This window comes from Dromiciops gliroides, chromosome 2 (assembly GCF_019393635.1).
Source record: "Dromiciops gliroides isolate mDroGli1 chromosome 2, mDroGli1.pri, whole genome shotgun sequence".
In the NCBI taxonomy this organism is placed as follows: Eukaryota; Metazoa; Chordata; class Mammalia; order Microbiotheria; family Microbiotheriidae; genus Dromiciops; species Dromiciops gliroides.
This window is the reverse complement of record NC_057862.1, coordinates 296,079,142-296,655,857: the sequence shown is the minus strand read 5'-3', so window position 1 is coordinate 296,655,857 and position 576,716 is coordinate 296,079,142. Positions and strand designations below refer to the sequence as shown.

The window sequence follows — 576,716 nt, the reverse complement described above, 5'->3', positions numbered from 1 at the left end:
AAGGAATGGCTTTCTGGGAGGGTGAGGGATACAGATGGAAATATAAATATATATGTGTGTGTGTATATATATATATATGTAAAAACAAAGGACATCAACAAAATATTTTTAAAAGAAAAATGTTAAAATATGAATAGAATTTTAGAAAAGTTATAAACTCTTTGAGACTACTGAATAGGAATTACAAAGAGTATACATATCTCAGATTTATGCAACAACTTTTTAAAAACTAACAATTTGTTAGGGCATTAAACAAACCTCATAAATGCAGAAAAAGAGTTAATAAACACATTCTTTACTGACCTCAATACAATAAAAAAACTATAGTCAATAGGGAGAATTTGAAGAAAAGATTTATACTTAAATAGGAAGAAAGTAATATAATTCTAATGAATGTAGGGTTCAAAGAGCAAATCATAGAAACAATAGATAATATTACCAAAGAAAATTAGTACAAGATTACCTACTGAAACTTGTGAATTATAGCCAAAGCAAAATTTATAACTCTAAACACTTCCACAATAAAAGAGAAAAATAAGCAATCCATGGATTGCACATACAAACAAAAAAATTTAAAAGTGACAAATCAAAAATACCTTAAAAAAATTGCTAATGTCAAGGAAAAAATAAAGTTGGAAACAAAAAACCAACAGATTAATAAATAAAAAATAGGAGTTGGTTTTTTGAAAAGACTAATAAAATAGACAAACAGCTAATTTGACAAAACATAAGGAAAACAAATTATCAAAATAAAAAATGAAAAAGAAATCACAATAAAACTATTTTGACCAATTCCCCAAAGTTATAACTTAAATGAAATAGATGATTATTTTTTAAATACAAAATACCCAAATTAACACAATAAGAAATAGAGAATTCAATCAACCCAATCTTAGAAAAGGAAATTAAACAAGACATAAATGACATCCAAAAGGAAATAAAAATAAAAGCCCAGGTCCCCATGGAGTTATAAGAGAATTATACCAACTCTTTAAAGATCAATTCATTCTTTTAGTTCTTTTTTTTTTTTGTAAATATAGAGAAAGAAGCATCTTACCAGGCTCTTTTTATAATAAAAATATGGTCCTGATACCTAAACCACAAAGAGAGAAAGAAAAACAAATGTGATCATGGAGTATCCACTTGAACACTTTCAAAGAGTTCATGATATTGAAGCAATCCCTTCCATTGCTTGACAGAACTGATTATCAAATAATTCTATATAATGTTAAGCCAAAATCTGCTCCCCACAATTTCTAATCATTATTTTTAGTTCTGCCCTTCAGGGTTAAGAAGAATAAATCTAATCTCTCTTCCCCAAGATGACCCTTAGTACATTAGAAGACAATGGTCACTTCTTGATACTCTCTCCTAAAATAAAGATTCACAATTCTCTTAACATCGTTCAGACTTCTCTCCCCATCCCACTCCCAATATCTCTATCTGGGGTGGCCAGGAGGCAGAAAGACCTTCCACCATAGGCAATCCCCTCTCTTGCCTTCCTTTTACTCCATTCCCTAACCCTTGGGACACTCAGATTCTATAAGGTGGTTCAGTGGGGGGAAGGCCCACAACTAAGACCACCCCCACCCTTTACCTTGCCTTGGCACCATGCAATCATAAAGAGAAATATAAATGTTCACACCTCTTGGATGAGATAGGATTCACCAACTCTAATCCTTCTGGTGAGATGGATGACCACCAGGATGTAGCATCCACCCTACCACTGCATCCTAAAGTCCTCTTGGCCTTACCATCTGGCATTCCTCTATGCCCTCTAGACCCCAGGGCATTGTCACTTGGCCTACTAATGTATCCTAGAGACCCCTATGGATTTGCCATTCTCCCCAGTGCTGACCCTTAGGACTTCTGGGGCTTTCCACCTGCCCTGAAGCTGAACATTCTTTTGTATGATGTCTCCCCCAATTACAGCATGAGATGCTTGAAAGCAGGGACTATCTTGCTTTTTCTATTTGTATCCCAGTGCTTATCACTTATCATTTAATAAATGCTTTTTCATTGATTTATTCATCCCCCCTCTTAAAAATGTTCTGTGTTGAATTCCCTTGTTGGAAATCAAAATAATGATAAGCTATAGTAATAAAGGGCTGAAACAGCTGTTTAATATGTCACCCCTTCCACACAACAGTGTGTTAACCTTTAAAAGAGGGAGGCTAAAGCTGAGAACCTCAGACACTGTAGAAGGAGCCATAAGAGGTATCTGGGAGCCTTTGAACTGACCTCAAATATGGGATAAACAATCCATTAATCAATTTCATTATAATACATGGCTGACGTGCAGTCTATGAAACAGGGGTCTCCAAGCATCCTCTTCTTAGCTGACTAATTTGGCAGAGGGCTAACAGCTCCCAATATATCCCTTCCTTTCTTACTAGCATTTGTTCAGAGGTACAGCAACATTAGCTGCTGCAGTTATTTTCAAACATACTATCATCTAGTCCAACCCCCTGGTTTTACATGTAAAGAAACTGAGGTTCATAGAGGGGAATTAACCTACCCAAGGTTGAACAATAAGTTGGTGGCAGAGGCATATTTCCTTATTTCCCAGATTTCCCTAGGTTAGGAAAAAGATCATTTGACTATTCTAGAGTGAAAAGGCAGAAAGACACTTTGCAAATATCCATAAATAAATTCAACAGTGTTTTAGGATAGGTAGACTTTATCTGTCTCTATTGAGAAAGAAAAAGACAGTTTAGGTATGGCCTCTACTTGACAATCTATCCATCCACACCACTAATGAATGGTTGCCAAAGGTTAAGATCCAAAGAAAAGATTTTAAGTCATCACATTTTAAAGGTTTTCCATAAGTGATTATAAAGAGGACTCAGGTAGCACACATGGTTTCTATAACAAGTACAAGGTACGTGATGTTTCTGAGAAATTGTGCTTTTTCAGTCTGTAAAAACACATTCACTTAGATTTTTTTTCACACATACTAAGTGTTCAAGAAGTATTTTTGACAAATTTCTTATTGAAATATTAAATAAAGACATAGGGATAGTGATGTTCTTCAATTTCCTCCTCTTTAAGTTTGAGGGGGTTGGACACTAAATGCTCATTAAGGTCTGACATTCTATGGTTTTGTAATTCTTAGTCCCCACCAACACCCTCTCAGCACTGACATTCTGTGGCTCTGTGAATCTGATTTTCATTATTCAATCACTCAAACTGAGGCACAGATGAGAATGTAATTTGTGACTGACTTTATGTTAAGGCCTTTACGCATAAATGTTTATAAATGTTTTGCTCATCTGAAAATTGATGCAGGTAAGGGTGGAGGTCTCGGGTGTTTTTAAAGGAATTTACTTTTTAATACATATATTGAATACAGTTAATGTTAATTCAGTGCAATGAATGCATGCAATGAATTGAAAATTCCATAATCCTGTTTATTTTAAATACTCACATTTATTGGGGTTACAGATGAATCACAGAATAGAATCACAGACATAAAATGCTTGAGCTGAGAAGGACCTTTGCGATCCCCTAATCAGACCTCTTCATTCCGTGGCTGAGAACACTGAGGCCCAGACAGGGTAGCTTTCCCAAGGCCCACAGTGAGAAAGTCGTCAGGGTTGAGGCTAAAATCCACAGCTCCCTTCTCCCAGTCCAGTGCTCTGTACAATGAGAAGAGGCAACACTATAGCCACTAGAGCACAGGGCTGAGAGTCAGAAGACATGGCTACGTGATGGTTTCTGCTACCTATGAGCTGGGGTCACAGGCCCCAGTTCTGCCCCATCTCTTCCACAAGGATTTTGTGAAGACCAAGTGAGATCACAGGATGGGAAAGTGCTTTGGAAAAAGTAAAGTGCTAGACAAATACGAGCTGTTGTTATTTCCACTACATCTGGAAGAAGGATGTGGATGGGGGCAGCCTTTTTTTTTTCTTTGCCTCCATAGAAATACACTGGAATCTAGCTCTGCTGCTGTTGTTGTGGACCCAGGGTCCCACTGGGCATATGCATAGTTACACCTGCTTAATCAGAGATTAAAACCCTCCTATCAGGCCAAGGCTTGGCATGACAGTTACCTGTGTCCTCCAAGGCTAGGCAGGTCAGGGCAGCACAAGTCTGGGAATGTCCTACCAAGGTGGAAAGGCCCCATGAGAACTGTATGACTCCCCTCTGAGGACCATCCTAAGCGCAATATTTAAAAAGCTCCTTATCAAAAGGCTGACCACCAGCTGATGACTTTTCAGCCATAGCAATTCATGAAGATCATCTGCTGAGGTGCAGAGGGGTTACTCTGTGTTCATGGAAGGAGAGCCTGCATATGTGAAACCATACAGGAATACATGAAACTTTCATTAATGGGTGGCATAGTACATTATTACATTTGAACCTAAAGCTAGAGGTTAGGGAGAGTATTCAGCAATAGTTTCTTTTGTAAACAGACACCATAACTATTCACTCTAAACTCACAGGGGCTCCCAACCTTTTTAGGTGCCATGGACTCCTCTGGCAGTCTGGTGAAGCCTGTGGACTCTTTGCAGAACAATGTTTTTGTTTTTTTTTTTTAGTGAGGCAATTGGGGTTAAGTGACTTGCCTAGGGTCACACAGCTAGTAAGTGTTAAGTGTCTGAGGCCGGATTTGAACTCAGGTCCTCCTGACTCCAGGGCCGGTGCTCTATCCACTAGAACAATGTTTTTAAAGGCATAAAATAAAACACATGGGATTACAATGGAAACCAAAGGTTAGTGAAAACAAAGATGTACTTTTTTCCCATCCAAATTTATGGAAGCCCTGAAATCTATCCATGGACTCCTTTGGAGTCTGTAGCTCCACTGTCATAGGTCCATGTGGATTATAAGAACCTAAAGGTTCTTTACAGTACCCATTACAGTCAGGATTTCGTATCCTCTAAAACAGAAGCTTGCTCCGGTTCCCAACTAACCCAGGTGACTTACACTTCATAAATTGGAATTAGCAGAGTGTTTATATGCAGGATCTTGGAGCACCAAGACCCCAATGGCTTGTGCTATCAAGCTGTAGGTAGCAGCTGGTCAGCATTATCTCAATATACTGAGAAAGGGAAACAGCAGCCCCCTCCAGGTCATCACGCACAATATCTGGGCAACTAGTAGGTGGACTGAGATAGCCCTGGGGCAGCACCTAGAAGGTGATGTCAAGGCCCTCCCAGTAAACTGATCTTAGCCTACAATGTGCCAGTTCCTGGGCGGGTCACCAACCTGTAAGCACTAACTGTAACAACCTCACCCCAACCCCACCAATCTCTAACAGGTCCACACCCACTATGCATTTGGTCTGATTTGTCACTAATAAAGGGATGAGGAAGAAAGGCCTGTTCCTGGAACCACTTTCCACCCATCCCACAGGAATGAGAGTTCCTTACCTCACCCTACTAAGGAATAATAGTAACCTGACTCCCAGTATCAAGCAGTCCCAGATGGACCAGTTAGCTGATAGTGACACAAGCATAGTGCCTTCTGTTACCCATAGTCCTAGGTGGTAAAATTGATTGGATTTAGCCCTATCCCAAATAGTAGTTGGACTTCAATTCTAGGAGATCTGAGTAGAGAGGAATTGGGATAGTTAGGGAAGTAAGTCCTCCTTTCACATGATATTTTCTTTTTTAAAATTTTATTATTTTTAAAATTTTATTTTTTTGCAGGGCAATGAGGGTTAAATGACTTGCCCAGGGTCACACAGCTAGTAAGTGTCAAGTATCTGAAGCCAGATTTGAACTCAGGTCCTCCTGAATCCAGGGCTGGTGCTTTATCCACTGCGCCACCTAGCTACCCCCTTCACGTGATATTTTCACACTAGAGTGCTAAGTAGATGCCCATCAATCTCTCCTTTATTTACCCCATCAGTCATCAGCCAAAACCAAAGCTCCCATATATTTAGGTCATCTCCTTTCCCTGGATTTCTCTACTCCTGCTTCCTGACTTGCTTTTCTCTTCTCATCAGATGGGCTTTAAGGGCTTTTCTTGGTCTACCCCATGAGTGCATAACAGTAGAACCACTATCCAAGTCCTATGCTGGGGTATGCCTAGTACAAGGGCCATATGGGGTTTGCAAGCCACAGGTGTCCCAAGGCCTCTAGCACAGTGGCTGATGCTGACAGGCTGGCCTACCTGACGGATGACTCTTCAAGTCTGCAAAGTATAAAGTCACCATCTTCACTTCCCTTAAGAGGGTGGCACCAATATGGTGACCAACTCTACTTTGTCCACTTCCCAGGGAAAGTTGCCTTTGCTGGGACACATCTGATGAATAGCATCCTCCACCCATTAGAAGGTTTGTGAGCTACCTCCTAGCAAATTGATGACCTCCAACATGGCTTGGAGAAAGAATCCTCCACCAGGCTACCCCACTACTTAAATCCCTCATTTAATAAAATAGGCCAGCTCCATTCCTCTACACATATAGCCAAGATGATCTATCAGCAGACTTTTGAGTACTGAATCTGAAACTGGACTAAGTCCTCCCAATCATATTCCTCTGCTTCCAAGAAACCTTACTTGACAATGATAAAGCCTGGCTATCTCTACTAGTCATTTCTTAACAAGAATGAACAGGTTCTCAAGGAGAGCATCCAGAGACTCTCCATGCTGGGGCAAGACATTGGATATCTCTCTTCCTCTTGGATCCAGGGATATGGATATTCCCCCAATTTATCAATCACCCTCTCCCACAGACAGGGACTGGGAGGTCCTTCTGAGCCATCCTTCCATGTCCCCTCTTCATCCTTTATTTCCAGGATCTCTTGGAGGGAGAGTGCTTCTGGGATAGAAGAAACTGACAGAAGCTCTGGAACTTCTGTCTGTTTTCATTTGCATGGTGATATAGTCCATCAGTCCTTTGTGCTCTTCCTTTGTCAATATAGTAATCTTCCAGAAGTTGATTAAAATGTCCCCCCCAATTTTCTTCAGTATCAAAAGAAGCAGCCACAGGTGAGATTTCTCTCACAGAACCTGAGGGTCCTTCACTACCAAGTTCCAAGGGCTGATATTAGGTCACTCCAGCAAATACAGGGCCTGATCCCTGGCCATACTCCCCCCTTCTTATTCTGACTTCATTCTGCCAACCACAGAAAACTAAATATGCCCCAGAAACCCTTTAGGTGTCAGATTTGGCAATAATGATCTGTCAAGCAACAATCCACTACTATTCCTTTTAATGTTACCATAGAAGGATGCCTATACGAGGATAAGTTCAGAAAACTTAGCTGAAAGGTAGCTTCCCATTGCCTCTGGATTCTTCATGGAGGTGCTGCCTCCAAATCAGCCAGTATGAGAAGTTCACACAAAGGATTCTGCTAGAACAGAGAAGCAATGATCCCCTCTCAGTGATTACTTTTATCCTCTCTCTACTGTTGGTTGCCATATCACCCCCAAGGGCCACTGAAAACAATTGTAAAAATACTGACATCAAAGCAAAGGTGACAGCATGTAGCTTAGGCCTGCAAGTCTCTGGACTTTCCTCCCTCTATCTTTACATCTCTCCCCCCCTCCCCATTTCTTCAGCTAAATACCTTGTTTATCCACATAGATAAATTTCTACTGTGCTCCTCCCTTTGGAGTATTGCCTTACTGTGATTCTATGTAAACCACCAGACCACAGTGCACATCATAGCAGGGTCTGGCCAAAGTACACCTTATGGGCTATAACTGATGCTACTCCTGATATCATCAGTTGGAGTTTTTTTGGTGTCTCAGAAGGTAGAAAGGATGCAAACATGCACAAACAGTACCCTTCTTGTCTGAAAAGCTCAAAGCTTGCCAACTAGCCATGACTAGCTCAGAAGACCTCTGACACAAACAACAGTATGATTCCCAAGTTTACTGTCAAGATCTTCAAAAAGGAGAGAAATCTTGGCGTTCAAGGAATACACAAGTTAGCAAATCAATGGAAGGCCACTCCAAACCAAGCTGTTTAGAGACAGGGCAACTTGCTTGCTTACAGAATTGCTACAAAGAGTGGTATGGATCCTACAGGATAACTCAGACAGCCACCTTTTGTCCATGTGTGAATAAGTTGTACACTGTGAGTAGGAAGAAAGAAATGATGGATAATTAGCTCACGAGATTTCAAGCAAAAGGAGTATCCACCCATTGTACAAATACTGTCTAAACAAGACAATTAGTCAAGAAAGTGATGCTTCAGGTGACAAATATCGTTCACTAACAACCTTGCCTTGAACTGGGGAAGACTCCAGACAGATTGATGCAGGTAAGGTAGTGCAGTGGAAGAGCACTGTGCTTGGAATCAGGAAGACTAATCTTCTTGAGTTCAAATCCAGCCTCAGATACTTACTAGTTGTGTGACCTTGGGCAAGTCACTTAACCCTGTTTTTCTCAGTTTCCCATCTGTAAAATGAACTGGAGAAGGAAATGGCAAAAAAAAAAACAAAACCCAAACCCTCTAATATCTTTGCCAAGAAAACCCCAAATGAGGTCATGAAAAATTGGACACAACTGAAATGATTGAACAACAATAAACCAGCTAGATGGGAGGAGAAAGTAACTGAACCCAAAGGCAGCATCATTCATGCCTAGAACTTTAGTACTACCCAGACAATCCAAAGAACCTAGAAATGCTGATACACAGCCTGGGCCCCCAAGAAGTTCATATTTAGACATGCAGGTCAAGAGATGTCCCAAATGAAAATCAGCTCATGCCACAAATCAGCTCAGATCAGAAATAGGAACAGAAAGGTCTGCAGATCCCAAAAGAGCTAGCTCCAAATGACCAGACTAACTTATGGTACTATAGGAGAACCTGGAGAAGTGCTTCCACATGTAGCCAGATAACACTAGTAATGTTTGTCAATGAACTTTCATAGGATTCACGTTTGCACAAGGACTAACCTGAACTGTTGGAAGCTTTTGCTCACAATTCCACTAGTTTAATGAAAATGCTGCTAGGGAGAATAAGACTGTTCTTTTCTAAGGAAGCCCAGGCTGGTGAATCATTGACTTTCTCTCTTCCTCCTTCCTTTTTCCAACTGAAAAGATGGAGATTTAGACCCTAAATCTGTTTCCTTTTATGAAATAGTTCTTTTATTATTTTAGTAGTACTTTAGGTCTAGTTTTCTCTGGATAAAAATACAATTACTCTTTTTTTATTTTGTGGGGCAATTGGGGTTAAGTGACTTGCCCAGGGTCACACAGCTAGTAAGTGTCAAGTGTCTGAGACCAGATTTGAACTCAGGTCCTCCTGAATCCAGAGCTAGTTCTTTATCCACTGTGCCACCTAGCTGCCCCCATAATTACTTTTTTTTTTTTTGGTAAGGCAATTGGGGTTAAGTGACTTGCCCAAGGTCACACAGCTAGTAAGTGGTAAGTGTCTGAGGCCGGATTTGAACTCAGGTCCTCCTGAATCCAGAGCTAGTTCTTTATCCACTGTGCCATCTAGCTGCCCCCTATAATTACTCTTAATGTGTTTTTTCTTCAAGGAGAGAGTGTTAAATGGGAAGAGAGAAGTGATTATTTGAATTCATAGATTTTTATAGGTTGTGATACATTTGTATATATACACACATGTACATATGTATATGTATGTGTATGAGTGTGTATGTATGTATGTATGTATGTATGTGGACTAGAAGTCACTCTAGTCTGAATTATTTTATTATTAATAAGCTCCTAAAAACATCAGGAAAAGGGTGACATAAATCTATGGACAAGTTGACAAGTGACCTGTGCTAAAACATTGTACATATCTGATAATGCCAGTAATTTAGAGAAAACACACACACTGCTAGTCCTGGATTCAGGAGGATCCGAGTTCAAATCTGACCTTGGACACTTGACACTTACTAGCTGTGTGACCCTGGGCAAGTCACTTAACCCTCATTGACCTGCAAAAAATAAAAATTAAAAAAAAAAGGAGGAAGAGGAAAACACACACATACACATACACATACACATACACACACAGAGCTTGGACAATTTCTACCCTTACCAGTCTCCAGAAAGCAAGAAAGTGAGGGGTATGGCCTGAGGGAAGGTAATGCCCAAAACCAAGTGTCCAGGTATAATACCTGGCTACCAACATCTGGAAACCCCTTATATATTTGAACCCTTCCTCCCCAATGTTTCCAAGCCACTGTGACTTAGGCATATGGCCTCTGGTCCCCTTGCAGTCCTGAAATTAGAACAACCCAACCCTGAAAGAACTTCCATTCTTGCCCTAAGGAAAATCATCCCAAGTGTCCTTCAAGTCTGGATACAAAAACCTTGGGTGGCTTTGGAAAATCCTAATGGAGTGGTTGCTTTCTGGGATGTTCTAAATTTGGGTGTGGCAGAAGGACCTTTACAATCCTGATCTCAGATATTTTTACTAATGCTTATCTCCTTTCCAACCACATGTACCACTGCATAGACTGTGCTTTTGAGAGAATTTTATATCATTGTATTTTTAAAATATTTTTATTTGTATTAACCTCCTTTTCCTCCAGTGCTACTTATACTAGGTTTCTTCCTGAGGTCATAACTGTTTTAAGTGGTGGAAATCCTCTGGGAGATCTTTGGGGCTTTGCCATTGAACGCTGGGATGTGGTAGGGACAGCATTCATTTCACATAAGCTAATATGGTTTCCCTTTAAGGAGGCAAGGAGGCAATCCTTGTGATTTGGTTAGTCCAGAGAACTAGGTACATAAACCCACCCTATGAGGGGTTGGTGTTCCCAAAGTTTATCAGAGTTCTCACTCTCCTGGTGAATTACTGCATTTTGTGGTCCACAAGTTTTTAATTTATTTTTTTAATCATAAAAGTATTTTCTATTTTCCAGTTACATGTAAAGATACTTTTCAACATTTCTTTTTATAAGATTCTGAGTTCCAAATTTTTTCTCCCTCCCTCTTTTCTCTCCCCCCTCCCCAAGACAGAAAGCAATCTGATCTAGGTTACATTCACAGTCACATTAAACATATTTCTGCATAAATTTTTAATTGAATTCGTATATCATTACAACAGTTCATTATCATTTCTCAGGAGCACTATTTCATCACCAGTGTTTAGGGAACAGAACACAAAACAGAAGCAGCAGCATCTAGGGGCTCAAGGTTCTGCTTCATGCTCACAGAAGCAAGCACGAGTTCTTATTGCCACGTGCTCTCATCACAATGGCTTTTGAGGGCAGGAGGGGGCATCGAGAAGAGCTACCTGGGCAACATCAGAACAGGTGGAGGGAGAGGCAGCAATGGAAGATGTGCCAGTAGTAGAAGGATCAAGTCAACAAACAGAAGAGGGGAATAAAAGCGAGTAGAGAGGGAATTTTCTGTTATCACTGTACCTCAGGTAAAGGGAGGTAAGACCTGACCAGAGCAACACTTTGCCGGCTGCCTCAGGACCAGAGATATTTTTTATTTTGAAAGGAAGCCATGTGGCAGTGGCAGAACTGCTGGGACTCATGATGGGGGAGGGAAGGTATCGACACTGGAAGAAGATGACATTGGCAGTACATAAGGGATGTGGGGAAAGAGAAGGGTGAGAGAAGTGGACAGTGGACCAGCTCCCAAACTAGACCCTACAGTATAATTTCTTGGCGATTATGAAGCAGCTAAAGAAGAAAGGAATGGGGAGTTGGGAGAGACCTTCATGATCAATGATACGGTAAGAAGTTTATCTCACAGTCCCTTCCTCTCTGGTTCCCTCTGCTCCTTTTCCCCCTAGTCATCAATCATCTTTGATACAACCCCCTAATCATAGGGACCACTAAGGGATTTCTTTGTCATCCCAAAGCACAAGTCCTTCACTCATAGCATATGACTATCCCCAAAGATAAAGAACATGCCCATGTAATTCAATAGAAGGTACCCCAATCTAGCAGATAAGAGGGTTCCCCCTCTCCCCTCTATTGCATCTATTTTAGGGCTTGCTTACAAATCCTTTACATTTTTTTTCAGGTTAAATAAACTCTGTCCTATATTTGATGTCCCATTAGCCTGATACAAGTGAGCTTTGGGCCCTTTTCTCTTTCTTTTTGCAAAAATATAGATACGAGCCAAATTTAAGTGTTCCTAGGAAGAAATCTTCTATGTAGATGCAAACAAAGAATTGTTGTTGAGAAGCTTTCAAGACTGAGCCTGGCCTGTTAGCCTAGAATCTCAGTAATAAGCCACAGGTTACAGACCATGAGATTACAGGCACAGGACAATTTACTCTCTAAAGATGGAAATATTACATGCTCTGGGCACAGGATAAATCCACACCAAAATCCACACAGAGCAATCAATTAAATATATAGACTCGAATCCACAAGGAATCTAAATCTCTTATATACAAAGTTGGTTTTCTCCCTCATTGCCCCAACTCCTCAACCCTCTGCTGCTAGTTCTGAGAAACAGTCAAAGCACTTTAACACCTGGACTGCTCATCTTCAAGACAGATATTCCTCTACAGAAACACAACATATAGCCTCTGGCAAACATCATGTACTATATAAAAAGGAAAGTCTCAAATAACTGCTTATAATAGGAAAACAATTAGTAAGGGTAAGGAAAAGGAACCATACAGAAGCTCAGGGACCTAGGTTTTAGTCTCACTCATGTGTAAATATCCATGTGACCTTCAACAAGTCACTTCCAATATAGGGGCCTCAGTTTCTTCCTTTGTAAAAAGGAATTGGACCAGATTAGGGGTTCTGAAGCTGGAGTCTTAAAAAAAATTTTTTTTTGATGACTGAATTTCAATAAAATCGGTTTCCTTTATAATCCTATATATTTCATTTTATGCATTTAAAACACTGTTTTGAGAAAGTTTCACCAAACTTGTGGAGGCAAGCACAACACCAAAAAGGTGAAAAATTTCCAGCCTAGTTGTTTTTTGTTTGTTTTTTTTTAAGTGAGGCAACTGGGGTCAAGTGACTTGCCCAGGGTCACATAGCTAATAAGTGTCAAGTGTCTGAGGCTGGATTTGAACTCAGGTCCTCCTGACTCCAGGGCCGGTGCTCTATCCTCTGCACCATCTAGCTGCCCTCCTAGTTGTTTTCTAAAGCTCCCCTCTACTACTAAAGTGCTATGTCCTAAACACCCTTCTAGCTCTCACACTTTGTGGTGAGAGTTAATGGCCCCTTCAGGCCCAGGTTTTCCGTGTGGAAGCAGAATACTTTGCTTACCTGGAAGGCATGCCTGTAAAGGTCTATTAGGATGCAGAACGAGGAGAAGTTAAATTAGGAATACAGGATTCCCCCCCCCCCCAAGGATAACTTATTTCCTGGATGAAACTAGATAGTCTGTGATCTCAGAAAAGGAAGTCTTATAAAGCCAATCCCAAACTTTGGTTGGGGCAGAAGACTGTGAGTAGGCTGCTGTCTATTTAAATCAGTTTTGCCTACATAAGATACTACATTGCTACCCACTGCCCATGAATCTGCCATTGTTAACCTTGAAGGCACTATGTGGTTCATGCAATGATTACCTCAATGGCTCCTTTTTCTTTCTACACTTTTATACCCAATACAACAGTAGGGGACTTTTTTCCCATAAATAGCCAATGAGCTATGGGAACAAAAGATCTTAAGTTAAATACCAAGAGCAATTTAATTTATGAGCTTTCTCCCCTTAGCGAAAGAGTTCACCTTTATATTAAGACTAGGGAATATAAAACAACTCAATAAATATGTCAAATATTTTAAAATATATTTTATTTCCACATTTTGGCCTGTTGGAAGAGGCAAGTAAAAAGCAGAGGGAAGTGATGGAAGGAGAGCAAAAGAAAACGAAAAGTGAAGAGAAAGAAAGGGAAGCACTCAGAGATAAATATGAAGGGAAGGGGAAATGGGGGGAGGGGGAAGCAAAAGCAAAGGATAGACATACATACAGGAGAAAAGAAAAATAGACAAAAAAGGGAAGAGGGGAAAAGGAGAGGAAAAGTTAGACTCAAAAAAAGAGGTGGTGAGATAGGGAGAAAAATGGGAGGAAAAAAGAGAAAGCTTTGGGATAAAATACAAGCAAAGAGGGGAAAGAAAGATGCTGAGAACTCATATTTCTGGTAGGAGTTTCAAATACATTGCTTGCAATACTCCCAAGTACAGCCGGAACCACATTAAAATGTAAATAGGAAACATTTAACATAATAAATAAAAATACAATAGAACATAAGTAATGTTAATGTATGGTTTTCTAAGTTAATATGAAGCAGCAGGGACCATTATGTGAAATCCTTAGTGGCCTGTTCCCATTTTAATTTGACACCATTGGACTAGATGACTTCTGAAGCCCTTTCTTATTATGAAATAGTCACAACAAGCCACTTGGGGAAAAATTATCTTATTTATACATATAATAAATCATCATTATTATCACCATCACCACCAGCAATACTTAATGAGACCCATCTACATACAATATGCCACCCAGAATAGAGAAGGTATAATATCTGGTCTCAGCCCTCAAGGAGTTTATAATCTAATTGAGGAGAAAAGATGTATACAAAAATATCAATTTCATATAAAGAAGCATATGAACCAAATGAGTGGTACTGGCAATAAGCACAGAAATTTAGAATTTAGTCACCAAAAAAAAAATCACATTAAGGGGAAAAAAATAAATCAAATTGGAGGCTGGATAAACAAACTGCAGGCTAGGCTAAAGATCATTCTTTTTTTTTTAATTTTGTGAGGCAATTGGGGTTAAGTGACTTGCCTAGGGTCACACAGCCAGTAAGTGTTAACTGTCTGAGACTGGATTTGAACTCAGGTACTCCTGACTCCAGGGCCGGTGCTCTATCCACTGTGCCACCTAGCTGCCCCACTTTTTTCCTTTTCTAATAATGTAGGGGAGATGAGGAGAGGAAAATGCATGCTAGTTTAAAAAAAGTTTGATCAAAGCAAAAAAAAAATTAATACATAAAATGTCTCAAGATATTCTTTTGGGAAAAAGACATTTTTCTTCATTGTATTCAGCATTTTCTTCTGTTTTACTTCTATCTTCAGCCTCAGTTCTGGTTTGGACTTTATGACAGAGATAGGATCAGTCCCTTCCTACTCTTGGATGACCTGTCTCTGGTTTCTGGTGCTCATCACTGGAATATACTTCCAGAGGTATGTCTCACAGTACTGCAGCCTTCAGGGCCCCTGCAGTGTAGACAGAGTACTTAGGGCTTTCAGAATACTCATTACTTTTTCCTCCTTGTCCCCAAAAGGCACTGCAGACTTCTCTCTCATTCTCCAGCTCATGCTGGTTTCCCTAGTGGAACCCCTTTCTCTGTGGCCACAACATTCTGTCTTTTCATGCAGCCCTGAATCCGATGGAAAAGCTTACTCCTCTCTTAAGCTTTCTTGAACATTTGGTTTTTTGGGGAGGCAATTGGGGTTAAGTGACTTGCCTACGGTCACACAGCTAGTCATTGTTAAGTGTCTGAGGCCGGATTTGAACTCAGGTCCTCCTGAACTCAGGGCCAGGGCTCTATCCACTGTGCCAGCTAGCTGCCCCTTTCTGGAACATTTTTGGTTGGTGCCCTTTTCACATCTTTATATGGGAATACTTCTGCAAGAGTGATGCTACTCTAGGACCTTTCATGTCACCATTTCTAAGCAGAAGTCTCATACTAATAACTTCTTACCTTGATTTACTAATAATTTCAGTCATCCTTCCAAAAGTGGAGGAATCAACAAGAATATTCTATTCTAGGTCTGATTCTCACCAACAGTGAGAAACTAGTAGTTGATATAGAAATGACTGAACTTGGAGAAAAAATCAGTACTCCTTCCTAGAGTTTGTGATAGAGAGGAAATTTGAGCATAATCTGACATGCATCATAGATTTTGGCAAAGCAGATTTCAAATGGTTCAGAGAAAAGATAGGTAGAATCCTACTGATTAAAATGTTGAGGGAAAGCCAGCCCAGGAGGGATAGGAGAGGCTCAAGAATGAAACCCTGTGTGAATACACAAGGAAACAATTCCAACTGCAAGAAGTGATTATAATTTCCTTTCTGATTTTCAAAAGCAAAACCAAAAACAATGCTTATGGAAGCCTTTGTTAAACATAATTTATAAGGATAATCCTGTTTTGACACAGTTACAACTGATAAGAGCTTAGGCAGCAAGGTGGCATAGTGGATCCAGTACTGAATTTGCAGTCAGAAAGATCAGAGCTTGAATCTTGACTCGGGCACTTAAATGGCTATGAGACCCTGGGCAAGTCACTTCACTGCTCAACCTCGGTTTCATCATCATAGAGTATAAAAAGGAAGTCTTCAAGCAGAGGCTGGATGACTTATTGTTTGTTACAGTGGGGATTTTTCTTGGATGAGTCAAACTAGACAGATGGCTGCTGAGATCCCTTCAAACTCTCAAATTCTGTGAAAAATGAACTGTAACCAAATCAATAAAGCATTGTTTTGCTGAGAAACAGGGTGTTCTGTTATGCCATGAGGCTTTGTTATGCTATTCTTTGTAATGGGATTTTACAGTAATAGCATCTATTTAAGGAGAGCTTTCAGAAGGTTGAATGAAACCTTATATTAGTTTTGACTGGGCATGTCAAAACAGGATTATCCTTATAAATCAAATCTACTAAAGACTTCCATGGGCATCAACTGTCTTTAGCTGTACTTTTGACAAAAAGGAGAAATATAGATATCACTTCCTCGCAGTTGGAGAGATCAAAATGCCCCTTTGGGAGCTGTGAATACTATTCTTCATTTTCTTTTCTACACTAATTCCTCTATTAGTGAAGATTTATCACTGAATTTATGTGAATAATCTGGAATTGCATTCAAATTCCAGGCAGGATATACTTTTATTTGCTTTCAAAATCATAGATTTATTTCTTCCAGAGGCTTTTAAGGACAACCAAGGCAAATTAAGCTCAATAACATTCAGGAACTATTGGAGTGTTTTTATTGAAAAACTTCCTTTAGGCCAATCTTCATTATTGAGTAACAAATCCCACCCACTCCCTTTTCCCTATTAAAGTCAACAAATACTCGTTATTAAATGTTATAGTCAGCTCACCTACTATATGCATAACCCTATGCTAGCTATAATCTGAATTAGAGACTTGAGACATGAACCAATATCCAGTCTACCCCCCTACCTAATTGAGGGCTTTCTTCCACAAGTGGTCAACCCCTCTTTTAATCCCTCCCAGAGCAGGAAATTCAGTACCTCATGAAGCAACTCATTTGATTATTGGGGGGCTCTAACTGCAAGAAAATTCTTTATGCTAAAAGCCAAAAAACTGCCTTCTATCATTTCCACCTTTTCAGGAAGCTGGTCCTGGTTTATTCTCTCTCCCAGCTAGGGTTGACCAATGACTAATACAAAAATATGTTTAATGTGATTGTACATATATAGCCTATATCAGATTGCTTTATGTCTTGGGGAGGGGAGGAGAAAAATTTGCACCTAAAAATCTTATGAAATGTAACAATTGGAATGACGCCACCTGCTGGAGACTTACTGTAGAAAAGCTCCACCATGAAGTGAAGGTCTTTGAGGGCAAGACCAGGAGTCTTTTCTTTGGCACCAGGAAGTGACGTTTGCTTGTGGGAGGAAGTGGGGAGCCTGGCGTTCTGACTGGGGCCTTTTTTCCCTGGGGACTCTGGTGGAGAGGGAAGCTAGAAATGCGCTCTTCCTTTGATAGATAGATGAATGTAGGCCTTTCTCTCTCTCTTTACCAAATTCTTATTCTCCTTAATAAATGCTTAAAAGTCTAACTCTTGCTAAAGTTTATAATTTATTGGTGACCACTCATTAGATATTTTTGACAGTTTAGCTAGAATTTTAGCCTTATACAGACAAGATGACCTGCAAACTCTGATTTTCTATGGTTTTATGATTTGAGAATTAACTAGATGATGCTTTTCTAGATTAGAGAGGCTGAGGGTGTCTTAAAAGATGTTAGCAAGAGTGATAGGCCTTACAGAAGAACAGCTTAAATTTAGACACTTTCCTCAGTACTGAAGCATGAGCCACACTTGAACATATAAAGATAAGGGGAAAAAGCATTAAACCTCCACAGATTACTGTTGTCTGTCTTTAGACTTCTTGAACATTTTTCAATCTGGTGCTCTTTTTATATTTTGGTTGAAATACCTATGGGAGAGTTAGGCTACTCTACAACCTTTCATGTCAGCATCTTTAAGCAGCATCAAACCTCCACAGAAACATATAATTTGGGACCTGAGAGTTCAACAAATCAAATTCCCTCTCTCTACAGATGAGGAAAATGAGGTCCAATCACCACACCTGCGTCCACCTTCCCTGCACCTCCACCCAAAGACCCATCAAGCCAAGCAGGAATAGCAGCTTTGTCTCCAGAACTCTCCAGGGCGGGACACTTTCCCTCATGCTGATGCTGCAGGCTAAATATTTTTGTCCCTTTTCTATTTCTCAATCTGAGTCTCAATCTCACTTTTACAGATGGTTCAGAGTTGGGTTTATTTTAGTTATAAAGAGATCAGTAATCAATCTCTTGTCTAAATATATGCCTCTGAGTTATTTACAATTTGTGATCTCCAAGGTTCCTTCTTCCAGTACTAAAGTTCTGACTCTATCAAATCAATCAATAGGCATGTAATGAGCACCTACTATTTGGGGGCCAGGCACTGGGGTTACAAATACATCTTTGATCTTCCTCTTCCCACGAATGAAACTCAGCTCAAGTACTACTTTCTATGGGAAGTTTTTTGTGATCACCCTCAGCTGCTGGTGCCTTACCCCTCCCCGGCCAAAAAAGTTATCTTGCATTTTGTACATAACTATATGTACCTTCTTTCCCCTAGTATAACCTAAGTTCTTTGAGGACAGGGACTTCCCCAGTGCCTGCCACACAGTAGGTATTTTAAAATGCTTTTTGATGGAGGGAACCCTTTTGGTGACAGAATTCTATATTCCTTTTTTTTTTTTTTTGCAGGGCAGTGAGGGTTAAGTGACTTGCCCAGGGTCACACAGCTAGTGTCAAGTGTCTGAGGCTGGATTTGAACTCAGGTCCTCCTGCATCCAAGGCCAGTGCTTTATCCACTGTGCCACCTAGCCGCCCCAGAATTCTACATTCCTAATGACAAGCTCAGAACTATAGACAGACTGGAGTGTGAAGAAATTTGCTCATAACCCCTAACTTAAGGTTACACAAATTCTGCCATCTTTAAAATGAATGTGGTTTCATCTGGTTTCCTGAACAATCTTTTAAACTTTTCACTTTTATTTTTTTGTAAGAAAGTAAAAATTCTTCTCCTATGTTGAGTGCTATGGATTTGTCCTAAAGATCTACAAATTCATAGACTCTAAAAACTAGAATTTAGAAAAGGTTCTAGTTCAAACCATTCATTTTATAAATGGGAAAATAGGACAAAAGATATGTTAAAGATGAACCCCTGCCATCATATGATAAACAGGTCAATTTATCAATTTATCACATTTCTGTAATTTAGCATTTTGAATATGGTGTGCTAATATCATTTATGAAGTGTCTCAGTCACATTTTAAAATATGTGTTGTTCAGCTGGAAGGCTTCCAGAACTCAGAGTATATTTTTTATTAAAGATTAAGGAAAAGGCAAAGAAAAAATTCTCCGTTATGAAAAAAGGACTGATCTGTGCCAGTGGAGAAAATACCTACACTGATGTGGTGTAGGCAGAAGCATAAGCAGATTTTTATTCAAAGATGGTATTCACTGTTTATAGTCTTTCCCTGGTTTCTGATGGACTCTATTTCAACATGGAGTACTTTGCCTTTTAATTTTTTTTTTAAGGCAATAAGGATTAAATGACTTGCCTAGGGTCACACAGCTAGTAAGTGTCAAGTGTCCCAGGCGGGATTTGACCTCAGATCCTCCTGAATGCAGGGTAGGGGCCACCTAGCTTCCTCTGCCTTTTAATTGTACACAATGAATGTATTCAGAACTTTGTGCCTCAATTTACCTAGATTTCAATGGAGACACTTTCCTGAGATGGAAGCTATACAGGATGAGTTCCCTCAACACCTTTTCTTCACATTTTAATTAATCCACAAACATTTGTTAAGAACCTACAATGTGACAGGCAATATGTTTCCAGGGACACAAAGACTAATGAAAACTCCCTTTCTTCAAAGAACCTACATTTTATGTGAGTACACATCCAAGTCAATGTAAAATACAAGGGGGAAGGGACTTAACCTATGATTTCCTTGTTCTAAAAGGCAGTCCTAGGTGAGGAAATAACCTCACAGGTTATATCACCTTCTCTGCAAGAGTTGCCTAGAGCAATGATGTCAAACTCAAATAGAAACTGATCCCCTTAGCTGCATACTAACTTAAGAAAACCACAAATTAGAATCATCCTATGTTGTACTAAATTTTTTTTTACTTTTTTTTTTTTTTTGGTGAGGCAATTGGGGTTAAGTGACTTGCCTAGGATCATACAGCTAGTAAGTGTTAAGTGTCTGAGGCCGGATTTGAACTCAGGTCCTTCTTAATCCAGGGTCAGTGCTCTATCCACTGTGCCACCTAGCTGCCCCTGTACTATATTTTTAATTGTCTTGTTAAACATTTCCCAGTGACAATTTAATCTGGTTTGGGCTCAAATGGGGTGTTGCCCTCTGATACCTGGGGTCTCCCACCCTAGGAAGTTAAGTGACCCAGTGCACATAGGCAGTGTAGATGAGAGGTGCCCCTTGAGCCCATGGCCTCCTATCTTCCAGGCCAGCTCATCAGCCACTTACTGTAGGCTGCAGAGAATCAGGAAAGGCCTCATGGAGCTTTAGGAGGCAGGGCAGAGGAGGAAATGTATTTCAGGCACTGGAGAACAGCTGTGCAAAGGCAGAGATGGGAGTTGGAATACAGCATTAGGGAAAAACAAGCATGCCAGTTTGGCTGGAGAAGAGAATACATGAGGGAAAGTAATGAGCAAAAAAAGCCTGGAGGGGGCAGCTAGTTGGTGCAGTGGATAGAGCACTGGCCCTGAATTCAGGAGGATCTGAGTTCAAATCCGACCTCAAACACTTGACACTTATTAGCTGTGTGACCCTGGGCAAGTCACTTAACCCCAATTGTCTCACCACCCCCCCCAAAAAAAGGCCTGGAAAGGTAAACGAATCCAAATAAAGATAGGCTAGAGTCCAAATGTGAATAGCTTGCAATATCAAACCGAAGACTCTGTATTTTATCCTAGAGACAATAGGGAGCCACTGGAGTTTCTTCAACAGAGGAGTGACACAGTTAGAGCTATGCATGAAGAATATGAATTTGAAAGTTGTGTGGAGGATGGAGAGGAGAAGAGGAAGACTGAAGGAAGAGACACCAATTAGGAAAGTATTGCAATAGTGCAGACATAAAGTGATAATGGACTCAGTGAGGGTTTTTGTGGTGTGAATGGAGGAGAGGTCAAATTAGCAGGACTTCTCAATTGATCGGATATGAAGGGTTAAGAAAACTCCAAGATTTTGAACACAGATGATTAGAAGGCTCGTGGTGCCTTCAAAAGAAACACATTACCTGGAAGGATGGATTTTGGTCGAAAGATATTAAGTTCTATTCTGGATATGGTGAATTTAAGTTATCTATGGGATACCTAGTTCAAAATGCATGATAAGCAATTGGTGACAAGACTAAACATAGCAAATGAGAGCCTGAGAGTCAGAAAGAAAATAGGGCATAGAGATAATAATAATAATAAGCTGAATGACCCTAAAAAGGAGACTTGAAAAGGTCCCAAACATCATAGGTGCTCCATACATGCTTGTTGAATGAGTCATAACTTGAGTATTGGAAGGAACTTTGGAGATCACAACTTGCAAATGAGCATCCCATTGGGAAGTATTTAGACAAGAGATTGATTATTGATCTCTTTTTAACTAAAAGAACTACAAACTAGCTCTAAGAATGAATGGATTGAGAAACAGAAGGGTGAAAAATAGGCAGGAGAACCAAGAGTTGTGTCATAGAGAGACAGAGACAAAGAGAAACCTACCCATTCAAGAGGGTAGGTACTCAATTGCATCAAAAACAAGCCAAGAACCCCTCTTCATGCCTTTCATCTTTACCAAAGGTAACCCTATTTGTGACCTCTAATTCCATTCCTTCTGAGACATCTTCAATTTCTCTCTTTCCATGAACTCTTCTACCTACAAACATGTTCATCTCTTATACTAAAACCATTGACCAAATGTTCTACTCCCTCCAGCTATCATCCCTTTGAGTCCCTTTCACAGGTAAAGGTCTAGGAATACTCGACTCTTGATGTTTCTACATCCTCAGTGAAAGCCTAGCCCACCACCTAACTGCCATATCAAATTATCTTTTCAAAGTTCTCATTCTCTTTGACATCTGAAGCATCTGACATGGTTGTTAATCCCTTGTGAAAATCTCTCCCATTTTTCCTTCCTATAGTTTGTACTCTCCTAATTCTCCTACCCCTCTGACTGTTCCTTCTCTTGTTAAAGCTCCTCTTCTTCTAACATCTTAATGTAGGCACTTCTTAAAGCTTTGTCCTCAGTACCTCTATCTCTAATCCACACCCATCATTTCAGTTATGACCTTGCTGCAGATGACTTCCAAATTTATAGTCAGTTAATAAACATTTATTAAGTACCTACTATGTGCTAGTTTGGGGATAAAAAGAAGCTTTAAAAAGACAGTCTTGGGGCAGCTAGATGGCACAGTGGATAAAGCACCAGCCCTGGATTCAGGAGGACCCGAGTTCAAATTCAGCCTCATACAATTGACACTTACTAGCTGTGTGACCCTGGGCAAGTCACTTAACCCTCATTGCCCTGCAAAAAAAAAAAAAAGTCTTTGCTCTCAAGGAGCTCACAATCTAATGAGGAAGACAATACCCAAAGAACTACATACAAGGAAGATATAGACAAAATAAACAGGAGACACAAAGGAAAGGCACTTAAGGGGGATAGGAACATTTATATCTCCTATTCAACCTGTCTCACCTGAACTCAACTTGGATTTCTAAAATTTCCCCCATTTGTCCCACAAAGCACTTCAACCTGTCCAAAATTATATTTATCTTTCCTCCAAAACCTGCTCCTTTATCTTGGCTTCCCTGTCTGTGCTAATGACACTCATTCTCCCGATCACATATGCATGAAATGTCAATCATCTTTGGCTCCTCCCTTAACATCCTTTATCCAACTAGTTGCTATCTTACTTTACCACAAATCATCTCTGTAATTTGTTCCCACCTTATCATTTGCACTTTGTTGACCCTAGTCCAGTCCCTTATTACCTGTACTACTCTACTCATAGCCTATACTACTGCAATAGCCTAACTTCTCCTTTTTTCTAATGCATCTGTTAGAGCTGCCAAATTTTCTTAAAAGCACAGTGCCAATTAACACTCCATTCTTCAAAGACTTTTTTTTTTTTTAGTGAGGCAATTGGGGTTAAGTGACTTGCCCAGGGTCACACAGCTAGTAAGTGTTAAGTGTCTGAGGCCAGATTTGAACTCAGGTACTCCTGACTCCATGGCTGGTGCTCTATCCACTGCGCCACCTAGCTGCCCCCTTCAAAGACTTTTAATGTCTCATTTCCCACTCCACCCTACCACACACAACCTGTCAAATAAAATCCAATCTCCTTAGTTTAGCATTCAAGACCCATCACACTCTGACTCCCATATACTTTCTTGTATAGTAGTCTTTTCTCGAAGTATTATCCTTGACACTCACCCTCTTGCCAACTTATACACTCAGTTCCAACATGTCCTGCACCTTTCTACTGTTCTATCTGTTCACACTATTTATTCCCTCTATCTGAAATACTCTCCTCGTACTTTTTTTTTCCACCTGCCAAAATCCTAGCCACACTTCAAGACTGAGCTCAAATTCCAATTCCTCCATGACTTTCAAGTCCTACAGTCTGATATCACAATCTCTAGAATTGGATGGGACTACCCATTCTACTTGGCAGCAGATTCGGAATGCACTGACAAGTAGTCATCTTGAAGACCTCCTGATGGGGAACTCACTATCTTTCTAAATAGGCAATTTCATTTTTTAGATAATTGTTATTAAGATTGTTTTTTTTCTTAAAATCAAAGTGAAATCTAAGTCTTTGCGACTTTTCCCACGGCTTAAGCTCTGCTCTCTAGAGCAAAACAAGTGTAGTCTCTTCTCCTTGTGGCAATCCTTCAAATACTTGAAAAGAGCCATCCATCCCTTCAATTTATTTTTAAAGCATATACTAAGGGCATGAAATTGGGCTAGACAGAGGAACACAAAGAATGAAAAGCCCCCATCTTCATCCAAGAAGCTTCCATTTTACTGGTTCATGCATGTAAAACTGAGAAGTAAATAAAAGGTAATTTGATGGGATAGCAGACACAACTAAAGAGATCAGGCAAGGCCTCTCTTAGGGCTGGCACCCAAAATGAGACTTGAAAGAAGTTAGAGGAACAAAGGAGAGAATGAAGGATGTTATAGGGGTTTGTAATCAAAGACTAGGAAAGAAGAGGGAATTTACAAAAGATAACCCGTTATTTCCTTAGCAAAATGGGAAATGGGCACCACGTCCTCAAGTTCTGGTCAAGAATTCTCTGTCTTCAATCGATTCTCATCAGGTAGGCAGTCCCCAGACTTCCTCACCATTCCAGTAGCTCTCAGGAGAATACTCTAGAGCAGAGGTATCAAAACACAACTCAGCAATCTAGGCTGAACCAGATTAAAGTGTAAATGGGAAATATTTAACAAAACAAATACAATCAAACATGTTAATGCTTAGTTGTCTAAGTCAATGTGCAGCAGCCAAGTATCCTTATCTGAGTTCAGTGGTCTGCTTCTATTTGAGATTGACGTCACTGCTCCAGATCAATATGCTTAGTAAAATGTGGTGTACAGGTACAAGTCCTGAGTGGAGAGGGAAAGAGATTAACTCTGGTGTTCTTTACACTACCATCTCACAGGTGATCTATTCAATCAGAAAGCTTCTAGTTTGCCTTTCATAGCCCACCCCCAGTCCTTTCTCCACATGGAGCTTTGTAAACATGCCTTCCCTAGTCTGTACTCAGTTGATTCTTTGACGATACATGTACCTCACACTTATTCCTATTAAATTTCATATTAGATACACTCCATTCTTGTGTCAAGGTCTTTTGCTATCTCGCCTTTGCCGTTAGTTTTTCAGCCAAACTGTGTCAACTACAAATATAATAAGCATGGCATCATCCAAGTGATTAATGAAAATGTTGAAGAGCAAAGGATAACTACCTAGGGCACTCCACTACAGACAGCCCTCTGTGTTGCTATCAATACATTAATAATTTTGCTTTCAGTCATCTAATGCAGCAAGCAGCCAGCAAAATTCTGAGTGCAGTCAAACCAGATTAAAATGTAACTGGGAAATGTTTAACAAAACGAGTGAAAATACAACATGGAAAATATTAATTTGTGATTTTCTAAGTAAATATGTTGCTACATCATCTTTTTGGGTTTGACACCACCAATTTAACCCATTTCAAGTCTACCAAATTGTATCTAACCCACATCTTTCCATTTTGTCTAAAATGACGGTACGTTTATTGGCAGATTTCAGCACTAGTTACCAAAAAAGGGAGCATTTTGAGATTAATACAAAGAGCTAAACAATTTCTGAAGAAAGGATTTTTGGATAGGATTATACTTGGGATTGGGGGACAATTCTGTGGTAGCCTGTAAAAGTGTTTTCCCTGCTCAGGACATATATAGTACTTAGTACTTGTCTCCAAAATCTTCATTATTATAAGTTGTAAACTAAACCAAATGCTCCTAGAAAGATCTTTGCTGCCTTCAGCACCTAGCTTAGCACTCCTGTTTAGAGCATAAACGAACTGACAATTAGCTATTCCGAGTAATACTGCACTAGAAGGGCAAGTCCAATGCTTTCAAGCATGATTAATTAGTAAATTTCATTTTCTTCGAATTTCCTGAGCACTAATCAGATTCAATCACTGTAATAAATCACTCGGCCTCACAAGAAGGAAAACTGACCAACCAATGCCTGATACATGAGGTGAATGGTTGAAGTCTTTGATTCCTAAGGTCTCCTTGAACTCTAAATCTATGACCTAGTATACTATTAATCAACTTTAGATAAATGTGTTAATTTTACAAACTTTATACCAAGATTTCACCTCCATAACACATGCAGATAGCATAGTATTATATTATGATCTTATGTGTGAACTTCACAAACCTAATCATTTGAGATTTACAAGCAAAAGCTGTTAGTTTAGGAGGGCACTGAATCTGAATTATCTAGGTAAAAGTGAGTTCTCTCACCTTCAAAATTATTCTCTTGGCATGCAAACCAAACCCATCTCAATTTTCTTTTTTTGGAAACCCTGGCTGACTCAAACTTAAATCTAGTGTTGTGATGGATATTTTGCTCTAAGTCACCCATTAAAGAGTCAGAACTTAAGAATGAAACAAAAAGTAGGATATCAAACATTTAAAATGTTTTCAAGAAAAATTTATTAAGTATATTGCGACAATGTTAAAACTTCAAACAAAGTAGATAATCCATGGATTGGGGAATGGCAAAACAAATTATGTTGTATGCAATAAAATGGAATATTAATTTTGTAATAAAACAGTGAATATGAACATAGACATATAAGAATACATATGATCTGATGTAAACTGAAGCAGAAGAAAAATAATATGTGCAATAACTACAATGCAAATTGAAATAACAAAACTGAAGCCAGGGAAATTATAATGAACAATCTAAGCCCCAAAGAATGAACTGACCCAAAAAATAATTATTTACCATGTGCCAAGTACTACAAGTACTGGAGATACAAAGAGAAAATAAAATCATTCCCGATCTCAAGATCAATCTAACTAAAGGTGGGGGTGGGGGAGAGAACAAATAAGAGAGGTAGATATCAGCCCCCATCCTGGAGGAATGCACCAATAGGTCAGATGACAGCACCCACACCCACAGGTCTCAAGTGCACATAGAACTTACAACTGAGACCTGTGTGTTCTCATTCTAATAGAATGTAAACTCAAGATCAGGAGGTGTCTTATTTTTCCATACATTTAGCACAGTATTTATCAGATGTTTAATAAATGACTTTTCACCTTTTTGGTGGTTAATTTTATTGAAGTGCTTTTTATTTTTTATAAAGAAAGGTTCCCAAAGGAGGAGTGGGGATAGATATTTCTTTTCTTTTTATGGGGCAATGAGGGTTAAGTGACTTTCCCAGAGTCACATTGCTAGTAAGTATCAAGTGTCTGAGGCCAGATTTGAACTCAGGTCTTCCTGAATAAAGGGCCAGTGCCTTTATTCACTGCACCATCTAGTTGCCCCCATGTAGATGATATAAAAACAAAAGATAACAGTACATTTTTATTTTTTAAAAAATGTTGAGCATAATGCTAGAATGATTCCTAGTTTCTTAGAGCAGAAATTCTAAACTGTGGATAAAAGCTTACATCCAATCTTTCTAATGTGAATTAACAAACTAAGAGACTGAATCTGCTAAATCATAGGATCATCAGTTTAGAGATTATTTAGTCCAATGGCCACATTTTACAAATGAGGAGACTTCTCAAATAAGTGACTTGCCCAAGGTCACATAGCTAGTAACAGAGAAGATCAGAAGCTGGGTTGGTCCCCTTTCTTCAAATCCTTATTTTCTCCTGCATCAGAGAGTCAATTAACACAATCATCTTTGCGGCTTTATTATACCTTTGTGGTTATATTTTGTTATACTAAGTCAAATGCTTTTTCAGTCACAAATTAAAACAGGATGCTTTATTTTCTGTGCCTTTCTGTCAATTGGGCAACTATAAAAATAGGGCCTATTGCAGAAAATATTTAGTGACATAAAACTTACAAAGGACACATTAAATAGTTCCATACATATATAGTCAAATAAATTGCAGAAAATAAATGCTGGAAGAGGTCAGCAAGTAGTTCAGTTCAATCATAAACATTTATTAAGTGCCTTTTGTGAGCAAAGCATTAAATCAGTTACTTTAGTTCCAAAGTTTAGACAAAATATAGTCCCTGCCCTCATGGAGCTTACAACCTAGTAAGCCATATAATACAACATTGTCTACCATATGCAAAACACTAAGGGGTAACACAATTTAGATAAGACACTGTCCCTGTCTCCCAAGAATTCACTATTAGGAAAATACCAACACAGATACATTAGGATTACAAAACTGTTACATCATATGAGGGTAAGATTGTTACGAAAATCATCAGCAAGTGGCATTTAAGCAGTTTTAAGAGGGAAGAACATTCCAGGTGTCTACAGTGTCTATCTGGGGAGTCAACTAGTCCGGTGTGGCTAGTGTCAAGTGTGCAAAGGGAAGAAATGAGAAGCCTAGAATGGTAGGCAGGCACATAACAGACAGCAGGGTGGCCTGAATGCCAGTCCAAAACTGAAAACTTCACTAGGTACAAAATGGGGATCCAGTGAAGATTTCTGAGAAAAGTAATGCCACAACTAAATCCATGCATGTGATTACTTGACAATAGCATAAAGGATGTCATTTCAACAGGCTAGAGTTAGGTGGTAATGAGGCTTTGTATTATTGTGGGAGAAGTGGAATCAACAGGACTTGGTGACTACATGAATGAAAGGTGAAGGACCAAATTATGAACACCCAGGGAACAGACTGAATGGTGATGTCACTGATAGAAATAGTCTAATCTGAAGGAAGAGTTGGTTTAAGAGGGGAAAAGCCCCCACAATTTAGCTTAGCTTTGGATATGACTAATCTGAGGTGCCATAGGGGCATTCAGGTGAAGAGGTCTCGTAGGCAGCAGAAGATAACTGTCTGGAGCTCTGAACTGGAAATAAGATTTGAGAGTCATCTGCAAAAAGGTGGTAGTTGAAGCCTTGGGGGTAAATCAATTTGTCAAAGGAGAGCAAGAAAAAGACATGTGATCAATCATCTTAGATTACAGAAGCAACACACACACATTCATATCCTGGTTGGTTCTAACTTTGCAACTTACCTTTTTCTTCTATGTAAGCTCCCTTTGTAATATAGAACATGAAAATATTTTCCACAAGACCTACAGGTCAAGGGCTTCTTTGTGCTAAACTCCAGAAAGTTGCTTTTATGGGTAGAGATAAAACACTCTAGACTTCCTGGGACAATATTAATTCGTGACAGTCTGTTAACTATGATATGGTGATGGCAATAAATTATTTCATCTCTGCATGCATTTCAACAACCATCAGAATTCTATTTCTTCGTTTGTCTATTATTGGGTATTATTTAGGTAGGTATTATCAGTATCATTCCTATTTTATAGATAAGGAAGCAAGCTCAGTGTGGTAAAATAATTTATTCAAGGTCACATGACTCAAAAGCAAGTATGGATATGAGCCTAGGTCTTTTGACTCCGACCCCACTATACCATACTACATTCTCAGTCACCATTTTGCATGAACAATCTGGATGTGTCCATTTAGATATCACTCTATCAGGGATGTGGTAAGAGAACCAAATGTTTTCAAAGGAAACTGTTATTTTTCCCCAAAAAAAGATATAGCTATGTACTGAGAAAAAATATAATTAGAAAGTCATTGCTCTTTGACTAACCTTCACATAGAGGATAAGCTCTGAAATAGCTTAGAGTTCATCGAGTTCAACGCTCTCATTTTACAGATGGGGAAACTGAGGCCAAGAAAGAGTGCATTTGTCAGAGGACAATAGGGTGAGTGGCAAAATTAGAATCTGAACCCAAGTCTGAGTGATTGTAGTTGGGCAGTGGCTTCAGAATTAAGAGAAAAAGAAGATTGATTGCATTTGGACAATTATTCCTAATTTTCATTTAGTCATTTGTGAAATAAAAATTCTCCTATGAGTTTTATCAGTGAAATTTTTTTGTTTTGTTTTGCAGGGCAATGAGGGTTAAGTGACTTGCCCAGGGTCACACAGCTAGTAAGTGTCAAGTGTCTGAGGCCGGATTTGAACTCAGGTCCTTTTGAATCCAGGACCAGTGCTTTAGACACTGCGCCACCTAGTTGTCTCCCATCAGTGAAATGTTTAAGTAAAATTTACAAGTTATAGTCTGGCTGACTTTATTCACAATTCAAGCTTGCCAAATTGAGTGGGTGCAGAATACCAAAGGGAATTTATTAAAATTTAAATAAAGATTCAAGTTTGAAAACTCAAGTTTTACAAAATTAACACCTCTTAAAGTCTCCCACAAGGTCTATTTGAATGTATTAAGCATATCTTAGTATTACATTTTAACATATCTGAATCCCTGGCCTTAGCCCCTTTGAAATCAAGAATTATAAAATTTTATATTAAAGTTTTTACTTAGAATAAGATCCAAATAAAAGGAATCAATGTACCAACAAAAAAGCACATGCTGCTTTTTCCATAAGTAAAGCTGGGAATGTGAATATTCTCATTAGTTTAAGAAGCCTGTTAAAAGCTAGAAAAAATTCCCAAGATTCGAAAAAAAGGTACCTATTAAAAAAAAAAAGTCATGGCCCATTCACCCCAAGTCTCTATCATCTTACTTTTATTTCTCCATGTCTTCTGTTCACAATCAAGTTGGCTAACTAGGTAACACAAGGTACATGGGTGATCCACCTAATAAAACACATTGCTGCAGAATAGAAATTCAGGACAAATTAAATTTAATTACTTTCACTGTGCCTGGAAAAGAAAGTTGATATCCCTGTGACCTATAATTCATAGCACCATGAACATATATAGCATTAATGCTGCTGAATTAATGTTGAAAGGGGGTCATTAACTGTACTTTATTGGCTGTGACACAAAAGGTAAGGAACATTTGAGACAGCAAATTTAATTTTCAGCCACAGGTTTAAGAATATTTGGAAAACGTATAAAGATGATTTAGGGATTAATATATATACAATACACAGGCTAACTATTATTATGCTGGTGACTTTTCATCTTTCTAAAATTAAAGAATACCAGTGTCATAAAAGTGAGTGGTGGAAGGAAGACTATTTACTAAAGACTATAAAAACATCAATCTTATTAAGGCAACAATTCAAGAAATCCAGTGTGATACCAGAAATTTAATTTACCTCGTTTTTGGATGGAGGGAAAGGGTTGATCTATATCACTCCCATATTGTCCCCTTAAAATGTCAAGATTTTTTGGGTATAAACTTAGGAACTGCTACTGTTGCAATTTGTTGTCAAACTCACCTCACTATCCTGAGGAAGTCTGGAGCAAAAAGACAAAATGAAGTACTTTAACTGACAAATGTGCAAGGGTATTTCTTATCCAAGTAGATTTATTTGAGCAGTAAGGTCCAGGGTCAGAGAAGCTATAAGGCCTTAGCCTCAAGAAACACCATAATATTATCCAAAAATGACTACTGATCCAACAAAAAAGATAAAAATAAGTTTCTGTTTTAAAACTACTACAAAGGGGGCAGCTAGGTGGTGCAGACCAGCCCTGGATTCAGGAGGACCCGAGTTCAAATCTGACCTCAGATACTTGACAGGTACTAGCTGTGTGACCCTGGGCAAGTCACTTAACCCCCACTGCCCTTCAAAAAAAAAAAAAACAAACTACTACAAAGCATTATCATTATAGATCTAGAGCTGGACCAGAAGTCAGCTAGTCCAATGCCCTCACCAGATGCAACTAAAAACTACATCAAAACCTTTCTCTGCAAGAGGTTTATATGCCTATAAAATATCTTTACATGAAAACACCTTATTTTCCCCATAGCATATGAATTAATATATATAGTGATATGAGTCAATGGTTTAGAACTTACTATGGGAAGAGGCAATTTATGTAATTTCTCTCCATAACAGAACAGTGACCTCAAAAAATCCTGGAAAAACTCAGTCATTGTTGGAATCAAACAATAAGTGAGCAATTTCTGGTCATAAAGATTAGGGCAGTCAACTTTTCTTGTTGTACTCTTATCCACAGTTCACTTTTCAGCAAGGCAGTTATATAGAATGCTGGAAATTGGATTCCGGAAGACCTGAGTTCAAGTCCAGCCTCAAAAATTAGGTGACTGGACAGGGCACTAGTCCTCAGTCAGCTTCCTCAGCTTCCCTATCTATAAAATGAACTAATAGCACTTCACAATGTTATGAGAATCAACTGAAACAACAAATATAAAGAACTTTACAAACCTTAAAATGCTATATAAATGCTAGTTATGAAAATGACCTTGCTCCCAAGAAGCTAATTAATTACCATTAGGCTCAAAGAAATGAATAATACTGCTTCCATATTAAGGAAGAACAACTTAATCTTATCTTAGATGGCTTATTATGCTTCCCAGAAAAATATTTTTCATATGGTTATAATCTGTTTGATATAAGCACAGTGTTTGTTTTTTCCTTAGTTATCACAGTGATAAACATCTTGTTTTACACCTTCACAGGACTGTTTTTCCAAGGCACCTGAATGCATATCTGCTCTTTTCAAGTGTATTCTTTTTTTTTTTTGTGAGGCAATTGGGGTTAAGTGACTTGCCCAGGGTCACACAGCTAGTAAGTGTTAAGTGTCTGAGGCCACATTTGAACTCAGGTACTCCTGACTGCAGGGCTGGTGCTGTATCCACTGCGCCACCTAGCCGCCCCAAGTGTATTCTTCATAATATTGATGATCAATGCTGCATCATAAGAATTCACATGTGACTCTTTTGTTATTGTTTTATTCAAACACTTGTAGCTATACCAGGAAATTATTCTTTTTGCTCTGAGTTCAACTTCAGCTATTTCTTCTCAGATTTTTTTCAAGATGTGATAGGTGTAAAGCTTTACACATACACTCAAATGAATCCTAAAGGGTCTTTCTGGTCTTCTGTAACTTACCTAACAAGTGATTTCAAAGACCTTTTATAAGTATACACTTTGGAATTCCTACATTTTCCCCCGAAGAATGGCAGCTATCACCTTTTTCACTGTCAATATTGTGAACATGAGCAAAAACGTTAATAATGAATCATAACACATAACAATGATTAAAGCTGCTTTTACATATGCCTCCCAATTATGCTTAGAGAAAGCTATTCTGTTACTCTGAATAATCCCCAGCATTTTGCTAAGGCAGAGAGAGAGAGAGAGAGAGAGAGAGAGAGAGAGAGAGAGACACACACACACACACACACTTTAATATCTAGACAACAGGAAAATGCAATATGGCCAACAAGTTCCAGTAAATGTATATAGTGCATTAATTATTTTTAACATACTTCTCTAAAGTTGTTACCTGCCATTATGTCGTCTGCCATGTTGGCTGTTCTACCTTTCCTCTACATTTACTAGTTAAATTTATATATATTATATATTATATATTATATATTATATATTCCTAGAAAAAACTATCATGGCATCAAGCTTTTCTAACTCATGATTTTTTAATTAGAAAACATTCAAACTAAAAAGAGACACATCTCATAACAATTTAATTGACTGGCACATAAATGATCTAATTTAGACTCAGCAATCTAAATTATTTGGCTTAAGCCATCTAAAATCGACATGTTGCCATACACTATTATTTTATACAAGAATAAATATTTCTGAGATTTCCTATGTCTATAAGGTATATAGTCTGCAAGAAATGGTCTCAAGCTTAAAAAGTTCCAGTTAGGGACAGATAGGTGGCACAATGGACAGACACAGCACTGGACTTGGGAGTCAGGGATACCCGAGCTCTGGCTATGTGACACTGGGCAAATTACTGAATCAGTCCAAGCCTATTTTCTCAACTGCAAAATGGAGATAATAATAGCACCTACCTTAGAGGGCAGTTGTGAGGATTAAATAAGCAATGCATTTAAAGTTATTTGCAAACCTTTTAAGTGTTTTATAAATGTTAGCTACTAAGTGGCAAGCAAAGCTTTTCGTTGATTTCACTAAACACGAATGTGCAGACTGCAATGTTCTGATTTCAGTCCACCATATTTACTGGAATGAGAAATAGAGCCTCTGAATGGTATCTAACTTGGTTCCTGAATGACAACTTTGATTATCCAAGGGATTTTAGGAGTGTCATCTAAACCAACTCTTTATCTTAAAAATGAAAAACTAAGGCAAAGAAAGACTAGAGCTTTATCCAAGATCAGATAGGTAGTAAGTGGCCAAAGCAAGAGTCAAACCCAGTTCTTTTTTTATTCCAAATCCAGTGCTTTCTCTGTAATAGCACATTATTATGATATACACATTTTATCCTAGAAGAGGCAGATATCTCTTGCTGTTAAAGGCCTGGCTAATTTTTTTTTTTTACTGTGAGGCCCTTTCTTTATAGCCTGTCAAATAAGTCAGTTTTCAATTGTTTAAAACTGCTCTTGGAGCTGGTTTTGGTTTTTTTTTTTCCTCTTCTGACATTCACTTTCAAGTCCTCTTCATTTCTAAAAGCCCTCTGAAAAAAACAAGACTATCATTAGGCAATTCCTCCCTTCAAATGTCTTGTAACACTCTGAAAATCTTTTGTATATTACCGTAATATCAGTTGTTTGTGCTCCACTTAGGTATTACCTGTGCCATTGCTCAGCACAGTGACTCTGCAAAAAGTAGGCACTAACCTCTCTGGGCCTCAGTTTCCTCATCTAAAAATGGAGGAAGTTCGGATCTCTTAATTTCCTTTTCCCCTTAATTTCTTTGTGATAACTGTCTTTATCTCAATGCTTTTGCTCTCTCGTTCATTCTCTTCACTCCTTCCATTTAAGCAATGAGCAAGTACTGCACTCCCCTCCTTAACAAAATGTTGCTTGAACTGGGGTCACAAAAAACAAAACCACGTACCTGGTGGCCAACCCTCTGGTGACACAACTCTCCAAACTTGGGCTAATTCTTGGAGCCTGTCCAAATGGCCCAAACTATATTGGAAACATTAAGGCACGGTTTTCAGGAACCTAATATCCTGCTTTACCGTATGGCAGCATAAAAGGGGCATGTTAGAGAAAGATGTTTATAGTTGGGAGCAGAAATAAAAATGGCATGAAGAGAACTAGTTGACCAGGATAATTCTCAGTTTACAGATTTTAGAGCTGTAAAGGATTTCAGATATTGTGTAATACAACCTCTTTGTTTTACAGATGAGGAAAACAGGTACGCAGCGGTTAATACACTTGCCCAAGGTCACATAATACTGTGGGAGAGCCTGGATTCGAACCTAGAATCTGATTCCAAATCCAGTATTCTTTAACCCTCCATAGCTGTTAACAAATCGAATTTCCAATTTAAAAAAATCCATCTAGACACTCATGCCCAAATGTCACAAAAATATCTGCAAACCACTGGGAGGGGTTGGGGGGGCCTACAGCTAACCTGCTTTTACACAACGTAGCCTAAAATGTTTACAATTTTTGAAGTCTTTCTCTCACTCTGCCCTCCTCCCACCATGATTCAGCCGCTTTCTGCTCAATGCAGAACCTCAAGGCACCTACGACGGATGATTCTTTGTGGGCAGCCATAGCCTCTATAGGACCATAATCACTGCTTCAGATTAAATCTGAGGGTGGATTTCCTGATGATGGAAGCCTGGCAAGAATCAGATCAGAAGCTCAGCGATGAACTCGACTGGGCCAACAAAGCTGCCGTCATATAGGGAGGACAAACTTTTCCATAGCTTCCCTTCTCCGCCCCACCTCCCCCCAAAGAAAAAGAGGCATCGACTTCAGATGGGCGCCCCAGCCCGCCCGGGCTTCCAGGCGGCCTCACCCGGCCCGATCGGTCCTCACGGTTCTCGATCTCTCGGTCCCGGGCCCTCCAGCCGCCGAGCTGCCTACTCACCCTCCCCCTTTCCATCTTCCCCGGGCCTTCCCGCTCCCGCAGCCGCCTGAGCCCCCGCCCCGAGAGCTCCACGCCAAACCTTGCCCAGGCCCGCTTTCTCCACATCGATGGCGGCGGGAGGAGTGGAGAGGCGCGGCGAGCGGCGCTTCCACGGTTGACGGCTGGGGAGAAGACGTGAGGTGCGGGCAGACGAACCGCTCAGCAGGCGGTGCAACAACGCCCCGGTAACCGAGCGCTGCCTGGAAGCCAGAGCCTGCACAGACACAGGCAGTTACAGCCGTTGGGAGGCGGGGGAGAAGAGGGAGGAGACAGCGCGATGAAAAGGAGGTGGCGACGTCGACGCGCTGACGTCACGCGCAGAGACGGAGAGGGATGATCTCCCTCCACTTCCTCCAATCCGGGCGGAGCTAGGGAGTGTGGGCGGGGTCTAAATCACGGCAGCCTGTCACAGCAAACGGCGAGGTCGGTTGGGGGAGAGGGAGGAGCCAGCGAGAGTGAGTGAGAGACTCGCGGAGGGAGGGAGAGGAAAAGAGCGGAAGTCTCGCGAGGTGATACCGGAGCGAGTGTGGCGGCGGCGAGATTTGCAGTCGGGCTGAGGAGTTGGTATTTGTGTTGAAGGAGGAGGCGGAGGAGGAGAGGAGGAAGAGGGGGGGAAAGCCCGGAGACCCGGCCCGAAGGGTGGGGTGGGAGGGGAGGGGGGGGCAGCAGCCTCTCCAGCCCGGACGAGAAGCCCGAGCGAGTCGCGGAGCGAGAAGGGGGACAGAGAGCACCGACAGCCTGCCCGCCCGCTCGCCCGCCCCCTCCCTTTTACCCTCCCTCCCCCTTCCCCAGATTCCCCCCCTCCCCTCTCGCTCGCTCCCTTCCCTTCCCCGCGACCGGCCGCCTCGCCCGCCTCGCCCGCCCGCAGCGGAGGAGGACGCGGACGAGGGGGTGGAGAGCGGCGGTAGCGGCCGGGCCAGGCGGCGGCGGGAGAGGCTTCAGCCATGGCCTCGGGCGACACCCTCTACATCGCCACGGACGGCTCGGAGATGCCGGCCGAGATCGTGGAGCTGCACGAGATCGAGGTGGAGACCATCCCCGTGGAGACCATCGAGACCACCGTGGTGGGCGAGGAGGAGGACGAGGAGGAGGATGACGAGGACGGCGCGGGCGGCGGCGGGGGGGGCGGCGGCCACGGCGGCCACCACCACCATCACCACCACCACCACCACCACCATCACCACCCGCCCATGATCGCCCTGCAGCCGCTCGTCACGGACGACCCCAGCCAGGTCCACCACCACCAGGAGGTGATCCTGGTGCAGACGCGCGAGGAGGTGGTGGGCGGCGACGACTCGGACGGCCTGCGGGCCGAGGACGGCTTCGAGGACCAGATCCTCATCCCCGTGCCCGCCCCGGCCGGCGGCGACGAGGACTACATCGAGCAGACGCTGGTCACGGCCGCGGCGGCCGGCAAAAGCGGCGGCGGCTCGTCGTCGTCGAGCGGCGGCCGGATGAAGAAGGGCGGCGGCGGGGGCAAGAAGAGCGGCAAGAAGAGTTACCTGAGCAGCGGCGGCGGCGGAGCCGGCGGTGGCGGCGGCGGCGGCGGGGCCGAGCCGAGCGGCAGGAAGTGGGAGCAGAAGCAGGTGCAGATCAAGACCCTGGAGGGGGAGTTCTCCGTCACCATGTGGGCCTCAGGTGAGCGGCGCCGGGCCGAGGGAGGCGCGGGCGGACGGGACGCGGCCCGGACGACACGGCCCCGGCTCCCCCGGCCCCGGGGATGTTTTTGTTTTGAAGGGAAGCCATGTTTTATGTGTGTGATGGGCGCCGCCATCTTCTTCGCCAGGGCAAGTATGGCGGCCTCAAAAGATGGCGGGGCCTGTGCGGCGGCGGGGGCGGCGGGGCTGCTGGGACCCGTCCGGGGGGAAAGGAAGATGGCGGCGCTGGTGGTGTGGAGGGGACGTGGGGGAGGGGTGGTGCGAGGGCGGGGGGGCGGGCGGCGCGCCGGCTCCACAACTAGGCCGCAATGGCGTAGTTTCTCCGAGAGGGGGAAGCGGCCGCGGAGGGGAGGGGGGAGGGGAGGAGTGGAGGCGGGGGGTGGGGCCGGGCTCTGGGGAGGGGAGGGGAGGGGGGTGGGGCGGGGGTGTCTCGCAGCCTCTACCTCCACGCTGCCGCCCGCTCCATTCTCCCCGCGCCCCCACCTTCGCCCCACCTCCTCCCCCTTCTCCGGCTCGTCCGCCCTCCCGCCACGCGCCCTCCTTGTCCGGCTGCTCCAACCCCTTTCCTTCTCCGCCCAACCCTCCCCCCTCGTCCCTGCAGCCAGGGAGGGGGGAGCCTCTCCGGGTCACCGTTACCCCGGGAGTGGGGGGGTGGAACCGCTGCATTGTTCTAGCCGAGGCTCGAGGATCCGCTTTCTCCTCCTCTCCTCCCGCCCTCCTCCAGCTGGGGGGGGGGGCTGCGGGGGAAGGAGCACAGGTCGGCCTTCCCGTCCTCTAAGCCCTGCGGACCCTGTTCCGGTCCGGGGGCGACCCCGACGGGGGGGGGGGGGCCTGCTGGACCAGTGTGTCTTGGAGGAGGAAGTGCCGGAGGGCTGGAGGATTCTTTGGCCGGTAAAGACTTAGTCCTTAGGAGGCAGGCCCGGGTCGAGCTTGGGTTCTCTGAGTGATTCGGTTACGGGGAGCACACCCCCTGTCCGACCCCCAACTACACCTCCGCCTTCGGGGCGAGAAGTTGTTTGTTTCCTTCCATTTCGTCTCCGCTCTTCCGAAGAAGGCTGTTTTCAAAAGGGGCGGGGGAGGTTTTGCCCCTTTTCACTTAGTCTCAGTTTCCCTCAACTGGTTGAAGACTAGACCATTCTCAGGAAATGGTGCTCTATTGAACCACATCTTTTTGCAGCATTTTCTATTTCCAGTCTTTTTTCAGTATTAGTATGACTTCATGGGGGGGGGGGAGTAGCAGTACAAACTGAAACTGATTTTGACCTAAATTAAAACTAGCTTTGGAAATGAAATTTAATTAAATATTAATTATCGCGGTTTTTTTCTTATTAAAAATATTGGGTAAGAAAATATTTAAAAGTTTTTAAATTTTGATAGAGCTTTCGTTTTAAACAAAGTTTTCGGGTGGAGAGGTTAAAATTTTTAAATGGTATTTTTGCTTTCTACTTCAAGAAACATTTTAAAAATCGTACTTTAAAAAGATGACATTCACTTTTAATAGTGCTTTTCATATAGCAATATTGTATAACTATGTGGTACTTTACCTAGCAAAATTGGAGGATATTAAAACTGGGCACTAAGATGACTACACCTGCAACTAATAATTTATCTGAGGTTTCAAGGTTGATACTCCCTAAATAAATTTGTTGTCCTTTTCCCATTTCCCACCCCCACCAAAAAACCTTCATGGCAGTGGTTTCTTTTAAACTGCTCTCATAACTTTTGAATCAATACAGATTTTGGTTGTTGTTAAAACCAGAAAAGAACAAACAATGGATGAGAGACTAGAATATGAAGCTGGTTTAGGTCTGTCCAATCAGAAAGTTAATATAACTGAAGCCTGGTGTTAGGTATGTGATTCAAGGGATAGTTGAACAAATGGACTCTGCCAGAGTCTCAACATATATTGACATGTATCTGGAGACCTTGAATGCAGAATACCCTCGGGAGATTTTAGTAGTCCAGTTGTGCAGAAGCTAGATGATAAAAGTTATAGAAATTGAGTATATGCTTGCCAAAAGATGCCTCCTTTTCTTGTTTAATCGAGATACTCTAGTTAATAACAAGTGTTTTTAAATTTAATTTAGGGACTTCTGGGAAATTAGAAATTTGGATTATAAATATAGGTTTGCTGATTTTATTTTTTTATATTGAGTTTTACCAATCAAAATTATTTGGGGATATCTGCAATGTTGTGTATAAATATAGTGTAATTCTGAAGTTATGCTTACTTACAAGACATGAGCATGTGATTGTAAGCAATAAAAAAATTAAGGTTTAAGAAGAGACAGTTGTTACAAAGTGAACTTGGCATCTTGAAGACCAAGTTCATCTCTGACCTTATAATAGGATGTGTGACTAAACAAGTCACTAAAACTAATCTATACTTTGTCCTTTTGTAAAATGGAATTAATACCTAATACGGTGGTTGTGAAGTTCAAAAGGTACTACGTGTAAACCTCAAAATAACAATAGCTAGCATTTATACAGCACTGTGCTTGGTACTTTACAAGTATTATTTCATTTGATTCACACAATAACCTGTGGAGATGAATGCTGTTATTATACCAGTCTTGCAGTTAAGGAAACTAAGGCAGAAGGAAGCTAACTGACATGCCCAAGGTCACGATGCTAGTAAATTGCCTGAGGCTGAATTTAAGCCCATGATCTTCTTGATTCTTGGCCCTGCCCTCAACCTGCAGTGACCTAGCTGCCTCAGTCTTAGCTTCCTCTTTCATAAAACACCTAATATTCTGTGTTACTTACCTTATGAGATAGTATTGTGAGTATTGTGCCTGTTTTATTAATAAGGAAGCTAAGGCTCATAAGAGGTGAGTTGGCTTGATACAAAGTGTCAAAACTTATATTCTAACCCAACCTTGATTCCTAAATCCAGCTTTCTATTTTTCGATTTCAGATGGATTAATAAAAATACTTCCAACTTTCAATTTTATAAGTGGTAATGTGGAGTCAGAGGTAACAGACAAGCCCAATGGTGCAAGGTTAGCCTAAATAAAAATCAGCTAGCAAAAGAGTAAGGATTTTAAGTGTTTTCAGGAATTGAAGGTTGGTGATCAGCATTTTAAAATAATGATTTTCACTCTGCAGGTGGTGGCTGTTCACACAGTTGAACAACTTAGGGTTTATTTTAATGTAAATTACTAAAGGGCAGGCCTGTAACAACCATAAGCATACTGACATTTAGTTAATATTAGATGATGATAATATATGGCATTTTGCTTCCACTGACATGTTTTGTGGTAGATTATCCCCCTTCCCTCTGCCTTTTGTGGTTGAGGGCATATTACAGAAGAAAAACTAAATGGTTTGTGGTCAGCAGGGCATGTCCTGAAGTTCCAATTCACAATATGGTTTTCTTAGAAGTGGGATAACTTGAAGTAGAAACATGAGAGAGCAAATGATTTAAGACATTCTATTGTTTCACAAAATGTTTTAAGCCTGGATTTAGAATTTTTAATGCTCTAAACCTTTAGCATAATATTTTGGATTGGGATTGACTAAAAGACATTTTGGTTCAAGAACAACAATAGTTAATATTTCTCATGCTTTTAAGGTTTAAAGTACTTGTCTCCTAACAGTCCAGTAAGATAGGTCACTTTATTCCCATCCTGTAGATCAGGAGTTCTTAACGGGGAGTCCATAAATAGGTTTCAGGGGACCTGTTAAATTCGGATGGGGGATATTTTTCTCATCTTTATTTTAACTTACCTCTAAGTGAAATTTAGCAATCCTTTCAATTTATTTAAAAATATTGAACTTAAGAATGGATTCATAGGCTTCACCAGACTGCCAGTGGGGCCTATGGCACAAAAAAAGATTAAGAACCTCTGCTGTAGAATTATTAATGGACAGAATCCTTGTCCCATAATCATGAATAATAGTGGTGGAAAGTCAGAAAACCTAGACTTGAATCCCAGTTTCTGCCGCTTAGTGCCTTTGTGACCTTGAACAAGTCACTTACCTATCTTTACCTATCTTCGTGTGTAAAATGAGAGGATTGGACTAAATTACTCCCTGGCATCTCTTTTAAATCAAGATGTATAATCGTATATTTAATTAGTGAAGAAGTAAAGGATAGGTTAGTGAAGAAATAAATGAGTCTCAGGTTTAATGCTATCAAACATAGCAGAATGCCATTTGGAGTAGAAATCTGTCCAGGATTCAGGAATCATTATCCAGGTTTTGCATTAACTCAACTGCCTGCTGCTACCATCCACCTGACTTTTTATCAAGAAGAGAAAAAGAATCGTGGTATCCTTTGAACTAGAAGTCCTCCAAAATATCTGATCTGCCCTGAAAGCCATCATTTTACAGTGGCTAAGACTTGAGTTTAAGTTACCCAGAGTTACCCAACTAAATATGAACCATTTTTTACATTAATATAGCTAATCTAGAGCTGTAGCTTCAATGATAATCGTCTTTTGAATGGAACACAGGCATGAGTAGCTCTTAGGTCCTAGTTTTTGCTTCCTCTTTTTAAGAACTCCCTAGAAAGTCAGATTTGGGGCATATATGCTAGTATCACAGTGTGGTTGGATATTTTGTTTGGTTGCCTTTTTTTAAACCATCTTCAGTTTCAGTTTAGGATATTGTAAACAAATTGCTTTTGACACTCTTAAAATACTTTTTTAAATGGATAATTAAAGTAGACATTTCAGTATTACCATATTTAGAACTTGATTTTATATTGGGATTCTCCAATAATCATTTTTCTGTTATTGAACCATTGGCTTAGTGAGAACTGGAAATCCCATAATTGTGATATAATCACTATATCTTTATTTGAGGGAAAGCTGTGTATTTATCATCTGTCAGACTAGATGTTGAAGTGTTTTGTGTTTCAGATGTAATGGGATAGTTCCGAGATTCTTTACCCTTTTTGTGTTGTGGATCCCTTTGGCAATCAGGTGAAGTCTTAGTGCTCCTCAGAATAATGTTTTTAAATGCATAAAATACACAGGATTACAAAAGGAACCAAATGATTGAAATATTTTTAAAAGCAAATTGACTGACCCCAGGTTAAGCATCCCTGATAAAATCCAGTCCTTAATTATACTGATGAAAGTGAGTACTCCAGGCTAAGTGAGTTTGTCTAAAATTACATAGCTAGAACCCACATCATTTGCTGAAAGAAGTGTGTGTGTTGTATATAAAAAGGATGAAGATGAGATACATACCCTCTGAGTTTTAGATTAAGTGCAACTTAATCTGAAGCGTGTTGCATATAATCAGTTTTTTCTGAGTTGTTAATATGGGAAGGACAACACAAGGGAGAGTATATGGAATGTGTTTTTGAACAAATGGAGTAAATTAAATTTTTCATTTTTGGAAAGTACCTTTTCTGAAAGGAAAAAACTAATACCACTGACTTCGTATTTTTTGAAAGCGAATTAAATCTGACTTTCCTTACATCAGTAGGGAAGAATGAGTTATGAATGAAAAGCAGTAGGGAAAAATAGATGTAATACATCAATCCATGGAGGGAAGGCTACAAATTATAAATCTGTTAAAAAACATTGTCACCTAATCACATCAACATTTATTTATTATTCTTTATTTTGTTATAGTCCTTATTATGCTTTCCTTTTAGCTTAGCTGAGCTGTGAATCACCAAGCTATGTAAACACTGGTTGGTGTTCAGATACACCAGGGGTTTTAGTTCCTATGACATTTATCCAAAAATTACTTCTGGAGGAAAAGCAATCAACTACAAGATAACAGATTTCTTACCATCTAAAGAGGGTTCCCAAGACAGTAAAGAGCAGTAAGGTTATTTGATGCCTAAGCCAATTGCCAGAATTATTGCTTGCCTTCTCCAAGGCTTTAGCCTAGGAATGGCTTTTTAGACCATGGTAGAAATTGCTTTAGCAAGTCAAGTAGCAAAGTAAATTTTAGGATTGAAGGCCACTTCAATTCTTATCCCTCTGAGCTACTCTTTTTAGAAAGGTAGTGTTGAAAGAAGATCAATTTTACTTCTTGAGAAAAAGACTGAAAAATAAAGCTTTGTTAACACCAAAAGTTCAAAATTTAGGTAAATGTAAAACTAAATGGGTGTTTAACTGAATGTTATGAGTCACTTCATCAGATTATCAAGAAAAGTTGACTGTCCTCTAGTACCCAGGATATATCTCCAGTGTTTATAAATCAGGTTTTTAATTTTTTTTAATTTAATTTTTTGGGGGAGGCAGTGTGGTACACTGGGAAGAGCATTAAATTTGGAGTCGAATGTTGGCTGTGCTGCCTGTGTGACCTTGGGCAAGTCACTCAGGGTCTCTGGGGTTGCTTTTCTTTTTTTAAAATAAAAGATAAATTAGTGGCCTCTGAATTTGATTTTTTTTAAAGCTCTAATTTTGTGGTACATTTTATTTGGATATAACCCATTAGAGTGAATTGCACAACAAGTTGAAACATGTTAATCTGAAGAAACCTTCATTTTGGCAGCAAGAGGAAGGCATTTCTGGAAGGAGAATGGATTTAGACAAGGCTGGAAGCAAACAATTCAATGGAATAGATTGGCACTTGTCTGAGACTTGAGTTCTAATTCCCCCATGTCACGTACTGCCTGTGTATGATCTTAGACAAGTCACTTCTCAGCTTTAGTTTCCTCATCTGTAAAATGAGGCTGTTGGGACTAGCTGTACTCTGGACCCTATTGGCTCTAAATCTGTTGGGCTTATATGTTTTATAAGAAGCTACAGTGGCATTAGAACCCACAGGTTCTTAAGTGCATGCCTTCTTGTTCTTTTTTTTAATATCTCATGGATGCTACTAGAAGGGTACGTTTGAAAGGTATTGATATAATCATTGCCTCTTCATGTTAGGAAAACAGTGCTAGCTTAGAAGTTAGTGACCTTGAAAAGGTTACTTAACATTTTGAGATTTGAATCTTGCCTCTAAGATCCAATAACCTTATTTTAGAGAGATTTACCAATTCAAAACCCCTTAGTGAAGATAGCAGATTGGGTACTTCAGTTTGTTAAAACTAGACCCATAACTCCCTCCAGCCCCACCCTCCAGTTTAACAGTGTGATGGCCAAAATGTTATCAGAGGACTATTATTAGGTTTAGCTTTTCAATTCTTCCTGGGAACTTCTAATTGTTTTAGAATCCCTACAAGTCTGTATAATCTGGGGGAGCACATATACATGTGAACTGCAGGTAGTGAGAAAACTTGTTAAATAGAATTGATTGCTTCCTGATCCTCTGTTGGTACTGTGTTGTCATAGCTTGTTTGTTTTTGACTGGTTAATTCTCTGAATTGACTTGAATGCTATATTGTATTCTTGGTCATTAAAAAAGAGGGGCCAGCTAAAAGATTAATGCAAGAACCTATTTTGTATCTATCAATTCCTTTAAACGTTTACTAAAGATATATTATGTGCAAGGGCTGGTTGTTGCTAGGAATACAGAGATGTAATCCAGATTCTGCTCTCCAGTATCTTGTAATCTAATGGAGGTAGGAGAGAGGGTGTACATAGGTCATCATAATACAAGGGAGAATGAGAAGTGCAAAAGAGGTTCAAGCAAAGGAAAAGAGGGGGAAAGAATTTTCCCCTGGGGACCAGGTACCCTCTTTTCACAGACCCTGCATTGGAAAAGACCTCAGAGACCTTTCTGGTCCCGTTCTTACCTTAACAAGGATCTGTCTCCTCCACAATATATCTGACCAGTATGCTCTTCCCACCCTTTTTGTTTCATTCAACAAGCACATCATTTTATGTAAGGCACTATGGACAAACAAAGCTGTGCCCTGCCCACAAAGAACTTTCATTTTAATTTGGAGAAACAAGCAGGTGAACAGTTAAATCAATACAAAATTATTTTAGTGGAGGAGAGCACTAAGAACTGAGGGATTAAAGACAATCCAGTTGCACTTGGAAATATTTCTAATTGTTGGGATGCTTTTCTTTACATCAAACCTAAATTGTTTGGAGTTTCTGCCCTCTGGGTCCAAGCACAAATAAATCTAATCCCTCTTCAGCATTATAGCTCTACACATACTTAAAGACAGCTACCATATTTCCCCAAAAAACTTCTCATCTCCTGGCAAAACATCCCCAGTTCCTTCAAGTAATAGTCCTTATGTAATATATTCTTGAGGCCCTTCACCATCCAGGTTACCTTTTTTGGATGCTCTACAACATAATCATTGTCCTTAACATGTGACCGTCAGAACTGAGCAGTCCTCTTGCCTGGTCTATTATAATAGCCTTACTGGTCTCCCCACCCTTTTCACTCCTTACCTTAGATCCCTGCCAAAGTAATGTTTCTAATGTGTAGGCCTGCATTATACTCCCTTACTCAAATCTGTTCAGTGGCTCTTTGTCACCATAGGATAAAATGTAAACCTTTTATGCTAGTTCGCAGTGCTCTATAAAATGACCCCAGGCTTAGTTTCTAGCCTTATTTCACACTATTATCCTTCATGTACTCTATGTTCCAGCCAAACTGGACTAATAGCCATTTCATGGTCTCATCTTGCCCTTTTCCACCTCTTCATTTGCACAGGCCATACCCCATGCCTGGAACAGACTCCCTCCACATCTCCGTCTGCTGAAATCCTTCTCTTCCTTCAAGACTCAGGTCTGGTTGTCAACTCCTTCCGTGAAGTCTTTCTTGTTTTCTCTACCCACCCTACCCCTCCCCTGTTCCTGTCTATAGCTAGAAGTGATCTCTCCTACACACTTAACACATTTTAACTTGTATTAAGTAAGGACAGAAATACAGTATTTTGTTCTCTTTCAATTTGTTCAGTAAGATTGAAAATCTTAAAATTTTTAAAGATTGAAAATCTTGTTTCAACTGTTAGCATAGCTTTTAAAAATTTTGCAACTTTAATTTGAGCTGCAATGCATTTATGGCAGTAATTTGTGTTCAAGTCACTAGTGTAAGATAAGGCTTAATTTAGACATTGTCCTAAATGTTTATAAACATCAATTGATTATATACATTGAGCATCTGATTTTTGCATGGCACTGTTAGCCACTGTGGGAGATGCAAAGACACAAAACATAACCTCTCTCAGAACTTACTCTATTGAAGAGAGACAAGGTATACTCAAAAAGGTAACTAACAGTGAAACAGTTAACATACATTCAGGAAGCCACACAGGTAGTTCAAGATTAATAAGAGTCTTTCCAATTATTAATCCAAAAATTGCTTGATTTTGAAATGGGGTTTTGTATTTATTTGCACGTTTAAAGAATTTTTTTATTTGTGTCTTTTGTTTTTAAATCAACTTCATTTCCAAATATATCCTTCCTACCAGCCAATCCTTGAAATAAAGAATAAAGGGGGGAGAGGGTGTGGAAACAGTTCAGGAAATTAACCAACAACCAAGTTGAAATGTGTAATGATATGTAACTCAGTTTCCCCCACCTTTATCAAGAAGGAAAGGGAGATGAATTTTCCTTAGCTTTTTTTTAGGACCGAGCTTAATACCCAGCAGTTTCAGCTTTTTTGTTCTTTTAATTTATATTGTTATCCTTGTATATATTGTTTTCCTGGTTCTTATTATATTATAAAGGATCATATATGTAGAGCTGGAAGGGATCTTAAATCTAGTTTCACTATGATCGGTTCATATAGGTCTTCCCATGCTTCTCTAAATTTTTCATATTCATTGTTTCTTATGCCATAGTAATATTCCATCATGATCGCATTGCAGTTTATTTAACCATTCCCTAATTGATAGATATGTTAGTCACCTTTTTTAGGCTAATTTCAAATTGCTTTTCAGAATGGTTTGGACAAATTTGTAACTATCAGTTCTGTTATTTTCCCTGTATTTCTACAGCCCATCCAACATTGAATGTCTTTTCATTGTCATCTTTGACTGTTTTCTGTATGTGACATGAAACCTCTGGGTTGTATTTCTCTCATTAATGATTGGGAGTGATCTTTGTATGATTGTTAATAGTTTGCAATTCTTCTTTGAGAACTGTTTTTCATATCCTTTTGTCTTGTGTTCATATTAGTTTCCTGCATATCTTGGGTTTTAGACCCATATCAGAAATACTGTTTGCACTTGAATATTCTGGGAATTTACTTCAAATGAAAGGTGTAATTTAGATAGTAGAAAGAGGACTGGCCTTGGACTCGGGAAGATCTGAGTTCAAGTTCTACCTCTGACACATACTGACCATTTGCCCATGAGCACAAGTCATTTAACTTCATTGTCTTCCCCCAGATCCATGTCTCATCCTAACCTTCTTTCTGTCAAGGATACTACCATCTTTCTGGTCACCCAACTTTACAGCCTTAGTCATCCTCAACTCTTCATTCTCCCTCAAACCACCACCACCACCACCTCCCAATTTTGTCATTTCTACTTACATAGCATCTCTTGCACCTATCCTCTTCATTCATTATATTTGCCACTCAGATTCAAGGCCTTATCAACTCACCTGAAGCAATAATTTCTATGTATCCAGTCTCCCTTCTCCAATCCATCCTTGACACAAGTGCAAATTTGGTAAAAAGCAAAAGCATGTATTTGTATGCTCACTGTTAAGGAAGATTTAGTGGCTTCACTTTTTTTCTATGATAAAATACAGATTTTTCCGGCATTTAAAGCCCTTCACAATCTTGCTCTAACTTATCTTTCCAGACTAATTTCACACTATACCTCACACTCTGTGGTTCAGCCAAACTGGTTTACTTTTCCATATATACACATTCCATTTCTTGGTTGTATCTTTGCACAAATTGTGTCCTGTTTCCCCCAATCCCACCCCCACCTCCCAGGCTTGGCATGAACTTGCCCCTCACCTCTGCTTCATAGAATCATTAGTTTGCTTCAAGGTTCAGCTTCAAGTGTCACTTCCTACAAGAGACCTTTTGGGAACTCCCTCTAATTTTTTTGTATTGGTTTATTTGCACTGCACATTTTTACCCAGTAGAGTATGAGTTCTTTGAGGGCAGGGACTATGTCCATTTGTCTGCATATCCTCAGTTTTGTACATAAAAGAGGCACTAATGCTTGTTGAATGAAGTGTCCCGGGCAATTTCCTATAGCTTTGTTAACAGACAACTTTTCTTTAGATGTTGAGTCTCCATATCAGGAGTTCCTTACGCTGGTAGAACAGATTCTTATGAAAATAACTTAAAACAGGACAAACCTAGGAGGCAAGAGTGGAGATTCCCAGTTGCCAGATCGTGCAGACTGGAGGTACAAGGACTTTAGAGGAGAGAGATTGCTGTGCAGTGTGATGATTGTCAGCAAGGAATTCCTCCCCAAAGAGGTTAGATTTTGATAAACAGAAGGAAAAAGAGAATTTTTGGATTAAAGGTATGAGCTACATGAAGAATATTAGGGTTAAGAAGAAGATGTCAACAAAATTCAATTAAAGTTTTATCAAAAGAAATGCATAGTTCCTGTCTTCAAAACACTTAAAATCCTTTGAGGATGACAGAAATAGTATGACAGTGCTATGAGAGATTGATTAAAGGAGAGAAAGATGACTTCTAGCAGAAGTAGAATAGGGAAGGTTTTGTGGGGGAGGTGGCACCAGAACTGAGCCTTGAATGGAAGGATTTTTAAAAATTGGTAACCTTTAAAAAAAAAACACATTAATTTCCCTAAATCTCCCGGGCTTATATAACAGAAATTTAAGAACACATATACCAAGTATATGAGGTATTCCATACCCATAACTCCACTTTTTTAAAGAAAGGAGGGAAGCACATTCTTATATTTAAACTAAGCTGAATCACAGAGTGTGAGGTATGATATGAAATTAGTCTGGAAAGAGCTAAGCACTTAATTTAAATGTTTTTGCTATTAACTTTTCCATTTGCATTTTTGAGGTATGTGTTTTCATTATTTTCTTGTTTCTACTTTTACTTCATTTTGTGTCTATGTAGTCTTCCCCTACTTCTGTGTTCTTCATATTCATTCTTTCTGTCAGCTCCGTAATTGTCCATTACATTCATATACAAGTTTATTTCCCAGTTGATGGGCATCTGCTTTGTTTCCATTTCTTTGCTACAACAAAATGCTCTCATTATTGTGGTGATTACAGTTTTAATCTTTGACCTCCTTGCATTAACACTCCTAGTTAATGAGCTCTCTTGGTCAAAAGGGAATGGACTTTTGCTAGTACATTCTTTGTGTGTGAATGATAGAATTTTATGTCACTGCTGTTTTCTTTTCTTTTCTTTTCTTTTTTTGCAGGGCAATGAGGGTTAAGTGACTTGCCCAGGGCCACACAGCTAGTTAAGTGTCAAGTGTCTGAGGCTGGATTTGAACTCAGGTCCTCCTGAATCCAAGGCCAGTGCTTTATCTATCCACTATGCCACCTAGCTGCCCCCCCCCCTTTTTTTAAAGTGAGGCAATTGGGATTAAGTGACTTGCCCAGGGTCACACAGCTAGTAAGTGTTAAGTGTCTGAGGCCGCATTTGAACTCAGGTACTCCTGACTCCGGGGCTGGTGCTCTATCCACTGCACCACCTAGCTGCCCTGAATGATAGGATTTTAACGTGGAGGTTGGGAGAGAGTTCATTTCATACAGAGATGATATGTAAATAAAGGCACAGAAGCTTTAGATATGGAAGAGACTAGAGAACTAGTCAGGCCTACTCATTTTACAGATGAGGAAAAGGCCCAAAAGAAACTAGAAACAGTATGAGACCATCTATTGGGGAATGGCTGAAAAAACTGTATCTGAACATAAGATTTATTGCATTGTAAAAAACAGTAGTGTGAAGAATTCACACACCATGGGAACATCTGTATAATCTGATAATGAAATTAACAAAAGCACGTCAATTTTTGGGATAATTGACAATATAAACAGTATCAAACACTTTAGAATGCATTGATCAATTGTCATGTCAACAGATCATAGATTGGGAACTGGAAGAGACCTTAAAGTAATCCAACCTCCTCCTTCTTCCCCTCTTCCTTTACAAATGAGAAACTCTGCCCCAAAGAGATTGGGACTTGCCCAGGGTCACACAGTGAGGAGTTAAGATGGTGCTGTTGGTGAAACATCCCCTTCCTCTTCGGTGGTCTGTTGTTCAGTCATGTCTAACTTTTCTTGACCCCATTTAAGGTTTTCTTGGTAAAGGTACTGGAATGATTTACCCTTTTTCTTCAACTCCTTTTACAGATAAAGGAACTGAGGCCAACGGGGGGTTAAGTGACTTATCCAGGGTCAAAAAGCTAGTAAGTGTCTGCCTGAGGCCAAATTTGAATTTAGGAAGATGAGTCTTTTTGACTCCAAGCATTGTGCCACCAGCTAGCTGCAATGGCCTATTGGTACAAAATGAGGCGGATGATTTTTGATACGTTGGGGGTGGGGTTTTTTGTTTTACTATAAGAGAGAGGAGGGAGGTGTGAAGTGATGGTGCAAAAAAAAAAAATGCATCAAAATGTTTTCTGCCCAAGGGGAGACCCCCAAAGAGATTGATTCATTTGAGACCTCACAATAAGTAGCAGAGCCCTTACTTAAAATACTTGGGTGCTTTTCCACTATACTCATAAGTAATTGGGAAAAGAGGAGAATAGGGAAAAGTAAACATCTCCAGTTTGGCTAGAACATGGTGTGAATGAAGAAGTATGGCTAGAAAGTTAGTTGGCAGCTTAGCTGGATTATGTAGGACTTCAGATGCTAGGTTGGAAAGTTTGTACTTTATTGGGGTAGAAGTGAGATGGTAGAGAGCCATCATTAAAGATGCCTGAGCAGGTGAGTTATATTTTACTTCTGGTTTAGGATAATTACTTTGGCAACATGGAGGTTGAGGTTGTATCAGAGGGTTTGACTCTGGAGTAATGGTGTTAAAGATAGGTGTTAGCTGGGGAAGGAGAAAAGAGGGACTAGATTCTGGTAAATTAACTTCTTCATTGTGGGAAAGTATAACATGTTCTAGGTTCAATATGAATATGGAAATGATGAAAATTAGAAATGGGTTGTACATTTATGCCAACTCTATCCTACCTTTTTAATAATTTTACTGTTCATTGGTAGTTTGGCCACAGATTAGAAGATGATACTGATGAGGCCAGCTACAAAGAACAAATTGTTCGTGGCTATAGGACATAAGGGGCATTAACCCCAATGCATCTGCCTATCAAAAATGTAACAGTATGGATAAGTTGGCGAAATCTAGGAACCTTGTTAAAAGAACTCAAAGTGTACCTCCTATGTTGGAAGGTACAGTTTGCTCAATACTATCTTCCTCATTACCTTGGATTAAAAGTTATCTAAATGATTTTCCACTAGCCATACAATAAATGTGAAAGCATATCCATTTAAGCACATCACTCTGGTTCCAGTAGGACAAGAGTCCCCAAGATGTCTATTTTTATCCACAGTGTGGTATAGTAGAACCATTAGGCTTGAAATCAATGTTTGGATTTTCAAGTACTGACTCCAAACATATCAAAGGTGGGATCTTGGGCAATTATCTTTTTAGCAGGCTGTAGTTTCCTTCAGTAAAATGGAAGATACGATTCTTGTACCTCATAGTTGTTTAGGCAAGTGTTTTTGTAGACCATAAAGTACTGTATAAAATGTGAGCTGTTCTCCATTTTGATTACCCTTCCCCATTTTCCATCAGAAAATTTGTACACTCAGCCTTTGTTTCCATCCATAAAGCTGGGAGAAGTCGAATGTTTCATACTGTCTTCTTAATATGTTTGTCGATTCACTGGAAAAATGGCTCAAAAGGAAAACTTATTTTATTTACTCTATCCCAAATTTGTCAAGCGTGGTTTAGGAGACATTAAGTGACTTGCACCAAGGTCATCATGAGTAGTAATACTCATTAGGTATTAGCCAAGATGGTGGGGAGGAGGAAGTTGTATTAGAAAGCCCAGATCAATTATACCCTTCAACTAATACAACAAATATCTTTTTTAAATGCCATACTGAATAGTGATCAGGAATTCTACAATGAGTCCTCTTTCTAGTTCAAAATCAAAAATTCCACCTACTGAGAAGTGAACAGAGGTGGGCTAGAATCATAGACTCATTCCTCAGAGATCCCAGCTAGACCAGCAACACTCAGGTTGCCTAGAGCAGATCACTGGAAGGATAACTAAACTCCCCCAGCCCTACCTACCTCCCAAAAAGGAAAAGAAGGTAATAGAGCTATTAGGTAATAAATCAATCCCCTCAAAACAAAACTTAGAGAATTCCAAAACACCTAAAAGCAAAACCTTAAAGAAGAATATACTTGGCCACAAGAACAGTTTGAATTCCTAGAAGATATGATACATCAATTCATTTTGGGTTTTTAAAAAATATAAATGAGATGAGAGATTTGGAGGACATTTGGGGAGGAAAATAAGCTTAGTACAAGAAGTTCAAAACCTCGCACCAAATAATATACTCTCTGAAGTTAAAGTGAAAAAAACTGAAGTTGATTATTCCATAAGTCATTAAGAAATGGTAAAATGAGAAGACAAGAATCTCATAGCAAAAACAACTGCCCTGGAAAGCAGATCTTCAAGGAGAAGTATTTTCTTTTTAACATGATTGTATCCTATATAACCTATATCAAATTGCTTGGTACTTGGGGAGGGAGAGAGGGGGGGAGAAAAATTTGGAACTCAAAATCTTACAAAAATGAATGTTATGGGACAGCTAGGTGGCGCAGTGGATAGAGCATTGGCCCTGGAGTCAGGAGGACCTGAGTTCAAATCCAACCTCAGACACTTAACACTCACTAGCTGTGTGACCCTAGGCAAGTCACTTAACCCCAGTTGCTTCAGAAAACAAAACCACCAAAAAATGAATGTTGAAAATTATCTTTATGTGTAATTGGAAAAAAAATAAAATATGATCAGGAAGAGGTAATTGAAGAATCCAATTACCTAGAAGCTTTGACCAAAAGAAAAAAAGAGCCCAGGTGCATGTTTAGAAACTATGAAAATAGAATCTACTTGTAATCTGAAAGAATTCTCAATATCCAGGCTTCAGACACTTGACACTAGCTATGTGACCCTGGGCAAGTCACTTAACCCCAACTGCTTCTCAAAAAAAACCCCAAACAAACAAAAAAAAGACTTCTCAACATCCAGAGTTTCCCAGGTCAAATTAAAAAATACTGTAAGCAGCTAGGGAAGAACCATAGTCAAGATTACACAAGATAGCCACTATAGTAAAAGAACTGAGAGCATGGAATAAACTATTCAAGATAAAGGTATAACAATAACTATGATGATGATAGTATACAGTTCCTGGCACAGTGCTAAGCACTGTATACTAAGTGTTTTACAATTATCACATTTGATCCATACAGCAATTGGGAGATGTGTATTATTAAGATTTCTAGTTTGAAATTTTTCTCCCTCCCCAAGACAGCAAGTAATCGGATATAGGTTATATATGTACAAACACATTAAGCATATTTCTGCATTAGTCATGCTGTGAAAGAAGAAGCAGAGCAAAAAGGAAAAACCTCAAAGAAAAACACCACCAGCAAAAACAGTAGAAATAGTATGGTTCAATCTGTATCTAGGTGGCTGGATTTATTCTTGGGTCTTCCTAACTTCAAGTCCAGTATCACCTAGTTAACCACCAAGAATAAATTACCCAGAAAAATTTAATATATTCCTGCAGAGGGGAGAAATAGATCTTGAATGAGCTGACTTCCAAGACATTCCTAATGAAAAGACCAAAGTTGAATGGAAATTTTGAAATACAAACACTGAGAACAAGGAGAAATATAAAAAGAAATGCAAGCAAGAACTCAGAAAAGACTTACAAGAAGTGTTTGCATTTCAGTGGTAATACCAGCATCCTCTGAAAACAAATGTCAGCAGAAGTCACAGATGGAGTTAGATAAAATAGATGGATTGGAAATGATTTTTGTTATATTTTCATCTTAAAGGAGGGGATACAATAGAAGAAGTGTATCTCACATAACTGGTAAGAGTGCAAGTAAAAGTCGTCTATATAAACAATCAAGTGTTACTTAAGCTTCACTCTGAACTCAGTAAAGAACCAGGAGAATATGCTATTTATTCAAAAAATGTTTTTAATAATTTTGAAAGATTTTTAAAATCCATTGAGTATCAACCATGACTCCAAAGGACCCATGGATTAGAATGCTCCTTACCTCCTGACTGAGAGGTGATAGACAAATAAGCAGAGTGAAATTTACATTTTTGGACATAGTGTGTGAGTTTATTTTACTTGACTGTGCACATTTTTTTGCAGGGATTTTGTTTTTTAGTGTGTTCAGTTTGCTAATGAAAATAGATACTGCTGGGGCAGCTAGATGGCGCAGTGGATAGAGCGCCGGCCCTGGAGTCAGGAGTACCTGAGTTCAAATCTGGCCTCAGACACTTAACACTTACTAGCTGTGTGACCCTGGGCAAGTCACTTAGCCCCAATTGCCTCACTAAAAGAAAAGAAAAGAAAAGAAAATAGATACTGCTTAGTGTCTGCCTAGAAATAATTCATTCAGGTTACTTTTTACTGCTATCATAATTTCTTTTTTTTTTTGTTTTTTGTTTTTTTTGTTTTTTGTTTTTTTTGCAGGCAATGGGGGTTAAGTGACTTGCCCAGGGTCACACAGCTAGTAAGTGTCAAGTGTCTGAGGCCGGATTTGAACTCAGGTACTCCTGAATTCAGGGCCGGTGCTTTAACCACTGCGCCATCTAGCTGCCCCTATCATAATTTCTTTTAAAGGGGACTTTAATTTTGAGTGAGATAATCTAATAAAAATTCTTAGCCTTAGTTGTCCCAGAGCTTCATGTTCCTCAGCAAAGTGTTTCGTTGGAAAGTGAAGTGAGCTTGCAATCATCAACCAATAGAGAAGGTAGTAATACATAAGAAGTAAAGTGAAAGAAAAGAAACAAAAATTTCTGAAAGTGTAAGAATAATGCAACCCCATTTCAAACAAAGTTAAATGGAATAGCTGCAAATGAAGCAGAATGGGGGGGATAGGTAGGAAAAGACTTATAAATGTGGATCTATGATTGTGGCTTAGAAAATCTTATAATGGGTCGTTAGCATGGTTTAGTAGGATAAGCCCTGGTTCTAGAGACAGAAGACCTGGGTTCAAATCCTGGTGTTTAACATGAAAGCTATTTTAGCTTCCCTGGGTCTCAGTGTCTTTTTCTATAAAATGAAAAATCTGTTAGGTCCCTTCCATAACTTAGAACTATTATCCTAAAGCATATACTTCTGGTAGACTCTCCTTTGTCTTATTTCACATATTTACCATTCAGAATGTCTTACAAACCAGTTGTATGTTAGAGATAAAGAAGTCAATTTAGAGTTAATGTGGATTTGGAGAATATCCATAATAAAAAATAACTCACATAACTTTTTTTTGTTTGTTTTTTGGCAGGGCAGTGGGGCTTAAGTGACTTGCCCAAGGTCACACAGCTAGTGTCAAGTGTCTGAGGCCGGATTTGAACTCAGGAACTCCTGAATACAGGGCCAGTGCTTTATCCACTGCGCCACCTAGCCGCCCCACATAACATTTTTTTGGTTTGTTTTTTGTTTTTTGGTGGGTTTTTTTTGCAGGGCAGTGAAGGTTAAGTGACTTGCCCGGGGTCACACAGCTAGTAAGTGTCAAGTGTTTGAGGTCAGATTTGAACTTAGGTACTCCGGGATCTAGGGCTGGTGCTTTACCACTGCGCCATCTAGCTGCCCCCTCACATAACATTTTAAATCATTTTCCAACAAAGCAGCACACCAAGCTAAATAATGTCAATATTCTTTGTCAACAGGTATAGGTTATCATTGACTTTAAGTGAATTAATGGCTAGTTCAAAGTTTCATATCAAATAAGAATTCTTTGGACAAACAAATAAGCTCCTGCTATTCCATAAACAGAACACTATGCACACAAAGATGATAAAGATCCTGCCCTCAGGAAGTTTGTAGTCTTCTTTTTTTTTTTAAGTTTTATTGATGCCTCTTTGCTCTACAGTCATTTTTGGCAATATACTTTGAGCCTTCCCTTGAAACAAAGGAAACCAGAACCAGCACACCTATCTACAGTAAGATACTCACAACCTCTAATGGGAGAAAAAATGTGCAGGTATAGATAGCTATAGCTGCACTTTCCCTTTTATAAAAGGTAAAGGTGATACTAGAGAAAGATTTAAGGATAGAGAGAGATATCTTTTCCTAGAGATGGTGATTTGAAGTGGTTTGTGAAAGGAAGTACTTCAAAAGATAATTTATTATTATATGATATCTTACAATTTACAAGGCACTTTATGCATCCTTACAGTATGCTCCTGTAACATACAATGTTGTACAAATTAACTGGGACAAAGTAAAATAATTTTGTTGACATGCAAACCTTATAACTTACTGCATCATTTAAAAAAATTAATTTGCAGTAATACTTTTGCTGCAATCAATTCCTTTACGTGATTTGACATTGAGTTCACAAGATTTTCATTTAATTCTTCATCATGAAATTTTTTATTTTGGACACAGTGCTGTCAACGTATGTTTATCTCCATCTCAGGTAAATTTCTTAACTTTTTGTGGTGTATAGCATGGTATCAGAGGTGAGACTTGAACTCAAATCATCCTGGCTTTTTTATGTCTGGCTCTTTCCTGCTGTGCCATGGCTGCTTCTCACTGCAGTTCTTTTTTTACAGTTGTGCTCAAGAAGTCTGGAAAAGGTGATGATTTGTCCATTGTCACTTTTAGTATTCAAAGTGTGGTTTGAAGACAGTTCTTCTTGACTAGTCAGGAGGAAATACACTTTAAGCAGGAATATGAACAAAGGGATAGAAACAGATGAACAGTGCAGGAATAAGTTCATGGGAGTGTTCTCGTTTAACTGGATTGAATAGTGTCAAGTCAGGTAAGGTGGATTTGAATCAAATTGTGGACGGTTTCAAAAACCAGGATAAGGATTTAAGGAGTTAGTTAATTGAAGATATGTTGGGAATAGGAAGGTAATTGAGGTGACAAAATCAAGGTTAGATTTAGCAGAGTCTCTTGTTAAACTGGAGGGCCCATACTATGTATTTCCTGAACTATATTGCAATAGCTTTTCTCATTGTTCTCCCTGCCTGTCATTTGTCCCCTTTCCATTTGGTTCCTCCACTTTGCCCCTGGCAGCAAAGTGATTCCTAAAGCTCTGCTGTGATCCTTTCTGTCACTCCTGCTCAAGAATCTGCAATGGCTCTCTTGCCTCTGGGATCAAATACAAAGCCTCTTTCCAAGCTTATTACACATTACTCCCTTTTGGTCCCTCTACGGTTCAGCCAAAATGGCCTACTTGCTGTCCTTCACACACAGACCATTCTTTCTGTCTTTGTGTAAGCTGTTCCTAATGCTTATGATGCACTCCTATCTTGGCTTCATCTTTTAGAAACTCTAGCTTATTCAGAAACCATCTCCTACATGATTTGAGGCCTATCTTGATTTTCTTCTCCCCACCCCCCCCCAAAAAAAGTTACTTTATGCTTTGCACTAGATTACATTTCACCTTCTAGAATATAAAATACATTAAGGCCAGAGACTGTTTAGAGTTTGCCTTTATGTACCTGCTTCTAGCATTGTGCCCAAGATGTTTTTTAGATGTGTAATAAATGTCTATATATGCTTGATTTAGTAGATAAAAAGATTGCCCTGTATCCGCGAGAGCCAATTGAATTAACATAAATTTTTAATAGAACCAGTCAGCTCCTTAGAAGGGGTAGATATTATCCAAAATTCCAGACCAGAGTTTCTTTGCTCTGCTTAATAGTTTGAAGAACTTTATTAGGCAAATTACTTTAGTTCTCTGAACTTGTTTTCTAGTAGTATTTATTTTATTTTCCATTTGCTTTTTTTTTTTTTTTTTTTTTGGTGAGGCAATTGGGGTTAAGTGACTTACCTAGGGTCGCACAGCTAGTAAGCATTAAGTGTCTGAGGCTGAATTTGAACTCAGGTCCTCCTGACTTCAGGGCTGGTACTCTACCCACTGCACCACCTAGCTGCCCCTTATTTTCCAATAACATGTAAAGATTGTTTTCAACATTTCATTTTTGTAAAATTCTTGAGTTCCAAATTTTTCTCCCTTCCCTCCCCCCTCCTAAAAAGCCAGGAAGCAGATAACCTTTTCTGGGTAAAATTGTCTAGGTTCTTTTTGGTCATTTTCTCAAAGGTGACATACATATATACATCATCTCACACAATCATGTTATACATATTTCCATATTAATTAGTCAATTCCCTTATCTAAAAACAGTCTTGCAGTACTTCCCTGGCAAAGTGTGGATCCCATTTGAGTGTGTGTTTTTAGTAGAGGAATTTTTCATCTATTGCCTTGGCATAACTATTGTATAGAAAGGTATTCTATTACTGTGGATGCGTTTCTTCTCATGGTTCTTAATCAAATCCCATCCATGTCAGGGTGAAAGAATTACATCACCAAATATACAATTCAATCCCACTTGACTGTGGTTTTTCTCTTATCATGTGAATGAATATTGTCTATTCATTATTTTTATTAAACCTCAAGTACATATCTTGTTTTTTCTAAAGCTCGAATTCTATGGATTCCTTAGAACCTAGGATATGTAAAATATTATGTTCATTAACAGCACATTAGTATATCTCATGTTCACTTTGGGGAGCTGTGAACTAGAAAGGAAGGAAAATAAATATGTGAAGGAAAAGTATAATTTTATGACTGACCATGTGAAATAGAAACCCTAATGATTCCCTCATCTTAGAGATCATTTGACAGATGTTAAATACCTGTTGGAAAATTCATTTTTTTTTCCTTGACAACCAGTCCCTTTGTGTCAGGAAATATCAAATAAAAAGTATTAATGCTACCATTTAATGCAGTTTCTTGTGCAATGCCCATATCACGTGTCCAATTAAGTCCTTCCATGACCTTTCCTGGCTAAAATTGTCTAGGTTCTTTTTTTGGTCATTTTCTCAAAGGTGACAAATCTATATATTCCATGGCTTATAAAAGCACTTATTTGGACCTCACAATTTGGTGGTATAGCTAAATTCGTACTTTATCACCCCCACCTTATAAATGAGAAAATTGTAGCAGTTCTGGCTGGTTATACCATCAGTCCATTTCTCATTTTCTTTTCATATACTCTACTCATCTTTGTATCCCACTTTTGACTGACCCTCTCCCATGTTTCCATGTCCACTTCTATTTCATGATCATATGATGAAAGTGATTACTTGACAAGTACTGAGAATAATTTAAGCATACTCTTCTATTTAAATGTCTGATGTTACTGTGAGCTAATTTGGAGGGAGGGATAAAAGGAAGAAAAAGGAAGGCTGTGGAGAAATCTGGTTACTTTTTCCTCAAATTCCTCAGTAACTATGTGTTCATTTCTAATTCAAGTTAGAGGAATGAGGAGAGGTAGGTATTATATAGTTATTGTCCAAGCTTTTTCTACCCCACACTCAGGCTCCTCCCCCAAAATTAGAATTTAGACTATACATAGATTTTTCTTCTAACTGCAGACACAAAAGTAGATAGGGCTCAAGGTCAAGGAATTGTTCATAAACAGTCCTATTATGGTAGCTTATAGAGTATATGAAGAGAAAGCTAGAAGTAGATTAAAACTAGATTTTGTATTGTTTTGATTGGCTTGACACAGGGGTGGTTTTTTGCATACTCTTACAATCATTAGAGAAAGGTGAAAGTGAAGAGTTGGGGGTGGGAAGATTTGATAGATTTCACAATTAATTGGACAGAAATGGAGGGGGAGAGAAAAGTTTTAAATAATTGAGGTTTTAAGCCTGGGTGATCATAAGGATTATAATGCCACAACAGCAAAGGAGAAGTTAGATAGGGCAGGTCTAGGGACAGAAAAGTTCAGATAATTTGTGAATAAGTGTTGTGAGGACAGTCCAGAAGTGGCTGGAGTGGAGACCCTGTAGTTATATGCTCCCTTAGCAGACATAACCTTCCACTGATTCCAAATACAAAAGCTCTTTGGACGATTCAGAAAACATTTTGGGTTGGATAGATGGATGAGGCTGCATTCAATGTGTAGGGAGCCTATGGGGGGTAGGTTTTTGCTTGACTATCTTCTAAAACAAAGGCATCCTGGATCATGGTAGATATAAAGAATGCCTCAAAGCCAGGAAGAATCTGGTCTCTGATATGTCCTGGCTATGTGACCCCTGGGCAAGTCACTGAACTTTTTCAGTGCTCTAGGCAGCTTTCTTAAGCTCAGAAGCTATTGACCTAAATTGATTGTGAGTTTCCTCACTGGTCATTCCCTATAATCAGTGAAATCACAGGTCCAGTCTTTATCCCTTTTTAAAATAGGGAAATGGGTGTACTATCTTGTTTTTTGATTTGGTTTGGTTTGGGGGTTTTTGCTCTAAAGATTAAGGAAAGTATTTTTGTAATTATTTTCCAGGAAGAAGGGGAAAGATGTGATTGATTTCAAAGAGATTCTCCCAAGACTTAGTGACTGGGCATAGGAAATAATGGGGAGGAAAGGTGATTTGGGATCTGAATGTGTTGGATTTGAACTTATCAGCAAGATAGTCCACATGCAGGTATCCTATAAACAGTTGATCATTAAGGGTTGAGTTATGATAGTTAAAAAAGAAGAGAGAGCCTTCTTTCTCCACCCCACACCCCCAAGCCTGAAAAGTATCTCTCATAGACTAAAATATGATTTAAGCTGTGGTCATTGTATGTCTATTATCATCATTCTCCTATTCCCTCTCCTTCACCTTCGGACATATCTGGGTATCTGTAAGCTTCGTGAAGGCAGGGAGTGTTATTTTACTGTTCTTTACATCCCACACAGTTGATATTACAGTGCCTTATATATAAGTTGATACATTATTAACTTTAATGGTCAAGAAGATGATTTAGTATTAGGAAAAGTAAAAGAAAGGGAATTTTTAAAAGATGGTTATCATAATTCTTAAAGAGGGGAGAAAAAAAATTGAAAACCTGGTTGGGGGGTAGTGCAGTTTCAGTAGAGGAAAGAAATTACTACAAAACTTTACTAGAAAGTCGAGGTTGCTGGTTGCTTTACCTTTGAGAAGTTAAAGCAGTTTTAAATGAATCTACACATCTTTATAAATCCTAGGGTAATCTCATAATGTGTTTCAGATGATAAAAAAGATATTGACCATGAGACAGTGGTGGAAGAACAGATCATTGGAGAGAATTCACCTCCTGATTATTCTGAGTACATGACAGGCAAGAAACTTCCTCCTGGAGGAATACCTGGTATTGACCTCTCAGATCCTAAGCAACTGGCTGAATTTGCTAGGTAAGTCACAAGAATTGTGCGCCACCCCCACCTTCCACCCCCAGTTGTTTTGGTTTTGGTTTGTTTTTTACTTTTAGAAAATACTCAGGTTCTGGACAGTCATGATATTTACTGTGCCTTAGTCGCTATTGTAATTTGATCAGTTATATTTTAAGAAAGTGTGCTGATATTTATGGCAAAACTTTGGATCCTTGGAGATGATAGAATGAAGAAAAATTTCCCTCATAGAAACCCAAAATCATCTTATATACTTCATTAATTCTGCTGATTTAATTCTGAATTTTGAAAGTATATTATACTAGAGTTTAGGGAATCTTGGATTATATAGTCTTGTATCTGTTGATTGATTCTAGGGAGTTATTCAACCATTCACTCTATGCCTTGGTAAGACATTAAATTCTAGAATGTTTTGGTCAGATCAGTAAGCAGGTATTGTCTCAGTCTCCAACAACAAAAGCAGTTGACTGGGAATCTCTAGGTCACTGAGGCTCTTGCCTCAGATGCTCACTACCTTCGTGACCCTGGGCTTACCATATGACCTCCCAGCCTCAGTTTCCTTACCTATAAAATGAGGATAATCACACCTGCTTCCTTAGGGTTGTTGTGAGGATCAAATGACATGCTACCTGTAAAGCACTTTTGTAAACCTTAAATATTACATAAAGGGTATGTAGGAAGTATAATATGGGGTATGTATGGAAAGAGCACTGTATTTGGAATCAGAACCTAGTCTCTAACACTCACTGTTTAAAAAAACACTACCACAAAAAACTTAAGCTTCAAATAAAGATAACAGCTTTCCATATTTACTGCAGAGGGTTGTCAAGAGATGATCTAATTTATGTTTTGTAAACTTAGCAAGGGTGCATACATGTTGGTTATTACCACTTAACTATGGGGAGGCCCCATGGACCAAGAAAGCATAGAATAGTCAGAGGTAATTTGGGCTTCAAAGTTGATATTTTGGAGCCTGTTTGCTTTTACTGTAGTTTAGTGATATATTTTAGCCATTTCTCTCACCCCAGTGAATTGGTAATGAAGCTTTGGCTAGTTGATGCTATGGGGAACTAGAAAGTACTGTTGTTAATATATGGTGGTGGCAATATACCTTCTTGATTCCTTCTACAAGCATCATCAGGTAAGTTGAACTGACTTACCTTAAGGTAATCAAATATAGTATCTTGAAGCAAGATACTATTGAAGAGCACTAATGTAGTATATTAAAAGTACACATGGTTTCTTGGCATTCTACAAGTATTTCTTTCACATTATGACAGTAGGTAGGTACAAAAGCTTATCACATTGTAAAGGCATCTGAAAACTTTTTCTTAAACTTTGTGGAGGATATTTAAAAGAAAGATGCTGCTGTATTTCTAGAATGCTTTATGGAACCTTCCTTAGTACTACTGGTTAAAAGTTATATTCCCTTCTGGGGAATTTAACATAGCCCTTTGATTATAAATTTGTGTTCTGTGTTTTCTGCCTTCTGGTCTTATTTTGTTGTAAACTGAGGTTAGTCTTATTAATCTATATATCTCCCTCAGCACCTAGGATTTGCTTATGAGAATAGCTTAATAAACTTGTTGGAATGTTGGGTGAAAATTATACTTAGATATTAGAATTATGTAGAGGCTTTCTAAAACAGTTGGTAGTGCCATTGGTTATAGAAAGCAGTACTAATTGATCCAGGTAAATTGATGAATAAATACTCCTTGCTTAGAGCTTTAGGTTCTGATTCAAGGGGTCACCCTCATTAACTAGCAAGGGAATGGGAGATAAGTAAGCATTTGGAATTATGCTATTGATAACTGTGAAAATAATTGTGACCTTTTGAGAGACCCAGTATTAACCCCTCACATTTTCTATAGTATTTTATAGCTTACAAATTGTTTTTCCTTAAAATCATCTGTGGGAAGGCAAGGCAAATGTTATCCATTTTACAGATGGGGAAACTAAGGCACAAAATGGTGAATCGACTGGTATATTGTTAGCAGAACTAGTACAAATGTCTTCTGATTCTAAATCTGGTGCTCTTAATCACGATAACATCATAGAGACGTGAAGGTGTCTGATCATCGGTAGAGAATAGCATTGGTGACTGAATTGCTGCCTTGGACAAAATTACTAGACAGCAAATTTATTTAGGCCTCTTCCACCTCCCTTTTCCACCCCATCCTCCATCTCCACCACCTGCTGTGTAGTGCCTTTGTGCTTTGGCACACCATGTTGCTTTCCATAAACTACCCATGCTCCAAAGTTGTCTTTTGTTTTCAAGTGGAGTTGAGGGGAAATGAGGGGGGTTGTATACTTTTCTTCAGGCTGAAAACAAAGTAGTAAAATGATCTAATTAAAAGTGATTCATATTGAATAGTTTATGACTAGTAGGAACTTAACTGGTATATCTTGAGTAGGAACAACTTCCCAGTAAAAAATACTTTTTAAATTGGGAAGGGGGGGTGGTTAAAAATTTTTATGTCAAATACAGAAGATCAGATGTATTTGAGTGAGTACAAGTCATTAAAGATATTAAAGGCAACCCATTAATTAAGGGTATGCTTTTACTACCTGTTTTGGTTTCTGGAATGATTTGATCATTAGGTCCTTTATCAGATATTTCATCAAAAGCAGTGCCAATTCTTTCCATAAATCAGTGGTAAGTTCCACAAGAACCTACTAAAATGGTCCAAGGACCCCAAAATGTTCATAGACTCTCAGGGCTAGGAGGGATTTTAGAAATCATCCAACCTAATAGAATGTAAGCTACTTGAGGGCTGAGACTAATTTTTATCTTTTTTTATCACTGACTTCTTCTAATATGTACTTAATCATTGATTTGTTGGATTGAACCTAGCCCCACTACATATCCTGAAGCATGACTCACTTGACGGACCCACCACCTTTGCTTGAAGATCTCCAGTGATTTGAAACTTAGCTATATCAAAAGGCAGCCCATTGTACTTCTAGACATTTCAGATTCTTAGGGAAGGTCTTTAGTGCTTTAAAAACAAAACAAGAAACTATTACAAAGACCAAAAAAACCCCAACCTAATTTCCTGTATAATCCATCCATTGTTCTTTCTTGTCCTCTAAGCAGAGTGAGACTGAGTTCAGTGGTAGTATGTGACAGCATAATCAAAAGACATCAAACAGTGATATTCCCACTAACTCCCCATTCCTTTTCCAGCTTTGAACTTCTTTCTAAAATATCTTCTCTCATAATATTGTGACTTTAAGTTGCTGTAGAAACTTGAGTATAAGCTTAGCCATTTCCCTAGCATTAAGATGGCCATTTTGCAGTTTTAACTGTGTTTCAAGGACTTTTTCAAACCAGAAATTCATGGAATGGAGGAGAAATGTTCCACTTTGAGCTTATTAAAAAATTCTGGTGGTTGGATATACCTTCCCCAATTTTTATTATAGCGGTTTATGAATCTACTAAATAAAATGCCTTTTGTGCTTGTTTCTTATGTATCAACCTCAGCTCTTTTAAGTGGTATGGTTTGTAGTTTTAGATGATAATTCTGGATGATTATTCCTCATGAGCCCAAGAATCTATCAAGTTTGAATTTTATTTCTGATATTCAATTTTTATTGCTTCCTATTCCTAGGTAGTTAGGAAAAAGATCTTTGATCAAAATATCTTTGAAAACAAATAGATATTCTGAGGATTACATGATTTAAAACTTTATCTGATAGCATTTTAAAAATGAAAAATCACTACTTTTCAGAAAATTGATTTTTTTGTTTTGTTTTCTACCAGACTTTGAAAGATCAAAAATAAGCTCTTGATTTTTTTTTTCCTTAGAATGTTTATTTAATTTACTGTGATGCTTTAAGAACTAGACTTTGGTGTGAATCCAAGGGTACATTTAAAATATATTTCATACTGCAATTCATTCTCCCATAACCTAACAAAAAAAGGAGATGGCTCTAGATTAAAGTCTTCTGGGTATCCATACAATGCCTATTTTACTCTTCTAACTTTAAATATTTTTGTTATATTGATTTTTTTTTGAAGCCCCCAAAAGTGAAAGATACAAAAAAAGTTTGCATGGATTGATATTTTTGCTAATCCAGAGGGAGAAGGTGGGGGAATCCTTGTTAAAGCTAGAACTCTTAAAATTTGCCTTTTGTCAAATTAAAAGTTTGGCCTGTTTATATTTGACTAAAAAGTCAGTGTTTTTTAATTGATAGTATTTTCACTGACTTAAAAATTAGCAAATCTGGAACCAACCTGCAGGTGGAGCAGTATAACCAAAAATCTTGTACAGCTTACTTAGATCTATTATATGTGGATACAGGCCTAGACCCAGAGATTTATGAGTCTTTGTTAGGGAACAAAGCCTAGTACAGTGCTTAGAAAACATTTGTTAATTAATTATAGCAGTAATCCAGTTATTAAGATGTACAGCCTTTTCCTTAAAGATACCTTACCTGTATCTTGTGTATGTTTGTAAGATGAAAATATCTAGGTATACAGTCTTCTCCCAGGGTCGTTTAGACTGCTAGATCTAAGAACTTGTCTAATTCTTTCCTTTCTACTCTATACAAAGATCCTAAGGGAGAAATTAAAGGGAAGGTTTTTTGATACCCTTGCCAAAAGACCAAGTTTTAGGTCAATGAAAATGCCAGGTAAGTCAGAGGATAATTTAGGAACCATCCAGAAATCAAAGAGCTGAGGTTTCTTTCTACCTGCCCCTTAGCAGGAGGCTGTGGTTATCCATTGATCTCTTTGTTTCTGTCTATCTCATTTAGAAGTAATCCCCGTAGTAACAATTGATGGGGTTTGGAAGTTGTTTTGTATTTAGAGTGCCCAACCTGGACCTGCAGTATCACTACTGTGGTGGCCTTTACTCATTAGTATTAAGTAGAAAGCACTAGATTTTGTTTGAGTCCTGGTTCCACCATGTAACTGAGCAGATCACTCCCCTTTTAAGATCTGTTCATTTCTATAGAAACAGAAATAGTAACACTTGGACTTTAGAAGTAAACTATAGATATCACTGTGGAAATCACTTGTTCCTATAACTTTATTCTATTTTTGCCTGAAGTTCACACTTCTTTACAATACTTTTCTGGTTCTCTACCTGCTGACCTAAGGTTTACAGAGGAAAGTCAGAATTAAAGAAAACTGCTTCACTCCATGGCCTGTGTTATAGGCCATGTTTCCCTTTTGTCAGAATTTGTGATTACTTAAGCATTCTTCCTATTCTGGTTCTAGTATTCAGTTGTTGTTTAACATAAAATCTTTCCTATTTTTATCGAGTTTGATCTGTGTTGGATACATATCCTTAGTATAACTCAGAGTTAAGAGAGGTGAAAATCAAACCTTATTTTATAGTTCTTGACTTAAATTGGTACTAGTAAGCCTGCTACCATTAGCTATCTGGTGGGTGTCCAGAGGTGGATAATTAGGATGGTGAAGGGTCATCCAAAGGAAGTGACAGTTTTTGGACTTAGAGAAGGTTGGGGGAGAGGGGTGAGTAGGCTGGGAAATGATCATCATCTTTCCTAGAGTCATGTAGGGAGAAAAATGCTTATTCTGTTGATTCAAAGACAGAATGAAGAAAAAGAGTTAAAGCTGCAGAGAGGCCGGCTTTGACTTGATATATTTTAGATACAAACTTTTTTGAACTATTAGAGCTAACAAAAAGTAGAATGAGCTGCCTTGGTATAGGTATACTATTGGTAGTGAGTTGTCTTACCACTGGAAGTCTCATCAGGGACATTGTTAGAGATTTCTGTCCAGGTTGAACTAGATGTCTTCTGAGGCCCTCCTACTCTAAGATATGTTAGCTCTATGATTTTTATATTAGGATAACATTTCAGGGAATATGATTTATTTCAGTTGAGTCTACCCACTCCTGCAAATGCCTGTCTCTCTCTCTTTTGTAAGAATGAAGCCAAGAAAAATTAAAGAAGATGATGCTCCAAGAACAATAGCTTGCCCTCATAAAGTAAGTAATGCTAGGGGATTTATGGGAGTTTGGTGATAACTGTCATTACATTATAGAATGTTGATTTTTTTTTTAATTACATTTTTCCATCTTCCTATCGACAACACTTTGTCCCTAGAGTTCTTTTGTTGAAAAAAAGGAGATTTGACTTATCTCCAAATTAGATATTCTCTTTTTGATATAGGTAGCTTTTTGATATAGCTCTTTTTTCCTAAAACGCCCTTTTTGTTAAAAAGGGGCTGCATTGTGGCCCCAGTCTCTTTATTACTGTTATATGAAGTATTGTTTTTCTTTTTAAGAATTTTATCAATATTTGGAACTTTTTCAAATGACACTACCCTAATATTTATCTTTACCTCAAAGACTTGAATGCTGGGGTTTTTCTTCCCAGGCTGATTGTCACTGATCACAGTTTTTTTTAAGTTGGGCCATGAACTTCTCTGCTAGGTTAGCCTCATAAGACAGACCAAATAGTCTGACACTAGGCCTTTCTGGTTTGCAATAGGTCCTGCCCAAAATTAATTCTCTGTTGGTAAATCCTTTGAAAATCCATGACTTAGGAAGTCACTGGAGAAAGATATGTCAGTAGCAGATAGAACTTCCAGGTGCATATATATGTTTATCTGATATGATAGAGACTTGTTTTCAAACTGTAACATGAATAATATGATTAACAATAAACACATTTTTTCACGGCTACTATAGTCAAGAAAAGTGGTACAAATAGGAAGGTACCTGCTAGGAAGAAATCGGAATTTTGAGTTAGGCACAGAAGTTGAAGGGAATAAGAAACAAAGGCAAGGAAGTCACAAGATGGGGAGTGAAGAGATACGCAAATTTAGCTTCAGCAACACCATGTATTATATAACTCAGTATTCACAGCTTATGTTTCCCAGTCTGACTTCACTGAATTGATTGTTGAGATTTGTAAGTGGGAAAGGACTTCCATTGGGATCAGAAATGAAAAGAGAATTTAGAATAGTTGATGCTAAGTTTCTATCATTTCTCATTTCTTCCAAAGATTTTTTAAAAGCTCTAATTTCCCAAATAGCTACTTAGTAGCCAAGGTAAAATAAGACTTTGGTTCCTCCAAACCCCCAACCTCAACTCTGCTCACCATATACCACCCTTTTTGTCTGAAAACTGTTTTAAAGGTTATTTATTCTGTCCTCCTATCATGCTGTTTTATCATTTTTCCAACCACTCCATTATTTGGCAACAACTGCAGAAGAAATTGTTATTGACACGCTTCTTAAGCACCACATATCCATCAGCCTCAACATGCATTGCATTGGTAGTCAGTTTGTCTGCTTCTCTCTGTTCTCCGTGTCTCACAGAATCAATTTCTTCTGTAGTTGCCATTCCTTGGAGACCCTCTTGCTTCTTTCTCTGTCAAGAAGGGGAAAGAGGCAAAGAGAGAAGAAAGAGGGAAGTAGGAGATGGAGAATGACAGACCATACTTGCACCAAAGACTATGGGGCCCACCAAAGGTAGTGGTGGACTGCCATCATTTTAACTCCATTTCTTTATCAGTGCTTCTTTCTAATACTATTTTTGTGGACAGCAGATTTGGGAGAAACAAAGTAGACTAGATAGAGAATCAGGAGACCTGGGTTCTAGTCCCAGTTCTGCCACAGATGAGCCATGTTGCCTTGAGCAAGTCACTTCCCTTCTCTGGGCCCCAGTTTCCTCATTTGTAAAGTAAAAGGGTTAAGCTGCATGATAGCCTTTTTGGTGTCTAACATTGTGTAATTTTATCTTGAAATGTGTACCACATTTACCATTAGAAAAGAGACTAGATCATAAGCTTTTGAAACCATTAATCTTTGTAAAGTTTTACTTTAATTTTTTGATAATTTAAGAATGGTGGGTTGGAAAAAGTGAGCAGACTTTTTGAGGGAAGTTTTTATGTTAATACTGGTCATTGTGGGGGCGGGGTACGGTGACATGACTATTTTAATGGGATTTGAATAGTTAAAGAATTAGAGGCAAAAATAATGAAGTTTTTCTCTCTGCTTTAAGGGATGCACAAAGATGTTCAGGGATAACTCTGCCATGAGAAAACATCTGCACACCCATGGTCCTAGAGTCCACGTATGTGCAGAATGTGGAAAGGCTTTTGTTGAGAGTTCAAAACTAAAACGGCATCAACTGGTTCATACTGGAGAGAAGCCCTTTCAGGTATAGCCAATTCTTTCTTCTGTCTGCTTTGTATAATCCTAAGTGGGCTTAGTATATTGTATATATTCTGAAATGAAGGAATGGAAATTTTTAGCATTTATGAATTATAAGGGTGACCTTAATTTGGGGTGTGGGTTTTCTTTTCATTTTGGCTCCATTGTGTAGTTAGCTCGTTACATTTGTTTGTATTTCTTTTTTGGAGGGGCAGGCCAGTGAGAGTTAAGTGACCTGCCCAGGGTCACACAGCTAGTAAGTGTCAAGTGTATGAGGTCACATTTGAATTCAGGTCCTCCTGAATCCAAGGCTGGTGCTTTATCCACTGCGCCACCTAGCTGCCAAGCTCATTACATTTGAAACAGGTATTTGGGGAAAGGATTGCTTAGGGGAGAAAAAGGCAGTCTCCCATGAGAGGAAATCTATAGTTTTGTCTTTGTGCTATGGGTTTAGGAATATTTTGATAACTTTTCAAGAGATTATTTAAGAATTCTTTTCTGCTGTTTCTTAGTGGGATCATCATAAATTATTTATGGTTAATTAACGCAAGTACCATGTATAGCTTTGTATATTAATCTGTAGCAGTATCCTATATATGAAACTTAATATAATAAATTAATAAATGTTCTTTGGTATAAAAGGCAGATTTCAGTCCTTTGATATTTCAGTATTAGAAATTTTTATAAAGCTGCTAAGTAGCTTGGTATGATTTAGCTTCAGGGAGCTAGGTAATTCAGTATTTGGCCAGCTTGCCAAATATTCAGGCTGAATTTTAAATTAACATTCAGATTTGGCTAGCTATACACAATACAAAACAGTTCGTGATCACTAGAGTAGCTTTATAGAAGACAGTGGGCTGTAGAGGTAGAGGTATCTGATTTCCTTAAGGGAGAGTGGGCCACCCCCCAAAGAGAAGCAGAAGTTTTGCTAGCCCATCTCCCAGGTAACTGTCAAAGTTGCTGAACAGTTTTGATATGTGGTCTTTCCTCTGACAGTGCACGTTCGAAGGCTGTGGGAAGCGCTTTTCACTGGACTTCAATTTACGCACACATGTGCGAATTCATACTGGAGACAGGCCCTATGTGTGCCCCTTCGACGGCTGTAATAAGAAGTTTGCTCAGTCAACTAACCTGAAATCTCACATCTTAACACATGCTAAGGCCAAAAACAACCAGTGAAAAGAAGAGGGAAGAATATTCTCGAACTCGAGAAGCATCTTACAGGAGTATGATTGGAAATAAATATGCCTCTCCTTTGTATATTGTTTCTAGGAAAGAATTTTAAAAGAAAAAATTGAATCCTACACACCTAAAGGACATGTTTTGATAAAGTAGTAAAAATAAAAACAAAAAAAAACAAAAGAAAAAAACAAAAAAAACCTTTTAAGATGACGTTGCTAAAATGCTCTATCTTGCTCTGTAGCCCAGTTTCAAGAACACGGTGTTTTGTAAAGTGCAGCCCCAATAGGAGGCTAATTCATGAACTTGCATCAAAAAGACAATTCTTTATACGACAGTGCTAAAAATTGGACTTCTTTTCACATTCTTATAAATATGAAGCTCACCTGTTGCTTACAATTTTTTTAATTTTGTATTTTCCAAGTGTGCATATTGTACACTTCTTGGGGATATGCTTAGTAATGCTATGTGTGATTTTTTCCGGAGGTTGATAACTTTGCTTGCAGTAGATTTTCTTTAAAAGAATGGGCAGTTACATGCATACTTCAAAAGTATTTTCCTGTAAAAAAAAAGTTATATAGGTTTTGTTTGCTATCTTAATTTTGGTTGTATTCTTTGATGTTAACACATTTTGTATAATTGTATCGTATAGCTGTATTGAAATCATGTAGTATCAAATATTAGATGTGATTTAATAGTGTTAATCAATTTAAACCCATTTTAGTCACTTTTTTTGGAAAAATACTGCCAGATGCCGATGTTCCGTGTAATTTCTCTTTGCCTGTTCAGTTACAGAAAGTGGTGCTCAGTTGTAGAATGTATTGTACAGGCATTGACTTTTTATTAACACCCAGTATGTACATCCCATGTAATAGAAAGGGCAACAATAAAATAGTGGTCCTAAAGAAAGAAAATGGCAGAAAATGATCTGTAAGCACAGTCTTTTTTTTTTTTATTTTTATTTTTTTGGGTTTTTTGTTGTTATTGTTATTGTCCAGAATAATAATTCTTCTTGAGCCTCCCAGAAATTAGAAGCTAAATAAAGCTACTCAAGTTTCCTTTACTTTTGCATTCAATTACAGTGATTTGTGATGAAAGTGGTGCCTGAAATTTACAGACCATTGTATATTTAAAATCTGCCTAAAGTCAGAATAGGTCATGGACATCCTAGGTTAAGGATACTTGAGAGCTCCTCAACTCAGGATGGTTGAATTGTCGTTGGTGATGCATTTGTTCTTTCAGCACCCACCCCTGCCATGGCAAAGCCACTCAAGTGAAGCTGTGTTGACAGTGACCATCCTTATGTGCTTTGTCGAGGTAAGATATTCCCAGTGGCATTTGGGGGCTGCAGAGGGGATGGAGAAAGAGGGCGGGGTGAGGCAGTGCACAGAAGAGATTGGGTTGCTCATTACTCCAGTGAGGTTGTATGTCCAAACCATTATTTACAGCCTTGAAGTTGCCTTTAAGGTCATCAGTGAACCTTTGAGCCTTCCCTTTAATGTGTTTGTTTCTCCTGTAGAGGAATGGGCTGTTTCTAAGCCTTTGTTCCTCCCTCCAATAGAGTTTTTCAAGCTAGTTTCCCCATTGGTACCAGTCAGAGTCTCACTGAAGAACTGGTAACCTGCATGCTTCCGAATAGACAGTGAGTGCAATTTTGCAAGGTGACTATCATTAGACTGTTACAAAATTGTACTCAGGGAATATTTTACCTCTCATGTTGTAGGTATGATTATAATCTCAGAATTTTTATTCAAGGAATAAAATTACGTATCAGACACATTGAAAATATTTTTTACAAACTGCCACAATACAGTAAATTCCTTATCCAAACAGCCAGATGCTTTTTTCTATAAGTCAGTGCTTTTATGAGAGACTGAAACAAGTAAAGTAGCTGTTATCAGTGATTTCTTTATTGAAAAATAATTTTTAGGCTATATCAGGGTTAATAGATTCAGCCCATCTATCCCATCTCCTAAACTTTCTACATGTATTATCCCATACAATAATCATCACTTAGACTTTCGCAGGGCCTCAGGGTCATCATAAGTGCCTTCTGAATCGTTAAGAAAGGTTAGGTTGATTTTAGTATTTTGGTGATATATAAGAAATAACTGTGGACTAAATGGATTTAATTGTGTAATTAACATTTTGCTTCATTTATAATCATTAATTGAGCCAAGCCTGCTATCATAATACTTATTTAAACAATAGTAGTGGTTGTCAAATGGCTAGGCCCAGTAGGGTTCATGCTAGCTAGATGATTAGTGAGTACTGGAAAGAACTTTAGAAACCTATTCCAATCCACTTATTTTATAGATGAGGAAATTGAGGTCCAAAGAGAAATGACTTTCCTAAGATCACAAGTGTTCTCTTCACTTTAGGGGAAGGGATAAAAATCTCAGGCAACCACTTTTGACTCCTGAGTTGCGTGTTCTATGCCAGGTAAAAGGTTTAATATTCAATTAATCATACCAGTGGAAAGTACCTGGGCTTTCTGGTCCAGAGATGTTTGTGCTACTCCTTGTTTTGTCATATTTTTACTATGTGACCTTAAGGATATCATTTCTGCTTTCTGAATTTGAGTTTCCACATCTGTAAGACTAAGGGAGTTGGAATTTGGTATTATGTTTCTTCCAGCTTTGGAGTTCTGTGTTCCACAATCCCATTTTTCAGCCTTTCAAGATACATAGGACTTTACTGTATTTGGCAGTATGTGTAAGAAGTAAGCCCTTGGATAGATTTCTAACTTAAAACTGTGTGCTGGCACACATGATACTATGCTTTGATTACAACTGAGGCACAGAGTCCAGATCATTAATGTAATATAAAATGGTTTGTACTTTCTCTGACTGTCCTAAGGCTTATTTGTGTCTGTGTAAGGTCATCAGAATTCCAACTGAGCCACTAATTTACTTTATTCTTATGTCATAGTTACATTTTCCATTCATCAGTCCTGTAATACACTGGGATCACACTTTGACTCTGAGACCAGGTTACAGAGAGATCCATCTGCTAATTATACTCATTAGAGCTCCTTGGAAAGGGGGTCCAAGACAGGCCCATATTTATATAAAGCAAATCTCTAAGGTAGACCTTTTTTCCCTCTGTGCCTTGTTAACCCCTGGGCATGTCTTGAACCATCTTTTCCAACCAATCCTTCCTACTCTCATAGCCTCCTTTTACACTGTACTCCGTTTATTTATTTCTTTTTTTAAGGAAGTTTCATGTGGGGATTGGTAGAAACAACATACAACTTCTTTGTAAAGAGATTACAGCAACAGTTAAAAAGTGATTGACAACCTTAAAAAAGTAGTAGTTCTTTAACTGTTGATCTTGAATTGTAATGTTTAGGTTTAGGTTTATAATTTGCTAAAAATACTAAAATTGTTAAAGGGCTTCTGACAATAGATTTGGAGATTTGACTTGATTTATGATACACTCATTCATTTTCTTATGTGTAAGCAGATATAAATATACATTTCTAGGCTATGTGGCAAACTTCAGAGGCAGGTTATATTTCATCAGATGTTTATATTCTTACATTTCTGGTTGGTTCCTTTTTGGACATTTGGGGAGTCTGTCAGTCCAGAGAATTAGCCTCTTAGAAGATGACATTAAACTTCAGATAATTAGACCTCCAAAACTTAAGGAATTCAAGAAAATGATTGATGTGACTTGGCCTTTTTGCAGAAGTTTATTCTCTGGAATGATGAGAAGGGCCTTCTCTTACTGCATAAATAATAAAATGCAAGCAGTTTTGAATGAAATGGCTATGTTGCTCTACAGAGCAAGAATAGGTAGAGATCTTTTCTTATTTCTTCCTGAATGTATGCACAAGAATTTAATAAGCAAATTGATTTGTATGCAAATGATTCTAACTTTTTGGAGTACTTCAATAGAAACTCATTAAATTCTCATATGCCTAATATGTGCAGTTTAGTGTCCTAAGCCTGCTAGAGAAAGAACAGTTAGTAAGGCTGTATCCCTGTCCTCAAAAAGCTTAGTTTGTTGTGAAGAGTCACTGGGTATACAAGAGAATACAAATTAAAATATGAAAAGTGCCTAAAAGGAAGAGCTACTAAATAAAATGTGGGAAAGGTCTGTTTAAACTGTTAGAAGAGTTTACATATTTTTCTCTTTTTTTTCCTTCCTAACTAACTAACTTGGTATTTGTAGATCAAGTATAAGGTAATCTTCAACCCAACATGCCCAAATCTGTGACATTCCAAGTATATTAGGATTTGCCGAATATTTCTTAGCAAGTTTGAGACATTCGCTTTGAACACGTTTCTGAATCTTCAGCCTTTTACTGATCTAACTACTTCCACTTCAGGCTTATTCTTATCCCTACTATATTCCTGTGGCTCCTTAGGGAAGGTAGCAATATCCTAGTTTATATAATCTTTTGTGCAATATCTGGAACTTCTATCTCTGCTGACCCCCATGAAGAAAGTGATAAAGAAAAATGAAACTCAGAGGCCATAAGTAAAACATTACGCAAGTGTCAAAGTACTGAGTGACTTTTCTCTTAAAGATGCCACTTTGGCCTGGCAGCCTTTTTCATATAAGATAGGCTTTTCTCCTGGTTCCGACAGCAGCAGACCAAGGATAGGCTGTATGTCTGTGTCCCTATCCAGACTTTTACAAAACCAAGAGTGACACACAACCTAGACTGGCCAAAAAATGTTGAGTCTCCCTCTGCCGACACCTTCAATGTCATAGGGAACTTATGTACAAAGTACTGTGCTAGGTACTGGAGGGGAGATAGGCTTTAAGAGAAAATGAAAGGGACATCTCATCTAACCCCATCTTTTTTTAATTGTTGAAAGCTTTTTTTATACCACTCTTTGGATTATTGGGACAAACACCCATCATATAAATGAAAATGAGGTACAGAGAGGTAAAATGTTTTTTTCCTAGGTTACATGAGTAAAGACCTGGGATTTGAACCCAGATCCTCTTGACTCCCAGGAGACAACTCATTCACAATTATGCATTTCTATACAAAGTATATATAGTATAGGATAAAAAGCATTATAGGTACAAAGTACTTTTCTAGGGGGATTCATTTAGGGTTCGGGGCATAAAAGAATTCCTAGAGGAGGCAATATTTGTTACCTGACTTTGAAAGTATAAGAACATTCCAACAGAAGGGGCTGTAGAAAGGTAGCATTGGCCAAGGTGTAGGAGTGGTGAGGAAGCATACAGTATGCCCAAGAGATCAAGTGGTTTATTTTGGCAGAAGAGCACACACAGAAAGGAGTGATATGAATGAAGCTGGAGAGGGAAGGGCTTTGAGTACTAGGCTGAGCTGTCTAGACATTTATTAGGTGACAGGAAGTCATCAAGGGGTGACACAGCTAGGTTTATGCTTAAGGAAAGTGGCAACAAGAGATGGTTGAGAGGAGAAAGGGTGGGCACAAAAAAGCCCTGTTAGGCTGTTTGAGTGCAAATGTGAGGTAATGATCCTTCCCCCCTATATTTAGGGTGATAACCACAAGGGGAAGTCAGAATGGAAGCACTAGGGCCTTGCTTGTGTGGTTGTGTCAAGATCTGAGTACTAGATTCAGAAACTGCCTGACCCTGTTTTTTTTTTCTTTAACAGACCTTGAGATTAGCCTTTAAGGGTCTAGCCAATTACATCAAAATACACCAGGATTCCTTAGTAGTCAGAGGATTCAGTCAGCAAGCCTCAGGCATGTAAAGCTTATTGGAAGGAGCCCTGGATCTGGAAGTGAAAGGCCTGGATTTGAAACCTGACTTAGCTGCCCTGACCTTTTTTATCTTTTTTTTTTTTTTTTTGCAAGGCAATGGGGATTAAGTGACTTGCCCAGGGTCACACAGCTAGTGTCAAGTGTCTGAGGCCGGATTAGAACTCCAGTCCTCCTGAATCCAGGGCCAGTGCTCTATCCACTGTGCCACCTAGCTGCCCCAACCCCTGACCTTTTTTAAATATGGATTTAGCAAATTGTTAAATTCTTAGGTTTCTCTTGAATCTGATGGATTTCATATCTATAGATATCTATAGATACATATATATTCTCTAAATAGTCTACCCCTGAGGATAAGTTTATAATGCCTATAATAAGTGACATCTCTTTGAAAGGAAGAAAATATGTAAGTATCCACTAATGAATGTCTCAAAATCTCTGATTTCAGCCATGCAGTGGCAAGTATCATTGTATCACAAAGAGCATGTACTCAGCTTAGGCTAAGAAGACTTGTGTTTGAATCCTAGTTCCACCACTTATTTGTAAAATGGGGATGTTTGCACAACCTACCTCACAGGGTTGTTGTGAGGAAAATGCATTGTAAACCTTAAAGTGTAATGTAAATGACTTATTAGCCCTATGGGTACTCCTTCCACACTTGCAGATCCTGTAGCAGCAGGCTTTTAGGAGCTGCTGTAGCCAAAATGTTAATCACCCATTGGCAAAACCTGGTGATAAGAATGCACTTAGCTAGGCTGTTCCTCAGACGACAACACACACACACACACACACACACACACACACGTTCTAAGAACAAAAAACCTGTACCATGATAAGGCATTAGAAGACTTTAGTGAAAGACTAAAAAATGATTGCATAAAATTATATTAAATAATATATACATGCTATAGGGAGTTTGAGGTTGGGGTTTGTTTTTGTTTTTTTGATGGGGTTAGATTTTTGTTTGGGGGATTTTAGAAGTTTTTTTTTTTTACATTTCCTACTTGTTTATCTTTAATTCACTGTTAGGATCACATTTATCCTATTAAGAGAGAACTAATCACAGAAAAAGAATAAAACTTGAGAACTCAATCTGGTTTCATACATGTCCAATTTGGGGCAATTTCAGAAAACAGCTTTTGTCTAGATCCTATGTAGCAGTTCTTTGTCATTGTTTTCTAACTTAATGATATGCAAATAACGCGTGTAGTTGCATGTCTAATTATCTTGAAGCTTTAAGTCATTGAAATTCCGAACCAGAAGAAAAAATGACTGATTTTTTTTTCCCACAGCCTAAAAGGTTTCTCCTATGTTGACTACAATTCATTCTGTATAGAAGAAATTACAGGTCAAATCTGTAAAAGACAGCATTTGAATGTTGAGTGGGATCTTCATTAATTTCTATTGGATGACATTTGTGAGTGCCACATGATATGTCTGCATCAAGGAATGCACTTTTTCATTACTGAGGGAAGGGTAACTACTGAATCATTCAACTGAATTTTTTCTTCAAAATCTGGAGGCTTTTATCACCTGGAAATAGTAATGGTTTAATTAGTTAAACCAGGTCATGGAGAAATTCCATTTTTATCCACTTTCTGGTGACTTCTACAGGCCACAATTCAAGGACTCTTTTTGAGCCGTGCATCTCCTGTGCATTTTTCCTTTAAGCCATTTCTGGAATTTTCCTTGGTTTGTCATTAGCTCATAGATTGTAGCTGCAGAAATACTATATTTGAAACATCTGCATCAAGCATTCAAATGACTTTGCATCAAGAGAAGCATTTAGCTATGACTCAGTTTTAAGCATCAAGCATGTATAACCTGGCCCTATTAAAGTACAATAAAGAAAGAATGTTAAGATTTTTAAGGCCTGTAATTCTCGTTTGTTCTTTAATCATCTAATCAATATATTCATTTGTTGATAGTAATGTGGATCCAAGTACTAGAAGGGGACCTTGGGCAACTCTCAACTGAAATTTCATCTATAATGTTTCCTAAGAGGTGATCATTCAGATTCTGGTTGAAAGCCTCCAAGGATAGGCAACTCCCACTATTTTACTCAAATTTTAGAAAGCTCTAAAGTGTTAAGAATTTTTTCCCCTAATATAGAGCCAGAAATCTACCTCCATAATTTATAGAATAATGGAATTTAGGGACACAGGAATTCAAGGTAGTTAATTTCATCTACTTCCCCATTCTCTGAAATGGGAATGATCTGATTCAAGTTTAGCCTACAACTAGCTCATCTATAAAATAGGGTTAATGACAGTACCTGTCTCCCAGTATCTTGAGGGAAAAAAAGATATTTGTAAAGCTTAAAAGCCCTATAAAACTAGCACGTGGCAATTATTACTATTGTTAATATTTTACAAGTAAGGCAATTGACCTAGAGATTTAGTGACTTATCTAAGATAATCACAAGTAAATTTGTAAGTAGGAGTGCCAGAATCTGAACTCAAGTCCATTGCCTATTCCACTAGTCTCTTCCAAACCTGTCACCCTGCAATTGTCCAGTTTCCTACCCTTAGTTTAGGGTGTCTGTTTGGCAAAGAAACTCTAGCCTGATTTCCTTTATCAGTTATATCTCACAGTCAACAAATTCTTCCTTTGAGGCCAGCCTTTCCTGCTGGGTCTTAAGTTAAAAAGAAAATCATTTATTAGAAGTTAAAATCAGTTTCACTGCTAAGCTCACTTGTATGTAGATGAAAATTTCATATCTCTGTCCCATAAATCTTGTGATGTAGGATAACATGATAAAGAAAAGGGGGGGGGGCGAGGTGTGGGTCTCTCAGGTGGCCAGAGCTCATTGAGAGAGTGGTGGTCAGAAATGAAAGAAGCCATAGTACCTCTTTAGAATCTGCTTTGGTTGAAATAGCACCTGGAGTTTTACACATAGTTCTGTGTGTTTTAGAAACGGCATTGCTAAATTGGAGAATACCTCAGAGGAGGGCAACCAAGATTGACTGACATTCATGCCATCTGAACCTGAAGATATTTAGTCTGGGTAAGAGTTAAAGAGAGGGCGGCTAGGTGGCACAGTGGATAGAGCACCGGCCCTGGAGTCAGGAGTACCTGAGTTCAAATCCGGCCTCAGACACTTAACACTTACTAGCTGTGTGACCCTGGGCAGGTCACTTAACCCCAATTGCCTCACTAAAAAAATTAAAAAATAAAAAAGTTAAAGAGAGTATGACATCAGTCTTCAAATATTTAAAGCACTATCCATGTAGAAGAACTCACTTGTTCTGCTTGGCCCTCTAGGGCAGAACTAAAAGCCATGAGTAGCAAAAGGAGTGGTGAATTGCAAGAAGGCAAAATCAGGCTTAATTAATAGGAAGAATTTCCTAACAAATAGAGTGAACAGGTTGGAATAGGTTGGGGGTGGGGGGTGCCGTTTCCTCTTCATGAAAGAGTAGGATACGACTGAAATAACTGAAAAAATCCCCAGTATGTAGCACATGGTAAGAGATTAATAAATGCTAATAGTCAACATTTATTAATCTCTTACCATTTTTAGCATGATCCTATTTGAGGTTTTCTTGGCAAAGATACTGGACTGGTTTGCCAGTTCCCTCTCCAGCTCATTTTCATAGATGAGAGAACTGAGGTTTAGTGACTTGCCCAGGGTCATAGAGCTAATAAGTGTCTGAGACCAGATTTGAATTCAGGAAGATGAGCTTTCCTGAGTCCAGATTCTCTACTGTAATCACTGTACCACCTATCTGTCCCGTGTGCTGAGTTTACAAATACTCTTTTTTAAAGTACCCCTTCCCTCAAAGAGCTTACAATCTAATACACCACACAAAGTTGAAAAGAGGAGGAAGAGAAGGCATGTGATAAAGTCAGAGATGTCCCAGATTAGTGTAGGCAGGTGAGAAATGACCAAAACATTGTAAGGGAGATTATTGATTGGGTATGAATTGAATTTGATTATTGAAATCTCTGAGGTTCCCTTCCTCAATTCTGAAATTCTGACACTTCATAGATGCTCCATCAAAATCAGTTTCTTTTTCCTGGAGAAACTGAAGAAAATGTTTTTCAATTAAGTGTAAAATACCAAAATTATTTCATATCATGTTAAATTAATAATTGCTCCCAAGGGGCAGCTAGGTGGCGCAGTGGATAGAGCACTGGCCCTGGAGTCAAAAGGACCTGAGTTCAAATCCAGCCTCACTCTTAAACACTTACTGGCTGTGTAACCCTAGGCAAGTCACTTAACCCCAATTGCCTCACCAAAAAATAATAATAATAATTGTTGCTCCTTGATCTATATGGTTCCTTATTTTAATGGATGCATCAGGTAAAAAAGGAATGCTGAGAAGGCAAATATAGCAGAGCATAAATAACTCTGTTGGTCCAGGATGAATGAAAGGCCTGGTGGTGTTGCCTAGCAAGGACATTTTTTTATTTTTTTATTTTTTATTTTTAATGTAATTATGGTGCATATTTGGATTGTTTTTATCGAAGGAATATATAGCAATACAGAGTGATAGAGAGCAGAGCAGAGGCACAATCACTAGCCTGGAATTTGTTGTTGCAGTTGTTTCATTCTTACCTGACTCTCCCTGCCCCATTTGGGATTTTCTTAGCAAAGACACTAAAGGAGTTTGCTATTTCTTTCTCCAGCTCATTTTGCAGATGAGAAAATTTAGGCAAACAGGGTGAAGTGAGTTTTCCAGGGTCATACAGCTAGTAAGTGAGGCTGGATTTGAACTCAGGAAGAGGAGTTTTACAGTCCCAGTGCTCAGTCCATTGTGCCACCTAACTGCCCAGCCTGGGAAACCCAGCTCTGCCACTACCTAGTAGTGTGTGACCCTGGGAAAAATCACTCCCCTTCTCTCAGTTTCCATTTAATCTAAAATGAATAGGTTAATCGCTTATGTTTATATGATGTTTTACAGTTTATCTCATTTGATCCTAAAGAAAAACAGGGCAGGAATTATTAACCCCAGATTACACAAAGTGTCATAAGTGAGGACTTCAACCCAAAGAAAGGTCCCTTTCAGCTATAACAACCTAGTATAACTTGGGAGTCAAGATTGAATTTAGGGTCAGGAATCTTGTGGTCTCAATGTCTTCTGTGCAATGATAAAGTTAGTGAAGGCAGCTCTAAGTCCTATAAGAATACACTCAGATTCTAAGGTCCCTTACTCCTAAAATTTTGCTACTTTCATTTATTCAACAAACAAATGTTCATCCAGCTAGGCATGCATTCCATAGCCTGTGGTTCTAATAGCCCTTGCTGCTAGAACAGTCATTGAAATGCCAGGTATTGACCAACTTGGTAGTGTGAGCCTGTAGTCCTTGTTACAAGGGAGGCTGTTGCCAGTGTCTGGCTTGAGTTCAGTAGCTTGGAGCTGCAGTAGGGCTAAAGTTGATTGGGTGTCCATAGTAAGTCCTGCACCAACTTGGTGGGTTTCTGGGAGTGAGGGAAGGGTCGGGGGTGGGGGGCAGGGACACGGATGGATGGAGATAGAATGGTGGAATCACCAAGCTAATGTTTTAGGAGTGAACTGGCCCAGATCAGAAACAGCAGGCCAAAGCCTCCATGCCAATCAGCTCGTAAAAGGACACTGAACTTACAGCCTGGAAGAGAAAGGAGGGAGATCCAGGTCTCCAAAAAAATTAAGTAAATAAAATATTTAAAGTCACCATTATAATACCCTGAAGAATGAGTTTTCTATAATTACTTTCTAAGTCTTTAGACAACTTTGGGAGTTGTCAGTTCTGTTAAAAAAAAAAAACCAAATAGCTCCCTAGGGGTATGGTTTTCTAGGGGATGGGGCATGAGAAAACTCTGACTCTTGTAACTAGCAATATTTCGGTTTTGAGTATTTCCCTCCTTTATTAGCACTGAAGGGAAGTCGTACTGGCCGTAAACCTTCAGGATATTTTTATTTGGGTTTGAATAGAGAGAACCAAGAGAGCCAAGGCCTGCTGAGAGGGTTGGCCTCTAGTGTCCAGAAATTTCAAACTACCAGGAATTGAAAGAAAGCTCACCTTCTAAAAGAGTTGAGAATGTTGATATTTTTTGTGGCAAAGTTGGCCAGAGCTGTAAAGCTAGAAATTTCTAGCTCATGGGGCAAATTCAGCACCAGCATTGTTGCTGATCACATTCTGATCGTGTCCTGGATCTCCATGCTAAACAACATAACGCAGACAATTCACCCTGGTTAAGGACAGTCATGCCAATATGACAGTATAGGAAGATGGACTTTGACAGCAATGACATGCAGGTTTGGTGGCCTAAGGCCAGGTAAAAGTGGAGATGGAGAAGGTCATGCCAGGCAGCCTGAGCCTTGATTATGCAGCAAGGCAGGAAGAAAGCATGCTCCCCTCCTCCAAGGTCTGCCTCCTGTATCAAAAGCCCAATCAGTCACCTGGTGTTAATTATGACTCTCTTGGCAGCTTCAAACGCCCTGCAAAAAGCTATGGATACCATGATTCCAAAATACTTGTGATGAAGAATGTTAGCCATTTGCTGATTGGGAACCTTGTTTTTTGACTTGGCCTATGTGGGAATCTGTTTTTCCTAACTATACCTATATGTTCCCTCAACCCTCAGGGAGGGGAGAGAGAGGAAAGCATGAAAGAAAAATGCTTGTGGAGTTAAGACATAAATAATTCAAAGGCAAATAAGTTAAACTATTTTTTTTTCAAAGCTATGGTGCCTTCTGACTCACGAAGCTTTGTGCCTAGCACCTAATAAACACTCAGTAAATGTTAATTGATTGATTGGTTGATTGATTATAGGGGTCAGAAGAACTTTTTGCTCTTGCTGTAATTCCTGAAAGGTAGAAAACTCTAAATGAAATTAAGTTCATAAGCTTGGGTCGAAAGGGAATATATTATGCTTTGAGCCTAGATACCCCAAAATACCTATGGACATTATTAGTTCTCCAGCTAAAGTTAATATCCATTTAATCCAAATATTCCAGTGTACTAATTCTACTTCCAATCTGCCCAAATCAATTCTTTCTTCCTTGGTTTCTTTGTTAAATGGGGAAGCAAAATAAGGTCATAATTTGGGGGGGGGCAGCTAGGTGGTGCAGTAGATAGATCAGGAGCCCTGGATTCAGGAGGACCTGAGTTCAAATCCAGCCTCAGACACTTGACACTAGTTGTGTGACCCTGGGCAAGTCACTTAACCCTCATTGCCCCCCCCCCGAAAAAAAAAACCCCGAACAAATTGGGGGGGGGTGAACTTAGAGATCACCTAAAGACATTTGGCACCCTTATTGTATCAGAGGAATAAACAAAGGTTCAGAGGGAAAGTAATTTTCCCAAGGTCACAAACATGGCATTGGGCAAAGGCAAGACTCAAATGCAGGTTCCTTTCACTTTGTTTAAGTGATAGCCTTTTGTCATTTCTGAAGACACTCCTACTATCCTGTCCTCTCAGTATCCCCAAATCTAGTGAGCCTTCCCTTGAAATGGAGAGAAACCTAAGCAAAACCAGTGGATACAGAGATTGCATCCCATTCCCTTTATATTAATTAGGGCACTTAAATTTTTTTCTCTCTCCCAAGGGGAAGGCTCACACCCTCACTAACTTATTTTTTTTTTCAATTATGTTTTTGTTTTTTGTTTTGTTTTGTGAGGAAGGCTCACACCCTAACTTTTTTTTTTTGGAATTATGTTTTGTTTTGTTTTGTGAGGCAATTGGGGTTAAGTGACTTGCCCAGGGTCACACAGCTAGTAAGTGTTAAGTGTCTGAAGTCACATTTGAACTCAGGTCCTCCTGACTCCAGGGCTGGTGCTCTATCCACTGCACCACCTAGCTGCCCCCCTCACTAACTTTTGAAACACCTCATGCATGTGTGGGTATGTATGTGTGTCTATGTGTGTCCCTCATCTCTCACTCCTTATTACATAATAGCATTCATATAGCACTTTGAAGGTTTGCAAAGTACTTTGTTATCTCATTTGATCCACAATAACCTTTTGAAGTAGGTGCTATTTTTACCCCCATTTGACCAGACCAGTGTCACACAGCAAGGTCTCCTTGAATCTAAGTCAGCTCTACCCACTATGGCACCTAGTTGCCAATAATGTTTTATTATATTCATAACCATAGTTTGTTCTTCTGGTTCTGGTCATCTCACTCATCATCAGCCCACACAAGACCCTCCAGGTTTCTCTGAACTCCTCCTGCTCATCGTTTCTTACAGCACAATAGTATTCCATTGTATTCATATACCACAACTTGTCCAGTCATTCCCCAATTGATGGGCACCCCCTCAACTTCCAATTCCTTGCCACCACATAAAGAGCAGCTATAAATATTTTTGTACATGTGGGTCCCTTTCCCCTTTCCATGATTTCTTTGGGCAAAAGACCCAGAAGTGGTATTGCTTTGTCAAAGGGTATGCACAGCTTTATCACCCTTTGGGCATAATTCCAAATTGCTCTCCAGAATGGTTGGATCAGTTCACAGCTCCACCAACAATGCATCAGTGTTCCAATTTTCCCACAGCTTCTCCAACATTTATTATTTTCCTTTTTTGTCATTTTAGCCAATCTGATAGGTGTCAGGTGGTACCTCAGAGTTGTTTTAATTTGCATCTCTCTAATCATTAGAGATTTAGAGCATTTTTTCCTATGGGAATAGATAGCTTTGGTTTCTTCATCAGAAAACTGCCTGTTCATATCCTTTGACCATTTCTCAATTGGGGAATGGCTTGGATTCTTATAAATTTGATTTAGTTCCCTATATATTTTAGAGATGAGGCCTTTATCAGAAGTACTGGCCACAATATGTTGGTATCTTGTGTCTTTAATCTCCTTGGGATATGTGTTCAGTAGTTTGTAGTCCAGTGTGGCAAAAGGCATTGTTTTGTCCATGACACCATACAAAAAAGCATTGCATGGAGTTAAGGTGGCTTGGGTTGTGATTTCAGTTCAGATACTATCTTGCTGTGTGAATCGGGGCAATTCAGTTCAACTTTCTTGTTATTGTTCAGTCATGGCAGACTCTTTGTGACCCCATGTGGTGTTTTCTTGGCAAAGATACAGGAGTGGTTTGCCATTTCCTTCTCTAGCTCATTTTACAGATGAGGAAACTGAGGCAAACAGGTGAAATGACCTGCCCGCAGTCACACAGCTAGCCTAAGGTCAGGTTTGAACTCAGACCTTCCTTACTCCCAGCTGGTTCTTTATCCACCGTTCCATCTAGCTGCCCCTTTCTAAGCTTCAGTTAATTCTTTTATCAGAAGAGTCTATAACAATGTTTTTAATTTAACTACCAATTTTCCAATCTGGAAAGCTCTTTTTTTAAAAAAAGGTTTCATCGATGTCTTTTATTTTTATACTATTATCATTTCTCCATTACTTCCCCTCCCCATCACATTGTACTCTGTAAAGAAAATTATTAAGACCAACAGACATAGCAGTTTGATCTCGTAGTACATACCACATCTCACGTCCATAATCTACCATGTCTTTACTGAAAGGAGGGCATGAATATTGTCATGGGCTTTTTTTTTTTTTAGTCTTTGTATCCCCCTGGTGCTTAGCACAATACTTGTTGATTGATCATCAGTTTTCCAGGGCTATCTCAGCCATTCTATTTAATCAGACTTTCACTGCCCTTTTCTGTTGCTATTATTTGCATTGTTATAGGCATTTTTCCTATTATTCTGATATTCTGCCTGCTTGATTCTTTTTTTTTTTTGGTGAGGCAATTGGGGTTATGTGACTTGCCCAAGGTCACACAGCTAGTAAGTGTCAAGTGTCTGAGGCCAGATTTGAACTCAGGTCCTCCTGACTCCAGGGCCGGTGCTCTATCCACTGCGCTACCTAGCTGCCCCTTGCCTGCTTGATTCTGCATGAATTCTTCCATGTTTCTCTAAATTCCTCATTTTTATCACTTCTTACAGTGCAATACTATTCCATTAGGTTCACTGAGCACAGTTTGTGCAGCCCTTTCTCAGTTGATAGGCAGCCATTTTGTTTCCAGGTTTTCTGTTGCCAGAAAAAGTGCTTCTGTGACTCTATGAAGGGAGGAAAAGAAGAGACTAAGCATTTCTAAAGTATTGTACCTACTATGTGCCAGGCAATATGCTAAGAGCTTTTCAAATGTTATCTCATTGGATCTTCACAATAACCCTGAGAGGTAGATACTCTTATCATTCCCATTTTACAGTTCTGGAAACTAAGAGAAACAGAAGTTAAGTGACTTGCCCAAGGTTTCACAGAAGTGCCTTCACATAAAAATATAGTGACTGCAGCTTAGTAAGTGCTAAAAGCAATAGGTCTGTTTATGTGGCTTGTTTAAAGGAAGGCCTAAAAGGGAAGAGCATGTATCTTAATTGGAGACACCTAAAGCAATCAAGAGACAGAGACAAAAAACAAGGGAAAGGCACTAGGGCACACTAATGATCCCTACTAAGGTGGGACCAATAAATCCCTCCAATCTAGGACAGCCCTATAGCCTTCTCAAAATGGGACTAAATCCCACAAACTAGGAAAGACGCCTGACCTTCCTGTCACAAGGACCCCTGAGGGATAGGGAAGGGATACAATCAGAAAACCGTAGAAATGATGGCCTTCGAGCCATGGTGGGAAGAGGGAGTCCATAATGGGCCAGGACTTCTCACTCCATGCTTCAAGGCAGCTCCAGCATCATGCAGCTCCATGGATCAGGGTGGCTTGGGCTAGACAGAATCAGGATTGTTCTAGGTAGAGACCTAGTGTTTGTTATACTTTTTGTTTGTTTGGTTGTTTGTTTGTTTGGGTTTTTGCAGGGCAATGAGGGTTAAGTGACTTTCCCAGGGTTACACAGCTAGTAAATATCAAGCGTCTGACTCTGGATTTAAACTCAGGTCCTCCTGAATCCAGGCTGGTGCTTTATTCACTGAACCACCTAGCTGCTCTCAGTCGCTATACTTTTTTTTTTTTAAATAAGAGAAGGGTCATATGTGTTTATTGGGTTTTGTTTTTGTTTTTCGAGGCAATGGGGGTTAAGTGACTTGCCCAGGGTCACACAGCTAGTAAATGTCATGTGTCTGAGGCCAGATTTGAACTCAGGTCCTCCTGAATCCAGGGCCGGTGCTTTATCCCCTGCACCACCTAGCTGCCCCAGTTGTTATACTTTTAATAAGCCTTGTAGTAAAATTAGCACATACCCATGTCTCTCTGCGTACCCTCCCCCCACCGAAAAAACCCTCACGTGATTCTTCCATCCCCACAACTATTGTCCTGTGTCTCTTCTGCCCTTCACAGGTAAACTCAAAAAATGGCTTCTGACATCCCACTGAAACTGTCAAAGTCACTAATGATCTCTTAGTTGTCAAACCTAACAGCCTTTTCTCAATCTTCACTCTCCCTGACCTCTCTGCAGCCTTTGACACTGTTGATCACTCTCTCCTCAATTATCTCTTCACTCTAGGTTTTCAGGACACCACTCTCTCCTGGCTCTCCTCCTGCCTAGCTGCCCTCTCCTCTGTTTTCCTTTGTTGGATCCTCCTCCTCACGGCCTCTAACTGTAGGTGTTCCTCAAAGTTCTATCCTGGGCCTTCTCTTCTCCCTCTATTCTACTTCACTTGGTGACCTCATCAGCTCCCATGGATTTAATTGCCATCTCTATGATAATCCTCAAATCTATTTATCCTGTCCAAACCTCTCTGACCTCTAATTTCCTATCTCCAACTGCCTTTCAGATTTCTTGAATTGGATATCCAGCAGACAGACATCTTAAACTCATTATGTCCAAAACAGCACTCATTATCTTTCCCCCATAAACCTTCTCTATTCTTGTAGGGGCAACACCATCCTCCCAGTTCCTCAGACCTGAATCCTAGGAATCATACTCAATTCCTCACTATCTCTCACACAGAGATCCAAGCTGTTGCCAAGGCCTGTCAATTTCACCTTTGCAACATCTCTCAAAGATGCCTCCTTGTCCCCTCTGACAGTGTCACCACTTTAGTGGTAGTAGCTCTCATCACCTCAGACTTGTTTTACTGCATTAGCCTGCTGGTAGGGGCTGCCTGCCCCATGGCTCTCTCCACTCCAGTCCCTTCAGCTACTTAAAGTCATTTGCCTAAAGCAGAGCTTCTTAAACTTTTTCTACTCTCAACATCTTTTTGCCCAAGAAATTTTTATGCAACCCTAGCTATATAGGTATATGAACTATGTATATTGTGATGTTTAAAATCTAAATTGTGGTCGCCTTAAATCAGAAGCTTCAGCACCAGTCTTTGGGCATTAAACATTTATTAAAGCATACAGGTATTCACATGGAGCTCAGAAAGTTAAGAAAAGGCTTATCTAGCATAGAGTTCCAGCCTGGTTGGATTCTTCCTGAAGTCCTCCTCCACGAGCCTGCTTTAATCAGGAACTCTCTAGCAAGCTGATTGTGGAAGCTTTTTATAGGTCTGGAACAGAGGCGGTCCTTACACACTGCTTCAAGGTGATTGATTGGTTGGTGTCATCCAAATCCATTGGCTTTGAATGTGTCCTCAAGTTGAGTTCACAGTCTAGCTCCTGAGAACAATACCTTCTTAAGGGATAGCCAGGTGTGATTACAATCCAATTAACTTGAAGTAGGCTTAATCAGCAGTCAATTACTCTCACTTGATTCAATCAGTATAGATTAATCTCCAGGTGGGTCTTTGAGTATCTGCTAAATCCCATTACTTCATCACAATATGTATCAAATATTTACTGCCAAATTTTTCACAACCTCCACATTCATCCTCACAACCCCCATGGGATCGAGACCCACATTTTAAGAAGCTTTGGCCTAAAGCTCAGGTATATCATGTCACCTCCCCCTTACTCAAAAAACTCCATTGGTTCCTATGACCTCCAGGACCAAATATAAAATGCTCCTTCTGGTATTCAAGGCCCTTCATAACCTGGTTCCCCTCCCTTAAGCCCTGCCCCCAGCTTTTTATACTTTGTTCCCCCTCACTGGCCTTTTGATTGTTCCTTGAACTAGACACCCCAGTTCTTGGCTCCAGGCATTTTCTCTGGCTGTCCATCATGCCTGGAATCTCTGTTTCATTTTGACCACCGACCTTCTTAGCTTTCTTTAAGTCCTAACTAAAATCCCAGCTTTTACTGGAAATGTTCTCCAAACCCTCTTAATTCCAGTGCCTTCCCTCTATTAGTTATTTCTTGTTTATCCTGTATAGAGCTTGATTTGTGTATATTTGTTTGCATATTATCTGCTCTGATAGATTGTAAGCTCCTTAGATCAGGAACTGTCTTTTGCCTTTTGTTTTCTTCTCCTTTTTTTTTTTTTGGTCTTCTGTCTTTTTGTGCCCCCAGAGCTTAGCACCGTGTCTGGCACACTGTACTCAAGCTTAACAAATATTGATTGATTGATTGATTGATTGATTATCTCTCCAAAGCTTCTTGTCATTGAATTCTCTGGGGTCAATCATAACAAATCTTATTTAGAGGCAGCTAGGTGGTACAGTGGTTAGAGTGCTAGGTCTGGAATGAAGAAGACCTGAGTTCAAATCCAGCCTGGAATACTTATTAGGCGTATGTTCTTTGGTAAGTCACTTAACCTTTGTCTACCTCAGTTTCTTCAACTGTAAAATGGGATTATTAATAGCACCTCCTTCCAAGGGGTATTGTGAAGATCAAATAAAAAAATTTTTTTTTTGGCGGGACAGTGAGGGTTAAGTGACTTGCCCAGGGTCACACAGCTAGTAAGTGTCAAGTGTCTAAGGCTAAATTTGAACTCAGGTCCTCCTGAATTCAGGGCTGGTGCTTTATCCACTGCACCACCTAGCTGCCCCCTAAAATATTATTTGTAAAGTGTTTAGCACACAGCATTTAACCTGGCCCACAGCAGGAACTTAACATGTTTGCTTCTTACTTTCCTATCAGGAAATTTACCATCTGATTGGAGAATATTACATTTTCCACATTCTCTCTCTCTTTTTTTTTTTTTTTTTGGTGAGGCAATTGGGGTTAAGTAACTTACCCAGGGTCACACAAGCTAGTAAGTATCAAGTATCTGAGGCCAGATTTGAACTCAGGTCCTCCTGACTTCAGGGCCGGTGCTCTATCCACTGAGCCACCTAGCTGCCCCTACATTCTCCACATTCAAAAGAATGATACAAAAAATGGTACAAGGTAGAAAGTGAAGGACTGGGAGACTGAGAAAGGGGAAGTGATTTATCCAAGTTCAGTCGGGTGATAGCCACAACTAGATTCTTGGTTCTCCCTGACCTGTGTACTTTCTACTATATCACATTGCTCCACCATGCAAAAAGAAAAAAGAAAAAGGGAGGGGGCAGGGTTTAAAGATGTAGGCTCAACATCTAACTTTCCCTTTTATATCCTGTTACAGATACAGTGTCCACAAAAGAAATGTGGGCTATTAATACTTTCAGCCTGTCACAGGGGAAAGATGGGGGTCCTTAGGTATTCCTCAATAGTTACACTCTCACACAACATCCAATTAGAATTAGGTCTTTTATTTGACACTAGAGAAAGTGACCAAGTGAAAAGTCAAAGAGTTCACCCCTGGGAAACATTCTCCTCTGCGAACAGAGAGAAGGCAAAAAATTTTATAGAGGATAAAACAGGAAAGTTCCCTTTTGGGGTGGGGTGGGGAAAGCTTGGAGGCCTGTCATATTCCTAAGAGTCAAGGGGAATTTTTTTGATAGTCTTGAGCTTAGGGGTTTTCTCTGTATCCTAGCTCAGGTCAGGTAGTAGCCATGCCTAATTGACTTCCCTGCTGTACAATTTTATCTCCACTTACTTCTTAGGTGTGTCCACTCTGATATCTAGTTGGTCAATCTTGATTCCTCAATATGTCTGTCCTGTTATCTGGACATCTTTGGTTTTGCTTCTCACAAGAGAAACTTCTTCTGGTTTATCCTAAGCCCCATGTCAAGCCCCTAGTTCTTGATTCTCCTGGCTTACTTTTTTGCTGGTTGAAGTTCTGACCTACAGAAGCATAGGCAGATGGTTTTACTTACATTATGCACTCAGGAATGCTTCTGATTAACTTCTGGTGGAATAGTGAAAAGGTAGCCCAGCAGGAGCAGAGAGTTTTGGTAGGAAGCAATAAGAGACAAATTTGGCAGATAAGATTAGATTTATTTTTACTTGGTCCCAGAGGGCAAAACTAGAACCAAGGGGTGGGAGTTATAAGGATACATATTTTGACTCATTAAGTTACATACCATCCTAACAATTACTTGTCAATGGTCCCACAACCAGGAAGGGCAGAGCCATGATTAAAACCTAAGTTTCTGTATTTCTAGGGAAGATAGTGAGCTTCCTGGAGCTCTTTGGACATTTGTTTGTCCTTCCTTCTAGAAGAGGACCATGACATTAGGAGGGCTGTGCTAGGTCACTAACCTCACTCTCTTTCCTCCAGAGTCATCTGGGTCCAGTGGCAAGGTATAGATCAGGATGACTGAAGATGGCCCGGATGTTTTTAATTTTTTAAAAAATTTTTATTGTTTTTTGCTGGGCAATAAGGGTTGTGACTTGCCCAGGGTCACACAGCTAGTAAGTGTCAAGTATCTGAGGCTGGATTTGAACTCAGGTCCTCCTGAATCCAGGGCCAGTGCTTTATCCACTGTGCCACCTAGCTGCCCCTCCTGGATGTTTTTAAAGGTAATTGGGGTTAAGTGACTTGTCTGTCCATGGTCACACAGCTAGTAGATATCTAAGGTGAGATTTGAACTCAGATCCTCCTGGGCCAGTGCTCTATTCACTGCACCACCTAAACAGAGGTTGGCTGACCATTTCTTTTTTTGTTTTTGTTTTTGTTTTGTTTTTTGGTAAGGCAGTTGGGGTTAAGTGACTTGCCCAGGGTCACACAGCTAGTAAGTGTTAAGTGTCTGAGGCTGGATTTGAACTCAGGTCCTCATGAATCCAGGGCCGGTGCTTTATCCACTGCGCCACCTAGCTGCCCCTGACCATTTCTTTTTTTTAATTTTATTTTTCAATTAACAAGCATTTATTTTTTCAGATCTATAAAAAAGGTAAAAACCTTGCAACAAATATGTGTAGTCATGCATTGATAATTCCCACATTTTCCATGTCTAAAAATGTCTCGCCTTAGGAGGTAGGCAGCCTAGATTATCATTAGTCCTCTGGTATCCTACTTGATAATTTTATTGATTTGATTAGAAAGTCCAAATCTTTCAAAGTTGTTTGCCTTTCTCATGTTGTTACTATATAACTGTTTTCCTTGTTTTATTCACTTCGTGCTGCATCACTGAGAGTTTTCCCAGGTTTTTCCAAGCCTGAGGCTTTCATTTCTTCTAGCAAAAAAACACATTTGATTCTCTTCATATATCATAACTTGTTCAATCATCCATTATTTAGTTCATTGATACCCCCTTAGTTTCCGGTTCTTTGCCACTAGAAAAAGAACTGCTATAAATATTTTAGTACATACTCTTCCTCTTTATATAGAGATATATAGGTCTAAAATTTTTGCTGGGTCAAAGTGCACGTTTAATGACTTTGAGGGGAGGAAATACTTCCCAATTGCTTTCCAGAATGGATAGAGGAATTCAGTTCCACCAGTTGGTACCTTTTTTTTCCCACAGCCACTTCAATCTCTTGTCATTTTCTAATTTGATCATCTTTGCTAATGGGAACCTTAAATCTCAGACACCTTTGTCTCAGGAACACTCTCTGGGCCAAAGCTCCTCAGAATCAGCCCTCTCCCTTCTCCACTTCAAAATGCCTTGTGGAGGAAAGGTTTTTAGCCCACTTTCCTGCAGGTCTTGCCCCTTTGATGGTCTGACACTGTCTCTCCTGTTAAATATTCAGGACCACCTCATGGGCCTATAGGGAAAACATCTTGTTACACCAGAATGCATCAAAGATATGTGAATCACTTAGTATGGATTTATGTTGAGACTGAACAAACAATCATTAAGCACCTACTCCATGTAAGGCCCTGTCTCCATTACTGGGGAAATATAGGATATAAGAACAAACAAAATCAAGTCCCTGCCCCACAGTGGCTTTGAATTTAGCAAGGTAGAGTAAGTTTCAAGAGTAATAACCACAACACAGTGTGCTGAGTACTAAAGGAGAAGGCCCAAGCAAAATGCTGTGAAATTTGAAGGTACAGGCAGATTTGGGGGATGTGGAAGAGAAGTAATGGAGGATGAAGGAGACGGCCTAAGGTGGGCCTTGAAAAGAGGAATGGGAATGGTCAGAAATTGGAAGGGCAGCAGAGAGGCTTCAGGCCAACTCCAGGACAGGCCTAGAAAGATTCAACCAGATCTTGAATAACTAAATTCGCCTTGAATGACAAACTTTATTTTCTGGCGGGGCAGTGAGGGTTAAATGACTTGCCCAGGGTCACACAGCTAGTGTCAAGTGTCAGGCAGAATTTGAACTCAGGTCCTCCTGAATTCAGGGCCAGTGCTTTATCCACTGCACCACCTAGCTGCCCCCAAATGACGAATTACTAGGGAACCAGGGTAGGATCTTGGGAATGTATAGTCCAGGTGGGGCTGTCCAATTGATAAAGCCCTCCCCTCACAACCTTATGGAGTAGGTCCAGGGAGGAGGGATATCCCACAATTCTGTCTTTTCTAGTTTTCAGATGAGGAAACTGAAGAAAGAGGTGATAAGACCAGCCTAGAGCAACACAGTGGAATGTAAGAAACACTGAATTTCCACAAGATTTGTGGTCAAGCCCCAGCCCTGCCAACTGCCTAATTTGGAGAAATCCATTAATTTCCATTAATCCCAGGCTTTACTTTAATGGGGGGGGGTTACAAAGGAAGGATTCATCCCCCACAAAATGTTCTAATGCAAAGTTATTTAAAAACAAAACTGAATGCTAATTTGGACCAAACTTTGCTCAGGTGAGAGAAATGTTCCCTCCCCCATGTTTTCTTAAGAGGTATAGGTGTAAATATCCCATATTTCATCTAGTCAGATCTAGCTGATGTGATTATTTGTTTTTGTTTTTGTTTTTTTGGTGAGGCAATTGGGGTTAAGTGACTTGCCCAGGGTCATACAGCTAATAAGTGTTGTGTCTGAGGCTGGATTTGAACTCAGGTCCTCCTGACTCCAGGGTTGGTGCTCTACCCACTGTGCCACCTAGCTGCTCTCGTGTGATTACTGAATGGCTTCCTCTCTCCTTAAAAAAAAAAAAAATTCCTTGTTATAAGGGACATAAGAGCAGTTAGGAATATATAGGAACCATGTCTTTCTCACCATCTTTGAATGGTCCTCTGAATCCAGAGTAGCTCTCTGCACTGGTCAAATGACTATTGGATAGCTCCCTTCTCTATTATAAAAAATTAAAGGGAGACTGAGAAATTGAAAAGCTAATTCGTCCCAAATAAAAAATGAAACGCAACTCCTTTCCTTAAGGAGAAACTCAGGGGCTACAAGGGAACTGTATGTTTTAATGCCTTGTCAGATAAAGTCTCCCTATTGTTTTTATTTAACTGTTTTGTCATAAGAGGATTCAATAAAGTGTTGGGGGGTAGGAAAGTGTGATGGTATGCATATGCAGAACTGACTGATATAAAAAGGCATCAATTTTTGGTAAGTCTTGATTTTTAAAAAATTTTTATTGTCTGTACAATAATTACAGAATATATTACAAAGATAATCATTGACTTGTTACATAAACTTTAGGTGACATTCATTTCACATTCAGTGGGAGCCTATAGATGGTGCCAATACTCTTCTCTGCCTTCCATCAAAAATCTGGATCCAGAAAATAAGTGTCTCCAGCATAATTTCTGAGAGTGCAAAATGCTTTAATTATGTTTTCTTTTCTTTTCTTTTCTTTTTTGCAGGGCAATGAGGGTTAAGTGACTTGCCCAGGGTCACACAGCTAGTAAGTGTTAAGTGTCTGAGGTCAGATTTGAACTCAGGTACTCCTGAATCCAGGGTTGGTGCTCTATCCACTGCCCCACCTAGCTGCCCCCTAATTATGTTTTCTTAAAGCACAATTTAAAATGCACCCATCCTCTGAACTCTTTAAACCTGTCCCAGGTCCTCTGCACCTATCACCAAGGGAAAGCCATTTCCTTGCTTCCCAGGAAACAATACAGTAAATGGCCACATTCTTTATTATCTGCAGCTCAGTCCTTGTGGGTCACCCCCTCCATGGCATTAACAAGGGTCCTCAAAAATAAGAATGCCATAGTAATAGCAATAAATAGATTCCCAGAGTTCACACTTGATACTGCACACTTCTCAATATGTCGAAACCATATCTACCTGCATCACTGTGGGCGACTGCCTGAAATACCCATCCAAAGTGTGTGGTGTGGAGATTGGGGGGGGGGGGGGTGCCTTCATCTGACTCTGTTAGTTCTCCCTGTCCTGAGTTTAAAATGATAAAAATATTAACTGACTTCTTTATTGGTAAAACACCACAAGCAGACTTTCTGTTACTAAGGAAGGGTCAAAGAGGTGTCATCTTTTTTTTGTTTTGTTTTGTTTTTTTATTTTTTTAGTGAGGCAATTGGGGTTAAGTGACTTGCCCAGGGTCACACAGCTAGTAAGTGTTAAGCGCCAGAGGCCGGATTTGAACTCAGGTACTCTTGACTCCAGGGCCGGTGCTCTATCCACTGCGCCACCTAGCTGCCCCAAGAGGTGTCATCTTGCTGGGCAATGATGCCCAGGCCTCTCTGCTTGTGCCCCCAGCTGCAGTACTATCACTTCTGAATGGAATGGCTGCTGACCCAGCAAGCCTTAGCCTAGAGAGCCAAGGTTTATCCTCTGGGAAAGGAAGAACAGGAAGCCAACAACATGCCTTGACTACGAATCCTAAAATCTAGACTGGGAAAGACCCCACACATCCCCAGTTCCAACACCCTCATTTTATAATAATGGAAATTGACTTCTAGGGAAGAAGTGATTTGTTCAAGGTCACACGGGAACCGAGGTGACATTCAAAACCCAAGCCCGATTCCAAATCAGCCTCAGAAAAATCATGTGGGGCCCAATATAAGAAAGTAAAATGTGATCATGACCGGGTGGAGCAGATTTGACCTCCCTGAAGGAAGGGCCGGGTCGATTAAAATTCAGGAAAAGAATCTGTCAGATTGCTGGCATCAGGGGATAAAAGAATTCGCCCCAGTGCGCCCCTGGATCAGAATGCTGGCATTTGAGGTGGCTCCAATCCCAAGAAGCAGTAGAAGGAAAGGCTGTGTCACCAGGCAGGATGATGCCCAGACCCCCGGAGCACAAGATGGTACCCAGGCCAAGCCAGGCGAAACAGCTCAGTATTGTTTGTTTACATAGTCTTCTACAAGGACAGGCATTTACAAAAATAGATAGGGTAGAGGGGCAGGTCAGAACGGAAAAGAAGACACCCGGGGGCTGAGGGCAAATCTTTACAAGCTGGAAGGCTGAGGGAGGGCTGCCTCACACTCTGTCATCACTTCCTCGGACCGCATGTACATAAGGAAGATGGTGACAGTGGCGAAGGTGGCTGCGTTGACCGGGAAGGCCCGCAGCAAGGTGGATGTGAGACCGCGGGTGAACACTCTCCAGCCTTCCACCTGATAACTCTTGCACACACAGTCGAGGATGCCGCTGTACTGCTGGACGCCCCTCACGCCATCTGCCTGTAGACGGGACTTAATCACATCTACGGGGTAGGTGGAGAGCCAGGACACGATCCCGGACATGCCGCCTGCCAACAGCAGCTTGGGCACCACAAAGTTGTCCTCGGGCTCACAGCCCAGGGAGCGGGTCAGGCAGTCATAGGTCAGGAAGTAGAAGCCAAAGCTGGGCGTCTCCCGGATCAGAGTGGACACCATGCCTTTGTTGATGCCGCGCAGACCCTCCTGCCGGTAGATCTTCGCCAGGCAGTCCAGGGAGTTTTTGTAGGTCCTTGTCTTCAGTTTGTACTCGCCTGTGCCCTGAAGCTGCATCCGAGTCTTGGCCAGTTCCATGGGGCAGCAGATCACACACTGGATTGCGCCTGCGGCAGACCCTGCCAAGAACTGGTTCATGGGTGTGTCGTTCCCCAGGGCCCGGATTGTGTTGCCTTGGACTCCAAACACAAGGGCATTGATAAAGGTCAGGCCCATCATGGGTGACCCAATACCTTTATACAGGCCAAATACCTATAAGCAAAACAGAAGAGGAAAAAAATCAATGATGGGGAGTGATGGTGACAAAAACTGACTCATGAATGCTGGAAGTCATTGTTTGGGGTGGGGAGGGGGAGAGACAAACAAATCCTAAACAACAACAAAAATTAATCTGTAGGCTAAATTCTGAAGACTTGGGTTGAGAGCAGGCTCTACCACCACCTCACTCACTGCCATGACCTTGGACAAGAAGCTTTCTCTTTCTGAGCTTCAGTTTTCTCATCCATAAAATGGAGAGAATAAAAAACACTAAGCCCCCAAACCCATTTATCTTTTTCTTTTTTTTTTTTTTTGCAGGGCATTGAGGGTTAAATGACTTGCCCAGGGTCACATAGCTAGTGTCAAGTGTTTGAGGCTGGATTTGAACTCAGGTCCTCCTGAATCCAGGGCCAGTGCTTTATCCCCTGAGCCACCTAGCTGCCCCCCCCCCCATTTGTCCTTTATATAGCTTGCTTTGTATATATTTGTTTGCAATTTGTTTCCCCCATTAGACTGTAAGGTCCTTGAGGGCAGGTACTGTCTTTTGCCTCTTTTTCTTTCCCCAGTGTTTAGAGCACAGTGCCTGGTGCAGGGAGTGCTGTGTGAATGTGAGCCGTTATTATTTATTATTATTACTACTTCAGAAACTTAGTCTGTTTGAGCACAAGCACAATGAGGAAGGACAGTCTTCCCCACAGCACTGAGCACTCATCGAGCAGTCAATATAACAACCGATGAGATGGCTGTACCTCTCTGTTCCTGTGCACAAGCCTGTGTGCGCACTTCCCTCATTTGTTCCTCAAAAACCGTGACTTTCTTTAAGGCTCAACTGAAGTCCTACTGCCTCATCCATGAAGCCTTAGCTGCTCGTGCAATCTCTCTCTCCAAATTACCTTGTATTTAGTTATCTGTGCTAATGTCATATCTTCCACTGAAACTTAAGCTGGCTATGGGTAGTTCTTGTGCATAGTAGGTGCTTAAACCAACTGACAATTAACCAAGCTTTCTACACTACTGAGAGAGTGGTATGTTAAAATGGGTACCAGACTAGATCAGAATTCAAGTCTGTTGTTGCTGAGTTATTTCAGTAGTGTCTGACTCTTCATGACCCCATTTGGGGTTTTGTTGGCAAAGATACTGGAGTGCTTTAGCCACTTTTTCTCCAGCTCATTTGACATATGTGGAAACTGAGGCAAACGAGGTGAAGTGACTTGCCCAGGGTCACACAACTAGTAAGTGGGACCATAATCCAGTGATCTTGCCTCTAAATGAGAGATAACAATTCTTGGATTACAGGTCTCCTAAGGGCTGTTCTAATGTAAAAACTGGGCCTGGGTGAACCACAAAGCACTGAAAAAATGTGAATTAGTATTACTTACACTTTCTTGCTTTACAATGGACTGAAAGCAGTGGAAAGTCCCTCGGTAGAGAGGTTTCTCTACACTCTGAACCTGGAGGCGTACCTAGAACAAAAGTTCACAGTGAAAAAGTTTGACATGCCCAGGGAAACCCACACAGTTTACTCGTCTTCTGTACTTAGCATCTAGAGCACTAGGGAGGCCCACATGTGGCCATCCAAAGAGCACGAAGTGGTGAGATGCACTAGGCAGGTTATTTTATCATTAAGGTAAAGAGGGTTGGTGGGGGAACAGGGGTGATGCACAAAACATTTCACGGGGCTTGAATGGGAAGGGAGTTAAGAGGAAAGCACTCATGGTGAAAGCACAGCCCTCCCTTTGTGTCTGTGACTCTGACTGGGGCCTGGAGTAGACTGTGGTTACCCCTTGAGGTGTCCAAAATCAGGTCCTAGAACCCCTCTTGTTCCCTACTAAGCGGCTAAATACTCGTGCCCAGTTAACAGGTTCCCATTGTAAGAGCAAGCAGCTAATGTCCATTGGGCTACCATTATGTCACCAGAGAGGCCTAGCACAATACCTGCTCTCAGTTTATTTAAGTGTCCTCATTATAGGGATCAATACCGTGCTTCTTTTTCCTTTTTAAAGGGAGTGGTGAGGATTAGGAAGAATAAATACAGCACAATTTATCTTTCTTCTATGCTCAACAGTTTGGATTTGCCAGGAGCCCCTAATATAGACATCAGCCCCCCACCCCAGTTTAAAAAAACTATGGTTTGTGTCACTCCAGACCAAATTCCAAAGACCCCCAGTGGCAGCTCTCACCTATAAAAGGGAGGGCCAGGTTCCTTGAGGCTGGCTTTAGATTTCAGATATCAGCAGCTGGGAGGAGGAGGTTCCTTACAGACTATACACCCCACATGGCCCTGGGACTTATCTCTACTCTTGATAGGCATGTTTTTAAAGCCACAGAGATCTGGAGAAACATTTCCCAAAAGCTTAATTTGGATGTGACTGGAATGTCTCCACCCCCTCCTCCAGTAGCCAGAGCACTGGATTTGGAGATGAAGAATGACCTAAGGTTTCAATCTTTGTGCATCCTAGCCGTGGTTTCCTCCTTTGAAAAATGAGGGAAGGTTCCTTTTGAGGGAACAAGCATTTTATGGGGGCAGCTAGGTGGCGCAGTGGATAAAGCACTGGCCCTGGATTCAGGAGGACCTGAGTTCAAATCCAGCTTCAGACACTTAACACTAGTTGTGTGACCTGGGCAAGTCACTTAACCCTCACTGCCTTGCCCCCCGCCAATGCTTCTTTAACCTCAAACTATGTACCCCCAATAAGCCCCTCTAAAAACTCCATGTGGCTGTGCATATGGACAGGGTCCAGGGGAAATGCCCACCTGGCTCACTGCGGAATTGTAACAAAGGTCACTCCATATCAAAAACCAAATGCATCTTAAGAAAGGGTCCCTGCAGCTGCAAGGCTCAAATTTGAAAAATAAAAGAGCTGGTTTTTACGGATTGGATGAGTTTGAAACATAATGGGATTCTTGGTGGGCTGTTTTCTTCCCCTAACATTCAGAAAATTTACTTTAATTAAACTCTGGTGAAGAAGAACATGCTGTTCCTTCTTAGAGACAGGGCTTGGAAACACTATGGGGAGGAGGTTGGTTCCCAAGCCCTGATCACTCTCAAATGAGGACTTCCTGACAGGCTGCCTGTCGGCTAGTTCAAGTTTGTTTTCAAATCAGGTAGAGAACCGCAGATCTGTGGAACAAACTACCCTTTGCTCCAAAAAAAAAAAAAAAGCAGCCTTGAGGTTCATTCATCCCCATCCCCACACTCCCTCCAAATCCAAATGATCCCTTTCTCCACTTCCTGACCCATCCTAGTTATCATCCCAGCTCTGGGTTAGAGGGAGAAACAGGGTTCAAGTCTCAAGCATGGGAAGAAACACAGTTTAAATGCTCTGAATAACGGGTGCAAGAAGTCAAGTCTAGTTATATTGCTAGTGGAGATAGTGCTGCCAATTCCTTCAGGATTTTTTTTTTTTAACGGGGTAAGAAGACATGAAAAACTGGGTTGGTCAGTGGAGGTTCTAGCCAGGCTGGGATACGCTCCCTACCCACAACCCTCCACCCCCAATTACCAGTCAGGGCTTGGGGGTGCCTGAGAGGAAGAACTCCCGGGGGGGGGGTGCGTTTTAAGTCCATTCTTGACACTGGTCATACATTCTGGGAGAAATTCAGACTGAGAGAAACAGAAGGTTCACCTGTTCTGTACTTACTAGGTAACTCTCCAGTGATGAGGCTTATCTCTCATCTACAACAAAGTAACACTTTTGCTGTTATAATGAAGACAGCCCTGGGCTCAGAAAGTAAAGGCAGTTAAAAAGCAACAGAACACATTTTCAACATCACATCAAACACACTGGGGTGGGGAGGGAAGGGAAGGAGCGGGAAGTGGGGGGACCCCCATCCAATCTTTTCTGGAATTGGAAAACCAACGGCCCCACCCTCAGGCAGCCAGACCCAGGACGCCCTGCGGGGCACTATGGGAATGACAAAAGCCAAACCATTCACATCACAAAAGGGAGACTTTCCCCAAATCCTCGGAAACGCCAGCCCCAGGTGTATTTAAAGTGTTTGTTTACAATTTAGCTTTGAACAGGGAAGAAACAAACAAAATTTAAATCTACGAAGGCCCTAGGCTTAGGAAGGGCAAGAGGTTAAAAGAACAAAGGATTTGGATCCCAGAATCTGGGTTCAAATAGACTCCAATTCTGTCAAATCATTTAATGTTTTAATTTTCTTATAAGTAAAACTAAGAGGTTGAATAAAGTGACCCCTAAATCTCCTTCCAGCTCTAAATAACTATGATGAAGATGCAATATTAAATGATCATCATAGCCAAGACTTAACCCACAAAAAAAGGTGTATATATTAACAGGCCTTAAGTCAGCATGCCTGGGTTCAGAACTTTGCCACTTATTAGCTAGCCAAGTCAATTCACCTCTCTAAGCCTCGGTTTCCTCATATGTAAAATGGGAATGACATTCTCTCTACTTCACAGGGGTCCTTGGGGGAGGAAACCACTTTGTAAGCCTTAAAAAGTTATCCGAAATGAGTTAGTATGTTGGTGGCCTGGAAGGAAACCATCCAGGAAAAAAAAAAAGTGGGACAATCTCCCTAGCAACCAGATTTAGTGAGGAAGGTTTTCAAAGGAACCTATTTAAAAAAAAAATAGCACTTTATGTTTTGCAAACATCAGGAAAAGCTAAGTAATTTGCATAATATCCACCAGCTAGTGGCCTTTCTATACAATACTTTCTTCACTATCAGCTGTTTCCCAAGTTACAGAAAGTTAAAAGGGATTTAGGGGGGAAATTCATTTTGGATGAATTTTCAAAACGAGAGTTGATGAAATCAATTTCCTTCCATCCTGCTATCCCTAACACCTCATCCAGAGGTTTGTTTTGAACAGAGGCTAAGCAATGGGAGAATGCTTAGGAAGATCCTCTGCAAGGGCCTCAGGTTATAAAAGTAATGGCTATAATTTTCTTTAAAAACAAAAACCCTGAGACTTTTAAAAACACATGTGAACAAAATATCACATTCAGGAGACAGAGCCTGCAAGTTGAAAACCCAGCTCTAACACTAAGCTTCAGTTTCCTCGTCTGTAAGATGAAGTTAATAACACCTGCACTATCTACCAGGTAAGGAAGAATGTTGGGGATTGGAAAGAAATCATTCCATAAACCTTTAAATGCAACAGAAAAGTAAAAATTGCCTTTGCTCCTCCCCCACAGGCGAGGGGCTGGGACTGAGGGCTATTTCCTGCCTGCAAGGGCCTGTCTGGGAGTCAAAGCTAATGCTAATTCAGGCTAATGTTCGAGGCTATGCAGGTGTGCCTTTATAAGAGAATCTGAATGTGTAACAGGATGAATATGGACTTGCCTCTTGGCTTTGTAAAAACTTCCCCTTGACCTCCAAACATATGAGATCTGACTTGCAAAAACGTTTTAGAAATTACAATTGCCTAATGCAATCTTGGATCAAAATGAGGAAATACTACAGCTTCGTAAGCCAAACAAAAAAGCAGCCCAAGCTTTAGTTTCTTATAAGTTTGGCAGAAAGGAAGGGAGGAAATCTTAGTTTTAGCTTGTAATGGAACCTCTCTATTAGATACATTTTCTTCCTTCCCATAAGGCACTTGGCTTCCCCCAAGTGGGCAGTGGCTAGGAAGGGGAGGGAGGGAGTCATACAGTCTGGCAAAAAGAAATATGTCATCACACTTTAAGGGTTTGGATTGTTTTTCCTGAGGTTTTCCCCAAAGTTTCTCTTTGATCCCGGGCTGGTCAACCAGTCCAGAAGGTAACCCATTTATGTGTTTAGCCTCCCTTCTCCTCCCTGCCGCCCCTCCCCCCCCAATAAAAAAAGAAAACTCAGCTGAAACTCTATCTACTGGTTTTCATCTTCCTGAAAAGTGTGTCAAAGAAGGGCATTCCCCAGTGGCCTTGGAAAGGTGGCCAAGAGATATCTATCACAGGGCTTAACTAACAGCAACTGCCCAAGTTGGTACAGGTCAGAAATTACAGAAAAACTCGCTCAAGTTTTTCGAAGTGTCCAAGAACTCAAGACTATTTCAAATGAGCATTTAGAACTGACTCACCCCGTCCCCCCCACCCCCACCCCAGCAGTTTTAGATTTTAAAAATCTCCCTAACATGGTTTCTCCAGGTACGCACTTGACACCTCTCAGAAGCCACCCAGGAAGCACTTTGACGCACTTCAGGTAAAAATGGAAAAAGATGGAAAACTTCCCCTGAAATGCTGTCCCCAGTGTTCCCCAGTACCCTTTTTTGGTGGGGCTGCCTTCTGGACAAATTAGTTTAATAATTAAAGCTGTGGAAAAAAACCTCACCTTGACGGTGTCAAAGGGATGTCCCACCAGCACACCTGCAGCACCTAGGAGGATTATAAAGAAAAGTGGCACTGTCATGTGGACAGACATAGGATTGACTCCCCAGGCCCCCCAACATCTCCAATTCCCAAGGAGGCTGAGTTGGGTAGGAAAGACTTTTTGGTAAAATACAGCGGAAGGGTTGGGTCTAGATTCATTGGGGGGGGGGGAGGTGGTGAGTGTAGAGTTCTTGGCAAAGATACTGGAGTGGTTTGCCATTTCCTTCTCCAACTCATTTTACAGATGAGGAAACTGAGGCAAACAGAGTCAAGTGACTTGTCCAGGGTCACACGACTAAGTACACATCTGAGGCCATATTTGAACTCAGGAAGACGAGTCTTGCTGACTCCAGGACCCACATTCTATCCACCACGCCAACCTAGCTGCCCCAAAGGGAAGGGGTAGGAAGAGACTCTGAACGAGAGACTGGAATAATGGATCAAAGGCTGCCCCAATCAATTATCGACCTTATCCCTTCAACTTTCCCCACCCTTTTCATCAATAGCTACAGTGGAATGAACAAATTGTCTGAAATCAGAGGTGGCTGTTGTTTAGGCTTTTCTTGGCAAAGGCACTGGAGTGGTTTGTCCATGTCCTTCTTCAGTTCATTTTACAGATGAGGAAACTGAGGCAAACAAGGTTAAATGACTTGCCCAGGGCCACTTAGCTAGATCTGCATTGAAAAATTCCATCTCAGAAGATCTTGAACAAGTTAGCAAACCTCTCTGGGCCTCACTTTCTCCATCCCTATCATGAAGGGGTTGGTTGGACTCTGGCCTCTGAGGTTCCAGGCAAGGCCTTTTCCTTTAACTTAGACTTTTCTGCCCAGGTTCTCTGTCTGATGAATTCCTGCTCTTCCCTTAAAGTTGAACTCAAGAGGAAGCTAGGTGGCGCAGTGGATAAAGCACCGGCCCTGGATTCAGGAGGACCTGAGTTCAAATCCGGCCTCAGACACTTGACACTTACTAGCTGTGTGACCCTGGGCAAGTCACTTAACCCTCAGTGCCCCACCAAAAAAAAAAAAAGTTGAACTCAATACTACTTCTGGGGTGAAGCTTGGGGGAGTCTGGGAAGAGGTGGATCATCATGTGGGAGGAACAGCTGGAAGGCCTTCAAGTACTTGGTATGGAGCAGAGAGAGGCATGAGAAGTAGGGAAAGGAAAGGGGACAGGTGAAGAAGGGCTATAAAAGCCTAAAAAAAGGATTTTGTATGTGATCCTGGAGGTGATAGGGGAGCCAATTAAAGTCCTGAAAAAGGAGGCTATGACATGCACTTTAGGAAAAATCACTTTGATAGGTGAACGGAGAACCAATCAGTGTGGAAAGAGACAATGCAGGTAGGACAATTAGGAGGCTGTAATAGTCCAGGTATTATAATAACAACAACTAGTAGATAAAACACTGGCCCTGGATTCAGGAGGACCTGAGTTCAAATCCAACCTAGACACTTTACACTAGCTGTGTGACCCTGGGCAAGTCACTTAACCCTCATTGCCCCACAAAACAAACAAAAAACCCCAAATATTCATATTTAAGATGAGTTGTCTAGGGTCACACAACTAGTAAGCCTCTGAGGCTGGATTTGAATTTGGGCTTGGGTATGAGAAAATGAGGGCCTATACCAGAGTAGGGGCAGTATCAGCAGAAAGAAGGGGGTATATCCACTAGATTTGGTTTTTGTTATTGTTGTTCAGTCATGTCTGACTCTTCGCCTAGTGCTCTATCCACTGAACCACCTAGCTGCCTTGTAGAAATGACAGGATTTGTCAATCGACTGGATGTGGGGTGAGAGTAGAGTTGAAAATGAGGTTGTGAGGCTGGGTGATTAGAAGTGGCACCTTCAATAGTAACAGGGAGGTCAGGGAGAAGGAAGGCTGGTTTGGGGGTGTGGGTGACAATGAGTTGGTTTGGACATGTGCAGGTATTGGTACGCTTTAGCTTTCTACCTAGATAGCTCCAGACATGAAATCTTTCCCATGGAAGGTGCTTATTATAGTATAACAAAACACAGAATGTCAGGACTGGAACAGATCTCACATTCCACCAAGTCCAGGAGTCAGCAAGCTCTAGCTTGGCCTGCCTGCCCAGAGGCCAAAAATCCTACTCTCAGCCTGTTTTTGTTATTATTTGCAGGCCCTACAAAACAGTGGGTGGGGGAAGGGGGTGGGAGAGGGTGGCCAGCAGTTCGCTCTAGTCCAAAACTCTTTCACCAAATGACTATCAGACTATCAGAGAAGTTAAGCATCTTAACTTGTGACTCAGTGGCCAGCAGGGCCTGGAATCAGGAAGATCTGAGTTTAAGTTCAGTCTCAGACATTTACTAGCTATGTGATCTTGGCAAGCCATTTCACCTATTTGCCTCAGTTTCTTCATCTGCAAAAATGGGGATGAGAATATGACCTACCTTTGCAGGATTGTTTTGTGGACAAAATGAGATATCTGTAAAGCACTTAGCACAGTGCCTGGCACACAGTAGGCATTGTAATAAATGACAGCTTTTATTATTATTATTCTTGATTTGTCTAAGGTCACATAGTAAGGGCTCCCCTTCCCTTTGTTCTTCAGTCATTTCCATTGTGTCCAACTCTTTGTGACCCCATTTGGGGGTTTCTTGGCATTGGCAGAGATACTAGAGCGGTTTGCTCATTTTCCAGATAAGGAAAGGGAGGCAAACAGGGCTAAGTGACTTGACCAGGGTCACACAGCTCTTCTGAGGGCAGATTTGAACTCAGGAGAATCTTCCGGACTCCAGGCCCAGTGCTGTCTCCGCAGTGCCACCTAGCTATCCACCATATATCTATAACTGTACACAGGATGGATTTGAAATAATCAACAGAGAGAAGGCACTAGAATTAAGTGGCTTCTCAGTGAAGGTGAGATTTTAGTTGAGACTTAAAGGAAGTCAGGAGGCCAGGAGAGTGAATATTCCAGGCATGGGGGCAGCAGCTAGGGAAAATGCTCAGTCTAGAGCTAGAAAGTCACTGAACCTTTCTTTGTATCTGTAAGTGATGGAGCTGGAACCCAGATGTTCTCTAAGGTCTCTTCCAGTTTTAAATCCTAGGATCATGTTAAACCTGTGGCCCATTATTCTCAGCACATCAGCCCTGGATCAATAACAACTGCACCGCCTTTAACTTTTGTTTTCAGTCCTGTCCGACTCTTCATGGCCCTGTTTGGGGTTTTCTTGGCAAAGATATTGAAGAGGTTTGATATTTCCTTTCCTGTGTCTTTAACTGTCAATCAACATTTATGTGTGCCAGGCATTGTGCTAAGTGCTGGGGACACACACACAAAAAAGAGTAGAAGGCAGTCCCTGCTCTCATGGGGGAGGCAGCATGCAAACAAATATAGACAAGGCAAGGATTGAATGGGAAATACTTAACAGAGGGAAAGCACAGAATTAAGAGGGGCTGGGGTAAGATTGGAATGTGGAAGGTTCTCTGTGTACTTTGTTTGGCTTAACTTCATTTCTAGGTTCTTGGGGTGGGGGGGTCAGAGTCATTGGGAAGTGTCAGGAATGTAAAAAAATATCAAAATGAAATTTTTCAGTAATAAAACATGCAGAGGGAAAGGCACTGCTCCCTGCTCTCCCCTGGATCTTGCCACAGGATACAAAGTGGAAATAACACTAGCTAGCACCTGGATGGTGCTTCAAGGTTTACAAAGCACCTGATACATTACATATAATTTCGTTTGATCTGCACAGCCCAGGGAAGTAGGTGCTCTTTTTATTATTCCCATTTCACAGATGGGAAATCTGAGGTTTCGTTGGAGCACTTCAGTAACTTGACCAGGGGTCACATAGGAATGAAGTTTCTGAGGGCACATTTGAACCCACTGGCCACTTCAAATCCAGCTCCACTCTGCCATCTAGCGGCCTGAGGGGAAAGTGTAGATGGTATCATGCTACAGGCTATCTACTCAGTTCTTCACTGCCCAGCATTCTGCATTGCTTCTTTATTGTGTGTTTCGAAGTCAATTATGTCTTGTAAAAGTGATTGAGACAATTTCTGGTGGGTGGGGCAGTGGCTGGAGACACTGGGCCTGGACAAGTTGGTTTCTCAAAGCGAGCAGCAGTATTCCAGGTCAAAGGCATAGCAGGCATAAATACACCAGGTTTCCCTGGTGCCTAAGCTAAAAAACGACTTGACTGGGGTACCAATAATGATAAAAGCAGAGGCAACTAGAGTTAGGGTGCTGAACCTGGAGTCAGGAAGACTCAAGTTCAAATCCAGCCTCAGATACCATGTGTATGTGACCACAGACAAAGACACTGAAACTGTTTATCTCAGTTTCCTCAACTGTAAAATGGGGGTAAATAATAGCACCCAGGGGGTAGCTAGGTGGCCCAGTGGATAGAGCACCGGCCCTGGAGTCAGGAGGACCTGAGTTCAAATCTGACCTCAGACACTTTACACTTACTAGCTGTGTGACCCTGGGCAAGTCTCTTAACCCTCACTGACCTGCCCCCCCCCCCAAAAAAGAACCTAATTCTCAAGATTGTTGTGGGGATGAAATGAACCAATGCCTGGCAAATAGTAGGCACTTATTAACTGCTTATTTCCTTCTTTCCTCAGTTTCCTCATCTGTAAAGCTGAGATAATAATAGCACCTACCTCTCAGGGTCATTGTGAGGATAAGGTAATATTTGAAATTATCTTTGCAAACCTAAAAGTGCTAAATAAATTCTAGTTGTTATTATTACTGGTGGTGTTATTATAATTTAGCTTGTTATTTTACTTATTCTTTCTTTTTTTTTGAGGCAATCAGTGTTAAGCAATTTGCCCACAGTCACACAGCTAGTAAGTATTTGAGGATGGATTTTAATTCAAGTCCTCCTGATTCACTGAGTCACCTACCTGTATTACTTGTCCTTTTTGGCCCCAAAGATCTTGGAGCAATGAGTGGATGGGGCAAAGAGGTAAACTGAGGCTTGATGTCATTAACAATTATAACTGTCTACAGGTGGAATGAGTTGCACTGAGGGGTGGGCTTCCTGATCCTTGGTGGTCTTCAAGCAGAGGCTGGATGATCGCGAGTTGGTATTATTTTTTTGTTTTGTTTTGTTTTTTGTTTTTGTTTGTGAGGCAATTGGGGTTAAGTGACTTGCCCAGGGTCACACAACTAGTGTTAAGTGTCTGAGGCCGCATTTGAACTCAGGTCCTCCTGACTGCAGGGCCGGTACTCTATCTACTGCGCCACCTAGCTGCCCCCAGTTGGTATTTTCTCATGGAGGATTCTTTTGGTGCACAGGTTGGACTAGATTGTGGCTATGGTCTCTTCCACATCCAAAATTCTGTGATTCTCTCTGATTGTATCTGTATCAGTGGGAGTGCCCAAACCAACAAAACCAAAGACTTTTTCAAGTATAGAAATAAATAACTCCTTGAGGGAGGAGACTGAATCCCATCTCCAAATCTCTCCTCCAGTATAGATAAGGGAATAGAGCTCTGAGCACTAATAACTCACATTTATATAGAGCTTTAAAACGTGCAAGGCATTTTACATACATTATCTCATTTGATCTTTATAACAATTCTGCAAGGATCTTAGTATTACCAGTTATTATTATCCCCACTTACAGATGAAGAAACTGAGGTTGAGAGGAGTTACATGACTTGCCCATAACCTCCAACCTGGTACTTCACCTACTGTCCTTAGGACCTGGGCTTCTGATTGGCAAGTCTTCACCATTTCTATTTTTTTTAAATTTTTTTTTTTTAGTGAGGCAATTGGGGTTAAGTGACTTGCCCAGGGTCACACAGCTAGTAAGTGTTAAGTGTCTGAGGCCAGATTTGAACTCAGGTACTCCTGACTTCAGGGCCAATGCTTTATCCAGTACGCCACCTAGCCACCCCTATTTTTTTTAATTAAAAAAAAAAATTTCACCATTTCTAATAAACTCAGATGCCCACACTCCTTTTTCTCCAGCCATTTTCATTCATTCCACCAAATATAAGACCTTTTCCCATTTTTTCCATCTCAAGGTCTGAGAACAGTCAGCAAATCAATATTACCTTTCTCAGAAAGGATGTGACAGTCACTATGATTCTAGGGAGACTTCCTTGAATAAACAACCCTCCCTGCATAACTCTCCCCTATACATATTGTCTTCTTCATTAGAATGTAAATTCACTGTGGGCAACACAAGGTCTTTTTCTGCCTGGCCCATAGTAAGCCATTTAAGCTTTTTCCTTTGTCCGTCCATCTGTCCATCCATCCATCCATCCACCCATTCTTGTCACATAGCAACTAAGTGTTGGAGTTGGATTCCAATTCCAACTTCCTTCCTGACTCTTAATACCATCCCTCTATCCATGGAGGCCTTCAGGAACAACAATAATAATCACTGAATAGTAACCTGAGCGCTGGAATGACCTCTGAGGTCATCTATTCCAACCTCATCATTTTGTAGATGAAGAAATTGAGGCCCAGAGATCAAATGACTAGACCTGGGTTTGAACCTAGTTCCTCATTCCACACCCAACACCCTATATTACCACACTTAATCCTAATAAATCACCTTCTAGAGCTCTGTAGTACGAGTGCTTGCCCCATTTTACAGAAAAGGGAGCAGAGGCTCAGAGAGTTAGCCCATGACCACTGCTTTCAGAGCTGGGGCTGGAATTCCTGCCTGCTAACTAGACCATTTATCTCTTCCAGAAACCTTTATTTAATTTATTTTTCGGGGGGAGGCAGTTGGGGTTAAGTGACTGGTCCAGGGTCACACGGACAGTGAGCGTCTGAGGCCAGATTTGAACTCAGGTACTTCTGACTCCAGCTCTATCCACTGTGCCACTAGCTGCCCCCAGAAAACTTTTTTAAGAAAGAAAAAAAACTGGACAAAAAAATTGCCTGGCCGTAGGAATTAAGAGAGCAACTTAATCTGAGGTAGTTGCCATGGGGAACACAGCTAGTATGTCATCAGCACAACTTGAACCCAGATCTTACTGATGAAGGTAGTTTGTCTTTATAAAGATGCCCACAGCTTGCCGGGTATCAGTGCCTATTATGGTGCCCAGCCTTGTAGGACAGGATACACAGATGTACCATAGTTTCTGCGTTAGATTACAGTCTAGGCTGAGGACTAAAAGAAATGTCTTGGCCTTAAATTCTCCATTCTACTCCCTTGCTGAGTTCTCTAAACACTGATTCTGGGCTTGAGCAGGAATGATTTACTGTGGGGGAAGGGGTAGAGGGATATTCTGGTGTAATGAGTGGAAGTGTAGGGAGAAGGGATAGGACAGCTCAGAGTCTACATTGTATTGTGGGGGAGGGGAGGTGCAGGAGACAATGACATCCATCACTCAGTCCTGTGATACCTTCTTGGGCAAATCACTTTACCTTTCTAAACCTTGGTTTTCTCACCTAATCTAGCAATTTACGGGCTTATTAGAAGAATCATATGAGGAGCAGCTAGGTGGCGCAGTGGATACAGCACCAGCCCTGCAGTCAGGAGGACCTGAGTTCAAATCTGGCCTCAGACACTTAACACTTACTAGCTGTGTGACCCTAGGCAAGTCACTTAACCCCAATTGCCTCACTAAAAAACAAACAAACAAAAAAACCCCAAGAAGAATCATATGGGGTAATAGATAAGAAAGAGCTTTGAACACTGTAAAGCATTTGTGAGAAGGGATCACTATGGCACACAAACCAGCATGGTACACAAAGATGCGTCCCCTAGTCCTTGCCATGGAGATGACAAAATACCCAAGGAAACAGAAAAGACATTCCCATAAACCAATGTGAGAGACACTGTATGTGAATCAAAGCTCTTCAATGGATAGCATCTCTTCAAGATAACAGTTATAAAGTGGGATCTAGATTCTGTGTGACCTTAGGCAAGTCACTTTAAATTCTCCAAAACTCAGTTTCATCATCCATCCAATGGGAATAATAAAAAAAGCAATCATTTATAAGGTGCTTTATATACATATATTATCTCATTTGCCCCTCAAAAGAACTCTTGAAGTAGGTACACACTATAGGTATTATTGTTTCTTTTTAACCTATGAGGAGATTTAGTTGAGTCTATAAGCAATATGCCCATGAACATACCAATTATCAGGGGTGAGATTTGAACCCAGATCTCTCCTGACTCCAAGTCCAGAATTCTGTCTACCACATACAAACTGCATCACAATTTGGTAGTACTAATTTAACCTTTTTTTAATTTTAATTTTTTTATTTTTTGGAGGCAATTGAGGTTAAGTGATTTGCCCAGGGTGACACAGCTAGTACCTGTCTGAGGTCATATTTGAACTCAGATCCTCCCTGACTCCAGGGCCATTATCTTACTACTTAGCTATCCCTAATTTAACCTTAAAGAATGAGCATTTCCTTAGGACAGTGCTGAGAGGTAGGTAGTTAAGAAATTAATATTAATAATACATTTAACAATTCTTTTCTTTCTTTCTTTTTTTTTTGGCGGGGCAATAGGGGTTAAGTGACTTGCCTGGTGTCACACAGCTAGTAAGTGTCAAGTGTCTGAGACCATATTTGAACTCAGGTCCTCCTGAATCCATGGCTAGTGCTTTATCCACTGCGCCACCTAGCTGCCCCAACAATTATTTTCTATCACAAAAAAGAGGCTAAAATATTTTTGCACATATAAGACCTTTCCCTATGTATTTTACTGGGAGGGAGTGGGGTGGTATCAGGGTAGCAGCCTAGCAGTGGTATAGCTGAGCCAAAAGACCACCGTTTGGTCACTTTTGGTGAATAAAATCCAAATTGCTTTCCCAAATGGTTGTAACCATTCACAGGTCCACTAACATTAATGTGCCTGTTTTCCTACCACCCCTCCAAACAATTTATCATTTTGGTTCTGCTGGAATATACTATGAACTAGAAATACTTTCTCTACCTACCCCATGGGATTCTTTTGAATTCCAAAGACAGTAGAAGTACATGGGTTTTGAGGCAAAAGTTGATAATGTTCATCATTGTGACATCCTAGAATCCTGGATGGTGGCCATTTTTACTCCAACCCCCTAATTTAACAGCTGAGAAAACTGAGGCCTAGACAAGTGAAGTGACTTGCCCAAATTCCCTTAGGTTAGTTAAGAAATAGAGCTAAGACTGACTCATCTCTATTTCCTCCCTGCAGCCTGACTCAGCCCATGAAGTTCATTGGCTGGCTAGGACCCTTAGGGCTTACAGTTTGGCTTGGACCAACTCCCTGTTCCTCCCTTTGAACCATCTGTGCCAGGAGACACATCCCTACCCCAGATAGTGTGTTTATGTAGAAGGAGAAACTCTCTACTTTTTGTTTTTCAGTTCCGTCCAAGTCTTTGTGACCCCATTTGGGGTTTTCTTGGCAAAGTATACTGGAGTGGCTTGTTATTTCCTCCTCCAGCTCATTTTACAGATGAGGAACTGAGGCAAACAGGGTTAAGTGATTTGCCCTGGCTCACACAGCTAGTAAGAATTTGAGGCCAGATTTAAACTAAGGAAGATGAATCTTCCTGATTTCAAGCCTAGTGCCCTATCAGCTTTGCAACCAGGGAAGGTTAGAACTGGACAAATAATTCCAAGAATCATGTGCATAGAGAAAATAATTGCAATTACGCAGTGAAATAGTATAGAGGAGAAAGTGAGGCTGGTGACTTTGCATGGCCCTTCCTCACTTAAATCCCATTCAGTGCAAGTCATGACATCACCCCCCAAAGTCATGGTCCTCTTCAAAAATGAAGGACAAACAAGGTAGCTACACTTGTACAGCTTACTCTTCCCCGTCCATTACATTCAGTCTTCAGTCTCTGTGCTTTTGAACAAATTATTTTCCATTTTTGCAATGCATCTCTCCTCACTGCTACCTCCCAGAATCCCTCACTTCCTTCAAAGCTCACCTCAGATATCCCTTCCTACAGGAAAGTCCATTCTGATCCTCACCCAGAATTTTTGTTTATATCGTAGATTTCGTTTTCTCTGTACATTGTCTCCCTTCAATAGAAAGTGAGCTCCTTGAGGGCAGGAACTATTTATACTCCCAGAGCCTTGCACAGTGCCTGGGTCTGTAATAAGTACTTAATAAATTTTCACTGAATTTTTAATATAAAAAAAAATTTTTTAAAGAAATAGTATAGAGGGAGTAGAGAAAATAGACAGAGCCTTGGGGGACACCCATAGTTAGCTTTATCCACTACTGTTTATTACAAAAATTAACTGAAAAAACCCCAAACTGGTACTTGATACCTATTCGTTGGGCTGTGAGCAATGCTGTTAAAGAAATAGCGGTTAGGACAGGATATCAAAGTTGGGACTGGGCCTTAGAATTATAGGTCATAAATGATCATAGTTCAAAGGGATTTTCTAGAAAACCATAACATATTAGAATTTAGTTTTTTGTTTTGTTTTGGTTTTGGTGAGGCAATTGGGGTTAAATGACTTGTCCAGGGTCACACAGGTAGTAAGTGTCAAGTGTCTGAGGTTGGATCTGAACTCAGGTCCTCCTGACTCCAGGGTTGGTCCTCTATCCACTGTGCCACCTAGCTGCCCCTGATGTCAGTTTCTTTTTTCTTTTGTGGGGCAATGAGGGTTAAGTGACTTGCTCAAGGTCACATGGCTAGTGTCAATTGTCTGAGACCAGATTTGAACTCAGGTCTTCTTGAATCCAGGGCCAGTGCTCTATCTACTGCGCCACCTAGCTGCTCAACATGTTAGTTCAGTATGATAGGAAATCCTGTGGCAGGAGACAGGATAAGACATCTATCTGGGTTCCAGTTCAGCAAGGACTCTTACTGTCTATATGAATTTAGGCAAATCCCTAAACCACTGTGAGCTTAAGTTGCCTCTTCTGTAACATGGGCATGCCACCTGTACTACCTACACACTGTGTTCGGTTTTAAGAAAAGCCATTTTCAATGTTAAAGTACAAATGGCGGCTACCATTATTTGATGGATGGGGAAATTAAGGTCCAAAGAGGATACATCACTTATCCACATGGGCTCAGCTGAGGTCAATAGCCCAACAAAAAGCCAAGTCTGTTAACTTCTAAAGCAGGGCTGCCTCACTTATCTATGCACAGGCAGATCTGCTTGTATCAGCAAGTCTCCAAAAGGCAGTTTTTGTTAAAAATCTTCAAACTGGCTTCCTTTTTTAGTCTCTACTACAACATTACTGTTTCCCATTTGCATACAGCATTTTAAATTTCCAGAGCATTTTAGTAAGATGTGGGGGATTAAAAATTCAGGGTCCACCAATTGGACAGATGAGAAAACTGAGGGTCAAAGAAGGAAGGTGATGGTGCTAGGTATCCCAGTCTCCTTCAACTTTCCAGACTCTCCTCTGGGCTGGCCAGGGAAAACCGGATGTGGAGTCTAGTCCTGCCTCTGCCACCAATTACCTATACGACTTAGATCCAATGACCAACAGTGGTCATAAGAGCTGATAGTGATACAGTAAGTCCCAAAAGTCTTAGTGTAACTTTTCTACTTAAAACAGCAGTAAGACTTTGTGGGGACACCTTGCATAGTACCATAACATTTGAAAACCAGTTTATATCCATTCTCTAGTTTGGTTATTAATTTTATTAATTAATGAAGGTAATTAATTAATTAAATTAATTGTTATTAATATATTTTCATTTTAAAGATTAAAGATTCACTTTAAAGATGAGGAAACTGAGGCTCAGGGAAGAAACCTGACCATCATGATCACACAGCCAAGTAAGTGTCAGAGGTGGTCTTTCTGCCTTTTAAGTCCAGCTTTCTATCCACTATGCCACACTCCCTCTAACAATTTAAAGATTTTTAGTTCTTACCCAGCTGTACATTTGTTTTGTTTTGTTTTTTTAGTGAGGCAATTGGGGTTAAGTGACTTGCCCAGGGTCACACAGCTAGTAAGTGTTATGTGTCTTAGGCCGGATTTGAACTCAGGTCCTCCTGACTCCAGGGCCGGCGCTCTATCCACTGCGCCACCTAGCTGCCCCTCAGCTGCACATTTTTTAAACTAACTATACCTAATTCTAAGAAAGGTCGGGTATTATAGAAGAAACAATATTAGGCTTAAAGTGAAGGAGATATAATAAAAAACGGTTTACCCTCTTGGCTACTTTTTCACTGCCCATGTGTCCACCATTGACTGTCTTCTCTGGCCATAAGGTTATCCTTCCATCACCACCATTGGTTGCCTTCTCTTGGCCAGTGAAACTGACAACTGCTCTGGGCTGTGAGGGCCCAGATTCTGTTAACTCAATGTCTCCTAGACCAGGACTTCTTAAACTTTTTCTACTCGAGACCCCTTTTTGCCAGATAAATTTTTATGCTAACCTGGGCATACAGGTAAATAAAATAGGTATACAAATCTAATATTTACTGCCAAATTTTTCTCGACCCCCACCCCATGGGGTTATGACCCACACTTTAAGAAGCTTTTCTCTAGACTCCCAGAAACTGCTAAGGGTCTTGTCCATCTGATATTATGTGGCACTTTGGGGATCCAGAGTTGGAGAGTGTTTCCGGTAGAGAACAAGCCAAGCGGCTGAGTGGATAAAAAGCGATGCTCGCTGCCACAGTAGGACAAGGGCCAAAAACCAGGCTTAATAACAACAGACCAAATGCCAGAAAGTGGAAGGAGACAACTCCCCACTCTCTCTCTCTGGAGGCAAACTCACTGCTAAATCAATGCCTGGTCTGTGGCTCACCAAGGAGGTGCCCAGGGAAAAAGAAAAATGAATTCTGAAAGACATAATAAGGTCACTATCCAAAGCCTGGAGCAAATACCAGCCTGGACCCGGAGGTATCACGTGGCCTTGCTGCAAAGACTCTAAATCCTTGGCTTCGTCTGCCAATCCTTCTCTGTTCCAGCCGCAAATATAATTTGCTTTCTTTAAATAAGGCACGATGTTAACTTCGAAATGTCAGGCCTGAAAAGAGGATGATGTGGAGAGGACTCGCGTGACCTTTTGTAAATCCCTTCCCATTGGAGGTAAAAAAGAAGTCATCTCTAAGATGCTTTTCAATTCTCAATCCTATGATACCAGCCATTTTATTTGACTTCCTTTTCCTTGTCATCTTCCCCCGCCCCCCCCCAAATGCTTGAAGTTCTATCATCTAAGTTCTGAACAGAGAAGGAAAATGGACATTTCTTGATTTTAAATTAAAGCCTGACACAGTTGTCTCCTCAATTTATGTTGGGGAGGGGAAAGGGAACCCAAACCTAGTCATGTTTGTGGAAAATTCTGGAGCTCTAGCCAGAGACCTCACTCAACTCAAGTTGAGAAACCTGAGGACAGGAAGTTATTTATTCATGTGATCTGCGGTCAGAAACCCCAGCCTCTTCCCACCACTCCCCTCCCCAAGCTCTAAAAACCCTTCGGAACCAGCCACTCTTGAAGGGTTGGTTTCTCTGGGTCCTTTGACTAACACTGCCAGCTCAAAGCTCAGAGGGATGATACAAGACAGGCTGCTATGACCATCCCACAATACTGCTGCAGAAAACTTAGAGGAAAAGAGTTATTGATGGTATAGGGACAAGGGTTGACTCCATTTTTTTTTTTTCAAGAAGTCGTTTGTTGGGCCTCTGGCAACTTCCTAAGACTAGCTACAAAAATAAGAGAAGGGAGGGAATAGCGTGAGTACGAGCTCCCACAAAGGCACCCAGAAGAAGTATTTGGTGGGCACCTAATAGGTGCCTGAGAATCTAATTAAAGTTAAAATTCAACCTTGTGTGTGGTCTTCCCAGATTAAAAAAGCCTTAGAATTTTCTAGTCCACTCCCCTCAATTCAGTGGAAGAAAAATGAGACAGAGAGAGGAATTTAAATTAAGATACACTGTGTCTGGAGGGGCCTGGAGAGAGAGGGAGCCCAGGGGAGAAATGGGGTTTTAAGGAGATTGGGGGGCGGGACGTGGAGAGGGAGAAAGTGAGCCTTTTTTACCCGACCTTTAGGACTAAGCCAGGGGCCACGGGAGAGCCTCGAATAGGTGCTACCCAAATGCTTCAGGGCAACAAAAGGATCAAAGATCCCAGATGAGGAGTAGAGCTGCGAGGGGTGAGCCCCTCTCCCCTTTGTCTCCCCAGAAATGGGGAGCCCGGGCAGTGAGCCCTGTTCCACCCGGGGCAGGGACAAAGTAAGATTCGGAGTGGAGGTGGAGGGTGAGGTGTGAAGTGGGGAAGTCCGAGGCTCCGGGCCCTGGCTCGCCGGACCCTACGCGGAGGATGCTCGGAATGCAGGGGGGAGGGGGCGAGGCGCAGCCGTAGCTGCAGCGCCGCCGCCTCCCCTCGCCGCCTATTGTTCGCCTCTAGCTCCCCGGCTCCCGCCGGCGCCAAGGCCCGAGTCCCGCCCGGGGTTGGGGGAAGCCCAAGCACGCCCCCAGCTTCACCCCGACCCCAGCAAACTCAGAGGTGTGGGGTGCACGTGGAGTTGGGAGGCCTCCTCACATCCCGGGAAATGCACACACACACCCCTGCTCCAAGCTGTACGTCGCGGCGTACGCCGGCCACCGTTCCCCCGACTCACCTCCAACGCATCCTGCCAAGAAGTCGAGCGCCATCGTCGGCCTCTCTCCCGGTGCCAGGTGCAGCGCGGTCTCTTCTCCTCCGGGCCGCCTTCTCCCACCCGCGGCTCCCTGATCCGCCCGCCCCACCCGCCCGGCTCTGGGTGCCGGGCTGCCAAAGGCCGGGGGGCGGTAGATGCGCCGCCTAACCCGCGAGCCCGCCCTCCCCCAACCCCAGATGGAGCCTCCGCTCGCTCCTGTCTCGCTGCTCGGCCTGGCTGGGCGCTCCCTCGGCTGCTCCGGCGGCGGCGGCGACAACGGCGAGTACCGCCCGCCTTCCCCGGGGCCCGGCCCTGCTCCACACGCCCTGCCCAGCCCCCGTTGCACCCGGCTCAGCTCGCACGGGGCTCCGAGTCAGTACAGGGGAAAGCGAGCCGCGGCGCCAAGCTTTCTCCAGTCAAGCTCTCCTGGCCCGGCGGGGAGGGGAAGTCCCAGCCAATCAGCGGACAAGGTGCGGACAACACCCCAGGCCGGGCCCCGAGCGCCGAGGCCCCATTGGCTGGGAGGACTCACGGCTGGAGGAGACGAGAGGTGGACGTGGCGGGCGCGGCTCGAGGGGGGGCGGCCAGCTCCCCGGCTTGCAGACAAAGGAGCGGCTTTGTGCTGGTGGGCGGCTGCCTGGTCCTCGGAGAGGCCGGAGGGGGAGATGTAGTTCTGGAACGAAGCGTCCCTAAGCCCACTTTCATGGAAAGTGCTTAGAAACCCGTTTAGTTTGCTTAGGGAACAGGTTTATCGAGGGCCTTAAGGTTTGTTTTTAAAGTGCTTGGACTTACTCCAGCCCTGGGCGGTAGGAGAAGCATCCTTATCCGAATTTTATGGAAGAAGAAGCTGAAACTCAGAAAGCTTGAGTGACTGGACCTACGTCATATAGCTAGTAAAGTGTTGAAGAGGGGAAAGGGCTGCGGGTGGGGGGAGAGACAGAGAGAGAGATGGATACTTAGAGGGAGGGAGGAAGGGAGTTGATAGATGGAGGTAGGAAGATGGATGGATGGGTGGGTGGATGGATGGATACTGGAGGCAATAGGGAGCCACTGGGAGTTGAATGAAAAACATGGTCAAACATAAGCTTTTAGGAAGATCATTTTGACAGCTGAGTGGAAGATGGACTGGAGTGGGTAGAGATTTGAGACATGAAGACCACCCAACAAGAAGGTCTGTACCAGGGTGGTGTCAGTGTCAGAGGAGAGAAGAGGATATATGTGAGAGATGGTTTGAAAGTAGAAACGGGGGGAAGCTAGGTGGCGCAGTGGATAAAGCACCGGCCCTGGATTCAGGAGTACCTGAGTTCAAATTCGGCCTCAGAATACTTGATAGTTACTAGCTGTGTGACCCTGGGCAAGTCACTTAACCCCTATTCCCCCCCCCCCCCCAAAAAAAAGGAAAGTAGAAACGACGGGAGGCCGAGAGAGAGAATGAGGAATCAACGATAACATATACATTTCAAGCCCCACATGACTGGGAAGATTGTGGAATCCTCCACATGAATCCTTCAAAGAAAGAGTTAACTGTTGCTGTTTTGTTTGTTCGTTTGTTTGTTTTTTGCGGGGGGAATATGATGAGTTCAGTAATGGACGTGTTGAATTTAAAGTGTCTGAGGTGTCCAGTATGCAATTGGAGATATGAGACTGGAAGTGAGGGAAGGTTTGTTGTTGTTTAGTGGTATAGGGACTTTTGGTGACCTTATGTGGGGTTTTCTTGGCAAAGATGCTGCAGTGGTTTGTCATTGCTTCTCCAGCTCATTTTACAGATGAGGAACTGAGGCAAACAGGATTGAGTGACTTGCCCAAGGTCACACAGCTAGTAAGTATCTAAAGCTGGATTTGAACTCATGAAGATGATTCTTCCTGATTCCAAGACTAGCGCACTACTAAATCCTAGAATCATATGCATAGAGAAAATAGTTGCAATTACCCAGTGAAATAGTATAGAGTGATTAGAGAAAAGACAGCCTTTGGGGACACCCATAGTTAGCTGGGTGTGTCCCGGATAATGATCCAGCAAAGGAGACAAAAAAGGAGTGGTCTGACTGGTAGGAGGAGGACCAGGAGAGAGCAAAGTCCCAAAAGCCCAGAGAGAAGAGAATATCAAGGAGAAGAGGGTGATGTACAGTATCAGAAGCTTCAGGATGAAGATTGAGAAAAGGGCCTTTGTATCTGGCGCTTAAGAGATCCTTGGTAACTGTAGAGAAAACTTTTTAAATTGAACAGTGTTGGGGATAGAAGACAGACTAGAGAGAGTTAAGAAGGGAGTGAGAGGCATTGATTGTAGATTACTTTCTCCAGGAGTTTAGCCAGAAAAGGGAGAAGAGATAAGAGGATGGTAGCTAGCAGTCATGTATCGGTTATGCAGAGGTTTGGGGTTTTTTTTCTTTTTGGTTTTTTGGGGATTTTTTGGTGAGGCAGTTGGGGTTAAGTGACTTGCCCAGGGTCACACAGCTAGTGTCAAGTGTCTGAGACCGGATTTGAACTCAGGTCCTCCTGACTCCAGGGCCGGTGCTCTATCCACTGTGCCATCTAGCTGCCCCTATACAGAGTTTTTGTTTTTGTTTTTAGAATGGGGGAGATGTGGGCTTGTTTGTGGCCAGTAAGGAAGCAACCAATAGTCGGGGAGATTGAAGATAAATGAGGAATGGGGATGATGGAGGGGACAATCTTCTGGTAGAGACGAGATAGAACGGGATCACTTGTCTGCCTTGGCAAGGAGAAGGGCCACCTCTTGTGAGACAGGAGTGAAGGAGAAGGTAGTGCCAGAAAACACCTGGGTGGTCTGGGATGAGGAGGAGGAGCAGGGGGAGGGGAGAAGAGGGAGCTCATGGTGAGTGGCCTGGATTTTTTCAGTGAAATTCAAAGCAAGGTTCTCAGCCATAATCCTATTATTTTAGAGATCATTCTGATATAGAAGGCAAAAAAAGGGTTAATAGAAAAACCCAAGACCCAAGCTCTAATTCAGATATGAGCCCTAAAAGGGATTCAGACCCCAGTTAATGGATAACTTACAAGTCAGGATGCTAGGTTCTCTTACCCACAGTAGTCAGTACCCATAATGGGAACATAAAAGGGGCAGGTCATATAACAATGATAAAATGATAGCCTATAGAGACTCAAGCTAGGAATAAATGATAAATGAAGATATTTTGAAACTAAGCATGGGAACCAGAAAGAGACATGTACAGAAAAGGCCAAATTTGTCCCCAGATTCACCTTATGATGTGTAAACCCCCAAAACACACCTCCACCATAAAAGGTACCTGCCTCAGGGGTTGGCTTAAGCCCACAGGAACTCCAAATTAGGATAGGCCCTCCCCTATATCTCCCTAAAGTGGAGATTATTATAATGAGACCGATAATCAATTTATCCATACTATAAATATAACTGTCTTTTCTTTTACTATTTGAGAGATACCTTTCCACTATTCTGGTTCTCTCCCTGTGGTCACCCACAGTATTGCAGTAAAACTTGGGAAACTGAGTCACTGAGTCTTGTAATTCTTTTGGGATGACTCACAGTCAATTTGACCCCAAATTCCATCCCACATCAATTCCTTTCGACCTCAAATGATACTTGTTAGTGTAGCTGTAGCATCCCTCTATAGACCATGGAATGATGAAAGTAAAGTGTAAGAAGACTGGAAAGGTAGGAAGGGGCCAAGTTATTTTTATTTCTTTTTTCTTTTTTTTTTTTTGGGACGGGACAATGAAGGTTAAGTGACTTGCCCAGGGTCACACAGCTAGCAAGTGTCAGGTGTCTGAAGCTGGATTTGAACTCAGGTCCCCCTGAATCCAGGGCCCGTGCTTTATCCACTACATCATCCTAGCTGCCCCCAAGGGGTCAATTTATAAAGGACTTTAAAAGCCAAACAGAGGGGACCGACTGAGTAGTCAAGTGTGTCAGTGGAGAATAGACTGGGGTAGGGAGAGACTTACAGCAAAGAAGCTACTATTGCAATAAGCTAGGTGAGAGCTGTAGAGCACCAAGGTGGTGACAGGGTCAGGGGAGAGAAGGGGGCAGATACTAGAGATGTTTAGAAGTGACTTGGTCAAGGTCACAAAGCTGGTTGGGGCAGAACTGAGACAATAGCAGAGGTCTTCTGACAGTCCCGTGTTCTCTCCCTGGAACCCAGGCTAATAATTTAATTTTCATTCTAAAAAAGTTAAATCATAAAATAACAAATAATTTAAAAAGAGAATGGACAGACCAAAGTGGTGGAAGGGGAGGAGAGATGATGTGGGCTGGAGGAGTGGAGGACGGCTTCTGAGAGCCAGTGGGTGCTGAGTTAGATCCCCCTACAAGGAAGCAGGTATCCTATCCCATTTTTCTCAAAACCTATAAAGAAAAAACTGGGCCTGCTAATTTCCCCCAGGATCAGGGTGTTAACTGATTCTCAGTGACCAAGGATATAATTTGGGGCAAAGTTCCAGCTTTACTGGGTTGTGCCCAAACAAGAGCCAGATTTCTTTCTTGGAGAAAACTTAATAAACTTAGAGGAACAATTTCCAGGTGCTGGGAAGGACCATCTGATAGAGACAAAAGCCTAGAGAGGGGAAGTGACTTGTTCTTGGCCACACCTATCATGACAACTTAGCTTTATGTACTGTTTTAAACCTCTTTTGAAACCTCTGCCTCCCCCCCCCCCCCCCCCCCCCCCCCCCGCCCCAACAACCCTTTGAGATAAATTGAGAAGTGAATCGATTTACTAGATCACGAAGCTAGTAAGTGAAACTCGAAGCCATGTTGATCTCCTGGCTCCAAGCCTATCACTTTAGCCACTATTGCAACCAGCTCTGGTTCCACTGTATTCCTTCAAAGAGCCATTGGCTCAAATAGCCTGCATAGTAGGCAGCCATCTGGGCCACCAGTTGTCGTCGTCATTGTTGTTTTGCTGAAGGTAATTCTTGGGCTTTAGGAAAATTAACATTTATTAAAGAAACAGGAGGAGCAAAAGGGGTTTCCTTTAAGAATCATGGCTCCAAAAAAAAAAGAATCATGGCTTCATGGAACTAAAACATCTGAGACAAGTCAATCAGGGAAATACCAGGGCAGAATTCAGGATGGGAGCTGTGCCCGGTGCCTTAGAAGAATGAAAGAAGACAGCTTCTCCTGGAATTTCCTGAGCACTGTCTGCTTTCCGAGCTGTGGAGGCATGATGGACGGCTTAAGCACACCAAAATGTCTTTTTTTTCTTTATGTGAAAGTGAAAGTTAATCCGGCATTGCAGAATTATTCTTTCTCCAGGCTAGGGTCCAGCCCTAAAACTCATCCTAAGAGATTGTGAATTAAGGTAATTGACACTGGCCCAACTCTAGCATTTTAACTGCTGCCTCCCACCCTCTAGCCCTCTTCCCTGCAATCTAGAGCTGGGCTAACTTGAGATGCCTCACAGCTCAATAAAAGCTTATTGATAGGGTAGTTTCACAGCCAGAATCGGGGCCCTGAAGCAGCTGCCACTCCCCACCTTCCCTTTTTCTGGGCCAGAATATCCTGTCCTGGGAGTAGCTGAGAAAAATAGTTCATAGGACAATAAATTTCCAGCTGGAAAGGACCAATTCAGTTAAACAAATATTTATCAAGACTTATGGATAGGCGAACAATTTATGAATAAACAAGAGATAGAGAGTTGTGATGGTGGGGGGCCATAAAGTGGATAATGTCAATTATATTAAATTAAAAAGGGTTTCTATAAATAAGACAAATATAGCCAGTGTCAGAAGGAAAGCAGAAAATGGGGGGGGGATTTATAGATGGTTTCTTAGATAATGACCCCATATCTCAAATATATAAAGAACTTTGTCAGGTCTATAAGAATACGAGTCATTCCCCAATTGATAAATGGTCAAAGGATATGAACAGGCAGTTTTCTGATGAAGAAATCAAAACAATTTGTGGTCATATAAAAAAATGCTCTAAATAATTATTGATTAGGGAAATGCAAATTAAAACAACTTTGAGATATCATTTTATACCTATCAGATTGGCTAAACGGTTTGAAGGGGAAATTAACAAATGTTGGAGATATGGAAAAATCGGTACATTAATTCATTGTTGGTGGAATTGTGAACTGATCCAGCCATTTTAGAGAGCAATCTGGAAATATGCAGAAAGAGTTATTAAACTGCCCTTTGACCCAGCAATACTACTACTAGGTTTGTTTCCAAAGCTAACTAGTGAAAAAGGAAAAGAACCTATATGTCCTAAAATATTTATAGCAGCTCTCTTTGTGGTGGCAAAGAACTGGAAATTTGGGGGATGTCCATCTATTGGAGAATGGCTGAACAAGTTGTGGTATATGATTGTGACAGAATACTACTGTTGTATAAATAGAATGATGAATTCTATAATTTTAGAAAAATGGATAGTCTTGCACAAAACAACGAAGAGTGAAATGAGTAGAACCAAGAAAACGTATACAGCAACAGCAATATTGTTTTAAGAACAACTTTTAGTGACCAAGTCATATTGACTTTTAGAAATACCCCAATTAACCACAAAGGACAGGTCTGACCATGTCACCCCAACATATTTCAGTGACTCCCTATTCATGTCAAGGGTCAAATAGAAACTTCTTTGTTTGAAACAGAAAACTCTTCAAAACCTGGCCTCTTCCTATCTTTCCAGTGTTATACTTTACTCCCTGTTATGTGCTCTTTGATTTAGCAACACTGACTATTTGCATTTTCTTAAATAGGATACCTCCATCTCTTTACCCTGTTACTTTCAGTCTTCCATTCCTGGAATGCTCTAGCCCCTAATCTCCATTTCTTAGTTTCTCTAGTCTCAGCTCCTATCTCTTCCATTCTCAATAATTCAGCATTCAGAGAAAGAACTGATAAATAGAAGTATGCATGCAACAATTTTACATATGTATGTGTCTAATAATGGCCATCTCTGGGGGGGGTGGGGGAGGGGAGGAGGGAAAAAAAAAGAGAAAAAAGAAAGTTACATAGCTTTATGATATATTTAAAAGGAATACCAAGGGGGCGGCTAGGTGGCGCAGTGGATAAAAGCACCGGCCCTGGATTCAGGAGTACCTGAGTTCAAATCCGGCCTCAGACACTTGACACTTACTAGCTGTGGGACCCTGGGCAAGTCACTTAACCCCCATTGCCCTGCAAAAAAAAAAAAAAAGGAATACGAAGTTGTACATAATAGATTTACAGTTTCATACGCAATCATCTTTTTTTTTCCTATTCTCTACTATGTTATGGGAATGCTTGTTTTATTTCTTAGTTCAGAATAAAAAAAATGAAAATTAAAAAAAACAAAACACATTTATCAAGTACCTACTGTGCAGAGCTGGGTGGGGTTAAATAAGGTTTAGATGAGACAAAGTCACTGTCTTCTTGGAACTCCTGGAAGATAGACTCCAATAGCTACAATGCACAAGAATACAAGATAAGTGGCTAAAAGAGGTACAACCACAGGGCTATTTGAAATCAGAAGTTCTGCAAAAGAGTGACTTCTGAATTAGTCTTTAAAAGTTAAGAAGGGGGGCAGGTAGGTGGCACAGTGGATAGAGCACCGGCCCTGGAGTCAGGAGGACTTGAGTTCAAATCTGGCCTCAGACACTTAACACTTACTAGCTGTGTGATCCTAGGCAAGTCACTTAACCCCAATTGCCTCCCCCCCCCCAAAAAAAAAAGGAAGGAAGGAATACACAGCACAAAATACTCAGAGAATGTCTCAGGCCTATGGAACAGAATTTGTTTGGGGACAGAGGGTAGTCCAGTTTGATGGGAGCTTAAGAATGTATGAAGAATGGGGGCAGCTAGGTGGCGAAGTGAATAAAGCACCAGCCCTGGATTCAGGAGGACCTGAGTTCAAATCCGACCTCAGACACTTGATACTGGGGGGGAAAAAAAAAGAATGTATGAAGAAGATCAATATGTATGAGGAGGGTAGCACTGCCCTGGGTGCTGGAGGAAATTCAAAGTTTAGATAGTTGTTCCATCTTGGAACCTACTGGAGCTTACAATACAAAGTAAAGGCTTTTGAGCAAAAATAAAAGATTACTTGATTTATGCATTAGGAAGATGACTTTTGAAACTATATGGAAGTAAGAGGGAGATAGAGGTAGGAGGACCAATTAGGTGTCTACTACAACAGTTCTGACAGGTCATTTTTTGGGAGCCCATCCTGTGTCTGGTGACAAAAAGAAGAGAGTAGAATATGCAGAATTGAGTGATTGGTGCAGTTTGTGAAGTGTAAGGAATGGGAGCTAGCTAGGGCAGTTTTTCGTCTAGGAATCTTTTTTTGTTTTTTTGGCAGGGCATTGAGGGTTAAGTGACTTGCCCAGGGTCACACAGCTAGTCTAGGAATCTTAACCTGGGGGGGTCTGGGAACTTTTGATACTTTGCTTTTAACTTTAAAAAAATAATAGCATGTCTGTATTGAGACGCCATCAGTTCTTTCTCTGGAGGTGGATAGCATTTTTCATCACAAGTCTTTTGGAATTGTCTTGGATCCTTGTATTTTTTTTTTTTTTAGTGAGGCAATTGGGGTTAAGTGACTTGCCCAGGGTCACACAGCTAGTAAGTGTTAAGTGTCTGAGGCTGGATTTGAACTCAGGTACTCCTGACTCCAGGGCCGGCGCTCTATCCACTGCACCACCTAGCTGCCCTAAATTTTTTTTTTTTTTGGTGAGGCAATTGGGGTTAAGTGACTTGCCCAGGGTCACACAGCTAGTAAGTGTTAAGTGTCTGAGGCCGGATTTGAACTCAGGTACTCCTGAATCCAGGGCTGGTGCTTTATCCACTGCGCCATCTAGCTGCCCCGGATCATTGTATTTTGATAACTTTATTTCAACACAATTGGTTTCCTTTGGGGGAGCTAGGTGGTACAATGGACTCAGGGTTGGAAATACCTGAGTTCAGCAGTACCTGCTATAGTCACTAACTGCTTGACCCAAGTCACTGAACTCTCAACCTCAGTTTCCTAATCCCTGCAATGAGAATAACAACAGCACCTACCTCCTAAGGTTGTTAGAATCAAATGATAAAGGATGTGAAAGTACTTTGCAAGCCTTTAAAATAGCTCTATAAATGCTAGCTAATATAATTTCAATTTCAGGTACTCAGCATATGTTAAATGCTTTTAGCTCATCTGCCAAGACAGTTTTATTGGGGTGTGGCCGCTGTACTTCACTGTATCTTCTAGGAGTCACAGGTGAGAATTGACTGATCTGTGGAGAGAGGACACAGATCCTACCCTCAAGGAACTTATAGTCTAATAGGGGATAAACTAGGAAAAGTAAGAGAAGTGCAAAGGAGAGCGTTTGGTAAAGGAGGGAAGGAAATAGGCATTTGTATAGTACCAGCTATGTGCCAGGCATTGTACTAACTGCTTTACAAAGACTTCCTCATTTGATCCTCACAGCCACCATACAAGGTACATGCTATTATTATCCCCATTTTACAGTTGGGGAAACTAAAGAAGACAGAGGTTAAGTGACTTGCCCAGGGTCACAGTTAGTTAATGTCTTAGGCTGAATTTGCATTTAGGTCTTCCTGATTCCAGACCCAGTATTCTATCCAGTGCCACACCTACCTGCCCCAAAAGGCTTTGAGAAATTTGAATAGAGCAATTTCCATTTCTCCTAGGCTGAAGTGATACCTGAGCTGGACCTTGAAGAAAGAAAACCCAAGAGACTTGGGACAGTAGAATCAGAAGATCTGGGCTTATGAGAAGGTGGGATACCTTCCATACATTCTACGTGTGAGAACTCAAACCAGTGGCCTCATTTCTTTGGCCTTCCATTTTCTTACCTGTAAAATCAATCAATTGAGAAACATTTATTAAATACCTACTATGTGCCAGAGGCACATGGGGGCACAGTGGATAGAGAGCCAGGCCTGGAGTCACGAAGACTCATCTTCATGAGTTCAAATCTGGCCTCAGATACTTACTAGCTGTGCAACTCTGGGCAAGTCACTTAACCCTGTTTGCCTCAGTTTCCTCATCTGTAAAATGGGCTGAAGTAGGAAATGGCAAACCACTCCAGTATCTTTGCCAAGAAAACCCCAAATGGGGTCATGAAGAGTCAGACGTGGGGCAGCTAGGTGGCGCAGTGGATAGAGCACTGGCCAGGGAGTCAGGAGTACCTGAGTTCAAATCCAGCCTCAGACACTTAACACTTACTAGCTGTGTGACCCTGGACAAGTCACTTAACCCCTGTAATGATTGGAATGATGTGGGAAAGCTCCACCATGAGGAAAATGCCTCAGAGGCATTGTGGCTTTTCCTTGGCTTCAGGAAATTACCTTTGCTCATGGGTGCTGTCTATCAAGGCTACCAGCCAATCAACTTGAGGAGCCTCCTATTTTCTGGGAGGAGACAGGAAGGAGGAGAGGGAACCTTCGCGGAGGGCTCTTGCGCTTTTTTGGGTTCCTGACTTGGTGGTGGTGGCGGCAGAGGACTTCACAGGAAATTTGAGGAAAGATAGGAATGCCAGGCTGTTGGAATTCTGTTCTCAATCTTTTTCTTTCTATTTTCCAATAAACCCTTAAAAACCTAAACTCGTTTTATCAGTGATTTTAGTCAGTTTCCCCCAAAACTGGGGGAACATATTAGAATCCACATTTAGAATCTTAAATTACACACCCCAATTGCCTCACTAAAAAAAAAAAAAAAGAGTCAGACGTAACCGGAACGACTGAGCAACAACAACAAAGTACCAGGCACTGTGCTGAGCCTTGGGAAGTCAAGATAGGCAAAAGATAATCAATCCCTGCCCTGGAAGAGCTTACATTTTTTTTTTCTTTCTTTTTTTTTTTTTGGTGAGGCAGTTAGGGTTAAATGACTTGCTCAAGGTCACACAGCTAGTAAGTGTCAAGTGTCTGAGGCCAGATCTGAACTCAGGTCCTCCTGACTCCAGGGCCGGTGCTCTATCCATTGCGCCACCTAGCTGCCCCTGGAGCTTATATTCTAATGGGGAAGTTGAACTAAATGGACATTTGAGGTCCTTCCCATCTCTATGTTGTTGTTTGTCCTTTGTTCTCGAAGAGGACCGTGACATTGGGGTGATGTCATGACTTGTGTTGAATTGGATTTAAGTGAGGGAGTGCTGTGCAAGGTCACCAGCCTCACTCTCTCTCTAAGAGCCATCTGGGCCCAGTGGCAAGATATTCATAAGGACAACTGGAAATGGCCCCAGATGTTTTATTTTCCTTTTAAATTTATTTATTTATTTGTTTATTTATTCATTCATGCATTCATTTATTTATTTTTAATCATTAAATTATTTTATTATTTCTAGTTACATGTAGAGATATTTTTCTTTTTTTCATATAAATATTTTATTTAGAGATAGTTTTCAACATTTGTTTTTATCAGAATTCTAGGTTATATGTGTACAATCACATCAAACATATTTCTGCATTAGTCATGTTATGAGAGAAGAATCAGAGCAAAAAGGAAAAACCTCAAAAAAGAAAAACAACAACAACAAAAAAATAGAAATAGTATGGTTTGATCTGCATCTAGATTCCACAGTTCTTTTCTTTTTTCTGGATTTGGAGAGCATTTTCCATCATGAGCCCTTTGGAGCTATCTTGGACCATTGCATTGCTGAAAAGAATCAAGTCTATCACAGTTGATCAACACATAATTTTGTTGATACTGTGTACAATGTTCTCCTGGTTCTGCTCATTGCACGCATCATCAGTTCATGCAAGTCCTTCCAGGTTGTAGAGATATTTTTCAACATTTGGGTATTTTTTTTGGTTTGTTTTGTGTTTTTTTTTTGGTCAGGCAATTGGGGTTAAGTGACTTGCCCAGGGTCACACAGCTAGTAAGTGTCAAGTGTCTGAGGCCAGATTTGAACTCAGGTCCTCCTGAATCCAGGGCCAGTGCTCTATCCACTGTACCACCTAGCTGCCCCAACATTTGTTTTTATAAGATTTCTAGTTTCAAATTTTTCTCCCTCCCCCTTCCCCAAGACGGTAAGAAATCTGATATAGGTTATATATGTAAAATAACATTAAACATATTTGTGCATTAGTCATGCTGTGAAAGAAGAATCAGAGCAAAAGGGGAAAACTTCAAAAAAGAAAAAAAAAGTAGAAATAGTGTGGGTCAATCTGCATCTAGATTCCACAATTCTTTTTTTTCCCTGGATTTGGAGAGCATTTTCCATCATGAGTCCTTTGGAGCTATCTTGGACCATTGCATTGCTGAGAAGACTCAAGTCTATCACAGTTGATCAATCAATACATAATGTTGTTGATACTGTGTACAAGGTTCTCCTGGTTCTGCTCATCTCACTCAGTATCAGTTCATGCAAGTACTTCCAGGTTGTAGAGATGTTTTTATAAGATTTCTAGTTTCAAATTTTTCTCCCTCCCTCTCCCTTCCCCAAGACAGTAAGCAATCTGATATAGGTTATATATGTACAATCACATTAAACACATTTGTGCATTAGTCATGCTGTGAAAGAAGAATCAGAGCAAAAGGAAAAAACTTCAAAAAAGAAAAAAAAAGGAGTAGAAATAGTGTGGGTCAATCTTCATCTAGATTCCACAGTTCTTTTTTCTAGATTTGGAGAGTATTTTCCATCATGAGTCCTTTGGAACTATCTTGGACCATTGTATTGCTGAGAAAAATCAAGTCTATCACAGTTGATCAACACACAATGTTGTTGATACTGTGTATAATGTCCTCCTGGTTCTGCTCATCTCACTCAGCATTGGTTCATGTAAGTCCTTCCAGGTCTCTCTGAAATCCTCCTGCTCATTGTTTCTTACCGCACAGTAGTATTCCATTACACTCATATAGCACAACTTGTTCAGCCATTCCCCAGTTGATGGCCCCAGATGTGGGGGGTTTTTTGGGTTTTGTTGTTGTTGTTGTTGTTGTTGTTTTTTGCGGGGCAATGAGGGTTAAGTGACTTGCCCAGGGTCACACAGCTAGTTAAGTGTCAAGTGTCTGAGGCCGAACTTGAACTCAGGTCCTCCTGAATCCAGGGCTGGTGCTTTATCCACTGCACCACCTAGCTGCCCCTGCCCCAGATGTTTTTTAAGGCAGTTGTAGTATAGATGGAGGGTAGGAGGGAGGAGTAGTCCACTCCAGGCATGGGAGTCCAGCATAGACAAGAAAGGGCAGGGCAGGGCAAGAATAGAATGGAAAGTAATCCAGTTTGACCAGACCGAGAGTTAAAAAAAACAGAATAATATGGGAAAGAATGAAATCATAGAAGTTTCTCTTTGCTCTACACCTGTTGAGGCAGGATGATTGAGGGGAAAGAGCACTTCGGAGTTCAAATTTGGGCTGTAGTATTTGCTAATGGCGCAGCCTTGGGCAAGACATTTCCTGGGTCCTCTGTGATAAGGAGGGTTGGCCTAGATGATCTCTTAGAGATCTTCTGGGTCTAAATTCTGTAATGTGGTGACATAATCTCTCCCTGTCCCAAGATCCCACTTCTCTGAATTCCTGTCTTTCTCCTTCCTGAGATTCTTCCCAGGGCTCAGAATAACCTCCTCTCTTAGTCTCTTTCTCAGAGCTCTGCTAGGCCTGGAGTCCAGTTCTCAGGTGTGTGAGGAAGTAAAGAACATATTTAGTCTGATAAACTCTTCTACACTGAATGTGACTAATCGCAGAATAACTTTTACTACTGGTTGGGGGAGGGAGGAGAAGAGAAAAAAGCCTTTGCATTTTAAAAAGTGAAGCCTGAGTTCAAATCCAGCCTCAGACACTTGACACTTACTAGCTGTGTGACCCTGGGCAAGTCACTTAACCCCAATTAACTCACACACACACAAAAAAAGTGAAGCCACTTGGAACAAAAGAGGAATAAATCTCTAAATGTAGAATGTCAGCCAAAGCTTCAGGCTCATGGCAGGGATATTGTTGGTTTGGGGGCTTCCTTGGTGTCACTAACCACTAACACCTTTCTCGCCCCTTTTTTTTTTTAAACTGTATTTCTCTGTCCTTTTCTTTGTTTCTGCCTCTGTCTTTCTCTATACCCATCTCTTTCTCTCTACATCTCCCTTTGTCTCTGTCTATATCTAATCTAATAATAGAAACAATAGGATAAATGTAAACTTCAATACTTAGGTCTGAAAAATAAACTCTGAGTAGAGAATAAGGGGGAACCATGGTGCCAAGCAGCTCATGTTAATCAAACGAACCCATCTATAAACATCTATTAAATGCTTACTGTGTGCCAGGCACTTACAAACACAGTAAATGAAACAATCTCTATTCTCAAGGAGCTTACATTCTAACAGAGAAGACAACAAGGACATAAAGAAAGATATGCAATCAATATAAATGAATGTAAAGTAGTTGAGAAATGATAAAGGTGATAGTTTCTTTTTTTTTTCTGCTTTTTAAAAAACTTTTTATTTAGAATTTAATTTCCCCCAATTACATGTAAAAATTTTAACATCCATTTTTAAAACTTTGTGTTCCAAATTCTCTTCCTCCCTCCCTCCCCACCCCTCTTAAAAATGCAGGCAATTCAATATAAGTTATACATGTGTAGTCATGCAAAACATTTCCACATTAGTCAGGTTGTGAAAGAAAACAGACCAAAAAAACTTAAGAAAAAGAAACTAAAGAGGGGCAGCTAGGTGGCACAGTGGATAAAACACTAGCACTGGATTCTGGAGGACCTGAGTTCATATCTGGCCTCAGACACTTGATCCTTACTAGCTGTGTGACCCTGGGCAAGTCACTTAACTCTCATTGCCGCCAGCCCCCCCACACAAAGGAAACTAAAAAAATATGCTTCAATCTGTATTCAGACACCATCAGTTTTTTTGTTGTTGTTTTTGTTTGTTTGTTTTTTGTGGGGCCATGGGGGTTAAGTGACTTGCCCAGGGTCACACAGCTAGTAAGTGTCAAGTGTCTGAGGCCATATTTGAACTCAGGCACTCCTGACTCCAGGGCTGGTGCTCTATCCATTGTGCCACCTAGCTGCCCCCATTGATGAGTTTTTACAGAGAGATATTTCAAATACATAGCAAGAACAAAAATACAAATATTTTCTCCTAACACCTTAGGGGTACATTCTCCCCTATCCCACTACCATCTCTAGAGAATAGGCTCAAACATCACACAGTTCCTACATGACATTAATTCCTCCAAATTCACATCCAAATGTATCTTTGGTGCCAGATGAGTCCTTGTTTTAGTTCCCACTGGAATGGGTCCTGAGGGCCACTCCCAAAGTTATAACTTCTTTCTCCTTAGGTCATTAATGCTGAGCTGGCTGCAAAACCCAAACTCTGGGATGCTGGAATATCTCTACACTCGATTTCCTGTCCTTTTGAAACTCATGAGGTTGTTATCTCCCATACCTTTACTTACAATGGAAAAAAGCAAATATTGAGGCAGGCTTGCAAACTATAATTTTGGGAGCTCAGATGCAGAATGTCATGAACTTGGGATAGTCTTCCTCTGAATGATCTAACCTGAGAGTGTCCTGGGGGTGCTACATATGGAAAGAAAAAGGGAATACACATTTTTACAGTGCTCACTATGTGCTGAGCACTTTACAAATATTAATTAATGGCACCAACCTCCCAGAGTTGCTGAGCGTTAAATGAGATAAAATTTATTTATTTATTCATTCATTCATTTATTTATTTTTGGGTGAGGCAAGTGGGGTTAAGTGACTTGCCCAGGGTCACACAGCAAGTATGTATCTGAACATGGATTTGCAGTCAGGTCTTCCTGACCCCAGGCCCGGGAACACTCTATGCACTGTCATCCAGCTCATATGTGTACCTCTGTGCATGTTGGTTCTCCTGATAGAATGTAAATTCTTTGAGGGCAGGGACTATTTCATTCTTATTTTTGTGTTTTGGGCCCCTAGCACAGTGCTTGGCGCACAGCAGTTACTTAATGAATGCTAGTTGATTGGGAAATTTATCCTCACAGTGAAGTGTAGTCTGCCTTTCTGCAACTTTCATCCCTGTGCTCCTGGTCCTGCCCTGTAGTAACAAGCAGAACAGGTCTAATCCCTTTCATACTGGCTAACCCTACAAGGCCTTGAAGATAACGATCACTTCTCTCTAGTCTTCTTTTGTCTAGGCTAAGCAAACATCTCAGGGTCTTTCGACAGGTCTTTTTAGAGTGAGTTTTCACTTGCCTTGGCCAAACTTCAGTGTCTTCTGGACAGGACACAACCCAGATTGCAAATATCACGTCATTCCTAAAATTTTCAAGACTCCTAATGGTGCTCCAGATAATGCTTGACCAGGTCAGGTCACAGCAGGATGGTCACTTCTCTCACTCTCATCATTACATGTCTGAGTTTCAGGTGAACTTCTGTGTCACATCATTAACACATGGCCCCTATGGGGCAAAGGATGGCTTGGGACAAAAAAATAATAATAACCCACCACACTGCAAGATAGTGTGTCATTTTCTGTATGAGGGAATAAGGGAAGGCTTATTTTCTACAAGCAGGAGAGTTGACCTGTGAAACATAACAGATGCTGACAATTTCTACTTCTTAGGTGATAGGTGAGGGCCAGAAGAAGCAGGACCTTTAATCCAGCATTAGGCTGGCCTAATATCAAGATATGAGAGCTATAAGGAAAAAGATCAAGAGATTCGGGTGTCTCTTTGTGGTGGAGGGTGGGCTTGGGGGACTGGTTATCTGATACCTAGTAGACGATACATGTTTTTTAAATAAGTAAGTGGGTGATATTTCCATGTTTGCCATGTCTCCCTTGGAAAGTCTTAGACACAGAATATACCAAAGGTCTGGCTAGCTATTATGCTGGGTCACGAGGCTGTGATGACAGCTGTGTCCTTGATGACACCTACTGAACCCTGTTCTCTGGGGGTATATATAGCAGGATTCCTTTTATTTGATGTTATAGAGATAGAAAGGTCTCTTGTTTAGGCAGAATTTAATTGATTTTTAAGTTATGAGATTGCCACTGAATAAAGTAAACCCCCAAATTTAGCAGCAGCATTAAAAAAAAAAAAACCTGCCTTGATTTCTTCTCTCTGGGGCCATATTTTAAAAACCAAAAAACAAAACATAGTTCTCAGTGTTTCCCTCAACTTGGCCATTAAGAGTATAATTGTTAATAAGAGAATTCTCAGACATCAGTAGCTACCAGGAATCTGTAGCCTTGAGACCTGAAGACACGAAAAGCCACACACCACATGGTTTATACGACTGGGACAAGAATCACAAGAAGGAGAAAAGTTTATAAATAGATGCATGTCAAATGCTTGTCCCAGTAAAAATAGAGCTGAGCTGGGAGATACTATGAGGCACTGAGGTGTAGGAAATCTAAGGAGAGTGTGCCTTCACTGAGTTTGTAGCCACATATGCCAGCTGGGTTGGAAAGGACCGGATAAATTCATTCAAGCTACTAGGCATTTTTTAAAAATTGGGCCAATTTAGTGCAACTCCTGGTTATTTTGAAAATAACCTAGTGAATCAATTTAATAGCCCATTATTTTGGAAATAAATGGGTGAATTCAGTCAAGTAACTTATTTAAATAATTGGCTAAATCAAATCTTGTCATTCAGCCAAAGAGAGGCACTTTGGCATAGTGCACTGAGAGATGGCTTCAAAGCCAGGAAGAACTGGGTTCAAGTCCTCCTGCTGTGTGACCCAGGGCAACTCACTTAACCTCTCACTGCCCTGGGCAATTCTCTAAGACTAAGTTACAGAGAAGGTTTGCCAGCTTGCACTGGTAGAGGTAGGTCCTTTACCTTGGCGCTCTAAACTAATGAACTCAGAACTAATATCTATCTAATTCAAATAGGTTCCCTTTATTAGTAAAGTAACTAGTTTCTAGTCAATTCAATAAATATTTATTAAGTACCTATAACAGGGGCAGCTAGGTGGATAGCAGTGGATAGAGCACTGGCCCTGGCGTCAGGAGGACCTGAGTTCAAATCTGGCTTCAGACATTTATTAGCTGTCTGACCCTGGGCAAGTCATTTAACTTTGGTTGCCTCAAAAAAAAAAATTAAGGTACCTATAGCAGCAAGACCTTTGCTGGGAATTCAGTAAGTCAATATGCTTCATTTACCATAGAATAGGTGCTAAATATACCTAAATAAATTCCCCCTGTGGAATGGGCAGATGAGAACAATTTGTTTTAACAATCATGAAGGTAACTGAAGCAAAGATTGTGGAGAGCTTTGAGTTTGGTCAGACATTGAAGATACCAAGGTTATCTACTGCATTGTGGGCCATCACTAGTCATTCAGACTTTTGTTCTGTTCCTGTACTTCAATGACTCTGGGAGAGAAAGTAAGTCTGATGACTTTGTGTGCTACTCTGCCTCACTTAGATTCAATTCATGCACAAGTCAAGAGAACATCCCGTGATGACATTGGTCCTCTTCCTGATGGACAAACAGCAACTATGCTAAGCACCATGCTAAGCACTAGCGATACAAAGAGGCCAAAACAGCGCCTGCCCTCAAGAAGCCCATATTCTAATGGGGCTAGCAAACATGCAAACAACTATGCATAGGCAAAGATTTATGCAGGATAAATTGGAGGTAATCTTAGAAGGAAGGTACTAGCATTGAGGGGGATCAAGAAAGGTTTCTTGCAAAAGGTAGGATTTTAATTGAGACATGAAGAAATCTAGGGAAGTCAGGAGGTTGAGAATAGGAAGGAGATGATTCCAGTGAAAGTGCACCAAGGTGGGAGATGGAGTGTCATATGGGAGGAACAGCAAGAAAACCAATGCCACTGGAACAGGAATATATAGAGAGGAGTATATTGTTAGAAAACTGGAAAGGTGGGGGCAGCTAGGTGGTGCAGTGGATAAAGCACCAGCCTTGGATTCAGGAGGACCTGAGTTCAAATCTGGCCCCAGACACTTGACACTTACTAGCTGTGTGACCCTGGGCAAGTCACTTAACCTTCATTGCCCCAACACCCCCCCCCCAAAAAAAGAAGAAAAATGGAAAGGTGGAAAGGAAGGAGCCTGGTTATGAACTAGAATGTGTAGCATCAGACCAGAAGTAGTGTGGCCTCCCGGTCCTGCCATCTCCTGAGCAGGATTCCAGCTCCAGGTGCTAGACTCTTTCACTGGTTTAACTCAACTTGGCAGCTAGGTGCTGGTGCCGCTGTGAGGGGGAGAGAAATCTCCTTTCCACTCTCCAAGAAAGGAAAGAGAAAGATGACTAATAAAGCTCTTAATAGCGTCCATGGCCGGCCTTCTCCTCAAACGATGAAGAAACTCAAGTGCTAGCTTGCTGGCAGGATCTGCTCCATCCTTTTCCAGTTTTCACCAAGGCTAGCTCTGCCCACAAGCAGGTCTGTTGTCTCTGTCAATCCTCAGCCAAATTTCCTGGCACTTCTATTCACAAATGAGCCAGAGTTTGAAAGGGCCTGAAAGGGTCACCCTTATATATGCATCATCCTTTAACTTCATCAAGTGAGTTGGGAAAATTCATTAATCAACCTTCTCCTACATTCTTGCTATAAACATAAAATTTCCAATCACGGAAATACATCTTAGAGTCACTATTTTGTTTTGTTTGGTGAGGCAATTGGGGTTAAGTGACTTGCCCGGGGTCACACAACTAGTAAGTGTTAAGTGTCTGAAGCTGGATTTGAACTTGGGTCCTCCTAACTCCAGGGCCGGTGCTCTATCCACCACACCACCTAGCTGCCCCTTAGAGTCACTATTTTAAAAAAATATTAATTCATTTTCTCCCCAGGTGATTTCATTGGCAAATTTTTTTCAATGTGGTACACAGAAAATTCTTTTAACTATTTATATTTGTACAAGTATAATGTTTCCCATAGACCTGATCCAAGGATGGGACCCTGGGCAGGCTGGGGTGCTCCCATAGCACCAGGTAGGACTTCCCAAGCTGAATAACAGAAAGAAAAGTTGTGGTTGGCTGGTCTTCACTCAGGGGCTGCCAGAAGCACTATTGGTCACATGAGATGCAGGCGCTGGTTATCAGGGATACAGGTGTCTGAGCTGATGGGCCAGAAGTAGGAGGGAGTATTTGGATCGGAAGCACAGGCAGGCACCAGAGTTCAGTATGCAAGAAAAGAACTATGAGGTCAGGGAGAAGAGTCCAAGACTGCAAGGACAGAGACGGTCTGAGCTCAGCATAGAGGCCCAGAGAATGTGCAGTGCTCAGCTTCTTATTGGCCAATGCATGTTTTAGGATTCAGTGCATGAGGTCATCCCTGGTTTATAATTTCCCTTGAATGATCTTCAGCTGAAAAGTGCCATCATACTATGAGTAACATTATCCTGGACTCCATCAAACAAAGACTCATCATTTAATACCCATGTTATTTAAAAAGCTTTTTTGGGTTGCTATTCTGAATTTCACAAACATCATAGAATATGAGCATTTCCATATGTTATTTGTCCTTTGTTCTCTAAGAGGACCATGAATGACTTTGGGATGATGTCATAATTGGCAATGAATGGATTTAAGTGAGGGAGGGCTGTGCAAGTCCACCAATCTTACTCTCCTCCAGAACCATCTGGCAGTGGCAAGATATATATCAGGATGATCGGAGATGGCCCTGGATGTTTAAGGCAATTGGAGTTAAGTGACTTGCCTAGAGTCACGCAGCTAGTAAATGTCTGAGGTGATATTTGAAGTCGGGCCCTCCCAACTTCAGGGCTGGTGCTCTATCCACTGTACCACCTAGCTGCCCCAAGCATGTCCATATGAAACAATAGAAAGAGGATTGCATATGAAACCCTGAATCTCTGCTATTTCTAACTTGTTTTGGTTGTTTTTTTTTTTAAATATGTAACAGTCTATTAAGACAGGTCCTGAACCTTTAAGCACCTTTCTGCTTACCTGTTTATCCCTTTGGAACCCCTTGCATTCTCTTCTATTCATTTTTTTGTTTTTGTTTTGCGGGGCAATGGGGGTTAAGTGACTTGCCCAGGGTCACACAGCTAGTAAGTGTCAAGTGTCTGAGGCCAGATTTGAACTCAGGTCCTCCTGAATCCAGGGCTGGTGCAGTATCCACTGTGCCACCTAGCTGCCCCCTCTTCTTTTGTGTGTGTGTGTGAGGCAGTTGGGGTTAAGTGACTTGCCTAGGGTCACACAGCTAGTAATTGTTAAGTGTCTGAGGTCGGATTTGAACTCAGGTCCTCCTGAATCCAGGGCTGGTGCTCTATCCACTGCACCATCTAGCTGCCCCCCTATTCATTTTTAAATGCCTCATTGATGTTCTTTCTTTCTTTCCCTACTTTATTTGTCATCACTAGCTTCAGCTTCCCTCTCCTCCTTTCTCATTCCCCCCAAAAGACCCTCTTAGGAGAAATAAGCATAGTTAAGCCAAAGAAATTCACACATTGTCCGTGTCTGAAAAATGTATGTCTTATCGAGGATCTTAATACTATCACCTCTCTGTCAATATTTGTAAAGCATGGAGGCTTCCTCATCAGTCCTCTGGAGTTGTGATTGGTCATTGCATTGGTTATTGATGCTGGTATTTCTTCTCTTGGTGTTGTATGGCTGAGAATCACGGAGCTCTATAGTCTCCAAAGATCTGAAATTGAGAATTCCTAAAGGAAAATGGTTGGGTCTTTTACTTCGTTTTCATCCTTCTTGACCTCTCCGTAGCATCTGATGCTGTCAGCCCCTCTTCTTCCTGGATATTCTCTCTTCCTTTTTTTGCCAATGTTGCTTTCCCCCCATTTCGATCTATCTATTGTTTGCTGGATTTCTTTCTTTCTTTCTTTAGCTGGATTATCGTCTGTGTCCCATCCATCCCCTTTGTGTGGTAGTACCTCAAGCCTCTCTTCTGCTCCTTGTCCTCTTCTCTCTACATTCTTTCCCAGTGATCTCTTCAGGTCCCATGTGTTCAAATATTACCTCCATGCAGATGACTTCCAGATCTTTACATTCAGCCCTCACTGCTCAACGTGTCCAAAACAGAAATTATTCTTCTAAACCAAAGGAAAAAAAATCAACAACTCCATCCTCTTCCCAACTTGGCTACTTCTGTTGGAGAAACTACCATCTTTCCAGTTACTCATATTCAACCTCAACATCTTTGACCCTTCCTTCTTCCTCACCCTTTCTATCTCATCAGTTGCCAAAATGTCTTGATTCTCCCTCCTCAACATTCTTGTATCTGTCCCTTTCTTTTTTTTTAATTTTAATTTAATTTTTTTACGAGGCAATGAGGGTTAAGTGACTTGCCCAAGGTCACACAGCTAGTAAGTTTTAAGTGTCTGAGGCTGGATTTGAACTCAGGCCTTCCTGAATCCAGGGCTGGTGCTCTACCCACTGCACCATTTAGCTGTCCCCCTGTCCCTTTCTCATCATTCACATATAAAGGACTCTGGTACATACCCTTATTTCCTCTCACCCAGACCATTGAAGTAGCTTCCTAATTCCCTAGAGAATTTCTGATAGTTGCTAGTGTCTCTCCTTTCAAATCTAAGCTACATAGAGATGCCAAATAAATATTCCTCAAAAACACATCAGAGTGTGTCTCTGCTCCTCTGCTCTAGAAACAGAGCCTCTCTCTTACCCACAGGATAAAATACAAACTTCTCTGTTTCCCTTTTAAAGCCCTTCCCAGTGTACTTCTAAGACATTTTTTTCCAGGATAATTGCACATTATTGTTCAAGCACTCCATGCTCTAGCCTTCTTGCTGTTTCCTGTATAAGATATTCCATTCTCCTTGGTAGGCATGGATTAGTTGTAATCTGCATTATTAAAGGGAATATTGTGGCTGGGCCAATAAAACTTTAATTTCTGCAAATCTTTCCATAATTTCTGGTCTTTGTGGTTCTCTACCCATTTTTTTTTATTATGCATATAAGACTTTGGCTTTGTTTCTTTTTTTTTTTTTTTTTTTTGGTGAGGCAATTGGGGTTAAGTGACTTGCCCAGGGTCACACAGCTAGTAAGTGTCATGTGTCTGAGGCCAGATTTGAACTCAGGTCCTCCTGAATCCAAGGCTAGTGCTCTATCCACTGTGCCACCTAGCTGCCCTTGGCTTTGTTTCTTAAAAATTTTTGTAACTTTAAGGGAGATTCCTCTTTCTGAAGAATGAAATGCATTAATATTGCTTTCTATGGAATATATACATGTGTAAGGGAGGGAGTTTCCCTCTCATCTGCAGCAGATAATAATCATAGAATGTAGTCTTATGTGATGATATTTTAATGTGTAAACAAGTTGTGGTTACACCTTATGATCCCTTTATGAGATGTGAACTTCTGGTCAAGGAGACAATAATCAACCAGTTGAGCAAATAAACTAGTCATACCTCTTGAAGCTTTTAAATAGCTGGAAAAAGTTCAGAGGTTCCAGTTCAAAGGCTGGAGGCAGTTGTGAAAGGCTAACTCTGCCTTGGAAGACAGGGAAGCAAGGTGAAGAGGGATGATTTCCTCTCTCCCACCGTCAGCCATGTCAGAGTTTTTGAATCAGTAGAAGAGAATACATTCATATGGGAGCAGGGACATACATCTTAGGACAGACAGAGAGGCAAAGAGACAGTGACCCAAGGGAGGAGGCAGCTTCGGGGAACACGAACCATTGTGAAAGAGAGGAATACTAGCTATGACCTGGAGCAGACCTTGGGAGCCCAGATGAGTGCTTCACAAAGTAGAGGCACTGCTCCCAAAGGCCATGCAGGACCAAGAGTTGTAACTCTTTGCTACTCACAAATCCCATGGATATGCCTCACTATCATGGTACCTTAAATTAGTGGGGTATATGGGCTGTTCAAGGAGAACTGGCACCTCTGATCTGAGGGCTTGCTGAGCCTTTATCAGGGCTGCTCATCCACCTTTGGTGTTTACCTGTCACTCGACTCTGACCTGTGGCTCCAAGAAGCTATAGCAGTCACACCCTGGTAGACTGTCCCAGCAAATGGGCTAAACCAGGTTGAGGGTAACTGACAGGCCTCAAACCTGTCAGTGAGTTAGGGGGATGCACACTCCAAGCATGTGAAGAGTTCCCTGAGTGGAATGGGTGGATGAGAACAAGTTGTTCCAGTGCCCATGAAGGCGGCTAAAGCAGGGGCTGTGGGGCACTTAGAACTTGGTCATACATCAAAGATGCCAAGGTCATCTACTGCACTCTGGGACCATTGCCAATTGTCCTGACTTTTGCCTTGCCACTGGACTTTGATGACTTGGGAAGGGAGAGTGAGGTTTATGACTTCGTGCAACTCTGCCTCACTTAAATTCAGTTCATAAGCAAGTTAAGATACCATCCTGTGATGTTATTCATTGGTCCTCTTCCAAAAAGAAGGACAAACAACAACATTTTAAGTTAGGTTTCCATGGAAGTTAAGTGTATTTGTGATAGAATGTATTCCAGAGGAAGTTTTGAGGAGAAATACTTTGTACCAATGATCCTTACTGCAACACGTTAGTAAATACCTTTTTGTTGTTGTTTTCAGTCATGTCCTACTCTTTGTGACCTCATTTGAGATTTTTTTTTTTTGGCAAAGATACCGAAGTGGTTTGCCATTTCCTTTTCCAGCTCGTTTTACAGATGAGGAAACTGAGGCAAATAGCATTAAGTGACTTGCCTAAAGTCACACATCTAGGAAGTGTCTGAGGCCAGCCTGTCTCTAGGCTGCTAAGAGCTAATCATGGGGGCTGCTAGGTGGCACAGTGGATAAAACACCAGCTCTGGATTCAGGAGGACCTGAGTTCAAATCTGGCTTCAAACAACTTGACACTTAACTAGCTGTGTGACCCTGGGCAAGTCACTTTATCCTCATTGTCCCGAAAACAAAAAAATTGCCCTGCCTCCCCCCCCCCCCCCAAAAAAAAGCTAATCATGACTATTGGATGATTTTTTTTAATCTTTTTTTTTTTTTTTTTGGTGAGGCAATTGGGGTTAAGTGACTTGCTCAGGGTCACACAGCTAGTAAGTGTATAAAGTGTCTGTGTCTGGATTTGAACTCAGGTCCTCCTAAATCCAGGGCCGGTGCTCTATCCACTGCGCCACCTGGCTGCCCTGGATGATTTTTTTTTTAATTAATAAAGTATTTTTTTTCCATTACATGTAAAGATAGTTCTCATCTTTTGTTTATACAAGCTTTACAATTTCAGATTTTTCTCCCTCCCTCCCCTCCCTTCCCCCTCCCCTAGACAGCAGGTAATCTGATATAGGTTATATATATATATATATATATATATATATATATATATACACACACACATACATACATATATACACATAATAACATTAATTCTATTTCTGCATTAGTCGTGTTCTAAGAGAAAAAATCAGAGCACTGATGAAAAACCTCAAAATAGAAAAAAACAATAGCACCAAAACCAAAAGAAATAGTATGGTTCATTCAGCATCTATACTCCGCAGTTCTTTTTTTTTTTTTCTTGCATTTGGAGATCCTCTTCCACCATGAGTTCCCTTTTTAATAGAAAATATACTAGTGGGGACTTGTGATCTCCAACGGCAGAAGTAGCCACTCAGAAGGTTATATCTAGAGCTCAAAGCTAGCAATGACCTTCTTAAGGATTCAGCCTGTGAATATAAGTTGAAGTTGGGTAAGTAGCCAATAGATAGCATGCTCCTACATATGTATGCACATTTATACATCACTGTATTGATAAGTAAGGCCTTATTAGTATCTTTATAAGCTTTTTGTATAGGAAGTTTCTCTCCTTCGCTTCCCTCTCACCCTTATCTGAGTTAACTGTTCAAAGTCAGGCCACTGGGCAAAATATAGTCTGAATGTCTCTCATACATTAATCTTGCTCAACCTTTGGGTACTGTGCTCAGTCAGAGTTCAGAAGAGGGTGAGGTCCCCTTGAGGACTACTCCCATCACCTGCAGACTAATCTCATCTCCCAATGATGCTGTAATGGGGACAATCTAAGATGACATTTATCCTACTTCCTCTTGAAATCATCTACTAATCAGGATTGTTTTACCCTTATATATAAATTGTTCTACTATTATCTATAGAAGCTGGCTGGAGCTTGGGTTTGGGGGCTGATCCCACTCCAACTGCTTGGTGCCTTGGTGTGTCAATAAACTCCTTTTATCTTATTTCCTGAGTTTGTCTTTAATTGACCAAGGAGAGGCCCCAAACCAGGATTTTTCTTTTAACTTAATATCTCACATAAGAAGTCCAAAGAGAGGGAAAAAACTCCATAAACATGAGACTTTTAAGAAATAATCCAGGGGCAGCTAGGTGACGCAGTGGATAGAGCACCGGCCCTGGAGTCAGGAGTACCTGAGTTCAAATCCAGCCTCAGACACATAACACTTACTTGCTGTGTGACCCTGGGCAAGTCACTTAACCCCAATTGCCTCAAAAAAAAAATAAAAGAAATAATCCAGTGCTGCCCAATAATGATCCCATAGATAAAATCTCCCTGTTGGCCCATATAGCTTCATAGCACTTGATCTCATAGATAAGACCCTTGGCTAGTCCATCTTGAGTAAGGAGGGAACAGCTAATCCTCTCATCCTCTGCAACCAATTGTGATCCTCAGAGATCCCAAAGCATAGATCTGGGAGCAAAAATAACAGATGTCACCATCTTAAAATCCTTGAAAAGGGTTTGAGAATCTCTACTAACATGTCAGAGATAGAATGTTTCCTATACAAAAAAAGGAAAGCTGAGAAGCCAACCTTGGAGCTACCACACCATGACCTCAATCTGGATGCTGATTTGGAGGCCTCCAATATTGTTCAGGCCTTTCTCCACCTCTTTAAAAAAAAAACAACCAAAACAACAACAAAAAAAACCTTTAAGAAATATCCACTGGGGGCAGCGAGGTGGCGCAGTGGCTAGAGCACCAGCCCTGGAGTCAGGAGGACCTGAGTTCAAATCCGGCCTCAGACACTTAACACTTACTAGCTGTGTGACCCTGGGCAAGTCACTTAACCCCAATTGCCTCACTAAAAAAAAAAAAAAAGAAAAAAAGAAAAAAATATCCACTGGATATGGATGTCTGATGTGTGGGTTTCCTTTTCCCTTCTTTAGTGTGGGCACTTGGGTTACCACATAATCACTGGAGAGGGAAGAGACTTTTGCCCCCAAATAAAAGACTTGGAATGAGTAGGAGAAAGTGATCATCTCATTTTCAAATTCCTTGAACTCAGGGAGCACCTCATTCCAATTGCTACAGCGAGAGGCCCCAATTTAAATACCTAGATCAGTGAGATCAAGGATCCTTTCTAGTGAATGACTAGCAACACAAATAGTTTGGATCTTATGATTTTTATTCTTACTTTTGTTTATTTTTGTTGTGATTAAGCTTATTTTAAAACATAATTTTATTCTTTTTCAGTTAACAAACATTTATTTTTCTCCTTCCTCCCCTCCAGTTGAACAACCAAAAAAAAAAAAAAGGAAAAAGAAAAAGAAAGCCTTTGTAACAAATATGCAGTCAAAACTTTTTTTTAAATTGGCAAGACTGTCAAGTTTATAATCAACAGCATTACTAATTTAGAAAAAAAGACATTGTTCATGAACTCTCTGGGTTCCAGTTCTTAGGTTCATGCACTTATACTTATCTCCAGTATGATCTCAGGCAGTCATGTCACAGAACTTCTGAAAACATGGTGCAATGAAAAGAGCCTTGGCTTTGGAGTCAGAGCACCTGTGTTCAAATTCTGCCTCTGCTTCACAACCTGTGTGAGCTGGAGCTTGGTGGAAGATGAAGTCATCTTTTTGGGCTCAAATTTCCTTATTTGTATACTTCTTTTTATTGAAAAATTCGAGAAGGTAGGCTTTGTCATTGTTATTGTTCAGTTGTGTCTGAGTCTTTTGTGACCCCATTTAAGGTTTTCTTGGTAAAGATACTGGAGTGGTTTGCCATTTCCTTCTCTAGCTCATTTTATAGATGAGGAATAAGCATTTTTTAGTTTTTTGTTTTTTTGTTTGGGCAATGAGGGTTAAGTGACTTGCCCAATGTCACACAGCCAGTAAGCTTCAAGTATCTGAGGCTGGATTTGAACTCAGGTCCTCCTGACTCCAGGGCCAGTGCTCTATCTACTGAGCCACCTAGCTGCCCCCTCATTTTATAGATGAGGAAACTGAGGCAGATGGTTGAGTGACTTGCCCAAGGTCATAAAGCTAACAAGTCTCTGAGGTAAAATTTGAACTCAGGTCTTCTTGACTCTGGGGCCTAGTACTTTGTCCATTGTGCCATCTACATATTAAGAACATTATTTTTAAACACAAGAAGGGAATAGATGGGCTTGTCAGGGTTAGGTTTGTGGTTCAGCATTAGTTTGTTTGTTTTTTTTAAATCATATCTTTTTGTTTTACATCACTCTTATTTCCAAATATCTTTGGAAATAACTGCTCAGGGGTAGAATTAGATGATCTCTAAATTTCTAAGGTGCCTTTCATCTTTAAATTCTCTGATCCTCTCTGATCCTCTCCTTACCTGTTAAAGGAGAATTGTCATCCTTAAATTACCTGACTCCACAGGGCTATTGTGAAGTGAGCCCTTTGTAAATAAGGAAGAAGTGTGTTAAGCTTTGCTGCTATTGGTGTCTATGATTTTTTTCTTTACTCAAGTACTGACTTTGTTGGTTATTCATTTTCTCTGTGCTCAACCATGACCTTCTCGTTTGACCTTTTTTGCCAATCTATTCTTCAAGTGTCCACATGCTTCCTTGTTTTTGTTTACTTTACAATTGCTGCTCTGGTGCCCAGTCCTTCTTCTCCCCCTTCCTCTCTCTCCCCATCTCCTTCTCCTCCTCCTTCTCTTCTCCCTTTTTCTTCTTGTCTTCTTCCTGAGGAGGACAATATGCTCCTCTCACTCCACCCGACTGGGTAAACCTCTTACTTCTTAGGAACTGAGGCTTTACTGCTGTGGAATTTCTTTGGCTGAACCTTCTCCATGGTACTGTACCGCTCCTCCCTGCCCCCCCCCCCCAAAACAAAAAACCAAACCCTCAGCCAATACCATGGCTGTGCTGTGACATTTGGCCATCACCAACTCAACTCATTCTTACACTGTGGAGCTGGGGGTGGGGGTGGGTTGCAGCTAGCACCATAGTCTCCTGCCTTCTCTAGGGAGTTTCCCCCGGCTAGTTAGGTGAAACCGAATGGATAGAGGGCTAAATTTAGTCAGGAAGACCTGGGTTCAAATCCTGCCTTGGTTAGTGGAGACTAGACAAATCACAAACCTCTATATACCTGATGTAACTCCCTAGAACTTATAAACGAAGATGAGATGTGCCCCTACTTTGAGAAGAACAAGGATCCATCATGCATTTGTCATACACTTTAGTAGAAGAAGCCCATTACCACCATCGGAGAGGCAGAGCATCTAACCTCAAAGAATTCCTAGAATCTCAGTTTTGGAAAGGATTTTAGAGATCATCTTCCAATGGGACTGGATTCTTGAACAGGAATCCCCTCTACAACACCTCCAACAAGTCTCTGCTTGTACAACAGTCCTTTGAATACTTGAAGACAAGCTATTTTCCTACCCCAACTCCCACCCTCAAGTCTTCTCCAAACTAAACCTCCCGAGGTCCTTTCTGAGATGCTCACACGGCATTACAGCTTTGTCAGACAGGAAGCCAGCCGCTGTCAACGTCATCCTGATGAGGGCACCAGCTTTTCTTCCCTTCTAGAGTTGCCTGTCTTCATACCCAGAGCTAGCCCAGATGTCACTGGCCCTCATGCACTCTAAACTGATTGTGTTGTCCTGAGGAAACTGCAGAAGACTAGATGAGAGAGGCCTCTGTATGGGCTTTCCCTGGGAGTCTCATTAGTGGTCCCCTATGCTGGCTGTGGGTGCTACTGGGGACAGTGGCCTGCAGTGAGGGGGTATACTGCAGCCTTCTGGAGCTCTGAAGACACAGAGGGCTCCCAGAGCTCAGATGATCAAATCATCACAGAGTCAGTGACATCCCTGTTCTTAACAAACCTTTCTTTGTTGTTGTTGTTTGTCCTTCATTCTTATTTTTTTTTTTAATTTTAAAATTTTTTTGTGAGGCAATTGGGGTTAAGTGACTTGCCCAGGGTCACACAAGCTAGTAAGTATCAAGTATCTGAGGACGGATTTGAACTCAGGTCCTCCTGACTCCAGGACCGGTGCTCTATCCACTGTGCCACCTAGCTGCCCCTGTTTGTCCTTCATTCTTTTTTTTTTTTTTGCAGGGCAATGGGGGTTAAGTGACTTGCCCAGGGTCACACAGCCAGTAAGTGTCAAGTGTCTGAGGCTGGATTTGAACTCAGGAACTCCTGAATCCAGGGCCAGTGCTTTATCCACTGCGCCACCTAGCCGTCCCCGTGTCCTTCATTCTTGAAGAGGATCATGACATTGGGAGGTGATGTCATGACTTGCAGTGAATTGGATTTAAGTGAGGGGACCCCCCCCTTGCATGACCCTGTGCAAGGGCACCAATCTCACTCTCTCCTCCAGAGTCATCTGGATGCAGTGCCAAGATATAGATCAGGATGACTGGAGATGGCCCAGGATGTTTAAGGCAATTGTGAAGTGAGATTTGAACTCAGGTCCTCTTGACTCCAGGGCCAGTGCTCTATCCACTTCCCCATCTAGCTGCCCCACAAACCTTCCCTATACTCTCCTAAAAATCTGGGCCAGGGTTTACTGGACCTGACAATCTGCTCCTCTCACTCCACCCTACTGGGTAAACACATCCCTTTGTTAATTCTTTTTTTTTTTTTTTAATTTTTGCGGGGCAATGAGGGTTAAGTGACTTGCCCAGAATCACACAGCTAGTTGTGTCAAGTGTCTGAGGCTGGATTTAAACTCAGGTCCTCCTGAATCCAAGGCCAGTGCTTTATCCACTGCCCCACCTAGCTGCCCCACCTTTGTTAATTCTTAATCACTATTATTGATCCTTCTTCCTTTGTAAGACATAGAATTATGACTTCTGAAATTATATATCCATATGTGTATACCATACTGAGAGAGAGCTAGTAGAGCAGCGGATAGAGCCCTGGCCCTGAAGTCAGGAAGACCTGAGTTAAAATCTGAATTCAGACACTAGCTGTATGATCCTAGACAAATCACTTAACCTATTTGCTTCAGTTTTCTCAACTGTATAATGGGGGTAATAATAACACCCACCTTGCAAAGTTGTAATGAGGATCAAATGAGATAATAATTGTAAAAACCCTTAGTATAGTCCCTGGTATTTAGTAGGTACTATATAAATGCTTATTCCCTTATTCTCCCCCTCCATTCCCTTCCTTCTAACGCTCCAGGATTATCTCAAAGTAGGAAGTGGGTTGGCATTTGGCCAGGTTTAGTGAGTTAATGGTCTTTTTAACTTGGCTGTGGAAATAGTGACAAGAAGAAAGTCAGTGTGAATGTTTGCTACTTGGTAAGACTGGAAAGTTAAGCAAACATTCTATCTATTTCACTCCATAGGGTTTGTTGAATGGAATACACCTTCCTATGCATAAGCTCCTGAGCTAGGTTCTGGGATGAAAACAAAGACAAAAATCAAACAACCCTTGAGACTTGAGGATGCTTACACTCTCTTGGGAGGAGGGGATACAACAGAGACCAGTAAACGTGTAGTATATAGAAAATAATACAAAATAAAATTTAATAGTTGATAATAAATAATAAAATTTGATAGTTGAGAGGACTCAGAAAAGACTTTTTGTAGCAGGGGATACTTGAGCTGCACTTTGAAGGAAACTAAGAGATTCTAAAGGGCAGAGATGAATCAGTAGTGCATTCCTGATATGGGGGGGAAACATGCAAAGGCATGAAGGCAGGAGGTGGAATGTTGGGCATTTGGAACAACTTGGACCAGTTTAACTGGAACCTGCATGAAGAGTATGCCCACACTTGAGAGATGTGAATGAAGATGAAGCTATGGAGAGATCCAGCTTAGGGTTTCATCGCTATAGATACATTTATCTATGTATCTCTAGGTCTATATAGATAGATATAGCTATATCGATAAAGATATCTCTATATCCATCCGTCCGTCCATCTAATCTGCCTAGTTGGTATCAGCTTGATCCTAGAGTGGTGCCAGCTAACCTCCCTCCCATAGAGAGGCCATGGAATGTGAAACCAGGATTAGCTGACAAGAGTTTGTGCAGCATTTTGTTGTTCAGTCATGTCTGACTCTTTGTGACCCCATTTGGAGTTTAATTAGCAAAGATACTGGAGTAGTTTGCCATTTTCTTTTCCATCTCATTTTACACATGAGGAAACCAAGGCAAACAGGGTTAAGTGACTTGCCTAGGGTAACACAGCTAGGAAGTATGTGAGGCCAGATTTGAACTCAGGATGATAAGTCTCCCTGATTCTAGGCCCAGCACTCTTATCCACTGAGCCACTTAGCTGTCCATGCTTTGGCACAATTCCCATGTGGACTTGAAACCATGCATGGCTATTGTTTCCTGACTGCTTCCCCTTTGATCAGCTGCTGAGATGGAACTTTGAGAGTTATTCAAAAAACACTAATCAGCCGAGGCTCTTTCTCCTCTTCTACCTGGCAGTGTTCCAGTGAGGAGGGCTGTGAGCTTCTGGGTGGGTGGGGTGGAGAGAAGTCTTTGGGCCTTTATCTCTCCACCCAGGCTGCTACCATGTAGAGCACATGGCTCTGCTCCTGCTTTTATCTCTGTTGTGTCTACGCTGAGGGTTTAGGTTTCAGTTTAGCCTGACTGGCACTGGGTTAGAAAACTACCATCTGAGATAATAGGGCTCCAGCTCTCTTTTTATTCAAGGCAGTTGAGTGGAGGGTCTACTCAAGCATCTCTGGTGCAGGCATCCCTTGAGTTTCTTCGGAGAATCTTCAGTCTGAGGATACATGTCCAGTTTCACCTCCTTTGTACTTACCCTTGAATACCAGCCATTTCTGAGAAAACTCTTACTACTAATTAGAATGCTTGGCTCATTTGCTCTGTGCCTCAAAGCTCATTGGCACAGAATTCTTCCTTATTGGATTATTCAGCACTCCATGTTTGCAAAAGAGTGATGTGGGGGTTGGTAACACTTATGATAGAATTACCCTGAGCCTACACACAGTGTCTCCTTGGAAATGGAGAGCTCATAATTCTTCCAGTGAGTGATATTCCCTGATCCAGGGTATCATTGGAAATGCAGTTCTGGGCATGGCTCCCCTTGTCTGTACTTACTATGTTAACAAATCATCTTGCTCCATTTGCCAACTCTTCTAGACCTTTTCCACCTCACTTAATCTACAGAGAAAGATGAGTGTCTACAGTGAATGGAAATCTTCCCCAAGGGTTTTGTTTGGATTTTTTTTTGTTTTGTTTGCGGGACAGTGAGGGTTAAGTGACTTGCCCAGGGTCACAAAGCTAGTGTCAAGTGTCTGAGGCCAGATTTGAATTCAGGTCCTCCTGAATCCAGGGCTGGTGCTTTATCCACTGTGCCACCTAGCTACCCCCAGATCCACCTCTTTCAAAAGAGTATAGAAACCCTTGGAAGATGTCATTAGAGTCTTTTTTTTGTTTTGGAGGGCTCTTGGGGGTCTTGTAGGTCTTGTAGATCTTCTGGAGATTATCTTCTGCTCAAGCTAACTGGCATGCTGAAGCTCTCTCCCTGCTTTCTCTACCACAGGCCTTGAGACCATGAGAAGTTAGGGAGACACATGATCAGTCCTTTACTGGTATAATAATATTAATAAAATAATGATATGCTCACTGCCAAAACTGGTATCAATAGCAAATAGCAATAGTAATTAATTTCAAAAAACACAAAAATAAAGAGAAACTTAATCGGATTGTTTCTCCTTATTTTAAAACTCCTGGGCAAGAAAAGAACCAGAATAGCCCATAAACAATGTCCAGAGTCATGAGATGGCATATCTTCTTCAAGTAACAGCAAGGAGGCCAGTGTCCCTGATCTTAGATTGCATGAAAAGGAGTAAGGTATAAGAAGACTGGAAAGGTAGGAGGGAACCAGGTAATGAAGGGCTTTGAATGCCGAAAAAGGATCTGAGAAGTGAAAGGGAACTGACTGGAGCTGGTTGAATAAAGGAGTGTCACTCACTTTAGGAAGATCAGTTTGCCAATTGAGTGGAATACAGGCTGGAGTGGGAAGAGATTTGAGACAAGGAAACTAATCAGAAGGCTTCTGCAATAATTCAGGTGTGAGGTGATGAAGGCCTGCACCAAGGTGGTGGTAGTGTCACAGGAGGAAATGGGGTATTACAAGAGATATTGTGAAGATAAGACCAACAGGAATTGGCAACATTGAATAGGGTGGGGTGTGTGTGTGTGTGAGAGAGAGAGAGAGAGAGAGAGAGAGAGAGAGAGTGAAAGTTGAGGATAACACCTAAGTTGTAAGCCTGGGTTACTTCATATTTTGGATATACATCATACACACATATGCATGCATACATACATATACACAATAGCTCCTTCATATATATGCATATGTATATTGTGTGCACACATACACATAAAATAAACTCCTAACATATGTGTGTAGCTTTGTCTCCCTGTCTGTCTCTGTCTCTGTCTGTCTGTTTCTATCCCTCTGTCCATCTGTTTCTCTTTCTCTTGTTACCCTGGCCTCCATTGCCTGAAGTCCAGGTATATTAGATTTTTACCCCTCCCCCTGGGGTTCTCTGATACCCTTAAGGGAACAAGAGGGCTGTGTAGCCTCTCTGCATGTGGCTCTAGCCCTTATATGATGGTGTTTCCTCAATTGGAGGGAGTGGTTCTGTGCACCACAGTTCCATTTAGCATCTAACAGCTTAGCTTTTATGCAGAAATATTTACTTCCAAAGGAATAATCACAAATATACAAACTCACTCCCCCGACATGTGGGAGGAATAATCTTCCTCCCAGCTTTGTCCCATTTAAGCCTCTGGGAAGGGGATTAGGTTCATAGTTTCGCTTTGTTCCCACAGAGGACTATCCCAGTTGTAAATCCAATCCTTGGGCTCTAGTCCATGGCCCCCTGGCTTCTCAGGGCTTCCATGCTGGACTGGCTGTCTGGTTGATTGCTCCATCCCACCTGCAATTGTGGCTCCAGGGTCACCATGGCTTGAACTCCTGGTCCTGTGGGGATTACCTCCAGCACCTAAAATGGGACATCAAACAAAACAGAAACAAACACCCCCAAGCCCAGTTCTCAGAACCAGGGTAAAAGAGAGGGAGCAGGGGAAGGAGAGTCCTTCCCTTCTCATCGGTTCATTTAATGGTATCCTTGAACTGGGATGTTCACCCTCTGGACAAAACAGTTAAGCGTGGCTGAAAAGACAGCAAACAGCTCCTCCTCACCAGTTTTAAAAATGCAGGCAACTGGGGCAGCTAGGTGGCACAGTAGATAAAGCACAGGCCTTGGATTCAGGAGTACCTGAGTTCAAATCCAGCCTCAGACACTTGACACTTACTAGCTGTGTGACCCTGGGTAAGTCACTTAATCCCCATTGCCCTGCAAAAAAAAAAAATTCTAAAAAAAAAATTGCAGGCAACCAAGCAAAGGATACTGCTGCCCATGTGGCAGGAGACCAAGAGTTCCCCATGTTAGGAATCTAGACATGACATTGGGCCCCTCAAAGGAGACTCCATTGGTTTAACTGGGCATGCCCAGATATGCCCTGGTTTTATATACACACATAGGTATATGTGTATTTATCATATATATGTTTATGTTATATATGTATGTATATATACATATATGTATACACATACTCATGTACTTCCTCATTAGAATGTAAGCTCCTTACAAATAAGGATTATTTCATTCTTGGTACTTGAATCCTAGTGGCTAGCATGGTATCTGGTACATGACAGTTGCTTAATTAAATACTTATCAATTGATTAATAAAACCTTGCTCCCCAACAATTACAATTCTGGATGTAAGGGCTAAAATTCTAACTAGTCTGTCTAAAATATCTAATGAGTGGTCGCCAATAAATTATAAGCTTTAGCAAGAGTTAGACTTTTAAGCATTTATTAAGGAGAATAAGAATTTGGTGAAGAGAAAGAGAAAGGCCTAGATTCATCTATCTTTTAAAGGGAGAGAGCATTCCTAGCTCCGCTCTCCGCCAGAGTCCACACGAAAAAAAGAGAGTCAGAGTGCCAGGCTCCCTCTTCTTCCTCCCACAAGCAAATGTCACTTCCTGACGCCAAAGAAAAGATTCATGGTCTTGCCCTCAGAGACCTTCACCTCATGGCAGAGCTTTTCTATAGTAAGTCTCCAGCAGGTGGCGTCATTCCAATCATTACATGGAATATCCAAAAAGGAGAGAAGTTTCCTGTACAAAAAGGAAAATCTATGAAGTCAGTCAGTCAACAAACATTTGTTAAACGCTTACTATGTACCAAGTACTATGTTAAAACACTGGGGATCCAAAAAGTAAAAAGAAACACACATTGCCTGACCTCAGGGAGCTTATATTCTAATGGGGAGGCAACATATAAACAACCAGGCAGACACAAGAAATAAATAAATAAGGGAATGAGCAAATAAACAAACAAACAAATAAATATATAGGGGTGAGTAGCTTTAAGGAAATCTAATGGCCTTTTCTCAATTCTCAACTTTCTTGACCTTTCTGCAGCTTTTGACACTGTTTATTGCCCCCTTCTTCTTGTTATTCTCTTCTCTCTAGGTTTTTGTGATATACTTCTATCCTATGCCTCCTCTTACCTGTCTGACCATTCTGTCTCTATTGCTGGATCTTCATCTAGGTCATATTCACTAACTGTGAGTATCCCCCAAGTCTCTGTATTACGCTCTCTTCTCCTTTCTCTACTTCTTTTCTACTACTTTACTTGGTGATCTCATCAGCTCCCTAGGGTTTATCATCCTTATGCTGATTCCCCATTTTGAGAAGACTTATAGAAACTACTAAATGAGTTGTAGTAAGTAGCACGATGGATAGAATGTTGCATCTGGAATTGGGAAGACCTGAGTTCAAATGTGGTCTCAAATACTAGTTTTGTGATCCTGGGCAAGTCACTTAACCTCTGTCTGTAAAATGGTATTGCAATATGCAATGATCCAAGACAATCCCAAAGGACTAAGGATGAAGCCTACTATCAGCCTCCAGAGAAAGAACTGATATTGTCTGAATATTGACTGAAGCATGCTATTTTTCACTTTTTTCTTTCATTCTTTTTTTCATTTTATTTATTTATTTATTTATGTTTGTTTGTTTGTTTGTTATTTGATTTTTTTTTTTGGTGAGGCAAGTTGGGGTTAAGTGACTTGCCCAGGGTCACACAGCTAATAAGTGTCAAATGTCTGAGGCCAGATTTGAACTCAGGTCCTCCTGACTTCAGGGCCGGTGCTCTATCCACTGTGCCACCTAGCTGCCCCATTTGATTATTTTTGTACAAAATTACTAATATGGAAATCTTTTACATGATTGCACATGTATAACTTTAATTGCTTACCATCTTAGGGAGGGAGCAGGAGAGAGAAAAATAGACTTTGGAACCCACAACTTTAAAAAAGCCCCAAATGTTTTAATATGTAGTTGGGGAAAATTAAATATCATATGTGTGTGTGTGTGTGTATATATATATATATATTTAAAATAGTATTGTAATAATAGCACCTACCTTCCAAGTTGGTGAGGGTAATATGAGATTGTATTTGTAAAGTGCTTTTGCAAACTTTAAAGTGCATATAAATGATGGTACAAATGGCATTATCAGGGAAGAAGCTGAGTGCTATATAAATGCTTGTTCTTCCTCTCAACATCAGGCCCTAGAAATGGTATCATCAGGAAGAAGCTGCTATTCTCATCTGGACCATAAGGGGAGCCAATGCAATTCTGTGGGACTGGCCTAGTTCAGAACAGGCAGGCATGATGAAAAGTGATTATAAAAGAGATTAGGAAATTTAGGGTCATGTAGTCCAGTATTGGGTTAGTTCTTTTTATATGTCCTTCTAATGACCTCATCCTGGAATAACATTTCTATGGGATTTATTAACAAGGTACACATTCTTATTAATAAATCCTAGAGAATACACTGGTTATCTGAAATGTGGGTTGTAGAAGAGAAAGAAAGAGTAGCCAAATGGAAACATCTGGTCACAGTGGTAACAGATGTCAACCAGTGGTGGTGGTATGAGGAAAATTACGGATCAGATAAGGCTCACCTCTGAACTCAAGGGCTAGGAGATTTCAGGAATCAGAAGAGTTTAGGAAGAAGTAAAAGGTGAAAGCCCTGAGGTAGGAAGCAAAGGTCATCTGCACTGCTACTGCTACTGCTCTTGTAAGCTGACTGTGGATGACATCATGATACCTTCCTTCCTGCTGACCCCATCCGCATGCATCAGCCAGCTTACCAAGGTGGTTTATGAATGGAAGAAGCTGATTAACTCTGCACAGAGAAGTTCTATTTAATCTATTGCCTGTCCCATTCCCCTTCCTCTGACCTACATCTTGCAAAGCTGGCAGGAATGTTGATGGCTGAGGGCCAATCCTTCTCCATATGAGGGAAAGAGCGCTCAAAGCAGATATGGTCATTCAAATCATCTTTATGTAGGAAGCTCAGCACAGATTAATCCCTGTTTTACAGATACAAAACCTGAAAGGAAGCGATTTGACCTCGATTGGTAACAAATATGATTAGGCAAGTAAAACAAACTGAGAACAAATGTCTGATTCTGTACCTCATCTAGTCTTGTTAGACCAAGAGGTGGAAGGGGAAGGTGTGTTTAGTATCATTAGTATTAGTATTTTCTTTTTCATTTTTTGCTTTTTGGGTTTTTTTGGTTGGGCAATGAAGGTTAAGTGACTTGCCCAAGGTCACACAGCTAGTAAGTATCAAGTGTCTGAGGCCAGATTTGAACTCAGGCCCTCCTGACTCCAGGGCCAGTGCTCTATCCACTGCACCACCTAGCTGCCCCTAGTATTAGTATTTTCAAGTTATAAATGGTATAAACATCTGGAGTCCTTCACAGTTGTTTGATTTACATTATTAGTGTTGTGATTGTCAAGTAAATTGTTCTCCTTATTTTGTTTACTCCACTCTTCATAAATTTTTACAAGTCTTCTTAGGTTTCTTTGAATCAGTTAAATCCCTTATTTTTTATGGTGCAACAAAATTCCAGTACATTCATATTCCATAACTTGGTTGAACCATTCCCCAATCGATAAACATTTATTTTGTTTATATTACTTTACCACTACACAAAGTATTGTTATAAATATTTTGATACATGTGGATCCTTTCTCTCTGACCTTAATTGCCTTCCTTTTGGTATACACTTAATAGTAATATCAGTAGGCCAAAGAATGTGTATCATTTAACGACTTTTGGAGCATAGTTCCAAATTGCTTTCCATTATGGCTGGACCACTTTATAGCTCTACCAATAGTATATTTGTCTTCGCATAGACCCTCCAAAAATTGTCATTTCCTTTCTCTGTCCTTTTTGCTAATGTGGGATATAGGATGGAAACTCAGAGTTGTTAATCTGCATTTCTTTACTAATAATTTGAAGCATTTAAAAACATGACTATTGATAGCTCACATTTCTTCCTTTGAGTTATCTGTTCATATTCTTTGACCATGAACAATTTGGGAATAGCTCTTATTTTTATAAATTGGAATCAGGTCCTTATATATCTTGTATAAGACATTTTGGGGGCAAGCCTAATCCAGGACAGGGCCCCATTAGTCTGGGTTCAGTGCTAGGACCATGAGGCACTCAAAAATCATCGAACAGTTAACAAAAGGAGGTTTACTTAGCTTTAACATAGAAAAGCTATTCAACAATGACACAGTAGCACTTAGCCTGGGTAGTTGTGGCATACCTCCCACCCCCTCTTGTCTCCATATGGAAACATCAGGTCAGTAGGACAGGGTATAGTGGTTTGAGTGGTCTTAAGGCATCTACCAGGTCTAAGGGGCACAGAACCCACTTACATAGATCTTTCCATGGCCTTAGGTGCCCAGAAAGTCATGTTAACATAGCCAGAGGTCACCAGAAAACTGCATTAAGGGGAACATAGCTTGAGCTTTGTCCCATCCTTTGAGACAATTTTAGGAAAAATCTAGTCTAACCCATGTTAGGGAATGGTGGAGGAGAACCCTAGTGGATATTAGGCACCCTAGTGGATCGCAAGGCATGAGTGAGATGTTGGTTTGAATCTAATTCTAACAGACTGCTTTCTAGGTTTCCCAGTAGTTTTTGTTGAATCCTTTGTGATTCTTTCATTGAGTCCTTACAACAGTACTTGAAGTCTTTGGGTTAATGAAATGCTATGTAAGTATGTTCATTTGTTTCTGTGTGTCATATACCTAATATCTGTCTTCCACTGATGAACTTTTCACTGTTTTAATCGATACCAAATTATCTTGGTGATTACTTCTATGTAGTAGTTTGAGATTGTAGGGTCCAAAATTGTCCAACACTACAATAAAAGGAACTGAGGCAGAGATCTGAGCCAATAATCATTTCTTTTCTTTCTTTTTTTTTTTTTTTTGTGAGTCAACTGGGGTTAAGTGACTTGCCCAGGGTCACACAGCTAGTACATGTTAAGTGTCTGAGGCCGGATTTGAACTCAGGTACCCCTGACTCCAGGGCTGGTGCTCTATCCACTGCACCACCTAGCTGCCCCAAATAGTATCTTTTTTTTTTTTTTAAGTGAGGCAATTGGTGTTAAGTGACTTGCCCAGGGTCACACAGCTAGTACATGTTAAGTGTCTGAGGCCGAATTTGAACTCGGGTACTCCTGACTCCAGGGCCGGTGTTCTATCCACTGTGCCACTTAGCTGTCCCCCAATAACCATTTATTAAAGGGATTGGACCTCTTCAATGACTCGGACGTCAGCTCTTCTGAGATGCCCCTTTTTCCTAGGCTTCCTTTTATAGTACTTGATACCCAGATATACAAAAGAGGCAAAGTAAAATACTGAGTCTCATTGGTTAATAGAGCTTGATTCTGACCTTTCAGGAAGGACAGAAATGTTGCATCAACAAGGATGGGCAAGGCAAGGGTCATCTCCACTGACTAAGTGGTCCTGAGATGGTGCTCTCCTCATGTTGGGCAAAAGAGGATGGTCTAGAGGTACAAAAATAAGTAGGGGGACTTTCCATATGATATCAAGACATCAAACCCACTCGGTGCTTGGTCATCTACTCATCACCCAAAAGGGTGGCAGTCCTGTAGTCAGCAAGTAAACTTTATAACAAACAGTGAGCTTTAGCTTGTAGTTTAAAGTCTGGGGCCTATTATAAGAAAGAATACATCTTATCTAATTATCCCTAAATATAGTATATGGAAAATAGGTATTAATACAGATAATTCCTATATTTATATTAGGTGAGTAGACAAACTAAATACTACTAGATCAGTATAACACTAATAATCATTACCCTTATGGAATCATACTAAATTAATGAATATTGATTTTTCATTATTTCCCTTGAGATTTATGATCTTTGTTTCTTCCAGATGAATCTGGAGTTTCGTTATTTATGGGTGGCTTTTTTTTTTTTTTTTTGGTGAGGCAGATGGGGGTTAAGTGACTTGCCCAGGGTCACATAGCTAGTAAGTGTGTAAAGTGTCTGAGGCCGGATTTGAACTCAGGTCCTCCTGAATCCAGGGCTGGTGCTCTATTCACTGCGCCACCTAGCTGCCCCCTATGGGTAGCTTTTTGTTTGTTTGTTTATTTTAGTTCTATAAGGCTATCCTTGGGAGTTGGGAACTGAAAAAAGTAAATTAAGAAACATTGTCTTTTTTAGTAGATTGATTATAGCCCAACTATGAGATTAATATCTCTCTAATTATTTTAGGTTTGTCTTGTTTTTATAAAGAATGTTTTGTAATTGTATTCATATAGGTCCTTGTGAGTACTTTGATAGGTGGATTCCCCAATACTTTATAGATTCTGTAGTCGAAATTTCTCTTTCAATCTCTTCTTGATCTTGTCAGTTATATATAGAAAGACATGATTTGTGTAGGTTTACTTTATACCTTGCTACTTTACTGAAGTTATTGTTTTAAATTTTTGGTAGATTGAAAAGTTTTATTGAATAAGCTTTGTAGATGGAGAGGAGATGGGAGAAGATTCATTTCTTGGTCTCCAAGACTTAGACAGAGTCTTAATGATCTTCCTTGTGACCTAGTAGTTTTTCCTAGTACTTTTGCGCTTCCTTAGTTTTGGAACTATGGAACTCAGCCTGGTAATCCAGGAGTTTCTGTGGGCCTTGTCTACCTTCACATGATAAATATGTTCTATGAAAATCTGCTTATTATTGAACACATTTAACTTCATCTTCAAGTACAGACTGTGCTATGTTATTGTTGTTCAATCACTTTTCAGTCATGTTCAACTCTTCTTGACCCTATTTGGGGTTTTCTTGGCAAGGATACTGGAGTGGTTTGCCATTTCCTTCTCCAGCTCATTTTATAGATGAGGAAACAGATAAACAAGGTTAAGTGACTTGCCCAGGGTCACACAGCTAGTAAATGTCTGAAGCCAGATTTGAATTCAGGTCTTCCTTACTCCAGGCCTGGCACTCTAGCCATTGTGCCACCTAGCTGCCCATTGGTATGTTAGTATTTAAAACATTTTTTTTTTTGGTTACAATTATTACTAAATAAATGGCACGGAATCCTCATTCTTCTTATCCAGGTCACCTCAGCAGATGGGCACGGGTACTGGTTTCTTTTACCAGCTTTCTTGTGCCTGTTCTTCCAAAGAGTTAGAGCTTTTTTCTGGCAATGGGAAGAGAATTAGACATTAACAAGTTTGAAGATGATTAGTTCATCTTCTATCAGGTTCCCAGAGTTGGTCATTTCATTCGCTTACTGGAGTTAAGTCATCTCTTCTCCCTTCTCTGTTGAAGGATGATGGAGGCGAGCCTCTTCTGAACTCTGAGCAATCAATAGTCATGGCTATGGGTGCAGCGCGGTAAAGAAAAGGAGAGACAAGAAAGTCCTTGGCTGACACTCTAAGATTCCCTAGGTTGAAATGTCATATCATTTGTGAAAACTAATCATTTTGTTTCCTCCTTGATTAATGTAAGTCTCATTCTGCATCTTGAATCAATCACCTTTCTGTCCTATGGCGTCATGGATGGTCATTGCATGCATCAGAGATCTTAAGCCTTTCAAAGTTATTTATTTTTATGATGCTGTTAATATTGTATAAATCATCTGGTACTTATTTCACTGTGCAGCCATTCATATAAGTCTTCACAGGGTTTTCTGGATGTATCCCTTTGGTAGTAAAGTGTCTGGCACATAGTAGACACTTAATAAATGTTTATTGATTGATTAATTGGTGATTTCTTATGGCACAATAGTATTCCATTACATTCATATACTATAATTTATTTATCCATTCCTCAGTTATTTGACATCCCCTTACTTTCCAGTTTTTTGCTGCTATAAAAAGAGCTGCTATAAATGTAAGTCCTTTTTCTTTCCTCAATCTCTTTTGGGTATAGGCAAAGTAGAATGAGAATCTTTGCTTCATGTATATTTTCTGTTAACAGCATATTGCAATTCTGTTAACTTATAGTATTTCTTTATTGTAATAAAAGACCCCCCCCTCCAGTTTGCTCATGTCTACAGTTTTAGTTCTTGGGTTAGGACATTGTTGCATGGAATAACTAGGCCCAGATTTCATCTCCCACTGTAGTCCTTGAATGGGATGATGTTATACCAGACCTGGGTTCTCCTTCCTCTATAGTCTAGAAGTCACTTCCTAGAATGTCTGGGTGGGAGGTTCCCTGGCTCTAGTTCTTGCCTTCCACCATAGCGTTGCCCTGGGCTAATAGCACCATGAATTGCCTGAAATCTGCAGCTTCCTTCTTTCTTCTGGACCTTACCTAATGGCCTATGCTGGGTTTGTCGGTTTCCCTAGAGATCTGGGGCTAAAAGCCTTGGCACCTGAAGCTGAAGTGACCACACTTAGATCATATTGGTTTTAGTATGGTGCTTTAGAACATCACTAGAAGGGCAGCTAGGTGGCACAGTGGATAGAGCACCGGCCCTGGAGTTAGGAGGACCTGAGTTCAAATCTGGCCTTAGACACTTGACACTTACTAGCTGTGTGACCCTGGGCAAGTCACTTAACCCCAGTTGCCTCACCCCCCCCCAAAAAAATCCCCCCAAAAACAAAAAAACCCTCATCACTAGAGCTTTGGTTTCTGGCCCCACCTGCTTCCCTGTATAGTTGTCTATTTTAGGTCCGGGATTTCAGACTTCCTATGACTTGGCCCTTGGAGCAGCCCACCACAGGCGTCACCGGCTTTAGATTGACCTTTGGAAGCATTCCTAAAGTCCTTAGGTGCATTTTTCTTGGACCCCCTCCCCCTTCCCTTTCATTCCCCTCCTACCCAGAGACTTTCAACCCCTGAAGCATCCCTCTCTGTCAGCTAAGTGATAGTTTTCTTTGGCTATAGAATTTCATTTGGTGCTACCTTCTACCTGATCCCCCAACTGCTAGTATCCTCTTTTTTTTTTTTTTTGGTGAGGCAATTGGGGTTACGTGACTTGCCCAGGGTCACACAGCTAGTAAGTGTTAAGTGTCTGAGGCCAAATTTGAACTCAGGTCCTCCTGACTCCAGGGCTCGTGCTCTATCCACTGTGCCACCTAGCTGCCACTGCTAGTGTCCTCTTACTCAAACTATCTCGTAATTAACTACTTTGATTTATTTGTATTTGTTTATTCTGTATATACTTATGTGAATCCTTATTATTTTCCTCATTAGAATGTAAACTCCAGCCTGTAAATAGGGATTGTTTTGTTCTTTGTGTTTATGTCACCATTGGCTCATAATAGGTGCTTAATAAATGCTATTGACTTACCGATAGATGCATTGCTTTTTGTTTTTGTTTTTGTTTTTTTGCAGGGCAATGGGGGTTAAGTGACTTGCCCAGGGTCACACAGCTAGTAAGTGTTAAGTGTCTGAGGCCGTACCTGAACTCAGGTCCTCCTGAATCCAGGGCCAGTGCTCTATCCACTGCGCCACCTAGCTGCCTCGATACATTGCTAATAAATATTCCTCAAGGGAGTTGTGTCTGTTTAGAGCCTTTCATGTGGTGATCTTAACCAGAAGCCTCATTATTTATTATTCCAAAAAACACTTAATAAGTGTCTACTGTATGCAAAATTATTATACGCTAGCTTCTATGAAGGATACAGAATTTACGTAAGATACTTCCCTTCTCTTAAGGAACCTATAGCCTCATAGACACAAATATTTAAAATATGTACTGTCCCATAAGTGTATTTAGAAGGTTACAGAACGAAGTGCTAGGTGAGATTTTAGGAAGAAAGTCATTACTAGGGAGGGAGGGGAATTTAGGTAATCAGAGAAGGCTTCTAGGAGGAGATGCCATTTAAGTTGAACTCTGATGTATATAGTTAGAATTTCTGTTTCACTACTTCATCTTTTGGGGACCTTTAGTGTTCATAAGGAAGCAGATGAAAAAGAATGTTTGACTCCAGTAAATGAAAATGCCAGAGACTCGAGGAAGTTGTACTACACCGAGAATGCTCTGGGGAAGGAAATGATAGTCATATATATTATATAAATGTCTATCTGTATCTGTATGTATGTAGGTGTAGGTGTAGATGTAGATACAGAGACAGAGACAGAGACAGATATGGATAGAGATACAGATACAAATACAGATACAGATTACAGATATAGATATATCTTGTAGCTTCCAGGTTTGGCCCCTGCTTTTTTTTTTTCTTTTCTTAATGTTACCTTGAAGAGTTGAACTTTCTGGGCCCCGTGTAGGTAATGGCACACAAAGAATAGTTGCTATTCTGAGATTCAGGCTTTCTCACCATTCTTTTCCCCTACTTCCCTCTATTTCAGTTTGTGATCCAGGGACAGGGTTCTCAACACACACACCCCTTCCTTTCATCTCCTTGGTGACCTTTGGGTATGGGTGGTGCAGAAATTTCCCACTTTGCCACTCCTGATGAGGAAACTCCCTCTACCCATGCAGATCAGCACTTGCATTGCATTTTATAGTTGTGGTGAGTTGCCTAGAGCAGGAAGAGCTTAAGTGACTTGCCCAAATGGTAAAATTGGCTTCATGCACCAGAAAGACTGGTTAAGACCATAGGACTCAGTCAGTGTGCCATCTGGTGGCTACCTTAAGTATTAGGCTCTCTAAATGGCTAATTAATACATTGACAAGCAAGCTGTCCTTTTGCATGCTTAGGTAGGGCAACACTTAAGTCGCATGACCCAAGGGTACCAGGGGAAGGGGCCACAATAGTTGCTGATGCCCCCAAAAGGATAAACAGGAGTGCGAACTTTTGTTGACTGTTTTTAAAATTGAACTGGTAAATAGAAAATAGAAAATAACCTCCACACCAAGATGAGGGATTAAAGGAAGACTTTTAACTGAGGAGGTTATATTACTTAAATACTCAAATGTATCTATGATCTTATTAATTTGGAAACTTCTTTCAATGATGTAGTTCCCAATGTAGGTCATCCATGCCTGCCTAGCCCATGTGACTTCTGTCCATGTCCTCCCTTATATTCACCACAAGGGGTCCATCCAACATATTGGAGGCTTTTCTTGTTTCCTCCTGACAACGCACAATACCAGTGGAACACTCCAACTGACCACCTCTCATTCCTCTTCCTTGCCACTTGACCAACCCATATTTTCCTTCCTATAATATATTTCCTTGATGACCAGCCTTATCCCTTGTCTTCAAAGTTCTATTGGTTGGTTTATATTAGTTGGTTTGCTTGCTTATATGTTACAGACTGCTCACATATATTTATCATATGCTTCCCCATTGCCCTCTGTGTGATATTAATTTTGAATTCTTCAGAGACCATTACGTACCTTACATCATCCAATAGCAACCCTGGTAGAGGGTTGGTATTAAAAAGACAGACTTTTTGCTTTCATGTGAAGCTTGGGAGTTTTACAATCCCCACCCCCCCCAAGTCAATGACTTCTATTGTTCAATCCCCTGCCTAATTTGTTGTCTATTTCTATTTTCTCTCTCTCTTTCTTTGTGTGTGTATATATATATGTATGTAAATATATACATGTGAGGAAAAGCCCCTCATATAGTATGGGGGATATTCATGTATGGCTCAGAGAGAGGCAGAATGGACAAAATAGAACAGAATCTCTAGATTTTTCTGTTTCCCCTTTCTTCTCCAAGGGAGACTTTTTTTTTCCTTGCCTGGAAGAGAAGCAGGAGGTTGGGACCAGAAGGTTGGCCACTCTGCTCTCCCTTTTTTTTTTTTTTTTTTTTGCGGGGCAATGGTGGTTAAGTGACTTGCCCAGGGTCACACAGCTAGTACGTGTCAAGTGTCTGAGGCCAGATTTGAACTCAGGTACTCCTGAATCCAGGGCCAGTGCTTTATCCACTCACTCTGCTCTCCTTAGAGAGGAAATAATGGACTAGACTTATATCTATATAATATTTAAAATGTTATTAGTTTAGGGGTTCTTATTTTCAGATTCAATCTAACTTCTGATTGCTATTTTCATTATTGAGGGGGGAGCATGACCCCAAGTTATATATTCAAGGCTTGACTCCCTTACCCTTACCCCCTCCAGATAGCAGTTTCACAATTAACGTACATCTTATATAATAAAGAAGCCCATTTATCCAAACTAGTAGCAAAACAGAAACCAAAGAAGATATCCATAGATATACAGAGTAAAGGAACACTCCTAGTGGGAGCAAGATAACTCTGCTCAGCCAAGAGAGAAGGTCCTGGATCTCACTCAAGGGAAAACTCCCTGAAGTCTCCAGTGTAGCAAGCTGGGGATAGAGCCATGATGGAAACTGATGTGCCTCTCATATCTTACCAGCAGCTTTTCCTTTAGGAACCTGAAGTCAGGTTTGCCTCTTCCATCTTCCCTCTTGAAGCATGAAGTCAGAAGTGTCCAGAGCAGCTGCAGGGCCTAAAGCCACTCGAAATTCGAAGAGAATTCACCAAGTCCAATCTCACCCCTCACATAGGGCAGGGCTCTCATTTTCTCTAATGAAGAGAGATCATGTTTAACCCCAGCCCTAAAGCCCCTTGGCCTCATTGTTGGAAATGTATGTATGTACACACATGTACACATGTATGTATGTATATATAAACAATGTGTATATGTATGTACATACATTCATTTAAGACACAACAATGTATATATCTATCTCATATATATTGCAGTTCAGTTGTTTTTCAATTGTTTCCAACTCTTTGGGATCCCATTTGGGGTTTCCTTGTCAAAGATACTGGGGTGATTTGCCATTTCCTTCTACAGCTCATTTTAGAGATGAGGAAACTGAGGCAAGTAGAGTTACGTGACTTGCCCAGGATCACACAGCTAGTAAGTATCTGATGCCAGATTTGAACTTAAGAAGATAAATCTTCCTGACTCCAGGCCCAGCTCTCTATCTACTATGTCACCTAGCTGCCCCCATCTCTCATATATACATGCATATATATGTATACATATATACAATGTATATATTTACAGGCCATACATGTATGGGCACACATGTATGTGTGTATATATGTATAGGCACATGTGTATGTGTATATATGTATACACACATGTTTTCTTCAAATGCATGTTCCCAAAAGGCATCATACTGTTCCAAATTATGTAATAAAACCTACAGAACTTATGAGGAAAAATGGGGTTTGTGAAACAATGTTCAAAAACTTCACTGGGGACATATAAAAAAATGGGAACCCAATAAAAGTGGTAGTAGTTTTATATATGTTAAATAATTAAGAAATATATAAATACTCCAATAAATGGTGGCTACAATTGAAGGCTCTGTTACTGTCCATATTCCTAATGGACCTGGGCTGGTAAGGTCTCTTGACAGCTGGGCAGGCTACTCAGGGGCAGAGGTCATTTTGAGTGGCTTAGCTTTATTCTACCCACATCTCCTACTGCACCAGAACATGGACAATATAAATATGGTATCATCCCTTAACAAAAACCTGAAGTTGGCTGGTGGAAGTGGGCATTGGTAGCAGCTTGTGAATTAGAGTGAATTGGTATATTTCTACATTTTCACTGTTTCTTGGGGAAGAAATTATACACAAGCAAACTGAAATTTGTGTTATGCTAAAATTTTCCCCTAATAGATCAGTTGAGTTGAAACAAATTTGCATTTTCAAAAAAGAACATTATAGCAGAACTGATTTTATTTATTTTTTTTCAGAACTGACTTTTTTAAAAGACAAATTCTATTGTGTGTGTGTGTGGTTTTTTGTTTTGTTTTGTTTTGTTTTTTTACCCAATTTCATGTCAGAATCTGGGAAACAAACATTCTTCATCCATTTGGTCTTTACAGTATGAATGGTCAGGCCAAACAATTTTGAGTGTTTATAGGAGGTTCTGCAACATTTCATGTTGTATTGCAAGCCTTGCAACACTAACTCCCACAAACAGGAATATTTAGATTTACATTACCATCCACAGAGAAAATCTTTTCCATTTAAACTTTGCATTGGATATCCTCTATCATGGTACTGAGTACCTTTGGTGAGGATACATCTCCCCATTTTACTCTTTGCCTGATATATACTATCAGAATCACTGAACAGGAATATTTCAGTTGTTATGCCTTTCAAGGATTCTTGAATGATTTCGATTTATGGATGGGAGATAACTTGTGGGGAATTTCTAAGTAGCATTTTGCCCTACTGAGTCAAGTACTTTTTTTATTATCAAGAAACACAATGCACAATGGGATTGTATATTTTCTCTATCTTTTAGCAAACTCAGATATGGTAAATATATGTTCTGATGTTGATTATCACTTAATCGTAAAAGCTTTCTCATTCTCTAAACATACCCTCTTTGAAGACACTTTTGATTTGTGTTGTTAAAAGAAAAAACATTCTAATAAGGAAGTGAATTCTGCTTAGGACCGAGTGAATCCTTTTTATTTATTATAATTTTAGGAAAAGGTTGAAATGTAGACTTTCACTTCTCTCCCTAAAGAGTAAGTTTCACACAGAGGTTTTTATATCTTGCACGCAAAGGGAACAAAATGTTTATCGGTTAAGACAATTTACACTAAGTGGAGAAAAAAATTGATCCAAGAGTTTCACCAAAGGAAATGGGCATCAAAGAAGGGGCAGTTGTCCTCACTTTCTTGAATTATTTACACTTGTTATCAATAATATCTGGTATAATTACAGCAAAGAGCCTCTTAAACTTAACAAATATTTGAAAAAATTCCTGAGGCTACTGCTTCCTTAATGTAAAAGTTATTGCCTAATTAAGAATTATAGCTTTTTAGATCTTAATCAATGTCTAGATATCTCACATGAAGATTTCATACAGGTGGGAGAGGAATTACATAGGTGATTGGTTGTTTATGTTTTCTTGGTTGCCATTTAAAAAAAACAATAAAGCTTTTGAAAATGTTTTCCACACCTTTTGATAACTTGCCCTACTTCAGATGTCTTGCATATCAATCCTTAGCATCTTTACAGTTTTGTCTTTTCCAATATGATTATAGTTTCTATTGACTTGGCTTCATGTGGCTGCTTTTCCTATCTTTGTTTTCTTTAGTAACATTTCTCCATCCCCTAAGAGCCCATTCACTACTATAATGTTAGGGTTTACATGTTCCACTGTCCTTAATGGCGAAAAGTTTACTATAGTAATTGTTGCAGGTCTTTTTCATTTTCTTCCTTGTTCTTTCATTCCTTTCCTTTTTCTTTGTTTCTTTCTCTCTTTTTCTCTTTCTGTCCTTCCTTCCTTCCTTCCTTCCTTCCTTCCTTCCTTCCTTCCTTCCTTCCTTCCTTCCTTCCTTCCTTCCTTCCTTCCTTCCTTCCTTCCTTCCTTCCTCCCTTCCTCCCTCCCTTTCTTTCTCTTTCTCTCTTTCTTTCTTTCCTTCTTTCTTTCTGAGTTTGTTGTGATTGTTTTTACCCTTAAATGCCCCTGTGATGATTTTGCTTAGTTGCTTCTCTTGCCAAGTTTTCTTTAAGCTGGTTTTACTTTCCACTTTGCTCATAATGATTCTTTTTCTTTGTAAAATATTGCAAACAAGTTTTTAAAAAAAAATAGTATTGCCTTTGGTCACCATCTTTGTCTGCTTGGGAAATAAAATGTTTGTTGACTAAAGCTTTTTCTGGGCTCTTTTGATCTACTTGTTGTGGCAATAAATTTATAATAATGAAAATTCTTCATAAAGTTATTATAATTTAAAAATGATTTCTAATATACAGTTCCCATTTATTATTGCTGATTATTTATTTAGATAACTCAGTATTGAATTGTTTCAACTGTGCCATATCCTTTTTCTCATTTTTTTTTCTTGCTTTATATTCATTCTAATCTTTGTCCTGACAAACTGATGGTCTTGGTCAGGGATCTTGGTCAGAGATACCCCCTGATCAATGATATGTCTTTTTTTGTCTGTTAAAACATAGTGTAGGGGTGGCTAGGTGGCGCGGTGGATAGAGCACCGGCCCTGGAGTCAGGAGTACCTGAGTTCAAATCCGGCCTCAGACACTTAACACTTAACTAGCTGTGTGACCCTGGGCAAGTCACTTAACCCCAACTGCCTCACTAAAAAAAAACAAAAAACTAAACAAAAAAACCCAAAACATAGTGTAATGGGGTTTGCCACATGCCAGATCACCTAACACGCAGCCATTATCAATATATGGGACTCATCAGGGATCTGCTTCTAAGAGACAAGAGGAATGGCACATGTGTGTACATTCTGTGTTGGCTTACCACCTGGTTAGGAGCAGCTAATTGGCTGCATATTGGAAACTATCTATGTCTTTCAAACTACTGTGATGGGGATAGTCTCTCTCTTTTCTGGCACTGTTTTGGGGTGAAAGATTCCTTCATGCACAGAGGTATCATTGTGTAATGATCAGAGGGAGGATTGTCAGGTCATTATAGTACTTTTTGCAGATATTTTTCTTCTATTTGTTGTGCTCTTTCATTTAATTTCATTTTTATTTTAGTCCCCAGACTAAGAGCTCAATCCCTGGAGATCTTGGAGCCCAGGATTCCAGGCTAGATGTTGAAGATCAGGGAAGTCCTAAGAAGTTAGGGTCCTTGGTTATAAGTCCATGGGGTAGGCTTTGGACTTGTATTCAGTGGGACTAACACTACATAGGAACTAAGTTAAACCGTGAATGTATGTCCTTAGGTGTTGGGGAAAATATTTATGTTTATGTTTACTCTTTCTTTCTTTCTTTTTTTTTTTTAGTGAGGCAATTGGGGTTAAGTGACTTGCCCAGGGTCACACAGCTAGTAAGTATTAAGTGTCTGAAGCCAGATTTGAACTCAGGTACTCCTGACTCCAGGGCCGGTGCTCTATCCACTGCGCCACCTAGCTGCCCCATGTTTACTCTTGATATACCTTTAAATTTAATATTCTTTTGTAAAAGCTAATCTATTAAGTAGCTAAATGAAACTGGGGTCTTGGACCCTCTAAAATTGGGAGAACACCATGGAGAACACTCTAGACAATGGCAGAAAAGAGAGACACTTCAACCCCTTCATGGTATGGGAGAACCCTGAAGGAGGGATGAAATGTAATACCCCTGACCTTTAGGCAGTAAGAGCCCAGAGTTTTATTATATTATATATTATATCATATATTACTGTTGTGATAGTATATTTTATTATATTAATGAAATATTATTAAGGTTAACTATCAATATTAATGATGAACAATGTGTCTTTGTGGATAGGGGGATTCCCTTGGCATCAGGGAAACCTGGGTTCAAGTCCTGCCTCTAACACATATTAGCTTTGTGATCCTGGGCAAGTTAGTTAAGTGCTCATTGCATCAGGAAACAATCTAAGACTACAAGTTGTAGATCTGCATCGGTAGAAGATATTTCCACACAGGGATTTCCCTGGCATTTACAAAATCATAGACTGAGATTTTTAAAAAATTCAATCTTAAAATGAGGGACAATTAGGGGGCAGCTAGGTGGCGCAGTGGATAGAGCACCGGCCCTGGATTCAGGAGTACCTGAGTTCAAATCCAACCTCAGACACTTGACACTTACTAGCTGTGTGACCCTGGGCAAGTCACTTAACCCCCATTGCCCCGCAAAAAAAAAAAAATGAGGGACAATTGTTGTGTAATTGTTATGTAATGTAGCAAAGGCATTGCAGTCACTGGATTGGTGGCACACATCTGGTATTCTGTGCAATTTATCACTAAACCAGGCACCTACCTTGTGCAATTTGCAAACAATGGGTTGACGTAGGGTGCCTACTGATGCTCAGTGAAGAGGAGAGGTGGCCTCATTTTTTATTTGGACCCAGATATCACTTGTTCTGACTTGTAAGAGCTTTCTAGAATGAATTTGCTATTGGAAAAACAGGGTCAGTTTAGGTAGGGGTCAAGGAACCAGGGGTTCATTCTCTCTGGTAAATGGAGAGAAGATGGATTATGCCATCTTTTTTTTCCCCCTCAAGATACTCCATCCAGCTTTAGCATCAGCCTTTTTTATTGTTATTTTTTTAATGAACAAAATTTAGTTTTCTTTCCCTCCTAATATCCCCCCCCCCAAACTGGCTAATGAAAGGAAAGAGATTAATAAAAACAAAACCCTTCTAACAAATGTGTTGAGTCAAGAAAAACAAATTCCCATATCGTCTATGTTCAAACACATACGTTTCATTCGACATTTTGGGTCCATCTCCTCTCTGCTGGGATAGAGCTTCCTAGGGAGCCCTTTAGCAGCCCCAGGTCCAGTCCACCCACTTGCTTGTGGCCGCCTCCCTCCTGAACCTTTCTAGAGAGCATTTGTGAACCCCAGATCCAGACTTTTGGCTTCCTTGGTCCACCATTATCTTCAGTGATCTGGAAGCAGTTCCCAGATCAGACTCACCTTAAATTGCTTAGCTCCTGCTTCCTGATTGGACTTTCTGAGGTTGTATCTTTACCCGGTCTGATCTGCTGGGAGCTGGGTTTTAAGGGCTTTATAGGACTCATTACATCTACCTGCCACAAGGTTGGACATCAGAAAGAAGGCCCTGTCTAATCTATATCTTATCACCTGCTTCTCTTAATGAACTTGTCTCCAGTCACTGCAAATCTGCCTATGGATAGCAGATTCACGTCTAATCACATTCTCCTGATGTCAGTGATTGTAAAGCCCAGATTGTCATTGTATAATCCCTATTCCCTTACCCCTGCCCCAACTCGCTACTCCTTTACCCTCATCTGCCTCGCCTCTTCTCCCACAATATTCCCCTCCAGATCTACCTACCCCCCCTTCAACTGTGTCCCCTGCAGTGCTTGCTCCATAGTTAACTAATGTCTTTTCACCACTTTTTTTTTTTTTTTGGTGAGGCAGTTGGGGTTAAGTGACTTGCCCAAGGTCACACAGTTAGTGTCAAGTGTCTGAGGCTGGATTTGAACTCAGGCCCTCCTGACTCCAGGGCCAGTGCTCTATCCACTGTGCCACTTAGCTGGCCCCAACTAATGTCTTTTCAATTAAACCTTTTATTTTCTCATGCCTTTTATTTTTTGATTCTTTTATTTTTATTTTTAATTTAAATTTTTTTTTTAATTTTTTGGTGAGGCAATTGGGGTTAAATGACTTGCCCGGTGTCACACAGCTAGTAAGTGTTAAGTGTCTGAGGCCAGATTTGAACTCAGGTCCTCCTGAATTCAGGGCTGGTGCTCTATCCACTGTGCCACCTAGCTGCCTCTTATTTTTTGATCCTTACAAAGATCTGATTCCTCCTGATGACAAGGCATCTCAGTTCATTCTATCACTCATTAATTACACTTTCATTCACTCATTGGTCATAGCATGAAGGTGGAATATTCCTTATTCTCCATTTCTAATTCTGAGCTCTCTCTCTGCTCACCATAATTTTAGTAACTTCTCTTCCTTTGACATTCATTCAATCCATATTTAAAACCCAATCAAGATTCTGGTAGCTGTTATCCATTAACCCTCAGGATTCTTTTCTTTCTTCTTCAATGAAGGCAGTTGCCTGGTTCACCATCTTTCTCTCTATTCCTACACTTGCCATCTAGGGGACTTCAACATACATATTGCTATTTCCTCAAACATCTTAATTTCCCAGTTCCTCAATCTGATAATTTCCCATCACCTACTCCTCCATTCAACCACAGCTATGCATGGATGAAGTGTTCTACTTCAATGTTCACTAATTCTGAAATTCCTCTTTCTAAACTTTTATCATGCTAGCTTTCCTTTTGCCTCATGGACCCCAGTACTGTTCTCCATCTTCACAGCAGTTTATCATTCTTCCACCCATCAGTTCTTTCCCAGGCCATCACTCCTGCACTGCATATGCCCTCCTCTCATCTCTATTTTGATCCCTTGGTGAACAGGTTCACATCTATACTAACCTCTACACTTGAGTCCCTTTCTATCCCCTCCCCCCATTCTATTGCCAGTCATTCCTTACCAAGCTCCAACCTTGGATTACTACCACCATTTGCCACCGTCATTTTTGTCTATGTGCTGTTGAACAGAGTTGGATAAAATCATGAAACTCTGCTGATTTCATCCACTACAAATACATTATATAATCTCAACTGGGCTCTCACTGTAGCAAAGCAATCCTTTTTTAATTTGATTCACCATCAACACTCCTTGCAGCAACTATTTTGAACCTTTTCTTCCCTCCTCAAATTTCTCTTAGCACTTCTTCCCTGCTTCCCCTCAACTGAGAACCTTAACTCATACTACACTGAAAACATTCAGGGCATTCTCTGAGAGCTCCCTCTATCATTTCATTGCTCAGATTTATTCCTCATTATCTCCTCTTTCATCCCTATCCTACATGGAGAGATGCCCCTTCTCCTTGCCAAGGAAAACCTCTCTACAGTGTATCCTTAATCCTATTCTATCCAACCTTGTCTATCATATTACCCTCTCCATCATCTTCATTCTCTAAAGAAGATCCTCTCTGAAGAACTTTGGAATTGATTGTGAAACGTGAGAGACACTGGCACAGGACTGCCCGGTATGGTGTGCCTGCATCAAAGAAGGTGCTGTGCTCTATGAACAAAACAATTGAAGTAGCTCAAAAGAAATGTGGGATGTACAAATTTAGAGACATTTCCATTCTAAATCTTCATGTACACAATTTTTGCCCAATCTGTGATAGAATCTTCTGAGCTCATATTGGTATGATCAGCCACAGTCAGACACACTGTATCTTTTAAAAATTTTTTAATGTACAATCATGTTAAATATATTCCCACATTAGTCATGTTGTGAAAGAAGAATCAGAACAAAAGGGAAAAACCACGAGAAAGAAAGAAACAAAAAAGACAACAATAAAAGTGAAAATAGTTTGCTTTGATCTGCATTCAGACTCCATAGTTCTTTGGATGTGTATAGCATTTTCTGTCATGAGTCTTTTGGAATTGTCTTGGATCATTGTATTGCTGAGAAGAGCCAAGTCTATCATAGTTGTTCATTGCACAAAGTTGCTGTTACTGTGTACAGGGTTCTGGTTCTGCTCACTTTACTCATTATCAGTTCATGTAATTCTTTTCAGATTTTCTGAAATCTGTCTGCTCATTGTTTCTTACAGCACAGTGGTATTCCATTACAATAATATACCACAACTTGTTCATTCCCCAATTGATGGGCAATCCCCTTGATTTCCAATTCTTTGCCACTACAAAGAGAGCAGCTATAATTTTTTTTTGGTGAGGCAATTGGGGTTAAGTGACTTGCCCAGGGTCACACAGCTAGTGTCAAGTGTCTGAGGTCGGATTTGAACTCAGGTCTTCCTGAATCCAGGGCCAGTGCTCTATCCACTGTGCCACCTAGCTGCCCTCTATAAATATTTTTGTACCTGTAGGTCCTTTTCCCTTTTCTATGATCTCTTCGGGATACAGACATAGTAGTGATATTGCTGGGTCAAAGGGTATCCACATACCCTTTATACATATATAACCTATATCAGATTGCTTTCTGTCTTTGGGAGGGAGAAAAATTTGGAACTAGAAATCTTATAAAAACTATCTTTACATGTAAATGGAAAACAATAAATACTTTTATGATTTAAAAAAAGGGTATGCATAGTTTTATAGCCCTTTAGGCATAGTTCCAAATTGCTCTCCAGAGTGGTTGGATTAGTTCACAACTCCACCAACAGTGGATTAGTGTTCCAATTTTCCCACATCTTCTCCAATATTTATAATGTTCTTTCATTTTTTTTGGTCATAGTACTCAGTCTCATAGGTGTGAGGTGGCACTTCAGAGTTGCTTTAATTTGCATTTCTCTAATCAATAGTGATTTAGAGGAGGCAGCTAGGTGATGCAGTGGATAAAGCACTGGCCCTGGATTCAGGAGGACCTGAGTTCAAATCCGACCTCAGACACTTGACACTCACTAGCTATGTGACCCTGGGCAAGTCACTTAACCCTCATTGCCCTGTCCCCCCCCCCAATCTCTTTAAAAAATAGTGATTTAGAACATTTTTTCCATATGACTATAGTTAGCTTTAATTTCTTCATCTAAAAACTGCCTGTTCATATCCTTTGACCATTTCTCAATTGGGGAATGATTTACATTCTTATAAATTTGATTCAGTTCACTATATATTTGAGAAATGAGAACTTTATTAGAACCACCTGCCATAAAAATTGTTTACCAGCTTTCTGCTTTCGTTCTAATCTTGGTTGCCTTTGTTTTGTTTGTGCAAAACCTTTTTAATTTAATGAAATCATTTAATCAATGTAATCATTTTTCTATCTCTTGTTTGATCATAAATTCTTCCCCTCTCCACAGGTCTGACATAGATCTGACAGGTAAACTATTCCTTCCTCTCCTAATTTGACTATAGTATCACCCTTTATGTCTAAATCATGTACCCATGTTGACTTTACTTTGGTATATGGTGTAAGATGTTGGTCTATGCTTAGTTTCTGCCATGCTACTTTCCAGTTTTCCCAGCAGTTTTTGTTTAATAGTGAATTCTTATTTCAGAAGCTGGAGTCTTTGGGTTTATCAAACAGATTATTATTGTCATTTACTACTGGGACACACTGTATCTTGAGCCTAACATAGGGATGTCATTTTGGTCCTCTTTGAGAAGCAAGAACAATGATCATTCACTTATCTTCATCACCTCATCTACCGGCTTCTTCCCTGCTGTCTACCTGCATGCTCATGTCTCACCCATCCTTAAAAAAACAAAACAAAACAAAACATCCTTACTCCATCCCCACTATCTGTTGTCCTATATCTCTTCTGTCTTTAGTGGCCCAGCTTCTTGGGGTAGTAGACTGCAATTGGTATCTCTAACACTAGGTATACCCTAAGGCTCTGCTATTGGCCTTCACCTCTTCTTTCTCCATACTCTTTTGTTAAGTAATTTTTATCGACTGCCATGCATTTGTTTATTATCCTTATGCAGATGATTCTTTTTTCTTTTTTGGGGGGCAGTGAGGGTTAAGTGACTTTCACAGGGTCACACAGCTAGTAACTATTAAGTGTTTGAGGCCAGATTTGACCTCAGGTCTTCCTGAATCCAGGGCCAGTGCTTTGTTCACTGTACCACCTAGCTGCCCCCATGTAAATGATTCTTATGTCTATTCATCTTCTCTGCTAACCCTCAGTCTCCCCTTTTTATTTATCTGTTGGACATATTAAGCTGGATTAGTGCCTTCCCTTTGTTGATTATTTCCTACTTATCTGGCATATAATTTGTTTGCACATGTTCAGTCATTTTTCAGTTGTGTCTGAATCTTTGTGACTCCTTTTGGGGTTTTCTTAGCAGAGATACTGGTTTTGTCTCCAGCTCATTTTACAGATGAGGAAATTGAGGCTGGATTTGAACTCAGGAAGGTGAGACTTCCTGACTCCAGAACTTGTACTCTATCCACTGAGTCTCTTAGCTGCTCCTGTCTGTGCATAGTTGATTACATATTGTCTCCCCCATTAGATTGTGAGTTCCTTGAGAACAGGGACTGCCATTTTCTCTCCAGCATTTAGCACAATACCTGGCACATAGTTGGCACTCAATAAATGTTTTATTGACTGACTGGATGCCCTGTAGACCATAGCTTCTTAAACTTTTTCTACTCTGGACCCCTTTTTCACCCAAGAAATTTTTATGCTACCCTGTGTATACAGGTATATAAAATAAATATACATAACCTTTTACTGTTTTGCTTGTTTGTTTGTTTCTTTGTTATTTTGGTGAGGCAATTGGGGTTAAGTGACTTGCCCAGGGTCACACAGCTAGTAAGTGTCAAGTGTCTGAGGACAGATTTGAGCTCAGGTCCTCCTGACTCCTGGGCCGGTGCTCTATCCACTGTGCCACCTAGCTGCCCCTTATAACCTTTTACTGTTGCCGGATTTTTCATGACCCCTGCATTCAGTTATAAGACCCCATATGGGGTCACAACACACAGTTTAAGAAGCTTTGCTGTAGGGGCGGCTAGGTGGCGCAGTGGATAGAGCACCGGCCCTGGAGTCAGGAGGACCTGAGTTTAGATCCGGCCTCAGACACTTAACACTTACTAGCTGTGTGACCTTAGGCAAGTCACTTGACCCCAATTGCCTCACTTAAAAAAAAAAAAAAGAAGCTTTTTTGTAGACATCTTAAATTCAACATATTTAAAATGGAATTAATTATCTTATCCTGCCCTGTCCTCCCCACCCCATTCCACCCACTCACCTCCGCCTGCCTCCCCCCATACCTTCCCCTCTTCTCAACTCCCTGTTACTATCTAGGGTACCACCATCTCCCCAGTTACCTGGGTTCCCAACATAGGTTTCATCTTTGACTTTTATTCCTCACATTCCATATCCAATCCATTGCCAAGTCCTATAATTTTGACCTTCATAATATGTTTCATGTATGTTCCCTTCTTTCCTCTTATAGCTTGAACCCTAGTATAGGCCCTATCACCTTGTGCCTAGAGTATTGCAATAGTTTGCTGACTGATCTGCCTTTCTCTCTTCTCTCCCTACTCCAGTCCAATCCTCCACTCAACTTCCAAAGTGATTTTCCTAAGGTCTGACTATGTCCTTCTCCTACTCATTACACTTCAGGGGTTCCCTTTCATCCAAGGCCAAATATAAAATCCTGTTTGACTTTTAAAGCCTTTCACAATCTGGCTCCATCCTACATTTTACTATTCTCCAGATACTCCACTCTACAGTGACACTGGCCTTGCTGTTTCTCAAACACAACATTCAATCTCCTGACTCCATGACTTTTCACTGAGTTTCCCCCTTTCTGGGAATGCTCTTTCTCCTCACCTCTGCCTCTTGGCCTTTGTAACTAAACTCAAATCATACCATCTGCAAGAAGCTTTTCTGGTGTTTGTCTCCCTACCCTTACACCATTTCTCCATTATTAGTGCTTTTTCTCTGAAATTGCCTCAATTCACTTTTTTGTTTTTGTTTTAGGTTTTGTTTTTTTGTGTTTTTTTTGATGGGGCAATTGGGGTTAAGTGACTTGCCCAGGGTCACACAGCTAGTAAATGTCAAGTGTCGTAGGCTGGATTTGAACTCAGGTACTTCTGAATCCAGGGCTGGTGTTTATCCACTGGGCCACCTAGCTGCCCCCTCAATTTACTTTGTATATTTCCTGTGTATACACACATACAGAGTTATTTAAATGTTATTTTCTCCCATTAGAAGGGGCAAGGGGAAGGGAATAATCATATATAGCACCTACTATGTGCTAAGCACATTTTTACAATATTATCTCATTCGATTGATTATCTCCTTAGAATGCCTTCCTTTGCCTTTCTTTGTATCCCAAGCACTTAGCACAGTGACTGGCATAGAATTAGACCTTAATGAATGCATATTTACCTTATTTACTGGTATAGTACAGAGGATGAACAAGTGTATACTAAGTGATAATTGTATGTGAACAAACAATAAGTACTATAGAAGTTTAGAAGTACAAGTGGTTTTGCTTTGACCTAAGAGTTAGCAAAGGTACCCTAGAAATCATCTGAGTTCAATCCTCTCATTTTGCATCACTTTAAAGGAGTAAAACTGGGCAGCTGGGTGGTGCCATAGTGCACAGAGTGCCAGGCCTGGAGTCAGGAAGATGAGTCTTCATGAGTTCAAATCTGTCCCCAGATACTTACTAGCTGTGTGACCCTGGGCAAGTCACTTAACCCTGTTTACCTCAATTACCTCATCTGTAAAATGAGTCACAGAAGGAAATGGCAAACCCCTCCAGTATCTTTGCCAAGAAAACCCCAAATGGAGTCATGAAGAGTTAAACATGACTAAATCCACTGAACAACAAAATGTGTGGGTTTCTGTACTTGGTGTTGGGGATGGAAAGACAAAAATGAAATTGCCCTACCCTGCAGGAGCTTACATTCCACTGGGTGGTTCCCCATTACAGGAGGTATTCAAGTGGAGGCCTGTCCAGGTCATGGTAGCTGAGGTTTCTGCTCAGGTGAAAGTTGGCCCAAATGAGCTCAGTATCTTTCGGTAGAAGAGAAAGAGCACTGGGTTTTCAGTCTGATAATCCTATCTCTGTTCCTACCAATGTGACTTTGGGCAGCTTTTATATTTTCCCCAACTGATTAAGTGGATGTCAGTGACCCACGCCCTGAAAGTCCTTTTCCAAAATTGTCTTGGGAGAAGGATGACCTTTCACCTGTCACAGGAAAGCAGGTGAGAGGTCAGTCCTCTTCCCTGTGGCCAGGGTCGGGTCACTCACCTCAGGTACACGCAGTATCCTTGTCTTCTGTTTGAACTGGCTGGCTGCATGCTTTCACCCTCGGCCAAAGTGGCTTTTTGTGTTGGAAGTTCCATAGCATGCTGAGCTCAGGCTTTCTGTTCATGCTGTTTTCAAAGTTATGTTTTAACCATCCAGTCAACAAACAGCGGGCCTTTCCTAAGTTTCCTTCTGGGTGCCCAGCTCCGTGCTAAGTGCTATAGAGAAACTGATGTGTCAGACTTCATCCACTCTCTTAAGATCACTGGGGCTGCTCACTCTTTTGGTTTTGTCTATTCATCTCCGGAGTTTATAACAATTCTTTGGAATTGTTGTTCTTTGTCCTTCGTTCTAGAAGAGGACCATGACATCAGGGTGATGTCGTGACTTGCACTGAATTGGATTTAAGTGAGGGGGACTGTGCAAGGTCACCAGCCTCACTCTTTCCTCCAGAGCCATCTGGGTCCAGTGGCAAGATATATATCAGGATGACTGGAGATGGCCCCAGATGTTTAAGGAAATTGGGGTTAAGTGACTTGCCCAGGGTTACATAGCTAGTAAGCTTCTGAGGTGAAATTTGAACTCAGGTCCTCTTGACTATTGCTCTATCTGCTATCACTTAGGAATTCCCTTGGGAATAGTAGGTGCTTACTAAATGGTATTGAGTTGCTTCCTGGGTGACTTTGATGTCACTTCTCTCTGAGCTTCAGTTTCCTGATCAGTAATAATAGAAACCAGCATTCATATAATTCTTTAAGATTTGCCAAGGGCTTTACAAATATTGTCCCATTTGATCCTCACAATAACCCCGGGAGGTAGTTACTATTGTTATCCTCATTTTATACATGAGGAAACTGAGGCAGAGATTAAGTTGCCTGAGGCAGGAGTTGAACTGAGGTATTTGTGGCTCCAGGAGGCAGCTTCATGGCTCAGTGGATAGGGAGCTGGGCCTAGAGTCAGGAAGATCTGAGTTCAAATTTGGCTTCAGACATTAACTAGCTATGTGACCTTGGGCAAGTCACTTAACCTCTGCTTGCCTTAATCCACTGGAGAAGGAAATGGTGAAATACTCCAATATCTTTGATAAGAAAATCCTATGGTATACATATATATATATATGGTATATAACAATAGCAACTTCCTAGCTCCAGGCCCTTTCCTGGCTCCATCTATTACAGCACCTAGCTGTTTCATAAAATGGTTTGGACCAGATAGCTCCAGGGTTCCTTCTACCTCTGATTCTATGATCATTCTGATCCTTTACTTCTCTGAGCCTCAGTTTCTTTATTTGTTTTCAGTTTTTTGGGGGGATTTTTTGGTGAGGCAATTGGGGTTAAGTGACTTGCCCAGGGTCACACAGCTAATAAGTGTCAAGGGTCTGAGGGCAGATTTGAACTCAGGTCCCCCTGAATCCAGGGCTGGTGCTCTTTCCATTGCACCGCCTAGCTGCCCCAGTAGTTTCTTTATTTGTTGAACTCAGGGATGTGGTAGCCTCTCTACAAAGGGACACCTTTGTTTGGTATTTGAAAACTTGGTGGACTGACTTTGGTCCAGGAGGAATTTGATCTTCTAAAAGAAGTGTCGGACTCCTTTTCTTACATTCTTTGGCTTGTCACACTTCTGTTTCAGTACCCTAAGGAAAAATTACTTAAAGTTTAGGTTTGCCTTAGTCTCTTCAAAGGGGGAAGTAGAAGGTTATTCAGTATACAGGGTAAGTCAAGTATGGGACAGGTATTTATTTCTGGCACAGAAAATAAAAGGAAGACCCACAAATGTACAGTAACAGAATACCTAAACAAATGGCAATAACTACTTTGCATTTGATCCTCTCCTTGGTTCCAACTCTTGAACAGATTCCTCCTGGTGTCCCCACCTGGTTTCCCTTTCCTGTCTCTTTTTGTTTGTTTGTTTGTTTGGTGAGGCAATTGGGCTTAAGTGACTTGTCCAGGGTCACACAGCTAGTAAGTGTCAAGTGTCTGAGGCCAGATTTGAACTCAGGTCCTCCTGAATCCAGGGCCAGTGCTCTATCCATTGCGCCACCTAGCTGCCCCTCCTGTCTCTTTTTGTGTGATATCTCCCCCTCTCCCGCCACATTAGATTGTAAGTTTCTTGAGTGCAAGGACTGTTTTTCTTTTTAATTGTATCCCTTATATTTAGCACAGTGCCTGGCACATAGTATCCAATTCAATATTCAATTTGATAAACATTGATTAAGTATCTACTTTTCACAACCCTGGTCATATTTCTCTACATGACTGAATGAATAAAAAACATTTAGTAAGCACTTACTAGGTGCCAAGTGCTGTGCTAATTACTGGAGATACAAATATAAAAGGCAAAACAGTCCCTGCCCTCAATGAGTTTACATCTTGTTTGGGGAATGTAGTACCTGTCCCAGACTGAAGACAATACTCCTTATGTGATCTCACCTGGGCAAGAAAAGACCAGACTGTCATCCTGCACACTATGGTTTGTTTTTGTTGCTGTTTTGATCCAATCTCTGGAAACTCCCTCGAACCACATTTGTTTTGTAATTTGTTGTTGTTGAGTCATTTAGTTGTGTCTGAGTCTTTATGACACCCATTTGGGTTTTATTTGGTAAAGATACTGGAGTGGTTTGTCATTTCCTTTTCCAGCTCATTTTACAGATGAAGAAACTGAGGCAAACAGGGTTAAGTAACTTACCTGGGGTCACATGGCTAGTGTCTGAGGGCAGATTTGAACTCAGGAAGAGAAGTCTTCCTGACTCAAGGACTGTAGCTCTATCCACTGGGCCACCTAGCTGGCCCTGGGATAACTATGGTCATGTAATTGAAATGCACATTTCAAGAATCCATATTGGTACCCTTGATATAATGATGGAGGTGAAGGGAAGCTTCTACTATGTTGAGTAAATGCTCTAGTTGAATTTATAGAAAGACATGGATGGCAGATGAAGAGACTTCGAAGAAGTGGTTGTTGTCTGTGTTGATAGAGGGGAAACCCACACTAAGGAAATCACAGAACCTTTTCGTGTTCTTTGTCCTGGGTTGGAATAAGAGGGGCTGACTTTGGAAACTGCCTATGGTACTACATGTGTGACTTTGAGCAAGTCACTTAAATCTCCCTGAGAATGAATATCCTCATCTGAAAATAAGCAGAGTAATACATCAAAATCTATCCAACATAATAATCTTCCTCACAAGAGTTTGATGCCTATAATGTGCTAGGGGCATATGGGGAGTTCAGGAAGAACTAGAACCTCTGGTGTGAGGGCTTGCCAAGACCTTTTCAGGGCTGTTCATCTACTTTTGGTGTCCACCTGACACTCAACTCTCACCTGTGGCTCCAAGGAGTTGTAGCATGAGCAATGGCCACATCCCGGTATAAGTATCTCAGCAGATGGACTAAACCAGGTTGAGGGTAATCGACAGGTGTTGGACCCATTGGTGAGTTAGGGGGATGTCTACCCCAAGCATGTGAAGACTTTCCCTGGTAGAATGGGTGGATGAGAAACAATTTGTTCCAATGATCATAAAAGCGGCTGAAGTAGGTGCTGTGGAACGCTTAGAGCTTGGTCAGACATCAAAGATGCCAAGGTCACCTACTGCATCCCAGATAGTTGCCAGTCATCCTGACTTTTGTCTTACCACTGGGCTTCAATAACTCTGGAAGGGAGAATGAGGCTGATGATTTTGTGCAGCTCTGCCTCGCTTAAATCCAATTTATGCTCAAGTCAAGATATCATCCTGTGATATCATTGGTCGAACAAAACCAATGTCCCAGGCACTGTGCTAAACACTAGCTATACCAAGACAAGCAAAAACAGTCCCTTCCCTAAAGGGGCTCACAGTCTAATGGGGGAGACAACAGGCAAAAAGCTCTGTCCAAGCAAGATATAGACAGGTTACATTTAAGATGATCAATAGGGTATAAGCACCAGCATTGATGGGTATTGGGAAAGGCTTCTTATAGAAAGGTAGGATTTTTGCTGGGACTTGAAGGAAGCCAAGGAAGCTGGCAGGCAGAGATGAAAATAAAGAGAATTCTAGGCATGGAGGAACAGCCAGTGTGGAAGAGTGGATTACAGAATACTTGGAGGGGATAAAAGTAAGAGGGAGCTAGGTTATAAAGGGTTTTAAAATTCAAGCAATGAGGGGCAGCTAGGTGGTGCAGTGGATAAAGCACTGGCCCTAGATTCAGGAGGACCTGAGTTCAAATCCAGCTTCAGACACTTGACACTTACTAGCTGTGTGACCCTGGGCAAGTTACTTAATCCCAATTGCCTCACCAAAATAAACAAACAAATAAATAAATACAAGCAATGAATTTTATAGTTGACCCTGGAGATAACAGGGAGCTGCTGTAGTTTATTGAATAGAGTAGTGACATAGTCAGACTTTTAAGAAGATCACTGAATAGAGGATGGACTGGGGTGGAGAGAGACTTGAGGCAGGGAGACCAACCAGGAGGTCATGGTAATAGTCCAGGAGTGAGGTGATGAGGCCCTACCCTAGGGTGGTGTCAGTGTCAGAGGAGAGAAGGGCTATGTACAAGAGATGCTATGAGGAAAATGCTTTCACATTTTAATGTAGAAATGTGCATGATTATTAATTATTACCATGTGCCCAGCTCAATGCCAGATGCTTTTGGAGAGAGAAGGGGAAGAGAAGACACAAGGCTGAGCCCTCTCAGGGCTTCTAACAGAGTTTGCTAAACTTAAGTGAATTCTTTTCAACGACTCTGAAGCAGAGAGTGGAGGTATTACTTTTTTTTGTTTGTTTGTTTGTTTTTGTAGGGCAATGAGGGTCAAGTGACTTGCCCAGGGTCACACAGCTAGCAAGTGTCAAGTGTCTGAGGCTGGATTTGAACTCAGGTCCTCCTGAATTCAAGGCCAGTGCTTTATCCACTGCGCCACCTAGCTGCCCCTGAGGTATTACTATTATCATTTAGGAGAAGTTATTTTGGGATCTGGTTTCCTCATTTAAAAGCAAAGAGTTAGACTATCAGGGATTCTTTACCTGAGGTCCAAAAATTAAAAAAAATTTTTTTTAATAATTCTATTTCAATGTAATTGGTTTCCTTTGTGATCCTGTGTATCTTATTTTATGTATTTAAAAATATTATTATGAGAAGAGGTCCACAAGGCTTCACCAGACCACCAAAGGTCCACGATACAAAAAAGGTTAAGAGCTTCTGAACCAGGTAATTTTTAAGGGCCCTTTCAGATTTAAAATCCTATGAACATTCTATAAAGCCAAACCTTGAAGTTTGGGTAGCATTTCAATAGGTTAAAGGAAGAAGGGGGTGTGTTTCCAGGTAGAAGGAAAACATGAGTAAAGATACCAAGTAGAAATGAACATGAAGGAATGGGAGGGAAGAAATTCTCCTGGCAGAATCAGAAGGTGTATGTCAAGGAACAAAATCAACTCACATTTTTATAAGTACTTTACTTATAGTAAAGGGGCAGCTAGGTGGCACAGTATTTAGAGCACAGGGCTAGGAGTCAGGAAGACTCATCTCTGTGAGTTCAAATCCAGTCTCAGAAACTTACTAGCTATGGGCAAATCACTTAACCTTGTTTGCCTCAGTTTCCTCATCTGTAACATGAGCTGGAGAAGGAAATAGCAAACCATTCCCAGTATCTTTGCCAACAAAACCCCATATGGGGTCACAGAGTTGGACACGACTGAATTGACTGAACAACAGTTAAGAAAATTTGCACTTTCCTCACAACTTTGTCAGAGAGGTAGTGTGAGTAAAATTATCCACATTTTACAGATGAGCAAAATGAATGCATATAAAAGTGAAATGACTTTTGCAATTGACATCCCAGGCCAATATAGCTAGTAAGTGTCAGACATAGGTTTCAAATCCAGCACTCTTCTTCTCGGTGCTCAGACTGCTGTCTCTCATACAAAGTAGAATACTCAGGTGCTACTTTATGGAGATTTCAAATTATTTTCTGGCTCCCATACTTGAGAGTGGGAGGGAGTTGGCACAGGCTAATGTTTATGAAAATCACAGAAGTGACTCATGAAGGAATAATGTCCGTTCCTTTAGTAATCAAGACATTTACCCCTCTTTGTTTATGAACCTTTCTTCTTCCCATTCCTGGCCCACTGCCCTGAGGAATTTGCTGTTTGCTTCACTTAACTAAATTGCTCTGCTCCTGTTTGGAAAGTTGTTAGTAGTAATCCCCTAAACTCTGTAAAAGTAGATTTAAAACAACAACAAACTCCTTCAGAAATATTAGGGAATGACATTTTGCTCTAACGCCCTTACCAAAATCCTTGGGAAAACTTTTTGGACAAAAAGTCTTTTCTTAAGGAAATGGATTGAGCGGTACCAAACTTTTTAAACAAAGAATAATTCTTGTTTATATCATTGAAGAACACTATTCAAGGTACTGGGGTAGGGACAAATTTAATACAAGTCATGAGACAAACACAGCTATAATATACAACATTACATGAGAAGTGTATTAGGCAATAATATCTGAGAAGATTCAAAGGGCTATGTTGACTGATTGGGAAGAACACTGCTCACAAGAGAGATCATAGAAGGCTCCATGGAAGAAGTTGTATTGGATTGGGTAGAGATCAAAGGTAAAAAAAAAAAAAAAAGGAAGCAGCACTTTGCACATGTGAGGAGCAATATGAACAAAGAATTAGAGGGGGGAGGGCATTTATCTTTTTTTTTCTAGTTTCTTTTTTCATATATATAGTTTATTTATTTTTATTTTCACTTAATAGTATTTTGTTTTTCCCCAATTACATGTAAAGATAGTTTTCAACATTCATTTTTGTAAGATTTTGAGTCCTTAATGTTTCTTCCTCCTTCTTTTTCCTCGCCCCCCTCCCCAATACAGCAAGCAATCTGATATAGGTTATACAATATGATCTTGTTAAACATATTTCTACATTAGTCATGTTGTGAAAGAAAAATCAGAACAAAAGGGGAAAATCATGAGAAAGAAAAAACAACCAAAAAAGTGAAAATAGTATACCTTGATCTGCATTCAGACTCCATAGTTCTTTTTCTGGGATGTGGATAGCATTTTCCATCATGTCTTTTGGAATTGTCTTGAATCACTGTGTTACTGAGAAGAGTTAAGTCTATCATAGTTGATCGTTGCCCAATGTTGCTATTACTGTGTACAATGTTCTCCTGTTTTGCTCATTTCACTCAGCATCAGTTCATGTAAGTCTTTTCAGGTTTTTCTTAAATCTGCCTGCTCATTATTTCGTACAGCACAATAGTATTCCATTACATTCATATATCACAACTTGTTCAGCCAGTCCCCAATTGATAGGCATCCCCTCAATTTGCAATTCTTTGCCACCACAAAAAGAGCAGCTATAAATAGTTTTGTACATGTGGGTCCTTTTCCCTTTTTTATGATGAGAGGATGTTTTTCACAGAGAGAAAGTGAATTAATTTATTGGCTGCTTAGAGACCAGCTTTGTAAAAGCTGGGGGAAAGAGGAGGATCAAAGAAGGAAAAGGTAAGACTATTTCTTAAGATGTGGACAGAATGTCAACTGACAACAGAGAAAAGGAACATTCAATTCTGACTTGGGTTCTGCTTTCTTTGCCAAAGAGAGTGCTAATTGGACTAGAATGTGTGGGACCAAAATGGCTTATATGGAGCTGAAAAGTGTCGTCTTATATTCAGGTTTTAAAATATCAGTTTTGGGGCAGCTAGGTGGCACAGTGGATAAAGCACCAGCCCTGGATTCAGGAGTACCTGAGTTCAAATCCAGCCTCAGACACTTGACACTTACTAGTTGTGTGACCCTGGATAAGTCACTTAACCCTCATTGCCCCACAGCAAAAACCCCCCCAAAAAACAAAAAACAGTCTCATAGACTCTCGATAGTGTATGATTCTAGGTGCCATGTTTTGGAAAGGACACTGATAAGTTAAAAAACATCCAAGATAGTGAAGATTCTCAAGATCATGCCATCTGAGGACTGACAGAAGGAACTGGAGCTGTTAAGCTTGGAGAAGAGGCAGCTGCTCACCTGGGACTTGAGAGCTGTCTTCCAGTCCTGAAAGGATTGTCACAGATGGATGAGAGGCTTCAAACTTTAAGAGTAATATGTGGGAGCAGCTAGGTGGCGCAGTGGATAGAGCACCGGCCCTGGATTCAGGAGTACCTGAGTTCAAATTCGGCCTCAGACATTTAACACTTACTAGCTGTGTGACCATGGGCAAGTCACTTAACCCCAATTGCCTCACTAAAAAAAAGGAAAAAAAAAGAGTAATATGTGGAAATTGCTGAGAGGCTGAAAGAAATTTCATCTAAGAAAAACTTTGTAACCATGAGAGCTGCCTGAAAGGAAAATGATTTGTCTTATTAGAAAGTATGTTTGCCCTCCTCTAGTGGTCTGGATTCTTGTTTACATTCAGGTTGGATGGAATGACCACCAGCCCTTCAGAATCTTTGTTCCTAATAGAGTGCAGAGTGAGTGGGATCAAGGGCACTTTAGTTAGAGATACCTCTTCTGTGACCTGAAGGAGGAATAGAGAAAGCCGGGAATGGTGCTAATAAAATTTGATGAATAAATGAGGAGGCACTTTAAGGAGCTCGTGTTCTATAGCATCAATCTTTCTTTTTTTTTATATTCTTCTTCTTTTTTTTTTTTTGCAGGGCAATGAGGATTAAGTGACTTGCCAAGGGTCACACAGCTAGTAAGTGTCAAGTATCTGAGGCTGGATTTGACCCTAGGTCCTCCTGAATCCAGGGCCGGTGTTTTATCCACTGTGCTACCTAGCTGCCCCCAGCATCAATCTTTCTTAATGAAATAGGAGATTAAGTAATTTTGCTGTAATTTTGAAATGAGCAGATGGGCCTGGTATTGAGCAGAGAAGAGTCAGAAAACCATGCTGTGGGGCAGATTGTCAAGAGGCATTCTTGGCCAGATTAAAATACGTTTAAGTCACTTTCTTTCCAAAGGTCCTTTGGTAGATACCTTTTAATAAAGCATATCACATTTTGGAATCTCAAATATTCTTTTCTGGTGTGCTTCTAGGGTGGGGGGAACAGAGCCTGGATTATGCACACACATGTACATATATACAAATATATGCATATATTATATACATATGTATGAGAGAATAGATATATTCAAAATATTCTAGATATTCTGGATATTCTAGGATATATTCAAGAATAAATCTGTTAGAGTTCTTATCATACAATTAAAAAGATATGGTCAGGGTCAGCTAGGTGGCACAGTGGAAAGAGCACAGGCCCTGGATTCAGGAGGACCTGAGTTCAAATATGACCTCAGACCCTTGACACTTACTAGCTGTGTGACACTGGGCAAGTCACTTAACCCAAATTGCCTCACCCAAAATAAATAAATTAAAAAAAAAGATATGGCCAATACTTTTGCTGTAAGCCCTTTAGTTTTAGTAGGCCTCTGGGCACAGTGATTACTGTGGTAATAATGAAATAGCTCTGGAAGTACAGGTCACTCAGCTGAGATTATGTAATATAACTTTGTGATGGGTGGAATAAACTATTATAATAACTACCAGGACCAACTCTCATCACTTCCTACATCCAGGATTCCAGAGTGAAGTGTTCATTCTTGCTTTTGAATCTTTTTTGTTGTTGTTCGTGACCCTTTATGACCTCACTTTGGATTTTCTTGACAAAGATACTGGAGTGTTTTGCCATTTCCTTCTCCAGTTTTTTTTTTCTTTCTTTTTTTTTTTTTAGTGAGGCAATTGGGGTTAAGTGACTTGCCCAGGGTCACACAGCTAGTAAGTGTTAAGTGTCTGAGGGCAGATTTGAACTCAGGTACTCCTGACTCCAGGGCCAGTGCCCTATCCACTGCGCCATCTAGGGGCCCCACTCTCCAGTTCATTTTACAGATGAGGAACTGAGGCAAATGGTTACGGGTCGCACAGCTAGTAAGTGTCTGAAGATGGATTTGAACAGGTGAAGATTAATCTTCCTGATTCCAAGTCCAGTGCTACTTGCCTATACTTGGCCTCTCTACATTCCAATGAATATTTACTTCTATCCTTCAAGGCCTAGCATACTCCCACATCCATCAAGCCTTTCCTGACTGCCTTACCCCACAGTGATCTCTTGCTTTTTGAATTCCTAAAACACATAGTATTTCCTACACATTAAACTAGCATTTGTTACATACTCCTTTACTTTGTGTCCTAATAGCTTCTTTGTTTATCTTAATTCAACCCATTTTAATGAACTCTTCCTATGTACTAGTGTATGTAAGGTTCTGTCACCTTGGTAGAGAAGACAGGGTCTGTTCGTGGGTGTTGTCTGGCCGAAAGAAGGGTCCAGAGAGGCTGGCCCTAGTCTTCTGAGTATTGGTGGAGAAGACTGGCCCCAAGAGAAGGGTGCTAGAAAGATGTTGCCCCAAGGTAATGACTTAAAGACACTTGTGCAACACGGCAATGAAGGACCATGAAGCAACACATATGGATAGTTTGCATTCCCCAGAGATTGGGCAGCCAGGTGGTGCAGTGGATAAACCACTGGCCCTGAAGTTGGGAGGATCAGAGTTCAACTCTCACCTCAGATACTTACTACCTGTGTGACCATAGCAAAGTCACTTAACCCCAATTTCCTTAAATATCCAGGGCCAGCTCCAGTTGTCCTGATTTATATCTTGCCACTGAACCTGGAGGAGAGAATGAGGTTGGTGCCCTTGCACAGCCCTCCCTTACTTAAATCTAATTCACTACAAGTCATAACATCACCCCTATGTAATGGTCCTCTTTAGAAACAAAGGACAAATAACAACAACATCCCCCAGAGATGAGAGATGCTTCTGTCCCCTTTCCAATCAGCACCTTGTGGCCAAAACCTTGTTTTCCCCACACTGATTACTGCTCTGACTATTGCATCTCGACAGCACAGTGCCTCTATAAAGAGGAAATAAGGGGGGCAGCTAGGTTGCACAGTGGATAAAGCACCGGCCCTGGATTCAGGAGTACCTGAGTTCAAATCCAGCCTCAGACACTTGATATTTACTAGCTGTGTGATCCTGGGCAAGTCACTTAACCCCCATTGCCCCGCAAAAAAAACCAAAAACAAACAAGAGGAAATAAGAAAAGGAGCTTAAACTATAGTAAACAGGAAAATAGAAATATACAGATGACTGTGCAAGTTATGATAAGGGCATAAAAGAGATCTAAGCAGAATATATAAAAAGGGAGTGGTCACTTCTCTTTGGTGGTTGTATGGCAATAAATGGATGGATTCAAGAACAAATTTGGAGGTAGAAATGGCAAGATTTGGCAATGAATTGGATGTGTGGGGTGAGATTCAGAAATTGAAGGTGATATCAAGGATAAATGAGGATTCCCTTCAGATTAAAAAGAAAATTGGGAAAAAGGCAGGGTTTGAGGAGAAAGATAATGAGTTCTACTCTGATCAGTGCAATGACCAATCATCATTCAAGATGATTACACATAATTGAGACTTGTGGTTTTATGTACAACCCTTTTCTGTTCTACTTTGTATAAGGAAGTGCTCATTTAGGTTGGTGTTTGTTAAATTAGGATTTTATTTTATTTTTTTGCAGGGCAATGAGGGTTAAGTGACTTGCCTAAGGTCACAAGCTGGTAATATCAAGTGTCTGAGCTCATATTTGAACTCAGGTCCTCCTGAATCCAGGGCCAGTTCTTTATTGGAATTTTTTTTTAAAGAAAAAAAGTGGCTAATGAATTATGTGTTGGATATGTTGAGTTTAAGATGCCTACAGGATATCTGGTTGTAATGTGGGACTAGATAGCTCAATTGATAGAGTACTGTGCTTGGCATCAGGAAGACCTGAGTTCAAATCCAACCTCAGACACTTATTTGTTGTGCGACCCTGGACAACTCACTAAACCTCTGTTTGCCTTAATCAACTGGAATAGAAAAAGGCAAACCACCCCAGTATCCTTGCCAAGAAAACCCCATGGATAGCATGGTCCATGGGGTCACAAAGAATTGGATGTGACTGAACAACTAGACTAGAAGGGTAAGAGAGTAAGGATGGATATCTATGGTGGCTCTGGGAGTCAGCTGCATAGAAACACTGCTTAAACCCACTTGAGCTTATGGAGTAACCAAGCCAAATAGTGTAGTGAAGAGGGTCCAAATCCATGGGGCATACCAACAATTAGCAGACATGATGTAAAAGGTGATACAACAAAGGAGACAGAAAAAGTTATCAGACAAGGTAAGAGGAGAATCAAAAGATAACAACAATGTTGAGATAACTCAGAAATAAATGTGTACCAGGAAGAGAGGCTGATCAGCAGTGTCATGCTGCAGAAAGGTCAAGGAGGATAAGGACTACTACAAAAAAGACATTTGGTTTAGCATTTAAAAGATTATTGGGTAACTTTGTAGATAGGAGTTTCAGTTGAATTTATTCATTTAGTTATATACAGTATTATCAGATCTATATATCTACCTCAGTCTCTTTCCAGACTTCCACATTACTGACTGTCTATTGGACATTATCATTTGAATGTTCTATAGGTATCTTAAAATCAACACAGTCAAAAGAGAATTCATTTTTTTTTCCCTTAAAAATCTTCCCTTCTTTATAACTTCTCAGTTGAAGAAGAGGGGGGAAAAAGTGGAGGCAGAGAAGGTGGAGAGAAAAGAGGAGGGTCAAGGAGCAGAAAGATAACAACAACGATGACGATGACGATGATGATAGAAAATGTGACAGTAGATAGACAGCTGGCCTCAAGAGGGACTAGGTTTAAGTCTTACTTCTGACTCCTACTGGCTATATGACCATGGGCAGGTCACTTAATTTCTCAGTGCCCCAGGAAATTCTCTAACACTAAACATCAAAGTAGATGTTGATCTGCATTGATAGAGGGAGTTTCCTCAATGAGAGTAGCCTATACCATGGAAATCACAAACAAGTCTCTTCTCCCATAATAATGATAATAAATCCTCAAAGAATTTTCAAATATGATCTCTCCTTTTCATTTTACAAAAGTTACATAACTCATGATAAGTATTATTAACTATGTTATAGATGAGGAATCTGAGACAAAGGAATAGGAAATGGATGTTGTGCCCATGGTTAGATAATGTGCCTCTTTAAAAAAAAGTTATCGATGTCCTTTGTTTTTATATTAACTCCATTTCCCAATGTATTCCTCCCTTCATCCCCTCATAGAACTATCAATTATAATGATGAATAATAAAAAGGAAGAAAAGTTAAGCAAAACTAACCAACATATCCCCAAAAGTCTAATTTTATATACACTATTTCATGCCCATAGTTTCCCTACCTCTGCAAAGAAGTATGGGAAAGTGTCTTCTTTTATCTTTTCTTTGGTGCCAAGCCTGGTCATTAGAATCTTGTAGCATTCAATTTGTATTGTTTTTGTTGTTATAGTTTCCATTTATATTATCGTAGCCGTGACTATTGTTTTCCTTGTTTACTTATTTTACTTTGCATTTGTCAATGTCTTTCTCTTCACATACTTCTCTGTATTTGTTAATTCATTGTTTCTTACAGCTTCGTAATATTCCATTATAGTCATGTATTACAATTTATTTAGTCATGCTATGATACCACAATATGTGAGTATCTAATTCATTTCTAGTTCTTTAATACTATAAAAAAGGCCATTATAAGTGTTTTTATGACTATGAGACTTTTTTTTTGTGATTGACCTCCTTGGGACATATAGCAGTGTGTCAAAAGGTATGTATGTTCCCCAGTGGTCAAAGGATACGAACAGGGGCAGCTAGGTGGTACAGTGGATAGAGCACTGGCCCTGGAGTCAGGAGTACCTGGGTTCAAATCCAGCCTCAGACACTTAACACTTACTAGCTGTGTGACCCTGGGCAAGTCACTTAACCCCAATTGCCTCACTAAAAAAAAACAAAAAACAAACAAAAAAACAACAAAAAAACCCCAAAGGATACGAATAGGCAGTTTTCGGATGAAGAAATCAAAGCTATCTATAGTCATATAAAAATGTTCTAAATCATTATTGATTAGAAAAATGCAAATTAAAACAACTCTAAGGTACTACCTCATATCTATAAGATTGGCTAACATGACAGAAAAAGAAAATGACAAGGGGACAGCTAGATGGCGCAGTGGTTAAAGCGCTGGCCCTGGATTCAGGAGTACCTAAGTTCAAATCCAGCCTCAGACACTTAGCACTTACTAGCTGTGTGACTCTGGGCAAGTCACTTAACCCCCATTGCCCCGCAAAAAAAAAAAAAAAAGAAAAGAAAATGACAAATGCTTCAGGGAATGTGGAAAAACTGGGATACTAATGCACTGCTGGTGGAATTATGAACTGGTCCAACCATTCTGTTTGGTTTTTTTGTTTTGTTTTGTTTGCTGGGCAATGACGGTTAAGTGACTTGCCCAGGGTCACACAGCTAGTAAGTGTCAAATGTCTGAGGCTGAATTTGAACTCAGGTACTCCTGAATCCAGGGCCGGTGCTTTATCCACTATGCCACCTAGCTGCCCCCATGGTCCAACCATTCTTGAGAACAATTTGGAGCTATGCCCAAGGGGCTTTAAAATTGTCATACCCCTTGATTTAGCAATACCATTATTAGGGTTATATCCCAAAAAGATCAAAGAAAAGGGAAAAGAACCTAATTATACAAGAATATTTATAGCAACTCTTTTTGTGGTGGCAAAGAATTAGAAATCGAGGGGATGCCCATCCATTGGGGAATGGCTGAATAAGTTTTGATAAATGATTGTGATGGAATAATATTCTGCCATAAGAAATTAAGAGGGAGATGGTCTCAGAAAAACCTGGGAACACTTATATGAACTGGTACAAAGTGAAGAGAGTAGAACCAGGAGAATACTGTTACATAGTAACAGCAATATTGTAACAATGATCAACTGTGAAAGACTTAGCTACTCTGATTAAAACAATGATCCAAGGGGCAGCTAGGTGGCGCAGTGGATAGAGCACCGGCCCTGGAGTCAGGAGTACCTGAGTTCAAATCCGGCCTCAGACACTTAACACTTACTAGCTGTGTGACCCTGGGCAAGTCACTTAACCCCAATTGCCTCACTAAAAAAACAAACAAACAAACAAAAAAAAAAACAATGATCCAAGACAATTCTAAAGGACCCATGATGAAAAACATTACCTACCTCCAGCAAGAGAACTGATGAACTCTGAAGATTGAAGCATACTTTTTCCACTTTTTTCTTGCTTTTTTGTGTATTTTTTTTGCAACATGCATGGCTAATATGGAAATGTGTTTTCTATGACTTCATATCTATTTATCTATAGATATATATAACTGATGCATATTGCTTGCTTTCTCAATAGGTGTGGAAGGGGGAAGGGAGAGAATTTAGAACTTAAAATTTTTAAAAATGAATGTTAAAAAATTTTAAAATGTAATTGGAAAATATTTAAGGGAATAAAAATATAATTTTAAAAGCATATGCATGGTTCCAAATTTCTTCTTGAATAGTTGAACCAATTGATATCTCTGCTAACAATGCATTGGTATGTTTGGACTATATTTTATTATCTTTGTCAGGTGATGTGCCTCTTTTTTTTTCCTTTTTTTTGGGGGGGGGAGGGCAATGAGGGTTAAGTGACTTGCCCAGGGTCACACAGTTAATAATTGTCAAGTGTCTGAGGCTGTGATGCGCCTCTTAATACAGAACTATTGTCTATTCAATCCAGATTTTGTAAATTAAAAAAAAAATCAAAGAGAAAGAGGGAAAAAGGGCAAAGGTATCAGAACTTCTGATAAGCTTAGAAAGGGGACACAGAACCAAAACAATTTATTTGCTCAATGGTAGAGTACACAAATAGTCATGATAAAATATATAATGTGAGAGGAGCAGTGGAGAAAACCTAACAGAATGGTCTAGGAAAATTTGAAAAGGGAGAGATCATTTTTATGTGTATATCTGTTGGGGGGTGGGGATTGAAACAGAGAAGACTTCATAGAAAAGGTGGCACCTGAACTTGGAATTACAGAAGAGAAGGATTTTCATAGGCAGGGATGAGATGAAGAGGGGGTACATTCTAGGCATGGGTACTTACTGCCTCCTTGATTGTGCAGACAAGAGAGTAGAAGACAAAGTGGGAAAAGCTATTAGTCCAATTCCCTTGTTAGAGTCAGAAGTGTTAGAATAATAAAGCATAGAATAGGACCTTAGAGACCATTGATCCCAACTGTCTTATTTTATAATTGAGAGAAACAAGGTCTGGAGAAAATAAGGGACTTGCTCAGGATCACACATATGATATGGAGAAGAATTGAGATTTAAACTTAGATATTCCAAGTCCAAATATAGTGCTTTTTCATTTTCTTTTTTTAAAGTATTTTATTATTTTCCAGTTACATATAAGGATAGTTTTCAATATTTGTTTTCACAGGATTTTTAGTTCCAAATTTTTCCTCCCACCCTCCCTTCCCTCCCTCCTCCCCAAGATGGAAAGCAGTCTGATATAGGTCGTATATGTACAATCACATTAAACATATTTCTATATTAGTCATCTTGTGGAAGAAGAATCATAGCACAAAGGAAAAACCTCAAAAAAGAAGGGGAAAAAACCAGTCCAAAAGTAGAAACAGTATAGTTCCATCTGCATTCATAATTCACAGTTCTTTTTTCTGGATGTTGAGAACATTTTCTATCATGAGTTCTTTGAAACTGTTTTGGATCACTGCACTCCTGAGAAGAGTCAATTCTATCACCACTGTTCATCACACAACGTTGCTGTTACTGTGTACAATGTTCTGGTTCTGCTCCTCTCAGTCAGCATCAGTTCATGTATGTCCTTCCAGGTTTCTCTGAACTCCTCCTGCTGATTGTTTCTTACAGCACAATAGTATTCAATTACATTCATATACCACAACTTGTTTAGCCATTACCCTGTTGATGGGCATTCCCTCGATTTCCAATTCTTTGCCACCACAAAGAGAGCTGCTATAAATATTTTTGTACATGTGGGTCCTTTTCCCTTTTCTATGGTTTCTTTGGGATATAGACCTAGCAGTGGTACCACTGAGTCAAAGGGTATGAACAGTCCCATAGTCCTTTGGGCATAGTTCCAAACAAATATAGTGTTTTTTTCAACCTTTTCCTAGAAACTTTTAGAAGTGTCACTACTTGTTAAGGTCACATAACTAAGACATGCTAGATCTGAGACAAGACTCAGGTCCCCTGTGTGTTCATTGCTGGGAAGTCTAAGTTATTTGATAGGGTAGAAAGGGGGAAATTAGGATTTGGCTATCTCTGTATGGGTACAGTAAAGCAAGAGAGGAAAACAGGGTGAGCTAAAACAAGAAGTAGGGTTGGGCAAAGATGGAAATCCTATGAGATCACCTTCATCATTTCTATACCCTCAGACTAGTCTTCTCTTTCCTCCTTGGACAGGATGCTAATCATTAACTTCCTGTTTGAAGAAGTGGTTATTTGGTTTGTGGTTTATTCTTAGATACTCAGGGAAGGTCAGTCCAGGGAAGGAGGTCGTGGATGTATTCCCAGGGGCTGTTTTTAAAGCATGGGCTGGCTGGCCCTTGGCAATACAGAGTGACCTTTGGCTGGCTGTTGATTGAGGGGGTGGCCCAGCCACTGGCCTGCCTATTGGTTTCAGAAGCAAAGTATCAAGCAAGGGAGATAGTGCCAGCTGCCACGATAGCAGGCACTACCTGGACAGGGCCAAGTCCAAAACCCTGTACTTGTTTGTCTCATGTTTGGGGGCACTGCTTCTTCTCCTTCTCCTTCTCCTTCTCCTTCTCCTTCTCCTTCTCCTTCTCCTTCTCCTTCTCCTTCTCCTTCTCCTTCTCCTTCTCCTTCTCCTTCTCCTTCTCCTTCTCCTTCTCCTTCTCCTTCTCCTTCTCCTTCTCCTTCTCCTTCTCCTTCTCCTTCTCCTTCTCCTTCTCCTTCTCCTTCTCCTTCTCCTTCTCCTTCTCCTTCTCCTTCTCCTTCTCCTTCTCCTTCTCCTTCTCCTTCTCCTTCTCCTTCTCCTCCCTCTCTCCCTCTCTCCCTCTCCCTCTCCCTCTCCCTCTCCCTCTCCCTCTCCCTCTCCCTCTCCCTCTCCCTCTCCCTCTCCCTCTCCCTCTCCCTCTCCCTCTTCTTCTTCTCCTTCACCTTCTTCTTCTTCTTCTTCTTCTTCTTCTTCTTCTTCTTTTCTTTCAGGAAGATGGCAGAATCTTGATTTGGAAATGGGCATCTAGTCTCACCCCATCTCCAAAGTACCTGACAAGTGGTCATTCAACTCTTCTTGAAGACATCTAGTGACAGGGAAACAACTCCCTCCTGGGTTAGGCTATTCTGTTTTTGAACAGCTTTCATCCTTCTGTGGAGCTGGAATCTGCCTCTATGTAATTTCTACCCACTGCTCCTACTTCTGACTTTTGAAGCCAAGCAAAAGAAGTCTTCCCACATGACAGTCCTTCAAATACTGGAAGACACTAGTCATAGCTTCCCCCCCCCCCCCTTTAGTAGTAGTCACGGCTTCCTTGTATCTTCTCTGGTCAATACTAAACATCCTTATTCTCTACATTTGATCTTCACATGACATGATCTTCAGCCTTCTCACCATCCTGGTTGCCTCCCTCTGGATGGTAACCTCTTGACATCAAGTCAGTAAGCATTTATTAATTCCCTGTTATGTGCCAGGCGCTGTGTTGAGTTCCAGGAATACAAAAGCAAAACCAGTCCCTGCCCTCACAGAGCTCACATTCTAATCGGGGGAGAACATGAAAACAACAGTACATATAAGATATAGACAGGGAGCAGCTAGGTGGTACAGTGGATAAAGCACCGGCCTTGGATTCAGGGGGACCTGAGTTCAAATCCAGCCTCAGACACTTGGCACTAACTGTGTGATCCTGGGCAAGTCACTTAACCCCCATTCCCCCGCAAAAGAAAAAAAAAAGATATGGACAGGATAATTAGACAGAATAGCAAAGGAGAGATATTTATATTAAATAGGACCAGGAAAACTTTCTTTAGAAGTTGGGATTTTAAGGGGCAGCTAGGTGGTGCAGCAGATAGAGCACCGGCCTGGAGTTAGGAAGACCTGAGTTCAAATCTAGCCTCAGACACTTGACACTTACTAGCTGTGTGACCCTGGGCAAGTCACTTAACCCCAATTGCCTCACACACACAAAAAAAGAAGTTGGGATTTTAGCCAACACTTGAATGCCAGGAAGCAAGGAGGGTAAGATTCCAAGCAAGGGGAATAGTCTGAAAATGCATGGAGTTGGGAGAAGCATCTTCTTCAAGGAACAGTAAGGAGGACAAATATCACTGGATTATAGAGTGTATGGAGAGGAATATTTCTCAAAATGTGACCTCAAGGATTGAACTTAGTATATGAGATGGGATTTGACAAAATGCAGTTATGCTAAGTAGGCAAGAACATACATGAGGGTGTAGAATAGTAAAAAGCTCCCTTGCTGGAAGATTATCATCTTCCTTACTCTGGATTGATAACTACAAATTTACTGAGAATTTTGTGATTCACCACCCAGTCCCCCTACCCAGGCCCATGAATTGCCTGGGGCTGACTGGTCTTTGTCAATTCCAGGCTCTTGATAGACTTCTAGACCTTCCCCCAAGCAAAATGATCCCTTACCTTACTCCCTGGACTTTATGTTATTATGTAAAAGGATCCACCTCCATTAAATAGTTTCTATTTAGAGTTAAGTAGCTTCTATACTTAACTCTGGAGCAGTTCTATAGTTTCTTTTGTTAAAGGTTCATTTACATTAAGTACAGTAACTCCCAGAGTTTTGGTTCCCTTTGTTCTGTTACCCCATAAAACCCTGTCCTTGGTTCCCATCTTTGGATATTCCTAGCTTCTTGCTTTGAGATTCCTCGAGCTATAGTTCCTCTGCCTCAATTAAAGATCTTGTTTCTCCCTCTTTTAATATAGCCTAAAGTAATATTCTTTTTGTTTGCCACACCCATGGTTGTATTATATTGAAACTGAAATCCACTAAAACTCCCCAATTTTTTCTATGGAAAATTTTGTCTAGCAATACCTTCCCATCTTGTAATTGTGCAGTTAATTTTTTAAAAAATCAAATGCTATAAAAATTTATATGAAATTTCATCTTAAAAAAAAATTGGCCCATCCATCTAGGCTGCCAAGATCTATTTGGATCTTAACTCTGTCAACCCTCTTGTTTCACTGATTCAACGTGGTGTGAGAATCAGGGTGCCACCCCCCTGCTGAGAAAGACATTGTGAGAACCAGGGCACTGCTGCCCTGAGGAGAAAGCATGTGACTAGCATCCAGAAGTTACATCTATTCATAGAACCACCTGTAAGTCATGTCAATCAATGCTACCAGCCAATTAGCTTGGAGCTGTGTGTGGGGACCACACCTGGGCAGGCCTGCAGGGAGCTTCTGCTCTGGGAGTGGGAGTATGGGTATCTTCTTTCAGTTGGAGGTTGCAGTAGGGGCAGCTGTAGGGCAAGGGGGAGCTAGGCTCTTTCCTTCTGAACTCCATGTGTTTTCTTTACTAACCCCTAATATACTTTAATAAATACTTAATGCCCCAAGATTGGTGCTGTACACTTCTATTATAAGGAAACCACTCATTAGATTTTTAGACATCACAATTATATTTTAAACTTCACAGTGGATAGATGCCTCAGAGTAGGTCTTAACCGTATATGTGTTGTAAAGGTCACTAGGACCTCTTCCATCCTTATCAAGAGGAATGCTAATCTTCTCTCCTTTCATACAACATTAGCTATCCTTTTTGTCAATGACCTCCTTGGGGCATATGCCTAGCAGTGGACTCTTTAAATCCAAGGGTATGAACACTTTGTTTCCTTTATTTTCACAATTCCAAATTTCCTTCCAGAATAATTATACATCTCCATTAGTATTCCTGTCTGATATTTTCTATTCCTGTTGTGTGGGACAATTATGGATTTGAGTCAGATTAAACTCTGAGGATGGAGTATGAAAGATACCTAGCCCGCTTTAGAATAGCTAGCCTCTCACTTTGCCTAAAAGTTAATTGCTTGTCAAATCCTCACTGTCTCCTTTAAGTTTTATTGTTGAGATAATGGACTTGGGTCAGTTCTGTAAACTTTGGGGATGGGGTCTGGAAGATATCCAGTCCCCCAGTAAGTTTTATTACTTGTCACAGTTCTACCAATTAGCACTATTTACTTTACTTCTGCTTAGTTCCCACATGCAAGCTACACCTTAGTTTATGGCCTGTAATAAAAATCATGTCGCCAAATAGTTGGCTTACTTCTCTCTCACATGTCAGAATCCCAGTCCCTGTTATGGATTAATTGCAATCAGATAAAGGAGTGATTTCTGCCTCCCTCTTTCTTTGACTTTCCTCAGACTTGTAACCCTTTCCCTTCTCCCCTTTGTTCTTGGACTTGTCTCCATACATGGATCACGAGCTAGGCATGCACCATGGGTGAGACAGGATTGGATGTGTAATGATTGGAATGACGCCACCTACTGGAGACTTGCTGTGGGAAAGCTCCACCATGAGGAAAATGCCTCAGAGGCATTGTGGCTTTTCCTTGGTGTCAGGAAATGACGTTTGCTCATGGGTGCTGTCTATCAAGGCTACCAGCCAATCAACTTGAGGACCCTCCTATGGTCTGGGAGGAGACAGGAAGGAGGAAAGGGAGCCTGCGCAGAGAGCGCGGGGGCTTTTTGGCTTCCTGACTTGATGGTGGTGGCGGCAGAGGACTTCACAGGAAATTTGAGGAAAGATAGGAATGCCAGGCTGTTAGAATTCTGTTCTCAATCTTTTTCTTTCTATTTTCCAATAAACCCTTAAAAAGCTAAACTCGTTTTATCAGTGATTTTTAGTCAGTTTCCCCCAAAACTGGGGGAACAGATTAGAATCCACATTTAGAATCTTAAATTACACAGTTTGGCTGACCATGAAGAAGAAAACCGAACGTTCATCTTCTGATCTTCTAATTGGGTAAGATTTCCCCTCCCTTGTCCCCTTAAATTGGAAAGAACTACCAAGTATAGGCTATTTTAAATTTCAAATGGATCTTTTAAACATCCTAAGTACCCCTTTTCTAGCTTTACCTTCACTAATCAGAGATGTTGGCCAGTTTGAATTTGAATATATTTTTATTACTCTTTTTGGTTTTGTGGGGCTTTGTGGTGTGGTATGGAGAATTTGGCATGCCCTAGATAATGTTAGAATAAAGATGATTCCCTGGGATTCCCCATTAGGAAAGCTACTTATGGATTGGAATGAGGGAAAACTTAGACTAAATACAACCATGACCAGAGGAGAGCTTATCAGACTGTGTTTTATGTGGCATGAGGAATTACAGGAAGAATGGCCCAAATATGGGTCATTTGATCCCCAAACATTGAGGCATTTGCAAAGAACCCTAAGTAGATGTCCACCTGAACATTTACGTTATTGGAAAATCTGGGCCAGAGCAAGTGAAAATTATCATACTAAAAATATAAAACGAAGAAAATCCAGGCCCCAGTTTACATCTGAGTCTGCCACCCAAACTGAAACAATAAACTGGCAGAAAGACATGGCCTCCCAAACCGAAACGCCCAATAATACAACTAAATCCAAGGCCATTCAGACTGAAATTCCAAATGACCCAACTCTTATTCCCTCGCCCTCTACTTCCTCCATGCCAAACAAACAAATAAAGAAAGAAAGAAATGATTCCCCTGTAGAGGAGACAGAGAAAGTAAAAATTTTTCCCCTTCAAGAGATCCTCGCCCATGGTCAAAAAGGTACTATACGTAAGCTCAGACAATACACACCTTTTACACCCAAGGATTTGGCTTTATGGGGACAAAGCACTCCTAAATTTGATGAAGATCCCACAGCAGTTATCAGGCAGTTTAGAGCAATTTTTAGAGCATATCAGCCCACTTGGAATGATGTTACTGACCTTATGGAAATAATATTGTCCCCAGGAGAAAGAGCAGATATAGTAGCTGCAGCAAACAGCCTGGAAGCCACGGGAAAGGTTGATATTGGGTGGCCTATTCAAGACCCTGACTGGGACCCCAATAACCCTAAGCATTTTGATATGTTGAAAGATGCAAGGGAAACATTGCTGAAGGAAATGGAATCCTGTATTAGAAAGACTGATAACTGGCAAAAATTTATAGATATAGTTCAGGGACCTGATGAGAGACCTAATAGATTTTATGACAGGCTGTGTAAGTATGCCAGGCAATATGCTAGACTAGACCCATTAGACAGTAGAGACACCCATATTATCTGTTCTCATTTTGTAAACCAGTCATTACCAGAAATTCGGAAATATTTTAAAAAGCAATGTCCTGGGTGGAATAGTTTGAGTCCTGACAGACTTAAAGAAATAGCAACATATATTTATGAAGGAAATGAGAGAGAAGAAAGGAACAGACAGGACATTTTAGCTCCAGTACAGGAAACAACAGGGCAGAGAAACTGGAAAATTGAAAATCGTTATCAACCCCCTAAATTTTGCGAGTACTGCAAAAAACAAGGACACTTCTTGAGGGAATGTAGAACTAGAAAACAAGACCTTAAGAGGACAATGATCGAGAGCCTTGAGGAATTCTTTGGGGGAAATCGAAATCATTTTGGAAACTTTTATCAGAAAGGAAACAACCGGAGTAATTATAGGCCTTATTACAGGCAGAATCAAAATGGATATAAATCTTTTCAGGGGGATACAAAGAGACAGTATCAGAATAACCGTAGACCCTATCAGGGAGGAACAGAAGGACAGAACCAGAATCAGGGCAACCATGGACTCCCTCAAAGGGGGGCACAGGATTGACAAGAAGAAGGGGAGGAATGGAACAAAGATAATGAAAGCAACATATTCCCAGATCCGGATTTTTTGAATGCACTTGTGCCAGTCCATTCACCTCCCCAGAGTAATGAACCTCATGTGACCCTCAAAGTAGGGGATACCTATTATGACTGTTTACTAGACACAGGAGCTTCTAAATCAGTATTAATAAGCAAACCAGATGCTGGGTGTAGACCTGTAGGATTTTTGAATGTAGTAGGAGTCTCAGGAAAGAGCCAGAGAGTGGCAAAATTGAATCCTCGCATGGTATCTATGGGGCCCTTAACAGTAGAACATTCATTTTTACTCATGCCTGATGCCCCTGTAAATTTATTAGGTCGTGATCTCCTTTGTAAGCTTAGAGCAACCATATCTTGTGCTCCAGATGGGGCTGTCTCCCTACAATTGCCAGAGGATACTGTTCATTTATTACCAATTTTACTTACAGAAGCTCAAGGAACAGCAGGGGAAGTATCCAAAATCCCCTCTGACATTCCTGAGTCTTTATGGGCCTCATCCCCTAATGAGGTGGGGCTCCTTAAGTCTGCCATGCCTGTTACCTTTAAAGTTAAGGAGGGACCACCCCCCCTCCATTCCACAGTATCTATTGTCTAGGGAAGCAATAGAAGGGATCACCCCTATAATTGAGGCTTTGAAAAGCCAGGGTATTATTATTCCATGTCATCACTCTCCATGCAATACTCCCATTTTGCCAGTTAAAAAACCCAAGCCTGGGCCAGATGGTAAACCTGTTTATCGTTTTGTGCAAGATCTTAGAGCAATTAATAATTATGTTATCCCTAGACATGCTATAGTGCCTTCCCCTTCTACCATAATTTCTTCCATTCCCTATGAATCTACATGTTTCACAGTGGTAGACCTCTGCTCTGCCTTTTTCTCCATACCAGTACATGAGGACTTCCAATATTTATTTGCTTTTACCTGGAAAAATAGACAGTGGACCTGGACTAGACTCCCACAGGGATTTGTAGACAGTCTTACATTATTTTCCCAAATTAGATTGTGAGCTCACCCACCCTAGGTGCACATGGGAACATTCCTTTTCAAAGAGTACTATAAAAACCTAAAATATTGGGCATATCTTTGCAAGACTTAAATGTGTAATTGGTTTTTGCCTGTCCTCATGAGGATGTAATAAATCTGTCTCTGCTTGACTTGATGGTCTCCTAGAGTTATTTGGGTAAACTGAAGCAGTTTGTCCCAAACACTGTCTTTTGTTATCTTTGTCCATTTATTTGGTGCAAGGTGAAATCAAAGAGGGTTCTTTTGATGTGTATTTCTCTTTTGTGGAGACTTGGAACTGAAAAAATGTTCCAAATCTCTACAAGAGAAATGTACATGAAAACAACCCTCTTTGGTATATATATATATATATATATATTTATGTGTCTATGTGTATATATGTATATGTATTTGTGTATATGTGTATATATATGTATATACATACATACACACATGCAGATGTGTATATACAAAGCTTTATCAAAAGAATGTAAAATTACTAAGTTTTATATATATACATGCATACATACATGTGTAAATATATATATATATAAACTTAGTAATTTTACATTCTTTTTATAATGCTTTGTACCTATGTTTTGACCATTTTTCTATCAAGGGAATGACTTTTGGTCTTATGGATTTCTATTAATTGTCTATATAGTTTGGATATCAAACCCTTATCAGAGATATTTGAAAAAAATTTCCCCCAGGCATTTGCTTCCTTTCTTATCTTATGAGTTCATTTTGTTTGTGCAAACATTTTTTTTTAATATTATTATTATTTTTTTTGCAGGGCAATGGCGGTTAAGTGACTTGCCCAGGGTCACACAGCTAGTAAGAGTGTCTGAGGCCGGATTTGAACCCGGGTACTCCTGAATCCAAGGCCAGTGCTTTATCCACTGCACCACCTAGCTGCTCCTGTGCAAACATTTTTTAATTTCTTGAGTAACAAGGGCCGTCCCCACCCCTTGCACCCCCAATAACATGGGGGTATCATTGTCTGGCTCAAAGAGAAGCAAAATAGACATCTCTAGACTCTTCTTCCCCTACCCTTCTCTAAAAGGAGACTTTATTTCTTGCCATAAGGGAAAGCAGGAGGTTGAGATTGGAGGCCACTCTGCTCTGGCTAAGAATTATATCTATCTGTTCCCTTAAATATTGTTAGTCTAGGGGATATGGTTTTCAGGTTCAACAAGAGACAGAGTCCTAGGTCTCACCCAAGGGGAAATTCCCCATGGTCTTTAGTGTAGCAAGCTAGGAAATGGGACATAATAGGAACAATCAGCTCTTCGCATCTCAGCTTCTTCCCAGAATCTTTTCCTTCAGCAACCTGTAGTAGGCTTAGCATCTTTCATCTTCTCTCTTGAAGATGTAACTCAGAAGTGCTGAATCTGAAGAGACTCAGAGACTTGAAGAGAACCTGAAAAGAACTGCAGAGCCCAAAGAAACTCTTGAGCTCAGAGAAGATCCAAAGAAAACTAATGCGTTTTTCTGTCCTCTCTATCTCTGTCTCTCTCTGTGTCTCTGTCACTGTCTCTCTCATTCTTGTTCTTGCCAACTCCACCCATCCTCTCAGACAGGGCATGGAATTCATCTCCACCAGTGAAAGGACAGTCCCATACCAATGGACTCTGGGACTGAAGTTACACTTATAACTAAAATAATTTTATCTTCTATAATTGTTTCTTGTTTTTTTTTTCTTTAAAAAGTATTTTATTTTTTCCAATTACATGTAAAGTCAATTTTTAACATTCATTTATCCCTTGTTGCTTTTTTTTTTTTTTTGGCAGGGGCAATGAGGGTTAAGTGACTTGCCTAGGGTCACACAGCTAGTAAGTGTCAAGTGTCTGAGGCCAGATTTGAACTCAGGTCCTCCTGAATCCAGGGCTGGTGTTTTATCCATGGCATCATCTAGCTGCCCCCTATCCCTTGTTTCTTACGAATTCATCTCTCATCTATAGCTATGAAAGGTATATGAACTTTACTTCTACTATTTTAATAGTGTAACTCTTAATATCCAAATTATGTAACCATTTTGAATTTATTATGTAATATGCTATAAGAAATACAATGTTTTTCTATTATAGTATCCTACCTGTGGTATAAAGGCATTGGGTCAGTATCAGGGAAGATACACACACATGCATACATATACACACACATGTAATAATTGTATATAATGATTATATATTATGGTATCCTATTTTACATGCACACATACATATACACATATGTGTGTATGTGTATAAATGTGTATGTATGTATGTATGTATATATATTTGCCAGAATGATTAGCAAAATATAGATGATTTTTGGATTAGCCAATGTTTTATATTATCTGTTCTTTTTCCTCTAGTATATTAGTATGTATTATTGAGGGCTAATTTCATCAACCATATGTTAGGCTATGTGTCAGTTCATATGCCTAAATAAGCTAGTCTGAAAGTAGATATTTGGTCCCTGCCCAAGTACAGAGAAAAGACTGATTTAAATCTCAAAAAGCAATGAAGTTAACAATTTAATCAATAAACACTTAAGTACCTAACATATCTAAGGCCTAGTAATAAAAAAATTTTACATTTATATTAAATTTAACAATACTGATATCAATTTTTTAGTTTTTAATTTTTTCTGATATCAATTTTTAAAAGTACTTTATTAAATAAACTAGTAAAAAATAATGAAATTAATTTTTAAAAACACCACTTTGCTGATTTCAAACAACAATGATAATGTAATTTATTTGACTGAAACTCTCTCCCAATCTAGAAAGCAGAGTGACTGTCTGGCTTCTCAGATCACCATTATCACCATAATCAGCAGCCATCTGTTCCTAATCCTAATTGGAGATCCTGGGTTAGGCATGGTGAAAGACAAAGAAGAATAATTCAATTCAAATTCATCTGACATTTATTAAATTCAATGCCCATTCACATATTCAAAGAGCAATTTACCCAGAGGGAATTATACAGCTTCATCCATCCTAGACTTCCATCAGCTCTATGTAAAGTGGGACTAGAAACAAAAGGAAAGAGAGGAAGAAGTCAGCGGTAGTGAGAAGAAGAGGAGTGATACAGAAGGACTTGAGGGTTGTAGAAAGCCTCATCAGCCAAGCCCGAGAAACTGATGGACTGGCTGTCATGATGTTGGAGAGAGTAAAAGGAGAAGGAAGAGGGAAGGAGAGAAAGAGAGAGAGAGAGACAGACAGAGAGACAGAGAGAGACAGAGACAGAGACACAGAGAGACAGAAAGAGAGACAGAGAGACAGAAAGAGAGAAAGAGACAGAGACAAAAAGAGAGGGAGGGAGAAGGAGAAAGGGAGAGGGAGAGACAGAGAGATATGAAGAGAGACAGAGAGAGAAAGGGAGAGAGAAGGGGAAAGAAGAGAGAAGAGAGAGAGACAAAAAGAGAGATGGAGGGAGAGGGAGGTGGGAGAGAGAGAGGGAGAAGGAGAGAGGAAGAGACAGAGAGACAGAGAAACAGAAGGAGAAAGGAAAACAGAGGCAGAAAGAGAGAGAGAGATACCACTATCATCCCTCTCCTTTACATAGGCAGAGTGCCACAGGTGTGAGGCAGGGCCTCTGCCAGAGGAGTTTTGCTCTTTGGGATTCTCAGGATATCCTTTGGAACTAATGGTTGCTCAATCAAGGATTTCTGTTTTGTTTCACTCTTTTTAAGAAGAATTTACTTTATTATGTCATATACTGGAGGATTAGAAGGAGGGAACCCACCATTATGTCCTAGGTGTATCATTTTGTCCTTGTGTTGGAGGGACCTGATACCTGGATGGGGGTGGGTACCTCACTCAAAGAATTGGATACTCAGAAAATCTTGTAAAATTAAAATAGATTTATTAGGAGAGAGAAGTATCTGTCTGGGAGACAGAATCACTGTGGAGACTGTCTAGCTCAGTAAAAGAAGAGCTGGTCTTTTGTATATTTATAAACAAAAGCTGTATGCAAAACAACTGGAAAAGAAACAACTGGGAAGGAGTGCCTGGATATGAATAGCATCCACCCATATCAATATATCATCTTTGTTGCTTGCAGATGTATCTTTGTTCTTGGCCACACCATATTCCTGAGATTGGAGGCAGAGATGCTTTTCCCTTGGGAAAGTTTAAGGATTCCTTGGGGATTGGGGTCTCTTGCCCCACAACACCAGGTTTCCTAGGTTAGGACTGTGAACCCAAGTGAAAACTCAAAGTGTATTTAGACCCTTCATGTTATCATCATCATCATCATCAAAATTGATGTTTATGTAGTTCTTTAAGTTTTGCCAAATATTTTACACACACTATGCCACTTGAGACACAACAACCCTTGGAGGTAGGTGCTATTATTTCCCTCATGTTATAGATGAGAAAACTGAGGTTTAGAGAAACTCAAGTGTCTTGTCCAGGGTTAATCAACTAGAAAGTACCTGAGGAGGGTCTTTCTTAGGAAATGCATTGCTTTATCTGGTGCTGTATGGCTTCCTTCCTGGAAGAATCACATATAGAAGGATTATATATTCAAAGCCTTAGGGCAGACTGTGTATAAGACACTGTCTTTGCCCCTGAAGGACTCTAGCTGGGGATGTAGGACTTGTGCATCTGATGATAATTATCAGCTTCTCTATAACTTCCTCCCTCTAAAACCAAGCAGAATAATCTAATCCCTATATGACAGCTTCACAAATACTAGAAGACCAACATCATGTCGGCCCTGAGTTTTCTATTCTTAGGTTAAACAAGTTTAACTTCAGGAATGTTCTGAAGCCAAGCTCAGCCCAACCAGCTTGGGAGAGCTGATTGTTAAATTTTTAGCTTGAGCATTTACATCTCAGATATCAGAAAATGCCACAAATCAGGACTTGATTTGTTGTTTTGTAGATTGTCTAGATTTAAGAAAATTATGGAGAAAATGTTAGCAATGCAATTTAAACTTCTAATTATCATATCCATACATTTTTTTTTTCCAGAGGGCTAGCTGTTAAACATTTGCCAGCACATCTATGCCCAGCTACTTCAACTCACCTTACTATATAATATGATCTCGAGGCTCTTCACCAACCTAGTTAGATTTCTCTGTATACTCTACAAGCTTCTTGATGTTTTTTGCCAAAATGTGATATTTAGAACTAAACATAGTATTGTATGTGTGATCTTACTATACTGCCCAGTATTTGTTGTTTGACCAAGCTGTGGTACAATGAGACCATCACTTTGGAACAATAGTCCTCTTTTTGGTTTGTTTTTTGGGGGCAGGGCAATGAGGGTTAAGTGACTTGCCCAAGGTCACACAGCTGGTAAATGTCAAGTGTCTGAGGCCGGATTTAAACTCAGGTCCTTCTGAATCCAGGGCCGGTGCTTCATCCACTGCACCACCTAGCTGCCCACAGTAGTCCTCTTTTAACAAAACCCAAGATTATAATAGATTTTTTTGACTGCCATCTCATACTGTTGGCTTACATTGAACTTGAAATCCCCTCAAACCTCCTAATATTTTCCAGATAGTCTGCTATCTTACCACACTTCCTCCAGATTGTTCTCATGACATTGTTTTTTTGAATTGAAATGTAAGATTTCGTATTCATTCATATCCAAGGTAATCATTACATTTGGTCCAAATTGACCTGTTGAAATCTTCTTTGGATTCTAACTTTGTCATTCCAACTATTAACTATCCTTCCAAGCTTTGTGTCATCTGTAAACTTGATAAAGATGCAGTTTATAAATTTATCCAAGAATTCACAAAAATGTTAAACAGGACAGATCCCTTAGTTACGCTATTAGAGACATCCCTTGAAGTCGACATTTAGTCAGTAAGGACTATTTTTGTCATTCAGTTGTTCTGTCCTGTCTGACTTTTCATGATTCCATGGACCACAGCACACCAGACCCTCCTTTTGAAGTCTGTCCAAGTTCATGTTTATTGTTTCCATGATCCATTCCATCCTCTGCCATCCCTTTATCCTTTTGCCTTCAATCTTTTCCAACATCAGGGTCTTTTCCAATGAATCCCATTTTCTTTTTTTGTTTGTTTTGTTGTTGTTGTTGTTGTTTTAATAAAGTATTTTATTTTTTTTCCAGTTACATGTGAAGATAGTTCTCAACTTTTGTTTATACAAGCTTTCCAATTTCAGATTTTTCTCCCTCCCGCCCCTCTCCCCTAGATAGCAGGTAATCTGATATAGGTTATATATGTGTGTGTGTGTGTGTGTGTGTGTGTGTATGTATATAATAACATTAAACATATTTCTGCATTAGTTATGTTATAAGAGAAAAATCAGAGCAATGACGAAAAAACTCAAAATAGAAAAACGACAGCACCAAAACCAAAAGAAATAGTATGGTTCAATCAGCATCTATACTCCACAGTTCTTTTTTTTTTTTTCCCCTGGATTTGGAGATCCTTTTCCATTATGAGTCCCCTGGAACTCTTCTGTACCATTGCATTGGTGAGAATAATATAGTCCATCACAGTAGATCAACACACAATATTGATGATACTGTGTACAATGTTCTTCTGGTTCTGGTCATCTTACTCATCATCAGCCCACACAAGACCCTCCAGGTTTCTCTGAACTCCTCCTGCTCATCATTTCTTACAGCACAATAGTATTCCATTACATTCATATACCACAACTTGTCCAGCCATTCCCCAATTGATGGGCACCCCCTCAACTTCCAATTCCTTGCCACCACATAAAGAGCAGCTATAAATATTTTTGTACATGTGGGTCCTTTTCCCTTTTCTATGATCTCTTTGGGAAAAAGACCCAAAAGTGATATTGCTGGGTCAAAGGGTATGCACAGCTTTATAGCCCTTTGGGCATAATTCCAAATTGTTCTCCAGAATGGTTGGATAAGTTCACAGCTCCACCAACAATGCATTAGTGTTCCAACTTTCCCACAGTTTCTCCAACATTCATTATTTTCCTTTTTTGTCATTTTAGCCAATCTGATAGGTGTGAGGTGGTACCTCAGAGTTGTTTTAATTTGCATCTCTCTAATCATTAGTGATCTAGAGCATTTTTTCATATAGGAATAGATAGCTTTGATTTCTTCATCAGAAAACTGCTTGTTCATATCCTTTGACCATTTCTCAATTGGGGAATGACTTGTATTCTTATAAATTTGATTTGGTTCCCTATATATTTTAGAAATTAGGCCTTTATCAGAAGCACTAGCCATAAAAATTGTTTCCCAGCTTTCTGCCTCCCTTCTAATTTTGGATTGCTTCTGTTTGTACAAAACCTTTTTAATTTAATGTAATCAAAATCATCCATTTTGCATTTTATAATATTCTCTATCTCTTGTTTGGTCATAAAATGTTCTCCTTTCCAAAGATCTGAAAGGTAGACTATTCCTTTCTCTCCTAATTTACCTATGGTATCACCTCTTATGTCTAAATCATGTATCCATTCTGACCTTATTTTAGTATAAGGTGTAAGATGTTGGTCTATGCCTAATTTCTGCCATAATATCTCCTAGTTTTCCCAGCAGTTTTTGTCAAATACTGAGTTCCTATCCCAGAAGCTGGAGTTTTTGGGTTTATCAAACACTACATTGCTAGTGTCATTTACTACTGTGTTTCCTGTGCCTAGCCTGTTCCATTGATCCTCCATTCTATTTATTTTTCTTTCTTTCTTCCTTTTTTTTTTTTTTTTTTGGTGAGGCAATTGGAGTTAAGTGACTTGCCTTAGATCACACAGCTAGTAAGTGTTAAGTCTCTGAGACCAGATTTGAACTCAGGTCCTTCTGACTTCAGGGCTGGTGCTCTATCCACTGCGCCACCTAGCTGCCCCCTCCACTCTATTTCTTAGCCAGTACCAGATAGTTTTGATGACTGCCACTTTATAGTAAAGCTCCAGGTTTGGTACCGCTAACCCACCTTCCTGTGAATTTTTTTTTCATTATTTCCCTTGATGTTCTTGACTTTTTGTTTTTCCAGATGAATTTTGTTATTATTTTTTCTAGCTCCATAAAATAATTTTTGGGTTGTCTGATTGGTATGGCACTGAATAAGTAAATTAATTTAGGTAGAATTGTCATTTTTACTATATTAGCTCTGCCTATCCATGAGCAATTGATATCTTTCCAGTTATTTAGATCAGATTTTATTTGTGTGAAGAATGTTTGGTAATTGTGTTCATAGAGTTTCTGGGTTTGTCTTGGAAAGTAGACTCCCAAGTATTTTATATTATCTACCATTACTTTAAATGGAATTTCTCTTTCTATCTGTTGCTGCTGGACTTTTTTGGTCATGTATAGAAACGCTGATGATTTATGTGGATTTATTTTATATCCTGCTACTTTGCTAAAGGTGTTAATTGTTTCTAGTAATTTTTGAGTTGATTCTCTAGGATTCTCTACATATACCATCATATCATCTGCTAAGAGTGATAGTTTTGTTTCCTCCTTGCCTATTCTAATTCCTTTAATTCGTTTTTCTTCTCTGATTGCTAAAGCTAACATTTCTAGTACAATATTAAATAATAGGGGTGATAATGGACATCCCTGTTTCACCCCTGATCTTATTTGGAAGGCCTCTAACTCATCTCCATTGCATATAATGCTTGCTGATGGTTTTAGGTAGATACTGTTTATTATTTTAAGGAAAGCTCCACCTATTCCTAAGCTCTCTAGTGTTTTTATTGGGAATGGGTGCTATATTTTGTCAAAAGCTTTGTCTGCATCTATTGAGATAATCATATGACTTTGGTTAGTTTTCTTATTGATGTGGTTGATTATGTTAATAGTTTTCCTAATGTTGAACCAGCCCTGCATTCCTGGTATAAATCCCACCTGGTCATAGTGTATTATCCTGGTGATCACTTGCTGTAATCTCCTTGCTAATATCTTATTTAAGATTTTAGCATCAATATTCATTAGGGAAATTGGTCTATAATTTTCTTTCTCTGTTTTTGCTTTGCCTGGTTTTGGTATCACCACCATATTTGTATCATAAAACGAATTTGGTAGAACTCCTTCTTCACCTATTTTTCCAAATAATTTGTATAATATTGGAATTAATTGTTCTTTAAATGTTTGGTAAAATTCACCTGTAAACCCATCTGGCCCTGGGGAATTTTTTCTTAGGGAGTTCATTAATGGCTGGTTCAATTTCTTTTTCTAATATGGGGTTATTTAAGAATTTTATTTCCTCTTCAGTTAACCTGGCAGTTTGTATTTTTGTAAATATTCATCCATTTCATCTAGATTGTCAAATTTATTGGCATACAGTTGGGCAAAATAATTCCTAATTATTGATTTAATTTCCACTTCATTGGTGGTAACATCACCCTTTTCATTTTTGATACTGGTAATTTGGTTTTCTTCTTTCTTTTTTTTAATCAAATTAACCAATATTTTATCTATTTTATTGTTTTTTTCATAAAACCAGCTCTTAGTTTTATTGATTAATTCTATAGTTTTCTTGCTTTCAGTCTTATTAATTTCTCCTTTAATTTTCAGGATCTCTAGTTTAGTATCTAATTGGGGATTTCTAATTTGTTCTTTTTCTAGCTTTTTAAGTTGCATGCCCAATTCATTGATCTCCTCTTTCTCTTTTTTATTCATGTAAGCAGTTAGAGCTATAAAATGTCCCCTAAGCACTGCTTTGGCTGCATCCCATAGATTTTGGTATGTTATCTCATTATTGTCATTCTCTTGGATATAGTTATTGATTGTTTCTATGATTTGTTGTTTGACCCATTCATTCTTTAGAATGAAATTATTTAGTTTCCAATTGATTTTCAGTTTACTTTTCCCTGGCTCTTTCTTACATGTAATTTTTATTGCATCATGATCTGAGAAGGATGCATTTACTATTTCTGCCTTTCTACATTTGACTATGATGTTTTTGTGCTCTAATACGTGGTCAATTTTTGAAAATGTGCCATGTACTGCTGAGAAAAAAGTTATATTCCTTTCTATCCCCATTCAATTTTCTCCAGACATCTATCATGTCTAACTTTTCTAGTAATCTATTCACCTCTTTCACTTCTTTCTTATTTATTTTTCAGCTAGATTTATTTAATTCTGAGAGGGGGAGATTCAGATCCCCCACTAGTATAGTATTACTGTCTAATTCCTCTTGTAACTCATTTAACTTCTCCTCTAAGAATTTGGATGCTATACCACTTGGCGCATACATATTTAATATTGATATTATTTCATTCTCTATAGTACCTTTTAGCAAGATGTAGTTTCCTTCCTTATCTCTTTTAATGAGATCTATTTTTGCCTGTGCTTTGTCTGAGATAAGGATTGCTACCCCTGCTTTTTTTACTTTAGCTGAAACATAATATATTCTGCTCCAGCCTTTTACCTTTACTCTGTGTGTATCTCTCTGCTTCAAATGTGTTTCTTGTAAGCAGAATATTGTAGGATTCTGGTTTTTAAACCACTCTGCAAATTTGCTTCCGTTTTATAGCAGAGTTCATCCCATTCACATGCACAGTTATTATTACTGTCTATTGCCTTCTATCCTATTTACCCCTTTGTACTTTTTCCCCCTTCTTTCACCCTATTCCTCCTCACTGCCATTTTGCTTCTTACCCCTGCCTCCTCCAATCTGCTCTCCCTTTTTATCACCCCCTCCCTTTTCTTTACCCTTTTCTCCCTTGCTTTTGTCCTCCCTTCTATCAGTCCCCCCTTTCCCTTCCCCTTTTACTTCCCTAAAGAATGAGCTAAGTTTCTTTATCCCAATGAACATGTATGTTATTCCCTCTTTGAATCCAATCTGATGAGGGTAGGGTTGAAACAATGTTCACCCCTCCTTTCTTTCCCTCTATTGTAATAGGTTTTTTTTCACCTCTTCATATGATGTAATTCACCCTATTCCATCTCCCCTTTCCTCTCCTCCCCATAGACTCCCTTTTTAACCCCTTAATTTTCTTTGTATCATCACATCAGAGATAATTTATATTTATACCCTCTGTGTATAGTCCTTCTCTCTACCCAAATACATTTACAGTTCTTAAGAGTTAGGAGTATTATCTTCCTGTGTAGGGATATAAACAGTTTAACCTAATTGAGTAACTTTTTTCCCCCCCTGTTTACATTTTTAAACTTCTCTTGAGTCTTGTATGTTAAGATCAAATTTTCTATTCAGTTCTGGTCTTTTCATCAGGAAACACTGAAAGTCCCCAATGTCATTGAATGTCCATTTTTTCCCCTGAAAGAGAATGATCAGTTTTGCTGGGTAATAGGTTCTTGGCTGCAATCCAAGCTCCTTTGCCTTCTGGAATATCATATTCCAAGCCTTGCGGTCCTTTAATGTTGATGCTGCCAGGTCCTGAGCAATCCTGACCGTGGCTCCATGATACTTGAATTGCTTTTTTTTGGCTGCTTGGAGTATTTTCTCCTTCACCTGATAATTCTGGAATTTGGCTACAATATTCCTTGGAGTTTTCCTTTTGGGGTCTCTTTCAGGAGGTGATTGGTGGATTCTTTCAATGATAATTTTATCCTCTGATTCTATAATATCAGGGCAGTTCTCCTTAATAATTTCCTGGGGGCAGCTAGGTGGTGCAGTGGATAAAGCACCGGCCCTGGATTCAGGAGTACCTGCATTCAAATCCAGCCTCAGACACTTAACACTTACTAGCTGTGTGACCCTGGGCAAGCCATTTAACCCCCATTGCCCCACCAAAAAAAAAAAATTCCTGGAATATGGTGTCTAGATTCTTTTTCTGATCATGGCTTTCAGGCAGTCCAATGATTCTCAGATTGTCTCTCCTGGATCTGTTTTCCAGATCAGTTGTCTTTCCAATGAGGTATTTCATATTTTCTTCTATTTTTTCTTTCTTTTGATTCTGCTTGACTAATTCCTGGTGTCTCATGGATTCCTTATCTTCCAAATGTCCAATTTTAATTTTTAAGGCATTGTTTTCTTCAGTGAGATTATGCACCTTTTTTTCCATTTGGCCAGATGAACTTTTAAGGAGTTGTTTTCTGCAGTCAATCTTTGTGCTTCCTTTTCCAAGCTGCTGATTCTTTTCTCATAGTTTTCTTGTTTTGCTTTCATTTCTCTCCCTGTTTTTTCTTCTACCTCTCTCAATTGATTTTTTGTTTTTGTTTTTTTGTGAGGCAATGGGGGTTAAGTGACTTGCCCAGGGTCACACAGCTAGTAAGTGTCAAGTGTCTGAGGCCGGATTTGAACTCAGGTACTCCTAAATCCAGGGCTGGTGCTTTATCCACTGCGCCACCTAGCTGCCCCTCAATTGATTTTTAAAATCCTTTTTGAGCTCTTCCAGGAAGGCTTTTTGTTCTTGTGACCAATTCACCTTCCCTCTTGAGGCTTCACATGTAGGCAATTTGAGGGTATAGTCCTCAACTGAGTTTGCGTTTGCCTCTTCCCTGTTGTTACAGAAGCTCTCAATGGAGAGGGCTCTTTTTTGCTTCTTACTCATTATTGCAGCTTATTTATTTATTTTTTAAGTTGAGGCCTGCTCTGGGGGCACCAGGGTCCCTGTTTTGAGCTTCTTGTGCTGGAGTATAGGTGCTGTGTCACCAGCTTTTTACACTGAGGCCTTTATGGGTTGTGGAGTTCCCCTACCCTGCACTTCCTGTCTGAGCATGCTGGGATCAATGGGCCTAATTGTGCTTATCCTGTTTGTGGCCCTCCACCTGGCAACTTGCCCTCTCGGCTGGTGCAGGTAGGTTTTTCTGCTGTCCTGCTGGGCCACCAGATTTTTGAGCCAGGATCCAGGGACCTCAGTTGCTCGGCTGTGGCCCACAGCTTCCTGTTGACTTTCCCTGACCCCCTCGGCGCTGGGCTGCTGCCCTGCGCTGGGCCTCCCTTTTGCCTGAGTCAGACGGACCTTTCCTGAAGTTTACTAAACTATCTCTGGTTGGAAGACTGTCTCTGTCTCTTTGCAGGTTCTATAGTTTCAGAATCTGTCCAGAGGCTTGATTTAATGTTCTTTTTGAGGAAACAGAAGGAGAGCTCAGGCAGCTTGTTGATTCCTCTCTGCCATCTTGGCCCCATTTTCTTATTATGTGACCAAAGAATTTAAGCTTCAGCTTCAGTATTTAACTTTCCGGTGAACATTCTGAATTAATTTAAACATTGACTGATTTGATCCTCTTGCTGTTCAAGGAACTCTCAAAGGTCTTCTCCAACACCACAATTCAAAAGCATTGATTCACCAGTGCTCAGCTTTCCTTATAGTTCAACTCTCACAGCCATACATTGCTACTAGGAAAACCATAGTTTTGGAGGCAGCCAGGTGGCACAGTAGATAAAGGACTGACCTTGGACTCAGGAAGGCCTGAGTTCAAATCCAGCCTCAGACACTTGACACTTACTAGCTGTGTGACCCTGGGCAAGTCACTTAACCCTCATTGCCCTGCAAAACCAAAACCAAACCAAACCAAACAAAAAAACCCAGAACCCATAGCTTGGACTAGATGGATCTTTGTCAGCAAGGTGATGTCTCTGTTTTTTTAGTACACTGTCCATCTAGATTTACCATAGCTTTCCTTGCAAGGAACAAGTATCTTTTAATTTCATGGCTTCAGTCACTGTCTGCAGTGGGGTCTTTGAACCCAAGATCAGTTCAGAATATACCTTACTATATATTATCACCTAGTCTACATCTCCTTATCTTGTCCATAAGGACAGCATTAGAGACTTCATTAAATAATTTGCTGAAATCAAGGTAATCTGTGTCTACACCAATCACCTACCTGACTGACCCTTCTAATAATACTGTCAAAAAAGGAAATGAATTTAGTTTGGTCAAGTCGTGCTGGCTCTTTGCAATGACCGTTTCCTTTTTACGATGCTAGATAATGATATCATTAATTCTATATTCTAAAATTGTTTCCAGGAATCAAAGTCACCCACATATGGTTTGCAGACTTTACTCTCTTTTCTTTTTTGAAAAGTACAACATTTGGAGATGAAGAATCCTATAGAATCTCTCCTGTTCTTTCAGAGATTACTGATAGAGTCTCAGCCATCACACCTGCCAGTTCTCTTAGCATCCTTGCATATAGCTTGGTCTTGCCCCATTGAAGACAACCAAGTTTTCTCTTACTACTGCACTACTTACCTTAGTTTTTAACTCCCTATTAGTCATTTTTATTCCATTCTTTTCAGTCCAAAGTCCACTCTTCTTGGCAGAAAAAAGCAGAAACAAAGTCAGGGGTGAGGAGGCCCATCTTCTTTCCATTGTCCATCATCATTTTCCTATCCACTCCAAGCAGTAGCTTTATTTCTCCTTCTTCGGTCTTCCTCTTCTTCCTGACATTGGTATTTTTGTTGTCCTTAGCTTTTCTTGCCATTTTCAACTCATTCTGGGTCTTCAGCTCCTAGCATTACAATTTTTCCAGGACTGTGTTATGCTTTCACATTCATCTAATAGTAGCTGTTCTTCCTTTTACCACCTACCTTTTTTTTTTTTTTTTTTTTTTTTTTTAGCGAGGCAATTGGGGTTAAGTGACTTGCCCAGGGTCACACAGCTAGTAAGTGTTAAGTATCTGAGGCCAGATTTGAACTCAGGTACTCCTGACTCCAGAGCCGGTGCTCTATCCACTTTGCCACCTAGCTGCCCCTATCACCTACCTTTTAAAGATCTAAGTGTGCCAATGAGTTCCCTACTCAAGGTTTCATTGAGGAATCACCCTGAGAGTAGCAGCCAGGACCTCGGGTTTGAAATGATTCCAAAGTTGTAGCTGAGTCTTAGGTTTTCTCTATTGGGCTCCAGGTATGGAAGCATCAGATGTCAGAGTTTAAAGGGATCTTAACATATGAACTCCATCTGATCCATCCTCTGTGCATGATTATGGATCTCTGTGCATTGAAACATACAAGGTCAGAGTTCAAAGGTTCATAAAACAACAAATTATAAAACGATGTTAATTCTCAGAAACATAGAACATAATATCTAACTTGGAAGGAGCCTTAGAATGTAAAATATATGTCAGATTTAGAGGGTCCTTAGAATCATAGGGGATTTCTTGGATGGCCTCTGGGGGGGTGGAGAATACTAGATTTGGAATTAGACAACCAGGATATGATGACTGCTTTTCTATTTCTTTACTACCTGAGTGACCTTAGACAAGTCACTCAGTTTTCTCGTCAGTAAAATGAGAGAAGTGGACTCTAAGTCATATGACTTTCCAGAAGGAATTTAGAATATTATAAAACACATAACAAGATGGGGAGAAGGGCAAGGGCCAGCTAACTTATTTGACCTTTTATAGTCTTTCTCAAGGCCGGCTCTCTAGGGGCAGGCAGATCAGTGGGGGCAAGAAGCTTCTGGGTGTGAGAGTGGTGAGCTGCTGACTGCTCACCTCGTGGGATTACTCATTGACAATGTTCCTGGAATTGTTTTTGCTTCTCCATTCCCACCCACCAGGGCATACACCCGCCTTTGTGTATATAAATCCCTAAGGGAAGTAGAGAACGCACTATCTCTATGCTAAGGACTCAATTTCTGGCCAACTGAAAAGATCCTGCCCCTGGGGTTGAACCTCTAGGATTCTCTCTTCTGAACAGGAAACAAAAGACAGCCCTCTAGATTGCTGATGGATTTCATTGCTGGAGCCATTGGAGGTAAAAAAAAAAAAAAGAAAAAGAAAGAAAGAAAGAAAGAAAAAAAGAAAAGAAAAGAAAAAAGAAAGAAAGAAAGAAAAATAAATAAAGAGTAACTGAGAACAGTCTGTTAGGTAGAGTCCTGAGCAGTATTTGCATGGAAGGCGTTGGATTGTGTGGAGAGAATTAAGATCCAAGGAGTTTACCTGATGTTTCATAGTTTGCCAAGACCCTTTGGGTAACGATCATATCAAGCAATTGGTTTGATGCTTGATTTAGGATTATGGAATGAAGAATATCAGAGCTTAAAAGGGAATGTTCTCCCTCCTCATTTCTGCCTCTGGGCTTCCTTGACTTCCTTCAAGTCCCTGCTAAAATCCCACCTTGTACAGGAAGCCTTTCCTATCCCTCTTAATTCTAGTGCCTTCCCTCTGTTGACTATCTCCAGTTTATCTTGTCTATAGTTTTTTTTTTTAGTAAGGCAATTGGGGTTAAGTGACTTGCCCAGGGTCACACAGCCCGTAAGTGTTAAGTGTCTGAGGCTGTATTTGAACTCAGGTACTCCTGAATCCAGGGCTGGTGCTCCATCCACTGCGCCATCTAGCTGCCCCTATAGTTTGTTTTCACATGGTTGTTGGCATGTTGTTCCCCCATTAGACTGGGCAACTTGAGAGAAGAGACTGTCTTTTGCCTTTTTTAAAAAAATTCTTAGCACATAGCATAGTGCCTGGCACAGAGTTGGCACTTAATAAATGATTATTAACTGACTTAGAAACACAGAATATAGAATGTCAGAACTAGAAGAAGCCTTAGAAGTCACAAAATATAGAATGTTAGAGATGGAAGGGGTCTTAGTGCCTGCAGACTTTACAGATCAAGGAATTGAGGTCAGCAAGTGAAACATTGGTATCATTTGTGTGGAAAGCCTGTTGGGTTGGTAGCTAGGACACCTGGCCTCTGGTTTCTTCTCTGCCACCAATTCAGCGCGTTCCCCATGACAACTCATTCCTCTCTAGGCTTCAGTTTTCTCTTCTGTGGAATGAATGGGGTGGTTTGGCTAAGTGATCTTTAAGATCCCTCCTAGCTCCGATTGTATATGAGACCATGAATATCTATCCTATACAGCTTGCTTAGGAATATAAGACATTTAACACGTTAGTGCATACATAGCCTTGTTTGTCTGTGGCCCCTTCTGAACTTCCTTCTGCTTTCTTCTGGGAATTTTTTAATGTTTCATTAATTCTTTTCCTTTTCCTTCTCTCCTTCTCCTCCTTCTCTTCCTCACTCCCCACTACAATTCTCCCCTTCCAAAAGCTTTATTTTGCTTATTTCTATTTTGCTTATTTTGCTTATTTGCTTCATTCAAAAGAAAGTCCTTCTTGGTAATGAATGAATAGAAATAAGCAAAATAAATTCACACATTGGTTGTGTCTGAAAAATGTAAGTTTTAACACCAAACCTATAGTCTATGGCCTCCTCTCTGCTGAGGGGTGGGAGGGCATCAGTCTGCTGTAGTCATGATTGGTCATTGCTCTGATCAAATTCTGAAGTCTTTCAAAGTTGTTTGTTGTTGTTGTTGTTTTTTGCGGGGCAATGAGGGTTAAGTGACTTGTCCAGGGTCACACAGCTAGTAAGTGTCAAGTGTCTGAGGCCATATTTGAACTCGGGTCCTCCTGAATCCAGGGCCAGTGCTTTATCCATTGTGCCACCTAGCTACCCCCTCTTTTGTCACTTCTTAAAGCACAATAATATTCTATTGCATATATTCTGTCATTCCTCAGTTGATAGACGACCCATTGATTTCCAGTTTGGGGGCTTGAGAAAAAGTGTTGCTATAGATGTTTTTGTACATATAGGCCCTTTCCCTCTTTCTTTGATCTCTTTAGGGAATACATGCCTAATATTATTAATGAGTTCAAAGGATATGGGGAGTTTAATGAATTTTGAAGTATAGTTCTAAATTGCTTTCTAGAATGGTTCGACCAATTCATAGCTCTATCAACAGGACATCAGTGTACCTATCCTTCCATAGCCCCTCCAACAATTCAGATAGCATCTTTCTTAAATCCTATCATAACTAGTTGGTACAGTAGATAGAGTGCCGGGTATGAAATCAGGAAGACATCTCCCTGAATTAAAATCTGACCTCAGACACTTACTAGCTGTGTGACCTTGGATAAGTCACTTAATCCCATTTGCCTCAGTTATTCATCTGTAAAGTTAGCTGGAGAAGGAAATGGCAAACCACTCCAGTATATTTGCCAAGAAAACCCCAAATGGGGATATGATGAGTCAGGCATGACTGAAACAACTGAAAAACAATAAACCACATCATCTATCCATGGTACTTCTCTATAACCCAGCTAAAGAAGGTAAAAGGGAAAAAAAGACGGGCAGATATATCCTCACTTCCCAACTATATAAACTGAAGTGAAGCTAGACTTCTTTAATAACAGCAATAGTAATTGTGATGATGTCAATGGTGATGATGATGGTAATATTTGATATCTAGATAATGCTTTACAGTTTCCAAAATATTTCAGAGTCTACAAAGCAAGTTCATATTTTTTATTTAATTTGATCCTCACTACAGCCCTGTGTAGAAGACAAACCAATCCATTTGAAGAAGACCTAGGGATTTTAATAGATTACTCAAGATGAGTCAACAATTTGTCATGGTAAAAGAGCTAATGTGATTTGGGATTACATTAATAGAAACATAATGTCCAAAATGAGGAAAGTGGTAGTCAGGCTATTCTCTGCCCTGATCAAATCTCATCTGGAGTTTGACATTTATTTGGGGGTATCATATTTGAGAAAGGCCATTGGCAAGATGGAGTATGTCCAGAGAAGGTGACCAGGGTGGTAAGGAGGACTCAAAAACTATGGCATATGAGGATAAACTAAAGTAATTTGGGATTTTAAGCTGATAAAAGAGAAGACTAAAGGAAGATATGATGTCTGTCTTCAAGTGTGTGAAGGGCTATTAAGTGGAAGAGTAAATAGATTTACTCTATTTGGGGCCAGATAATGGAACAGTGACCAATGGGAAAAATCATGGGGATATCTGTTCAGTAGAAGGGAAAATGTCCTAACAATAGGAGCTAGCCAATGGTGAAATGGGTTGCTTCAACAGATAATTCATCAAGCAATAGGCATTGACTAAGTACCAACCATGTGTCAGACATAGTATTAGGTTGTGGAGATCTGAGGACAAAAACAAAACAGTTCATGTCCTTCATGAGTTTCTATTCAGTTGGGCCATAGACAGTAAGTTTTCTGTCACTCAAAATCATCAAAAAGAGGACTGATGGATAATTACCTCTAAGGCATCTAAAGGATATTCTTGCTTCGAGTGTTTGTTGTTTTTGATTAGCTCTATGGTTTTTTCTGACTCTGAGTTTGTGTAATTCTGTGATAGATGAGAAAACTGAAACCCAGAGAGATCACACAGAGGCCAAATTCTCAGTCTGTCCAAAATGTTGGGCTTGAGGGATTTCTCTCCTGGACCTTTTCTTCCCCCTCTCCACCCCTGCCCCCTTCCCCATGCTGTGGAAAGACCAGTTGCAGAACTGTGATACAGAGGGTTAAAGATCAGAGTTGGGTAATGTTGTTCAAAATTAATGCCAAATAGAGCTGATAACCTTGTTCTGATGATTCTATTTTAAGTAAAAGAAATGGTGTCATGTCAGGTCAATATTTGCCTTGTGAAATAGCAAATTGATTTTTTTCAGGGCACTGTGGGGTTTTTGGAGGAGGAGCCTCCCCTAAGAAGGAGGGGAAAGGGCAATGATTCCAATCTTAGATGAGGGTCTTGGCGGAAAGCTGTCAGAACTTGCCATTATGTCAGGGTGATGGCAGTATGGTGTAGTGAAATGACTTTCAATTAGGAAACTTGGCTGGAGATGGTGGGGTCCTCATCCCAACTCTGCCTATCACTCACTTTGTGACTTTGGACAAACCACTTTTTTCTCTCTGAGTCTCAGTTTAATGCACTGTAAAATGAAGGGGTTATACAATTCAGGTTTTACGGTCCCTTTCCTGCTCTGAAGTCTTTGGGCTCTTAAAAAAAAAAAGTGCCTTTGATATTCTTGGGAAATTGGTTTCCCTCTGAGAAGTCTTATGTCTCTAGTACAGTGGGTTTTCCTTATCTCTATGCTGTTTACCTGAGAGGTCAGAGTTATTGAGAAAGGAGGAGGAATTATACTTTCTCTTATAAAGGGGGAAGATGTGATTCTCAATTGAAATGATTTACTCATAGATAGTAGAGTTTTTATTTGTTAACAAGGTTTGTTTGAGACATATGATACCTTTGAGTAAATCAGAAAGGGAATTCCATTGGCTGATGGAAAATGTGACATTTCAAAGGTGACCTTTAAAAGACAACTTGTGGATTAGGGGAAACTTCTGAAAGAGGTACAGGAAGAGATTTCTTTCTCTTCCTCCCATTTGCCCCATGGCCTCTATCAGCAATTGGAATGGAATAATTTGAGTACTCCCTCCAGCAGCTCAAAAGTTCTTTAGTTTGAGAGACTTGGAATTATATTTGAGGGAGTAAAGACACATACTACAAGCAGAAACAGATACAGAAAAGCAGTCAGTGCAGGGAGGAAAGAGCTTTGAACAACTAGACCCTACCAGCAGAAAAAAAAAAAAAGAGATGGGGCAGCTAGGTGGTGCCGTGGATAAAGCACCGGCCTTGGATTCAGGAGAACCCGAGTTCAAATCTGGCCTCAGACACTTGACACACTTACTAGCTGTGTGACCCTGGGCAAGTCACTTAACCCTCATTACCCCGCCAAAAAAAAAAAAAAGAGATGGCTGTGACTCAAGAGAAAGATAGTCCTGGCATTCAAGCCATGGAGCAGAGTATACCCTGGGAGCCCAGCTAAGCAAACTGCCCAGCAGAGTTACTGAGTATAAGGGAAACTCTTTAGAGGACCCTACAAGAGGAGAAAAGACTTTTATATTTTGCTGTACCAGTATTTGTGAGCTGTCTTGGCCAAATCTATTCCTTATATTGGTTACTACTAACATTATAGTCTAAGTTTGTGCCTTATATTCTGAGTTTCCTAGAATGCAGTGTATATTTCTGTGAGAGTGTACTCCAGGTTTTGGGGAAGGGGAGATGTTTTATAGCTACTGTTTTGACTACACCATCTTAGTAAATGCCTTTGCTAAGAGTTAAATGTGTTAGCTGGCTGACTGTTTAAAAAGAAGCACACTGGTAGGGGTTTGTGAACATATGTATCATTATAACATATATTACATCTGTATAACATACGTAACACATGAATATGTATCACCAGGATTACCCCTACAATCTTAGGTAAATGCCATTTTCTGGGTTTCCAACCTGTGAGGGTGACTGCCTAGAATGTTATACCTTGATAATTCAGTGGCACTTTGATTTCATCTGTGTATGCATTTACTCCATCGCTGAAGGTCATAGCCCTTCCATGTCTTTTTAGACAGTCATTGTAAGTTGTGGCAAAAAATTTTCATGATCAAGTAGATAACTCTCTTGAGTTAGGTGGACACCAGTGGAATCAGGAGAAGGAATTATCACAGAGCTGTAACTAAACTAAAGCTCTGGATTTACACAGGCTAGGTCCCTTCTCTTTCCCCTTTACTTCTTCCTTTCTTTCTCTTTTCACTTCTCTTCTTACTTCCTTTCTCTCTCATTTCTTTCCTTCATTCCTTTGTTCCTTTTTTCCTTCCTTCCCCCCCTTTCCCCCCTCCTTCTTTTATAGGCCAAGCACCAAGTAGCTTTGAATTATCCCTCTTAATTCAGAAAGGCTGCATATCACAATGAATATTCTCCTCCATGAAACCTTTCTTGATCTTTCCTCCCAAGAAATTGTCATTTCCTTCTTTGTACATCTAGAGCACTTTCTTTGTGTTTCTCTTGTGATCCTAATTTTAAAAATATGATGATAATTCATATTTACATAGCATTTTAAAGTTCACATAGCACTGTGCTTAAGACTGCTCAGTAAAATATATGTATTATTATCATCATTTTGCAGATAAGGAAACTGAGGCTCAGAGAGGTTTAAGTGACTGATTGTTTCCCTAATTGTAAAATACGCTCATGGCTCTTCATGGCCAAAAGTTCTATTGCCCTCGACCTTAAGCCATTTCTGGTGATCCTCTGTTTCTCTGTTAACAAGCATACTGCAGGGGGCAGCTAGGTGGCACAGCGGATAAAGCACTGGCCCTGGAGTCAGGAGTACCTGAGTTCAAATCCAGCCTCAGACACTTGACACTTACTAGCTGTGTGACCCTGGGCAAGTCACTTAACCCCCATTGCCCCACAAAAAAACCCAAAAAACAACAAAAAAAACCCCAAAACATACTGCAGGGGGTGGTACCAGAAGTAAACATGAGGATGGTAGCAAGGAAGAGGGGCATAGTTCAGCTGGGGCTTTGTACCAGTGAGGAGCATCTGGGGCTCCAGTCATGTCAGTAAGGTATTTATACAGGCCTGCAGTACTTTCAGTGCTGGCTTACCCTGATTTTATCAGCATAGCAGCCCAACTGTCCAGAAAGTTATAACATAATGCAGACTCATTCTGCTGGTAATTTTACCCTGAAGGTAGAATTAGGAACTATGGGTGGAAGTTGCCAGGGCTTAGTCTTGAAGTTTAGATAAACTACTTAAGAGTGTGAGCTCCTCTGGAGGTAGTGGCCTCCTACTCAGTCAGGATCTTCAAAGCAAGGCCGGGATGATACTTCTCTGGGTGTTTGTTATAGAGGGGAGTCTTATTCAAGCCAGGGTTAGATCAGAGAGATGTACTTCTACCTCTGAAGAGTCGACAAATCTGAGATTATGTGTAGGAGGGATCGGAAGGTGAATGGCAGCTAATTGCTAAATAATTGTTAATATTTATATAGTGCTTACACTGTGCTAATCACTACAAAAGTAATAGCTAGCATTTACATAGCAGCTAATATAGTTCTAAGCTCTGTGCTAAGTGCTTTACAAATATTATCTCATTTGGGGGCAGCTAGGTGGCATAGTGGATAAAGCACCGGCCCTAGATTCAGGAGGACCTGAGTTCAAATTTGTCCTCAGACACTTGACATTTACTAGCTGTGTGACCCTGGGCAAGTCACTTAGCCCTCATTGCCCTACAAAAAAAATACACAAAAAACCCCCCAAAAGACAAAACAAAACAAATATTATCTCATTTGATCCTCACAACAATGCTGGGGAGGTAAGTACTATTATTATCCCCATTTTACAGATGAAGAAACTGAGGTAAACTGCTTGCCCATGGTCACATAGCTACTAAATGTCTGAGGCAAGATTTGAACTCAGGTCTTCCTGACTTCAGGCCTGGCACTCTATCCACTGTACCACCTGGCTTGCTATGGCTCAGCTGTGGTGGTCCTAGATTTTCCCCATCTATCTTCCGTAGTGTTTTTTGGCCCTCAGTCGGGAGTGCTGTGCCTGTGTTCCTCTGGCAGTCTTATATTGCCCATAATTGTGTTCCATACTGCTTGGGAACTGGGACACAAGGGGTTGGAGTGATGATGATATGTCCTACAGATCCAACCTAGGAGGGTGGGAGGGAGGAATGTGTCTGGCCTGAACCAAATCATTGGGGAAGATTGCCTAGCATAAAGCATCTTCATGACAGACTGTGATAGGGGCCTCTAGTTCTTAGAGAAGCCTGACATCTCTCTGGCCTTTTTAATAGATTCCTCTAAGACTGGTAAGAGGCTAAGGAATGAATGATGTGCCATTCATCTGCAAAATTTCTGTTTCTTTCAGGTGTCTGTGGTGTTGCTGTGGGTTATCCCCTGGACACAGTGAAGGTACTTTGATTCTTGCCCTATATTTGTCCCAAATCTGCATTCCATTGCCCTTTCTTCTTTCCTTCTCTTCCTCCTTCCCTCTTCATCTTCAATACATTTATCTCAATAATAGTTTAGCGAGGGGCAGCTAGGTGGCACAGTGGATAGAGCACCGACCCTGGAGTCAGGAGTACCTGAGTTCAAATCCGGCCTTAGAAACTTAGCACTTACTAGCTGTGTGACCCTGGGCAAGTCACTTAACCCCAATTGCCTCACTAAAAAAAAAAATAATAATAGTTTAGCTCACTGGCATAGAGTCGTAGGAGTTAGAGCTGGAAAGGACCTTAGAGATCATCAAACTCTATCCCCTCATTTTATAGAGGAAAAAACCCACCTGAGTCCCATAGAGGTGAAGTGGTTTAAACAACATCCCTCAAGTAATAAAGATCAGAGCTAAGATTCAAGCCCATGTTTCTGAATCCTTTTCTAATTACTACTTGTGTCAGTTGACTGTTGAAAAAGAAACATATCTTTGGGGGCCTGTAAGTTATATTACATCTCACCAGGGTTACCCCCAAGAACCTAAGGAAGAAGTGGTTTCCAACCTGTGAGGATGAGTGTTTCATTGAGGGGAGTAGTCCAATGGAGGTGTTATACTTCAGTACTTCAGAGGGACCTTGATTTCATCAGTGTATTCTAGTATTCTTTCCAGTTTGATCCTGAGTACGCTACCACTTACTTTCAATTTTTAACATTAATTTTTATTCACTTGTTCAGATTAACGCCCCCTTTAAAATTTTAATAGTATTTCATTTTTTCATTACATGTAAAGACAATTTTCAACATCTATTTTTTGAAAGATTTTGATTGGAACACTAATGTATTGGTTTTTTGTTTTTAACACTAATGTATTGTTGGTGTAGTTGTGAACTGACCCAACCATTCTGGAGAGCAATTTGGAACTATGCCCCAAGGGCTATGGGGCTGTGCATACCCTTTGTTTGACTCAGTAATACAACTACTAGGTCTGTATCCCAAAGAGATCATAAAAAAGGGAAAGGACCCACATATACAAAAATATTTATAGCAGCTTTCTTTTTGGTGGCAAAGAATTAGAAATTGAAGGGATGCCCATCAATTGGGAAATGGCTGAGCAAGTTGTGGTATATGAATATAATGGAATACTATTGTACTATAAGAAATGATGAGCAGGCAGATTTCAGAAAAACCTGGAAAGACTTAAATGGAGTGATGCTGAAGTAAGCAGTAAGAAGTAAGTGAAGTAAGCAGAACCAGGAGAACATTGTACACAGGAACAACAACATTGTGTGATGATCTTCTCAGCAATACAAAGATACAAGACATTTCCAAAGGATTCATGATGGGAAATGTTCTCTACATCCAGAAAAAGAACTGTGGAATCTGAATGCAGATTGAACCATACTATTTTAACTTTTTCTTTTTTTTTTTTATCTTTCTTTTGGTGTTTCCCTTTTGTTCTGATTCTTCTTTCACAACGTAACAAATGTGGAAATGTTTTATAATACTTTTTTCTTTTTTTAGTGAGGCAATTGGGGTTAAGTGACTTGCCCAGGGTCACACAGCTAGTAAGTGTTAAGTGTCTGAGGCCGAATTTGAACTCAGGTACTCCTGACTCCAGGGCCGGTGCTCTATCCACTGCGCCACCTAGCTGCCCCGTGATTTATAATACTTTTTTTTTTTTTTTGGAAATGTTTAATGTGAATGTACATATATAACCTATATTAGATTGCTTGCTGTCTGAGGTGAGGGAAGGGAGAGAGGGAGAAAAATTGGAACTAAAAATCTTATAAAAATGAATGTTGAAAATTATCTTTATATGTAACTGGAAGAAAATAAAATACTATTAAGGAAAAAAAGGAAAGATTTTGAATTCCAAATTTTTCTCCCTCCCCTTCCTTCTCTGCTAGACAGCAAGCAATTTCATGTAGGTTATACATGTGCAATCATGTAAAACATATTTCCACATTTATCATGTTGTGAAAGAAGAAACGGAGCAAAAGGAAAAAACCCACAACCCCCCCCAAAAAAAAAAAGTGAAAATAGTATGCTTCAATCTGCATTCAGACTCCATAATTCCTTCTCTGAATGTGGATAGCGTTTTCCACGACGAGTCTTTTGGAATTGTCTTGGATCATTGTATTGCTGAGAAGAGCTAAGTCTATCACAGTTGATTGTTGCCCGTTGTTGCTGTTCCTGTGTGACTTATTCTTTTTTTTTTTTATTTTTTAAATTTATTTTTTTTTTGCAGGGCAATGGGGGTTAAGTGACTTGCCCAGGGTCACACAGCTAGTAAGTGTCAAGTGTCTGAGGCTGGATTTGAACTCAGGAACTCCTGAATCCAGGGCCGGTGCTTTATCCATTGTGCCACCTAGCTGCCCCCTGTTGCTGTTCCTGTGTACAATGTTCTCCTGGTTCTGCTCATTTCACTCAGCACCACTCCATTTAAGTCTTTCCAGCTACCCCCTTTTGACAACCTAAATCAACTCATTTATAAAGTTATGGAATCTCAGAGCTAGATGAGATTTTAGTGTCAGAAGGTCCATTCCCTCCCCCCCCACCCCCCAGTCATTCATTCAACCTTGGCTTGAACATTTCTGGTGATTGGAAGGTTATCAATGATTCTATAGATTTCTTTAATTGAGCTGAAGTCAACCTTTTTGTAATGTACACCCATTGTCCCTAGTTATGACTCTTTGAAATATTCAGAATCAGTCTATTCTCTTTCCTACTTCATTCTTTCAGATAGTTGAAGACTGCTCTAAGTGTGTTTAAGTCAACACTTCTCTAGGCTAAACATAGGATTATAGATTTAGAGCTGGAAGGGACCTTAGAGGTCATTCAGCCCAAGCCTCTTATTTTACAAATGAGGAAACTGAGGCCCAGAGAAGTTAAATAATTTTCCCAGGCTGATATAGCTAGTATGTGTCTAGGGTAGAATTTGAACCTAGGTCTTCCTGTCTCTGTCCAGCACTCTAGCCATAATCCTGCCTCTATCTCCAGTTCTGTCAAATAATACTAGGAAGATATGGTTTCTAGTTTTCCCACAGTCTTGGTTGCTCTTTGGACATATTCTATTTTGATAATATCTCAATAAAATCAATCACCCAGACCTGTACATAATATAGCAGATCTGTCTGGGAAGAGTGAAAATTTCTAGCCCTTAAAAATTCCTCTTTCAAATGGAAATTGAGGGAAGGCCCATCAATTGGGGAATGATTGAACAAGTTATGGTATATAGATGTAATGGAATACTATTGTACTACAAGAAATGATGAGCAGGTAGATTTTAGAAAAACCTGGAAAGATGGGGGCAGCTAGGTGTCAAAGTGGATAAAGCACCAGCCCTGGATTCAGGAGGACCTGAGTTCAAATCTGGCCTCAGATACTTGACATTTACTAGCTGTGTGACCCTGGGCAAGTCATTTAACCCTCATTCCCCTGCAACCCCACCCCCAAACCTGGAAAGACTTAAATGGAGTGATGCTAAGTGAAGTGAGCAGAACCAGGAGAATATTATACACAGTAACAGCAATATTGTGTGATGATCAATTGTGATAGACTTAGCTCTTCTCAGCAATACAATGACCCAAGACAATTCCAAAGGACCCATGATGGAAAATGCTCTCCACATGCAGAAAAAGAACTATGGAGTCTGAATGAAGACTGAGGCATCCATACTATTTTCACCTTTTTTTTTTGTTTTTTGTTTTTTGTGGTTTTTCCCTTTTGTTCTGATTCTTCTTTCACAACATGACGAATGTGAAAATATGTTTAACATGATTGTAGTGTATAGTCTATATCAGATTTCTTGCTATCTTGGGGAGGGAAGAGGAAAGGGAGGGAAGGAGAATAATTTGAAACCACCAAATCTTACAAAAATGAATGTTGAAAGCTATCTTTACATGTAATTGGGGAAAAAAGAAAACACTATTAAGTGAAAAAATTAGTCTTTCTCAAAATTTACAACTGAAAATAAAATAAAATTGAATTAAAGAATTACTATTTCTTTTATGTCTGCCATTTGTGGGTTACAATAATATGAATAATAATAATAGCTAGCATTTTATAGTGCTTAATAATTTTCTTTATTTTTCTTTTCTTTCTTTTTTGCAGGGCAATGAGGGTTGAGTGACTTGCCCAGGGTCACACAGCTAGTATGTGTCAAATGTCTGAGGCCTGATTTGAATTCAGGTCCTTCTGAATCCAGGGCCAGTGCTTTATCCACTGTGCCACTTAGCTGCCCCCTCGCTTAATAATTTTCAAAAGATTTTACATAAGTTATCTAATTTTATCTAACTGATGACATGTCATTTCACTGTTCAAGACTTCTCGGGCTTTTCCATGATGCTGTGTTCACATTTCTGCCTTTTGTTTATCCTAAAATCCTTGGCAACCCTATGATTTCCTGACCCTCTGTTTCTCTTCTCCTGGTTTCACTGGTTTAGAAACAGAGCTTACAAGATACCACGGGGTGACCCCCAAGTCCTAAGGATCCTTGTAATTGGCCTAGCTCTAAATGGATCATTTCCTTCTTTACAGGTCAGAATACAAACTGAGAAGAAATATACTAGCATCTGGCAATGTGTTCGAGAACTATACAAAGCAGAAAGGGTAACTCTATGCCCCTGGTTACTATCAACATTTCTTTCTTTTTTTTTTTTTTTAGTGAGGCAATTGGGGTTAAGTGACTTGCCCAGGGTCACACAGCTAGTAAGTGTTAAGTGTCTGAGACTGGATTTGAACTCAGGTACTCCTGACTCCAAGACTGGTGCTCTATCCACTGCGCCACCTAGCTGCCCCAACATTTCTTTTAGAGGTTCAATTCATCCAGAGGGCAAACACCAAGATCATCTGGGAAGGATACTGCCTTCTAGCCTCCTTTATCTCCTGACCAAAGGGTAGTTTACCAAACTTATTTTAAAATTCAAATGGATTAAAATTATTTTGGTCTTAATGGGTGTAGGATTGAAGACAAGATCTCTCCTTCTCAGATGAATCACAATAGCAATGACAACTAGATGGTTTAGTGGCTAGAGCACTGGGCCTGAAGTCAGGAAGACCTGAGTTCAAATCCAGTCTCAGACAATAGTTGTGTGATGCTGGCCAAGCCACTTAACCTCTATCTACCTTAATTGACTGGCGAAAGAAATGGCAAACCACTCCAGAATCTTTGCCAAGAAAACCCCATGGGCAGTATTGACATGCTATAGTTCATGGGATCAGGAAGAGTTGGATATAACTGAACAATAGCAACAAATTAAGTAAATTATCCCATTCCATCCTCAGGAGAGCCCTGTGTACTCTTATTATTCCCATTTTGCAGATGAAGAAACCAAGGCTCAGAAAGCCTAGGGTCACACAACCAATAAGTGCTGAAGATGGGATTCAGACTCAGGTCTTCCTGAGCCCAGTACTCTAACCAGTTAGCCATGCTACCTCTCTCAAGTCAATTCAATTTATTCAACCTCCCACTCTAAGGAGTACTTAGTGTCCACAACATCTTTGAGGTAGGCAGGAAGAGCCATTCAGCCTCTACATGAGCTCCTCTACTAATGGGCACTTACTATTTAATGAAGCCTGCGTTCTTTCCTTCATTTGGATCACCTGCATTTCTGGAGCATAGACAGTGGCTAAGGCCCAGAGCTAAATACTATAGGAAGAGCAGTCAATCTCATTGTTATCCAGTTCTAGTTGGGGCAAAGTTATTTTTTTTTTGGTGAGGTAATTGGGGTTAAGTGACTTGCCCAGGGTCACACAGCTAATAAGTGTTAAGTGTCTAAGGTCGGATTTGAACTCAGGTCCTCCTGACTCCAAGGCCAGTGCTCTATCCACTGTGCCACCTAGCTGCCCCCGGCAAAGTTACTTTTAATCGTTCATTCAATAAATATTCATTAAGCACCTACTATGTGCTAGGCATTGAGCTAAGCACTGGGGATACAGAAAGATGCAAAAGACAGTTCCTTCCCACAAGGAGTTATAGTCTAATGGGGGAGACAACAAGCAAGCTGGCTTCCTCACCTGGAAGGTCACTATACTAACAAAATCAGAGATCCAGTTCCTGTCCCCATGGACATGTACTATGTCCCACTTTTGTCTCCAGTTATTCCTTCTACCGAGTTATCTTATTAGGCACTTACTGTGTGCTGGGGCCCCTGTGCTAAGCTAAGCTGTGGAGGAGACAGAAGAAAGACATTTGGTACCTGTCCTCAAGAAGTCAGCAGTGAGGACACATTGACTCAAAGAAAAATCAAAGGGCAATAAGAAATAGTATGGTATGATATCTCCCCCATTAGACTGTAAGCTCCTTGAGAGTAGGGACTGTCTTTTGCCTCTTTCTATATTCCCAGTACTTAGCTCAATACCTAGCACATGGTAGGTGCTTAATGAATATTTTGGGATATAAACCTAGCAGTGGTATTGCTGGATCAAAGGGTATGCACAGTTTTATAGTCCTTTGGGGCATGGTTCCAAATTGATGCCATTCTCTTTTCTAATGATCTCTCAATCTCTCTTTTCTTCTCTTTTTTGCTGGTTTCCTGGCTCCAGCTATCTGGGTTCTACAGGGGGCTCTCCCTGCCCGTGTGTACAGTGTCTCTGGTCTCCTCAGTCTCCTTTGGCACCTATAGGCACTGCCTTTCTCACATCTGCAAGCTCAAGTATGGCAATGCGGACGTGAAGCCCTCCAAAATGGACATCACTCTTTCAGGATGTGCCTCTGGCATGGTCAGGGTAAGGAAGGACAAGATTGGCCCTCTGTTCCCAGGAATCATGTTTAAAGTGGGAGAAATAAATCCATGGGGCTTTAGAGTCTTAGAGAAAAGGATCCCACTGGTATTCCTAGCTTCTGGTAAGCAATAAGGTCATGGGATCATAGAATGTCAGACTTGGAAAGGGCCTTAGAGACCAACCTAGTTCATTCTCTCATCATACAGGTGAAAAAACTGAGGCTTAGGAAAGGAAATCTGAGGCCTCCCCAGAAATTAGCAAAAGGGTTAGGGAGCAGCTAGGTGGCACAGTGGACAGAGCACCGGCCCTGGATTCAGGAGGACCTGAGTTCAAATTTGACCTCCGACACTTAACACTTACTAGCTGTGTGATCCTGGGCAAGTCACTTAACCCCAATTGCCTTGAAAAAAAAAATTAAATTAAATTAAATTAAATTAAAAGGGTTAGGATTAGATTGCAGGCCACCTGCCTGGCTCCTGCTCTGGTGCTCTGCTCTAGTAAGGCACAAATTCTCATGAAGTAGGAGGCAGGAAAATGATTAGGACAATCTTTTTGTTTGATTTGATATAATCCTGCCTAAAGGTAGGGCATGAATGGACTTGTTGACCTGACAATCAGTCATTAAAGAAGCATTTATTAAATATTTACTTTGTGCCAGGCCCTGAGATACAGAAATACACAAAAACACTGTCTCTGTCATGAGGAGCTCATATTCTAATGAGAGAGATGGGTCAATAACTAGGTACACATAAATATACACAGAATAGATGGAAGGTAATTTTGGGGATGATGAGGGGGACTAGAACAGCCTCCTGTAGAAGGTGATATTTGACTTGAGTCTTTAAGGAAGCCAGAGAAACTGAGGCACTGTGAAGGAGAACATTGCAGGCATGAGAGCCAGTCAGCAAAGGTTGAGTTGAGGATGAAGTAGTGTGTGTGTGTGTGTGTGTGTGTGTGTGTGTGTGTGTGTGTGATAAAGTATGTGGAGGGGAGGAGAATGTGAGAAGACCGGAAAGGCAGGAAAGGGACTGATTACCAAGAGCCATAAATGTCAAATAGAGAGATTTTTATTTTATCCTGCAGGCAACAGGAAGTTACTTTAGTTTATTGAGGAAGTGGGGCTACATTATCAGAACTTTAAGAAAATCTCTTGGGCAGCTGAATAAAGAATGCAATGAAGTAGGCAGAGACTTGAGCTTGGGAGACCAAATAGTAAGCTTTTGCCATTGTCCAGGCTCTAGAAGTGCTATGGGGCTTTACTAGAGTGATGGCTGTGTGAGTGGAGAGAAGAGGAGGCATATATAAGAGGTGTTGTGAAGGAAAAAACAATTTGGGAATTGATTGTATAATATGGGGTGAGTGAGAGTGAGGGGTTGAAGGTGGCATTGAAGTTGCAAGCCTGGGTGACTGGAGAATGGTTGTGCCCTTAATAGCAATAGAGGAGTTCAAAAGAGGGAAAGGATTTTTGGTGGGAAGGGGGAGGGGAAGATAACAAGTTTGAGTTTAGATGTGTCACGTTTGAGATTCCTCTAAGATATCCAGTTTGAGGGGACAGCTAGGTGGCACAGTGGATAAAGCACCAGCCCTGGATTCAGGAAGACCTGAATCCAAATCTGGACTCAGACACTTGATACTTCCAGCTGTGTGAACCTGGGCAAGTCACTTAACCCTCAAACTGGATAACCCAAAGTATCCAGTTTGAGATGTCCAAAAGGCAGCTGCTGCTATTGAATTAGAGCTCAGGAGAGATACTAGGGTTAGACATATAGATCTGTGAGTCATCTGCATAGAGATGATAGTTCAACTCATGAGATCTGGTGAGATTGCCAAGTGAGAGGATATAGACGGGAGAGAGAAGAGGACCCAGAACAGAGACCACATGATTATTAAACATTATAAGCATGAAGAGCAAGCCAAGGAAACTGAGAAAGAGCAGTTGGATAGATGTGAAGAGAACTAGAGAAACCTAGGAAAGAGAGACCATGCAGAAGAAGAGAGTGATGAATGGTGTCATACGATGCAGAGAGGTCAAGAAGAAAAAGGATTGATAAAGGCCATTAGATTTGGTAACCAAGAGATCATTGGTCACTTTCAAGAGAACAGTTTCATTGAAGAATAAAATTGGAAAGTGGATTGCAGAGGGTTTAGAAGAGTGAAAGGGTCCAGGGTCTAGGGTCCCCTACCCTATCAGGAAAAAAGGAAGGTAGAAATGAAGGAAAGAAAAAAGAAAGAAAGATGTTAGAAGAGAGGAGACAAGTATGTGAGCAGCACTAGATCCATGTTACCCACTCTAAGACCTCTGGGCAACAGTTCCCATTTCCCTAGTGCTTAAAGTTAAACAACTGAAAAAACAGTCATGTTGTTTGTTTATATTACATTCCTTTCCAAATATATCCTTATCTGTATAATGAAGAGTTGGGACCACATGACCTTTAAAGTTCTTTCCAATGTCATCTATGATCCTTCATCCCCCCAGGGAATAAAAGGTTTTAAACAAATTACTTTCCTCCTAACACCCCTAGGAGGTAGAAAGTACAAGTGTCATCTTTGCAGTTTTACTAAAGAAAAAGCTGAAGTTCAAAGGGTCCAATGGATTTGCCCAAGGTTATGTTAGTTATACAGTTAGTAAGTGTAAGTGGCAGGGTATTAGCCCAGGTTTTCCTGATTTCCAACCCAGGGCTTTTTTATCATTAACTTGGGCTTTAGGAAGTAGCTGCAAGAAGAAGAACTTGGTGCGGTAGAGAAACAGAGTGGGGTCTTCACTGAGGCTCCAGAAGCTGCCCACTTTTGGAATGACGGGCTCCTAACAAGGCCTCTAGAAAAATGTTTGGTGGTCCTTGAGCTGAGAGGTTGGAGGTGCCCAGGCTGCTCTCGCGCTGACCCTGCCTTTAAATATGTCTTTGATGCATGGTCTTGGGCAGTGTCAATTAATTTCTCTGAGAATCTTATTGAAAATGAGCATATTAGGAGATCATCCATGTGACAACAGTGTGGGGAAGACAGTGATAGCAACCATTTCTATGATGCTTTTAGAGTTTACAAAATACTCTCCTCAAAAACTCTGTGAAGGGGGCAGTTAGGTAGTACAGTGGATAAAACACCTGCCCCGGATTCAGGAGGACCTGAGTTCAAATCCAGGCTCAGACACTAGACACTTATTAGCTGTGTGACCCTGGGCAAGTCACTTAACTCTCATTGCCCTGCCAACCCCCCCCACCAAAAACCCCAAAACCAAAACCTCCCCCACCCAAAAAATCAAACCCTGTGAGACAGGGATTTTAAAAAGTAAACTATTTAATGAACAAAAACCTGTTTTCTATGCCAACAATTTCCCCTCATTGGGAAAAAGAAAAACTTTTGTAACAAATATGCTTAATCAAGCAAAATAATTTCCTGCATAGGATATGTTTAAATGTATGTGTGTATATGTGTGTGTGTCTCATTGTGACATAGGGTTTTTGTGCAACTATTTTTAATTTCCATTTTACAGATGAGGAAACTGAAGCTAAGAGGTTAAATGACTTACTCAGGGTCACCCAGCTATTAAGAGTCAGATCCTGGATTTGAACTCAGGCCTCCTCTGACTCTGAGGCCAGCATTCTTTCCACTGCACCCCAATAACATAGCAGCAGTTTTATTCTTGGTCTTTCCTTTGATTTCCCAGGTCACACTGACATCCCCGACAGAAGTGGCCAAAATCCGATTGCAGACACAGAAACAGCGTCCCTCGATAACTTCTTCATCTCCCAGTGAGCTCCTTCCCCCACCAAAGTACCAAGGTCCCCTGCACTGCCTGAAGACTGTGGCCAAGGAAGAAGGCTTGGGAGGCCTCTACAAGGGCAGCTTGGCATTGATGTTCCGAGATTGCAATTCCTTTGCCACGTACTTCCTCTCCTACTCCATCATCTGTGAGTGGCTCACTCCAACTGGGCAGAGTCATCCAGGTAAGACCAACACTCAACAGAGATTGACAAAGTTATTATGAAGTGCCAGGCACTGGGCTAGGTTCTGGTGACAAAGACAAATCATCCCTGCCCTCAAGGAGTTTACATTTTTGGAGAATAGTAACAATAGCTAGGATTTACATATTGCTTTAAGGTTCTCAAAGTGATTACAAATATTATCACATTTTACTCTCACAAAGACAACCTTGGGAAGCAGGTGTTGTGATTATCTCCATTTTACAGATCAAGAAACTGAGGTAGACAGAGGTTAAGCGGCTTGTCCAGTGTCACACCGTTAATAAGTGTCTGAGGCAGGATTTGAACTCAGACTTTTCCTGACTTCAGGAATCGTTATCTTCCCTCTATGCTCTAGCTTCTTAAACTGTGGGCTGTATAACTGAATGTTGGGGTCATGAAAAATTTGGTAACAGTCCTGTGTACCTATTTTATATACTCATACACCTGGCATCAGTAAAAAATTCTCGGGGCAGCTAGGTGGCGCAGTGGATAGAGCACCAGCCCTGGATTCAGGAGTACCTGAGTTCAAATCTGGCCTCAGACACTTTACACACTTACTAGCTGTGTGACCCTGGGCAAGTCACTTAACCCTAATTGCCTTCCCCCCCCCAAAAAAAAGATTCTCCAATGAAAAAGGAAAGGGGTCATGAGTGGAAAAAAGTATAAGAAGCCCTGCTCTACACCACCTAGCAGTAACTACTAGGTGCTTCAGAAGGGATTCAGTTATGAGGTGGCAACTGAATTAAACCTTAAAGGGAGGTAAGAATTTCAGGAGGGATAGCCTTCCAGGCATGGAAGAAAACTCACTGTGCAAGCACAGGGCCTTAGAAGTCTAAATAGGTTTGTTTGGATGGAATATAGAATGGATGAAGGGGGATAATAAGAATAAATCTGGAAAAGCCGGCATCAGCCAGAGTGTGGAGGTCTTTAAATCCTAGGCTAAGGAGCCTGAATTTTATTCTATATACAGTTAGGAAATCAGCGAAGATTTCTGATCAGAGGAGTGTGTGATATGGTCAACTTTGTGCCTTAGGAAGATGAATTTGGTAATGATGGTAGCTGAATTAGAGCAGGGAAAAGTGACAAAGCGGTTAGGAGGCTATGGTAATCATCCAAGTGATGAGGCTTAGATATAGAGCAGCTAGTTCCCATATCCGAAATATGAGTGTGGTGCTGAGTGCCTTCTCTGTCTCTCCCTTGCAGACATCCTGGGTGTGCTCTTCTCTGGTGGCTGTGCGGGTGTCCTGGCCTGGGCCGTGGCCACTCCCATGGATGTGATCAAGTCCCGTCTGCAGGTTGATGGGCTGGGTCAGCAGCGGTACCGAGGATTCATCCATTGTATCACGCAAAGTGTGAAGGAGGAAGGAGTGAGGGTCTTGTTTAAAGGACTGGCTCTGAACTGTTGTCGGGCCTTCCCTGTGAACATGGTAGTTTTTGTCTCCTATGAAGCGGTCCTGAAACTGACCCGGGGTTTCATGACGTAAGTGACTCCTTTCCTCATCCTGAAATGAGAAGAGGCTCCATTTGTGGATGCAAACCAAGCTGGGGTGAAATGGAATTGAATTCCAGACTTTGGGACTCAGGGTTATAGGTCTCTAGCAGCAACATCTCATTCCAACAGCTGGTGGCTGTGGGGGCTGGAGGATCCAAGTCGGGGGCTGGAGGTGAATGGTCAGGAGTTGAACAGGCAGCTGCCCATTCCCTGCTTCCTTAGGACTGCTCTTTGGTGAGGTTCTACCTCCCTACCAATGATTGATTGAAAGAAACTGAGTCCAGCCCAAGGTGGGCTGTTAGGTCACAGAATGAGTTCTCCATATCTACCTTCTTAGAACAGGCAGCTCCCTACCTTCTGAGACTTCAGCACTGCCCTGTTAATAGGGCCTGCCTACCTCACCCACCTCTTTAAAAGCTTCTGAGAAGCACAGCCTGGTTCTTTGGTACGTACATATTGATAACATTTTCACACTTTCAGATGCTTTCTATTGATGTTTTGAGTGTAACCTTTCAGGTGTTTTAAACTACATGTAAATAAAAGAAATGTTTTGGATGGCTTTCGTTTTGAGTCTTAGTCTATAAGGAAAAGTAAGAATGCTAGAATTAAAGTCAAGAAGACCTGAGTTCAAATATTCAAACACTTATTAGCTGTGTGACCCTCAGCAAGTCATTTATCCTCTCTAAGCCTCAGTTTCCTCATCTGGAAAATGGGGGATAATAATAGCATCTACTCAGGTGGCTTCCCGAAATTGCTAAAACCAAATGTAAAGAGTTTTGCAAACCTTAAAGCTTTATTTATGTGCTAACTCTCATCATCATCATCTGAAATTTTCAGTATGTCATCATGATGTCATAGCCAATAAAAGCTAATGTCTGAGGCTTACAGAATGTTCAGAATAAAGGAGTTACTAATTCCAGTGTATTCTGTCTTGGCCAGATCACAACTGTAGTATTGAATGCAGGTCTAGGCTCCTTCATTTAAGAAGGATAAATTGGCTAAAGGGAGGAGACCAAAATGGCAGGAGGAAAGGAAACTATGCCATATGGGAATTAGTGGAAGGAAGAGGAGATGTAAAGCTTGAAGAAGAAAAAAACCAAAGGAGGACATGCCAGTTGTCCTTGGTATTTGAAGAGCTGTCATGTGGTTAGAGATAAAGAGATTGAAGCCTCTAGTTGCCTTGGTGGATAGAGTGCTGGGGACTTCCTTTTTAATTATCTTTTATTTATCCTATATATAGCTTGCTTTATATATATTTCTTTACATGTTGTCTCCCCCATTAGATTGTAAGCTCTTTGAGGGCAGGGACTGTGTTTCACCTCTTTTTGTATCCCTAGCACTTAGCAAAATGCCTGGCACATTGTAGGTACTTAATAAATGTTTATTGATTGAGATTAAGTGACCTGCCCACATTACTGTCACACGTTTAGTAAATGTGTGAGGCAACATTCAAACTCATGTCTTTCTGTCCTGCACTCTTCTCCCTCTATACTGCTTCACTTGGTGACCTCATCTGCCCCCATGGATTTAGTTACCATCTCTATACTGATGATTTTCAAATGTATTTTTCCTGCCCCAATCTCTCTGCTTGCTGACCTCCAATCTCACATCTCCAACTGCCTTTCAGACATTTCCATATGAATTTTGTTATTATTTTTCTAGAGCTATAAAATATTTTTTGATAGTTTGATTAGTATAGCACTAAATAAATAAATTAACTTAAGTAGGATTGTCATTTTTATTATATTTGCTCGGCCTACCTATGAGCAATTAATATTTTCCCAGTTGTTTAGATCTGACTTTATTTGTGTGAAAAGTGTTTTATAGTTCTGGTCATATGGGTTTGTCTTGGAAGGTAGACTCCCAAGTATTTTATATATTGTCCACAGTTATTTTTATCAGAATTTCTTTATTCGTTGTTGGTGGACTTTGTTGGAAATATATAGAAATGCTGATGATTTATGTGGGTTTATTTTGTATCCTGCAATTTTCCTAAAGTTGTTAACAATTTCAAGTAGTTTTTTAGTTTATTCTCTAGGATTTTCTAAGTATAACATCATATCATCTGCAAAGAGTGATCATTTTGTTTCCTCATTACCTATTCTAATTCCTTTAATTTCTTTTTCTTCTCTTATTTCTATAGCTAATATTTCTAGTACAATATTAAATAATAGAGGTGATAATGGGCATCCTTGCTTCACCCCCTGATTGTATTGGGAAGGCTTTTAGCTTATCCCCATTACAGATAATGCTTGCTGATGGTTTTAGATAAATATTATTTATCATTTTAAGGTAAGCTCCATTTATTCCCATGCTCTCCAGTGTTTTTATAAGGAATGGTTGCTGTATTTTGTCAAAGGCCTTTTCTGCATTTATTGAGATAACCATATGATTTCTGTTGTTTTTGTTATTGATATGGTTAATTATGCTGATAGTTTTCCTAATATTGAACCAGCCCAGCATACCTGGTATAAATCTCACCTGGTCATAGTGTATGATCCTTGTGATGTATTGCTGTAATGTAATTGCTAGTATTTTATTTTTAAAATTTGCATCAGTATTCATTAGGGAGATTGGTCTATAATTTTCTTTCTCTGTTTTGGCTCTTCCTGGTTTGGGTACCAGCATCATATTTGTCTCATAAAAGGAATTTGGTAGGACTCCTTCTTCACTTATTTTCTCAAATAATTTATATAGTATTGGGAAGTTTATTGATGGCTTATTCAATTTCTTTTTCTAAAATTGGGTTATTTAATCATTTTATTTCTTCTGTTAATCTGTTAATTTATATCTTTGTAGATATTCATCCATTTCATTTAGATTGTCAAATTTATTGGCATATAATTGGGCAAAATAATTCTTAATAATTGTCTTAATTTCCTTTTCATTGGTGGTGAGTTCACCCCTTCATTTTTGTTTTTTGGGTTTTTTGGGTTTTGGGGTTTTTTGCAGGGCAATGAGGGTTAAGTGACTTGCCCACAGTCACACAGCTAGTAAGTGTCAAGTGTCTGAGGCTGGATTTGAACTCAGGAGTCCTGAATCCAGGCCCGGTGCTTTATCCACTACACCATCTAGCTGCCACCCTTTCATTTTTGATACCAGTAATTTGGTTTTCTTCTTTCCTTTTTTTGACCAAATTAACCAGTCATTTATCTATTTTTATTGTTTTTTCATAAAACCAACTCAATGGTTTCCTTACTTTCAATTTTATTAATCTTTCCTTTGATTGTCAGAATTTCCAATTTGGTGTTTACTTGGGGATTTAAAATTTGTTAATTTTCTAGTTTTTTTAGTTGCATGCCCAAATCATTGATCTGCTTTTTCTTTATTTTATTGATATAAGCAGTTAGGGATATAAATTTTCCCTCAAGAACTGCTTTGGCTGCATCCCATAACTTTGATATGTTGTCTCATCATTGTCATTTTCTTTAATGAAATTTTTGATTGTGTCTATGATTTGTTCTTTGACCCACTTGTTTTTTAGGATCAGATTATTTAATTTCAAGTTGATTTTTAATCTCTTTCAATTGTCCATTATTGAATGTAGTTTTTATTGCATTATGATCTGAAAAGGATGCATTTACTATTTTTGCTTTTCTGAATCCGGTTTTAAGGTTATTATGCCCTAATACATGATCTATTTTTGTGAAGGTCCCATGTACTGCTGAGAAGGTATATTTCTTTCTATTACTGTTCAGTTTTCTTCAGAGATCTATCATATCTAACTTTTCAAGAATTTTATTCATTTCCTTAACTTCTTTCTTGTTTATTTTTTGGTTAGATACATCTAGTTCTGAGAGGGGAAGGCTAAGGTCTCCCACTAGCATAGTTTTATTATTTATTTCCTTCTGTAACTCATTCAATTTCTCCTTCAAAAATTTAGATGCTAGGGCAGCTAGGCAGTACAGTGGATAAAGCACTAGCCCTGGATTCAGAAGGACCTGAGTTCAAATTTGGCCTCCGACACTTGACACTATGTGACCTTGGGCAAGTCACAGCCTTCCTTGCCCCACAAAAAACCCCCCAAAACTTAGATGCTCTACCATTTGGTGCATATATGTTAAATATTGATATGACTTCATTGTCTATGGTACCTTTAGGCATGATATAGTTTCCTTCTTTATCTCTTGTAATGTTCTATTTTTGCTTTTGCTTTGTCTGAAATCATGATTGCTACCCCTGCTTTCTTTGATTCAGCTAAAGCATAATAGCTTATGTGTACCCTGTGTGTATCTCTCTGCTTCAGATGTGTTTCTTGTAAACAACATATTGTAGGATTTGGGGTTTTAATTCATTCTGCTATCTGCTTCCATTTAATGGGTGAGTTCATCCCATTCACATTTATAGTTATGATGACTAACTTTATTTCCCTCCATGCTATTTTTCACCTGTTTATCCCTCCCACTCTTATTCCTACCTTTTTCCTCCTCACAAGTGTTTTATTTTTGATCACTTTTCCCAATATCTCCTCCCTTGTATCAGTCCCCCCTCCCCCTTCTATTATCCCTGTTCCTTTTTTTAACTTCCTTATAAGGTAAGATAGATTTCTATATCCAACTGGGTATATATGTTATTCCCTCTCTGAACCAACTTTTATGAGAATAAGGCTTAATCTTTGCCTGCCACACTTCCTGTCCTCCATATTTCCCTCCATTATAATAGTTCTTTCATGCCTCTTTTTTTTTTTTTGTGGGACAATTTACCCCATTCAATTTCCCTTCTCCTTCCATGCAATTTCTTTCTTAACCCTTTATTTGGGGGGGGGGGGGTGTTGTCACATCAATGTCACCTAATAACCACATTCTCAGTCTACATATAGTCCCTCTAATGGCTCTTATAATAAAGTTGCTAAGACTTACAAATATTCGTTTGTCATATAGAAATATAAATAGTTTAACGTTATTGAATTTCTTATAGTTTGTCTATCTTGTTTGTTTCTTTGTTTTTTTACCTTTTTATGTTTCCCTTGAGTTTTGTATTTGGAGGTCAAGTATTTTATTCAACTCTGGCCTTTTAATAAGAAATATTTGAAAGTTTTCTATTTCATTAAAAATCCATTTCCCCCTCCCCCCAAAAGATTATATTCAGTTTTGCTGGGTAGATGATTCTTGGTTGTAAACCTAACTCCTTTGTCTTCTGGTGTATCATCTTCCAAGCCCTGCAGTTCTTTGATGTAGAAGCTGCCAAATCCTGTGTAATTTTGACTAATTCCATGATATTTGAATTGTTTCTTTTTGGCTGCTTGCAATACTTTCTCCTTGTTCTGTGAGCTTTGAAATTTGTCTTTGATCTTCCTGGGAGTTTTCATTTTGGGATCTCTTTCAGGTGGTGATCAGTGGATTCTTTCAATTCCTATTTTGTCCTCTAGTTCTAATATATCAGGGTAGTTTTCTTTGATAATTTCTTGAAATATATTGTCCAGGCCTTTTTTTGGGAGGGGGTGGGGCATGGTTTTCAGGTCGTCCAATAATTCTTGTATTATCTCTCCTCGATATATTTTCTTTCTTTCTTTTTGTTTTTTTGTTTGTTTTTTTTGGTGAGGCAATTGGGGTTAAGTGACTTGCCCAAAGTCACACAGCTAGTAAGTGTTAAGTGTCTGGGGCTGGATTTGAACTCAGGTTCTCCTGAGTCCAGGGCCAGTGCTCTATCCACTGTGCCACCTAGCTGCTCTTCTTTTTTCCCCCTGGATCTATCTAGATCAGTTGTTTTTCCAATGAAAAATTTCACATTTTCTTCCATTTTAAAATTTTAAAAATTTTGTTCTATTGTATCTTGATGTCTCATAGAGCAATTAGTTTCTATTTGTTCAATTCTAATTGCCTTTCAGACATTTCAAACTAGATGTCCAATAGACACCTTAAATTCCCTATGTCCAAAACAGAACTCATTTCCCTCTTAATTTTCCCCCTAAACTCTTCCTACCTCCTATCTTCCCTATTATTATACAGGGGAACACTATCTTCCCAGTGTCCCAGGCTGACAGCCTAGGAGTCATGCTGGATTCCTATCTCTCCAGGCCATATCTAATCTGTTGCCAAAGCCTGTGAATTTCAACTTAGCAACATCTCTCAAATAAGCCCCCTTTCCCCTCTGAAAGTGCCAGCGCTGTTGTGCAGTCCCTCATCACCTAACACCTTAATTATTGTGATAGCCTATTGGTGGGTATGCCTGCCTCACGTCTCTCCCCACTCCATCCAATTCAGCCACTAAAGTGATTTTCCTGAAAAGCAGTTCCTATCAAGTTGCCCCTTACTCAGTAAACTCCAATGGCTCCTCGTTGCCTCCAGGATCAAATAGAAAATGTTCTGTTTGGCATTCAAAGTCCTTCTAACCTAGCCCCCTCCTACCTTTCCAGTTTTCTTATAGCTTACTTTCTGATCTATAATCTTCAATCCAGTGATACCAGCCTTCTGGCTATTCAACAAAGAAGAGAAAACAGTCCAGGACAGAATCTATGTCTAGAAGACATGATCTGGAGGAGGATCTGTCAAAGGACACAGAGAAGGTGCAGTCAGATAGGTAGGAGGAAAATCAAGAGAGAGGTATTCTGAACACCTAGAGAGAGGAGGGTATCAAGGAGAAGGTGATCAACAGTGTCAAAGGCTGCATAGAGGTCAAGGAGAAGGAGGATTATGAAAAGGCCATTGCAGAAACTAGGTGTAGACCAACATCTCATACCATATACTAAAATAAGGTCAAAATGGGTACATGATTTACACATAGAGTGATTCCATAAGCAAATTAAGAGAGTATGGAATAGTTTATTTGTCAGGTTTATGGACAGGGGAAGAATTTAGGACCAAAGAAGATATGGAGAGCATTAAAAATGGTAAAGTAGATATATATTATATAAAATTTAAAGGATTTTGCACAAACAAAACCAATGCAACCAAAATTATAAGGAAAGCAGAAAACTGGGAAAGAATTTTTGCAACAAATATCTCTGATAAAGACTTCATTTCTCAAATATATAGAGAACTGAGTCAAATTTATAAAAATACTAGTCATTCCCCAATCAATAAACAGTCAAAGGATATGAGCAGGCAGTTTTCAGACAAAGAAATCAAAGTTATCTATGGTCATATGAAAAAATGTTCTGGATCACTATTGATCAGAGAAAAGCAAATTAAAACAATTCTCAAGTATCACCTCACCTATCAGAGTGGCAAATATAACAAAAAAGGAAAATGTTGGATGTTGGAGGGGATTTGGGAAAACTGGGATGCTAATCCCAGTTGGTGAAGTTGTGAACTGATCCAACCATTTTGGAAAGCAACTTAGAACTATGGCCAAAGGACTATCAAACTGTGCATTCCCTTTGATCCAGCAATATCACTGCTAGGTTTATATCCCAAAGACATCCCAAAAAAGAGGAAAGTACCTATTTGTACAAAAATATTTATAGAAGCTCTTTTTGTGATGGCTAAGAATTGGAAATCAAGGGAATGCCCATCAATTGGGAATGGCTAGACATGCTGTGGTATATGATTGTGATGGAATATTATGGTGCTATAAGAAATGACAAGCAGGATAATTTCAGAAAGGCCTGGGAAAGATTTATATGAACTGATGTATAATGAAGTGAGCAGAATAAGGACAACATTGTGCAGTGACAGCATTATTGTTCTATGAGCAATTGTGAATGACTTAACTACTCCCAGCAATATAATGATCCAAGACAATCCCAAAGGACTATTGATGAAACATACGATCCACCTCCAAATGAAAGAACTGATATTGATTGAACTCAGACAGAAGCATGCTATTTTCCACTTTCTTTCATTTTTTCTTTTATTCAAATTTTCTTATACAAAATTACTAATATGGTAGTGTTTTACATAATTGTGTGTGTATGATCTATATCTGATGGCTTACTGCCTCAAGGAATGGGGAGAGGAGGGAGGGATAGAATTTGGAACTCAAAAATATAAATAAAAATGTTTATCACATATGAAAAAAGAAAAGGTCATTGGATTTGGCGACTAAGAGATCATTAGTCACTATGGAATGATAAGATCAAAAGCCAGATAGCAAAAGGTTAAGAAGAGAGCAAGAGGAGAGAAAGTAGAAGCAGCTACTATAGACAGCCTTTCAAAGAGTTTGGCTGCAAAGGGCAGAAGAGATATAGGAGGACAGTGGGGAATGAAAGGGTCCAATGAGGGTAGGTTTTTTTTTTTTTTCAGGATGGGAGAGACAAGGGCATGTTTATAGGCAGTAGGAAATGAACCAGTAGAGAGGGACAGATTGAGAAGAAGTGAAAGAATGGAGATGATAAAGGGGAAAATCTGCTGGAGTAGAAGGGATCACTTGAATAAAGAGAGGGGTTAGCCTTGCCAGGGAATAAGGCCACTTCATCACGTGAGATGGGCAGAAGGCATCTGAGTGATAGGGGACAAGGAAAAGGAGAGAGGAAGGAACTCATGGCAAATGGCCTCAGTTTTTTCTATAAAATAAGAGGCAAGATTCTCTGACTGTTTCCTCATCTGTAAAATTAAGAAGGCAGACTCAATGTCCTCATGGGTTTCTTTCATCTCTAAATCTGTGGTCCTAGGATGCCGTGTTCCATTTGGCCCCAGAGGGCAGAACTAGGAACAATGGGTAAAAATGATAGGGAGGCTATTTTTAGCTCTACAGAAACAAATCATCTTGGCAATTAGAACTGTCCAATAATACACCGGGCAGCCTCAGAGATGGGGATGATGATGATAACAACTGAAGCTTAGATAGTGCTTTAAGATTTGCAAAGCACTTTTCTCCACACCTCAGTTAGGTAGGTACTAAAAGCATCTATCTCTATTTTACCATAGAAGAAAGTGAGGGTAGGAGATGTTGAGTGACTGACCTAAGGTCAAACAACAGTTGGAACGACTTGGATATGAATCCAGGTCTCCTAAATCTAAGTTCTTTAGTCTTTCTATGACAGCACATTAATACAGTGAGTTCCCTTGTTGCTCAAGGCTCTGTGGCAATAAATTGAGAATGGAAGATCACCTTTGAGCAGGCCTTGTTGCTGGGATCTCTTCCAACCCTACCATTGATTTTGTGATCTTCCCATGTAGTCAGTGGAGTTTCTGGACCTAGCAACAAAGAAGCCCAGACTTTTCTCCAGATTATAATCAGCAGATACAAAACTACCTGGTGGCTCATTAGGCTCCACATGAGTTTGCTTGGCCAGTTGATCAGTGGACTGAACAGTCTGTCCCCCTATAAAAGCAGCTCCAAATGTCACCCTGTACTAGCAGAGGACACTATCTTTATAGATGACCAATAGATAATGTGTTCTCTCTTTCCACAAACCTGCTCTTCCACTCCTGAGATTAGCGTTGACTAGGTTACAGCCAGACACATACCCCTCTGGTTCTCAGGTATTTCTTGGCAAAGAAATATTGAGGTGCAGTGGAAAGAATTTTGGAGTCAGGAGATCTGGCTTTGAGTCCCTACCATGAGACTTACTAGCTGTGTCACTTCCCTTCTCTAAATCTTAGTTTGCTTTTCTGCAAAATGGATATAACAGTCCTTGTACTTCCTACATTATAGGGTTGTGAAAAATCAAATGAGATAACGCATGCAGAGCTCTGTGCTGGGTATTGGGAAACATATATAGTCTAGATAAGACATGATTTCTGCCCTCCTGAAACTTATTTTCTCTTAGTGCTTTGTCAACAGTCAAGTGTTACAGAAATGGGGCTGTTAAAAATTGGGAAGGGGGCAGCTAGATGGCGCACTGGATAAAGCACTGGCCCTGGATTCAGGAGAACCTGAGTTCAAATCCGGCCTCAGACACTTAACACTTACTAGCTGTGTGACCCTGGGCAAGTCACTTAACCCCAATTGTCTCACCAAAAAAAAAAAAAAATTGGGAAGAAAGTGGGTACCTGTTGATTGGGGAAATGGCTGCCCAAATTGGGGTATAGGAATGACAGGGGACATCATTGTGCTGTAAGAACTGACAGAGATCAAAATACAGAGGCTTGTGAATAGATGTAAAACACACCAACAAAACAGAGAATCAGGAAAGTGAGGACGCTGCCTAAAATAATGTAAGAACAATACTGAAAGGCTGAACTCAGGTTAAATGCAATTGCCAATATTCTGGGGGGCACTGAAATACACCTCAGTCTGATTCAATTCAACAAACATTTATTAAGGGTCTGCCGTGGTCAAGGGGCTTTTATTCTATGGTAGGGATATGGTGACTGATAGAAAACTATGATTGGGAAAAAGCAATCTGTGACTCATGTCTATTGGCTAACAGTATTCAGGAGGGGAATGTAATGGAGGATGCTGGTTACTAGCTTTGTATACATAAGACTGAATAGGTCAGGGGTTTAAATATCTATTTAGAACATTAGGGTATTCCCTAACTGGAGGCATTGAGCAAGGCTGAGAGAATCTCAGTGATATATGTTGTAAAAGTAGAATCACTAAGACTTGTTAAGTGATTGTCCATGGAGGTTGAGGGAGAAGGGAAAGGAAGGAAGAATAGTGATAATTCTAAGGTTGAGAATATGGGTTATTGGAAGGATGGTGGTATCCTCCACAGAAATAGGAAAGTTTAGAAGACTCATGGGTTTGGTGGGAGAGAGGAAGGAGGACTGTTGCTTTCATTCATTTCTGACTTTCTAACAAAGATCTTGATAAAGATACTGGAGTAGTTTGCCATTTCCTTCTCCAGCTCATTTTTCAGGTGAGGAAACTGAGGCAAACAGGGTTAAGTGACTTGCTCAGGGTCACAGAGTTAGTGTCTGAGACCAGATTTGAACTCAGGGATATGAGTCTTTCTTCAGGCCTGGCAGTCTCTGCACTCTATTACCTAGCTGCCAAATGTGTACACTGACTGATAGATGAGGTCACTGCACCCTTTGGTTTTGCTTACCTGTTTCTCTGTTACAAGAAGTATGGGAAAGTTCTAAGAGAGTTGGGAAAGTTGGAGAAGGGGGTACATGAGGACATCAAATTTGTAAAAAAAAAAATCTGGATCTGTGAAAGATTCCCTTTACCAATGTGATTTAATAACTGCTCGGAAACATAGCTTTAGGGAGTTTTCTGGGGCTCCCAGAGGTTGTGACTTGTCCAGAATCACACAGACAGGGTTTCAATTCAGGTCTCATATACTCAAAGACTGGCTCTTAGATACCTATGAACTTGGCTGCCTCTTAGGAAGTGATTGTGTGTAAAAAACAAAAGATATCCCCAATATAAAATTACAAAAATGTTTATTTAGAAAAAGAAAAACTTGCTGAGCTTAAGCAGGTTCCAGAGACTGCAGTCTGAAAAGACAATGTGTGTTTCTTTTGGGGGGCTACAAGTTCCCAATAATAGGATGGATTTCTACTATACTGGAAGTTTTAAACTGAGCACTGGGGCAGGAGAGGAGCCATTTGTTTTGGAAACTAACCTTGAGAGGTGATGACGCAGCTAGAGTTCTCTCTTCTGTTTGCCGTTCTGTTAATTAAAAAAAACATTCTAGAGAAGAGGCATGTGAAGGGAAAGGACTGATAAGGTGGGCTCTTGGCACTCCTGGAGATCAGCCAAAGCACAATGAAGGCTCAACTCCCCTTTCCTCTATCCCCTATGCTTGTAATAAGTTTGTGTGTCTCTTTACATGATTTATCCCCCTGATTTCTTTGAGCTTTTTCTAATTCTTGATTTTTGTCTCATCTCAACCTGGATATCCTATAAACATCCTAAACTGAACAAGTTTACTGAACTCGTTATCTTTCCCCCAGGCCTTCCTCTCTTCCTAATTTTCTTAGGGTCGTGCAAGACATCCTCCTATCCTGGGGCAGCTAGGTGGTGAAGTGGACAAAGCACCGGCCCTGGATTCAGGAGGACCTGAGCTCAAATCCGGCCTCAGACACTTAACACTTACTAGCTGTGTGACCCTGGGCAAGTCACTTAACCCCAATTGACTCACCAAAAAAACAACAACAAACCTTCATAACCTGGTCCCCTCTTGCTTTTCTCCCCTCCACGTACACTGTGATCCTGCCACCCCAGACTCCTTTTGCATAAGACATTCCATCTCCTGACTCTGGGCATGTTCATTGGCTGGCCCCTGTGCCTGGTATTCTCTCCCTCCTCATCCCTATTGCCCAACTTCTCTGGCTTCACTCAAGTCCCAGATAAAATCTCACCTTCTACAAGAAACCTTTTCTGATCCTCCTTAATGTTAGTGCCTGCCCTCGGTTGATTATGTCCTATATATATCTTGTTTGTATATAGCTGTTTGCCTATTGTCTCTAGATTGTGAGCTCTTTGAGAGCAGGAACTGTTGTTGTTATTATTTTTAATTTTTTTTTTTTTTGGTGAGGCAATTGGGGTTAAGTGACTTGACCAGAGTCACACAGCTAGTAAGTGTCAAGTGTCTGAGGCCAAATTTGAACTCAGGTCCTCCTGAATCCAGGGCCAGTGCTCTATCCATTGCGCCACCTAGCTGCCCCGTTGTTATTATTTTTAAACTTTCTTTGTATCCCCTGTGTATAGTGTCTGCCATATAGTAAGCCTGTAATAGTAAGCATATTAATTGTATAGTATAGTATAGTATAGTATAGTATTATAGTGAGCATAAAAGTAAGTATATAATAAATGCTTGCTGATTGACAGAAAACTTTGGGAAAAAACAATCTGTGATTCATGTCTGTTAGTTAATAGTATTGAGGAGGGGAGTGCAATGGAGGATGCCAGTTAATAGCTTTGTATACATAGGACTGAATAGGTCGGGGTGGGGAGTTAAATGTCTATCTAGAACATTAAGGTATTCCCTAACTGGATGTATAGAACAAGGCTGAGAGAATCTCAATGATTTATAAACAGTTCTTCTAAGCTCCTAAATGGCAGAGGAAGAAGAACCAAATAACTTAGGACTATGTCCCTAAGGTAATTGGTAAGCCACAGACAAGTGGCTTATATACACAGGTGTCTCAGTAAAACTCTGATCACTAAGGTAAGGGAGAGTATAGTATAGTAAAGAAAGGGAAAGTCACATCTCCTAGGTCACCCAATAGGAAGAGAAAGTTGTGGTTTGGGAAGAATCTGCCCTATCCACATTCTTCCGGTGAGCAGGAAATCTCTGCAGAAAGTCAAATCTTGCTTTGCAGCATCATCTGCTGGTCATGATATTATATAAGGTCAGGAAGCTTTTCTGTTTCCTACTGACTACTGAATAAAGTATAAACTCATTCTGGCATTGAAAGCCTTCCACAATCTGTTCCCAATATTCCTGTCTAGCTCTATCTCATACAACTACGGTAGCAGTGTGATTTAGTGGCAAGTATTGTACTTGGAGTAAAAAATGATCTGGGTTCTGCTTGAAGAAAAACATATTAATACAAATACTGTACTCTTTTTTTTTCCAAATTAAGTAACAGCTCTATTAGACTGAGTGTGATCATTTTTACATTTAAATGGAGAGATGTATGTAAAAAGTCTTTATTTAGGTTTTGAAATGGAAACATTTCAAATATGAAAATTCAAATGTAAAGCAGCATATATATTAGATATATTTTCCAATGACTGACCAATTCAATGATGAAATAAATATTTATCTAAACTCTGGGAAAAAATTTAAACAGTATTGCTTTGTTATAGTAGACAATTTATCTTATAAATCATTATACATGACTAATGTGGAAATATGTTTAGTGTGATTGTACTTGTATAACCTATATAAGATTGCTTGCCATCCTGTGGAGGAGGGAGAGAGCAAAATTTGGAACTCAAAATCTTATTTAAAAATCAATGTTGAGGGGGGCAGCTAGGTGGCGCAGTGGATAAAGCACTGGCCCTGGATTCAGGAGTACCTGAGTTCAAATCCAGCCTCAGACACTTGACATTTACTAGCTGTGTGACCCTGGGCAAGTCACTTAACCCTCATTGCCCCGCAAAAAAAAAAACCAAAAACCAAACCAAACCAAAAATCAATGTTGAAAGCTATCTTTACATATGATTGGGGAGAATACTATTTACTAAAAAAGTTATGCATTTGCCCCCCCCAAAGAATACTTAAGTACAAATGTATGCAAAAAATCCTTATGAATATTTTAATGAGCTTAATACATGATATAAAATTCAACTTTACAACAAGTCGGCAAATATGAGCATTTTGTTTTTGGACTGTGTGGATAATATTGCTCAGTTTGCCACTTTTTTTTTTTTTTGCAGGGCAATGGGGGTTAAGTGAATTGCCCAAGGTCACACAGCTAGTAAGTGTCAAGTGTCTGAGGCTGGATTTGAACTCAGGTACTCCTGAATCCAGGGCTGGTGCTCTATCCACTGCGCCACCTAGCTGCCCCCTAGGTTTGCCACTTTTAAGGCAAAATGGAATTCCTCATTCGGAGCCCCCCAAATGTAGGGAGACCTTAAAAAATGTAGCATAAGTACTTCTTCACACTGCCTTTAGAAGTCTAGTTTGTGCAGAGATGTTTCCACTAGATTCACAGAGTGTACTTTAGAAGGAGGGACTCTTCATTCGACCAACTGTTGGATAGCCTTCAATTCCTTAACAGGTTTCCACTTCTGTTTAATTGTGAAAAGCTTTTGAGGCTCGTAAGGATTCACATTTCCCCATGGTTCTGGATTTGTCTTTCTGTTAATGATCACATCAGTTTTGAAAAGGGAATAGATGGACATGGACAGCAATACTCAGAAATGTGGTCAAAGGAATAAGTTCTTTCTTTTTCTTCATGAGTTGTAAGAGGTTCATGACTGAGACTTTGGGGCTGGCAGTCTGGTATTTGGGTGAGTCTTGCTAAAGCTGAGAACTGTATACTCTATTTTTTTTTTAAGGCTCAAGCCTGACAGAAGCAAATTTATTCAATTTGGCATAATTTGTATTCAAATCTTTTCTAGCCTGAAGAGAGATTCTAACTGGCATGGCCTCTTATGCCCTCTGACAATACTCTCTAGCCGCAGACAGTTTCAGGTAACTAGGGGATCTCTAGATGAGCAGCCCAGTAGATAGAGGGCCAGGCCCGGAGTCAGGAAGACGAGTTTAAATTTGGTCCCAAATGGGGTCATGCAGGGTCAGAAAACAACAAGAAGGACCTGAGTTCAAATCTCATCTCAGACACTTACTAGCTGTGTGACCCCCCAGAGCCATCTCCAGTCATCCTAATATATATCCTGACCCTGGACCCAGATGGCTCTGGAGGATAGTGAGGCTGGTGACGTTTCACAGCCCTTCCTCACTTAAATCCAATTCACTGCAAGTGACATCACCTCCTGATGTCACAGTCCTCTTCCAGAACAAAGGACAAGCGCCACCAACCAACCAACCAACTGTTCATGACCGTATTTGGGTTTTTTTTTTTGGCAAAGATACTGGAATGGTTTGCCATTTCCTTCTCCAGCTCATTTTACAGATGAAGAAACTGAGAATAGGGTTAAGTAACTTTTCAGCTCCCTTTATGTGTTGTCTTCCTCCACCTTTTCTAGGGGCTTCTCCAATTCTGGAAAGGGCCTTAGGTTGGGGGAAATTATTATTTCTTAATATTTATTTTTACTAGAAAGGAGATTTTTAGGATACTTCTGCAGTTCAAAATCTTAGCTCTGTCATGAGTTGTGTGACCATGAACAAGTCACTTGAGTGAGTCTTAATTTCCTCATCTGTAAAATGGGGTTCATACTACCTGTACTGTTTATGGCACTGGGTTGTTAATGAGGATCAGATGTAATATATGTATGTAGCTATGAAATGTCAGTTGTCCTATAATGAACTCCCCTTCTTAAATCATTCAAGCTAGATCACACTCAGATTCTCGTGTTGACTTTTCCCCATCTCTGTGGCTTTGTTCATCACATCTCCCAATCCTGGAACATGTACTTTACCACCCCTCCCTCACTTTCCCCAGCTCCTATCTCTATTTGTTTAAGCTTTTCCTTTCAAGCTTCCACTCCAAAGATCCCTCCACTCAAGCACCCTTCCTATCAACAGTGATCTCTCCTCCAAGCATTTATCTCAGTCCACTTTGAATCATGTTTATTTGCACATTGGTCCTTCATCTTTAACATCCCCTCCCCCCCAAACAACTGATAAGTTTCTTAAAAGCTGGGCCCTTGCCCTATCCATCCGTGTCATCATCACAAGTTACAAGATTTTGCCCCAGAGTAGACAAGTAATACATATTTGTGGAAATGCATTTGTGGTGGAATCCCATTTATAGTGCCTGGGCCACAGATACAGTTTATAATGGGGCTTCTTAAACTTTTTCCACATGATCCCTTTTTGCCTGAGAAATTTTTACATGACTCGGGGTATATACGTATAGAAAATAAATATATAAATCAAACATTTACTGCCAACTTTTTGCGACTCCCCCCCCCCCACACACACTTACACAACCTCACAGGGTCTTGTCCCACAGTTTAAGAACCTTTGGTTTATAGAATTACTTTTGATCTCTCTCCCTGAGGGTCTTCCATAAAGCGGATAATTACATGATTTCTATCTTCAGTATAAAACATCATTCATCTGCTTTCAACTTGCCATCATTCCTGTTTTCTAGTTCTCATCCCTGACCTCCCTGACTAGCTCACAGCAGCCCACTTGTGGGGTGCTGGGAAGGGTCCTGGATTTGGAGTGAAGAGAATGGATTTCAAGCCCGGATTCTGCTGCATACCACCAGGGTCTGAGATAAATCATTTAACTTCTTGGGCCTCGGTTTCCTCAGAATGAAGAGACTGGCCTTTATGTTCTCTAAGACCCCTATAATATATCCATAAAATAAAGGATCTGGAAAAGGTCTCTTGTGCGTCTGATTTTCTGTTCCTCTGATGAACTTGAGTCATGGCACAAGCCCGGTAACCTGGGACACATCTTTCCTTTTCTCTGGCTCTGTACTAAGGGAAAAATAAATCCTGCCCTGCCTACCTCAAAAGGTTGTCCTGGGGATTAAAGGAGATAAATGTGTAAAGTGCTTGGTTAAGTGGTATAAATAGCAGCAGTTATGATCATTAGAGAAAGGGTGCTGGGTTACTATGGGTCAGCATTGAGTTTCCTGTTAATGAACTATACATATGCTTCTTCAGCAAGACTGAGGCCTCCAAAAATAATATCTGCCCAGAGGGTAATTGCCCTTGAACTCCTGTATTGGGGTTTAGCATGTTCTAAACCCAGAGCTGGGTTTGTTGTGATTTCCGTTCCCCGCCCCCCCCTCTGTTTCAGATACATTTTCTAAAGTCCCACCAGTAATCAAGAGGATGAAATCTGGCCTCTGCTTCAGACACTTATTAGCTGTGTGCTGTGTGACGCTGGGCAAATCATTTAACTTCCTTTTTTTTTTTTTTTTTTGGTGTGGGGCAATGTGGGTTAAGTGACTTGCCCAGGGTCACATAGCTAGTAAGTGTCAAGTGTCTGAAGTTGGATTTGAACTCAAGTCTTTCTGAGTCCAGGGCCGGAGCTTCATCCACTATAAAAGAATAAAAGAAAGAAAGTGAAATAGCTGCTATCTTCAGAACTAATCAAACCTGGGGGTAAAAGGCGTTTTATAAAATTTGAATGAGATGCAATAGTGGATGGAGTTCTAGCATTGGATTCAAAAAGACTTTCATTCAAGTCCAGCCTCTGATAGATATCACCTGTATGACCTCAGGCAAGTCACGTTAGCCTCTAAGTGACCCAGGCAACTCACTAAAATGAGTTAATAATAATAATTAACATGCACATAGCATTTGAAGGTATACAAGCTCTACATATATCTTATTTATTATTATTATTATTTTTTGCGGGACAATGAGGGTTAAGTGACTTGCCCGAGATCACACAGCTAGTGTTTAAGGCTGGATTTTGATATGGGGAAACCGACAGGAGAAAGCACATGGGTCCTTAGGATTCCTCTGTAAAGAATTACACTCTCGCACAAGACCTAATCAGGAATAAGAGAACAGGTTTATTGGGGTACAAGAGAAACCGGCCGGGAGGAAGGTTTTGCCAGAACAAAACGCTTTCCCCCCCACAATTGACTTGTGGGGTGCCATTTTATAAGGGTTTAGATGGGGGGTGGGTAAGAGTCTCTTATTGGGTGAGGGGCTGGTGGTCTTCCCGAGTTGCGCTGTGGTAGGAAGAATCCCTCGTGAGAGATCTGGTGGTGGGTGTCAACTTTGTCCTGATGGGTCTAAGCAGTCTGCTGATGGGTGGTTCCAGGTGGTCTTCTCCTGGATTACCTCATCCAGATGCTTAGGAGGACTGGAATGTGGGGTGATGGTCCTGGAGCATGCTCAGTTCAATCTGTGCCACTTATCTCCGTTAGGTGGGTGTGTGTGTCCTTGATTGTGTTCAAGGAGAGGCCTACTTGATTTCAAGGGAAAACCCCTGAGGTTTCAAGGAAAAAGTTCCTTGAACCCCCCAGAGAATTGTTGGGGTGACCAGGGCCCATAATCCTCCCATGACAATTTGAACTCAGGTCCTCCTGACTCCAGGGCCAGTGCTTCATCTACTGTGCCACCTAGGTGCCCCCATATCCTATGTGGTAGGTGCTATTATGATTTCCATTTTACAGATGAGGAAACTGAGGGTAAGAAAGCGTGACTTGGTCAGGATCATATGGCCAATAAGTGTCTGAAGTAGAGTTTGAGTCCTGGTTTTCATCTCTCAAGTCTAGGACTCTATCTACCATGCTGCCCCCCCCCCCAGTTACAGATTGATCACAATCAAGGATTTGGAGGGTATTTTCACAACATGAGTTCTCCACAATGATGAAATCACAAGTCCAGATAAGAATTTTTTAAAAAATTAAGTCCTCTAATTCAGACACAAGCCTTGTTCTGGATCCTTTTAGAGGCTGTGAATATTGTACTAATTTCTGAAGAAATAATAGAATCCCTGCAGATTGACACAAATTACTAATGTGAGATGTCTATTGACTCTGAAGATTATGCCCTAATTGGGAAAAGTGCTGCTGGAGATTTGACTAGCAATTTTGGCACCCAGGGCAAGCAGCAAGAAGCATGTCCTTCAATCAGTTTTCTAAGACAAATTTATTTGCAGGAAGGGGAGACCCTGGACACCTCTCCATGGGGAGAAGGGGAAGAGACTGAGATCTAAGGATTCCAAGAGGCCTCCTAGGGTGGGGACTAAGAGGAAGGAGGTTACCTGGGGCGTCCAGAGTGAGTGGGAGGAAGATTGCCCATCTAGTAACTTCCTTTTTTAACTAATTATTTTTGCTCACAAGGTGCGAAATTCCCTTGTTTCTATGGGGTGGAAAGAGTGCAAATGTTGTCAGCATTCTTTACATTTCAGTACCTGGAGGCAAAACCCTGATCTCCTGCCCAGTTAAGATTCTGGCTGCTTGGATTAATGATGCTGAGAAGGAAAACAAGACTCATCATTCTCACTGAAAGGACTGAAGGAATCTCTAAGACAAACTGTACCTGGATAAGAATCCTGAGAACTACAGAATTTACTGAGAACTGATTCCCCACCCTGTCCCCTTTCTCAGACAAATGAATGCCTGGGGCTGACTGTCTTTGTCATTTCCAGACTCTGGATGGATTTATGGACCTTCCCCCAAGCAACTTATCCCCTCCCAATGTTCCCCACCTTACTCCCGGGACTTTAAGTTATTATGTAAAAAGGGTCCACCTACATTAAGTAGTTTCTATTCAGAGTGAGTAACACCTATACTTAACTTAGGAGCAGTTCTATTATTTCTTTTGTCAAAGGTTCATTTACATTAAGTAGCTATTATGTCACTCTGGAGCAATCTTTTGGTTCCCTTTTTGTTCTGTTACCCCATTAAAAACACTGTCCTCTGTTCCCATCTTTGGGTATTCCTAGCTTCTGAGCTTTGCGATACCAGGAGCTATAGTTCCTCTGCCCCGATTAAAGACCTTATTTCTCCTATATTGATTGTTTCCTTAATTTCCAGGTTAACAATCCTTGCTACAAAATTCTCACCTGTGAGCATCTAGCTTGCACTTGAAGATCTTGAGTGACAGGGAACCTCAGTAGGCCTTGGTTTCTCCATCTGTAAAATGAATAGGCTGTATTGGTTGGTTGCTGAGGTCCCATCCAGCTCTAGACCTATGATTCTATGCTCTGTGAATTCTCTGTCATGATAATGATTACAGTTCACATATCCATAGTGCTTCGAAGATCAAGAAACTTGTTTTAACCAATTCTGTGAGAGAGATAATGAAAGTATGATTATAGGCACTTCACTGATGAGGGAACTGAGTATGGGACAAAGGAAATGGCTTGCTCAAGGTCACAGAGCTAGGAGGTGGTGGGATCAGATTCAAATTCCTTAAGTGCTCTGGGAACTATCTCCAATGCCTCTCATATCTCATATTTATAAAGCTCTTTAATGGACATTATTTCATTGTTCTCAAGACTCTGTAAAGTAGACAGTTTAAGTCCATTTTATAGATGAGAAAATCAAGGCTTCAAAAGGAAAAATGAATTGTGAGTTCCCAGGGTAAGTAAACAGCAGAGGCAGGCCTGTAAGTCAGGTGTATCCGGTCTACACATTTAATACTCTTTCTGCTACATCACTGCTCTATTTCCATGATTTAGTCCAGACTCTCATTGACAGGACTGGCAGCTATTTCAAACGATGTTGCTTAGCAATGTAATTTTTGTGATCATGAGGATGTCACTTAGCCTCTCTAAACCTCAGTTTTCTTATCTTTAAGATGGGGATGATAATATTTATTATCAGTTGGTCAGTTAAGCATTTACTCTGTGCCATATGCTAAGGATAATCATGCAAACAGAGACAGAAGACAGTCTCTGGCCTAGAGGAGCTCACAATCTAATTGAGGGAGACAACAAGCAAATATGGACAAACAAGCTCTGTAGAGGATGAATGGAAAATAATTTATAGAGGGAAGGCACTAGAAGTAATAGAGGTTGGGAAAGGCTTCCTGTAGAAAGTGGGATTTTAGTTGTTACTTGAAGAAAGCCAGAGAAGCCAGGATATGAAGATGAGAAGGAAGAGCATTTCAAGCATGGGGACAGCCAAAGGAAATGCCCAGAGCTGAGAGGTGCCATGTTTTTCTCGTTGAACACCAAGGACCACCTGTATTTGGTGAGGTGTAAGGTGTAAGAATACTGGAAAGGTGGGGCAGCTAGGTGGCGCAGTGGATAGAGCACTGGCCCTGGATTCAGGAGGACCTGAGTTCAAATCCGGCCTCAGACACTTGACACTTACTAGCTGTGTGACCCTGGGCAGGTCACTTAACCCCCATTGCCCTGCAAAACCAAAACAAAACAAAACAAAAAATAGGTGAGGCAATAGGGGCAGCTAGGTGGCGCAGTGGTTAGAGCACTGGCCCTGGAGTCAGGAGGACCTGAGTTCAGGTACAGCCTCAGACACTTAACACTTACTAGCTGTGTGACTGACCCCGGGCAAGTCACTTAACCCCAGTTGCCTGAGTTGTGTCTGAGGCTGTACCTGAACTCAGGTCCTCCTGACTCCAGGGCCGGTGCTCTAACCACTGCGCCACCTAGCTGCCCCTCCTAATTACTTTTTGTTTTGTTTTTGCAGGGCAATGGGGGTTAAGTGACTTGCCCAGGGTCACACAGCTAGTAAGTGTCAAGTGTCTGAGGCCGTATTTGAACTCAGATACTCCTGAGTCCAGGGCCGGTGCTTTATCCACTGCGCCACCTAGCCGCCCCCTAATTACTTTTTAAATACTTTTTTTTTTTTTTGCGGGGCAATTGGGGTTAAGTGACTTGCGCAGGGTCACACAACTAGTAAGTATTAAGTGTCTGAGGTCAGATTTGAACTCAGGTACTCCTGAATCCAGGGCCAGTGCTCTATCCACTGCGCCATCTAGCTGCCCCCCTCCCAACTACTTTTTAATTTGGCTTGGCCTACTCAGGAGTATTGTGGGCCACAATGCAGTCATGTTTGATACCACTGGCCTATAGCATTGAGAAATTACTAACTTGTCCAGGTTACACGCCATTATATGTATTAGGGGTAGGACTTGAACCCCGGCTTTCTGCTGGTTCTCCATCTACTATGCTAAACTGCTTATCTCCTTAAGGATAACCCTTCCATAATCTCTGATGGTGATAAACTTCTATGTTTCCATAAACAAATCCATGTGACTCAGTCATTCATTTGGGGCTCCCTTTTCAACCAGGCAGGACCTGGATGAAGATGCAGCAGAGTGAGAAAGAGTGGTCAGAAAGGTAAGAGGAAAACCAGGAGAGGAAAGCCTTGAGATGAGAGTATGCTGAAGAGGGTGATCAATAATGTCAGTCTGCAGAGAAGTGAAGAAAGATGAGAATTGAGGAAAAAGCCATTAGATTTGGCAATTAAGAGATGATCGGTAACTTTGGAGAGAGTAATTTCAGTTGATTGATAAGGTTGGAAGTCACAAAGCAGAAGGTTTAGAAGAAAGTAAGAGGAGAGGAAATAGAGGTGTTGATTGTAGATAGATTTCTTGAGGAGTTTTACCTCAAAAGGGAGGAGAGACAAAGGATGGTTGGATCTAGTGAGAGGTTTTTTAAAAATACATTTTTATTTATTTCATTAAATATTTCCCAATTGTATGTACACAAATTTTTAACATTCATTAAAAAAATTTGAGTTCCAAATTCTCTCTTCCTCCCCTCCCCAATGCCTTGAGAAAGATGTTATCAATTATACATATGAAGTCAAGCAAAACATTTCTATATTAGCCATGCTGCAAAAGAACACACACATACACACACACACACACACACGAAAAATAAAGTTAAATATTGCTTGTTACTGTGTATAGTGTACTCCTGGTTCTACTGCTAATGAGAGTTTCTTTTCTTTTCTTTCTTTCTTTTTTGTTTTTTAAGAATGGGGGAGACAGAATATTTGTAGGAAGCAGGGAAATAGCCAGGAGACAGGGAGAGAATGCAAGTTAGTGAGAGAAGGGATGACAAAGCTGGGCAATCTGCTGGACGAGATGAGATGTGGTGGGATCAAGGGCACATCTAGATGGGTTTTCCTTGGGAAGAAGGGTCACCTCTTTGTGTGAGTCAGTGGTGAAGGAAGACACTGTTGGGAAATGCTGAATGATGAAAGATGAGGAGAGAGCTTTGAGGGAATAACCTCCATTTTTCCAGTGAAGTGAGATTAGATTCTCAGCTAAGAGTCTGGCTTGAGATAGTGACATGGGAGGTTTCAGAAGGGATGAAAGGGTTTGGAAAAGCCGTGATAAACTGATTAGGGAGGTATAACAGGAACGCTCTGCTATAGTGAGGACCCATTTGAGATTATGTAATACACTTTAGTAGTAGACTCAGCCATTACATTTGTGTCTGTTTCTCCAGTTCCATTCAGCAGCACATGAATAGGAGTAAAGACAGTACATGGTGGGAGTAATCCAATTGGCACTAGGATAAGGAGGCAAGGGACTTGAGGGTAGGGAGGAGAGTATAGAGGATGGTGTAGGGTTGAACTGGTTCACCAAGGAGCCAAAAGTGGGTAGGGAGGAGCGAGGTCCCAGTAAGGAGGAAGAACATGGTCAAGGGTTACAAGGCAGAAGGGAACATAGAATGATAAAAGATGTCCTGATTAAAGAATTTCAGAATTCATTTCAGAGTTCATCAACTTGGGTTATTATTATAGGATTTAGATTTGGTAGAGACCTTAGAAATCATCAAGAACAAACACTTCATTTTAAACAACAAGGAAACGGAAGCCTAGAGAATAACCAGTCTGAGGTTATTCATGCAAGTAAGAGTATTGGACCAAATATGAAATGTTTTCCATAAGCAAGTTTAATAATTTTAATTTGGCCTCCCTAGAACACTGATTCATGTTTAAAAAATAAACAAACCAAACAAATGACAAAGTAGCCCACACCCAAAAGTGATGGAGAAAAAGCTGCTTCTCTTTGCCTCTGGTTTGAAAGGGAACATATTGTAGTGGTTAGAGTACAAGGAGTCTGGGGCCCTGTGTTCAAATCCTGCCTAAAACATTTATTAGTTGTGCATTGGTGGACAAATCTCTTAACACCTCTGCTCTTTCCTACTCTGTAAAATGATGAGGACAATACTGTTGCAATGAATGTGCTTTGCAAACCTTAAAGCACTATAGAAATGGGAGTTTTTAATTCTTCTTAGAAAGAGAATTGGTGTGCGACTCTGGCAGGGATACAGGCTCTTGGTACCAGAGCTTGCCTTGGCAAAATACAGGGTCCTGTTCCTAAGTCTTATAGAACTGGAATGGACCAGAGGGTGGAAATGATGGAAAAAGCCATAGACTTAACCTTGGTACTTGGGTTCAAATCTTAGCTTCAAGACTTCCCAGCTGGGCAACTCCTGACAATCTGGGGAGAGGGTGTTGAGAGATGTCGTGGGTAGTAGCAGAAAGGACAGTCCTATTCCTGGAGCAGCCAGTCCCCTAAAGAATCCCATGCTGCCCTAAGCCAAAGGGGCATTCTCATATGTAGGACTAAGAAGAGGCTGAAAGAACACCAGTTTGGGAGTCAAGAATAAGGGGTTCAAGGGGCAGCTAGGTGGCGCAGTGGATAGAGCATTGGCCCTGGAGTCAGGAGGACCTGAGTTCAAATCCAGCCTCAGACACTTAACACTTACTAGCTGTGTGACCCTGGGCAAATCACTTAACTCCAATTGCCTCACTAAAAAAAAAACCAAACCAAAACCAAACCAAAACCCAAAAAGAATAAGGGGTTCAAGTTTCAACTCAGCTCTTTGCTAGCTATATTACCTTGGATATGTTATTTCCCTGTTTCTTCACCTATAAAATAGAGGATAAATTAGATGATCTCAAAGTTCTCTTTGAACGCTGATATTCTGTGTTTGGATGCTTCAAAATTGTTGTGATCCCTGTCACTGGGCTGGTTGAGCTGTCATAGACTGAAAGGGACCTGAGACTCGGAGAGGTCACACAGAGTGGCTACAGCTAGGACTTGAACTCAGATTTCCTGACTAAGTCTAGTGCTATTTCCCTTATACCAGACTGCCTCTGTCAAACAACTCAGTGACTGCTTTTGCAACCAACCAAATCTATTGTTGGCTGGTCTGGTGTAGAGAAGGGTCTAGTCAGCCAGTGACAGGGGTGGAAGGAGCAAGGAGGGATGGCCTCCCTCTCTACATTTTGATGTGCTACATCTCTCCTCCTGAGGCTCCACTGGTATCAAATGCTTACATTGGGGTCCTGAAGTCATGGGGGTTTGGAAGTTTATCCCAATCACTTTCTTAGGGATCTGTCTTGTGTTCTTAAATCAAGCAAAGCCCTTCCAAAGATTCACAGTTGTTGGCAAAGGGGGACTTGGGAAGAGGGATGGTGTTAGGAATGACATTCTGGAATCCTGAATGTGGAAAAACACAGGGGCTGGTACAGGTGGCTGGTTTCACTCACTACAAAGTTATATCACATACTTTTCAGATGAGTGTTCAGGGCTTTCAGGTTCATATTATCAACTTGTAAGCACTTTCTTTCTAGCTATTTTTATTGTCCTTCAGAATTAGGACACAGTTAAGAGAAACCCTCCTGTTTTGCATTTCTAAGCCAGTCAAGAGCTAAGACAATGATCTGAAAAGGCAAGAGGTGTTTTTCTCTCCAGCATTTTATGTATCAAAAGTAAAATGACAAAATCTTTTCATAGTTCCTTTGTCATAGATGGAGTGTGAAATCTTTGATTCTTTGGTTTTAGAAATACTGGAAAATCATAATTAAGAAAGGATGATTTCTGGAATAGGGGCCCTGGACAGTACAGCAGAAAGCAGTTCAGGAAACAAGATGGAAAAATTTAACCATAAAAGACCTGGTAATTTCCTAAGAACTGATTACACTATATTGAAGCATCATCCACAATGCAGAATTGTGTCAAGGTTTGTCTCAAGTCAGCTGAGAAGGTATGTTCTAGTCAAACTTATTGCGAAGCTTTTTGTTAGTACTGGGGGAAGGCAACTTCTCTGCTCGGGTAGCATTTACCAGAGTTAAACTTACTAAATAACAATATCCATTTCCTAAGCAGCTTTTTAACTCAGCAGGAATGGCATTTTGGTTATAGCTATACATCAGTTTACATTTTATGCCCCAAGCTGGATATAAAAGAATAGATTCAGAACACTGAGGAAGATTGGAAATGGACATTTTTAGTATCTGTACCAAATATAAGTACAGAAAGACGTATTTTAGGTAAAAAATATGAGGGTCTGTCCACTTAATAAACGATCATTTTCTCAACTTGCTGAGAATTTAAATATGTGGATTATCAAGTAATGGATGATCAACTTTCTTCAAACACTGGACCCAGATTCTTTCATTTATTTTTGTAGTAGAAATGAACTTCTGGAATTCTTTATTTTGCCTACACGCCATTACACAGTACGGACTTTTCCACATTGTTTTTGTCTACATTAAGCTGGTACACGCTAATTCACAGGAAGAAATATGGTAACATATGGCTTACAGACAACAAAGTAAGATTACCACTTGCAGGGATGCTGTAGACAGAATTTGTGAGAGGTTCCTTCTAATTCTCAGCTGAATATATGATAATTAACAGTTGAGAGATGACTATGGGCGAATGCAATCCAATCAGGTGGATATTTATGTGTATATAAACCCAGATGTCTATATGATCTATGTTACTGGAAGTCATAGGACAACTTCCTTGGAGTCATAAACTGCTTCACGATTTCCTCTGTAATCTCCTTGCGCCGGGCCTGGTGATTGGCAATCAGGGGCTGCAGCACTTCAATGAGAATCTTCTTTAGCTCTCCAGTGAGCATCGCTCCACTGGTGTAATCCTGCCAGAAAGAGAACAAAATCATAAGGGAAAAAGACTGTTCCCCGAAATTCATGTGTCCACTCTGGGGAATGGTGGTGAGGGAGGGGATTCCTCTTCTAGTGTGGTTGGGATGAAATGATTCCTGATGTCCCTTCTAGCTCTGAGGTCTTGGGAGACACCACAGAAGGTATCCCATTCAGCCCTAACCTTAGCAGGAATCTCCTGTACCACATCCCTGACAAGGGGTTACAATCTAGATCATCTTATCCATCCTTAAAGAAAGAGTGGCATAGACCCAGGGAAGGGAATTGTAGATATGTAGAAAGGGAGGCACAATTATCTGGTCCCAGGTCACAGAGCTGTTGGTGACAGGCCTGGGACACAGTTATCTTCTAGCCTCTATCTACCAACAAAGCCTATGTTACCAGCACCACCAAGTTGTATTTACGCAGTGCCTTAAGGTAATTCTATATAAAAAGAGAGAGAAATGTCTTTTTCATCCAATAAGTTGCCACAGCCACTGTCAGTTCTGCCATAATATACATCTAACACCCCTCCTTCTGCTCCACTCTCTTCTTTTTTTTTTTTTTTGAGGCAATTGGGGTTAAGTGACTTGCCCATGGTCACACAGCTAGTATCAAGTGTCTGAGGCTGGATTTGAACTCAGGTCCTCCTGAATCCAGGGCCGGTGCTTTATCCACTGAGCCACCTAGCTGCCCCTCTGCTCCACTCTCAATGCTACCACATTAATCCTGGCCTTGTCACCTCTCACTCAGACCACTGTGACAGCTTCCTAACTGGTGCTGCTCCTCCCCTCTTCAAACTGCTCTTTACAGCACTGCCAGAATAATCTTCCTAGTGCACAGCTTGACCAGATCACCTTCGTGCCCAAAAAACTTCAGTGGGTCCCCATGGCCTAGAGAAGAAAATGCTAACTCATCAGACTGACTATGTGTGTAAATGCCTTATTCCTCTGGGAATATGATAAGCTTTCTGAGGGTTGTATACCCTTAGCACTTTTCATCTTTGCATACTTGGTAGGTAAGGACTTAATTCATATGGGGCTCATAGAATTTGACTGAATTTAGGCTGAATGGAAGGGGAAACTTCCTAACAATTAGAGGTATCCAAAACTGAAATAAATGGGCTGCTTTGGGAGGTGGTGGGTTCTCTCTCATTAGAGGTATGTGGAGGTGCAGATTCCTTTTCCCAGAAGAGCCAGACTAGGTGACCTCTAAGGTCCCTTCCAACTCTCAAATTCTATGATGGGAAGGGACTATTAACACATATTCTCTTAGTCAATCTGATAAAACTACCAGTTTGGATCACAGATATGTAGAAGTATAGGTACAATCGACTTGTCCCAAATCATAGTTTGTTAGCAACAGATATGGGCCATATTAAGCCACACCACTTGCCATTCAGGCTAATCAGTCACTTTTTTCTAGTGCTTTAAGGTTGCAGAGTGCTTTAGCTTTCTGTAGTGCTTTGATGACTGATCTCCACAACCCTGTGAAGCATCTAGTACAAGTATGACCATGTCCTTTTTTTTTTAAGTGGGGCAATTGGGGTTAAGAGACTTGCCCAGGGTCACACAGCTAGTAAGTGTTAAGTGTCTGAGGCCGGATTTGAACTCAGGTACTCCTGACTCCAGGGCTGGTGCTCTATCTACTGCGCCACCTAGTTGCCCCTGACCATGCCCTTTTCTATGTTTTTTTTTTGTTTTTTTGGGTGAGGCAATTGGGGTTAAGTGACTTGCCCAGGGTCACACAGCTAGTAAGTGTTGTGTCTGAGGCTGGATTTGAACTCAGGTACTCCTGACTCCAGGGCCAGTGCTCTATCCACTGCGCCACCTAGCTCCCCCTGACCATGCCCTTTTCACAGATGAAGAATGTGAAGCCCAAAGAGAGTTTGGAAATGATGGAACTGGGACTTAAATTCAGATTTCCTGGCACTGCATCCAATGCTCTTTACTATACCCCACTGTGGTCTGGCACTGTTTCTACCACCAAACAATGGAACTTAGAAAAATCTCCAAAAACACATATTCCTAAACTCTCTGTCCAGTGAATAGTCTCTGCCTGACAAGGACAACCATTCTTCTCCATCAGAGTAGAAGGATTAATGTAAGGGACACTGTGGTTTCATTCCTCATTTTAATGAAACAAGACAAAACCAAAAAAAAAAAAATCTGAACCCCCAATTTTGTTGGGACACATTACTGCAAATACACCCAAACTCAAAATCTAAATATTTAAAATAGTTCCTCTTAGTTCTTATCTCAAGAATATGTTTTAAAAATTTTTTGTATGTGATGGACCCTGATGACAATCTGATGAAGCCTATGGATCCCTTCTAGGAATAAGGTTTTTAAATGGACAAAATCAAATACATAGGTACAAAGGAACTCAGTTATTTCTGAAGCAAGGTTATCAATAGATTTTACAAAAATGTTTGTGAATCCCAGCTTAAGGATTCCCGTTTTAGAACATTCTTTTAAAAGTTGGCTTACTATTGCTGAATGAGTATATTTCAAACTTCCCATCCTGGTATTTAAGGCTTTTTCAAATCTGATGCTACCTTGTAACTTACACTCCTCCCCTGCCTTGCTGTCCTTGTTTACACTGGTCCCCATGGTAAGGGGGGCCCTGAATTCTGATCTATCCTTTAGACCCAATTCAAATACCATCATCTCTAGGACAGGTTTCCCTGTCAGCTGGTAAATGACCATTCCTCTCTGAGGTGTCAGCTCACTGCTTTCCTTTCTTACGCACTTCTCATGTATTGTCTTTATCTGTGTAAGTGTCCTATTTATTCAACTAAAGCTTCATGAAGGTTGGGACAGTGGCTTATCAAAACTTTCAAACTCTTCACATGCCGAACATCATATTCTGTATGTAATAGGTGTTTTAAAAGCATTTGTCAAAAATATATAAAACATATTACCAGCCAAATTCAGTTACAAACATTAGTTGAAGCCAAATTAAGTAGCAAAATTCAATCACTGAGAGAGAAGAGAACAAGTGTCTTGTCCATTTATTTGAAATGTTTTAAAGTAGTGTAAATCAAGTTGCTTTCTGTACTTTTTTTTTTTTTGGTGAGGCAATTGGGGTTAAGTGACTTGCCCAGAGTCACACAGCTAGTAAGCGTTAAGTGTCTGAGGCCAGATTTGAACTCAGGTCCCCCTGAATCTAGGGCTGGTGCTCTATCCACTGCGCCACCCAGCTGCCCCAAGCTGCTTTCTGGCTGCACAGAAAGTCTGACAGAGAATGCATGCAATGCTGGATTATGCCCTTAGAAATACCTGTCTTATCTGCTCGAGTTTGTCATCGTCCTCTAGAAAGAAGGTGAGGTACATGAAAGACACGTCAATGTCGCAGTTGCCTCCGAGCTCTCTGTGTTCCTCTATGGTGTCTTTGCCTCCAGAAAACGCGTGTTTGTTGACCTGCAGAACAAAATTCGTGACACCTTGATCTCTGATGATCTGGATAAATGAGCTGAGAGTGCTGGTAAATGTCTGCAGTCCCTGTTGCTGGAAGAGGCTGAGGCTGGTGGATCACCAAGTGTGAGAATTTTGAGATGCATCAGGGCTTATAGACAACCAGTGTCTCTACTAAGTCTGGTACCCATCTGGTGTGCCTCCTGCTTAAGGAGGGGCAGACTGGGTTAGGCTGAAAAATTGGAGCAAGTGAAAGCTTCTGTGCCAATTAATAGTAGGAATGGCTCTGTGAGTGGCTGCTGCACTTCTGGCCTGGGTGAGATAGGGAGACCCAGCCTCAAACAAATAAGCCAACAGAACATATCAAAACAGCAGTATCTATTGAATGTCCATTGATGCTATTTCAACACTCCAAGCACCCAAGATGTCACTGGTGTGGGGATTTCTCCAAGAAACCTCACAGACCCATCTCTGAAGGATGTATTTCTTCAGAGTCAATTCAATCAAATAAGAGCTTATTAAGTGTCTATTATCTGCAAGGGACTACCAGTATAAGTACTATGGATACAAAGGCAAACACAAAACAAAACAATTCTTTCACTCAAGGAGCCAATGTTCCATGGTGGAGGGTGGGGATGGGGAGAGAATGGTCTTCATAAGGAAGACATTTCCTCCATCTGGTGATTCTCTCTCTGTACTTAAGTCTGGTTCTTAGATGACAAATATACACCGTCTGGGGCCAGACACATTCTCCACGTCCAGGACCTTTCCAGATTAGTAGGGTCTGATGGAATGTGGACTTTGTTCACATGACTTTTGAGTCCCTAGAATCATCTCTTCAGTCCCCTTTGAACTCTGAAGAGTTTGTGAACTGATTTACAGAAAGGGGTCATTAAAAAAAGGGAGCAGGGAAAAAACCTCATGCAAGACAAGCGAAGAAGATGGGGAGCATGCACCACACTTTATTATGATCCATTACATTTTTGGATTTCTAGAAACAGTACTCAATACTCCAAATCAAATGAGTAGAGGCAGTTACAGTAATAGCTATTCTAATAGTATAAATTATTACAATCAACAACAAGTATTCACCAGAGGCAAAAGTGAATGTTTCTCAAAAACACTGTTGTTTTTCAGTTGTGTCTGACTCTTTGAGATCCCATGGACCAAACTAAGATACTAGAGCAGTTTGCTATTTCCTTCTCCAGTGGATTAAAACAAACAGAGGTTAAGTAACTTGCCCAGGGTCACAAAGCTAGTAAGTGTCTGAGGCAGGATTTAAACTCAGGTCTTCCTGATTCCAGGCCCAGAGCTCTATCTACTGAGCCACCTACAGGCTGGTTTTTTTTTTTTTTTAGCCAAGGGAGGTCTTTACCTTGTTCTTGATCTGCTTGGCTGTGTCAGTAAGGAAGATGGAAGAGTTGGGGTCACTGGCACTCATTTTAGTCTGGGCTCCCTGCAGAGCTGGGAAGAAAGTTGAATGAAGCAAGGCTGGTTTGGGATAGCCAATCCTCGGGGCCACATCTCTTGTCATTCTAAAATAAGGATCCTAAAAAGAGAAGAATAAACGCAGAGATGATATGAGGCAAACAATGAAATAATCTACTTTAACATGGTGCTTTGAGGACTAAAAAGCACTTTCTTTATAATAACCCCAATGGAGGGAGTGGAAACATATTTATCCCCACTTTATAGATGAAGAAAATCAGACTCAGGAAAGTAAACGTACTTGCCCAAAGTCAGTTTGGACCCAGACTTGAATGCAGGTCGTCTAAATCCTGGATCAAAGCACTTCCTACTACAAGAAAATTGCCTTTAGTCTAGAACACAGAATGTGGGAGCTGGGATTCAAACCCAGGTGTCCCACGTTCAAGTCTAGGGCTTTTCCTGCTACATCAGGCTGCCGATCATTTTCTATTGTATTTTAGCCTCAGATTTAAAAAAATCAATCTTTTTTTTATATATATTACCTTCATTTTCTTTCTTTTTTTTTTTTTTGCGGGGCAATGAGTGTTAAGTGACTTGCCCAGGGTCACACAACTAGTAAGTGTCAAGTGTCTGAGGCCGGATTTGAACTCAGGTCCTCCTGAATCCAGGGCTGGTACTTTATCCACTGTGCCACCTTCATTTTCAAATGTATCATCCCACCCTCCCTTATCCTTTTTTTTTTTTTTTTTTAGGCAATGGGGGTTAAGTGACTTGCCCAGGGTCACACAGCTAGTAAGTGTCAAGTGTCTGAGGCCGGATTTGACTCAGGTACTCCTGAATCCAGGGCCGGTACTTTAACCACTGCGCCATCTAGCTGCCCCTCCCTTATCCTTTTGACAAAGAAAAAATAAAAATAAGGTCAACAAAACTAATGAAAACTTAAACCAAATCTGACAATATATGTTATGCTCCACTCCCACAGTCCTTTCTGGGGAAAAGGTCCATTTACACAGCAATTTTCCTGGGCCCAACCTGATCATTATAATGACAGAATATTCATTTTTTGTGGTTGTTCTTTATGCTGTTGTAGCCATTAGTATATTCTTTCCTTGGTTCTGTTTACTTCACTTTGCATCAGTTACAGGAGACTTCCTATGGCTAGGCCCAGACCTTACTAAATAGATAATACTTTAGGGCTCCTCCCAATTAAAATCTTGAAAGTATATAGAAACTAAAGTTGCTCAAATTGTGTAGGATGCAATGGTTTCTCACCTGGTCTATGGCACATGGAATAAGACACTGAATATCTGTCCTGTCTTTGAAAATCTGTGGAAATGAGTTGCTGAAGGATGGGGCAGCTTGGATAGCAGGAAAACTAATCTTTCCTGAAAGAAGAAAAAAACGACAAAATACACATTTTTTTTTTTTTGGATACAGGACAACTCCTGGTGCTTCTAGCTAACTCTGCCATGAATCTCCAGCCACTAGTCTGGATATTCAGGCTTTAGCAAATCGGTAATTACAGACTCTAGTTCACAAAAGTCCACAAGATCCTAGTTGGCCAAATTCTGATCAAAGTTGTATTTAAAAGAAGAGAAAAATGTTTCTTCATTTAAAATTCTGCAGTTAAAGCATCAAGATAGAATTTTTTTGAGTTCCAAGTTCTCTCTCTAGCCCTTTTCCTACCCATTGAGAATGCAAGCAGTAGGATACCCATTTTACATGTGAAGTCACATAAAACATATTTCCACTTTAGCCACTGACAAAAAAAAATAAAGCAAGAAAAATAAAGCAAACAAAAAAGTATGCTTCAGTTTCCACTCAGAGTCCAGCAATTTTCTTTCTGGTGGTAGAGAGCATTTTTCATCATGAGCCTTTTGGAACTGTCAGATCATTGTATTGATCAGAGAAGATGAAACTTTCACAGTTGATCATTGTTACTGTTTACAATGTCCTCCTAGTTCTCACTTCTCTTTGCATCAGTTCATATAAGTTTTCCCAGGTTTTTCTGAAACCATCTCCGTCACAATTTCTTATAGCATAATAGTATTCCATTGCAATCATATATCACAACTTGTTTAGCCATTCTCCAATGGATGGGCATCCCCTCAATTTCCAATACTTTGCCACCATAAAAAGAGCTGCTATAATTATTTTGGTACAAATAGGTCCTTTCCCCTTTTCTCTGATCTCTTTGGGATATAGATCTAATAGTGGTATTGCTGGGTGAAAGGGTATACATAGTTTTATAGCCCTTTGGGTACAGTTCCAAATTGTTCTCCAGAATGGCTAGACCAGTTCACAACTCCACCAATATTAGTGCCCTAATTTTCCTATATCCCCTTCAGCATTTGTCATTTTTCTTTTCTATCATGTTAGCCAATCTGATAGATATGAGGTAGTACCTCAGAGTTGTTTTAATTTGCATTTCTCTAATCCATAATGGCTTAGAGCATTTTTTTGTATGACTATTGATAGCTTTTATTTCTTATCAATTGGGGAAGGAAAGTCATTTCCACCCCAACAAGGTGGCTTTCCTTGGCATTTGAGATGCCTTTCTTTACTTACTTTTCTACTCCCCATGATATTTTTTTTTGCCTGCTCCAAAAATATCACCCAGCCTATCCCTCCCCCAGCTGATTAAGGAGGAAACTGAAAGCCAAAGGAAAAAAGTTACTTGTCCAAGGTCACACAGCTAGTTAGTGGCAAGGCTGGGCCTTAATCCCAGGTGTCCTTCGAATCCCAGTCTTTTCCCTGAACCATGCTGTGATGAGGGACATTCTTGGGGGAGCAGGTATACACTGTTTGGTAGAACTCAAACTCAAATTCAAGGCTGACTATTGTACTTGATAGAAGATATCTGGGCTTCTAAATTGAATGACTTCAAATTAATTGTAATGAATCAACAGGAATTGGTTTCATAACATTGCTTAAAAGACCAGGAACTAATCTTGGGAGTGAATATATGTTGAAGTAAATTACTTCTGTGATCCTTCCCAACTTTAAAGCTCTCTGATGCCATAATTTTTAAATTGATAGCTTTCAATGTAGCCAATGAAGTGCATGAGCTGATGTATGATTAAAAATGTATTGATGGTTTACCTCAGCTATTCCTTCTTATCCCATGGAAGGTATCTGTCCAACTCATTAACTCAAATTAAGGAATGGGCCATATGGGTTGCATGCATCCTATTGATAACTACAGATTATAAACAATAGCTTTGGTTTTTATAAAAAGGTGAAAATTTTAATGCATAGGAAAATACTGTAGTTAAGTGATGATGAGATTAAATGTACTGAAATGAAAATCCAGATTTCTGTGGAAGATATTTTACTTCCATTCTCTAGGTCTTAGTTTCTGCCTGTGTAAAATGAAGAGAATTTCTAAGATATCTTTCTACTCTGATATTCCATGATTCCAAGGCCACCTCTAGTTATGTTCTATCATTTCATGATTTCATGATTCCTTAAATATGCCCATTTTATTTATTTTAATTTCATGATTCCTTCTCATTTTACCTGTCTATAATTCTATGATTCCCTAAGTTTGTCCCAGCTCTATGATTATAAGTATTTTCTACATACATTATACCTCACTGATCCTATGATAAAGAAGAGGGAAACTAAACAATCATTCAGATTTCTGGATGAAGCTTCTAGAGGATCAACAAACATTCTAAATTAAGTAAAATTTCACATAAGGATAAATAGACCCGACTGATGGCCTTATATCAGCTTTTTGTTCTCTAGCCTTATGCATTCCTGTGTTTAATATTTGATGGGATAAGCTGACATGGTAGAAATTTCAGGAAGAATCCCTTGTGGTGGGTACCCAATTACCTTTATTCTATTCTCCTAAATTCCATACATTATTCTGTTGTTTTAAGTTGCTATCCCAGTGTTCCTCTGATGTCTCCACATAGAGAGCAGTACTTAGTGTAGAATACAGCTGGTTTACATAATTAGATTATCTTTCACCTAAAAATAGATGATTCCAGAACAGCTGAATTTGATCTTACCAATGCAATCACTGTCATTGAAGCCAAAGATGCCCTTTACTTGATTAAATGTGACATGCTTTTGGATTTTGACCACATTCTTGTAGAAACCTGGACTTGACCTGCAAAGAAGAGTCAAAAATGAAATAAATTCTGGTCTTGGGGTTGTGCTCAGGATGAGAAATTGATATCTAATCAGCATTAACTAGATACAAACATAAAGTTTGATCCTAGATCGATTTGGGGTATGTACAATGATCATGTGAAACACATGGCTGACTGATTCTGTCAGATGCAGAGGTCGCCTCAAACAAATCTTCCTCTGATGCTTTGTCATGGCATGGAGGGGACTCTGCCAGGTAGTGGCCACAGAAACTCATGTACATGGGGTTGGAAATGATGATTCCTCTGAAGCTTCTGTGCCCCAACATTGCCAAACTGTGAGCACTATGGTAAAGTGGAGAGATTCCAATTCCAGCTTGGTCATTTAGTGGCCCTGGGAGTAGAGAAGGGATGCTGGACTGGATGAACTCTAAGGTCACTTCCACTCCTAAATTCTATGAACCTATGAGTTTGATTAATATATATATATATATATATATACACTTTTTTTTTTTTAGTGAGGCAATTGGGGTTAAGTGACTTGCCCAGGGTCACACAGCTAGTAAGTGTTAAGTGTCTGAGGCCGGATTTGAACCCAGGTACTCCTGACTCCAGGGCCGGTGCTCTATCCACTGCGCCACCTAGCTGCCCCGGAACATGTTTTTTTAAGAAAAATATTAATTGGCAGCTGGGTGGCGCAGTGGATAGAGCACCGGCCCTGGAGTCAGGAGTACCTGGGTTCAAATCCGGCCTCAGACACTTAACACTTACTAGCTGTGTGACCCTGGGCAAGTCACTTAACCCCAATTGCCTCACTAAAAAAAAAAAAAAATCATGTTCCTCATCATTAAAAAAATCATGCATCTTCATGAGTATTTATTATAATTAAATCCTTAACTCATTAATCAGGCACTGACCCTTTTCTTTCAGAGCTGATATATGGGGGGGACGGACAATAATGATTCATAGACTGTAATGAACAAACAGTGAAAGGACACACTTTACATTCAGACAACAAACAGGTGAAGGAGATTTATATTATACAAATAATATAAGCTCATCCAAAGGTGAGCTTATTGATGGTGCCTCAAGTGTGGGAAAATCATGGGAGGTTTTAATTGAGAAAGAGGGATGATTATCTCTCTCTTTTTTTTAAACATTAGTGATAGGTATCAAAATAATTCTAAGAACTGGGTTTTCTTTAATACAGAATTTCATACTATGTTCATTTAAGAATCTTTCCTGAATGCCTTGAGCAAGGGCCAGTGCTTTGTGCTACAGAGGAAAGACAGAAGGAGGGAATCAGTGGTAGCATGACATCTCTGATACTGTAGCACCTCGCCTCAGGGACTTTTGGTCTTGTCAGGGTAAATAAGGCCTAACTGCAAAGGCATATTTCAGAATGGGGGCGTCATGGCAAAAGAGACAGAGTGTGGTACTGTAATGTAGGAAGACCTGGGTTCAAATCTCACTTCTGCTCCTTGGAAGCTGTGTAACTATAACCAACTCCCTTAACTTTTCTGACCCTGCCCCAGTTTTCTCATTTATAAAATGAGTATGATAATATTTGTAATACCTGTACCTCAAATGGTTGTTTTGGGACTAAAATGAGAAAGTGCTATATAAGTGTCAGGTATTATAATCTGAGTGGCATAAACAAAGAATTACAGAAATCTGGAGTAGGGAGAGATCACTTTTGACTGGGTGATCAGGGAAAGCTTACTGGAGGAAGTGATAGTTGACATTGGCCTTGAAGAAGAGGTAGAGTTTCTGTCAGGAGGGGGTGGGGGAAGAGGGAAGAAAAAGGAGAGATAAACCTGTGTACAGGTATAGAAACAACAACAACAACAAAAGGTTTTGGGTATGTAAATAATTCAGTTTCACTGAAGCACAGAGTACAGGAAGAAGAGTTGGGAGCCCAGAGGACCTTGAGTGCCAGGCCAAGGAGTTTGAATTTTATCTGGTAGAGAAAGAGAAAAGCAAGAAAATAAACATTTATATAGCACCTACTAATGTACCAAGCACATCCTAAGTGCTTTACAAATATTGTCTCATTTGATTGTCACTTCAACCCTGTGCGGTGGGTACTATTATTATCCTGATTTTATAGTTGAAGAAACCGAGGCAAACAGGATTAAGTGACTTTCCCAGGGTCACACAGTTAATAAGTGTCCAAGACCAGATTTAAACTGAGGTCTTCCTGGCTCCAGGCCCATTAAATCATTTAGCTGTCTTAGAGAGTGGGCAGTCACATTTTCTGAACAGAGCCCAGCTGTGTTTTAGCAAGATTAATTTGATAGCATGTATAAGATGGTGTGTCAGGGGGAGAGTCTGGAGGTAGGGATACCTTTTAAAAAGCTATTATAGGGGGGGCAGCTAGGTGGCGTAGTGGATAAAGCACTGGCCTTGGATTCAGGAGTACCTGAGTTCAAATCCAGCCTCAGACACATGACACTTAACTAGCTGTGTGACCCTGGGCAAGTCACTTAGCCCTCATTGCCCTGCAAAAATTAAAAAACAAACAAACAAATAAAAAGCTATTATAGGGGCAGCTAGGTGGTGCAGTGGATAGAGCACCGGCCCTGGAGTCAGGAGTACCTGAGTTCAAATTCGGCCTCAGTCAATTGACACTTACTAGCTGTGTGACCCTGGGCAAGTCACTTAACCCCAATTGCCTCACCAAAAAAAAAAACAAAAACCCAAAAAACAACAAGCTATTATAAAAGGAAGAAAAGTAGAGAGACTATCAGATGTGTAGTCAGAAAACTGGAATTCAAGTCTCACTCCACTCCAAACTGTCCTCCACTCAGTTGCCAACACGTAGCTCTGCCCACAGCACCCCATCAGATCATTAAAGTGTAGTAGAGGGGGTTCTTAACCTGGGATCCTTGAATCTGTTTTAAAGAAAATACTTTGATCCCTGTATTTCACTAGAAATGGTTTCCTCTGTCAGCCTCTGTATTTTATTTTCTGCATTTAAAAACATTCTTCTGAGATTGGGTTCATGGGCTTCTCCAGACTGCACATGGGGTCCATGGCACCAACAAGGTTAAGACCCCCTGACCTCTTGTACTTAAAGTCCTTCCCAGAGTCTTTCCACTTCATTCATTCTACATACCTTATGATCCAGCTGTGCTGATCTACCTGCTAGTCCTTCCTTGCATAGGGCCCCCTCTATTTCCAGTCTCTGTGCCTTAGCATGGACTGGCCCCTCTCCTTGGAATGCCCTTGCTCCCCTCCTCCAGGCTGAGCTCACACACCACCCTCAGCAGGGGGCCTTTCTAGGTATCTCCCTTTCCCACCCAACTCTCAGCTGCTGGGTTTCATTCAGATGACATTCATCTACTCTGTACATATCTTTTTTTTTTTTTTTTTGCAGGGCAATGGGGTTAAATGACTTACCCAGGGTCACACAGCTGGTAAGTGTCAAGTGTCTGAGGCCAGATTTGAACTCAGGTACTCCTGAATCCAGGACCAGTGATTTATCCACTGCACCACCTAGCCACCCCTACTCTGTACATATCTTAAGGTATATCTGGCATCTGCTCATTGTTTCCCTCATTAAAATGTGAGCTCCTTGGTGGGGGGGGGGGCGGGGAAGGGGGGCAGTTTTTGTCTTTCTTTGTGCTCCCAGCACTTAGTACAGTGTTAAGTATTTAATATCAGCTTTTTGACTGTTGACTGACTTTAAAATTTACTATCTCTGACTTCAGGTTTCTCAACATGGATCATAATGCCTGAACTACCTGCCTTTCAGGGCTCTTGTGAGAAAAGCACTAATTTTTTTTTCTTAAATTATAAACTTAATCATTACTAAACAGGAATATTTCAATATACAAAGATCAACAAAAGGGGACTGATTATATATGAAACTAAGAACTTGTTGAATAGTTTTAAAGTATGTTAAATTTATCAAAATTTTCCTGTTTGTGTTTTCTTCTATGTTTTTAAAAATGATGTTCTCTCTCTTTCTCTTGTCTCTCCTCCCTCTTCTTTCTTGCATTTCTATCACTGGTCACTAATATCACTCTACCCCCCCCCCCCTTAACCCCATGAAAGCCCTCTTTTGGTACCAAGGAGCATAGTTAAGCATAACAAAGAACACTGGCCATGTCTGAAAATGTGTGTCTCATACTAGATTTCTGATGCTTCACCTCTCTAATAGGAGGTTGGTGGCACACTTCTCCATAAATTAAGAAAAACATTTTGTAAACTCTAAAGCACACTATAAGTATGAATTTTGAACTATTCTTATAGACAAAGTGTGATGTACTAGGGCCTGATCTGGGATGGTGGCAGGGAGGATGAGAATGTGTAAGTGTGAGAGACATTCATTACACTGTCCTACTTCTCCTAAACAAAAGTAGTTTAGAAGCATCTAAAAACCCCGGGAAGTATCTGAAGCCATGAAGGAAAGAAAAAGTCATAGACCCTGGACTGCCAGACCTGGAATTGGCTTTGGAATCATAGAATTTTAGAGCTGGACAGAATATTGGGTCATTTATTATAACCCCTCCAGCCCCCCTGCCCCTTTTACAGATTAGGAACCTGAAGGCCAAAGAGGGGAAACTGTGCAAAAGAGATGAAAAATACTAAAGGGAAACAAACAGAATTTTTGACACTCAATTAGGGCAATTTAAAAAAGGATCAAGAGCTTTGCAACAAGCTAAAAAAAAAATGCTGGCTCTCCTTCCTTACTGAAAAAGTAAGCCTCCATACGGTGCCCCATTTCCATGGGAACAGGGAGGGGGAGATCTCACCAGTAGCTGTCCTCAGAATGCACTGCATAGACTGAGGAGGAACACTGCATGCCCATGTGGCTAACACCTTCACAGGTCTGGGGTCATTCCTGCCTTTCCTTTTTGAATGTGGAGGTGAGAATGGGAGTGTTCCTGAACAACACTAATAACTACTTGGAGAAAGTTCCTAAGATCACAGGGTTGGAAGGGACCTTTGAGGGAACCTAATACAATGCCTTCATTTAGTGTGTGGGGAAAAGATGGAGAGCTCAAGAGGGGACACGATTTGTTTCAAGTCACACAGGGTAATAGGTAGGAAAACCAGGATCCAGGCCCTGATCTTGTGACCCAGATCCAGTGCTCTCCCCAAAGCTCTCTTCCCTCCAGGCTTCTCGTAGCACTTCACTTGGGCCTTCCCTCATTCTCCCTGGTATCACAATTATCTGTATATGTGTGTTTGCCTATATTAGACTTGAAAAAGAGTTGAATCTATATCTGTAATCCCAATGCTAAGTATCGGGCCTCATCTGCAGATCAATAAATGGCTGCCAAACTGAATCGTTAATCAGTGCCTGGTGACAGGATTACATTTTATACCCTGTATATTTTTTAAATTTTTAAATTTTTTAAAAATTTTTTTGCAGGGCAATGGGGATTAAGTGACTTGTCCAGGGTCACACAGCTAGTAAGTGTCAAGTGTCTGAGGCCAAATTTGAACTCAGGTCTTCCTGAATCCAAGGCTGGTGCTTTATCCACTGCGCCACCTAGCTGCCCCTACCCTGTATAACAAATCCTTTCTTTTAACAATTATTTTTCACAATGAACAATGACTTATGTTTGTGCCACTTGAGAGGGATACGTCCAAAAAAAGCTGGAAAGGATGTCAGAGAGAGATTGTCTGGTCCAAAATGTTCATTTTACATATAAGAACCCTGAGGCCCAGCAAGAATTGAAATGATGAGGCACCAGTCAAATATATAGGCACACGTGGGCAGGGGAAGGCAAATGCCCTAGTCTCCACACTTGTAACTTAGAATTCTTTGTACTATATCATGCCAGTATCGAGCTGCTTTTCAGCCTTCATAGACCTACTGCCACCCCCTTGTAGCACCTAGTGCGGTGCCAGGCAGAGCAGGCATTCAATAATGCAGCCTGAATTGTTCTGTTAACAGGAAGGACCATAGAGTTAGAGTGGGAAGGGGCCTTCTTGGTAATCCAGTCCAACCTGCTCTTTATACAGACAAGGGAGGTTTCCTCAGGCTTAGAGAGATTAAGTGACTTATTTATTATCCAAGTTTTAAGTGGCAGAGCCAAGCTCTGAATCTAGAACCTCTGACTCCAAACCCAGCTTTCTCTCTACTGTGCCACACCCCCTCGTGGTCTTCTTCCTATAAGACTCACAGAAAATTGGGTAAGTGACCAGGCTCTCACTAGCTCTGTGAACCTGGGCAAGCCTTTTCCCATAGGATCCCAGATGAAAGCCAGAAGGGGTCTCATGTCATTTGGTTTGATGCCAACCTCTCTACCTAATCTACCAGATGAAGAAATTGTGTGACTTGCCTACAGTCACACAGGTAGTAAATAGTCAAGCTGAGATTCAGACCCAGGACCTTAGATCCCAAATCCAAAGTCAATCATTTCCTTCTGAAAAATCCACCCCAATTCCTAAAGTTGTATCTAGGAAAATAAGGGAGAAATGAGGGAGGAATCAGCTATGTACCCAAAACTATCCACTTTCCCTTACTGGGTCCTGAAGACTTCTTAGTTCTTTACAGAGAATCTGGGTCCCCCTCCCCCTCCCCCAATTTTCCTGGATTCCTGGAATGATGTTTTAAGCAACATACTTAAAACAAAATTTCTCTCTATTAAAAGCTGTTCAGATGTTCTCCAAACTTTGTTATTCAACTTTAATGATTTAAAAATAAAAACCAACAAAAAGGGACTGATTTGTTAAGACAGGATTTTTTATAGTCAAATATCAAAAAGGGAAGAAAATACTACAAGTTTTAAATAAGGCAAAGAAGTATTCCGGAAAAGTAGGCTTTAGTTTTCTAAATCTCCTTCTAGTATCTTCAAAATGAAGAGATCAAAGTTTGGTTCCAATATAAGATCCTTTTATAAGAGAACCCCAGTAATAATAGTGAAAGCTCTTGTTTCTGGTGTTTATAAAGCACCGTCTCCAGAAGCACCTTCTCAGTGAAGCAGGTCATACAAATATGATGATCCCTACTGTACAGATGAGGAAACTGAGGCTCACGGAGGTAAAGGGGCTTTGTCAAGGGCTACACAGTCAGTAAGGACCAAAGCCAGGACTCAAACCCAGGTCTTTGGACCCTAATAAAGAGCCTTGGCATTTTTTGAGTCTGGCATGTTTACCCCTGAGTAAACTGTTGGATTGTGTAGATATCAAAAAAATAGAAAAGTACTTTCTACTTACCCCATGTATTCCAGGTCAGAAAAGATGAAAGTTTTATTGATATCAAAACCACAGGCTATGATATCCTTTGCATTTTCTATAGTATAGCCGTATGCTTGCTCAAGTGTTAGTTCTTTCCAGAGGTATTTTTCATCATCAGTCATCTGGATAACCAGAGGGACATTGAAAACATCTTGAAGCCACCTAAAAAATACAGACCCCCAAATCATTACGATCTTTCTCCACCAAACAGTATCTTAACACAGAATCTCTTTTGTTGTTTAGTTGTGTCTGACTCTCTGTGACCCTCCTGAAGTCTGTCTAAGCTCATGCTCATGGTTTCCATGACACTATCTCTCCATCTCATCCTCTGTCATCCCCTTTTCCTTTCGCCTTTAATCTTTCCAAAAACCAGGGCCTTTTACAATGAACCCTGTCTTCTCATTATGTGGCCAAAGTATTTAAACTTTAGCTTCAATATTTGACTTTCCAGTGAATAGTTTGAATTAAAGCAGTAAGATTACTTTACCTACAAATTAGCATGCACTTCCCATGCAAGTTGTACAACTTCTTTTTTAAGATTGATCACGAAGATGTTCATTCCTTTTTTAAAAAATAAGCTCAGGAAGATGTGAAGTAAAAAAAGGGATACTGGAAAATGAAGACAGTTCACTAGAGATATTCAAGCAGAAGTAGAATGACCATTTTGTAGGATGCTGTTGAGTAGATCTGTGCTTCAGGTAAAGGTTAAACTAGATGCTCTATAAGGTTAATTTTAATTCACATTCTATGATTCTGAGCCACTTGGCTTGTACTTCATATGGTTTCATGATTCTTATGTTCCTCCCATCTCTAAGACTCTAGGCTTCCTCCAGCTTTATGATTCCATGTTTCTAAGTACCTAAAAATTTGGTTTCCAGGTGAGTTTATAAAAATAATAGTCACAGATTTTAAACACTGTTCGAACTTAATAATTAAAATTATAACAAAAGATATAATTATCAGTTATATTATGAGATGATAATAATTATAATAAAGACCATAATTTATAATAGAGATCATAATTTAAGAACCTCTGATATATAGTGCTACTTACTTTGTGAAAATAAATGGGATGAGATGACCTACATGCATTGCTTCAGAAGAGGGCCCTCTGCCTGTATAAAGATAGAATGGCTTCTTATTTTCATATGCGTCAAGAATGTTGTTCATGTCCCTAAGTAAGAAGAGAACAGAGGAAACAGTGTGACTTTCTTGGAAAAAGTATCAGAGGAAGGCAACTAAACAAAATTCCATCTGAAAATGAAAAATCAAGCAAATAAATGAATGTTATATAGTTTCTAATTAAATTGCTTCCTTTCTAATTGGTTCTTTTAAAAGAACGATTTAAGACATAGTTTTTAATCATTCTAAAAAGGTGAAGTAATGCAACTGACATTTTTTAAAAGCAGTGGTTCCTTATATGTTTCCAAATAAAAATGAACACTGTTTTCATTTATAATTCAATCCAATGAACATTTATTATGCATTTAATGTGTGTTAGAGATTTAGTAGTTTATTAGGGGGAAATACCACATATGTAATACCACATATGCAAACTTTAATGCTTCAAGAATCTAGGATTGTGAGTGTGGGTATTCTCTTCATCTATATAGGTTGAAATCTCTAATGGATTAGTAGTTTTGGAGAGTAATTTTTGTTGGAAAAATTCATCACCTTAAGGTCACTTTGGTGATGAGCTTCTCTGAATTTAGCTAGGCTGTTCCTTGGACCAGACACAACCCCATCTATAGCTGGGCCTGTAGTCTAAGCCCTTCTAGCCTGGGAGACTATATCAAAGCCTGTACTCTGATAGCAGCTATTGAGAATCTAGGGCCATCTCCACACCATGATGAGGCATCAGAATAGGCTTTCTGTAAGACAACACTGTTGGGACTATTGTTCGGGATTATGAATCATAGGCACAGGTGAAGCACTGGTTGTGAGTCTAAATCACAGGATGGGGAAAGAATCAGCTGGTGAGGGTTCTACCTTAGAGGGTCCAATGATGACTGGGGCAACAACAATATGGTGGTAGCTTGTCAATTAAAAAACTAGAGTGGTATATATGGAGGTGATAGGGCATTCTAGCTAGGTATCTGTGGTAGTAAATATCAGGTGGCTGGTTTCAGAAGGCCAGACTAAACTCTCAGTCATTGCCAGCTCTATAGCTTTATTACGAGGTGGGGGGAATGAGGTACAACCAGGAATTATTCCACATATGGGATATGGTCTAGACAAGCTCCTATCTCTGAAGCTCTGGGCAGTGAAGTTCTCCTGGTCTTTCTGGTGACCTGGGCTTAAGACTTCTGATAGATCTGAGTTATGCTTCAGTGTATGGCCCTGCAGTGATTTGGTTCAATATCTTTCAACAAATACATCATACTGATCATATAATGGTGAGGTTACAATACTGAGAAATAAACATCGTTATCTGCTCTAACAGAATTACTGAATACACTGTGTTCATAGAAAACTCCCTCCTTACACAGGAATTTGGGGATTTTTAAGAGGAGTCCTGCTGATTCTACCAAAGTAGCATGTTGGGGGAAAGGTAATAATTATTTTTTTATTAAAAAAATTTTTTTTTTGAGGGGCAATAAGGGTTAAGTGACTTGCCCAGAGTCACACAGCTAGTAAGTGTCAAGTGTCTGAGGCAGGATTTGAACTCAGGTCCTCCTGAATCCAGGGCTGGTGCTTTATCCACTGCGCCACCTAGCTGTCCCTGAAATGTAATATTTAAATTAGTATCACTTAAGCCACTATTATCAAAATGCTTCCGTTTTTCCTGTATTAGCTTCATGCAATTTCTGTTTTCCTTTTTTTGCCACATTTTTTATCCTAATTATTATAACTAACTCACAGAATAGGAAAAGGTCCATATAAGGGTTTAAGATGGGAAATGCTAAATGTGGATACACACATATTTTATGTACTTGTCCTTATGTAGGGGAAAACAGGAAGAATGAAGAGGTACATGGGAACATAAAATCTTACCTGTGAGAGAAAAAGATGCCTCTACGCAGGAAATGATGTGGTTTTTGTCCTATAACCCTCTCAATTCGATCTATCAGTGCTTTGTCAATCTTGCTGCTTCCAAACCGAACTGGAAAAAAAGAAAAAGAAAAAGTAGTAAAAAAACCCCAAAACACACCTTCCTTAGCTGTCATTGTGCCTAGAAATCAAATTAAGTTAATTCAACTTGATTTACCTTAAATGAAAAGTACTGTGGACAGAAATATTAAAAATAATACTATCCCTACCTTCACGAAACTTGCAATTTGGTTAAGGGATGAGTCATATACATGAATAAACAAAATTAAAGTTAAAATGAGAAATATTCTCTGCCTGGGGAGAAAAGCAGGGAATTCTAGGTAGTACAATGGGTACAAATGCATGGAGGTGGGTGAGAGCAAGATAAGACTGGGGTATGAGTAGTTCAGTTTGGTACAAATGTAGACCGTGTGAAAGACAGTAATGAAACTAGGCAGAGAAGGTCAAATATGGGTGTTAGAGCCTAGGTTCCATAAAAGTCAGGCCCAAGACTTCCTTAATCTCCTCCCACAACTTGATTCCACCCAAACCTTCTGCCATACAGTAAGAGGGCCGTATGCCTGTAGGTGTCCTAGATTATGCAAGAGAAACTATCTTTTAGTAAGTGGTTTGAGTCTCACTAATAAAAATAATGTTTAGAGATCAAGTAGTAAAACAGAACAAAATAAAGTATGTATTAAAAATGATTTTGAAATATGAAATCTACCTAGAACAGGGATTCTCAAACTTGTATTCATGACTTCTATTCATGAGAAATTTTTATGCAACCTTGGGTATATAGGTATATAAAATAGGTATAGATGACCTTTAACTGTTGCCAAATTTTTCGTGATCCCTACATGGGGACCCCATATGGGGTCATGACCTACAGTTTAAGAAGCTAGGACCTAGAGAACTAGACTTGTTTGTGCCTTTCAGAATCTTAAGTTTGTTTTTTAAAGATTATTTACGCTGGTTGACTACAGTCATGAAGAAGTATACTATCACCTATGAGTGAGTCCTCTTACTTGTATTTTGTAGTTAGAGTATGGAGAATGACTTATGGAGAAAATGTTGGTGATTATAAGTGTCAAGTGTCTGAGGCCGGATTTGAACTCAGGTCCTCCTGAATCCAGGGCTGGAGCTTTAACCACTGTGCCACCTGGCTGCCCCTGGTGATTTTTTATAATGAAAAATTATCCTGGGCTCTTATGTCCCTCCATAATAACAGCTATAAATGGAGGTAAGTAGTTTACAAAATGTGGATGCTTTTGATCTTGTGGGACCCTCACAAAAACTCTGTGGGGAAGTTAGCACAAGCAAGATTAAGAGTTTTATAGATGAGAAAAGTGAGGCTTAGAGAGGAATAACTTCTCTCTGAGTTGTCCCAAATAGGTCCCTTCTTTTCTGAGAAGATAAAATGTTTACTCTGTTGTTCTCCAACTCTCATGGGAGGAGGTCCAGAAAGTGGCTACAGCTGTGTCTGTGGGGCCTTCTTTCCCACCTTGCTTCCCTCTAGTGCAGCCTCATTTCTACAGGATGAGGAGAGGCTAGACGACACACCACTCTGCTTCCAAGAAATGAACACTAAACGTACACTAAAAATAGTCATCCTATGTCCAAACTCAGGTGAATTCACATAACATCTAGGTTGCCTATGGTCGATAGTTCATTTAGTACTTCAGACTTCTCTCAATACACAAGATGCTTGCTAGATATGGATGTTTCCTTGTCCGGTGAATGAATGAATGCCACAGCCCCTCCACACCTGGGCAGAAGGCCTGGTAAGCTGTGTTGGCTAAAAAAATTCCAAACGATTCACCAATTTGTTCCAACCCTGGGCTGATGTGAACTCAGAGCAGCTGTTTCTGGCTAGCCTGGTCCCTGAGGCCTCTGGCTTGAGCAGACCTGTGGAGGCTGTATCCCATTGGTACAGAGTACCATGGCATAGTGGAAAGAAATGATCAACCTGAATACTTGAGTTCAAACCTGGACTTTGACATTTACTAGCTATGTGACAGTAGACTCTAATCTTCAAGTTTCTTCTTAAGCAAGCTGGTGGCTCAGTGGATAGAGTGCTAAGATCAGGAAGAGCCTAGTTCAAATCTAGCCTCAGACATTTATTAGCTGTGCGACCCTGGGCAAATCACTTAACCTCTGTTTGCCTTAGTTTTCTGTGAGGAAAGGTAATGGTCTCCTCTTAGGATATAACCACCACCATTGACATTACACTCCTCCAAATTGGTTTGAGGACAAAGGTCTCAGTCCCCCTTCCCTCTGGCAGACAGATCAGGTGGTTCGAGTAGCCCTGAGCTGGTCTCAGTCAGGTCCTTTCCTGGGAGGATTGAAGGAAAGTCCCGGTGTCACTGCCCCATTAGCTAAGAACTCAAAGAATAGATTGTAACCCTTAAGTAAACTGGCCAATGTCGAACAAGGGGAGGGTCCATTTCTCGTTGGGGACTAGGGATTAAAACGGGGCCTGCAGCTGTATGCTTCACTCTTTCTGGCTGTAGCTCTTATTTGCAAGTGTCTATTCTTGTGAAAATGAAAATAAATGAGCCTTTGACACATCACTGCCAAGTTCCAGAGAATTACTGAGCAGGGGTCGTTTTCCTCTCATTTTCTCCACTGTAAAATGGGGGTAATAGTAACACCTACTTCCCAGGGTTATGGTGAGGATCAAACAAGATAGTATTAACAAAAAACACATAGCACAGTGCCTGGCCTATCTCAAGCCCTGTATAAACGTTTATTTCCTTCTCCAGTAAAATGGAGATAATACTGGTACTAACTACCTAATAAGGCTATTGTGCCTTGTAAATAAACCTTAAAGTACATGGAAATGTACTCTGTTATTATTTTACCCTAGGAAACAGGAACTTGCCAATGCCTATGTGAGGTCATAGAAGAGGTGGTAACTGAATACTGAATAACAAAAGGCAGTGTGGCCCATTTCCTCAGTCACCCAGACTACCAGAATTTGATAATTATCTTTGTGAATTTGAAACAAAATTAGGAACTTAATTAAAAAAACAAAAACATTTACACTCTTGAAATAGGCAAGGACTCTTCTAAAAAAGGAAGGAGAATGAGGCAGGGGCAGGAGGTGGGGTAGGGTACCTATGAGCTTGTCGTAGTCAACGCCTTTGGCACTGCTGGTCTGCACAGTCCAAGGATCTACAAAATCATCTTCGCCTTCAGTGGTCCCTGGCTCCCCGCTCCTGTCAGGTCTGGAGTTTGTGGGAGGAGAATTGGCATTATAATCCTGTCCTGTCACTTCTTTGTAGTTTATTTTTAGTGACAATAGTTGTTTTACAGCAGAATCAATTTCATTCTAAAAAAAAGAAAATGGGAAAAAAATTTTTAATTGTGAATATATACTACGAGAAAGCCTTCTGTAGGATGTGTGGAAGTCAAGTAGGCAAGCAACCAAATATTCAGCATCATTTCATCTCCCCCAGCACCTCTGCAGAAAAATGAACACTTAATAATGTTTTCCAAATAGCAGTGACATTCTTTGTAATCCCTTCTCATACTGTTCCATTATTTGCTGTTCCTTGAACCTGACCTATGCATTCCTGCCCGTCTTTGTTTAAGTTCTTAATCAGGAAGGTCAGGCACTTCATCTTGAGTGAGTGAGTGAGTGAGTGAGCGAGTGAGCGAGTGTGTGTGTGTGTGTGTGTGTGTGTGTGTGTGTGTGAATCAGGGTTAAGTGACTTGCCCAGGGTCACACAGCTAGTAAGTGTTAAGTGTCTGAGGTCAGATTTGAACTCAGGTTCTACTGACTACAGGGCTAGTGCTTTATCCACTGCGCCACCTAACTGCCTCCCTACCTACTAAGTCAAACTCAAGTGCCACTTTCTCCAGAATGCCTGCCCATGTAATAACAATAATAATAGTGGGCATTTATATAGCACTTCAAAGTTGGCAAAGCACTTTACAAATTTTATCTCATTTTGTCCTCACAACACCGAGAGGAAGATGCTATTATTGTTATCTATTTTACAGAGGAGAAAACTGAGACAGACAGCAGTTAAGTGACTTGTCCAGAGTCACACAGCTATCTGAAGCCAAATATCCATAATTGATAATAAACTTTTCTCCCTTGGACCTGATATGGTACTTTGCTTAGATTTCTCTTACCCACTTACATTATAATTTTGTCTAATAATTATTTGTGCAAGTGTCTTATCTCTCTACTCAACTGTTAGCATCTTAAAGGTAAGGCCTGGATTTTATTTGTATTTCCTGTCTACCTCGAGGCTCATAGTGGTTATTGTTGTCTGATTCCTCATGCACTTGTCCATGGGGTTTTCTTGGTGAAGATATTGGAATAGTTTGTCATTTCCTTCTCAAGTCTGCCCCCATTTGACAGAAAAGCAACTGAGGCAATAAGAGTTAGCTAATTAAAAAAAAAAGTTAGCTAATTAAGTGTCTGAAGCTGGATTTGAACTCAGATTTTCCTGACTCCATGCCTGGTGCTCTGTCCACTGTACCACCTACCTGTGGTAGTGGTAGGTATTAAATTAATAGTGAAGAGTGGGCCTGTTTCTGGAAGGCTAACAAATTAAGGGAAACACTAAACACTTAGTGTGATCAAGATAGGCATTGAAATGGGAATTATTTCAGGAGACTATGGATTCTAGAATCTTACTGAAAGTGTCTATTTTACAAAGAAGAGCTAAAATCTATGCTGCAATATATTTTATCCAGTGGCACAATGATATACTGACCATCACTGGGCCAAAGAAACCACACACTTTAAGATGTTCAGGGCAGTGTTAATGATTTGCAGACATTTCAAAAACTGCTGATTACTAAGGAAGCTCATAATTAATCTCTTTAATAGGGTCCCATTAATTACTGTGTTGGAAAAACTATCAGCATAGATTGTAATTTGTTTGCTTCTTCTGCTCCAAATGCATCAGGTTTTCTTGACTATTTCATTTGAACTACTGTTGAAGCACAGAGACAGCTCTGTTAATTTTGAGGAGAAAACAGAGGAAAAAGAAAATTATCTTTTGTATCTGTTGCTGTAAAAATAGTACTGTCTTCTATTAAGATATAGTCTATGTATTTGTCTCTGTTACTGATCTCACTTTTAAATGGAATTGACTTTATATGTGCATATCTCTTATCTTACCTGCTAGATAGACTATAAACTCATTGAAGACAGGGACCAAGTGTTGAATAACTGAACTCATCCACATATTCTGTGAAATATTATTAGAGATGACATATCCTGGGATCTTCGAGTTTATACTCTATCTTCCCTGATATTTGCTCAGGTCAAACTGGACTTATAGTTCCCAGGACATGCCTTGAACTCACTGGTCTTTCCTTATTCTTGCCTCTAATCATTCTGCTCTCCCTATTTCCACTTGCTGAATTCTGACTTTAATGACCAAACTGTGGAGTAGCACACGGGTTTTTTTCTCCTTCCCCTGGTGGGTAACAACCTTCTTTCCCCTGACTTCACATAGAACTTTACATCTCTCAAATGCATTAAAAATGTGTTATTTTGAATTATACTGATTTATAAATGTGCCATCTACTCATACTAGACTGAGATGCATGAGGGAAGGGGCTTGTATCATTTTTGGCCCCTAAAACAGTGGCATATAAATAGCGTTTAATAAAAGGTTGTTAAAGTAAAAAAAAAAAAGTAACTATAGTGACCTATGAATTGAATACAGTAGACCCTGAGCACAAACCATAGCATATCCTTATTCCTGGGGCAGTTATGTTAGAAATGTTACAAATGGGACAGCAAGGTGATTGTCTGACATTCATGGTAGTTAATAAAGCTGGGATTCAAGTTCTGGATCAACTCACCGTCAATTCTCCAACTTGTGTTTTGGGTTGATGCTGACTTTCTACTGTGGGTGGGTCTTGTCCTTTTCCCCACCTTTGCTGCACCATTCCCCCACTCATGTTATGCTCCTTCCTAGTATCCCCTCCTCCCTTTATCCTGCTGTTACAAAAATGTTAACTTCTGTAAAAAATGGGGAACCCTTTTGGTTCTACATGCATGTTCATTTCTCCTGTAAACAAATCTGGTTTTCACATAAGTCTCATGACTTTGTGATTGCCTGCTGACAGGGTAGTGTGGTGGGGCTGATGGTGTTGAAAATGGATAAATGAGGGTTTTACAAAAAGTCATTGGTCTAGGCAAAGTAAGGTGGCAAAGTATGCCTTTATGTAGCTGATGAAAATATGGGCCTATAATCTAAGTGGAAGAGACATAGAATTATGGTAATTTCTTCTATAATGATTACCAAAAAACAGCAACACACAAGTACTATTAAAATTCATAAAGGACAGAAAAGGTTCAGGTCCTTATGTTGTGCACAAAGATCAGTTCAAAGTTAATGATAGGTATTTAGCTTTAGACAAGTGAAATGTAGTTAAATGTACTCAGGTAGACTTCGGAAATCAGTTATAGGTTTTTTTCTTAGGAAATCACATTATTGTCTTTGGAAAGAGATAGGTCAAATTTATTAGTCAGTCTCTATAGCTACACTTAAATGGTGTTGAGAGATTAGGCCACAGATTATAAAAAAGAAAAATACACATAGCCTAGTTTCCTTATACTCAAAAGGATAAATTTTCTTTTTAAAGTATATAATGTGCTTTTACCTTTGGACTATTTTTAGAGGAATGTCATGAAACCGAATTTTAGAATGTTAGAACTGGAAGAGACTTTAAGAGATCACTCAGCCGCACCTCTTATTTTATGTACTGAGGTCCATGTAGATATTTTTTAAAATGGCATCTTTTTTAACTTGTCCTAACAGTTTGGTTGAATATAGTTACATCATGCAAACTATATGGTATCTGTCTAAATATTGTTGAAAATGAAAGTAAAATGGCTCCCTGACTTAGGTCTTCCCAGCTGGCTTCATTTTGTCTGAAATTAATTCGCAGAACATCAGATGCATCTCCTATCAACATTTATCCTTAAGTCAAATACAAATGATATTTCACCAAAAAGTCTGCTTCCTTCTATTTGTTTAATTAAGAGTTAACCGCACAAGGCTACCACATACTGTGCTGCATAGCATTGAGCCTCATTTGTAGACATTAAAGTCATCAAAATGGCTGTATTCACTGACATTTACAAGAAAATTTATTAATATTGATCATGTTCTGCTTGTGGGACAGGGTAGCAAAACAATAAAAAATAGCACTACAAAGACACCCAAATGCTTTTCCAAAACAAATATGTCCAAATCTAGACATGTTTGTGTCTTTCAAAGTTGTGCCTATAGTTTATTCTATTTTAGTTTAGTCTGAACCTCATTGTTGTGGGGAACTCCTGGTTTAGAAACTCCTTCTACCAGTGAGCATTGGCAACTTAAAGCCTTAATTAGTAAAAGGCCCGGGGTGCAGAGAAGTGAAGTGAATCTCCCAAAGTAACATGGCTAGTGGGTGTCAGAGATGGGACTTAAACCTGGGTCTTCCTGACTCCAAGGCTGGCTCTTTATTTTCAGGACTTACAATTTAGCAAAACTTTTACATCTTCTGGAAACAAATGACTGAAAAGAAAACCTGTTTTCCTAATTCAATTCAACAAGCATTTATTAAATCCCTCCTACTATATGAAAGGACTTTCTTATGTTGGACGTTGAAAATATGCATGAAGAGAAGAGACCCTTGCCCCTGAGGCAGATGTCACTGTGTTGCAAGAGCTGATCTGAGTCTGGTCCCTGTTGCTCAGCCTTTAGACTAAAATGCAAATTTCTTAGAAGTAAGGAACTCCTGGGTTTGACTGACACATCAGGATTGTGTGACTCTGGGAAAGTCATTTAACCTCTTGATGCTTTATGCAAATGGTTCTCAAAACATTTTGGTCTCAGGGCCCCTTTTAATTTTTAAAAATTATTGAGGACCCTCAAAGAACTTTTGTTTAGGTAGGTTATACCAACAATATTTGCCATATTGGAAATGAAAATATCTTAGCATTATTAGGAAAACAATTTTCAGTTTTAGCACATCCCCAGAGTGCCTGGACTGAACTTTGAGAAAGGCAACTCTCCAAGAGTTTAAGTTTCCCCTAAGAGAAGGGGCTGATGTGCACTGACAGTAGTTTTCTTAACCTGAAAATTCCCAATACTAATGAAATAACAGGTCCAGGCCTGATCCCTAAGAAGGGTGTTTTTGTCTTTGACAATCTAGTTCCAACCTACCCTCCCAGTCTTATTTAATTTTATTATTATTGCCCTTCATTCAACCCCCATTCCTGCCAGCCTCGATTTACTAGTTGTTCCCCAAATTCGCCGTTCCTTCTCCTGCCTCTGCATTGCCTAAACTAGTCCTCATTTCTGGAGTGGCTGCCTGCATGAATTTCACCTTCACACTCCTTATTTTCCTTTAAGGTTCATCTCCATTGGTTCCTCTTACTGGAGCCTTTCCTGATCTTCCCAATTGTTAGTAATATTCTCCTTTCTCAAATGATCTTTGACTTCCTTCTCTTGTACACACTGCTTCCCACCAGCAGAATGTAAACTTCCAGAAGAAAAGAACTGTTTCTCTTTGTCTTCCTGATGCCGAGGGCCTTCTGCATTATAAGTACTTAATAAGGTCAAAACAAAACAAAACAAAACAAAACAAAAAACTAAACCTCTGTAGCTATTGAAGCAGCCATGAGTAAGGGAAGTCGAAAAACCATGGTCTCTTCCAGCATATTAAGTAGTATTCTAGTGTTCTGACAGAGTTAATTGTGGGGGCGCATATCACTCCTAACTCATACACCAACCTATTTCAAATACTGGATACAACAGAACAACTAGAAAGAAACTAATTGCTTTTAGGAACTAAGATTAATAGGCAAAGAATCCCAAAGTACCTTTGGTGCCTTTTCTGCTTTTAATGATCGGACAATTTCTCCTTGTGCCGCTATGCTTTTGAACAGCTCCAGCGGGGTAGAGGGATATGGTTCACCATTCAGAATGTCGGCCATTTTCCACAGTTTAGATTTGTGAAATTAAAGTGCTTCAGGATAAGCAGTTGATTGGATTCAGTAGGTCAAAAGAACAAAATCGAGGCCTACAAAAGAGAAAGGGACAGGAAAGCTATTATTCACCTGTTGTTGGCTTAACAAAGTTTTTTTCAAAGTTTTGGTTTACACAGATATCAAAGAAACATGCCAACATATAACAATAAAGTTGGAAGAAACTTCAAAGATGATCTAATCCCACCCCTTCACATCATGCCCCAACTCTGAAATGTGCTACCCATTGTCATAAATCTGTTTAGTGAAGTTTCTTGCTTTCCAAGTCAGATGATACTTCTTCCATGACACCTTCTGTAAAGCCCTACTCCCATTTATCCCAAAATAATTTCTCCCTCCTCCAATTTCTCATAGTATTTTGTTTGCCAGGATCTCTCTTTTGCCCTTACCTCATAATTTCCTATTTATTTATTTATTTATTTATTCATTCATTCATTCATTCATTCATTCATTCATTCATTTATTTATTTATTTGCCTATTTACTTATTTATTTATTTATTTACTTACTTACTTACTTATTTATTTATACCATAGTTGCCTTTGTACCTGGATCTTTTTTCTATTAGGCTATTAAGCCTCTTGAGATGAAGGTTTGTATTATATCAATTAGTGTATCTCCATTACCTACTATGTTACCTGGCACATATATGTTGAACATTCATGAATTGTTTAATGTCAAAGGGTTATCAAGATTAATCGAGTGTCATGGTGTGGTGTGGTGTGGTGTGGTAAGGTGAAGCCATTGTATAGATGTTTTTTCTCAAAGAGTTTGGCTGTGATGGTGAGGAGAGACATAGAATGATAATAGCAGGGAAGGTTAAGAACAAGTGAGTAGGGAAGTAGCCAGTAGTTTGGGAGAGATTGAAGATTAGAGAGAGTTAACATGATAGAGGGGGTAATCTGCTGGAGAAAAAAGAAGGGATGGGATCAAGGATGCATGTAGAGGGCTTTGTCTTGGCAAGGGAAAAGGCCATCTCCTCATGAATGACAGTGGTAGAGGAAGACATTTGAGTAAAGTTGAAGTGAGGAGGAGGGAAGAAGAGGGAACTCTCATCAAATAGCTGTTTTTTTTTCTCCCAAACATTTTCTTGCATATTTGGTACCATATATTGGCAACAAAAAAGGACACATCTGTAACTGCAGGAATAAGAAACTGGCCTCTTAATGAAAAAATAATCTCGGCTCCTTTAAAAGTTATAGTCTTGGCCTTCCCTGAAACAACTGAGCAAGAAATATATTTTTAGAAATGGAGGGCTTCGAGTATTCTAAATTTGTGACACTGGAAAAGTTCCGGAGGTACCTAAACTACAGTACTTTTTATTCTTTCTGCATAATGAGAACAGGGCCTGCTCAGGTTTTATCTACTAATCTCCTGCTCAGTCATAGAATGGTAGTAAGGAGTTCTGATCTTTATCTTCAAACAACGGGCCACAGGAGGTTAGACTAGATAATTTCTAAGGCCCTTTTCAATTCTAAATCCCATGAGAGATACCCAAGAGAAAAAAAATCAACAGAAACCCACAATTTTTGTTCACCATAGTGTTTATATCTACTTGGCTAATACTCAAATGTTAAATTATATTAATAGACATATGTAAGTTAACTAAAACCACCTGAAACATTTGAAAATGATACTACTGTTCCAAGGTTAACTGTTCAGTTTCCAAGGTTCCTAAGGTTGAACATATTTCAAGTCTCCAATAGAATTTTCATAAAAGTAACTGAAAATATGGAAGACTAGTGTACTAAATAGATGAGAATTTTACTCTAATGGCAGGCTAATAATAATAAGCTAGATGTATGGAAACTGTTAATAGACAATACTAAGAGATAGGTTTTGAATTTGAATACCATATAATTTATTCATAAAAGCTGATTAAAATTTATACATCAGCTTGAACATAATTTTTGGTGGAGGAGGTGCCACTCAGTTTTCTGATTTGTAAAAATGAGGATGTTGCACTTTGGGCTCTATAGGGTCTTTCCCAACCCTATGAGTCTATTATAGTCCATGCATATGAATATGGAGAGATTGTTTTTAAAAGTTGTACAAGTAACATGTTTTGGGAATCAAAGTGGGAAGTTTTAACAATGCAGAATTAAAGTTAGTAACATCTCCAATGAGATTTAAAAATTTTGCTAATGTTCATTGTCGTAATACTTGGATGCTAATTAAAAACACTAGTTTAAAATTATTTGAAAATATAGACATTATTCATCTACAGACTTCTCTGAACACTAGAATTCTATTTTTGTAGACACAACTACAAGTTTTCTAGGTACAATAAGTTAATTTGATATTTTAGTAAACTTAAGCTTTCTAAAGTCAAACACGATTAGTAAATGGGTGTTTGCTTTTTCTCTCAGTTTCCTTGGGTACTAATTTCTAATGTGCTTTTGAAGTTACCGAAGCACAAACCTTTGGTGTCCTCTGCTAGCCAGCTGTAATATTCCCAGGCACTTGGAGGTTCACAAGCTGACAAAAGTTCCTTATTTCAGTCTACGTTTTACACGAAACCAATGGAGACTATATATAGCTTTTTTATTCTCAGCGCTGTCTTGTTTAATTTTGTACCCTCTGAAAAACTTTCTTTGTTCATTCTATTAGTTATTACATCCTTCTTAACTTTGAAAATGTTGCCTTAAAAAATCATGATATTCTTTATGGAAAGTTAGGCATGGCTAAAGGGGTAGGCCCTTAGCTTTCCTCTTCTCCCCTAGCTTGAGGGTAGGCTGTGATTGGAAGAGTGGTAAGTAAGGCAGAAGGAAGTCATTATGCCTATATCATGGTCCTAAAGAAAAGACCCCCCCCCCCCCAAACCTATAATTACCACTGTTCTCCTATTCCACTTCTATTCTCCACTGCCTGCTTTTGCTTGACTATTCACTTCAAAATTGACAACTTCAAGGTTTCTTTTCTTCATTTGGTGTTAACATTAAAGTAATGAGTTAAATGCTTCATTTCTCACCTGTTAACAACCTTGCCTATCTATATGAGAGGCACTACCGAGAACCAAAAGAAACAAATTTTACAGCCATCTAAATAGGTCATGATATCATATTGTTGTTTGTCCTTCATTCTCAAAGAGGACCAATGACATCAGGAGGATGATGTCTTGACTTGTAAGTGAATTGGATTTAAGTGAGGCAGGGCTGTGCAAAGTCATCGACCTCACTCTCTCCTCCAGAGTCATCTGGGGTCCAGTGGTAAGACAGAAGTTACCTATTTGAAACTGGAAGGGACCTTACAGGTCATCTGATCCAACTCCTTTATTTTAAAGTTGAGGAAACTGAAGCATCAAGTGACTTGCCCAGGGTGGCACAGTTGTCAAAGTCTATCCCTAAAACTTTTGCATGTTATGTACTGGTAGACTACAAATTCGTTTTCTTTCTTTCTTTCTTTCTTTTTTTTTTTGTGGGGCAGTGGGGGTTAAGTGACTTGCCCAGGGTCACACAGCTAGTAAGTGTCAAGTGTCTGAGGCCATATTTGAACTCAGGTCCTCCTGAATCCAGGGCCAGTGCTTTATCCACTGAGACACCTAGGTGCCCCCTACAAATTCATTTTCTATCCACCTGATTTTAGTAAGCTGGTAAGATCATCATTAGGTCATTCTAATAAGAGGGTTAAACCTTTGAACACGATTTCATAAACTGATGTGGCCCAAAGATTCGTCATCTGATGGCCAACTCTTTTTGGTGCTGAACATTGCCAGGCATAGCTAAGATGGTTCTTTGAGGATGATCTATTGTTGGGCCCATTACTTGCTATGTGATCCTGAGCCTCACTTTCCTCATTTGTCAAATGGGCATAATAATAGCATCTCCCTCACAGAGTTAATTGTGAAGATCAAATGAGATAATGTAGGTAATGTACTTTGCGAACCTTAAAAGGCTGTATAACTATGAGCAGACATTATTATATATTTGGTAGAATCTCCCAGAGCTAGTGCTTTGTGGGCATACATCTTGAGTTACTGCCACTCCCAGATGAGGCATCAGAAGAGGGCTAATTTATCAATTCCCAAATGTCAATAAACAAAATTAAAATAACGGGCCAATTTCTGAACACTGCCTTCACAATAAAATTTTTATCAAGAAAATGACATTTACTAAAAGAGCTCTCAATCCCCTTGAATTTCTTCTCTTACTGAACTCTAAATCCTGTCCTGGTAAGGGGGAGAAGTTCATCCATCAGAAACCCAATCCCCTCTAGCCAGGAGCCAGGGATCTATTTTACTTTGTCCCAGAGCTGTAATCTGTCTGTCCCTTCCTGAGGAGTTAACTTTCAATTTCTCCTAAATCTTTTGATTTCAAAGGGTGTGTATTTGAGGATATGGCTAGCTGCCAAATTATTTTTCTTTCTTTTTATTCTCGGAAATTCCCTTGAGTCATGGAGGAGGGACCCTAAGCTTTGTAAACAAACACCTAAGAGACTGACCACATAAGGCCACTCTTACCATGCTGATGAGGGGAGTCCTGCCTAAAAGACAGGAACCTGAAAGGGCATTTTCATTTGGTTAGAGGGAAGGTAAATATAGCGATCGACCAATGAAATTACAAGTAAAGAAGGTTTCTACTTGTTCTCCTCACTTTTCTTATTGTTTCTCAGTTTTCTTCTATGAAGTTCTCTTCCTTTCGTTCTGCCCTGATTATTTTTTCTTCAGAGTTTAATAAATTGTATATGTTTCGAACGGTCATAAGGTGGTTTCCTAACCTCCTACAAAGGAAAGGCAGTTTAATAAATATTGGTGTCTGATGTAATAGAACTGAAATACTCTTATCTGACATAATTAAAAATAGTTTTCATGTGAAAGTTTTGGTGGTTTAAAAGCATGAGCTAAATAATCTAAATTCATTATCAAGGAAGACATCACATTACATCTCTAAAGAAGAATCTGAGAGAGAAGTAATTTCATTTTATTTATTTATTTAATTTGGGGGGGAGTGTGAGGCAATTGGGGTTAAGTGACTTGCCCAGGGTCACACAGCTAGTAAGTGTCAAGTGTCTGAGGTCACATTTGAACTCAGGTCCTCCTGAATCCAGGGCCAGTGCTCTATATACGGCGCCACCTAGCTGCCCTGAGAAGTACTTTTAAAAATAAAATACAAACTATTTTTTCATTGAACAAATATTTAATCCTTTCTTTATTGACTAGCAGTCAGTCAATTAGCTTTTATTAAGTTCCTACTATGTGTCAGGGACTGGGGATACAAACAAAGGGAAACCAAACCAAACCAAACATTGTTCCTATTCTCAAGGACCTTGACTATTCCAGGTCAGAGTTCAATAAGACCCTTACCATTCAAAGAAGAGTATTTGAGTGGGGAGAAGGAAGAGAAAGAGAAGAATAGACCTCATTATCTTCTCTCCTAAACCACCCTTCCTCCTGACCTCCTTATTTCTGCAAAAGGTGCAATCCAGAAGTTGCTCTGGAAGCTTCTCTGTCACTTACTGTCCTCTCCTCCTACTTCCATTCCAGGTCTTTGGTTTGACTGCCACAGTATCTCTCCTCCGTCCCCTTCTTTTCATTCACAGCATAACCATCTTAACTACAGCCCTCACTACCTCTTGCTATATTGCAAATGCTTCCTAACTGGTTTTCCTGCTTCAAGCCTCTCCCTCCTCCAATGCAGAACAGCTGCCAAACTGACAGTCCTAAAATATCTTTATAAAGATACTTTAAAAAGTGTCTTATTTGAGAATAAGTATGTATGGATGCTATTATAAGTATGAAAGTATGCCAATAAACGAGAAGTATTAGAGAAAGAACCATGTAGACCTGCAACTTTACGGAAATAATCTTGTCTAAGTCTAAAATGCAGGTTTTCCATAGCCTAAAGGCAGAAGAGCAGCTTTCCGGTTCTGTGGAGAGGGCATCCTGGGGGATGATGGGAGCTGTTCAGCTGTTACTTTGGGACTCTGAGAAGGGAAGGTGGAGGTATGTCTGAGAGTTCTTTCACAGTGACCTAAATGCTAAGGGTTGGTCAAGACTCTTCCAAAGCTTCCTCTTGTCTCGAGATTAAAATATAAACTCTCCTGTTTGGGAATGAAAACCCTGCACCATGTGGTTCCAACCTATCTCTCTGGGCTGATTACACCTTCATTCCTTTCTCACATGCTACATTCCAGCCAAACTTGCCTAACAGCTGTTGGCATAGATGACATTCCGGATTCTTTGCCTTGGTGGCTCTTCCTCAGGCCACAAAGGCTCCTCTTTCCCACCTCCACTTTTTTAGAAATCCTAGTTCTCATCAAGGCTCAGCCCAAATGGAATCTTCTACAAGAAGCCCTTCCTAACTTCCCCCAGTTAGGACACATTTTATATTCACTTATTTGTGTACCTGCTGTCTTCCTTCCAGTAACACATAAGCTCTGGGAAGTAGAGGCTGTCTTATTTTTGGCTCCCTATCTCCAGGTCCTAGAACAGAGTAGATACTTAACAAATGCTTGTTGAATTGAGGAAAAGAGAACAACTGAACAAAAGGGCAACAGGGATATTGTTGGGTTTTATGTAAATTATATCTCATCAAGATGAACAGAATATGGCAATTATACAAAAGAGGCGAGGGGCAGCACCAGTACATGTAACCTGGAGTATTGGTACTTCAGGAAGACTGTCCTCATTATGACAGCCCCATTGTGGAGTGACAACCCCCCCCCAAAAAAACCCCCCAACCCCCCAAACCCAACAACAACCAAAGAATGAAAACCAAACCTGCTTTTAAGCAAGCAACATTTCCTCCTGACTTCTAGACTTTAACGTGAGGGATTGGTTTGTAACATCAACCTAATGAAGAGCTTGCCTTTCCCAAAGACAAACAGAGTCACAAGTCCCTGTTTCTCTTTGTTACAGGTTACCAGGAAGAAAAGAATATGGCAAGACACCAACCCTTCTCAGTAAATAGTGATGATGATGGCGGCTAATACTTCTGGACCTCTGTCTCCCTTAACAATGACTTTCCTATTATAAAATACTTTCATTGCCAGATTCCTGTGAGGTAGCTAGTGCAAGTATTGTGATCTACATTTTACAGATTAACTCAGTTTGAAGAGGTCATAAAAGCAGCTAAGCACTGAAGCCAGGGCTCCACCTGACCCTTCTGCTAGGAAGACAGTGTACCTTCTATTACCCCACATCAATCTAGCAGAAAGTCACTTTTCCACTAAAAGGAAGAAAGTTATAGCTCCACATGTTTGTTCGTTTTTTCCCCTCCATGCATTAAAAATGTCCTCTTTCAAAAATAAAAAGTAAACAAGTGATTAATTCACAATAACTGGAAGGTAGTGTTGGAATACATTCATGCAATATCATAGAAATGCCCAAATTCTCCTTATTAAGGATGCAGAATTAGGGAAAACAAGTTAAACAATTTGAGTTTTTAATTCAAAATATTTACACTTTTCTAGGATTTCAAGGTCAATCGCATCCAATTGTGAGGCATAAATCTCCACTCCAATATGCCTGGCAAGTGGACAGCAAGTTTTCCAAGATCTACAATGATAGAGTGTCAGAGCTTCCTGAGGCAGCCGATTCCACTGCCCAATGGCTAACAAAGAACTCTGATCAGTAGTGATTGACCAGAATTCCAGAAGATAGATGATGAAGCATCTGGCCCTCTACTGATGGAGAGGTCATAGGCTCTGGGTGCAGAATGAGACATATCTTTTTGGACATGTCAAGTGCAAGAATTTATTTTGCTTGACTATGCATGTTTGTGACAAAGTTGGTTTTCTGTTTTTTTTTTTTTTTGTTTTGGTGGGGTGGTGGGAGATTAAATTGATTTTGTTAACTGATATAAATAAAATTCATTGAAAAACATTGTTTCTTTTTCCCAAGTTCTGCCCTCTCAGACCACACAAAAATGAAGAACTCCTTCAAATCACCCCAAAGTCTTAGAAACCAAGACACTATATATTTATCTACAGTAATAGTATTATATGAATTTCTAGAGCCTCCTTATTGATGACAACTTTAGCAGCAACAGAACTCAGCAGAACCCAGTGTATTCTCTTATTTAACGAGACTGACCTGCTCTGGCTCCTGACTACTCCCCTCCCCCATCATTATCCCTTCTTTAACTTCTCTCATACTTTGGTAAAAGTAATCACATACAATACAAAGAGCTAAAACTACCAGCAAAGATGTTAATACAGACCGCAGCAGAAGAGGAGGATTCTGCATACGCAGGCTACAGCAGGAGATGCTCTATGCATCCCTTCCCTGTTCCTTTATTTAAATTCTCTCCTTAAACTCCGCCTTCCTCCTACTTGGGTCAGAAGCAGGTTACTGGAAACTACCCTATTGCTGAGAAATACTTAACAAAACTGAAAGCCAAGGGCTGCCCTTCCTGATGACAAAAAGAATCTTATGAGCTGGGCTGGCTGATGAAATAGGGATGATTACATTCTCTGGAGGATTGGCTCATGCAATCCAAGACCTAGTACATCTCATGCAAGTTATCCATGCTTAACCTCTCTGGGCCTCAGTTTTCTTATCTGTAAAATGAGGATAGTAATGTCTTACTTATCACTTTGGATAAATGGGTAAAGTGCTTTATAAAATCTTAAAGCACTATTGGAACGAAAGCAGTTTATCCTAGATCTTATACCTTTTCCCCTGTTTGTTTTCACCACTGAAACTTCTCTAACAGTGTCTTATGTATGTAAGAGGAAGGGAGAAATCATGATGGAAAGGGAGGGAAGCACTAGGAATTCTGGAACGCCAAGGTTAGAATGAACCTCAGAGGTTATTTAGTTTAACCTAGAGCTGGATTTTTTTTCCCCTTCTATCTTCTATCCTTCAGATGCCTTTTGCCACTCAGATCTGTCTCCCAAGAAGAGATGGATTTATCCTTGCCAAGGATAACCCTGTACAAGTCATTTCCTTCCATCCTATCTCCTCCAACCGACTGTCCTCTCTGTCATCCCCACTCAATCACTTATCTACAATCTCTGGCTCTCTACTGGCTCCTTCCCTACTGCCTAGAAACATGCCTATAAGACCTCCATCCTCAAAACCCCCTCACTTGATCCTTTCACTCCCTGCTTTTGTTCTATATCTCTTCTGCCCTTTGTGGCTCAACTCCTGGAGGTGGTCATATAGAACAGGTGCCTCCACTTCCTCTCCTCTCATTCTCTTAAATAATTTCAGAACGGCTTCTGATGGCATTCTTTTTTTTGGGGGGGGGGCAATGAGGGTTAAGTGACTTGCCCAGGGTCACACAGCTAATTAAATGTCAAGTGTCTGAGGCCAGATTTGAACTCAGGTCCTCCTGAATCCAGGGCCGGTGCTTTATCCACAGAGCCACCTAGTGGTCCCCCCACCCCCATACTTAAGTCAAAACTTCTCTCCAAAGTTACCAATGATTTCTTAGTTGCCAGATTCCAACAGTCTTTTCTCAGTAATCCTCACTCTCCTTGTCCTCTCTGTAGTGTTTGGCACTGTTGATCACTCTCTCCTCCTCAATACTCTCTTCTCTCTAAGTTTTTAGGACCCCGCTCTCTCCTGGTTGTCCTCCCGCCTATCTGCCCTCTCCTTCTCAGTCTCCTTTGCTGGATTCTCCTCCAGATCATGCTCTCTAACCACAGGTGTCTCTCAGAGTTCTATCCTGGACCCTCTTCACTTCTCCTAGTAGCATACTACTTCACCATTATCTCTAAGCTGATGAGTCTCAAATCTACCCATCCTGCCTTAACCTCTCTACTGACCTCCAATTTCCTTTTTCTTTTTTTTTTTTTTTGCGGGGCAATGAGGGTTAAGTGACTTGTCCATGGTCACACAGCTAGTAAGTATCAAGTGTCTGAGGCTGGATTTGAACTCGGGTCCTCCTGAATCTGGGGCTGGTGCTCTATCCACTGCCCCCATGACCTCCAATTTTCAACTGCTTTTCAGACATCTTCAACTAAATGTCCAGTAGTTATCTTACGCTCAACACTTTAAAAACTGAACTCATCATCTTTTCTCTCTGCACCCCCTCCCTTCCTAAATTCCCTACTAGTGTAGAGGGTAACAACATCGCCCGAAGTCAGCCAGGATCACAGCCTAGGTGTCATCTCTCATTACCCCCACCCCCAAACCCTGCCCCCACCCCCACTCCCCAAGTTCAAGCTGTTGCCAAGGCCTGCTGATTTCACCTTTGCAATATTTCTTTAATATGTCCCCCTCTCTCCTCTGACACTGCCCCCACTCTAGCAAAGGCCCTGGTGGCTTTGCCTGCCTCCAGTCTATTCCCACTCCAATTCATCCTCCATTCAGCTGCTAAAGCCAAAGTCATTTTCATAAAGCACAGGTCTGACCACGTCACCTCCCTTCTCAATAAACTCCAGTGGCTCCCTATCACCTCCAGGAGCAAATACAAAATCCTGTTTGTGTTCAAAGTCCTTTATAGCCTAACCACTCCCTCCTTACCATCTGGAGGTGTGGGGGCTGCCACCCCTCCAGTCTTCTTATAGCTTATACCTCTCCACATACTCTGAGATCCAGTGTCACTGGCTTCCAGGCTATTCCACAAACTAGACACCCCAGCTCTCTGCTTTGGGTATTTTCTTTGGTGGTCCCTAATGCTTGGATTGCACTTCCTCCTCATCTCTGCCTCTTGGCTTGCTTCAAATCCCTGATAAAAATCACACCTTTTATAGGAAGCCTTTCCTAATCTTCCTCCCCCCCACCCCTTTTTTTTTGCAGGGCAATGAGGGTTATGTGACTTGCCCAGGGTCACACAGCTAGTAAGTGTCAAGTGTCTGAGGCCGGATTTGAACTCAGGACCTCCTGAATCCAGGGACAGTGCTCTATCTGCTGCTCCAACTAGCTGCCCCCCCATCTTTCTTAATGAAGGATTATCTCTCTTAATTATTTCCAATTTATCATGTATATAATTTAATTGTACATAGTTGTTTACATAGTCTCCCCCATTAGACTATGAGCTTCTTGAGAGTAGGGATTGTCTTTGGCCTCTTTTTGTAACCCCAGTGTTTAGCATAGTACCAGGCACATAGTAGGCACTTAATAAATGCTCACTGACTGACCTCCAGGAGTCCAATGACTGGCTCACAGCTTTCCTCTTTCCTCAACCCTGCTATCATAGCTAAGGATTTTACCTTAACAATACCTTAGTTTTCACAGCCTCCCAGTTCACCAACCTCCCTGATAACTATGAATGACACCTTCAGTTCACCTTAGCCATCTCTCTTCAGTTAGAAACTCCATCTCCATCTCTCCCACACTTCTAATTCTATTCTCCAAGACCTCAGTCACTCCACAACTCCTTTTCTTTTCTTCTTCTTTTTTTTTTTTGCGCAGGGCAATGAGGGTTAAGTGACTTAAGTCACACAGTTAGTAAGTGTGTCAAGTGTCTGAGGCTGGATTTGAACTCAGGACCTCCTGAATCCAGGGCCAGTGCTTTATCCAGTGTGCCACCAAGCTGCTCCCCACAACTCCCTTTCCTAAGTCTCATTGGCCTACTTTGCTCTCACTTTCCTTCCATTATTATCTTGATCTTATGATTAAACAATTCAAATAAACATTGTTTTCTACTTTTGAATTCTTGCTTTCTTGTCTGACTGCCAGTCACATCTTGCTCAATCCTAACCCATTACTTTCAAAAACTGTCTTGCTTTCTTTTCAACTTCCGTTCGTTTGTGCATTTAAAAAAAAGTCTGAACGGCCTTCTCTCTAGCTCTGTCTGTCTGTCTGTCTGTCTCTCAGCATCACTGTTGCTATCTCCCTGCTTCCTCCCATTATCTCAACAATAACAACAACAACAAAACCCACTTTTGTCACAAATAAGCACAGTCAAGCAAAATGAATCTAGGTAATGATTTTATATGTCTCTTTCTTTACCTCGTTTTCATTATGCCAGGAGGCAGGTCACATACTTTATCATAGGTTCTCTGGAGTTATAATTTGGTCACTAGTTTGACCAAAATTCTTAAATCTTTCCTTTAAGACACTGTGGTCCTTTAAAAGCTGTTATGGTTCTGCTCACTGCTCTTAATCATTCACCCTAACTAGAATTCTCTGAAATAATCTCTTTTCTAATTTCTTATAGCAGAATGTTTAATTATATTCATCTGCCACATTTTATGAGGTCATTCCCTAACTGTCCAAAAGATACTTTAAGGTCCTCCCTTAGACTCTAGCATTCCTTCCCTGCCCCTTTCAGTCCTTTCTTCAGAATCAGGAATTTTATTTTGCCTGTGACTATTCCTTCTCTGGTATTAACTTCCTTCTTAACCCCCCCCCCCACCCCCAATCCCTATTTGTTTTCCTGTTAAGTTCATTATAGTTCTATACCCAACTGTGTGTGCTGTCCATTTCAGAGATTCACCTGATGCCCACTTCTTCCATGTTTGCATATTTTTCTTATACACTCTAATTACAAGAAGCAGCAAGTCCTTCCACTCCACTTCCTCCTTTCTATATTAGTATGTTCTTCCTTTTATCTAGTTTTCTCAATCCTCTGTTGAAACTATCAGAAGAGAACCAATCCACATCACAGGACCTCTGCTTGTCTTCAATAAGCCTTGAAGATATTGGCCAGGACCGCCCCCCCCCCCCCCGCTGGTCAATGGGGGTTAAGTGACTTGCCCAGGGTCACACAACTAGTAAGCATCAAGTGTCTGAGGCCAGATTTGAACTCAGGTCCTCCTGAATACAGGGTGGTGCTTTATCCACTGCGCCACCTAGCTGCCCAATCCTTGAAGATATTAAAGTTCTGAAGGGATGTTGAGAGAACTACGGGGTCCCTGGATAAAGCCCAGTGAACAGAGTGTAGGATTTGGAGTCAGGAAGACCTGAGTTCAAATTTAGCCTCAGATACTAACTAGTTGTGTGACACTGGGCAAGTCACTTAACTTCTGTTTGCCTTAGTTTCATCATCAATAAAATGAGCATAATAATAGCACCTTCCACAGAGTTGTTACAAGAATCAAATGTGGTAACATATGTAAAATACTTTGTAAACCTTAAGGTGCTATGTATTATTATTATTAAATTTTTTTTTTTGTGGGGCAATGGGGGTTAAGTGACTTGCCCAGGGTCACACAGCTAGTAAGTGTCAAGTGTCTGAGGCTGGATTTGAACTCAGGTACTCCTGAATCCAGGGCTAGTGTTTTATCCACTGCGCCACCTAGCTGCCCCTGCTATGTATTATTATTAGGCATTAATTTCTTTTTCTCATTAGAATATTGGAGCTACATTGTTATTTAGCTCTTTCCAATTGTTCAAATAGAAATGTATCTGTACGTTCTTCAGTTTCTCTGGATTCTTGTGTTTATATTTTAAGTTTATTTACTAATAGAATCCAGGTAGAACAGGTAGGCAGCTGTCAGTGTGGGATTGTGGTTCTGGAGACTTGGGTCATCTGCATAAAGATGATAATTGACCCCTTCATTCATTCTATGTTACAGACAAGCTGGTCAACTATAGAGAGCTTCACCTTGGTAGAGGATCATAGATTTAGAGTTGGTAAGGACCTCAGAAGAGGATGACTGGTGAGGGAAAGATGATGAAATCTGCTTTGGACAAATAAGTTTGAGATATCTTTAGAAGAGAGGTTAAAAACTATAGCCCTTTGCCTAAATCCACTTCTCCATTTTTATTTAGCCCAAGAGCCATCTAGGCCAACTTCCTTAATTTATGGATGGTGAATCTGAAAGCCAGAAAGCTATGATGACTTGCTGAAGAATGACATGGATAGTAAATGCTAAAAATGGGATTTGAACCCAGCTCCTTGACTCTAGAGCTAATGCCCTTTCCACTGTGCCAGCCTGCCATGCCATCACCTCCCAGTTCTGTGCCTTTACTAAGGATGCCTTGTTTGCTTGGAATACACTCCCTCCTGCCTCCACCTCTGAGAACTCCTGGTTTTTCTTCATGGCTCAGCTTAGGTGGCACCTTGTATATGAAGCTATTCCTGATTTGCCATGTGCTAGGACCTGCTGTTTCCTGAAGTAACTTAGTATTGAACTTATTTCTGTCCATGCTCTGTTACTCCAGTAGAATTCAAGTACCTTAAGGATGGAGAAAATGTCCTGGCACCTTGTTCAGTAGGACTTAGTCAATGCCTGAATTGTTGAACTGAACTGAACAGAGATTCTCTCTCCAGTAGTGCTTAAAGGAGCCCTCTCTGAAAAACCTACCAGTGATGAGGAACTTCTTACTGAGGTGGTTAATTCCCTTCTTGGGTAGTTCTGTGTTAGAAAGTTCTCCCTCATGAAGGAGAAGAGAATAAGCATTTACATAGCACTTAGTATGTGATAAGCATTGTTTTTTTTTTTTTTTTTTGCAGGGCAATGAGGATTAAGTGACTTGCCCAGGGTCACACAGCTAGTAAGTGTCAAGTGTCTGAGGCTGGATTTGAACTCAGGTCCTCCTGAATCCAGGGCTGGTGCTTTATCCACTGCACTACCTAGCTGCCCCGTGATAAGCATTGTAATAGGCTTTTGCAAATATCTCATTTGATCTTTACAACTCTGCAAAGTAAGTGCTGTTATTATCTCCCTTTTTGCAGTTGAAGAAAGTGACTTGCTCAGAGTCACACAGCCGAGAAGGGTCTGAGGCTGGATTTGAACTCAGACCTAGTGCTCTATCCATTGTGCCATGTAGCTAGTACTCACAGTCTCTTGACTGCAGGTGTAAGGTCAATTAGTCATATCTCTCTAGTTCTGTACTCTGGTATCAGAGACATCCTGGGAGTTGAATTTGTTGTGAAGGAGATAACGGTCAAAGGAAAGTGATGGTGAAGATCCAGGGACTGGGGAGAAACATACAGATGAATTTCCAGGGTATGATGAGAATAAGATCAGGAAATTTCAGAGCCTGGAGAGAAAAGGGAAGAGAAAGGAGAAAGGAAAGTGAAAGAGAAAGAAAAAAAGGTGTGTGGGGCACATCGAAAGTCATAGAATCAAAGGCTGGAAGCGACCTTTCCATACTGTCTAGTGATGGATAAGGAACTGATGAAATTTCAGACTCTGGGAAGGAGGAAGTGATTATCATAAAGTTCTTGAGTATAGATGAAGAAGAAATAATAATGATAAGGAGGCTGATAATCGATGACAATAGCTGGCATTTATATAACACTTTACAGTTTGTAAATCATTTTACATGTGAGGTGGATGCTATTATCATCTCCATTTCATAGATAAAAAAACTGAGGCACAGAGTGGTTAAGGGACTTGCTTAGGGCCAGGTAGAGAAGCATTTATTAAGTACCCACTATGTGCCAGACACTCTGCTAAGTGCTAGCATCTGAGACAAGATTCCAACTCAAGTCTTTCTGACTCCAAGCCCCACTATCCATCTGCCCCAGCACTGACGTCAGTGGAAATCTCTGGTCTGGGCAAGGAAGGAAGAAGGTGATTGAAAAGATGGGGGGAGGGGAGGGAAGGGAGGAGTCGTGAGAGGAGGGGAATGAGATAAAGTAAAGAGGGACGATTATCGATTTAGAGCTGAAAAGGACCATTGAGGTCACCTAGTCTAACACCCTAAGTTTTGTAGATGAGGAAATTGAGGCTCAGAAAAGTAAAGTGACTTGTCCAAGGGCACAGGGTACTACTAAGTGGCAAAGCCAGTATTTGAACCCAGATCCTCTGACTCCACTCCAGTCCCCTTTGCGCCGCATCAGGCTACAAGATGATGAAATTCTAGAGTTTGGGCAGGTGGCGATGATGAGTAATCCTAACAGCTGTCGTTTCAAAAGCGCTTTTCGTCTATGGTTCTATAGGATCGGAAAGAAACTGCAGGAGCAGGAGGCGAGAGTGATAAGAGCGCAATGCCGGGGCTGCTGGGGAAGAAGAGCAGGAGGGCTCGGGGGCTCCCCGACGGCCGTGCAGTGGCTATGGCTGGACCGTCCCCTTCCGTCCCTCCCCCCGGGGCCCTGGCAGGGCAGGCTCGTGGGTAGAGCCGAGCCTCCCCGGGCCCCTTCCGCCACGACTCACTCAGTCCCTCCCGGCTCGTGGTCCCAGCACCGCAGCCGTCGCCGCCGGCTTCACTGACAGCAGGGCCGGGGCGTGCAGCTGCACTGCGGTCCGGCCGGAAACAGCTTCCGGGGCTGCTCCGCCGGCGATTGGCTTGGCGAGAGGGGGCGGGGGCGCCCAAGTTGGCCGGAGGGAGGCTCCGCAGCCTGGGGAAGGTCCCTTTCCTTTTTTCCTCTCCCGCCCTCGGCTTTTACCTGGGCAGTTGGAAGCCCCGTGGAGAGACGGAACGGGTCTTTCCAGAGTAAGGGTTGTAACCGGATCCCGAGGCCCAAGGACAGAGCGCTTCCGGTCGAGTGGAGATCCGGCTCCGGGCCCTGGGGCTGAGGCTGGGGGCTAAGGTGAGGGTGAGAGAGGGTGTGTGGCAGCGCGGTCACTGGGTCTCTTTCCTGTCCCGACCCCTTGTCCCTTGCTTCCCGGACCTGAAGGTCCCTGTTCCGTTCACTTCCCCTCACCCCAGTTCCTCTTACCTGTTCAGCCCCTATCCCCAGGGTCCCGGCCTTTACTTTCTCCGTCACGGGTCTCTCTTCTCTATTCTCTGTCCTTTGGCCTTATCAGAACTGGGACCCCAGTTCAAATCCTCCCTCAGACGCCTGATAGCTGCGTGATCTTGCACAAGTCATGGAACCTCCTGCGCAGCCTCAGTTTTCTCATCTGTAAAATGGGTAGGGATAGCTATCCCACAGGAGTATTGTGAAGGTCAAATAAAACAGTCGTGATTGTGAAACCCTCTGCAAACCTTAAAGCACAATGCAAACGCTGCTCCTCTTCTTCATCTCTGTCCCCTACCCAACCCCCCTGTTCTCATCTCTTTCCTTCTCTCCTATTAACATTTTCTCCCTCAGCTCTGATTCCCTCCCCTTATTCATTTTCTTTCCTCCCCACTTCTGTGTTCCTTCTTTTTCCTTACTTCTCTTGTCCGCTCGTTGCACCTTAACTTAGTTGCAGCTTCTTGTCTTTGCTCCCTTTCCATGCATTCAGCCCTATTTTTGCCGCCCCCCCCGCCCCCAGTTCCTGGCCTTTTTCCAGAGTCTGTCTTTCCCCCTTTCCCTTCCTTTGTCCCTGTCCTCTTCTCATCCTTTTCTACCTTCTCTTTTCTGCCCTTCTCACAATTTCCCTCTTCCTTTTTCCTCCCCTTAATGTATAAATAAGATACATGCAGTGGGTAATGGGTTAGGTCACTTAATAGCTGAATGACCTTAGTCAATCACTTCCCCCTGAGTCTGTTTCTTCATGTCCAGAATGGGGTAATAATAATTATGGTCCTCTTTCATGCGGGTCCTTTTCAGTTTCCTCAGCTAACTCATCATTCATACTTTGTACCTTATTTTTGGTTGTGCTCAAGGCTTTGTCCTGGGGCCTCTTCTCTTTGTGTTCTATCTACTACACCACCTCCCTGCATCAGAAATGCTATTATTATCTTTGTGCAGATGACTTTCAGACCTATATATCCAGTCCTAGTTTATCTCCTGAGCTTAAGTCCCACTGCTGCTTATTGGACATTTTATCCTGGATGTCTAGAATAGGGGTCAGCAAATTATGGCCTGAAGGTCGGATCTGGAAAAATATAAAAACCATTCTTAGCTCTTGGACCATGCTAAAACAGGCTGGCAGATTTGGCCCAAGGACCATCATTTGCTGACTTTTCTAGAGACCTCTCAAACTCAAATGTCCAAAACAGAATTCATTATCTTCTCCCCTGACCCTTCCTCCCAATCCTCCTTTTTACTGAATTTTACTATTTCTGTCAAGGGTACCACCATTCTTCAGGTATCCCAGTTTTGTAACTCTGGTCTCATCTTCAACTCTTTTTTTTTGGTGAGGCAATTGGGGTTAAGTGACTTGCCCAGGGTCACACAGCTAGTAATGTCTGAGGTCGGATTTGAACTCAGGTCCTCCTGAATCCAGGGCTGGTGCTCTATCCACTGTGCCACCTAGCTGACCCTCATCTTCAACTCTACTCTTACCCCACCTATCCAACCTATTGCTTAAGTTTTGCTTTTTCTATTTTAACAATATCTTTCAGTCCCTCATCATTTCTATCCTGAACTATTACAATGGCTTCCTAATCATACTACTTACTTCATCTTCCTACTCCAGTTCTGTGTACACACACTTGTCAAAGTGATTTTCCTTAAGTACAGAAGTGATCACATTACTCCCTAGTCCAGCACCTTCATATTGCTTCCACTATAAAGTTTAAGCTCTGTTTGTCTTTCAAATGCCTTCATAACTTCTCTCCATCTTATCTTTCCAACTGCATTCTACCTTATGTACCTTTCCAAACTCTTATCATCTAGGCTCACTGAGCTTTCCTGTTCCTCATGGCACTCATTCCTTCTCACATCTTCATGCTCTTCCACTACCTGTCCCATATACCTGGAAAATACTCCCTCACTGCTACCTCATCAAATCCTTTCCTTCCTTCAAAACACTACTCACGTACCACCTTATTCATGAAGCTTTTTCTGCTCTTTCACAACTGGCAGGCTGTTTGTTCCCTTTTTAAATACTTTGTATTTATTCTGTATACACATAGATCAGGATGTTATTTTCCCCATAGAATATAAACTTGAGAGTCGTGGTTATTTCAGTTTTTATCTCTGTATCCTCAGGGCCTACCACAGTGCCTGGTACATAGTAGGTGCTTAATAAATGTTTATCGATTGATTCCATACTTTCTTTAGTCCCTGTGTGGACAGTGTCATGGGAAGACCATTCTAATTCAGAGAGGCTCATCTTCTCATCTGAAGGGTGATAGATTTTTCAGCCATTAGCAACTCCAAGACCATCTTCTAAGATGTGATTTGTGCTGGGGAGGGAGTGCCCACACTATTAAGATTATATATTGAAGTATAAGTAAGAACTGGCTCATACAAAGTTGTAGTGAGGAAAGCTCTGGGAAGTGTGATTTAGATATGAGTTGTTATTATTCTACTATATCTGCCTATTTTACTGTGTGTCTCAGACTCCTGAAGCTCAGGAATCTTGTATGTTCTTTTTTTTTAAAAGATATAATAATTTTTTTTTGGTGGGGCAATGAGGGTTAAGTGACTTGCCCAGGGTCACACAGCTAATGTCAAGTGTCTGAGGCCGCATTTGAACTCAGGTTCTCCTGAATCCAGGGCCTGTGCTTTATCCACTGCACCATCTAGCTGCCCCCTTGTATGTTCTTTTAAAAGCCACACACATAGGTAGGTGAAAAATGCTTTTATCCTCTAAGAATTCTGGAAATGCTTAAGAAAAATCACAATTAAATGCAATTCAGGACATTTATGATCCTAGTTAAATATATCATGATGTCTCTTAATATAGTGCCAATTAAAATGTATTTTGAATCCAGCATTGTTTTTTGATCGGTAGGGACTAGACCTATGATTTCACTGGCATAGGGAAATCTTAGGTGAGGGAACTGTCTCTGTCAATGCAGGTCAGCACCTTCTCTTCCATTTATAATCTTAGGTTGTGCCTTAGAGTATTGAAAGATTACATGATTTACTCAGGATCACTCAGCCAGTGTGTTTCAGAAGCAGGACTTGAATCCAGGTCTTCCAGGCTGTTAGATTGGCCATTTATGACCTCTACTATTTTGCTGTTCTCTTTTTGGATGGGCAGTTTAAATTGCCTACTTTCTTGATAGCAGGCTGGTCATTAAAATCTCTGACACTGCTCTGCACCTGACAGAAACTTACTTAAGGGATTCTTGTTTTAAGTAAATTGGTTTGATTTGAATTGTTGGGAAGATGACATAAAATTTCTGCAGGGTATTATAGAGTGAGATCCATACTTTTTAAAGGAAACATTGCTCTCTTCCATGCATTACCACATTGCAGCCAAATTGGCCTTCTTGCTGTACCTCACATGTGATGTTCTATCTTCCAACTCAGTGTCTTTGGACAGGCTGTCCCCCCATGCCTAGAATGTCCTCCCCGACTTCACCTTCACCTCTTGAAAGGCCTAGCCTCTTTTAAAGCTCAGTACAATTGCTGTTTCTTATATGAGACCTTAGTGATCTACCTCAGTTACTACTGCCTCTCCCCTCCCCTGAAATTATTTCACATTTACTTTGTATATGTCTTGTATCTAATTATGTGTACATGTTATTTTCTATGATAGAAGACAAATTCTCTGAAGATATGGACTGTTTTGGTTTTGTCTTTGTATCTCCCAAGTGCCTAATACAGTACCAAAGACATAATTTGTGCTTAATAAATGCTTATTGGTTTGTTGATTGGCTAAAGGGGACAGAAGGTTGGCTACCAACTGGTAATTTTTTTTTCCCCCTCAGCATTCAAAAAGATCATCTCTTAAGACATGGAGGGGTTGGGAAGCTTTGTTGGAGGAAGAACCCAAGTCACTGAAATAATGGATCCTTCAAATAGTGAAATTAGTGTAATTTATTGTATTGATTTCCTAATATTAAGCCATCTTTGCATTCCTATTAGACTGTAAACCCATGAGGTCAGAGATTATGTCTTGTTTAAACTATGTATCATCCCCAGCACCAGGCTTTGCATGCAGTAGTTGATTAATAAACATTTGTTGCTGTCAAATTGAAATAAACTCTCCTTACATTTCTCATAGCATTTTGCTTGGACCACCCCTTTTCCAGTCTAATTTTTATTATAGTTTTTTTTTAACATTTGTTTTATTTTCTTTACTAGATTTTGAGTACTTTGAGGCCAAAGATGGTGTCTTACTTTATCCCTGTATCCCTAGTTTACCAGAGGGCCTTGTTTATATAGTAGGCACTTAACAAATGTTGACTTGCTTTGAATTGACTCAGTTATTACTGACATGGCTAAATATTTAGAAGATTAGCAGACAGTTGAGTAATATGCATTAAACAAAGCATATATTTACATTGAAAGTAAGCTATAGGTAAGGTATATTGTAGAGTATTAATGGGGTGGCCTATTATGGAAGTTTTATATGAAGATGTAGGAATATTTGTGGAAGTCGATTCACTTTTGTGAATTAATGAGGGAAAAATTAGTGGAGGAATCAGGATTTAGGGGAGGTATTTGATTAAAAGACCCAACTGGTAAAGAATTCGTTCAGCCAATATTTATTAGGCTCTTCCTATGTGTAGAACACTGCTGGGCACTAGGAGAGATACACATTTTAGCCAAAATTTATTCACTGCTCTCAAGGAGCTTAGAATCTGGTAAAGAGGATCAGAACTTAATTAGATCTGATCTCATCAATGTTGGTATTTCCCACATTGGTGCAAATTGTAAACTCACCCATGTCTTTCTATCCTGTGACATTCTTGTTCACATTTTTCTTTTTAGAACTTGACTTCTTTTCATGTTCTCCCATACATCTTTTGCAGAGGATCTACTTGTGTACTGTAGGCCTTCTCAGTCTTGTTATATTCCTCATGTCCCAGTGGAGCACTTAGGCTCTGCATTGGATAACTCTTCTTATTATCCAACTGACGCACCCCTTTTCATATCACACATTTGCTCAGTGCTGTCTATCCATCATGCTACTTCTTGTGTGAAGGTTATCATGGGAGCTTATGCTGCAGCCTCTATGTATCTACTATGGGTCATTGTGATTCCTTCCTCTGACTTCTTTTCTGCTATTCTAGCACCATCACTACAGAAATGGAAGGGGGCTTCCCAAGCCTGAGGGCCATTTCTGTTTTCCTTCACCTCATAGTTTGTCATCTTTAAATAATTTGTCACCTGTTGGTGAATTAGTAAATTTCTCTATGCTTGGCTAGGTTGGTCCTCAGACAGTACACTCAAAGCCTTTCCAGTTGGGCAGAAGCTTCTAAAGCTTGTCCTCCATTGGCACAGGCTCAGTATGAGAGCTGAGAATCACTTTCATGCCAGGGTGAGGCATCTGAGTGGTACTTTGTGGAGAATTTGACCTAATTTACTAAAATACAAGGGGCAGCTAGGTGGTTCAGTGGATAGAAGACTGGACCCAGAATCAGGAAGATCTGAATTAAAATCTAGCCTGACACACTTACTAACTATGCAACCTTTGGCAAGTTACTTAACCTCTGCCAAGGAAACAGCATGATGGTTCAGTGGATAGGGCTGGGTCTAGAGTCAGGAAGACCTGAATTCAGATCTGGCTTCAGACCCTGAGCATATAATTTAATCTCTGTTTGCCTTAATCCACTGGAGAAGGAAATGGCAAACTACTCTAGTATCTTTGCCAAGAAAACCCCATAGACAGTGTGGTCCATGGGGAAGAGCTGGACATGGCTGAACACCAACTAAAATATGAGGTGTTACCAAAGTGGTCTGTGAGGTTGGGGTGGGAGGCAAGATCATTACTAAACTGAAGATATGTCATTTGAGCCTGGTTTTAAAGCATGGGGAGAATTCCACCAGGCAGAAATGAAAGGTATGACATTATAGGTTTAGGGGATGTCATGAGCAAAGCCATAGAAGTAGAATAGGATAGGATGAGTATGAGGAATGATAAATAGTGTAGAATGTAGACTATATGGAGGTGATTGGTATGATATAAAACTGGAAATGGAGGGTGGTGCCTGATTATAGTAGGCCACAAATGGCAGACAGAGACATTTGAGTTGTTGTTGTTTTTTTTTTTTTAATTTTTTTTTAATTTTTGGTGAGGCAATTGGGGTTAAGTGACTTGCCCAGGGTCTCACAGCCAGTGTTAAGTGTCTGAAGCCGGATTTGAACTCAGGTCTTCGTGACTCCAGGGCCAGTGCTCTATCCATTGTGCCACCTAGCTGCCCCTGACATTTGAGTTTTAACCAGTAGTAAATAGGGAGCTCTTGAAAGGTTTTGGGCAAGAGCAGTGACGTGAGTAGATTGAAGTATAAGGAAGACAAGTCTAGCAGAAGTCTGTGGGATAGACTGAAGAGAAAAGAAGATTAGGAGGCTACTACAATAGTCCAGGCTGGTGATAATGAAAGCTTATACTAGGGCAGTGCTAGAGAGAATAGAGAGGATTCCAAAGATTTTCCTGAGGTTTCATTCATAAAATGTAGTAATTGTATGTAAGAGTTAAGGGAGAGGGGAGATAATACCAATATTCTGTATATGGGAGAGAGGGTACCAGGGACAGAAATAGTGAAGTTAAAAGGAGAAAGAGGTATAACAGGGAAAGACAGTAATCCTCAAAACTGGACATGTAAATTTCAGTTCCTAGTGGGATATCCATGGGGAGATGTTCTGTGGGTAATTAGAGATACAAAGCGGCAGCTCTGAAGAGAAGTCAGGGCTGGAGATGTATCTGTGTATAAGGGATGGTTGACACTGATGTAATAAATGAGACGGTCCAAGAGAAGAGGGTTAAGGATTTCCTCTTGGGCTGCACATACATTCAGTGGATAGGCAGAGAAAGGAGCTGAGGAGGGAAATGGAAACTTCAGATAGAAGGCTGCTGGCCTTTGTGATTAGGGCAGGGAGTAACTTCAGTAGAGTGGCAGGTCTGGAAAAAGAGAAGAAGGTGGTGATGATTTTGAGGTATGGATTATTACTTCAAGAGGTTTAATAGGGAAGGAGTGAGAAGATGGTGGCTCTGTGAGGGAGTTGAAGGAACGCTTTTGGAGACTGGAGTTAGACCCAAGCATGTTTGTATTTACATGGGAAGGAGTCATTAGAAAAGGAGAGATTGAAGATGTAGGAGAGGGGAGGATTGCCGAAATTTGGTCTTGAAGTGGCTGTAGATGAGAACAGGGTCAAAGATAGAGGGATTAGGTTTATAAAGGCTAATCTTTTCCTGAGAGATAAAAGGAAGAGCTAATGAATGTTACCTCTAAGTCTGGAGTAGAAGAAGGCAGTTGAAGAACCTTCCATTGGATGGTCTCTATTTTAGTGAAGTAGGAGACAATTTATCTGCATTACGTGTGATAGGAAGTTTGGGAAGAAAAGGTGTGAAAGTTGTGGGGAATGAGATAAGGGAATCAGCAAAATGTAGAATAGGATTGCCTAACAGCAGTGAATGCTATCCGAAATGATTCTGCTAACTCGACAAAAAATTGCCCCAACTTCAATTAATTATATATCAAATTTCACTCTCACTTGACATAAAAATTTTAACCTTACTGGATATTATATCTACAATCCTAGGTGGATGCACTATAAGTTCTTGGTTGATGGAATCACCTTAATTTGTATGACTTTCTGTATTAGGGTTGAGCAGTGGTAGGTTGGGGACTGTGAGGTGGTCGATGGGGTGAAAAGGCAATGCAAGTCAAGACTAGGTATGGAGCCAAATGAAGCTGGGACTGGGAAGATAGACTAGGGAAATTAGGAGGGAATAAAAGGATGGGGAAGCCACAAAGAGAGTGAAAAACACTGAGGGAGAGATTTGAGGATAGAAAGTTGTAGAAATTGGGATTTAAAGTTCAGTTATATAAGATGGCAAGGCTTAAAGCCTGACTGTGTTTGCACGTGGCCAAAGTTGGGGGAGGAGTAGCCGTGGTGAAGTGGAAGGGGTGCTTTATTTGGCGTCAGAAGACCCAAGTCAAATCCTGTTTTTTTGACTTAGTAGCTGTGTAACTGTGGGCAAGTTATTACCTCTCTTAATCTACTTCCTCATCTGCATCCTTACAAGCTAGAGTTCTTTATCTCTCTTCCCTTTTGTGGCTAAACTCCCAGAGAAGGCCATCTACAAGGGCCTCTGCTTCCTTTCTTCTCACTCTTTGCAGTCTGTCTTCTGACCTCATCATTCAACCAAAACTGGCATCTCCAACGTTACTAATGATCTCTTAATTGAAAAATCTAATGGCCTTTATTCTATCCTTATCCTTCTTGAATTCTTTGCAGCCTTTGACAACTGTGGATTACCACCTTCTCTGGCATATTCTCTTCTCTCTAGGTTTTTGTGATCTTGCTCTCCTGGCTCTTCTATCTGGCTGCTCCTCTTGTTTCTTTTGCTGGGTTTTCACCCAGATTGTGCCTGCTAACTATGGGTGTTCCTCAACCCACTGTCCTAGGCCCTCTTCTCCCTCTGTATTACTCCCTCTATACTAATATAGTTCTCATGGTTTTAATTATCATCTCTGTGCAGATGGCTGTCAGATCTACTTGTTCAGCTCTGACCTCTCTCCAGACCTCCAGTCTCACATCTCCAACTGTATACTAGATACCTTGAACTGGATGTTTTGTAGACATCTTAAAATTCAGTGTGTCCAAAACTGAGCTCATCTTTCCTTCTAAACCCTCCCCATCTCTTCCCTTTTATTGTGGAGGGTGCTACCATCCTTACAGTCATCTAGGCTTGCAGCCTTAGTGTCATACTTAATTCCTCACTCTCAGTTGTTGAGTCCAGTTGTTTCTACCTTCGTAACAGCTCTTGTATCTACCCTGTCTCTTCTCCGACACTTCGACCACCTTGGTGCAGGCTCTTGTTACCTCATGCCTGGAATATTGCACTTGTCATAGCATGGTCTTTCTGCCTCTAGGCTCTTCCCACTCCAGTTCATCCTCCATTCTGCTTTCACAATGGTCTTATGAAAATGAAGGTCTGACCTTATTATTTTCCTATTTCATTAATTCTAGTTTGCTCCCTATTACCTCCAGGTTCAAATGTAAAAGTCCTTTATTTGACTTTTAAAGCCCTTTGTAATTTGACCCATTCCTACTTTTCCAGGCTTTTTACAACTTCCTGCCTTCTACTTACTCATCCATCTAGTGACATCCACTGGCCTTCTTGCTAGTCCTTCACTAGGACACTCCATGTCTTGACTTCATGCATTATCACAGACTCGCTTCTAGAGCTTTCGCCCTCCTCATTTCTACCTCCTAGCACCCACCTGTCTACCTTCAAGTCTTAGCTAAAGTCCCATCTTCTACAAGAAGCCTTTCCCAGTCCTCCTTAACCTTAGTGCCTTCCCCTGAGGTTGCTCTTAATCTATCCTTTTATCTTGTTTGTTCAGAGCTCTTCACCTACTGTGTAGAAGATGAGCGCCTTGAGAGCAGGGGCTACTGTTTGCCTTTCTTTGTATCCCCAGTGTTAAGCAAAGTGCCCGGCACATAGTAGATTCTTATAAGGTAAATATTTGTTGACCGACAAATGCGGTTAATAGTATTCATATCACCTGCTTCATAGGATTATGGTTATGAGAAGAAAGTACTTTGATTCAAGGAAGTTGAAGATTTCTATTTTTAAGATGTTAGGGGGGCAGCTAGGTGGCACAGTGGATAGAGCACCGGCCCTGGAGTCAGGAGTACCTGGGTTCAAATCTGGCCTCAGACACTTAACACTTACTAGCTGTGTGACCCTGGGCAAGTCACTTAACCCCAATTGCCTCACTTAAAAAAAAAAAAAGAATAAGATGTTAGGGGTTTAGGGGGCAGCTAGGTGGCACAGTGGATAAAGCACTGGCCCTGGATTCAGGACCTGAGTTCAAATCTGGCCTTAGACATTTGACACTTACTAGCTGTGTGACCTTGGGCAAGTTACTTAACCCTTATCGCCCGGCCCCCCCTCCCCCCCAAAAAAAGATGTTAGAAGGTTATTGACAAATATTGAAATCGATGATGATAGCAGAGGATAGGGTAGAGAGGGAGACTGAGCCAGGTCTGTGGTGTTACTGGTGGCGGTGGGTGGTGGGGGGTGTGAGATAATGACAGTGGGATGGAGGCTGATTGTCTAGGAAGAAATGGAAGAAAGAAGAAAGGGAATGAAGTAATGTGAGAAGACTTGGCAAGATGTTTGAAGCCTTGGAACTGACCCAAATTTTACCTGTATTCATTTAATTCAGTTCCTTAATGTTGAGGAAGTGTAATTCAGTTCCTTGCTAGAGCAGCAGTTTATAACCCGGAGTTAAGATTACAGGAAGTCTGTGAACTTGAATTGGGAAAAAAAAAAATTGTATGGTTATTTTCGCTAACTATAATTTAGCATTACCTTCAATTGTGCATTTTAAAAAGATCCTTACTCTTAGAAGGGGTTCCTAAGGCTTCACCAGACTCCTGGGGGTGGGGTGGGAGGGAGTGGTCCTTGGCATGAAAAAGAGTTAAGCACCCTTGCTCTAGGGGTTTAGATGCTTCATATTTTCTCTTTATTTTTCTTTTCATAAATTTAATAAAAAGAAAATGGATAGTGATATTGAGCTGTTTCAGATCGAAATACAATTCCTATTTTATGGTCCTCCTTGTGTTGATCATTCATTCTAGGGGCAAGATGGTAATAAAAGATTTATGGTTAAATGTTAGCTCAGAATTGCAGACTTTCCCAACCCCCCCCCCCCAATAAGCTGAAACTACCAGAATAGCATATTATGAAGCTGACTTTTATCTCAAAGGGAAAAAATAGGCCACTTTTAATCTTCCTTTTGGCATTATATAAACATCTAAAATGTATCCAATTTATATCTTATATTTAATATTTGCATAGAGCTATTCTGTTTAGGGGAATGTATGTCTGGTGATTGTATTATGGTCCTATTAAGACTGAGAAAGCCAAAAGTTCTCTCCTGAGAGTGGTATTAAAACTATCCCATTTTCTAGATGTTTTCCCCATTTCTATCATTTGTTCCTTCTATATTCCTTGCCACAGGAGGGGAGAATATATGTATTATATGATGGACCAGTTATTTTTTAAAAAATTAAAAAATTTTTTTTGATGGGTCAGTTATGTTTTGGCTTCTTTTCCTCTGGGTAGATCAGTGGAGATAAGCCAAAGGTCTCTATTGTACTTGAGCTGTTTCTCTTCCTGACACTTTGTGGTATCTTTCTTTGGCCCCCAATCTACCTTTCTAACTGTATCTCACATTCTTCCCTTTTCATATGAGGTATGCTTAATCTAGGCTGAATTTCTCACTGCTCTATGAATGTGTCTCTCTCTTTCCCCATCCTCTTCATTTTCAAATATATTCCTTCAAACACCCACTTTATTTTTCAAATCCTAAAACAGCAATGATGTCAAAAAAGCCACTTACTGTAGGCAGATCCTGTGCTAGGCCTTGGGGAATGTATAAAGTTCAGCTAAAACATATAGTCTGCCTTCATGCAGTTTGTAATTTAGTCAGGGGATAAGACATAGATACAGATTAAATAATAAATATATGATATACACATTAACCTTGTGTTTTGTAGTGATATGTGTTTCAGGAAAGAGACATGAATTCAGTTAACATCTTCCTCTCTGGTCCTCTCAAGCCAGAAATGACCTCTCTGTGCTGATGCCTCATAACATAAAAAACCAAACAAAACAAAGCGGGCATTTCTCATGTTTTAATTTGTATCATTGTTATTAACCATGTCAAAGCCCCTCTGGTAAAAGGGCAGAAAACAAGGCTAGATATAACATGGGGTAGAGAAAGAAGACTAGAGAGGGAGTCAAAAGGCAAGGGTTTGAATCTTGGTTCTGATCATTATTAGCATTATTAGCATCTCTGAACCTTAGTCTTCACATCAGCAAAATGGGGATAATTAATTTTTTGTGTGATATCTTTGTTCACTCACTTGCATTTCCAAATATATCTCATCCTTCAGTCCCCCAACAAGCCATCCCTTGTAACAATAAAAAAGAGAAAACAATTCTGCAAAACCAACATATCAACTAAATGAGACGGTATATGCAATATATCACTTCAGCAGTCCACCTCTGTTACTAGGGGGAAGAAGTACATTTTCTTTTTTTTTTCTTTCTTTTTTTTTTTTTTTGCGGGGCAATGGGGGTTAAGTGACTTGCCCAGGGTCACACAGCTAGTAAGTGTCAAGTGTCTAAGGCTGGGATTTGAACTCAGGTACTCCTGAATCCAGGGCTGGTGCTTTATCCACTGTGCCACCTACCCGCCCCAGAAGTACATTTTCTTAACTCTACTAGTAAAGCTTGGATAGTTACACAGCATTCATTTTCTTGGGGTTCCCCCATTTGCATTTTTGTAGTTGTCTATACTATTTTTCTGGTTCTGCTTACTTTCACTCTACATGCTTTCATGTCTTCCCATGCTTCTCTGAATTATTCATATTCATTTTACCTTATGGCATAGTAATAGATCATATTTTACTTTGTTTTGAATTCTTTGCTGTCACAGAAATGCTGCTATGAATACTTGGTGTATAGTAGGTGTGTAGGAATCCTGGGGACCTCATTAGCATAGACCTTAGAGGTTTGGATGAACTATATCAACAATTGCTTCTGTTTTGAAGCTTTGTGAGCCTTGTAGCCTTTATATTATTGTGGCAACAAAGAGATTCCAATAAAGTCCCTTTAGCAAGTATGAACAGGAGAACATCACTTTTATCTGGGGGTGGGAAATCAGGAAAAGCTTCCTGGAAGGAGTAGGCCTGAGAGGAAGAGGATGACTAACAAATGAAGATGAGAAGGTAGTAAGTTTCAGTGCTAGAGGATGGCCTATGTGAAGGCATGGAGAAAAAGAGGGAAGAATTAGATCAGTTAATAGTTAGCAGTTCAGTTTGTTTAGAGTGTAGAATGTGAATAAACAAGTATTTTTTTTTTTTTTTAGTGAGGCAGTTGGGGTTAAGTGACTTGCCCAGGGTCACACAGCTAGTAAGTGTTAAGTGTCTGAGGCCAGATTTGAACTCAGGTACTCCTGACTCCAGGGCCTTATCCACTGCGCCACCTAGCTGCCCCATAACAAGTATTTTTTAATTTTTACTAAATTTTTTTTTTTTTGCTGGGCAATGAGGGTTAAGTGACTTCCCCAGGGTCACACAGCTAGTAAGTGTCAAGTGTCCGAGGCCGGATTTGAACTCAGGTACTCCTGAATCCAGGGCCGATGCTTTATCCACTGCACCACCTAGCTGCCCCAAGTATTTTTTTAAGCACTTATTTTGTGCTTGGGACTGAGGACACAAAAACAAAGAATGAAATAATCCCTAGTTGCAAAGAGCTTAGATCCTAATGGGAGAGATAATAAGTACGTCTAAAAATATATACAGCCCTAATATGAAACTAATAAATATATCAAGTAAAATAGTATGAAATATAACACCCAAAGTAGGCTGGAACTAGATTGTAGAGAGCCTTGAACCCATATACCTGTTCTGGAGAAACAGGCAGTTCAGGAGGGGGAAAAAAACGAAGCCAAGAAAATAAGATTGTCTGGGACTGGCTAATAAAGGACTTAGAAGTAGAAATTGAAAATCTGGGTCTTGATGGAGGGTGTAATAAAAATGAAAAATTTAGCAAACTTCTATTGGGTAATTTGTTGTAGTCTAAGAACTGTGGCAGGTGACTGATGAAACAATAATTTGTTATTGTTCATTTGTATCAGTTGTGTCTAACTTTTTGTGACCACATGTGGGATTTTCTTGGTAGAAATACTGGAGTGGTTTGCCTTTTCCTTCTCTAGCTCATTTTACAGATGAGGAAACTGAAGCAAACAGGGTTAAGTGACTTGACCAGGTTAACATAGCCAGTAAATGTCTGAGGACGGATTTGAACTCAGGAAGATGCTGCCCCAAACAGTAGTATAATATACTAATAATTGTATGATGATATTTATTATAGTAGAAGCAGCTAGCATTTATATGACATTGTAAAGTTTTCAAAATGCATTACAGATATTACCTCATTTATTCTCACAGCCGCCCTATGAGATAGAGGCTATTCTGATCTTCATTTTATAAGGAAATTCACAGCTGGAAAGTGAATTGGGATTTGACTCCAGATACAGTGCTCGGTCCACTGCGCCATCTAGTGGCCAATTCTAGTGCCTCTTGTACATGTTGCCTCTTCTTTCAGGGCTCAAAAGGAATAATCTTTATTCTCTTTCCACTCATGACAGTTTACATCTTGCTATGAGGCATGTATCACTGCTCATCTCCACTTGGTGCAAATGACTATGGAGATCCACCCAAAAAGCTTCTCAGATACTATTGCACCTACTTCAGCTTACACTTAGGAAAGGCATATTAGGATCATATAGTTTGTAACCCTAATTTGGGTTTCAACCTAAGATTAGGAACTGATGATTTAGAAAAACATGCTACTTTGTAGTTCCAAAGGCTTCTCCCCCCTCAAAAGCTTAAAAAATTAGTTTAGATCCTAAAATGTGGGGTTGTCACAGATATGGTAAAACCCATCAGTTAAATAATTGATAATACCTGATGTAATAGGTATCGTGCATGTGTGTGTGTGCGTGTGTGCTACTGCTAACCATTTCCAATTTTATGGTATCCAACATTTCTTTTGTTAACTTTATTCAGATGAACTATTATTATGCAACACTCGATTACAGGATCACCATGAAGGAAGGAAACTTTTAAGATGATGGAACAGGTTTTAGCATGTCTGTGACAACCTTACTCTGTCTTTTTCTCCTAAGTCTGAGCTGAAGTAGGTGCAATAATATCTGAGAAGGAGCCCTTTTGGGTAGATCTCCATAAGCTGCCTATACCTGGTGGAGCTGAGCAGTGATAGTTTATTATCATGGTAAAGTGGAAACTGTTATAAGTGGAAAGAACAAAGATTACTTCTTTTGAGCTCTGGCCGAAGATAGACAAGATGTACAAGAAGATGCACTAAAACTGGCCACTAGATGGCCTAATGGATTGAGTACTGGATCTGGAGTCAAATCCTGCCTCTGGTCCTTCGTAGCTATGTAACCCTGGCCAAATCAGTTTCCTTATCTGTAAAATGGGAATAATAATAGCACCTACCTCACAGGGTTGTTATGAGGATCAAATGACTTTGTAAAACGTTTTGCAAACCTTAAAGAACTATATAAATGCTAGCTGCCACATTTAGCTACCACAGTTGTTAGACTACTACAAATGTCCAATAGGTGTTTGCTAAATTTTAAATTATCATACTCTGGGTTAAGACCCAGATTTTCAATTTCTGCTTCAAAGTCTTTTGTTAGCCAGTACTAGACAATCTCATTTTCTTTTCTTTTTTTCCCCCCTCCAGAACTGCCTCTGCTTCTCTAGAACAAATGTGTGAGTTCAAGACTCTCCACAGATCTAGTTCTAGCCTACTTGTTTGTGTGTTATATTTCATGATCTCAAAAATATTTTGCTTGATATGTATTTATTAATTTCTTATTTAGCCTGTGTATATTTCTGTATGCATTTGTTATCTCTCCCATTAAGCTACAAGCTCTTTGAGACTAGGGATTATTTCATTCTTCAGGGTTTAGCATATAATAGGTGCTTAAGAAATACTTTTTTATTGATGATTGATTATGCATTGTGCACTAGATAAGTTGAACTGTTCACCATTTCCTGATCGAATTCTTTTTTTATTTCCATGCATTCACATAGGCCATCCATCCCTTACCCCTGAAACTTATTACCTCCTCATCCTCATTTGTTAAATCATCCTTTTCCTCTAAAGTCTTCTTCTTCCAGGAAGCTTTTTTTTTTTTATTCTCTCCCCTCCTTCCCAAGCTGAAAGTGATGTTCTGCTCATATTTGCTTGTGGGCAAATATGTACTTTGTTAGGATCTCTTTCTTTATTCTCACCCGGGCGGGCCATCATTATAGGAAGGTATTTCACTTCTTCCTGCATGTGATACTAAATGATTACTAATCTGACTTCTTCTTTTTTTTTTTTTTTCCTTTTTCAGGGCAATGAGGGTTAAGTGATTTGCCCAGGGTCACACAACTAGTACTAAATATAGTACAAAATAGTTCTCTCTCTCTCTCTCTCTCTCTCTCTCTCTCTCTCTCTCTCTCTCTATATATATATATATATATATATATATATATATATATATAAAAATACACACACACACCAAAAAAAAATAGGTCTTTTTCTCTTTTTTGAGATGTCTTTGGGATATAAATCTAGCAATGGTATTGCTAGATCAAAGGGTATGCACAGTTTGATAGCCCTTTGGGCATAGTTCCAAATTGTTCTCAGAATGATTGGATCAGTTCTCACACTGTTATCTTTCTTCTTCTTCTTTTTTTTTTTTTGGGTGGGGCAATGAAGGTTAAGTGACTTGCCCAGGGTCACACAGGTAGTAAGTGTCAAGCGTCTGAGGCCAAATTTGAACTCAGGTCCTCCTGAATCCAGGGCCGGTGCTCTATCCACTGCGCCACCTAGCTGCCCCACTGTTATCTTTCTAATCATCTGGGTTCACATCCTTGGTGTCACCCTCAGCTCCTAATTCTGACTCACCCCACATATTGTTAGTTGTCAAATCTTGTTGGATCATTTCCCTTTTCTTGACTCACATGACCATCACCCTACCTTTCACCTGAACTATTGAAATAGTTTTATAATTAGTTGCTATTCCCCATGTCTTTTCCTGCATCCACTGAAGTACTTTTCCTAAAACACTGATTTGACCATGTGCTCCTCAGCTCAATAAACTCCAGGTACTCCCCATTACCTCTAGGAGCAGATATTAATCCCCATGTTTAGCATTTATGTCCTTTCATAATGTGGCTCCAACCTACCTTTCTAGCCTACACATACCTTGCACATACCCCACTTCCCACTGCAGTACAGCTAAATCTTCCAGATCTTCAAACAATGAATTCCATCCCTTATCTTATTGTCTTTACTCAGGGTATCTCACCTTCCTAGAATCTGTCCTTTCTTTTTCTTTTTTTTCTTGGTAAATACTCCTTTATTTAAAAGTTTGAGTTCCAAATGTCATTCCTTCCTACCTGTCCTCCCCTTTCCCCCTTCCTGAGGCAGCAAGCTATCATACAAACTATACATGTGCAATTATGTAAAACATTGCCATATTAGTCATTTTGTACAATAAAACTTGAATAAAAGAAAAAATGAAAAGAAGTGAAAAAGAGCCTGCTTCAGTCTGTGTTCCATCAATATCAGTTCTTTCTCTGGAGGTGGATAGCATGCTTCAATAATAGTACTTTGGGATTGCCTTGGATCCTTGTATTGCTGAGAATAGTGAAGTCATTCACAGTTCTTCATCAAACATGATTGCTGTCACTGTATACAGTGATCTCCTGGTTCTGCTCACTTCACTATACATCAGTTCATACAAGTCTTTCCAGGCCTTTCTGAAATCATCCTGCCTGTCATTTCTTATAGCACAATAATATTCCATCATCATCATATACCACAGCTTGTTCATCCATTCCCCAATTTATGGACATTCCCTTGATTTCCAATTCTTATCTACTACAAAAAGAGCTTCTATAAATATTTATGTACAAATAGGTCTTTTTCTCTTTTTTGGGAGGTTTTCGAGATATAAACCTAGCAGTGGTATTGCTGGATCAAAGGATGCCCTTTGGGTATAGTTCTAAATTGCTCTCCAGAATGGTTGGATCTTTTCATAACTCCAACAACAGTCGATTAGTATCCTAATTTTCCCACATCCCCTCCAACATCCAATATTTTCCTTTTTTGTTATATTTGTCACTCTGATAGGTGTGAGGTGATATCTCAGAGTAGTTTTAATTTAATACCTTCTTTTCTTGACTCTGGCTCTTAGAATGCTAGTTTCCTTCCAGATAAGCACACATTCTACCTATCCTGCTTTCTCCATCCCAAATTGTCATGTACTATTTTGCATATCTTTATGTGTTCAAGTTATCTCCCAATCTAGATTATAAACTTCTTGAGGGCAGGGACTCTTTTACTTTTTCTTTTGCATTTCTGGACTCTAGCACAATAAGGTACTTGATTGATTGATTGATCAGTGGGGCAGGAAGGCAACAGCTATTTTCAGGAGCCCAGTACATGGCAACTGACTGTTAGGAGAGATGAACCAGAAACATTTTGGATTACCTGGGGGATGTTAGCCTTGAATTTGAGTGAGTTGTGATTATTATTATTAATCAACATTTTCCTGTGGATAGACCAAACTTGGATCATTGAGTGTTAACTACATAGGCAGAGCTGTTGCTCAACAGCCCATATTACAGTATGTTATATGTTGTTTGTGGTCCTGTGAAATTTTTTCATTGCAGCATTTTCTGATTCTTTCTTTTCTTCTTTTCTTTTTTAAAGAATTTTAGGTATTTTGTATTCATAGGGAAATTTCAAAAGTGTTTTGGTTCTTCAATGACTTCCTTGGTAGCTTACGATGATTCTGACTCAGAGATTGAGACCGACAATTTTAATAGTTCCAGCCAAGAAAAGACTATCAGACCCCTTGGTCAGCCTTTACCATCTGACATAATAGCTACAAAAAGTGAGAATGACCCAGGACCTGGATGGGACACCCTGAATGCTGGTTCAGGTGTTGTCCCAGAACCTCAAGCAGAGAGAAGTACGCAGAAGTCTTGTCCAAGGCCTAGATGCCGATGGCCTGTCACAGAGCTCCAAGTCAAACCCCGGACATTCCCACCTTCAGATTTCTCCACATATTCCAGCTCCACATCATCTGGGAAGAGGGAGTTTGCAGGTGTATCTGTTAGCAAAATGAGGCCTTTGTATGATGCTTTCAGAGTCCCCAACTCATCTTCCTGTGCTTTGATGTCTTTGGAAGCCACAGGTCAACATGGAAGCCTTTCGCAAAAGAGAAGACAGGAGAACCTGGATTTTGTTGAAGGAGGAATTAAGCCTTACATCCCCAAAAGACTGAGGCAGACACAGACTTTAACAGTAGGAACTAATGAGAGAGGTGAATCTGAACTACAAAGACAGAGAACAGATGGCCCATCCTTGTTGGAAGGATCCCCCATGAGAGAAGGCACAGCCACAGTAGTTTCTAACTTTATTAAGCCATATTTAGAGGCTAAATATAAATCAACAGAAATTCCAAAGAGGCTGATCTTTCAGATGTCTGAGCATGGAGGACCAGTCAACAGTGTCCAGTGGTGCCCAGTTTTACAGCACAGTCACATGCTTCTCTCGGCTTCTATGGATAAAACTTTCAAGGTAACATTCCTTAATTATAAAAAAGTCTCATCAGATATTCAGTCATTACTGATTAAGCACTTTCTGTGGGCAAGATACTGTACTTGCTTGGCCTTGCAGGGAATACAGAGAGGCATTAGAATGGAGTGGAAAGAACCTGGGACTTGGCATCAGAAGATTCAGGTGCTAGTCCAGGTTCTGCCATTTGTTAGCTTTGTGACTCTGGGCAAGTGATTTTTGCCAGTCTGAGCCTCAGTTTCTTAATCTGTAAAATGGAGCTGATAATTCTAGTAATTCCTCTCTGGCAGGGTTACTGTGAAGAAAAACCATGCAAGGGTTTAAATGTTACATAAATGTGAGAAGTTGTTATTATACAAAGATCAATAAGACATGAGTGTACCTCTCAAGAAGCTTATGGTATACTGGAGTGGAGGTGGGAAGGAAAAGACTTTTATAATAAAATACTTTATAAATCTTTAGAGTGCCAGAGTATATGAGAGAGACATGACTAGTGCATAGAGCTTTCAGAGGTCATAAGAGAGAAGAATCTCTTCTGGTTAAAGGAATTAGGACTCCACTTTAGAGGCAAATGTTTCAGCTCAGTCTTAAAAAAAGGTTTTAATTAATGGAGATGTTGAGTAGAGGACATGCCCTCTGGTAGAGTTGAGAAGGGTAAGTATGAGCCGTGTTTGTAAATTGGTAATAAACTGGTAATAAATAAACTGGTTATGTGAAAATGAGTTTTTAAAAAATAGTCAACAAGCATTTGCTAAGTGCTTACTATGTGACAGGCACTGAACTAAGTTCAGGGGACACAAAGAAAGTCAGCTCCCCCCCAGAACAAAACAAACCCACAAAAGAACCCAAACCCCAAACTCCATAGTCCTTGCCCTCAAGAATTTCACATTCTAATGTTTTTTAAAAAGGAAAAAAAAATATGGCCTATTGACAAATTGAAAAATTCCAAAAATCTGCAATATGTAACATATGTGGACCTTCCCCTTCCAAAAAGGGGTGGGTTCGGGGGTATCCTCTTGTATCTTTCTTCATTTGAGGCATGCTTCTCTCAAGGAATCTTAAATAATATTAACATTTGCATGGAAGACGCCTTTTTGGAAGAGAGCCATTAAAGTTTCTTTGTGTTCTACTGAGTCAAATCCTTTTTTATAATCAACACACAGCTGGGATCTGGAATTTGTTATAACTTTCAGTTAATTTATGATTGTGAAGATATTTTCTGTAGAAAATAGTTTTTGAAGGCTTGATTGCTCCTCTCTCACGCTCTCTCTCTCTCAGACACATTCACACAAACCCACATTTTTTTCATCAAATATCCTTAATGTACTTTATATTTCATAGAAAGAAAGTATATATATAGGTCAATAGTTTTTTTATTTACATTTTTTGTAATACTAAACTTGACAAACACCAACAAATGTGAACATTTCCACATAAAAGGAAAAGAAAAAGAGAATTGTATATGAAATCAGAAATTTCTACTATGTTCAGCTTGATTCTTTTTTAAAAGTCTCTAATAAATTCAAAATGTTACTTTCAAAGTTGTCCTGCTTGTCTGTGTCTCCCTTTGAACTTTCTTCTGTTCTTTTCTATGCATTCTTTTAAATGCTTCATTGACACTATTTTCTTTCCTTTCCATTTTTGGTGTCACTGTTAATATCTCCCATATTTCTCCTCCACACTTTTTTTTCTGTTAATTCCCCTTTTACACCCCAGCCTCTGAAGATGAGATTTCTTGTGACTCTTTTCTGACCTTACCCTCCCTCTTAAACTCCTTTTTCCTCTCTTCCAATCTGTTTCCCTTTTGAATTTAATGTACTTCTACATTGAACTCTCTCTCTCTCTCTCTCTCTCTCTCTCTCTCTTTCTCTCTCTCTCTGTAACCTTTCTTTATATAGTTCAGATAAAAGTGAGGTTCAAGTGATGTCCATTCCTCCTCTACCTTTTCCTCTATGTTTTTATTATCTTTCTAATATACTTTAGTTATAAGAAATAAGTTCTATTCCTTTCTTCCTAATTATTCCCTGGTGTATTCCTTCCCCCTTACTTTTTATTTCATCTTTTAAGACCATCAAAACAGAAAAACCCCACCCTGGACTCTTTGTCATATTTAATACTACCCACAACCCTTGAATACATTAGGGTTCTGAAGGAACATCTCTTCTCCCTTTATTAGGATATAAATACTTCATCATCATTTAGTCCAGAGATTCTTAAATTTAAAAAAAAAAAAAAGGTGTCATAGACCTTGTTGGCAGTCTGGTGAAGCCTAAGAACTCCTCAGAGTAGTTTTTGGATGCATAAAATAAAATATATAGGATTACAAAGAAAGTAAAGTATATTGAAATACTGTTATCAAAATGTTAAAAAAAAAGTTCTTCTGAGGTTAAGAACTCCTGAAGTTTAGCACTTTCTGAGTACTCAGATATATTTAATTTTTCAGGTGTGATGCCTCTTGTGTGGAGTGTCTATTTGTATTTTTTTTTGTGGGGCAATGAGGGTTAAGTGACTTGCCCAGGGTCACACAGCTAGCAAGTGTCAAGTGTCTGAGACCAGATTTGAACTCAGGTCTTCCTGAATCCAGGGCCGGTGCTTTATCCACTGTGCCACCTAGCTGCCCCCAGAGTGGCTATTTTTCACATGAGCGTATGCACATCTACTTACTTTCTGGGTTGGCTCCATTATTAACTAACCTTTTCTCTGTGTTTCCAGAGAAGGACCACCACTGTGCAATTAAAATTAAATTTCTGTAAGGTAACCAGGTTGTGAAAGAATGTAATTCCCTCACTTAGTACTGTAGCCCCCATCAATGTGTTTCCATTTATACAAACCAGATGCTCACAGTTATGACAGTTTTAGATCTTTTTTTTTTTTTTTTTAGTGAGGCAATTGGGGTTAAGTGACTTGCCCAGGGTCACACAGCTAGCAAATGTCAAGTGTCTGAGGCCGGATTTGAACTCAGGTACTCCTGATTCCAGGGCCGGTGCTCTATCCACTGCACCATCTAGCTGCCCCCAGTTTTAGATCTTAAACATAAACCCTTTACTTAGCAATAAGGCAAAAAAGAGAGAAAGCCAACATTTGAATAATATGATACATCATCATACACAGAAATGTGGGTCACACTCATTAATTTACTCAATATCTGTGGGAAAGGAAGGTCACACACAGAAATCAGGCAGGGAAGCACATGAAGGAGGAAAATCCATGCGTTTTGAGTAATTTAACTCTAGACTGCAGGATTTAATGTCGTTCCATTCAGGTAGAGATCTACACAACATGAAGCTGTTTCTCAGCTAACTACTTGTCTGTTTATCCTTGTTTCTCCAGCTGGGTAAATCTTCTTTTAGACTTCCTTCTTTCATTTCTTTCTTCCTTCTCTAAAACTCTACTTTCCCTTGTCATTTTGTTTTTTTCTCTTTCTTCATTTCTTCTTTGTGGCGAAACCATTTTTTTTTTCCTTTGAGGTTCTGTATTTGTTTTGTAGTTACTCTCTTTTTCGGGCCTTGCCTGTCACTATTTCTTCATAGTGTTGGGTATGTTCTGTTTGCTGATATTGCTAGCCTCAGTTCCTGATTTGGTATTTTGTGCAAAGGCCAGCCTATGCCCCCTCCCACACTCTTGGATCCATTATCAGGCCACATTTGAACCCAACCTATATTTCTGGGGTTTCTTCTTCTGGCTTCTACTTTCACTGCTATAGCTGTGTTCAAAGTACTAGCAGGTTTTTGGCTCCTCAGGATCTTCTGGGGTCATAGTGCTATGATTTTCAGAGTCCTCTGGAACCTCTTAGGTCAGATTACTGTGGATTTTTTGACCTTGTATCAGCCTAGTGAGATCATCACATTATTCTGGGCTTCAGGCTCTTTGTTTTCTCTCAGACTTCTGCCTGTTTCTGACCCTGCTGGAACTTTTCCAACTGAATTCTTGGCTCCATGACTTGGAACAGGCCACTGTGGCCTTCATTGTCTTCCTTTAGGATCTCTGATTAATCAGATTACTCATAGGCATGACTTTTTTTTTTTTTAACCTTTGCTTATTCTGGTTTCGCCAGCAGAGGGTCTTGAAATTTTGTTTCTGGCTATCTTTTTATGCAGTCTTGATCTGGATGAAAGAGCTTATTTTTTTTCTTTGAATTTCTTGATAATTTTATCTCATGCTCTTTTTAGGCCTTTCCTGTATTATACGTGTTAGTGCTGGACTCCTCTTTGACCTTTTCAGACTACCATTTTCACTGGAAATTAGGGAACAGTTGCTGATGACTTCTCCATAGCCTTTCCCCCTCCCCAGTAATAAGACCATTTATGATATCTTCCATTCTTTTGGCATCTTCCCCTTTCTTGAATTTGAGTGCTTTGAAAATTTCTTTTTTTAAACCACCATCACAGATTTCTTCTTTGTGCATTTAGCTCTAGCTGTTCTTCCTTGTTTCATTTTCCTAAGTGCTATTCCTACTTCCTCATATAACGCATTAAGTAATGAGGTGTTAGAGGGCAAATGTGGTATTTGCACTGTCATAAGTGAAAAAATGAATTACTTTAGAAGTGCTCACAAATTTTTTGAATTTTGTGTCTGTTATCCACCTGATTTCATCAGAAAATGCTCTTGGTTTGCTCTGGCCTAGTTTGGTCTCATGCCAGGTTTCCTATGAGCTTGTTTTCACCTTCACTGCTTTCTATCATTTTGTGAGATGATATTGTGACAACATTTTATGTATTAAACAGCAGGTTTAGATGGCGAGGAAGATCAGAAGCCATTACATATGATGAATGATGAAGGATATCTAGGTTTATTTTGTCAAGGCTATTTTTTTTACATGTATTTAGTATCACTTATTAAATCTAATATTGGGCATGTAAAGTGTCTTCCTGTTTTAAGGTATTTCAGTACTATAAAAATCTGATTTATTCCATGTGGACGCTACTTTCACTTCCCTAACCTCCTTCTTTCCTTCAGTTGTTGTTCCTGATTGAATATTATCACCTGATGGCCAAACTTCTGGTGATAAGCCTGTCTGCATTTGGATAGATTGGTCTCTCAATGGCAGATGCACAGTTTATAACTGGTCCTTACTTGAAGTCTGTCAGCTCTCACTACTTTGCTAAAGCCTTTGAACCCAGGTTCACTCCCATGCTATGATGAGACATCAGTAGAGGATGTTAGTAGAGGTTTCCCCCCCTTTTTGATATTATAAAACAGCAAATTAATGAATAAGACATCTGTACAGGGATAAAAGGTGATGTCCTGTGGCTATAATTAAGTGGATGATTTGAGTAAAGGGACATTTTTTTTTTGGTCTTAATTATCTGAATTATTGTCACAAGGTCATCTCTTGGATAATCAGAATTTTATTACTACTGGTTTTCAGCCAGATTTCTCACTCTGATAGTGATAATTTTCATCATGAACATAATATCTCAAATTGTTATATAGATTTTTATAGTTTAGAAAGCTTTCTCCACCACTACTATTTGAGGCCAGTGTTGTATTATTCTTTATTTTACAGATGAGGAAACTGAGGCTTTAGGTTTAACTAACTTGCTTATTGTCATCTAATTTATTTTAGAGCCTAGACTTGTGCTTAGATGTTTAGACTCATTATCATTAAAAACAGTGAGAGGACCACTGTAAGTTATGGCAAACATTCTAGAAGGAAGAGACTTTTTTTTTTTTTTGAGAGGCAATGGAGGTTTAAGTGACTTGCCCAGAATCACACAGCTAGTAAGTATTAAGTGTCTGAGGCTGGCTTTGAACTCAGGTCCTCCTGAATCCAGGGCCGGTGCTCTATCCACTGCGCCACCTAGCTGCCCCTCCATTCCTTCTTGAAGGAGAGAGACCCAAACGCAGATTCTTGCTGGATCGAGCCACATTTCTCCAAGGGGGTGAGTATTTTCAAGCTGCAAATTGAGATACTCATTTCCTTCTTTACTTTTCTTTCTTCTGCCTTCTGATACTAAGTAATTATTTTAATTGGGTTTAAAAATTAGAAAGCTAGCTGGCCTGATTAGAGACTTGCTTGAAGTTATTCAACTACCTAAGACTCTTTGTGGTTCTTAGGTTTCAGTTTTAAGAAGAACTTCTGCTTTTTCATGTTGCCTACTAAGTTTGTGAGAGTTCTCTTTTTTTTAAACTGTGAAATCATTGATTTTCTATTAGAGGGAGAATCATTTATGATTTTAGCTTTTAAAGATATAAGGAGATAATAATTGGTAATATTTCTAAATTGAAATTTGGATTAGAATTATTTATGATTTTATCCTGTAGAAAGAGGAGATGTAGAAGTAAATTAGGATAATTTGTAACATTTTCAAATTAGAACCTGGATAATTAATATAGCTAAAATTGTAAAATTGTTCTAAATTTTTAGTTAAGGAGAACAGTGTGTAGGGGTCAGTAAAGAGCAGTAGAGTCCAAATGGTCTGGCCCAACAGAGTGTATATTCAAGGGTAATGAGGGTGTTTCTGATCAGTCAGAGGAACCCCCCCTTGTAGAAGTCTAGAATCTGGTTCTGTTTGCCTAGTACAAGCCAGATAGGTCTTCCACACTCTGTGTGACATGGGAACTAGACTAAGTAGAATATCAATGCCTAAAGATTCTCCACTGGATAGATTTTTAGAGGAATGGGACAAAGGAGAGTTAGCTGTAGGCAAAGAAATTAATAGAGAAACTACTATTAGATATTGTTTTTATTGATGCAAAAACTTTAGGAACCTCTGGAAAAAATTTGGGAACTTTTTATCTTTATATTCTAAACAAGTTAGAAAACTTCTTAAAAAACCAAGAAAATTGGGAACAGTTAGAATATTTAGTTCGTTGAAAATTGTTATCTACTATGATTTCTGAAGAAATTAAACAAAGAAAGGAGTCTGTTACTAATATACCATCAGGTATATTCCTTCTCATTTTATACCTGAAGAGGAAGACTGGGCATATCTCAACATGCCTCAGAATGCCATAACATGTCCTAATCTGATAGAGACCTTCCCTCAGTCTCTACTGTTTTCTTTAATAGCAGACATGAAACAACTAAGAAATTTTATAGATGATTTAATTAGAAGAATAGAAATTTTCTTAGAAAGACCAGAGAACTATAGTGTTTCAAGAGACAGCACAAGAAAAAGATGAGACCCTGAAGAGTTTTTATGATAGGTTGTGCAATAGTACTAGAAAGTTTTCTAGATTGGACCCCATAAATCTTAGGGATGCCAGAATGATTAATACTGTTTTTGTGTATCAGTCTCTTCCAAATATTCAGGAGTATTTTCTAAAATATTGCCCTGGATAGCATGAAAAGGATATTGGGGAACTAAAAGCAATTGCTCAATATGTATTTGAGGGAAAAGAAAAGGGAGAAAGATCTAGTCAGAAACCTGAAGCCAAAACTGTTCTTGCCACCATTCAACAGGTACCTACAGGGCAGAAAATCAGAAGAAAGATTTATTGTTTCTATTGTGGAAAAAACTGGACACATAGCTAAAGAATGTTTTAAAAAGAAAAGAGGGGCAGCTAGGTGGTGCAGTGGATAGAGCACTGGCCCTGTAGTCAGGAGTACCTGAGTTCAAATCTGGCCTCAGACACTTAACACTTACTGGCTGTGTGACCCTGGGCAAGTCACTTAACCCCAATTGTCTCACAGAAAAAAAAAAGTTAAAAAAATAATAAAATTTTAAAAAAAGAAGAAGAAAAGAGATTGGGTAGGTAGGTGGTGCAGTGGATGAAGCACTGGCCCTGGATTCAGAAGGACCTGAGTTCAAATTCGGCCTCAGACACTTGACACTTACTAGCTGTGTGACCCTGGGCAAGTCACTTAACCCTCATTGCCCCATAAAACCAAAACAACACCAAAAAACAAAGAAGAAAAGAGATCAAGAAAGAAAGAAATTTAGGGGTGAGCAAGGAGTAGAATAGGACAAGTGTGGTCATGCCTGGACAGGTCTGAAAAAGTTAATGGTTCTGTCTTATCTAACATGTTTAAGGCATCGTTTGATGATTTATTAACTTGTTTACTCCACTTTTTGTGGAGATCTTAAAATTCCTATTTTGGGGTAGAAATATTGTTTAGTGAATTGGAAATTGTTATTCAAATTTGAAAATTGATATTTATTGTGTTAGAAAATACAGGAATTGTTAAAAAATTTGATAAAGATCTTTAAATTGCATTGTGCATTTATATATATTATTATCAAAGGAGGGAAATCGCCATCTGTACCATCTACATAGGTCAGGGACTAACATTTCAGTTCTATTACAGAAGCCAAAGTCTGATCCTGACAGTAAGTCCATCTTTTGTTTTGTTTAGAATTTTAGAATGTTTTTGTAATTGTTCTTTATTCTGTGATGCCTAACCCAGCCACTATTGTGACTGTTATTCCTTGTGATTTCACCTGTCGTTCAGGATTTGATTCATAATTCCTATAAGCCCTGAGTCCTAGTATCTCTTTGCATTTACCTGGTTATCATTTTTAAAAGGTTCCACTTTGTTCCTAACCCAGAAACTTGAGACCAAGATAACTGTTAGTTGGTCCAGAAACTATTACAGTGGGGACACAAGATCTGAGGTATTGTGAAACCCCCTTACAGCTTGCCTGTATAAGATTTACTGCTGTGGTTACTGACTATGATGTGTTGTGATTAACTTTACTTCATCAACTTTGAGTGTACAGGCAGCTGAACTTCTAGCTAGGATTTTTAACTTCATCAGAGAAAAAAAGATTGCTCATTCTGGCCTGATTAGAGACTTGCTTGAAGTTATTCAACTACCTAAGACTCTAGGTATAATTCATTGTTCAGCTCATAAAAAAGGGACTGATCCAGTGTCTCAAGGAAATGAAAGAACTGATGCTGCTGCAAAGACAGCAACTATTGAAGGCCCTATTTATGTGATGCCACTTCAAGCTTCTGAGGCTGAAGATGATGAAGATGCTGGAAACAAAACTCAGTGGCAGGATTTTAGTTATGTAGACAAGGAAGTGGAAACCTGGTTACAAGGTATAATGCTAAACAGATAATGGGAGTTTGGGTGAGAAAGGGAAGCCTTTTCTTACAAAGAAATGTTATCACCAGGCCTGCTTAGCAGTTCATTTAAGAGATCATTATGGTACACAGGCAATCACAGATACAATAATTGGCTTCTTATATTACAAATACTTTTTCCTTTTTGGAAAGAGGCTACTTTAAAAATGAAACCATGAAAAGGTTGATTTTTCTTGCTTCCCACTTCCCAGTGTAAAAACAAGGAATCAACTGGTCATCAGAGGTGGTTCCTCCAGGAATTAAGGATTGTTTGAAGAGGGTACTTGGCCAAGAGTGGTATTGACTATTGGTACTTTGGGACAGAAGTATATAGATGTAGCAGTGCAGTGTGCAGCTAGGTGGCGCAGTGGATAGAGCATTGGCCCTGAAGTTGGGAGGACCTGAGTTCAAATCTCATCTCAGATACTTACTATCTGTATGACCATAAACAAGTCACTTAACCCCAATTGCTTTAAACATCGGGGACCATATTCAGTCATCCTGATATTTATGTCTTGCCACTGGACTCAGATGGCTCTGGAGGATAGAATGAAGTTGATGACCTTGTACAGCCCTCCCTCACTTAAATCCAGTTTGCTGCTAGTCATGACATCACCCTGATGTCATGATCCTCTTCAAGATTGAAGGACAAACAACATATAAATGTAGCAATAGTGATTTAAGGGAGTTCTGGGCAAACTATTCATCCCAGCATTGCCCTTTCTGCTAAGTTGCTGCAGTAAGGCATGTTGGGACTTTTGGCCAGGCAAGAACACCAGTGTAAGAGGTAGACAGCAAGCATGGCTTTCAATGTATGGAGTTTTCCTCTTACCTCACCCCTTCGCTGGGATGGAGAGGAGAAACACTGTAATCACATAGGACATAAGAATTGTGGTGAAAATTCCAGTGGTCTTTGGTTGGAAAGATTGGGTCTGGAGTAGACTCATTTCCCAACAGTTCCAGCTTGAGTCCTGGACTAGTTGGATAGTTTATTTGTTTCACGTGGGGTAGCTGTTTACCCATGGTCTGACGCATTCTTTCTGTAATAGTTACTAGCCCCATAATAATATAACAATTCCCCCTCTCCTATTCCTGAGAGGGAGGAGATCAGACCAGCTGTTGTTCTCACTCAACTTCCACCAGCTTTTAGAGGTTCTTGGTTGTGGACCATGCAGTTATGGCATTTAAATAGATCTCCTGTCAGCTGAGGAATGTCCACTCTTCCCCACTTGAATGACTCGATGGAAAGCTACTTGGTGAAATGCTTCATAGAGATTGATTGATTCATTCTCAGGGAAGCCAACCGAAGTAAAGAATGGGGATTCAGGAAGTTTTTCAGGTATGGGGCTTGGGGTGAAAGTAATTGAGGCTTTGAAGTCATTGTGTATGTTGTGGCTCACCACATTATTTTTTTTTTTCCAGGGAAATGAGGGTTAAATGACTTGCCCAGGGTCACACAGCTACTAAGTGTCAAGTGTCTGAGGCCGGATTTGAACTCAGGTCCTCCTGAATCCAGGGCTGGTGCTTTATCCACTGTGCCTAGCTGCCCCTCCCCCCCCCAATGTGTATCTTTAAGATTTCTTTTTAGGCTACCTTAAAGGGGGTAACATTAATCTTATGCTCCTTCTTAATATCACTCCACTTGTAGCCCACAATTTTGCAGGAAGGGTAGGTATATTCATCATAAACAGATCACTATTGTCACAGTGCTACATTGGGTCAAAAACTGGTAAGCCCTATGCTTATCATCTCATGGTCAAGGACCACCATCTTCTTGTTCTCACTTATCTCTGGTCAAGGTGGGAGGGTTTGAACAGGTAGGAGGGAGTAGAGGCCACTCTGGGATTCTGACAGGAAATCTACCTTAAATGCCATAGCTGTCGATCTGGTTGTACACGAAGGAGCAGGTGTCAGCCTAGACACTTGTTATTTTCTGTGAGTGAGATTTTCCCCGTCCCTTAGTTATAACTTAGTTATAAGAGATTTACTATAGTTTTAAGTGCTTTAATTAAAATAATATTCAATATATTAACAAAAAATAATTGTGCTTCATATAGATTGCATAAGGTTAGTAGGTCAAGTCCTTTTTCCATGTTTCTCAATTTTCCTATGACATAGTGTAGTAGATCTTGTGATATCCACCCTAGGAAATGTCACAGGGTCTGTAGGTGGTCAGTAATACTGTTCACGCCGCTTTACACTGGCCTAACAATGATCCACCCTATTGATATCATAGTGCTGATCCCTCGTTATTACTCAAGACTATGTCCTAATTTTAGATAATGCCCCCCCGGGGTATATAAACCTATGTAGTTTGTATTTCTGGGTCTTTCAGGCCCAAAGCCTGGATGACCGGTTTTGTTGAGGGACGAGCTCTCTCTCTCAATAAACCCATTTGCTTCAGCCTGGAAACTTTGTTATTTTCATTTTTCCGTCGGACTTAAAATTTTTTCCGCGACATTTCTTACTGAAGGCCTTTTCGGTTCCATTTTTTTCCCCTGATTAGATGTTTTCCCTTTAGGGTCAGTGAGAGGATAGAGTTTCTGTTGACTATTCTTGCTAAGGGTCCCTCCTTTATTTAGGATTTTAGAATGCCCTGACCCAGATGCTGTTTTGGGGACCTATATCTGCTTTAGAAAATTTCTCTATTGTTACCACTGTCACCATATGAAATGCTGGTGCTTACGGTTGCTCTCAGTTGCCTTCTTTGAGAAACCATAGCCTCCAGAGTTCAAGTTGAGATTCAGGGTAGACATTATCAAGGAGGGTTGGACCAGAAAGGACTTGCTTCAGAATCAGTGTAGGGACTTATTTTTGGCCAAAGGCCACAGGTTCACATGCAAAATATGCAAAATACCCTACACTAGCGGCCCCTGTAAAGGCTAGAAGAGACTGGGTGGATTGCAGATTTTTCAGGTTATTCAGGTTGTGTCAGAATTGTTAATATCTTTACTAAAAATGATCATGAGCCTTTAAAAAATTGATGTGGAAAAAAAAAAGGAAAAAAATTGATGTGTAATAACTTGAATGCATGCCTCTTTTTGACCACTGGATGGCACCATTACATCAAGAATGAATGGTCTTAGCCTTAGGTTTACATAGAATCTTAGAATTTAGAACCAGACAGAACCTTAGACCATTTAATCCAGGAGTTCTTAACCTGGGGCCCATAAACTTGTTTTTTTTTTAAATTTAGATAACTGTATTTTAATATAATTAGTTGCAATTGTAATCCTGTGTATTTTATTTTATGTACTTAAAATCATTTTTCTGAGGAGTCCATAGACTTCATCTGACTACCAAGGGGCTCCATGTCACAAAAAAAGCTAAAAACCCTTGATCTTTATAGTATTACTTCTTCATTTATAGAAGAAGAGATTGAGGACCAGGGAGAGGAAGTGATTTTGCTCTTGTTCATATCCCTAGAGTTAGTTCGCCATTCTAAGTTTTTTTTTAATAGGTTACTTTATAGAACCTTTTTTTTTTTTGGGTGGGGCAATGAGGGTTAAGTGACTTGCCCAAGGTCACACAGCTAGTAAGTGTCAAGAGTCTGAGGCTGAATTTGAACTCAGGTCCTCCTGAATCCAGGGCCGGTGCTTTATCCACTGTGCCACCTAGCTGCCCCATTCTAAGTTTTTGATCCCATTTTTTCTCTTGAAAAAATGCTTTCATCCCAAATGGATCTTTGATCTCATTGATTTGGATATTCCTTTCATTGATACAAATTGAAACCCAGTTATGCCTCCCTATCTTTTGTAACTCTTTTCCATGTGTTCCCATAAGTTTGCTTCAGGGAGTTGTACCCAATATGTTAGAGGTCTATTTTGTTTTGTTTTGTTTTCCTGAAATTGGGAGGGTACCTCCCCACATAACTCACTCACCACATGACCAGCCAGCCTACTTTTTCTTCCTAGCAGATATTTCCATGATGACAACTTTTACTCATGTTCTTTGAAGTTCTTCATTGGTTATATGTTGCATTCTGTTCACGCTCACCACCATAAGCCTCTCCTTTGCTCTTTATGTTTTAATTATTTGGAGGTTTCATTTTTCCATATTTCCTTCATAGCAGCACTGGTAGAGTGTTAGTATTAAAAAGATGAGATTTTGCTTTCATAAGAAACTTAAGGTCATTAAAGAAGCTTTGCAATTTCTTAAAGGCAATTTGCCTGTTCCTTTCCTTCTGTTCAACTCAGGGCCAAAGTATTAATGATCTGTATTGTCTGTTCCAGTTATATATCCTGATTCACAATCTCTCTCTGTTTTTCATTCAAATGCATATCATAACCTGGGCAATAGACATTCTTCATCCACTTAGTCTTTCTTGTGTGGTTGGTTGGGACAAACTTTTTTGAATGATCATTGAGTCTCTGCAATGTTTCAGGGCTTGATACAACCAGCACAATGTCTTCTGCAAACATGAGCATCTAGAAGGCTTCATTATCCAAGGAGAAATCATTTTCTACTTGGACCGAGTTTTGGAACTTCTCTTTCTCTTTGCTTTCTTCAATCTCTTTTGGATTTTCTCTTTGGATCTTCTCTTTGTGGAGAATACCACAGTAATGAGTATATACCTTCCTGTTTTTTACTTTGTGTGATGTTTATTATTATAGAGTTGATGAAAAGGATTATTTCTGTTGTCTTACAAGACCTTTTGAATGATTTTGATTTATGGATGGAAGACACCTTTAAGGAAGTATTTTGCTTTACTGAATCTAATGCTTTTTAATAGTTGACAGACAATAAGCATGATGGGATCTTATATTATTTTTTGTCTTTCAGTCAGTTGAAAAATGGTAAAGATGTGGTTTATTGTTGAATGATTTTCACAAGTCTGCTTATTTCTTACTAAGACTCTCATTGAGGATGTCTTTGATTAGTGTATGGATATGCTTAAACATTTTGTGTACTTGGGGCCATGGGTCGCCAAAAAAAGGCAACCAAGAAAACATCTACAACTACTAACCCATAGGTTATACTTTTTTTTTAAACCAACCCATAGGTTGGTAGTTGTGCATGTTTTCTTGGTTGCTTTTTCTTTTTGCATGTGAATAGAGTATGAGGTTTTTTCCCCATGACTTTGATATCTTCTCTTTCTTTAGATGCCTTGCATAGTAATCCCTCCATGCACTCAACTGTATTTAGTCTAGTGTGACTTTCCTCTAATATGAACTTGGTCTAATCCAGAAACTTTTCCTATTTTCCCTTTAATGCCATTTCTGTTTTTTGTTGTTGTTCAGTCATTTCAGTGACTCCATGTGGGTTTTTTTTTTTTAAAGTAAAGATACTGGAGTGGTTTGCCGTTTTCTTTTCTAGCTCATTTTTTGGATGAGTAAACTGAAGCAAACAGGGTTAAGTGACTTGTCCAGGGTCACAGAGCTAGTAGGCGTCTGAGGCCAGATTTTAATTCGGGAAGATGAGTCTTCCTAACTCCAGGCCTAGTGTTCTAACCACTGTGCCACCTAGTTGCCCCAGTGCCATTTCTACCTTCTCAATAAGTACAACTGGGATTGTGATGTTAGGGTCCAAGAGTGGTATTTTCTCCCATAAGTGGAGAAAAAAATCCCTCAGCCTGTCTGATTTATAAAAAAATCAAACACATATGCCATCTGTTTCCTCAAAAATGAACCATTAGACTGAATAAATTTCAATTTGCTTTCATACTTTAGTAATGTCTTAATTCTTTGGCCTCAGTTGACAGTCCCCCTAAAAAATCATCACCTTGTGACTAACCTGGAGATGAGCATCTGGTCACATGTCAGTCTATCACCAGCCTCTCCTCAAAGCCTTTCTGGCTTGTGCTGCAGGGTCGCTTCCATGCTACCATTGTTAACATTTAATTGCATATAGCATATTTTAGATAGACAAATAATCCTTAGCCTTATGTTTTATGGCATTTGTCATATTCTATTTTGTATTATAATTCACTAGTGTATGTGCCACCTCCCATATGAGACTAATCTTCTTGAAGGTAGGGACAGCACCATATTTATTTTTGTTTCCCCAACATGACCTAGCATTGTGCCTTGTACCTAGGTGGTACTTAATTAGCTCACAAAGCTGGCCGGATAAAAAACAACAAAACAGAGTCTTTGCCCTACAGGGTCAGTGTGAAGGAAAAAGAACTACTTTTCAATGTAAATTGCACATAGTAGGTCCTTAATAATTACTTCTTTAATTTTAATTTAATTTTTAAATGATTGATTTATGCACCAAAAAGGGATTGTTTCCATATATATACAGTAGAATACAAAAGGAGGATTTACATATGAAACTGTGAATCTTCATTTCATACCACTTGCTTTTAAAAAAAGAAGTATATAATAAAATACACATGCAACTTTCAAAACTATTCTGCTTGGTGTTACTTCTAAACTTCCTTCTGTTCTCTTCTGTGCATTAAAAATATTTCAGTGGCTCTCTTTTTTTTTTAATATCACTATTGTTGACCTTCCCTTTACCACCCAATCCCCTCCCCCCAATTAAAAATCAAGGGATGGGGGCAGCTGGGTGGCATAGTGGCTAAAGCACTGGCCCTGGATTCAGGAGGACCTGAGTTCAAATCCGGCCTCAGACACTTGACACTTACTAGCTGTGTGACCCTGGGCAAGTCACTTAACCCTCATTGTCCTGCCTCCCCCCCAAAAAATCAAGGGAAAAAACCCCAACCTTTATAACAAATAAGTATTGTTGTACAGTGGCCATATTTTAAAAAAAATGTGTTGTCTCCTGTGCCTTGAGGCCATCACCTTTTTGCCAGAATGTGGACAAAACCTAAGAGTTATGGTTGGTTGTTGCTTGGATCAGAGCTCTAAAGTCCTTCAAAGGTATTTTTCTTTAAAGTGTATTGTTCTTGTGTATGTTCTTCCTTCACTCTACTTCAATTATTAATTACTCAGGATTCTCTGAAATCATCTCCTTCATAATTTCTTATCCCACAATGGTGTTCCATTGCATTCACAATTTTGGGGGACTTCCAGAAAGGAGAACTTCTGCGTCCAGTTTCTGAGCCCCTTGGGTCTTTATTGTGGGACCCTCTGTTCCATTGCCTTTGAACAATGAGCCTTGATTTCTATATTTGTCCCGGGCCTGTCTCTGGTCACACTAGGAGGCTACCATCTTGTTTGCCTGTGTTGGCACCAGCTTTTCTGGAAGACCTATTTCTTGTTGCATATGGGCTTCTGGTTGACATTTTGTGCAGATCTGGGGTACAACCATTTACTGTAGTTTCTCATTGGCCTTCTTGATCATTATTTGTCTGGCATGAATTTCAGGTTTTTGCTGGGGTAGGTATGTGAGAGCTGGGAACTGGCTCTGTTCAGCTACCCATCTTGACTGTAAGTCCTAATACTATTTTAACTTTTTTAAGTTCCCTTCCAGATATATAAAAAAACCAACTGCTTGACAGCAGTGTGGTATTATGGGAAGAACATTGACTTTGGATTCAGGAGACCTGAGTTTGAATCCTGTTTATACTTCTTGGCTCTGTGATCTTGAGCAAATTACTTAACTCCCAGAGTCTCAGTTTTCACACATGTAAAATGGGGACGATAATCCTCACATTGCCAATCTCACAGGTTTTTTGTGAAGATGATACTTTGCAAACTTGAAGTGATATAAAAATGTGAATTATTTTTATTCTCCTCTGAGTTTCAGTTTTCTCACATACAAAATAAAGGGACCCTTACTGCTCAAAATCTCGAGATACGAAATTGAGAGGAAAACTTGGTAATGAGGGAAACAGAAGGGAAATCTGTACTTTGATAGGGCATAGAAGGGAATTAGGTAAAGTCATGGTTTGTGTTAGAAACTGTTCTAAAGATTAAGAAAAACCAGGACAGCATGCTTCTCTCCTTCCCCATTCCCACGCCTATTATGTTCTTCTAATCTGAATATTTTTCTTGGTGTGTATATTCATAATTATGTAAACTTGCAAGGGTGGTGAATGTGGGGGAGTTTCAAATGGGCGGAAGACAGCCTGCCTGCAGAACACACGACGGGAACTACCGAGATAGAATCAGATCTTTGTAGGCACAAAATTTTTTGATGCTCCCTAGGCCCATGTGAAGACTGCAGTGGATTTAAGGGTAAAAAATAACATTTTCCAGGCTTTATGTGTGTGTTGGACAAGTTTTTAAAATATTTAATTTATGTACAAATCTCATGTTGCAGTAGAAATAAGAACTTGACTGTGCCACAAATAAAAGAACATATTCCATGCTTATTATGGTAGGAACTTAGAACTTCTGTATGCCAGGTTACTGTGATGCCTCTTTTTTGTGGGGAGAATGAGGGCACAGTCTTACCCAGAACTATAGAAGTATACTTTGTTTTTCCTGTATATGAGTGTTTATATTTTATGACCTCAATCTGAAAAGAAGTTCATGATCCTGGACATCATCATTTGTTGTAGAGACATGTGGGATCTGTCTGGGCATCACTGACCTTTCATTTTCCATTTATAGAGGATATGGATGAAGTCAGGCTAGTATTGGTTAGTCTTTGTTTGATGTTGTTTGTCCTTTGTTCTCAAAGAAGACCATGACAGTGAGGGAGGGCTGTGCAAAGTCACCAACTTCACTTTCTCCTCCAGAGCCATCTGGGTCCAGTGGCAAGATATATATATATATATATATATATATATATATATATATATATATATATATATATATGTATATATCAGGACAACTGGAGATGGTCCCAGATGTTTAAGATGGTTCCAGTTGGGGTTAAGTGACTTGCCCAGGGTCACATAGCTAGCAAGTGTCTGATGTGAGATTTGAATTCAGGTCCTCCCACCTTCAGGGTCAGTGCTTTATCTACCTAGCTGCCCTGTATGTTTACGTGGCACTGTCTAAGTGTGTTCACTTCCTTCTTGAACTCTTGAGATCTTGTTGTAGACTCTTAGTGATCTTAGTTGGGGTTTCAAACTAAGTGCCCTATGATATGAAGAGAAAGTTCATATCATGATTCATATACTAACTATTATGCATCACCAGTTTGCCAGCTTCTGTTATATGGAAGTTGAGTCTGTTATATGGAATAGTCATTAGACTTGTTCTGCTTAGACCAAGGTCAATAAGTTAGTAGACAAGACTGTATTAAGTACCTAATAAGTGCTACAAACAGTGCTAGGATCTGGGACATACAAGCAAAAACAATGTAATCCCTGTCCTCAGGGAGCTTACTGATGATACTCCTGTAGGGTAGAACTAGGGCCAATGGGTGAAATTCTAGAGAGGGAGATTTCAATCTGATGCAGGAACAACTTCCCAAAAATTCGAGCTGTCCAAAAGTTGACAGTGGGTTGTCTTGGAATTAGTGAGTTCCCACTCAATAGAGAGTTTTAAGTAGATCATTTGTCATATTTGTTACAGAGAATATTCTTGTTTGTGTATAGATTGGACTGGAGGGCCTCTTAAGACTCTTCCAATGATAAGATTTTATGATTATGACCATGGCTGAGTCATGTAGCCCCTCCTAGCCTCAGTTTTTTCTTCTATAATGGGGCTGTTATTATTTAACACTTCCTATTTCATAGTGTGATTATGAATAATGCACCTTATAAATCTTAAAATAACATAGGAATGTGTGCTTTTAATCTTATTCTACCTTTTTCCTCTTATAGAAAGCTAAAAAGTTTGACTGCTAATTATTGAGGCCGGTTTCTAGAATTCTCATATATAATAATTTTCCATTAAGAAAAGTTAAGCAGGGGCAGCTAGGTGGCACAGTGGATAGAGTACCAGCCCTGGAGTCAGGAGGACCTAAGTTCAAGTCCGGCCTCAGACACTTGACACTTACTAGCTGTGTGACCCTAGGCGAGTCACTTAACCCCAATTGCCTCACCAAAAAAACCCCCAACAAAACAGTTAAGCAAAATTGCTTAATATAGTAACTGTGAATGATAGTATATGTTACTTACAAATTTTATAGTTTTCTGGCTATTTATAAAATGTATATGTGTTTTAATTTTTTTGATTTGCTATCAACATTATCAATTGCATTATTGTCATCATATTGTATATGTTGGGTTTTTTTGGTTCTGTTGAGGTGGATAAAGTGACTTGCCCAGGGTCAAAGAGCTAGTAGGTGTCTGAGGCTGGATTTGAACTTAGGTCCTCCTGACTCCAGGGTTGGGTTCTATGCCCTGTGCCACCTAGCTGCCCCATTTAAGTTTTTTAAAAATAAAATTTTATGTTATTTTCAGGTCCACATTCTCTCCCTTCTATCTCCTTCTCATCGAGAAAGCAAGAAAAACAAAACCCCTGTTACAAACATGTATTATGAAGCTAAACAAATTCCCGCATTGGCCATGTCTAAAAAAAGTCTTAGTCTGCACTTTGAGTTCACCCCCCCTCTATCAGGAGGTGGGTTACATGTTTTATCCTGAGTTCTTTCAAATTATGGTTGGTCATTGTGTTGAACGGAGTTGATAACTCTTTCAAAGTTGCTTGTTTTTATAATATTGCTGTTATTTTTATAAATTGTTCTCCTTGTTCTGCTTACTTTATCCATCATCAGTTCATATGTCTTCCTGTGATTCTTTGAAACCATGTTCTTCATTTTTTTCTTATGGAGAATAGTATACTATCACATTCACACACTATACATAACTTGTTTAGCCAATCCCCAGCTTATGAGTACCCCTTGAGTTTCCACTTCTTTTTCACCACAAATAAATATATTTGTACATACAAGTGTTTCTCCAAATTCTTTATCTTTGTTGTTTCTTGTGTTAACATGTTACATTATGTTAATATATTACAGTTTGTTCAGCCATTCTTCAATTATTTTTTGTTTTTGTTTTTGTCTTTTTTGCAGGGCAATGGGGGTTAAGTGACTTGCCCAGGGTCACACAGCTAGTAAGTGTCAAGTGTCTGAGGCTGGATTTGAACTCAGGTACTCCTGAATCCAGGGCTGGTGCTTTATCCACTGCGCCACCTAGCCGCGCCCCCCCCCATTCTTCAATTATTGAGCATACATATAACTTGTTTCCAGATTTTTGCCATGATAGGCAGTACTGTTATGAATATCTTGGTACACAAGGGACCTTTGTCTCTGTAATTTATCTTTTTGAGGTATAAGCCCAGTAGTGAGATGGACTAAAGGTCATGAATAATTTACTAAGTTTTCTTGCATAGTTATAGATTATTTTCTATAATGACTGGATCAACTCATAGCCTTATTAGTAGTGACATAATGTGTCTCTCTTTGAGTGGTTTTAATTAATAATTATGTTGCTATTAGTGATTTTTGAAGAGCTTTCATACATATTTTTATATCTTTTGAAAATTATTCTTTTGTTCTGACAATTTGTCTTTTGGGGATCGTCTCATAGCCTTATAGATTTATGTCAATTCTTGTTAATTTTGGATATTAGACATTTATCAGAGATCTTTGATGTGAAGTTTTTTCCAAATTCATATATTTCCTTATTATGGATTTTGTTTGTGGAAAAAACTTCTTAATTTTGTTTGTTAAAATTGTTTTAGGGCAGCTAGGTGGCGCAGTGGATAAAGCACCGGCCCTGGATTCAGGAGTACCTGAGTTCAAATCCGGCCTCAGATACTTGACACTAGCTGTGTGACCCTGGGCAAGTCACTTAACCCTCATTGCCCTGCCAAAAAAAAAAAATTGTTTTATCCTTGTAATCTCCTCTAGCCTGTCTTTTTGAATTCTCCTATCCAAAAAATGTGACTTTCCATTATCCATTAATTTTATTTATCATTTAATTCTTTTTAAACTTTTATATGTTTGGAATTTATTATGATATTTGGGGTAAGGTTCTAATTTAAACATATTTTCTACCAAACTGCTTTCTAATTTTACCAGCTGTTCTTTTCAAATGAAGACTCTTTGTATCCCTATTGTTTATCATGGTGCCCGGCATATTTTTCTTGTTGTTCAGTTGTTTTTCAGTTGTGACCAACTCTTAATGATCCCATTTGGGGTTTTCTTGGAAAAGATGCTGGAGTAAGTTGCTGTTTCCTTCTCCAGCTCATTTTACAGATGAGGAAACTGAGGCAAACAGGGTTAAGTGACTTACCCAGGGTCACACAGCTAGTAATTGTCTGAGGCCAGATATGAACTCAAGAGGATGAGTCTTTGTGACTCCAGGCCCAAGCACTCTATCTCCTCCCTGCACCACCTAGCTGCTCTCACCTGGCATATAGCAGGAGCTTAGTAAAAATGTTCATTGATTGATTTTTGTGTTCTTGGGTTTATTGAACACTAGGCTACTATAAATGTTTGTTTCTAGGTCTTGTTTCTATAATCTATTCCATTGATTTATTTTTCTATTTTTAAACCAACACCAGATAATTTTGATAAGTACTGTTTTGTCATAAAATTTGAGTTCTGGTGATGATTAATTTCCCATCCAATCAAGTGGTTTTTTTTGCTTGTTGCTTTAGTTCAGCTGCCTAATAAGTCATATCAGATCTTTAAGGATTGACCTATTTTTAAAGGTGTTCTCTTGATTGAGTTTTAATTAGGTTCCAGTTCAATTTTATTCTTAACTTCTACTCTTTTGGTAGTTCTACCCTTTTTAGTGCTAGCTACCATTTTATTGACTGCACATCCTCAATTCATAATGTCCTGGCAGGAGTGCAGAATTTGGAGTCTGAGAGCTTGGATTCAAGACTCAGCTACTTAATACATGTATGACAGCAAGCAAGTCCCCTTTCTGGGCTTCAGTTTCCTCATCTATAAAACCAGAGTTGAACTAAACTATCTTTTCCCTTCTAGCTCTAAATCCTTCATGATAACTGTCCAAATCACCAGTTACCATAGGAAATAATGCTCTTTCTAGGGCCATACTCAGTATTTTTTTTTTTTTTTTGGTGAGGCAATTGGGGTTAAGTGCCTTGCCTAGGGTCACACAGCTAGTTAAGTGTTAAGTGTCTAAGACCAGATTTGAACTCAGGTCCTCCTGAATCCAGGGCCAGTGTTCTATCCACTGCGCTACCTAGCTGCCCCCATACTCAGTATTGTTCTTCTGAGGTGTCTCCTAATCCAGATGCTGCTTTCTCAGGCCGACTTCCCTCCCTCTTATAAAAATTATCATTCCCTTGCTAACTTTCTTCTCTTTCCTTTTCTCTTATATTCTTCCCCTCCCCTTCCCTTTCCCTTTCTTAGATCTTTAATTTTCAATGTGATTTTCTGATCTTTGGTTTTCTTTATGAGTCTCTCCCCATCTTAGCTCTTTCATAGCACTTTAAAAAATACCTCTCTAATTCACTTATGTAATATTTTGTACTATAGTCTGTGTTGGGATCTTGCTCACTTGTTTATGTTAAGGCAAACTCCTTGATAGTGGAAACCCTAGACTTTGTATTTCCTCCTAGCACATTTCTTAATAATTACTTAGTAAGTGCTTATGCTATTTGTTGTTTTAAGTAAAATGCTGTCTCTCAGATCCATTGCCATGAACTGCCGCTATGGGTGAGACTGTTACAGAAATTTTTTCAGTGCTTCTGGTAGTTACATATCATTAATCTTCTAACAATTCAGTGGAGTTTGTTACCCTTTAAGATGAGCTCTATGGTTAGATGACCATCTCTTTGGTTGCCGTAGAAGTGACTTTTCTGGGGGGCAGCTAGGTGGGCGTAGTAGCTAAAGCACTGGCCCTGGAGTTAGGAGTACCTGAGTTCAGATCTAGCCTCAGACATTTAACACTTACTAGCTGTGTGACCCTGGGCAAGTCACTTAATCCTCATTGCCCCGCCAACCCCCCCCCCCCAAAAAAAAACAAAAACACCACAACCACATACATACACACACACACACAAAACAGAATTGAAGAGTCCAAAAAAAATATATAAAAAGGGGCAGCTAGGTGGCACAGGGGATAGAGCACTGGCCTTGGAGTTAGGAGTACCTGAGTTCAGATCTGGCCTCAGACACTTAACACTTACTAGCTGTGTGACCCTGGGCAAGTCACTTAACCCCAATTGCCTCACCCAAAAAAAAAAAGTGACTTTTCTCATGGGTCAAATTTGCTTGGCTGAACTCAGGTTCTTTCTGTGCTAAAATTCTGTGGTTCCATGGATGGAGTCAAAGATGAATTTGTGATATAAATGAATTGTGGGAATAATAAATTCTGAGTTATGTGGCTGGTTGTATTGACCTTCCAAGCTGATAGTGATTCTTGTGGAGTTTGTAGTCAAATATACTTGGAAGATACTTTTATTTGAAATTGAATAGGAATCCATTTTCCATAGTGCCTGGAACTTTGATTGTCCTAAGATAGTAGAATGTTTGAGCATGTACAGTTGAGATAGCAGAATTATCTATCATCTTTCTGACCTAAAATTCCCAGTGAAAGTCTTTGACCACACACGAGCTTTCAGGAAATGTGCTGGTATATGACATATGATATATGACTTTTAACTTATGGGATGCAGCCAGTGTTGAGAGGGAGTGATTAGAGAGGAGAGACTGGAGGCTAGAAGACTAGTTAGGAGGCTATTAAAATATTCTGGGCCATTTAGGCCATTTAGGCCATTTAGGCCATTTAGGCTGACATTACATCCTTCAGGGAGGTTCATATGGCTAGTAAATGTCTAAATCAGACTCAGACCCTGGCCTTCTGACTGCAGGTTCAGGTTTTTTTGTATCTTGCCTCTGCTAACTTGACTTCTTTTTTTTTCTCTTTTATTTTATTTTCCAGTTACATGTAAAGATTGTTTTCGCCATTCATTTTTGTAAGATTTTGAGTTCCAGATTTCCCCCCTCTCTTCCTTCCCCCCTCTCCAAGACAGTAAGCAATCAGATATAGGTTATATATGTATAATCATGTTATACATATTTCCATATTAGTCATGTTGTAAAGGAAGAATCAGAACAAAAGAGAAAAACCACAAGAAAGAAAAAATAGCAACAACAAATGAAATGAAAATAGTATACTTCAATCTGCATTTAGACTCCATAGTTCTTTTTTTTGGATGTGGAGATCATTTTCTATTATGAGTCTTTTGGAATTGCCCTGGATCATTGCGTTGCTGAGACGAGTCAAGTCCTTCACAGTTGATCATCACACAATGTTGCTGTTACTATGTACAATGTTCTCCTGGATCTGTTCACTTCACTCAGCATCAGTTCATTTAAATCTTTCCAGGTTTTTCTGAAATCCACCTGCTCATTTCTTATAGCACAGTAGCATTCCATTACATTCATATACCACAACTTGTTCAGACATTCCCCAGTTAAGGCATCTCCTCAACTTCTTTTTTTTTTTTTTTTTGGTGAGGCAATTGGGGTTAAGTGACTTGCCCAGGGTCACACAGCTAGTAAGTGTCCAGTGTCTGAGCCCGGATTTGAACTCAGGTCCTCCTGAATCCAGGGCCGGTGCTTTATCCACTGCACCACCTAGCCGCCCCATCTCCTCAACTTCTAATTCTTTGCCACCACAAAAAGAGCAGCTGTAATTATTTTTGTACATGTTCGTCCTTTTCCCTTTTTTCATGATCTCTTTGGGATACAGACCTGGTAGTGGTATTCGTGGGGCAAAGGGTATGCATAGCACCATAGCCCTTTGAGCATAGTTCTATATTGCCCTCTGGAATGGTTGGATCAGTTCACAACTCCATCAACAATGTATGTTCCAATTTTCTCACATCTTCTCTACAACAAATAACATTTATCATTTTCCTTTTTGTCATCTTAGCCAATCTGATAGGTATGAGGTGGTACCTCAGTAACTCTACTGTTTCTTCTGGGAAAATTTGGTTTTAGGAGAATACCATACATAGGGAGAGGAAATGCTTAAACCCAAAGGAATGACTCAAGTGTCAAAATTTCAGCTATAGTGTAGTAGGACCTGAATGAAGAAAATATTTTGGGCACAGGGAAATTACACCTTTCTTATAATTCTCAAATTGTACTATTGACTTTAGGAATCTGTGGTTTTAGCTGTGTTGGTAGGCAGATACAGGAACAGCCACCTCCATCTTCTGTTACTTTATTTATTTATTTATTTATTTCTTTGTTAGTAAGGCAATAGGGGTTAAGTGACTTGCCCAGGGTCACACAGCTAGTAAGTGTTAAGTGTCTGAGGCCGGATTTGAACTCAGGTACTCCTGACTCCAGGGCCGGTGCTCTATCCACTGCGCCATCTAGCTGCCCCTGTTACTTTATATTTTAAAGTAAAAATCAGGGGAAAAATAGACAGTCAATTATTTGAGGAAATGCAGTATGGAAGAATATAGCTGTATGGATTTTGATTTTTATAGATAGCAAATATTAGATAGATCTAAATTTCTCCCCCAGTTTTTATAAAAGTAACCCAAGCCCTCTGTAAAGGTAATTGGGTATCTTCACAAAGTACAGTTCATTGTGGTGGACTTATTTTCTTGCTTTTGTGTCTTCAGGGTCTGATCAAATCCCTGTTGTTTCTTTAAAACCTTGTTCATTATTGCTAACATACGTTTACAGATTTTAGAAACAAAGACGATTTACTTTTTAATTATTTTCCTGCTTGTCTCAGGCAATGCTGTTGTCAAGGAAACCATAATCTTTGAAAAGGCTTGTTCTACTTTCTTAGATTCCCTGGTTGGAAGAGATTACTTGGTTAGTATTTATCTTGGCTGTGGAAACGGATACATTATTTTGCATCAAAATCCATTTTTTTAAAAAGACATTGTGTCCTCATATGCCTATGAATAGAAATTTCTTGACCTTTTAGTGTAAGATCAAAGGTTCCTCCTGGTAGTTTCCTTTTTAAGGATTGCCTCTGTGAACACATACAATGAGTGAGAGCCTATAGAGTGTGGAATTCTGAGAGAGGGAAAAAATAGTTTTCTTTTAAATAAAGAATAGAAAAAAGGCTCTTTTTCTCAAATGTTTAAAGAACAAATAGATATATTTTAGACTCTTTGCTCAGCAACACTCAGGAGACGTTAACTTACTATCCTCAGAGGCGTAGAGGTGTTGCTAGAATGCTTTGAGTTACAATCCACTTTCATTGCAAGAAGTGTTATGCTATTGAGACATTTAAACAAGTAGCTACATAGAAGTTTTCTGGTTGTTAAACTAGAAGGGACAGAAGCAGTATGATGTAATGGATGGAACATTCAACTGGAGTGGTCTTTGCCACTGGATTCTCTCCTTTTTCAGGTTAAGGCAGCAGAGCACACATTTTGGCATATTCTGCTAAGATGGAAAGACCAAGTACAGGCAGGAGCTAGAGCAGATACAGACCAGCCTGCTTTAAAGATGCAGAAAGCTCATCACTAGAGCTGGCCACAATGACAGATTACATTGACTCTTCAGTCATAGAGGGGTTGTGCTCTACTTTGGAATAGGCAACACCCATACTAATGAAATTTAATTCATCAAACAGTTAGTAAGTGCTTACTGTGTTCAAGACAGTGCTAAGTAAAAAAAGTAACTAGAAATTGAGATTGTATAGTGAAAAGATGGCTGGAGCCAGAAGATCTACATCTGCTCCTCACTTGTGTGACCAGGGGCAAGTAACTAACCCTCTCCTAGTATACCCCATTTATAAAGTGAGAGTTATATGTGATAATCTCTTAGATTCTGTCTTGCTAATTAACTAGTGCGGTTCTTTAGGTAAAACAAAGTATATTTCATTAATACCAGTGTATGTAGGCTTTGCTGATGATTATTTTACAAAATCTTTGTTGTGATTTTTCCTTCTAGTATTCTTCTTTTGTCTCTTCCCTGTTTTTTTCTTTCCCTCTTGCCCTTTCTGCTTGATCACTTTTCTTCCCTTTCATTTTTAGGTTTACCATTTTCCCCTCTTGCTTTTGTAACCCTGTAGTAGGTCAGTCTTTCCCTCCTCCTTCTGACATGAGGACCCTCACATAATCCATCTGGCCCATGCCCTCATTGGGGGGATACTCTGAGAATGTAAGTACCTGGTTCACTTTGTTTCCCAGAAAGAATTCTGAACTTACCTATAAGCACTCAGGTGAGTACAGGCATCAGATAGAGGAAAGGTTTTATTTATACAACACATGTGTAGAAATGATATGGACTGAAAGCCACAGATTGTAAAGAAGACCTCACCCCATCTTCCACAGGGGTCTGTACAGCCCTGTTGACTCTTAGTACCATCTCTTGTGGCTTAGGGTCTCTAGAATCACCCCTCACTCTTTCCCTCCCAGCCTCCCTCCCTCCCCTCGGGTTCTGTGCTACTTCACATTGTGGCTAGTGCCTCATTGTTCCTCACTTCTAGTATCCACTTTGGTCTTTAGTTTCCTGCCTTTTTTCCTCTCACTTCAGTGCCCTGTCACTCTGCTGCTTCTTCACATGTGTGCCAACTGCTTCCTTCTAGGGGCCATGTGGATGCAGTAGCCTTCGATACAGTTTTCTCTCCATGTTCACATGCAGTTTGGCATATCTGTCTAGCACTGACTCATTCTGTCTACTGCTTCTGCCTCAGGCCCATATAGCGAGGCTTCCTACCTGTTCTTGATCTCCTGCTTCCTCTTGCTCTGGTATGCTCAGTTCCATGTTGTTTTCTGCGTCTATCATTCATGGTCCATAGGTTTGTTCCCTCTTATACGAAAGTGGCTACTGTGTTGAACTTGCACCAGTGAGAATCTTTTGAATGGAGAAGAGCTAAGGCTTCTTCTCTATGCATGCCTGATACTCCTTCCACCATCCCCCCCCCCCACCTTGCATCACCTTTGTTTTTTAGCTCTCCCTCCTACCCCTTCCCCTCCGGTCTTCAATTTCCTTCTTTTTCTTCTCTGGGACAGTAAAGCTGTTGCCAAGGAAACAGAAACCTATGAAGAGCTTTGCTCCACTTTTGAGTTGCTTGTAAAGAAGATTACTTGAAATACATAGGATTCTAGTATTAGGTAAGCTTCCACTGTATTACCTCAGAATTCTTTTTTAAAAAATGCAAGCAGATTATAGAGTAAAAAAGTTGTTTTGTATATATAGTCATTTGAAATTTCAGACTCAAAATATGGTAAATGGAAGGAAAGAAAGGGCACAAGCATTTATTAAGCACTTACTGTGTACCAGGAACTGTGCTAAGCACTGGGGATACAAAGGCATGAAAAGAAAGACAGCACCTGCCCTCCAGGAGCTTACATTACAATAACGGAAGACTATACACCTATAGAGTGGAACAGGGAAGGGAAGGCATGAGAGTACCCTGTGTGGGGGCATGATTTTGAGGTCTGGAAGCCAGGAACAAGGTGAGGAGGGAAGGAAAGCCAGTCTATGCCCCTCACAAAATGGAGGCTTCAGGAGGGACTTGCCAGTGGGAGAAGGAAGTGACCATTTCAGAGGGAAGTCCCATGTTGAGAAGACCTCAGGAGTCATTAAATGGTTCAGGGAAAGGGTATCCTAGATGCTAAGAGGAAGTTCCACGATGAGAAAACAGACTTTTGGAAGTCCTGAAACCAGGATCAAGAGTCCGGAAGCCAGAAACAAGAGTCTAGAAGCCAGGAACAAGAGTCTAGAAGCCAGGAACAAGGGAAAATGGATTTCCTCAAATATGATGAACGGTAACATAAATTGGATAGTGTTGAATGGAAACAGACCAGCTAAGACAGATATAAGGTTAACAAATGCTTGTTTACTTTCCCTTTTCCCCTTTGGTGTCTATTGGTATGTTTCCCTTGTTCAGTGAGATTGTCTGAAGAGTCTGATGTACTTGGCCGTGTGGCCAAACTTTGGCACAGAAAACCACTAGGTATATGACTATAAAGTAGATGAATTTGTTTTATAATGTTATTGGAAATTATGGCCTTGCTAGTGCCTTCTAAATCTTTCTTTTTCCCTTAGGGTGTATCTGTAGTCACAGTTGGGGGACCCATACAGTGAGAAATTAAGTCCTAACAGTTGCTAGAATTTGGACTTAACTATGTAGCTGATACTAACTGGCTAATAGTCCAACATTAGAAAAGCTTATTGATAGTGAATTTAAGTTTATAATTTTTCCCAAACTTCGTGTCTCTATTACTGCTCTTGTTAAATGAAAATGTTGAGTAGCCTGATTGCTTGGTATAAAATGTTAGACTTGTGAAATGCAAACACTTGTGGAAGTGCAAACATTTTTATATGCTAATGGGTTTACATTCCATTACTAAGAGGCTTTTCCCAATAGAAGTGTAAAACTATCTCGGATTGTGGCCTTTTATTTTCATAATCACTTGGTGCTTATTTAAATGTCCTCCTTTCTGTACTGAATTTTTAAATGAGGCAGTTTTATTCTGTGAATAAATTTACAACTACCTACAGTGTCTCCCCACAATTTCTCTGATTAAAGTTGGTAATGGACCACATGTGTAGTAACTAATGTTGTTCGACTAGGGAATTTTTCGATTTCAGAAGATTGTTTGAAATTAGCTTAGTAAATCTTCATGGGAGTTTTTTTAAATAAAAGAAAATTCATACTTAAAAATTTTCAGAAAAGACATTCAGTAATGAATAAACCATCAGTGAATGAAAATAAGCTCTTTTAGTTATTCAGATAGAAGTAGTAATTTAACTAATTATTGCTTGTAGGTTTCATAATTCAGTTTTTTTTTCCCTTGCAATAATTTCACTAAGCTTTTGGTAAGTTATCAGATGCTCATGTTGTTACCTCTTCCTCTCTATCCTTTAATAACCTCCCCTTTCTTTCCAGTTTATGCCTGTTTTATCTAATCTTTAAGGTATTGCTCAAGTCCTCCCTTTGCTTTGCAGCCTTCTTGGTACCTTCAGCTTACATTGACCTCTCTTTTCACATTTATTTTCTGTGCAGATTATATAGAGAGGCTGTGTGGTAGATAGCAAGCTGTCCTCGAAGCCAGAGAAACAGGTTCAAGTCCTACTTCTGGTATCCGATGATTGGCTGTGTGATCCAGGGAAGGTCATTAAACCTCTCAGGGTTTTGGTCAACTCTCTAGGATAATTTGCATCCATAGAAAGAGTTTCCTTATACCAATGAAATCTCTGCTCTAGTCCTTATCTCTTTCTCAGATGATCTATGTAGTTGGGGACTGGGAGGGGACTATTTTCCTCCCTTTCCTCTTCCCCCTAGCTAGTTAATGTAATCACAGAAAGTGAGGGGCAAATAACAGGAGTGTGAGCCTGTAGGCCTTTATCCCTTTATGAAGTATGAAAGAGTTCTCTGTATTGGAAGGAAAGTTGGTCATTGACTGGGAGAAGAGGTTCATGCTCTGGGTAGCCCTTTTCAAAGCTAAGTTCACCAGCTCAAGAGACAGTTCTAGAGTTCCAGTTATTGGAGACAGACTGCAGCTTCATGAAGTGTGATTATGACTGTGGACTTGCAGTGAGGCCACCTGCCCTGTAGGAGATAACCCCAACAGTAGGGAGCAATTCCAGGGAGTCCAAGGTACAGTTGATAAGTACTCTCTCTGAAGACATATTCATAGAGAAAAGCAGCATTCTATATAGGAAGCACCTTTAAAGGGTGGGACTTATGGCAGAAGAAAGCTAACTGTAGATTCAAGAGGGAACTAGTTCTGATGATCAAAAGGCAAAAGGAGAGAAGAACAGAGGAGCCCAGCCAAGTCACCTCTGAGCAGAGATGCTGTATTCCGGGGGCAATAGTGTGAAGACTCTAGGAGGAGAGAAAGGACAGAGGGGTCCTGAGGAGACGTGTCAATTTGGCCACATATGTTCCTTTTGTGTGTTTTTCACCATCAGTGTACTCTGTGTTTGTGCTTACTCTTCCCACTGTCACTATGTGTATTTATGGGAAAACATGCCCTAGGTTTATGGGGGGGATTGTTTTGTAGCTACTGTCTTTTCAGTAGCATCTTAGTAAAACTCTTTGCTTTGAGGTAATTGGATCTTCTGGTTGATTATTAAAGCTTAATATTCCAGTAGGGGTCTGTAAGCTATAGTTTTTTGTTCTTTTTTGGAGATAAGTATATTCGTTTATTCCTCTTTGAATGGGATAGTATGGCTTCTATAGTAATGCATCTTCGCTATGCTGGATAATTAAAGGAGCACCCTCCCCCTCAGTCATTTTGGAATGGAAAATGTACAGTTGAATCCTTTGAATGAGAAAGTTCAGTAAATTAGACATTTGAAGAGCCCTTCAATCTATCTCTGTGTCAGGTCTGGTTAAATCAGTGGTCACAAGTGAGCCCAGTAGAGATAGTAGCCTTTGATAACTGCTACCCGTCTCAGTTTAATGACTTTCTTGCTGATTCTAGCATCATGGCTAGTATTCACAACATCTATCTTGGTTTTTATAGGATTCAGGGGCCTCTTTCACAACCAGTTTAGGTGAAGCAGCATGGATTGCACTGCCCATGTCAGCCAATTTCTCTGAAACATCCCGGAAGTCCAAAATTACATCAACATTTTACTTGAGATAATGTACAAACTGCTCTATAGCAGGTTGTTTCAAAAGTTTCAGTCATGCTTTGCTCAGTAGTAACAACATAACTATAGGTTCCCATGATTCCACCACTGTGGACTGGTTGTACAATCAGCTGGTAATCAACAGCAGTGAGGGGATGGTGAGGAGAGAAGGCTTGGGTGGATCACTTTCTGCATACCAATAGTGTCTGTTCTTTTCTATTCACTCCTTGCTGTTCTTCTTTGGTGATATTGTTGGAGATGTCATAAAGTACATGTAGGTACAAGTCATCAGGGGTTGTGATGAAGACCTTTGCAAAGGACTATTGGGTCAAGAAAGTCATAGAAGATGGGTTGACCCAGGTGTAATTTTTAGCTGTTGTCATTCCCTTTAGGTAGTTGGGCTGCTCAGGGGAGGAGATGAGAGCACATGCTAACTGGAGATTATTCCCAATCATCTTGCAAGTCTTCATAGCTTTATCTATGGCTACCATTGTATCTGCAGCTTCTTGATGGCTCAGGCCTTTGCAGCTACTGTGATTGTCATAACACACCTGCCCCTTGTGGTCAATGATCATTTTCTTAGCAGTATATTCATTTAAAATCTCATCTACAGGGGGTAGCTAGGGATGCCATATTGACAATCTATTTCATTGTTGGTAGGAAGCTATCAGCACCACCAGCTCAGTAGGTATTTCTTAATTTCTCAGACATTAATTTCTCAGGTACATCATTCACATAGAACACTCGGCATGTTGGGTATGAAGCTCATCTTGATACTCTCACAGCTCTTGTGGTACTGAAGATCATCACTGTAGCTGTGACTTATGGTGGCTCAAGACACTGGCCCAGCTTCTGCTGCCTGGCTATGCCTTCATGCTCTTGTGAGCTATAGTTTTAGGAGTGAAAATTGAAAGGGTACCCTTGAACCCTCAAGGGAGAAGTCACCTTCCTAGGGACTCATTTTCCAAACCTGTTGGTACCAAGTTGGAAGAGGTATCCCAGAAGAGGTACATAATACTATTTAATTGGTTTCTATTTGTATCTGTATTTCCTTGCCAATTGGATTGTTAACTTCTAGAGGTCAGGGACCATACCTTATCTTTTTTAGTACTGTCCCAATGTATAGCACAGTACAACCACCACCACCACAGCTGACTCTTTAAAAATAGTGCTTTAAGGTTTATAAAGTCTTTACAATTGTTATCTCACTTGATCCTAATACTAAATACATAATAGGTACTTGTTATTTAATTGACTGATTAATTGTATCACTTAAAGTTGTAATTTTGTAGTCAGGTTTTCTGAACCTACCTTTACTAGTAACAGTGAACACATATGTAACTAGCCCTGTTTTTTTGGGTGAGTATGCTTTCTCCCCACAAAGACTGTTTTCCCTACATAATGCCTCATAGTGATCCACTGGCTTCTACAGTAACCCCCAGGCTTCCATGCCTTCAAACCCATATGTCACACCCCACTTCTCCCCCCTCCAAAACCTTCTTTTTGCCCCAGGGGAAAAAATCTCAATTTTTCTTTTGACTTGATAATTTATATAAGATTATTACTGAACATCCATTTATTTATTCATTCATGCAAAAATATATTAAACATCTGCTGTGCTAGGTGTTGTAAAAGATACATTTGGTGAATGCCTCTCCTCACCCACTATTTCAGGGAGGCCCCAGCCATATGTTACTTTACTCCTTACTCCCCTGCTATCTACACTCCAGTCTCCACCTCCTTTCCTCCTGACTTGGCTCAGTTTGGTCACCAGTTTCCTATGTATATCGTCTCCTCTTATTAGACTATAAACTTATTGAGGAAAGAGATGACCTTTGATTTTCTATTTTTGTTCCCAGTATTTACCACAGTGCTCATCTCTCAATAAGTACTTAATAAATGCCTTCTTGTTCATTCATTTAGATATGAGATAGCAAAGGAGTGAATAGTCTGGTAGGAGGAAATAAGACACAAATGGAGGAAAGTGTAATACCTGGTATTACAAGTATAATAGTTGCAAAGCAAGTGCTGTACAGAGTGGGGAGGAGAAGATCATTATGGTTTAATGGGGTGAGGAGAGGCTTCATTGATGAGGTGGCATTTGAGTGAGACCACAGAGAATGGGACAAGAGCAGGGAAGACATTCTAGGCATAGAGAACAGCTAAAACAGAGACAGGAAAGTCCAGAGTGTGTAGACTGAAATAATAGTAAATGAGTAAGAATGGCACTAGACTGTGGATGGCCTTGAATGCCAGACAAAGGAATTTGAGCTTTACTTGATTGTTAGTAGGAAGCCACAGAAGATTTTGAGCAGAAGAATGACATGCTCACATGTATATGTTTTAAAAAAAGATGGTTCTATCCCTATTATAGGAATGTGGGTATTCTACCTGTAACTCTTTCCATTAGCTTTTTTACATAGGGTGATGGTTAGTGTCAGGTAGGGTATCCTGCTGACCATGCCAATTGTGGGGTAGGGTGTCCTATAGAATACACCAACTGTTGGGTACCATATCCTACCCACTACACCAATTGTTGTGTATAGGCAGAGGCTCAAGTGTATACTTCCCCCATACCCTGTAGATAACAACTTGATATTGAAGAAAGCCATGGGCAGCTCCAGGGTTAAAGTGATATAATTTATTTAAAAGAGACTAACTTACAGGGAGGTCAGGGATGGTCAGTGGACATTATGTGAATAACTATCTAGCTCTTCCCCAACCTTCCCTGATATTTATACATGTAGGTTATATAAGCATACTTAGTAGAAAGCCTTCTGTCTGTGCAGGTTCAAGTCAGAGATATAGGGACATGTGCACAGGAGGTGGATTGGCCAAATGGTTGTGTGATTTCTCCGTGCTTGGCTAGCTCATATTGTATGTACCTTAAGTGCAGCATGGAAGTCTTTTCCTAATTTGGATGTTACGTTCTGCATGTCATGGATCCCACACTCTACCTATACTTTCCTGGGAAACTACTGATAAGAAAGTCTCTAAGACTGCCAAGGATGGCTTAATGATGTGCCTGAAAGATGTGCATGCACACATACCTCCCCTTATGTAACAGGGTGAATAGGAGGTCAGATTTTCCCTTATGAGACCTGGCCATACAGCTAAAGCCATGGTACCCTACAGTTAGCCTTGTTTTCCTGCTGTGTGAAGGACTCAGAGGTATCATAAAATTGTACTTGAAAACCCAAAGCTCTTCATCTATCATTTCTCTAAGAATAACTTTTATTTAGTTAAAGCAATATTTTTTTCTTATTTTTTTCCTTCTTTTTCCTTGTAAGACAATGAATTTATACACAGTAATCAGTGGCTGGCTAATAGCTTTTTTTCTTTTTGCCATTATAAATAGTTGAGAAGACAAATAATGGACGATATGGAGGAAGTAGGATTAGATTGGGGGTCAGAACACCTGGTTTCCAATAAATTTTTGTTTGTTTGTTTTGTTTGTTTGTTATTGTTGTTGTTTTTTAGCGGGGCAATGAGGCTTAAGTGACTTGCCCAAGGTTGTCACACACCCAGTAAGTGTCAAGTGTCTGAGACTGAATTTGAACTCCTGTCCTCCCCAATCCAGGGCCGGTGCCTTATCCACTGCGCCACCTAGCTGCCCCCTCCAATAACTTTTTAACTTTATCTTCTTGGGCCTCATTTTCCTCACCTGTAAAGTAAGGGGGATAAACTCGGTGATCTCTAATACTCTTTTTTTCAGATCTAGTATTCTGTGATAGAACTGGTAACTCAGAAAACATATTCATTAATCAATAAACATTTTAAGCACTTACAATAGGCTAGGCACTGTGCTAGGTACTTGATTACAAAGCCAAAAATGAAGTAGTATCCTTTCCCAAGAAGCTTACGTTCTTTTGGGGGAACATGTGTACATGTACAAAATATGTACAAAGTAAATATAATATAATTTGTGGGTGTGTGCACATGTATGTATGTGTGTCTGTAGGCATTAGCAGCTATTTGTACTATGAAAAACTTTCTTTATGAATGTGAACACAAATTAATTATTATTTATGTACTTATGCAAGCTATGGAAGTGAGATATCCTTGTAAATTTTTTCTAAATTATGATTGAAAAGAGTTTTCATTATTCCTAAATTTGTCCTCACAGATACTGAAATAAGGCATTATTAAAGAAATAATATTAGTTACTGAAACTTTTTAGTTTGCCTGGACATCTAATACCATTCATATTGCACACACAATGCTATATATATAAAAATTGCTCTAATAAGTATAACTCTAAGATAATTCATTTTTCCTTTGCCTGCATTTGCAGAATAGATAAATTAGGGAATGACTTCATATTACAAATAATACTTTCTTTCACAAATGAATCCATGACAGAGTTCTTGGGAATTATGAGCTTCTTTAATGTATCTAAATATTATTTATAGATTTACTATTTGCCTAAAAGTTAGAAATTTCAAGCAAGAGTAATAGGAACTGCCAACTTCAAGATAAAACATTGATGCAGAATCTCTGAAATTATAAATTAATGTAAAATATGATTTTATTGGATAAAATTTGAGTAGATGAAAAACACACATTATTCAAATATGATATAGAGTTGGCTGGCAGTTCACTGAAGGAGAACTTTAGTCTACATATCTTAGAAGGTCCTACAGATATGCTGAGTTCAGAACTAACATCTCAGAACCTTGAACCTAAGAACCTTGGGAGTAGCAGCATCGCCCACACCACTGGCCCTGCTTCCAGAATGGGCCTAAATGCTCATTTAGAGAAGATTATTACTATAGAGAAGGGTCCCACTTTCCTCACTATCACCACCAGCTACTGAGTACCTCCCAAGAGCCCTGGAAATGGCAACACTGCTTCTAGCTCAGTGCCCAAAGCCATCATTCCAGAAAGCAACTCCTTTGGAGTCTTAGATTGGCAACTGCTTTAATGAGTTCTGTAGTTATAATTAATAAAGACCCAGAAAAAAAAAGTTCTTGCCACCAAAGTCCTTGGCACTATCATATGGCTCACCATTGGAAACTGATATAATTTCATCAGTGAAAATGACATCAAAGAAGATGCACTATCATCTGTTTTGCCAATGTACCCTAAGGATGATCAGCCTTCTTATTTGAGATGCAGCTAAAACCTATGTGTAATGTCTGGTCCCCAGTTAGAATGTGAGTTCTTCAAGAGCAAGGATTGTCTTTCTTTTCTCTTTGTATACCCAGTGCTAAAATAGCATGGTGCTCTTCATATCTTAAGTGCTTAATAAATCCCTCCCTCCCTCCCTTCCTTCCTTCCTTCCTTCCTTCTTTCCTAGGAAGAGATTAAGGGGGATCACACTTGAGAAATTATGTAGTACTTTTAGTGAACCAAAGCTATTTGTTCTTGCAAAAGGCCATCTCTTTAATATTGGTATTTTTACTGTGAGATATTGCTGGGATTTGTGGAATATCATGATCTGAGAAGAATCAAAGTAGCAGGTAACTCCAAAGGCAAGGGAAAGATGCATGGCAGGTATAGCTAGGCTGTGTCACCTTACCATTAATGAGTAAAGACAAAGGATGGGCAGAACCAGAGAAGGCAGAGTCAAAGGGATAATAGACGGACACCCTAAGTGCTACACTGGTATCCATGAAATATAAATAATGTATGTTGAGTGGATTCCCTTGGGAAGATTTATGGAAGGACTTAGAAGACAGGATGAGAAGTTGTGGGATTCATGAATGTTGTATAAAACATTAAACTGTGTTTAACTGAAATGGAATGATCCATGTAGCTTTCTAACATAAATAGCTTGGCTCTCAGACTTAGAAACTAGACAAATGCTGTGGTGATCAATATCTTAGCTTGTTTGTCTTGCACCTGCTAGAGAATCAAAATTGATGCTAGTTGTAGGGAAGCACAAGCCAAATGAAGAATTAATTTAATTTAGTTTCTGACTTCTTTTTTCAAAAGTCCTAAATAATATCTTACTTGGAAGCAGGTACTGACAGTTAATGCCGTCTTTGTGGCATATTTGATTTCACATTTTTAAGCACTTAAAACTCTTTCTCTGTCTGTTGAATGATTGATCAATTTATCTGCTTATCCATCCACAGAAAGCTTTCCTGGTTTCCATTACTTCTGTGCCTTCTGTGTGAGATTATTTCCAAGTTTTCTTGTGTGTATCTTGTATGTACATAGTTGTTTGCATGTTTCCTCCTCCATTAGACTGTTGTCAGATCCTTGAGGGCAGGTCCAATTATGTTTTGCCTTTCTTTGCATTCCTAGCACTTAGCATAGTGTGTGGCTCATAATTGGCAATTAATAAATGCTTGTCAGCTTGATCCAAAACCAGCATTTACTATACCATTTTGCCTCTGTTACGTACAGTGTCTTTAGTCTTGTGCCCCCTCATCCCCCATTAAAAACCAAGAGATTGGAAAAAAATAACCCTATCACTTCTGTGCCAGGAGATGAGCCTTTGAAGACTTGGTTGGTTATTGCATTGATCATAGTTCTCAAGTATTTCAAAGTTGTTTTCCTTTAAAATGTTTCTGTCCTTGTATATAAATTGTTTTCTTTATTCTGCTGCCTTAACCCTGTGTCAATTCATACCACTCAGGATTCTCTGAAATCTTTTATTATTTCTTCTGGTGCAAATAATATTTCATTATATTCATATGCCATAATTTTTTAAGCCATTCCCCAGCTGTCTTAGAGGCAGTCCTTTAGATTGGAATTGTTTTCTTTACTCTCCCTTCCCCCTTTTTATACTCTTCTTCAGGGTCAGGAAGTTTGTTTTGCTTGTCACCATTTCTTCCCATTGTTAACCACTTTTTTGGGCTGGAAAATGACTTGCCCAGGGTCACACAGCTAGTAAGTGTCAAGTGTCTGAGGTCAGATTTCAACTCAGGTCCTCCTCACTTTCTTAACTAGCTCTTCCCTTCTTCCCTGTTTGTTCCTTGTTAAGTCTGATGTATTTCCACACCAAACTCTCTTTCTTTGTGTGTGTGTGTGTGTGTGTGAGAGAGAGAGAGGTGTGTATATTTATATATGTGTGTTATGTTCTCCTCTTTTTTTCTGTTTCAGTTAAGTATAATTCATTTAATGTCCACTCCTCCTACCCCTTCCTCCATGTTTGTATGTTCTTCTTACACAGCTCAGTTATGAGAAATAGCAAATCCCCTTCCCCTCTCCTTTCTATACTAGTGTATACTATACTATATATAGTATATACTTTCTATACTAGTTTATTCCTCTTTTACCCTCTCTTTTCTTTCACCTCTTTAAACCCTCAGAATAGAACCAATTCACCCCTTTGACCTCTGTTTTTCTTGTTTAACTCCCTTCATACCCTTTGAAGATACTAAGGTTCTGATGAAAAGACCCTTGGTTTTCCTCCCCATGGGAATGTTTTGAATATCATAATACAACTCCTTTCAGTTGCTTACATAAATTTACGTAAGTTTCTCTGAACTTTGTACTTGTATTTTAATGTTCCTGCTTAGTTCTGTCTTTTCATCAGAAATACTTGAAAGTATTCCTGCATGGAAAGGCCATTTCCCTCCTATAGGACTATACTCAACTTTGCTAGTTATTTTTGGTTGTAAGCTTATATCTTTTGCCTTTTGGAATATTGCATTCCAGGATTTTCTCTCAGTTTTAGTAGAAGTTGCTAGTTCTTACTTGATCCTGACTATAGTTCCATGGTATTTGAACTGAAAGCATGCATGCAATATTTTTTCTTTGAAGAGAGAGTTCTAGATGTTGGCTGTAATATTCTTGAGATTTTTCCTTCTCAAGTTTCTTTCAGCAGGTGATGATGAGTAGATCCTTTATATCTTTATTTTGCCCTCTGGTTTTAATATACCAGGGCAGCTTTCATTTATGATTCCTTGAAATATAGTATCCAGGTTTTTTTTTTTTAATCATGGTTTTCAGGGAATGCAGTAGACCTTTCCTGGATGTTTCCCAAGGGAGTCCTCCATTCTTGCTGCCTCAGAACACAGATTCTTCCTGCCTACTTGGGTCCCGTCTTTGCTAATATTGGTGGGGTGCTTTGAGTTGGTGCTGGCTTTGCTGCTGGGGCCCCCCTTTCCTATTGCCAGTTGACTTCTTGTTTAACTTTTTGTTCAGTTCTGGTGTAGAAGATGTCACTTACTATAGTTTTTCATTGGATTTCTTGATTATTATTTGCCTTGGTGAAAGCTTCATGTTTTTGCAGGAGTATGTGATGGAGCTAGGTGGTCTGCCCTAGTTCAGAAAGGCATCTTGGCTAGAAACTGCCACTCTAACTTTATAACATTAAGAATTATTGGGGCAGCTAGGTGGCGCAGTGGATAAAGCACCGCCCCTGGATTCAGGAGTACCTGAGTTCAAATCCGGCCTCAGACACTTGCCACTTAGTAGCTGTGTGACCCTGGGCAAGTCACTTAACCCTCATTGCCCCGCAAAAAAAACAAAAACAAAAAAACCCAAAAGAATTATCTAGGGGGCAGCTAGGTGGCAAAGTGAATAAAGCACCAGCCCTGGATTCAGGAGGACCTAAGTTCAAATCCAGCCTCAGACACTTGACACTTATTTGCTGTGTGACCCTGGGCAAGTCAATTAGCCCTTATTGCCCTGCCCCCCCCCCCCAAAAAAGAATTATTTAGCCCCCACAGTCTATGGACTAGGGTGGTTAATCAATATTTGTTTATTGTTTTAATAAACATCACCCATATTGTAACAACTACTGTGCTATGTTCCAAAAGCTCTGTTGTTTGGATCTCCGTCTTTTTTCTTCCAATAGAAACAATGTTCTTAATGATGGTTAGATTGCTGGGTCAGTAGCGTAAAAGCTGTTTAATGCTGAATGTGAATACTTCAGGTAATCTGTGATTTAGCCACTATGGGTACTCCTTTCACTCTCTCTTGCCTTTCTATTCTTATCTGACCACAAAACTTCCATATGTATTCTATCCAATGCGCTTACAGACTTCCTCTGGTTCTTTTGATAGTTCATTGATCCTTCAGCTCTTGAGAGTTAGTAGTTATTCCTTGCTATTGCTAAGTGTTGCTCTCCTTTTCCTATCATTTATGTTTTAGATGGGCCATCTAGGTTTAGAGTGGATCAGGCGCTGGCCTGGATTCAGGAACACCTTTATTTAGATCTAGCCTCAGACACTTACTAGCTGTGTGATCCTGGAGAAATCACTTGACCCTCTTTGCCTCAGTTTCTCATGTGTAAAATGAACTGGAGTAGGAAATGGCAAACCACTCCAGCATCTTTACTATGAAAACCCCAAATGGAAGGTCACTGAAATGACTGACAACAATAACAAAATCTTTCATGCTATATCTCTCTTGTAAGTGCCTTAGTTCTTGCCTGTAAAATGAAGGTTTCTGAAAATCCTTCCAGTTTTAAATCTATTATCATGGGATCACATCCTTCCATAAGGAAGTTTACCTTGACAAAATTGTGCTGGATGAATTGAAGCAAGGAGAGATTGGAGGAAAGACTTGTGAAGAGATCAGCTTGCTGTTCTTAGTACATACTCTTCATTCTCCTTACCTTTTTGTTTCTTAGAATGGCTAGTTTTCTTGGAATCTTAGTTTAAGTTTGTTCCTCTACATGAGGCCTTTCCTGATCTTGCTTTTCTGCTAGTGTCTCCCCTCCCAGGCAGACTCTCTCATATTTATATATGTGTGTACATGCTATCTTCCCTGATAAAGTGTAAACTCCTTGAGACCAGGAAGTATTTCTTTTTTTTTTTGTCTTAGTATGCTTATCATAGTGCCTGGCACATAATAGGTAAATAATATGTCTGCTGATTGATAGTCTATTACAGTAGTTTTGGTGGGGAGTAGCAAGAATCTCTACTCTGGTGGTGTCACTGGAAAGAGAAAGGAAGTGGCTGTTATGAGAAATATTGCAGAAGTGGAATCATTTGGCTTGTAAACCCTGGGAGGTCAGGGACTGCATTTGATAAAACTTTGTATCTCTTGGTTTTATCTGTATTTTATTCCTTCCCCCAATTACATGTTAAAATAATTTTTTAGCATTTGTTTTTTTTAAAGCTTTGAGTTCCCAATATTGTTCCTCCCTTGCTCCCCACCACCACTCCTCCCTGAGACAGTAAGCATATAGGTTATACATGTGCAATCATGTAAAACATTTCCATATTAGTCATTTTCAACAAGAAGACTTGGATAAAAGAAAAAGAATGAAAGTGAAAAATAGTATACTTCAGTCTATATTCAGACAGTATCAGTTCTTTCTTTGGAGGTGGGTAGTTTGTTTCATCATTTGTCCTTTGGGATTGTCTTAGATCATTTTTACTGAGAATGGCTAAGTTGTTCAGTTCTTCATTGAACAATATTGCTGTTACTGTGTATAACATTCTCCTGGTTCTGTTCATTTGACTTTGCACCAGTTCATGTAAGCTCTCTCTAGGCCTTTCTGAAATCATTCTGCTTGTCATTTCTTATAGCACAATAATATTCCATCACTATCATATACCACAGCTTGTTTAGCCATTCCCCATTTGATGGGCATCCCTTTGATTTCCAATTCTTAGCCACCACAAAGAGAGCTTTTGTAAATATTTTATACAAATAGGTTCTTTTCACTTTTTCTTTTGGATGTCTTCGGGATATAGACCTAGCAGTGGTATTGCTGGATCAAAGGGCATGCCCTTTGGGCATAGTTCCAAATTGCTTTCCAGAATATAAATCTTGTATGTCTTTAGCACCCAGAAGTGTTCTACTTACAATGGGAGCTTAATAATTGTTTGCTGAATTGAATTAAATTTGCTGAATTGTAGGCTCATCTGAACACCATCTGTATTGTCCTAGAACCCAAAACTCCACGGACCAAGTTCAATCTTGGGAGCTTCTCATAAAACCAAACCAAACCAAACCAAACCAAACACACATACACAAACACAAAGCAACAACAGCAACAACAACAAAAAACCCCCTCTTTTGACTGGTACCTCCTGCCAGTGTTTCCTTTAGGAATATCAGAATTTGAACTCACCAGGATGGGTTTTACCCAGTCACATGGTATTCTATTTGTCTTTCTTTTTAGTGAGGCAGTTGGGGTTAAGTGACTTGCCCAGGGTCACACAGCTAGTAAGTGTTAAGTGTCTGAGGCTGGATTTGAGCTCAGGTCCTCCTGACCCCAGGGCTGGTGCTCTATCCACTGCGCCACCTAGCTGCCCCATGTTCTATTTGTCTTATGGCTTGGGTAAGAGCAAAGATCTTGGTTTGAGGATTTACAGGAAATCTGTAAATAAAACATTTACACATCACACCCTACCACACACATACATACATTATATGGCAATACAGACAGCCAGTGTTTTGGGCACACAGGGCCTCATCTGGGAGGGAAGGAGAGAGTCTGGGAGCAAAGATCTTGGTGGGAGTACATGCTCAGAATGGGACTGAGCAGGGGATTTTTATACCTTAAAGATGGGCTTGATTGGAAACAAGGGATTGATGCCAAATGTAGGAGGAGAAATTCCTAGCCCCACCCAAGTATGGTAGGGAAATTTCCTACTTATTGATACCAGACTTGGGTAGAGGAGTTTCCTTAATGGGTACCAGAAATTGGGTGAGGGTTAGAATTGATAATCAAGGACCTCAGGAATGGGTGTTGGTGCACAGACACTGCAGTCAGCTGGGAGTCTCATCCAATCATTCACATGTTTGACAAAAGGTCAGAATGAGTTAGGAAAAGTACAGCCTTGTCTGTCATTGCTTATTTGTTTATGATTATTGGGACCATTTAGCCTAAGCAACTCTATATTGGAGTCCTACCATTTGTAACTACAACATCAAACAATATATTTCAAAAATCTCAATTATTATACATGGTTTCAGGTACCCTTGTATAGTCATAATAACCTCAGAGATGTGATGCTGCTGGAAAGAGAACATATAGTCTATCCTGTAGCTGAGACAGGAATCCTTTTTACAGCATCCCAGACAAATGATCAGCCAATCTTTTCTTTTCTTTTCTTTTCTTTTTTTTTAGTGAGGCAATTGGGGTTAAGTGACTTGCCCAGGGTCACGCAGCTAGTAAGTGTTAAGTGTCTGAGGCCGGATTTGAACTCAGGTACTCCTGACTCCAGGGCTGGTGCTCTATCCACTGAGCCACCGAGCTGCCCCAGCCAACCTTTTCTTGAAGACCTCTAGTAGTAGGGTAATCTTTAATCTCTGGAGGCAGTCCAGCCCAATTTTGGACCGCTCTAAACAGGAAATTTTTCTTTAAATAGAGTTAGATCTTCCTCTCTACAACTTCCACTCATTTCCCTTATTCTGCTTTCTGGAGCCAAGCAGATCAAGTTTAATTCTACTTCTGCATGACAGCCTTTGAAAATAGTTATTATAGGGACAGTTAGGTAGGGGATAGAGTGCCTGCCCTAAAGTCAGAAGGATCTGAGTTCAAATCCAGCCTAAAACGCTTACTGTGTGACCCTGGGCAAATCACTTAACCCCAATTGCCACAAAAAAAAAAAAAAAAAAGAAAGAAAGAAAAAAGAAAATAGTTATGTCACTTTGCACTTAATTACCTACTTAACTTCTAATTCTTGATTGACACCTAGTTTTTTGGTCTTGCAAAACCTTTTAAATTTTATCTTTCATGTGCACTTACATCTCCTGTTTGAGTTCTCTGATCTGGCAGAAATTAGGTTTAGAGCAACATCTTATACCATATTGCAGTAACTTTGCTGTTTATATTTAGGAGATTAGGGATGTCTGTGTATATGTGTGTATATGTATGTATGCATGTATGTGTGTGTATATATATATGTGTGTATATATATATATGCATGTATATACACACACTGCTTGTCTGAGACTGCTAATGAGAAAAAAGGGTTATCCAGTTTATTAAAATTCATTTCTGCCTTTTAGTATCCTTATCTTCCTTCAAGGCTCAGTTCAAGTGACTCTTTCTTCATGTAGCCTTTCCTCTCTTCAAATTACCTTGTATTTACTTAGCTCTGTACATCTTTTATCCCCAAGTATAATGTAATCTCCATGAGATCAAGGACTAAGTCTTTTTGTTTTCCTGTTGGTCATTTGTCTGCAGCACCTAACACAGTGCCTTATATGCTTAATAATATTTTTGTTGAATTATTGAAGAATGAATTAACTCTCCAAAATTTCTACCAGGTATTTAGCCAACTTTTCTTGAAGACCTTTAGTGACAGGGAACTCACTACTTCCTAAATTTATCTGTTCCATTTGCAAACAATTTTAATTGCTACTTTTTCCTTAAACTGAAATATACATTATTTGCCTATCAGTAGGACAGTGTATCCTGGGGAATAGTTATTCTTAGATGGCAGATAACTCTTACTACCCAGGCTGTGATTACTCAGAGGGCATTTCTTTTTGAGGAAATTACCTGCTCATTAACAGATTAGGAAATTCTGGGGATTTTCTGTCTTTAGGAGCAGTAGAATTGGATTTCCTTGGGGCATATCAGTGTTGTATATTAGTAGTACATTTGCTCAGGGACCAGGATGAGGGATTTACCAACCACACATACCTTCTTTTCACCAAATTCCCCCCAAATCCAACATCTGGATGCAACAAGCAAGGTATTGACTAGGCATGGGAAAGGGGAGCTAGAAAAATGTTTTGCTGCTTGGCAATTTCAAGTCCATAGGACTGTTGCTGGTCATCTGATGTGTGTTTCTGTTGATTAGCCAAATAATATGGTTTGAATATAATGTATTAGTCATTACTGTAAGATAATATTGGTTAGGACAATATTATTCTCTGGTATGCCTATATATTTTTTAATTATCAAGAATAGGCTGTACATGTAATATCTTCAAAGACTTGACTTAATATTTGAAAATTGCATAAGAAAGGCATCACTTGGGGGTTACCAAAGACTGTATAATAGTCATTCATATGGTTAACAGCCACAGAACATTTTTAGTGACTCATTAAATTTTTTCAAAGCACTTAGAATGTTTAAGCTTCACTGAAGGGACTCAAGTGATCAGCATTGAAGTACAGGATAAGACAGTGTAATAGTGCTCCTATGTGTAGGGGAGCTCTGTTTTAGCCTCAGGGCTTTTGTGTTACCTGCATGAGTGATTATTTCCCATTGAAGTCTTATTAAAAATGTATTCCTTAGGCAAATGGTAATTTCATTGGGCTGCATTTCAAAATGTGAGCAGGCTAGAAATATTTGTAATGAAACATGAATTTCATTACTTATATTCTTCAAAAAGCCCATGTTTTCATTGGTGTGAAGTACACCCTCCAGTACTGAAGATTTCTAATTCTACCATGCTTTAGTAGAGTGGTGTCAAACTCAAATAAAAATGGAGGTCCTGCATATTGACTCCTTCATATTGACTTAGAAAACCACATATTAATGTTATCAGTGTTCTATTGCATTTCTATTTGTTTTGTTAAATATTTCCCAGCTATGTTTTTTTTTTCAGTGCAACAAACATTTATTTTATTTTTTTCCAGTTACATGTAAGAGTAGTTTTCAACATTCATTTTCATAAGATTTAGAATTCCAAATTTTTCTATCCCTTCCCTCCCTTTCCTTCCCCCTCCACAAGATATCAACCAATCTGATATAGGTTATATATGTACAATTCACAAGTGCTCCTTTTATCAGTTCTTTCTATGGGGGTGGATAGTATGTTTCGTCATTAGTTCCTTGGGATTATCTTGGATCATTGTATTGCTGAGAGTAGTTAAGTCATTCACAATTACTCATTGAACAGTACTGCTGTCACTATGCACAATGTCCTCCCAGTTCTGCTCACTTCACTATACATCAGTTCATATGAGTCTTTCTAGGTTTTTCTGGGATCATCCTGTTTGTTATTTCCTATAGCACAATACCATTCCACAACAATCATGTACCACAGCTTCTTCAGTCATTCCTCAATTGATGGACATTCTCTTGATTCTCAATTCTTAGCCACCGCAAAGAGTTGCTATAAATATTTTTTGTACAATCCCCCTGCCGCCTTTTCTCTTTTTTCATGATTACTATTGTTAACTGTTTCCCTCCATCCTATTCCCTTTCCCATGATATTTACTCTATTATCTATCTTATTTAACCCTATCCCTCTTCAAAAGGGATTTGCTTCTGTCTGTCTCCTCCCCCAATCTGCCCTCCCTTCTTTTGCCCCTCTCTTTATCCCCTTCCCCTCCTATTTTCCTGTAGAGTTAGATAGATTACTCCACCCAATTGAATGTGTATGCTATTCCCTCCTTGAGCCAATTCTGATGAGATCGAGGTCTTTGAGTCTATTCTGATGAGTGTAAAATTCATTTACTGCCCTGCTCCTCCCCCATCTCTTCCCCAATTGTATAAGCCCTTTCCTGTTTCTTTCATGTGGGATTTCACTCCGTGTTAACTCTGCCCTCCCCCCTTCCCCAGTGCATTCCCCTCCCCCATAAATTTTTTTTGGGAGGGGCAATAAGGGTTAAGTGACTTGCCCAGGGTCCCACAGCTAGTAAGTGTCAAGTGTCTGAGGCCAGATTTGAACTCAGGTCCTCCTGAATCCAGGGCCAGTGCTTTATCCACTGAACCACCTAGCTGCCCACCCCTCAATTTAACCCTAAAGATGTCATCATGGGGCAGCTAGGTGACACAGTGGACAAAGCATTCACCCTGGACGCAGGGGGATCCCAGCCAAAACCCAGCCTCAGACACAAGACAGTCACCCACTGCATGCCCCCAGGTATGTCCCCCAACTCCCAATTTTTTGGTTTTGTTTTTTTTAGTGAGGCAATTGGGGTTAAGTGACTTGCCCAGGGTCACACAGCTAGTAAGTGTTAAGTGTCTGAGGCCGTATTTGAACTCAGGTACTCCTGATTCCAGGGCCAGTGCTACTCCCAATTTTTTATGGTTCTCTAGGGTCTTGTATTTACCATTCAGTTCAGGTCTTTTCATCATGAATACCTGAAAGTCCTCTTTTTCATTGAAGTCCCATTTTTTCCTCTGAAAGATTATGATCAGTTTTGCTGGATATGTGATTCTTGGTTGTAATCCCAATCCCTTTGCCCTCTGGAGTATCATATTCCATGCACTCCAGTCCTTTAATATAGATGCTGCTAGATCTTGTTTTATCCTCATTGGAGTGCCACAGTATTTGAATTACTTTTTTCTAGCTGCTTGCAATATTTTCTCCTTGACTTGAGAGCTCTGGAATTTGGCTATAATATTCCTAGGAGTTTTCCTTTTGGAATCTCTTTCTGGAGGTGATTAGTAGATTCTTTCAATTTCTATTTTACCTTCTGTTTCTAGAATATCAGGGCAATTTTCCCTGATAATTTCTTAGAAGATGATGTCTAAGCTCTTTCCTTAATCATGGTTTTCAGGTAGACTAATAATTTTCAAATGATCTCTCCTGGCTCTATTTTCCAGGTCAGCAGTTTCACATTGCCCTCTATTTTTTATTCATTTGGATTTGCTTTATTGTGTCTTGGTTTCTTATAAAGTCACTAGCTTCCATTTGTTCAATCCTAATTCTTAGGCAATTATTTTCCTTTCTTTCTTTCTTTCTTTCTTTCTTTCTTTCTTTCTTTCTTTCTTTCTTTCTTTCTTTCTTTCTTTCTTTCTTTCTTTCTTTCTTCCTTCCTTCCTTCCTTCCTTCCTTCCTTCCTTCCTTCCTTCCTTCCTTCCTTCCTTCCTTCCTTCCTTCCTTCCTTCCTTCCTTCCTTCCTTCCTTCCTTCCTTTCTTTCTTTTTTGGTGGGGCAATGAGGGTTAAGTGATTTGCCCAGGGTCACACAGCTAATAGATGTCAAGTGTTTGAGGCCGTATTTGAACTCAGGTCCTCCTGAATCCAGGGCCGGTGCTTTTATCCACTGTGCCACCTAGCTGCCCCTAGCAATTATTTTTATCAGAAAACTTTTGTACCTCCTTTTCCATTTGGCCAATTTGGCTTTTCAAGCTGTTGACTTTTTTCTCATGTCTTTCCTGCATCATCCTCATTTTTCTTTCCATTTTTTCCTCTACTTCTCTAACTTTATCTTCAAAGTCCTTTTTGAGCACCTCTATGGCCTGAAACCAATTCATATTTTTCTTGGAAGCTTTAGATATAGGGACCCTGATGTTGACATCTTCCTCTGAGGGTGCACCTCAGTCTTCCTTGTCACTAAAGAAACTTTCTATGGTCCTCACCTTTCTCTGTCTGCTCATCTTGCCTTTCTTTTACTTGACTTTTAGCTCCTTAAAGTGGGGCACTGTTTCAAGGCTGCACTATCCCAAGCTTCAGAAGGTCCCGGGTGGTAATCATTTAAGGCGGATCAGGTTCTTCACTCACCTGGCCTGTTCTCTGGTCCCTAGATGACCCCAGACCAACTTACTAATCAACCAGCTTTGTGTGTTGTAGTTGTCAGCTCCGATGAGCCTGTGCCCTTCCCCCACCTGGGCCACTACCACTCAAGCCTACCTTCTGGTTCCCAGTGTGACGATTGGAATGATGCCACCTGCTGGAGACTTACCGTGGGAAGGCTCCCCCATGAAGAGAAGGTGCTTGAGGGCAAGCCATGTGGCTTTGCTTTGGTGTCGGGAAGTGACGTTTGCTTGTGGGAGGAAGAAGCGGGGAGGCTGGCTCTCTCTCTTTTGTTAGGACTGTGGTGGAGAGTGGAGCTAGAAATGTGCTCTCCCTTTAATAGATGAATCTAGGCCTCTCTCTCTTCACCAAATTCTTATTCTCCTTAATAAATGCTTAAAAGTCTAAACTCTTGGGGCGGCTAGGTGGTGCAGTGGATAAAGCAACGGCCCTGGATTCAGGAGTACCTGAGTTCAAATCCGGCCTCAGACACTTGACACTTACTAGCTGTGTGACCCTGGGCAAGTCACTTAACCTCCATTGCCCTGCAAAAACCAAAAACCAAAAAAAGGTCTAAACTCTTGCTAAAACTTATAATTTATTGGCGACCACTCATTAGATATTTTAGACAGACTAGCTAGAATTTTAGCCCCTTACAGCAGCAGGGGTGAAAAACCCAAGTTCTGCCTCAGCACCGGCATAGACCCTTGTAATCTCCCCCCTGCCAAGGACTCAACCCTCTCACCAGACTGTGAGCTTAGTTCCAGGTGACACTGGCACTGCAACTGATTCAGAGGCTCTGGGGGGTCTCTTTCTCTGGCAAGGCCTTTCTGGGACTGGATCTATGTCAGGGTGACTGTGGGGTTGGGCTCCACTCCTTTCTCAGCACAGCAGCTCCCTCCTTCTGACCTTCCAAGCTGTCCTTGGTTGGAAGATGATTTCAGCACATTCTTCTGTGGGTTTTGCTGCTCCAGGAATTGTCCTATGGCATTTCTCTCATTAATTGTTAAATAGTCTTGCAAAGCTGAGTATAATCCTAGAAGAAGAAAATGGATTTTGAAAGGAATAGAAGACATTAGAGCTGAGCAGGAATTTTTTTTTTTTTGGCGGGGCAATGGGGGTTAAGTGACTTGCCCATTGTCACACAGCTAGTAAGTGTCAAATGTCTGAGGCCGGATTTGAACTCAGGAACTCCTGAATCCAGGGCCGGTGCTTTATCCACTGCGCCACCTAGCTGCCCCCTGAGCAGGAATTTTGAAATAGAAACACAGCAGTATAGGGAAAACTAGAAAGGTAAACCTATCCCCAATTATGTTTTAATCTGTTTCTGGCTGAACTCAGGAATGTTGACAGCTGCCACTGGCTATGTGTTTGATACCTTTGCTGTGACCAAAAAAGATTGCTACTTTGTAGATAACCCTGTGGACATGGGTCTTTCTTGGTTTAGGTAGGACAGTCTATATGTTAAGTCCTTAGATGCCAGATATACAGTGCATGGCTGGGCCCATAATTGAACTTTTTTTCAGTGTATCAGGACCTATCAGAACTTGTTTTACTGATATAACCATGCCCATGGTCACTTCTGGGCCACAATGAGGTATCAGAGGAGGACTTCAGTGGATGTTGGATTTCATTATTAAAGTTTTTTCCTGAAATAGGCATTATTACCAAGCTGATAGCGGACTTCCTAAAGATTTCATTAATTTTAGAGAAATAACTTGGAAACATCTTAGAGATCACTTAGTCCAATTTTTAGGTGGGAGGCACAGATAAAGGAAGTAATAGCATTGAGCTGAAGTTAATAAAATGAACTTTAGTTCATATAAATGTAAAGTCTTATCTTTGGGTTCAGAAAGTCAGTTTCACAAGTATAGGCAAGTGGAGACATGGATGGATAGTAATTTGTCTCAGAAAGATCTGAGGCTTTTAATGTATGACAAATTCAATGAGTTATCAGGGTGATGTGACAACAAAAAAGATACTGCTGCCACACCCTGCTCTAGTCTGGACACACCTGGAGTACTCTGTTCGGTTGTGAGTACAGCACTTGGACACCCATTGACAAGATAGAGAACTTCCAGAGGGTAGCATCTGGGATGAGTCTATATCATATACTGATTCAAGGAACCCAGAATGTATATTTTGGAAAAGAGAAGACTCAGGGGAGACATGATAACTTTCTTCAAGTATTTACTGTGTTGTCGTTATGGAATTAGGATGAGGCTTGTTCTTTTTGACCCCAGAGGACAGAATCAGAAGTAATAAGTGGACATTAAAGAGGCCAGTTTAGGCTTGAAGTAAAAAATCACAACAATAATAACAATAACAACAAAAACAAGAACAAAAAAGGCTTCTCGACAATTAGAGTTGTCAAAGGAATGAGCTGCTTTAGAGAAGATGGATTCCTCCTCCTTGGAGGTCTTCAGGTAGAGGCTGTATGACCATTTGTTGGGTATATTATGGTAGGGATAGTTTCTGTGTATGGGTTTGACTAGATAACCTCTAGTGTACTAAAGATCCAATATTAAATTAATGTCAGAGCTCAGACTTGAATCCAGCTGAGCTCTGCTACCATCTTCTTGTCATATTGCTTTGTGTTCCCCTCTACCTTCCATTGTGTGGCTCTGCTGCTACGTACTCCTGATTGCTTAGAGTTAACCATATGGAAAATGCCCCAGATCCAAGATGGTGCTCTTCTATTGTCCTACCAAACTGCTTATCTTTGACTCTCCTTCTTCTGTCTTCTGTTAATAGGAATCAAGTCAATACTATCTTTCCTAGAAAGGATGTGTCAGTCAGTTGTGCTCTGACTCTACTCTCCATCCCTGTAACTCCCAGACCAAAACACATTGGCTGCCACTCTCCACATGTGTTATTTCACCCAATAGAATGTAAACTCCTTTGAAGGCAGACATTGTTACTTTTTGTGTTTATATCCTTACCACTCAGCATGGGGCCTAGCATGCATTTAGATACTTGATAAATGCTTATTCATTAATATATTTATTTGTTCAGTGTTCTCCCTACTAATCTACACAGTTGTCCACATGGAGGAATATTCAAATAATAAATAACTATCATTTGATGATGAGAAACATGACATCAATAGATATTTGTTGAATTAAAATGAGTAGCTGTGTCAATACCCTGAATTTCTGACAGTTACCCTAGGAATGTATGATGAGTAAATTAAGCAAAGGAAATTTTTTTCTTGTATAAATTTAGCATAATTTGAAGTTTTTTGATTGAGGAAGTTGATACATAAATCATTCTGTCTTGGAGCTCTGGATACCAGAAGATCTATGTTGGCATACTAGCTCTGCTTCCTGTGACTTAAAAAATATGTACATATTTATAGTATTATATATACACATATGTATATAACATCTATACACATATTTTCTTTTTTGTTTTGAACTTAAACTTTAACAAACATGAACACTTAAATATACAGAGAACAAAACAAAGGATTGCCCATGAAATTGCAAACTTCTGGTATATACAATTTGTTCTTTTAAATATTTAATGGAGGGGCAGCTAGGTGGCACAGTGGATAGAGCACCAGTCCTGGAGTCAGGAGTACCTGAGTTCAAATCCGGCCTCAGACACTTAACACTAACTACCTGTGTGACCCTGGGCAAGTCACTTAACCCCAATTTCCTCACTAAAAATTAAAAAATAAATTAATGGAACATGGACATGACTACCCTGCTTATCTATGTCCCTTCTGAACTTTCCCCTCCTCTCTTCTGTATATTTTTTGATGTGACATTGACACTATTATTTTTCTTCTCCTTTTCTTTTTATTTCTCCTCTTCTTCTTTTTCTTCCTTTTCCTTTTTCTTCTCTATCCTCTTCTCCTCCTTCCCCTACTCCTTTTCTTCCTTCTTTTTTCTCATTCTCCTTCTCTTCCTTCTTCTCTTCTCTTTCCCCTTTCCCTTCTCCCTCCTTTTCCTTCCCCCTTTTCTCCCCCATTCACCAATTCCCTTTTCTCCAAATAGATAGTAAAGCAAAACAAATCAATACTTTGATGTTGGACTTTGGACCTCACTGTTCTTATCTGTAAAATGGAGGGATTAGGCTTAGAAGGGGCTTTTTTGCTCTAAGATGCTAGATGTGTTTTTCTTATGTGTCTAGTTCTCTGGGTAAAAGTTAAATAATTTTGGGAGCTACAATGATTTATTGAGGTGACCATGATAGAAATCAGCAATGAATATTCTTGGAGGTTGTAAAAGAGCAATTCAGTTCCCCAAATGCTTTTACCTAAATTATAATACCTTTTTGTAAAATTTATGCAAATGTATTTTTCTATTCTCATGAAAACTTGAGTTGGTAGAGTTGTCAGAAGTCATGTAGTCTAGTGTCCCACCTCCCATTGTTTTTGGCAGTGTCTTAAAACTAGGTATGTTTGAAAAATAACTTTTTTTTTTTATATCTTCAGTTCAATAATTGAGCACCCAGCTATTAGCTACCTGCTGTGTGCAGAGCACTAAGTTCTGGGAAGACACAAACGTTAGTATCTGCTTCCATGGAGTTTGTAGTAGGAGGACAAAATATATAGACGGCTGACTATAACACAAACTAAGATATAAATATGTTACAGGGGAATGTGCACTATGTGAGGAAAGGGAGAAAAGAATCATAGCTAGCTGGGGGGACTAAGAGCACTTCCTGGAGGAGGTAAGGATCTCTAGGACCTCAGCTAAGGGAGCAGAGGGAGCAACATGAGCACAAAGGTGAGAAGGGCTGGTCATGTAAGAAGAATTGCAAGTAATAGAGTTTCTCTATATTATATAGTATTTAAAAGAGAGTAATTTGAAGTGAGCCTGGGAAGGTAGAGCAGTGCATTATTAGAGAGTGTTCCAAATATGGGACCAAGGAACAGGCATTTTTTTTTTTTTTAGTGAGGCAATTGGGGTTAAGTGACTTGCCCAGTGTTAAGTGTCTGAGACTGGATTTGAACTCAGGTACTCCTGACTCCAGGGCTGGTGCTCTATCCACTGCACCACCTAGCTGCCCCCGGAGCAGGCATTTTTAGCAAGTAGGTGGTAGGCAGCCACTGTAGGGGTCTGAACAGAAGAGTACTATGACTATCTGTGAGGTGGCAGGTATAACGGGCAGAGCTTGGGTCTAAGAGTCAGAAGACCAAGGATGGAGGACTGGCCCTGCTGCACCTTGAAAAAGTGACTGCTTTTCTCTGGGCTTCACTTCTTGCCAAGTTGGTCAACCAAATAGGAGGTAGGTCACCTGGGTCTTATATTTTTATTCCAATAAAACCCAGAATTTTGCACCAATCCCAATAATGATCCAAAAATCCAGAGATAAACTACAGGGTCTTCTTCCACTTCAGAACTAAGGCCTTGTTTTTTATCTATCTATCTATCTATCTATCTATCTATCTATCTATCTATCTATCTATCTATCTATCTATCTATCTATCTTGTGTGGGGCAGTGAGGGTTAAGTGACTTGTCCAGGGTCACACAGCTAGTAAGTGTCAAGTGTTTGAGGCCAGGTTTGAACTCAGGTCCTCCTGAATCCAGGGCCGGTGCTTTTATCCACTGCACTACCTAGCTGCCCCAGAACTGAGGCCTTATAAGCCAAACCAGAGCCAGTGCAGGGTAACATTTACTGTCTGGAGGCAGCAGGAATGGAGGGTGCCCTATTCTGGGGTAATCAGTAAGCTCCAATATGGGGACCTTGGAAGTCTCAGGGAGCAACTATAAGAAGGGAGCAGAGGGCAGTCCAGGATGGTGCTGAAGTGCTCAGACCAGGACAGCCCAGTCCCAGGGGCTCTGAGGTCCTTAATACCTCAAAGTACTGATATGACAGCACTCTGATCCTCAAAGATGGCCAAATCCCAGGAGGTACAAGTCAATGCAGAAACCCAGGGGATCCAGGGTGATACCAAGCAGGGCCCACTATCCTCCCCAAACCTGAAACAGGGGGTGCAGCCTGACTTTGGCATAAAGCCCCAGTTCAGGAACTAATCAGATGAATCACTCAAAAAATACCATCCACTGTGAGACATTATTTTAAAACAAACTCCGTAACAGCTGTAAGCACAGACTTAAAGGCAAAAAATGGATAGTCCACAAGGATGACAAGAATTGGAGTTAGAAGAAGCAATAAAGAGATAAAAAGTGAATGTGAGCTTCTCGAGGTCAGAAACTTTGCTTTTGCTTTCCTTTGTAACCTCCACACTTAGCACAGTGCCTTGTGCACAGTTACTGCTTAATAACTGCTTGTTGTTAATGAAGAAGAAGATGATGAAGATAAGCCTATTTTTCTTACTCATCTATGTGCTAGCAAAACTGGACTGTTTTCTGAATGTGAAATTCTGTTTTCTGCCATTGTGCACTTCTGCAAGCTACCCTCCAGGTGTGACCTCCATTCTTCCTTGACTCTGCCTTTCAGGATTGTTCTCCTTTTTCAAGGTCCAGCTTAGTTGCCCCCTCTTTTATGAAGCCTTCCCAGATTCAATGTCATGCTGACCCTCCCAGTTTGTATTATACTTAGCCATGTACACGCCACACATGGTACATTTTGTGTCTCACCAGCATAATATTACTAACTCCTTGACGGCAGGGACTGTGTAGTTAGCACCCAATGCAGAACCTTGTACAGAGAAGGCATTTAATAGATATTTTTTGATGGAATTATTGTATATAGAACATTGTGCTAGATGCTAGGAATACAGAATGAAAGGACAGAGTCCTGTTCCTAGAGGAGTTTGCAACTTAGTAGGGGAGGTAAGATATACTTAGAAAATACTAAAACAAATTGGGGTAAATGCAAAAGAGAAATCCAAACATTGTGCTGATTGTTGTGAACAGTGAAAAATCATGTACAGCTGGGTGGATCAAGAAAGACTTAATGGAACACATAGCACCTTTCTTAGGCTGTAATTTGTTCTGGGCTGCCAGGTTCTTCTGCTAATAATTGATGGTGTGAATTTCTTAAGATGAAAAAAAAATTAAGCTTTCTGTTTAAATATTGAAAAAATAGTTTGTCTTTGGAGAGTTATCGACCCTATTTATAAAGAAAATAATTTATGGTATAAGCTGAGATTTTTGTAATTATAAGCTGTTTCAGAAATGTATTCAATTTAACAAATATAGGTAGAGTGCTGATCCCATGTAGGACTATTTATGCAATTTTCAGTTCATATAAGAGATGGGCAAGGTTTTCATTGGTAAGAGTCAAGGGAAGGAAAAAAAGACCTTTAAATGAATTTTCTTATTTTAAAAACAAAGGCAATAAGATAGAAATAAATCTTGTATCAAAGAAATTCTAGTATTAGCAGTATTTTGGTTTTGGTTTTTGTTATTTTGCAAGTGGTTTTTTTTGTTGTTCGTTTTTGGTAAACATAGAGATGACCTATGACTGCTGTCTCATCACAGTTCTGCTTCTGTGAAGGACAGGAAAGTTAGAAATGATATCAAGAAGAGAAGTATAAGAGAGGAAATATTATCCCATCTCCTCCTATGTCTCTGCCCTAACTACTTTCCTTTCCTTTACATCTCCCAATGCTAGCTGAGATGGGAGAAAAACTGGTAAGTTAGGTAGAAAATAAGTTGAATGTGGCTCACCAGGGAAGAAATCTGACAGTCCAAGAATTTTTTTTAGGGAACTCATAACTAGGCTCTCTTTTATGAGCTTTCATTGACCAACAGGCCTAGGGAAAATCCCAAGGATGAATATAAGGCTAAGATGAAGACTCAGGATGGATAATAACATCAGTTCACATTTCTGTAGCACCATATTTTACAAATTGCTTTTCTCATAACGTCCACGTAAGACAGGTGGGTAGAAAGAAGTGTTTTACTTAAATCTGAGATAAAACCAAGGCTGTCTATATAGTAAGTGAACAGTTAAGTGTGAAAGGTAATAACTAGTACGTGTTTTTTTTTTCTTTCAATAGTACTCAAAATGTGTATCATTTAAAAATTGTCTTCAAAATGATGTGTTTGCAATGCTCCTGTTTTTCTTCTTCTAATTTTATAGGAATAATTGAGTAGAAAATTATGGGTTACCTCTAAAGTTGGTTAATTGGATCATGTAGCAATAAACAAGGGAATACTCCCCACCTGTGATCACTGTGTGCTAATTTCAAGTATAATACAAAATATAACTGTTAAACTTGAGACTCAAGTTAAAAAAATGACCATGTTAACAATGCCAATAACAATAACAACAACAACAACAATAGCAACTGACAAGTACCCTGGAAAGGGTAAATATGTTGTAGGGAATTTGCATAAGTAGTTCTTTATGCATAGAAATTTAATATAGAGAGATTCACATAATAGTATACCAGTTACAACCATGTTGTTGTTAATAACACTTACGGTGGCCTGGGCCCAATCATTCTACTTCCTCACCTGCTGCAATATATGAGGCCTCTTCACCCCATATCCAGGTTACCACCCACTGTAACAGTGCAGACCCCATGTGCTTTCTCCAGGTTTCATTTGCCCTAGCCTTAGTCAGTCAAAATAAGTACTCAGGTAGTGCACTGGGGATACAAAGGAAGATGAAAATGTGACCTGTGATCTCAAGGAACCCACATTCCAATGAGGGAAACAACATGAAATAACTATGTATAAATAAGATGTATGTATACATATAGTGTGTGTGTGTGTGTGTGTGTGTGTGTGTGTGTGTGTGTGAGAGAGAGAGAGAGAGAGAGAGAGAGAGAGAGAATATGAGAATGAATACTGGGTTATTGCTATTTCCTGGCTGACAGAGTGACTTGATTGGCCTACTTATATACTGGGAAGTTCCCATGTCCCCCAAAATTGACTTGGTTAGCTACATTTAGGGTTAAGAATGCAAGGATGATAAACTATCATCTTAGCACTTCATTTAATCCAGGCACAGAAGGTTAGAAAACTTTAGGGATCATAGTGTCTTTGTGGTTGTAAGGATGGGGATGAAATCCAGACCACATGATAATTGATGGCTCCTAACCCCCCTTGCCACTCAGTCCCTGTGAATTTGCCCAGCAACAACAATCCAATATAAAGGCAGGAGATCTGGGGTCTTGATCACGTTACACAACTTGCGGTGTGCCTGTGCCCGAGCCATAGGGAACCACACATGTTTACATGCCTGTGAGGAATAAACTCCTTTGCTTGTGGTCCTTTGAGTGCTTAGGCTCCTTCTCATATCGCCCTGCTCAGGATGTGGAGAACATTTTCCATCATGAGTTCTTTGGAATTATCTTGGATCATTACACTGCTGAGAAGAGCTAAGTCTATCGCAGTTGATCATCACACAATGTTGCTGTTACTGTGTACAGTGTTCTCCTGGTTCTGCTCACCTCACTCAGCATCAGTCCACTTAAATGTTTCCAGGTTTTTCTGAAATCTGCCTGCTCATCATTTCTTACAGCACAATAGTATTCCATTACATTCATGTACCACAACTTGTTCAGCCATTCCCCAACTGATGTGCATTTCCTCAATTTCTACTTCTTTGCCACCACAAAGAGATCTGCTATAAATATTTTTGAACATGTGAATGCTTTTCCCTTTTTTATGATCTCTTTGGGAAACAGACCTAGTAGTGGTATTACCGGGTCAAAGGGTTAAATAAATATTGTTCTTTAAAGTTTCGAGTTCCAAATTCTATTCTTCCCTTCTTCCCTCCCCTCCTTCTCCCTGAGGCAGCAAGCAATCAGATATTGGTTATCCCTGTGCAATTATGTAAAATATTACCAGATTAGTCTTTTGTATAAGAAAACTTGAATCAAAGAAAAAATGAAAGAAAGTGAAAAATAGCCTGCTTCAGTCTGTGTTCAGTCTTTTTTTGGAGGTGGATAGTATGCTTCATCATTAGTTCTTTGGGATTGTCTTGGATCATTGTATTGATGAGACTGGTTAAGTAATTCACAGTTTTTCATCAAACAATATCGCTGTCACTGTGCACAACGTTCTCCTAGTTCTGCTCATTTCACTATATATCAGTTCATATAAGTCTTTCCAGGCCTTTCTGAAATCATCTTGCTTGTCATTTCTTATAGAACAATAATATTCCATCATAATCATATACCATAGTTTGTTTAGCCATTCTCCAATAGATGGGCATCCCTTTGATTTCCTTTTTTTTTTTTTTTTTTTTTTTTTTTTTTTGTGCAGGACAATGAGGTTTAAGTGATTTGGCCAGGGTCACACAGCTAGTAAGTGTCAAATGTCTGAAGCTGGATTTAAACTCAGGTTCTCCTGAATACAGGGCCGGTGCTTTATCCACTGTGCCACCTAGGTGCCCCCATGATTTCTAATTCTTAGCCACCACAAAAAGAGCTGCTCTAAATATTTTTCTACAAATAGGTCTTTTTCTCTTTTTGGGGATGTCTTTGGGATATAAACCTAGCAGTGGTATTGCTGGATCAAAGGGTATGCCTTTGGGCATAGTTACAAACTGCTCTCCAGAATGGTTGGATCTTTTCATGACTCCACCAACAAAGTATTAGTGTTCCAATTTTCCCACATCGAGGGGAGGGCTTTTTTTGTTTGTTTGTTTTTAGGGAAAGGTAATGATTTCTGTGTTGGGCATATTGAGTGTAAGTTGTCTATGGGATACCTAATTCAAGAAGACCAAAGGACAGATGGTGCTGTGGGATTGGAGCTCAGGAGATGGGTTAACTAGAACATATACATCTGGAAATCATCTACATTGAGATGATAGTTGAATCCATGGGAGCCAATGAGATCACCAAGTGAGATAGTTTAAAGGGAAAAGAGAAGAAGACCGAGGATAGAACCTTGGAGGATACTGATGGCAAGTGGGTGTGACCTTGGTGAAGATCCTGCAAAGGAGAATGAGAAGAGGGAGGTCAGGAGGAAAACGAGAAGACAGAAATGTCCTGAAAACTTAGAGCAGAGGCAATATCCAGGAGGAGATGATGCTTGACACTGCCAAAGGCTACAGAGATGTCAAGAAGGATGAGGATAGAGAAAAGACCATTATATTTGCAAATTAAGAGCAATTAAAGTTGAATGATGAAATCTGAAGCCAAACTGTAAAAGGAGAGGAGAGTAAGGGGAAGCAGTCAGGCAGTCAGTATTTATTAAGTGCACCCACTATGTGCCAAGCATGCTGTTAAGCACAGATTGTGGGTGGACTGTGTAGAAGAAAGAAAACAGAAGAAGCGGGCACACAGATTGTGGATTGCTTTGTTAAGGAGTTTAACGAAGGTGTGGATGGATCAAGTGAGGAATTTTTGTGAGCATGATTATAGGCAGCAAATAGATAGGGAGAGGTTGAAGATTAGTTCGAATGGGGATCATAGAGGGGGAAGTCTGCTGGAGAAGATGGGATGGAATAGGTTTGGCAAGGAGAAACCTTCCTATGAGGCAGGGGTGAAGGAGATAATGGGTAAAGGCATCTGACTGATAATAGATAAGAAGAGAAGAGGGAGCTCTTGGTGAATGGCCTCGATAGTTTTCTTTTTCTTTTCTTTCTTTTTTTTTTTTTTGGTGGGGCAATGAGGGATAAGTGACTTGCCCAGGGTCACACAACTAGTAAGTGTCAAATGTCTGAGGCAGGATTTGAACTCAGGTCCTCCTGAATCCAGGGCCAGTGCTTTATCCATTGCACCACCTAGCTGCCCCTGGACTTGATATTTTTCAATGAAATAAGAGACAAAATTCTCAGCTGAGAAGGTGGGGGCAGAGGGAGCAATGTGAGCTTTGAGGAGGGGTGACAAGATTTGGAAAGGCTGCTATGATGAGTGAGATAATGAATTGATTAGGGAGTTGTGAAAGGATTGCTTTGCTGTAGTGAGGGCCTGATTGAGGGTACACAACATAAATTTATGGTGAATTTAGTCATTATGGTATCATGATTTTTCCTGTTTCATTCAGCATGTGAATAGCAGTGCAGGTAGTGGATAGTGGGAGTAATACAAGGTTGGAGTTTGGCAAAGTGAGATAGGCAATAGGAATGGGGGAAAGAGATTTCAGTGTAAAGGGTATTTAGAATTGTAGAGGGTATGTAGAATTAAACTGATTTTCCATGGATCAAGATAAGGGAATAAAGAAGATAGAGTGGGAGTGATGCCTGGGAAAGAACTGAGGGGTAGAGGGACTGAAGATCATGAAGAGGATGAAGAACAGGGTTAAAAGTTATAAGGCATGGGAAAAGATGGATTCATAAGAGATTATGATCAGATAAAACAATTTTTGAGTTCACTAATGTAGAAATAGAATACTTCCATGGCAAGATCAGGAGTGTGGCCATCTCTCTGTGCAGATGAGGTGGAGTGAAGGATTAGGTAATAAGAATTGAGTAGATTGAAGACCTTAGAAGTTAGGGTAGTTGAAAAGCTTCAGCATGTATGTTGAAGACCTGTAGAAGTGGGGAGGAGAGAAAGACTGAGCTAGACTCTGAACTCCTGGAGAACAGAGGAGAATGTCTTAGGGATCACTAGAAAATGACCATGAAGATCTGGATGGTTAATTAAAAAAGCATGAACCTCAAAGGAGAAGTCAGGGAGTGATGATGGTGGTAGGAAAGTTTGCAAGTGGCATTGTGCATAAGGAGGATTTCAATTCCTTCACCACAACCACTGAGTCAGGAGAGGGTTGTGGTTTGAGTGAAAGTCTAACCAATCCTGGAAGAGATGGCCAGGGATGAATCAAAGTATCATCAGGAGCAAGCCAAGTCTCAGGGAGTGCCAGACATTGGAAGGATTGAGGAAAGAAAAGGTTTAACATGAAAATGAGTCTTTTAATTATGAAGCAGGCATTTTAGAAAGCAGAGTAGAATGGGTGGTAGATCTGGAGCGGGACATTGTGGGGGGTGGTTTGGAGGGGGATGGAAGTCTCAGGCATACCTTCACAATCTATGAAAATCTCATCTCTAGGGAAGCCCTTCCATCACTAAAGTCAGCTCATGTGATTAGTTACTGTGCTGTTCTACTTAATTGGTGGATATGCACATTAGAAGGCTTTGTACTACATAATATGTTGATATGGAGTGTGGCATAGCAGAGAGCACTCTGAATTGACAGTTAGAAAACTTGACAAATTAGCTTCTGCACGACCTTGGAGAGGTAGCTGAGAGTCATAGTATATTAGTACTGGATGAGAAATTAGAGGCAGTTCACTGTCTCACTGCAGTGTCCCATTTTTCAGATGAAGGAAGTGAAGCATATAGTGAAATAAAATGACCTACCCAAAGTCATACCCCTAGCTGTGATAAATAAGTCCAGATTAGAGCTGGAACTCTGACCTTATGTGTGTTATATGGGACCTTTTCCTTACCCTATCCAGCCTTCCAACCACAAGTCCATTGACCTTGAGACCCATCCCTTTCCACCTACTTCATGGGAAGAAATGGGATACCTTTTTTCTTCTCTCTATTTATTCCTCCAGATTGTTGTTGGGAAAATTGATTCGCAAAATCTGCTGCCACTGAGAGGAGTCATGGATAGTTCTTCTCTCCAAACAACCCTCATTGCTCCAGTTCTCATTTCCTGACAGCTGGGTGGCACAGTGGGTAGAGTACTGGAATCTTCCTGGAGTCAAGGAGACCTGAGTTCAAATCTGTCCTCAGATACTTATTAGTTATGTGATGCTGGGCAAGTCACTTAATCTCTGTTTGCCTCAGTTTCCTTAACCTACCTCAGGGTTGTTGTGTGGATCAGATGACATAATAATTATAAAGTGTTTATCACAGTGCCTGGCACATAGTAAGTGCTATATAAATAACTATTATTATTATTGCTATAAATATTTTATATATGGGACTTTCTTCTCATCAGTATTCCTTCTTGGAGTATATGCCTAGTGGTTCAATCACTAGGACCAAGGATATGAGCATTTTTGTTACTTTATTTGCATAGTTCTAAGTTACTTTCCAAAATGGTTGAACTAAGTCATAGATCTACTAGAAATTCTCTAGTGTGCCAGTCATTCCGTAGCAGCATCAACATTGACTATTCCTATCTTTTTTCATTTTTATCAATTTTTTGGATGTGATGTGAAACACAAACACAAAACAACCCAGGGTTGTTTTGCTGTACATTTCTCTAATTATAAGTGATTTGGAACATTTTTCAAATAGTTGTTATTAGTCTGCAAATTCTTATAATTAGCATTTGTTCAAGTGCTTTTGGTATTATATATGTGTATATATTCCTATATATGTATAAATATATATATATACATGTATATGTGCACATATACACATATATATTTATAGTAGCATTGATTACATGAATTGGAAAAACTTCTGCATAAACAAAGTTAATGTACTAAGGATAAGAAGGGAAATAATTAAATATAATTTTTCTAATAAGGGTTTAGTATCTAAGACAGAGATATATACATACACACATATGTATATATGTATATAAAGCTATATATAGTTAACTAACATATTGTATATGTACACATATACACGTCATATATTGATATATATGTATGCATGTATATATATACACATATGCATATATATATATGTATATATCAGATATATGTGTTATGTGTGGGTTTTTTTGCAGGGCAATGAGGGTTAAGTGACTTGCCCAGGGTCACACAGCTAGTAAGTGTCAAGTGTCAGAGGCTGGATTTGAACTCAGGTCCTCCTGAATCTAGGGCTGGTGCTTTATCCAATATTCCACCTAGCTGCCCCTATTTTATTGAATTCTATAAAATATCACTTTGATAGATTTGGAATAGCATTAAAAGTAATAGTTAAAATTAATAATCAACAACTTCAGCAAAGTTGCAGGATACAAAATAAATCCACATAAATCTTCATCATTTCTATATATTACCAACAAAGTCCAGCATCAAGAAAGAGGAAGAGAAATTCCATTTAAAATAACTGTAGATGATATAAAATACTTGGGAATCTGCCTGCCAATACAAATACAGGAACTATATGAACATATTTACAAAATACTTTTAACACAAATAAAGTCAGATCTAAATAATTTGAAAAATACTAATTGTTTGTGTGTAGGCAGAGCCAATATAATAAAAATGACAATTCTACTTAAGTTAATCTACGTATTTAATGCCACACCAATCATATTAGCCAAAATTATTTTATAGAGCTAGAAAAAATAATAAAATTCATCTAGAAAAACAAAAAGTCAAGAATATCAAGGGAATCAATAGAAAAAATGTGAAGCAAGGTGACCTAGTTGTATAGATCTCAAACTGTATTATAAAGTTGTAATTATCAAAAAATATGGTACTGGCTAAGAAATAGAGTGATGGATCAGTGGGATAGACTAGGTATGCAATACAGTAAATGACCATAGTAATTTAGGGTTTGATAAACCCAAAGATCTAAGCTTTTGGGACAAAAGCTCATTAAAAAAAAAACTGCTGGGAAAACTGGAAAACTATGGCAGAAACTAGATATAGACCAACACCATATACCAAGATAAGGTCAAAATGGGCACATGATTTAGACATAAAGTATAATACCATAAGTAAATTAGGAGAGCTTGGAATAGTTTACTTGTTAGATCAGGAGGGAAGAATTTAGGATCAAACAAGATAACATTATAAAATGTAAAATGGTTAATTTTGATTTTATACAACTAAAAAGTTTTTGTACAAACAAAAACCAATGCATCCAAAATTAGAAGGAAAGCAGAAAACTGGGAAACATTTTTTTACAGCAAGCATCTCTGATAAAAGGCTTCATTTCTCAGATGTATAGAGAACCGAGTCAAATTTATAAGAATACAAGTCATTCCTCAATTGATAAATGGTCAAAGGATATGAACAGGCAATTTTCAGAGAAATCAAAGCTATCTATAAACATATGAAAAAATGCTCTAAATAACTATTAATTATGGGAATGTAAATTAAAACAACTTTGAGGTACTATGTCATACCTATCAGATTGGCTAATATGACAAAAAAGGAAAATGATAAATGTTGGAGGGCATGTGGGAAAACTGGGACACTAATGCACTGTGGTGGAATTGTGAACTGATCCAGCCATTTTGAAGAACAATTTGGAACTCTGTCCAAATGGCTATCAAACAGTGCATACCGTTTGATCCAGCAATATCACTTCTAGTTTTATATCCCCGGGGCGGCTAGGTGGCGCAGTAGATAGAGCACCAGCCCTGGATTCAGGAGTACCTGAGTCCAAATCCAGCCTCAGACGCTTAATACTTACTAGCTGTGTGACTCTGGGCAAGTCGCTTAACCCCAATTGCCTCACTAAAAAAAAAAAAAAAAAGGTTCATATCCCCCAAAAGAAAAGAAGCCCTATTTGTACAAAAATATTTATAGGAGCTCTTTTTGCGGTGACTAAGAATTGAAAATTGGGGGAATGCCCATCAGTTGGGGAATGCCTAAACAAGCTGTGTTATATGATTATAATGGAATATTATTGTGGTATAAGAAATGACAAGCAGGATGATTTCAGAAAAACCTGGAAAGTCTTACATGAATTGATACAAATTGAAGTGAGCAGAACCAAGAAAACATTATACATAGTAATAGCAATATTGTATGATAAACCTACTCTCAGCAATACAGTGATCCAAGACAATCCCTAAGGATTCATGGTGAAAAATGCTATTTGCCTTCAGAGGAAAAAAAAACAACAACTAATGTCTGAATACAGACTGAAGCACATTTCCCCCTTCCTTCCTTTTTTTTTTGGGGGCGGGGTTTGAATTCTCTTGTACAAAATGACTAATATGGAAATGTTTTACATGATTACATGTGGATAACCTTTATCAGATTGTTTACCATCTTAGGGGAGATGGGAAGGAGGAAAAGAGGGATGGAATTTGGAAGTCAAAGCTTAAGAAAACAGCAAATGTTAATTAAACATTTTTATTTAAAATTTTGCGTTCCAAATTCTATCCTTCTTTCTCTCCCCTTCCCCTTCTCCAGGTGGCAAGCATTGAGATATAGGTTATACATATGCAATTATTTAAAACATTACCATATTAGTCATTTTGTACAAGAAAAATTGAATGAAAATGAAAAAATAAAATGAAAAAAATAGCATGCTTCAGTGTGTGTTCAATTAATATCAGTTCTTTCTTTGGTGCTGGATAGTTTCCTTCATCATTAGTCCTTTCAAATTGTCTTGGATCCTTGTAGTGTTGAGAATAGTTGTCATTCACAGTTCTTCACTGAACAATATTGCTGTCTCCATATACATTGTTCTCCTGGTTCTGCTAAAAAACAACAAATATTAAAAATTGTTTTTACATGTAATGGGGGAAAATAAATATTATTTTTAAAAAGTATAAATTAACTTTCATAGAATTATGATTTTTATTATATTGGTATGGACAAGCCATGAGTACTGAATGTTTCTCCAGCTATTTGAATTGCCCTTTATTTCTTTAAGAAGCATTTGTTATTGAATCTATACAAGTATTTTGTGTGCTTTAGGAGATTGATCCACAAATTTTTTTGTGTTTTCATAGTTGTCATGAATGTAGTTTTCCTTTTTATTATTTCCTCTTGGATTTTGTTGGAAAGGCTGGTATATGTGTGTGTTGTGGGTATTTAATTTGTAGCTTGTCACTTTGCTGAACCCATTCATTGTTTCAATTAGTATCTTTGCTGATTCCCTAAGATTTTCTAAGTAAACTGTCATGTAATCAGCAAACTATTTCATATATTTATCAGTGACTTGGATAAAGGCATATATGACATGCTTGTCAAATCTGGAAATGGCACAAAATTGGGAAGGATGGCTAGATCCCTCCACATCCCAGACACGTTGGATGACAGATCCAAAAAGATCTTGGGGGATTATAGTATTGGAATCAGTCTAATAAGATGATATTCAGTAAGGATAATTGTAAAAATTTTCACTTAAGTTCAACAAAATCAAATTCATCAGTACAAGGTAGGGGAGACATGATTAGACAGAAGTTTCACTAGAAAAGATCTAGGGATTTTAGTGGGTTCAAGCCCAATGTGAGTCATCAGAATTATGTGACAGTTAAACAAATTAATGTAATATTGAACTTCATTAAGAGGATAGTTTCCAGAAATAGGAAGATTAGTACCATTGTACTGTTTTCATCAGATCTTTTCTGGAATTTTGCGTTCAGTTTCGATGGCACAATTTAAGAAAAACATTAATAAACTTGGATTGATAAACTTCCCAGAGGAGGTTGATTAGGATAATGAAGGGATTAAAGTCCCTATGAGGATCAGTTGAAGGAATTGGGGATATTTAGCCTGGGGAGAAGAAGATTGGGGCACATAATAGCAGTTTTCAAGTAATTGAAGAGTTGAGCTTTGTAGGAAGGACTAGACTTATTTTGTTTGGCTCCAGATTGTTGAACTAAGAGCAATGGGTGGCATGCGTCTAAGACACCAATTTAGCCTTGATGTTATGGGGAAAAAAAGTTCCTAACCTTTGATCTGTCCAAAAGTGGAATGGGTGGGTTCCACCTCCTTGGAGGTCTTCAAGCAGAGACTTGATGACCAAACATTGGATATTATAGTAGAGATTCCTTTCATGTATGGTCTAGACTAGATGACCTTCTGAGTTCTCTTTGTATTCTCAACTTCTTTGATTCTTTGAATTCAACAGGCAGGAAGAATGGGTTCTTGCACTATTGGGAACATCTTAAGAAAGAAAGAATGGAGGCATCAGAATTCTGTTGATGTTGGGCAAAGAGTTGTCCAGTTTGATTGGATCTTTGAGGGTATAGAGGGGAGCAGTGTAAAGGTAGGATGGTGCCAGATTGTGAAGGGCCTTGCATATTAGGCAGAAGAAGGTTGACTTAGTAGGCAATAGGCAGCCCCTCAGGATTTTTGAGCAGAGCAATTATATTTTTTTTTTGGGTGATAATCCAGGTAGGTATTTATTATATTCAGTCTTAAAGTTGAAATAAATCATTCAGTTCCTTTTCTGGCATTTTTATACAGCCACATCAGTGGCATTTATAAAAAAAGAAGTCAATTTGTCTCTGGAAAATAAATTTACAATCCACTCAGATTCATTCAGTTTTCAATGGTGCACAAAAGATGATTCCCATGATATAGATAACCATTCCTTCTTTAAATGAGGAGAGGCTTTATTGCTAAAGTCTGGTTATAGTGTTGAGAGGTAACACAGCAAATACAAATGAGGTCTGATTTTCAAGTCAGGAGTACCAGTTCTAATACAGATAAGAAACTTCAGGCTTCTTATTGAAGAGAAAGAGAAGATAATATTCTCAAGCAAACAGCAGTCTTTCTGTTCAGACTGAATTAGATTACAATTTTAAAAAGGAGCCACAATTTCACTCTGGGGACACAATTTGGAAATTCATAATAAAGGTCTTTTTCATTCTGAAGTGCTTTTCAAATTTGATGAGAGAAGCCATCAGGTTAGATTTGTTCATTATGATAACTGGGTTCTTTGAATTTGGGGTAATAGGAACATAAGTAACATGTTAATCATGGAGCTGCACCCATTAGAGGAACCCATGACAGACATTGGCACCACAGGCAATCGTGTCACTGAGTGGACATTAAAAACTAGGCTAGAGAAATACGTTGACATTCTTTCCCATTACCTTTGTTCAGATAATGATAATTATCCAGCTCTTTGAATGAGCCCTGCATGAGGCTTATTTCCACGAGTAGTTCTCAAACTTAAATGATTCCTATTTATAGGGAGGTGATAGAATAAATGAAATTTCCCCATGTTACACAGTATGTGCTTAAAGAAATAGAATTATTCTTTTCATTGGTTAATCATATTCATGATCCACTAATGTCTCATTCCTTAAGGCATGGAGGTGATCCTGGAGTTTCAAAGGCTGTGCCAGAAGAATTCAAGCTGCAGTAGTTCAGGCCAAATTTGAAAAAGCTTTAAAGTTTGGGACCAATGAAGTACTACATATACGTCATCCAAGGGCAAGTCTGTTCAAGCATGTAGAGCCTTTTCAACAAAAGTTGCCTAATGAAACCCCATACCTTTATATTTTTATATTAGAGTGGAACTAAGGTATTAATAATTGCTGCAGTAAACGGTAGGAGTGTCTCTCTGAGCTTCTAAGCAAAGATACACAGTGTTGACCACTAGTTGTGACCTCTGGCACTTAGCAAAATTCCTGGAACATATAGTCATTGACTAAGTGCTTCACTGATTGATTGGCAGCCTGTTTTTCTTCTCTTGAGCTGTTACTAGGGGAGGCTCTAGTTCACTTCTTGATCTTCCACAATGAGAAGGAGCTATAGTAGGGATTGTAGATAGATACCATTGTTCTCCACAACATGCCATCTCGAGCCCTGAGGTCTGGCCTTGGGGGTGAGTGGTAGCAGTGGAAAAATCCCTATATCCCGTCAAGGGAATGGAAATAATGTTCAGCCTCCCAGATTCTTTTCTTGGGACATCACTTTCTCACTCTACCACTACTAATAAATGTAGGTGAGTAAGACATTGTCCTGGATTCTCATTCCTGCCATCAGTCAGGATGTGGTGTGATACTGAGAATAATGAACAAAGTATGAAATTCCCTTGACAAGTCCCTCTCCCTGATAATGTGTAAACTTACTTTATTTGGGTACATTGCTCTTTGGACACTACATTAAGGCTGATAGATTGATTCATGACCAGTGCATATATCCGATCTACATCCTTAGACTTGGTCTTTAAAAGGTACAATAGAGGGACAGGCACATAGAGACTAAGAGAACTGGAGTTGGGAAGTAGACAAAAGGAATCTGTTCTAAAGCACACAAAATCATCTCCCCAAGGGAAGTCTTTGTATTCTTATGGCCTCTCTAGGGAACCCTGTGTCAAGGAATTTATGACACATGAAGATAACCATGATAATAAGTTTTAGACTAAGCCTCCAAGACTCAGCAGAGGAGTTCAGAGACCAAGCTCAAATCCTACCTTACAGGGCCCAGTGTATAGAAGTTCTTATAGTGGACATCATAACCTGTTGAGTATATTTTGGTATATCAGTTAGTATTTCAATCTGTAATTTGGTCTATGTGAGTAGATTACAACGCTATCATTCCTGTGAGGTGGTCTTGGTGTAATGCTTTTGCCTTATTTGGCAGGGATCACCCTGCTTTTTGATACAGACTAGTCCTTAGGTGAGAGACACATAGTTCCTTGTTAGGTCCATATAAACCTTTCTATTTTTGTAAGACTGGGGACTCTGCTGATGAGATTGATCATCACCTTAACCTCAGAAATTGATGCCAGATGATATTTCCAGAAATTGATCTTCAAAGTTTTTCATCTTTGAAGATATTGAAATAATTTGCTATTGACTTTAAAGATAATTCCCTAAAAGGAGTTTCAAAAATATTTTAAGCAAAAATGTTATTGGAATAAGTATATCACCTTCTGGGATTCTACCTCACCCATCTCCCAATAACATTTAATATAGTGAATGAAACAGATTAAAGAGTGTTACTGGGGCAGTTAGTTCCTCTGTATCAGTGTTATAAAAGAATAATGATATAGAGAGGCTTCTTGACATTATAGTGTGTGTGGTCTTTAACACATGTAGTACATGTTTGCAGAATTAACTTGAATTGAAAGTTGAATTTTACAATTAAGGAAACTGAGGCCCAGAGAGTGCCAATGGTTTACCCATGGTTATGAAGTGAATTCCTGAATAAAACACCTGATAAAGCTGACAGCAGATGATAAATAGTATGTGTGACTAGAAAGCAAGTATTAAAGTGCCTCACCCAAATCATAAAAGATTGGCACCCAGGAAAGACTTTAGAATCAATGGGATTAACCCCCTCATTTTATGGATAAGGAATTTGAACTTTGAGAGTTTAAAGCAGGTTGTCCAAGGTTCCACATTAAGTGTCAGAGCTGGGACTAGATCTTGAATCCTGGCACTCCATACTGCTTGATGTGAGCAGCATTCTTCCTGAATAATATTAAGGACTAAACACATTGCCAGACTGGTGATTATTGACTTTATCTTGACATTTTGGTGTTACATGGCAAATGTAGTTTTGCCTCCGGTTAGGAAGGCATTGTGACCATTCTGTGTGGGAGGATGCTTTGAAATGACAACTTTCATTAAGAAATTACTTTTTTAGCCTTGTAGTTCTGTAGAGCCAATGTTTGTGTACCTATTACTCAGAAACCGTTATGTCTGATGAGAGCAGCAGATAATTAAAATAATTTTCACTTGACTTAATGCCAGTATGTATGGCAGCAAAACACCAGGAGAAAGACTTAGCATTTGAGCTCAGGGACAAATAGAGGCAATGTGTTTAATTGAAACCTTCAAAGAATATTTTTCTTGACATTTCAGCATATGAAGTTACATTTGCATAAGCATTAAGGTATAGCCGGGCTCTTGTATGCATCATTTCACTGTTAACATGCCTTCTGTGACTGCATTACTTGGTTAAAAATAAATAGATTTTATCCTTATTGTTCTTTATAAACCAGTTCTTAAAAATGAATGTTTTTTGGTTCAGTAGCTCTCTACTTAGAAGTACAAATTAAGTTTTCTTAAATTATCCATCAATAAAAGTTATGGGACTGTATATTGTGGTATGTCTCTGAAGTTACTCTTTTCAACATTTATATTTTCTTTTCATTTTTTAGGAAGTCAACATGAAATTTGGTTTTGTATTCAAAACCATGATTTTTTTTTTTACTAAGCTAAAGTTTTAACCCACAGGATATAACAGTATTAGATGATACAGTGAAAAGGCATATTTTATTTTTTTCATCATATACCTTTCTTTAGTACCTCATTGTGGGCTAGAGGTGACCCCAGGGTCTCAAAAATCTGTTGTTAAAGAACAGAGGGGTGCTTCTGGTTAAAATGATGATTTGAAAGGTCACAGGGGAGCCCAACTTTCATATATATACTCTTTCCTATTGTTATTCACTTGTTTCAATTGTGTCTGACTCTGTGACTCCATTTGGGGTTTTCTTGGTAAAGATACTAGAGTGGTTTGCCATTCTTCTCTAGCTTATTTTACAGATGAGGAAACAGAGGCAAACAGGGTTAAGGGACTTGCCCAGGGTCACACAGCTAGTAAGTGTCTGAGGTCAGATGTGAAATCAGGTCTTCTTGACTCTAGGCCCAGTGCTGGTACTCCATCCATTACACCACAGCTATGATATATAGTCTAGTAAAGGTCTAAAAAAAGGTACTAGATCAAATAATAATTAAGCCTCTATCCAGACTGCACAGAAAGGTAGCTAGAAGCCTGTGGTTTTTGAAAGACTGGTCCAGCCAGGAAAGCTAGCAGTTAGTTAAATAGGTATGAAACCTGTCAGCCTTCTGACTAGGGATGCTGGTGGGGATCTGAAGCCCATAGTGCTAGAAAGAGAGAACACTTTAGGTGAATTTGGAACTGGTTGAATAGCTAGATCCAAAGATCCAAAGTTATTAATGGCTAGATATCTGATTGGAATGAGGTCCTTGGAGAAATACAGATCCAATATGCAGATGATGCAAAGCTGGGAAGATTAGTGAACACACCAGAAGATATAATCTAAAAAGATCTTAACAGGCTAAAATATGGGTTGAATTAAATAAGGATAAATGGGAAATCTTGCACTTGGGCTTAAAAAGTCCACTTCATAAGTACAGGATACAAAAGATGTGATAATAGCAGTTTGCTTTAAGAAAAAAAAAAGGTCATGGGGCAGCTAGGTGGCGCAGTAGATAGAGCACTGGCCCTGGATTCAGGAGGACCTGAGTTCAAATCCAGACTCAGACACTTGACATGTACTAGCTATGTGATCCTGGGCAAGTCACTTAACCCCAATTGCCTCACCAAAAAAAAAAAAAAGAAAAAGAAAAAGAAAAAAAAGTTCATGATTTTTAGTGGGCTTTAATCTGAATATCAATAAATAGGGTCATGTCAGAGCCAAAAAAAGATTAATTCAACCTTTCTATATTGAGAGGCCTAGTTGCCTAAGACCTGGGAGGTGATATTTTCATTGTGCTCTGTTCTGATCCCACCATATCTGGAATATTGTGTTCAGTTTGGGCTGTCATATTTTAGGAAGGACATTGATAAGCTGAGGAGGGAAATGAGGTTGTTGAAGGATCTTGAGATCATCCCATAGAAACAGCTGTCAAAGGAACTAGAGAAAAAAAAAGGGGGCAGCTAGGTGGGGCAGTGGATAAAAGTACTGGCCCTGGATTCAGGAGGACCTGAGTTCAAATCTGGCCTCAGACACTTGACACTAGCTTTGTGACCCTGGGCAAGCCACTTAACCCTCACTGCCCCGCAAAAAAAAAAAAAAAAAAAAAAGGAACTGGAGATATGCAGCATAGAGAAGAGAGGATTCTGTGTGTGTGAGTGTGTGTGTGTTACACATGATACTGCCTTCAACTATTTGAAGGGCCATTGTATTCTCATTAACTTCAAAGGGCAGAACTGAGCATAGTGAATGGAGGTTGCAAAAAAAGAAATTTAGCCCTGAAGGAAAAACTTCCTAATAATTAGATAATTAGAGCTATCCCAAAGAGGAATGGGCTGATGCAGGACAAGTGAGGAGCCCAGATTTAGGGATGGAAGTGAACTTAGAAGTTATTTATTCCAACCTCCTCCTTTTTACATATAAAGAGGCTGAGGCCCTGAGAGGTTAAGTGACTTGTTCGTATTCATACAGGTAATAAGTAGCAGAGTTAGGATTAGAACCCAGGCCTTTTGCCTCCAAAGTCAATACATAATTCTACTCTACTACACTGAATTAGTAAACTTAAATTTTTATTCCAGGCTCACACACCTAGTAAGTGTTTGAGACTGGTTTTGAACATAGTAAGCAGAGTCTTCCTGCCTCCAGGCTCGGGACTCTATCCACTGTGCCACCTAGCTGTCTTGAACGTGTGTGTTTGTGTGTTTATGTGTATACATACATACATATATAGATGCATGATTAGAAAAGTAATAGGGAATCAGGTTGTGAAACAAAACACAGGATTTTATATTTTATCTGAGAGGTAATGGGGAGCAATGGAGTTGGTTCTTTTTAAATTTTACATATTTTTGATATCTATATCTTTTGTGTACATAGTTATTTTCACATTGTCACTCCCATTTAGAATGTGAGCTTCTTGAGGGCAGGGGTTGCCTCTCTTTTTGTCTGTATTGTAACTTCAGTGCTTAGCATAGGGCCTGGCATATAGCAAGTGCTTAATCAGTGTTTGTTGACTTAACTTGTTAACAAGCTACTTCATTAGTTTGTTGTGAAGAAAATGCTTTATGCAGAGGAGAGAAGATGAATTTCAAGTCAGAGGACTGATTCTGCCACTTACTGCTTGTGTGACCTTAAGAACCCTTGACTAGTCTGGATCTCAGTCTCTTTATCTGTGAAGTGAAGGAGTTGGATCAGATGACCTCTGAGGTTCCTCTTCTCTCTATGATCTGATGAACATCAGAGAAATACAAGGGGTTATTAATGTAGAAAGTAAAGATTTTCTTTTGCTTCTAGCCTCTTTTGCTGTTCTATCTATAAGGATGACTTTCTTTTCCTTTTAGATTCCTTTTTTCAGTGAATGGATCACATATTGTGTCATGCTTACTTTACAATTCACACATTGTGAATTATACTATTGGGCTAAATAGCAAAACTGAGAACAATACTAATGTTTCATAACTTCTCATTTATTAGTTCAGGGTATCTGCCAGACGGAATAGTTAAAAGAATACAAATCACTTGCAAAAGCACACTAATATAAAGAAGGTGTCATAAACTAATTGCTACTATATTACTGGCTATAAGAATCAACTCTTTTTCATTAATTTTAGAGCATTTATTGCCACAGTGTTAGGAGTTTTTAGAAAATGGAAACTACAAAAGCGATCTTTGAAAATGCATGCATGCCAAATATTTACCAGTGCATACAATAGGATTTTATATCAGCTTGATCTAGATTGTATTATAAACTGAACCAAAGAAAACTCACTAATTCATACTCATTGTATACCTTAATTGGGCGGGGGTACCCTTAATCCTCAAATTAAAACCTGCCTGTGTATTGTATATTTGTCACACAGTAGGCACTTAATAAATGTTTGTCAAATGTCACCTGTCATCTGTAAATCTGAAGGTGTTGCCTGACTTATAGAACACAGAATGCCAGAGCTAAAAGGAGCCCCTGAATCAGAACATGAGAGAGATTTTAGAGGTCATGTGAAAGGACCTCTTAATTTTATGGAGAAAGGTACCATGACACAAAAAGGTCAAGTGATTTGCTTATGACAGTGCGGGTTTAGGTAAGTAGCAGAGCAAGGATTCAAATTCTTTTGTGGGGCCTAGTCTAAGAAGAATCTTGAGGGTTAAGCCTAGGCCAGAGGAACTTCAGTTAAAGGCTAGATTAGAAAATTAACCCTACCTAGACTGAAATTGAGGAGTGTTCTTTTATATACACATCTGCTGTGTTATTTCTGAATCTTTATATTTTATTTTCCCTTGTAAATAAATATCCTTGCTTAAATCCAATATACCTTTAATGTGGTAAGAAAAAGAAGGAACAGGTGCTGATCCTGGGGTTTCCAAAAGAGATACCAGTAACAAAAAAGAAGGAAAGGTAATTAGGAATTTTTTAAAAATAGTTTTTTATTTTTCCAATTATATGTAAAGACAATTTTTAACATTTTTTTTTTTGGCAGGGCATTGAGGGTTTTGTGACTTGCCCATGGGTCACACAGCTAGTAAGTGTCAAGTGTCTGAGTCTGGATTTGAACTCAGGTCCTCCTGAATCCAGGGCCAGTACTTTTATCCACTGTACCACCTAGTTTCCCCTAACATTCATTTTTATAAGATTTTTGAGTTCCAAATTTTTCTCCCTCTTTTCTTCTCTTTCCTCCCTAAGACAATAAACAATTTGATATGTTATATATGTACAATACTTTAAAACATATTTCCATATTAGTCGTGTTGTGAATGAAGAAAAAAAGAAAAAAGGGAAAAAATTATGAAAAAAAGTGAAACTAATATGCTTTGATCTGCATTCATACTCCATGAGTTCTTTCTCTGGATGAGGATAGCATTTTCCATCATGAGTCTTTTGTACTCATCTTGGATCATTGTATTGCTGAGAAGAGCTAGTCTATCACAATTGATCTTGGCACAATGTTGTTGTTACTGTGTACAGTGTTCTGTTTCTGCTCACTTCACTCAGCATCCGTTCCTGTAAGGAAATGTAAAGAGTTGGGAATAAAAGAAGCCTAGAGCTAGAAGGCTTTGAGTTAAAAGTTGTAGGTTTGATTTCCCTTTACTACTTGGCTCAGGATTCTTTCTCTCTTGAAATCTGTTTCCTCATCTGTATAGTGGAGTAGCAAGACTTTTACTCCTTTGTTCACACGGTGTTTGTGAGGAAAATGTTCTGTATATCATAAGCACTGTATAACTCTGATTTGTTATCATCATGATTACTCTATTATTTTCAGGGATTTGATATGACAAAACTTTGAAACTAAGGAAGTAAAGTAATGGACCAAAAAGCTAAAGGGGGCTCAGTGCCTTGAGGTAGAGACTAAAAATTATGAAGTTGAGAGAAGAATAAAGAATAAAACCCAGGTACCAGGGCAAGGCACTTCACACTGAAGGGGAAGACCTGGGTTGTATTCTTTATAACCCTCTGTCACAGATCATTTGAAGTGTATGCCAATTTTAGCAGTTTTATTTAGCAAAATATTTTAAGTTCCTACTATGTACAAGGTGCTATTGCAGTGATATTCAAGAAACTAAAGTAGAAATAAGAGGCTACAAGTCAAAGGATCCTGTGTTCTGACCCAACTTGGTGGCAGGCTGGCTCTCAAGAGTGGTTGAAGAGGCTAAAGAGACAACATTTTATCACATGTCTGACTAGAAATGGAGGCAGACGTTGCATATATCTATAGTGAGGTATAAAAGCCTCAATGCTGTATGAGTAACCATGAAACACAGAGGAAGAACCTTTGGAGGGTTTTATGATGAGGACCAGAATTTCATCTCAGGAGGAGTAGGCTGCCATTTTGTTTTAAGTAAGTGATGCTGTGCCTTTTATCTCTCTGTAATAGATTTAATCTATTAACTTTCCATACCTGATGACTTCTCCTGTCATTTAATCTGAGAATGTTGTTGTGGTTTATTTGCTTATAATTTTTAAAAAACTTTAGAGAAAAGGCTACAATTCTGTTTTAATACCACTTTAATATATTTAGGGCTTTGTTGCCTTTGTTTTTATAGCAATATAATTTTCAATGGACTAGTTTTACACTGAGATCACAAGTTTTAATTGCATTTTAATGGCTTCTTAATGGCATCTCCATGGATTTCCAGGGAAATCATTTTGCCATCATAACTTTACTTCATAATGGAGAGCAATGGCATCATTACAAGGCCTCCAAAGACCTGTATTTAAAGTATTCATTTATCAATGAATTGTTGACTAAGCTCCCATTCACACCAAGAGCAAATATTCAAACAAGGCTGAATCAGGAAGTAAGCTTCAATACTTCAATAGACCTGTGATTTGTTAAGTGTGCTTTTATAAAAATCACTCCAGCCCACCCCTATCTTTGCCTCTCTAGATGGTTTTAATGAATTGCTTGTGGTCAAGAAAACTTATTACCTGATAGCTTTCATTCTGGTGATGAACCTTTCCAAGCTTTATGTGGACTGGTCTCCAGGTAACAGGTTTACAGTCCACTCTGTGCCCCATTTCCAAGAATGATGCCATGAGGGGATATTGGAAGACTTTAGTAGAGGCAGTAATTCAATATCCCTTATAATATGCATGCATTTAAATTTCTCCTTTGTTTATGGGGTGCTCAGGGAGAAGAAATAAAATGCTACCTTAAAAACATTAAATAAGTGTCTAATTGGATCATATTTCTATGTGGTTGCCTCCTCCCAATCATTCCATTATAAGGCCCTCTCTCACAATCCAGAAATACAGCTAACAAAAAAATCAACACATATAGCATTCTAGATGTGTGCCTCATTTTGTACCTCTAGCCTAATAGCAACTTGATGAGAACAGGCCAGCTTCTCCAAGCTGTTCATTGGAGTCATGAATAGTCATTACACTGACCAGAGCTTTGAGGTCTTTCAGGATTGTTTTTCCTTTCATTATTGTGACCATTGAATACATTTTTTCTTTTGATTCTGCTTCTTTCTATCTATATCAGTTTCAGAAAAGGTCTCCTCAAGTTTCCTGGAGTTTTTACTAATTCATTCTTTTTTATAGTACAACAATATTCCCTCAATTCTTTCTTTCTTTCTTTCTTTCTTTCTTTCTTTTTTTTTTTGGTAAGGCAGTGAGGGTTAAGTGACTTGCCCAGGGTCACACAACTAGTAAGTGTCAAGTGTCTGAGGCCGGATTTGAACTCAGGTCCTCCTGAATCCAGGGCCAGTGCTCTATCCACTGTACCACCTAGCTGCCCCACCTCACATTCTTATACCATAGTTTCTTTAGTTATTCTTCAATTGTAGTTATTTATTACCACAAAAAGTGTTGCTGTAAATATCATTAATATTATACATGAATGACCTTTCCCTATACTCTATAACTCTATAGTATTTACAACTTCATGATATTAGTATAGTTTTTTTTTTTAATTTTTGCAGGGCAATGAGGGTTAAATGACTTGCCTAGGGTCACACAGCTAGTTAAGTGTCAAGAGTCTGAGGCTGGATTTGAACTCAGGTCCTCCTGAATCCAAGGCCAGTGCTTTATCCACTGTGCCACCTAGCTGCCCCTCCATGATATTAGTATGAATTTACAACTTCAGATTTCCTCTCTGAGTTATTAAGTTTAGAAGTTCAGTTTTCCTGCTAATCACTGTTCTATTCTTGTGTCATGGAAATATGTCATCTTTGAAGGATTGAGTTAGATGCCCAGGAATCTGGTCTGTTATCTCTGTAACACTGAATACCCTTCAAGAAAGTCTGCTCTAGTGTCCCTGTGACACTAACTGGCCATTAAGGTGGATAGTACTGTGGCGAGTAAAACTATATGCGTGTTCGCCTTATTTCTGTTTGGGAAAATTAGCTGGGGTTCCTAATATATTTGTTACTTATAAATTAGAAGCTTTTGCACCAGTTTTGGGCATCAAGTATTAGTAAACAGAGAACACTTGGCTCAGAAAGTTAAGAAGCCTATTTACCCTAGAGAAGAGATAAGAACTCAGCTTTGCCTGCTTCTTCCTCCAAGACTTCTGCCACCAAGAGCACCTCCTAGAGAGTCTGACTGATAGTAACTGTGTGTGGAAGCTTTTTATGGGTCCGGAGGAGAGGCGGTCCTTACATACTGCTTCAAGCTAATTGGCTAGCATCAACCAAATCCATTGGTTTACAGGACTTGAGGGTGGTCTCATGTTGAGGTTAGAGTTCACACTCTCTGAGAATATACCCTCTTGAAGGCTAGGCAGGTGTGGTTTTAATTGAATTAACTTTAAGCGAGTTAATCAGCAAAGTCAGTCAATCTAATCTTAACGCAGTCAATCTCCTCAAGCTGGGACCCTTTGGAATTCCCCAAACCCTATTATTTTCTCACACTACCAATAAGCTTCCATATCGACAAAATGGAAGGGGGAGTTATTGCTAGCCCAGAATTCCTAATTTCCAGACAATTATATTGTTTTCTCATTTATGATGTGGCAGTTTTGTAACTAATCCTATTCTTTTCCCTATCTGTGATATTGCCTTCTAGTATTTGGATGATCTTCCTTTTGTCTATAAAAAGGATCTATTAACTTTCATTCAGAGCTAATGACCCCTATTCTTGGTAATTGCTAGCTTTACCAATACAATTGAACATGCTCAGAACTCTGTACCTCAGTTTACCTTAATTTCAATTGTAACAAAATCATGGGCCCATTAAAGTATAGAAATATGTGAGGGTACTGCTCCTGTCCTCAGGGAGTTTACTATTTAGTAAGCTCTAAGCTTCTCTATAAGAACTGATGAAGGCAGTTCTTGACTTCGCTACAGTTCTTGCATATGCTCTCTTCTTTCCTCAGACACTGCCACCACCATAGTGCCAGGCCCTCATTACCTCACCCTTGAACTACTGCAGTATCTGATTGGTCTTCTTGCCTCAGGCTCCTTTGGTGTCAGAGAGTGTTTTTGCCTTTCTTTGTGTTTCCATTCTTGCACAATGGCTAGTATATGGTAAATGTTTATAGTATCTGACTGTTGACTTAATTGTGATATAATAAATAACTCAAATTTATAGAGCATTTTAAGATCTAAAAACCCATAGGGTACTTGAAAGCTCTGTCCTGGGGCATACTCTTTCATGGTGATCTCATTAGCTCCTCTTATCATCTCAATGCACATAAGTCCAAGAGCATATGTCCAGTTCTAGTCTCTTCTGAACTCATCCCATATCAACAATTTCTTATTGGATATTTTGAATTAGATGTCCCTTAGGAATCACAAACTTAACATGTTCAAAAGAGAATTCCACTTTCCTTTTAAGCCCTCTTCTTTTTTGGATATTCCTATTATTGTATTGTGTTGTGTTGTATTGTATTGGACACTACCATCATTCTAGTCACTCAAGTTTACAACCCAAGAATCATCCTTGACTCCTAATTCTTACTCACTCCACATATCCATCAGTTGCCAAACCTTAACTTTTCTACTTCTACAACATTTCTTGCAATAGCTGTCTTGGAGTAAATCTCCTCACATTCCAGTCCATTCTCTACATAGCCAACAAATGGTTTTCCAAAAGTGCAAGTCTGACCATGTTACCTACTCTACTCGATAAGCTCTAATGCCTCTCCTTATTACTTCTAGGATCAAATATTTAAGCAACAACAAGAAGAAACTTTCTTTGGCATTTAAAACTCTTTACAAGGTAGCCCTTTCCCTCTTTCCACTCTTCTGACACATTACTCCCCTCTATGAACTCTGTGGTCCAATCCTCCTTCCCTACTTGCCATTCTCCATACACAATGGTCCATCTTCTGTCTCTGTTCCTTTTCATTGGCTGTCCATCATGCCTCAAATGCACTTTTTCCTCACCTCTGACTTCTGGAATCCCTTGTTTCCCTTTAAGGATTAGCCCAAGATTCGCCTTCTTTGGTGATGTTGTTCAGTTGTTTCAGTCATGATACCATTTGGAGTTTTTCTCGGCAAAGATAATGGTGTGGTTTGTCATTTCTCTCTCTATCTCATTTTACAGAAGAGGAAAAGGAGACAAATAGAGTTAAGTGGCTTGCCTAAGGTCACACAGCATGTAAGTGTCTGACGCTAGATTTGAACTCAGGAAGATGAGTCTTCCTGACTTCAGGCTTGGCACTCTACTGCACCACCTACATGAAACCTTTCTTGGTTTCCACTAAGTTGTGCCCTCCCTCTTGAAAGTGCTTTAATTCTGTATTCTGCATATGTTTATTGTATATGTTATGCTGTAGACATTGTCTGCACCTAACACATAATAGGCATTTAAAAGAGGCTTATTGATTGGTTGAAAACTAATCTCAGATATTAAAGAGGATCAAGAAGTCAAGCTTCTTCACAAAAAACACTAAAGAGAAGAAAAAGAGTTTAAAGACACTCCAGAAGATAAATGTCAACCAAAACTTAACACAAACCAGTCAAAGAGTTCCAGTACTATAAAAAGTACTATAGAAAAACTGATACTAAAAGCAATGGAAATGAAAAAAGAAACAGCAGAAGGTATCTCAAGAGATATCCTAAAACAAATAAATGTCACATTTGAAGAATTAAACAAGTTTTGGCTCTGGTGAGAAAAATCACAAGATCAAATAAAAGAAAGGCTTGAGGAAAATAGGAAATCAGTCTTTGGAATGAAAAGATGCTACGTTTCTTAAATATTTAAATGGAGTTTTACTTATTTTGTACATTTCTTATGATTATCAAATTTATGGGGAGAACTTTGACATAGTTCTTGGCTTGTCATCAGGAAGGCCTAGATTCAGATGTCCTCCCTGGCATTTGTTAACTACATGAGGCTGGGTGAGTCACTTGTATCTCAAGCAATTCCCTAGGACATGACTTGTCTCCTGAGGCATAGGTGGATCACCAAGACCACAAATCCTTCTTGTATTCTTGTAAAATGTTAAGGAAAGAACAATTTTTAAAATTTACAAAGTGTTTGTTTCACAATCCAGTGAAGTTTAAAGCATATATTACTCCATTTTATAGATGACAAAATTTAGACTCAGAGATGTTGTTACTTATAACATCATACCATTGCCTTTCCTGGAAGAGATTTGAACAAGGGTTAGTAGCTTTACCTTGGAGGCAGAATTTAACCCAGGTCTCCTGACTCAAAGGCCAGGGTTCCTACAAGATCCTTATCTTTCCTGCTTCATTTTGCTATTTGTTACTACACAGCTCCAACTGTATCATCACACTTGCTCAGAGTTGAATAAGGCATGTTAAAGAGAAGAAGGGAAGAGCTGGAACAAATACATATGTCTGCCAAGCTGTTCAGGAATCCACAAGATAAATGCTTTTGATGTATGGCTCTACCAAGTCCCAAAGGGAGATGATGTATAGTCCCTCCTGCTTAGTTCTCTCCCTCTACTCGTATGTTACTGTTTCTGCCTGAGGCAGAAAAGAAATGGTAAAAATGGAGGAAGAGGAAATTACAGACTCACTTCTGTCATAGCAAAACCAAAACTATAATAGGGGCTTTAAAACTGGGGTTTGTGAACTTTTAAAAATATTTCAATAAAGTTTGTAATCCTATATATTTTATTTTATACATTTAAGATATTATTCTAAGAAGGGTTCCATTGGCTTCACCAGATTACCAAAGGGGTCCATGACACTCAAAATGTATGAACCCCTGAACTAGAGAGTAGGGAATCCCATCAAGTGGTACTTCCCTGATTCTATGGCAAATGTACTCTCTCATTCTCTTAGTCCCCAGTACTGAGTTGCTATCTACTCATTTAAACCTGTCCTTCTTTCTTTTAGTGCTGTCCTGCTTTTAATTCGTGTCTTTTTTTCATTCTGAGTTTAAACACCTAAACAAGAGCATTTTCATAAATATGTCAGAACAGAAAAAGATGCCATATGAAGCCATGAATCTCCATGTCATATCACTTACTTTTTAAAAACAGCATGTAATATATTTACATGTTACTTTCAAAAACTGTCCTGCTTATCAGTGCTTCTTTCTAATCTTTCTGTTCTCTTTTGTACTTTTTAAATATTTCATTGGTCCTTTTTTTTCCCATTGCTATTTGCTACTCTTTCTCCCTGTCCCCCATGCCCCACCCATTAGCTAAGAGAAAGGAAGGAAAATACTTATAGCCAATAAGCATAGTCTAGTAAAGCAAACCCACACAGAGGCCATGTCCAAAAAATGTATGTCTTGTGTCTATCTCTTTTGTGTTAGGAGATGGGTAATGAGCTTTGTCATGGGTCCTTTGGAGATATGGTGGGTTATTGCTTTGATCAGAATTCTTAGTCTTTCAAAGTTGTTTTTCTTTACAATATTATGGCCCTTCCATAACTTGTTATCCTAATACTGCTTTCACAAGACTCTCTGATATTGTTTCTTTTGTCATTACTTAAAGTGAAATAATAATCCATTACATCTATATTCCACAATTTTTTCAGACATTCCCCAGTTCTCTAAGAGGCAATCTAAGACAGTCCCTTACTTAGATTCTTCTTCTTTGATGTTCTTCCCCCCCACCCCTTTTTAGTTCCACTTTTAGTTTTGTTTGTTTTGCTTGTGACTATTCCCTCTCTGGGGGAAAATATTTCCCTTTAACCCTGACTCCCAAATCACCTTTTGCTTCTTTCTCTGTTGTGTTTGATATATTTCTATATCATACCATATGTGTGTGTATATTCAACCTTCTTTTGTCTTTTACAAATAGATTATGCCTACGCCTTCTACCCCTTCCTCTATTTTCATATATTTTTACACATATCTCAGTCATGAAAAATAACTATCCATCTCACCTTCCTCCTCTCTTCATTAATGTATTCTTCCTTTTACCCTCCCTTCTCTTTTCCTTCTACAACCCTCAGAACATACACAATCCATTCCTAGAACCTCTACTTTTCTTATTTATCTCCCATTATAACATTTGAAGACATTATAGATATGAAAAAATGTTTTATTTCCCCTAGTTGAATGTTAGCATTACATCATCATTCAGCTCCTTTCACTTTTTTTTTTTGCAAAAACTTATCTTGGATTGTATTTCTAAGTTTCTACTCAGCTCTTGTATTTTTATTGGAGATACTTGAAAGGTCTCCATTCCATTAAAAATCCATTTCTCCCCTGTAGGATTATATTCAGCTTGTTAGATAAATTATTCTTGGTCACAAACCCACCTCTTTTGCTTTTTAGAATGTTGCATTCCAAGATCTCCTTTGTTTTTTTGTAGTTGCTAGCAAATCTTGTGTGATCCTGACTGGTACTCAGATGCTTGAACTGTTTCTTTTTTAATACTTATAGTGTTTTTATTTGACTTGAGAGCTCTGGATTTTTGTTAGGACATTCCTAATTGTTTTTTCCTTTTAGGGTTCTTTTCAGTAGGTGATCAGTGGATTCTTTTTTATCTTTTTATATATATAATTTTGCCTTCTAGTTCAAATAGATCTAGGTAGCTTACTTTTATCATATATGTATATATATACACACACATACATACATATATACATATACATTTACACATGCATACATATATATGTGTGTGTATATAGACACACATACATATACACTTCGCTTTTTTATCATGGTTTTCAGGGAGTTCAATGATTCTTTAATTATCTTTCCTTGATCTCGTTTTAAGGTCATTTGCTTTTTATATCATATCTTACATTTTCTTTTATTTTACAATTTTTAAAAAAGTTCTTTTCTGATATTTCTTGCTTATATCATGTCCTTGATTTTTGTTAAAGGAGTCTACTTCTTGGGTAAAGTTTATAACTTTCTTTTCTCTTTCTAGTTCTTACCTTCTACACTTTTATTTCATTTTTATCACTTGCTTCATTTCTTCTAGACATTCATGTAGCCCTTTGGAACATCCATTTTTTCCTCTTTGATTCTCTATTTTTTGTTTTGAGTCAGATTTAGAATGATTTAAAAAATACTTGTTGGTATTTAATTTTATTTACTCAATCCTCCAGCTTTAGTTCCTGAATTTGGACTTTGTGCTAGGACCAAGCTCCTCCCTTTGCTTTTGGGTAGGGTGGTGATCCCTACTTGACTTAACCCTGACTTCTCTGGGGTTTTGAACTGACCTCAAGGTCAGTGTTAATAGCCAGTTCTATGAAAAAAATGTACACAGGACAAATCTTTAGTTTTAATTAATAGAGCCACAAACAGAAATAGGGAAGTTTAGAGGAGGAGTAGGTTGTCAAAGGGGTTGAGGAAAGAAAGATTTAGACAGATGGAAGAGAGTGGAAGATAAATGATCAAAAAAGCAAGCTCCCAGAAAAGAGTGAGGCAGATGGAATTAAGGACCCAAGTTATGCAGTTGGCTACTGCTTTCTTTTTTCTTTTCTTTTTTTTTTTTTTTTTGGCTGGGCATTGAGGGTTAAGTGACTTGCCCAGGGTCACACAGCTAGTAAGTGTCAAGTGTCTGAGGCCAGATTTGAACTCAGGTCCTCCAGAATCCAAGGCTGGTGCTCTATCCACTGCGCCACCTAGCTGCCCCTGGCTACTGCTTTCTCAAAGACCTCAGGGTCACTTCCCAGGGGTAGACACCACCCCCAGGTCTTTGAGGTTCAGAATGTTGATTTTCAAGGTCTTCCCTGTCATCTCATGGCAGAGTGTTAGGGACCTCAGAGCCCCAAAGCCTGATCTGTCTGGGTCTCATTGTAGCATTGTGCTTGTGGCTGCCTGCTGCCCCCCTCGCCCCCTTGGTGTACCCCTTCGGCCTTCATGACCATCCTGGGCCTTTTTCAGGGGACCCTCTGCTTTTGCTGTTTCTGGACAGAGAGCATTAATAGGTTGTATGTATTCCATCTCTGGTAACACTGGCCTCTGCTTTTCTTGAGAGACCCCCTTTCCTGAAGCTCATATGCTTCAGTTTGATTTTATGGGTCAGTTTTTGGGTTGAAGATGTAATTTACTATGGTTTCTAATTAGATTTCTTGTTCATTATTTGGTCTGGGATGAACTTCAGGGCTTTGCTGGAGTAAGTGTTAAGGAAATATGTTGCCTGCCTCCTGTTCATGTGGTCATCTTGGAAAGAAATCTTCCTCCTCATTCCCTATCCCCACTCGAACTCTGGTACCTGCTTTCAGTCTTTCAGCCCCATTTAGTATAGCCTTTGCCTTTCCTAGTCTGCCTTCTTCTATCTTCCCCTTCTACTGGGTCCTTGGAAACCTGTGTTTAACATACATTAACATCTTATAATTCTTTTTTCATTTTTTCCTTATTCTTGTATTTAGTGAAAATTTGTTGCTTCTGGAAGATCTTGTATCCTTGGCCACCTTTCCCAGTGCTGAATGTCTCTTCTCTCATAGCCCCTTTCTCTGTCCCAACACTTCATAGTTAGGAATAGGCATAGGCATGCTCCTTACTTCTCATTGTCATTTGCAGACTCTCCTCCTGCTATCATTACTCAGCAACCTGTTCCTTTGAGATTCATTCTGTCTTTATCACCCAGTCAAGATTCTTGTTTTTGCCACCTAGCTCCTTCTTCCTGCTTTCTTAAAGGGTTCAGTACCTGGCTTACAGTTTTCTCCATTCCATCCTCATCTTTGCCCAATATTTTGGGACTTTTTTGTACATGTTTTGTTCAAAATATTATCACTCTTTTCCTTACTCCCTTCCCAGTTTGTCAGCCTTTTCAACACCCATGACCCATATTTTCAGTCTTCCTCAGTTACTGTCTGGAATGACTTTAGTTGCCTCCATCACTCATACCTGCTAACTCCAATTTTCTGAACTATGAAATACTCTTCTGATCATAATTTCCTGTCCTATTTCTCCTTTAGGCTCACTATGAACCTCAAGCCTTCTGTTCCTCCATGTTCTCCCAAGCCAGCACCTACTTTTTCTTTTCATGGGCCCTAGAATCTAGTTTCACAATACACTATTCACTACCCTTGTAACCCTTGCCCCTTTGTCTTATCACTACTCGAAACCCAACCCTGGATACTTCCATCATCCGCCTTGCTTTTTCCTCCTCCTATGCTGTTGAATGGAGGAAGTCACATAGCCATGCCAACTGGATCTACTACAAATTTGTAATCTAAGATCAAATGAGCTTTCAGTGCTTGAGGAAATTCTTTTGTTCTTGCCTCACTTTCTTTTTTAGGTTACTCCTTAAGACCCCAAATATTGCCTTCTTCCCTTTCCCTCTAAACAAGAAGATATTTTCCTTCTTTATTAAGAAAAACCAAGGCCTTCCTCTTTAAGTTTCCACTTCTCTGCACCTCCAAAATACCTATGCATTCTCTTCTCTTCTATTATCTTTTTGCAAGGTCTTTGAGGAAGCAGTAGTCTTTTTCTCTGCCAAAAGTCAACTGGGTAAATTGGGTGCTTGATCTCATCTGCCTCTTTTTGGGGAGCTTGCCTTTTTTTTTTTTTTTTAGTGAGGCAATTGGTATTAAGTGACTTGCCCAGGGTCACACAGCTAGTCAGTGTTAAGTGTCTGAGGCCGGATTTGAACTCAGGTACTCTTGACTCCAAGGCCAGTGCTCTATCCACTGCTCCATCTAGCTGCCCCAGAGCTTGCCTTTTTTGATCATTTCTCTTCCTCTCTCTTTCATTTTCCCAATCTCTTTCCTTCTCAACCTCTTTGCCAACCCACTTCTCTAAATTTCCTTATTTCTGTTGAAGCCTCTATTAACCTTCCATTACCCAGCTTTAATTCATTCTTGACTCTTTCTTTTCTCCAAACCATCCATCATATCCAATCATTTGCCAAGTCTTCTTGCTTTTACCTCTACAACAATTCTCTTTCATTCATTTTCTCTCCACCACTCTTTCTTTAATTCAAGCTCTTGTCACCTCTTCCCTATATTATTATAATAGCCTCCTAATTTATCTTTTTAATTTAAATTCCTGCTTTCTCCAATTTATCTTCCACAAAGTTGACAGAATAATCTTTCTAAGATATGGCTATATCACTTCCCCCTTCAAAAATAATCAATGACTCCCTTTTTCTATAGGATAAAATGCAAACTCCTAAACTCAACATTTAAAGCCCTACATGATCTGGCTCCTACCTACTTTTCTAGATGTTTCATATTATTCCCCTTTGTAAACTTTAAATTCCAACCAAACTGGATACTGGTTGTTCCTCAAATTTGACATTCTATATTTTTTGCCTTTATACAAACTTCACCCCTTTCTCCTTACCCCACTCCCCCTTCTCAGAATATTTAATTTCATTCAAGTATCACTTCAGAGGTAGCTTCTTTGCTGAAGCTTTTCCTTATACCTTAGTTTGATAATCTTTTTTCTCTTCAAATTACTTTATATTTCCTTACATGCAAGGATGTGCTGGTAAATGTTCAATAGCCATTTCTATAAAAAATGTACACAGGACATGCATTTAATTTCAATTTGCATTATTAACATTTTCTCCATCACTTTCTTAAGTATAGATGATCAACAAAAGTAGGCATCAAGTCCTGATTTCTAGTTTATCAATATCCAAGGTGTAAATGTTCAGATTGACAATTTAACCCTAGGCTCTGGCCAGCTGATTTGAGTTAGTTCTAGCATCTCTCTGGTACAGATATTCTCCTAGGAGAAAGTATATTCTTTGAAGACAGGAAATGTTTTGTTTTTATCTTTGTATGCTTGGCAGTTAGGACAAAATGTTATACTTAATAAACGGTCAACAAATATTTGGTTTTGAAGGGTAGGGGGTGTGTTTACATAGCAGAAGGGTGTTTTCCATTGCTTCAAAGATCTATAATTTCTTCTGTGTTTTTAATTATTCCACTGGTGCTAATCTTAAAGCCTCTGTAACTCAGAGTTGCTATTGCTGAAAATCCATTATTTTGTGTCCAGCTTGTTGATGAGTTGGAATAGACCTTTGAAAAATTCAAGCCTTGTCAGGTTGGTAATACCTGTCAGATATTGAGCTGTCCTGGGATAACTCATAACTCAGATTTGCTTCCATATCACAAGAGGCCTTAGAGTTATTATTAATCAGAATTCCAAGGCCTTCAGAATTGTTAGTTTTTACAGTATTATTGTTACATTACAAATTATTCTCTTGGTTCTGCTCATTTCTTTTTTTCTTTTTCTTTTCTTTTTTTTTGGTGAGGCAATTGGGGTTAAGTGACTTGCCCAGGGTCACACAGCTAGTGTCAAGTGTCTGAGGCTGTATTTGAACTCAGGTACTCCTGAATCCAGGGCTGGTGCTTTATCCACTGCGCCACCCAGCCGCCCCTGGTTCTGCTCATTTCAATATGCATCAGTCATACATGTCTTCCTGTTTCTCTGAAATAAATTTTTTTCATAATTGTTTATTGTATAATAGTGTTCTATTTTATTCATGTGCTATAATTTGTCCAGCCATTTCCTAGTTGATGGATACCCCATTAGTTTCCAGTTTTTTGCCACTATTAATAAAAGCTGTTATAAATGTTTTTTGAACATTTAGGACTTTTTCTTCTTTCTTTAATCTTTTTGCGATATAGGCTTATTAGTGATATCTGGTTTTTTTGTTGTTGTTGTTTCAAAACCATTTCGTTTTTTTTCTTCTGTGAAGATTTGCTTTGCAACCTCTTCAAAAATTCAAAATATATTTAAAGGAAATATTGTCATTGAATGTAAAAATGTGCTTGTTTACAGTGTGGTGGCAGTGAAAAGAGCACTGACTTAAAGAGGAGGGTGACCTGCATTATATTTTTAACTTTGCCATTTAGAGTCATAGCTTTTTGAAGGAGGAGACAGGCCCTACAAATCTGACTTGAAGCAGAAATGATGTCATCCACTTAGCAGGAATATTGTACAGATTACAGAGTCATAGAGTTTTAGAGTTGAGAGAGACCTTATACATCATCTTTTTTTTTTTTTTTGTGGGGCAATGATGGTTACATGACTTGCCCAAGGTCATATAGTGTCTGAGGTCAGATTTGAACTCAGGTCCTCCTGAATCCAGGGCTGGTGCTTTATCCACTGTGCCATCTAGCTGCCCCTACATCATCTGTTCTAATTCTTTCATTTGATACATAAGGAAATAGGTGGGGTAAAAGTAAAGTGATGTCTGGGGTGATACTGGAGTCATCAGCAGAATTGGACCTGGAACCCAAGTCACTTTGCCTGTATAAGCCTCAATTTCCTTACCCATTATATTGGAATAGAATGTCAGGTGAAATAACATGCAAAAAATACTTCAATGAAAGCTTAAATGATTGGGCTGAAAGGGCACTTGAAGAGTCTATGTTCCCCTTATTTTATACTATCGCTAACTTTCTATATATTTATAACTCCATAGTTATATCTATATAGTGTAAATATCTAGATATATTTTTACTTTATGTTCACAAAAATCTACATTTTCACATTAATCTTGCAAGGTGAAGTGCTATTATTCTAATTTCACAGATGAGGAAACTGAGGCTCTGAAGTGTTATGACTTGCCTAAGATCATGCAGCTTAGGGGTGGATCCACACCTTCTGATTCTAAGCTGAGTGTACTTAGCAGTATCTGCTGTACTTCTCAAGTAAAGGTGGCATTGCTGTTATTATAACATAAAATGCATAGGCTTCAAATGGATTTGAGTTTTTAGTTTAGGTCTTTTGTGCTTCCTACATTCTCCAGATTATGAATAAGTTTATCTTTAGACCGGAGAGAGCTCATTAGGTATTTGCATTTCCTCAAGCAGATGGCCACCGACAAAATGTATAAGGTATGCTAATTAAGGACATATTGTGAATAGAGATCAGAATGAATGCAATGAGAAATTTTCCTTCAAAAAGTTGAAGTGTTTCTCAACAAGTTAAAACAGAAAATGGATATTGTCAGTAGTCAATAAACATTTATTAAGGGCTTACATTGTGCTAAGCAGGGTGGATACAAATACAAATACAAATTCAAGGAGTTTACTTTGTAATGGTGTGAGACAACGTACAAAAGGAAGCTGAAAAGTTGGGGGAAATGTGAGGGGGAGGTCATGATAGAGATAGAGAGTTCCAGAGAAGTCCAAAGACAATGTAGCTCGTGGGAAATAGAGGGAAAAACTGGGCTTCTTTAAAGTGAGGCTCTCTAGCCCATGGTGCTGCTCTCCAGAAGGTACTGAAAACAATTTATTAACTAGCTTCTAATCTGTGAACTTCTGGCTGGCTGGCTATCTGTAAAACTATAGCTGGTAAAGCTATAGCTGACTCTTAGCTGCCTAAGCCAGTCTGTAAGGGCTATTTAAAAAACAACCCCAACTGCTTCTCCCAGACTGATAAGCAAAATCCTTTTTTTCAATTACACAAAACAGGGTTTATTTATGAGAATAAACTTAGAGGTAAATGCACTTTTGACACAAATAAAATTAGATGTAAACAGCTGGAAAAATATTAATTGTTCATGGGTTGGCTGAGTGAATATAATAAAAATAATAATTCTACCTAAATTAATTTACTTATTCAGTGCCATACCAATCAAACTACCAAAAATAATTTTATAGAGCTAGAAAAAAGAATAAAATTCATCTGGAAGAACAAAAGGTCAAGAATATCAAGGGAATTAATGAAAAAAATGCAAAGGAAGGTGGCCTAGCCATACCAGATCTAAAACTATATTATAAAACAGCAATCATCGAACTATTTGGTATGGGATAAGAAATAGAATGTTGGATCAGTGGAATAGGTTATACACACAAGACACAGTAGTAAATGACTAGTAATCTATGGTTTGATAAACCTAAAGACTCCAACTTCTGGGATAAGAACTCATTATTTGACAAAAATTGTTGGGAAAACTGGAAAATAGTATGGCAGAAACTAGGCATAGACCAACACCTTATACCATATACAAAAATAAAATCAAAATAGGTACATGTTTTAGACATAAAGGATGATACTATATAGGCAAATTAGGAGAGAAAGGAATAGTTTACCTGTCATTTCTATGAAGAGGGGAAGAATTTATGAGAAAACAAGAGATAGAGAACATTATGAAATACAGAATGGATAAGTTTGATTACATCAAACTTAAAAGTTTTTGCACAAACAAAACCAATGCAACCAAGATTAGAAGGAAATCAGAAAGTTAGGAAATAATTTTTACAGCCAATATTTCTGATAAAGGCCTCATTTCTAAAATATATGGAGAACTGAATCAAATTTATAAGAATGCAAGTCATTCTCCAATTGAGAAATGGTCAAAGGATATGAACAGGCTATCTACAGCCATATGAAAAAAATGTTCTGTAAGGAATTAATTGTGATTTGGGGTTTTCATAACCTTATCTTTGCTTTATTATGGTCAGACTGAAAAAAATGTAAGCTTAAAAGTCTAAGAGAAGATGGGTGTGTACTTTGAGAGATAATTGAGGTCAGAGGAACTCTGACCACAGGGAATATTTATTTTTTTATCTATCTATCTATCTATTTATTTATTTTTGGCTTTTTAATGTAAATAAAATACATAAATACATTTAAAACCCCAGAGTTACACAACAGAACACACATATATTTTATATATACATATGTACAGGACATTGCAAATAGAAGGGGGAGACAGCCACCCTGACCCTGTCCAGGGCAGATGTGCTAAGGCAGCAGCAGCTGGGCCTCTGCAGTAGCTTCTGGAGGGAAGTGAGGAGCAGGCTGGAGATGAGTTTGAGAGCAAAGAGCCCAACAGTGCTTTCCTGGCTGACCTTTTACCCCTCTTCCAGGCAGACCACCATGCTTAGTGTTTTGGTGGAGCTGGTAGATTACACCTGAAATCTGGAGGATGCCGTGGGAAGGGGCCAGAGGGCTCTGCTCCCAGCACGTTGGCCTGGGGCTGCTCAGGCAGAGTCCCGGCCAGCTAAGTGCCGTGTCACAGAGAATATTTATTGAAACTAAGTAACTAATAGCTCCTCTAATAGCTTCCCCACTCCCACATGGGTCTGGCCAGATTATAATGGGGACAGCCCATGTGGGTTTGCTGAGCCAATTGGAGACTCAGCATGGCTAAGAATCGCCCCTTCCTTTCTGGTGGGAGAGTCAGTTAGTTACAGTTAGAGGGAGTTAGAGGAAAGGCAGTTAGGGAGTTTTTTTCTGAGGAGAGTGTTCTGAGAGAGACAGAGAAGGAAGGCAGGGACAGTTAGAGACGCTGCTGGCGTTTTGACCGTTGGACAAAAACAGAAGAGACTACACAACTAATTCTCCGTAGAGCTACAGATTTCGGGTATTGGTGAATTTGTGTTTTTTTGGAGCTAGCTGGGCTGGAGGCAGGTTCGGGTGCCTGGGGCCTTTTTACCCCAGAGATTTATACATTGTTTCTAGTTCTATTAATCTCACTTGTGTGATTCAGATATTGTTTTAAATTTGTTCCCATTAATAAACCTGTTTTGTTTTTAAAAGAGGCTGTTTCTTTTCTTACCCCAATACTACAGCAAGCCATCCAATTAACTCTTCCCATACTAAATTTGGCCCTTACAGTTCTAAATCACTATTGATTAGAGAAATGCAAATTAAAACAATTCTGAGGCACCATCTTACACCTATAAGATTGGCTAATATGACAAAAAAGGAAAATGATAAATGTTGGAGAAGATGTGGGAAAATTGGAACATCGCGATGTTGCTGGAGTTGTCAACTGATCCAATCATGCTGGAGAGTGTAATGATTGGAATGATGCCACCTGCTGGAGACTTACTGTAGAAAAGCTCCGCCATGAAGTGAAGGTCTTTGAGGGCAAGACCAGGAGTCTTTTCTTTGGCGTCAGGAAGTGATGTCTGCTTGTGGGAGGAAGAAGGGAGGAGCCTGGTGCTCTGACTGGGGCTCTTTCCTGGGGTCTCTGGTGGAAAGAGGGCTAGAAATGTGCTCTCCCTTTAATAGATAGATGAATGTAGGTCTTTCTCTCTCTCTTTACCAAATTCTTATTCTCCTTAATAAATGCTTAAAAGCCTAACTCATGCTAAAGCTTATAATTTATTGGCGACCACTCATTAGATATTTTAGACAGACTAGCTAGAATTTTAGCTCTTAACAAGAGCAATTTGGAACTAAGCCTAAAGGGCAATACCACTGCTAGGTCTGTATTCCAAAGAGATCATAAAAAAGGGAAAAGGCCCCACACATACAAAAATATTTATAGCAGCTCTTTTTGTGGTGGCAAAGAACTGGAAATTGGGGGTATGCCTAACAATTAGGGAATGACTAAACAAGTTGCAGTATTTGAATGTGATGGAATACTATTGTGGTGTAAGAAACAATGAGCTGGTGGATTTTAGAAAAACCTGGAAAGCCTTACATGAACTGATGCTGAATGAAGTAAGCAGAAGCAGGAGAATATTTGTATACTGTAACAGCAACATTGTGTGATGATCAGCTATGATAGACTTAGCTCTTCTCAGCAATACAATGATCTAAGACAATTCCAAAAGACTTATGATGGAAAATGTTCTCTGCATCTAGAAAAAGAACTATGGCATATGAATGCAGATCAAAGCATATGATGTTCACTTTATTTGTTGTTGTTATTTTTTCTTTCTTATGTTTTTTCTCTTCTGTTCAGATTCTTCTTTAATGACATATGAAAATATAACATCTATATAATCAATATCTGATTGCTTGCTGTCTTAGGGAAGGGAGAGGAAAGGGAGAGAGGGAGAAAAATTTGAAATTCAAAATCTTACAAAAATGAATTTTGAAAACAGTCTTTACATGTAACTGGAAAATAAAATAAAATGTTAACAAAAAAAGATAATTATCCACAGTTCTTTTGTTGATCTTCATATGATGTAGACTTATGGCTCTTCATGATCCTCGTTGGCCTCCTTTGTACAATTGCCAGACTATCAATGTTTTCCTAAACTGTTGTGGGGGAGAAAACAAACTCAAACAACTAATTCTCTATGTTTTATCCAAAATTTGCATGAGATAGTTTATTAGTATATAAGTATTTCTGCTTGGAGAGAGGTTCAGATGAACAGATTCCAGTTACTAATTCACTGTCTGACCTAAGCAACTTACAGCTTATATTCTATGGAAAGCATGAAACATGACAAAATTCCACAGCATTTTTTTAAAAAAGGATGCATAGTTTAGGATTTTGATTAATCAAATGGAATAGAAATGATGTTAATGCCAGACACTCTAGGTAGAAAGATCTTCTTGAAACCAGTTACTCCCTCTGTAACTTAATTCCTTTCAATCTGGTCAAAGGTGAACAAAGATAATAATTTGTGAAGCTAACATTTGTGTAATGCTTTGCACATATCTTATTTGATTCTCACAGCAAGCCTATGAGACAGGTACTATTATTATCCTCATTTCACTAAGGACACTGAGTCTGAAAGACGTTAAGAGACTTTCTTAGATTCACATAGCTAGTGAGTGTTTGAAGCAGGATGTGAAACATTTTCACTCTTAGTTTGATCACAATAAATAAGACAAGCTGAAATTTATTAAGTTCAAGAAAGATTTATTAGGTCATTCAAGTGATACCAGAAACTTTAGATGTCATTATTATTTCTTAATTTTTATAGAATTTACTTTTCAGTAATTTTTCAGTTGTGTATGAGTTTTCATAACCCCATTTGGCATTTTCTTGGCAAAGATACTGGAGTGGTTTGCCATTTCCTTCTCCAACTCATTTTATAAATGAGTCAAACAGGGTTAAGTGACTTGCCCAGGGTCTCACAACTAGTAAATGTCTGAAGCCAGATTTGAACTCAGGAAGATGTTTTCTTGATTTCAGGCCCCACACTCTATCTACTGTACCACCTTGCTGCCCTTTTTATAACATAGCTAAGGCCTTAGCGTGATATGTGTACACATTGTTTTGTACATAACTGAACATAGTTATATGGAATAACAGTATTACAGGTGTCTAACTAGGGACAAATGCAGTGATACTATCATGTAGTTTCCAGAAGTATCTTTTTAAAAGATTAATTTCTCATATATTTATATGTATATATATGCATATATGCATATCTATGAATATCTATATATATGTGTATATATATATATATGTGTGTGTGTATATGTTTGTGTGTGTGTGTGTGGGTATAGTTCATTGTTCATCTTTAGTGACTGTTTAAGGTAAAAATACTAATGGACCAGCTCTGTAGATTGGTGTTTTTTTTTTTTTTTTTAGTGAGGCAATTGGGGTTAAGTGACTTGCCCAGGGTCACACAGCTAGTAAGTGTTAAGTGTCTGAGGCCGGATTTGAACTCAGGTACTCCTGACTCCAGGGCTGGTGCTCTATCCACTGCGCCATCTAGCTGCCCCTCTGTAGATTGTTTGTAGCAAATGTATATCATAATATAGACATTAGACATTCTTCACCCATGTAGTTGTGTCTGTGTGTATTCCTAAAATGAGCTTTTTGTAGTAAATTTGGAACTTGTTTAAGAGGCTCTGCAATATTCTGTTGTTTAATGGAGTGAGCAGTGTCACCTACCTCTAGGAGCATCTGGAAGACCTTGTCATCTTTAGGGGATCTCTCTTTGAGTTACACTCTGTACTGGACACCTTCTTTTGATGATCTATATTTCCCTGTTTTTGCCTCCTTTGATGTTAATCAAAGGGCTATTGAACAGTTATGTCTGTTTTCATCATGAAGCAATATCATTTTAGCATATGTGTTGGAGAATTACTTTTCAGGTGGCAAGTTGCTCTACTGAAGGAAATGCTGCATTATAATCAGCAAACAATAAATGCAGTGGAATCTTGTCTTGAATGCACCTTCCATTCAGTTATTTGATATAGAATATTATTTGGGGAAGCCTGCTGAATGATGCTTATGAAACTCCAATCCACAGGGCTGTTAGGAGGATCAAATGATATAATGTATGTAAAAATGCTTTGCACACCTTAAAGCCATATATAAATGTCAGCTATTACTATTGTTATCATCTTGTGAAGTTAATTAGGCTCACAGGATTTAGAGGTGAAAGAAACCTTAAATGTCACCTAGGAAACCAAGGTTTAGAGGAGTACAGTGACTTGCCCAAGGTCCCAAGGGTAATAGCTAATATTTGGTCATCTACAAAGAGTGTTACCAGGATTTCCAATTCAAAATAAAACTAGTTGAAATGGTAGGTGGTGTGAGGTCTTGAGAATCTAATGTAAACGTACCTTTGCATAGCAGAAGGCAAGAGGAACAAGTATTGAGCTGCTAATTTCTCATGGGGAGGAAGTATTTAGGTGCATAAATAATAATGCAAAAAATCACAATTATTTAAGGAGAATGGAGAGTAGTTGGTATTTCCAGGAGATTTGAGACTGGCCTTTGTGCAGCATTGGTTTATCACTGAAGAGAGGAACCAACCCAAAGAAGCCCTGTTGTGTGGGGATGGGAATAGCTGCATGTAGGTGGGAAATCCTGTCTTCCTTTTCCTGTGTATTTTGTATGCTTTGCTGGTATAATTTTTCCTTGGGAAGGCAGGGGGATTGTGATATTCAATTAAATTTAATTGAGGAAAAATATTAAGTGCCTTCTATGTCCTAGGCATTGTGCTAAGTGCTAGGGATACAGACAGATGCAAGAGACAGTCCCTGCCCTCAAGGAGCTTACTTACTTAGAGAGGAAACAACATGCAAATAAATATATATATCTAAAACAAGTTATATACCAGGTAAATAGGAAATAATTAAGATTAATAATTAATAATTAAGCATTGGGATTAAGAGATTAGAGTAAGCTTCCTGTAGAAGGGGGGATTTTGGTGGGGACTTAAAAGGAAGACAGAAAGTCAGTTGTTTCCACTGAGAAGGGAGAGCATTCAAGGCATGGGGAATGGCCAGAGAAAATGCCTGGAGACTGCACTGAGGAGTATGATGTACTGCTGGCTGGCCTGGTACCTGCCTCGAAATAGGGGGCCAATTCCCCCAAATGAAAAGGCAAATGAGAGATGATCTTCACTGTATAAACTGTACAGGTGACTGACCAGTGGGAGTAATTGGATGAGCAGGTGGTCAGGAAATGTAATTTTAGGTTCTCAGCCTGATCTTCATGATCTCTCTGACTTTGGACAAGTCATTCACCTCTCAGAGGCTCAGCTTCCTCATGTGTAAAATGCTGACAGTTGTCCACTACCTACCTTGAGAGAAATGTGAGGAAACCTTTTACAAACTTGAAGCTGCTGTATAAAGGTGTGCGAGTATCTGAGGCTCTGTCTTCTTCCAGGGTATTTGGTAGCCCTGGATGTTAATAGCCACAAGATTAAAAAAAACTGTGACATGGTCTTTGGGCAAATTGAATTTCAGTAGAGCTAAAATATGGCCTGGGAGCTAGAAATAGATCCTTAATAGTGTTTCTTTGTTTCCCTGAAAATGAAATAAATTTGATTTTATTGTGTTGATATTATATGCGAATAAATTATGTCAGGCATATATTATTTTTAAAATTCACGTGGAAAAATTGACATGTGTTTGTCTTGAAAAAGAGAAATAATATTTTCCTAGCTGGTGTCTGAATCTTTGGATAAAGAATAGGTTTTTATTTTGCAGAGTTTGAAAAATTTAATTAATTATTTTAATGATTTGTTAACAGGAATAGAATTCAAAAACATGATTTCCTTCTTCAATTTCACAATGATGCCTTTATGTATGAAATCATGGTTAAATCAGCAAAGTATTTTCCTCTTGAATACTTTTTTGCTTGAGAATTTGAAAGCACATGTTCTTTACAATAACAAAATAGATGAAACAGCTGATGGCACAATGAATAGAACCTTGGGCCTCTAGTTTGGAGACTTAAGATCAAATCCAATTTCAGATACTGACTAGCTGTGTGACCCTGGGGAAGTCATTTAACCTCTGTTTTCTCAGTCTCTTCATGTGTGAAATGGGGATAATAATATGTCCCAGGGTTGTTGAGAGGATAAAATGAGATAAGTTCTTATGACAGTGCTTGACCTGTAGTAAGCACTATATAAAAATTACCTATTATTGTTGTTACAAATATTTTGTATATGGGACTTTCTTCTTATCTGTATACCTCCTTGGCATATATGCCTAATAATGCAATCTCTGGGTCAAAAGGTATGGATATTTTAGTAATTTTATTTATATATATTACATATACATATAATATATACACACATTATATATGTGTATACACATACATATGTATGTACACACATAAATATAAATAAATGAATGAATAAATGAGCAAATAAATAAACATAAATGAAAGAAACAAAGAAAGAATGAATGAATGAATGAATGAATGAAATTCCAAGTTGCTTTACAAAATGCTGTTACTAATTCACAGCTCTGCTATAGCTAGTGTGCCTGTCTTTTCACAGCCCTATCAACACTGACTCAAGGAGGCAGTTATACTCCAAGGTATTTATCTGGGGGAGCTCTTGTTCTGATCTAATAAAGGCCCATATCATTTACCATCCTCCTGGCACACACTTCCCAGTCCCACTTTGAGTCTTCAATTATTGTGCCTGTATCTTGTAAATACTCCTTCCAGTCATTCAGATTGCATCTATTCCATGCCCTGCCATCATTTTGTGGCACTCTTGTGTGTGTTTCCCCCTAAATCCTTCATGGGTGTTCACTCAACTATGATAGTGATAATAACTCACATTGATACAACTCCCTATGTTTTACCACTTTGCTTTAAAATAACCCTTTGAGGCAGGGTGGGGTAGCTTATGTCTGGGCCCGGATTTGGGCTCAGAGCCTCCTGGGTCCAGGGCTGGTGGTTTGTCCTCTGTGTCACCTAGCTGCCCCATGATGACATCTTTAAAATAAAGTTAAGGGGTAAGAGGAATGCAATGGAAGAAAGGGAAAGGGAGAGGTGGGAGGTGGTAAAAGTAGCTCAAATAAAAGAAACAAGAAAAAGCTTATGGAGTGGTGGGGAAGATGGGGAAGGAGTAAGGGAGTGAGTGAGCCTTACCCTCATCAGAATTGGCTCAAAGAAGGAATAACATACACACTCAAGTGGGTATAGTAATATATTTTGCCCTGAGGGAAAGTGGGAGGGGAAGGGGCTAAGGGGAGGAGAGGCGAAGGAAGGGAGGGCAATTTGGGGCTGGGGGCAGTAAAAACCAAAACACTTTGAGGAGGATAGGGTGAAAGAAGATAGAAAATAGAGTAAATATCAAGGGGAGGGAATAGGATAGAGGGTAATACAGTTAGCAATAGTAACTGTGAAAGAAATGATGAGCAGGATGCTATCAGAAGGACTTATGAAAAATGCAAACCATAAACAGAGAAAGAACTGATAGTATTTGAATACAGATTGAAGTATTATTTTATTTGTTAGTTCCTCTTTTTAAAGTTATTTTTCCTTTTTTCTTTTTTTCTTTTTTTTCCATTTTCTTTTACAACCTGACTAATATGAAGATGTTTTGCATGACTGAACATGTATTATATTGAATTGCTTGATTTCTTAGGGAAGGTTTAGGAGAGAGGGAGGAAGAAAATTTAGAACACAAAGTTTTAAAAAATCACTGTGCAAAAAATTTGGGGTTTTTTACATGTAACTTGTGGATAACTATAAATAATCCATCTTTAAAAAATAGCCCTGTGAAATAGAAAGTGTAGGATTTATAAGCATTTTACAGATGAGGAAACTAAGGTTGACTGGTCCAAGGTTACAAGTTCTTTCATTTATATCTCATTGCTTCTTAACTCTTTGTATTACTGAATTATTTTTAGTATAATCCCTTATCCAGTCTTATTGTGTGTGTGTTGTTTTGTATTTTTTATTTTTACCCTCAATTACATGTAAAAACAATTTTTAGCATTCTTTTTAAAACTTTGAGTTCCAAATCCTCTCCCTTCTACTTTCTCCTCAACCCCCTCATTGAGAAGGCAAGCAGTTCTATATAGGTTATACATGTGTAGTCATGCAAAACACATTTCCATAGTAGTCATATTGTGAAAGAAAACATAGACCAAAAAAAAAAAAAAACTTCAAGAAAAAAAAAGGAAAAAAAAAGTGTGCTTCAGCCTGTGTTCAGATGCCACTAGTTCTTTCTCTGGGGAAGGATAGCATTTTTCATTATAAGTCCTTCAGAATTGTCTTAGATCATTATATTGCTAAGAATAGCTAAGTCATTTGCAGCTTGTAATCTTCCAATATTCCTCTTACTTTGTACACAGCACATTTCACTTTGCATCAGCTTATGTAAGTCTTTCCAGGTTTTACTGAGAGCATTTTGCTTATCATTTCTTGTAGCTCAATAGTATTCCATCACAGCCACATACTACAATTTGTTCAGCCATTCCCCTATTGTGGACATCCCCTCAATTTCTCATTCTTTGCCACCAGAAAAGAGCCACTCTAAATATTTTTGTACATATAGATACTTTTACTTTTTGTTTTTTAATATCTTTTTGGACACACACCTAAGTAGTGGTATTGCTACGTCAAATGGTAGGCATGGTTTTATAGTTCTTTGGGCATAGTTCCAAATTGCTTTACAGAATGGTTCAATCAGTTCACAACTCCACCCACAGTGCATTAATGTCTCATTTTCCCCATATCCTCTCCAACATTTGTCATTTTCCTTTTCTGTTCTATTAGTGGATCTAATAGGTATGAGGTAGTACCTCAGAATTGTTTTAGTTTTCATTTCTCCAATCAGTAGTGATTTTTTTTTGGGGGGGGTGAAGCAATTGGGGTTAAGTGACTTGCCGAGGGTCACACAGCTAGTAAGTGTCAAATGTCTGAGGCCGGATTTGAACTCAGGTCCTCCTGACTCCAGGACCAGTGCTCTATCCAACTGTGCCACCTAGCTGCCCCGAATCAGTAGTGATTTAGAGCATTTTTTTTTTCATATGGCTACAGATAGCTTTGTTTACTTCATCTGAAAACTGTCTATATCTTTTGATAATTTATCAATTGGGGAATGCTCTTATTTCTATAAATTTGACTCATTTGAGAAATGAGGCCTTTTTCAGAGAAACTTGCTTCAAAATGCTTTTTCACAGTCACAATTACTAACTGTAAGTCTTATTTCTAAAAAACTAATTATATTGTCTCCTAGTTTCATCATGCTTAGGAATGGAGTCTTATATTGGAGCCTTAATGTTGTTTTCCTAAGGAATGCACAATCCTTTGGAAGTTCTATTTATTCTTAGATGTTACCCGGAAATGTCTTTTGCTTGTTTTTTTCCTCAGCTACCTAACTTCCATTAAGGTCCTTCTTTAATGTTTTATCATGGTAAAGAGGTGATCTTGGATTCTTCAAGGTTATATCAATAGAATATAAACACTTCCAGGTCCCATTAAACTAGAAAGACTTTGAACCTGGTTGCAGGCATCCATCATTTTCAGGTCAGCATAGCTAAGTACAAAGAAGTGCATCATGAAAAGGCTGGCCAATGGGTGATGAAAGTTTGGGGAACCACAGCTCTTAGGAAAGCTGCTGAAGAATGGAGGGGTTGGAAATTAGAAGGTCATTCTCAATCAAGGTCCTTAGGACACAGTGCTCTGTTAAAAGATTATAGGATTTAGAAATAGCTTTTGGTGGGGCTAATTTCTGAATAGAAGACTGACTTGAAATTAATTATTTTTGATAGTTCTCACTTTTCTTTTGGAGGGGATTATTTTATTAGTTTGTTGTCACATTAACTAATTCTTCCCTCTCTGGAAATAATCCCAACCTCTGGCACAAGAAAACCATCCCTAGGGCATTGTAAGAATCTTTTAGATTGTGTATAACCTGTTGCTGATGGTTTGTTTCCAGCTCACATTTAGACTGCCCAAATCCCCAGACACCATGAAGTTCTCTGCCTTGGCAGCCTTTTGAAGCCTTTTAAAGAAAACCTTGCCAGGTTTTGCTGGCATGTTGACATGGGGCACCAGTCTCTAGCCAATAGAGGAAGGGCAAAAAGCATTTTGTGTTGAGGTAGGGAAAAGGAACCAGAAATTATTGAGTTGTAAATGGCCCCCTAGTGCATAGCCTTTAGCCATGAGTCCTCTTCTGTTACCACTTCACAAGGAGCCAATGAACATTTTTTACATCCTAGTAGGTTTGAAATCTTGTCCTGTTTTTTATTTTGGTACAGGGTCAAAATAGCATCTGGGCATACATCTTAGGTTAAAATTATTCATGAGATAGTTATTAAAATTTATTATTTATGAATGAGTGATGCATTGGGAACTCACCAACTACATTTATCCAACGGAGAGGCAGCTGGAAGAATGTGTGACTATCAGGTGATAGATCAGATATTGCATGTAGAGTGGGATTATGCTCCTGGGATATCTTTAATGGCAAAAGCAATTGACTTTTTCAATTCACCCTAAAATGATTAGAGAAACTGCTGATGAATTTCCTCTTAGGTACCCAGACTGTTGGGTCCCAGCCAGAGGAACTGATAGTTCCAGTGATTAGGAGAGTTGTTAAGCCCAGAGGGAGAAAATTGGAGGGGGGGGGGATTAGGGAGAGAGGGGAAAAGAGAAAATAGTAAAAAGAAAGGTAACAGAGTATGTAATAGAAATCACAAAGGATAGAGAATCAGATGCCCTGGCATTTAAATCCCAGCCTCTTCTGACATAGTTTAATATGTCATGCTTAATATGTTTCATAATAATCTGTTTAATGAATGTTTATTGATCAGTTGGTGGATTACTTATTTTGGGACTAAGTAGCAAAGGACCTTAGAGATAATTAATACTCCTCTGTTGTTTTATATATGAGGAAACTGTGACCCAGGGACATTTGGTGACATATATAGGGTCACACACATAGTAAATTGGAGAGCCGAATTTTGAACCAGTCAGGTTTTCGACTCCAAATTTTAAACCCTTTTCTCTGTAACATATTCTTTTAGTCTTCCTCACTTGTAAAACGAGGATAATAATTACTCACTTGTGTTACCTGACCTTTAGGGTTGTCATGAAGAAAGTGCTTATTTATAAACCTTAAAGTGCTATAGAAATGTGAATTATTATTATTGTTATTACTTCTATAATAATAATAAATAATAAATGACAGAGCACAGTCTGCACAATGATGCAGAATAACTACAATGCTGTTCCAGAGCCAGAGTGGGGAGTTTCTGGAGGCACATCATTCTAGAGGGAAAGACAGCAGTGATGAAATAGAAAATGGGACAAAGTTGTGGGAGGCAGGAGAGAGAGATTACCAGGTCAGAAATGCAGTAGGTAGAAGCAGTACTGGCAAATAAGGATTTTTCTCTGGAATGGTGACTGCCCAGGTCAGTGCCCTTTGATGGCACTGTTTTGTTCACCATGCCCCTTTCTGAGTTACCATGGTACCACTGTGGGCCCCAAGCCTGTCATATCTTTCCCCTCTCCAGTCCATCCTCTATGTAGCTATCAAAATGATCTTTCTTAAGCTCAGTTTTGACTTTGTCACCCCTCTCCAACTCCCTCAATAAATTACAGTGGTTCCCTATCCCCTCCAGGACCAAATATAAAATTTTCTATTTGGCATTCAAAGTTCCTTATTATCTGTCTCACACAGTCTTTCCAGTATTTTTACACTTTACATTCCCTTTCCCTCTCCAACTTGCACTCTTCAATCCAGTGACTGGCTTCCCTGCTGTTCTTCAAACGACATGCTCCATCACTGGGTTCTGGGCATTTTCATTGGCTGACCCCAGACCTTTATCCCTCCTTATTTCTGCCTCCTTCCTTCCTTCCTTCCTTCCTTCCTTCCTTCCTTCCTTCCTTCCTTCCTTCCTTCCTTCCTTCCTTCCTTCCTTCCTTCCTTCCTTCCTTCCTTCCTTCCTTCCTTCCTTCCTTCCTTCCTTCCTTCCTTCCTTTCTCTTTCTCTCTCTCTCTTTCTCTTTCTTTCCCTCCCTCCCTCCCTTCTTTCCTTCCTTTTTAGAGTTTATTTAGAATTTTATTTTTCCCCAATTACATGTAAAAACAATTTTTAATGTCTATTTTTAAAACTTTGTGCTCCAAATTCTCTTCCTTCCTTCCTCCCCCCGCCTTAAGAACACAAGCAGCTCAATATATATTATATATGTGTTGTTATGTAAAACATTTCCATATTAGTCAGGTTGTGGAATAAAACAGACAAAAAAACTCAAGAAAAATAAACTAAAAAAATTATGTTTCTATTTTCAGACACCATCAGTTCTTTCTCTGGAGATAGATCACATTTTTCATTATAAGTCCTTCAGAGTTGGCTTGGATCATTTTATTGCTGAACTGTCACTCACAGCTGATCATCTTACAATATTACTGTTACTTTGTATATAGTATATTTCACTTTGCATCAGCTCACATAAGTCTTTCCAGGTTTTTCTGAGAGTAGCCTATTCATTACTTCTTATAGTACAATAGTGTTCCATCATAATCTCATCCCACAATTTGTTCACCTTTGCTTCTTTCCAGTCCCAGCTAGAAATCACCCAAAAGGGTTCTATGGGAAGCCTTTCCTATTTCCTCTAAATCCTAATTTCTTCCCTCTGTTTTTCCAATTTATTCTGTATCATTGTTTGTACATAGTTATCTCCCTAACTAGACTCTGAACTTCTTAAGAATAAGAACTCTTTTACTTTTCTTTGTATCACTAGCACTTAGAACATGTGTCTGACTCATAACTGTTGAACATAACTGTTCAATAAATGTTATTTACTGAGAAAGTGTTCTATAAAAACAATAAATAGGTTTTTATTTATTTCTTGCACAAATGTTTCTAGCATCTCTTCTTATGACATTTTTATTTATTAACCACTTTTATTACAGGATCCATACACTTGAAATGATACGCTGTGGAAGTAGGATCTTTGTTACTTTGCTACTCAGAATACTTAGGCACCAGAACTATGGCAATATTACATGTGTAGCTCAAGGATAGTTGATAGATCTTGTTGGAAATCACTGTCCCAGCATCCAGCTTTAGCAGTAGTCAGTACTATCTGATTGTTTAATGGAAGATAACCTTGGAATCTTGATTGAGAATGATCCTCCTGGGACCACCAGGTAAGTCTATGAGTCATTTGATATAGGGAGAAAGGAAAGGTCATTATTGCTATACCTTCTTTTGGCTCAATGTAAAGGAAAACTTGATATAATCACAATTTCCAGCACAGGCTGCTTCATGGGAATTCCCTGATCAAAGGTATCAAGTACAAGGGCTGGTACCTCAGTAAGGCCTCAGAAAACTCACTAAAATATAATCAAGAAACTTTTGACAAAATAAACAAAAATACAGTACATCACAGGGAATGTTAATTTGTGGTTTTCTAAGTTAGGATGCCTCAGTTTATCACCACTGGTCTAGATGACTACTTGTTGAGAATTTCTTGTGAATAGGGGGCAGCTAGGTGGCATAGTGGATAAAGCACTGGCCCTGGATTCAGGAGGAGCTGAGTTCAAATCCGGCCTCAGACACTTGACACTTACTAGCTGTGTGACCCTGGGCAAGTCACTTAACCCTCATTGCCCTACCAAAAATAAAACAAAAAACAAAAACAAATAATAGAGAATGTCTTGTGAATGAATGAATAAGTGAATGAGTGAAAAACCATTTACTAAGGACTTCCTATGGGCAAAACATGGGGCTACAAATAGAAAAGCAAGGGAGTCCTTGTTCATAAGGAGTTTGTATTTTCTTGGGGGAATAGCACAGTTGGGAGGTTTGAGCTACATGGCAGATAGTAAAGCTGGTGGTTCTTGGGGTGACAGGAAGATAGATGATAATGTATTTTCTTTAATATAATTTCCATTGATAAAACCCAATCTGTTTCTGATGTTGAACCATTTGACAGTGCCCAATGACTTTAATGGAAGGAGCTTTCTTTTTTAGTTCTTTAGTAGCTGTGGCTGCCTTATAGCTGGGGCTATAGTTACTTAGGGGAAATTGCCAGATTGGGTTTGCACATATTGAGTTTGCCTTCCCTTCCCTCTGCAATTGAAAAAAAGAAAAAGAAAACCATTATAATAAATATGCATAGTCAAGCAAAACAAATTCTCACACTGCCTATGTTCAAAAATGTAGATATCTCATTCTGTACTGTGACTCTATCACCTCTGTTAGGAGATGGGTAGCCAGCTTCATCATCAGCTCTGATTTCAGACCATGTTTTTGGTTCATATTATTCACTGTTCTTCCAGCTAGCAATTACATTTCTACTTTTTTTATCACATGACTTGTTGCACAGGATTAACCAGATATGTCTCAGCTATTATTAATTTTAGAAACAGGGTATCTGGTTCACCATCTTTTCTATGGCTTAATTGTGTTGTAATTGTATTTACTTTCCCACATTGATCCCTATTTTACATGAAGTATCATTTTCACCCTTAATTTTTTCCATGTTCACTCCCATTTTTTCCTATCCTCATCCACATGTCATGGAGCCAGTAGTGGAAATGGAAATTTATAGGAATTATTGCAGTGACCAAAACTGTGTATAAATGTAAGGCAGATCAAATATAGATGAGCATCTAGACCCTCCCCACAGGTAGGTCCTCATGCCTTCTTTTTCACCTTCAATTCATGGCATCCTTGGTTTTCTTCAGACTCAAATTCTGACATCCCTTTCTCCATCAAACTTTTCTTGATCCTCATAACTCCTAGGTCTCTCTTTCCCACAACTACCTTGTATTTATTTTGTACAGATTATGTGTGTCTTTATATGTGTACAGGTTGTACTTCCATTTCAATATGAACTTTTGTGATGATAGGGACTATCATATTTTTTATCTTGAGTACTTGTCACATTGTATTAGTACACAGTAAGCACTTAATAAATGCTGTTCATTAGAGCACATCCAAAAGAATTTAAATGTGGGCCTTGTGATATATAGAGTGTCTTTCTTCTGGCCCCTAGGAGAGTGGGCATTAGGTTATTCGAATTATATTGGTAGCAACACTTTATAAAGAACCAGCTTGTAAGATGTGGAGGGATTATGAACTGTATTGGTGGAGATGTGACTCACTTGAAAGAAATCATGGTACATGGTGTGTGGGTCAAATTTAATATATGAAGAGTTAATTGGGTGGCTTGCCTAAATATTGGGGTCCCGGAGATAATGAGGGACCTCTAGGTTTAAAGCTCCCTCCCCTCAGAAACTGCCTTTTTAGATATTTCTCCCAGGCCAATAAGAAAGAAGCTTTACAGCCTCTGTTCCACAGATGTTTTATTAGGGAGAATCAAGTAAACAGCAAAGGTGAAATTAATAAAATCAAAGACAAGGAAATAGGGAAAAGGAAATACAGTTTATCCTCCTAGCTCTAACCTAAGTCTATTCAAAAGAGCAGAGTACCTTACCACCTGGAGCTTGTAGCTTCAATGGAAAGTACAACTTACAACCAGGCTTGAAAGACTCTGCTGCTTCTCCTTCTGCTCGAGCCATTGGAAGGGAGGAAAAGGAAAGAAGAGAGAGAGCTCCAGAAGAGGCTCAGCCACCCCTCAGTGAGCATCCAATTTCCCTCCCCCAAAAGGGGAGGTCCTTCAAAAACTGCCTGTGGAGAGAGGCTTCTTCTGACCTCAGTAGCATATGTAACTTCAGGGCGGGCCAGGTCTGGCCCCTCCCAAATGAGTCAGCTGAATCCTAATAATTTTACCACACTTGCTATTTTATAAACTTATGCTCGTGGTAGAGGAGTAATGGGACCTGGTGAATAGATATCCTTGGAGTTGGGAAAAAACTGTGTTCAAGCTCTTGCTTCTGATTACATACTGATTCTTGACTCTGGGCTAGTCACCTGACCTTTCTTTGTCCCTGGAAACTGTCTAAAACTGTAAGTTGTAGAGCAAGGGCTGATATGCATTGCTAGAGAGACTTTTGGTACTAGACATTTACTAATGCCAATGAGACCACTCATGTCTCTTGCCCCACTCCCATTCCCTTCCAAAAAGATTTGTGGGATAAAATAGCTTTATGCGTTTGTGTGAAAGAAGATATATTCTTCTTGTTTTCCTTAAGACACACTTTCTTCTTCCTAACCACAAAAAGCAAATTCATATACTGGTAGATGTTAACATATGTACTACCTTCTGTGCCACACCAACTGAAGAATTCATCAAATTTGATTTATCATTCCAAGACTATTTCTTTTTGTAGGTGATAGAAATGATTAGAAACCCTAAGGAGGGACAAGATTAGATTCTCTTGTCTTAAGAGATGCTGCTATAATAATAATAATAATAATAATAATAATAATAATAATAATAATAATAATAATAATAATAACAATAATAACAATAATAATAACAACAACTTGTGACATTTATAACTCATTTTAAGGTTTGCAAGGGGCTTTAAATTATGTTGTCTCATTTGATTCTCACAATATCTTGGGAGGTAGGTGCTATTATTATCTCACTTTCAAAGATGAGGAAACTAAGGCTGAGAGTTTGAGTCATATTTTCCTGATTCCGAGTCCAACTCTGTATCTACTAATCCACCTCCCTGCCTCCAGCACCTGTTAGCAAGTGTTCTCTTGAGAGATGAAGGAGAACTTTCCTCAAAGTAGTGAACACCTGGAGTTGGAATCTTTCCAAAGATATAGATTGACCACTCCTTTAAAAAACTTGCCTTGTGCACTGAGAGGTTGAGTGACATGTCCATGGGATGTATCTGAAAAAGGACTGAACCCAGGCCTTTCTGACCCCTATTCTAGGCCCGCTACCCACTATCCCACTTTACCTCTTGTAGCAATGAATAATTTAATTAAAATTTAAATTATTTCCTCAGCTGCTATTGTTTTCTTGGCTGTCTATAGGAACCATTGATAGTACTTCCTCAGTCCTGTGGTCTGTTGGCTTCTTTTTCTGCATGGAGCTGAATATTTATGTTGCAGAAGTGTTAATTATTTGGGGCCCATCAGGTCTTAAAGTTCCTTAATTATAGAATTAAGCCAAGCTAATGATAGTGTAATCTGTTCTTTGATTAATTGAGTGAGCTCTTAGCTGGTTTTAAATGAGTGCAGTTGGGAAATATGTGCAACCTTAAATGATTAGCCTATCAATAGAAAAAGACTGTATTAAGTGTGCAGCTTGATCTTGGAGAATCCCATTGCCTTAAAATTCCATGAAATTTTTCTAGCTGAATGAAGCAACACTAAACTGATGAAATTGGATAGTAAAAATCACATCTGACATTTATATAAGGTACTTTCCTTAGAATAATCCGGTGAGGTAGGTAGTAAAAGTATTATTATTCCCATCTCACAGCCAAAGAAATCGAGTTTCAGAAAGGAGTGATTTTTATTCAAGTAGCAACAGAGCTGGGATTCAAATCCAGGTCACTTTATTCCAAGGCTAGTGGTCTTCCTTCTACATTAAACTACATCACAATGAAATGGTAGTCTCAGTGGCCAAGATGGAAAGGAAAAGAGATGCAAATGTATTAAAAATGGAGAGAAAGGAACAACTCTTTACACTTTGACAACTATGATTTCAGTGATGTATGTACTTTCTTCACCGTCATCTTGCAATCCCTCCACATAGTTTCATTCTGTGTTACTCTTATCCACATTTTCCTATATATCTTCCAAAGATAATGTGCCTAACACACTGGAGAAATTATTCTCATTCTTAATAAACATTTATTGATTTTTTTTAGCATCTTGAGAGGTAGTAATATACCACTTGGATATATCTGTGGCATTCATTCTTATTAAGTGACTGACCCATCCACTTTCTGGTTATATTCTTAACAAAGTTTGTTTTTTTCAAGTATCAAACATTTTTCTTCTTCCACCTACCCAAGTGGGGAAAAAAAGGGGAAACCCCCCCCCTGCAATAAATATATAAATAAGTAAAAAAATTCATATATTGGCCATTCCCAAAAATGTGTTTGATTCTCTACTTCCTTTCTGTCAAGAAATGCACAGCAAGAGGGCACAGTGGATAGAGTGTTGGGCCCAGAGTCAGAAAGACCTGAGTTCAAATGTGGCCTCTGACACTTAACTAGCTGGACAAGTCACTTAACCTGTTTGCCTCAGTTTCCTTATCTATAAAATGGGGATAATAATAGCACCTACTTCTCAGGGTTGTCATGAGGATCAAATGAGATCCCTATAATAAAGCACCTAGCACATAATTAGTGCTACATAAATATTAGCTATGATTATTTTCAGCATTCTTCATCATCTATCTCCTGAAATCCTGATAGAGTCTGTTGATCAGAATTCTTATCTTTCAGAATTGTTCCTTTTTACAATGTTGTTATAGTAGAAATCATGTTCTTGGTTCCATTCACTTCATTTTGTATTACTTCCTACAAGTATTCCTAGATTTCATTATTTCTTATAACACAATAATATTCCATTACATTAATATGGTATACTTTGTTTAGCTATTCCCCAACTGAGAGGCATCTTAGTTTAGTTTATTACCACTACAAAAAATGTTGCTATGCTTTTTTTGTTGTTGTTCATACAGGACCTCTTATTTTTTCTTTGATTTCTTTGGTGTATAGACCTAGTAGCAGTATAGCTGGGACAAAGGGTATGCACTTTTTAATAACTTTTGGGGCATGGTTATAAATTGCTTTCCAGAATGGCTTATACCAATCCACAACCCCAACAAAGCTACATCCACGTGCTTGTTTTCTTGCTGCTTCTCCAACATTTACCATTTTCCTTCTTTGTCTACTTTGTCATTCTGGATGGAGTATCAGAGTTGCTTTAATTTGCATTTCTATTTCAGAGCATTTTTTTATATGAATATAGATGTCTTGGTTTCTTACCCAAAGAACTACCTCTTTATATCCTTTGACTATTTATCTATGGGGGAATAACTCTTATTCTTATAAATTTGAATTAGTTTCAAAATGAGCACTTTATTAGAATAACTTACTATAAAGATTTTTGCACCAGATAATTGTTTTCCCTTTAATTCTTAGCTTTGTTGGATTTGTTTGTGCAGAAACCTTACTATTTTACATTATTGAAATTGTTCATTTTATCTTCTGTGATATTTTTATTGTGAACGCTTTTCCTAATCATAGATCTGAAAGGTAATTTTTTTCCCTTGTTCCTCTCATTTGTTTATGATGTGGCATTTATATCTAAGTCATATAGCCATTTGGAGCTTTTATTTTGGTATGTGGTGTAAGATATTGGTCTAAACTTAATTTCTTGCTTGCTGTCCAGTTTCTTAACATTAAAAAAATAGTGCATACTTACCCTAGTAACTGGGGTCTTTGTGCATATTGAACACTGGCTATTAGTTTGTTTGCTTCAGTATATTGGATACTCTGTTGTACTGGCTTACCTCTCTTTTTTAAAACATTACCAAATAGTTTAGATGATTTCTGCTTTGTATTATGGTATGAGATCAGGTACTGCTAGTCCTCTTTACTTCCCACTTGTTTTTTCCCCATTGTTTCCTTTGAGATTATTAACCTTTTGTTCCTCCAGATGAATTTCATTATGATTTTTCTAGTTCTATCTTTTGGTAGTTTCATTGATATGGCACTGAATAAGTAAATGAACAATTTTTAGTGTGTTGGTTCAGTTAGCCATTTAGCAATTAATACTTATCCAAGTATTTAGGCCTGACTTTGTTCTGTTTTTAGTTATATTCATGGAGTTCTTTTCTGTATCTTAGAAAGTAGACACCCAAATATTTCATATATTCTATAGTTATTCTAAATGGGATTTCTTTTTTTTATCCCTTGATGCTCTGTTTTATTGGTAATATAAAGAAATGCTTATAATTTATGTAGATTTATTTTGTATCCTACAACTTTGCTGAAGTTATTAAATTTTTCAAGTACTCATTTGAATATTGGAATTTTTACTAAAGATATTTATTACAAAGCTATTTTCCTATCCAATAACTTCTATATTTTGACACCATCATCCAATTGAAACTATTTTCTTCTAATGATCTTCCAATTATGTCTTTTTTATATTTAAAACAAATTTTAATTGATTTATTTTCTTTTGCATCATTATGTTCCTCCAATATTTCTCTTCTTCCAGAAAGTTATCTTATATAACTAATAGTATTTTTTAAAGATAAAAAAAGAAGAGGAAAATCAGCATAACTAATCAGTACATCAAAAGAATCTGCAAATGTATACAATATGCACACTCGTGAACCTCTCTCCCTCTGCACAGGGGTAGGTTGGCAGTGCTTTCTCGTATCTCTCCTTTCAAAATATGCTTGTTCCTTAAAATTTAGCAGTATTCACTTCTGAATTGTTTACGGTTGTTCTTTTTGTTTATATTGTTGTAGTCATTGTATATATTGTTTTCTTGACTCTGTTCACTTCACCACATCAGTTCATGTAGATCTTTCCCTGCTTGTGTTGATCACATTTGTCATTTCTTACAGCAAAGTAATAATTCATTACATTCATGTACCTCATTATGGTTAGTGATTCACTAATTGATGAACATCTACTTTGTTTTCTTTAGCTATCATAAAAGTACTTATAAATATTTTAGCATGTATGGGGACATCCTTATCAGTGCCCTCATTGAGGTATAAGTCCGGTAATAGAATCTCTGAGTAAAAAGATATGGAAATCTTAGACCCCTTTATTTGCACAATACCATAGGGTTTGAAGGTAGAAAGCTTTCCTAAGTGGTTGTATTAATTCAGAGTTCCGCCAACAATGTGATAGTGTACCATCTTCCCATAACCCCTCTAACATTGACTATTCCCCTCTTTTGTCAACCTAGGGGTTGTTTTGATGTGCATGTCTCATATTATTAATGTTTTGGAACATTTTTTCACATGGTTAATAGTTAGCTTTTCTTTTTTTGAAGGCTGTTTGTTCTTATCCTTTGATACCAATGGTCTCTTAATTCCTTTTCGTAATCCTGATCTTTCTTGACTTCCTTTAGCATTTGATACTCTTGATCATTTCCTCTTTCTGGAGACTTTTAACTTTTCTAGGTTTTCATGACACACAGCTCCCTTTTGGGCCTCCTTCTATTTGACTGTTCCTTTTCAGCTTCCTTTGCTGTTTCTCCATCCATGTCTCACTCCCTGAGAGTGTCCTTTAGCGTTCTGTCCTAGATTCTCTTTCCTTTGATACTGTACTGTCTCAACTGGTGATCACATCAGCTCCTTATGGGTTTAGTTTTCATCTCTATGCAAGTTATTCCCAGGTTTCTATATCTAGCCCCAGTCTCTCTCCTGCTTTTTAGACATCTAAAACTTGACATGCCAGCAGAACTCTATCTTTTCCACAAACTTTCTCTTCTTCCTAGTCATTAGGCTTGCAATCTCAGTCTCATCTTTGACTCCTCACTGTCATTCACTCCACATATCCAATCTGTTGTCAGATCTTGTTATTTTTACCTTTACAATATCTCTACCTTCATCTTCCTCTCATAGGTCCCCTTCTTTCCACACAACCATAACCATAGTCCAGGACATCATCAACTCTCCTCTGGACTTGGCAATGACCTTCTAGCCTGTCTCCTTGTCTCAAGTCTCTCCCTATTCCATTCCATCCTCCACTCACCTGCCAAGGTACATTTTCTAAAGTGTAGATCTGACCACATCAGTCTCCTGCTCAATGAGCTCCAGTGGCTCCCTTACCTTTAGGATCAAATAGAAACTCCCTTGTTTGGCACTTAAAGCCCTTCCAAACCTGGCCCCTTCCTGCCTTCCCAGTCTTCTTACACTTTACTCTTCACTATGTACCCTCGGTTTCTAGCAACACTATGTTTCTAAAAACGTCTTCCTTGCAGTTCTTCAAAGGCAACACTGCATCTCCTATCTTTTCACTCTTTGTCCCCCATGCTTAGAATACTCTACCCTTTTGCCTCTTAATCTCCCGTTTAAGACTCAGCTCAAATCTTACCTGCTCCAGAAAACCTTCCTGGACCTGTTCCCTCCCTCCTCTCAATTGCTAATGCTTTTCATTTTTCCCTACTGACTTCTATCTACCCTATGTATCTTGTATCTACTTAATTGATTACATGTTTATCTGTCATTAGACTTTAAGTTCCTTAAGGGCAGGGGTAGTGTTTTTTACTTTTTCTGTATCCCTGGACTTAACATAGTACATGGTACACAGTCAAATCCTTAAAAAATTCTAGTCTTGACTTGATGTCTCCTTCTTCAAATTTTCTTAGAGTATTTTGTCTTCTTCTTTCCTTTTCTCTCATCATTCTCTCTTTATCATAGTTTTTTTAACTTTTAACTTTAATATTTTATTTTCCCCCAAATTACATATAAAAACAATATTTAACATTTGTTTTTTAAATTTTTAAGTTCCAAATTCTCTCTCACATTCCTTTCTTTCCTTTCCCTTCATTAAGAAGGCAAGCAATTTGATGTAGGTTATATATGTGTAGTCATGTAAAACATTTCCATATTAGTCAATATCATAGTTATCTGTGTGTATATTTTATGCCCGAATGGAATTATAATCTTCTTGAAGGCAGGGACTGCATGCTTTTTTCCTTTTTGTCTTCCTAGCACCAAGCACATGATACTGTACCTAGTAGACACCTTTAATGATTGTTCAATTGAATTGAATAACATCGTGACAATTGTAACTTATAAATATGAAAATTGAGACTTTTGTTCTTTTGTTAATGTTGAGAGGCTCATATGGTGAAATATTTTAGTTCTCTTTTACTTGTGGGTCAAGGAAATCTACCACAGGGAAACAAACATGAAATAAACCCTCTTCAAATGTCTGTTGAATGAAATAAAAGCCAGGTGACTAGAGAGAAGCCAGATTACCCAGACCTTTGTTCCTATACTAGTCTCGGTTCCCACTGCTCCTACTCTAGCCCATACAGACTTTTATCACTCTACATTAGATGTGAGTTCTTTCCCCCTTCTCTATGCTTCATAACCTCCCTGTCTCCTTACTTCTCTTTGGTCTCAAAGGAAAAGTTACTCTTCTTCTTTAAAGTCACTCTTTACCTGTCTCTTTCTTTAAAGTTACTCTTTACCCATGTCTGTAATTCCGTATCCTCTGAGACTTTGTTTTATCAATTATCTCTCCTTGTTCATGAATCTTAAGATACCTCCTCTATGTCATCTCTTTCCCCTGAGTCTACAACTATGTATCATCTTCTTAACCTTAAAACAAAACAACAAAACCTTTACTTTGATCCCAGCTCCTTCTCAATTCATCATCCTATCTTTTTCCTTGCCTTCACTACCAGACTCCTAGAAAGAATTGTCTACTCACTGCCTCCAATTTCATACCACTTGATGCAATCTGGCATTTTTTCCTATTGCTTTATTCTTTTCAAGCTCATGAAATTTGGAGTTGAAAGCAAGCCTAATGAAAATCTAGTTTGAACCCCTCCAAACCCATCCCCTGATATAGAAATGAAGGCTTATTAAAAGTTTACATAGGTAATAAATAACAGATTTGAACCTAGGTCTTCTGACTCCATGCGATCTCAGATTGAGAGCTGGAAGGCATTTCAGAGGGCATCTAGTCCAGATACTTCATTTTTATTTCTTTTTGTGTGTATGTGTGTGTGGGGGGGGCAATAAGGGTTAAGTGACTTGCCCAGGGTCACACAGCTAGTAAGTGTGAAATGTCTGAGGTCTGATTTGAACTCAGGTCCTCTTGAATCCAGGGCCAGTGCTTTATCCACTGTGCCACCTAGCTGCCCCCCAGATACTTCATTTTAAAATGAGAAAAACTAAAACTGAGTGAGAGAGGTGGCAGCCTTGCCAAAGTCACACAGGGATTGTAAGAGGCAGAACTGAGTTTCAGACCCAAGGTCAGAACCTCTAATTCCAAATCCTGGAGTCTACCTCATGTCCTACCTTCTAGATGAAAGCTTCCTTGATTATGCCCATCCTTATTGCTTTTCCTATTGAACCTATGTAGTACTTAATATGTATACACAATTTGGTATCTTAAATTATACTAATATTGCTTCCCACTTGTCCTGAGTATGCTACCCATTAATAGATACGTGTAGAAGAAAAAAGGGTCATATGTAAAAGTTTGTTCTACTGAGTTCCCAAAGAAAAATGGGCGTTTACACCAAGCAGACATGTTTATTGCTTATCTATAAGTTAATTTGTATTATCAACTATCATAGATATATATTTTACAAGGCAAAGAATGCCATGACTTGCAAGCCAAAGAATATCATAATAAATATGCTGTCTAAAAATACTCAATGAAATGATGAAATCCACCAACAGTTATGACTTTTATGGTTACTTTTGAGTTTGTGAATTTTTCCTATAGAAAGTTTATTTCATTTTAGACCCAATTAGAAAGACATCATAGTGGAGTAGAAAGAAGACTCAACTTGGAATCAGAAGAGCTGAGCTCATGTCCTAGTTCTGCCTGCCACTTCTTGACTGTTTCCTCATGTGTGAAAAAAGTGTACTCACAGAACCTCATTTGGTGTGTTCTACATATCATAACTCCAATAACTCTTTGCCTAGGAGAGACTTTTCCCAGTATGACTTCTCTATCCCCTCCAACTTGGCTTTTTTTCTCTAGAAAAAAGAGATTTTAGAGGAGTACCAAGTTGTGAATTCCCCATGACTGTGTTTCCAATTTGGAGAAAATTTTCATGACAACCAAGTTTACTCCCCCTTACTTCCCCTTACTTCCCCTTAGTTCCTTACTAATGCATCATTTCCTCCCAAAGTTGTTCCCCCTCCCCCAAGTTGTAATAACTGACATTTACAAAACTTTAAAGTTTTAAAAGTGCTTTACATATTTAATTTGAACCTTACCACAAGCCTGTGAAATAGAAACTATTGGTATTGTTTCCATTTTACAGATGAAGAAATTGAGGTTTATTAGAATAAGGATTTGCCCATGACTGCACATGGGGGCCAGAGAGTGAAAAGATAGGACATTCATTGTTGTATTTGAAGAACTGCAAGGAGGCCAGTGTTGCTAGAAACCGAGGGTGCATGGTGAAGAGTAAAGTATAAGAAGACTGGGAAGGCAGGAAGGGGCCAGGTTTGGAAGGGCTTTAAGTGCTAAACAAGGAAGTTTCTATTTGATCCTAAAGGTAACAGGGAGCCACTGGAGCTCATTGAGCAGGAGAGTGATGTGGTCAGATCTACACTTTAGATAATTTACCTTGGCAGGTGAGTGGAAGATGGAATGGAGTAGGGAGAAACTTGAGGCAAGGAAACAGGTTAGAAGGTCATTGCTAAGTCCAGAAGAGAGTTGATGGACTAGGGTTGTGATTGTGTGAATGGAAAGAAAGGGACCTATGAGAGAAAGATGAAGGTAGAGATATTGTTTTGCTCTATGTGTATGCATGTGTGTGTGTGTGTGTGTGTGTGTGTGTTTTGTAGGGCAATGAGGGTTAAGTGACTTGCCCAGGGTCACACAGCTAGTAAGTGTCTGAGACTGGATTTGAACTCAGGTCCTCCTGAATCCAGGGACGATGCTTTATTCATTGCACCACCTAGTGCAGGTAGAGATATTGTAAAATGACAAGATATGACAACAGATTGGGTAAGTGGAGTGAGTGAGTGAGGAGTCAAAGATGATACTGAGATTACAAGTCTGGTAACTGGGAAGATGTTGGTCCCTAGGAGTGAAGAGAATTAAGGGAGAAGGGAAAGTTTATGGAGAAAGATAAAGAGTTCTGTTGTGGACATGCTGAGTTTGAGATGTCCAAGAAGCAGTTTTTCAAGTGGGACTGGAGGTCAGGATAGAGACTACAAGTGGATATATAGATCTGGGAAGTGTCTACATAGACTTTATTCTTAGGGTCATCAGGTCAACATTGTTGTCATTTTCAGTCATCATTTATATGGTGTTTTAAAATCATCGAAGGCTTTTATATGTTATCTTGTTTAAGCTTCACAACAACTCAGCAAAGTAAGTTTCATAGGTATTAACTTGGTACAGATTAGAAACCTGAGACCCAGAGTGGTTAGATGACTAGGAACTGTTAGAGCTGGAAGTTGAACTTAAGACTTCCATACTGAAAGTCTGGTATTTTCCATTACAGCAGGCTACTTCACAGAAGTATTGATATCAGTAATATCAATCAATCAATAAGCATTCTGTTTTTTTCATTAAAATATTTTATTATTTTCCAGTTATATGTAGAGATAATTTTCAACATTTGTTTTTATAAGATTTCTAGTTTCAAAATTTTCTCCCTCTCTCCCCCCTCCCCAAGACAGCAAGCTCTCTGATATAGGTTATATATGTGCAATCATATTAAACACATTTATGCATCAGTCATGCTGTGAAAAAAGAATCAGAGCAAAAAGGAAAACCCTCAAAAAAGAAAAACAACAACAAAAAAAATAGAAATAGCATGGTTCAATATGCATCCAGATTCCACAGTTCCTTTTCTCTGGATTTGGAGAGCATTTTCCATCATGAGTCCTTTAGAACCCTCTTGGACCATTGCATTGCTGAAAAGAGTCAAGTCTATCACAGTTAATCGACACACAATGTTGTTGATACTGTGTACAATATTCTCCTGGTTCTGCTCATCTCACTCAGCATTAGTTAATAAGCATTCTTTAAATGCCTGCTCTGTGCCAGGCACTGTCTTGGCCAGTGGGAATACAAAGAAAAAAGGAAGCAATCGCTGACCTCAGTAGGTAATATTTACATATCTAGGCATGCAAAATAAATGATGAGGAGATTTGGGGATGGAGGAGGCCACTAGACCCTGAGGATGGCTAGGATTAGAAAGGACTTCATGTGGTATTTGGGCTGAATCCTACAGAAAATGGGAGGTTTTAATAGGTGGAATAAGGGAGAAGTACGTTCCATGCCTGGGCGACTGTGAATGCCAAGGCGTGGAGTTAGGAAATGAAATATTGTGTTTGACAAGGGGAGGAGTGCTTTATCATTCTGAAAAGGTGGGTTGAGGCCAGATAAAGCTTAATGGTGGGTGTTTATATTCGATCCTGGATGTAATAGGGAGTCATTAGAGCTTATTGAGTAGGGGAGTAACTTGATCATATGTGCTCTTTAAGAAAAGCACATAGACAGAAGAAAATGGATCGGAGTAGGGAGAGACTTGAGCCCAATTAGGAAGCTCCTGCAATAATCTAGGCAAGAGATGATTACAACCTGAATTAAGGTATGTGAGTGTGGAAGCAGAGACCTGTATGAGAGATGTTGTAAAGGCAGAAAACACACAACTTGGCAACTGATCCTGTATGTCAGGTAAAAGTCAGATGACAAGGATGACTCTTGAGTTGTAAATCTGGGTGAATGGGAGTTTGATGGTGCCCTTGACAGTAATAGGAAATTTGGAAGAGAGGGAGGTTTGGGGAGTGGGGCTAAAGATAATGAGTTCTGTTTTCCACATGTGGAGTTTGAGATGCCTATGGAGTATTCATTTCAATCTGTCCAGTAGGTAGTGGCTGCTATGGGACTAGAGCAATCAGTTACACCTTGTTGGTTAGAATCAGGTTTAAAATAGAAGCTCTTCTTATCACTTTTTCCAGGCAAAATATGTGTCTGCCATTTCAGTGATGTTTGGAGCTAATTGTGTCCCTGGACTACCTGTTAAAGTGTATGCTACTGGGGGTTCATGACCTACAGTTTTAGGAATGTGAATTCACCTCCTGAGTCATCCTATCATCCGTTCTGGGGGGATTCTGCTATTGTGCTTTTCTGCTACTGTGAGTTTGGGGAGAGAACAAAGGAAGTCTATATTGTGTTGTGTTGTATTATATAGCACGTGGCCACTGGAAGAACATTCCTGCATGTAGGTGAATTTCTAGGTAGTGAACAATGGGATTAAAGGGAGCCATACTTTTGAGAAAGCTGAGTTTGCCTTTTGCTCTGCCTTAGAACAGTCTTCTTTTCCCTGGCTGTACACAGTGTAGGAATAAAGTTTTGTGATACTTCTCATGTTCTCTGGGTCCAAGTTACTCTGTGTCACCAGGGTCACACCTAATGAAAGGGCTAATGGGTAAAAATGAAAGCAGCATTTCCCAAATTTGGTTCCATAGTCATATTTATCTTCACTAAAATATTAGATACAAAATGAATCTGAAGTCTACTTATGACATGTAGAAATTTTCCACTTAAGTGCGACAGAAGCATCATTATTATCACATTACATAATTTTCCCCTTGAAATAGCTTGTTAAACCTTTATAGGTAAAAATTACTTTATGTTCGTTGAAGTAATATAATTATCCAGATTAATACTATACCTTTAGAGCGCTTTCAGCTCCATTTATAATACCATTTAAGGCTTTAAAGCCAGAGTTAGTTATAAAGATTAATGTACTTAAAGTGAAAACAACAAAAACAAACCCCAAACACCAGGCTTAAGCATCATATCCTATGCTTAGAAATTTTAAATGAGCCTTAACTGGCATTTTTAGAAGTAAATTCAATTCAGGAGCGATTTCTAAGAGATAGGATAGGGAAACATAAATTTACTACTATTTTTTTCTAAACCATCAACCAGTAAACACAAAGGTAATTTCTAATCAGTTTGACATAAGAGCTAAGCAACAGATCTGTGATATCTTGTGGGGGTGTGAATAATATCTAGCTAGTAAGAAATTATTTCTACATTGTTACTGAGGTTCTTTTGTGGTTTTGAACATCTTGGTATGGTGGGATGGGGTTTAAATTATAGAAAATAAATGTTGAGGTTCAGCTAGATGGCACAGTGGATAGAGCACCGGCCCTGGATTCAGGGGAACCTGAGTTTAAGTCCGACCTCAGACACTTGACACTTATTAGCTGTGTGACCCTGGGCAAGTCACTTAACCCTCATTGCCTTGCCAAAAAAAAGAAAAAAGAAAAAAAGAAAAAAAATGTTAAAGTGTAGAACGAAAGTTCTTAGAGGGTGGACACTTTCATTTCTTTCTCCATGTCAACAGTACCTGGTACAGTGGCTTAATAAATGTTTATGAAATTGAATGAAATTGAGATTCAGGAGACCTGCTCAAGATCCTTCACAGTCTGTTGCTAGCCTACCTTTCCATCTTGATCTTATGTTGTATACACTGTACACTCTAGCCAAAATGAATAACCCTTTGCCCAGTTTGGATGGATCCTGAACTATTAGGTTTCCACCTGTCCTTTAAAGCCCAACTCAGATGCTACATCTACCTCATGAAGCCTTCTCCAAATCTGCCCTCCTGACCTGTCTTGTGGGAACTCATTTATCTCATATAAAACTTTGTTCTACATTTCTCTAATGTACTTAACCAGTAATATTTTATACTGTCATTTAAAAAGATACATGTTATCTTACATGTATATTGGCATTTGTGTCTTATAACTCACTAGACTATAGGCAGGGCCGACATCTTATCTAAGATTCGTATTTCCCCTAGGCCTAGCCTAAGTTTTTATTCACAGTAGATATTTAATAAATGTTTGTTGAATGAATGAATCCCTCCCTCTTTCAATTTCCTGCATAAAATGAGGAAATTAATTAAATAATCTCCAAGGTCCCTTTTAGCTCTGAAATTGTATGGTAGTGTGGCACCTACTAGCCCTATGATTTTATGTGTGGTTTTTTTTTTTTTTTGTCTGTATGGGCAATGAGGGCTAAGTGACTTGCCCAGGGTCACACAGCTCGTAAGTGTCAAGTGTCTGAGGCTGGATTTGAACTCAGGTCCTCCTGACTCCAGGGCTGGTGCTTTATCCACTGAGCCACCTAGCTGCCCCTAGCCCTATGATTTTAGACAGGTCATTTCTCTTCTCTAGGCTTCATATTTCTCATCTATAAAATGGGGATAACTACAGTTCTTAAAGGAATACTTGAGAGCCCTCTATTTCATTTAATATCCATGTTTTTTTCTCCTGAAGGATTATACTTAGTTTTGCTGGGTAGGTGATTCCTGGTTATAATCCTAGCTCTTTTGCTTTCCAGAATATATCCTAAGCCCTCTGCTTCTTTACTGGCAAAGCTGCTAAATCATGTGTGATCCTGACTGTTGTTCCACTATATTTAAATTGTTTCTTTCTGACTGCTTGCAATATTTTGTCCTTGACATAGGAGCTCTAAATTTCTGGGAGTTTTTATTTTGGGATGAGCATTCTTTTGGTTTCTAATTCTTTGCCACCACAAAAAGAGCTGCTATAAATATTTGTATACATATGGATCCTTTTCCTCTTTCTTGGATCTCTTTGGTAACTCAGTTATTTGAAAATGGAGGAAACTGAAGCCCAGAGGTTAAGCGAGCAATCCAAGATTATATAGGTAGTTAGCAGAATTGGGAGATGAACCTAATGCTTTTGTATTACATAGTTCACCTAAACAATCCCAGCAAAGGGAAAACCTGATCCATATTTTCAAGGAAGGGACTAATTTTGTGGAGAAGTAATGTGACAGAAGGTCAAGATTGTGTTTAGAACAAAAAGAACAAAGAAGAGATAGGCTCACTGCTTTAAAGTGACTATGGCATGGTATTCAATTACAGAAGGAAAAATAGGACTGTTGAACTTTTACTTTGCTTCATTTTCTTCAGAAAAGAGAATGATTAGAAAGCGTAGAGCAATTTTGCTATCATCCACAAATTTCCTACTTCCATGTTCATGAACTCTGAAATTCCTTTTTCTGATCCCAATCTTTTATTATTCCATCTTTTTTTCCATACTATGACCCACACTTTCTCCACCTTTTAGTTCTTTCTCAGGCCATTAATCCCTTGCACTACCTGCACTGTCCTTTTCCTATTGAACTCTTGGTGAACTAGTTCAATACTCTCCTCTCCTCTCCTCTCCAATCCCTTGCCTGCCAAGTCCCAGTCTTGGATTCCTCCCATCATCCATTGTCATTGTTCCTATTCATGTGCTGATGAAAGGAGCTGGAGAAAACCACGAGGCTATGATGACTGGGTTTACTTTAGATGTAAACTGTATAATCTCAATTGGGTTTTCACTGCAACAAAGCAATCCTTTCACAGCTCCCTAATCAGCTCACTCTCCCAGTCACCACAGTGGCTTTTCCAAAGCTTTTCATGCCCACCATGGCACCTCTTCTCCTCTCCAAGCTGAGAACCTTGCCAACTATTTCGCTGGAAAAATTGAGGCCATTTGCTGAACACTTCTTCTTCTCCACTTGTCCTCATCTCACATCACTCTGATGCCTTCCCCCACTATCTCCTTTACCATTCTCACATGGAGAAATGACTCTTCTTCTTGCCAAGGCAAAATCATCTCCATATATATGTGATCCTATTCTATCCTATCTTCTCCAGCAGATTGCCTCCTCTTTCATCCCTACTCTTACTAATTTTTCATTTTTCCCTGTGTATGGGTTGCTTTCTTGGTGTTTAGAAACACAATCATGACTCTTCCATCCTTAAAAAAACTTACTTGAGCCAGTCATCCCAAGTAGCTATTATCCTTTAATTCTCACTTTTGTGGCTAACTTCCTTGAAAGAGTAGTCTACAATAGGTAGCTCTACTACCTTCTTATTCTCCTCTCCAATATTGCGGTGAGCCGCTTAGCTAGCACTCCCCAATTAAAAATTGGTTCCCACATCATCTTTCTTGACCTCTCTGCTACTTTTCACCACTTCCAATTAGTCTCTTTACCTTGGTACTGTCTTCTCTCCAGGTTCTTGTTACATTGCTTTCCTCTGGTTTATTGCCCATCTTCTCAGCTTCTTTAGCTGCAACTTTAACCGTCAAGCCAGATAACCATGATTGTCCCATGGTGCTCTGCTCTGGGCCCTCTTTTATTCTCCCTTCATACTATTTCTCTTAATGATCTAACCAGCTCTCATGTATTCACTTATCTCTATGCAGATGATTCTAAGAACTATTTATCCAAGAGTGCTAATAAATATTTAACAGACCCCCCCTTCCCCTGAAATGTATACAGGATAGACACATTTAATCTGCACCACTAACATTTTTTTTGGTGAGGCAATTGGGGTTAAGTGACTTGCCCAGGGTTACACAGCTAGTAAGTGTTAAGTGTCTGAGGTCAAATTTGAACTCAGGTCCTCCTGACTCCAGGGCTGGTGCTCTATCTACTGTGCCACCTAGCTGCCCCCTGCACCACGAACATTTTATCTTTCTTTTTAAAAGTCTAGGCAATCAACAAAATAACTCAAACCCTGATTCATAGCATTTGCTGATTTCTAAGGTGTAAGTCTCACACTGAAAATTTAACAATTGGCTCTCATGAGCTAGTTTAAGCTGGCTTTAGCACACCCTTGTACTTGTTCAACCCAAACCTTTCTCCTAACCTCTGGTCTCAGATCTCTTAACTGCCTACCAGATATCTTAAACCGGATGTTCCGCAGACATGCTAAATTTAACATATCCAAAACTAATCTTATTCTGCTTCCTTCCAAACTCTCTTTGCTTTCTAACTTCCCTATTACTATCAAGGACACGACTATCTACCCAATTACCCAGGTTCACAATGTTGGTGTCATCTTCAACTCCTCACTTTCTCTCTCCTTTATATCTGATTTGTTGCCAGATTTTTCCTTTTCAACCTCTCTCTTGATACCCCCTTCTCTCTGCTGACATCGTCATCACCAGGGTATAGGCCCTCATCCCCTTATGCTGGACTATTGAAGCAGCCTGCTTGTTGGTCTCTTGGCCTACAGTCTCTTCCCATTCTAGTCCTTCCTAATTAGCCTGCAGGGATCTTTTTAAACCATGGAACCAACCATATCACCTTCTGCTCAGTAAACTCCAATAGTTTCTTATTATCTCCAGGATTAAATATAGAATATTCTATTTGACTTTTAAAGCCCTTCACAACTTGGCCCCTTCTTACCATCTTATGCTTTAATCTCCTCTATGTTCTTTGAAGTCCAGTGATGATGGCCTTCTTGTTGTTCCTTCCAGAGGACAATCAATTTCTACGTTAATGGAATTCTGTAGACATAGTGTATCTTGTTTTTAGTAAGATTTTAGCAACCTAACTCACATGATCTCTTTGTGGACAAAAAGAGAAATTATGATCTAATTTGTATATAGTAGCAGGCCCCCAAAGTGCTGCTTAGATGAATTGATGACAGTTATCAGGGATATTTCAAGTGGCATGGTCAAAGATATAAAACCAGACTGACCATATTTACACAAAGCTTTGATGAATAGGCAGTATTTTGACAGACAAACTTAGTATCCCAAAAAATCATTAACTCTAGGATCCTTTTGCCTCAATGAACAAGAATGAAATTTAATGGGAATAAATTTACCATTCATTCAACAATTATTTATTGATCATTTTTCTATATTCAGGACCCTTTTTTTGGACTATGTTAGGCTGTATAATATATAAAGAAGAAGACATTGAGTTACTAGTCGGGGATAAGACATGAATACAAAGTAGAATATGTCAGAATCCTATGCCTTTTGACACAGGCATGTCCTGGAGAATAAGAAGGGCTCAGAAGGTATTTTCAGGGATTTATTACTGACCTTGTGGCACAAAGTCATCATTGCTCAAACTCTCCCATATTTTTTGTGCCCAAGATCTCAGATAGTTGCCGTATAGCTGGTCACACAAAAATTCCCCAGGTTTAGGAAACCACAACAATAGACACATAGAGAAAGCTATTCAGGTAATGAATTACTCCTGGTGTGTCGTTCTCCTGTAACAAGATTTTATCTCGCTCTCCTCCTTTACCTCTTGTCAAGACCACCATCTTTAGCCACAGTATAAGGACCAGTTTAGTAAACACTAGCACAGTTCTTTGTCTTCTTGCTCCTTCCAAGCATCTTTAGAGTGGGAGAGGGACTGTTCCCCTCCTCTGTTCTATTAGATTCATGTTGCTTTCCTGCCCTGACAACTTAACTGTTTTGCCTCCCTGCGTGTGCTAAATGGATATGAAAATGCAATCAAAGTTCTGAGGGAATTCAGGTCCTTGTTTGTGTCTTTGCCTTTCATAGTTTAGCAGCAGGGTTTTGGATGTGGTAGGTGCTCAACAAATATTTGTTGAATGTTTGAATGAATTAATGAGTCTTGAGAAGGCAGATGGGAAATTTGATTAATTTCAGATGGTACATATTTCAGGCTGCTTTGGTATTTTGAAAATAATCTTATAATTTAACAATAAATATTGTTTTCAAATGTGGAAAGTAATCTGTGTAGTTACTCTATAAAGATTATTTTTGAAGGAATTTTTTTTTACAGTTTAGTTTTTCAAAGAATCCTAACCTCCACATTTTTATTTTGCTTGGATGTTTGTTATTCATACTTCAAACAGAGCAGAATGGTTGACTTTTTTGTTTTTAGGAAGGATATTCAGAAATTCTATAGATTGGTGAATTTTTGAAATAACTATTTATAAAGCCAATGTAGGGCATCTTAACAGTCATGGACTAAATAGTGCATCTTGATTTTTTGGTGGGAACAGCAGCAAGAGAATGACTAATGCTAAATTTTTAGATGTCAATTGGAATAGTACCATATATTTTAAGTTTCTCTTAAAAATAAGTATGAATTGTGATGCAGTAGGAAGAGAAAGAATTTTAGTTTTTTATTTGCATGGCTTTGTTGTATAACCTGGGCAAGTCACCTTCCCTTTTGAGGACTTAGTTACTTCCCCTCTAAGATTAGTGGGGTGCGATTTGATCTTCAGGGGCCCCTCTGACTTTGACATCTTAGGGTTCCATGATTCTGAAGTACCTTCTAGCTATGATATTTTGCTTTATGCTTCTGAAGTTTATTCTAACTCACATATTCCATGAACCTATGATTCGTGCATCATAATTTTTATTTCTAAGTTTCCAAAAAGCCCCAGGATCAAGATCTTTGCCTTTGAGGCATGACAGCTTTCTGCTAAATTTGTGATATAGGCACTTATTGCATAATGAATCAGACATATAAGAAGGATCACTCAAATGACAGTTAAGTCCTCATTCAATTTGCACCAATTTAAAAGTCTCCTAAAACATTTCCTACTCTCTCTATTTTTTTGGAGGGGGATGGGCAATGAGGGTTAAGTGACTTGCCCAGGGTCACACAGCTAGTAAGTGTCAAGTGTCTGAGACCAGATTTGAACTCATGTCCTCCTGTATCCAGGTCCGGTGCTCTATCCACTGTGCCACCTAGCTGCCCCTTTACCCTATTTTTAACAAGCAAAGAGTCAAGAAAAAATGTTGAGGAAATCTCAGCTTCAATTATGTGATAGGTCTTAATCTATATAGTCACCAGTTATTCTTTGAGTGTATGGAGGACAGGAAAAAATGGTATTAATGACATGAATGATTGATAACTCAAACAGATTACTGAAGGTTATTAGAATCCTAAATCAGAATCCTAGAAATTGAGTCATTGGAATGAAGTCATCTAAGCCAATTTCTCTCTCAGTGAAAAAATCTCTACAAATGATCATTCAACTCCCAACAGACAACACATGATCTCCTCTCTTCTCCTTGCTGAGCATCTCTAATTCCTTTGACCATTTATAATGTGGCATTGTTTACCTCACAATCTTAGTTCCTCTCCTCTTGGATGCACACCTGTTTGTCAAAGTTCCTCCTAAAATGTGGAGCCCCAAATTTGTCTCAGTAATCTAAATGTGGTCTGATTAGAGCTCTTATTCTTCATCCTTCATTTTTGAAGAGGACCAGTGGCATCACAGGTGATGTCTTGACTTGTGCATGAATTCGATTTCAGTGAGGCAGAGTTGCACAAAGTCATCAGCCTCATTCTCTTGTCCAGAGTCATTGAAGTCCAGCGGCAGGACAAAAGTCAAGATGACTGGCTATGGCCCAGGGTGCAGTGGGTGACCATGGCATCTTCAATTTCTGAATGAGCACTAGAGCCGAGGACATGAGGACCATCAATTGCCTTTCCCATTTTGGTGAAAATTGAATTAGATTTTTTGGGCTATAATTTACACTGTTATCTCACTTTGAGTTTACTAAGATAGTCAAATGAATCTATGATCTCATTAATGTAGCTGTTCCCTCAAACAACAGCTCATCCATGCCTTCCCAGTCTGATCTATGCCATCCCATAAGTTTACCACAAATGGTTCAGCCAATATGCCCGGACCTTTGCTCAATTTTTCCTGACATCACTAGGAAACCAGTGCATGGGATTTCATTGATCATCAGACAAGTCTGACTTCCTTTCTTGATCACATTAACATGATGACATTTAAAAAAAATTCCATTTCTTCATTGTGGTACTTATTTGTTATGTGTTGCAGTATACTCACCCCCACTGTATGCCTCTTATTGCCATTTTAATTCTTCAGAGGCTGTGGTCTTTTAGGACTTATAGCCATAAAAACACTGATGGAAAACTGGCATTAAAAAGTGTAGATTTTTATTTTGTGGGAAAAGTCTGAGTTCATGAAAGGAGTTATCCATTCATTTCTCTTTCTATTGTTTAAGTCTAGGCCCAACTTGTCCATTTCCCACTGTCTGTCCAAGATTTATATCTATATAGCTATACATACACATAATATATGGCATATCATATATAATAACATATTATGTATAGTGCTAGAAAACATATAGTATGTCATAATCTGGAGAAATGGGTGTCATTAGGGTTGTATCTTGTGAGTTACTGTGAAGTGGTACAATGTTCTGTTTTCTCTGTCTCTCATGGATGAAATTGCTTGCAAGCAATAGAAAAAATTGCATTACACTGTAGTTGTTCCTTAAAATATCAATCATGTTGGAGCAAACTAGTAATTTCAAAACAAACATTATAGCAGAACTTACTATATAGACAAAAATACTTCAGTTGAAGTATAAAGCACATGAAAGAGATGCCCTCAATAATAAAATATGTGAATTTTTTTTTAAACGAGAGGCATCTCTGGTATAGCAGATACAGAGATGGCCTTATAATTGGGAAGACCTGGATTCAAGGTTTACCTCCAACATCTGCTAACTCTGTTAATTAATCTCACATTGCCCAAGGCAACTTTCTATGAGTTTCAGAACAGGTGCAAATCTTCTTTGATAAAGTTTCCTTCTTGGGAATTCTCAACACCAATGAAATCACAGGTCTGGTCTGAAAAAACAACTATTCAGTAATTGGAAACCATGCCATAAGCAAAAGTATCAACTTGAGAAACTGAGGAAATTAGTCTAGAGAAGAAAAAACTGAGGGGTGTACCACATGATAGCTATACCCAAGAAAGTGAAAGGGGATTAGATTTCTTATGCCAGGCCTCAGAGGGCACTAGCAACAATGGAGTGGCCTTGCAACATAGTAGATCTCAGCTCAGTTAAGGAACAAACTCTCTAACAATTAAAACTATCCCAAAGTGAGTAGGATGTGTAGCTAGGTAGTGAGTTTCCCTGTATCACTAGAGGTCTTCAGAGAGAGGCTGGATGGCCATTGGACTGGGATGATTTAAATTACTTTTTTGATATGGGTTTGTCTTCTGAGGTCTTTTCTCATTCTCAGATTCTGTGACTGGGACTGTTTAAAGAATTAGTACCAGAGTTCCAGTAGGAATGATGATGTGTCCTTTAGTGGGTGTCTGCAAACTTAGTTCTCAATATGTTGGGCTAGAACTAAGGAAATGAGGGTGTACTAAAGAGAGGGCTGGTGAAACATATTTAGAGGGAGAGGGAAGGTTGTCACAGAGGAAAGAGTAATTGGAATTTGAGGAGGGAAAACGATGGAAGAGTTGTCCGAAAGCTTGCCTTCCCAGGTGCTGGGCCAGAGCAGACAAGAAAAGCCATCTTATGGGAAGCACGTATTTGAGGAATAGGATGTTGACTTGCAGCAAGTTGGGGGAAGTTGGTGGAGTTGATGGGTAGAATAGGTCTGAAGAACAGGTCTTTACATATTTGTCTCCCATGGGGGCTGCCTGAAGCTGATGAGAGCAGTGGTTCTGGGGGAAGGCTGGTTGGAACCTGAGTGGGATTGCAGGTGAGGCTGGTGGAACAGACCTAAGGAATGGGACTAATGGATAAGCATCTCTACACTTGTTTTCCCAGTTGTTGGGCTAGAGGGGATGAAAGGGTAGTGGGTAGTGTTTGGAATAAGGGACAGCTAGTGGGAGTAGGCCTGTGAAAATTTACCTACTTGGAGGACTGGGTTAGAGCTGACCACACCAGCAGGTTGAAGGGAAGGGATGTTCAGAGCTATCGAGGGTCAGAGGAGGATTATGGGAATGATGTGAGGGCCTAGTAGAACACAACAGAGAAGCAGGCCTAAGAAAGGCCTCAGCAACTTTCCTCTTCCAGAGGCTGGGCTCCAGCTTGTGGGAACAACTTCAGAAGGAGGGCGTGTTGGGGGCAAGTTGTGTGTTTGTTGGATTAGGGTTCTGCACATTTTACTTGCCTGTGGCCCAAGCTAGAGCTCCCTGAGTCAGCTTGAAAGTTATGGGGATGATTTGGGATTTCAGCTCCTAGCAGTGCAGACTGTCCTGACGCTAAGATCTGGGCTCAGGGCCCTCTCAGTGCCCAGGTAGCTCTTTAAGACTATGATGTGCAAAGTTAGGCTGGTAGAGGGATTTATTTCTTCCTCTGGCAGTTGAATATCCTAATGAAACCACAGGTTCTGTACCAAAGCCAACAATCAGCCCTGGGAAGGAGATCCTACAGGTGTTATTAAGTCCATTGCGTAGATGAGGAAACTTAAGAGGAGAAGCTTAGAGAAAAGGAGTGAAGGAGGCACAAGGACAACCCACATACCCTGATCTCTCATTAACCTGTGCCAAAGGAATGAGCAGGCAGGCCCCACTGGGCCCAAGCTTTGTTATACCCCATTATTCTGCACCCTCTGTAATTCCCAATTAGAAGGTTCTTCTGGGGGGCAGCTTAGGTGGCATAGTGGATAAAGCACTGGCCCTGGATTCAGGAGGAACTGAGTTCAAATCTGGCCTCAAACACTTGACACTTGCTAGCTGTGTGATCTTGGGCAAGTCACTTAACCCTCATTGCCCTTCCCCCCCCCAAAAAATAGAATGATCTTTTGTAGCTAGTCTTTGCTCATCACAGATGATCCTTAAAATATATTAAAATTTTTTTTTGTGGGTCAGTGAGGGTTAAGTGACTTGCCCAGGGTCACACAGCTAGTAAGTATCAAGTGTCTGAGGCTGGATCTGAACTCAGGTCCTCCTGAATCAGGGGGCCGGTGCTCTATCTACTGCACCACCTAGCTGCTCTGTCACAGATGGTTCTTATCAATTTCTTTGTCCTTGGGTACTCATTCTATAACCATGCTTTCCCCCCTAGGAAAAAGGGGGTGGACAAGAGGTAGAGCAGCACATGTCTAGTGACCTGAATAACCCCTTTCAGGCAGAAGGGAGAAGTCTGAGGTTGGGGGTGGGCATAATGTGGGGAGATGCATCTTGGTGACTTAAAACAAATTTAAATCTTTTGTTTTTCTATAATTTAATCTCTCACTATATTCCCTCCCCTCCCTCCTAGTCATCTTTTGTAACAAGGAATAAAAGGAATAAAAAACAATGGGAAAAAAAGCAGTTCAGCAACAACAACTAGTATTTCAACAGTGTCTGACACAAAACGGGTGTGCAGTCTTGTATACTCATATTCTTCCACCTCTGCAAAGAAAGGAGACAGTTGCATTTCTTCGTTTCTGTTCTGGAATCAGGCTTGATCATTATAATTACCTTGTGGTAGTCATTGTGTATATTGTTTTCTAGGCTCTGCTTAATTCATTCTGCATCAGTTTAGAGATGTCTTCCCATGCGTCTCTGAATTATTCATTATTTCTTCCATCAGAGTAATATTCTATTACATTCTTGTTCCATAATTTGTTTACTCATTTTCTGGTCTATGGGCATCTACTTTACACTAGTCAGTCAAAAAGTATTTAAATACCTACTCCAGAACAGGAACTATAGAAGGCACTGGAGATAGAATGACAAAAGTGAAACAGCTCCTGCCCTCATGAAGATTATAGTCTAATGAGGAGTATACAACAAATTAATTATTATAACTAATAACTAACCTGGAAAAATTATACATAATTGGATTTATGAAAAATTATGATTATATGAAAAATGATAAATTTAGAAAAATTATAATTGGGCCGTAAGTCCCTTTGTGGTCGCCATTCAAAAGTGAAAATATTTTTGAATTGACTAGCCTAATTTGGGGGGCTAATCTGACTGGAGGACTAATCTGGGGACTTTTGACTATTTGGGTATCTGACTTCATTAATTCAATGTGGGCCGTTTGTAAAGTTCCACCACATTGCTCCACTCCCAAATTGATAAACTAAAGATTAAAAAGGCTCTTAACCAAATAATCAAAGCAGAGTTTATTTATGAGATACTATTTCAAATTAGGAATACAGGGAAATAAAGTACAACCTGACTGCTTTCCTGCGGTCTCTTTCCACTGCATCTCTTTCCCACCTGCTGAGCCTCGAAGAACTTCTTAAATATAATAAGGGCCTTAGCCGCCTCCAGCCTCAGGGCACGTTACACTTTCTCTGGTTTGTAATAAGGCCTGTAACCTTGTCAGCCCCTTCTCTCCTTTTCCAAACCGAACTCTCCTCCATCCTTGTCTGTGCTCCCCTCTAGTCTTTCTAGTCTGTCCTCCTCTAGTCAACCCCCTCTCCTAGTCCATCCCCCTCTAGTCAGCCTCTCTTCAATCTTGTCTATCTAGTCCGTCTCCAGTCCGTCCTCTAGTCTCTCTTCTCTCCTGTCTCACTCTCAGGTCTATATATACCTTTTCTTCTCTCCACTTAAATCTTGGAACTTCCTTCACCCCCACAGACCAAGCTAATCCGCCAGCCAGAGCTGCAGCTGGTGGGGGCGGGGGGGGGGGGTGGTGGTGGTGGTGGTGGTGGTGGTGTGCTCTTGAGCCTCATGCCTCAGCACAGGCTATCCGGGATCCTTCAGATAGCTCAGCTCAGGTCAGAGGGACCTGGGGGCTTTCCCCCCCCCCCCAGCTGTCTGACCTGGCGTCTTATATAGCCACGGGGCTTTTTCACTCAGCTGAAGCTGAGGAGGAGGGGGAGAGACCCTGAGGGCCTAAGGCTTTCTAATCTCAGCCTAAAGGTTGGGTGCCCAAATCAAAATAAATTTCCACAGGAGGAAGGTATGTGCATATGTAAGTATATACAAGGTATATACCCAATAACTAGAGTATAATTTTTCTTTTTTCTTTTCTTTTCTTTTTTTTTGCAGGGCAATGAGGGTTAAGTGACTTGCCCAGGGTCACATAGCTAGTAAGTGTCAAGTGTCTGAGGCAGGATTTGAACTCAGGTGCTCCTGAATCCAGGCCCGGTGCTTTATCCATTATACCACCTAGCTGCCCCCAGGATAATTTTTCAAGAGAAGGTACAAACCTCTGGGGAATCAGGAAAGGCTTCATGTAGAGCTCTAAAAGAAGCTAGGGATTTTAAGAGTATTTTTGCTACCACAAAAAGATCTTTGACCTCTTTAGGTATAAGCTTATCAATGGGATCTCGAGTTCAAAGAGTATGGACACTAGTCATTTTTTCTGTAGATAGTTTTTCATCCTCTTATAGTTCAGGCTTGAAAGAAAACCATAAGGTCAATGGCTTTATTATTATTTCTAATAATACGTCAATTTGCTGAGACACATCTACTATATTCAGCTCCATTTGGGTAATAGTAGTAGATGGGGACCTAGGTGGTACAGTGGACAGAGTGTCTGACCTGGAGTCAGAAAGACCTGAGACACTTACTGGCTGTGTGACCCTGAGCAACTCCCTTCATTAACCCTGCTTGCCTTCATTCCCTCATTTGTAAAAGGAGCTGGAGAAGGAAATGGAAACCTACTCCAGTATCTTTACCAAGAAATGACCCAAATGGGGTCACAAAGAGTTTGACAAGACCAAAAAATGACTGAGCAACAATAGACGCTTATAGATTCTTCGTGTTGGAAACAACTCAAGATTTTTGAGTGTCTGTTTGATGCATGAATTCTTGCTACAGCAACATCAAGTGGCCTTCAGTCTTCGAACACTTCAAAAGTTGGGGAAGTGAAAACTTAGTTCATTCAATTTTCTTTCAGATTTGGGAATTGCCCCCATTTGGTGATGGCAGATGCCTTTTGGATGGTCTTTCTCAAATTGCTTATGTTGTTTGATCTGGGAGGGACCTTAGGGATCATGTAATCCACACTCCTCATTGTACAAATGAGGAAGCTGAACCCCACAAAGTTTATGTGATTTGCTCAAGGTCATGTCAGTAGCCATTAGCAAAACTGTTCAGCCATGTAATAATCCCTGCTACAGACGAAATGGAGGCTAACCGATTTGCCCAAAGTTATAGGACTAGCAAACGGCATGAGGTGGGGAGGAGGACTGGAACCCAATGTTCTTTTAGGAAATCACCCACCAAAGAATATCAGAGCTGAACGAGATTTTAGAATTCCCGAATCATAGATTGTCAGAATGGATAGGGACTTGAGAGACCATCTAATCTCAATTGCTCATTTTATGAGAAAGAAACTGAGGGGTTCTATAATTATTTCTAGAGTTCCATTAACATAAAATTTCCTAAATCTTGGCTTGCATGTAAATGGTTTTATATTAATATTCATTTCTATTATCCCCACGTTACAGATGAAACGGAGAGAGGGAAAATGAATTGTTCTGGGTCACGTGGCAAGTCTCTGGAAGAGCTGGAATGTGAGCCCATGTCTCCTGGCTCTAAATCTAGCATTCTTTCCATTATACTTCAGATACCTCCTAACAAGAGCATGAACAGCTGATTTGCCACAGGAGTGAACCCTGCTGCTGTTAGGATTCTCACGGTTTACATCTGGACCAGTGATGGTTGAGAGAGGCAATAAGAAGAGGATGGGAGGTACTTCTTTAAAGCCAGAGTAGTAGCAGGGGGCACAGCAGGCAAACAGAAGGGGAAAATGCTTCTAAAATAAAATAAGGCAAGTAGCAGCAGGAACTTTTGGGAGCCAAGTTTTCTTTGGCAGTGAAAAGATCAGCAGTTAAGGGGGAGTGAGTTTGCTGGTGGCAGCCTTTTTTTTTCCTCCGAGCACAATGACAAAGGGAATACCGTCAGCTTAAGCTCATGCAGAAGACAAAGGTTTCCTCCCTCTTCCCACCTTCCACCCTCCTTGGTGATAGGCTTACACTAGGAAGCAAGATTTAGGATACAAGCTCAGCAGTAGCTGACCAAGCACCGGGTGAACCTACATCTAAATTCTTTCCTACTGAGAATGTGGCTCTGAAACAGTGTCAGAGGACTGGCTAAAGCTGATGATCTTGAGACCAGCCCATTTAGGTCTAAGAAAACATCCTGCACCTAGGAAACCATAGATGTTACAGAGGCACCTGAAGTGCTTTGTTTCCAGGAGCCAGGAGGCAACAGCATTCCTACCAGGATACCTCAGGAGAGCCAGAAGACCACAACACTATGACTTGGGATATGCTTGGGAGGTCTGGAATCTCCTAGTACTTTGGGCACAAACATGCAAGGGGGAAACCAGTGGTAGGAGCCCAAGAAAATGAGGTTGGGACCAAACTAAGCTTGATCATCCCTTCTAAGAGTATGTGTATAGGTATATGGGAGAGAATGGGACAGCTAAGTGTTGCAGTAGATAGAGCACTGGGCTTGGAATCAGAAAGACTCATCTTCCTGAGTTCAAATCTGGCCTCTAACACTTACTAGCTGTGTGGCCCAGGGCAAATCATTTAACCCCTTTTGCCATAGTTTTCTCACCTGTAAAATGAGCTGGAGAAGGAAATGGCAAACCACTCCAGTATTTTCACCAAGAAAACCCCATATGGGGTCATGAAAAGTTGGACATAACTGAAACAACAGAAGAACAGCAATGAGGGAGGGGAGGGGAGGAGAGCCTGATTCTGAGCCTGGTCTCAAATTTGGAAATGAGTAAGGAGATATTAATAAACGTAAGATATCAAATACTCTATATTATGGACTGAGATATTTATGACCAGAAAAACACAGTAACTTAGATAATGTATTTCAAGAAATCATAAATAAAAACTTCCCAGATATATTAAAACAAGAAGGAAAAGTAGAGATAGAAAGAAACCCCAAAATGAAAACTCCCACAAATATTTTGTAGTCAAAATGCAGAGCTTCCAGGTTAGAGAAAAAATACTGCAAGCAGCAAAAAAGGAAGAGTTCAAGTAGCAAGGAACCACAATCAGGAGCCAGCATATAAAACTTGGAAACTATTATTATAAAGGAGAGAATATCTTGGAATAGGATATTCCAAAAGGTGAAAAGTAAAGGCTTACAACCAAGAAAAACATACAAGACTGAGTATGATGCTGTAGGAGAAAAAAAATAGATCTTCAATAGAATAGAGGGTTTTTAAGCATTCTTGATGAAAACACCAGAGCTGAAAAGAAACTCTGAATTGCAAATGCAAGAGTTAAGAAAAACTTAGGGGGCAGCTAGGTGGCACAGTTGATAAAGCACTGGCCCTGGAGTCAGGAGTACCTGAGTTCAAATCTGGCCTCCGACACTTAACACTTACTAGCTGTGTGACCCTGAGCAAGTCATTTAACCCCAATTGCCTCACTAAAAAAAAAAAAAGAAAAGAAAAACTTAGAAAAATAAATATGTTTGCATAATTGGAAAGGGCTAAACAATGAAGTCTCTACATTCTAATGGTGGAGAAGAGACATATTCTTCAAAATCCTAATGATTTCTAGGGTCAAAAAGATAATAAAATAGGAAAGAAGGCCTGCAATGATTTGATTCTGTTGTTATGGTTTTAAGAGAGGAAATAAAAGGGAGTGGAAAAAGGAATATACCAGGAAAGAAGTGAGGAAGATGGGATGACAAGAGTATACAAATATGGAGGAAGGGGTAGAGGTAATGGGCATTACATGAATGCCATTTTTTTAGGACTTGACAAAGTAGAGTTGAACACAGATAGTGTTTATCAAACTAAACTGGTGAGCAGGCAGAATAGAAGAGATAGAAGAGAGAAGGATTTAAGAGGGAGGGTAGATTGAGGGCATCTAGGTGGTACAGTGAATAGAGTGCTGGGCTTGGAGTCCGAAGACCTGTTTTCAAATCTGGCCTCAGATACTTACTAGCTATGTGACCCTGGCCAAGTCACTTAACCTCATTTGCCTTAGTTTCCTCATCTGTAGAAGGTAATGGCAAACCACTCCAGTACATATGCCAAAAAAAACCCTCAAAAAACCCAAAGCCTCCAAATAGGGTAATGAAGAGTTGGACATGACTGAAATGACTGAACAAGTAGATCGAGGGGGATGGATAATCACACAAGAAAAACAAACCAGCGTCAGAGGATGAATTGTAAAAAGAGAATTAAAAGCAAAGAGAATGTAAGAACTATTGGTGTGGTTCAGAATAATAGAAGAGGGATAGTAGAGTGGAAGCATTGCTAATTTTGATCACATTCCTTCTCTTTCAGCAGCATCATCTTTCTAAAGAGGAACGCAAGGGCAAAGAGAGGGGAGAAAAGATATCATGGGAGATATCAATGAACAATCATAACTGTGAATATAAATGGGATAAACTCATCCATCTAATGGAAGAGGATAGCAGAATAGATTGAAAAACACAATCCAGTAATATATTGTTTGTAAGAAACACTCGAAACATAAAGATTCAGAGTTAAAATGAAGGGTATAGCAAATTTATTATGTTTCAGGCAAGCAAAAAATTAGGGTAAGGATAATGATCTCAGAGAAGAAAATAGTAAAAATAAACATGGTTAAAAGAGCTAAGCAAGGAAATTATACTTTAAATTATCATAAGCAATGAAATAGGATCAATACTTAATATTTGTACTGAATGACATAGCATTGAAGTACTTGAAGGAAAAGGTGATTGATTTGCAGGGATTAATAGGCAACAAAACTATAATAATTGGATTTCAATGTGCCTCTTTTAGATCTAGATAAATTTAACAAGCAGATGAAAAAAAAGTTTAGGTCCTGAATAGAATTTTAGAAAAGTTAGAGATGTTAGATCTTTGGTGATTGTTGAATGAGAATAGAAAAGAATATACATATTTCTCAGCTGTGAATGGCACCTTTACAAAAATTGACCGTATAGTAGGGCATACAAACCTCAAACAAGTGCAAAAGAGCAGAAATTCTGAGGGATATGAAGTAGAAATTATGATCAACAAAGGGCCATTGACAAAGGGATTCAAATTTAAAATGATACTAAAGAATTTCATCTTAATGAATGGATGGGTCAAAGAATAAGGTATAGAAGCAACAGGTAATTTTGTCAAAGAAAATGATAGCAGGGAGACTATGTACAGGCACTTTGGGGATGCATCCAAAGGAATGTTGAGATGGGAATTTCTGTAACTAAAACAATTTCATCAATAGGAGAAAGAACAATGAATTCAATATGTAACTAAAAAAAAGGAAAACTAGAAAAACAATATCAAAACCCCTCAGCTATATACAAAAAAGAGTGTCAATGAAACATTTAGAAAAATGCACAGAAGAGAATAAAAGGAAGCTCAGAGGAAGACAAGCAGCACAGCTTTGGAACTAATGTGGTGAACTTATTATGTACTTTAAAAAAACTCTATGCTCTATATAATAGATTCACATTTTTGTATGCTATCTTTTCATATATGGAAATGCTCATATTTGTTGGATTTTTGTCTCCCTCATTAGAATATAAGCTCCTGGGGAGTAGGAATCTTTTTCATTCTTTGTACCTGTTTTCTGAGCACCTAGCACAGTGCCTGACACTTAGTGCTTATTGCACTACTTGTCGATTGATTGCTTATCAAATCAGTCATGATTATAAGGGAGCTCTTATATTTGTGTTGATCAGAGAGGCCCATCCTTATACAGATCCTCTGTGTGAGATTTTTTGTTCCATAGAATTTGGAGCTAAGGGGTTTGGTTCCATCTCTCCATCTCTCCATCTCTCCCCCCCCCCCCTCTCTCTCTCTCTCTCTCTCTCTCTCTCTCTCTCTGGCAGGGCAATGAGGGTGAAGTGACTTGCCCAGGGTCACACAGCTAGTAAGTGTCAAGTGTTTGAGGCCAGATTTGAACTCATGTCCTCGTGTATCCAGGGCCAGTGCTTTGTCCACTGCACCACCTAGCTGCCCCCTCCATCTCTTTATAAAGCAAGATGGTATTGCAGAAAGAAGATGCATTATATTTAGAATCAGAGAACTGAGTTTGAATCCTGGCTCTTTTACTCTGATTTGTGCCTCTTGACAAATCATTTAGCCTCTCATTATTTCAGTTAACTTATCTTTAAAATGGAGCAAATAGGGGGCAGCTAGGTGGCACAGTGGATAAAGCAGTGCCCTGGATTCAGGAGAACCTGAGTTTAAATCCAGCCTCAGACACTTGACACTTACTAGCTGTGTGACCCTGGGCATGTCACTTAACCCCTCATTGCCATGCAAAAAACATGGAGCAAATAGAATTCAGATTTTTTTTTTTATGATTGTGGGGTTAACTGACTTGTGATTGATTGATTGATGAAGATAGTGATGATGGAGGCAGGGACCTAGTTTGTCTTGTTTATATGTGTACCATAGGATCAAGTTGGGATTGTGACATGGCCTTCATAGTTCAAAAGGAAGCATTTTGATCACAGACTGGGAACCAGCACATTCCCCAAGATGTAACTCCATTGCATTCTGAGCCTTTTAAAAAAAATCTTCAGTATCATAAAAAGTAATACTTAGTCAGGAAGACAAACTTTGACACTAGAAATAAAACCAGGGCCCTTCTGTAGAAACTGCAGAAAGGAGACATACAGATATGTTGTCCCAACTTCGTTTAAAAATAAAATCAGGGCAGAGTCTCAGGCACAGAGGGACAAGACTATAATCTACTTACTGCAACTGGATTATAATAATGAAACAATAATAATTATTATTGTAATAACTCATTTTTGTTGTTCAGTCATTTTTCTTTTATGTCTGACTCTTCATGACCCCATTTGGGGTTTTCTTGATGAACATACTGGAGTAGTTTGCCATTTCCTTCTCTAGCTCATTTTACAGATGAGGAAAGTGAGGCAAACAGGGTTAAGTGACTTGCCCAGGGTCATGCAGCTAGTAAGTGTCTGAGGCCTAATTTGAACTCAGGAAGATGAGTCTTCCTGACTCCAGGCCCTGCATTCTATCCATTATGTTACTTAGCTGTCCCTAATAATTCATTTACAAAGCACTTTACTGTTTAACCCATGAGTCAAAGGCTCCCTTCTTACACAAAACACTTGGCTATACTTCAGGAACCTCACTTCTCTGGCTTGTTGCTCCTGCCCGTGTGATCTAGCAACTTCAGTGTCTGGCACTCCCCAAGTAGTCACCAGCTCTCCTAAGTATATGATCCTAAGATGTGCAATTGTATGTATAAAGTCATAGAACTAGGTTTTGCGTTTGATTCTAAGGGGAGCACTGCTTTTCCATAGTGAGCAGCCCTTCCCTGAGTCCTCTACAGTCTTAGTAGTCCATAGCCTGGTCCTGGGTAGGGTTCCAGTCATGGATGATTGGAGTTCCCTGCCTTGTTGCTCCTGTCCACAGCTGTCTCCACTGTGGCTCACTGTGGGCAGCCCTTGCCTCTTGTGGCTGGCTCTCGCATGCATTGCATGTTGTTCTTTCTTCTTGGTGTTTCTTCCCACTGATCTGTGGTGCTCTCCTGAGCTCCCCAGCAGGGCTTGATTGTCTTGCTGCCCGGGCCGTCCTCTTGTAGTCCCTGTTTTTTTTGGCCACTCAGCCCATATTCCTTCAGCTCACCTCTATGTTCACAGCTCTGGTAGCTGAGCTCTGGTTCAGCAGTTCCCCTTTCTCCAGGGGGTGGGCCATGTTGCCATCTGCCTTCTGGGATTCGGCTCTCAGTGCCCAGCGCTCAGCAGCTGAGCTCCTCTCTGGAGATGGTGCCGTCTGCTCTCTGCTGCTGCTCCCTCCTGTTTCTTCATAGGTGGCTCCAGCACTTCTCCAGCATATGGGGCCTATCCCCATATCCTTTCCCAGGTGACCGGTTGTTTAACCTGGCCCTTATGGCGACAAATCTCTGAGAGTTTTTAATAGCTCAGTGTCCCCTGTTCCTCACTTCCATTATCTCTAAGCCTTCTTTTGAATAGGATCTCCATAGCCCCAAATGTCACATGGTAGAATTGGAGGGGCGGTTAAAGGGGGCCCCCTTCATGTACTTTACAAGCAATCTTACGTTGAGTCACTGTCTTTTCCTCTCTTCTCCAGCATAAGGATGCTGCATCTCCTGCTCTCACCAGCAGTTCCTGCTGGGCCTTAGGGCTAGAAGGGGCATCCTTGCTTTTACCTCAGTTGTCCCTCTATTGAGAGAGGGTTTACTATGATTGTGATGGGACTAAATGGGTAATCCCAATAATAATAGCTAGCATTTATCTAAGATTTATCTAATTTACTTTTTTTTTTTACACGGGGCAATGGGGTTAAGTGACTTGCCCAGGGTCACACAGCTAGTAAGTGTCAAGTGTCTGAGGCCGGATTTGAACTCAGGAACTCCTGAATCCAGGGCCGGTGCTTTATCCACTGTGCCACCTAGCCGCCCCCTTAATTTACTATTTATACTAAACACTTAGCAATTATTATCTCATTGGATCCTCAGAACAACCCTGGGATGTATGCGCTATTATTGTCTCCATTTTACAGATGAAGAAACTGAGGCAAAAGAGTTAAATGACTTGCCCAGGGCCACATAGCTAGTAAGTGTCTGAGGCTGGATTTGAACTTAGGCCTTTCTGACTCTAGGCCCAGCCCTAGCCACTGTGTCACCTAGCTGCCCTCAATCATCCCCACACCATGCCTTTGACCATCATCTCTGCCTCTTCCCCACTAGGAGAACCTTTGTCTCTACTCCAGGAACCAATACTACTAGCTTTTATAGGTGAGCTCTTGCCTTATCTTGCCATTGCTCAGGCTTCCATTGCAATCTGTTCCTAAACCATTTCATGTAAGCCCTTCCCTCCACACCACCCCTCCACGTTCTAGCTCCCCTTCCTGTGTCATCTTCCCCCAGTGGAATGTGAGCTCCTGGAGAGCAGAGACTGTTTTGCTTGCATCTTTTTTATCCCTGGTGCTTAACACAATGTCTGGCACATAGTAAGTGCTTAATAAACACACACTCTCTCTCTCTCTCTCTCTCTCTCTCTCTCTCTCTCTCTCTCTCTCTCTCTCTCTCTCTCTCTCTCTTCTCTCTCCCTCTCTCTCTCTCCCTCTCTCTCCCTCTCACTCTTTTTCCCTCCCTCTCTGTCCCTTCCTCCCTCCCTCTTCCTCTCCTCTCTTCCTTCCCCCCTCTCTCTTCCCCACCTACCCTCTCCCTCTCCCTCTCCCTCTCCTCCTTCCTCTCTCTCTTCCTTTCTCCCTCTCTCATCCCCCTCCCTGCCTCCTTTCTATTTCTGTATTGCTCCTCTCATCATCTTTCTCTCTGTCTCTCCTCTCCCTCCTCTCTTTCTCATCCCCAGGTAGCTGTGAAGATCAAATGAGATAAGGTAGAGAGCTCACTCAGTGAATGAAATAATTAAGTAAACACCTTATAAATGTAAAACCTTTAGTGACTCTTAATTGCCTCTAGGATAAAATATAAATTCTTCAGCTTAAGTTACTCCATAATCTGACTGCATCTGACTTCCCCAGCCCTTATTTAATAAACTCGTTTGTTCCAACCATGCTTTACTATTGGCTGTTACCCCACTTTGCTGTACCCTCTTGCATCTATGCTTCACATGGGCTATTCCCCGTACCTGTAACGTATTCTCTTCTCAGGTTCACCTTTCTCACAAGCTCCAGGCTCACTTCGTTTAGGAATGCTTTCCTGAACCTTCCCACATCCTTGTTAGTACCTCTATCACCTTGTATTATACTTATGCACATACATGTTGTCTGTCACACCTCCCCCACCTCCCATCCCTTGTAGGCTCTTTGAAAGCCCCATGATTTTTAAAGACTCTCCCCATTGTCCATCATAGAGATGCGCACACAGTAGGTGCTTAATAAATGTTTAATTAAATTAGGTGTCAGCAATATAAAAGAACTGATATACGCATCGGAAAACCTGGGTTTATGTCTTGGCTCTGCTCTAGCTGAGTGACCTCTGAAACTTAGGTTTTTCATCTGTAAAATGAGAACAATAATTCTTTTGCTCTTTTAGTTTATTAAACCTTTAAGGAAGGGAACATTTATATGCTTATGTTTTTGTTAATATAATCCAAATAAATTTGAATTTTTAAAACTGGCTGTTGAAATACTTTTCTCTCCCTATATTACAAAAGCTACATTTTTCTAAGGAGAAAATCCTCTTTTAGCACCTGAATCCTCCGAAGTTTGAGCTCCTTCTGACTTTGCCAAAATGTGCTTTTTCATCTCCATGGGGAATTTCATCCACAGATCGGTGTTCATGGTGTGATCGCTGTTTACTTTTTTCCTTTGCTTTTTGAAGACTACTGAGCTCATTAAGAAAGAAAAAAACACTGGTATAGTGAAAATCAATTCAAGGAGATATTGCCATTGGAAAATATTATCTTTTAAATCAAGATTTATAAAAAGGAGCCATATGATCCCAATTTGGGAAGGATCCTCAAAGGGTTTCTGTTATAATCCCTTATCCCACAAAGGAATTCCCTTTATGGTTTATTGTTATTAATATTATTATGAATAACCATTATTAAAAGTTGCTATTTACTAAAATAGCGCTTTTTAATTTCCAAAGTACTTTAAATCTGCTATATCATTTAATCCTTATAGAACCCTAGGAAGTAGTAGGTTGGGCAGGTAATATTGTCACCACTCTTCTTGCAGTCACCCAGGTTTGCACTCAGAGGAATGTGATCCACTCTGTCCTCATGTCCCATGTTCCAGTCACAGGTTGCCAAACCTTCTTGATTCTGTGTCTCCAACATCTCATATATGTTTCTTTCTCTCTATTCACATAGCCACTATCCTTGTTCAGACCCATTACACCTCCTTTCTCAACTATTATAATACCCTCATCATTGGCTCTCTTATTCCAGTTTTTCTCCTCTCCAATCTGTCCTCCATAGAGTTGCCAAAAGAATCTTTCTAAAGTACAAATCAGACCATATTACTCCAAGCTCAAGAGCCTTCAGTGGTTCCCTATTGCTTCTGGGATAAAATATAATGAAGTCCTATAGGATCTGGCAGAGAACCTTTCACAGAATAACAGAATCTCAGATTTTGGAAGGGTTAATAACCCTTCAGCAACATGTGACTGGAGATAATTTTCCTTTTGCTTAAGGACCCCCAGTGAGGGAAAAACCACCACTTCCCACAGCAGTTCACTTCTACTTCCCCATTTCTATCTAGGGCACCATTATTTTTCTAGTGTTTCAGGCTTAAAATTGACCTCCAGATTGAGGTAGACCTCCCTCCCTCAAGTCTATCTCCATTCCAATCCATCCTTTACACAACTGTTAAAAAACAATTTTCTTTAAATGAAGATCTGACCATGTCACTGCCTTATTCAGTAATCAGTCAAGCATCTATTAAGTGCTTCATGACAGGTATTGTATTAAGTTCTGGGGATACAAAAAGAAGCAAAAGACAGTCCCTGCTTCAAGGAGCTCTGGTGGAGTTTAATGGGGAAGACAATGAACAAACAAATATGTACAAACAAGCTATATACAGGATTAATAGGAAATAATTTAAGAGAGAAGGCATTAGAATTAAAAGGAATTTGACAAAAGAATTCAAGAACTGGAAATTGCAGGGATGCCCATCAACTGGGGAATGGCTGGTGGCATATGATTGTGATCGATTAGTACTGTGCTAGACGAAATGATGAGCTCAGTGATTTTAGGGAAAAAAAAACAACCCATGAAAAGACTTGGAGAAAATAATAAAGAGCGAAATAAGCAGCTCCAAGAGAACATAGTATACAGTAACAGTTATTGCTTTGAGATGACTTTGAGCAAATAAGTTATTTTGTCTTTTATAAATAATACACATAACTATAAAGGTCATATGAAGAAGTAAGTACATCCAGAGTAAGAACTGGTAAATAGAAGTATGTATAGAATAATTATACCTACCTACCTACTTACATATCTACCTACATACATATGTGTGTGTGTGTGTGTGTGTGTGTGTGTGTGTACACACACCACTATTTATGTCTAATGGTAGCAAGGGGAGAGGGAAGAAAAAAGAAAAAAATTATATGATCATTTTGTTGTATATTTGAAAGGAATAGCAAGTTGTGCATGGTAGATTTGCAGTTTCATTACAATTGTCTTTTTTAATTGTACTATGTTATGAAAATGCTTGTTTTATTCCAAAAATTAAAAATTAAATTAAAAAAGAATTAGAAAAGACTTCCTCTAGAAGGTGGGATTTCAGTGGGTACCTAAAGGAAATCAGGGAAGTCAGTAATCTTGCAGAGGGGGGGCAGTGCTCCAGGCATGGGGGACAGCCAGAGAAAATTCCTGAATCAGAGAGATGGAGGGTCTTATTTGTGGAAGAGCCTGTGGGGGTTAGTGCCACTGGATCAAAGAGTAAACCCCAATGGTTCCCTGTTGTCTCTAGAATAAAATATAAACTCCTCTGTTTATTTAGTCTAAACCTATCTTTCCAGCCTAAATATGTGCCTCACTTGGTAGTGCACCCAAAGTGGTTTTCTTTCTCTACTTCTCACACAGCTGTCTTTCCATCTCCGTGCCTTGGCACTGGCTGTCCCCAAGTCTGGAAAGCACTCTCTCCTCACCTAGGCCTGGGAGAATCCCTTTCTTGAAGACTCAGCTTAATCACCACCACAGCCTTTGCTGATCTCTGCAACTACTAGGGCTCCCCTGCCTTATCTACCTTGTTTTAAAACTTTATTTTATATTTATCCTGTATGTGCTTATACATGGATGTGTTTTCTTCTCTGATAAGTTCCTTGAGAACAAAAAAAAAATTCTTTTTTTCTTCACATCCCCAGGCACATGGCAGACACTTAATAAATGCTTGTCGGTTGATTGATTTCTTGATTCTACTTTTGGATAGCTTAAAACTAGCCTAAATCTCTCTCTCTGCAGCTTCCTTCCATCACTGATCATTTTGCCTTGGGCCAGCCAATAACTATCTGGTGACCCAAAGTTCTCCCTTTAGGCTAAATATCACCATTTCCTTCAACCAGGCCTCATTGATGTGTGATGGAATTAGGGTCAAATTGATTTTGAGTCGTCCCAAAAGAATTACAAGACTCAGTGACTCAGTTTCCCAAGTTTTATTGCAATACTGTGAGTGACCACAGGGAGAGTATCATGGAGGTGTCTCTTGAATAGGGAAAGAAAAGATAGTTATATTTATAGTATGGATTAATTGATTATCAGTCTCATTATAATAATCTCCACCTTAGGGAGGTACAGGAGAGGGCCTATCCTAATTTGGAGTTCCAGGAATCCTAAACCAACCCCCAAGGCGGGTACCTTTTTCCATGGAAGTGTGTTTTTGGGGTTTACATATCATAAGGTGAATTTGGGGACAAATTTGGCCTTTTCTGCACGTCACTTTTTGATTCCCATGTCCAGTTTCAAAATATTTTCATTTATCAATAGAATTTCTATGCCCTGTCAGTGTATCATTGTTATGGTTAAGGTCTCCATGACCTGCCTCTTTATATTCTTGTTATGGGTGCTGATTAATGTGGGTAATGAGGAACCCAGGCCCTGACTTGTTTCCCAAACCTTAAGTTATCCATTAACTGGGGTCTGAATCCCTTTTAGAGCTCATATCTAAATTAGAGCTTTGGGTCTTAGGTTTTTCTGTTAACCCCCCTTTTGCCTCCTATATCAATATGACCCTTCACCATTCTGCTTACCCTCCTTTGGATGTTCTCCAATCAATTGGTGTCCTTTTTTTTTTAAGTAATATAAATTTTTATTTATAGTTTTGGGTTTCCTCCTTCCCTCCTTCCCCTCCCCCCCTCCCTGAGGCAGTAAGCAATCAGATATAGATTATATATGTACGATTATGTAAAACATTACCATATTAGTCATTTGGTATAAGAAAACTTGAATAAAAGAAAAAATGAAAGTGAAAAATAGCACGCTTCAGTTTGTGTTCCATCAATATCAGTTCTTTCTTTGGAGGTGGATAGTATGTTTCATTGATAGTCTTTTGGGATTGTCTTGGATTATTGCATTGCTGAGAATAGCTAAATCATTCACAATATTGTTGTAACTGTGTACAACATTCTCCTGGTTCTGCTCACTTCACTATACATCAGTTCAAACAAGTCTTTCTGAAATCATCCTGCTTGTCATTTCTTATAGCACAATAATATTCCATCACCATCATATACCACAGCTTGTTTGGCCATTCCCCGATTTATGGGCATTCCTTTGATTTCCAATTCTTAGCCACCATAAAAAGAGCTGCTATAAATATTTTTATACAAATAGTATTGATGTCCTTCTTAAAACAGAATGCTCCTATTAGTATTAGCAAGGAAGGGACCAGTGGAATGATTATCATCTTATGCCTCATCTCAGCATAAGATTGCTTTGTTGGACACCATATTAAACTAATGACATGTTAAACATTCCTACCTTTTTTTTTTTTTTAAGTGAGGCAATTGGGGTTAAGTGACTTTCCCAGGGTCACACAGCTAGTAAGTGTTAAGTGTCTGAGGCCGGATTTGAACTCAGGTCCTCCTGAATCCAGGGCTGGTGCTCTATCCACTACACCACCTAGCTGCCCCCATTCCTACCTTTAAAACCCCCAGATCTTCTCAGCAAACTGCTGTCTAACCATGTATCCACCATCTTTTAGTTGTGGAATTGATTTTTTGACCTCAGATGTAAGGCAGAAGATGGCATGCATCCCTATTAAATTTTGTGATTTCCCCAAATATTATAGCTCATTACATTTTTTTTAATCCCTAACTGTCATCCATTGTGTTAATTATCCTTAGCTTTGTGTCATCTGCAAACTTGATAAGGATGCTATCTATTCCTTTATCCATATCAGTGATAAAAGTGCTAGGTAGCAGAGGGTCAAACCCAGTTCCCTAAGGAGTCCTCTCTTCAAAGTGATGGTTGCTTCTGGGCGTTACTGATTTCTCTTTGGGTCTGGCCATTCATCTGGATTTCCCAGATTAATTTCATATTATGACCCATTTCATGTAGGGTTGTAGCCATGCTGTTCTTTCTGTTACTGTTAAGGACAACTCCACACCTGGGATCCTCACCTCTGCCTTGCACCTTCCTTCAAGAGTGCAGCTTCAGTTCCATATCCTATACAAAGCCTTTTCTGTTCCCTTCAGTTATTAATGTTTCCACTCCTGAAATTGCTTTGGGTATACTTTGATTTATATCTACCTCCCAGGGTGGCTGTGAGAATAAAATGAGATAATTATTGTAAAATTTTCCGTAAGCCTTAAAAGTTCTGTATAAATTCTAACTGTAAGGCAGCTAGGTGGTAGAGTGGATAGAGTATTTGACCTGGAGACAGGAAGATTTGAGTTCAAAACACTTACTATGTGACCTTGGTTGAGTCATTTAGCTTTTGTCTACCTCAGTTTCTTCAACTGTAAAATGGGGATAATAATAATCATTTCCTTCAGGTTTGTTGGATATAAGATTTATAAAGTTCTTAGCCAGCACTTGGCACATATTAGGTACTTAATAAATGCTTATTTCCTTCCTGCCTACCTTATATGTGTGAGTTTAGTATCCCCCTCACACTTGTAGCTCCTTGAAGGATCTTTTTCATTTTGTTTTCTTTGTATTCCCCCAGTGCCTAAGGGCACAATACCTTATCTGTGGTACATCACTGATAAATATTTTTCAACTTAAATTGCTGAGTATCTGGGTTGTTTTTTTTTTTTTTTTTGGTGAGGGTTCATTGACTTTACTGATCTAGGCAATCTTCAGTGAGGGAACTATGTCTTCTAGTGCAGTTCTGCAACTTACAGTCTTAGAGTGGTACCTGGGGCACTGAGAAGTTAAGCCACTTGTCTAGGGCCACAGTTTCCAAGGTGGAACTTGAACCCAGATCTTTCTGGCTTCAACAATGGTCTCCTGTAACCACTATGACACATGGACCCTTGAATATCCATTTTATGTATGAGAAAACTAAGGTACAGAGAGGTTATGACTTGCTAAAAGTCATACAACTTCTAAATGAAAGATTTCTGATGAAAACTTAGGTCTTCTAAATACTAATAATACAGCTAGGATTTGAACCCAGGTCTTTTTACTGTCTCATATCAACATTATCTCCTAAAAGGAACACTAATACATGGTTCTTAAACAGCTACTGGTTATCCTCCAGTGATGGATAACAAAACATGGCATTCCATTTTTGGACAGTTTGAAATGTTTATTATATTTAGTGGATATCCCTTTCCTTACAATTCCTCTTGTTTCCTAGTTCTATTCCCCCAGGACCCAGTAGTTTAATGGAAGGAACTCCAGATCTGAATTCATTTCTCTCACACACACAGATGTATATATGTATATACATCTGTGTGTATGTATAGATATTTTTAATGCTGTGCCCGCTGATTATGAATAATAATTTGTAATAATCCCCCTTCTGTAAAAAGGCTAGCTTAGAGAGCAGTCCCCTACCCCCCCCTTTTTTTAGTCCCTCCCCTTCTAAAGAATGTCAAAAGCATTCCAACTCTGCTTAAGGCATCTGGGCAGGACCCCACCCAAGTGGAAAACCTGATTTCTGTGTAGGGTATAAACAGAATCCAGTTTGGGTAAATTCTCTTGGCAGGGGTTGGAGGTGGGGAAGGACCCCTGCCTGCCCTTGTTCCCCTTTATTAGAGTTTAGGGCAGCCTAGCTCATGAAGGAGAAATCAAACCAGAAGGAACTTGGTCGGGCTGGCCAGATTGCTAGAAGGAGCTCAAAACTCATGATCAGTCCATGCCCAACAATGTGGTAATTGGGAGGGACTGGTAATTTCTAGCCCAATTCCTCATTAAATGTCCACCAAATCAGGGCTGAGTTTTACTTGTCAGAAAAGTTTCCTGTCAGAAGGTACACACCTGATTGAAGGTGTTTTAGAATCTCCCTTGGGCTCTTTGGTTACTGAGAGAAACTGCTGACCATCAATTTATGGATTATTGACTAGCCTCATTAAGAAATTGATCATTAATATCTAGAAATTTTGTCTCTAGGAACTTTTACTCATGATATATCCCCCATATATGTGTGTATATATATATATATACATATATATATATATACATACACACATATCTATATATATTTTAGTTGTTTTCATCTGTAAAATGATGGATTCAGACTAGATGACCTTTGTAGGTCATTTCAACTCTAAATCTATGATTCTGTGAATGACTGTGAATGACATCATTGCAACTGATACTTTTCTTCTGAAGCTGATGAAAATTCATTCACAAATCACTATTTGCTCTGTTTTTACTTCTTGCTCAGTCTCTGAATGTGTAGGCCATTTGTACATATAGTGGCTTTGAAACACATTTTAAACCAAGATCTGTACATTTGGGCTCCTTTTCCCCATCACTGACTGCAGTGGTGTGAGATACTAGAAACTGACTTATTTTTTTTAGAAAAATGACCCCATTCTTTGTGCATGTGTGTGTGCATGTGTGTTTGTGTCTATCCAATGTGTCTGTGTTTTGACTGTTAGCTATATATAGATCTGTTGTACATTTGTTCTATTTTAGATGGTACAGCTAAAAATCTTGGATGGCAGAGAATGTGTATGTTAACCTGGTCTCTGATGGCATCTGCTCTAGTGCACAATAAATACCTTTAAATAGTATTCAGTACTGTTAATAGCATCCAGCATTTTTATTAATTACTTTAATGATACCATAGATAGCATGCTTATCAAATTTGTGGATAATATTAAGCTGGAATAACCAAATCGGGAGCCAGAAAGATCTTGATGGTCTGGAATGCTATACTGAATTTGAGGAGATGAAACTTAATGGCAACAGATGTCCTGCACTTGAGTTTAAAAAACCACCTTGGCACTTACAGGGGAGAAGGGGAGAAGGGGGTAGCTAGAAAGGGGTGCATGTGAAGAAGGCCCAGGAGCTTTGCCAACCTCCCTGGTGTACTGAGGGAGATGATAATCCTAGTATCCTCTGGCCTGGTCACACAAAACTTAAAATATTAGGTATGAATCACATTTTAGGAAGGACACAGTGTGATGGAGGGACTGAAAACCATGTGAAGGGTAAGCTGAAGGAACTGGCAGTGTTTAACCTGAGGAAGGGAAAATTGGGGGCGGGATGGGGGAGGCGAGAGATGGAGGAAAATATGATAATGTCTTCCTAATATAAAGGATTGACATTGGAAAGAAGGATTAGCCTTGTTTTACTTCTCAGAAGAACTAGGAACAATGGGGTAAAAGTTTCAGAGCAGTAGATTTCTCTCCTTCATGTGGGGGAAGGGAAGGAAAGGGAAGGGAAGGGAACAAGTGCCTATCCTATGGACCAGATAGTGTGCTAAGTACTTTACAGATATCATTTGATTTTCACAAAAGCCCTGGAATTTAAATGCTGTTATCATCCCCATTTTACAAGTGAGGAAACTAAGGCAGACAGAAGTTGTGACTTGCCTAGGGTCACACAGTTAGTGTCTGATGCCAAATTTGAACTCAAGTCTTCCAGACTCCAGACTTTGCACTCCATCCACCATGCCACCTAGGAAAAAGATGTTCTAATATCTAAAGTTGTTCAAAAGTAGAATGGGCTTTGTCAGAAGATAATGGCCCTTGTCTTTCCCCTTTCCCCCACATTTGTGGTAGAACAGAAAGAGTACTGGATTTGGAATCACGGGACATGGGATCAAATTCTAGCTCTGTCACTACTTGTCTGTAGGCAGATCACATCCTCTCTGGGGCTCAGTTCTTAATCTATGAAGCTGGAGGATTGAATCAAGTGATCCTTAAGGTTCCTTCTAGTTCAAAATCTATGATTTATCACTGGATCTCATGGATGACTGTAACATATAGCAATGTATCACAATAGAAGTATAAGCAATATGCTCTGTGAAGTCTGTGAAAAGAAAGGCCAATGGTTTCAGAGGAGTCAGCTGGGCTTAGTGGCAGAAGTGCTGTACTGGGAGTTAGGAGAGACCTGGGTTTGAATCCCACCTCTTACACTTAACTATTTATGGAATCTCATGTGAGTCATTGATCTCGAAACTCGAATTTCTTCAGCCTTAAAACACAACTAATAAAACTTCTGTTGTCTGGCCCACAAGGCTTTTGGTGCTTTTTTTGGGGGGGAGGTGGGGAGGTGACTACACATTGAGCAATGTGAGATTTTATCACTTAGAACTGCTTGTCTGTCTTTTGCCCTAAAGGTATGGGATGCCTTAGACACAGGTCGCTGTTTGAACACCTATTCTTCTCACAGCAGTGCTGTTCGTGCTGTGCAGTGGTCCACCTGCGGAAGACAGATCCTCAGTGGTGGCTTTGATTCTGAGCTTCATGTAACAGATGTGGAAACAGGTACAGTTTGTATGTCATGATTAAACCAATGAATTTCATTCCAGCCCTGGCTGCCCCAGACCTGGGGGCATGATCTGGGCTTTCTGCACTGCAATTCTCTGTAATACACTCAGTGTTCTGACTTATAAAAAATGTCTTTGAGAGAAATGTCATTCTAGTTTCAGGACTGCCATAAAATCAGCCCCATGACAGGCTTCCCAACTAACCCCAGAGGATGAATATTAGCTTAGTCTCTGCCAAGCCTCTTCATTTTATGTTACTATAGGGCCTGATAAAGGGATGGATTTTTAATAAACCTTTGACACTTCATTTGTACGAAAATGGATTTAACTTTATTACAGCATCGTTGGTGGAGAATCCGTTTAGCATTTCTGTAACTTTACATTTTTGAAAGGCAATAAAGAATCATTCTGGCCCATGAGGAAACCTCTCCAAAAGAGTTGAGCTTTAATGCTCCAAATTGAAAAGGCATTCATTCTGGGGAGATGGATTTGTGTCTGGACGAATCCTTGGGGGCCATTGGCTGAGAAGGGAGCTGCCCAATTTAGCAGTGCTGGGATTCGAGCCAAAAGAAATGGAAGAAAGGACAGCTCATGGGGCAGGGATGGGGGTGGGGGCATGGATTGGATTCTTATAGCCTATCAGGAATGCAAGAATCACAGAATTGGATCATAGACTTTAAAGCTGGAAGGGATCTCAGAGGTTATCCATTCTAGCTGCCTCATTTTACAGAAGAGGAAACTGAGGGCTATGGTAGTATATAGTAGAGCTGAGATTTACTTTTCTCCAGGCCAAACCTCCCAAGTTCATATAAGTGGTTCTACTATGACCTGGACTCAAGCCCTTTACCACTGGGGTTGCCTTCCTCTGGACCCATTCTAGTTGATCAGCATCCTTCAGTTCTGGCACCTAGAACTGAAAGGAGTATTCCTGGTGAAGTCTGACCACGGGACCATCACCTTCTTATTCCTCAAAGCTTCTCTTAATGCCAGCCAAGGTGGCATTAGCTTTCTTAGTTGCCATGCCATCCTGCTGACCTATATTGAGCATTCAGTCTTTGAGACACCCAGATCTTTTTTCAGACAAACTGCTGTCTAACCACGTCTCCCCATTGTGGACTTGTGGAGCTGATTTTTGGTAGCCAAGTATAAGACATTTATCCCTATTGAATTTCGTTTTAGGTTCAGCCCAGGGCTTTGGCCTGCCAAGATCATTTTGTGTCCTGATTCTGTCATTCAGTATGTAGTTGTCCCTCCCAGTTCAATGTCATCTACAAATTTGATGAGCATGCTATCTGTATCTTTATCTAAGATAAAGATCTTTAAACAAAAGCAAATCTTGTGGGTGAGAGTGAGGGATAATGCAAGGGCAGATCATGGGCTCCGTCAGCATCCCCTCAATTTCAGGAGGAATTGAGAAATTGAAGCAGGCCTCCAGCACATTGGGTGGATCCTCTCTGCCAAACTTAAGGAAGGACATGGATGGGTTGTGCTCTGTGCTTTGTAGAGAACAGAGATCACAGAACCATTTGAGTACCTGAAGGTGCCTTACATTTACCTAATTCCAATGCCTGCAGGCTGCTAAGTGATACAGTGGATAAATGTCAGACCTGGAGTCAGGAAAACTGGAATTCAAATTTGGCCTCAGAAGTTTACTAGTTTTGTGACCTTGGGCAAGTCACTTAACCTTTCTTTACCTCAGTTTCTTCATCAGTAAAATGGGGATAAAAATAGCATCTACATATAACTAGAAAATAATAAAATACTTTTACGATTAAAAAAAAATAGCATCTACTTCCCAGAGTGGTTGTGAGGATTAAATAAGATATTTGTAAAGTGTCTTGCAAACTTTGACATGCCATATAAATGCTAGCAGTGGTGATGATGATGATGTCTGCAGTGCCCTGCCCATACTGTTCCACCTGTTCATAGGATCAGATCAGAGAATTTACAATTACATGATTATTTATCCAACACCTTTATTTACAGATGAGGAAGCTGTTAATTCCCTGTGCTTCCTTTAAAGCTCACATCAGGCCTGCACTTGGATACAAATACTGAAATACAGAGGTATAGGCCAAGAAATCTAGAAAGCAGTTCATGTGTTAAAGGTGTAAGAGGCTTTAATGGACTGCAAGCTTAAGAAGTGGGAACAGGGTGATGTGGCTGCCAGATAAGCTTCTGCTCTCCTCAGGCCACATTTATGAAATGACTGCATCCCAGGCCAGGTGGTAATCATCCCCCTTGGCACAGTGAGGGCAGAGATTGTATTTTATTAATCTTCATTTATCTTGCCATGTTGAGCAGGGCCATGGGTGCTTAATAAAAGTCTATTGAATTGATTGAATCAGGAAAGGAGTAGAAAGCAGTGATTTGGACTCATAGGGGAGTCTCCTTTGGCTGTACTCAGTCTGTCCTTTTTTTGTGATGGCAAATTACTGTCTGAGTGCTTCCCCCTCATGCTTCCCCTCTCTCATTTTTCTTCCCTGTCCTGCAAGGAGAAGTAGGGAAGAGGGTGGCCAGAGGGAGCAAAGAGAAAGACCACACTTCCTTTCCTCATCCCACCCTCCCTGCTTGCTTAAGTGCATGAAATGATAGATGGAAGCACACAGGGAGATGTAGGGACTGCCCCCTTAACAATTTGTAACGACAGGTCCTCAGACTGCACAGTTTCAAACAGGCTGTGAGGCAGATCAAACAAGGGTTGGGACCCCCCCTTTTCCAGATGAAGAAACTGAAGCTCAGGGAGGTTAAGTCACTTGTCTGACAAGTGATAAGAACAGGGATGGGAGCCCAGGCCTTTGAACTTCAGTCCCCGGCTCTTTCATGCATCTGTTTGCATCATGACATCAGGTGTTATGGTTTCTGGGAAGCTAAATTCACCTGATCATTTGCGGCCCATGCAACACAGTGTGGAGTCCAAAGACCTAGATTCCAGGCCTAGATCTGCCCCTAACTTGCTCTGTGACCCTAGGCAGGTCACAGCCTCTGAGCCTTAGCTTCCCCATCTGTCACTTAGAGAGAAGAATATTACCTACATTACCTACTTCATTGGGGCAGAGAAATGTGAGCTCTTACAGACCAATGGAGTGTGCGGTGTCATCAACTTTAGTATCTTCTCCCCTCTCTCTCATTCACACTTGACTGTCTTCTTTTTTGTGTCTGCTTTTCTCTGCTCTTTAGGCTATACTTCTTCCTCTCTCTAACTTCTCTGCCCCAGCAAGGTTCGATTCCATCCCTCCTGAGCTCCCAGTCTAATAGAAACGCACAAACAAAATAATGTAATGGGTTTTGTTTCCCAGCAGTACCCAGGGGGTTATCCACATAGTGTATATTGTCATTAGTGAGGATTTGGCAGTGAGGACATTTATTCTGGGGTTTGAAATCAATACAGTTAAAAATCTGTGGATTATGAATGTCAATATAAGAGTCCAAAACATGCTGTGTTCCCCTCGTGAAGCCATATTTTATCTGCTTAATTTATAGCACCGAGTGGTTGTTTGACTTAGAGAGCCACCATGAATCAGCACTTAAATAAAAGTCTCTCACAGATTAATTATTTTTAGTGTGCTTGTCTCCTCAGTCTGTAATCTTCCCGGTTCAGCATCACCAGTGCTTTCATTCAGGGCTATCTCAGTGGAATAGTGGTCTGCTCCAAGGACCTCTAAATGTTTCCTGTTTTCTCAGTCAACTTCTTTGAATTCTTGATTAACTGGCTTGCTAAAGTCGCCAGATATAGATTCTCTATTTCTAACTGGTTCCCCCTTTCATTTGCTTTAAATTGCCCCCATCCAGTTACTTGTCCCTACTCTTACAAAGGCAAGGGAGTGATTTTATTGCTGAATAAAGGGATAGAAACCAGCCACATCCCTCTGTTTCTCCATGGGGTATCACTATTATTTTGCATTTGATGCTGATAAGATTTGGAAATGTTAGGCCTTTCTTTGATAGCTGTATTTGAGGGTTCCTGGCAAGAAAGTGCTAGTATAGTAGAAATAGAATCAGAAAACCTGTGCTACTTGGTTCTTTTGAATTCTAGTTCTTCACCTCTACAAACCTCAGTTTACCCAGCTGCTACATGTAGATAAAAATACTTTCATGATCAAGTTCATGTGAGGAGATATCTTTGTAAATTATGAATAAAAATCAGCTCTTCTCTTCCTTCTTTTCTTTTTCCTTCCTCACCTCTATTCTTTCTCCTTCTCTCTTCTTCTTTTCCCCCTTTACCTCCTCTTTTGCCTCCTGTTCTCTACTCTTGTTCCTTCTTTCTTATCTTCCTCTTTCTTTTCTTTCTTCTACTCTTTCAACTTCCCATTTTCTCCCTCTTCCCTTCCTTTTCTCATCTTTCCTCCATCCTCCAACTCCTTTTTCTATTTCTCTTCTCTTTTCTATGTCTTTGTCTTCCTTCTTTCTCTTCTCATATACATTCTCCTTCCCCTTCTTGCTCTCCTGTTTTTAAACGGTGAGAATTAATTATTTAAACTTACTTTATTTTTGTATTTGATGATGCTTAATGAAAAAAACTTTATATCTATTTAGATTTTATTTTCAAAATTACATGTAAAAACAAATTTTGACATCAATTTCTTAAAACTTTGTGTTCCAACTTCTCTTGCTCCCTCCCTTCCCACCCCCACCCCCAAGAACTCAAGCAATTCAGTATAAGTTATACATGAGTAGTCATGGAAAACATCTCTACATTAGCCAGGTTGTGAGAGAAAACAGATAAAAACAAAACTTCAGATTAAGGAACTGTCAAAAATTATGCTTCAATCTGTTTTCAGATACTATCAGTTCTTTCTCTGTAGATGGATTGTAATTTTCATAATCTTTCAGAGTTATAGTGGATCATTGTGTTGCTGAATATAATCCTTCACAGCAGATCATCTTACACTATTGCTGTTATTTTGTATGTAGTACATTTCACTCTGCTTCAGTTCATGTAGGTCTTTCCAGTTTTTTCTGATAGCATCTTGTTCATCATAACTTTTATATAGTACCTTAAACTTGACAAAGAATTTTCTTCACAAGAGTCCAGCAAAGTAGGTACCATACATTTTGCCATTATAATCAATCATCATAACTGTTTACCTCTATCCTATTCCCTTCCCACGATATTTACTCTATTTTCTATCTTCTTTTACCCTATTCCTCCTCAAAAGTGCTTTGCTTCTGACTGCCCCCTCCCTTTCTCTGCCCTCCCTTCTTTCACCTTTCTCTCCTTATCCTTTTCCCCTCCTACTTTCCTGTAGGGTTAGATAGATTACTCTTCCCAATTGTGTGTATGTTATTCCCTCTTTGAGCCCACTCTAATGAGAATAAGGTCTTTGAGCTAATTCTGTGTTCTAAATTTTCTTCCCTTCTCCCTGCTCAATCCTCCCTATGAAATCAAGCAATTCAATGTAAGTCATACATGTGCAGTTGTGCAGAACATCTTCACCTTCCTTGAAAGTGTTTCACTTTTTACTGCTCCCTCCCCAATATGCCCTTCCTTCCCCTATCCCTTCCCCCCCATCTCCTTCCCCTCCCACTTTCCCTCAGGGAAAAATATATTACTGTACCCACTTGAGTATGTATGTTATTCCCTCTTTGAGCCAATTCTGATGATAGTAAGGTTCACTCACTCCCCCACTCCTTCCCCCTCTTCCCCTCCCCTCCATAAGCTTTTTAAAATTTCCTTGATGTGAGATATATCTCCTCAGTCCACCTCTCCCCTTCCCCCTCCCCCAGTACATTCCTCCTACCCCTCAACCCTATTTTAAAGATGTCATCATGGGTTAGCTAGGTGGCACAGTGGACAAAGCACCAGCCCTGGACCCAGGAGGCCCTGAGTCCAAATCTGGCCCCAGACATAAGCCACCCCACACTGTTTGTCCCACAAAGAACCAAGGATAAACAAAAATAAATGTTTTACAGATATCATCCCTTCATATTCAGTTCAGACCTGTGTCCTCAACTACTATATTACTGAGAAAGTTCTTATGAGTTAGAAGTATTATCTTCCCATGTAGGAATGTAAACAGTTTAATCTTTTAATATCCCTCGTGATTTCTTTTTCCTGTTTACCTTTTTATGCTTCTCTAAGGTCTTTTATTTGAAAGTCAGATTTTCTATTCAGTTCAGGTCTTTTCATCACAAATGCCTGAAAGTTCTCTTTTTCATTGAAGTCCCATTTTTTCCTCTGAAAGATTATACTCAGTTTTGCTGGGTAGGTGATTCTTGGCTGTAGTCTGTAGGGGCCGAAATTTAATATATGGAGCGTTAGTTGGGTGACGCCAAAATATTGGGGTCCCAGAAATAATGAGGGACCTCTAGGTTAAAAGCTCTCTCCCCTCCAAACTGCCCTTTTAGATATTTCTCCCAGGCCAATAAGAAAGGAGCCTTACAGCTTCTTTTCCACAAAAGGATCAGATTTTATTACTTGGGAATTAATTAAACAACAAAGGTGAAATTAATAAAAATCAAAGATAAGGAAATAGGGAAAAAGAAATACAGATAAATCCTTTTAACTCTAACCTAAGTCTATACAATCCCCAGATTGTTTCAAATTAAGCTAATTCAAAGGAATGCAGGGTTTATTGTGTACACTCACCACACCTGGAAAAGTCTGCTAGCTTTCTCGCATCAACAGGAAACCGAGCACGCGCGCGCGTGCGCGCACATACACACACACACACACACACACACACACACACACACACACACACACACACACACACAGAGAGAGGCCAAGTGTGAGAGTGTTCTCCAAGCGACTCCTCGCCTCCCCTCAACAAGTGTTCAATCTCCCTCCCCCAAAAGGGGAGGTCCTTCAAAAACTGCCTATGGAGAGTTCTCCTTCTGACCTCAGTAGCAGGCGTAACTTCAGGGTGGGCCAGGTGTGGCCTCTCCCAAATGAGTCAGCTAAATCCCAATAATTTTTACCACATTCCCCCCTTGTTTCTTTGAAAAACACGTGAGGTTTGCTCGATGAAACAGCCAAAAATAACAGTATAATACCCTATGCTAACAAACAATATGTTAATAACAATATAGAAAAGGGAGAAAGGGGAAATTTTGTCCAGAGGGGCAGTCCCTCATGAACCAGAACTTTGACACTGACCTGCAGAGGGAGGGCCTCTGCAGAGAATACATGTTACAGATGGTATATATAATAACAGAAGGGAAAAAAGAAAAACAACAAAATGAAACTGTTCATTTAAAGTCCTTGAGATCTTGTCTTCTTGAAGTGGTCATCAGGAAAAAACTGGACTCTGGTCTAGACTCTGGTTGTCTCTGGACTCTCTTCTTTAGCTGTTGACCTGTTGGATTTTTACTAATGCTTAGCATAGCATTGTCAATGCTCAAATTACAAGTCCCAGTTCCTTTGCCCTCTGGAATATCATATTCCATACCCTCTGGTCCTTTAATGTATATGCTGCTAGATCTTGTTTTATCGTGACTGTAGCTTCACAGTATTTTAATTCCTTTTTTTTTAGCTGCTTGTAATATTTTCTCCTTGATGTGGGAGCTCTGGAATTTGGCTGTAATATTCCTGGAGGTTTTCCTTTTGGGATCTCTTTCAGGAGGTGATCAGTGGATTCTTTCAATTTCTATTTTACCTTCTGCTTCTAGAATATCAGGGCAATTTTACCTGATAATTTCTTGGAAGATGATGTGTAGACTCTTATTTTGGTCATGGTTTTCAGGTAGTCCAGTGATTTTTAAATTATCTCTCTTGGATCTATTTTCCAGGTCAGCTGTTTCTCCAAGGAGATATTTCATATTGCCCTCTATTTTTTTATTCATTTGGATTTGCTTTACTGTATCTTGGTTTCTCATAAAGTCACTAGCTTCCATTTATTCATTCCTAATTCTTAGGCAGTTATTTTCTTCTGAGAGTTTTTGTATCTCCTTTTCCATTTGGCCTTTCCAGCTGTTGAATTTTTTCTCATGACTCTCCAGCATAGCTCTCATTTATCTTTCCATTCTTTCATCCACCTCTCTAAATCTTCCTTCTGTGAGATGAGGAGGAGACCGATAACACAATGAAGGAATACCGAGTAAACTAGATGTCTAAGTTTGGACAGTATGGTACCCCAACACGCTCCAATGCAAAAAAATGAAAAAACCAAAGGGAAAATGACATATTCGATCATATTTTAAACTGGACTGGCTTTTTCCTTTAAAACAAGACTTTTAGAGGCTTAAAGTCTTTAAGGGAGATTAGACAAAGGGAAAGTCTATGGGGGGGGGGTATTTGGAAAATCCACCGAATTAGCTGGCTTGTGGCCAAACTAGGGAGGGTGGGAGGGTCCTTAAGGTCCCTTCAGGGTCGCCAAACTGTGAGATTTAAAATTGGATATTAGATCATAAATCTCCCCTACTTAACCTTTCCCTTAATTTATCTCCCAGACTAGTAAATGGAAGAAGCTTTTGGTTTTCTAGATAGACCTTTTATTGTTATGGTAGTCACAAGGTGATGTTGATTAGAAGGATAGAAAAGTAGAAACACAATACAAATCATCTTAAGTCTAAGCTTAGTCTATATTCCTTATGAAAACTCACCAACACCGAAGGCCACCTTTGGAGAGAGAGAGAGACCATCTGAGCAGTGCAGTCAGGAGACCAGCAGAGCAGGAAAAAGCCACACTTCCATTCTCTCCTTGCCTTTTCAGCTCACACCCCGGAAGTCAAGTGCATAGCAGGCAGTCTGACATGCGCAGCAGGTGCACTGGCGTGCGTAGCTCATGCCATTGGTCTCCTCCCCGAAAGGGTGGTCCTTAAAGAAAAACTGGCTTCTTTCAGTTATCCTAACCGACTGTTAAAAAACTTTCATATTTTTTTTACCACACTTCTATCTCTCCTACTTTCTCTTCAAAGTCCCTTTTGAGAGCTTCCGTATCCTGAGACCAATTCATATTTTTCTTAGAAGCTTTGGATATAGGGGCTCTGAGGTTGCTATCCTCTTCTGAGGGTGCACTTTGATCTTCCTTTTTGCTAAAGAAACTTTCTATAGTTCTCAACTTTCTTTGCTTGCTCATCTTGCCATCTTTTACTTGACTTTTAACTCCCTCTTACAGTGGGGACCTACTTCCAAGCTACACTGTCCCAAGCTTCAGAGGGTCCCAGGTGTTTCAGTTTGAAGGAGGGCAGGTTTTTCTCTTGCCTGGCCTGTTCTCTTGTCTGAAGATCGCCTCAAGCCAATTTGCTAATTATTCAGCCAGCAGAACTTTGTGTGCTGTGGTTCCTAGCCCCTCCCCCATCTGGACTTCCCATAGCTCATGATTTCTTCCTGGTTCCCTGCATAAGCTTAATTCCAGTAGACGCTGGTGCTACAGCTGATTCAGAGGCTTGGGGCTAAGTTTCTGTGGCACAGCCTGCCTGAGGACTGTGTCAGTGTGATCGTGGGGTCGGACTTCTTACAGCCCAGCACGGCCCCCTCTAATCTGTCTTTGGCTGGAAAATAATCTCAGCCTGTCTTCTTGTGGGTTTTGCTGCTCCAGGGTTTGTTTTATTGCTGTTTGGGGGTTAATTGTGTCAGGAGCTCTGTGCATTTCATGTCTTCCTCTGCCATCTCCAGTCGCTATCTATTGCTTTTCCAGCAATTGAAGTATATTTTCATACTTTTGTAGCATCTCTTTACCTTCAGTGGATTCCATACAACTAGTTCTTCTCCCAAGTCTTCTGCCACCAAGACCGTTCAAGACACCTGCACTCAATTTAAAAAAAATTAACATGTTTTTAACATCACTTTTATTTTCCATTCAACTGTGAGCTCTAAGAGCCAGGACTGTCTTTTGCCCTTTTTTACTCCAGTGTTTGGCACATAGGAGATACTTAATAAATGCTTACTGACTGACTGACTAATATATCCTTTCTTCATCCCTGATCTAGAGAGCTATTCCTTCTAACAAACTATAAAAAAGGAGAAAAAAGTAGCTGAACAAAACCAGCCAATACCTCAATAGAATTAAGAGTACTCTGGGATTATATGTATCAGTTTATACCCTATCTCTTCTTTGGCTGTCATAATTATATACCTTTCAGTAGTTTAAAAAAAAATCGTTCTTTCCATTTACCTTGTTGTAATCATTGAGAATATTATGTATCTGGGTTCTGCTTTCTTAGCTTTGTATGATGTTGTCTTCCTATGAAGAAAACATTCATAGTTTCTAATGGAACAATAATATTCTATTATGTTCATACAATATACTTGGTTTAGTCATTTCTTTATCAGTGGGCATCTAATTTGTTTCCAGCTCTTTGCCCTACAGAAAATGCTGCCATAAATATTTTGGCATTTACAGGGCTTTTTTTTTCTAATTTTGACCTCCTTAGGCCATATGCCCAGCAATAGGATCTCTGCTCCAAAGGTTACAGGTACTTGGGTCATTTTCCCAACAGAGCTCCAAATCACTTCTTATACCAGTTGTTCCCATTTATAGTTTTGCCAGCAGTGTACTCATTCACCTGTGCCTTTTCACATCTCTTCCAACACTGACTATCCCTCTTTTGTCATCATTGTCAACTTATTGGATGTGAGGTGTTCATTGAAACAACCTCAGAGTGTTTTAATTTGCATTTCTTTTATTATTAGAAATTTGGAATTGTCTATGGTTGCTAATAATTTTTGTAGTTCCTTCTTTTGAGAATTTTTGAGCATTTTGGAGAATGGTTCTTGGTCTTTTATATTTGTGTTCATTCCCTATATTTTATGCCAAATCCTTATCAGAGATAGATATTTGATACAAAGATGACGATTTCCCTTCTTTTTTTTAGTAGTATTGATTTTACTAGTGAAAAGTTTAAATGCTATGTGATCAAAATTATGTTTTATCTTTTGTGGTTGCCTCCTCCTTTGATTAAGAAATTACTCACCAACTATACCTTTGAGAGATATGTGACCTGATTCTCATAATGTGTTTACGGTATGGCCATAAAATTCAGGTGATATATTCATTTTGAACATATTATATTCAAAGATATTAGTTTAGACTTAATTTTTGCCAAACTATTTTCCAGTTTTCCCAGTAGTTCTTGTTAATATAGGGATTTCTACCCCAAAGGTGTTCTCATATTTATTGAATGCTAAATTATTGTTGAGTTGTTTCTGATTCTTTCTTATCAAATTTGTTGGGTTGATCTACATTGATTTTTTTAAACCAGTGACAAAAAGTTTTAATGGTTACTGTATTATGGTATAATCTGGGATTTGGAAGTATTAATCCTCTTCATTCTTATGTAGCAGGAGTGATAGGGAGATTGATATGGTGGCTTTTCCGATTCCCTGCTTCATGTGTTCAGATGAAAGGATATGAACTTTTGAAGGCTACATGTCCAGTTCCATGGGAGGTGTTCCAGTCTAACAAAGGTCTCCCCCATATAATCTCATCATGTGGATCAGGGGAGCCAACAATTCAATAGGGGTTCCTTTCAGTTCCCCTGCTATAATTACTTTTATTCATTGGTAGTTTAATAGACATAGTGCTAAATCTCTAAATTAATTTTGATAGTATCACTTTTTATTATACTGTCACAGCCCAACCTTGAGCAATCCATATCTTTGCAATTATTTTAGTCATTATTTCTTTAAAGAGAGTTGTTAACTTAATTGTTAATATAAATTGAATTTACCTAATTCTTAAGTGTGCCTCCATATATTAATTCTCTGGTGCTCTTTGGCAATTTGTAGTGATTTTCAGTGGGACTTCCCTTTATAGGTTCTATTTTGTTTTTTTCACCATAAATCAGTATGGTAATTTGCCAGAGACCTTTTATGCATCTATCGATATAATATTGTGGTCTTGGATATTTTTGTTTTTAATATGATTATGTTAAGATTATAAATTGCAGAGAAGGTGCAAGTTTAGATGAAACATAGTCCCAGGCCTATTAGAGTTTTTAGTCTAGTCAGGGATATTATAATAAGGTAACATATTATTAAGGCTAAAATTCTAGCTAGTCTGTCTAAAATATCTAATGAGTGGTCGCCAATAAATTATAAGCTTTAGCAAGAGTTAGACTTTTAAGCATTTATTAAGGAGAATAAGAATTTGGTAAAGAGAGAAGGAAAGGCCTAGATTCATCTATTAAAGGGAGAGCGCATTTCTAGCTGCCTTCTTCACCAGAGTCCACAGGAAAAAGAGAGAGTCAGAGCACCAGGCTTCTCCTTCTTCCTCCCACCAGCAAATGTCACTTCCTGACACCAAAGAAAAGACTCATGGTCTTGTCCTCAGAGATGTTCACCTCCTGGCGGAGCTTTTCTACAGTAAGTCTCCAGCAGGTGGCGTCATTCCAATCGTTACTATATGTGTGTGTGTGTGTGTGTGTATCATATCACATATAATCTGCTTACAAATATATTCAGTATATTTATATAAACATACATGTAGAATTTATAATAGAATCATTATATCACCATATGTCATTATAACAAGATAATTATAATATATAATATTAGATGAAACATGCAAAGCAAAATGCAAATAAGAGGTGTAGAGGAGAGTCTTATATGAGATTTGTAGGACAATACCTTTTTACTGATGGGAAGGATACATAGGCTATTAACAGAACTAGAGAATGTATGAGATAGTATGAGAGAAGAATGGAAAAGAAGGTAGGGTGATGCCAGATTGTGCAAGGCCTTGAATGCAAGGGTCAAGAGTAAGAATTTTATTTAGGTCTTTGTGAAGCACTGCAGAGTTTTGAGTTGAGGTAGAACATGTCATACTTACACATACCCACCCATATCCACACACACCCACATATGTATATATGTATTATATGGGGTTTAGTGTGAGAAAGACTAGAACTGGGAAGACATTTGATTGTCAGAGGATTAGGATAAATATAACTGGGATGGGAAGAGAAGTGCAGATGTTGGTGTTCATATGGGAAAGTGTCTTCCACAGCTGTCACCACACTGGAGTATCTGAGGAGGGAATCAGTTGCTTGCAGCTCCACAGTAGGGCACTTAGGATTCCTAGAAAGAGGCAGATTGCTAGTGTCTGGTGGAAGGTGACAGACGAAGGAACCAGCCTTGATTTGCAGAGTGTAAGAGCGTCATAGGGAAGTCATTGATTATGACTGGGCATGTGCTACTTAGCAAGGGAGAATGAAGTACCAGGAAGGAGGCAGGAATGATGTGATATTCACCTGCAGTCTACTTCCTTTTGTGTTGTCATTGATGTATGTAGGTGTGTGTGTGTGTTTGTCCAAGTTTTTATTTCAGTTAGAAGTTTATGTTCTAATGTTACCAGACAGTACATATTAAAGAGGAGCAAGCAATTATGAGAACCACAGAATCAGATTTGGTCTAATATTTGTCATCTGAATTGGGTCATAGCTGAACTGGTATCTGGTTCCAGTTTTAGTGTCTTACAGCTATTGCGGTGGTCTGGCAAGTAGTAATGAGGGCCTCTACTAATTCGGGTGAAAAATACTATGTCAATAGATTCAATAGAGCTTGGCGACTGATTAGATATGGGATATGAGAATGAGGAATCAAGGATAAACTCTATGCTTTTGACATGGCAGACAGGATGATTGATGATGTTTTGGACAGAAATAGCAAATCCAGAAGAACGAGCAAGTTTGGGGGGGGGGGGAATGAACTTGATTCTGTGCGTTTTGAGCTTGAGGGTCAGACAGGATTTGTGTCCTGTAGGCAATTAGAGATAAGACTCTGTAGCTTAAGAGAGAGGTCAGAGCTAGAGATACAGATTTGGAAGTTATCTGTGCAGAGGTGACTGTTGAAGTCAAGGGAGTCAGTGAAAATGTCCACGAATAAACTCTACATAAGGAGGAAGTTGAGAAGAGAACTTTGGAAAATTCCCGCTTTAAGACATCAGGGAGAGGAGCAGGGACCACTGAAGGAAGTTAAGTAATATAGAGGTTAAATAAGGTTGCAACGGAGCAAAAGGGGCTTTGAATGAGGAGATCAACAGTGAGCTTGGAGCATTTTCAGTAGAGCGGAGGAGGGCTGGAAATCAGATTTCAAGGGATTGAAGAAACAGTGGTTAGGAAGTGGAGATGTGGAGAAAAGAGCTTCTGGATGTTTGGTAGTGTAGGGAAGGAAAAGAGTGACATGATATCACAGCTCGTGGACTAGAGAACACTCTTTCTACCCCCTTGCATTAGCATTTCATATAAATGCCATTTATTAAGCATCTGTCATGTCAAAGGTCCTATGCTAGGCATCAAAGGATACAAAAATGTTTTCTAAACTGTGAAATGCTTGTGGACTTGTGGGGTATTTTTCAGACATTTCTGACATAGACTTCCCACTTTCTGGAGAGAGAATAGGAGAAGATTCAGAGGAGCTTGTCAAGGACATATATATATATATATATGTATACACACACACACACACACACACACACACACACCTGTTGATGACTTTGTGACACAAATTTATCACTAGCCAATCCACTGGCCTGGGATCTGGTTCCTAAGATCCCAGGTATCTTATAGCACATTCCAATATATGCTACTACATTCATTTGTGTGTACAACCTGTGGAGAACACCAACACAGATCCACAAGGTAAACCACATAGGTAACTAGACTCAAGAGCAGCACTTCTCTAACACAAAAGACTTGTTTGTTCTCTGTCCTGCCAATTCACCTGATTTTTCAGCTTCCAGGCCTTTAAGTCTTACATGCCTCATCAGCAAATAGAGCTCTTGTTAGCATTAGTTGCACTGACGGTTTCCTTCCTGTTACCATAGCTCAGTTGCCCTGCCTCACCAATTGTGGCTGGAGTTGTTGTTTACCAGATTTACGTTTTGGTTTTTATTTGGGTTGCATGTGACTGGACCAGAGTCCCACCCCCCTGCCCTTCCTTCTCTTGCTCAAGGGATTAGTTTTCCCTAAAGAACAGTGAAGCTGTACTCAAGGCATGATTAATTCCTACCTCCCTCGATGCAGCTTCCTGGTTATCTAAAGGCATAAAGATTCTTTTTTTTTTTTTCTTTGTTTTCTTTTTTGTTTTTTAGTGAGGCAATTGGGGTTAAGTGACTTGCCCAGGGTCACACAGCTAGTAAGTGTTAAGTGTCTGAGGCCGGATTTGAACTCAGGTACTCCTGACTCCAGGGCCGGTGCTCTATCTACTGTGCCATCTAGCTGCCCCTAAAGATTCTTACTCACATGGAGATAGAGTCCCTTGAATTTGGCGGATGTCCAGAGATCATCCTTCTAAAGAAAGATGTTTTGCAGGAGTCAAAACTAAATAGATGAGTTTCCATAAGGAGAGGAAGATGTCCATGTCTTAAGAAGGTGTCACTTTATCATTGTTCCATATCCTTGCCCTAAGTAAATCTCTTTTTGTTAACTGTTCGTTGACTTGGGAGTGTCTCGTTTTACCCCAAAACAGAACTGAACTAACAGGGTATTGGCATCAGGTTTTCTCATAATAAGTGGGAGTGCAAACAAAGAACTTTATTCTTCTCATTCCATTGATGATGCTACCTTACTTGAATTGTGGCCAGCAGCAAATTACACAGAGAAGTGGGTCACATAAGCACAAGAGAAGACAAAACAGGTGCTTAACACACTATGAGTGGGAGAATAGATAATCATAACTGTATATGCTCAACATCCATTTCCCCATGGAGCATGATGGAGACAGCTCAGGATCCTGAGCCCAAGAACCCCAGGAGGAGCATCACCTTCCAGAGCACTGGCCCTGCTTCTAGCTTAGCTCCCACAACCATCATCCAGCCAATCAACCCTTGTGGAGATGTAACCTAGTAACTGTCTTTTCAGGTTCTGCAGCCCCTGCATCCTCAGTAGCCACAGCTACCGAAGACCTGGAAAAGAAAGTTCTTGATACCAAAGTGTTGTCAAGTAGTTCAACATCAGAAATGCATATAGTTTTATCAGTGGAAATAACATTAAAGAAGATGCATTGCCTTCTGCTTTGCCATGGCACCCTGAGGACCATAGGACCTTTTCATCTGACTTGTAGCCCAAACCTCCCATAGTTATTGCTTCTCTCTTTTAGGTTGTGAGCTCCTTGAGAGCATGGATTGTCTTCCTTTCTATTTTTATCACCCAGTGCTTAGCACACAGTAAGTTCTTGATAAATGCTTTTTCATTAATCATGAAGTGCTAGGCTTCTTCAACTTGTCGTCTAGCCCTAATTGGGGCCTGAACTTAATTGACCTTCAGTGGTCAGTTTCTCTCTCTCTCTTCCTTCCTTCCTTCCTTCTATCCATCAGGACCTTATCAGAAACCTTATAAATTCCCCATTTATTTCCTACTCTGGTTGTTCTGTATTCTTGCACTACAAACTTGCAGTCATGAACCTTTGGTCAATCTTAAATGATCCACAACATCTAAGACCACAGCGGCTATTTCTTCTAACTAGTACCAGGCTAAGAAATCTTGACAAGTGATCATCCAGCTTCTGCTTGAAGACATCCAGTAGGCAGGATCCCATTACTTCTGAGGAAAGCCATTTCATCTGGGAACAGGGACAAGGATGGGTACTGGACCTGTGATTTCACTGGTACAGGGAACTCCCAGATGACAAATTCCCTTTACCATTGGAGATTGACATCTTCCCTTCAAGTTACCATCTCAGAGAGTTACTAGGGCACCAAGAGGTTAAGTGACTTGCCCAGGGTCACACAGCCCATAATTTATGTAAGGCAAGCCTTTTCCTTTACATCAATCCCAAATTTGTATCTATGTAATTTTTATTCTTTGCTCCTGTGCCTGCCCTTGGGGGCTAAGCAGAGCAAGATCTGATCCCTCTTCCACGTGACCACTCTTCACATACTTGAACACAGTTATCATATCCCCTTAAATCTTTTCTAAACTAAACCTCCTAAGTTCCTTTCTCTTATCCTCACTGAGCATTTCCCTCATTCCCCTCTCTACCAGGTCACCCTTTTCTGGACAAGCTCTAGCCTGTCTATACCCTTCTCAAGACGTGCTACCCAGTACTCTAGATGTGGCCTGATGAGGGCAGATTATTTTGATTAACTTTCAGTACTGAAGTGCTTCTCAGCTTAGTGATGAGGGCTGCCCTGCTGAAGAAAACAGCTTATCCCTGGCATATCCTTGACATTTTTTTTAAGTACCTGGATCAAGATAAGTAAGAACTTCTTTAAGAAAAAAGAACAACAACAATAAAAACAAGCTTCAGCAAATCATCAGTCACTTGAAAAAGAAGCAGGGGAGGACGAAAATGTTGTTCTATTGACTAAGCTTCTAAAGTGGTATCTGACTCTTGCTGGGTTCTCCTGGGAAATATTTGGAATGAATCAGGTCCTTCTTTTTCATACTGTTCTTTAGCAACATGGGGTATGCAGTAATAGCTCACTGTTCTCAGAAGCAAGATGTCATGGATGGCTTCTTTTACTGTTTGTGCTTAGAAGAATGGTAGAGAAGTGGCCCAGAGAGGGCAAAATGTCTCCCGCCTTTATTTTTAGAATGCATGTGAGCATTGTGAATAATCTTCTTCAAGAGTGAAAACTTGAATTGTCTGTGGAGATGGGATGAACCATCACTTTCCACTTGACTTGACTACCCTTATCATACTGGCCCATAGTATCAAAAGGAAGGGGAGCCTCTCAGCACACCGAGGAAACCAGGATTTGATGTGGTACAACAGCATGGTAGAAGGGAAAGACCACTGGACCTGGACTCAGAGAGACCTGAGTTTTAATTAACAAGGCAATTGACAAGTATTTATTAAGCATCTACTATGCACCAGGTACCATGTTAGGAGTTGGGAATACAAGTATAGAGAATGAAATTCATCCTTACAATTAAGGAGACAACCAGTATATACAAAAAATATCTATAGCATAAATAGAAAGTTAATACATATGTAAGTATCTATATAGGTACATACATACATATGTGTGTGTACACATGCACACACACACACACACACACACACATAAAGGAGTTAAATACAGTATACTATGGGAGGGAAGACACTAGTACCCTTGAAGGATCAGGAAAGGCTTCATGAAGAAGGTGGTATCTGAACGACATCTTAAAGGAGGAGACTGAGATGGAGGTAAGGAGGAAGTGCATTCCAGGAATGGGAGCTGCCCAGTGCAAAGGCATGAAAACTGGAAGCTGGAGGGCTGTTAGTGAGGAACAGAGTGAATGCCAAGTTGTCTCAATTGCAGAGTGCAGGCAGCAGAGTCCAGTCCAGTTAGGCTGAAAAGGTAGGTTGAGGCCAGGCTTTAAAAGTTAAACAGCAGGGACAGCTAGGTGGCACAGTTGATAGAGCACTGGCCCTGGAATCAGGAGTACCTCAGTTCAATCCACCCTACCTTTCTGTGCCTCACTTTCCTAATTTGAAAAATGAGGGAACTGAGATAATCTTTGTCAAATGCTTGTTGATTGAATGGTTGATTTAAGGTACCTCATGAATCTATATTCTATGATTCTATGCTACTTTCCTTCCCCAAAGTCCTTCTCCAGTGCATCCTTAGGGCACTGAGGTCATCCTGGTCAAGTCTGTGCTTGTACAGTGCACACTCTCAGCAGGACATGCCCAGCCAGAAAACCTTCAAGCACGAGACTGGTGATGGACTCCATGTGTATTTTCAGAGGCCCTGCTTTTAGCTAAGTATGGACCCATTAATAGACCAGTTGGAGGACCAGCCTAATAAATTGCAGAGATGCTTATTGCCAGATGGCTGCCACCTGGTAATGAATTTTTTTTTGGGTCCACAACAACTCATATGGCAGAGTGGAACGAATGCTAGATATGGAATCGGGAGACTTGGGCTTTGATCCAGGCTCTAACACTTCTTAGCTATGTAACTTTGGGTAAGTCACTAAGCTTTTTTTAGCCTCAGTTCCCTCATCTATAAAATGGATCCTCATATTACCTTTCTTCTAGAATCTTACCTTAAAGTGCAACATAAATATTAGTTGTTATGAAACCATGGAGGGGTTGTGATTTCTGTCAATGGTAAAAATACCCAGAAGGGGGGGGGGAAGCTAGGTGGTGCAGTGGATAGAGCACCGGCCCTGGATTCAGGAGGACCTGAGGTCAAATCCAGCCTCAGACACTTGACACTTACTAGCTGTGTGACCCTGGGCAAGTTACTTAACCCTCCTTGCCCCAACCCCCCCCCCCCCAAATACCCACAAGGGTACTCATGGCTCTCGAAGCAATGAAACCTTACAGAGACAGAATGGGGTTGCAGAATGTATGTTGGAGTTGTGGTCAGTAGACTAGATTAACATGTAATGTCTCTGCTACTTAATAGTCATGTGGAGGCTAGATGCTGGGGATATTTTAGAGTTGATTCTTGTTAAAAATAAATAAATATATTTATATATATTTGGCTAGGTATTTTTCCCTCATATTAATGTACTCTCCTTGAGGGCAAGGACTTTGTTCTTTGCTTTTTTGATCTCCCCAGCACTTAGCACAATGTCTGGCAATATAGAAAGCACATAATGAATGATTGTTGACTGACTGACTGACAAGATGTAATCCCTGCTAACTAACTAACTAACTCTCTCTCTCTCTCTCTCTCTCTCTCTCTCTCTCTCTCATTATTCAGTGACCCTATTACTGGGCACTTAATCCTTATTTTCTTCCAAATTCTAGCTCCAGACTTCTAATCTAATACAAAATTAATGGTTCCTGACAGTACTGGCTTGTGAGAAAACTGTCAGGTTTTCCTTAGGTGATCCTGACCTTTGCTTCTAAGGCCATTCTGTGGAATCCCAGCCCTCAGCCACACTGCTTTTCTGTGAGATGATGACTGTCAGCAGATAGAATGACCTGGCTCATCACAGTGACTGATGGGTTGGTGTTCGGGGAGCTAACAGATTTAGAAGTGTCTCCCAAAAACCAAGCTTTGACAATAGCACTTGTAAACTGAAATGTTACTTTGGATTATTTCCAGCGCCTGGCCTAGTCCATTGTATGGCGTAGACACTTAATAGATGTGGTTATTATTTTTTTTTTGAATGAGTAGGTCTGGCTTCTGGTCACACCTAAATTTCAGCTGTCATGCTAGCCTCTGCCCATCTCCCAACAGATACTAAATCACTTCTCAGTAGTAGCATCATTTTATTTAAAAGACAGTGATAGTGTGATAACATAGTAGCCCACTCTTCCAATTCATCTTTATTTCTCATGCTGCTCTAATATGAAGCTGCTCAATTATAGCAAATCTGGATCATTTTCTGGCCTATAATCCTGTGATCCTGGACTTTGAATATACTCAGCTCTGAATCATTGGCCTTGTGATTTCCTCCCTGCCTTGCCCCATGGTGAGGCTTCCATTTGTATCATCTGCCAGTGGCTCTTCCCGGTAAGGAGATGACCTTGTGTTCTCACCAGCAGGGTTCAAGTGCTGGTAGGGTTTCCCAAGCTGAAAAGGCTTTTTACCTGGTTGCAGATGATGTCAGTCATCTAAGGGTAGCCTAAGTAAGAGAGGCGAAGATTTTGGACATAGGCACTCACCAAGACAATTTTTTAGGCTCCAATGGGTTGCAGTCTGTGTTGGTAGGGAGACTACTAATACTTATTTTGAAGCGTTAAAGATGCTTCCTAGGATATCTTTCTGTTCCTCTGCAGCAATCTGAATCCCAATCATTTAAAATCCCAATCTCAAGTCTGACCTCTTGAATAAAACTTTCCTCAACAATGCATTCTAACCTATGCTCATTCATTCAGCAGGCATTGACTGAGGGACTTTGTGACAGGCACCGTGCTAAGAGCTTGGGATGTAAAGGCAAAAATGAAATAATCTTGAATGAGCTGACATGATTGGGGGGAAACATTTTATATCTATATCTATACATACACATCTTCATCTATGTGTATATAAAATCATCTGTATTCTATAAACACATATGAATGACCTACATAGGAAGAAAGATATACATATGTATTATACATGGACATACATGCACACACATATATGTGAACAAAGCTCCTGAATGAACTGAGCTTTGAAGGAAGCTAGATTGTATGAGGAAGAGAAGGTAAGGGGAGAGTTCTTGCCAGTGTTGGGGACAGCCTTTGCAAAGGTGTGGAGACTAGAGAGTCATGTGCAGGGAATGAAGCTATTGGGTAGGAGACAGAGAGTTATTATAAAGGATTTTCAAAATCAAACAGAGGAGTTTGTACTTTATCCTCCTCCTCCTCCTTTTATTCTTCCTTCTTCATCTGCAGTGAGGGTTAAGTGACTTGCCAAAAGTCACACAGCTAGTAAGTGTCAAGTGTCTGAGGCCAGATTTGAACTCAGGTCCTCTTGAATCCAGGGCTGGTGTTTTATCCACTGCATCACCTAGCTGCCCCTGCCATGGGAGCTTCTTGAGGGGAATGATGCAGCCAGATCTGTGTTTTAGGAATGTCAGTTTGGCAGCTCTGTAGAGTCTGGATTAGAGAAGAGAGAGGCCAGAGTGTGGAAGACTGGTTCAGCTATCGTAGTCATTCATGTGAGAGCTGAGGAGGGCCTGAAAGGTGCTGTGGCTGTTTGAGTGGAGAGAAGGCGAAGGCTGTTAGATATATTGTGAAAGTAGAATTGATAATACTTGACAACTGATTGAATGTCAGGGGAAGATGAGAGGGCAGAGTCAAGGGTGACTCTGATATGAAATAAGTCTGGAAAGGTAGCCTGCCATTAAATTGTGTAGGGCTATAAAGATCAAACAGAAGAAATTGTGTTTTGTCCTGGAGACATTAGGGAACAACGGGCTGAAGCGTCTTCATTCAGCATGGGAGTAATATGGTCAGATTTATGCTTTAGGAATATTGTTTTGGCAGCCATATGGAATGGCCAGCTTGAGGTAGGGAGGCCAAAGAGAAGCTTATTTCAGTAGTCTAGATGAGAGGTAATGAGGGCCTCAACTAGGGAGGGGGCCTTGTGAGTGGAGAGAAGGAGATAGCTCCAAGAGATATTGTGTTGGTAGAATTGACAAATACCTGGCAATTGTTTTTGTCATATGTACAGGGAAGGAAAAGGAGGAATTGAGAATAACTTGGGGGTTATAAACTAGGAAAAATGTAAAGATGGAGTTCCCTCAAGAAAAAGAGGGACATTTGAAGAAAAAATAATGAGTTCTGTTCTGGATATGTGGCTTGAGATACTTAATGGCATCCAGTCTATAATATCCAATAGATAGTTGGTGATGTGGGTCTAAACATTAGGAAAGAGATTAGGTAGGGTTGGATATATAATATAGAAGTTGTCTTACTTAGAAGTGGGGTCATGAGGAGAAAGAATATAAAGAGAAGAGGGCCCAGGGTAAACTCACAGTTATGGAGTGGGATATGGAGAAAGATCCAGACAGAGAATGAACAATTAGGTAGAAAGGAAATGCATAAATGAAAGAATAGATTACCGGCTTATTAAATTTTTAGATAACTCAAAATCAGGAGAGATAACTAACACATTGGATGATCACATCTAAAAAGGTCTTTTAAAATTGAATGAACTTTAATATATGGATAAATCATCTAAGTCTTGTATTAGGGTTAAAAATCAGATTTCCAAATACAGCTTGGGGAAGGTATGGCTAGATAGTTTGTTTGAAAACTATCTGGGTCTTTTAGAGGATTGTAAACTCAATATAAGTAAAAATACGATGTTGCTATTCTTTTATTTTCAGTGCCACTTTTTTTTGGGGGGGGGGCAGGACAATGAGGGTTAAGTGACTTGCCCATGGTCCTGAATCCAGGGCCTGTGATTTATCCACTGTGTCACTGCTAGCTTCAGTGGCTCTTTTAAGCATATTATATAGTACTCTTGTTTCTCATCTCAATGTTTTCCAATTAAAATTTTTCTAGAATCAGTTGAAGCATAATAAATTTTGGTCCATTCTGCTTTTTTTTTGTATGTATGTGTTTCTTAGATTGTGTGTGTGTGTGTGTGTGTGTGTGTGTAGGGAACATTCAACAATTTTTTTTTAAATAGGAGAATTCAGTACTTTTACATTTAAGGTTGTAATTGTTCAATATGTTTTTTATATTACCATAATATGATGGTGTTGTTTGTCCTTTGTTCTCAAAGAGGACCAATGACATCAGGAGGCTGATATCTAGACTTGCATGTGAATTAAATTTAAGTGAGACAGGGCTGTGCAAAGACATCGGCCTCATTCTCTCCTCCAGGGTCTTCAGAGTCCAGTGGCAAGACGTAGGTCGGGATGTCTAGGGATGGCCCCAGATGCAGTGGAAGACCTTGGCCTTTTTAATCAAAGGTCTTCCCCAGGTCTCAGTCTGTCTGAGGCAATACCTGTTCTGTGATTTAAGGCTGGGTAAGAAATGAGGCAAAAGATGGCCTAGTTTGCCTGCTCAAAACAAATAAACAAATGAAATCAAACTTAGAGGGGAAGACCCTCAGGGTTTCTGGCCAGAGGAAACAATTGCTATTTTTCACTCATTCTGAGTCATCAAAATCCAAATGATGATCAAGTGGGGTTTAAGCTGGGGCCTATTACTGGCCAATCAGTGAGAGCCAGAGTGATTTGGGTTTAAGGCATGGTCAAGTAGCTCCATGTGAATCTCAACAGGGTTTATCAAAGCCTGTTTTTCCAGAGCTCTAGTTCAATAAAACATAAATGAAACTACATGGGACAAAAGAGTTAGTTGTCCCAGTTTTTTTCTTTTAAAGATGGAATAAATAAGCAAGGAAGAGAAAGAAAGAAAAAATCTAGCCCCCAAACCCTTAGATATAGGTTTCAGTGATTAAAATTTCTATTCCTTTGGGTAGAGCACCCACAGGTAAGGATATAATTGGCCATGTTTACTGAGAGAGAGGAGGGAGGGAAAGAGGGAGAAAGGGAGAAAGGAAGGAAGCAAAAAAGGAGGGAAGGAGCATTTCAATACTTTGGTAATATTATTAGCAAGGAATAATTGTCTCTTTTTCAACAGTATTAATATAGTGTGGTATAGTTGAAAAAATGCCTGTTTTAGATTCAAATAATCAGACTTCAAATTCCAGTCCTGCTACTTATTTCTTTGGTGATCTTGAACAAATCAATTAGTTTCTCTGGGTTTTAGTTTTCTGTTTTTGTGTTGTTGTTGTTGTGTTTTTTTCAGGGCAATGAGGGTTAAGTGACTTGCCCAGGGTCACACAGCTAGTGTCAAGTATCTGAGGCTAGATTTGAACTCAGGTCCTCCTGAATCCAAGGCCAGTGCTTTATCTACTGCTCCACCTAGCTGTCCCTGGGCTTTAGTTTTCTAATCTGTAACATTAGATGTTTAGACTAGTCAAATTCTAAGGTTCCATGCCGCAGTAAGTTCCAGATGATGATGAGAGCAAAACTAAACTAAACCAAAAGAAAAAACAAATGTGATTTTAAGGTGAATAGAGGTACAGACAGTTCTCACTTTATGTAAATTCGTATTACACAAATTTGACTTTATGTAAAGAATTCTGAAAGAAATCCACATTCCCAAAAAACCCACCTATGCTAAGTTTACTGAACAGTACTGTGTGCTCTCTTTCTGCTCCTGTCTGTCCGCTCAGTGCTCCATAGCATCTCCTCCCAACCCCCCAATAAACCCTTTAAAAACAATCTTTAAAAATCCTCCAAGTGAGGGGGCAGCTAGGTAGCACTGTGGATAAAGCACCGGCCCGGGATTCAGGAGTACCTGAGTTCAAATTCGGCCTCAGACACTTGACACTTACTAGCTGCGTGACCCTGGGCAAGTCACTTAACTCCCATTGCCCCCCCCCCCGCCCCCCCCCCCCCAATCCTCCAAGTGAAAGCAGAAGGATGGGCAGAAAGCCTGCCACAACTGCCCCTGGTGGATGGGGATTTGGCTGGAGACCTATAGCACTGAGGGAGGAGACCTTCGCCCCACTCCACCCATCTGCACACGTGTCCAGCCCTGCACATCTGTCTTCTGTCCATCAGTGCTTGGATACCACACGTCTGCTTCCCCCTCCTCCCCATATTTCTCTCCCTGCGCTCACTTCTCTGTTCCTGGCCTCCATGTGTCCTTGAACTGAGTGACAGCCCCCTCTCTCCATGGTTGCACAGCCCCTTCCTTCCCTTTTCCCTCCCTTCACCATGGGCAAATTCGCATTACATAAAAATCACTATGTAAAAGTCTGTGGAATGGCCCACTTACGTAAAGTGAGAACTCTCTGTAGCGTGTACAAGACGAGGTAGACGATAATTCCACCTGGTCGTTCAGACTACACCTGTAGAACCATGTTCCTAGAATAATATTTTAACAACCTCGTTTTCAGAAGGGGTTGATAAGCCGGAGAGTGTGGGGAAGAGGGCGACCTGCATGGTCAAAGGGCCTTCCGATGGTGCCATAGGAGGATCGATCGTTTGAAGGACTTCCTGGTGTTTAGCCTGGAGAAGAGCAGATCTCTGTACACCGTGATAGCACCTTCAAGCATCTGAAAGGTACTCATGTGAGAGAGAATCAGATTTGTTTCTCTTAGCCTCAGATGGCAAAAGCAGGAGCAATATAAGTGGAGGCAGCAGAGAGGCAGATTTCAGCTCTGTCTAACTTAAAGCTCCCTAACATTGTCAGCTGTCTGAAGGCAGAGGGGCCTGCCTCTGGCAGCCGTGGGGCCCCTTCTAGAGCTCTTCTGGCAGATTCTGGGAGCCTGCATAGATGCTGGGAATGTGGTGGAGGAGATGCTCATGCAGGTCTGGAATGAACTTAGGATGGTCTCTGAGGCCCCTTCACAAGTGAGACTGTTACTCTTAGGGATGATTCAGAGGTCTTAATCTGAATGAGGGAGGGGATGGTTGTATCCTTAATAGAAATCTGTATTAGAGGAGAGGTAAGTTTAGGAGGAATGATTCTTTAAGTTTTGGACATGTTGAATTTTAGGTGCCCATAGGGAATGCAGGTAGACATATAGGGTTGGAGTTTAGGAATAAGATTAAGATCACCTGTATAGATTTTTGAGTGATCTGTGTGTAATAATTGAACCCATGCATGATATATACTGAGCTAGAAGGTAAACAGAGGAGATAAGAGTGTTTAGGATTGAGTTTTAGGGGGGACACTCAGACTTAGGGCATGTAATTTTGATGATGCAAAAGAGACTGAAGAATAGTCAGGTAGGGAGGAGAACCAGGAGGAAACATCGTCTCAGAAGCTGATGGTTAATCAAGTATCGATAGGAGGGAGTTTTCAGTAGTGCCAAAAGCTGACTTGAGTGGTCATAGAGAATGTTGTTCATTTGCTTCACTGGTGTCTGATTCTTCATGACCCAATTGGGGTTTTCTTGGCAAACATACTGGAGTGGTTTGCTGTTTCTTTCTCCAGCTCGTTTTAAACAGGTTGGATTCTAACTCAGATCTTCCTGACTCCAGGCCTGATGCTCTCTGCACTATGGCACCACCTGGCAGCCCCCTTCCCCCAATCTCCTCTCCTCCCCCACCCCTGCCCCCTTCCCCCAATCAGGACTAAGAAAAAGGCTGTAGATTTAGCAGTTCGTTCTTGGCAACCTTTGAGAGAAACCTTCTAGTAGAATAGTGGGATTGGAAGCCAGATTGCAAGGGACTGAGGAATGAATAGTAGGGAAGGGAAGGCATTAAGAGGAGAGATTGGGACAATAGCTCAGGGTTTAGGGAAGGTTTTTTTTTCCCCTGTACAAATGCCTTTCTTGTATCTCAGTCTAGGTCCTATGCTCTCTAGTTTCTCTTTCTATACTCAAGGCTTAGTGTACTGCTTTCTCCTACAGGATGTCTCTCTCCCCATTCTTCCCTGGCTCTTTTGTATCTCTTCCCACATGTGCTATTCTTCTTCATGACAGCAAAGTGAGGAGTAATAACCCTTCAGTCTCCAAAGTGCTATTTACCTCAAATTCAGAAAACAGGGTTTTATTGACTTGTGTTTCCCTGCTGACGTGCCAAGATTAGCAGGAGTACATGAATGCTTTTGGAGAAGAAGTGGAAGACCGAGGGGGGTGAATGTGAAAATAAATCATCCCAAGAGAGTCTGAGTTGAATAGCCCATGCCTTCAAGTAGCTTACATTCTAATGGGGGAGAGAAACTTGAAAACTGGGTTCATAAAGATACATACAGAGTAAATGGAAGGCATGAGAAGCTGGGTAGACCAGGAAGAGCCTCCTGCAGAGGGCAGGGTTTGATCTGAGGAGGGAGGGCATTGGAGGCTTGGGGGACAGACATGTAAAGACATGGAGAGGGGAAAGGGATTCCTATGGGTGAGAAACAGCAAGCAGACCTGTGTGGCTGGAGTATCATGTGAAATACAGTGATGTCAGGTGTGAGATGACAAGAAAGGTAGGAAGAGGCCAGGTTCCTCTGTCTCTTAGAATCCCTTGCTTCCTTTAAGACATAACTTGAACATCACTTCCTCTAGGAAGTCTTTCTTGTCCCCCCCCCCAATTGTTAGGGCCTTCCCCACCAAGACTACTACCCATTTACTCTATAGATATCTTATATGTACCATGTGTATATTTGTCCCTTCCATTAGAATATGAATTCATTGAGGGCAAGGACTTGTTTTTGCTTTTCTTTGTGTCCCCAGTGCTTAGAACAGTGCCTGGGATACAGTAAGTGCTTAATAAATGACTGTTATTTGGTTGGTTGGTTGATGTTTTCATTACAGTGGTTGGGGGAGAGAAACCTAATTTCAAGGAGTTAAGAGAATCTAGTGGAAGCATTGGGTGTTGCCAAGTTTTTCAAGATCGATATGAAGTACAAGAGAGAAAGGGGATAGTAGCTGGATATACCATTAACAGGGCTATGGAAAGCTTTTTTAAAAGCATCTGATAGGCCTCAGCATATTTATAGGTACATGAGAAGGTACCTTGGAGAGATTACATTCAAGATGCTTCTTCCAACCATGTCATGGTTGGAATTTGGCTTCTTCCTGAAATGCCTTTAAAACTTGCTCATGCAGATGCCATCCTAGCTTTCCTGTGCTTTAAAATCCACTGATTATTACATAATTTGTCTGTGTAAAATCCATGGTAATCTCCCTCTCCCCTTCCACAATGAACGTCTTTCAAGATCAACTGCTACTAATAGGAATAACAGTTCTTATTTCATAGTGTGCAACAAACTTCTTTCCTCCCAGCAACTTAGAGGTGCAGGCCATGTGTAAGTATCATTATCCTTAACAGTTACATGGATTGTGAGCACCTGAGCCTGGATTCAAACCCAGGGTGTCCTCGACCCCAAACCTAATGTTCTTTCACAACTTATTTCCCTGCCTTTACCCCCTCAGTGTTTCACACTTCTAGATTATTACTATACCCTAATAATTCTGTCTTATCCCAAGTAAACAATCTTAAATTTTTGAATCTAGTCACACATCCCAGACTCTAGGATGGACTTTATCCCCTGCTGACCTCACAGAAACTTTGGGGCCCATAATTGCCTTGTACTGGCTTGGATTCTTTTTTTCCTCCCTGAAGCCTGATAGAAGGAAACCCACTCAGTGAAAGTACCGACTTTGTTATGACTTTGTTTTAAATCTCTGATCATGTCCAGATTCATCAAAGCCAGGGTTGAACTTGATAAGTCTAAATAAGAGTATTAAATGCTTCTTAATTACACATTCAATAAATAGTGATATTAAAGAAAACCTGACTTAATAGGATTCTGTTTCTGGTACATTTTAGGTTTTTAACCATTTCATGAGTTGTGTGGCCACAATACCAAGAGTAACCACACTTCTGGTGAGGAGCCACTCTCAGGCTGTTCCTTAGGCAAGATAGGCCTAAGAAAAGTTATGAAAGTGATGTGATGATCCGGAGGATGGGGAGCTCACTACATTGCTCATTTTGGCTGTTCCACATTTCTTCAGTTACATTGGACTTTTTTCCTGAACTTCTGCACATTTGGACCATATGACTCCTAGGCACTTTTTATAGCCTACATGTAATGTCATTGTTTGTAGGCTTCATTGGAAGAATCACAGAATTAGAGCTGAAAGGTATCTCAGAGGTCCTCTGATCCAGCTTCCTTATGTTGCAGATTGGGAAACCGAAGCCCAGTGAGGCTAAGTGATTTGCCTGAGGTCACATAGGTACCAACTAGGAGAAACAGGATTCTGTTTCTTTTCTACAGATTCTTTTATTCCAAAGCCAGTCCTCTTTCAATTGGATGTTGTTCAGAATGTGGGATGTGAGAGTCCAGCTGTGTTTTGCCCTGATCAGACTAAATGTGGAGTTTTGTGTGCAGATAGTCCTAGGTGCCAGATTTTAGTAAGGCAGTTAATAAATAGGGGAGAGCCCAGAAGACTCTAGGAGATGAGAATGGTGAGGGGTCTTGAGCTCATGCTATACACGAATCAGTTAAAGAAACTGGGATTGTTTGGCCTGGAGAGAGAAAACTGTGGGGAGGGGCATGGTGAACAAGGGATTGGAGTTCTTCTGTTGGGCCCAAAAAAGTAGGACTAGAACAAGGGGTGGAAGTGGGAGAGAAGAAAATGTAGGCTTGATTTATAGACATCCTATAAATTGGAGTTATCCTAAAATCATCCCAAAATCCTTCCTAAAATTAGTATCCAAAAGTGAAATGGGCTCTCTGGAGGTAATAGTTTTCTCCTCACTGTCTTCAGGCAAAGGCTGGATGATGCTTGTTTTGGTAGAACAAGAATTATATTACCTTTGGCCTTCCCTGGTTCATGTGAAGCAGTAGGGATGTGTCAGTAGCAGTCATTCTCCTGTCCTCCCTGTTTCTTTTGCCTCTAAAGGTTTAATCAGCCATACCCTATTATAGTTACAAAACAAATTAGCTCTTTTTTACCCTAAGACAATGCTGTGGTTGCTCCATTCCACATGGTCCCTTCCTTCAATGCATTATAGAGTTTTGTGAACTATCAGGAGCCCGTCTGAACCGGTTCAGCCAAGCCCCCAGTATGGCTCACGATGTAGATGTACACAAGCTAAGGCTTAACTGATTGATCCCCCTCCATTAGCTTGCTGTGGTGCAGTTTTTATCTTGTTTGTTTTTTGCCTTGGGTCACAATTAGAATGGAGCTTCTTGGTTTTCCTTTCTTTTCACTCCTCATTAGGCAACCTAGAGAGTCACACTGCCTCAATCCACTGGAGAATGGAGCATTGATTTGTGGAAGTCTCCTGTTGGTCCCAAATCAGCTAAGGGCTCTATCTGTATGGGTGTCTCGGGGCCTTTGAACTGATTGAATATCAGTGACCCTTCTCCCCTTGCCCTTTCCCCCTTTTTCCTCCCACCTGACCATGGGACCACAGGGGCCACATCCACGTGCTACTGGATATTGACATCCCTTCTTTTCATCTCTCTGTGAGTGGCATTAGAGTCTTGTCCACTGATGTTCTCACATGGTATTGTCTTTCTTCACCTGAACAGCAGGCGCGGCAGCCTTATAAAAATTATAGTAAACCCAAAATTAGAAGTACAAATACAAGGTTCAGATCCCTCAGTTGAGAAGATTCCTAACATTTAGGTGAAGCTTTGGCTTTCTGTCTAAATTTGAATTTATGATTACCTCTAGCTAATCCTGGCCCCTTTATGGTTGAGGCAAAATTCAAGTTACAGGAAAACATTTGAGTAAATAACCGAGCAGGGTATGTTCCAGCATCTGTTAATAGACAGGACACTGAATGGGGAAAGGTAGGGAAAGAGCAGGCTTTCTTTGAAAATTCCCTCAGTACTTGAAGAGGTGGCTCCAAGTGGTTGCTTCAGCCTGAGTCTTCTCACTCTGAGATGGCTGTAAGGCCAGTGGTTGGACTTCTTGATCTCTCTCCTCTTTGCTATAGCTTAACTATATTTTTTCTTCTCCTTTTGCCTGTTGCCCAAGTGCTTTTGATTGTTTCAGGCCTAGTTCTTGAGATTCCTTCTTTTTCCCCAAGCCCTAAGTTTCTTCCATGTCCTTCTTCAGAGAAATTTAAAATTTCCACTGTAGCAGAAAAACTCTTATTCCAATATTGCAATAGCTTTTCTTCCTGAGCTGGGAAGAAATACACTGCCAAGGATTTTTCAGGACTTAAACCATCCTCAAAAGGCAACAAGACTTGCTGGAATTACTGTTAAAAATGCTTCAAGAGGGGGTGGCTAGGTGGCGCAGTGGATAAAGCACTGGCCCTGGATTCAGGAGTACCTGAGTTCAAATCCGGCCTCAGAAACTTGACACTTACTAGCTGTGTGACCCTGGGCAAGTCACTTAATGCCCATTGCCCTGCAAAAAAAAAATGCTTTAAGAAAGTACATTTAAGCTAGATTTTCTTCTTTCACTTCTTTATTCCTGGAAACTATGCTTATAGTTTTTGAAAATATAATTTTATTTATTTCATCAAATATTTCCTAATTACATAAAAAATTTAACATTCATTTTAAGAAAAATTTCAATTCCAAATTCTCTCCCTCCCTCCCACCCCTCCCACGTCCTTTGAGAAGGCAAGCAAAATGATATTGATTGTATATGTGAAGTTATGCAAAACATGTTTCCATATTATAAGCTAGATAGGAAGGGAGTGAGGCATTTAGGGGAATTTCTGGAATAGGAAATCTCTGGTCAGAGGCAACAAAGTCAGGAGTGCATGGGGCAGAGCACTTTCCAATTTGGCTTGAATTCATGAGAGTAGATGAATGGGAATGGTGAATAAGGTTAAACAAAGAAATAGGCGTAGAATCTTGGAAGAAAGGCCTTGAATGCCAGGCTTGAATTTTCTTTGGTGGGTAATCTTTTCTCTTTATTAATGAATGCATGAATATGTGTTTAGAAGTAGCACAGGTCACAGAACACAACTGTAAGGTCTCTTCTAGCTTCAATGTTCTTTACTTCATGATTCTTAGGCCCTTTCTGTTCTAACATCCTTCTTTCTTTAACATGTTGTAGTTCCACAGTTGTATAGCTCCTCTTCATGTTTCTGACTAGATTGCTATTAATTTTTAGTAAAAATAAACTTCTGGAGGCCCTTTAGCTGGTTGGAAATATGACCTATTTCCTGCTCCCAGGGAGTAGGAAGCTGACTGATACTGGGTTGTTTGAGCCCATATTGTCAGAAAGAATATGGGATGAAATACTCCACTCATTTTTTCCCCTCCATAGGAGAGTTCAGTAATTGGGCACATCTTCTTCTGTATCTGGCCACCAACTGGCCTACATAAAAGGAGAAGAAGGTGGTTTCTAGCATGTAGCTTCAGGAAAGAGGGAGAAAAGTCAACTGTAAGAAAAACAATTTCATTTGAAATTATTTTATATAGCAGTTCCATCTATTAGCTAACCCCTCACTTAAGGGACCAAGTTTAATTTAGCTGTAATGACCCTCATTTATATTTTTAACTTTTGATATGTACATTAAGGCTGATCTCTGCACTCAGATATCAGTATGTAGGTAACAAGGAAGAACAATTAGAAAGTTCATGAATAAGGGTTATTTTTTACACTTTTTTGGGGGGGGGGTGAGGTAATGGGGGTTAAGTGACTTGCCCAGGGTCACACACAGCTAGTGAGTGTCAAGTGTCTGAGGCTGGATTTGAACTCAGGTCCTCCTGAATCCAGGGCTGGTGCTTTATCCACTGGGCCACCTAGCTGCCCCTACACTTCTTTTTAATGGTAACTTTTTTGGTTCAGTTAAAGTGATACCTTGTGAGGTGATGATAGTTTCCATCATAAGATAGATTTGGTTGACTAGAATGTAGAGTACATGAAGAGGAGTAATATGGAATAAACATCGACATTTATGTTGTACTATCAAGTATTTAAAGCAGAGCCCAGTTAGGAAATATTTACCAGCTTAACAAGGCACTTAATCAATTCATTAGATATCCACAAAGTAAAAGGCATGTTTTCCTTTACAATCCCAAGAAATTCTCTAAAACTATAAGCTACAGAGGAATGGCTTATCTGTGTTGGTAGAGAGGGCTTTTCACACCAGGAGCTCTCCACATTGATGAGCTCACAAGACCCTCTTCCCTTCCTCCTTCCCCCCAACAAAACAAGACTTGACTGCATAGGGTTATCATGAGGAATATATGAGAGAACTTATATCAAACACTTTGTAAACTGTGAACTACTTTATAAATATAAGCTGCCATCATTAGTTGTAGTATCATTATTAAACCATGAATTAGTTATATGTTGCTATTTTTGTTTCTTTCATGATTAATCTTTCTTTCAAAACATTTCGCAACTCTAGTTCTCATTTTTGAGACTGCAGCCTTGCTACCTTTGCAAATGCTTTGGACTTAACTTTTTTTTTTCTCTCTCCTAACATCCAATTGTTATATCTTGTAGGTTCTAACACCACAATTGCCTCTCACATCTCTCCTTTCACAAGTGAGCACCAAAATTCAGACCCTTAAATTTTCTCATCATTATAGCCTTAATAATTACTCTCACTTCTCCCAGTTTCTCTTCTTTCTAATCTGTCTTTCACACAACTACCAAAATAATCTTCCTTATGCCTAATTTTCACAGTGTCACTTCCCTGCTCAAAAATCATCAGTGGTGGGGCAGCTAGGTGTCGCAGTGGATAAAGCAGCGGCCCTGGATTCAGGAGGACCTGAGTTCAAATATGGCCTCAGACACTTGACACTTGACCTTGAGCAAGTCATCTAACCCTCATTGCCCCCCCCATATCATCAGTGGCTCCCTATTGCTTATAAAATAAATTATAAGCTCTTGACCCTGGCATGTAGGTCTTCCACACACTGGCTTCTGCCTATCTTTTCAGGCTTATTGCACAAATACTCCTTTTTATGCATTGTATGCTTTATCCAAACTTGACTGCCAATGGTTCCTCAATCATCTCCTGCCCCTCTCCCATTTCCATGTATTCATATGAGCCATCACTTTTGTTTGGGAATACTTCCTCTTCAAGTTTGCTTCTTGAAATCCTTTTCTCCCCTCAAGGCCCACAATTCTTGTGAAGTATTCCCTACATCTTCCCAGCTGAAAGTCATCTCTCCCTTCTCAGATTTTCCAAGGACACTTTATCTAGATCTGCCCTTCATTCCTCTCACATTCTGCCTTGTATATAAAACTTGTGTATGGATGTGTCATGTCTCCCATAGAAATTGCATACTTCTTGACTACAAGAACTGTGCCCGCTTTTGCCTTTGGGCCCATAGCACGAATTTAGGGGCCTCATACATAGTGGGCACTAAATAAATATTAAGTGACTATACTCACATGCATTGATTGAAATCCTAACCAACCACTTCAGCTCTGCCCCAAAGTCTTTCTGATGTGAAGACTTTCTTAGATACCACTCACTCCAAAAAGAATAGGAGGTGACCCCTCCTCCCTTTAGATGTGCCATAGCACTTTGCTCATACCTATTTTATGAATGGGCTTTATTTTATATAAGATTCATTTCTAAATTTATTGTACCACCTCCCTCCACCTGTACCCCATTTCACATTGTGAGCTGCATGCAGGCAAGAACTGTATATATTAGCTAAACTGTGTACCTTTCCCACCACCTAGCATAATGTGAGAAAATAGTGAGTTTTGGAATGCCCAAAGGCCCCAGCTAGAGGGGATTGATTGGATTGACTGATTCACTTAAAGTTAATTCAATTAAAACCACACCTGCCTAGCCCTCAAGAGGGTGTGTTCTCAGAGGGTATGAACTCTGACCTCAACACAGGACCACCCTCAAGTCCAGTGAATCAATGGATTTTGGTGATGCCAGCCAGTTAGCTTGAAGCAGTGCGTATGGACCGTCTCTCCTTTGGATGTAGAGAAAAGCTTCCACTTGGAGTTTGTCTCGTGAACAGGCTTTTGGTGGAGGACTTGGAGGAAGAACCAGACCAGGCTGGAGCTCTAGGCTGGATAGGTCTTTTCTTAACTTTCTGAGCCAGGTGTTCTCTTTTTACTAATGCTTGGTATGCTTTAATAAATGCTTAATGCCCCCAAACTGGTGATAAACCTTCCAATTTATAACAAATATATTAGAAACCCCATCTAATTTTCCCCAAACTTGGGACAGAAATAAGGCAACCACACATTAAATTTTACACGTCACAACAATAATGTCTCAAACCCAGTATATGTAAAACATTATCTTACTCCTCAAGCTCTTTATTTTTCCAAATTTTCCTATTACTCTTGAGGGCACCATCATTTTCCCAGTCACCTAGGCACAAAACTTTGTTGTCATCTGTGACTCCTCGCTTGCATTCTCCCCAGTCTGTTGTCAAGTCATTTTTACCTTCACAATGTCTCACATATGTTCCTTTTTCTTCATTGACCTAGCTGTCACCCTGGTGCAAGGCTTCTTCATCTCAGACTAAGACTAGTGTCTAATCTACTGGCTGATCCTCCTGCCTCAAGTCTCTACCTGCTCCAGTGGCCAAAGTGGACTTTCCAAGTTGAAGGTCTGACCACATTCTTTTCCCTAACCCCTATCTTGGTAAGCTCCAGAATCAAATATGAGAGCCCTCATTTGGTGTTTGAAGCTTTTTTTTTTGGTGAGGCAATTGGGGTTAAGTGACTTGCCCAGGGTCACACAGCTAGTAAGTGTCAAGTGTCTGAGGCCAGATTTGAACTCAGATCCTCCTGAATCCAGGGCTGGTGCTTTCTCCATTGTACCACTTAGCTGCCCCCAGTGTTTGAAGCTCTTTGCCACCTGTCCCCTTTCTGCCATACCAATTACTTACACTATATCTAGTGACCCCGCCTTCTTGCTGTTCCTTACCTAAAACACTCCATCCCCTGGTTGTGCTTTTTCATTGGCTCTTCATTATTTCTGGAATGTTCTTCTTCCTCACCTCCTCCTTTTCCTGGCTTCTGTCAAGACAACTCAATTCCCACCTTCTGCAAGAGGCCTTTTCTGCTTGTTCCCATTACTAATGCCTGCCCTTTGAGATCCTCTTTCATCCACTATGTATATATCTGATATGTACATAATTGTCAGCTTGTTGTTGCCTTCCCCATTAAAATGTGAACTCTTTGAGAGCAAGGACTTTATTTTTGCCTTTCTTCATATCCCCAGCACTTAGCACAGCTCCTGGCACATAATAGGTGCTTAATAAATACTTGCCATTGATGGTGATGCTATGTAACCAGAAGATGCTTGATAAATGTGTAGCAAATGATTGATGTCGTGATGCAGGCTGACTATAAGAAGGGTTCCTGAAGTGACTTCAGGCCTAGAGCCTAGTGATTTCCCCCATTGCTTCTGACATTCCCTCACTGACTTTATGAATTCAATAAATGTTTATTGAAAAAATAAGTAAGTGAAAATTCTTAAGTTCCTGTAAAGGGAAATCATGATGTATTAGTAAGCATGTATGATTAAGAAAGAACCGATGGATATGCTCTTAATATGTTTTCTGTCTCATTCTCAGACTTCTTATAGGGCAGCTCCTCTCATTCCAATGATCTTACCAATAGAATCACAAAATCTCAGAATTGGAGGGAAATTTCAGATCATTTAGGCAAGTGCCCGGCTTTATATGTAAATCCTCTTCTATAGTATTCCTGAGCATCATCTGCCCCCTGTTTTAATACCTCTTAGAATAGGAAACTTGTTACTTAACCTGGTAACATGTTCCAGTGCTTCACAGTCATTCATGCATTCATTCATTCATTCATTCATTCATTCATTCATTCAGTATGACTTTCTGTGATCATTTTTGGGGGGGTTTAAATGTTTCGTAACCCCTTTTCATCTTTTTTTCCCCTTATCATAGGAATGCAGTTGTTTAGCTGCAAAAATGAATTTAGAATCAGCACGGTGAAGTTTAATCCAAATGAGCCTCATATTTTTCTTTGTGGAGGATTCAGCCCAGAAATTAAAGCTTGGGATACGAGGAGTTGCAAGGTAATATACTTCTTCCTTATTTGGCCTTTCTAGGGGACATCTTGCTCGTGTCAGTTGAATAAATTGGGAATTCATCAGCTATATATAGAGCGCTTGAGGTAGAATAATTAGCACTTAGTTTTTAATCAGTGGGAAGTATGTTTTTAGATGGTCTTTTCATGTTTTGAAAGTTCATTTATTCCATTTTTAGATTGTTCCAGCCAGCAATGCTCTTTCTCCACTGGGGAAGAGACTACACAGCTGGAAGGGACTTTTGACATAATCTACCCTGACCCCCTCATTTTAGAGGTGAAGCGACTTGTATTTGTAGCAAGTGGGAAGAACCAGGAATCAAACTTATGTCAGTTTATATGATGATAGATTCAGAGCTGGGGGTACCTTAAGTTTCATTTAGTTGAAGACTCTCATTTTATAGATGAGGAAACTGAAGCCCAGAGAAGCAGCAGTGACTTGCCCAAGGTCACACAGGCAGGCATTAAATGGCAGAGCTTGGATTCCATTCCTGGTCCTTTGGCTTTGAATCTAGTGCTCTTTCCATTAACCTCTTTGCTCCTTTACTCCTGTGTTTGGACTCCCTTTTGTTCCTTATCATACTCTGCCTTATTTTGTAGTTATCCTTTGTGGGCACAGACTCTGCCTTATTCATCCCTGAAATTTCCGCATTTCCAAGCAGAGCCTTGATAGGTGCTTCATAAATGATTCTTAAATTGAATAGATTATTATAGAATAAAGATCTAATTTTTTTAAAAAATCATTTATATACATTGGATTATGACTCTCCCTGCTTCAGTGTATAGATTGCTGTATGCTAGCTAGCTAGGTGGTACACTAGATAGAATGCTAGACTTGGCGTCAAGAGGACCTGAATTTAAATCCTGCCTCACACACTTACTAGCTATGTGACCCTGGACAACTCACTAAAGGGAAGGGGATAAGAATTTATATAGTACCTACTATATGTCAGGCACTATGTTAATTGCTTTACAAATGTTATCTAATCCTCACAATAATCCCCATTCGACAGATGAGGAAATTGAGGCAGACATAATCTCTGTCTGCCTTGGTTTCTTCATCTGTCAAATGGGGATAATAACAATACCTGCCTCCCAAGGTTGTTGTGAAGTTTAAACTACAGAATATGTATAAAAGTACTTTGTAACTCTTAAAGCACTTTACAAATATTAGCTATTAATCGTCATCATAATGATATTTGTGTTTTTTTAATCATAAAAGTAGTTTATTATTTTCCAGTTACATGTAAAGATAGTTTTTAACATTTGTTTTCATAAGATTTCAAGTTCCAAATCTTTCTCCCTCCCTTTCCTCCCTGCTCCCCAAAACAGAAAGCAATCCAATATAGGCTAGATATGTGCAATCACATTAAACATATTTCTGCATTAGTCATGTTGTGAAAGATGAATCAGAACAAAAGGGGGGAAAAACAAAAAAAAGTAGAAATATTATGGTTCAATCTGCATCCAGATTCCACAGTTCTTTTTTCTGGATGTGGAGAGCGTTTTCCATCATGAGTCTCTTGGAATTGTTTTGGATCATTGTATTGTTGAGATGAGCTAAGTTCATAACAGTTGATCATCACACAGTGTTGCTGTTAACTGTGTACAATGTTCTTCTGGTTCTGCTCACTTCACTCAGCATCAGTCTACTTAAGGCTTTCCAGGTTTCTCTGAAATCTGCCTGCTCATCATTTCTTACAGCACAATAGTATTCTATTACATTACATACCACAACTTGTTCAGCCATTCCCCAATTGATGGGCATTCCCTCGATTTAAAATTCTTTGCCACCACAAAAACAGCTTCTGTGAATACTTTTGTACATTTGGGTCCTTTCCCCTTTTTATGATCTTTTTGGGATATAGACCTAGTAATGATATTACTGGGTGAAAAGGTAAAATGCTTTATAAATGTTAACTGATTTGATCCTCACAAGAACTCTGCAGTGTAGGTGCTATTATTATTCTCATTTTACAACTGAGGAAACTGAGGTAAAGAGGTTAAGGATCTTGCTCAGAGTCACAGACCTAGTAGGTGTCTGAGGCCACATTTGAACACAGGTATGATGGGCATCCCTTCGATTTCCAATTCTTTGCCACCACAAAGAGAGCTGCTACAAATGTTTTTGTACACATCATAATCATAATAAACTGTGACATTTTAAGTAATGTTTGACAGAAGAATAGTCATGGTGCAGTGCAAAATGCACTAGACTCAGGAGTCAGGATGCTTGGTTTCTGTCCCAAGGCTGCCATTTAAGTGGCTCCACCTTTCTGAGCTATGAAATGGGGATCACATTCACACTACTCTTATTTCAGATTTGTTGGAAGGATCCACAAAATTGGTGAGTCTAGAGTACTTTATTTATATATATAAAACACCACAGAGTGGGAGCTATTGTTATTGTTAAGTTGGTCTTAGGCCAAGCTTAGGTTTCAAAGGAAAAAAAGGTGCAGTTAGATGGAAGTTCTCCTTTTTTTTTAGAGAGAGAGAGGAAAAAACAACACCTTTACATGTGTTTATAGTCAACAGCTCACTCTAGTGCAGTATTCTTTAGGCCAATGTAAGTCTGTGATGATACTTTTTCCTTATTGAAAATAGCTTCTGTGAGCCTCAGTTTCTTTAGCTTTAAAATGTGGACAATGAAATTTCAGTTATTGCCTTATGGAATTTTTGCAAGGAAGGTGCTTGGTTAACCTGACAGCATTATAGAGACAGGAGTTAATATAAGATAGTTTGTTGTCATGAAAAGAGACAAGCCAGTAGAACCTGAAGAGCTGCGTTTGACTCCTGTCTCTGATATTTATTAGGCATTTGACCCTGGGTAAATAAAATAACTTCTCTTCTCTGAAGATTCTATTTCTGAATTTGTAAAATGGGTGTGTGGGGGGAGAATAGTGCTTTACTTACACTATTCAGATGGAGTTATTAATTGTGAGCAAAATTCTTTGTCAATTTACAAGCACTATGGAAATACTATTTCCTTGGTAGAAAAAAAAAGGCTTGCTTTTGGCTGTTGTGTCTCAGTGCCTCCTGTTTTATTGCTGTTGTTTTCCTTCCTCCATTTTAGGAAAATACACATATTTTAAGAACTTTTATAATAATAATAATAGAGGGAAATTATTATGAATGCAGATTCCAATCACGGTAGCTGAATTTTCTCTTTAATTCAGAAAGCAGTCAGGAGGTGTGGTTAGCTCTGAGGAAGGAGAATCACATCTGCTGGGATTTAGATTAGTAATCTAAATTAATAGTGGAAGAACAGCATATAACCAAATTAATAATACTCCAGGGAAGTTTTTTTTTTCCAAACAGCTATTGATGTAGGGATGCCATTTTCTGAGAGGAACTTATAAGAGTTGGGACACTTTTCCCTAGAATCTTAGGCTTGAAACCAGATTTTTTAAAAACCCCTCAACATTTATCTGTTTCAGTCCTTTCATTCTACAGAAGAGGAAATCAAAGCTCAGAGAAATGATGTGACTTGTTCAAGGCCTTACTTTCAAAAGGAAAGACTATTTTTGTTAGAACTATTACTTTTCTCAAAATGATTACAGTTATGAAAATGAAAACATAGCTTAACTAACAACAAATATTTATTAAGCTAGATTTTCCCCATTAGAATGTAAGTTTCTTCAGGGCAGGGGCTGTCTTTCTACTTACATTTTAAGCACTTATTATACTTTGCATTGATAAAACACTATAAATGAGAGCTATTGTTATTAAGTTGGTCTTAGACCATTGTGTTGAAACAAGCTTGGATTTCAAGGGGAAACAAGGTTCATTAGATGGAAGTTATCCTCCTTTGAGAGAGGGAAGGAGGGAAGTGGGGGGGGGAGAGAACCTTTCCATATAGTCAACAGCAATATTCTTTAGACAAATGCCTGTCTGTGACAATACTACTTCATGATTGAAAATAGCCTCTTGGAGCCTCAGTTTCTTTTTTTGTTTGTTTGTTTGTTTTGCAGGCAATGGGGGTTAAGTGACTTGCCCAGGGTCACACAGCTAGTAAGTGTCAAGTGTCTGAGGCCAGATTTGAACTCAGGTATTCCTGAATCCAGGGCCAGTGCTTTTACCACTGCGCCATATAGCTGCCCCCTCAGTTTCTTATATAAAGTGCTTTATATAGCACTTACAGTGCTGATAAAAAGCACATATAAAGTGCTTAAGCATCCTGGCACTTAGCACAGTGAGTGGCACATAATAAATGCTTAATAGGTGCTAGTTTACCGACCACCTAGATTCAGGGGATATAAAGATAAGATATAGCACAAGTTGTAAGAATTAGTCTAATGGTGGGAAGGCTGTGAGACATGGATACAACTATAATGGCAAAGAGCAGAACGAGACAAAGTGCTCTAAGAAAGGTTCAGGAGGGAGACTAGTAATAATTGGAAGGCATGAGGCATAGTCTAGAGGAGTCCTCAATAAAGAGATAGAAACTTAACTGGGGCTTGAGAAGGATTTTAAGAGGATGTTCATAGTGTTTTATGGATGGAAAATACTTTACACTCACCATTTTCCTTATCCTTTGTGAGAAAGGGAGGGTGGATGTGGTAGAAAACTGAGGCTAAGAAAGGTGAAGTGGCCCCATATCATACTGTAAGTTGGCAGCACTGCTTCCTTACTTTTTTTTTTTTTTGGTGCGGGGCAATGAGGGTTAAGTGACTTGCCCAGGGTCACATAGCTAGTATCAAGTGTCTGAGGCCAGATTTGAATTCAGGTCCTCCTGAATCCAGGGTTGGTGCTTTATGCACTGCGCCACCTGGCTGTCCCTGTCTCCATACATTTGTATGAGCTGTTCCTCATGAATTCTAGGCATGGGAGATGGCTTGCATCAGTGCATTGAGGTGGAAGGTGGGAAGAATCAGACAAAAACTGGACACATAGTCCATTTTGACTAGACTGTAAAGTAGAATAAAGCTAGAATAATAGGTTTGAACCATATTGTGGAGGGCCTTGAATGCTAGTTTAAGGAGTGAGTACTTTTATCCTATGGGGAGACATACACATTTTTGAATAGAGTTTCAGAGAGAGAGGAAACCTTTTCATACATTTATAGTCCACAACCTACTCCAATGCAATATTCTTGAGATAAATGCATGTCTGTAACACTACTTTTTCATAATTAAAAATAGCCTCTCCGACCCTTAATTTTTCAACTCTAAAATGAGGACAGTGACATTTAAATGACCTACCTTATGGGGTTTTTGCAAGGAAGGTGCCTTGTAAACCTGAAAACAGCATAGAAACAGGAGTTATTATAAAGGGGAGTTCATTAAATCAGTGCATTAAATGGAAGATGATTTTGGTAGCTTCATGAAGGATGGAGAGAGAATAAAAGTAGGTAGACCTATTAGAGGGCTAATGTATGGTCCAGGGGAGAGACCATAAGGGCCTTTTAACAAGGGTGAGGGTGGAGAGGTAGGGATGAACACAAGAGATGTTACAGAGCTAAGAACAAGAGGAGTTAGTAACTGTTTAGATGTGGGGAGTGAGCAGAAGAACTAGCCCAAGAGAGGGAACTAACAAAAACAAGGTGTCAGGATTCTACATTGGTTTATTTGAAACTGTTTTAGAAGTGTGAAATGCCTCATCATGCTAGTGCTAGTGAAAAGGGAGGATTCTTGTCATCCTTTCCTTCCTGACAGACTCATCAATTAAAGGTGCTTAGACTGTTTTTAGCCTTGAAGATAAAACACATAAGAAATTACTCAGCAATGACACTGTCTGATTAAGCAGTCTGTTAAAAATACCAGACTCTGTCCTAGGGCGGACACCGATGACGACTCAGAAGGGTGTTAGATTAGAAACAGATGTTCCTGTGATGGATACTGGCAGTCTATATTGCCTGTAAAAGTTGCCTCTGTCAGATTACTTTTGTGTGAATGACACCAAGCACCTACCCCTTCCTCTGCTCTAATTGTCATTACCTAAGGCCCAGGATCATGTCAGTAATGTTTCCTGAGTGCCTTCTGTGTGGCAGTCCTGGGCTCACTGCTGGTGAGGCAAAGAACGATGGGGCCCTGGCTCTGGCAGCTCACGTTGTTGGAGAGATGTTAGATTTGGAGACAGAGAGTATGGGTTAAAAATACAACTCTTCTGCATACTACCACTGTTAATTTGGGCTCTGGGCCTCAGTTTTCACCCTTGCAAAATGAGTGTTGACTCAGTAAAAAAAAATCCTAAAAATCAGAGCTAGTCAGAAACATGGGCTGCCTTGGGATGGAGATGGACTAGATAACCTCTGAGGTCCCTCAAGCTTTAGTCTTCTGTGGTTTTTGGTCACTCCCTGCTCTAAATTCTATGAAATCTCTGAAATGTGCATAGAAATAGCAATGATACATATTATTATGTCAAGTACAGAATTGTACCAAAGGTTCCAAAACTGATCCTATTGTTCATTAATTCACTCATTCATTCATCTTGCATCCATCCATTCAGTAACTGTTTATGCAGAATACATGTTTTAAATTTTTTAAAAAGTTTTATTGATGTATTTTGGTTTTACATTAAAAACATTTATAAATCGCTCTCACTCTTGAGAAGTCTCTTGTAACAAAGTAAAACAATTAAGCAAAACAAAAATATAGTGAACTCATCTGAAAGTGCAAGCAACATTCCTCTTCTATAGCACTCCTCTTCTCTATGTTTTAATTTTTAAAAATGAACAGAAATCTGTTTTATCTCTCATCTACTTTCTTTTTTTTTAATTAAAATTTTTTTCTCTTCCACTTTCAAGACCATTGAAAACAGTGAGGGGGGAAAAATGAAATTCCTTGTAACAAACATGTAGAGTTAGGCAAACCAGATTCCTTCATTGGCTGTATGCAAAAATATATGTCTGATTCTGCACTTTAAATCTGTTACTCCTTTGTCAGGAGGTTCACAGTATGTTTTATTCTAGATCTTCTGGAATCATGGAAGGTCATTGTATCGATAATAGTTCTTGTAGCTTGTTCTCATCTTTTCTCATTCATGTGTTCATTTTATTTTTTATCCATTTATAAAAGTCTTCATTTTTTTACAATATTGATAATGTATAAATTATTCTTCTGGTTCTACATATTTTACTGTTCTAGTTCATATCAATCTTTCATGTTTCTTTGAAGTCATCTGTTTCTTCATTTCTCACAGTACAATATAACTCCACCACATTCACATATGACAACTGTATTCAACTATTCCTCAATTGATGGGCATCTCTTTACTTTCCAGGGGTTTTGTTTGTTTGGTTGTTTTTTTTGCCACCAAAAAAGAACAGTTATAAATATTTTTTTGTACATATAGGACCTTTTCCTATATCTTTTGTCTCTTCTGAGTATAGTAGTGATACAGCTAAGTCAAAGGACATATACTGTTTAGTAACTTTACTCCAAATGGATAAATGATCTAGATATAAAAGGTCACATCATGAACAAATAAGAGAAATATGAGAAACAATTATTAGACCTATGGATAGGAGAAAAGTTCATGATCAAACAAGGGATAGGGAGAATCATAGAAGAGAAAATGTATAATTTCAGTTACATAATGTTAATTTTTTTTCACAAACAAATCTAGTAAAGCTAAGACTAAAAGGAAAACAATTACCTGGAGAAAATCTTTATAGCCATTTCTCTGATAAAGGTCTCATTTCTATGTTATATAAATAGGAGTGAATTCAAATTTAGAAAATTTAGAGCAAATGGTAGAAGGATATGAATAGTGATTTCTCAAAGGAAGAAATCCTGAATATCAACAATCATATGAAAAAATGTTCTAAATCACTACTAATTAGGTAAATGCAAATTAAAGCAATTAAGAGATTCTACCTCACACCCATCAGATTTAAAAAGCTGACAAAAAAAAAAAAGAAAACAGATGTTGGAGAAGCTGTGGGAAAGCAGGCACGTTGATGCACTGTTGGTGGATCTGTGTATAGGTAAAACCATTCTGGAAAACACTTTGGAATTATACTCAAAAAGAACAAAAGCATTTTGTGTGTGTGTGTGGTGGGGGGCTAGTCTTTTCAAAGGCTAATTATTTACATAGGTGCCTTGTAACATTGCTAGAATTTAGTTGCAATTCTTCCTCCTCTTCCTCCCACCTAAAACATGAACAATAATAAAATACTCTTAAAATAAAAGTACAGATGCATTAAAGTTATCTGACAATAACCTTGACCAAAAGTGGCATTTTATATACTCCTGTCACTTACTAAGTGGGAGAAAAAAACACTTTAGGGTTTTTGCCAATGGTTAGACATTAGGTAGCATATTTCTTCCCTGAAATTTGCTGTGGAAAATCTGATGACACTTAGAAAGAGAATGACTGTTAGACTGAAAAAGACAAGCAAAGTACTGATATTGAAAAAGAATATCATGTTTTTATTTGATTTATAAGAATTGTAGAAAGACTGTCACAATAAATAAAAGTAAATTTATATGCTAGTTTTTTTTCTCCCAGTTTTCATTAATTTTTTCCTTTTAAAGAGTTCTGATTTTTAGGTGTAAAACCTAAAATGAGTACTTGATGTAAGAGTCTCCACAGGATTCTATAGGAAACACCAAAAAAAACTATAAAATGGAGTCCCAGGCCTCAAGGAACTCAGAATCATTGAGATATAAAATTTTGATAACCTGTTAAAGCAGTAGGAGTAATTATAGGGCTCAGTGTTAAAGCTGGGGCCCTAAAAAGTACCTAGTCTGATCCTTTATTTTTAAAAACATGAGGAAATTGAAGCTCAGGAAGAGGAAGTGACTTATCCAAGGTAACAAAGGTTGAGCAAGTGACTGTCCTTCAGTCATAAATCCTTTTCTCTTTCTACCATCATTTATTATTTCTTTTGTGAGCTAGAAGTGATATTTATCAGGCTGAATTCTGAACTATTTGTTGCCTTTGATGTGCTGACTGTTGCCTTCCACAATCCCCTTTCCCCTCTCCTTAAATTTTCTGCTTCATACCCTGTTACGGGCTTTCCAGGCCTGCCTATTGCTTTTCTGAGCACAGTGAATTCCTAAGCATGATATGATTTTTATAATAAAATTGACATTGATATAACACTTCACTTTCTATACACACACACTGGTATGGATTTTACACAGCTCATTAATACTTAATGCTTGTTTTATAGAGCTTTTTTGGAAAGATTTCAATGGCATCTTTAATTCTTAGTTTCTTGATATTGTATTTTAAAGCTTTGTGATGCCATATTTATTAAACTATATTTCCCTAGGTGTAAGGGGAATATAACAGTAACAACAATAAAAACAACAATAACAATCATAACTCATGTTTATGGAATGCATTATAGAGAGGCATTCCTTTTGTAGTAGATAGAGAACTCCCTTGGATTCCTTGAGTTAAAAGTCCAGCTTCTGACATATGTTTGACTATGTGACCCTGGACAAGTCATTTAACTTCCCAAGGCTCAGAAAAGCAACTTTCTGTGATTATAAATTGGAGAGCAGGTCCTGATGTGCACTGATAATAGGAATTTCCTTACATGAGTGAAATCACAGGTCAGATAAGAAAAATAGATATAATTTATGTATATTATATTTGCTGAACTTTACATCAGCCCCATTAGATGGTGGAGTAGGAATTATTAATCTGATTTAATAGCCAAGGAAATCATTGAGGCACAGAGAGTAAAAAGCTTTGCCCAAAGTTATAGAGCTAGGAGTTATAAGAGATATCTCAGCAAGCAGAGATGTGGAGGGAGTGTATTCTAGGAAGGGCAGACTGGCTGGTGTGAATGTGTAGAGGAGAGAGAGAGAGAGAGAGAGAGAGAGAGAGAGAGAGAGAGAGAGAGAGAGAGAGAGAGAGAATGAGTGCAGGCTAAGATCAGTAGTCCAGTTTGGCTATAAAAGAGACTGTAAGAAGGGTGTAGTGTAGTATGACATAAAGCTGGAAAGGTGAGGTGGTATCGGATTGTGAAGAGTTTGAAATGACAAACTAAAGAGTTTGCTTTTGATCTTGAAAGGCAAGAGAAAGCCTCTCAAGGTTTTTGAGCAGAGGAGTGACCTTGTGAATTTATTTTGACAGCTCTGTAAAGGTGGATTGGAGAAGGAAGAGATTTGAGGGACAGAGAGACTTTCTCTGTGATCATGTTTTCTGAGTTCTCAAAATGTGTATTCTAAATGTTTTGGGAAGGTTTGGCTTGATCAATCATTTTTCCTTTGAAGATTGTATTCTTGTGATTACATCTGTTTGGAATATTCTATAATAAAATTTCCCTGCTTTTCTGAGTATGATCCAGCCTTGGTTGCTATGTTGATGATATTCTAGATAGCTTCCTTAATGAGTGTTTGATTTTACTTTTTGTTCTCTTATATGCCATTTTATTATTTTTTTCCTTTCTTTTTCATCCTTTGAACTTTAGTGAAAGTGATCAGGTTTGGTCTGAAACTATGCTTTTTTCTGTGTTTCCCTCTGTCACCTTCTTTCCCTTAACCTCTCTAACCTAAACTAGAATTTCTTAGACAGCAGGTCAAATTTAACTATTCAAACAATTCATTTTATTCAATTCCGTTCAACCCAATAGGTATTTATTGTCCTCCTACTATTTGCAAGGTACTGAGCTCCTAGCAGGGAATAAAAGACAAAAAAAAGAAAGAAAGAAAGAAAGAAAGACCTTCTATTTGGAAAGGTGTGTGTATATGTGGGAATAAAATATGTATGCAGATAGGTAAATATAAAGAGCATACAAAGTTTTACAAAATCTTTTGGGGAGGGAGAGAACGCCAACAACTATGAAATCGGAAGGGGACTCTTGTAGGAAGTAGCCTCCAAGTTGTGCTTTGGAGGAAATGTATCCAGGTGGATATCACCATCCCAGCTGGTGACGTTGAACTAAAGTTCAGTAGAAAGATTAAGGCCAGATAAAGGGATTTAGGAATCATTTGCATAGAGATGATGCTATTGATTTTAATATTAATAGTTTTTATTTATATAGTTCTTTAAGGTTTGCAAACAACTTTAGAGATGTTATCTCATTTGAACAACCCTGTAAGATAGGTGCTATTGGGGCAGCTAGGTGGTGCAGTGGATAAAGCACTGGCCCTGGATTCAGGAGGACCTGAGTTCAGATGTGTCCTCAGACACTTGACATTTACTAGCTGTGTGACCTTGGCCAAGTCATTTAACCTTCATTGCTCCACCCAAAAAAAGCCCCAAAAACATAACTTAGAGACTGAATTCAATTCTCTCTCTCTCTCTCTCTCTCTCTCTCTCTATATATATATATATATATATATATATATACACACACACATATATATGTATTTTTTAAAAAAAGATAGTTGCTATTATTATCCCCATCTAACAGATGAGGAAACTAAGGCTGAGATGATCTAAGTGACTTGCCTAGGGTCACATAGCTAGTAAGTATGTGGGTCAGTATTCCAATTCAGATATTCCTGACTCCAAGAAAGTCCAAGAACTTTTTTTTCCAAGTCCAGAACTCCTCAGCTGCTCCTAATAATTGAACACATGGGAGCTAGTAAGATCAGGAAGTAAAAAGAAAGAAGACAGCCCAGAACAGTGCCTTGAAGGATGCCAACTTTATTGGACAGGGACAAAATGATGATCCAACCAAGGTGACGGAGAATGAATGGTCAGATGGGTGGGAGAGGACCACCATTTAACAATGGTATTGATGGATGATCCTATGTTTTAGCCAAACCAAACTACTAGCTGTTTTCTGACCTGACCTTGCTGTCTCCTCCCCCTGGGCATTTGTACAAGTCATTTCCCATGTTTGCTTTATCATACTCCTTCCTCATCTCTACTTACTGAAATGCCTCTTTTCCATCCAGGTCTAGTTCCATGTAGTTCTACCTTCCCCCTCCTGCTCCCCCAGTGAATAAAATGCTTCTATCATCATCATCTACCTTATATCTTGCTCATTTGTATGCATGCCATCTAGGATGGGACTGTGTTTATTTTTCATCTTTGTATCTCTAGAACCCAGAACAGTGCTTTGAATGTAATGGATATTTAACAAATGTTTGCTAAATTACTGACTGCTTCTTAAATGAAAGGAAAGACAGAAATGATAGTTGAGAGTTGAGGGAATTGGACAAATTAATATACAGTATGTAAGAAGAGCTTTACACTTGGGATTAAACGAATCCTGAAGGATAGACACATTCCCTAACTTTATAGAGCTTATGGTTTATGTTGAAGGGATAGGGGAGATAGGGGATAGGATAAGGGAGTGTTGATCTTTTATTTAGGCAAAAGTTTTTTCATACATCAGACTGAAATCTTTTTGTCTGCAACTTCTACTCATTGCTGCTAGTTCTACTCTCTGAGACCATGCAGGTGCTAGAAGACAGTACCATATCCCCCCTAAGTCTTCTCTTCTGCAGGCTGAATGTTTCTAGGTACTTTAGTCAATGCTTGTGTGGTGTGCTCTGCAGGGCCCTTATTATCATCCTGGTTATACACATGATAATACTGCCACAGTTCATTTCTCAAGAGGGTCTGGCCCTGGCCACCTTCTTTCAGAACCATGGCCAGGGGCAGTAAGAAGATAAGAGAATCTGGCTAGGTTGGCATTATCTGAAGGACATCATAGAGCCTCTTGAGGTAAGCTCCTGTGATTTGGGGGTATTCCAAGGACAGCATGTCATAGAGAAGTTAAAGAGGAAGAAAACAGGCCTTACCTTCTGGTAGTAATAGATCAGCCACAGCTGTGGATCCTTGTGGCCGATTTGGTTGTCTTAGGAGAACATTGAGGAGTCAAGTGAGTTTAGGAACACACAGCCACATTGTCAGGATTCCTAGGAACTCATTCCTTGACCTCAGTATGTCTCCTTGTGTCTTTCTTTTCTTTTCTTTTCTTTTTTTTTTTTTAGTGAGGCAGTTGGGGTTAAGTGACTTGCCCAGGGTCACACAGCTAGTAAGTGTTAAGTGTCTGAGGCTGGCTTTGAACTCAGGTACTCCTGACTCCAGGGCCGGTGCTCTATCCACTGCGCCATCTAGCTGCCCCTCTCCTTGTGTCTTGACCAAGAAACTGACTCTTAAAAGATGGACCGGGGAAACATATGTGTGATTATTTTCTTTGCCCCTGGTTACCTTGTGTTTCCTCTCTCTCCAGAAGCTTTAGAGTCTATTTACAATATTAAGTGAGTCTGAGATAATGAGACTTTTCTGAGACAACTGAGGCTGCATCTCTGATATGGCTATTGTCTGAATTTCTGCCCCATCAACATCAGCATATATTTGAGAGCCTCAGGCATAATATGTACTGTAATGGAGTTCAGGAAAGGGTAGGAGAATGTATCTGAGTGAATGATGTATGCCCTTCTGGTTGTTTGAGATCGATCTGTTGGGAAGGCCTGCTCCTATTAGTTCTATAATACCTAGCTCTTGGGAAGCAATGTGGTGCTATTTAAAGAGTAATAAACTTGGAGTCATTGGACCCAGGTTCAAATCCCATAACTCTTAATTATGCCCATGTAGCAAATAACCTCTTTCAGCCTCAGTTCCCTCATCTGTAAAATGAGGGAGTTGATCTAGATGCCCTCTGATGTCTAAATCTATGATCCTATCATCCTTTGATTCTAGGACTAATGTATGTTATTTCAGGTTGGTCACCATTTTAGAACCAAACTTCTTCTGGTTTGATTTTTCCTTGTTTTGGGGTTTTTAAAACACTTCCTCTGGGGTGTTTTTTTTTTTATAAATGCCAACTAAAATGAGCACTTCCATATACACAGGAGAACGTAAAAAGGATTATATGTGAAACTGTGAATCTTTATTATGTACAGATTGCTTTTTCTTTTTCAGAATATAAAAATTCAACATGTAACTTAGTTATATACTGCTTATTTGTGATTACTTTTGTTCAGCCTTCTTTCCAGTCTCTTTTGTACATTAAAAATGCTTCTATGATCCTTCCTTCCTTCCTTCCTTCCTTCCTTCCTTCCTTCCTTCCTTCCTTCCTTCCTTCCTTCCTTCCTTCCTTCCTTCCTTCCTTCCTTCCTTCCTTCCTTCCTTCCTTCCTTCCTTCCTTCCTTCCATTCCCCCTCCCTCCCTGCCTGTCTGCCTCCCTTTCCCCTCCCAATTCACTCTCATGAAAAAAAAAAAGAAAATTTTGGTAACAATATGCATAGTGAAACAGAACTAATTCTCAGGTTTGTTATGTTAAAAAATGTAGGCTTCATTCTTCAACTTGAGTCTACTGTTCCTCTGTCAGGAGGTAGGTAGCATGTGTCTTTATCCCTCCTCTGAAATTGTGGTTGGTCATTGCATTGATCAAATTTCTCAGATCTTTCCAAGTTATTTGTCCTTACAGTGTTATAGTATAAACTGTTCTCCAGATTCAGCTCCCTTCATTCTGCATCATTTCATATTACTCTTCACAGGTTTTTATGAAACTATCCTTTTCATTTCCTTTGGTGAAATAATATGTCATTATATTCATATACCACAATTTGTTTAGCCATTCCCCAATCGATGGGCACCCCCTTATTTTCCAATTCTTTGCTACAACAAAAAGTTGCCGTAAATGTTTTTTGTAAATGGCACCTTTCCCTCTTTCTTTGGTATCTTTAGCATATAGGCCTAGTAGTAGTATGGCTGGATGAAAGGATGTGTGTAGTTTGGACATAGTTCCGACATCCTTTCCAGAGTGGCTAGAGTCCTCTTTGTTTTTTAACAAATGGGTGACTAGGTTGTTTACTTAGTGAAGGAGAGGAGGATACAATTCAGTTTTCTTCTTTTTAATTGGCCCCAAATTGTCACATCCCTGAAAACAGGTCTTTTGGTTGGTTTTCCCCAGTTTTATTCTCAGGAGGCTGCATTTGAGAAGCCTGTAGAGATTTGGTGGTGTTTTGATTTGAACTTGAAGAGTTAATTCATTTTAATTCATGTTTCTACTAATGCCCAATGAAAATGAATGGAGCTGAGGCCAATCAGTATGTTTTAAAGGGACAGTGTGTACATCGACAAGGGAACTTTCCTGTTTGCTTCATCTAAGCCTGGCCCACGCCTCTCCTACATACCATCCTAGACAGATGGTAATCCATCCTACTCTTAAAGCTCTCTAAGGAAAGACATTTCACAACTGTCCTTGTAAGTACATTTAATCATTTTTAACGACCCTTAACCAATGAAGTTCTTCTGCTTGTTCAACTAATGCCCTTCATACTGTAGTTCCTCACCTTCCTCATATTCGTTCATTAGAGTATAATGGAGAACCTAAGATAGAACCTGCTCTTGTCTCTCCTTGGGCTTTCTTTAATTCTTTTCCAAAAGAAGATCCACAGGATCTCAGAATCATACAGGATTTCAAAAGTCATTTAATCAAACCCATTGATAAGCAAGAATCCCCTCTATATAGCAAAAACTTGGAAACAAAGTAGAGACCCACTAATTGAGAATGGCTAAACAAGTTGTGGTACTTGAATAGAAAGGGATATTACCTCATTATAAGAAACAATGAAAATGAAGAATTCAGAGAAACATGGGAAGACTTACATGAACTTATATCATGGGGAGTAAAATAAGCAGAACCAAGAAAATGATGTAAATAATTAGTACAGCAATATAAATTTATTTTATTTTGTTTTTCTGTTTGTTTTTGTTTTTGGTGGGGCAATGGGGGTTAAGTGACTTGCCCAGGGTCACACAGCTAGTAAGTGTTAAGTGTCTGAGGCCGGATTTGAACTCAGGTACTCCTGAATCCAGGACCGGTGCTTTATCCACTGCACCACCTAGCTCCCCCCTATAAATTTATTTTAAAAGGTGATAAATTCGGGGCAGCTAGATGGTGCAGTGGGTAGAGCACCAGCCCTGGAGTCAGGAGTACCTGAGTTCGAATCCGGCCTCAGACACTTAACACTTACTAGCTGTGTGACCCTGGGCAAGTCACTTAACCCCAATTGCCTCACTTGAAAAAAAAAAGTTGATAAATTCTGTGTAATTGTAATGACTAAGATTGACCCTGAAGCAGACATGAGAAAATTTATCTTTTTCTCCTCTTTGAACAAGTGCTTAGCATAGTGCCTGGCATATAATATGTGTTTAATAAATACTTACTGATTGATGGAAGTGGGGAACTATGTGGAATACTGCATATGCTATCTAAATTGGTTGATTTATTGGTTAGTTTTTATTGAATTCTGCAATTCTTTTAATTTTTCTTTTTGTTCTTAGATGACTCACATGGCAAGGGATGGGGAATATTCAGAAATGAAAATAATGTAAAAACAAAATTTCACTAAACATTTTAAAAAGCTACTTCATCCCTTATCTAGGAATGACTATCCTGCTTTTTGCTTGAAGACCTCCAAAGAGAGGGAAACTGCACTGCATTCTAAAGCAATCCATTCCATTTTGGAATAGGTTTAGCTTGCTTTCCCAAAATCTAGGTGCATGTCAGATCATTCCTGCCTTTTTTAAAGCTTTCCCACATCAATGTATCTAATTAATTGAAATGTTCTATTAATTCTCTACAGCATATCTCACAGGTGTCTCCTCTCCACTTACTTCATAACCGTCCTTGTTCAGCTTTTCATGACCTCTTTTCTGGACTTTTGCAGTGGTCTCCTAATTAACCTCCCTGCCTCCAGTTTCTGTAGTTCATATTTCACAGAGCTGCAAAAATGATATTCTGTAGAACTCAGTTCTGTCCATGTCATTATTCTTCTTAAGAAGCTACATTGTCGGGGCAGCTAGGTGGTGCAGTGGATAGAGCACCAGCTCTGGAATCAGGAGTACCTGAGTTCAAATCCGGCCTCAGACACTTAACACTTACTAGCTGTGTGACCCTGGGCAAGTCACTTAACCCCAATTGCCTCACGGACAGCTAGGTGGTGCAGTGGATAGAGTGCTGGCCCTGAATTCAGGAGGACCTGAGTTCAAATATGACCTCAGACACTTAACACTAGCTGTGTGACCCTGGGCAAGTCACTTTACCCCAGTTGCCTCACAAAAAAAACCCCCAAAACCAAGAAGCTACATTGTCTCCCTATCTCATACAAACTGCTTTGTTTGGCGTTTGGAACTTTTCATAATCAGGCTCTCGTCTACATTATGCCCTTTCATTTACTCCACCATCTGGCCAAACTTATCTCTTCGCAGCCCCTTACACAGAGATAGTCACTGACCTTGCCATTCTCCACAGCATTATGCTTTTCTGTTCATGAACTCTATCCTTGTCCTTGTCAGATCATGTTCTTTCATTATTCCATCTTTCCCTTTTCCTTACAATCCCTAAAACTTACCTTAGTCTTTACCATAAACTCTAGTCCCTCCACTCCTCCCCTCTTTCCCAGGCACTGGCTACACACTCCTCTTTCTTTTTTTTGACCCTTTGGTCAATTCCACACTATTTTCTACCCTTGACTCCCTTGCCCCTATATACTATTGCTGATCTTGTTTTGTCAAACTCTAACCTTGGATTAATCCACCCATCTATCTATTGTCTCAGTACCTATTTATGTGCTGCTGAAAGGAGCTGGAGAAGATCATGAAGCCATGCTGAACTGGGTCTGTATGATGTTCCGTAATCTCAACTGGGTCCTCACTGCAGCCAGGCAATACTTTTGCACCTTTCTAATTGATTCACTGTCTCACTTGGCAGAGAGGCTTTTCCAAACCTTTTCATCACTCCTCATGCTACCCATGGAACCCTGTCCCTTCTGCCCTGCCCAAATCATGGCAATTACTTCACCAAAAAAACAACAACACCTGAAGCCATTCACTAAAAGCTCTCTCTTTTTCTGTCTTCTCCCATGATTCAGATAGAGTCTCCCACTCTCTTTTTCTCTATCTCACATGAAGATGTTGCCCTCCTTGCCAAAGCAAATACCTCTCTATGTACTCTTCAACCCATCTCAGCCCCTTCTATTCTTTTTTTTTTTTAACGAATCATCAGTCTCTCCATATGTACTGGCTTCTTCTCTGCTGCCAACAAACAGAGGTATCTCTCTACCATCCTTTAAAAACCTTTAAAAACCCTCACTTGACCCTACCATCCTCATTAGCTTCTGTCCTTGTGTTCTGTAGTATCTCTCCTGTTTCTTCCTCCATTTTCAACATGCTTTCCTTTTCTCCTTCCTGGATCTTCTTACATGGAGATAACTTTCTCCTTTTGAATAAGTTATATACACTTCCAGCATCTAGAAAGATGTACCTTGTTCCAGTCATGGGTCCCATCTCGCAAATTATTAGACATATCTGAAGTAAAATCTATTTCTTTGCATTAGGCATTCTAGTTCCCTTGCTTTTTACTCATGTTTTGTACATTTATTTATTGGTATCTAAAGCTATAGGTTTTATTGCTGTCTCCTTTCTTAGATTTTGTCTCGTATGAATTACTAGATATCTCTACTTGATATTCTCTTTCCTACATTATCGCTACTCATTCTGGTGCCTAGTTCAGCAGTTTCCTTTTGCCATTGCCTCTTTCCTTCCATTCTTTTTAGTTTAAAGCTCTCTTGATTAGATTTTCAGGACTCCAGGCAAATGTACTTTTATAACCTCTTGTTAAATGAACCCCATCGGACAAGAGGCTTGTCGTTCCATATTTTAAGCCACAGTCCAGAAATCCAAATTACATTCTCAAACACAATTTTTAAAACCACCTATTCACTTCCTATGTCTTCCTTTGTTTCCCAAAGCCTTTGCCTTTCATTGGCAGTGGTGATGAAACACCATCTGTGCCCCCAAAGTCTTCAATTTCTTTCCCAGGAATTAATAATCCTTGAGTAATGCTTTCTGAATTCCTTATGTTAGTAGCATTTGTGTAGTCACTAGAAGTAGGTTATAATCAGCAGTTTTGATAATCCTAAATATGCATGCTGGAAAAACAGCAGACTTCTTCCTTATTAATATTAGATCAGCAAGTAACTTTTATTAGCAGGAGGTCACTGATCACTACAACTGGCATCTTCTTTCTCTGACCCATCCAGGATAGCCTGTCTTGCGATGACAAGTATGAATTCACAACTTTTTCCTCAGAGTGAGAGCAGCTACTTCCTCCTCATATGGTCTAACATCCTTTAGAACAGCATTGAGAACTAGAAGGAAAATTAGGATGATAAAAACCACAGAATATCAGACTGAGAACATAAGATGTCAAAGGCAAAAGGGACCTTATAATCATAGAACTATCGGATGTTTAGACAGTTAAGGGCCTTAGAGACCATTTAGTTCAGTTCCTTCATTTAGGCACTATCTTATGTGCTATCTAAAATAAATGAATGAATGAATGAATAAATAAATGATCAAACAAATAAACAATAAATGGTAACATGTAGCACTTACTATGTCACAAGTACTGTACTAAGCGCTTTATGATTATTATATTATTTGATCCTCACAACCCTATGAGATAGATGCTGTTGTTATCACCCCCATTCTACAGATGAGGAAACTGAGGCAGATAGTGGTTAAGTGACTTTCTTAGAGTCACAAAGCTAGTAAGTGTCTAAGGCCAGATTTAAACTTAAGTCCTAGAGGACTCCGGGTCCAGTACTCTATCCACAGTGCTACCTAACTGCCCTTAAAACAGTATGCCAGACTTGTCAAGAATATAAGTTCGAATCATGCTCTTAGATATATATTAGTTGTGTGACCTTGGGCAAATCACTGACCTTCTCACAGCCTCAATTTCCCTGGTTCTAAAATGGGAATTATAATAGTACCTGCTCAACACAGTTATTGTGAGAATATAACAGTATTATATGTGTAAAGCACTTTGCAAACCTTAAAGCCCCATAGAAATACTAGATATTCATCTTATTTTACAGATAAGGAAGCTGATTCTAAGAGAGGGGAAGTGATTTGCTCCAAGTCCCACTCCTAGTTAGTGACTGAGTCAAGACTGAAAGAACCAACTACCCCCTTCCCCCAAAACAAACAAGCAAACAAAACCCCCAAACCGTAACATCTTAGGCTACATTGATAGGAGTAGAATGAAGCAACTTCTCATCTTCCCCATTGTCCCCTATCTAGTTTTGGGCGCTCCTTCTCAAAAGGGACTTGGACAAGCTGGAGCTTGTGAGGGGAGCGTGACTAGGATTATGAGCAGAACTTAAAGTCAAGTAAGATGAAATTCCTATCAGAAGATTCATGAGGACACGGACTATACATTATTTGACTTTGTACTGTCCCCCCTTATTGCTTAGCCTTAATGCTCTGTATACAGCAGATACTTGTGTTTTTGGAATGTGTTGTGGAGATAGTCAAAGAAATTAGGGATATTTCATCTGGAGAAGAAAAGACTTGGGTGGGATGATTCCTGTCTTCAAGTTTCAGAATGACTGTAATATGAAAAAATACCAGTCTTGTTCTGCTTGGCTCCAGAGGATAGACCTGGGACTGATGGGTGGAAGATACTATAAGGCAGATCTTGGTTCCATAGAAAAGCTGTTCAAAAGTACAACTCTTCTCTGGCAAGAATGAATCCTCTCATCACTAGAGGTCTTTAGACAAAGGCCAGATTATCAGTTGTTGGAGTTATTGTAGATGGGAGTCATGATTTGACTTAGGATTGGACTAGATGAGGCCTGAAATTCTTTTCATCTCTCAGAGTATGTTATGAACCCAGGTCTCCTGATTTCCAGCTCATCACTCTTCTGATTATGCCATTTTGTCCTCTTTTGGGAGATGTTCATTTTAGTTTTATGTGCTTTTCTGTCATTAATGTTTTGACACTGTGACAAAGCATTCAGTGAACCATGTAATTTGTCAGATGAGAGCAGTGTGACAAGTGTTAAACTTTGTTTTAGGGGATCTGGGTTTGAATCCTGGTCCTTACCCTTGCTAGCTGTGTTCTTAATGCTCTTGTCTTAAAAGGACTTGCTTAGCTCTGTGTTTCTAGGAAGGCCTGTTACCATGGAAACCATCAAACAGAGCAGCACCATATTCCTTAGGAGTTCATTTGAAGGGGAACCCTGGGTTTAATGCAAGAGTGCTCATGGAATGAGCTGGTCTAGTGATGTGCCTGGGCAAATCACTGGCCTCTCTGGGTTTCGGTTTCCTCACCTGTAAAATCGGGGTAGTATACAGCCCACCTCCCTGTGTGCATCTTAAAGCCCAAAATAAAGGTGAGCTAATGTTATGATTACTATTTGTTTCCCATGTTCAATCTAACGTCAGTGAGTTCTCTCTGAAGCATCCACACCTGGTCACCCTCAGAAGAACAACCCTTTAATGAAGATGTGGAGATAATTCATAGTCATGCCTTTGGATAGGGATCCAAACCACCAGTTATCACTAAATAGAAAGGCTACAGGAATGCTCTTACATGTGCTTGGTAAAGCACTTCATCTTTCCACCTCATTAGCGAATTGTAAATGCTAATGAATTTTGAGAGGGTGGGAAACGCTGGGTCTCTGTTTCCTTGGAAACGTATGGAGAGCATTTGCTTTATGAGGTGCTATACCTATCTTAAAAGTGAGCTGTTCAAAGAGCTTTGATATATTCATTCTTATATGTTGATATGAACAAAGGCAGTGTAGACCAGTGGAGATATGCATTGCTTTCAGAGGTATCATTCTCCTCTAGTTTCTATAGAAACTACCAGCACCAACCAGCACCAAGTAGACTGATTTTCACTTATGCAACCATAGTAACATTTCCTCCAGCCACAGGCTTAGCATTCCCTGCTTCAGCTATCCCAGGAGACAGCTTTCAAAAGCGGCCATTCAGCCAAAAATGTTTTGCAGAGGAAAGGACACTAGATTCATAGACAAAAGCTCTGGGTTCACCTTTTGGTTCTGCCACCACCTCACTATGACCTTGGACAAGTCACTGCATTTCTAAGATGGAGATAACACTTATACTATTTTCCTTACCATATTGTTGATGGTGTGAAATTGATGTAAAACATTTTAATAGTACAAAATATAATATAATGGTATATCATGTAATTCCTGCTCTGGAGAAGGGATGGGGGGAGGGGGTGTGGCTGAGGCTGGTGGATCCTTGCACCTCTAAATTTCTGAGCTGCAGTAGTGGTAAAGCCAGTCAAGTATCTGCACAAATATGGTTACCACACCTCCTACTCACCATCTGCCTTGGGTCACCAGGCTACCTAAGGAGAGGTGAACCAACCCAGGATGGGGAAAAAAGAGCAAGTTAAATCTTTTGTACTGATCAGTACTGGGGTTTGGACTGTGAGGGGTCACCATACTTCTAGCCTGAGTAAGATAGGGAGACCCAACTTCAAAATAAGTAATTAATATAAATGTCAGCTATAGATTAATTAATTATTGCTATTAATGATATTTAAATGTTTTATAAAATATTTTGTTAGTATTGGCAGATAGTATTTTGTAAGGGACAGGCACTGTATTTAAGTTTGAAATAACCATGTTTGATTGAACCCAAGTGCAACTATTTATCATGTGATCTTGAACAAGTCACTTTTTTTGGACTTTTTTTTTTTTTTTGCGGGGCAGTGAGGGTTAAGTGACTTGCCCAGGGTCACACAGCTAGTAAGTGTCAAGTGTCTGAGGCCATATTTAAACTCAGGTCCTCCTGAATCCAGGGCTGGTGCTTTATCCACTGTGCCACCTAGCTGCCCCCAATCTGCACTTATTTTTTAACACCCACTATGTGCCAGTTAGTAGCCTAAGTACTGGAGAAACAGACAAAAATGATTCCCATTCAAAGGACTTGCATTCTAGTTGGGGAAAACTATATGAACAGATAAGAAAATACAAAATATTTTAAAAGTAAGTCTGGTATACTAACAACTACTGGGAGGGATCGGGAGAGGTTCAAGCATCCTGACGTTTTTCCTGATGCTTGTTGTTGAAATGTTGCTTGGAGACAGCTGATAGCCTCAAGTGTCAGGCTGAGAAGTTGGTATCTTAATCTAGAAGTAATAGGGAATCTTCAGCAGTGACATAATATGCTGGGGCATCATTTCTTTGTCCCCAGCAGCATTGTAGAGAGAATAAAGCACTGAATTTAGAGGCAGAATTCCTGATTTTAAGACTCAAATCCATGTGACTTTGAGCGTATAATTTCTTCTCCCTGGGACTCAGTTTCCTCATCTGTAAGATGAGAAGCTTGACTTAGATGACCTTTTGGCTCTAGAATATATGATTAACTTATCTTGGTAAACAAAACTTCTCAGTGAACATGGCAGACCCATGATGTCAGTGTCTTTTATCTGACTATGTCCCTGGGGCTGATGGAGAGGCCATTTTATTTATTCAGGATCACTGAAGCTCAGAGTTGGAAGGATCTTTGGAGGCCTTCACTTCTACCCTAACCTGGCTAAGAGTCCCCTCTATAGAATCCGTGACAGAGGGTCAGTCATCTGACAATTGCTGGAAGTCCTGAAATGAAGTGACCCATTTCACTTTTGGGCAACCCAGATTTCCAGGAAGTTTTTCTTTACATTGAGCCTACATCTCTCTCTTTGCAACTTCTTTCTGCAATTCCTAGTTCTGCCTCCTCGTGCCAACCAATAGCCATTAACTTACTGTCCTTGGACTTCCCTTTCAGTTGTTCCCTATGTGAGATGGTCTCCAGTTTTCTGATCATCCTGGTCACCTTCTTCAGATGTTCCAGCCAGTCTGTCCTTTCCAAAATGTGGCATCTAGAACTGAATACAGTACTTCAAATGTGGTCTGACCAGGGCAGAACCATCCTTCCTTCTATGTTTCTCAATGTGATCTAGCTATCTTTAAGGTTTCTTTGGCTGCTTAGTCATCCTTTTGATTTATGTGGACCTTGCAGCCCAGTAAAACCCTCAAAGTTCTTCATTTAAAGTTGTCTAGCCACGCCTTCCCCATTTTGTTGTTGTGAAGTTGATTTTTTTTAACCCATATATATGTAGAGCTTATCCCTACTGAATCTCATCTTATTCGATTTAATGCTTTGTTCTGACCTGGCAAGATTCTTTGGATCGCAACAGTCATCGTAAAAATAACAATAACTCACACGTACAGCATTTTAAGGTCTGCAAAGTGCATTGCATACATCATTTCATTTGCTCCTTCCAGCATCCCTGTATGGCAAGTGCTATAATTTTCCCATCTCATATTTGGCAAGTGAAACTGCATTTGAGCCCTGGTCTTCCTGACTCCCAACCTCGTGTTCTATTCATGCTTCTGCTTCTCACTATCTAACCTGTAAACTGCCTCCCCCAGCTTTTGTGTCGTCTGTACATTTCACAAGCATGCCGCCTATATCTTCATCCAATTCACTGCTAAAAACACAGAGCCTAGGATAGATCCCTTGGCCCTCTACAAGACTCTCTCAAATTATCATCAATGTCCATTCTTTGGGTCTAGTCTTTCATTTTTGAATCCACTTAACTATACTAACCACTAGGTGGTATAGCTCCATGAATCATATGGTTCATTGACTGTTCTCAACAAGAAGCTTGAGAGACTTTGTCAAATTCTTTCCGAAAATCTCATTCTGCAGTATCTAGAGCATTTCCCTGATTTACTAGATGAGTTACTATGTCACAAAGAAAATGAAGTTAGTTCACCGTGAACTGCTTTTTTTGTTGTTGCTGTTTTGGGACCAGACCTATAATTTTATAGGAAACTTCCAGGGAGAAAAAAAAAATCCCTCTACCAGTGCAGATTGGCACCTACTTTAGAGTTGCCTTGAGAGAACTGAGAGGTTGACTTGTTCAGAAATAGGAATTAAACTAGGTTTTCCTGACTCTGAGGCTAGTTCCTATCTACTATGCCATGTTGCCTCTCAAATAATTAGAGAAATTAGTGTATTTTTACCCTTTTTAAAATGCAGTGCCAGAGCCAGGCTTCAAATGTGATACTGCAAGACTCTAGTTTTGTTGTTGTTCATTTGTATCTGGCTCTTGGTGACACTAATGGACTATACTGTCCATGGAGCTTTCTTGGCAAAGAGCCTGGAGTGGTTTGCCATTTCCTTCTCCACTGGATTAAGGGTGAGGTTAAGTGACTTGCTTAAGGTCACACAGCTAGTAAGTATCCGAGGCCAGAACTGAATTCAGGTCTTCCTGATGCCAGGCCCAGAACTCTATCCACTGAGCACACAGCCTTGCTGTGACCCAGTCTTAATGAATGATCACTGCTTCTTTGGTTCTCACAAACTATCCCTTTTATGCTTTTTAGAATTCCTCTGAGAATAACTCCCTGGGTTTTAGTTTATGGAGTCCACATCTCCCAGTTTTCATTTAAAAAGTATGTGAGGGGAATAAACCATGGATTGTCCATTTACTTTAGCCCTTCTTTATTAGATATTTTCCTGTGCTGGCCAGTTATTCTCCCAAACGATAATTACTTTCAATAGTCAGAAGATCAGGTTGAAGTACCGAATGAGTATATTGGTTCTTGTTCCTTGATGGGGCAAGGCATTCGTTTCCCATCTCTAAAATATTCTTTCTCCTATTGAGAATCTTCTCTTCCTTCATCCACATTGGATGCTATATTTTCAGTAAAATGTTTTGGATCTCTCCCAGATTAAAATGATCTCTTTCTGAATCCACCCATGCCAACCTAGTTTACCTTCCCTTTATATTTTCCTCTTATATTAAACTCTTATGGTTCCCCATTCACCTCTTATACTAGACTCTAAGCTTCTTATGTGCAGAGACTATAATTTTTTATCTTTGTATTTTCTCCAGTGCTAAATATACTACACTGCATACAATAGGCTCTTGTATATTATATACATTTGTTGAATAAACTTGAATATAGAATAATTTCATTTAAGAACTTGAAGGGAACTTGTCCTATAGGATTTAGTTTTGGAAGGGATCTTAGAGACCATCTAACTTAACCTACTTATTGTTGTATTTTGTATATGAAGAAATTGAGGCCAAGAGGGTTGCAGTGACTTGTAATGAGGTCAAATAGGTAGTAAGTAGCAGAGCTGATATTCAATTGCAGGTCTTCTGACTTGTCCAGGAATCCCAATTCATTAATCTCCTCTACTGTCTGAATGGCAAGTGGCAGTACACTTGTGCCTGTGATGTGTGGCCTCATCTTTTACATTGGGCTTTGATTATATCAAAAAGCCCTGCTTATTCCTTCCCCCCCTCCCTGCTTCCTACCTTCCCCCTTTCTCCTCATCCTTCCTTCCTCTCCTCCTTCTCTTTCTTCTTTTTCAAGTTCTCCCAGAACTCCTCCTTAGACAGCCTGCTGGCTCTCCTCTCCCAGGAGCTCACCATACTTATGCTAGGCATAGTGTGGACAACTGATTGACTTTACCTCTGCTGAAACTCAGACTTCAGTTGCTGAAGTGATCCCCCAGCCTCACCTCCTCCTCCACTAGCAGGGACTAAAGGCATGGGCAACTGTGCTCTGTCCACCCTGTTTTGCTCTAACAGTGATAGGCTTCCTAAAAAACAAAACCAAAACAAAACCCCAAAACAGTGATAGGCTTGGAGCAGGAGGTGCTGAACACAACTCCTTGGCTGCAAACTTAATTTAAGTCAAAAGTTCAACCATGAAATGGAGCAAAGTATTTTCCAGACTCTGAGCTCTGTGAGGATAGAGTATGCTAAGTACTCTGCTCTGTTCCATGAGCTCTGTGAAGACTGATCAAATCTTTGTATCTTCCTCAGCACCCTGTACCATGCAAAGAACTCTGTATATAGCAAATCATTAATAAATGTTTGTTGAATTGAATTGCCTGTAGGGACTGTGTCTTATCCAAATAGTGTATCTTTCTCTCAGCTCCTAGAATAAGGCTTTGTATTCAGTAATCAGTTCATGTGTCTATGGAATTTGAAACAATTACTAAAGAAGAATAGTACCTGGGATAATTGATTTACTGGCCATTTTTGTGGGAATTCTTTATCTGCTGCTGTTTAAAAATTTAAATTAAAGTTTTCCTGATTAGTAAGTAAATGAAAACTTTCTAATCCATTAAATCTATCTGGGCCCAGAACATACATGCTTCATATCCTTCTGCCCCAGATGTGGCTTGTTGCTCCCATACCTCTCCATGTGGAAAGAGCACATATTCCATGGATGATGTGGTATCTAGGCTACTTTATTCTTCTTACTGCTCTGTTGGTTTACCTTGCTTAAACTTCGCTAGGCAATGATGATAGTCTATGTTGTTATCTGTCCATTTATCCATTTTTCCATATCAATAGTTTATTTAAATAGGTCAGATTGAAGTTATTCTATATCTTCCTCTGATTTTTATCCTTTATTCTTATTTTTACTGATTTTTATCTTTAATCTAACAAGCTAATGGTCTGAATGCATATAAATAGTACATTTGGAAATGATATCCCTATTGGTATATCAAGTGGTTGATTCCTGTAACAATATAATCAGTTTCATTTTTCATGATGCTCTTTGGCATTTGCTGTGTTTAGTGCCAGTATTAATGATATGTAGATATGAGGCTTCTATGTAGCCTTTGGCCACTTTCATTTCTTGTACCCAAACTATGTTTTCCCAAAGTTTTTTTTTGTTTCCTGTTACGCATCCACCTTTGCATTAAAGAAACCAAGAATTACAGTATCGTTTTTTATCCTGATAAAAGTATTTATTTTACAGTTACATGTAGAGATAGTTTTCAACAGAATTACAGTATCTTTTGATTTAATTTTTATAATTTGTTTTTTTGGGTTTTTTTTTTTTTTTGGTGAGGCAGTTGGGGTTAAGTGACTTGCCCAGGGTCACGCAGCTAGTAAGTGTCAAGTGTCTGAGGCCAGATTTGAACTCAAGTCCTCCTGATTCTAAGGCCAGTGCTTTATCCACTGTGCCACCTAGCTGCCCCTCTTTTGATTTAATTTTGAGTATCTTATCCAAGCTTTCATAGAATTTCTCTACCTCTTATCCTGCACACCCACTGCTGATACATAATCTCCAGTTATCGTCATAGTGGTCTTTTTGAAAATGTATATCGTAAACATTATAATTTGAATGATCAGGTATCTTATGAAATAATGCCTTTGGACACATGATAAAACCTGCTCTGCTATTTCCTTTATCTGCCTTCTAAGAAGAACCTGTGAACCATTCTTCCATTTTGTTGCAACTTCCTTTGGTATTTTGGTTTCATTTACAGTGAGATTAAGATTAATGTGTTTTTGTTCTCTAGTACAGGGGTCTTTAAAAAATGAGAGTGGTATTTCGTTCTAATTAGTTTTTGCAATCCTGTACATTTTATTTTATGCATTTAAAAACATTATTCTCAGGAGTCCATAGGCTTCATCAGACTGCCAAAAGGAATGTAAAAATTAAGACTCCCAGAGCAGTATTCCCCTTCTTGGTCACTGTACAAAGATCTCACATTTAAAGTAAAAACAGCTAAATGGTAAACAATTTTTATGATATCCATATTATTGATTTCCATAGAATGATACAGGAATGGTAAACTCCAGCTGGATAATTCTACCCCCAAAGAGCATTACTATTCCCATGGTGCACTTAACTCCACTCTGCTGGTTCCATCCCCTGAGAAGTTTGCCATCAGTACCTCATTAACAGAACAGTGCCAGTGCCCTTCCTGTCAGGATGTTTGCTAACAGCCAAATTAAATTAGCAAATGGGAAGAGTCATAGAATTGTGTAAAGAGGGAGCTGGCAGACACCTCTGCCTGGGATTTTATCTTGTGAGGAGAAAAAAAATGCCAAACAAATGTTCTGTTATAAACCTTGCCCCAGCTAGTTCTGCAGCCTATTGGTGCTTAGTGGGATTTGCCATTTATCGATTTCACATGGGAATAGAAACAAAAACCAGAAATTGTTTTTGTTTACTTGTTTTTATTATTATTAAATTTTAAATGTGGTGCTCATTCTTTTGTAAAAATCTATGCTCTCCAGAAGCAATGCAGCCAAAATTAGAAGGGAAGTAGAAAGCTGGGAAACAATTTTTACAGCCAGTGTTTCTGATAAAGTCCTCATTTCTAAAATATTTAGGGAGCTAAATCAAATTTATAAGAATGCAAGTCATTGCCCAATTGAAATCAAAGCTATGTATTGTCATGAAAAAATGCTCCAAATCACTAATGATTAGAGAAATGCAAATTAAAACAACTCTGAGGCACCACCTCACACCTATCAGATTGGTTAATATGACAAAAAAGGAAAATAACAAATGTTGGAGAAGCTGTGGAAAAATTGGAGCATTAATGCATTATTGGTGGAGTTGTGAGCTGATCCAACCATTCTGGAGAACAATTTGGAACTATGCCCAAAGGGCTATGGGACTGTGCATACCCATTGACCCAGTAATACCACTACTAGGTGTGTATCCCAAAGAGATCATAAAAAAGGGGAAAGGACCCACATGTACAAAAATATTTATAGCAGTTCTCTTTCTGGTGGCAAAGAACTAGAAATCGAAAGAATGCCCATCAGTTGGGGAAAGGCTGAACAAGTTGTGGCATATGAATGTAATGGAATACTATTGTGCTGTAAGAAATGATGAGCAGGCAGATTTCAGAAAATCCTGGAAAGATTTGAGTGGACTGATGCTGAGTGAAGTGAGCAGAACCAGGAGTACATTGTACACAGTAACAGCAACATTGTGTGATGATCAACTGTGATGGACTTAACTCTTCTTAACAATTCCAAAGAACTCATGATGGAAAATGTTCTCCACATCCAGAAAAAAAGAACTGTGGATTCTGAATGCAGATTGAACCATACTGTGTCTACTTTTGTTTTTTCTCTTTTGAGGTTTTTTGCTTTTGTTCTTATTCTTCTTTCACAACATGACTAATGCAGAAATATGTTTGATGTGATTGTACATGTATAACCTATATCTGATTGCTTTCTGTCTTGAGGAGGGAGGAAGGAAGGGAGGGAGGAAGAAAAATTTGGAACTAAAAATCTTATGAAAACAAATATTGAAAACTATCTTTACGTGTAACTGGAAAATAATAAAATACTTTTATGTTTTAAAAAAAATCTGTGCTCTCTGAAGGCAATATACCAAATATCCTTTATTTGCTAAAAGATCATTTCTTTTTAAAAATTCTTGTCCCACCATCTTCCTATTCCTTCTCTCTGCCCTTCCAGGAAAGCCATTCCTTATAACAAAGAATAAAAATGAGAAATAGCAACAATTTTGAAAAACTAACCAATATATCATTCAATTGCAACATTCTGTGGAATGCTTAACTCTCATAGTCTCTCACTTCTGCAAAGAAAGTGGAGTGCATTTCATATCTTGTCTTTAATATCTTGGTCATTATAATTTCATAGCATTGAGTTTTGTTTGTTTTTCAATTGTTATTATTTACATTTACATTGTCATAGTCATTTTCAATATTATTTTCCTGGTTTTCATAATTTAATTTTGCTTTAGTTTATCTGAGTCTTCCTATGTGTTGCATTCTTCATAGTTATCATTTTTACAGTGATATTCATTTACCTTGTGTACTACACCCTATTTAGCCACTTTCATTGATGAACATTTACTTTGTTTCTAGTTCTTTGCCTACCACAAAATGAATAGCTATATTTTTTTTTTTGCTATATGGAAAAAAAACATTTTCTAGAATGACAGAATGTCAACAAATCAATAAGCATTTATTATGTGTTTACTATGTGCTAGGCAATATACTAAGCTGCCAAAAGAGGCAAAAGACAGTCCCCAAGGAGCTCACGATTTATAAGTGAGATGTATTCAGGATAAATTGGAGACAATCTCAGAGGGAAGGCACTAAGGTTAAAAAGTACTTGGAAAAACTTCTTGTGAAAAGTGAGACTGTAGCTGAGACTTAAATGAAGCAGCCAAACAATACAGAAGTTGGAGATAAAGAGGGAGAGAGTTCCAGGCATGGAGGACAGACAGTGAAAATGCTCAGAATTGGGAGACAGAGTGCTGTTTGTGTGTGATTTGAGGAACAGAAAGGAGACCAATGTCATTGCATCACAGAGAACAAACAGAGAAGTAAGGTTTAAGACTGGAAAGGTAGGGAGAGGCCAGGTTATGAAGGGACTTTACAAACCAAACAGAGGATTCCATATTTGATCCTGGAGGCAATAGGGAATAACTGGAGTTGATCATATGGGATGAAGATGACCTGTCCTTTATTTAGGAAGATCATTTTGGTAGCTAAGTGGAATATAGACTGTGTGAGAAAGAGACTCAAGGCAAGGAGACTAAGTAATAAAGCTCTTGCAATAGTCTAGTTGTGACATGATAAGTTCTTGAGCCAGAGTAGTGGTGGTGTCAAAAGAAAGAAGAGGACAAATAAGAAATGTGTCAAACATTATCAGTATTGGAAGAGATCTTTAAAAAAATCACTGAAGTATTTTTCTACTAATGAATAGCAACTTTTTGTCATCCAGCTGGTATGGAATCCAATTCTGCTTATCATAAGCAATATTCCATAAAATCTCAGTGTTGGGAGGGACTTTTACAGCGTATCTCATTTAACCCAACATATACCATGCTTGAGCACATGGAAATACAATTTCTAAATAAATAAAATTTTCTGAGTAAACATATAAAAATCACATAAATATTTTATGAAGTGTGGGAATTGAGCAGTATAGATGATTAGAGATTAAGTTGTATAGATGTGAAGGAAGATTTAGAGAATATATGGAATGGAAGTAATCACCTGTAAAGATATAACTGGCAAAGCCCAAATAAGAAGTAATGAGGGTCTGAGCCAGGATGGTGACAGTGGGTATAGTAAAGAAGAGACTGGTACAAGGGGTATTTTAGAAGGAAAATGGACAGATCTTGGCAGGATGTGGAGGATAAAGGATGAATGCGTTCAAGATGCCACATGAGAATCACATTCTGTTATACTGAGGGTGGGGGGAAGTTGCCACCACACTCAACAGATGCACCCTCATCTGGGTGGTAATTTCTGTCTATTGTCCTCCCCTCTCTCTGGACACCTGTATGTAATTTGTATGTGTTGTTTGGCAGGTAATCAAAGTCTACAAAGCTTCAGTCCAGCAGACCTTAGATATCCTCTTTCTTCGTGATGGAAATGAGTTCCTGAGTAGCACAGACTCTGTAAGCCGTGATTCTGCTGATCGCACCATCATTGCATGGGATTTCCACAGTGCCGCCAAGGTCTCTAATCAAATCTTTCATGTAAGTCACGTGGGCACTTTTCATCTTGGAGAGATGATTCTCCCAAACAGGACCTGGGCTCTCCTGACTGCATCTGGTTTTACCTGGTTTCTTACACTTGGAATCTTCCTTAAGTCTTCTTTGCCTGTGAAATTCTTTCTAGTCCCCTGAAGCCCAATTCAAATGTTATTCACATATCTCCCATTTAGTATCAGACTTTCTTCTCATGTCTCATCTATTAGCACTTTGTACCTCATGTGCATTTATTAGGTGTCATTGTTATTTGTGTGTGCATCATATCCTGCTACTAGGCTTTGAGGTCAGGGACCTTTAATGTAAATTTTGTGCCTTCTCTGCACTAAATAAAGTACATTGTACACTGTAGAAGCTATTCAAATGTTTGATGAGTGAATGCAAGGTAAGAATGAGAAATGAGCTTTTCAATTAACTTGATATCTGTGAGTTTATACATAAAATAAATGTTTATTAAACCCCTATTGTATTTGGTGCCCTGTATCAGTGTTGGGCTGTGATTTTATGATAAATTAGATTTGTTCCTTTGCTCAAGGAACTCCCAGGCCAGTTGGGGAAATTAGATAAATATAATCAAAATTAGATTATGATCATTAGAGGTGATAAGAGAAGCAAAAAAAAATACAGTGAGATCAGTTGAGGGAGAGCTCACTTCAAGCCAGGGGAGGGGACGATCAGGGAAAGCATCATGGAGAAGATGGCATTTGAGTTGGACTTTGAAAGATAGGTAAGATATTAAAAGGTAAAAATGGAGGGACTTTTTGGTGTAAGGAATGGCTCAAGTAAATACGTAGAAAAAAATAGACTTTTATTGATATATTTTGTTTTAACATCTCCTGTATGCCCTTCCTTCCCCCCTCCTAAAGAAGTATAACAAATAATTATTTTAAAAATTTATAACAAATAATTATTTTTTAAAAACAGGACAAGAAAATCAGCATAACTGATCAGTACATTTAAAAAGTGATCTTATCTGTAATGTTCTCCACTCATGTACCTCAACCTTCCCTATCCCTTTTCCTCCCCAAATATATATGTAGGGGCCAAATTTAATATGTGGAGAATTAATTGGGTAGCTCTCTGTAATATTGGGGTTCAGAAAATGAGGGACCTCTAGGTCCAAAACGTCACCCTCTCCAAACTGCCTTTTTAGTTATTTCTCCCAGGCCAATAAGAAAGGAACTTAACAGCCTCTTTTCCACAAATGAATCAGGTTTTATTAATGGGAATAAAATACACAGCAAAGTTGAAGTTAATAAAGTCAAGGACAAGGGAATAGAAAAAAAGAAAAATGAATAATCCTCCTAACTCTAACAAAAGCCTCTACAATACCCAAACTCGCTTCCAGCTCAGCTAATTCAAAGAGCCGGACTCATTTTATTAACTCACCACCTGGGGTCTGTAGCTTCTATAGGAGAGAGCTGTGCAGCCAAGGCCCACAGAACAAAACCGCCAGGAAAAACCTCTCTCTTGTCCATTCCTGGAAGCTCACTAACTGGAAAAAGGACAGAGCTCCCCTCAGTGAGCATTTTCTCTCCCCCAAAAGGGAGGTCCTTCAAACTGCCTGTGGAGAGTGGTTCCCCTGCTGACATCAGCAGCATACTCACTCATGGCAGGCCAGGTATGGCCCATATCCATTCTTCCCTAGCTGGTTTTCCAAACACTAGATCATTCAGGTGAGACCCTTAGGCGTCTGCCAAATTCCATTATTTTACCACATTCCCCCCTTTGTTTCTTCAAGGAACACAGAGTGTTTCCTTAATGAAACAGTAAAAAAATAATAGAATATAATACCCTATGCTAACAAACAATGTGTTAATAACAATATAGGAAAGGGAGAAAGGGGAAATTTTGTCCAGAGGGGCAGTCTCTCATGAACCTGCGCTTTGACACTGTCTAGGGAGGGAGGGCCTCTGTTTCAATTTTTGTTTTATTATATGTTTCATGTGTAACAACTAAGATTCTTAGTTCTCTTAGATAAATTTTTGAGAACTCTCATTGTTTTATTTGATTATTGAAAAAAGCTATTTTAAAGTTGTGGTAAGCTCAATTTTGTAGGAAATTTTCCTGGCTGATTACCAGCATCCACACATCAACCCCTGAAAAGACTTCCATTCCACAGCTACACCCAGAGGACATCCCAAGAATCATATCAGAAAAGACTTCCAAAGACTTGAATGGACATTTCCCTGTTTTCTTTTTTTTCCACATTGTATACACTGTTTATAATGTTCACTTACTAAAGGGGAGTGCGCCCTCTAGTTTTTCTGCTTGTGATGTCCACCTGCTAATAGGGGAGTGCCCTCTTTAGCCTTTGTCAATGTATTGCTCAATTTCTTTTTCTTTACTCAGTCATAAGCAGCTGTAATGTTATTGCTTCATGTGAGGAAACCGTGTTTCTTCACTTGAAGCACAGGGGAGGGACTGTGACAATTGGAGTGACACCGCTTGCTGGAGAGTTACTGTAGGAAAGCTCCACCACGAGGAGAAGGCGTCTGAGGGCAAGCCATGTGGCTTGGAAGGTCAGTTCCTTGGCATCAGGAAGTGACATTTGATGTTTCTGGTATAGACAAGAGGCTTCTGGGAGGAGGAAGGAAGCGTTGGGTCTTTTTTTGTTCCTGACCTTGCTATGGCAGGTCGGATGATGGGGTCTCTTAAAAATAGTTAGATTTTTGCCTTTCTCTCTGATCATTAGATCCTAATGCTCCTTAATAAATTCTTAAAAGTCTAAACTCTTGCTAAAGCTTCTAATTTATTGGTGACCACTCATTAGATTTTTTAGACAGACTAGCTAGAATTTTAGCCACATTACAAATAGCAACCTTACATATATATGTGCAAAAGTACAGGGGGAAGTGTTTCCCCATAACATTTCTTTAGGGCCAAGTTTGTTTTTTGTAATTTGCACCATTCTTTTTCTGTTGTTTTGTATTGTTGTAGTCATTATGTGTATAGTTTTCTTGGCTCTGCTTACTCTGCTCCAGTTCCTGTAAGTCTTTCCATGATAAGGAAATACTTTTTAATAATAGTTGTCTCAAACCAAGTCAGTGTAGCAGAGTGAATAGCACAGTGGCAGAATGGATAGTATGGTGGAAGACTATATGGTATGGTGGCAGAGTTGGTAGGACAGTGTGACAGAATGGATAGAACAGTGTGACAGAGTAGATAGGACAGTGACAGAGTGGATAGGAGTGCTAGATTTGAAGTTAAGAAAACCTGGCTTTGAATCCTGCCTCAGACACTTACTGGTTGTGTAACCTTTGGCAAGTCATTTTTCCTCTCTAGATCTCAGTTTTCTCATCTTTCAAATGAGGGGACCAGACTCAGTGATCTCCAATGTCACTTCCTGCTTTAAATCTCTGATCCTAGGAGCATACAATTTTGCGATTGGTCGTCCATTTATTCATGGTTATAGTTTTAACTTCTTCCTAGTGAAGTATGAAGATGTGCTCATGTGTTGATTTAATATAGGACTTTGGGACATTCTATTTGTGTCAGCGAAATGACATACAATGGAAAGGGTGGTTTTTAAAAAGTGTTTTCAATGGTCTAGTGACTATAAACGGCAGTATCGTTCAGCCTTATTTCCGAAGTATTCCACCAATAGCACAAGCAATTGGGAAATTGTATACTGCTGATTGCTGTCTACTCTGACTAACAAAGTCATAGAATGTCAGAGCAGGAAGGAAGCAGAATCATGGCAGAGCCAGGATGGTGGGTTTACAGCTAGCCCAACCCCCTCACCCTTTGGATGTGGTAGTTGAGCTCCAGAGAGTTCAAATGTAAGATACAGAGTGAGTGGCAGAGGATAGTAAATAAGTTCAGGATATAAACCCAGGTGCTTTGTCAAAAGGGATCATAGAAAATAGAATTTCAGATCTAGAAGGAATCTTAGTCTTTTTAATTTAAAGTCCTTGTTTTCCTAAGCAGTAAACTCTATCCCAGAAGTTTATTTGCCCAAAGTCATAGGAGTGAGTACAGGAGTAGGACTCAGCATGAGTCTCTTGATGAGTGTATCCTGCTTCTTCCTCTCATCTAGAATTTCCAGAGAGAAATTTATCTCTTCTATTCATCACACTTTCTTCAAGTACTTATGTAGCCATAGAGGCCTGACGTATAAGGAAATCACATTGTCCTGAAAAAGTTTTACAACTGTATAGGGCTAAAGCAGCCCTTTACCAAGTATAGTATGCTAGAAAGAGGTGTGACATTTAAAAAGTTGGAGAGACATAATTTCTGGGTAATTTAATTATTTCATTAATAAGGTTAGCATGCTATTAATAAAAGAGGTCAGCGGCACTCTCAAATGCTAAAGACCCTTCGTGGTGGTGGGTTCATAGTTTATATGCCTTTGGAAAAGCAGGTGTTCCTGAAAGTGGCGATCACCTCTGATTGGTTAACAATTAGTAAGAAGAAAATGAATATTATTGGGGGGGCAGCTAGTTGGTGCAGTGGATAAAGCACCAGCCCTGGATTCAGGAGGACCTGAGTTCAAATCCAGCCTCAGACACTTGACACTTAGTAGCTGTGTGACCATGGGCAAGTCACTTAAACCTCATTGCTCTGCAAAAACAAACAAACAAACAAACAAAAACAAAACAAAAAAGAAAATGAATATTATAGTGAGAAGTGAGCTTTATTCCAGTGAGGGTGTTGAGGTATGTGACTTAGATCACCCAAGTCTTGGTCAAAGAGACTTAGCAATTTCTATATCTTCTCTCCAACAAAAGGGAAAATCCACATTTTCCTGGGCCTGTCAAAATAAATACAATGAGCAGGAATGTACTCATTAGCCCAAACTTAGAATTTGTTTTACTGTCTTTGATTAGATCTTTAGTCTGAGTAAGCCTTTGAGAAAGATTTCCTATACTGGTTGATTTCTGGATGAGGAATTGGAAAAAGGGAAAAACCTTGGTCCTGATTCAATAATTAGTTATTAATACAAGAAAGAAATAATAATTTCTCTCAGAGGACTGGCCTTGGTATCAGGAGATGTGTGCTCACATCTTTATTTTGCTGTTTACTAACTGATAGACTGGGTAACATAGAATCTTACAGCCAGGTGTTTCAGAGGTCACCTAGTACAACTCTAGTCGGAAGTGTGAATCTCCTCTGTGACATCCACATGGTAACCCCACTGAAGTGACCTGTAGTGGGAAGGGAGCAATAGACTAATAGAAGAATTGGGTTTGAAATCAGCCTCTAATAGTTGTATGTCCTTCCCCATATTGAACCTCAGTTTCTTCATCTTCAAGATGGGGATAATGTTTATTATCCCATACTCATTGTTTGATATGCTTATCAAGTGAGATGGTGGATGAGCCCTGTAAACTGTAAACTGCTTTGTTAATGACTTATAATGATAATGCATAGGATTTACAAAGTGATTCTTACCCTGAGGTCATCTATGCAAGTATTATCCTTATTCTACAAATGAGGAAACTCCAGGTCAGAGTGAGGTTATGTCACAGTGTCTGAGGTCACTCAGCTAGTAAGAGGTTAAGCTGGGTCTTGAACTCCAAGGTCAATGCTCTTATTCAATGTTGCTTAAGGAGATATTTGTTAAGTATCTGCCATTTGCCTACCTTTGTGCTTAGTATTATGGGATAGAGACAACAAAAGGTTACCTGGCCCTCAACTTCAGTAACCTCACCGTCTAGCTGCAGAATCAGGAGCCATAGAAAATACATGAGAGTTATATAAGGCATTGCCTTGGGCTATACTAAATGGTGTGATCTGCAAACAGGATAAAAATACTTTTTTTCTGTTCCTCTTCCCTATTAATTTTCAGGAGCGCTTTACCTGTCCTAGCCTTGCTCTACACCCAAAAGAATCTGTTTTTGTGGCCCAGACGAATGGAAACTATATGGCATTGTTTTCAGCCCTGAGGCCGTACCGGATCAATAAAAAGAAGCGTTATGAAGGACACAAGGTATTTATTCATTTCTCCCTTTATTATCCTCAGTGAACCATCAGAACCACTTAACCAAAGGACTTCATTTTCATAATTCATCCTAACTATGATGATTTACATCGGAGCTTGCAAGTCACTGACTCTATGGGTTTCCTTTTCTCAAATTTTCTTTTAAAAAAATTATAAAATTTACTAACATCAACAAACATGAACATTTTCACATACAAAAAACATAAAAAAGTAAGTTGTAGCAATCTAAAACTCTGTTATGTATAGTTCTTTTTTAAAGTATATGTCAGATTTGACAGAGTAGTAACAGTACTGCCCTGCTTTCTGTGCCCGCTTTGAACCTCATTCTACTCTCCTCTGTATGTTTTCTAAATATTTCTTTGACATGCTTTTTTATTTTTTTGTGTGTATTACTATTACCATGCCTTATCACTTTTCACAACTCTTTCTCTTCCCTTGACAAAAATAAAAGTCTTCCCTTGTAATAATTAAGTATAGTCAAGCAAAAGAAATTCATTCATTGATTTTGTCTGAGAAGGTTATATCTCACTTAGCACTCACAGGTTATGCCATCCATCTCTGCCAAGAAGTGGGGAGGCATGATTTAATGAGGCTTTTGCAATTCTGATTGGTCATACATTGACTCAAGTTCTTAAATCTTTGCAATGTTGTAATCTTTGCATAAATTGTTCTCTTGGTTCTGCTCACTTTGCTCTGTTTCAGTTCATGTAAGTCTTCCTGATTTCCCAATTTGTTCCTTTTGTTATTTCTTTTGGAACAATAATATTCCATTATATTTAGAAGCCATAATTTGTCCAGTTATTTCTTAACTGATGGATACCCACATTGTTTCTAGTCCTTTGATATAACATAAGCTGCTGTTAACAAACATTTTTGTTCATGAGGTTCCTTTCTCTCTTTCTTTGGTGACTTAGTAGATGAGAATGCTGTGCTTGGAGTCAGGAAGACCCGAGTTTGCATCTTACCTCAAATACTACTTATGTGTTTCCAGGACAAATAAGTTAACCTCTGTAAGCCTCAGTTTCCATATCTGTACAATGGGTACAATAATAACCATCTAACAGAGAGTAGTTGTGAGAATACGGGGTACCATATATAAAGCACTCTGAATATTTCAGAATACCATGTTAATCTTACAATACCAGTGGTATCACTGAGGTTAAGAATTAATGACTCTGGGTAGAGTTCCAAATTGCTTTTTAGAATGGTTAGACTACTTCCTACCTCTACCAGAAGTGTATTGAAAATTAGGTTCATACTAAAATCTTATACAATATAGCACAATGAGCTCTAAAGGTATAAAAGGTTATAAAAGAAGAGATACCATTTATTAACTTCCTCTAAATATTCCCGTCTTCCTGCATTCCCTCCAATGATTGTCATTTTCTTTTTTTGGTCATCTTTGTTAATCTGATGCGGAGAAATCTTAGAGTTGTTTTAGTTTGCATTTCTCTTAGTGATTTGGAACATTTTTTCACATTTATTTATTTTTATATATTTATTTATTTTTTTTGTTTTTCTTTCCAGGGCAATGACAGTTAAGTGACTTGCCCAGGGTCACATGGCTAATAAGTGTTAGGTGTCTGAGGCTGAATTTGAACTCAGGTCCTCCTGAATCCAGGGCTGGTGCTTTATCCACTATGCCACCTAGCTGCCCCCCCTTTTTTTATATGACTTTTGATAGTCTATCTTCTTTTGTGAATTCATATCCTTTAGCATTTACCTGTTGGGGATAGATTACTCTTGTTTTTATATATTTGTACCAATTCCATATGTATGTGTATGTGTAAGTGTATGTAGAATATTAGACATTTTTCAGAGAAATTTGTTGCAGAGATTTTTTTTTTTACCATTTCTTTTCTAATTCTAACTGCATTAACTTTGTGGAAAAACTTCAGCTTTACAGTCAAAATTATCCATTTTTTCTTCTGTGATCTATTTATCTTATTTGTAAAAAACTCTTCCTCATCCATATCTGTGAGTGGGTATGTCTTTCTCTAATCCTTTAATGCTATAGCCTTGTACATCTCTAGTGCTCATTGGAGTATATAGTACGATATTTTGGCATAAACCCAGTTTCTGCTAGGGTGTTTTCCATTTTTCCCAACAGCTTTTGTTGAATAGTGCATCTTTACCACAAAAGTGGGGGTACTTGCTTTTATTATTGAACATTATTCCAAGATGTTCAATTGTTTCTGGGGGTTTGAGTCCCTAGGCTGTTCCACTGACCAACTTTTCCATTTTTTTGAAATCAGTATCATATAGTTTAGCTGACCACTGCTTTGTAATTTGAGATATGATGCTGCTAGGTCCCCTTCCTTCCCACTTTTTTTCATTATTTTTTCATTATTTCCCATAAGATTCAATTTCCAGATGAATGTTGTTATTTTTTTCTAGGTCTATAAAATAATCCTTTGGTAATTCAATTGGTAGGACACCAAATCTGTAGACTGATTTAGGTAATACTGAATTACAAGAAAACTGAGACAGTAAAATAATAGTGTCAGGGGAGATTTTAATGTCCCTCTCTAAGTTTTAAGCTAATCTAACTGAAAGATAAACAAAAGGGAAAATATAGAATTGAACAATTGCAGGAGAAACTAGAGCAAAAAGACATATAGCATCTTCTGAATTGGACCGCTAAATAATACACACACATGCCTCAGTACCACATGGAACTTTCATGAAAATTGACCATGTATTAGGGTATAAAGATATTGCAAATAAATGTTGAAAGGCTGAAATGGTAAGCACATCCTTCATAGACCATAATGCAATGAAGGTAGTAACCAATTCAATGATACATCATCTCTAAAGGTCCCATCTGCTCTATGATGCTAATAATATTACTATCCCCATTTTATAGATCATGAAACTTCAGTTTTTATGGAGGTCTTATCCAGGGTCATACGAGACAATAGGTGGCAGAGCCAGACCTTAAGTCTAGGTCATCTGACTCAAAATTCATTCTTCTTTCCACCAAGACATGGTGTCTACCTGTCAGGCATATCTCAAGTAAATACAGTGTTACAGGGGGCAGCTTATTCCACAGAACAATAATATAAATGGGATGGTAAACAGACTGGTACTTAGGGGACTTAATACCACTGGGGCTCAAGTCCTAGTTTTGACCATCAGTGAAACTACAATTCACATGTCAGGCAATTAGGCTAAATAAAGTTACAAAGGAATTTTTAGGTGTTAAATGGGGTTTAAATTTAATGTATTAATGATGTTGCTGTAAAATGATATCGATCAAGTTATAAGAGAGAATTCAGTGGAGGTGAGTACATTGGGAAATATAAAAAATGACAAAAGGTGTCAGTAATTTTTAATGACATTTGTCAGAATGGTGGCTATTGCCTGTATGGTCTTCCTGCTGCTACTGCTGCTGCTAATTCATGTTGTACAGAGCTTTAAGGTTTGCAAATCACTTTCCTTACAACAACTATCTTGTGAATGACAGGTTAATATTCATTTTATCAATGAGGAAATTGAGGCTCAGAGAGATTAAGTGACTCATCTTAGATCACACAGATAGTGAGAGTCAGACAATTTGACTTGAATTCAGGTTTTCTGTGCACTGACCCTGGAGTTGGGAAGACCTGAATTCAAATCTGGCCCAAGATACTTACTAGCAATTTAACCTTGGGCATGCTACTTAACCTCAGTTTTCCCATTTATAAAATGGGGATAATATTAACACTTAACTCTCCCAGAGTTGTTGTTGAGGATAAAGTAAATTATGATATTTATAATGTACTTTGCAAACTTTAAAACCCAATATAAATGCTAGCTGTTATTAGTATTATAAAACTAATGTATTTTGCACTAGACCATGCTGCTTCTTACCTTATATTTCATTGTATTCCTCATCAGCTCACATTCTTCTTTCTTTCCCAACCATGCAGGTAGAAGGCTATGCTGTGGCCTGTGAATGTTCTCCGGATGGGGCAGTTTTAGTGACTGGCAGCGCTGACGGCAATGTCTTTTTCTACAATTATCATAACTCAAGGATCATTTGCACTTTTTCTGCACATAGTCACGCATGTGTTGGTGCAACATTTCACCCAGTTCTTCCCTCTGTTCTAGCAACGTGTGACTGGAGTGGGAAGATTAAAGTCTGGCAGTAAAGGGAGGCTTGTGTGTGTGTATGTTTTTAAAGAAGATGATCAAGCCTATGGGGACAGTGGAGCAATGTGGTTGTCTCATGGGACTGTTGGAGTATTGTGAGTTTTTTTTCTTTATGAATGATTAATGAGTAAGTATTTATTGGTACTTATTAAAGAATACTGGGCTTAGAATCAGAAGATATGGGTTGAATTCCAGCCCTGCCATTTACTAGCCATATATCTTGGACAAGTCATTTCAGTTAACAACCAGTTATTGTGGCACCTGATATATTAGCCACTGTCCTTGGGGCTGAGGGAAAAGAAAGGGGAAAAGTGGGATCTTCCTTGTTCTCAAGAATTCTTTGCTCATGTGAGAGGTACACGAATAGGATTGCTTAGCTAAGGAGGAAGGCTTTTCTGGTAGAGGGAACCAAGATGTGCAGGTAGGAAGAGAGGGTTGTTATTTTGTGACAAAACGTGACAGAGCACATTTTGGACTTCAGTTCCTTAATTTGTAAAATAGAGTTCTTCATCATTATACTACCTGTCTGAAAAGGTTGTTGTACATAAAGTCTTCTGTGAATGATGGAAATGGGACTTAGGGCTATTATTATTAATTATAGGAGTGCTTTTGTCAACAGATGAGACAGGAAAGGAAATGCTTGCAATCGAAGTGGTGTCATGGGTAGAGCCTCGGATTTTGGAGTTAGGGGACCTGGGTTCTAGTCCTGACTCTGCTATTTATTACTTATGTGAACTTAAATTGCTATTATTTAATTAATTATTTGTCTGAATGTAGATAAATCATTTCACATCTCAGTATCTTATTTTCCTTACTTATAATATGAGGTAGTTGAAGACTGGCTTCAGAGAAGGGTTGAGAAAATATACCTCCCTCTCTTTTTTGCAGATGTGGGAAACTGTGGGTATTAACTAACTACCCATTTGGATGTACACTTCGTGAAAGTATTGATTGTTTCATTCTTTATTTTTGTGCCTCTAGTCCATAGTACAGGGCTTGGGTATTAAGCTAGTTGCTTATTTATTGATTTATTGGGGAATATCATATATGATGTCAGAAATGGTTGATGCATTGATTGGCTGATTTTACTGAATTATTTGTTTCTTTTTTAATCTGTTACAAGGAATGACCCAATGGATTTGGGGGTGGGGTAGGTGGAGGGATATATTTAAAAATAAAGGTGATATAAAACAAAATATATAAAAAATAATTTTAAACCCCATATCCTCAAAGTTAATACCAAAGAAAAAAGATAATAAAGACTTAAGTTTTTTAAAAATAAGGAGACTAGCCTAGATCATCATTAAACCTGAGGACGTTAGCTGCACACCAGCCCTATGGGGCTAAAAGGGAAGGGTCACTTTCCTTTTGTTTTTTTGGATAAGGAAACCAAGGCTCAGACAGATGAAATAAGTTGAGTAAACTACATCAGGTGTTGTGTTCCATCCAAATGGAAGTCTTCAAGTAGACTCTCAATGACTAACTTGGAGATGTTGCTGAAGGGATTTATGGTTCTGACTAGATGCCTTCTGAGGTGTCTTCTAGCTTTGACATTCTGTGATTCTAAGTGATTTGCCCACAGTCACATGTATTAAGTAGCAAAATCAAGATTTGGACCTGGGTTTTCTAACACCTCATCTAGTACTCCTTGCCCTCTTATCCTCCCTCCTCTCCTCTCCTCTTCTCTGCCCCTCTCTTTCTAACTTATACTATCCCTATTGCCTCTCAAGTATAGGACAATGGAATTTAGATCTGTAAGGGACCTTGGAAGTTATCTAATTGTAAGGGGCAAAAATTCTAGCTAGTCTGTCTAAAATATCTTATGAGTGGTCGCCAATAAATTATAAGCTTTAGCAAGAGTTTAGACTTTTAAGCATTTATTAAGAGAAGAATAAGAATTTGGTGAAGAGAGAGAGAGAAAGGCCTAGATTCATCTATCTATCTCAGGGAGCTACAGTTCTCCTGCTCCGCTCTCCACGAGAGTCCTAGCAAAAGAGAGCGAGAGAGCCAGCCTCACCCCTTCTTCCTCCCACAAGCAAACGTCACTTCCTGATGCCAAAGAAAAGCCACATGCCTTCAGATGTCTTTTCCTCATGGCGGAACTTTCCTACAGTAAGTCTCCAGCAGGTGGCGTCATTCCAATCGTTACATAATCCAAACCCCTCATTTTATATAGAGTAAAACTAAGACCCTGGTTAAGTGACTTGCCCAAAGTCCTTCAGGGAGCAAGTTATAGAGTTGGGATTCAAATCCATGCCCTTTAACTTAAAATCTAGGGTTTCTTCTACCATACTAGTAATGAGAATAAAGACATAGGATACCAACCCATATAGAATCACTTGGGGATTTAGGAAAAACAAATCTGCCAAGAAGAAAATAAATGTACATAGTACAGAAATAATAAGGCAGCAGGAAGTCTTTCTTTTAATTTGGGACTTCATGACTTTTTCTGTGAACTTTTATAATTTCCCTCTAATGAGTCTCCTCTCGTCCAGGCCCCCTTCCCTAGAACATCCTTCTCATGTTTCTCAATATGATCTTAATACACTGGCCTTACCATGTCACTCTTGTGCTCAAAACCATTTCTTGACAATAGCCTATTGGAAAAAGACTAGAAGTTTTCCTCAGCCTGCCTTTTTAAGGCCCTCCAAAATATGGCTCTGATCTAACTTTCTTCATAAATGTTTCCTGCTCTTGCTCTGTCATCTCCCACAATTTGTACATTCACTCAAGCTATCCCCATGCCAGACATACTCTCTCTCATCTCTACAAACCTACTTGTCTCTTTCTCCCCACCTAGACCACTACCACCTTTATGCAGACCATCCCCTCTCAGCTAACTTTCTAGGAGGTCTTCCCGCCTCCAGTCTCTCCCTTTTCCAATTTATACTCCCCATAGTTTCCAAAGTGACATTCCTGCAGACTGACCATGTCACTCTTTTGCTTGTGAAGCATCAGTGGCTTTCTGTTGCCTCAAGGATAAAATAGAGACTTCTCTGTTTGGTATTTAAAATTCTTTCCAGACTTGCTGCAGTCTTATCTTTCCAGATTTAGTTCCCATTCCTTCTCCCCACTCCCTTCCCCTCATCATTATGTATGATACATTCCAGGCAAACTGTTCTAACTGCTCCACTATTTCTCTTACTGAAGGTTTTTACTTTTTTCTTTCTTTCTTTTTTTTGGGGGGGTGGGTGGGCAGGGCAGTGAGGGTTAAGTGACTTACCCAGGGTCACACATCTACTAAGTGTCAAGTGTCTGAGGCTGGATTTGAAACTCAGGTCCTCCTGAATCCAGGGGTGGTGCTTTATCCACTTCGCCACCTAGCCACCCCTGTCTTTCTTTTTTTCTTCCAATTATTTATGCTCCTCCCTTCCCCCAGGTGCCCCTTTCCCCAAGTTAACTTGTATATATTTTGTATTTAAGTACCTGGTATAGCTTTGGTTTTGTATCTCTAGCACCTAGTACAGAGACTGGAACATAGTAGGTGCTTAATAAATGTTTGTTGATTTGAGTTTGATTTCTGTCTAATGAAATCCTTCACTTCCTTCAACGTACTTTTTTTTTTCAAGAGCCAACTTCTCCCTGATCCGGGACAACAATGCTTTCCTCACATTTTCCTAGAGCTTTGTGTAGTTCTCTGCTCTGCACTTATCATAACTTATATCAGACTTAATTGTATCCATCTCCTTCAACCTCCTTCTTTCAAACATGCAGCACAACGCCAGGCACACAGTAGGCATGTAATCAATGTTTGTTGAATTTGGATAATTGACTTCCTGGTTCTGGGTTAAAAGATAATATTCATCAGCAAGAAAACCCCACTTGTCTTTAGCAGAGCAAGGCCTGCCTAGAGGGCAGTGACACCATTACCGATGGGGAACACCTATAATTGGAAGTTGTGCTGCAGGCATTAACCTTCTTTCCTCTTGTGTCTGTTTTGTGACATCTCATGACTGTGGGAGATTTGTCACCAGCCGCAAGAATTCTCCCAAGCTGCTTGCTACCTCTGGGGAAGCCCGTATCATCCAATAGGAAATGCTTTGCCCTGATTTCTTGGGACATTTTCCATGTAAATGTGGGGTGACATTACATTAGGAGCAGTGGATGTAGAGACAGGCAGGCTCTAACCAGCTGGACTATCTTTGCCATAAGTAGTATTTATTTATTCATTCATTCATTCATTTAAGTGCCTCATCACTGAAGGGCTTCAGGCAGAAACTGGATATTGTAGAAAGGATTCCTATTTAGAGAAGGATTGGGTTAGATGTTCTCTGAGGTCCTTTCCAGCTATTAGATTCTTTGATTTAAAAAAAAAAAAAAGACAAAGACCTGAATTGGAGTCCTTTGGGCTATTAGGAGACTATTTCCTGAACATACTAGTTTCCTAATTGGTGTTCCTAACTCGAATTTGATTCATAGAATCACAGAATTTCAGAGTCAACCTGCTCAAATATATACCTGGGGAAAAAAGGTTTCTTTCTATAACACATCTGGCAGATGGCCAACCAGCCTCTACTTTAAGACCTCTGAGGGAAGCCACTGCCTCCTGAGAGCAGCCCACTCCACTTTTGCATAACTAATTAATAGAAATTTTTTCTAATCTTAAGGCTAAATTTGATCAAATCTGAGCTTTAGGATGCTAGCTGTGTGACCTTGGGCGAATTACTTCCCTTCTCTAGTTCCCGGTTTCCTCTTCTTTAAAATGAACTAAATGATCTCTAATATTCTTCCAGTCCCAACCGTCTGGAGAGGCTTCACAGAACATAGGGTCTGGAGTTGGAAGACCTGGGGTCAGATACTAGCTCTGCTGTTTATTACCTGTCCCACATGGCTTTTCATCCATAAAAAGGAAGAAGTGTTGGTCAAGATGATCTTTAAGATTACCCCCCTCCCCCAATAAAGACTTTAGCTAGGACCCTAAGGGTCTTGATCCACATTAACATGCACATATTGTGTAAAGCTGCTTCTACTTTGTCATCTCCCATCCCTCCTCCCCTTGCTCCCCTTTAATTCCGGAGAGCAGGCACTGAAGTTAAATAGGATGATTGGATGCCTGAGATATGTTCAGAGCAGCTTGCTATTAACATAGACAAGGAGGTTTTCATAGCCAACAGCCCTCGGTTCTAGGGACCTAAAGTGTGGATGTGGAAAGATAATGAGCTCTTCTATTTTTAGCTGCTAAGAGCTACTGAATGGGCAAAAATAAGAATAATAAAACACGTCAAACCCAGCCAAAAAAAAAAAAAAAAAAAGAAAAGGGATATCCACAATTTGGGATCTTAAGATACTAGGGATCCACATGCCTTAAGGCAGCTGCAATCTAACATGCCCGATTCCAGAGGAGGCTGACATAAAGATCCTGTCCTTGAGGGAACTGTTATGTTTAGAAGTAGGTTGATGTACATTTACTCAAACATAACACATCTGCAGCCCACTATTTCCTTTTTGTTGGCAAGGCTTCAAGGGTTGGGCTTTTGTGAAGTCTCCCTGGGGCCAGCCTTCTGAATACCCTCTCCTCCCTCTCCTTCTTGCCACACCCCTCAGTCTTCTGCGAACCCCCCCCCCACCTCCCCCACCAATGGTCTCACTCTCTGTAGTTAAAATGAGTAGCTGGACAGCATTTCCTCCAAATACTTATCTTTACTGGGATACAGCCACAGAGCCAGCACTGAAACCACACAATGAACCAAAAGGAACCTTAGAATGAAGGATATCATAGCTGGAAGAGGTATTAGAATTATAAAATTCTATTTATATATATGTAATTATGAAAATATTTATATCATATATAACTTATATAAAAGTTATAAAACTGAACTAATGTTAAGAATTGGGTGGGACTTTAGAGACCCTCTATTTCCCTCCCCCTGCCCCCCATTTTCAGGGGAAGTGACTTGCCCAGGACAAAACAGAAAGTTAGTGACACAAGTAGGAGTAAAAACACTCTTGAGTCACAGATCTCCATCTATGTGATCCTGGACTCTGACTGGTGAACTTTTTATTTTTCCACTTTGTTTAGTTCTTGTCACAGGCACAGTAGGGCACTTTCTAGCCACCTCCACACTGTGTGCCACACCCAGCCCCCATGTGTTGTTGTCTTCCCCTGTTAGAATGTAAGCTCTTTGAGGGCAGGTTTGCTTGCATTTATATCCCCAGTGCTCAGCACGGTGTCCAGAACATAGTTAAGCATTTGATGAGTTCTCTTTTTACTCTCCCTCATGCAGACCTAGTCAGTCTACCTAGGACTCTTTCCTTAGTTGCTGCAGTATTTTTTTGATGGGTGCAGACTAATGAATGCACATGATCTGTCTCCAAGGAACTTAACAGCCTTCTTTGATGTGGAATCCCAATAGCACTGACATTTCCCTGCCACAGTCATCCATTCATTTGCTGAACAAACAATTCGTCAGCACCTGAGACAGATCTTGTACTTAGAGTTGTGAGGGATAAAGAAGAAAGTCCCTGCCCTTAAGGAGTATATAACTGAAAAATGGAATATACCTTACTTCAGAATGCCAGAAGATTCATGATTTCATAGGTGTGGGCCTTCCCTTCACACAGTCTTGGTTTCATGAGTTGCTGTGGGAAATCCATCCCCAAGGTGGTCAACTTTCCAGTGGTGATCCCCTCGTTCCACACTTGGTGTGCCCCTAGTCTTTTGCCAGGCCTACACTCAAGGCTTTCCCAACTTGGGAACATTTGCCCAGACCTTCAAGAACCCAGCACCATCTCCATGTTGGAGAAGGCATCAGAGAAAGGTACTGACAGCAAAGCACCATTTTGGAAGTACATTGTAAGATGGGAAATGAATGCTCATGGAATTACCACGGAGCCTTAGAAAGGGAAGAGACCTCAGGGGCCACCCAGTGAGATCTGAAGAGGAATATATCTGACAGGTGACCTTCCTGTTTCTGCCTCTGCTACAAGTCCAAGTTGGGGGAATTGTCTATCACCTGAAGCAGCCCATTTTCACTTTGACTCCAGTTGCTAAAATGGGAACTGTACATTTCTACAGGAGATATTAATATGAATAATTTATGAATTAAATTATAATTAAAATAGCATTATAATCAGTACTTAATTTAGACATAAATTAGAAAATTTTAGAGAATTAAAAATAATTTAGAGAATTAGAGGACTAAAAACAGCTCTTAATTAATCCGTATACGACCTGGTATATTCTAGTCCCTTCCTGCTCTGGCATTCTGCATTCTGTGATGCCATGAGGTCTTTGATTCCATTCAACAAATGCTCAGTAAATGCTTAATTGCATTCTGAGGGCTGGAGCAGAGGAAAGGTTTAAAGTTTAACAAAGAAAATGGTCCCTGCCTGCAAGGAGCTGAAGCTACTGATACTGTCCTCATATGTGCAGTGCCACTCTGCCTTACCTGAATGTCCATCCCTTTTCATGCCCGGGGCTCCCTGCACAGAGTTCTGGGAATACAAAGTTGACCTGGTCCCTGCCATCAAGGATTTTCAGAGCTGGATTTTGAATGCCTCTTACTGGAGGAAAAAGTCAAGGTCCTGTTGTTCTCCCATTCACAATGGGTAGAAAGTCACCTTTTGACTCTAACATAAATATCTCTTGAACCCTGATACTGAGCTTATCTTTGAGAGGGAGACAGATACAAATGAGAGAGGGCCCTGTCTTCGTAGACCTTGCAGTTTAATAAGAAAGAGAGGATCGGCAAGTCAGCCTTATGTTTTGGGTAAAGAGCTGGCCCTGGAGTCAGAAAGATGGAGTTTTGACACATCCTGGCTGAGACCCCAGACAAATCACTGAACCTCCCAGGGCTCTAGGAAATGCTGAAGTTAAAAGTTTTAGTGTGGGGAACTATAGGAAGTTTCCTAAATCAATGAAACTACAGGTCCGGTCCCTGTCTCTAAGACACATTCCTAAACTGAACAAATATAACTTGAGAAAAAGTGTAAGAGGCCTTTGTGGTCTGAGGAAAGAAAGGTCATTTATGGCTTGGTGGGATTATGGAAAGCTTCCTAAGGGGACTGTTTTTGAACAGGGATTTGAAGAAGGCATCTCTTTCAAGGAGGACATATGGAGGGAGCTGAGGGAGGCCTTTCCAACACTCAGGGAGCAGTATGAGCAAAAGTGAGAAGATGGGAAAGGACATCATATCCATCGATCCTCATCACTGCTCTCTGTAGGGGAGATGGTACATCAGCATTTCTAAGATTCTCTAGTTTTCTTCAAAACATTTGGGGCTACTTCCTACAGGAGACTCTTTAACACAACCTTCCCCTACATATACCTCCCTCAATTATTGGTACTCTCAAACAAACAAACAAACAAAAAAAGAATGATTAGTACTCTCTCTTGAAACTACTTTGTATTTATCTGTGTACCTTACTGTATAAGCTCTGTAAAACGTAAGCTCTTTGAAGACAGAGACTTTTATTTTTAGCCTTGTATCTCTACTTCACAGATGAGGAAACTGAGGCTCAACTGATAAATTCCAGTTGCTCTCCATTACCTCTAGGATATGTATACTCTTCTGTTTGGCATTTAGGCTCTTCACAACCTGTCTCCTTCCCTTTCTAGTTATTTACACATTATTCTTGGTCCAACCAAACTGGCCTGCTTGCTTTCTCAAACATGATACTCCATTTCTCATCTACATGCCTTTGGGCTGGCTGTGCTCTATTCCTGGAATGTCCCTCTTTCATTCTTCTATTTTCTGGAAGCTGGTTTTCTTTGAGACTCAGTTTAAGCACCACCTACTTCAAAAGGTCCTTTCCTAGTGCCCTCAGCTGCTAGTGCCTTCCCCCTCAAAGTTACCTTATTTTTTATTTGTATATTTTTGCATATATCCATATATGTGTATATTGTCTCCCTATTAGAATGTAAGCTCCTTGAAATCAAGGATTATTTTGTTTTTGCCTTTGTACTTCTGTTGCTTTGCACAGGGCCTGGCACACATGGTAAGCACTTAATGATTAAGTGACTTGTATAAGGTCATACTCCTAATAAGTAGCATATCTTTGGACTTAAGTTCAGTGTTCTTTCCACTCCACCAGGCTGAAACTGTGCAACCTATAGTGGGAGTGAGGGTGTATGAAATATTTGATACTCTTTTGAGGGTAAGGACTATATTATTTTTTTAAAACTCTCTGGTAGGGGCAACTAGGTGGCGCAGTGGATAGAGCACCGGCCCTGGAATCAGGAGTACCTGAGTTCAAGTCCGGCCTCAGACACTTAACATTTACTAGCTGTGTGACCCTGGGCAAGTCACTTAACCCCAATTGCCTCACTTTAAAAAAAAAAAAACTCTCTGGTAGAGGCCAGAAAAGTGTCTTGCACGTATTTAGCATTTAGTAATGAATTGGAAAAGAGGTGGCTCATCCAGTGTTGCAGACTGGGATTATTGAAACTGCCTTGGCTAGCCATTGAGTCTGGATGGCATTAAATCAAAGTTGTTAGGGTAAAACATTAGATTACACAGCAAAAGATCAGAGTCAGGTCCATTGCTCAAATCAGCTGCCAAATCTTGTTGAGTTTACCTTCACAACTCTAGAACCCATCCCTTCTCTCCACTCACACAGGCAGTATCCCAAGTTCAAGTCTGCATTCATTACCTGGACTATGTAATAGCCTCCTAATGTCTTTTTCTGCTTTTAGTCTCTTCACCTTTAACACAACTGACAGTGAATCTTTCAAAAGCCCAAGGTGCAAACATAAATTGACCTGGTCAAATATCTTCAGTGGCTCCCTAGAGGTTCTAGCATTTAAAGCTCATTCCACCTTATTTTATATCTGTCACCTACATGCAGCCTCTGTTCCATTCAAACTGGCCTTCTAGCAGCTTGACATGTGAGATTCTCTTTTTTAAAAATTCTTTTTAATGTATGAAATAAAACAAGCATTTCCATAACATAATGGAATAGAATAGATGATTGCCCATGAAACTGCAAAGCTATTATGTACAACTTGCTATTCCTTTTACATATATAAAGTTATCATGTAAATTTCTTTTTCTTTCTGCTCCTCCTCCTCCTTCTTCTTCTTCCATCCCACCCTAGAGATAGCTACCATGTGAACATATATACATATTTATGAAAAATCATTCTATACACACTATTTTATAGCATTCTCTCTTACAAACCCTGCCTTTGCACAGACTGTCACCTATGCCTGGAACACACACTTTCCTCACCTTTGCCTCTAAGAGTTCCTGGCTTCCTTCAACATGGAGGTCCCATTGCCCCCCCCCCCCCCCGCCAATCTCTCTGCCTCTTGTTCTATATTTTGTATTTTCCGATCTGCATACATACTGTGTGACCCATGGAGTATAAGGTCCTTGAAGTTAGGGATTGTCTTATTGATTGCATTTGAATATTCAGAACCCAGCACAGGGCCCACACACAGTAGGTGATTAATAACTGCTCATTTAGTTGAATCGGTTCAAATTCTTGCCTCCACAACCTGTAGTAGCAAAGTACATTGTGGGTAGAGATAGTCAGAAGCAGCTGGCAGATAGAAGCACAGGCTTTGGAGTTGGAAGGGACCTTAGAGATCATGTAATCCAACTTTTTCGTTTTAAGGATGAGAAAACTGATGCTCAGGTGAATTGGCTTGCCCAGTGTTTTACAAGTATTGAATAGCAGAGTTGGGATTTAAATCTCTAATCCTTCCCCTTCAGTTTACAACCAGTGTGACCTTAGACTTCAATGTCCTCATCTCTAAAATGAGGGGGTTGGTATAGATGGTCTCTAAGGTTCTTTCCAATTATAAATCGATGAGAAAACCATCCATCGGGAATTGGATCAACTTAGGTTAGACACTCCTTCCGTTTGCGTTAAAGTACTTTGCCTGGACCTCTTCTTTACCTTAGTCACATCTTCTACCTTGTATTATACTCATTTGTACAAACTTAGCTTATTCTTCTCAATAGACTGTGAGCTCATGACTGTAATTTTTCAATCTTTATGTTCCCAATGCTGAACTTGACCTCGAGTGGCATTTGTTGAATTGAATTGACGGAAAAGATTGGAATTCCTGGGGCTGGGTTACTGAGAAGTTAGGGAATATACCTCCTGGTAGGACAGATATCTGAAGGGTTCCTAGGAAAAGAGAAGGCCACTATCCTAGGCTTGAAGAGAGAGAATGTATAGGGTCATAAGAGCTTCCCTCCTGCCTGAAACCCACAGAGAATCACGAAGTGGTTACAGACAGATGTGATTTCATGACGAGGATTTTAATCACAGATCCTGGAGTCTGGTTAATGAACTGTAACATCTTCCTACAGGGGCTATGTCATATTAACTTTTCGTTTTTGTTTTTGTTTTATTTGTTTTATTTTTTGGTGGGCAGTGGGGGTTAAGTGACTTGCCCAGGGTCACACAGCTAGTAAGTGTCAAATGTCTGAGGCAGGATTTGAACTCAGGTACTCCTGAATCCAGGGCCAGTGCTTTATCCACTGTTCCACCTAGCTGCCCCCCATAATTAACTTTTATCTCTAGAGCAGTGCCAAGTACAAAATCTGGCTCACAGTAAACATTTAATAGAATTGGATTCCCTTGTGCATGTCTTTACCTCAATCAAACAAAATCTATTTTCTCACTTTGATAGATAAACACAGAAATTACAGAATCTCAAAGGCAGAGGAAACCTGCTCGGTCCCATAGTTCAAGTTGAACCCCTCCTGCAACCTCTCAACAAATGGTTATTCATCTTTTAGTTGAATACTTCCAACGATGAGAAACTTAACTGTCTCCCAAGGCAACCCATTCCCAGTTTGGACAGCTCTATAGCACTTACAAGCTGTGTGACCATATGCAAATCATGCCAAATTTAAATTCAGGTTTCATAGATGTTTCTTATGCTCCTATATGCAAGGCACTGCATTAGGCATTAGGGAGAAGATGAAAAATGGTAGTCCTTGTTCTCTGTTTTACAAACTACTGGGTGAGCTGTGATGATATGTGCGCAGATAAGTAAAATACAATGCAGCATGTCATTCAGTTAGATTCAACAAGCAGTTATTAATGCATTGTGCTTGATTCTGGGCACACAGAGACAAAAACCACAGCAGTCTCTGACCTCAAGGAGCTTACATTCTAAATTTGGGTTCAATTTCCCTGTAAAATGGAAGTTCAGGTATTTGCACTACCTACCTCACAGGGGCCTTGTGAGAAACATTCCTTGTATATCTTAAACTGCTAGAGTAAGACGTTATTAGTGAGAAGAATAAGGATTTGTCTTTTATGTCACAGTCATATCAGACAAAAAACAGAACATATTCCTGCATACACTGAGTTGCATAAAATCGGGAGCCATGAAAACACCATATATGTAAATCTTTCTATTGGCAGGTGTAGCAATAGATTTGGAGTCAGGGAACTCAGTTCAAATCCTGCTTCTGTCACATGCCACCCGCATGACCTTGGGGCAAGTCACTTCTTCTCTAAGAGGGACATCAGTCAATTCTCTTTCAGCTCTCATTTAGCATGATTCCGTGACCTGAGCTTGAAGCTCAGCTTACTAAGTATGTTGAACTCAGGCAGTTAACAATCTTCCTAGATTTTGGTTTTTCAAGCCATAAAAATGAGGTTAACAATGCTTGTAACACTTATCTCACAGAGATACTGTGATGAAAAGGTACCTGTAAGGACCTTTGTAAACCACAAAATGCCATGTCAACGATTACTGCTGCTCATTTTCCAGTTGTGTCCAACTCTTTGTGACCACATTGGGGTTTTTCTTGGCAGAGATACTGGAGTGGTCTGGCATTTCCTTCTCTGGACCATTTAACAGATAAGGAAACTGAGACAAACAGGGTTAAGTGACTTACCCAGGGTCACATAGCTAATTGAACTCAGGTCTTCCTGACTCCAGGCCTGGCACTGTATCCACTGAGCCACCTGGCTACCCTCTTTTATATATGCCCAATTATTATTATTGTTTAATATTTGTGGTATATTGGGCATCTGGCCTCAGAGTAAAATGAGGACATTGGACCAGGTGATTGCTAAGTTCCCTTCCAGCTCTGAATATTGATTCTGTTAATTTATCTGCTCAGGTCTCTCAACTTGAAAACTATTCTTAGAGTTCTGCTTCTAAGAGAAAGAGTAAAAAAGAAAACCTAATGCATGAATCCAGGCCCTTTAGGCATCTGACCAAACAGGGCCTCTTCACAGCAGCCTGATCAGTTTCATTGGCCAGTTTCCAAGAGGCCATCCATTCTCAAAGGATGATGAGGGTCTACAAGGGTCTGGACCTTCAACAGGGTTGCATAAAACTGTCCAAAATACCACAAATCACAATAAGAAATCCATCAGGCACTTGCTGGCTTGGGAGCAATCCTGCGAAGCTAGAAAGCCCTTGAGTGAAGACCCAGCAATGAACTTAGCTTCTAGAGACCAGTCCCAGCAATAAGCTCAGAGAAGCTTATCACCAGATTGGCCATAGAACAATGATGAATTTTTTGGCCACATTGACTTTTTTTTTTTTGGTGATGAAATTGGGGTTAAGTGACTTTCCCAGAGTCACACAGCTAGTGTCTGAGACCAGATTTGAACTCAGGTCTTCCCATTAACAAACATCTCTCTGTTGCTTGAAGTTGTTTCAGTTGTGTCCAGCTCTCTGTTTGGATTTTTCTTGGCAAAGATATCAGAGTGGTTTGCCATTTCCTTTTCCAGCTCATTTTATAGGTGAGGAAACTGAGGCAAACAGGGTTAAGTGACTTCCCTAGGGTCACACAGCTAGTAAGTGTCTCTGGCCAGATTAGAACTCAGGTCCTCTTGACTCTAGGGCCAGTGCTCTATCCCCTGTGCCAGCTAGCATGGTGCTAGAGATACAAGTGCAAAGAATGAGAGTCCCTGCCTGAAAAGAATTGTCAGGCTGAGTAGAACACGGCTTATGTTTGGAACAATTGTTCACATTATAGTCAGGGCATAAAGTTTGCATTTCCCCTCTCCATAAAGCCAACTCAATCCTCCTTAGATTTCTATGGCAGTAACAACCCAGAGGATCCAGCAGAGAAACCTGTGACATTCCCAAGGGTCCAGGAGAGAGCAATTTTTCTAGTGACCTGGAGAAGAGGTTGCTGCAGCTGTCAGCTGGAAACCCTTCCTGTCTCAACTGCCTCCTGGCGGAGGAGGGAAACGGGGCTGACCATTCAGAGAGACAAGTATGGAGTAATTGGAAAAATACACTGGGCATGGCAGTCAGCATCAGAGGGCTTGGTTTCAGGTCCCAGCTCTCGAACTAACTTTCTGGAAGTCACTGAGCCCCTTTCATCATCTGTGGGTGATGCCTGCCCTGCTTTCCTCCCAGGGATGTAGCGAGGCTCAGAGGAAATCATGTGCATGGCAATCCCCAGAAATCACACACAACTAACACAAATGCAAGGTATCATT

At 39.8% G+C, this 576,716-nt stretch overlaps 5 protein-coding genes and 1 pseudogene across 13 annotated transcripts; 3 read left to right on the top strand and 3 right to left on the bottom strand.

Annotated features, from left to right (window-relative positions):
* The first annotated feature begins 36,089 nt into the window (after positions 1–36,089).
* On the top strand, positions 36,090–78,438 carry YY1 (YY1 transcription factor). 3 transcript variants are annotated; one of them, XM_043987546.1, is made up of 7 exons: positions 36,107–37,314; positions 45,864–45,938; positions 61,389–61,551; positions 67,448–67,508; positions 69,531–69,689; positions 70,679–72,178; positions 77,865–78,438. In XM_043987546.1, the coding sequence occupies exons 1-6, from the start codon at positions 36,621–36,623 to the stop codon at positions 70,859–70,861; spliced, it is 1,335 nt and encodes a 444-aa protein (XP_043843481.1). In that variant the 5' UTR covers positions 36,107–36,620; the 3' UTR covers positions 70,862–72,178; positions 77,865–78,438. The 3 variants fall into 3 exon arrangements, with proteins under 3 accessions (XP_043843483.1, XP_043843481.1, XP_043843482.1); XM_043987548.1 differs by lacking the exons at positions 70,679–72,178; positions 77,865–78,438 and adding an exon at positions 68,864–68,998 and having other exon boundaries at positions 36,090–37,314; positions 69,531–69,657; XM_043987547.1 differs by lacking the exon at positions 45,864–45,938 and having other exon boundaries at positions 36,108–37,314.
* A 16,648-nt stretch (positions 78,439–95,086) lies between these two features.
* Positions 95,087–118,642, bottom strand: SLC25A29 (solute carrier family 25 member 29). Its single transcript, XM_043983711.1, has 4 exons — positions 118,410–118,642; positions 103,905–103,948; positions 99,008–99,091; positions 95,087–97,622 (listed from the first exon to the last, which is right to left on the bottom strand). Exons 1-4 carry the CDS (start codon positions 118,441–118,443, stop codon positions 96,885–96,887), a joined length of 900 nt encoding a protein of 299 aa, XP_043839646.1. The 5' UTR covers positions 118,444–118,642; the 3' UTR covers positions 95,087–96,884.
* An 81,869-nt stretch (positions 118,643–200,511) lies between these two features.
* Positions 200,512–200,631, bottom strand: LOC122745148 (annotated as a pseudogene).
* A 19,507-nt stretch (positions 200,632–220,138) lies between these two features.
* SLC25A47 (solute carrier family 25 member 47) lies at positions 220,139–257,024 on the top strand. 3 transcript variants are annotated; one of them, XM_043983038.1, is made up of 7 exons: positions 220,139–220,278; positions 228,038–228,081; positions 232,642–232,713; positions 234,649–234,831; positions 238,493–238,772; positions 239,994–240,270; positions 256,788–257,024. In XM_043983038.1, the coding sequence occupies exons 1-7, from the start codon at positions 220,251–220,253 to the stop codon at positions 256,798–256,800; spliced, it is 897 nt and encodes a 298-aa protein (XP_043838973.1). In that variant the 5' UTR covers positions 220,139–220,250; the 3' UTR covers positions 256,801–257,024. The 3 variants fall into 3 exon arrangements, with proteins under 3 accessions (XP_043838973.1, XP_043838975.1, XP_043838974.1); XM_043983040.1 differs by lacking the exon at positions 234,649–234,831; XM_043983039.1 differs by lacking the exon at positions 256,788–257,024 and having other exon boundaries at positions 239,994–240,837.
* Positions 257,025–266,509: 9,485 nt separating this feature from the next.
* WARS1 (tryptophanyl-tRNA synthetase 1) lies at positions 266,510–311,776 on the bottom strand. Of its 5 annotated transcripts, none has more exons than XM_043983618.1 (12): positions 311,119–311,186; positions 309,799–310,000; positions 295,016–295,215; positions 289,288–289,501; positions 286,132–286,240; positions 284,192–284,311; positions 283,117–283,299; positions 275,860–275,960; positions 273,113–273,225; positions 271,788–271,961; positions 270,278–270,418; positions 266,510–266,992 (listed from the first exon to the last, which is right to left on the bottom strand). In XM_043983618.1, exons 3-12 carry the CDS (start codon positions 295,127–295,129, stop codon positions 266,831–266,833), a joined length of 1,431 nt encoding a protein of 476 aa, XP_043839553.1. In that variant the 5' UTR covers positions 295,130–295,215; positions 309,799–310,000; positions 311,119–311,186; the 3' UTR covers positions 266,510–266,830. The 5 variants fall into 5 exon arrangements, with proteins under 5 accessions (XP_043839553.1, XP_043839554.1, XP_043839555.1 ...); XM_043983619.1 differs by lacking the exon at positions 309,799–310,000 and adding an exon at positions 301,524–301,600 and having other exon boundaries at positions 311,119–311,178; XM_043983620.1 differs by lacking the exons at positions 309,799–310,000; positions 311,119–311,186 and adding an exon at positions 311,625–311,776.
* On the top strand, positions 311,245–563,592 carry WDR25 (WD repeat domain 25). The gene is made up of 7 exons (XM_043983615.1): positions 311,245–311,495; positions 330,007–330,879; positions 483,424–483,571; positions 520,127–520,257; positions 552,083–552,253; positions 558,057–558,197; positions 562,121–563,592. The coding sequence occupies exons 2-7, from the start codon at positions 330,061–330,063 to the stop codon at positions 562,340–562,342; spliced, it is 1,632 nt and encodes a 543-aa protein (XP_043839550.1). The 5' UTR covers positions 311,245–311,495; positions 330,007–330,060; the 3' UTR covers positions 562,343–563,592.
* Positions 563,593–576,716: the final 13,124 nt, after the last annotated feature.

Bases quoted from the DNA above. Each gene is read 5' to 3' on its own strand.
- YY1 (XM_043987546.1), top strand. From the start codon at position 36,621: ATGGCCTCGGGCGACACCCTCTACATCGCCACGGACGGCTCGGAGATG. The intron at 61,552-67,447 runs GTAAGTCACAAG...CTCTTTTGTAAG, and splicing joins CAACTGGCTGAATTTGCTAG to AATGAAGCCAAGAAAAATTA. The intron at 69,690-70,678 runs GTATAGCCAATT...TTCCTCTGACAG, and splicing joins CTGGAGAGAAGCCCTTTCAG to TGCACGTTCGAAGGCTGTGG.
- SLC25A29 (XM_043983711.1), bottom strand. From the start codon at position 118,443: ATGGCGCTCGACTTCTTGGCAGGATGCGTTGGAG. The intron at 99,092-103,904 runs GTGAGGTTTTTT...CTTTTGTTCTAG, and splicing joins ATCCCTTTGACACCGTCAAG to GTACGCCTCCAGGTTCAGAG. The intron at 97,623-99,007 runs GTAAGTAATACT...TTTTGCTTATAG, and splicing joins CCATTGTAAAGCAAGAAAGT to GTATTTGGCCTGTATAAAGG.
- SLC25A47 (XM_043983038.1), top strand. From the start codon at position 220,251: ATGGATTTCATTGCTGGAGCCATTGGAG. The intron at 220,279-228,037 runs GTAAAAAAAAAA...TGTTTCTTTCAG, and splicing joins CATTGCTGGAGCCATTGGAG to GTGTCTGTGGTGTTGCTGTG. The intron at 232,714-234,648 runs GTAACTCTATGC...TCCTGGCTCCAG, and splicing joins AACTATACAAAGCAGAAAGG to CTATCTGGGTTCTACAGGGG.
- WARS1 (XM_043983620.1), bottom strand. From the start codon at position 295,129: ATGGCCGACATTCTGAATGGTGAACCATATCCCTCTACCCCGCTGGAG. The intron at 271,962-273,112 runs GTGAGAAACCAT...TTCTCTTTTTAG, and splicing joins TTCCATGTGCCATAGACCAG to GATCCTTATTTTAGAATGAC. The intron at 270,419-271,787 runs GTAAAGACCTCC...TTTGTTCTGCAG, and splicing joins CCAAGCAGATCAAGAACAAG to GTCAACAAACACGCGTTTTC.
- WDR25 (XM_043983615.1), top strand. From the start codon at position 330,061: ATGACTTCCTTGGTAGCTTACGATGATTCTGACTCAGAGATTGAGACC. The intron at 330,880-483,423 runs GTAACATTCCTT...TTTGCCCTAAAG, and splicing joins CTATGGATAAAACTTTCAAG to GTATGGGATGCCTTAGACAC. The intron at 552,254-558,056 runs GTAAGTCACGTG...ATTAATTTTCAG, and splicing joins TCTCTAATCAAATCTTTCAT to GAGCGCTTTACCTGTCCTAG.